Source organism: Pristiophorus japonicus, chromosome 14 (assembly GCF_044704955.1).
Source record: "Pristiophorus japonicus isolate sPriJap1 chromosome 14, sPriJap1.hap1, whole genome shotgun sequence".
Taxonomy (NCBI): domain Eukaryota; kingdom Metazoa; phylum Chordata; class Chondrichthyes; family Pristiophoridae; genus Pristiophorus; species Pristiophorus japonicus.
The window spans coordinates 86430044-87006759 of record NC_091990.1 but is presented as its reverse complement, the minus strand read 5'-3'; the positions used below and the strand labels follow the sequence as shown (position 1 = coordinate 87006759).

General features: G+C 49.8%; 2 protein-coding genes and 1 pseudogene across 4 annotated transcripts in view; 1 reads left to right on the top strand and 2 right to left on the bottom strand.

Annotated features, from left to right (window-relative positions):
- Positions 1-103836: 103836 nt before the first annotated feature.
- LOC139280369 (U2 spliceosomal RNA) lies at positions 103837-104068 on the bottom strand (annotated as a pseudogene).
- Positions 104069-125996: 21928 nt separating this feature from the next.
- LOC139279967 (excitatory amino acid transporter 2-like) lies at positions 125997-461134 on the top strand. 3 transcript variants are annotated; one of them, XM_070899338.1, is made up of 12 exons: positions 125997-126255; positions 221479-221572; positions 398343-398485; positions 405865-406017; positions 409035-409285; positions 410565-410730; positions 415548-415674; positions 427033-427266; positions 450318-450512; positions 451528-451662; positions 456411-456642; positions 460967-461134. In XM_070899338.1, the coding sequence occupies exons 3-12, from the start codon at positions 398353-398355 to the stop codon at positions 461036-461038; spliced, it is 1698 nt and encodes a 565-aa protein (XP_070755439.1). In that variant the 5' UTR covers positions 125997-126255; positions 221479-221572; positions 398343-398352; the 3' UTR covers positions 461039-461134. The 3 variants fall into 3 exon arrangements, with proteins under 3 accessions (XP_070755439.1, XP_070755438.1, XP_070755440.1); XM_070899337.1 differs by lacking the exon at positions 221479-221572; XM_070899339.1 differs by lacking the exons at positions 221479-221572; positions 460967-461134 and having other exon boundaries at positions 451528-451707; positions 456411-456495.
- A 20816-nt stretch (positions 461135-481950) lies between these two features.
- LOC139279616 (CD44 antigen-like) overlaps positions 481951-576716 on the bottom strand; it is a 159269-nt gene continuing 64503 nt past the window's right edge. The window contains exons 6-8 of the mRNA XM_070898730.1: positions 562550-562663; positions 558520-558598; positions 481951-482540 (exon numbers count right to left, since the gene is read on the bottom strand). Coding sequence (XP_070754831.1) covers positions 482267-482540; positions 558520-558598; positions 562550-562663 — 467 coding nt within the window. The 3' untranslated portion in view covers positions 481951-482266. The remainder of the gene's footprint in view (positions 482541-558519; positions 558599-562549; positions 562664-576716) is intronic.

Sequence of the window (576716 nt, the reverse complement as noted above, 5' to 3'; positions counted from 1 at the left end):
CTCGCGCCACAATCACAATCACTCCACACCCCCCAACAATCAAAATCACTCCCTGCCTTCCACGATAAAATTCACCCCCCTCCATGATCAAAATCACCCCCCCTCCACAATCAAAATCACCACCCTCCATGATCAAAATCACTCCTCCGCCTCCACGATCAAAATCACTCCCCACCCTCTACGACCAAAATCACTCCTCCCGCCTCCAAGATCAAAATCACCACCCCCACCTACGATAAAAATCACGCCCTGCCACAATCAAAATCACTCGCTCAATCACGATCAAAATCACCCCCCTCCGTGATTAAAATCACCCCCCATTCCACGATCAAAATCACCCCCCCCTCGCCATGATCAAAATCACTCCCCGCCATGATCAAAACCACCCCAACCTCCACGATCAAAATCACCTCCTGCCCTCCAGGATCAAAATCACACCCTGCTACGATCAAAATCACCCCAACCTGCACGATCAAAATCAACACCCATCACGATCAAAATCACGTCCCCGCCCTCCATGATCAAAATCACATACCCCTCCACGATCAGAATCACCCCCCATGATCAAAATCACCCCCCCCTCCCCGATCAAAATCACCCTCCCCACTCCACGATCAAAATCACTACACCCCCGCATGATCAAAATCACCCCTCCTCTCCTCAATCAAAATCACTCCCCCAGCCTCCACGTTCAAAATCACCTCCACTCTCCTCGATCAAAATCACTCCCCACCTCCACGATCAAAATCCACGCACTCCACGATCAAAATCACCCCACCCTCCACGATCAAAATCACACCCCTCCACGATCAAAATCCACCCACTCCACGATCAAAATCACCCCACCCTCCAAGAACAAAATCACACCCCTCCACGATCAAAATCACCCCACCCTCCACGATCAAAATCACCCCACCCTCCACGATCAAAATCCACGCACTCCATGATCAAAATCACCCCCACTCCACAATCAAAATCACCCCCCACTCCACAATCAAAATCACTCCCCCCCCTCCACGATCAAAATCACTCCCCACCCTCTACGATCAAAATCACTCCTCCCGCCTCCAAGATCAAAATCACCACCCCACCTACGATAAAAATCACCCCCTGCCACAATCAAAATCACTCGCTCCATCATGATCAAAATCACCACCCCCGTGATCAAAATCACTCCCCCTCCGTCCACGATCAAAATCATCCCCACCTCCACGATCAAAATCACCCCAAACCCTCCACGATCAAAATCACCACGCCTGCTCCACGATCAAAATCACTCGCCACGCCCATGATCAAAATCACCCCCCATTCCACGATCAGAATCACCCCCCCCTCGCCACGATCAAAATCACTCCCCACCACGATCAAAATCACCTCCCTCCCACGATCAAAATCACCACCCACTCCACGATCAAAAACACCCTCCACGATCAAAATCACACCCACCCCCACTCCACGATCAAAACCACCCACTGCCGATGATCAAAATCACCCCCCCCCACGATCAAAATCACCACCCACTCCACGATCAAAAACACCCTCCACGATCAAAATCACACCCACCCCCACTCCACGATCAAAACCACCCACTGCCGATGATCAAAATCACTCCCCCATCCACGATCAAAATAACTCCCCCATGATCAAAATCACACCCCCAAGATCAAAATCACTCCCCACCGCACAATCAAAATCAGCCCCCCACTCCACGATCAAAAACACCCTCCACGATCAAAATCACACCCACCCCATGATCAAAATCACTCCTCCCCCCCACCCCACGATCAAAATCACCCCCCACCCTTCACGATCAAAAACACTCCACCTCCACAGTCAAAATCACCCCCACCCCCATGATCAAAATTACTCCCCACCCTCCACGATCAAAATCACTCCCCCCCACCTCCACGATCAAAATCACCCCCCACTCCACGATCAAAATCACCCCCCCTCACCACGATCAAAATCACTCCCCCCGCCACCATCAAAATTACCCCCCATCCACGATCAAAATCACCATTCCTCCATGATCAAAATAACCCCCCGCCCTCCATGATCAAAATCAACCCAACTCCGCGATCAAAATTACCTCCCCCGCACCACGATCAAAATCACTCCGACCCCCCCACGATCAAAATCACCCCACACCCTCCACGATCAAAATCACTCCTCGCACCTCCACGAACAAAGTCACCTCCCATGCTCAAAATCACTCCCCCCCGCCTCCAAGGTCAAATTCACCCCCCACCCCCATGATCAAAATCACTCCCTCCCTCACGATCAAAATCACTCCCCCCTCTCCACGATCAAAATCAGCCCCCCTCCATGATCAAAATCACCCTCCTCACCTTGATCAAAACCGCCCCAACTTTCACAATCAAAATCACCTCCTGCCCTCCAGGATCAAAATCATACACAGCTACATTCAAAATCACCCCAACCTCCACGATCAAAATCAACACCCGTCACGAACAAAATCACGTCCCCGCCCTCCACGATCAAAATCACCCCCGCCTCCACGATCAAAATCACGCCCGCCTCCATGACCAAAATCACCCCCCTCAATGATCAAAATCACCACCCCAACGATCAAAATCACCACCCCAACGATCAAAATCACCCCCCATTCACGATCGATATCAACGCCGCACCCATGATCAAAATCAGCCCACCCCCTCCATGATCAAAATCACCTCCCCCTTGCGCCACGATCAAAATCACTCCGCACCCCCCAACAATCAAAATCACTCCCCGCCTTCCACGATAAAATTCACATCCCTCCATGATCAAAATCACCCCCCTCCACGATTAAAATCACCCCCCTCCACGATCAAAATCACCCCCCCCCTCCACGATCAAAATCACTCCCCACCCTCCACGATCAAAATCACTCCTCCCGCCTCCAAGATCAAAATCACCACACCCCCAACAATTAAAATCACCCCCCCGCCACAATCAAAATCACTCGCCCCATTACGATCAAAATCACCCCCCTCCATGATCAAAATCACCTCAAACTCTCCACGATCAAAATCACCACCCCCGCTCCACGATCAAAATCACTCCCCTCCCACTCCACGATCAAAATCACCCCCCACACCACGATCAAAATCACCCCCCCCTCACCACGATCAAAATCACACCCCCCTCACCACGATCAAAATCACTCCCCCCCACTCCACGATCAAAATCATTCCCCCTCGCCATGATCAAAATCACCCCCCACACCACGATCAAAATCACCCCCCACACCACGATCAAAATCACCCCCCTCACCACGATCAAAATCACACCCCCCACTCCACGATCAAAATCATTCCCCCTCGCCATGATCAAAATCACCCCCCACACCACGATCAAAATCACCCCCCACACCACGATCAAAATCACCCCCCACTCCACGATCAAAATCACCCCCCACACCACGATCAAAATCACCCCCTTCACCACGATCAAAATCACACCCCCCTCGCCACGATCAAAAACACCCTCCACGATCAAAATCACACCCACCCCATGATCAAAATCACTCCTCCCCCCCACCCCACGATCAAAATCACCCCCCACCCTTCACGATCAAAAACACTCCACCTCCACAGTCAAAATCACCCCCACCCCCATGATCAAAATTACTCCCCACCCTCCACGATCAAAATCACTCCCCCCCACCTCCACGATCAAAATCACCCCCCACTCCACGATCAAAATCACCCCCCCTCACCACGATCAAAATCACTCCCCCCGCCACCATCAAAATTACCCCCCATCCACGATCAAAATCACCATTCCTCCATGATCAAAATAACCCCCCGCCCTCCATGATCAAAATCAACCCAACTCCGCGATCAAAATTACCTCCCCCGCACCACGATCAAAATCACTCCGACCCCCCCACGATCAAAATCACCCCACACCCTCCACGATCAAAATCACTCCTCGCACCTCCACGAACAAAGTCACCTCCCATGCTCAAAATCACTCCCCCCCGCCTCCAAGGTCAAATTCACCCCCCACCCCCATGATCAAAATCACTCCCTCCCTCACGATCAAAATCACTCCCCCCTCTCCACGATCAAAATCAGCCCCCCTCCATGATCAAAATCACCCTCCTCACCTTGATCAAAACCGCCCCAACTTTCACAATCAAAATCACCTCCTGCCCTCCAGGATCAAAATCATACACAGCTACATTCAAAATCACCCCAACCTCCACGATCAAAATCAACACCCGTCACGAACAAAATCACGTCCCCGCCCTCCACGATCAAAATCACCCCCGCCTCCACGATCAAAATCACGCCCGCCTCCATGACCAAAATCACCCCCCTCAATGATCAAAATCACCACCCCAACGATCAAAATCACCACCCCAACGATCAAAATCACCCCCCATTCACGATCGATATCAACGCCGCACCCATGATCAAAATCAGCCCACCCCCTCCATGATCAAAATCACCTCCCCCTTGCGCCACGATCAAAATCACTCCGCACCCCCCAACAATCAAAATCACTCCCCGCCTTCCACGATAAAATTCACATCCCTCCATGATCAAAATCACCCCCCTCCACGATTAAAATCACCCCCCTCCACGATCAAAATCACCCCCCCCCTCCACGATCAAAATCACTCCCCACCCTCCACGATCAAAATCACTCCTCCCGCCTCCAAGATCAAAATCACCACACCCCCAACAATTAAAATCACCCCCCCGCCACAATCAAAATCACTCGCCCCATTACGATCAAAATCACCCCCCTCCATGATCAAAATCACCTCAAACTCTCCACGATCAAAATCACCACCCCCGCTCCACGATCAAAATCACTCCCCTCCCACTCCACGATCAAAATCACCCCCCACACCACGATCAAAATCACCCCCCCCTCACCACGATCAAAATCACACCCCCCTCACCACGATCAAAATCACTCCCCCCCACTCCACGATCAAAATCATTCCCCCTCGCCATGATCAAAATCACCCCCCACACCACGATCAAAATCACCCCCCACACCACGATCAAAATCACCCCCCTCACCACGATCAAAATCACACCCCCCACTCCACGATCAAAATCATTCCCCCTCGCCATGATCAAAATCACCCCCCACACCACGATCAAAATCACCCCCCACACCACGATCAAAATCACCCCCCACTCCACGATCAAAATCACCCCCCACACCACGATCAAAATCACCCCCTTCACCACGATCAAAATCACACCCCCCTCGCCACGATCAAAATCACTCCCCCCACTCCACGATTAAAATCACCACCCCACGATCAAAATCACTCCCCCCACACTCCACGATCAAAACCACCCCCTGCGAATGATCAAAATCCTCCCCAACTCCATGATCAAAATCACTCCCCGCTCCTCCATGATCAAAATCACTCCCCCCACCTCCACGATCAAAATCACTCCCCCCCGCCCGCCTCACTCCACGATCAAAACCACCCCCTGCCGATGATCAAAATCCTCCCCCACTCCATGATCAAAATCACTCCCCCCACCTCCACGATCAAAATCACTCCCCGCACCTCCACGATCAAAATCACTCCCCCCACATCCACAATCAAAATCCTCCCCCACTCCATGATCAAAATCACTCCCCCCATCTCCACGATCAAAATTATCCCCCCCCACACGATCAAAATCACCCCCCGCCCATCACGATCAAAATCACTCCCCCCCCTGCTCCACGATCAAAATCACCCCCCCCACAATAAAAATCACTCCCCCCCATCCACGATCAAAATTACCCCCCACCCACCCCGCACACGATCAAAATCACCCCCCCCCGTCCTTCACGATCAAAATCACTCCCTCCCTCACGATCAAAATCACTCCCTCCTCTCCACGATCAAAATCAGCCCCCCTCCACGATCAAAATCACCCCCCCCACCGACCATGATCAAAACCACCCCAACCTCCACGATCAAAATCACCTCCTGCCCTCCAGGATCAAAATCACACCCTGCTACGATCAAAATCACCCCAACCTGCACGATCAAAATCAACACCCATCACGATCAAAATCACGTCCCCGCCCTCCATGATCAAAATCACATATCCCTCCACGATCAAAATCACCCCCCATGATCAAAATCACCCACCCTCCACGATCAAAATCACCCTCCCCACTCCACGATCAAAATCACTCCCCCCCCGCATGATCAAAATCACCCCTCCTCTCCTCAATCAAAATCACTCCCCCCGCCTCCACGTTCAAAATCACCTCCACTCTCCTCGATCAAAATCACTCCCCCACCTCCACAATCAAAATCCACCCACTCCACGATCAAAATCACCCCACCCTCCACAATCAAAATCCACGCACTCCACGATCAAAATCACCCCACCCTCCACGATCAAAATCACACCCCTCCACGATCAAAATCCACCCACTCCACGATCAAAATCACACCCCTCCACGAACAAAATCACCCCACTCCACGATCAAAATCACCCCACCCTCCACGATCAAAATCCACGCACTCCACGATCAAAATAAACCCCCGCCTCCACGATCAAAATCACCCCCGCCTCCACGATCAAAATCACCCTCCCAAGATCAAAATCACTCCCCCTCCGTCCACGATCAAAATCACCCACACACCCATGATCAAAATCACCCCCCACTCCACGATCAAAATCACTCCCCCCACCTCCACAATCAAAATTACCCCCCCCCCGCACACAATCAAAATCACCCGCCGCCCTTCATGATCAAAATCACTCCGCCTCCAAGGTCAAATTCACCCCCCACCCCCATGATCAAAATCACTCCCTCCCTCACGATCAAAATCACTCCCCCCTCTCCACGATCAAAATCAGCCCCCCTCCACGATCAAAATCACCCTCCTCACCTTGATCAAAACCGCCCCAACTTTCACAATCAAAATCACCTCCTGCCCTCCAGGATCAAAATCATACACAGCTACGATCAAAATTACCTCTCGCCCTCCAGGATTAAAATCATACCCTGCTACATTCAAAATCACCCCAACCTCCACGATCAAAATCAACACCCGTCACGAACAAGATCACGTCACCGCCCTCCACAATCAAAATCACGCCCGCCTCCACGATCAAAATCACCTCAAACTCTCCACGATCAAAATCATCACGCCCGCCTCCACGATCAAAATCACCCCCCCCTCACCACGATCAAAATCACACCCCCCTCACCACGATCAAAATCACTCCCCCCCCACTCCACGATCAAAATCATTCCCCCTCGCCATGATCAAAATCACCCCCCACACCACGATCAAAATCACACCCCCCTCACCACGATCAAAATCACACCCCCCTCGCCACGATCAAAATCACTCCCCCACTCCACGATTAAAATCACCACCCCACGATCAAAATCACTCCCCCCACACTCCACGATCAAAACCACCCCCTGCGAATGATCAAAATCCTCCCCCACTCCACGATCAAAATCACTCCCCGCTCCTCCATGATCAAAATCACTCCCCCCACCTCCACGATCAAAATCACTCCCCCCACCTCCACGATCAAAATCACTCCCCCCCGCCCGCCTCACTCCACGATCAAAACCACCCCCTGCCGATGATCAAAATCCTCCCCCACTCCATGATCAAAATCACTCCCCCCACTTCCACAATCAATATCCTCACCCACTCCATGACCAAAATCCCCCCCCCACCTCCACGATCAAAATCCTCCCCCACCCCATGATCAAAATCACTCCCCCCACCTCCACGATCAAAATCACTCCCCCCACCTCCACGATCAAAATCACTCCCCCCCGCCCGCCTCACTCCACGATCAAAACCACCCCCTGCCGATGATCAAAATCCTCCCCCACTCCATAATCAAAATCACTCCCCGCACCTCCACGATCAAAATCACTCCACCCCCCGCCTCACTCCACGATCAAAACCACCCCCTGCCGATGATCAAAATCCTCCCCCACTCCATGATCAAAATCACTCCCCGCACCTCCACGATCAAAATCACTCCCCCCACATCCACAATCAAAATCCTCCCCCACTCCATGATCAAAATCACTCCCCCCACTTCCATGATCAAAATCACTCCCCCAACCTCCACGATCAAAATTATCCCCCCCCACACGATCAAAATCACCCCCCGCCATCACGATCAAAATCACTCCCCCCTGCTCCACGATCAAAATCACCCCACCCACAATAAAAATCACTCCCCCCCATCCACGATCAAAATTACCCCCCACCCACCCCGCACACGATCAAAATCACCCCCCCCGCCCTTCACGATGAAAATCACTCCCTCCCTCACGATCAAAATCACTCCCTCCTCTCCACAATCAAAATCAGCCCCCCCCCACCATGATCAAAACCACCCCAATCTCCACGATCAAAATCACCCCAACCTCCACGATCAAAATCAACACCCATCACGATCAAAATCACGTCCCCGCCCTCCATGATCAAAATCACATACCCCTCCACGATCAAAATCACCCCCCATGATCAAAATCACCCTCCCCACTCCACGATCAAAATCACTCCCCCCCCGCATGATCAAAATCACCCCTCCTCTCCTCAATCAAAATCACTCCCCCCGCCTCCACGTTCAAAATCACCTCCACTCTCCTCGATCAAAATCACTCCCCCACCTCCACAATCAAAATCCACCCACTCCACGATCAAAATCACCCCACCCTCCACAATCAAAATCCACGCACTCCACGATCAAAATCACCCCACCCTCCACGATCAAAATCACACCCCTCCACGATCAAAATCCACCCACTCCACGATCAAAATCACACCCCTCCACGATCAAAATCCACCCACTCCACGATCAAAATCACACCCCTCCACGAACAAAATCACCCCACTCCACGATGAAAATCACCCCACCCTCCACGATCAAAATCCACGCACTCCACGATCAAAATAAACCCCCGCCTCCACGATCAAAATCACCCCCGCCTCCACGATCAAAATCACCCTCCCAAGATCAAAATCACTCCCCCTCCGTCCACGATCAAAATCACCCACAACCCCATGATCAAAATCACCCCCCACTCCACGATCAAAATCACTCCCCCCACCTCCACAATCAAAATTACCCCCCCGCCCCCCGCACACAATCAAAATCACCCGCCGCCCTTCATGATCAAAATCACTCCGCCTCCAAGGTCAAATTCACCCCCCACCCCCATGATCAAAATCACTCCCTCCCTCACGATCAAAATCACTCCCCCCTCTCCACGATCAAAATCAGCCCCCCTCCACGATCAAAATTACCCTCCTCACCTTGATCAAAACCGCCCCAACTTTCACAATCAAAATCACCTCCTGCCCTCCAGGATCAAAATCATACACAGCTACGATCAAAATTACCTCCCGCCCTCCAGGATTAAAATCATACCCCGCTACATTCAAAATCACCCCAACCTCCACGATCAAAATCAACACCCGTCACGAACAAAATCACGTCCCCGCCCTCCACGATCAAAATCACCCCCGCCTCCACGATCAAAATTACGCCCGCCTCCATGATCAAAATCACCCCCCTCAATGATCAAAATCACCACCCCAACGATCAAAATCACCCCGCATTCACGATCGAAATCAACGCCGCCCCCATGATCAAAATCAGCCCACCCCCTGCATGATCAAAATCACCTCCCCCTTGCGCCACGATCAAAATCACTCCCCGCCTTCCACGATAAAATTCACATCCCTCCATGATCAAAATCACCCCCGCTCCACGATTAAAATCACCCCCCTCCACGATCAAAATCACTCCCCCCCCCCCACGATCAAAATCACTCCCCATCCTCCACGATCAAAATCACTCCTCCCGCCTCCAAGATCAAAATCACCACACCCCCAACAATTAAAATCACCCCCTGCCACAATCAAAATCACTCGCCCCATTACGATCAAAATCACCCCCCTCCATGATCAAAATCACCTCAAACCCTCCACGATCAAAATCACCACCCCCGCTCCACGATCAAAATCACTCCCCCCCCACTCCACGATCAAAATCACTCCCCACGCCCATGATCAAAATCACCCCCCACACCATGATCAAAATCATCCCCCCTCGCCACGATCAAAATCACTCCCCGCACTCCACGATTAAAATCACCACCCCACGATCAAAATCACTCCCCACACCTCCACAATCAAAATCACTCCCCCCCCCGCCCCACTCCACGATCAAAACCACCCCCTGCGAATGATCAAAATCCTCCCCCACTCCACGATCAAAATCACTCCCCCCACCTCCACGATCAAAATCACTCCCCCCACCTCCACAATCAAAATCCTCCCCCACTCCATGATCAAAATCACTCCCCCCACCTCCACGATCAAAATTACCTCCCGCCACACGATCAAAATCACCCCCCGCCCATCACGATCAAAATCACTACCCCCCCGCTCCACGATCAAAATCACCCCCACCACAATAAAAATCACTCCCCCCCATCCACGATCAAAATTACCCCCCACCCACCCCGCACACGATCAAAATCACCCTCCCCGCCCTTCACGATCAAAATCACTCCCTCCCTCACGATCAAAATCACTCCCTCCTCTCCACAATCAAAATCAGCCCCCCTCCACGATCAAAATCAAACCCCACCGCCACCATGATCAAAACCACCCCAACCTCCACGATCAAAATCACCTCCTGCCCTCCAGGATCAAAATCACACCCTGCTACGATCAAAATCACCCCAACCTCCACGATCAAAATCAACACCCATCACGATCAAAATCACGTCCCCACCCTCCATGATCAAAATCACATACCCTTCCACGATCAAAATCACCCCCCATGATCAAAATCACCCCCCCACTCCACGATCAAAATCACCCCCCCCCACTCCACGATCAAAATCACTCCCCCCCCGCATGATCAAAATCACCCCTCCTCTCCTCAATCAAAATCACTCCCCCCGCCTCCACGTTCAAAATCACCTCCACTCTCCTCGATCAAAATCACTCCCCCACCTCCACGATCAAAATCCACCCACTCCACGATCAAAATCACTCCACCCTCCACGATCAAAATCACCCCACCCTCCACGATCAAAATCACCCCACCTTCCACGATCAAAATCACTCCCCCACCTCCACGATCAAAATCCACCCACTCCACGATCAAAATCACCCCACCCTCCACGAACAAAATCACACCCCTCCACGATCAAAATCACCCCACCCTCCACGATCAAAATCCACGCACTCCACGATCAAAATAAACCCCCGCCTCCACGATCAAAATCACACCCCCACGATCAAAATCAACCCCCGCCTCCATGATCAAAATCACCCCCCACTCCACGATCAAAATCACTCCCCCCGCCACGATCAAAATCACCCCCCACTCCACGATCAAAATCACCCCCCACTCCACGATCAAAATCACTCCCCCCGCCACGATCAAAATCACTCCGCCCCCCCGCCCAACGATCAAAATCACCTCCCTCCTCCATGATCAAAATCACTCACCGCACCTCCACGATCCAAATCACCCACCACACCATGGTCGAAATCAGCCCCCCAAAATCAAAATCACTCCACCCCTTCACGATCAAAATCACACCCCACACCATGATCAAAATTAGCCCCCCACAATCAAATTCACTCTCCACTTCACGATCAAAATCACTCCCCCCTCCACGATCAAAATCACACCCCCACGATCAAAATCACTCCCCCCCTCAACGATCAAAATCACTCCCCCACTTCACTATCAAAATCACTCCCCCCACCACGATCAAAATCACCCCATACTCCACGATCAAAAACACTCTCCACGATCAAAATCACCCCTCACGATCAAAATCACTCACCCCCCCACTCCACGATCAAAACCACCCCCTGCCGATGATCAAAATCACCCCCCCCCACGATTAAAATCACTCCCTCCCTCCACGATCAAAATCACACCCCGCTACAATCAAAAGCACCCCAACCTCCACGATCAAAATCATCCACCCCTCCACGATCAAAATCCCCCCCCTTCCACAATCAAAAACACCGTCCACGATCAAAATCACTCCAACCCCCCACTCTACGATCAAAACCACCCCCTGCCGATGATCAAAATCACCCCCCACTCCACGATCAAAATCACTCCCCCCGGCTCCGCGATCAAAATCATCCCACCACGATCAAAATCCTCCCCCACTCCATGATCAAAATCACTCCCCCAACTCCACGATCAAAATAACCCCCCCCCGCACACGATCAAAATCACCCCCCGCCCTTCACGATCAAAATCACTCCCTCCCTCACGATCAAAATCACTCCCCCCTCTCCACGATCAAAATCAGCCCCCCTCCACGATCAAAATCACCCCCCCTCCCCGCCCCACCATGATCAAAACCACCCCAACCTCCACGAACAAAATCATCTCCTGCCCTCCAGGATCAACATCACACCCCTCCACGATCAAAATCAACACCCGTCACGATCAAAATCACGTCCCTGCCCTCAATGATCAAAATCACCCACCCCACCACAATCAAAATCACTCCTCCCTCTCCACGATCAAAATCACACCACCCTACGATCAAAATCACCCCCCCCCCCACCATGATCAAAACCACCCCAACCTCCACGATCAAAATCACCTCCTGCCCTCCAGGATCAACATCACACCCGGCTACGATCAAAATCACCCCAAACTGCACAATCAAAATCAACACCCGTCACGATCAAAATCACGTGCCTGCCCTCAATGATCAAAATCACCCACCCCACCACGATCAAAATCACTCCTCCCGCTCCACGATCAAAATCACCCCCCCTCCACGATCAAAATCACCCCCCCCGACCATGATCAAAATCACCCAAACCTCCACGATCAAAATCAGCCCCCCACCCCTCCACAATCAAAAACACCCTCCACGATCAAAATCACACCCCCCCACACACGATCAAAATCACTCCCCCCCCCCGCCACTTCACGATCAAAATCACCCCCTGCCAATGATCAAAATCACCCACCACTCCACGATCAAAATCACTCCCCCCCGGCTCCATGATCAAAATCACCCCCCACTCCACGATCAAAATTTCTTCCCCAGTCCACGATCAAAATAACCTCCATCACCACGATCAAAATCCTCCCCCACTCCATGATCAAAATCACTCCCCCCGCTCTCCACGAAAAAAATCACCCCCCCAACAATAAAAATCACTCCCCCACCTCCACGATCAAAATAACCCCCCCCTTCCCCCGCCCTTCATGATCAAAATCACTCCGCCTCCATGGTCAAATTCACCCCCCACCCCCATGATCAAAATCACTCCCTCCCTCACGATCAAAATCACTCCCCCCTCTCCACGATCAAAATCAGCCCCCCTCCACGATCAAAATCACCCCCCCTCCCCGCCCCACCATGATCAAAACCACCCCAACCTCCACGAACAAAATCATCTCCTGCCCTCCAGGATCAACATCACACCCCTCCACGATCAAAATCAACACCCGTCACGATCAAAATCACGTCCCTGCCCTCAATGATCAAAATCACCCACCCCACCACAATCAAAATCACTCCTCCCTCTCCACGATCAAAATCACACCACCCTACGATCAAAATCACCCCCCCCCCCACCATGATCAAAACCACCCCAACCTCCACGATCAAAATCACCTCCTGCCCTCCAGGATCAACATCACACCCGGCTACGATCAAAATCACCCCAAACTGCACAATCAAAATCAACACCCGTCACGATCAAAATCACGTGCCTGCCCTCAATGATCAAAATCACCCACCCCACCACGATCAAAATCACTCCTCCCGCTCCACGATCAAAATCACCCCCCCTCCACGATCAAAATCACCCCCCCCCGACCATGATCAAAATCACCCAAACCTCCACGATCAAAATCAGCCCCCCACCCCTCCACAATCAAAAACACCCTCCACGATCAAAATCACACCCCCCCACACACGATCAAAATCACTCCCCCCCCCCGCCACTTCACGATCAAAATCACCCCCTGCCAATGATCAAAATCACCCACCACTCCACGATCAAAATCACTCCCCCCCGGCTCCATGATCAAAATCACCACCCACTCCACGATCAAAATTTCTTCCCCAGTCCACGATCAAAATAACCTCCATCACCACGATCAAAATCCTCCCCCACTCCATGATCAAAATCACTCCCCCCGCTCTCCACGAAAAAAATCACCCCCCCAACAATAAAAATCACTCCCCCACCTCCACGATCAAAATAACCCCCCCTTCCCCCGCCCTTCATGATCAAAATCACTCCGCCTCCATGGTCAAATTCACCCCCCACCCCCATGATCAAAATCACTCCCTCCCTCACGATCAAAATCACTCCCCCCTCTCCACGATCAAAATCAGCCCCCCTCCACGATCAAAATCACCATCCTCACCTTGATCAAAACCGCCCCAACTTTCACAATCAAAATCACCTCCTGCCCTCCAGGATCAAAATCATACACAGCTACGATCAAAATTACCTCCCGCCCTCCAGGATTAAAATCATACCCTGCTACATTCAAAATCACCCCAACCTCCACGATCAAAATCAACACCCGTCACGAACAAGATCACGTCACCGCCCTCCACGATCAAAATCACCCCCGCCTCCACGATCAAAATCACGCCCGCCTCCATGATCAAAATCACCACCCCAACGATCAAAATCACCCCCCATTCACGATCGAAATCAACGCCACCCCCATGATCAAAATCAGCCCACCCCCTCCATGATCAAAATCACCTCCCCCTCGCGCCACGATCAAAATCACTCCGCACCCCCAACATTCAAAATCACTCCCCGCCTTCCACGATAAAATTCACATCCCTCCATGATCAAAATCACCCCCCCTCCACGATTAAAATCACCCCCCTCCACGATCAAAATCACCCCCTCCTTCGCCATGATCAAAATCATTCCCCGCCACGATCGAAATCATCCCCCTCCACGATCAAATCACCCCACCCCCCACCACCATGATCAAAACCAACCCAACCTCCACGATCAAAATCACCTCCTGCCCTCCAGGATCAAAATCACACCCTGCTACGATCAAAATCACCCCAACCTGCACGATCAAAATCAACACCCATCACGATCAAAATCACGTCCCCGCCCTCCATGATCAAAATCACCCCCCATGATCAAAATCACCCCCCCTCCACGATCAAAATCATCCTCCCCACTCCACGATCAAAATCACTACACCCCCGCATGATCAAAATCACCCCTCCTCTCCTCAATCAAAATCACTCCCCCAGCCTCCACGTTCAAAATCACCTCCACTCTCCTCGATCAAAATCACTCCCCCACCTCCACGATCAAAATCCACCCACTCCACGATCAAAATCACTCCACCCTCCACGATCAAAATCCACGCACTCCACGATCAAAATCACCCCACCCTCCACGATCAAAATCACACCCCTCCACGATCAAAATCCACCCACTCCACGATCAAAATCACCCCACTCTCCACGAACAAAATCACACCCCTCCACGATCAAAATCACCCCACCCTCCACGATCAAAATCACCCCACCCTCCACGATCAAAATCCACGCACTCCACGATCAAAATCACCCCCACTCCACAATCAAAATCACCCCCCGCTCCACGATCAAAATCACTCCCCCCCCTCCATGATCAAAATCACTCCCCACCCTCTACGATCAAAATCACTCCTCCCGCCTCCAAGATCAAAATCACCACCCCCACCTACGATAAAAATCACCCCCTGCCACAATCAAAATCACTCGCTCCATCACGATCAAAATCACCACGCCCATGATCAAAATCACCCCCCATTCCACGATCAAAATCACCCCCCATTCCACGATCAAAATCACCCCCCCTCGCCACGATCAAAATCACTCCCCACCACGATCAAAATCACCCCCCCCACGATCAAAATCACCACCCACTCCACGATCAAAAACACCCTCCATGATCAAAATCACACCCACCCCCACTCCACGATCAAAACCACCCCCTGCCGATGATCAAAATCACTCCCCCCTCCACGATCAAAATAACTTCCCCATGATCAAAATCATACCCGCAAGATCAAAATCACTCCCCCCCGCACAATCAAAATCAGCCCCCCACTCCACGATCAAAAACACCCTCCATGATCAAAATCACACCCACCCCATGATCAAAATCACTCCCCCTCCACCCCACGATCAAAATCACCCCCCACCCTTCACGATCAAAATCACTCCACCTCCACAGTCAAAATCACCCCCACCCCCATGAGCAAAATTACTCCCCACCCTCCACGATCAAAATCACTCCCCCTACCTCCACGAAATAAATCACCCCCCACTCCACGATCAAAATCACCCCCCCTCACCACGATCAAAATCACTCCCCCTGCCACGATCAAAATCACCCCCCATCCACGATCAAAATCACCACCCCTCCATGATCAAAATAACCCCCCGCCCTCCATGATCAAAATCACCCCAACTCCACGATCAAAATCACCTCCCCCGCACCACGATCAAAATCACTCCGACCCCGCCACGATCAAAATCACTCCTCGCACCTCCACGAACAAACTCACCCCCCATGCTCAAAATCACTCCCACCCGCCTCCAAGGTCAAATTCACCCCCCACCCCCATGATCAAAATCACTCCCTCCCCCATGCTCAAAATCACTCCCCCCCCGCCCCCAACGATCAAAATCATTCCCCTTCCACGATCAAAATCACCTCCTGCCCTCCAGGATCAAAATCATACACAGCTACGATCAAAATTACCTCCCGCCCTCCAGGATTAAAATCATACCCCGCTACATTCAAAATCACCCCAACCTCCACGATCAAAATCAACACCCGTCACGAACAAAATCACGTCCCCGCCCTCCACGATCAAAATCATCCCCGCCTCCACGATCAAAATCACGCCCGCCCCCATGATCAAAATCACCCCCCTCAATGATCAAAATCACCACCCCAACGATCAAAATCACCCTCCATTCACGATCGAAATCAACGCCGCCCCATGATCAAATTCAGCCCAACCCCTCCATGATCAAAATAACCTCCCCCTCGCGCCACGATTAAAATCACTCCGCACCCCCCAACAATCAAAATCACTCCCCGCCTTCCACGATAAAATTCACATCTCTCCATTATCAAAATCACCCCCCCTCCACGATCAAAATCACTCCCCACCCTCCACGATCAAAATCACTCCTCCCGCCTCCAAGATCAAAATCACCACACCCCCAACAATTAAAATCACCCCCTGCCACAATCAAAATCACTCGCCCCATTACGATCAAACTCATCCCCCTCCATGATCAAAATCACCTCAAACCCTCCACGCTCAAAATCACCACCCCCGCTCCACGATCAAAATCACTCCCCCCTGCTCCACGATCAAAATCACACCCCACGCCCATGATCAAAATCACCCCCCACACGACGATCAAAATCACTCCCCCGCCACACCACGATCAAAATCACCCCCCCTCGCCACAATCAAAATCACTCCCCCCACTCCACGATTAAAATCACCACCCCACGATCAAAATCACTCCCCCCCCCACTCCACGATCAAAACCACCCCCTGCGAATGATCAAAATCCTCCCCCACTCCATGATCAAAATCACTCCCCGCACCTCCACGATCAAAATCACTCCCCCCACCTCCACGATCAAAATCACTCCCCGCACCTCCACGATCAAAATCACTTCCCCCACCTCCACGATCAAAATCACTCCCCCCACCTCCACGATCAAAATCACTCCCCCCACCTCCACAATCAATATCCTCCCCCTCTCCATGATCAAAATCACTCCCCCCACCTCCATGATCAAAATCACTCCCCCCACCTCCACGATCAAAATCACTCCCCCCACCTCCACAATCAATATCCTCCCCCACTCCATAATCAAAATCACTCCCCCCACCTCCACGATCAAAATCACTCCCCCCACCTCCACAATCAATATCCTCCCCCACTCCATAATCAAAATCACTCCCCCCACCTCCACGATCAAAATCACTCCCCCCACCTCCACGATCAAAATCACTCCCCCCACCTCCACGATCAAAATCACTCCCCCCACCTCCACAATCAATATCCTCCCCCTCTCCATGATCAAAATCACTCCCCGCACCTCCACGATCAAAATCACTCCCCCCACCTCCACGATCAAAATCACTCCCCGCACCTCCACGATCAAAATCACTTCCCCCACCTCCACGATCAAAATCACTCCCCCCACCTCCACGATCAAAATCACTCCCCCCACCTCCACAATCAATATCCTCCCCCTCTCCATGATCAAAATCACTCCCCCCACCTCCATGATCAAAATCACTCCCCCCACCTCCACGATCAAAATCACTCCCCCCACCTCCACAATCAATATCCTCCCCCACTCCATAATCAAAATCACTCCCCCCACCTCCACGATCAAAATCACTCCCCCCACCTCCACAATCAATATCCTCCCCCACTCCATAATCAAAATCACTTCCCCCACCTCCACGATCAAAATCACTCCCCCCACCTCCACAATCAATATCCTCGCCCACTCCATGATCAAAATCACTCCCCCCACCTCCACGATCAAAATCACTCCCCCCACCTCCACAATCAATATCCTCCCCTTCTCCATAATCAAAATCACTCCCCCCACCTCCACAATCAATATCCTCCCCCACTCCATAATCAAAATCACTCCCCCCACCTCCACGATCAAAATCACTCCCCCCACCTCCACAATCAATATCCTCCCCCACTCCATGATCAAAATCACTCCCCCCACCTCCACGATCAAAATCACACCCCCCACCTCCACAATCAATATCCTCCCCCACTCCATAATCAAAATCACTCCCCCCACCTCCACAATCAATATCCTCCCCCACTCCATGATCAAAATCACTCCCCCCACCTCCACGATCAAAATCACTCCCTCCACCTCCACAATCAATATCCTCCCCCACTCCATAATCAAAATCACTCCCCCCACCTCCACAATCAATATCCTCCCCCACTCCATAATCAAAATCACTCCCCCCATCTCCACAATCAATATCCTCCCCCACTCCATGATCAAAATCAATCCCCCCACCTCCACGATCAAAATCACTCCCCCCACCTCCACAATCAATATCCTCCCCCACTCCATAATCAAAATCACTCCCCCCACCTCCACAATCAATATCCTCCCCCACTCCATAATCAAAATCACTCCCCCCACCTCCACGATCAAAATCACTCCCCCCACCTCCACAATCAATATCCTCCCCCACTCCATGATCAAAATCACTCCCCCCACCTCCACGATCAAAATCACTCCCCCCACCTCCACAATCAATATCCTCCCCCACTCCATAATCAAAATCACTCCCCCCACCTCCACAATCAATATCCTCCCCCACTCCATGATCAAAATCAGTCCCCCCACCTCCACGATCAAAATCACTCCCCCCACCTCCACAATCAATATCCTCCCCCACTCCATAATCAAAATCACTCCCCCCACCTCCACAATCAATATCCTCCCCCACTCCATAATCAAAATCACTCCCCCCACCTCCACGATTAAAATCACTCCCCCCACATCCACAATCAAAATCCTCCCCCACTCCATGATCAAAATCACTCCTCCCACCTCCACGATCAAAATTATCCCCCCCCCCACACGATCAAAATCACCCCCCGCCCATCACGATCAAAAGCACTCCCCCCCTGCTCCACGATCAAAATCACCCCCCCCCACAATAAAAATCGCTCCCCCCCCATCCACGATCAAAATTACCCCCCACCCACCCCGCACATGATCAAAATCACCCCCCCCCCCGGCCCTTCACGATGAAAATCACTCCCTCCCTCACGATCAAAATCACTCCCTCCTCTCCACAATCAAAATCAGCCCCCCTCCACGATCAAAATCACCACCCCCCCCCCCCCCACCATGATCAAAACCACCCCAACCTCCACGATCAAAATTACCTCCTGCCCTCCAGGATCAAAATCACACCCTGCTACGATCAAAATCACCCCAATCTGCACGATCAAAATCAACACCCATCACGATCAAAATCACGTCCCCGCCCTCCATGATCAAAATCACATACCCCTCCACGATCAAAATCACCCCCCATGATCAAAATCACCCACCCTCCACGATCAAAATCACCCTCCCCACTCCACGATCAAAATCACTCCCCCCCCCCCGCATGATCAAAATCACCCCTCCTCTCCTCAATCAAAATCACTCCCCCACCTCCACGATCAAAATCCACCCACTCCACGATCAAAATCACCCCACCCTCCACGATCAAAATCCACGCAATCCACGATCAAAATCACCCCACACTCCACGATCAAAATCACCCCACACTCCACGATCAAAATCACCCCACCCTCCACGAACAAAATCACACCCCTCCACGATCAAAATCACCCCACCCTCCACGATCAAAATCACCCCACCCTCCACGATCAAAATCCACGCACTCCACGATCAAAATAAACCCCCGCCTCCACGATCAAAATCACCCTCCCACGATCAAAATCACTCCCCCTCCGTCCACGATCAAAATCACCCACACCCCCATGATCAAAATCACCCCCCACTCCATGATCAAAATCCCTCCGTCCACCTCCACAATCAAAATTACCCCCCCCCACAATCAAAATCACCCTCCGCCCTTCATGATCAAAATCACTCCGCCTCCAAGGTCAAATTCACCCCCCACCCCCATGATCAAAATCACTCCCTCCCTCATGATCAAAATCACTCCCCCCTCTCCACGATCAAAATCAGCCCCCCTCCACGATCAAAATCACCCTCCTCACCTTGATCAAAACCGCCCCAACTTTCACAATCAAAATCACCTCCTGCCCTCTAGGATCAAAATCATACACAGCTACATTCAAAATCACCCCAACCTCCACGATCAAAATCAACACCCGTCACGAACAAAATCACGTCCCCGCCCTCCATGATCAAAATCACCCCCCCCCATTCACGATCGAAATCACCCCTGCCTCCACGATCAAAATCACCCCCGCCTCCACGATCAAAATCACGCCTGCCTCCATGATCAAAATCACCCCCCTCAATGATCAAAATCACCATCCCAACGATCAAAATCACCCCCCATTCACGATCGAAATCAACGCCGCCCCCATGATCAAAATCAGCCCACCCCCTCCATGATCAAAAGCACCTCCCCCTCGCGCCACGATCAAAATCAATCCGCACCCCCCAACAATCAAAATCACTCCCCGCCTTCCACGATAAAATTCACATCCCTCCATGATCAAAATCACCCCCCTCAATGATCAAAATCACCCCACTCCACAATCAAAATCACTCCCCGCCTTCCACGAGAAAATTCACATCCCTCCATGATCAAAATCACACCCCTCAATGATCAAAATCACCACCCCAACAATCAAAATCACTCCCCGCCTTCCACGATAAAATTCATATCCCTCCACAATCAAAATCACTCCCACCCTCCACGATCAAAATCACTCCCCACCCTCCACGATCAAAATCACCACACCCCCAACAATTAAAATCACCCCCTGCCACAATCAAAATCACTCGCCCCATTACGATCAAAATCAGCCCCCCTCCACGATCAAAATCACCCCCCTCCATGATCAAAATCACCACCCCTGCTCCACGATCAAAATCACTCCCCCCCACTCCACGATCAAAATCACCCCCCACACCACGATCAAAATCACCCCCCCCTCGCCACGATCAAAATCACTCCCCCCCCACTCCACGATCAAAATCATCCCCCTCGCCACGATCAAAATCACTCCCCCCACTCCATGATTAAAATCACCACCCCACGATCAAAATCACTCCCCCCCCCACTCCACAATCAAAACCACCCCCTGCGAATGATCAAAATCCTCCCCCACTCCATGATCAAAATCACTCCCCGCTCCTCCACGATCAAAATCACTCCCCCCACCTCCACGATCAAAATCACTCCCCCCCGCCCCACTCCACGATCAAAATCACCCCCTGCCGATGATCAAAATCCTCCCCCACTCCATGATCAAAATCACTCCCCCCACCTCCACAAACAATATCCTCCCCCACTCCATGATCAAAATCCTCCCCCCACCTCCATGATCAAAATCACTCCCCCCACCTCCACAATCAATATCCTCCCCCACTCCATAATCAAAATCACTCCCCCCACCTCCACGATCAAAATCACTCCCCCCACCTCCACAATCAATATCCTCCCCCACTCCATGATCAAAATCACTCCCCCCACCTCACGATCAAAATCACTCCCCCCACCTCCACAATCAATATCCTCCCCCACTCCATAATCAAAATCACTCCCCCCACCTCCACAATCAATATCCTCCCCCACTCCATAATCAAAATCACTCCCCCCACCTCCACGATCAAAATCACTCCCCCCACCTCCACAATCAATATCCTCCCCCACTCCATGATCAAAATCACTCCCCCCACCTCCACGATCAAAATCACTCCCCCCACCTCCACAATCAATATCCTCCCCCACTCCATAATCAAAATCACTCCCCCCACCTCCACAATCAATATCCTCCCCCACTCCATGATCAAAATCACTCCCCCCACCTGCACGATCAAAATCACTCCCCCCACCTCCACAATCAATATCCTCCCCCACTCCATAATCAAAATCACTCCCCCCACCTCCACAATCAATATCCTCCCCCACTCCATAATCAAAATCACTCCCCCCACCTCCACGATCAAAATCACTCCCCGCACCTCCACGATCAAAATCACTCCCCCCACATCCACAATCAAAATCCTCCCCCACTCCATGATCAAAATCACTCCTCCCACCTCCACGATCAAAATCACTCCCCCCACCTCCACGATCAAAATCACTCCCCCCCGCCCGCCTCACTCCACGATCAAATCCAACCCCTGCCGATGATCAATATCCTCCCCCACTCCATGATCAAAATCCTCCCCCCACCTCCACGATCAAAATCACTCCCCCCCGCCCACCTCACTCCACGATCAAAACCAACCCCTGCCGATGATCAAAATCGTCCCCCACTCCATAATCAAAATCACTCCCCCCACCTCCACGATCAAAATCACTCCCCCACCTCCACGATCAAAATCCACGCACTCCACGATCAAAATCACCCCACCCTCCACGATCAAAATCCACGCACTCCACGATCAAAATCACCCCCCACTCCACGATCAAAATCACACCCCTCCACGATCAAAATCCACCCACTCCACGATCAAAATAAACCCCCACCTCCACGATCAAAATCACCCCCCGCCTCCACGATCAAAATCACCCTCCCACGATCAAAATCACTCCCCCTCCGTCCACGATCAAAATCACCCACACCCCCATGATCAAAATCACCCCCCACTCCACGATCAAAATCACTCCCCCCACCTCCACAATCAGAATTACCCCCCCCCCCGCACACAATCAAAATCACCCCCCACCCCCATGATCAAAATCACTCCCTCCCTCACGATCAAAATCACTCCCCCCTCTCCACGATCAAAATCAGCCCACCTCCACGATCAAAATCACCCTCCTCACCTTGATCAAAACCGCCCCAACTTTCACAATCAAAATCACCTCCTGCCCTCCAGGATCAAAATCATACACAGCTACATTCAAAATCACCCCAACCTCCACGATCAAAATTAACACCCGTCACGAACAAAATCACGTCCCCAACCTCCATGATCAAAATCACCCCCCCCATTCACGATCGAAATCACCCCCGCCTCCACGATCAAAATCACCCCCGCCTCCACGATCAAAATCACGCCTGCCTCCATGATCAAAATCACCCCCCTCAATGATCAAAATCACCACCCCAACGATCAAAATCACCCCCCATTCACGATCGAAATCAACGCCGCCCCCATGATCAAAATCAGCCCACCCCCTCCATGATCAAAATCACCTCCCCCTCGCGCCACGATCAAAATCAATCCGCACCCCCCAACAATCAAAATCACTCCCCGCCTTCCACGATAAAATTCACATCCCTCCATGATCAAAATCACCCCCCTCAATGATCAAAATCACCCCACTCCACAATCAAAATCACTCCCCGACTTCCACGAGAAAATTCACATCCCTCCATGATCAAAATCACCCCCCTCAATGATCAAAATCACCACCGCAACAATCAAAATCACTCCCCGCCTTCCACGATAAAATTCACATCCCTCCATGATCAAAATCACCCCCCCTCCACGATTAAAATCACCCCCCTCCACGATCAAAATCACTCCCCACCCTCCACGATCAAAATCACCACACCCCCAACAATTAAAATCACCCCCTGCCACAATCAAAATCACTCGCCCCATTACGATCAAAATCAGCCCCACTCCACGATCAAAATCACCCCCCTCCATGATCAAAATCACCTCAAACCCTCCACGATCAAAATGACCACCCCCCCCACTCCACGATCAAAATCACCCCCCACACCACGATCAAAATCACCCCCCCCCTCGCCACGATCAAAATCACTCCCCCCCCACTCCACGATCAAAATCACTCCCCATGCCCATGATCAAAATCACCCCCCACACCACGATCAAAATCATCCTCCCTCGCCACGATCAAAATCACTCCCCCCCACTCCACAATCAAAACCACCCCCTGCGAATGATCAAAATCCTCCCCCACTCCATGATCAAAATCACTCCCCGCTCCTCCACGATCAAAATCACTCCCCCCACCTCCACGATCAAAATCACTCCCCCCCGCCCGCCTCACTCCACGATCAAAACCACCCCCTGCCGATGATCAAAATCCTCCCCCACTCCATGATCAAAATCACTCCCCCCACCTCCACAATCAATATCCTCCCCCACTCCATGATCAAAATCCTCCCCCCACCTCCACGATCAAAATCACTCCCCCCCGCCCGCCTCACTCCACGATCAAAACCAACCCCTGCCGATGATCAAAATCCTCCCCCACTCCGTAATCAAAATCACTCCCCCCACCTCCATGATCAAAATCACTCCCCCCACCTCCACGATCAAAATCACTCCCCCCACCTCCACGATCAAAATCACTCCCCGCACCTCCACGATCAAAATCACTCCCCCCACCTCCACAATCAAAATCCTCCCCCACTCCATGATCAAAATCACTCCCCCCACCTCCACGATCAAAATTATCCCCCCCCCCACGCGATCAAAATCACCCCCCGCCCATCACGATCAAAATCACTCCCCCCCTGCTCCACGATCAAAATCACCCCCCTCACAATAAAAATCACTCCCCCCCATCCACGATCAAAATTACCCTCCCCCCACCCCGCACACGATCAAAATCACTCCCCGCCGCCCTTCACGATCAAAATCACTCCCTCCCTCACGATCAAAATCACTCCCTCCTCTCCACGATCAAAATCAGCCCCCCTCCACGATCAAAATCACCCCCCCCACCACCATGATCAAAACCACCCCAACCTCCACGATCAAAATCACCCCCCCCGCCGACCATGATCAAAACCACCCCAACCTCCACGATCAAAATCACCTCCTGCCCTCCAGGATCAAAATCACACCCTGCTACGATCAAAATCACCCCAACCTCCACGATCAAAATCAACACCCATCACAATCAAAATCACGTCCCCGCCCTCCATGATCAAAATCACATACCCCTCCATGATCAAAATCACCCCCCATGATCAGAATCACCCACCCTCCACGATCAAAATCACCCTCTCCACTCCACGATCAAAATCACTCCCCCCCCGCATGATCAAAATCACCCCTCCTCTCCTCAATCAAAATCACTCCCCCCGCCTCCACGTTCAAAATCACCTCCACTCTCCTCGATCAAAATCACTCCCCCACCTCCACAATCAAAATCACCTCCACTCTCCTCGATCAAAATCACTCCCCCCGCCTCCACGTTCAAAATCACCTCCACTCTCCTCGATCAAAATCACTCCCCCACCTCCACGATCAAAATCCACCCACTCCACAATCAAAATCACCTCCACTCTCCTCGATCAAAATCACTCCCCCCGCCTCCACGATCAAAATCACCTCCACTCTCCTCGATCAAAATCACTCCCCCACCTCCACGATCAAAATCCACCCACTCCACGATCAAAATCACCCCACCCTCCACGAACAAAATCACACCCCTCCACGATCAAAATCACCCCACACTCCACGATCAAAATCACTCCACCCTCCACGATCAAAATCCACCCACTCCACGATCAAAATCACCCCACCCTCCACGAACAAAATCACACCCCTCCACGATCAAAATCACCCCACCCTCCACGATCAAAATCACCCCACCCTCCACAATCAAAATCCACGCACTCCACGATCAAAATAAACCCCCGCCTCCACGATCAAAATCACCCCCGCCTCCACGATCAAAATCACCCTCCCACGATCAAATTCACTCCCCCTCCGTCCACGATCAAAATCACCCACACCCCCATGATCAAAATCACTCCCCGCACCTCCACGATCAAAATCACTCCCCCCACCTCCACAATCAAAATTACCCCCCCCGCACACAATCAAAATCACCCCCCGCCCTTCATGATCAAAATCACTCCGCCTCCAAGGTCAAATTCACCCCCCACCCCCATGATCAAAATCACTCCCTCCCTCACGATCAAAATCACTCACCCCTCTCCACGGTCAAAATCAGCCCACCTCCACGATCAAAATCACCATCCTCACCTTGATCAAAACTGCCCCAACTTTCACAATCAAAATCACCTCCTGCCCTCCAGGATCAAAATCATACACAGCTACGATCAAAATTACCTCCCGCCCTCCAGGATTAAAATCATACCCTGCTACATTCAAAATCACCCCAACCTCCACGATCAAAATCAACACCCGTCACGAACAAAATCACGTCCCCGCCCTCCACGATCAAAATCACACCCGCCTCCATGATCAAAATCACCCCCCTCAATGATCAAAATCACCACCCCAATGATCAAAATCACCCCGCATTCACGATTGAAATCAACGCCGCCCCCATGATCAAAATCAGCCCACCCCCTCCATGATCAAAATCACCTCCCCCTTGCGCCACGATCAAAATCACTCCCCGCCTTCCACGATAAAATTCACATCCCTCCATGATCAAAATCACCCTCCTCCACGATTAAAATCACCCCCCTCCACGATCAAAATCACTCCCCCCACCTCCATGATCAAAATCACTCCCCACCCTCCACGATCAAAATCACTCCTCCCGCCTCCAAGATCAAAATCACCACACCCCCAACAATTAAAATCACCCCCTGCCACAATCAAAATCACTCGCCCCATTACGATCAAAATCACCCCCCTCCATGATCAAATTCACCTCAAACCCTCCACGATCAAAATCACCACCCCCGCTCCACGATCAAAATCACTCCCCCCCCACTCCACGATCAAAATCACTCCCCACGCCCATGATCAAAATCACCCCCCACACCATGATCAAAATCATCCCCCCTCGCCACGATCAAAATCACTCCCCCCACTCCACGATTAAAATCACACCCCCACGATCAAAATCACCCCCCCACGATCAAAGTCAACCCCCGCTCCACGATCAATTCACTCTTCCCACTCCACGATCAATATTACCCCCCCTACACATGATCAAAATCACCCCCCGCGCTCCACGATTAAAATCATCCCCCCCCCCACCGTCCACGATCAAAATCACCCCACCTCCACGATCAAAATGACTCCTCCCTTTCCACGATTAAAATCACAGCACCCTACGATCAAAATCACCGAAACCTCCACGATCAAATCACAACCCTCTCCACGATCAAAATCACCCCCCCCCCCGCCACCATGAACAAAACCACCCCAACCTCCACGATCAAAATCACCTCATGCCCTCCAGGATCAAAATCACACCCCGCTACGATCAAAATCACCCCAACCTCCACGATCAAAATCAACACCCGTCACGATCAAAATCACGTCCCCGCACTCCATGATCAAAATCACTCCCCCTCCACGATCAAAATCACCACCCCACTCCACGATCAAAATCACTCCCCCCCCCACGATCAAAATCACCCCCATCTCTATGATCAAAATCAACCCCCTCCACGATCAAAATCACCACCCCCCCACCCACGATCAAAATCACCCACCCGCCCCACGATCAAAATTACTGCCCCCCACGATCAAAATCACTCCCCCCAACGATCAAAATCACCCCAGCCCATGATCAAAATCACCTCCCCCTCCAGGATCAAAATCACCCCGCCTCCACGATCAAAATCATCCCCCTCCACGCTCAAGATCACCCCGCCCCCACGATCAAAATCACCCGCACCTCTATGATCAAAATCACCACCCACCTCCATGATCAAAATCACACCCCTCCATAATCAAAATCACCCCCCTCCAGGATCAAAATCACCCACCCTCCATGATCAAAATCACCCCCCCTCCAGGATCAAAATCACCCCCCATGATCAAAATCACTCCCCCCAAGATCAAAATTACTGCCCCACATGATCAAAATCACCCCCACCTCTACGATCAAAATCACCCCTCCACGATCAAGATCACCACGTCCCCAGGATCAAAATCACCCCCCCCCGATGATCAAAATTACCCGCCCCATGATCAAAATCACCCCTCCACGACCAAGATCACCCAGTCCCCAGGATCAAAATCACCCCCCATGATCAAAATTACCTGCCCCATGATCAAAATCACCCCCCGCCACGATCAAAATCAACCCCCTCCACGATCAAAATTACAGCCCCCCACGATCAAAATCACCCCCCTATGATCAAAATCTACCAACCTCCACGATCAAAATCATCCCCCCTCCATGTTCAAAATCACCCCGCCCCCACAATCAAAATCACCCCCCCCAACGATCAAAATCACCTCCCCCACGATCAAAATCACCCCCCCCTCGCCACGATCAAAATCACTTCCCCCGCCAGGATCAATATCACCCCCCCATCACGATCAAAATCAACCCCCCACGATCAAAATCACCGCCCCCCACGATCAATATCACCCCCCCTCCACGATCAAAATCACCCTCCACGATCAAAATCATAGACACCTCACGATCAAAATCACCCCCCCCACGATCAAAATCACTTTACCCCCCCACTCCACGATCAAAACCACCCCCTAACGATGATCAAAATTATCCCCCACTCCACGATCAAAATCACCCTCCCTCCACAATCAAAATCACGCCCCGCCCTCCACGATCAAAATCACCCCCCCACAATAAAAATCACTCCCCCCACCTCCACGATCAAAATTACCTTCCCCCACAGACAATCAAAATCACCCCAACTCCACGAACAAAATCACTCCTTCCTCTCCACGATTAAAATCACACCACCCTACGATCAATATCACCCCAACCTCCACAATCAAAATCACCACCCTTCCACGATCAAAATCACCCCCCACCCCCCCACCATGATCAAAACCACCCCATCCTCCACGATCAAAATCACCTCATGCCCTCCAGGATCAAAATCACACCCTGCTACGATCAGAATCACCCCAACCTGCACGATCAAAATAAACACCCGTCACGATCAAATCACGTCCCTGCCCTCAATGATCAAAATCACCCAGCCCTCCACGATCAAAATCACACCCGCCTCCATGATCAAAATCACCCCCCCACTCCACGATCAAAATCACCCAGCCTTTATCAAAATCCTCCCTGCCTCCACGATCAAAATCACCCCCGACTCCATGATCAAAAACACCTTCCACGATCAAAATCACACCCACCCAATGATCAAAATCACCCCCCCACAATCTAAAGCACCCCCCCACGATCAAAATCAACCCCCGCTCCACGATCAAAATCACTCTTCCCACTCCACGATCAAAATCACCCCCCACAAAAAAAAATCACTCCCCCCACCTCCACGATCAAAATTACCTCCCCCACACACACGATCAAAATCACCCCCCGCGCCCCACGATCAAAATCATACCCCCCCCGTCCACGATCAAAATCACCCCACCTCCACGATCAAAATCACTCCTCCCTCTCCACGATTAAAATCACAGCACCCTACGATCAAAATCACCCCCCCCCCGCCACCATGAATAAAACCACCCCAACCTCCACGATCAAAATCACCTCATGCCCTCCAGGATCAAAATCACACCCCACTTCGATCAAAATCACCCCAACCTCCAAGATCAAAATCAACACCCGTCATGATCAAAATCACGTCCCCGCACTCCATGATCAAAATCACCCTCCCCTCCACGATCAAAATCACCCCCGCCTCCACGATCAAAATCACCCCCCCCTCCACGATCAAAATTACTGCCCCCCACGATCAAAATCACTCCCCCCAACGATCAAAATCACCCCACCCCACGATCAAAATCACCTCCCCCTCCAGGATCAAAATCACCCCCCCTCCAGGATCAAAATCACCCCCCCTCCACGATCAAAATCACTCCCCCTCCACGCTCAAAATCACCCCGCCCCCACGATCAAAATCACCCCCACCTCTATGATCAAAATCACCACCCACCTCCATGATCAAAATCACCCCCACTCCATGATCAAAATCACCCCCCTCCAGGATCAAAATCACCCCCCCTCCATGATCAAAATCACCCCCCTTCCAGAATCAAAATCACCCCCCCATGATCAAAATCACTCCCCCATGATCAAAATCACTCCCCCAACGATCAAAATTACTGCCCCACGTGATCAAAATCACGCCCACCTCTACGATCAAAATCACCACACCACGATCAAAATCACCCCTCCACAATCAAGATCACCACGTCCCCAGGAGCAAAATCACCCCCCCCGATGATCAAAATTACCCGCCCCATGATCAAAATCACTCCTCCACGACCAAGATCACCCAGTCCCCAGGATCAAAATCACCCCCCATGATCAAAATTACCTGCCCCATGATCAAAATTACCCCCCGCTACGATCAAAATCAACCCCCTCCACGATCAAAATTACTGCCCCCTACGATCAAAATCACCCCCCGACGATCAAAATCACCCCGCCACGATCAAAATCACCCAACCTCCACGATCAAAATCACTCCACCTCCATGATCAAAATAACCCCGCCACCACAATCAAAATCACCCCCCCCACGATCAAAATCAACTCCCCCACGATCAAAATCACCCCTCCTCGCCACGATCAAAATCACTTCCCCCGCCACGATCAATATCACCCCCCCATCACGATCAAAATCACCCCCCCATGATCAAAATCACCCCTCCCCACGATCAAATTGAACCCCCGCTCCACGATCAAAATCACTCTTCCCACTCCACGATCAAAGTCACCCCCTCACAAAAAAAAATCACTCCCCCCACCTCCACGATCAATATTACCCCCCCTACACACAATCAAAATCACCCCCCGCGCTCCACGATCAAAATCATACCCCCCCCCGCCCCATCCACGATCAAAATCATACCCCCCCCCCGTCCACGATCAAAATCACCCCACCTCCACGATCAAAATCACTCCTCCCTCTCCACGATTAAAATCACAGCACCCTACGATCAAAATCACCGAAACCTCCACGATCAAATCACACCCCCCTCCACGATCAAAATCACCCCCCTCCGCCACCATGAACAAAACCACCCCAACCTCCACGATCAAAATCACCTCATGCCCTCCAGGATCAAAATCACACACCGCTACGATCAAAATCACCCCAACCTCCACGATCAAAATCAACACCCGTCACGATCAAAATCGCGTCCCCGCACTCCATGATCAAAATCACCCACCCCTCCACGATCAAAATCACCCCCGCCTCCACGTTCAAAATCACTCCCCCTCCACGATCAAAATCACCACCCCACTCCACGATCAAAATCACCAACCCCCACCCACGATCAAAATCACCCACCCGCCCCACGATCAAAATTACTGCCCCCCACGATCAAAATCACTCCCCCCAACATTCAAAATCACCCCAGCCACGATCAAAATCACCTCCCCCTCCAGGATCAAAATCACCCCGCCTCCACGATCAAAATCATCCCCCTCCACGCTCAAGATCACCCCGCCCCCACGATCAAAATCACCCCCACCTCTATGATCAAAATCACCACCCACCTCCATGATCAAAATCACCCCCCTCCATGATCAAAATCACCCTCCTCCAGGATCAAAATCACCCCCCCTCCAGGATCAAAATCACCCCCCCATGATCAAAATCACTCCCCCCAAGATCAAAATTACTGCCCCACATGATCAAAATCACCCCCACCTCTACGATCAAAATCACCACACCACGATCAAAATCACCCCTCCACGATCAAGATCACCACGTCCACAGGATCAAAATCGCCCCCCATGATCAAAATTACCTGCCCCATGATCAAAATCACCCCCCGCTACGATCAAAATCAACCCCCTCCACGATCAAAATTACTGCCCCCCACGATCAAAATCACCCCCCCACGATCAAAATCACCCAACCTCCACGATCAAAATCATCCCCCCTCCATGTTCAAAATCACCCCGCCCCCACAATCAAAATCACCCCCCCAACGATCAAAATCACCTCCCCCACGATTAAAATCACCCCCCCTCGCCACGATCAAAATCACTTCCCCCGCCATGATCAATATCACCCCCCCATCACGATCAAAATCAACCCCCCACGATCAAAATCACCGCCCACCACGATCAATATCACCCCCCCTCCACGATCAAAATCACCCCCCCACGATCAAAATCACCCAACCTCCACGATCAAAATCATCCCCCCTCCATGTTCAAAATCACCCCGACCCCACAATCAAAATCACCCCCCCAACGATCAAAATCAGCTCCCCCACGATTAAAATCACCCCCCCTCGCCACGATCAAAATCACTTCCCCCACCAGGATCAATATCACCCCCTCATCACGATCAAAATCAACCCCCCACGATCAAAATCTCTCCCCCCCCCACGATCAATATCACCACCCCTCCACGATCAAAATCACCCTCCACGATCAAAATCACCCCCCCTCGCCAGGATCAAAATCACTTCCCCCGCCAGGATCAATATCACCCCCCCATCACGATCAAAATCAACCCCCGCTCCACGATCAAAATCACTCTTCCCACTCCACGATCAAAATCACCCCCCCACAAAAATAAATCACTCCCCCCACCTCCACGATCAATATTACCCCCCCCCACACATGATCAAAATCACCCCCCGCGCTCCACGATCAAAATCATACCCCCGCCCCCGTCCACGATCAAAATCACCCCACCTCCACAATCAAAATCGCTCCTCCCTCTCCACGATTAAAATCACAGCACCCTACGATCAAAATCACCGAAACCTCCACGATCAAATCACACCCCCCTCCACGATCAAAATCACCCCCCCCCCCACCATGAACAAAACCACCCCAACCTCCACGATCAAAATCACCCCAACCTCCACGATCAAAATCACCTCATGCCCTCCAGGATCAAAATCACACCCCGCTACGATCAAAATCACCCCAACCTCCACGATCAAAATCAACACCCGTCACGATCAAAATCACGTCCCCGCACTCCATGATCAAAATCACCCACCCCTCCACGATCAAAATCACCCCCGCCTCCACGATCAAAATTACTGCCCCCCACGATCAAAATCACTCACCCCAACGATCAAAATCACCCCACCCCACGATCAAAATCACCTCCCCCTCCAGGATCAAAATCAACCCCCCTCCACGATCAAAATCACCCCCCCTCCACGCTCAAAATCACCCCCCCATGATCAAAATCACTTCCCCATGATCAAAATCACTCCACCAACGATCAAAATTACTGCCCCACGTGATCAAAATCACCCCCACCTCTACGATCAAAATCACCACACCACGATCAAAATCACCCCTCCACGATCAAGATCACCACGTCCCCAGGATCAAAATCACCCCCCCCGATGATCAAATTACCCGCCCCATGATCAAAATCACCCCTCCACGACCAAGATCACCCAGTCCCCAGGATCAAAATCACCCCCATGATCAAAATTACCTGCCCCATGATCAAAATTACCCCCCGCAACGATCAAAATCAACCCCCTCCACGATCAAAATTACTGCCCCCCACGATCAAAATCACCCCCCCACGATCAAAATCACCCCCCCACGATCAAAATCACCCAACCTCCACGATCAAAATCACCCCACCTCCATGATCAAAATCACCCCGCCCCCACAATCAAAATCACCTCCCCACGATCAAAATCACCTCCCCCACGATCAAAATCACCCCTCCTCGCCACGATCAAAATCACTTCCCCGCCACGATCAATATCACCCCCCCATCACGATCAAAATCACCCCCCCACGATCAAAATCACCCCCCCACGATCAAAATCACCCAACCTCCACGATCAAAATCACCCCACCTCCATGATCAAAATCACCCCGCCCCCACAATCAAAATCACCCCCCCACGATCAAAATCACCTCCCCCACGATCAAAATCACCCCTCCTCGCCACGATCAAAATAACTTCCCCGCCACGATCAATATCACCCCCCCATCACGATCAAAATCACCCCCCCACGATCAAAATCACCCCCCCACGATCAAAATCAACCCCCGCTCCACGATCAAAATCACTCTTCCCACTCCACGATCAAAATCATCCCCTCACAAAAAAAAATCACTCCCCCCACCTCCACGATCAATATTACCCCCCCCCTACACACGATCAAAATCACCCCCCGCGCTCCACGATCAAAATCATACCCCCCCCCCCGTCCACAATCAAAATCACCCCACCTCCACGATCAAAATCACTCCTCCCTCTCCACGATTAAAATCACAGCACCCTACGATCAAAATCACCGAAACCTCCACGATCAAATCACACCCCCCTCCACGATCAAAATCACCCCCGCCCCCCGCCACCATGAACAAAACCACCCCAACCTCCACGATCAAAATCACCTCATGACCTCCACGATCAAAATCAACACCCGTCACGATCAAAATCACGTCCCCGCACTCCATGATCAAAATCACCCATCCCTCCACGATCAAAATCACACCCGCCTCCATGTTCAAAATCAACCCCCTCCACGATCAAAATCACCACCCCTCCACCCACGATCAAAATCACCCACCCGCCCCACGATCAAAAGTACTGCCCCCCACGATCAAAATCACTCCCCCCAACAATCAAAATCACCCCAGCCCACGATCAAAATCACCTCCCTCTCCAGGATCAAAATCACCCCGCCTCCACGATCAAAATCATCCCCCTCCACGCTCAAGATCACCCCGCCCCCACGATCAAAATCACCCCCACCTCTATGATCAAAATCACCCCCCCTCCATGATCAAAATCACCCCCCTCCAGGATCAAAATCACCCACCCTCCATGATCAAAATCACCCCCCGTCCAGGATCAAAATCACCCCCCTCCATGATCAAAATCACCCCCCTCCAGGATCAAAATCACCCACCCTCCATGATCAAAATCACCCCCCCTCCAGGATCAAAATCACCTCCCCCATGATCAAAATCATTCCCCCCAAGATCAAAATTACTGCCCCACATGATCAAAATCACCCCCACCTCTACGATCAAAATCACCACACCACGATCAAAATCACCCCTCCACGATCAAGATCACCACATCCCCAGGATCAAAATCACCCCCCCCGATGATCAAAATTACCCGCCCCATGATCAAAATCACCCCTCCACGACCAAGATCACCCAGTCCCCAGGATCAAAATCACCCCCCATGATCAAAATTACCTGCCCCATGATCAAAATCACCCCCCGCTACGATCAAAATCAATCCCCTCCACGATCAAAATTACTGCCCCCCACGATCAAAATCACCCCCCCACGATCAAAATCACCCAACCTCCACGATCAAAATCATCCCCCCTCCATGTTCAAAATCACCCCGCCCCCACAATCAAAATCACCCCCCCAACGATCAAAATCACCTCCCCCACGATCAAAATCACCCCCCCTCGCCACGATCAAAATCACTTCCCCTGCCAGGATCAATATCACCCCCCCATCACGATCAAAATCAACCCCCCACGATCAAAATCACCGCCCCCAACGATCAAAATCAACCCCCCTCCACGATCAAAATCACTCTTCCCACTCCACGATCAAAATCACCCCCCCACAAAAAAGAATCACTCCCCCCACCTCCACGATCAATATTACCCCCCCCACACACGATCAAAATCACCCCCCGCGCTCCACGATCAAAATCATACCCCCGCCCCCGTCTACGATCAAAATCACCCCACCTCCACAATCAAAATCACTCCTCCCTCTCCACGATTAAAATCACAGCACCCTACGATCAAAATCACCGAAACCTCCACGATCAAATCACAGCCCCCTCCACGATCAAAATCAACCCCCCCCCCACCATGAACAAAACCACACCAACCTCCACGATCAAAATCACCCCACCTCCACGATCAAAATCACCCACCCCCCCCACCATGAACAAAACCACCCCAACCTCCACGATCAAAATCACCCCACCTCCACGATCAAAATCACTCCTCCCTTTCCACGATTAAAATCACAGCACCCTACGATCAGAATCACCGCAACCTCCACGATCAAATCACACCCCCCTCCACGATCAAAATCACCCCCCCGCCCCACCATGAACAAAACCACCCCAACCTCCACGATCAAAATCACCTCATGCCCTCCAGGATCAAAATCACACCCCGCTACGATCAAAATCACCCCAACCTCCACGATCAAAATCAACACCCGTCACAATCAAAATCACGTCCCCGCACTCCATGATCAAAATCACCCACCCCTCCATGATCAAAATCACCCCCGCCTCCACGATCAAAATCACCGCCCCTCCACGATCAAAATCACGACCCCACTCCACGATCAAAATCACTCCCCCCCTCACGATCAAAATCACCCCCCATGATCAAAATCACCCCCCACGATCAAAATCACCTCCCCCACGATCAAAATCACCCCTCCTCGCCACGATCAAAATCACTTCCCCCGCCACGATCAATATCACCCCCCCATCACGATCAAAATCACCCCCCACGATCAAAATCACCCCCCCCCACGATCAAAATCAACCCCCGCTCCACGATCAAAATCACTCTTCCCACTCCACGATCAAAATCACCCCCCCACAAAGAAAAATCACTCCCCCCACCTCCACGATCAATATTACCCCCCCTACACATGAACAAAATCACCCCCCGCGCTCCACGATCAAAATCATACCCCCCCCCGTCCACAATCAAAATCACCCCACCTCCATGATCAAAATCACTCCTCCCTCTCCACGATTAAAATCACAGCACCCTACGATCAAAATCACCGAAACCTCCACGATCAAATCACACCCCCCTCCACGATCAAAATCACCCCCCCCCCCCCGCCACCATGAACAAAACCACCCCAACCTCCACGATCAAAATCACCTCATGCCCTCCAGGATCAAAATCACACCCCGCTACGATCAAAATCACCCCAACCTCCACGATCAAAATCAACACCCGTCACAATCAAAATCACGTCCCCGCACTCCATGATTAAAATCACCCACCCCTCCACGATCAAAATCACCCCCGCCTCCACGATCAAAATCACCCCCCCCTCCATGTTCAAAATCAACACCCGTCACGATCAAAATCACGTCCCCACACTCCATGATTAAAATCAACCCCGCCTCCACGATCAAAATCACCCCCGCCTCCACGTTCAAAATCACTCCCCCTCCACGATCAAAATCACCACCCCACTCCACGATCAAAATCACTCCCCCCCCTCACGATCAAAATCACCCCCATCTCTACGATCAAAATCAACCCCCTCCACGATCAAAATCACCGCCCCCCACCCCACGATCAAAATCACCCACCCGCCCCACGATCAAAATTACTGCCCCCCACGATCAAAATCACTCCCCCCAACGATCAAAATCACCCCAGCCCACGATCAAAATCACCTCCCCCTCCAGGATCAAATTCACCCCGCCTGCACGATCAAAATCATCCCCCTCCACGCTCAAGATCACCCCGCCCCCACGATCAAAATCACCCCCATCTCTATGATCAAAATCACCACCCACCTCCATGATCAAAATCACCCCCCTCCATGATCAAAATCACCCACCCTCCATGATCAAAATCACCCCCCCCATGATCAAAATCACTCCCCCCCCCAAGATCAAAATTACTGCCCCACATGATCAAAATCACCCCCACCTCTACGATCAAAATCACCACACCACGATCAAAATCACCCCTCCACGATCAAGATCACCACGTCCCCAGGATCAAAATCACCCCCCATGATCAAAATCACCCCCCGCTACGATCAAAATCAACCCCCTCCACGATCAAAATTACAGCCCCCCACGATCAAAATCACCCCCCCACGATCAAAATCACCCAACCTCCACGATCAAAATCATCCATCCTCCATGTTCAAAATCACCCAGCCCCCACAATCAAAATCACCCCCCCAACGATCAAAATCACCTCCCCCACGATCAAAATCACCCCCCCTCGCCACGATCAAAATAACTTCCCCCGCCAGGATCAATATCACCCCCCCATCACGATCAAAATCAACCCCCCACGATCAAAATCACCGCCCCCCACGATCAAAATCAACCCCCGCTCCACGATCAAAATCACTCTTCCCACTCCCCGATCAAAATCACCCCCCCACAAAACAAAATCACTCCCCCCACCTCCACGATCAATATTACCCCCCCCCCACACACGATCAAAATCACCCCCCGCGCTCCACGATCAAAATCATACCCCCGCCCCCGTCTACGATCAAAATCACCCCACCTCCACAATCAAAATCACTCCTCCCTCTCCACGATTAAAATCACAGCATCCTACGATCAAAATCACCGAAACCTCCACGATCAAATCACATCCCCCTCCACGATCAAAATCACCCACCCCCCCCCACCATGAACAAAACCACCCCAACCTCCACGATCAAAATCACCTCATGCCCTCCAGGATCAAAATCAACCCCCTCCACGATCAAAATCACCGCCCCCCACCCCACGATCAAAATCACCCACCCGCCCCACGATCAAAATTACTGCCCCCTACTATCAAAATCACTCCCCCCAACGATCAAAATCACCCCAGCCCACGATCAAAATCACCTCCCCCTCCAGGATCAAATTCACCCCGCCTCCACGATCAAAATCATCCCCCTCCACGCTCAAGATCACCCCGCCCCCACGATCAAAATCACCCCCATCTCTATGATCAAAATCACCACCCACCTCCATGATCAAAATCACCCCCCTCCATGATCAAAATCACCCACCCTCCATGATCAAAATCACCCCCCCCATGATCAAAATCACTCCCCCCCCCCCCAAGATCAAAATTACTGCCCCACATGATCAAAATCACCCCCACCTCTACGATCAAAATCACCACACCACGATCAAAATCACCCCTCCACGATCAAGATCACCACGTCCCCAGGATCAAAATCACCCCCCATGATCAAAATCACCCCCCGCTACGATCAAAATCAACCCCCTCCACGATCAAAATTACAGCCCCCCACGATCAAAATCACCCCCCCACGATCAAAATCACCCAACCTCCACGATCAAAATCATCCATCCTCCATGTTCAAAATCACCCAGCCCCCACAATCAAAATCACCCCCCCAACGATCAAAATCACCTCCCCCACGATCAAAATCACCCCCCCTCGCCACGATCAAAATAACTTCCCCCGCCAGGATCAATATCACCCCCCCATCACGATCAAAATCAACCCCCCACGATCAAAATCACCGCCCCCCACGATCAAAATCAACCCCCGCTCCACGATCAAAATCACTCTTCCCACTCCCCGATCAAAATCACCCCCCCACAAAACAAAATCACTCCCCCCACCTCCACGATCAATATTACCCCCCCCCCACACACGATCAAAATCACCCCCCGCGCTCCACGATCAAAATCATACCCCCGCCCCCGTCTACGATCAAAATCACCCCACCTCCACAATCAAAATCACTCCTCCCTCTCCACGATTAAAATCACAGCATCCTACGATCAAAATCACCGAAACCTCCACGATCAAATCACATCCCCCTCCACGATCAAAATCACCCACCCCCCCCCACCATGAACAAAACCACCCCAACCTCCACGATCAAAATCACCTCATGCCCTCCAGGATCAAAATCAACCCCCTCCACGATCAAAATCACCGCCCCCCACCCCACGATCAAAATCACCCACCCGCCCCACGATCAAAATTACTGCCCCCTACGATCAAAATCACTCCCCCCAACGATCAAAATCACCCCAGCCCACGATCAAAATCACCTCCCCCTCCAGGATCAAATTCACCCCGCCTCCACGATCAAAATCATCCCCCTCCACGCTCAAGATCACCCCGCCCCCACGATCAAAATCACCCCCATCTCTATGATCAAAATCACCACCCACCTCCATGATCAAAATCACCCCCCTCCATGATCAAAATCACCCACCCTCCATGATCAAAATCACCCCCCCCATGATCAAAATCACTCCCCCCCCCCCCAAGATCAAAATTACTGCCCCACATGATCAAAATCACCCCCACCTCTACGATCAAAATCACCACACCACGATCAAAATCACCCCTCCACGATCAAGATCACCACGTCCCCAGGATCAAAATCACCCCCCATGATCAAAATCACCCCCCGCTACGATCAAAATCAACCCCTCCACGATCAAAATCACCGCCCCCCCCCACGATCAAAATCACCCACCCGCCCCACGATCAAAATTACTGCCCCCTACGATCAAAATCACTCCCCCCCAACGATCAGAATCACCCCACCTCCATGATCAAAATCACCCCCACTCCATGATCAAAATCACCCCCCCTCCAGGATCAAAATCACTCTCCCCACGATCAAAATTACTGTCCCACGTGATCAAAATCACCCCCACCTCTACGATCAAAATCACTCCCCACGATCAAAATCACCCCTCCACGATCAAAATTACCCGCCCCATGATCAAAATCAGCCCTCCACGACCAAGATCACCCAGTCCCCAGGATCAAAATCACCCCCCTTGATCAAAATTACCTGTCCCATGATCAAAATCACCACCCCTCCACAATCAAAATCAACCCCCTCCACGATCAAAATCAACTCCCATCCATGATCAAAATCACCTCCCCCACGATCAAAATCACCCCCCCCCTCGCCACGATCAAAATCACTTCCCCCGCCACGATCAATATCAGCCCCCCTCCACGATCAAAATCACCCCCCATGATCAAAATCACTCCCCCCCTCCACGATCAAAATCACTCCCCACCCCCATGATCAAAATCACTCCCCCCTCGCCACAATCAAAATTACCCCCACCTCCATGATCAAAATGGCCCCCCATGATCAAATTCATTCCCCCCCGCCTCCACGATCAAAATCACTCCACACCCCCGTGATCAAAATTACACCCCACTCCACGATCAAAATCACTCCCCCCGCCACGATCAATATCACCCCCCCTCCACGATCAAAATCACCCCCCCTCCACGATCAAAATCACCTCAAACCCTCCACGATCAAAATCACCACCCCCGCTCCACGATCAAAATCACTCCGCCCCCCCAACGATCAAAATCACCCCACTCCTCCATGATCAAAATCACTCACCGCACCTCCACGATCAAAATCACACCCCACACCATGATCAAAATCAGCCCCCCACAAACAAAATCACTCCCCCCTCCATGGTCAAAATCAACCCCCGCACCACGATAAAAATCATAACCCCTCCCCCCCGCCACGATCAAAATCACTCCGCACCTTCCACGATCAAAATCACTCCTCCCGCCTCCAAGATCAAAATCACTCCCCCCCATCTTGATCAAAATCACTCCCACGCCCCTCCACAATCAAAATCACTCCCCCCCTCCATGATCAAAATCACTCCCCCCTCCATGATCAAAATCACCCCCCCACGATCAAAATCACCCCCCCCTCCACGATCAAAATCACCCTCCACGATCAAAATCACAGCCACCCCACGATCAAAATCACCCCCCCATGATCAAAATCACTTCACCCCCCCACTCCACGATCAAAACCACCCCCTGCCGATGATCAAAATCACCCCCCCCCCGCTCCCCGATCAAAATCACCCCCCCTCCACGATCAAAATCACTTCACCACCCCACTCCACGATCAAAATCACCCCCTGCCAATGATCAAAATCACCCCCCACTCCACGATCAAAATTACCTCCCCCCCACACGATCAAAATCACCCCCCGCCCTCCATGATCAAAATCACTCCTCCCTCTCCACGATCAAAATCACACCACCCTACGATCAAAATCACCCCAACCTCCACGATCAAAATCACCCCCCCCACCCCACCCTCCAGGATCAAAACCACCCCAACCTCCACGATCAAAATCACCTCATGCCCTCCAGGATCAAAATCACACCCCGCTACGATCAAAATGACCCCAACCTCCACAACCAAAATCAACACCTGTCACGATCAAAATCACGCCCCTGCCCTCAATGATCAAAATCACCCACCCCTCCACGATCAAAATCACCCCCCACTCCATGACCAAAAACACCCTCCACGATCAAAATCACACCCACCCAACGATCAAAATCACCCCTCCACGATCAAAATCAACCCCCGCTCCACGATCAAAATCACCCCCCCACGATCAAAATCAACCCCCGCACCACGATCAAAATCACACCCCGCTACAATCAAAATCAACCCACCACGATCAAAATCTACCCCCGCTCCACGATCAAAATCACCCCCACCTCCACGATCAAAATCACCCCCCCGCCCTCCACGATCAAAATCACCTCACCACAATAACAATCACTTCCCCCACCTCCACGATCAAAATTACCCCCCCCACACACGATCAAAATCACCCCACCTCCACGATCAAAATCACTCCTCCCTCTCCACGATTAAAATCACACCACCCTACGATCAAAATCACCGAAACCTCCGCAATCAAAATCACCCCCACACTCCACGATCAAAATCACCCCCCCTCCACGATCAAAATCACCCCCCCCCCGACCATGATCAAAACCACCCCAACCTCCACGATCAAAATCACCTCATACCCTCCAGGATCAAAATGATACCCCGCTACAATCCACATCACCCCAACCTTCACGATCAAAATCAACACCCGTCATGATCAAAATCACTTCCCCGCACTCCATGATCAAAATCACCCACTCCTCCACGATCAAAATCACCCCCCCATTATCAAAATCTTCCCCGCCTCCACGATCAAAATCCACCCACTTCACGATCAAAATCACCCCACCCTCCACGATCAAAATCACACCCCAACGATCAAAATCACCCCACCCTCCACGATCAAAATCACACCCCAACGATCAAAATCACCCCACCCTCCACGATCAAAATCACACCCCAACAATCAAAATCACCCCACCCCCCACGATCAAAATCAACCCCCGCCTCCACGATCAAAATCACACCCCCACGATCAAAATCACCCCCCGCACCCACGATCAAAATCACCCTCCCATGATCAAAGTCACAACCCCCCCACGATCAAAATCACTCCTCCCGTCTCCAAGATCAAAATCACCCCACCCCCCCCCCGACGATCAAAATCACCACCTGCCACAATCAAAATCACTCCCCCCCTCCATGATCAAAATCACAAACCACGATCAAAATCACCCCCCACAATCAAAATCACTTCACCCCCCCACTCCACGATCAAAATCACAGCCACCCCACGATCAAAATCACCCCCCCACGATCAAAATCACTTCACCCCCCCCACTCCACGATCAAAACCACCGCCTGCCGATGATCAAAATCACCCCCCACTCCACGATCAAAACCACCCCCCCACCACACGATCAAAATCACACCCCGCCCTCCATGATCAAAATCACTCCTCCCTCTCCACGATCAAAATCACCCCAACCTCCACGATCAAAATCACCCCCCTCCATGATCAAAATCACACCCCCCGCCCACCCACCAGGATCAAAACCACCCCAACCTCCACGATCAAAATCACCTCATGCCCTCCAGGATCAAAATCACACCCCGCTACGATCAAAATCACCCCAACCTGCATGATCAAAATCAACACCTGTCAGGATCAAAATCACGTCCCTGCCCTCAATGATGAAAATCACCCATCCCTCCACGATCAAAAACACCCTCCACGATCAAAATCACACCCACCCAACGATCAAAATCACCCCTCCACGATCAAAATCACCCCCCCACGATCAAAATCAACCCCCGCTCCACGATCAAAATCAACCCCCGCTCCACGATCAAAATCACCCCCCCACAATCAAAATCAACCCCCGCTCCACGATCAAAATCACACCCCGCTACAATCAAAATCACCCCACCACGATCAAAATCTACCCCCGCTCCACGATCAAAATCACCCCCACCTCCACGATCAAAATCACCCCCCGCCCTCCACGATCAAAATCACCCCACCACAATAAAAATCACTTCCCCCACCTCCACGATCAAAATCACCCCACCTCCACAATCAAAATCACTCCTCCCTCTCCACGATTAAAATCACAACACCCTACGATCAAAATCACCAAAACCTCCGCAATCAAAATCACCCCCCCACTCCACGATCAAAATCACCCCCCCTCCACGATCAAAATCACCCCCCCCAACCATGATCAAAATCACCCCAACCTCCACGATCAAAATCACCTCATGCCCTCCAAGATCAAAATCATACCCCGCTACAATCCAAATCACCCCAACCTCCACGATCAAAATCAACACCCGTCATGATCAAAATCACGTCCCCGCACTCCATGATCAAAATCACCCACCCCTCCACGATCAAAATCACCCCCCCATTATCAAAATCCTCCCCGCCTCCACGATCAAAATCCACCCACTTCACGATCAAAATCACCCCACCCTCCACGATCAAAATCACACCCCAACGATCAAAATCACACCCCAATAATCAAAATCACCCCACCCCCCACGATCAAAATCAACCCCCGCCTCCACGATCAAAATCACACCCCCACGATCAAAATCACCCCCCGCACCCACGATCAAAATCACCCTCCCATGATCAAAATCACAACCACCCCCCACGATCAAAATCACTCCTCCCGCCTCCAAGATCAAAATCACCCCACACCCCCGACGATCAAAATCACCACCTGCCACAATCAAAATCACTCCCCGCTCCACGATCAAAATCACCCCCCACGATCAAAATCACCCCCCCTCCACGATCAAAATCACTTCACCCCCCCACTCCACGATCAAAACCACCGCCTGCCGATGATCAAAATCATCCCCCACTCCACGATCAAAATCACCCCCCCCCCACATGATCAAAATCACCCCACCCCCCCGACGATCAAAATCACCACCTGCCACAATCAAAATCACTCCACGCTCCACGATCAAAATCACCCCCCACTCCACGATCAAAATCACCCCCCACTCCACGATCAAAATCACCCCCCACTCCACGATCAAAATCACCCCCCACTCCACGATCAAAATCACCCCCCCACCACACGATCAAAATCACCCCCCCCCACACGATCAAAATCACTCCTCCCTCTCCACGATTAAAATCACACCACCCTACGATCAAAATCACCCCAACCTCCACGATCAAAATCACCCCCCTCCATGATCAAAATCACCGCCCCCCCACCCACCAGGATCAAAACCACCCCAACCTCCATGATCAAAATCACCTCATGCCCTCCAGGATCAAAATCACACCCCGCTACGATCAAAATTACCCCAACCTGCACGATCAAAATCAACACCCGTCAGGATCAAAATCACGTCCCTGCCCTCAATGATCAAAATCACGTCCCTGCCCTCCACGATCAAAATCACCCTCCACTCCATGATCAAAAACACCCTCCACGATCAAAATCACACCCACCCCACGATCAAAATCACCCCTCCACAATCAAAATCAACCCCCGCTCCACGATCAAAATCACCCCCCCACGATCAAAATCAACCCCCGCTCCATGATCAAAATCACACCCCGCTACAATCAAAATCACCCCCCCACGATCAAAATCAACCCCCGCTCCACGATCAAAATCACCCCTCCACAATCAAAATCAACCCCCGCTCCACGGTCAAAATCACCCCCCGACGATCAAAATCAACCCCCGCTCCATGATCAAAATCACACCCCGCTACAATCAAAATCACCCCCCCACGATCAAAATCTACCCCCGCTCCACGATCAAAATCACCCCCACCTCCACGATCAAAATCACCCCCCCGCCCTCCACGATCAAAATCACCCCACCACAATAACAATCACTTCCCCCACCTCCACGATCAAAATTACCCCCCCCACACACGATCAAAATCACCCCACCTCCACGATCAAAATCACTCCTCCCTCTCCACGATTAAAATCACACCACCCTACGATCAAAACCACCGAAACCTCCGCAATCAAAATCACCCCCCTCCACGATCAAAATCACCCCCCCCGACCATGATCAAAACCACCCCAACCTCCACGATCAAAATCACCTCATGCCCTCCAGGATCAAAATGATACCCCGCTACAATCCAAATCACCCCAACCTCCACGATCAAAATCAACATCCGTCACGATCAAAATCACGTCCCCGCACTCCATGATCAAAATGACCCACCTCTCCACGATCAAAATCACCCCCTCACTCCACGATCAAAATCACCCCCCCATTATCAAAATCCTCCCTGCCTCTACGATCAAAATCCACCCACTTCACGATCAAAATCAACCCCCGCCTCCACGATCAAAATCACACCCCCACGATCAAAATCATCCCCCATGATCAAAATCACAACCCCCCCCACGATCAAAATCACTTCCCACCCTCCACGATCAAAATCACTCCTCCCGCCTCCAAGATCAAAATCACCCCACCCCCCCGACGATCACAATCACCAGCTGCCACAATGAAAATCACTCCCCGCTCCACAATCAAAATCACTCCCCGCTCCACAATCAAAATCACTCCGCCCCCCAATGATCAAAATCACCCCTCTCCTCCATGATCAAAATCACTCACCGTACCGCCACAATCAAAATCATCCCCCTCCACGATTAAAATCACTCCCTGCTCCACGATCAAAATCGCACCCCCCCACACGATCAAAATCACCCCCCCACGATCAAAACCACTCGCCCCCTACGATCAAAATCACCACCCCCACGATCAAAATTAACACCCTCTCGTCGATCAAAACCACCCCACCTCTACGATCAAAACCATCCCCCACTCAACAATCAAAATCACCCCCCCCCATGATCAAAATCACCCCCACCGGACCTCCACGATCAAAATCATTCCCTCGCCTCCATGATCAAAAACACTCCCCCCTCCATGATCAAAATCACCGCCCCACTCCATGATTAAAATCACCCCCCCCACACACGATCAAAATCACCCCCCCTCCACGATCAATATCAACCCCCCGACACGATCAAAATCACCCCCTCACGATAAAAGTCACCCCCCCACGATCAAAATCACCCCCCCACGATAAAAATCACCCCCCCCATGATCAAAATCACCTCACTCCCAGGATCAAAATCACCCCCCCTCCATGATCATAATCACCCACCCATGATCAAAATCACCCCCGCCCACAATCAAAATCACCCTCCCACGATCAAAATCACTCCCCCCTCCATGATCAAAATCACCCCCCCACCTCCACGATCAAAATCACTCCCCCCCTCCAAGATCAAAATCACACCCCCACGATCAAAATCAACCCCCGCCCCCACGATCAAAATCAACCCCCTCCCCCACGATCAAAATCAACCCCCTCTCCACGATCAAAATCACCCCACCCCACGATCAAAATCACACCCCCACGATCAAAATCACTCACCCCCACCTCCACGATCAAAATCCCCCCCCCACTCCATGATCAAAATCACCGTATCCTCCACGATCAAAATCATCCCCCTCCACAAACAAAATCAAACCCCCTCCACAATCAAAATCACACCCCCTTCCATGATTAAAATCACCCCCACCTCCACGATCAAAATCGCCCCCCACACACAATCGAAATCACCCCCCAACCCATGATTAAAATCACACCCCTTTCCACAACCAAAATCACCCCCATGATTAAAATCAGTCCCCCACGATCAAAATCACCCTCCCACGATCAAAACCACTCGCCCCCACGATCAAAATCACCAACCCCATGATCATAATTAACCCCCCCTCGACGATCAAAACCACTCGCCCCCACGATCAAAATCACCCTCCTCCATGATCAAAATCAACCTCCCCTCTACGATCAAAATCACCCCCCCGACCTCCACGATCAACATCACTCCCTCGCCTCCACGATCAAAAACACTCCCCCCTCGACGATCAATATCACTGCCCCACTCCACGATCAAAATCACTCCCCGACACGATCAAAATCACGCCCACCTCCACGATCAAAATCACCCCCCCGCCACGTTCAAAATCACCCCCCATGATCAAAATCACCCCCCCACATTCAAAATCACCCCCCCCCACGTTCAAAATCACCCCCCCACTCCACAATCAAAATTACCCCCTACCACGATCAGAATCACCCCCACTCCACGATCAAAATCACCCCCCTCCACGATCAAAATCATCCCCCCTACACGATCAAAATCACCCCCCCCACAAACAAAATCACTCCTCCCTCCATGATCAAAATCCCCCCCCTTCCACGATCAAAATCACCCCCCCACAATCAAAATCACCCCCCTCCACGATCAAAATCACCCCCCACACAAACAAAATCACTCCGCCCTCCTTGATCAAAATCACCCCCCCCTTCCACGATCAAAATCACCCCCTCCACAATCAAAATTACTCCCCCCTCCATGATCAAAGTCACCCCCCCTCCACGATCAAAATCACCCCCCCACGATCAAAATCACACACCCCTCCACGATCAAAATCACACACCCCTCCACGATCAAAATCACCCCTCCCCCACGTTTAAAATCACCCCCCCATGATCAAAATCACCTCTCCCCCATGTTTAAAATCACCCCTCCCCATGATCAAAATCACCCCTCTCCCACGTTCAAAATCACCCCCCCTCCACGATCAAAATCACTCTCTTCCCCCTAATCAAAATTACTCTTTCTCCCCCCCTCCCCCACGCCCCTCTCAGGGATCAAAGTCACTCCCCACTCAGGTCACATTCACCACCCACTCCCATCCTCTCTCATCTGAAATATGGGGCCTCTGACAGAGCACACTCCCTCAGTAATGCACTGGAGTGTCAGACCAGGTTATTGAGGGACCTCAAACCACAACCTTGTGACTCACCGTGGCGAAAACCAATGAGATAAGCTTGGGCTCTTGAGACTCAAAGGACACACAGAGCTGCACAAGATACTGAACAGAACAGAGTGCATAACCCCTAAATAATACTATCAGACATGTCTATGCAGCAGGGCATAGGAGCACAGGTTGACAGTTGTAAAGTACACATTGACGACTGGTTTCAGGAGTTGTGTCTTTACATAGGGGGCGAATGAAACCACGCTGATCCTTGAAAGTGAAACACGAACACAAAGTGCTGACAACGCACAGCAGCTTTTAACAAAGGGTTTGCACCCAAAACATTCATCCCTCTGTTCTCTCCATGTCTGAGTGTTTCCACTATTGTTTAATTCAGTTTTGTTTAAGGAACAACTAGTTACTGTACTGGCGAGATGAGCTAAACAAAAGAATCTATTTTAATGTGGACACATTTTTGCGGAGTTGAATCCTTACTCTATTGAAAAAACCCTGGTCAGGCTAACCATCTATCGACATAAAAAGGAGACTTTTTTCCGGAAACAAGGCAGAGCATGATTTACTGGATGTAAAAGCAGTGGAAGAATTAGGTTACCTCATGTGCCGCTCAGCATGAAAAAGAAGAGATTGAATAAACCACGAATTCCGCACAGGGAGCAACTCCTGTCTGACTGATTACACAGGAACCTCACAGTTACCCAGTGAGTGGTCCTTACCCTGCTGAATAAACATGAACTCAATATACTCGTAGAACAAATGCTGTATGTGAGTAGTGCATTCATTCTTACCCTGACAAGGAAACCAAAGCTCTGTGTGGTTACACAACGATTGTTGTGCCTTTGGCAAGGGTTTAAGCAGTGACATTTCTCATTCAGTGGTTGGATTCAGAAGAACCAATCATGCTCCAGATCATAATAGTTGGGCTGCGTGAGTATATACCACATGTAGAAATGATTGTCTACTAAAAGCCATACATGTCAAGCATTCCCCATTTCTGGGTTAGGTTGTTTCAGCCTGAGTATTTTGACAGATTTTATACAAGATGTGAGAAAAGCCTTAAAGGAACCAGGCCCTCAAGCTGTTCTGCCATTCAATGAGATCTTGGCTGATCTTCACCTCATCCCCATTTACACACCATTGAATCATATCCTTTGATTCCATTACCTAACAAAAATCTATCAATGGCAGTCTTGAATATTTTGGGGAGAGAGTGTCAGAATTTCACTACCCTTTGTGTGACAAAGTGTTACCTGATTTTACTCCTAAATGGCCGAGCTCTAATCTTAAGGTTGTACATCCTTCTTCTGCATCCGCCAAGCAGAGCAAATAGTTTCTCTGCATCTATTCTATCCAATCCCTCGATCATTTTAAAGACCTCACTTAGATCACCCTCAACTTCCTTAACCTAAAGGAAATAAAACTGCAACAGTTTTATCCAGATTACATTGTGTTTTTTATCGAGAAGTGCTGGAGCAGAACATGATGCAAATTACATTATAAAAATATGACAGGCAACTTAAATATTTTGTACACCGTCAAGGGGTTGCGGGGGTGCTCGCGGACTTCGGGTTGATCCTTCATGTCACTGAATTATCCAACAGACATCTCCACTCACTTCAATGACATTTCAGTTTCTCTCTGGTAAACACTCTCTACTTTATATAACATGTGTAGACTGCTAATGAGCTTAATCCTCCCCGTGCTGCTGAATAAACAGAAACTCTACACAGTTACGCAGTGTATGACCCTTACACGGCTGAATAATCCGTGACTTTGCACAACTATGCAGTGAGGGTCTTCATTGAAGGCCAAGGTCTATAGTGCAGGAGGCCATCACATTTCAAAAGGGTAAATCAGAAAGTCAAAGCTTTGCTTTTAGTCAGTGAGGATGTAGGGGTGTGTCGGTTTCTCAATTAGGGAGAACAAGAGGCATTTAAAACATCCTGCCCTGATATCGAACAATATTCAAATTTCAGACTGATGTGCCTTTATAGAGTTAAAAGTTACTGAGAGGAAAATAAATGTTTGGCACAAGAGAGGAAACCGAGCTTCTAAGAGGTTAGTAATGGGGAGATGTGAGAGCTTCTTGTAGAGACAATGAACAGTGAGGCCAGGTGTGTCACTGGATGAAGATTGTGCAACATTGCTGAATGAACAGAAACCACACAGTTACACAGTGAGTAACCGTTACACTGCAGGATAAATGGGAGCTCCACAGTTACACAGTGAGTAACCGTTACACTGCAGGATAAATGGGAGCTCCACAGTTACACAGTGAGGAACCCTCACACTGCAGGATAAATGGGAGCTCCACAGTTACACAGTGAGGAACCCTCACACTGCAGGATAAATGGGAGCTCCACAGTTACACAGTGAGTAACCCTTACACTGCAGGATAAATGGGAGCTCCACAGTTACACAGTGAGTAACCGTTACACTGCAGGATAAATGGGAGCTCCACAGTTACACAGTGAGGAACCCTTACACTGCAGGATAAATGGGAGCTCCACAGTTACACAGTGAGTAACCCTTACACTGCAGGATAAATGGGAGCTCCACAGTTACACAGTGAGGAACCCTTACACTGCAGGATAAATGGGAGCTCCACAGTTACACAGTGAGGAACCCTTACACAGCAGGATAAATGGGAGGGCCACAGTTACAGTGAGTAACCGTTACACTGCAGGATAAATGGGAGCTCCACAGTTACACAGTGAGGAACCCTTACACAGCAGGATAAATGGGAGCTCCACAGTTACACAGTGAGTAACCGTTACACTGCAGGATAAATGGGAGCTCCACAGTTACACAGTGAGTAACCGTTACACTGCAGGATAAATGGGTGCTCCACAGTTACACAGTGAGTAACCCTTACACTGCAGGATAAATGGGAGCTCCACAGTTACACAGTGAGTAACCCTTACACTGCAGGATAAATGGGAGCTCCACAGTTACACAGTGAGGAACCCTTACACAGCAGGATAAATGGGAGCTCCACAGTTACACAGTGAGTAACCGTTACACTGCAGGATCAATGCAAGCTCCACAGTTACACAGTGAGTAACCCTTACACTGCAGGATAAATGGGAGCTCCACAGTTACACAGTGAGTAACCCTTACACTACAGGATAAATGGGAGCTCCACAGTTACACAGTGAGTAACCGTTACACTGCAGGATAAATGGGAGCTCCACAGTTACACAGTGAGTAACCCTTACACTGCAGGATAAATGGGAGCTCCACAGTTACACAGTGAGTAACCCTTACACTACAGGATAAATGGGAGCTCCACAGTTACACAGTGAGTAACCGTTACACTGCAGGATAAATGGGAGCTCCACAGTTACACAGTGAGTAACCCTTACACAGCAGGATAAATGGGAGCTCCACAGTTACACAGTGAGTAACCGTTACACTGCAGGATCAATGCAAGCTCCACAGTTACACAGTGAGTAACCCTTACACTGCAGGATCAATGCAAGCTCCACACAATTACATAGTGAGTAACTGGCGAGTTGCTGTCGGGAGGTTTAAGGCATTTTCCCTTCGAGAGTAAGAGAAAATTGGAGGGAGCAGGGAGCACAGATCCTCAGTTGCTTTTGTACAGCTCATCGGGCTGGACTTTTGACTAATTTGCGCCCCATTTATAGTGCCTGGGCGGGGCGTAAAAACGATACTTTTTGGCGCGAAATGAGGCGCACAAGATTTTGCGTCTGGGCGGAGCTTTCGACAATGATTTTGAGGCAGCTTATCATCCCGCCGTTGTTTTCACCGTTTCGATGATGTAAATCGTCATGCATCGCTGTGCTAGCGCCCCGGGCAGAACTTTCAGCTATATCGCCCGATTTAGCGTTCGCCCGAGAATCCGCCAACAAAAAACAGTCACACCCCGGGCACACCAGGCACTAACAGCGCCATCTTGGAAACGGAGGAGAAAGTCAGAGTTCTGAGCGATTAAAAGCATTGGGAGAAGAACGCTGCGTTACAGCATACTTTTCATTGTGAAGTTTATGTGAGTTTATAGTTTGTTTTAAAGGACATTTAAGGACATTTTAAAAGATGAGAGCTAAACTATGTCAGCCATTATTCCTGGCTGCTATATTTACACGGCGTCGAGCTGCAAGAAGGCTTATTGATGATCATTTTGAACGTAATCGAAGAGGTCGCAGATGTATGGGGAGGAGGCCTTAACCCTCAAGCCTTTACAGGGAACATCGCTCATACATACAACTCTCTGAGGCACAGTGCGTTAAAAGGCTGCGCTTCCGAAAAAAAGTGCTGCCAGCTCATACAGGCAGACCTACAGCCTACCAGCGGAAACAGGACTGCACTGCCTGTCAAAGTGAAGGTGACTGCAGCACTTGCCTTCTATGCCTCCGGCTCCTTTCAGGCATCAGCGGGGGACATATGTTCCATCTCGCAGCACGTTACACATTGTTGCATTCGTCAGGTGACTGCTGTATTGTACGCACACAGGATGGACTTCATAAACTTCCCAATGACCAAGGAGGCCCAAAATGAGAGGACTGAAGGTTTTGGACGATTTTCTGGGTTCCCCAAGATTCAGGATGCCCTTGACTGTACGCACATTGTCCTGCAAGCACCTTTACAGAATCCAGAGGTTTACTGAAGCCGAAAGGGATTCCATTCCATGAACATACAGATCGTCTGCGACCATACTCAGCGCATCATGGCAGTCAATGCCCAATATCCAGGGAGCATCCATGATGCTTTCATCTTGCGTGAGGGCAGTGTCTCAGGCCTGTTCCAGCTTCAACCACAAGGCCAGAGCTGGACACTGGGGGACAAACGTTACGGCCTCACCACCTGGCTCATGACCCCCCCCTTCGGAACCCTCAGACAGAAGCCGAGCATCGCTAGATTGAGAGCCATGCAGCCACATGCAACATCGTCGAACAGGCAATTGGAGTGCTCAAGCAGTGCTTCCGATGCCTGGACCACTCTGGAGGCTGCCTGCAATACACCACTCAGCAGGTCTCTGAGTTCATTGTGGTGAGCTGCATGCTACACAACTTAGCCATCTTGAGGGAACAGGATTTGCCAATGGGTATTGCAGAACCACCTCAGGAGAGAGAGAGAGAGGGAGAGGAGGAGGACCAGGAGGAGGAAGAGGAGCCTGGCGAGGAACCCATGCCACCACCACAACCACAGGGGAGGCCTCGTGGAGATTTCGCCGCTGCAAAAGCCTTACATCAGCAGCTCATAATTGAACACTTTGCTTGAAGAATGAATGACACGCTTGACCATTGCCTGGCCATTCTATCTCACCATGTTGAGTATTCCCCCTCGTATTCTGCAAATGAGACACTACACAGGAAGGTAAACAAAAGAATTTATGAAACATTGTAAACTTTTATAACTTTGCTAGCATAATTTGCAAACGTTAAATTTTTAGTAAAATAACAAATTGTGATTAAAGTGTGATTAAACAACAACATTATAACCAACAGCCCTGCTCCACTGTCTTTTACCACCAGCTTCCCCCCTTTACCCTGAACCCTCTCCCTTGCCTGCTCCTTGTACCCACAGTGGCACCACGATGGTGTGCAGCAACGTTGTCAGAGCGCTGTTGTCGGGGGGAGAGATAATGGAGCCACCTCCTGGGGAGACACTGGACGAGATCATGACATAGAAGGCCCGGTTTCTGACTGGCGAGCTACTTCACAGCGTCGCCAATCACAGGTGGTGTGGGGGTGTGTCTGGGTGTCACACTGGGGAACTCGGAAAGGCTGCTCGCCACACGCTCCAGGACTCCAGTGTGACTGGTAGAGGCCACCAGCCTCATGTGGGCAGCGATGACCTCGCAGATTTCGCGGCTCGCACCAACAATCTCCGACCCTACCTCCGTTATGGTCGCAGTGAGACTCTCGATGGTCGCGGAAATCCTACCCAAGACATCAAGGAGCTGACAGGTGAGGTGGATGCTCTCCCTGGACAGTTCCACCATGTCCAATTCCACGTCTGTCTGTCTGACAGCAGACTGACTTTGCCAACTCACCCTCTGGAGAGATGGCATACGATATTCGACCCCAGAACTGCGTTGCTGCACACCACGAGTCCAGGAACCTCAGAGACCTCAAAGCCCGGGAATGTAACATCATTCTCAGAAGGGGGTTTGCCGATGGAAAAAGAGGTGTCAAGTGCATCTGCCCCTCGGAGTCGGCTGCTCTGTCAACTCCTCTTCCTCCTCCTCCACATGATGGCCTGACATGGAGGGTTGATCGGAGGGATGCGGCGCCTGTGAGTAATCATCTGGAAGTAGAACGCAACAGATGAGTGATTAGCATCAGGGGAGGGGGTAGGGTGACATGAGGAAGGCCACATAGCACAGGCTCATTTGAAGGGCCACTGCTACTCCATTATATCTAGTCCACAGACGCTGCATCACATTGCCCCAACCCAGCCCAGGGAATGTGCAGGACATTGCCCCAACCCTAGTCCACAGACACTGCATCACATTGCCCCAACCCTAGTCCACAGACACTGCATCACATTGCCCCAACCCTAGTCCACAGACACTGCATCACATTGCCCCAACCCCAGTCCACAGACACTGCAGCACATTGCCCCAACCCTAGTCCACAGACACTGCATCACATTGCCCCAACCCTAGTCCACAGACACTGCATCACATTGCCCCAACCCTAGTCCACAGACACTGCATCACATTGCCCCAACCCTAGTCCACAGACACTGCATCACATTGCCCCAACCCTAGTCCACAGACACTGCATCACATTGCCCCAACCCTAGTCCACAGACACTGCATCACGTTGCTCCAACCCAGCCCAGGCAGTGTGCAGGACTTACCCTCAGGATGCAAGCAGAGGTCCACGCCACCACTAGTAGTTGCCCGACCTGAGATGCCGATGAGGCCTGCCACTCACTCCTCCAGGTCTGTGAGTGGGAGGGTCTGAGGTGGACCGCTGCCTGTCCGCACCTGTTCGCGGTGGTTATGGGACTTCTTTGCCTGCAAAGATGAAAATGGGAATGGTTACCGGAGAGTCTATCTGCTCTTGTGGCACGCTCAGATAACCACCAAAGCACTTATACCATACTGTCTGAATGTAATACAGCCCTCTGTTTAATGGCCGTGGAAGTTGCACGTGGTTCATCAGGAGGACATTGAAGTGCAGAAACATCTTATGAGATCTCAGAAAAAATCATAATGTGTAAAGATCATTCATGGCAAATAGGGTGCCAAACTAAGCCTACCTATGTGTCATGCATTTTCGGAGGCAACCCACAGAGTGCTGAGAGACGCAACAGCATGAGACCAAATAGTGTGTTAGATTTATAATTTAAATAATTAAGGAATGCATCAATAAAAATTGCACTGTAACGACCCTCGAAATGTCATTAAACTTTTTCCGGCACTGCTTTCCACTCCTGGCCACTGTGTCTGAGGCAGAGACCTCCTCAACAATTTCCCTCCAGATTCAGTTAAAAATTGCTGGCGGAGGTCTAGATCCACCTCTCCTGTGTACTTCCTGCCATCTCCTCCCCACAGCCCCCACGAAAGCTTCATTAGCCTCCTGTGAAAATTGCCTGACACGCTGTCTGGTGTTCTCTTCCTCCATCACCAAAATCGAATAATAAAATGGCTGATTCAGCTCCGGGTGTACTGCGCATGTGTGCAGCCGTGCTCTGCATTAGCGTTTGCGATCAGACAGCAGACCAGAAGTGTGGGGAAAAAAACACGTGCATGCGCAGAACAGCTGATTTTTTTTAGGGCTGTAACTTTCGGCTCCGGCACACCAATTGTATGATGTAACACCAGAGTTAGTGCTAATGCCCATCGTGAAGTTTCAGTTGGCAAACATTGCGCTAACCTGGCGCAAAAATTTTGATTTTGCCGCGATTTGCGCCCGGAAACGGTGGAAATCGCAAAAAGCTGAAATTCCAGCCCCGAGTGTTCATCTGGCAATTGCCATTGGCAGAAACATGGATGCATATCATTTACCAACATAGCAACATTTCAAAAGTAACTCATTGCTCCGAAGCACTTTGGGACATGTTGGGCCCGTGAAAGGCACTATACAAAGGCAAGCTTTTTTTCTTTCTATTAGTAGAAATATGAGACAGACTGGAAGAACGGAGAAAAAAATAGAAACAAAGCAAAACTTAGCTATACTGTTCAGTGCTTTGGTTTTAATAACAGATACAGAGCAGGGGGGTGGGTGTTGAGGGGGGGCAGGGGGGCAGACATAGTTTATATACATGTAACAGGAAGGATAGGTCAATTTTGGGGAGGAGGGGTTAGTTATGTTGCAATCTTCTTCCCTTGGGTAGGACTGTATCACACACCATTCTCCCATTGTGTAGCAGGTCTCTAGGTGAACGACAGGAGTGTCCCAGGATGACCTACCCTCCAATTTTCTCTTTTTCTCTGTGGAGAAAACTCTTGGTCATAACTCAGAAAATCACTCACAACCGAGATCAGCCATGCATGGTGTACAAAATCACTGCCCGGATTTGCGTTCTGGCAGTGTCAGCTGTGACTCAGTGGGTACCATGCTCGCCTCTGAGTCAGAAGGTTGTGGGTTCAGGACCCACTCCAGGGACTGGAGCACATAAATCTAGGCTGACACTCCAGTGCTGATGGAGTGCTGCACTGTCGGAGGTGCTGTCTTTCGGATAATTGTTAAACCGAGGACCTGTCTGCTTTCTCAGGTAGAAACAAAAGATCCCATGACACTATTTTGAAGAAGAGCAGGGAAGTTATAAGAACATAAGAACATAAGAAATAGGAGCAGGAGTAGGCCATTTGACCCTTCGAGCCTGCTCCGCCATTCAATAAGATCATGGCTGATCCGATCATGGACTCAGCTCCACTTCCCCGTCCGCTCCTCATAACCCCTTATCCCCTTATCGTTTAAGAAACTGTTTATTTCTGTCTTAAATGTATTCACTGTCCCAGCTTCCACAGCTCTCTGAGGCAGTGAATTCCACAGATTTCCAACCCTCTGGGAGAAGAAATTTCTCCTCATCTCAGTTTTAAATGGGCCGCCCCTTATTCTAAGATCATGCCCTCTAGTTCTCGTCTCCCCCATCAGTGTAAACATCCTCTCTGCATTCAACTTGTCAAGCCCCCTCATAATCTTATACATTTCGATAAGATCACCTAACATTCTTCTGAATTCCAATGAGTAGAGGCCTAACCTACTCAACTTTTCCTCACAAGTCAACCCCCTCAACCCCGGAATCAACTGAGTGAACCTTCTCTGAACTGCCTCCAAAGCAAGGATATTCTTTCGTAAATATGGAGACCAAAACTGCACGCAGTATTCCAGGTGTGGCCTCATCAATACTCTGTATAACTGTAGCAAGACTTCCCTGCTTTCATACTCCATCCCCTTTGGAATAAAGGCCAAGATACCATTGGCCTTCCTGATCACTTGCTATCCCCGGTGTCCTGGCCAATATTTGTCCCTCAATCAACAAAACAAAAACAGATTATCTGGTCATTATCACATTGCTGTCTGTGGGAGCTTGCTGTGCACAAATTAGCTGCTGTGTTTCCCACATTACAACAGTCACTACACTTCAGAAGTATTTCATTGACTGGAAAGCGCTTTGAGATGTCCAGTTGTCGTGAAAGGCACAATATAAATCAGAGGATCGCTCCCTCCCCGACACCCTGGATCATTCCGCAGTCACCCCAGCACCCCCTCCCCTTCCCATGGCACCTTCCTGTGCAAGTGCCGGAGATGCAACACCTGCCCTTTTACCTCTTCCCTTCCCACTGTCCAGGGCCCCAAACACTCCTTCCAGGTGAAACAGCGATTTTACTTGTACTTCCTGCAATTTAGTATACTGTATTCGCTGCTCACAATGTGGTCTGCTCTACATTGGGGAGCCCAAGCACCTCCGTTCAGTCCGCAAATGTGACCCTGAGCTTCCGGTCACCTGTCACTTTAATTCTCCACTCCATTCCCACTCCGACCTCTCTGTCCTCGGTCTCCTCCACTGTTCCAACAAAGCTCAACGCAAGCTCAATGAACAGCACCTCATCTTTCGTTGAGGCACTCTACAGTGTTCTGGACTCAACATCGAGTTCAAAAATTTCAGAGCGGAACTGCTGCCAATCTTTGGCTCCCTTTCCAACCACCCCTCCCCTCCCCGCCCCCTCAGATCCTCTTTCTTTCTTTTTTTTCTCCTTGTCTCTAATGGTAGCTGGTGATTATCCCACCATTCACACCCTATCTTGACTAATGTTTTTCTAACTCCTGGCATTACCATTTGAATTTGGGCCATCGTCCCTTTTGTCTCTCTAATCTCTCCTGTCTTCCACCCTATCACAGACCTTCCCTTTTGTTCTTTCTTCCCCTCCCTCTTTCAGTGCTTGTTAAGAATCCGTTCTTTCCAAACACTCTCCAGTTCTGACGAAGGGTCATCGACCTGAAACATTAACTCTGCTTCCTCTCCACAGATGCTGCCTGACCTGCTGAGATTTCCAGCATTTTCTGTTTTTATTCCGGATTCCACCATCCGCAGTATTTTGCTTTTGTCTTTCTTTTCTTTTTTATTGCATGGCAACAGTGGGTTGAAGTTGCAGTGAGCTGCAGCCTCACTCCACCCACTGTAAGTCACGTTATCCATCCTTTGGATATGATGTCCCACTGTAACACGCTGTATGTTGTATTTGCACCGCAGCCCAAATTTCTACACTTAGACTCGTATCAAATGAATTCAAACCCATCAGATACCTGAACTGTGCCACACAGTAAGTTCAAGCTTGGGCTGGGTTTGAATCCAGTCCAGACAAAACGTATGAAATGTGATTGATCAAATACCTGACTTGTTTCATTTCATAAATTACTCTATACATTCAAAGGGAGTGAAATTGGTCTTGGGAGCTCGTATAAAATGGCAGATAATGAATCAGCAATCGGCAACCAGCCTCTTATTTTCTTATCCAATGACGTCAATAGAAAATATAATGGTGCGGGTGTAAACATAGAAACATAGAAAATAGGTGCAGGAGTAGGCCATTCGGCCCATTCAATATGATCATGGCTGATCATGCACTTCAGTACCCCACTCCTGCTTTCTTTCCATATCCCTTGATCCCTTTAGCTGTAAGGGCCACTCCCTTTTTAATATATCTAATGAACTGGCCTCAACAACTTTCTGTGGTAGAGACTTCCACATGCTCACAACTCTCTGAATGAAGAAGTTTCTCCTCATCTTGGTCCTAAATGGCGTACCCCTTATCCTTAGACTGTGACCCCTGGTTCTGGACTTCCCCAACATTGGGAACATTCTTCCTGCATCTAACCTGTCCAATACCATCAGAAATTTAAATGTTTCTATGAGATCCCCTCTCATTCTTCTAAATTCCATTGAATAAAAGCCTAGTCGATTCAGTCTTTCTTCATATATCGGTCCTGTCATCCCGGGAATCAGTCTGGTGAACCTTCGCTGCACTCCCTCAATAGTAAGAGTCTCCTTCCTCAGATTAGGAGACCAAAACTGTACACAATATTCAAGTTATGGCCTCACCAAGGCCCTGTACTACCGTAGTAAGACCTCCCTGCTCCTATACTCAAATCCTCTCGTCATGAAGGCCAACTTGCCATTTGCCTTCTTCACCGCCTGCTGTATCTGCATGCCAACTTTCAATGACTGATGTACCATGACACCCAGGTCTCGTTGCACCTCCCCTTTTCCTAATCTGTCACCATTCAGATAATATTCTGCCTTCCCTGTTTTTGCCACCAAAGTGGATAACCTCACATTTATCTACATTATACTGCATCTGCCATACATTTGCCCACTCACCTAACCTGTCCAAGTCACCCTGCTGCCTCTTAGCATCCTCCTTACAGTTCACACTGCCACCCAGCTTAGTGTCATCTGCAAACTTGGAGATATTACATTCAATTCCTTCGTCTAAATCATGAATGTATATTGTAAATAGCTGGGGTCCCAGCACTGAACCTTGCGGTACCCTACTAGTCACTGCCTGCCATTCTGAAAAGGACCCGTTTATTCCTACTCTTTGCTTCCTGTCTGCCAACCAGTTCTCGATCCACGTCAATACATTACCTCCAATACCATGTGCTTTAATCTTGCACACTAATCTCTTGTGTAGGACCTTGTCAAAAGCCTTTGACAGTCTAAATACACCACATCCACTGGCCCCCCCTTGTCCACTCTACTAGTTACATCCTCAAAAAGTTCTAGAAGATTTGTCAAGCATGATTTCCCTTTCATAAATCCACGCTGACTTGGACCGATCCTGTCACTGCTTTCCAAATGCGCTGTTATTACATCTTTAATAATTAATTCCAACATTTTCCCCACACCGATGTCAGGCTGACCAGTCTATAATTCCCTGTTTTCTCTCTCCCTCCTTTTTTAAAAAGTGGTGTTACATTAACTACCCTCCAGTCCACAGGAACTGATCCAGAGTCTATAGACTGTTGGAAAATGACCACCAATGCATCCATTATTTCTAGGGCCACTTCCTTAAGTACTCTGGGATGCAGCCTATCAGGCCCTGGGGATTTACCAGCCTTCAATCCCATCAATTTTCCTTACACAATTTGCTGAATAATAAGGATTTCCTTTAGTTCCTCCTTCTCGCTAGACCCTCTGTCCCCTAGTATTTCCGGAAGGTTATTTGTGTCTTCCTTAATGAAGACAGAACCAAAGTATTTGTTCAATTGGTCTGCCATTTCTTTGTTCCCCATTATAAATTCACCTGATTCTGACTGTAAGAGACCTACATTTGTCTTCACTAATAAAATGGGCTGACCATTCACTATTGCTGACCACCAATTTCACCCCCAGTCTCTCTTTAATTGTGATTGGTTACCTGACTGAACACTAGCTGGCTCATAGTTATGTAAATGGAATGATTTGGAGTTCCCTTTCTTGTTACTCCATTGCCTTGTTACATTTTGGGGGAATCCATTTGCGGGCACAGAGTTGATATCGAAGGAGGAAACTCTCTCACCTTGTCGTATAAGTTGGATTGGCTGCTACAGCCCACTTGAGCTGGCAATTCTTCTGTTAAGGGAAGAAGAAGTTCCACATGCTCTTTGTATAGAAAGATGTTTAAAATGTGAAGGTGAGTGGGGGGCAGGGCTATTCATTTGGGATTGCTAACCCACCAGGGGTATGAGCCTGGTGTGTCAGCCATGTTGTCAGGAGTTGGCATTGATTAATTGCTCAGTCTCCATTGGAAGGAGAGATATTAACTACAGCTTTGTACCAGTTAATTAGTTTTGTTTGCCAGACTGCCACTTGAGTGCTCGGTAACAGAGGACTCCTTGAGTTTATCTTTCTCCTATAAAAGCATTTCAAGCACACAAGCTGTTTAAAGTACTGCAGAGAGATGCTAAAACATTCTTGTTTTTTGCTGTTTTGAAACAGTCACTAAGAGGTTACGTGAGGAATTGTAATCTAGTGAAATCCGCTGTTTAGTTTTGCTTCTCTTTAACTTGCATTCTCAATAAATCTGAGTTATAGCCTGAGATATACCATCTGTCCAAGTGCTATTTGTTTCTCTATCAATTAGATCTGAAGAGTATGAAGGGATCAATACTATTTTCTTTGGGCTTATGAGCAGCATAAGGAGTTTATTTTTTACCCCTGCTGAGGGATATTTGGGCCTGGTGAACTATTATATTCAGCACTGTTGTAGAGAGTAGAAATATATATAGACTTAGGCATTAGGCACCTGCTGGATATTTAAAACTCACATAAGCTTAAATGGACACACACATAAAATGGCTGCCCAGGCATGATGGGAAACCAGGTAGTCAAGCTGTGAACTGTTGAACGTTCACTGACCGAGCAATAACCCTGTGAGGCCCACTGTAGGAATGCCTGGGAAGACAGAGATAAGAAGGAAACCATCTCCTGTGAACAAGGCCATGAAACCAATTATTTCAGGAAGAAAGATAAGAGGGAAACCATTTGCTGTAAACAAGGCTATATACCAATTATTTCTCCAAGAAGAAAGAACTAGTGAGAGAACCTATATCAATCAGCCCAAGCTGACAAAAGACGAACACATGGTTCCTGAGACATAAGGGGAATTCTATTGGGTTAAAATAACCTATATGTAATCTATAATCGTTGTGATTGGCTTGTGTCCAGCCGTGATGAGCTGTGTAGCTGCAGTAAACTGTTTTGTAACTGTTGTGAAACATATAAAGGTACATGTAACTCTTTGTTCTGTGAAGAGAAACCTGGATACGGTCCTGAGTTTTTCCTTCCCGCTGAGCGTAATAAAAGCTGCTTCAGCATTGGAACCGACCCTGAGTGTTGAGTGATTCTTCTAAGAAAACACTAACGCTAACAGCACCAAGGAAAGGGGACCTGAAAAGTCAACAATCCAGTGGAAGAGAGGGCAGAGCCAGTGAATGGCTCCTTCCACGCCCCCCCCCCCCCCATTAATGACTAATCAATGAAGAAAGAAGTTTAATGATCTTGCCAGGTCAGCCAAGATAAGAGCATGCATGGCAGCTTCTCCTGAAGTAAAGTTCAATGCATGTGTACCAGTGTCACTCCCCTAGCCATTCCCGTGTTTCACACCATGTCGTACATCCCTGAAATCACTCCAAGGAAGCACAAGACGCTTCACACCCTCTTCCTTACCTTGCAAACTCTCTTTCACTCACATCTTAACACATAAAGATGACATGAAAGCCTTGGTTGTGCATTCGTGGCATTGTAGCATCCGTTTTCACCCCCATTAAAGATTCTTCATTCACATCTGAGTTGCATCCCTTCTGATGGCAAGCAAAGTGCGTTCAATACTCCGTCCCTTCGTCTCGACGGTGCAGGCTGCGGACTGTGCCTGGCAGAGACGATAACTCCCACGTTTTCAGACTCTCACCTCCTCTGAGCGAGAACTGCCGGGCCATTAGGTGAGGGAGCCTGTGTTAGGCGGAGAATTTCAAAGCAACTTGGCAGCTGCAGACTGGTCAGGAACAGGTCTGTTCCTGCCATTCAATCGCATTCTCTTGGCTTAAAATGTTGTTGACTCTAAACTGTACAACTTGTTTAGAGATTGCTCTTGCCATGTTGATCTCTCCTCTTATTATTTCCCACTAGGAACCCCGATGTGTGACTCCTCCCCCCGCCCTGTGACCCTTTTGTGCAAATTGATTAATGGGATACATTTCCCCGCCCCCCGCCTGCCACACAATGGGGCCTGAAATAATCCTGTAGAGTGGAAGTTGAGTGGCAGTGTTACCGTCATTGTCATTGGTAGCGCCGGGACTTGGTTGATGTAGGCCTCAGGTCTAACTCAAAGAGCTGCATGACTCTGCAGTGATCATCCATAGGAAGTAACACTTCACTTCAAATGATTGTCACACTAAACCATTTGCAGCAGGAGAACAAATACAGCTCAAAATGATTCTCATGCGATACTTCCTGTCTTCTAGCACCACTGGCAACCTGCAAGACGATACAGGGAGCCGAAGAGAAGAAGTACAGGAACATTGTGAACCCATTGTCACCAGCAGGCATCCAGCACTGAACCTCTATGCTGCACCTTCCCCTGTTTGCCGCCCAAATTGCACCCAAAACCCGGCACTGAAACTGACAAACATCTAGCCCAAAGAATTCAAGGTTTGCTGGGAAGACCTTCAATCTTTCATCTACGTTCAATAGCTTGACGGTCCAGTGGAAAGATGAAGGATCCAACGATGGGAATTGCACAAGGTAAATTCTCATCTTCACCACTAGAGGGAGGACCTGCTGGAACGGGTTATCTGAATAGACAGAAACCATCGGGTGGGTTCCACAAGGATAGCAGATCCAGGCCACCAGATTACCGCGTACGTGCTGCAGCTGAACATTTCTCCCTACAATTCTGTTTCCCTCTTTCATCCCTCTGTTGAGAATAACTAACAAGAACAGATAAATTGACCACGGCTTTACAGTGATAAATCAAATCGAAGCAGAAGTAGACAGAACAATTATTTGCAATACAAGCTCCACAGAGTTATATACTGTACCACCCTGATCAGGAGGCATAACCAAAACTCCACACAGTTACACATCGTATAATCCTTACTGTGCTGAGTAAACACAAACTCCACACAGTTACACACCGTATAACCTTCACTGTGCTGAGTAAACACAAACTCCACGTAGTGACAGTGTTTCATTACACATGTAGAGCTCTTGCCCTTTAGGATTGTAAGGCTGGTGCAGATTACAGAGATAGGGAGGGGCGGGGCATCTGAAAACAAGGCTGAGAATTTTCAAATTGATTTCAACCTCTCTCTCAACCCTAATATCGAATTACATGGGATTACTTAGGATATACACAGGTCTTATATTGTACCAAATACTTCCTTGAACACCTCCCACTGTTCATCTGTAATTTTGTACATTAACAGTTCTGTCCAGTTTACTGTGGTCAAATTCAGCCTTCGCCCTTCAAAGACGAGTGCGTCAAAGAGGTAGGTTTTAATTAGTGTTTTAAAAGAGAGAGAGAGAGGTGAAGAGGTGAACAGGTTTAGGGAGGAAATTCCAGAGCTTAGGGCCGAGGAAGCTGAAGGCACAACGACCAATGGTGGACCGACTAAAATTAGCGATGCGCAAGAGGCCAGAATTGGAGGAGCGCAAAGATCTCGGAGAGTTGTAGGGCTGTTGGAGATTACAGAGATTGGGAGGGCGGGGTATCTGAAAACAAGGTTGAGAATTTTCAAATTGATTCAACCTCTCTCTCAACCCTAATATCGAATTACATGGGATTACATAGGATATATGGCACAGAAACAGGCCATTCGGCCCAACCAGTCCATGTCGGTGTTTATGCTCCAGCATAACCCTCTATTCCCTTCCCCCTCATATGCTTATCTAGCCTCCCCTTAAATGCATCTAAACTATTCCCTTCAATCAGTCCCTCTGGTAGTGAGTTCCAGATTCTCATCGCTCCGTGTGGTGTCAATAGTTACTGGCCAGCAAATATCAATCCTTAAAGAAACAAATAGAGAGAAGCAGCACACCAGGGTCACAGAGTGGGGGGAGGAGCCACACATCAGGGTCACAGGGCAGGGGGAGGAGCCACACATTGGGGGTCACAGGGCAGGGGGAGGAGCCACACATCGGGGTCACAGGGCAGGGGGAGGAACCACACATTGGGGTCACAGGGCAGGGGGAGGAGCCACACATAGGGGTCACCGGGCAGGGGAGGAGCCACACATTGTAGTCACAGGGCAGGAGGAGGAGCCCTGAAGCCCTGATGTGCTGCTCCTCTCCCCCCGCCCTGTGACCCCGATGTGTGGTTCCTCCTCACAGCTCACACCGCCATCCAGCTTAGTGTCATCTGCATACTTGGAAATATTACATTCAATTCCTTTATCTAAATCATTAATGTATTGTAAATAGTTGGGGTCATAGTACTGAGCCCTGCAGCACCCCACTAGTCACTGCCTGCCATTCTGAAAAGGACCCGTTTATCCCGACTCTCTGCTTCCTGTCTGCCAACCATTTCTCTATCCATGTCAGTACATTACCCCCAGTACCATGTGCTTTAATTTTGCACATCAATCTCTTGTGTGGGACCTTGTCAAAAGCCTTTTGAAAGTCCAAATACACCACATTCACTGGTTCTCCCTTGTCCACTCTACCAGTTACATCCTCAAAAAATTCTAGAAGATTTGTCAAGCTGGATTTCCCTTTCATAAATCCATGCTGACTTGGACCGATCCCGTCACTGCTTTCCAAATGCACTGCTATTTCATCTTTAATAATTGATTCCAACATTTTCCCCACTACTGATATCAGGCTAACCGGTCTATTATTACCCATTTTCTCTCTCCTCCAGTCCATAGGAACTGATCCAGAGTTGATAGACTGTTGGAAAATGATCACCACTGCATCCACTATTTCTAGGGCTACTTCCTTAAGTACTCTGGCATGCAGACTATCAGGCCGCAGGCATTTATCGGCCTTCAATCCCATCAATTTCCCTAACACAATTTCCCGCCTAATAAGGATTTCCTTCAGTTCCTCCTTCTCAATAAACCCTCGATCCCCGAGTATTTCAGGAAGGTTATTTGTGTCTTCCTTCGTGAAGACAGAACCAAAGTATTTGTTCAACTGGTCTGCCATTTCTTTGTTCCCCATTATAAATTCACCTGAATCTGACTGCAAGGGACCTATGTTTGTTTTCACCAATCTTTTTCTCTTCACATATCTATAGAAGCTTTTGCAGTCAGTTTTTATGTTCCCAGTAAGCTTCCTCTCATATTCTATTTTCCCCTTCTTAATTAAACCCTTTGTCCTCCTCTGCTATGCATTAAAATTCTCCCAGTCCTCATGTTTGCTGCTTTTTCAATTTATATGCTTCTTCCTTGGATTTAACACTATCCTTAATTTCCCTTGTTAGCCACGGTTGAGCCACCTTCCCCATTTTATTTTTACTCCAGACAGGGATGTACAATTGTTGAAGATCATCCATGTGATCTTTGAATGTTTGCCATTGCCTATCCACCGTCAAACTTTTAAGTATCATTCGAAAGTCGATTCTAGCCAATTCACGTCTCATACCATCGAAGTTACCTTTCCTAAGTTCAGGACCCTAGTCTCTGAATTAACTGTGTCACTCTCCATCTTAATAAAGAATTCTATTATATTATGGTCCCTCTTCCCCAAGGGGCCTCACACAACAAGATTGCTAATTAATCCTTTCTCATTACACATCACCCAATCTTGAATGGCCAGCCCTCTAGTTGGTTCCTCGACATATTGGTCTAGAAAACCATCCCTAATACACTCCAGGAAATCCTCCTCCACCGCATTGCTACCAGTTTGGTTAGCCCAATCAATATGTAGATTAAAGTCGCCCATGATAACTGCTGTACCTTTATTGCACACATCCCTTATTTCTTGTTTGATAGCTGATCATTCACCTCATTACCCCTTTCCTGCTTTCTCTCCATACCTCTTAATCTCTTTAGCCGTGAGGGCCATATCTAACTTCCTCTTGAATATATCCAATGAACTGGCATCAACAACTCTCTGCGGTTGGGAATTCCACGGGTTAACAACTCTCTGAGTGAAGAAGTTTCTCCTCATCTCAGTCCTAAATGGCTTACCCCTTATCCTTAGACTGAGTCCTCTGGTTCTAGACTTCCCCAACATTGGGAACATTCTTCCTGCATCTAACCTGTCCAGACCCTTTAGAATTTTATATGTTTCTATGAGATCCCCTCTCATCCTTCTAAACTCCAGTGAATACAGGCCCAGTCGATCCAGTCTCTCCTCATATGTCAGTCCTACCATCCCAGGAATCAGTCTGGTGAACCTTCGCTGCATTCCCTCAATAGCAAGAATGTCCTTCCTCAGATTAGGAGACCAAAACTGAACACAATATTCCAGGTGTGGCCTCACCAAGGCCCTGTATAACTGCAATATGACCTTCCTGCTCCGATACTCAAATCCCCTAGCTATGAAGGCCAACATACCATTTGCCTTCTTCACCGCCTGCTGTACCTGCTAACTTTCACTGACTGATGTACCATGACACCCAGGTCTTGTTGCACCTCTCCTTTTCCTAATCTGCCGCCATTCAGATAATTTTCTGCCTTCGCATTTTTGCCATCAAAGTGGATAACCTCACATTTATCCACATTATACTGCATCTGCCACACGTTTGCCCACTTACCTAACCTGTCCAAGTCACCCTGCAGCCTTTTAGCGTCCTCCTCACAGCTCACACCGCCACCCAGCTTAGTGTCATCTGCAACTTTCAAGGTTAGAAGTAGAAATCCCCAGAGAGTACAAAGCATGGAAGAAAAGTAACAGGATGAATAGATACACATCATCAGGAGCATGAGGGTATCTAACGGCGATTCAAAAAGTATCATCATCCAGGTAGGTGTTGCAGGAACAAGGATACCCATGGAAATCGACACTGGTGCATCTGTGAGCATAGTACTGAAATCGTTATATTTCAACAAGTTGCGTGATTTCCCATTGGAGAAATCCAAGATAGAGCTGCGAGGCTACTCGGGAGAGAACATTCCTGTGGTAGATTGTATCACCATACTAGTGAAATACCAGGATCAATTTCAGATCTTGCCTCTCTTAATAGTGGCAGAAGACAAGCCTGCCTTACTAGGAAGTAATTGGTTGGTGTTAGCGTTAGTGTTTTCTCTGAAGAATCACTCAACACTCAGAGTCGTTTCCAACGCCTGGCGGCCTTTAATTACGCTCAGCGGGGAGGAAACACTCAGGACCGTATCCAGGTTTCTCTCCTCCGAACAAAGGGTTACATGCACCTTTATATGTTTCACAACAGTTACAAAACAGTTTACTACAGCTACACAGCCCATCACGGCTGGACACAAGCCAATCACAACGATTATAGATTACATATAGGTTCTTTTAACCCAATAGAATTCCCCTAGTATCCAGGGAACCATATGTTCGGTTATTGTCAGCTTGGGCTGATCGATGACTTTATAGGTTCTCTCCCTAGTTCTTTCATCTGGGAGAAATAATTGGTTTATGACCTTGTTCACAGGAGATGGTTTCCTTCTTATCTCTGTCTTCCCGCATCCCAGGCATTCCTACAGTGGACCTCACAGGGTTATTGCTTGGTCATTGAACGTTCAACAGTTCACAGCTTGACTACCTGATTTCCCATCATGCCTGGGCAGCCATTTTATGTGTGTGTCCATTTTAAGCTTATGTGAGTTTTGATATATCTAGCAGGTGCCTAATGCCTAGTATTCTGGTATATTCTAAAGGTGACTAGTGAAATACCAGGATCAATTTCAGATCTTGCCTCTCTTAATAGTGGCAGAAGACAAGCCTGCCTTACTAGGAAGTAATTGGTTGGGATCACTGAAGCTGGATTGGAGTGAGATTTTTCATGTTGAAACAAGATTTGTATCGAAGGATGATGTCATCAAGAAGTATCCAAAGGTATTCTGTGAAACAGGCGGTCCGATCCAATGCGATTGTCAGCATACAGAATGACGCTAGACCAGTTTACTGCAAGCCAGCTCCTGTACCATATGCATTCAAGGATGAAGTTGATCAAGAACTCAAAAAACTAAAGACTGAAAACATTATCTCTAAGATAGATCTAAGTAATTGGGCTGCACCCATTGTTGTTGTACCTAAGTCCGATGGTAAGGTAAGGCTCATAGTGATTATAAAGTAGCCATAAACCAGGTTCTAGAGGGTAATCTCCCCAATACATTGCCAAATGTAGATTTGTTCACAACACTGATAGGTGGTCAGATCTTCTCAAAGTTGGATCAACAAATGCCTACTTACAACTTGAATTAGATGAAGAGTCCAAGTCATGCTTGACTATAAATACTCATCTAGACCTATATCAATTTAATAGGTTACCATTTGGAATGTCTTCAAGGGGTATTCCAAGGGGTGATGAACCAGATTTTGCAAGGCATTGAAGGAGTAGTATGTTATATAGATGACATACTCATTTCAGCACCAAATAGGCAAATCCATAATAACATATTGAATTAAGTGCTCAAATGGCTAGAGAAACACAGAGTACAAGTGATTGCTCACAAGTGTGAGTTATGTCAAAACTCTGGAATACTTAGGACACAGAATAGACAAAGATGGTTTACATCCAACCAAGGGAAAGCTGGTTGCAATTAGAAATGCACCAAAAAGAATGTCACTGAACTTCGATCATTTTTGGGTCTTTTGACATTTTTGAAATTTGACTACAGTGTTACATGAATGAGCTGTTAAAAAAACAGGTCCATTGGAAGTGGTCAGAAGAATGTGACACAGCATTCAAGGAGTGTAAAAGCCAGTTAGTAGAGAGTACCATGTTAGTTCACCATAACGTACCTAAGGAGATCCAGCTAACATGTGATGCCTCTCCATATGGAGTTGGGGCAGTGATCTCTCATGTACTACATAGTGGGGAGGAGAGACCAACTGCTTTTGCTTCACGCACTCTCAGTGCCATTGAGCGTAATTATGCACAAATCGAAAGGGAAGCTTTGGCATTAATTTTTGGGGTCAAGAAATTCCACAAATACTTGTATGGTTGGAAGTTTACCATCGTTATGGATCATATGCCCCTGACAGCAATCCTCCATCCAAAGTCCCCAGTTCCAACATTAGCTGCATCGCAAATGCAGACATGGGCTTTGGTTTTGTCAGCATATACATATGATATTGAGTACAGACGATCAGCTGATCACAGTAATGCTGATGCAATGTCCAGGTTGCCATCCCCATCACAAGTTACATCCAATAGGGAAGAAGTGTTTTATTTTTCATACATTGATGAACTGCCAGTAACAGCTGAAGAGATTGGTAGAGCAACCAAACATGCCCCAGTTATGTCAAAGGTGTATGATTACATAGCAAATGACTGGCCAAACCAGGTAACAGAGAAAGATATTCCTCCATACTTCATTTGTAGGAATGAATTGTCTGTGGATAAAGATTGTATCATGTGGGGTGCAAGAGTGGTTATACCAAATAAATTAAGGTACAAATTATTTGGAGATCTTCATGACCAGTATCTGGGAATGTGCTTGACCAAGAATTTTGCAAGCAGTTATTTATGGTGGCCAGGTCTAGAAAAAGATATAGAGTACATCATGAGTCAGTGTTCAACATGTCAATCGGTAAGCAAGAAACCACCATTAGTACCGTTACAGCCATGGAAATGGTCTCCCAGGGTATGGCAAAGGTTACATACCGATTTTGCTGAGCTAGAAGGACAACAATTGTTCATTGTGATTGATAGCCATTTGAAGTGGGTAGAAGTGTTTCCGATGCGGAAAATAACAAGTAAAACATTAGACATTTTGCGAAGATTATTTTCTTTATATGGCTTCCCAGAAGAAATTGAGTCTGACAATGGACCACAATTTTGTCCAGAAGAACTTGCATAATTCGCAAGCAAAAATGGTGTGAAACATACCAAGGTTCCACTGTATCACCCTGCTTCAAAATGTGCATCAGAGTGCACTGTACAAATTGTAAAACATGCCCTCATCAAACAAATGTTGGATCTAAATCCAAAGAAATTACAGTTGTCATTCGACCACAAATTGGCTAATTTTCTAATTACATATCGTAATACGCCTCATACAACTACTGGTAGAACACCAGCAGAGTTGTTTCACAAACACCAGCCACAAACTAGATTCTCGTTGTTAAAACCAAACTTGGCACAGTCAATAGAAGAGAAGCAATTAAGACAGAAAGAGAATCATGATGGAGGTAAAGTGAGAGAAAGAAATGTGAAATTGAATCAGAAGGTGAGAGTGAAGAACCATCATCATAAATGGTTAAAATGGCTACCAGGAAGAATGGTGAAGATATGTGGCCCTCGCACATATTTGGTCAAGATGTTTGATCATGGAAAGGTTAGGTTTGTTCACATTTTATCTGCATACATTGATCATATTTTATCTGCAGATATGGAAGGAGTTGAAAGTTGGAATGATTTGATTATTTCTGATGAGTCAGATAGTCTTGTTACAAGTAGAGTACCAGTAGCAAATCCCACATCTGATGTACTAGAAACAAGTCCCAGAGAAAGTCAGAATTTGAGTCTGAGCCCAAGTCAGGCAGACAAACAGTGTGAAGTTGAAGAGACCCTCAAGGCCTCCATAATTAGCACCTGTGAAGAGACGCCCGGTCACTCCACCAGGAAACATCAGGACTAGATTTTCCATTATTTTTGCATGCATGCTGCCCAGTTAACATCCATTTTAATGCTGAAATGAGGTATAACGCCCATATACCGTCCATTTAGCCACAAAATGGAAAGTAATACCCATTTCTTGGTCACTTATCACCGAGCGTTAATTTTGGCATGTATGTAACGACGATAAAAAATAATACCGCCTGCCCACTTTTTTGGGCAGAAAGATCAGAATGGGCGAAACCAACGTCCATAATATCTCGCAGCATTACTTGCGGCACGTAATTAACGGCGAGATTTAATAATACCGCTCGACCACAGTTTTTTGTCGTAAAGATCACATTTGCCAAAACTAACGCCCAGAAATTCGCCCAGCTTTACTTTCGGCATCTTGCACACATCTCGCCGACAATATCGCTCGCCGAAAAAAACGCTGTGAAAAAGTTGCTCTCACCTGAACTAATCACAGCGGTATGGACGCCATTTTCTAAATCGCAGGTCGCTTCATTTAAAAGGCTGCTCTGCTTCAACTTCAGGGAGTTTCGATGTACTCTGGAGGTCTTTTAAGGTGATGTGAACATCTGAACAAACATCCTATCATACTGTGGATGATTGGAATTTACTTTAGGTGTCTTAGTGGGGACATTTATTGTTTGTGAACAATCGGTGTAATACTGATAGTTATTGGAATGGGGCCTGTCATTTCACAGCCTGTCTTGATGAGTACGCACATGCTGCAGACTAGAGATGGCTGAAGATATATTTGACAGCATTATGTACCCAATCTAAGATGTGCCAGATTGATGAGGAGGGCGAGATCTTACACCCCCCGCACTTACAGGGAGAAGCGGTCTTACCTCAACTTGTCCGATAACACTTGCCTTAGGAGACTGCGCTTCCACAAGGAGGTTATCAGTGAGATATGCCAGCTCATCAGGGGAGATCTGCAGCCTGCCAGCACCATCAGGACCGCACTGTCTGTCGAAGTCAAGGTCACCACAATACTTTCGTTCTACACGTCGGGTTCCTTTCAGGCCTCAGCTGGCGACATTTGCGCTATATCTCAGCATGCCACCTCAGCATTAGACAGGTCACTGAAGTCCTTTACACAAGCAGGATAGACTTTATCAGCTTCCCCATGACCAGGGAGGCTCAGACTGAGAGGGCTTTAGGATTCTACCGAATTGCTAACTTCCCCAAGGTGCAGGGAGCAATAGACTGTACGCACATCGCAATGCACGCACCTTTTCAGGATGCAGAGGTTTATAGGAACTGCAAGAGATTCCACTCCCTGATTGTGCAACTCATTGTCGACCACCAGCAAATAATTCTGGCAGTGAATGGCAAACTTCCGGGCAGCATCCATGATGCTCACATCCTGCGTGAGAGCGCTGTATCTGACATGTTTACCAGTCAGCCACAAGGTCAATGCTGGATGCTTGCTGACAAAGGATATGGCCTCGCCATCTGGCTGATGACCCCCCTGCGTGACACCCACACCGAAGCCAAGAAGCGATATGCGAGCCACTTGCAATATCATCGAGAAAACCATTGGAGTTCTTAAGCAGCGCTTTAGATGCCTGGACCAGTCAGGAGGAGAGCTCCAATACCACCCTGAGCAGGTAGCTCAATTGGTGGTGGTGTGCTCAATGCTGCACAACTTGGCTATCAGGATGGGACGAGAATTGCCAGAAGGGGCTGACGGTCCACCTCAGGAGAGAGAGGAAGAGGAGGACGAGGAGGCGGATGCTGACCTCAGGCCAAACAATCAGGCTGACGCCGGAACTATGCCCCTGCCCCCCTCTAGACTGCAGGAAAAGGCCTGTAGTGGCTACATAGCTGCAAGACTCTTACATCAGCAGCTCATAAATGAGCACTTTGCTTGAAAAAACATTGGTGGTATTTACAAAGCTGCAACACTGCTGGGTATGCAGGTCATACATTAATGGCGTGCATCACCTTGGTGGCAGTTAAAGTTTAAGTTGATTCAAGTTAAGTGTAATTATACCCTTTCATGTTAAGGAATCACCAGTGTGTAATGGTGCGGCTATCTGAGACAATGCGCAACAAGGTTATGTAAAATAAAAAAACATTTAATCCGACCATTTGTGTGAAATCATAATTATAACTGTAAAAAACACCCCACCCCATCCCATCCCACGACAAATTTATCACATTTACATCCTTCGATTGGTCACCATTTCCAGCAACACAAAACACAAATGCAAACCAGCAAGATAGCCTCCTCGCCCCTTCCCCCGACCCTCCCACCAAAATATCACCAACAACATAAAAATATGCCCCAGACAACACCTACGGCCATGCACCTCACTTTCCTTCCCCCCCCCCCCCGCCGCTTCTCCTCCCCACCTCTACCCCTTCCCCCCCTGACTCCAAGCCACCTGGCCGAGGACCTCCTCAGGCGCTGCTTCATTGTGGGGGATGACAGCAGAACCGCTACTTGGACGGATACATGAGAGGACGGTCCCGAGGTGGGAACGTCCTCGGGGCCAGAAGCAAGATCTTCCTCCTGGTTCTCGTGTGTCGTTAGCAATGGGGGTACGGCACCTTGGGGTGCAGTGCCGCGCTCCGGGATCACTGGGAGGCCTGTGTCACCAGTGTTCCTGACCATCAGCTCCAGGGCCTCCTCCATCCGCGGCACGTATTCCATCATGGTGACGGACATGCTGGCCAGCTGGAGGGATATGCCCTCCATTGGATCTGCTGACTTATGTCAACATTCTTCCTGGACAAGTGTACCATGTCCCCGCTCAGATCTGCCACTCATGGAGCAGACCTGCCACATCGAATCAACCTCCGCTTGGTCAGCACCGTCCTGGAGACACCTGGGGTGCCCTGTGGCAAGGTGCTTGGGCCCGGTACCTCCACGGTGGATGTGGGAATGGTCGCAGGAGCACTAGATGTCATCGGTGTCGAATGGATTATGGAGGTTGGGGATTCACTGTCATCTGTTGAGGAGGGACCCAGCAGATGCACGGGTGAGAATCGGTGCTCCTCAGCACCTAATGGAGGGTCATCCGGTGAGTCCGTCCCCGTGCCCCCAGCTTCTGGGTCTTGGTGTTCTTGCATGGGCCACGCTGCTGACTGAGCTGCAAAACATAAATGAGGTTATTAGAGGAGAAGGGGGTGCTTGGGTTGCAAGGTGAGTCCCGCGCTACACACAGCATATGCACGACAAAAGCAAGATCATCACAGATATCACATTTCATGACCATCACCAAATTCTGCATTACAATGATTCTCATGAGGACATCATTATTTAGAAAAGAATTTGATGATTCATCTATCATATAATATTGGTTGGATATGAGTGGGTGTGGCATCTATTGACTTTACATCACGCGATGGTGGATACTTTACTCACGTGGCATCACATCAGGCTCTGCCGCTGTTTGCGTGGCCGACCGGGGGTGGGTTCCCATTCGTGCCAGCACCCGCTCCTCGATGTCGATGAAGTTGATGATGATTGGTGGCCCTCCACCCGTTCGCCTCTATTCCTCGGCCCTATTCCTCGAAAGCTTCTTCTGTAAAAGGTAACAACAGCACGACATGGCATGAGGTCGATGCATGATATCATTGCTAGGTACTGTCACAGAGACTGATACAACACATAACCGACAGATGTAATCATGATTATAATGAAAATGATCATTCTTTACCTAAGGACGTACACCTTGACTGCAGGCTTTCAGTACAACCTTCCTGGTATAAGTGCAAGACACCACATCTGATTTTAATCACTCATTACACTTACAATTCCAATTATAGAAATATATAAGTACATGTAAATAAATGTAATATTTGCTCTGGCGGATCCAACAAGGTCGTTCCATCGCTTGCGGCATTGGTTGCCCTCACGCACTTCGTTGGTCGCCGATGAGACCACCTCGGCTCTCTCGGCCCATACCTTCTGGTCAGCTTTTGGGGTGGGCTTCCCACACCCTCCCTGGGTCAATTGACCCCAGCGTGACTCGACCTCCTGCATGAGGGAGGCATTTGCCTCATCCGAGAACTTCCTTGCTCATATGCGTCCTCCCAATTGTTCCTCTCCCAGCTCACTGCTTTCGCCAGCGACCTCAGTCTCCACAGCGTGATGGGTCGCCTCCTCCATCCCCTTCATGTTAAATATTATTTTTTCCACTAAAACTCAGTGCCAACTACCTTCTTTGTGCTTAGTAGGCTTTTTGCTGCTGGTGAATCTCCCTCCTGCCTCCCACAATAGCCAAACAAGCACACACCACACCCACACATGCGTTCAGTCCCTCTCTGCTCCCTCTCTCTCTATCTCCTCTTCTGCGCATGTAATGATGACCCCTGATCTCCTGAAACGTGGGAAATGAGCGTTGCCATGCCATTGCTATGGTCGGCGACACTTTACGACAGAAGGCCAAAAAAATTTAATGCTAACGCCCATTTCAGATCGCTCACAGTAACGCCCATTTTCAAAAATGGAAAGTTAGGGTTTTGAAAATGGGCGATAATCCGGAGATCTCAAAACCCATTTTTACCACCAACGCTGGAAATAACGCCCATTTTTGGCTGATCTGCACAAAAGTGGAAAGTCTAGCCCCATATCTTTTGTTATGTATAACCATGCAAGTTAAGTATGATGATTGATTGCTTTAATTACTTCTTCATTAAGGAGAAGTGTAATATATATATATATATAGTTCCACCTCGTGGACTACTGTGGTAATGCAGCCATTGCTGTTTTCAAAATAAAGCATCAGGGATAGGTCACCTGACAAGTTCCTGGAGTTAACAGCCATCTTAAAGTTTGTGTGTTTGTGAGGTCGTAAAGAATATATAACAATTAGCATGGACAGAGGATTGGTTAACTGAGAGAAAACAGAGAGTACAGATAAATGGATCCTTTTCAGATTGGCAGGATGTAACTAGTGGGGTGCCACAAAGATCAGTGCTTGGCCAGCACCTATTTACAATCTATATTGATGACTTTGATGAAGGGATCGAGTCCAGTGTATCCAAATTTGCTGATGATACAAAGCTAGGTGGGGAAGTAGCTGTGAGGAGGACACGGAGAGCCTGTAAAGAGATATAGACAGGTTAAGTGAGTGGGCAAGAAGGATGCAGATGAAGAATAATGTGAAGAAATGTGAGGTTATTCACTTTGGTAGGAAGAATAGAAAAACAGAATATTTTTTCAATGGTGAGAAACTATTTAATGTTGGTGTTCAGAGAGATTTGGGTATCCTCGTCCTGGAAACACAGAAAGCTAGTATGCAGGCACAGTAAACAATTAGGACAGCAATTGGCATGTTGCCTTTATTGCAAAGTGGTTGGAGTATAAGAGTAAGGAAGAGTTACTATAATTGTACAGGGCTTTGGTGAGACCATACCTAGAGTGCTGTGCACAGTTTTGGTCTCCTTATCTGAGAAAAGACATTACATGCCTTAGGGGCAGTGCAACAAAGGTTAATTGGACTGATCCCTGGGATGAGAGGGTTATCCTATCAGGAGAGATTGAGTAGGTTGGGCCTATACTCTCTGAAGTTTAGAAGAATGAGAGATGATCTCATTGAATCATATAAGATTTTGAGGGGGATTGACAGGGTAGATTCTGAGAGGTTATTTCCCCTGGCTGGAGAGTCTATAACTAGGGGCATAGTATCAGGATAAGGGGTCGGCCATTTAATACTGAGATGAGAAAAGATTTCTTCATTCAGTGAATTATAAATCTTTGGAATTCTCTACCCCAAAGGACTGTGGATGCAGAGTCATTGAGTATATTCAAGGCTGAGATCGCTAGATTTTTGGACTCGAGGGGAATCAAGGGATATGGAGATAGGGCGGGAAAGTGGTGTTGACGTTGAAGATCAGCCATGATCTTACTGAATGGCGGAACTGGCTCGAGGGGCTGAATGGCCTATTCCTGCTCCTATTTCTTATGTTTTTACCATCCCTTGTGGTAGAAACAATCCCAGTACTGTAGGCAGACTTTACTTACTGTCCCAAATATAGCAAGTATGCACAGATTGGCCTCAACCTCTGTCTCTCTCTCTCTGACTGACTAGAGAGAAAAAGAGAGATATTGGGCCCAAGTTTCCACACGATAAAAAACGGGCGCCCCTCCGAGCTGGGCGCCTGTTTTTCACGCCTAAAACGGCGCCTAAAAAAAAAATCGCGATTCTGGAGCGTTCTGCAGCTCCTTGTCTGCCTGGCGCGGCGCCCAGGGGGGCGGAGCCTACACTCGAGCCGATTTTGTAAGTGGGAGTGGGCGGGTACCATTTAAATTAGTTTTTTTCCTGCCGGCAACGCTGCGCGTGCGCGTTGGAGCGTTCGCGCACGCGCAGTGTGAAAAAACATTGGCACTCGGCCATTTTTGTAGTTCTTTGTAGCTGTTTAATTTTTGAACATTTTTTTAATAAAAGCACATTGCCATCAGCACATCAGCACTTGCAGCCTTCTCAGTGTCTCCTTTCCCCCCCACCCCCCGCGGGAAGAACGGGCGCCTCCTCCCCCCCCCCCCCCGCGGGAAGAACGGGCGCCTCCCCCCCCCCCATGGGAAAGAACGGGCGCCTCCTCTCCCCTTCCCCTCCCCCCCCCCACCCCCCGCGGGAAGAACGGGCGCCTCCCCCCCCCCCCATGGGAAAGAACAGGCGCCTCCTCTCCCCTCCCCCCCCGCGGGAAGAACGGGCGCCTCCTACCCCCCCCCCCCCGCGGGAAGAACGGGCGCCTCCCCCCCCCCCCATGGGAAAGAACGGGCGCCTCCTCTCCCCTTCCCCTCCCCCCCCCCCCGTGGGAAGAACGGGCGCCTCCTACCCCCCCCCATGGGAAAGAACGGGCGCCTCCTCTCCCCTTCCCCTCCCCCCCCCCCCCCCCCCGCGGGCAGAACGGGCGCCTCAGGCTGACTGCAGAATTCTCCGTGCCTGAAGCACTTTCACACAGTTAGGAAGATGGTTTATTTAATCTTTTCTTTGCTTATAAATGTTTATTCAGGTTGGATTTATTTGTATAATATTTGTAGAAGTATAAATAAGGATTTATTGTAGAATTTAATGAGTTCCCTTCACACCCCCTCCCCCCCACCTCGTGCTGGACGCCTAATTTGTAACCTGCGCCTGATTTTTTAATGTGTAGAACAGGTTTTTTCAGTTCTACAAAAATCTTCACTTGCTCCATTCTACTTTAGTTTGGAGTACGTTTTCACTGTGGAAACTTTGAAATCAGACGTCAGTGGCCGGACACGCCCCCTTTTGAAGAAAAAATTCTGTTCCAAAGTAGAACTGTTCTACCTGACTAGAACTGCAGAAAAAAAAATGTGGAGAATTGCGATTTCTAAGATAGTCTGTTCTCCACCAGTTGCTCCTAAAAATCAGGCGCAAATCATGTGGAAACTTGGGCCCATTAGTGTATGTACTTTTCTCAGATTTCTGGTGAAAGAGAAATTCAGACAGTCTGTCTATTTGAAAGAAATTGGAGTATTAGTCAGATACTATAAGATAGTTTCTTACATCTGCTTCAAATGGATCGCAACCAATTTGTCCCCGTGGGAGTTCTGATATTTGGTGGCTAATAAGTAGTTCCTTTCATTGTTTGGTTTGAAACTGCTAGCATACATCACAGCTTGTGACAAACCTCCCTATGTCCTTGCTCATTAGAGCCAGTAATTCACTTATCTAGCTTTCTGAAGTCAACCTTGCATTCCAATGTGGTTTGAGTGTGCTCTGCATTTCACTGTAGAAATACATCCTTATTGTTGGCATAGTGTTTGAGTACCAGTACTTGTGAGATGATCTTCTTACCTCAGCTAGATATTTCTCATAATAACAGATCCATATTTGCTAGTCAGAGAAGGTGCATTTTTATTGTTCTCAGAATGAGAAAGATGCTCGAAAGTCCGGCATTTATTGCCGGTCCCTAGTAGCCCGGGGAAGGTGGTGGTGGTCTGTCTCCTTGAACCACTGCAGTCTTTGTGCTCAGGGAGTTCCCACAATGGTAGGGAATTCCAGGATTTTGAACCAGCGATGATGATGGAACAATGATCTGCGTCCAAGTCAGCTTGGCGTGTGACTTGGAGGAGAACTTGGAGCTGATGGTGTTCCCATGAGATTGCTGCTCTATTGCTTGGTTGTGTAGGTCATGGGGCTGGAAAATGCTGTCAACATAAGCTTGGTGAGATTTTAAGTATTGCTTCAACTATGGCAGGACCTGGCTTAGTCCATCTTCAGTGAGTTTATGGCATAAATATTTCACTTCTCGTTGCTTGAACATTTTTTACCCTTGTTCTGTTTCATACCTTTTTATTGGCCTTGCTTAAATGGTTTCTGACCATTGTCCTGTTCAGTTGAATCACAGATTCTGGTATCATCCACCCAAGCAGCCAATCCTTACAGATGTTTCAAGTACCTCAGGAATCTTCTCAGAAATTGCTGTTGAGCTGCAGAGATTTCAAAAGGCACATGCATCTGTCTCAATCTTTCAACTGATGCTGAAAAGTGATTAGGAGATTTAATTCTTCATCTAACACAACAAATCAAAATCTATTCTTCACCTCCCCATCCATGAATAGTTTTGCTTATACTAGTTCAGACAGACCATAAACCATGGCTCAAAATGGGTAATGTCACATGCAAGGGCTATGTTAAGGGGCTTTGGATTGATTCACAGGCACACTTTATCATTTCCTTCCATTATCCCACCATTGAAGAGATTTAATCACTTGGTACAAGAGCTTTCCTGTCAACAAGCTCATTAATGTCCTTCATAAATAACCTTTTACAGCTAGGGTTAGTTACTGTTTGGCAACTGTGTAGGTGGCACTTTGTGATCAACTTGCTGGCACAGAGTACTTCTAACTTCCTTTGACGACATGCTCTGACTAGGCCATTGCATCTAGTAATTTGAGCTTTGATGGCAGAAGAAGACAGTCCGGCTCTGTCTCTATCAGTACAAGACCACCCGTATGCCCTTTGACATTTTTCAATGCCTCAGTGTCCTTCATGTCGGACAACATGAATTTCTACATGCTTGGATACAGCACCATCCTTATCCCCTTGTAAATGATTTTATCCACTGTTGTCAGGTCAATTCATTGCAGTCATCATACGACACGATTTGTGGAGAACATTCATACTTTTCCATCTGCTCATCCCTGCATCATCACCTGAGTCAGAGCTCTCTGTCTCTATTTGAATTTGGGCGTAGCACATGTCTGATACATTTTTGGATTCTGTGCTCCAGTATGTCTGCATCAGCATAATATTCCGTGATTCTCTCTGTTGTGTATCTGTAAAGCTTGCACTCCCATGTTCCGCCACTAGGGAGCGCATCCCCTGAAGTCCCAAGGGATCCCAGCATCCCTTGGGAGCACTGTATATAAGCCAGCACTCTGGAGTGTCTTAATAAAGACTGAGGTCACTGTTACTCTAACCTCCCTGTGTGCAGTCTCATCTGTGTTCGGAACACAATAACTGGCAACCAGTATATGAATCCAACGCAAAGATGCAGCAAACTGTGGGCATCCTGGAGAAGTTCTCGGAGGGTGAGGGCTGGGAAGCCTATGTCGAACGGTTAGACCAGTACTTTGTAGCCAACGAGCTGGACGGAGAAGGAAGCGCTGTAAAAAGGAGAGTGGTCCTCTTCTGCGGGGCACCGACCTACAGCCTCATGAAGAATCTTCTGGCTCCAGTGAAAACCACAGATAAGTCATATGAGGAGCTGTATACACTGGTTCGGGAGCATCTTAACCCAAGGGAGAGCATGCTGATGGCGAGGTATCGGTTCTACACGTGCCAGTGATCTGAAGGTCAGGAAGTGGCGAGCTACGTCGCCGAGCTAAGGCGACTTGCAGGACAATGTGAGTTTGATGGCTACCTGGAGCAGATGCTCAGAGACTTTTTTGTACTGAGCATTGGCCACGAGACAATTCTACAAAAACTTTTGACTGTAGAAACACCGACCCTCAGTAAGGCCATTGCGATAGCACAGGCATTTATGTCCACCATTGATAACACCAAACAAATCTCTCAGCACACAAGTGCCAGCAATATTCATAAATTAAATGGAACTGTGTTTGCGAGCAGAAATGTACAGGGCAGAAACCACGAGTCTGCAACTGCCAGCAGGCCTCAGATGACCCAGATGATTCAGAGACCCCAACAAAGGATGAATGCAAGGCAATTCACACCTTGTTGGTGTTGTGGAGGCTTCCATTCAGCCTATTCATGCCGCTTCAAAGGGTATGTTTGCAAGAACTGTAGAACAATGGGGCACATCCAACGAGCTTGCAGACGAGCTGCAAGCTCTGCAAAACCTGCTAACCACCACGTTGTAGAGGAAGATCGGTCCATGGTGGATCAAAGCAATTTTGAGCCACAGAGAGAGGAGGCAGATGCTGATACACAGGGTGCACACATTTTCAACTAAATGTCCACCTATAATGCTAAATGTAAAATTGAATGGCTTACCCGTAGCCATGGAACTGGACACTGGCGCTAGCTAATCCATCATTAATAAAAAGATGTTTGAGAGACTGTGGTGCAACAAGGTGCTCAGACTAGCCGTGAGCCCTATCCACACGAAACTGAGAACGTACACCAAAGAGCTCATCACTGTCCTGGGCAGCGCCATGGTCAAGGTCACCTATGAGGGCATAGTGCACGAATTGTCACTCTGGATTGTCCCGGGCGATGGCCCCAAACTGCTTGGAAGGAGCTGGCTGGGCAAAATCCGTTGGAACTGGGATGACATCCGAGCGCTATCACATGTCGATGAGGCCTCATGTACACAGGTTCTTAACAAATTTCCTTCACTTTTTGAGCCAGGAATTAGAAACTTTTCCAGAGCAAAGGTACGGATCCACTTGGTCCCAGAGGCATGATCCATTCACCACAAGGCGCGAGCGGTACCTCACATTATGAGGAAGAGAGTGGAAATCGAGCTGGACAGGCTGCAATGTGAGGGCATCATCTCCCCAGTGGAATTCAGCGACTGGGCCAGCCCGATTGTTCCAGTACTCAAAAGTGATGGCACGGTCAGGATTTGCAGCGATTATAAAGTAACTATTAATTGTTTCTCGCTACAGGACCAGTACGCGCTACCTAAGGCAGACGACCTATTTGCGACGCTATCAGGAGGCAAGACGTTCACCAAGCTCAACCTGACTTCGGCCTACATGACGCAGGAGCTGGAGGAATCTTCAAAGGGCCTCACCTGCATCAACACGCACAAGGGACTGTTCATCTACAATATATGCCCGTTTGGAATTCAGTCGGCTGCAGCGATCTTCCAGAGAAACATGAAGAGCCTACTCAAGTCAGTACCACGCATGGTAGTGTTTCAGGACGACATATTGGTCATGGGTTGGAACACCGTCGAGCGCCTACAAAACCTGGAGGAGGTCCTCCAGCAACTGGATCGCGTAGGGCTGCGGCTGAAGAGGTCGAAATGTGTCTTCCTGGCAACAGAAATTGAGTTTTTGGGGAGAAAGATCGCAGCGGATGGTATTCGGCCCACAGATGCCAAGACAGAGGCTATCAGGAACGCGCCCAGGCCACAGGTCATCTGCCTTAGGTAGCAGGTATTGGTCCTGTAGCGAGAAACGATTAATAGTTACTTTATAATCGCCGCAAATCCTGACCGTGCCATCACTTGTGATTACTGGAACAATCGGGCTGGCCCACTCGCTGAATTCCACTGGGGAGATGATGCCCTCGCGTTGCAGCCTGTCCAGCTCGATTTCCACTCTCTCCCTCATCACTTGAAGTACCACTCGCGCCTTGTGGTGAATGGGTCGTGCCTCTGGGAGCAAATGGATCCGCACCTTGGCCCAGGAAAAGTTTCCAATGCCTGGCTCAAAAAGGGAAGGAAATTTGTTAAAAACCTGGGTACATAAGGCCTCATCGACATGTGATAGCTCGGATGTCATCCCAGTTCCGGCTGCGGTCGAGCTGCGGTCGTTCCTGGGACTCCTCAACTATTTTGGTAACTTCCTACTGGGGTTAAGCACCCTCTTAAAGCCCCTACATGTGTTATTGCGTAAAGGTGAGAACTGGGTATGGGGAAAAAACCAAGTAATTGCTTTTGAGAAAGCCAGAAACATTTTATGCTCCAACAAGCTGCTTGTATTGAATAACCCATGTAAAAGACTTGTGCTAGCATGTGATGTGTTGTCGTACGGAGTCGGGTGTGTATTACAACAAGCTAACGTTGCGGGGAAGTTGCAACCTGTCACCTATGCCTCCAGGAGCTTGTCGAGGGTCGAGAGGGCCTACAGCATGATTGAGAAAGAGGCATTAGCGTGTGTGTTCGGGGTAAAGAAAATGCATCAGTACCTGTTTGGCCTCAAATTTGAGATGGAAACCAATCACAAGCCCCTCATATCCCTGTTCGCTGAAAACAAGGGGATAAATACTAATGCCTCAGCCTGCATACAAAGGTGGGCACTCGCGCTAGCAGCATATAACTATACCATCCGCCACAGGCCAGGCACCAAGAACTGTGTGGATGCTCTCAGTCAGCTACCATTGCCCACCACGGGGGTGGAAATGGCGCAGCCTGCAAACTTGTTGATGGTGGCACAGCCCGCAGACTTGTTGATGGTCATGAAAGCATTTGAAAATGATAAATCACCTGTCACGGCCCGCCAGATAGGACTTGGACCAGCCAAGATCCTCTGCTGTCCCTAGTAAAAAACTGTGTACTGCATGGGAGCTGGGCCAGCATCCCCATTGAAATGCAAAAGCTAATCAAGCCGTTCCAGCAGCGAAAGGACGAACTGTCCATTCAGGCAGACTGCCTGTTGTAGGGTAACCGCATATTGCTACCCTAAAAGGGCAGGGAGACGTTCATCTCGGATCTCCACAGCACACGCCCGGGTATAGTAATGATTGAAAGCGATAGCCAGATCCCACGTGTGGTGGCCCGGTATTGACTCTGACTTAGAGTCCTGTGTACGGCAATGCAGTGTGTGTGCTCAGTTGAGCAACGCACCCAGAGAGGCACCACTAAGTTTGTGGTCCTGGCCCTTCAGACCATGGTCGAGGATCCATGTCGACTATGCGGGCCCGTTTCTTGGTAAAATGTTCCTGGTGGTGGTGGATGCTTTTTCAAAATGGATTGAATGTGAAATAATGTCGGGAAGCACCGCCACCGCCACCATTGAAAGCCTGAGGGCCATGTTTGCCACCCTCGGCCTGCCTGACATACTGGTCAGTGACAACGGGCTATGTTTCATCAGTGCCAAATTTAAAGAATTCATGACCCGCAATGGGATCAAATATGTCACCTCAGCCCTGTTTAAACCAGCCTCCAATGGACAGGCAGAGCGGACAGTACAAACAATCATCAGAGCCTTAAATGAGTCACAGAAGGCTCACTCCAAACCCGCCTGTCCCGAGTACTGCTCAGCTACCGCACGAGACTCAACTCGCTCACAGGGGTGCCCCCGGCTGAGCTGCTCATGAAAAGGACACTTAAAACCAGACTCTCGCTGGTTCACCCCAACCTGCATGATCAGCTAGAGAGCAGGCGGCAGCAACAAAATGTAAACGATGGTCGCGCCATTGTGTCACGGGAAATTGATCTGAATGACTCTGTGTATGTGCTAAACTATGGACATGGTCCCAAGTAGATCGCGGGCACGGTGATAGCTAAAGAAGGGAGTAGGGTGTTTGTAGTCAAACTAGACAATGGACAAATTTGCAGAAAGCACCTGGACCAAACGAGGCTGCGGTTCACAGACTGCCCTGAACAACCCACAGCAGACACCACCTTCTTCGAGCCCACAACACACACCCAAAGGATCAACGACACCACCCCGGACCAGGAAATCGAACCCACCACGCCCAACAGCCCAGCAAGGCCAGGCTCACCCAGCAGCCCTGCAGGGCCAACAACACGCCAGCCCAGCGAGGGCACAGCCAACACACCAGAACAGATATTTGTACCGAGGCGGTCCACCAGGGAAAGAAAGGCTCCCGACCACCTCACCTTGTAAATAGTTTTCACTTTGACTTTGTGGGGGAGTGATGTTGTGTAACTGTAAATCTCTAAAAACAATCACACCTACCTTTGGAGTCCATTACCTACCTCTCCGCCGGCAGCATAGTCGGACCGCCCTGATTTCCCAGGCGGTCATGGCAGGCGCACTTCCGGACAGACGGGTCGGGCAAGAATCAAAACTCACGCCGGTGTCGCAACCAGGGGCGTTGCGCACCGGGCACAGCTCTTCCCGGCGCTGCTGCTCCACGCCGCCGCAAAACCGGACCCGAGCATCGCTGTGGGGTGCTGGAGGCTGACCGCCTGCCCAGAAGCCCTCACCGCCGCCATTGCCGCAAAAATGGCAAAACCTGGAGCACAGAAGACCATAAAATCCTACCTTAAATGTCATCCAGGTCTTGCTGCATGCGGGCATGGATGGCTTCATTTTATGAGGAGTTGTGAATGGAACTGAACACTGTGCAGTCATCAGCGAACATCCCCACTTCTGAGCCTATGATGGAGGGAAGGTCATTGATGAGGCAGCTGAAAATGGTTGGGCCTAGGACACTGCCCTGAGGAGCTCCTGCACCAATGTCCTGGGACCGGATTGGTCTCCAACAACCACAAACATCTTTCTTTGTGCTAGGTATGTCTCCAGCAGCTTTTTGCAAGGGATGGAGTGCACCCTAGGCTAGATGCAGACTGTATCTAGGTAGCATTCTAGCTCACTCCTGTTGTGGTGGTAACTGTTATGCACAGCATGGACTTTGACTGGCTTGGGTTTGAGTGCTTCACTTATCGGAATTTAATGCAGTCATATACAATCATATCTTGTTGGCATTCCTCAATCTTACTTGACTTAAACAAATGCTGGAACTGTTCTCAGAGCCTCTTCTGCTCTGCTGCCATAACTGTGGCAGGAACCTCATTTACATATGTAAAAGGACATTCTACCAAAGTTACAACAGTGGTGCATTACCCCACCTTCGGACATCTAAACGTGCTTTACAACCAATGAAGTACTTTTGAAGTGTAGTCACTGTTATAATGTAGGAAATGTGGCAGCCGTTTGCACACAGCAAGATCCCACAAACAAAAATGTGATAATGACCAGATAATCTGTTTTAGGTGTTGTTGTGGGATAACCATTGGCCTGGACACCTTCCTTTAACTTGTACTAATCTGATTTATTGGGTGACATTTTCAGCTAGCAAATAGCCTGAGGATTGTGAGTACAAATTCCATACAGAGACCAGGATGCAGTTTCCTAAAATCAGACAATAATTGATCTGGGATATTTTACCTTTAGAAAGGCTGTAAACGAAAGGAGAGAATGTGAGATTATAAGGAATCCTCCGCTTATAGGAATCCTTGTCAGACCCTTTGAAAACAACACACACACATACTAGCTCTATATACATGTTTTACGGCAAAGGTATTAAAATGATTGTAGCAGACATCAATCTGCTTTGTTAGCTGATCTGGTTGACCTACCCTCTCCTCTTTCCAGCTGATTGTAGTTTACGGACTGAGAGCAAAGAGCGGCTGTCAGCGGCCGAGTTACACGGGTAACCCCTGAAACTGGCCACAGCTCCAGCAGCCCTCGGTACCCTCTCAGCCATCGGCACTGGGAAGGACATGTTTTAAAGGCAAGTCCTCCTGTTGAATGGGGCAGGGGTTCCTCACTGGTTTTATGTCGGGCTGTGAGAGGGTAAATGTTGCTGTGTTTTCTAACAGCCTCCAGTAGGGGGCAGGACAGTGCCACGATTCGATTCCATCTCATTGCCTGAAATATATCTCACAACATGACCCAAACATTGCAACACCATTCATTTATTTAAGCAGTCCGACAACCTTTCATCATCATTTGTTTCCTTTACTTGGTACACAGTGGCATCGCTACTGTTATAAATATTTAAATACAGATAAGGACTCCTCTAGATGTTCAACATTTATGTTGAGTTAGCGTGCCCCTTCCCAGGTGTGGGTGAATCCATAAACCCTGTTAGCTGACCCTCTACCTGTGTCGATACCTCTTTAAAGCATGGGCGTAGCCGTGCATTGTTGGAAAGAGTACAAGCGTTGTATTAAGCATTTAAGACAAGTTAATTTACAGGACATGTAATACTGAGCTCCATGAGTCTGCAGGCCAACTTACACCCACACACAGGAGAGAGAAACACGCGAATTACATAACCATTACTCTGAGGCTATGCTTCAACAAGGAGGTGGTCTTGGGCCAAGGATCCCAGATGCCGATGGGGATGTTGTACTTTATCAAGGAGGCTTTGAGGGTGTCCTTGAAGCGTTTCCTCTGCCCACCTGGGGCTCGCTTGCGGTGTAGCAGTTCCGAGTAGAGCGCTTGCTTTGGGAGTCTCGTGTCGGGCATGCGGACGATGTGGCCCGCCCAACGGAGCTGGTCGAGTGTGGTCAGTGCTTCCATGCTGGTGATGTTGGCCTGATCGAGAATACTGACATTCGTGTGTCTATCCTCCCAGTGGATTTGCAGGATCTTGCGGAGACTTCGTTGGTGGTATTTCTCCAGTGATTTGAGCTGTCTACTGTACATGGTCCATGTCTCTGAGCCATACAGGAGGGCGGGTATCACTACAGCCCTTTAGACCATAAGTTTGGTGGCAGATTTGAGGGCCTGGTCTTTGAACACTCTCTTCCTCAGGTGGCCAAAGGCTGCGCTAGTGCAGTGAAGGCGGTGTTCGACCTTGTCGTTGATGTCTGCTCTTGTTGATAGGAGGCTCTCGAGATATAGAAAGTGGTCCACGTTGTCCAAGGCCGCACTGTGAATTTTGGTGACTGGGGGCCGGGGAAGAGCATCCGGGAGGGCGCTAAGCACCTCGAGTCTCGTCGTCGAGAGCATACAGAAAACAAGCGCAGGCAGCGGAAGGAGCGTGCGGCAAACCAGACTCCCCACCCACCCTTTCCTTCAACCACTGTGTGTCCCACCTGTGACAGAGACTGTAATTCCTGTATTGGACTGTACAGTCACCTGAGAACTCACTTTTAGAGTGGAAGCATTCCTCGATTTCGAGGGACTGCCTATGATGATGATGGTCAAAGAACTCTGTTGCGGCCTGCAACCAGACCTGCAGCCTCAGAGCAGGGCACCCGCATGGCCCTGTGGATCCTTCCAGTCTGCAGCAGGAGACGTAGCTAACATCTCAAAGTTCGCCATTCATTGCTGCATCTGGGAGGTCACATTAGGTTTGTACCCTAGAAGAGGGGACTTCATTGTCTTCCCCTTAAACAGAGAGAAGTAAGAGAAGCACGCACGTGGCTTTACCAGGATATCGAGCTTCCCCATGGTGCAGGGCACCACTGGCTGCACACATGTGGCTTTGCGGGCACTGCATCTCAATGGTGAGATGTTCTGTAACCAGAAAGGCGACCACTCACTTAATGTGCAGTTGGTGTGTGACCACACTCAGCTCATCACGGTGGTGAACGCCCGATATCCTCGCAACAGCCATGGTGACTTTATCCTGTGCCAGTCTGGTGTGCCAGCAATCTTCCAGCCACCATGTCCATCCAGAGGGCGGCTGCTCAGCTACAAGGGCTATCCACTCTACACCTGGTTGGTGACTCCCCTCCACAACCCCACCACTCGTGGCCAGCACTCATATAATGACAGCAATGCTGCCACAGGAACATCATTGAGTCGACCATCAGGGTGCTGAAGCAACGGTTCTGCTGCCTTGACCACACGGGAGGAGCCCTCCAGTACTTCCCGGAGCAGGTGGTCTGCTGCATCCTCCACAGATTGGCCGACATGACGGCACAGCCCTTGTCACCACAGGTTCCGGGACCACCTCAGGAGGAGGAGGAGGTAGTGGAAGAGGAAAGGGAGGTGGAAGAGTGAGGAGGCAGGCAGCAGATCCTTGTCCCGGACGGGCTGTACATGAACACCTCAAGAATCTGATGCGACTGATTGAAACCCCAGATCCCGTTGCTCTCCACTTCCATTCCTCCTGCTGTCACAGAATGTCACAGCCTCCTCCTGTGCACAAACCCACAAATGAAAGCCACCACACATTCCAAACAAAACTCCTAAATTTATCCAAATCCAATTAAAATTATAATCTCAACTAATCACCCTTGTGCATTCCCGTAGTGTCTGCCTTCCATGAGCTTTTGTCTGTCCTAGTGTTCCTATGCAGTGCTACCCCAGTGGTTGCAGCATGGCTGGTGGAAGGCTGCTGACTTTCAACGGGGGAGACTGCAAACGGCCTCGCAGGATGACCCCAAGCAGTTGTGGATCTAAAAGGCCCGGCTGTAGACTGCACCACCTCGACATGGGCGGCAGTCTGGCCTGGCTGGCTGATAGGCAGCGGCAAGGGCCGTGGTGGGAGTAGGAATGCCGTCACCCTGAGCGAGGATAGCGGGTTCTTGCTCCACTGACCCACTGCCACTCCCCCTGGGTGGCGCCTCAGCGATCCTAGAAGTGGGAGGATAGATTGCTGACCTGCTGCTACACCCTGCAAGCCCCTTTAGACACTCATAAACCCAGCAACACTGGCAGCAGTCTGAGCCTGTCGGAGAGCAGTGTCTGCTTCCACTGCAGTACTGAGATATTGGGCCACTTCCGCCTGTGCTACAATGGAAGCCGCGACATCACTCATCACACGCAGCGTCATGACTGGATCCACAAGGTCGCTCCTGGAGTTTTCCATCATTTCCAGAAATCCTGGGCTCCAAGCTCTGCGCAAAGCCCCGTCCAATGTTGGAGCCGAACCCCCTCCATGCTCCTTGACACTGACAAGAGGCTCTCTGGCAGGCCTGGCATTTTCCTGAAGGCCGCCCCATCGAGGTCATCATCTCAAGCCGAGCTCAAGCTGGCACCCAAGCTACCCTTTCCCCCTGGCCCGGTGACTCACCATGTGCAGAATCCACCTCTATACCACCCTCTAAAGTACATGAGCTGGGGTCTGCATGTGTCTCTTCTTCTTCTTCTTTGTCTCCTCCAACAGTTTGCTGATGATGAGCAACAGGCTGTGCTGATGGCACTTATTGTGTATCTGAAGGCAGAAAGGCACAAGAGTCAGGTTGTGGTGAGGGGGGGATTGTGAAATATCCATGCATACATCACCAGGGGGAACTGGGATGTGAGAAGAAGGATTAGGAATGGCCATACCATCACCATCAGCAATGGTTTCAACTATTCCATTGGCCACACACTCTGTCACTGCCCCTCCAATAATTTCAAGGATGGCTTCCTCGAGATCGGTCAGGGTCTGATTTCTGACTTGGCCGCCTCCGCTCTGCTGTTGCTCACGTCTTTTCTGCACCACCTTTGCCTGCAAGAGAAAGGGAAGTGTGTCAGTGAGTGTGATGCAATGTGCTTGGGGGCTGCGCCTGTCATGAATTGAATAGCTGTCAGTGTGTGCAAGGTGTGAGATGTGGGTCTGTGTGTAAGGGTAAAGTGAAGCTATGGTTGTGAGGTGTGAGTGGTGATAGCTAGAGATTGTTCATAGATGATTGATAGGGGTGTGGTGCATTGAGCCCAGCAGTCTGTGCGGCCCCCGGCCTGTGAGCACCATCGGAGCAGGCCGGGGAGTGGAAGGAGCAGCGTGGCGGTATATCACCCCAGGGAGCAGCACGTGCTGGAGCAGGAGAGCAACGGCAGCGAAGAGAAACGTCACCAAGATCCAGGTCGCTGATTGGAGCGCGGGCAGGTACAGCAGGAGCGGCGAGATCGGGGCGAAGGAGCGGCGAGAGATTGTAGAGGGATGTGATCGGGGCCCAGGAGAAACGTGAATTTGAGGCCCACACAGGTCGAGGGCCCAGGGGCAGCATGGGCCAGCCCACACTGTGATATGTGTGCGCACTAGGTCGTCCTGGGTAATCCTTGCCACTGGACCGAGACCTAGCTCTGTCAAGCCCGTGTGGTGGCTGGTGTGCAACGGCTACCACACGTAAAAGAATCCACGCACAGGCATCTTCCACCATTCAATATGCAGCTCGGAACTGGAATTTTAAGTCCATCATTGAAACACCTGTGAACTTTTTGACGTGGAAGCAAGTCATCCTCGATTCGAGGGACTGCCTATGATGATGATGATGCATTGAGCAGTGTGTGAGGCTTGTGGTGCAGATGGTGGGACATGGCATTTGCTGAAGCCTTCACTCATCTTGACCTGCCGTGTGAGATTATTAAACTTTTTGGGGCACTGGATCCAAGTCCTGGAGACAATGCTGTTGGCCGTGACGGATTGTGCAATCTCTTCCCATAACCTTCTGCTAATGAGCTTCAATGGCCTTGCCTCCCTGTTCGTAAAGGACAGCCCGCCTACGCTGCACCCTCAGACCAAGGCCTCCAGTGCAGCATCCGGCTCATTCTCCGGGTTGTTGGACCTCAGTGAGGTGCTTCAGCAACAAAGTACCTCCTCTTTAAGTAGTGGAGAGAGCCTAGGCCGAACTTTATTGGCCATTAGACTGCACCGCCATTGAGCAGTAAGCCAATCAGCAGTGCCTTTAGAGCTGAGATCACTTAGAAGAGGTGCAGGCAAATAGCACTGGCCGATTTCCAATTTCTCGGCCATACTATCTAACTGTTTCAGAATTTAAAAAAACACACATAGTGGATCTCTGAAATTTAGCCTGAACAAAACATACAATCGCAGGCGGGCACTACAAAATCATGTTGGGCTAAAAATTCGAAAAGGCCCGAAACGTCACGGGAATCGCGATGCGCAATCGACCTGCACCCACTGAAAGTAATACAGGCAGCACACGCTATACATACTGCCTGCTCATTACCATGACTGATGCGTGCAGCCCAGCACTGAGTGCGTTGCTGAGTGGCTGAGCACTCACAGGGGGCCGAAGTGTTTGCAAGGCTAGCTCTAGTGAAAGCTAGCCTCCAGTTAAAGGTGAGGTGCATTCTGCATTCAGCAGCTGCTGGAAGTGCTTTTCAAGACAGCTGACACTCAGTAATGGCTCAACAGGGCAGAGAAAGGGCACCAATGTTCTCCGCCACAGCACTAGAGGCCTTAATCCAGGGGCTAGAAAGGAAGAGACACGTTCTCCACCCGCAGGGGGCCAGGAGGCCCTCCAGACACAGTCAGAAAGCAGTGGAAGCAGAGAGCCAGAGCGGTCACTGCCAGTAGTCTTGCCCCAAGGACTTGGCTCCTGTGCCAAAAGAAGAGTAATGACTTGACACGAGTGAACAAGGTCAGTGAATGCATCTTCAAAAGCTGTCTCCACCAACTATGAGGATGACTTGCTTCCACAATAAAATGGGTTCTCAGGTGACTGATGAGACAAATGCACGATCTACAGTCTCTGTCCCAGGTGGGGCAGGTGGTGGTTGGAGGGAAGGCTGGACGGGGAGCTTGGTTTGCCGTACACTCCTTCTGCTGTTTGTACTTGGCTTCCATGTGCTCACGGCGAAGAGACTCAAAGTGTTCGGCACCTTCTCGGATACTTCTCCTCCACTTTGAGTGGTTTTGGGCCAGAGATTCCCAAGAGTTGCTGGCGATGTTACATTCTTTCAAGGAGGCTTTGAGGGTTTCCTTGAAGCCCTCCTGGGACTCGCTTGTCATGACGTAACTTGGAGTAGAGTACTTGTTTCGGGAGTATAGTGTCGGGCATGCGGACAATGTGGCCCGTCCATTGGAGCTGATTGAGTGTGGCCACATGTGGTGGGGTTGCGGAGGGGAGTCATCAGCCAGGTGTGGAGCGAATAGCCCTTGTCGCCAAGCAGCCACCCTCGGGTTTTGACGTGGTGGCTGGAAGATTGCTGGCACTGTGCACTGGCACAGGATGAAGGCATCATGACTGTTGCCAGGATACCATGCATCAGGCTATTCTGTGCCTGGTCACACACCAACTGCACATTAAGTGAGTGAAACCCTTTGCAGTTACGGAACATCTCAGTATTGAGATGCAGCGCCCACAAAACCCTGCACCATGGGGAGGCATGATATCCTGGCAAAGTCATGTGACTGCTCCTCCTGCTCTTCCCTGTTTAGAGAGAAGCCAGTGAAGGCCCCTCTCCTAGTGAACAAAGCCTCTGTGACCTTCGGACGACAGTGATAGATAGCGAACTGGGAGATGTTAGCTTTGTCTCCTGCTGCAGACTGGAAGGATCTGCTGGCGAAAAAATTTAGGCCAACAGTGACCTTGAGAGCCACTGGCAGCGTTGTCATTGTCCTGCTCTGAGGCTGAAGGTCTGGTTGCATGGAGGTGACAGAGTTCTGTGACCATGTCCTTGGTGAAGCGGAGCCTCCTAATACACTGCGCCTGGCTTAGATTGAGGTAGGAGAAGACCCGAGGTGGGTAAGGTCTCCTGCTGGGAGCCCTCATGGCCCCCTCTTCCTCCCTCTGCAAGTATCTTGTCCTCTTCTTCGGTGCCTCTGCTCGAGCTCCCGATGATACTCAAGCACAAGGGGGTCTGCAAGTAGAGCCTCCATGACTGTCAGCAAGTGATGTGGCTGTGATGCTGCAGGTCTGGTGCCAAGAGATGGCTGAGTTCTGTGACCACCTCTGTGGTGAAGTGGAGCTCTGAACACACTGCTCCTGGCTTGGGTGCAGGTAGAAGGTGCTCCCTGAACACTCGAAGAGGGTAGGGCCTCCTGCTGAGAGCCTTCCACCATCCCCTCTTCCCACTTCCGCTGTGAGCAGCTTGATTTCTCTGCTGCCTCTGCTCCATCTCCCTGTCGTGCTGCAGCACGAAGGGGACAGCAAGTAGAGTCCCACATGACTGGGAGCAAGTGGTGCAGTCACAGGCCTTCCACCAGCAGCCAGCACCTTTACAACATCCAGCAGCACCCCCTGCACACTTTAGCAACTTTTAAAATCTCATCCAGCAACCGAGATTCTTACAAACTCGGCCAAAGTCAGTACAAAAGCAATAAGCAACTTACCCGCGAGCTGTACATATCCCTTTAAGTAGCGCTAGTGGGGGGAGAGTGCTGAGAGGCTGTTGGATGGAGCGGAGACGTCGAAAATGGCAGGCCGTGCATCAAATTAGCGTTACAGCGCTGACTGATGTTACGATCTGCCTACTCTGTATACCGCCGGCGATATCACCCTCACCAAGTTGACGAACACAATTGGGCGGAAGCGAGGCGAATGCCAGTTTTTTTCTAAACGGCCAAAACTACCAGTGCTATGTGATTGGATTTCACATTGTTTTGGTCACCTTACTTAAGGAAGGATATATTAGCTTTGGAGCGGGTACAGAGACGATTCACTAGGCTGATTCCAGAGATGAGGGGGTTACCTTATGATGATAGATTGAGTAGACTGGGTCTTTACTCGTTGGAGTTCAGAAGGATGAGGGGTGATCTTATAGAAACATTTAAAATAATGAAAGGGATAGACAAGATAGAGGCAGAGAGGTTGTTTCCACTGGTCGGGGAGACTAGAACTTGGGGGCACAGCCTCAAAATACGGGGGAGCCAATTTAAAACCGAGTTGAGAAGGAATTTCTTCTCCCAGAGGGTTGTGAATCTGTGGAATTCTCTGCCCAAGGAAGCAGTTGAGGCTAGCTCATTGAATGTATTCAAATCACAGATAGATAGATTTTTAACCAATAAGGGAATTAAAGGTTATGGGGAGCGGGCGGGTAAGTGGAGCTGAGTCCACGGCCAGATCAGCCATGATCTTGTTGAATGGTGGAGCAGGCTCAAGGGGCTAGATGGCCTACTCCTGTTCCTAATTCTTATGTGCTTATGTTCTTATGCATCTGTAGTCTTTCAAGTGAGATGGAAGCTAACACTGCCTTCCAGATGTGTGATCGGTGATCGGTGTCTGACCACTAGGAGTTTGTGGTACACGTTGACACTTGCTTTGGAAACTCTGCACAGTTCAGAGGCCTGTCAAGGACCTGCATTTCAGAAAAATCCTCAATCTCGGGAGTTTTACTTACAGGTGGCCCATCAGAGCGCAGACCTGAACGGAAGCAGCAGCTGCGCAGGCAGAAATAGGAGGACAGAGCAGATCAATGTGTGGCTGGAGAGATGGTGCAGGAGGGAGGGCTTCAGATTCTGGGGCATTGGGACCGCTTCTGGGGGAGGTGGGACCTGTACAGGCCGAATGGGTTGCACCTCAACAGAGCCGGGACCAATATCCTCGCGGGGAGGTTTGCTAGTGCTGTTGGGGAGGATTTAAACTAAGTTGGTGGGGGGATGGGCACCAGGTTGTAGCATTAGAAAGGAGAAACAAAGGGCACTAAGGATTGAGAGAGACTGATAGCACTAAAGTCAAAAATAGTAAGGTATTGGGTGGGGTCAGACTGAGAGAGAACATAGAATGGTCTAAGATAGGCTTACAGTGGTGTGTATGTGAATGCACGAAGCATAGTAAACAAGGTTGGTGAGCTGCAGCTGCAAATAACCACATGGGAATATGATGCCATGCAAATAACTGAGACCTGGCTCAAAAAAAGGCAGGATTGGGAACTAAATATTCCTAGATATAGGGTGTTCAGGAAAGATAGGGAAGGAAAGATAGGAGGTTGCAGTATTGTTTAAGGAGAATATTACAGTGCTGGAGAGAGAGGATGTCCTGGGGAGGTCAAGGACAGAATCTATATGGCCAGAGTTAAGAAACAATAGAGGTGCCATTTACACTACTAGGTGTATTCTATAGGCCACCAATTTGTGGGTAAAATATGGAGGAGCAAATTTGCAGAGAAATTATAGAGAGATGCAAGAACCATCGAGTAGTGATAATGTGGGACATCAACGATCCTAATATAGACTAGGATAGTAATAGTGTAAAGGGCAGAGAGGATCTAGCCCGGGTAAATTGGAATGAAAGACTGGTGGGCAAAACTGCAATGGAACAATGGGCTGCCTTTAAAGAGGAGATAGTTTGGGTACAGTCGAGGTACATTCCCATTAAGGGGAAAGGTCGGGCAACTAAAGTTAGAGTTCCCTGAACGATGGAAGAGATTGTAAGAAAGACTGGTATTAGAGATTCACATATATATTCAATTTGTAGTCATTGACCAAACTAATCTTACCCATAATTCTCTGTGGGCATGGAAATGTTAGAAGCTCCTTGAATGTACGTGAAGGCAGTCAGCAATAACAAACTAACATGTGCTGCGAGCCAAGGTCACATTATTATAAATACAGAGTAGAAATTGCAGTCGGTCTAATCTAACAGTTAGGATAAAGGAGCATCAATAAGGCGAATTCCGAGGAGATGAAGGAATCTGTAAACAAGATAAGATGGACAAAGTAGGGTTGATGGAAAATTACTGGAGGCAGGAGTGGCCAGGATACGAGCTCTGGTTTGAGTGACAGTGGTATTTTGACCACCAGAACAAATTAAACAAAGTGATTTTGTTAAAGTCCATGGGGCTGAAATTTACCAGCTCACCGCCCGCTGCTGCCAACTGCCGTCCACTGCCGCCGACATTGGTCTTGCTGATTTTGACGTGGCCTGGAGCGGGCGGGAGGGGAGAGCTGCCCGGAACTGCCCGCTAACGTCAGCGGATGGCCAAGTGGCGCAACTGAGCTCCCGCCCGCCGAGCTCCCAGATTTCCCTGGGAGGGAGTCGGCAGGACTCGGCGGCAGAACAGGGGTGGATCACTGGCTGTAGGCTGGTCTGTCCCCGACGGTAAGTATGAAGAACCTGAAAAAAAGGTTGGTGAACGTTTTATATATTTTTTTCCACAGCGACTTACCTGGATGGGGGTCCCCTGAAGGTTTTCCAATAGTTTTTTAATTTTTTACTGATGATTTTTTTTTCAGGTCTTCGACCCTCCGAGGGCCCGACTCCATCCTCGGTGGCACTTGGGCAGCAAGCGCCTCTGCCGCCGAGAATGAGAACTCCCGCCCGCTGCCGCCCAGATTGGTGGCATACGTCGTCCATTTGCCGTTCACTGACCGTCGAAGGATCTCGCTGATGAATATCCTGCCCAAAGTACCGTCCGGTACTTCGGTGGCCATCGGCGGCACTTTGGGCGGCACTCGGGCGGGCGGAGGCCTTGATTAAAATCGGCTCCATATATGGACACTGGCCAAGCGAACCTTTGATAAGAAATTGGTTAAAACATCGATACTCAAAGAATACCTTCGCACAGAAACTGCTGGGATAGCAACGGACAGATTTAGGATGACATCAGCCGTTTCCGGAAGTAAACAGGGACCTGGGCCTGCGAGCTTTCATACAACTATCGCTTTTTGTTAAGTATACTATTGCTGTAAGCTTAATAAATCTGATCTATTGAACAAACCACACTGATTACTGCCTATTGGTATGTCTGGTTAAAGGACCCTTAACAGTTCTTCAAGATAGAGAGTCAGAAGAAGCAGAAAAAGAACACGTATGATAGATGTCCGGTCGAGAATACATCTGAGAATCAGGCTAAATATAGAAAGGTCAGAGGAGAAGGGGAAAAGAAAATAAGAGGGGCAAAGTGAGGATATGAGAATAGAATGGCAGCTGACATAAAAGGGAATCCAAAATTCTTCTATATTCATATAAATAGTAACCGGGTAGTAAGAGGAGGGGTGGGACCGATTAGGAACCAAAAAAGTTACCTACACATATGGCAGAGGATATGGATGAGGTAATAAATGAGTACATTGCATCTATCTTTATCAAGGAAGAAGATGCTGCCATAGACATAGTGAATGAGGAGGTAGAGGAGATACTGGATAGGATAGGATAAGAATTGATAATGAGGTACTAGAAAGGCTGGCTGTACTTAAAGTAGAATAGTCACCAGGAGCAGATGGGATGCATCCTAGGATGCTGAGGGAAATGAAGGAAGCAATCGCAGAGGTACTGGCCATATTCTTCCAATCCTCCTTAGAATGAGGAGGTGGTGCCAGAGGAGTGGAGAATTGCGAATGTTACACCCTTGTTCAAAAAATGGTGTAAATATAAACCCAGCAACTACAGGTCAGTCAGTTTAACATAGAAACATAGAAAATAGTTGCAGGAGTAGGCCATTCGGTCCTTCGAGCCTGCATCACCATTCAATAAGATCATGGCTGATCATTCACCTTAGTATCCCTTTCCTGCTTTCTCTCCATACCCCTTGATCCCTTTAGCCGTAAGGGCCATATCTAACTCCCTCTTGAATATATCCAATGAACTGGCATCAGCAACTCTCTGTGGCAGGGAATTCCATAGGTTAACAACTCTCTGAGTGAAGAAGTTTCTCCTCATCTCTGTCCTAAATGGCCAACCCCTTATCCTAAGACTATGTCCCCTAGTTCTGGACTTCCCCAACATCGGGAACATTCTTCCCACATCTAACCTGTCCAGTCCCGTCAGAATCTTATACATTTCTATGAGATCCCCTCTCATCCTTCTAAACTCCAGTGAATAAAGGCCCAGTTGATCTAGTCTCTCCTCATATGACAGTCCAGCCATCCCTGGAATCAGTCTGGTGAACCTTCGCTGCACTCCCTCAATAACAAGAATGTCCTTCCTCAGATTAGGAGACCAAAACTGAACATAATATTCCAGATGAGGCCTCACTAAGGCCCTGTACAACTGCAGTAAGACCTCCCTTCTCCGATACTCAAATCCCCTAGCTATGAAGGCCAACATACCATTTGCCTTCTTCACCGCCTACTGTACCTGCGTGCACACTTTCAGTGACTGATGAACCATGACACCCAGGTCTCGTTGCACCTCCCCTTTTCCTAATCTGCTGCCATTCAGATAATATTCAGCCTTCATGTTTTTGACCCAAAATGTATAACCTCACATTTATCCACATTATACTGCATCTGCCATGCATTTGCCCACTCACCTAACCTGTCCAAATCACCCTGCAACCTCTTAGCGTCCTCCTCACAGCTCACACCGCCACCTAGTTTAGTGTCATCGGCAAACTTGGAGATATTACATTCAATTCCTTCATCTAAATCGTTAATGTATATTGTACAGAGTTGGGGTCCCAGCACTGAGCCCTGCGGCACTCCACTAGTCACTGCCTGCCATTCTGAAAAGGACCCGTTTATCCCGACTCTCTGCTTCCTGTCTGCCAACCAGTTCTCTATCCGCGTCAGTACATTACCTCCAATACCATGCGCTTTGATTTTGCACACCAATCTCTTGTGCGGGACCTTGCCAAAAAGCCTTTTGAAAGTCCAAATACACCACATCCACTGGTTCTCCCTTGTCCACTCTGCTAGTGACATTCTCAAAAAATTACAGAAGATTCATCAAGCATGATTTTCCTTTCATAAATCCATGCTGACTCGGTCCGATCCTGTCACTGCTTTCCAAATGCGCTGCTATTTCATCCTTAATGATTGATTCCAACATTTTCCCCACTACTGATGTCAGGCTAACCGGTCTATAATTACCCGTTTTCTCTCTCCCTCCTTTTTTTAAAAGTGGTGTTCCATTAGCTACTCTCCAGTCCATAGGAACTGATCCAGAGTCGATAGGCTGTTGGAAAATGATCACCAATGCATCCACTATTTATTGGGCCACTTCCTTAAACATAGAAACATAGAAACATAAGTACTCTGCGATGCAGACTATCAGGCCCCGGTGATTTATCGGCTTTCAATCCCATCAATTTCCCTAACACAATTTCCCGCCTAATAAGGATATCCTTCAGTTCCTCCTTCTCACTAGAACCACTGTCGCCTAGTACATTCGGAAGGTTATTTGTGTCTTCCTTCGTGAAGACAGAACCGAAGTATTTGTTCAATTGGTGTGCCATTTCTTTGTTCCCCATTATAAATTCACCTGAATCCGACTACAAGGGGCCTACTTTTGTCTTCACTAATCTTTTTCTCTTCACATATTTATAGAAGCTTTTGCAGTCAGTTTTTATGTTTTCTGCAGGCTTCTTCTCGTACTCTATTTTCCCCCTCTTAATTAAACCCTTTGTCCTCCTCTGTTGAATTCTAAATTTCTCCCAGTCCTCAGGTTTGTTGCTTTTTCTAACCAATTTATATGTTTCTTCCTTGGTTTTAACACTATCCTTAATTTCCCTTGTTAGCCACGGTTGAACCACCTTCCCAGTTTTATTTTTACTCCAGAAGGGATTTACAATTGCTGAAGTTCATCCATGTGATCTTTGAATGTTTGCCATTGCCTATCCACCGTCAACCCTTTAAGTGTCCTTTGCCAATCTTCTAGCCAATTCACGCCTCATACCGTCGAAGTTACCTTTCCTTAAGTTCAGGACCCTAGTTTCCGAATTAACTGTGTCACTCTCCATCTTAATAAAGACTTCGACCATATTATGGTCACTTTTCCCCAAGGGGCCTCGCACAACAAGATTGCTAATTAGTCCCTTCTCATTACACAACACCCAGTCTAGGATGGCCAGCTCTCTCGTTGGTTCCTCGACATATTGGTCTAGAAAACCATCCCTAATACACTCCAGGAAATCCTCCTCCACCGCATTGCTACCAATTTGGTTAGCCCAATCAATATGTAGATTAAAGTCGCCCATGATAACTGCTGTACCTTTATTGCACACATCCCTTATTTCTTGTTTGATGCTGCCCCCAAACTCACTACTACCGTTTGTTGGTTCTGTATACAACTCCCACTAACATTTTCTGCCCTTTGGAATTCCGTAGCTCCACCTATACCGATTCCACATCATCCAGGCTAATGCCCCTCCTTACTATTGTATTAATTTCCTCTTTAACCAGCAACGCCACCCCACCTCCTTTTTCTCTCTGCCTATCCTTCCTAAATGTTGAATACCCCTGGATGTTGAGTTCCCAGCCTTGGTCAACCTGGAGCCATGTCTCCGTGATGCCAATTACATTATATCCGTTAACTGCTGTCTGCGCAGTTAATTTGTCCATCTTATTCCGAATATTCCTCGCATTGAGGCACAGAGCCTTCAGGCTTGTCTTTTTAATACACTTTGCCCCTTTAGAATTTTTCTGTAATGTGGCCCTTTTTGTTTTTTGCCTTGGGTTTCTCTGCCCTCCACTTTTACTATTCTCCTTTCTATCTTTTGCTTCTGCCTCCATTTTATTTCCCTCTGTCTCCCTCCGTTAATCATGGAACAATCGGGAACAATAATCATGGACAAAATTTACAGTCATCTGGACAATTATGGATTAATTAAGGAAAGTCAGCATAGATTTGTTAAAGGCAAATCATGTTTAACCAGCTTAATTGAGTTTTTTGATGAGGTTACAGAGGGTTGATGAGGGCAATGCAGTTGACGTGGTGTCCATGGATTTCCAAAAAGTGTTCGACAAAGTGCCACATAATAGCTTGCCAATTAAGTTGAAGCCCATGCAATAATAGGGACAGTGTCAGCATGGATACGAAATTGGCTAAGTGACAGGAAACAGAACGTTTTTATTTGGACTGGAGGAAGGTGTACAGTGGTGTTCCCCAGGGGTTGGTTCTAGGACTACAGCTTTTCTGATATATATTAATGACTTGGATGTTGGTGTACAGGGCACAATTTCAAAATTTGCAAATGGCACAAAATGTGAAAGTATATTGACCTGTGAGGAGGATAGTGATAGACTTCAACAGGACAGACAGGCTGGTGGAATGGGTGGACACGTGGCAGATAAAATTTAACGCAGAAAAGTGTAACGTGATACATTTTGGTAGAAAGAATGAGAAGAGGAAATATAAACTAAAGGGCACAATCCTAAAGGGGGTGCATGAACACAGAGACCTAGGGGTATATGTGCACAAATCGTTAAAGGTGGCAGGGCAGGTTGAGAAAGCAGTTTTTTTTTTTTTTTTAATTTTTCGTAGCCAATCTTTCCAATTCTTTGTCAGATCACAAACGCCAGAGGTCACCTTGCACACATCAAGGATCACTTTGCGCTAATGCTCTTAGCCAAAAGGCCTAGAGCCCAAGCACCGTTCCTGGAAGTACTGCAATACCAGGTTCGTGCCATGGAGGTGGATGGGTCAAGCCCCCCACACACCGAGGTGGATGGGTCAAGCCACCCCACCCACCTCCTATTTCCAAAAAGCATAGGAGAACCACCTTCCTGATCCAGGGAGAACCACGTTGCGGTCATGGTTACTCCCCTGTCAGGTCAGTTACGCATGATCTTAGCCAAAAGGCCGAGAAGCGAGAAAGCAGTTAAAAAAGCTTATGGGATCCTGGGCTTCATGGATAGAGGTATAAGGGCCGAAATTGCCCATCTTGGTAAGGCACCCAACTTCCACGGCGGTGATGGACAGCATTCCAAAGTGCGTCATCACTACGCGCACCGCCGAGGTCCTGGGCCGGAAGCCCCATTGCCCTTCAAAAGTCGTCCGGCGCTCGGCGGTGCCAATAGTGCTTTTTTTTCGGGTGGTGCATCATTGCTGATGCATAGTTCCTCCCCCCTCCAATAGGCCCTTGACTATACTGCCGGAGTGTCTTAAAGGGTTGGTGATTTAATTGGATTTAGTGTCAGCGACTTTTTTGCATTCTTTGACGAGCAGTGCAAGGCTACAGTGCGCACTGCTTTGCGAGTGCTGGAGGCGCCTTCCACCTGCAGAACAGGGAGGCCACTTCGAGGAAGCTGCTCTTGTGGAGGCCTTTGAGATGGGGGCAGTGCTTGCAGACCAATGCCTCCTGCGCATTGTGCGTGCTGCTGAGGCATGGAGAAGAAGACGGCGCCGGGGGCAACGGCTGCAAAGACAGCGAGCAAGGGCCGCAGACATCATAGTGGACCAGCATGGAGAGGGCCAGGGAGATGGCCACAGAGGGCAAGGAAGAGCGATGGCACACGAAGGCCTCAGCAAGGGCCTCCCCCAAGGAGGAGAGGCAGGGGGGAAGCAAGAGAGGTTCCACATGAAGGGCCTCCCCCAAGGAGGAGAGTCCGGAATGACGATCCCCCCCGCCCCACCCACCAGATAATGGGCGAGCAGCCCAGGAGACAGCCTACAGCAGAGCCAGATGCTGGGCAGTAGCAGCCTGTAGAGTTGGAAGAGGCAGAATAGCAGCAGGGAGCATCCAATGAGTCACCTCACAGAGCAAGACAGCCAGACAGAAGTGGGGGTGAGAGGGCATATTGCAGAAGGGTCTTCCGCCATCAACTCGCATACACTGATACGAGTGATGATCAGTGCCTGCGCAGACTGAGATTACAGAAGGACGTTGTCACTGAGATCTGTAATCTTCTGCAGCCGGAATTGGAGCCACGGACACGGGTGAGGACAGCCCTGAACGTGGCATCGAAGGTTACTATAGCCCTCAGCTTTTAAGCCACAGGCTCGTTCCCTGTGACCAGGCAGAAGCAATTGGAGCTCCAGACTGCATTCATGCGCATTGCGCGCTTCCCCAGGGTCCAGGGGGTGATTGACTGCACCCATGTAGGTCTCAGGGCCCCCCACCAGGCTGCAGAGTAATTCATGAGGAGGAGGAGGAGGAGGCGCATGAGGAGGAGGAGGAGGAGGCCCATGAGGAGGAGGAGGAGGAGGGTCAGGAGGAGGAGGAGGCTCAAGAGGAGGAGGAGGAAGAGGCTCAGGAGGAGGAGCAGGATGCGGATGGGCAGCCATGCAGGAGGCGGTGTCCCCATCCTAACCCTGCAAGGGAAGCACAATGGCGTCTCATAGCTGCCCGGTTACATTACTGAATGCCCAGTTGAACCTGCATCTGGCTATTTCCATGAGCCAACCTGTGAGCCCTCTCACACATCATTACCGCATACTGAAATGAGAGACCTGATCACAAATTCCAAACACTAAATAAAGATTTATTAAAACCCAAACAATGGGTCTCCAAAACATTCACACAATCCATTATCACCCTTGTCTAACTCCTTATTACCCCTCTTACGCTGACCTATCCTTACAGTACGCCGCAGTGTCTCCTCTGTGGTTGCCTCATGGCTTTGGGAAGGCTGCTGTGTGTGTGTAGAGGAAGCTGCAGATGTCCCTCTCGGATGCCCTCGACTAGCTCTGGCCCTAGATGGGCCGGCTGCGGATTGGGCCGCATCCTCCTGTGCGATTTCAGTCGGAAGTGGTTGGGGCGAAGCCATGGTTAGCAGCAATGGCGGAGTGATAGCTCTCGGCTCAGGGCTGCTGTGAACTGGAGAGCCAACAGCAGTATCCTGGTCCGAGGAGCCAGAACCCCACCTCCCCCACCAAGCTGCTGGAGCACAGGTCAGCGGGGTGTGGTGGCACCTAAGGCCCTCGGTGGACCGTGGTGGACCCAACCGCAATGGCAGCAGTCATGTCGCGTAGCCTCCAGCTGAGACTGCATAACAGCAGCCACACTCTGGAAGCCAGCAGAGATGAAAGCTTTTTTTAAATTTCAAAATATACTTTATTCATATAAAAATTTGTACAGTACATTCAAAAGCAGATCAGTACATTTAGCTGCGGTCAGCAATCCCATACACTACATTTGGGTGCTGACGGCAGTTCCGTTCGATACATTTCCTTGCTTTTCAGTTCAAGTACAATTCGGTACAATACGGGATACATTGTAGTACATTCAACAAATTACATTACATGTGTCACTATACAGTACACGGAATGGGTGACGGTACATTTACACTTTTTCTTTCCAACGTGCATCACGAAACAGACCTTACATTGTACATGGCACTACATAGGTGTTTACAGATCATGGTGCTCCATGTACACAAAAAAGAAGTTGCAAGTACGGCCCGAGGGGAGTTTTGTACTGATTCCTGCGCCTGGGTTTACAGTGGCAGAAGGGCTTTAAACTGTGGACCTTCCTCACTGTGCCTTTGCGGCGACTGCACCAATTTTAAGTGCGTCCCTCAGCACATAATCCTGGATCTTGGATTGCGCCAGTCTGCAACACGCAGAAGTGGACATCTTGCTCTGGAAGACCAGCAAGTTTCGGCAAGACCAAAGAGCGTCTTTGACCGAGTTGATGGCCCTCCAGCAGCAGGTGATGTCTGTCTCGGTGTGTATCCCTGGGAACAGCCCATAGAGCACAGAGTCCTGTGTTACAGAGCTGCTCGGGAGCAACCACTGCATCTCTTTCCAAACCTGCCTTGCAAAGGCGCAATCCTGAAGGAGATGAGTGACAGTCTCGTCTGCCCCGCAGCCGATTCAGGGGCACCGTGCCGTGCTGCTGAGATGTCGGCTGTGCATGAACGCTCTGACGGGTAGGGCCCTCCTCACCGCCAACCAAGCTACATCTTGGTGCTTGTGTGACAGCTCTGGCGATGAGACATTCTGCCAAATGAGTTTGACAGTCCGCTCAGGGAACCTCCCGACAGGATCCACCCTCTCCTTCTTTCGTAGGGCATCAGGACGTTACGTGCTGACCACTGTTTTATGGCCTTGTGGTCAAAGGGGTATTTTGTTAAAAACTTTTCCACAAAGGACAGGTGGACAGGCATGGTCCAGCTGGTGGGGCCGTTTCGCGGCAGCGTGGCCAGGCCCATCCTTCGCAACACCGGGGACAGGTAGAACCTTAGCACATAGTGACACTTGGTGTTTGCGTACCGGGGGTCTGTGCACAGCTTGATGTAGCCGCACACAAAGGTGGCCATCAGGATGAGGGCCACGTTCGGAACATCCTTTCCTCCACTGTCCAGAGATTTGTACATTGTGTCTCTGCGGACGCGTTCCATTTTGGACCTCCAGACAAAGTGGAAGACGGCCCGGGTGACTGCCGCAGCACAGGAGTGAGAGATGGGCCAGACCTGTGCCACGTGCAGCAACCCTGAGAGCACCTCACTCCTGATGACCAGGTTCTTTCCTGCCATGGAGAGGAAGCGCAGCTTCCACCATCCCAGTTTTTGCTTCACTTTGGCGATATGGCTTCCCAGTTTTTGGCGCACGCCCCGTCCACTCCGAACCATATTCCCAACACCTTCAGGTAATCTGGTTTAACGGTGAAGGGAATAAAGGATCGGTCGGTCCAGTTGCCAAAGAGCATGGCCTCGCTTTTGCTGTGATTGACCTTTGCTCCCGAGGCCAGTTCAAACTGGTCGCAGATTGCAAGCAATCTGCGGACCGACTGCGGATCCGAGCAAAAGACGGCGACGTCGTCCATGTACAGAGAGGTCTTGACCTAAGCACTCCGCTGCCTGGGATCGTCACCCCTCTAATACCCGCATCCTTCCTGATGGACTCGGCATAGGGCTCGATACATAGAAACATAGAAACATAGAAAATAGGTGCAGGAGCAGGCCATTCAGCCCTTCTAGCCTGCACCGCCATTTAATGAGTTCATGGCTGAACATGAAACTTCAGTACCCCCTTCCTGCTTTCTCGCCATACCCCTTGGTCCCCCTAGTAGTGAGGACTTCATCTAACTCCCTTTTAAATATATTTAGTGAATTGGCCTCAACTACTTTCTGTGGTAGAGAATTCCACAGGTTCACCACTCTCTGGGTGAAGAAGTTTCTCCTCATCTCGGTCCTAAATGGCTTACCCCTTATCCTTAGACTGTGACCCCTGGGTTCTGGACTTCCCCAACATTGGGAACATTCTTCCTGCATCTAACCTGTCGAAACCCGTCAGAATTTTAAACGTTTCTATAAGGTCCCCTCTCATTCTTCTGAACTCCAGTGAATACAAGCCCAGTTGATCCAGTCTTTCTTGATAGGTCAGTCCCACCATCCCGGGAATCAGTCTGGTGAACCTTCGCTGCACTCCCTCAATAGCAAGAATGTCCTTCCTCAAGTTAGGAGACCAAAACTGTACACAATACTCCAGGTGTGGCCTCACCAAGGCCCTGTACAACTGTAGCAACACCTCCCTGCCCCTGTACTCAAATCCCCTCGCTATGAAGGCCAACATGCCATTTGCTTTTTTAACTGCCTGCTGTACCTGCATGCCAACCTTCAATGACTGATGTACCATGACACCCAGCTTTCGTTGCACCTTCCCTTTTCCTAATCTGTCACCATTCAGATAATAGTCTGTCTCTCTGTTTTTACCACCAAAGTGGATAACCTCACATTTATCCACATTATACTTCATCTGCCATGCATTTGCCCACTCACCTAACCTATCCAAGTCGCTCTGCAGCCTCATAGCATCCTCCCCGCAGCTCACACTGCCACCCAACTGCCATACAACACACAAACAAGAAAGAGGAGAGAGGACAGCCTTGCCTGACTCCAGATCTGATTGGAAAGCTTTCAGTTTCCCACCCGTTGATTCGAACTGCACTACTGATGTCTGTGTAGAGCAGTTGGACTCAATTGCGGATACCCTCCCCAAACCCCATTTTGGAGAGCACGTCCATCAGGTATGTGTGCGATATCCTGTCAAAGACTTTCTCCTGGTCTAAGCTGATTAAGCAGGTGTCCACCCCCCTGTCCCGCACATAGGCGATCGTATCCCTGAGTAGCGCGAGGCTATCAGATATCTTCCTGCCTGGGACAGCGCAGGTCTGGTCCGGGTAAATCACCAGCTCAAGGGCAGACTTGACCCTGTTGGCGATGACCTTTGACAGGATCTTGTAGTCCACATTGAGCAGCGAAATGGGCTGCCAGTTTTTGATTTCCTCCCTCTCCCCCTTCTGCTTGTAGATGAGGGTGATGATGCCTTTCCTCATCGATTCTGACATGCTGCCGGCCACTTCCAGCAGGTCTGGGCCCATCCAGTCCCACAGAGCCGAATACAACTCGACCGGTAAGCCGTCGCTTCTGGGAGTTTTATTCATCTTGAAGGACCGGACGGCCTTTGTCAGCTCGTCCAGAGTTAACGGGTGGTCTAGACTCTCCCGCTCGCTGTCGTCTAAGACCTCTGAGATAGATGACAGGAAAGACTGGGATGCCGCGTCGTCTGTGGGCTTGACGTCGTACAGCCCGGCATAGAAGGATTTGTTGATCCTCTGCATGTCGGGCTGCGAAGACGTCACAGACCCGTCTTCTTCCTTTAGGCTGGTGATCACAGAGCTCCCCCTGTGTACCTTTTGGAAGAAAAACGCGAACACGTCTCATCCTGCTCGACGAAGCGGACTCTGGAGCGGAAGATGATCTTGGAGGACTCTGAGGCAAAGAGCGAGGCTTGCTGGCCCTTCACCTCTTCGAGTTCCTCCGCGACATCGACCCCCATCGACTGCAGCAGGAGCAGGTTTTGCTTATTTGTCTGGAGTTGGGACAATTCCCTCTGTCTCCCTCTCACCTCCTGAACACCTTTGAGGATAAAGAACCTCTTGATGTTCGTCTTGATTGTTTCCCACCAGTGCATCGGGGAATCGCAGAGGGGTTTTACGGTTCTCCAACCTTTGTAATCCCTCTTGAGTTCCTCAACGTTTTCCGGAGTTTCACGTTCAGCTTCCATATCCCTCTGCCAACATTCTGGTTTTCCTGTGGGTGACAGTCGGCCAGTAGGAGGCAGTGGTCAGAGAAGAACACTGGCGTGGCGTCGGTGGATCTGACCTTGAGCGTGTGGGACACAAAGAGGAAGTCTATTCTGGAACAGACGGATCCGTCTGGTCTCGACCAGGTGTATCTGTGCGGTGCTCCATCTGCAGGGTTGCTGAAGACATCGCACAGCTTGGCATCTTTTACCGCATCCATCAGGAGTCTGGACGTGGTGTCCAGCTTGCTGTCGGCTCTGCTGGATCGTCCAGCCGCATCGATGATGCAGTTGAAGTCACCGCCCAGAATGACCAGCCTGGACATCGCCAGCAGCAGTGGGAGCTGCTGGAAGAGGGCCAGCCGCTCGCTTCTGAGAGGCGAGGCATACACGTTAATTAGCCTTCGAGGGGAATTTTTGTACATTACATCTGCTACGAGGAGGCGGCCGCCCACCACCTCCTTAACTTCGGTGATGGTGAAGTGGCCTCCCCGCAGCAGAATGCCCAGGCCTGAGGACCGGCAGTCGTTGCCTCCTGACCAGATGGATGGTCCATGGGCCCACCATCGGGACCACTGCGGCAGACCGCAAGAACAGCAGGTCCGCTTTGACCTTGGCGAGGTACCCCAAGGTGGAAACATATCGCGTATTGGATTTTACGCTACGCACGTTAATAGTAGCTATTTTTAAATCCATTTTAAAGTTACTGTTTACATTTACAAACATTATACTTCAAATAAATCGTCCTTTAAGTCCGAGGTCTGCCCAGTGGCCAGTTCCGTCATGCATAGGTTTAAACTATAAAAGTCTACTGCACCTGGGCTTGCGTGGTCGTCATCCTCTGCCGTGGGAGTGTTTCGACCAGGGGACTGCTGCAGTGCTGTTATAAGGTCCGATATATCCCCTGCACTGTCCTCGCCTGGTGTTGGCGGTTCCCTCTTTTCATCAGTCGCGGCGGTCTCGGACTGGGTTGCTTCGATCGCTGCGTCGCTCCCGGTATTCCGGAGGTGGGGTGTGCTGGGCACTTCGCTGCTCCCGTTGTCCCGGAGCTGGTCTGCGTTGGTCGCTTCTTCGCTCCCTGTGTTCCTCGTGTGCACTGGGCGCTTCGCTGCTCGCGGGTTCCTGGAGCGGGGCTGCGCTGGTCACTTCACTGCTCCCGGTCGCCTGTGGCTGTGGGTTGGCGTATTGCCTCTTGTTCTGGTGGCGGTAGTGAGGGGCTTTTTCTCGCCTTTCCTCATCAGACGAGCTGCCGTCGCTGCTGTCTGTCGTGGTTGTTAGCCGCTTTTTCCCTGTCGTTTCCGCAGGGGCCCTTGCTCGCCTGTTCTCCTTACGCTTGCGGGCCTTTTTCTTGACAGTCTCCCATCCCGCTTCATCGTCTGCTGTCTCCTCGTACGTGGACTCGGTGCGCTGGGGGAGAGCTTCTCTGCTGGCTGCTGGTGTCTCGCAGCTCGCTGTGGCAGGCTTCTCTTCCTCACCGACTTGTTCCGAGTCCACGAGGGCGGTTGCTTCTTTGCCCAGGGTGTTGGTTGGAGGGAGGGTGTAGGTCTCCTCTGGAGCGTTGTGTTCCTCAGCTTCCTCCTCCTCTGGTGCAATGTTCTTTGCTGCCTGCGCATAGCTGAAGTTGCGTTTGGGGCAGTTTTTGTAAAGGTGCCCAGCCAGACCACAGAGGTTGCAGCACTTGGTCTCCTTACAGTCCTGGTGGCCTTCCTTCTTGCAGTTTCGGCAGATGACAGTTTTGCAGCTTGCCGCCACATGGCCTGCCTTCCCGCAGGTGCGGCACACGTTGGGTTGGCCAGCGTACACCATGTAGCCCCGACTTCCTCCGATGGCGAAGCTGGAGGCGGGTGCAGGATGGTTCCGCTGGCGTCCACCTTCATGGTGACCTAGATCTGGCGCTTGCTGGTCCAAATCCCGTGCAAGTCTTTCAAATCACTGCTGTTTCCTGCCCCATCGACATACCTGGCGAGGAAAGTCCGGGATGTGGGGGTTGTACATCTGCACTGTGATAGTGCGTTTTCTCTGTGACGGGAGGGTGAACAGTGGCTCCCAAGTCAGCACTGACCGCAGCGGTTCACTCGCCTCCTTCAGTCCCTTCAGGAACTTCAGGCAGAGGGTGACAGTTCTGAAGGTCACATCAAAGTAACCTCTCTTCGGGAGGTCCTGCAAGGCGAAGATGTCGGCGACTTTCATGCCACATGTTTTTTTTTAAATTCGTTGCCAATCTTTCCAATTCTTTGTCAAATCACAAATGCCAGAGGTCACCTTGCACACATCAAGGATCACTCTGCGCCAATGCTCTTAGCCAAAAGGCCTAGAGCCACAGCACCGTTCCTGGAAGTACTGCAATACCAGGTTCGTGCCATGGAGGTGGATGGGTCAGGCCCCCCACACACCTCCGTGGAGGTGGATGGGTCAAGCCACCCCACCCACCTCCTATTTACTTTCATGCCACATGTTCCCAGCAGGATTTTCTTCATGAAAAGGTCCCGGTTGATCGTTGTCTGTCCATCCACTTTCTTTACCGTCACTCGGATGGTGTTTCGGACGCCCTGGTTCGCCGCTCGGTTGGCCGCTATCCGGGTTGCAGATTCCTCCTTTTGATGTGTATTTTGGCCGAAGCCTTCAATCTGTTGACGTGCCAGTCTGGCACCTTGTGGGGCCTCCGGGCCCGCCCAATGGTCGGTCGACATGCAGATTTTCCTCTACTCTCCAATTGGTGCTTGGCCCAAGCCAAAAGGCCAGAGCCAGCAAAACCGGAAAAATGAGTTTCTGCAATCAGTCACTTTGCATTTGAATGCCCAATCAACCGAGACTACACTTGAACTTATCCAAAAGACCAAGAGCCAACAGGGAATGCCTTTGCATGAAAAGAGCCAGCACTCTTGTTGGAGAGTGAGATGGCCTCAGGGGACTCCTTCACTACCTGCTAGTCGATGAACAGTCAGACGCTTCATGCCCTGTTGCCCAGAGTGCATGAGAGCATTCTGAGCTTCCAGGGCAGAGGCCATCCTGTGCACAGGAAGGTCAAGAGGAACTGAAGACACGGCTGCAAAACCTGCCCTTTCAGAAGGCCAGGGAGCAGCCGCATTGTTAGCATGATGGTTTGCATTAAATGGATAGGGGGGGAATTTCACCGTGCAAACTCCACCCCTCAAGCACACCGCTGAAAGCAGCCCTGCCATCGGGACTTAACACTCCGCTCTGTTTCAGCCACGAAAAAGGGCAATTTCTATCTTATTAACACTGCATCCATATTGGCGGTAATGGACGGTCAAATGCAGTGCGTGCACCCCGTTTCGGGCTGAGGGCAATTTCGGTCCCACAGAGTACAAAACCGTGGATGTTTTGATGAACTTTTATAAAACACTGGTTCGGCCTCGACTGGAGTATTGTGTCCAATTCTGGGCACTACACTTTACGAAGGATGTCAAAGCCTTAGAGAGGGTGCTGAAAAGATTTAAGAACATACGAACATAAGAAATAGGAGCAGGAGTAGGCCATTTGGTCCCTCAAGCCTGCTCCGCCATTCAATAACATCATGTCTGATCCACTCCACTTCCCTGCCAGCTCTCCATAACCCTTCACTCCCTTATCGCTCAAAAATCTGTCTATTTCCGCCTTAAATATGTTCTCTGCCTCCACAGCTCACTCGGGCAGAGAATTCCATAGATTTACAACCCTCTGAGAGAAGAAATGTCTCCTCATCTCAGTTTTAAATGGGCGGCCCCTTATTCTAAGACTATGTCCTCTAGTTTTAGTTTCCCCTATGAGTAGGAATATCATCTCTGCATCTACCTTGTCGAGTTTCAATAAGATCACCTCTCATTCTTCTGAACTCCAATGAGTAGAGGCCCAACCTACTTAACCTATCCTCATAAGTCAACCCCCTCATCTCCGGAATCAACCTAGTGAATCTTCTCTGAACAGCCTCCAATGCAAGTATATCCTTCCTTAAATACGGAGACCAAAACTGTACGCAGTACTCCAGGTGTAGTCTCACCAATACCCTGTACAGTTATAGCAGGACTTCTCTGCTTTTAGACTCTATCCCCTTTGCAATAAAGGCCAACATTCCATTTGCCTTCCTGATTACTTGATTACATAGAAAACATAGAAACATAGAAAATAGGTGCAGGAGTAGGCCATTCGGCCCTTCTAGCATGCACCGCCATTCAATGAGTTCATGGCTGAACATGCAACTTCAGTACCCCATTCCTGCTTTCTCACCATACCCCTTGATCCCCCTAGTAGTAAGGACTTCATCTAACTCCATTTTGAATATATTTAGTGAATTGGCCTCAACAACTTTCTGTGGTAGAGAATTCCACAGGTTCACCACTCTCTGGGTGAAGAAGTTTCTCCTCATCTCGGTCCTAAATGGCTTACCCCTTATCCTTAGACTGTGGTGCCTGGTTCTGTACTTCCCCAACATTGGGAACATTCTTCCTGCATCTAACCTGTCTAAACCCGTCAGAATTTAAAACGTTTCTATGAGGACCCCTCTCATTCTTCTGAACTCCAGTGAATACAAGCCCAGTTGATCCAGTCTTTCTTGATATGTCAGTCCCATCATCCTGGGAACCAGTTTGGTGAACCTTTGCTGCACTCCCTCAATAGCAAGAATGTCCTTCCTCAAGTTAGGAGACCAAAACTGTACACAATACTCCAGGTGTGGCCTCACCAAGGCCCTGTACAACTGTAGCAACACCTCCCTGCCCCTGTACTCAAATACCTGATCACCTGATTACCTGCATACTCACTTTTTGAGTCCCTCTGTACTACAGCACTTTGCAATTATTCTCCTTTTAAATTATAATTTGCTTTTCTATTATTTATGCCAAAGTGGATAACCTCGCATTTTCCCACTATCTGCCAAATGTTTGCCCACTCACTTAGCCTGTCTATATCCCTTTGCAGATTCTTTGTGTCCTCCTCACAATTTGCTTTCCCACCCATCTTTGTATCATCAGCAAACTTGGCTACATTACACTCGGTCCCTTCATCCAAGCCATTCATATAGATTGTAAATAGTTGAGGACCCAGCACTGATCCCTGTGGCACCCCACTAGTCACTGTTTGACAACTGGAAAATTACCCATTTATCCCGACTCTCTGTTTTCTGTTAGTTTGCCAATCCTCTATCCATGCTAATATATTACCCCAAACCCTGTGAACTTTTATCTTGTGCAGTAACCTTTGATGTGGCACCTTGTTAAATGCTTTGTGGAACTTCAAATACACCACATCCACTGTTTCCCCTTATGCACCCTGCTCGTTACATCCTCAAAGAACTCCAGCAAATTTGTCAGACATGATTTCCCTTTCATAAAACCATGCTGACTCTGCTTGATTGAATTATGCTTTTCCAAATGTCCTGCTCCTGCTTCCTTAATAATGGACTCCAGCATTTTCCCAACGACAGATGTTAGGCTAACTGGTCTATAGTTTCCTGCTTTTTGTCTGCCTCCTTTTTAAATTGATGAGAATGGTTCCAGGGATGAGGGACTTCAGTTACGTGGATAGACTAGAGAAGCTGAAGTTGTTCTCGTTGGAGCAGAGAAGATTGAGAGGAGATTTGATAGAGGTGTTCAAAATCATGAGGGGTCTGGACAGAGTAGATAGAGAGAAACTGTTCCCATTGGTGGAAGGGTCGAGAACCAGAGGACACAGATTTAAGGTGATCGGCAAAAGAACTAAAGGCAACATAAGAAAACGTTTTTTTATGCAGTAAGTGGTTAGGATCTGGAATGCACTGCCTGAAAAGGCGGTGGAGGCAGACTCAATCACAGCTTTCAAAACGCAGTTGGATAAGTACCTGAAAGAAAAAAAAAATCAGGGCTACGGGAAAAGGACAGGGCATGGGAGTAACTGAGGTATTTTGCAGAGAGCCGGCATGAGCTCGACGGGCCGAATGGCCTTATTCTGTGATTGAATCAACGAATGACGATTCCGGTGGTATGATCAGTCTTTCACTTATACATCATAGTTTCTAGGATCCACCACACATGTGCATGTACCAGCACTCCACGTACTCTGGCCAGGGAGTTTTATCCGCACTGTATCATCAGGGTGTATTGCTTGAGTTGGTATAGCATGCATATTGTAGTAATGCTGCTGACGTTGCTTCAGTCGAATAATTGGGCTTCAGGAGTGTTCCCACTATAGGAAGTAACATCTTACAGCTAAGACCCATAAGCCTCTGTGCAGGACTCATACCTATACCTTCTCTCGGTGTGTTGCGCCAATCTAATAGAGATAGAAAGATAGAAACATAGAAAATAGGTGCAGGAGTAGGCCATCTGGCCCTTCGAGCCTCCACCACCATTCAATAAGATCATGGCTGATCATTCCTTCAGTACCCCGTTCCTGCTTTCTCTCCATACCCCTTGATCCTCTTAAGCGTAAGGGCCATATCTAACGCCCTCTTGAATATATCCAATGAAACTCTGATTGACCGGACACTTTGCATTTTGTGAAGAGTCATTTAATGATCTTGATGGCATTCTCGGCTTTGCCATTGGACTACAAGTAGGGAGGTGATGACATCATGTGTTTAAGTCCCCATGTCTTGGCAAACTGCAAATTCTGCTGATGCAAATTGTGGACCGTTATGCGATACTAGAATGTCTGGTAGTCCAAATCTCATAAACATTGCCTTGAGTACTCTCAGTGTAGTAACTGAAGTGAGGCTGGCTACTTTGATAAAGTTACTGTTATAATCAGAAACGACGAGCAGGGTACGACCACATAGCTCACAAAGGTCATCCCCAATCTTTGACCAATGCCTAGCCACACTCTCGTGCTGTAATAATGGTTCCTTACTTGGAGAACTGCGATGAGCCAGACAGACATCACACTTTATGATGTATTGTTTAAGCTCTGTTGACATCCTGGGCCAACAGAGGCTGTCGCGGACTCTATGGATACAACCTTCCATGCCGATGTGCGTAAAATGTGCTACTGACATTAGTTCCTTATGTAGTGTAGCTGCACCGTGAGTTGCTGACCCTTGAATAACAATTCACCTTGGACTGTTAGTTCATCTTGGGTGAAGGCATTCTGGTAACTCTGGCTTTATGCCAGGCCACCCTTGCCGAATGATTACACGCAGTTCCTTCTGAACTGGGTCATCCACTACAGTATGATTGAGTTGTTGCCAGCGTGAGTCTCCAACCAGAAGTGATACATGATAATCAATTTCTTTCAGTCCACGTGTCTAATCACAGACATTAACTTCTGGCAGGTACACTCTGCCAAGTGTATCAGCTCGGTTCGTCTTCCCCCTTTTCTTATATGAAACTATCAGACTGTATTTTTGGAGCCATAACAGCATTCTTTGACATCGTTTAGATGCGTGGTTTAGTGGCTTGAGCACTATTCCAACGGATGGTGATCCATTTCAATACTCTCCACATCCCGGCCATAGATGTAGCCTTCAAATTTATCGCAGGCGAACACGATCGTGAGAAGTTCTTTCTCGATCCGTGCGTATCTTGTCTCTGCTGATGTTAATGCTCTTGACGCATACACGGCTGCATTGTCCATTCTGCATCATTGTTTCTCCAAGTCCAGATTGAGATGTGTCGCAGTGTAGTGTGACCTCTTCCTTGAGATTATAATAATGTAGTATTAGGCAGTCCCTCGTATCCAGAATGACTTGCTTCCACACAAAAAAGGGAGAGTTCACAGATGTTTCAATGAGGGACCTGACATTCTAGGTCCCGAACTACATGTTGAAGGGTGGATGATGCCTGTGCTTGGATTTTTTTAATGTGTGGTGGCTTTATATTATAATACCCAAGGACTGGTGTGCTGATGCCCGCTACCTGGCATCGTTGCTGCGCCAATTTTTGTGATTCACCTCAGAACCACTCTGCGACCTTATGTGTCAAACCTCTGATGGTTTTGTGATGTTTGACAGATGCAGGAGACACTTACTTAGAAGCAGTTACTGGATCGCTGTTACATCGGTCGATGACGGCATCTCCAAAATTGCTTTAACTAACTGGATCGACACAAAGTCCTCTTCCCATAGTAACATGTCCAATAAACGTACTTCTTGCCTATGACGTTTCCATGCTTCACAGCACACCACGATTGTTGCATTGATGAAGAAAAGCGCCCAGGTGTTTGTTATGGTCTCAAATCGCTGATTCAGGCGGTTCTCCAAACCCAACCATCACAAAACCACTGCAATCACCTCTGTCGCTTGCAGTCCTTCCACCAGCTCATACACCTTGCGTTGTGTAGGGTGTTTGTTTTTCACTCTACTCTGATTCTTAGACCTCGGAACTTATGGTGGGAAAGGACAACATGCGGCACAAAATTTAGGCTTAACCTGTGTCAGTTTTATTATGCAACAAAAAACAACTAAAACTACAGGACTAGACTTCTGAGAGAAATTGACTTAAGACATACAATCACCTGCCCTAGCTATAGCTATTGTAGGTCCGTGGTCGTTGATTCCATGACTGATTGGTTCTACTTCTGACCGTTCTCTGCAGTGCTGTTCCTTTCGTGTCCTTCTGTCTTTCTGTTTGTCCTTCTTTGTCGTCTTTCTTCCTGCTTCTGTTCCTTCCCTCTGCTTCTCCTGTTTCTGTGTTTCTGTGTTTGTATATTTATATCTAGAACATGAATAAGTTTCCTGCTGGGCCGGGGTCCGATTAATGCCTCTGGATCGATGCGGTGATTTGTTTAACTGGCTGTGGTGATGCGTTTGAATGGCTACTAATTTGCACACGGAGTCGACAGTGCAAAAGATAACTCCTTATCCTGAAGCCCTGTTATCCAAAAATGTGTATTTTGTAGGGTCCTTTGTAGTCCTGGTTTTCTTGCAGACTTGTAGTCTCTGGTGTATCAATGTCTTTGTCTGTATGCACAACCAAGTTTCATCCTTGACCACAGAGAGTGCTTTTAATGGGTGATGAATCACCACTTGCCTCAGGCTAGGGCCTGTTCCCCATCCAGCTTGTTCAAAGGTTTTTTACTTTAAAGCAGTTTGTTTGTCGCCTCTTCCTGTGCCTTGTTCCAAGAAAAATTGGTGTATCCTACAGTTGGAAGACTTCTGGTGCTGAGATGATCCCAAATGGCATATGCTTCCAGCGGTATCATTCCAAAGGTGTGTGGAATGTGGTTCAATATGATGATTATGCATCGAGACTCACCTGCTAAAACCCATTGCTGACATCAAGAATCGTGAAGACTTTAGCACCTTGTAGGCGTGTAGCTACATCTTCACTAGTCGGTAGAGAATAATGCTCTCGTGATGATGTCCTATCTGACCAGACCATACAGGGTTTCTTTCAGCTTATCCCTTAAAGCCACTGGTACTCGACATGTTGGACCAGATCTAGTGCCTTGTCGAGCCTGATTTGTTACTCTTCCTCAACTTGTCCTACCCCATCACTGAAAACTCGAGGATATTTCAGTATTAAACACTTCTTGGTTAGTGACTTGTAGTTGTCGAGCATGTATGCTGATACACCAGAAGAGGGTGTTCTATTAATTTCATCATTATCTGTATACTTAATGATGCTCATGCCCAGTCAAGCCTTTACACCAAAAATGACCACCTCGGACCCAGAGTCATACTTGTCCTTTAATGGGAAGCCTTCAGCCCCCATAAGCTGCAATCTTGGTCTTAGATGGTTCAACCTTTGCTAGTTTAAAATCTCGTGTAGCCTGTTGATATAGGCAAGGCGGAATCAGGTTACATTGTGCACTCATGTCTATTTGAAATTTTAGGCAGCTGCCTGACTCCAGCTTAAGTGTAATACACTGCATGTCATCCAGACCAATAGCACTGACCTCATTGATGCCAAAGACTTCTTCTGTCCTTGGTTCGTCATCAATTGCTCTAGCTGTCTGTCTCTGTGCAGGCGATTCTTTACCATGGCATTTCACTACATTTGCCGCATTTATTGCACAATTTCCCAAAGGCAGGGCACAGCTTTCTTTTGTGGAACTCGGGTCTCTTCCCACAGGTCCAGCACTCGCAAGTCTTTGGGGGAACCTCTGGCATTGACCCGAAGCTTGTCACGATTGTGCCTTGCGGGTCTGCTTGGCTTTCGGTACTGCACTCACATTCTGTCGACTCAACTCCCCGATGACTTTGAGTTGCACCAACATGTTTTCAGATGCGTGACAAATCTCATCTATCGTCAACAACGTTAGATTCGCCTCTCCAATCAGTCTCTCTCGCACCGCCGTATCCACAATCCCAAGCACCAGTCAGTCTAGTAGTATCTCTTATAGAATGGAAATCGTACTCTTCTGCCAGTTTTGGCTTTGTTGTACGATACTAGTTACTTGTTTCCCCAGTTTCTTGCATCTACTGTTGAACTTATATCTTATCTCAACCTTTCAGCATCTCTTTCTATTCCCTTTTCTCTCATGTACTTGTCTAGTTTCCGTTTGAACGCATCTAGGATATTCGCCTCAACCACTTCCTGTGGTGGCAAGTTCCACATTCTAACCCCTCACCGAGTAAAGAAATATTGCCCTGTTTCCCTGTTGGATTTTTTAATAACTATCTTGTATTTATAGTCCCTAGTTTTGGATTACCCCACAAGTGGAAATGTTCTCTCCACATCTACCCTGCCCAAACCATTCATCATTTTAAAGACCTCGATCAGGTCAGCTCTAGGTCTTTTCTTTTCTGAAGAAAACCCCCAACCTGTTCAAACTTTCCTGATAGCTGTAATCTCGCCTTGTAAATCTTGTTTGCACTTCCTCCAGAGCTTCTCTGCCTTTTTATAGTATGAAGACCAGAACTGTGCACAGTACTCAGAGTACAGCCTGACCAGGGTCCTATACAAGTTTAATATTGCTTCACTACTTTTGAATTCTACATAGGATTACATAGGATATATAGCACAGAAACAGGCCATTCAGCCCAACCAGTCCATGCCAGCATTTATGCTCCATTCGAACCTCAACCCATCTTTCCTCATCTAAATCTATCAGCATAACCCTCTATTCAGCATAACCCTCTATTCCCTTCCTCCTCATATATTGTCTAGCCTCCCCTTAAATACATCTATACTATTCGCTTCAACCACTCCCTGTGGTAATGAGTTCCACATTCTCACCATTCTTTGGGTAAAGAATTTTCTTCTGAATTCCCTATTGGATTTCTTGGCAACTATCTTATATTGATGGCCTCTAGTTATGCTCTTCCCCACAATTTCTGTATCTACTCTAACAAGACCTTTCATAATTTTAAAGACCCCTATTGTGTCACCCTTCAGTCTTCTTTTTTCAATTCTATACCCCTAAAAATAAATCCCAGTGCTTTGTTAGCAGTTTTAATTGCTTTGTTGACCTGCGATGTTGCTTTTAATAATATGTACACCAATATCCCTAGATCCCTTTGCTCTTCGACCCATCCAGGTTTTTAATAAGGTGTAGGTGATGTTTCTAACTTTCCTACCAAAATATTTGTTTGTTTGTTAATATGCACATATGTAAGCATGTAAGTCTATTTATGTATGTAGGTATGTATGTAAGTATGTATGTAATTATGCATGTATGTAATTATGTATGAAATTATGTATGTAATTATGTATGTAAGTATGTATGTGTGTAATTATGTATGTAATTATGTATGTGTGTATGTAATTATGTATGTAATTATGTTTGTAAGTATGTATGTAATCATGTATGTAATTATGTTTGTAATTATGTATGTATCACTTTACTTATCATTGCTGGGAAGAAACTTGCAACAGTGATGCTCAATTATTTTATTCAACATATTGCTGAAAACAATCCTACCCAACAGTCGAGGTGGATTTAAAAAGGGAAGAGGCACAACATATATAATCTTTGCAGTCAGACAGCTCCAGGAAAACTGCAAGAGTGCAAAATGTAGACCTCTACTGTGTCTTTGTTGACCTGGCAAAGGGATTTGACACTGTCGGTAAATAAGGTCATCTACAAGTTTGTGTGTCCAGATAAATGAATTGAAATATTCACATTATTCCATGATGACTCGAGTGATGGAAGATGGGGACAATTCTATCTCCTTCCCCATTACAAATGGAGTGAAGCAAGGATGTGTCCTTGCACCATCAGTCTTCAGTGTTTTGTTTGAGGCTGTGCTTCTTGTGGCTTTCAATAATCTCAAAATAGGAGGAGAGATCTGATTCAGGACTGATGGACAGATCTTCAACCTTAGAAAACTATAAGTTAAAACAAGGTGTTCGATGAAATTGTCTGCAAACTCCGAGTTACTGCTGACTGATCTTATGGGGCACTGACTGGATGCTTGAGACCTGACACCTGGGAGTCCCTGGCCAAAGACCGCCCTAAGTGGAGGAAGTGCATCTGGGAGGGCGCTGAGCACCTCAAGTCTCATCGCCGAGAGCATGCAGAAATCAAGCACAGACAGCGGAAAGAGCATGCGGCAAACCTGTCCCACCCAACCTTTCCCTCAACGACTATCTGTCCAACCTGTGACAGAGACTGTGGTTCTCATATTGGACTGTTCAGCCACCTAAGGACTCATTTTTAGAGTGGAAGCAAGCCTTCCTCGATTCCGAGGGACTGCCTATGATATAAGTGTGTGATGTGGCAATCATAAACCAACTTGCAACAGCTTGCTGCAATTCAGCATAGCTATTAACCGTAAAAATATGGTGCATACTTCTACCCAGCCCCAAGTGCCGATTACACCCGACCAATCAAGTCAGCTGGTGCAAATGTCCTATGAACAAATCCCCAAAAAGTTATTTTATGGAGCATTGACAACTGGGAAGTGATTCTGTGCTGGACAGTAAAAGAGATATAAAGACTCCTTAAAAATGACTCTTAAACAGTGCAAAATCGTCTGTACGTGGGAACAACTTGCTCAAGAAAAGAAAGCATGGCAAAAAAAATCTATAAACTCACTGCAAAACATGAGATATTATTCTGGTTGTCTTCTTCAATATTGAAGGATGAACGATAACGAAGTATGTATGTAATTATGTATGTATATATGAATGCAAGTATGTATATAACTAGGCATGTATGTATGTTCTGATGAAAGGTCATCGACCTGAAACATTAACTCTGTTTCTCTCTCTACAGATGCTGCCTGACCGGCTGAGTATTTCCAGCATTTTCTGTTTTTTATTTCAGATTTCCAGCAGCCGCAGTATTTTGCATTTGTATGTATGTAATTATGTATGCAAGTATATATATATACATATATAAACATGTATGTATATAATTATGTATGTAAGTATATATATAGACATGTGTGTATGTAATTATGTATGCAAGTATATATATAAACATGTATGTATGTAATTATGCATGTAAGGATATATATATATATAAACATGTATGTATGTAATTATGTATGTAAGGATATATATATATAAACATGTATGTATGTAATTATGTATGTAAGTATATATATATATAAACTTGTATGTATGCAAATATGTATGTAAGTTTTTTGTATATATATAAACATGTAGGTATGTAATTATGTATGTAAGTATATATATAAACATGTATATATGTAATTATGCATGTAAGGATATATATATATAAACATGTATGTATGTAATTATGTATGTAAGGATATATATATAAGCATGTATGTATGTAATTATGTATGTAAGTATATATATAAGCATGTATGAATGTAATTATGTCTGTAATGATATATATATAAATATGTATGTATGTAATTACATGTGTAAGTATATATATATAAACATGTATGTATGTAATTATGTATGTAAGTATATATATATATAAACTTGTATGTATGTAATTATATATGTAAGTATATATATAAACATGTATGTATGTAATTATGTATGTAAGTATATATATAAACATGTATATATGTAATTATATATGTAAGTATATATAAACATGTATGTATGTAATTATGTATGTAAGTATATATATATATAAAACCATGTATGTATGTAATTATGTATGTAAGTATATATATAAACATGCATGTAAGTAAATATATATATAAACATGTATGTATGTAATTATGCATGTAAGTATATATACATATAAACATGTATGTAAGTCTGCATGTAAGTATGGATGCATGTAACTGTGTATGTATGTATGGAAGTCTGTTTGTACGTAAATATGTATGTGAGTAGGTATGCAAGTATGTATGCATATATGTACATATATGTACATGTAATCATATATGCATGTGTGCATATATGTATGTAGGTAAGTATGTATATCTGTCTCTTTTTCTCTGTCAATCCATTCATACACCTCACCAAGCAACCATTTATCTCATCATCCTTTTTTCTACCCAGCCCTCCATCTATTCAGCTATCTAATGGGCTGCACTAGTAAGTGTGACGCCGAGCTTCAGGTCACCTGTCACTTTAATTCTCCGCTCCACTCCCACTCTGAGCTCTCCGTCCTCGGTCTCCTAAACCGTTGCAATGAAGCTCAATGCAAGCTCGAGGAACCGCACCTCATCTTTCATTTAGGGACTTTACAGCCTTCTGGACTCAACATCGAGTTCAACAATTTCAGACCATAACCTCTGCCCAATGTTGCTCTCTTTCCTCCTTTTTTACCCCCCCCCCCCCCCACTCCTGTTATTAGTGTGTAAGTAACCCAGCAATTTGTGGCGGAGCATAGATACACTGAGAGTTGTGGATTGTCACAAATTGCTGGATGATTTGTCCCACCCCGTCATTAGCTTCACAAAAATGGGATTGTGCCGTCAACTCCCCAAAATTGCTGCATATGCGCTGTTAAAACCGATTCCAATTGCCAGCTAAAGTTAGGGCTGGAATTACGTGGGGATGGACCCTTTAACTGTCCTGCACTGGTACCACCTCTCCGGCCCAGAAAGGAACAATTGAAACGCTGGCATCTCATTCCTGCAGGCAGCAAAAACCTCGAGGTTTTAAAATAAAATGTAATGTTTTTTTAAAAACTCTTTTCCTTTCTGTTTTCTCTCTTACTACAATCGGTCTTTCCCTCTCTGCTTTGCTTTCTGTGCCCGATTCGACTCTAATTCAGCCTATTTCCATCTCCACAGTGCTGTGTCTTCGTCGATCCTTAAATCTCATTGGTTGGTGAGCTGGACCAGTGGTGCTGAGGCTGGGCAAGGTCCCAGGTGCCCTGTTACCAGGTTGGGGGGGGGGGGGGGGCATCAAACGCACCGGGCACCAAGGTGCCAGATATCCTGTCTCAGCAAATTCTGGGCCAAACTGATGCTCACTTTTTGAATTCAGCAGTTATTTAAACCGGAGTTTGCTCCACACGATGCCTGCCCATTATCATGTATGTATTCGGATAGACAGATGGCGGGGTATACATCACCAGACACTAGTGTGCAGAGTAGGTGCGCTCGCTGGCTATGGAGATAAAGGAGATTTAGGGATCTATCTGAACTAGTCAGGAAACAGTGCCGGTAACACATGGAACAAAGTGTGAGCATATTGAAACATGTGTGTGTGTGTGTGTGTGTGTGCGAGGGGAAAAGTATATAAAAGCCAGCCAGAAATACAGCGAAATAAATAAAGCTGCAAGCTTAAAGGCTAGCGAGAGGACGAGGGCAGCTCTCGATGACCAGAGGCTTGGCTCCCGGCAGCCGATCGGTGAGGGAGAGGGATTGACAGGGAGAAGGGCGATGTGTGTGTGTGATGTCAGGGCAGGAGGTTTGTCTGTGTAAATCGCAGCCAGCGCACACACAGGCTGAATGGCACCATCCCAATAGTCAGCAGGCGCTAGTCGACACCCAGCCAGGCGGCAGCACTCAGTCACAGTCAGTCTACCCAACACTTGAGCTGGAGAATCCCACTTCAGTGCGGGCACAGGGAATCGCTGGACTGATACCTTCAGCGAACGGGAGCGAGAGGAATCGCAGCAAGATCCCGAGGCTTCGGTGCCTGTCGGATTATATCATACTGTGTCCCGCCAGGCAGCACACACACACACACAAAGGAAGTCTAGTCCAAACGGAAAAGCATTTGGCGATCTTAAACCTCCGGAAATTATTTGAAGTGACCACAGAGCGAGAGGAGACAGAAGAGTAAAAGGTGAGTTTTAAAAACATTGCACACACGGCGGCGGTGGCCGTGCGGCTATGTAGATATATTGCCTGTGTATATTCAGTGCAGTTTGGTGCAGGAGCTGGCGCTGACTTGGGAACACACGGCGTGGGCAGGCTGGGGAACAGCGGGCGCAGTTTTGCTGAGAGCTACCTCACCGGGCGGCTGGTGTGTCGTGGAAGGGAGGTAGGAATTGAATGAAAGTTTGTTCCCGGTCCCCAGCGGGCAGGGCTGAGGGATTTCCGAGCCTTGTTTAATATGCACCATGGAGCAGACACGGATCTCAGCCAGCTTAAGAGATATGATCAGAGCAGGGAGATAGAGAGGGGCTGAGATGTATAGGTGGCTACATGGATAGTCCTGTACAATTACTTAAGGTGTGGAATACCGTCCTCGGCGTCACTGGCTCTGTTTACCGAGTGTTTAGATGCTGCTTGTTGCCTTGTGACCTCCGTGTGATAATTGAAACCCTCGCCACAGAGCTGTGCTGAGAGACGGGCGAGCTGGGCTCCCCTGGCCGTCTGCTCAATGGTGGCGAACGGTTACAGCGCTCCGGGTGGATACCCAAGCCCTGTCCTGCCTCTTTTCTCACACACTGTCACAATTCGACCACTCTCAGGTTCCTCCAATGTATTGGAGCTATCCTGGCTACGTCAGTTCTACTCCGTCTCTTCACGCCACGGTGTTCCACTAAGCAGGTCCCTGCCAGATGTCTTTATCCGCCTGCTTACCCAATCTTGCTTTGGCCCCCGCACCTACCCCCAGGTGTACACAGACAAAGGCAGCAAAGTCCCGCCCCATTGCACATATCCCAACGTGCCCGGACACTGGTTTGGCGATGGGGCATTGGTTTGGCGATAGGGCACTGGTTTGGCGATGGGGCATTGGTTTGGCGATAGGGCACTGGTTTGGCGATAGGGCACTGGTTTGGCGATGGGGCATTGGTTTGGCGATGGGGCACTGGTTTGGCGATGGGGCATTGGTTTGGCGATGGGGCACTGGTTTGGCGATGGGGCACTGGTTTGGCGATGGAACACTGGTTTGGCGATGGGGCACTGGTTTGCCGATGGAACACTGGTTTGGCGATGGGGCACTGGTTTGCCGATGGAACACTGGTTTGGCGATGGGGCACTGGTTTGCCGATGGAACACTGGTTTGGCGATGGGGCACTGGTTTGGCGATGGGATGCTGGTTTGGCGATGGGGCACTGGTTTGGTGATGGGGCACTGGTTTAGCGATGGGGCATTGGTTTGGCGATGGGGCATTCGTTTGGCGATGGGACATTGGTTTGGTGATGGGGCACTGGTTTAGCGATGGGGCATTGGTTTGGCGATGGGGCATTCATTTGGCGATGGGACATTGGTTTGGTGATAGGGCACTGGTTTGGAGATGGGGCACTGGTTTGGTGATGGGACACTGGTTTGGCGATGGGACATTGGTTTGGTGATGGGGCACTGGTTTGGCGATGGGACATTGGTTTGGCAATGGGGCACTGGTTTGGCGATGGGACATTGGTTTGGTGATGGGCACTGGTTTGCCGATGGCTGTGCGCTCCCAAGTGAGACTCAGCTAGCAGTTGGAGAGAAAAATGTAAAATTATTCTAAGGAGCAGACGTGCAAAGAATGAAAAGTACACAGGGGATATATAAAGGAGGGTAAGAGACTGAGATAAGATGCACCCAGGGAATATGGGGGAAGAGACAAACTCGGGCAGGGTTGGACTGTCAGAAGTGGAGAGGGAATTGTGCACTGAAATTATATATTTGAATGCAAACATTCACACATTTTGATCAGAGACTCACAGCGAGACTCGGGCTAGCCATGAGATTGGGACACCAAATGAAGGATTCGACTGGGAAATGAAAGTGAATGTACACTAGTCAGACACGGCAGATTAATGTCACAAGGCAGCACTCTCAGCTGCCAATTCCCCTCCCCCATTGCCCCTGACTGGGAATATTACTAACACTGTACAGATAATGAGGGAGGTGAGGAGCTTCAGCACGGTTGGCTGTGCTACATCTCTGTATTCTTCAGTCACTGGGATTTGAAGGGAAGACACAGCTGTGTTTAGACACCCAGCACACTGGGGGCAGTACCCTGCCAGAGGCCAGGTATCAATCGGGTCTATTATCACGGCCTCTGGGTAGCAGTTTCCCGCAAAACAATGATAAAAAAAATCATGTAATAAAATCCTAATTTAACTTAATTGATTGCCATAAATCAATGGCTGTAGCTATTACTGAATCAGTGTGTGTGTGTGTACGAGAGAGGCGTGGTAGAAGGAAGGCATTTGCTTGTGGAACATATAATACAGAACTATTGTAACAAAGTGATTGAAATCTTCACTCGGAAGCTCACAGATTGCAAATGTTACACCCATGTTTAAAAAGGGAGAGCGATAAAACCGGCAATTACAGTCCGCCTAACGTCAGAGTGGGGAAACATTTAGAGACAATCGTCCAGGACAAAATTCATTGGCATTTGGAAAATATGGTCCAATAAATAATAACGTGGATTTGTTAAAGGCAAATTCTATTTGACTAACTTGATTGAGTTTTTTGATTCAGTACAGAGAGGGTGGATGAGGGTAGTACAGTTGATGTTGTGTATAGCAGAGAAGGTTAACAGGAGATTTAATAGAAGTGTTCAAATCATGAACAGTTTTGATAGAGTAATTAAGGAGAGACTGCTTCCAGTGGCAGAGGGTCGGCAACCAGAGGACACAGATAAAAGGTGATTGGCAAAAGAATCAGCGCGTTGGTGTGTTCTGGGATGCATGGCCTGAAAGGGTGATGGAAGCAGATTGAATAGTAACATTCCAAAGGAAATTGGATAAATACTTGAAGGGGAAAAAGTACATGGCTATGGGGAAAGAGCCGGTAATTGGATAGCTCTTCCAAAGATCTGGCACAAGGCAGGATGGGCCAAATGACCTCCTTCTGTGCTGTGTCATTGGTTCCATGATTCATCAGGACTTGCTGCGATATTAAAGTTTTTTTTCTTCTGCTTTCACCCCCTCCTTACAGAATAAAAAGTGGGCATGTAAGTGAATTCAAAGGTAAAGTGGGACAGTTAAAACTGGAAACAAATCACACTAAGGAGAAGTAATGAAGCAGAATCAGACAGAAGGTTTTGTTGTATTTTTGTTCCTGGGACATTGGGTGACATTGGTACCTGAGGGCATTAAGAGTCGACCACATAATGTGGGGCTGGAGTCCCATGTAATGCAGACCAGGTACGGATGATAGGTTCCCTTCCCTAAAGGACATTCATATTTTTTTTTTTAACCGCAATCCAATATTTCATAATTATTCTGTGTCTGGTGGAGAGACTAGAGACCCTGCGGTGGCTCTCCTTAGATCAGAGAAAGCTAAGGGGAGACTGAATAGAGTTGTTCAAAATCATGAAAGGTTTTGACAGAGTAAGTAAGGAGAGATTGTTTGCAATGGCAGAAGGATCGGTAACCAGAGGACACCAATTTAAGGTGACTGGCAAAAGAACCTGAGGGGAGATGAGGAGACATTTTTTTACGCAGCGAGTTGTTATAATCTGGGATGCGCTGCCGGAAAGGATGGTGGAAGCAAATTCAATAACAACTTTCAAAATGGAATTGGATAAATACTTGAAAAAATTGCAGGGCTATGGGAAAAGAGTGGGACTAATTGGATGGGGTGAAGAGATGCAAAAACCCTCTGCTAGTCAGTAAGCTTAAAAAGGGAGTGATAAAGTTATAGAGCAAGGCAGAGGAACACAAGAAGCGAGTGAATTTCTCTGCCAAAATAGCAGAAATAGGGATCTCAGACAAAATGTTCGCATCCCAGTTTGTTATTCAGGGCTCCAGTTCTCAATCCTCAGATTGATTGTAATACATTGTAGCAACAGAGGCCATGCGACAAAGGTCCAAATCAGAATTCTGGCCGTAACTCCCTCTTGGCTCTGTTATTTGTGAGTATTCAGGTCAACCCACTCTTCAACAAAAGAAAGAACTTGCATTTATACAATGCATTTCACATCCGCAGCACATCCCAAAGCACTTTATAGCCAATGGGGTACATTGTACTGTTGTAATGGAGGAAACACAGCAGCTAATTTTCACACAGCAAACTCCCACAAACAGCATTGTTGATAATGACCAGATAATCTGTTTTAGTGATGGTGATTGAGGGACAAATATTGGCCAGGACACCGGGGATAACTCCCCTGCTCTTCTTCGAATAGTTCCTTGGGAACTTTTGCATCCATTTGAGAAGGAAGATGCAGCCTCGGTTTAATGTCTCATTAGAAACACGATACCTCCCATAGGGCAGCATTCCCTTAGTACTTCACTGGAGGGTCAGTCTGTATTATATGCTGAAGTCTTTGAGTGGGGCTTAAACTCACAACCTTCTGACTCAGAGGCAAGCGTGCTGCCACTGAGCCACAGCTAATACCTTTGGGTTATAAACCATACATTTATTCTCAGTATATATTTATTTTCTTGAGCAATAAAAATATCCACTCTGCCGCTTGCCCAAGTCTAGCAATGGTGTAATGGAGTCTGGGGCAAGAGATCACAAGAGGAGCTGTAGTGGCTTAAAATGGGCACCTACATTTGCTGTTGTGGGCGCGTTCTGCCTTGTGAGAATTACCGTAAGGCTGCATCTTTCAGATTGTCCGTGGGCTCTGAAAGGCCTCCCTCAGCCCAGCGAGCTGTAGGCACTGCTTCCTTCTCCAACATATCTTCAGGTCATGCTGAGGCAAACGAGGAAGGAGGATCGTTATCTTCTGGGCTGAGGGACACCCTCCTCTGAAGGCAGACTGCATGGGAGGAGGTGGAAAAGCAGGTGAATGGTATGTCACAGGTCAGGAGGATCATGTCCCGGGTGCGAAGCCAATGACAATGAAACTCCTTTGAATGGTAGGCAGGAAAAAGAGAAAAAAGAACAAAAAACAAAATCACAATGCAACTACAACAACAAATTGCATTTATATAGCATCTTTAATGTAATAGAATGTTGCAAGGTACTTCACAGGGGCGTAATCAAACAGAAATTGACACTGAGCCAAAGAAGTAGTCATTAGGTCTGGCTTGGTCACAGTGATGGGTTTTAAAGAGGAACTTGAAGGAAGAGAGAGAGTTGGAGAGGTTTAGGGAGGGAATTCCAGAGAATAGGGGCTAGGAATTCAGTGCGCTAAATTTTGAAAAGTTGAAAAAGTAGCGGCAGGCTACTCCTCCAACGATATTCAGTTATAGCGCTCCAAAAGGGAAGTGCAGCTAAATCAAGCTCGAACCACTTTTCTTTGGGCGCCAAAGTCCAAGAGTGGGGCCATAGTGGCAGAGCGCTCAACAATTTCGAGCGCATTGATTAATGGCATGAGAGGCTGCTTCCCTCGCTTAAAGAGAAGGGCCAGTGATGCTGCACAAGCTCGTTGTCGGCAGTCCCAGTTTGCAAGGCAACCTGTGTGACTGCCATTACACCCCGAAACACTCTCACACAGTGGAGAGCTTGGGCATCTTGCACCAGTGAAACATGAAAAACTTTGTGCTGACACCAGACTGATGCAAATAACAAAGGTTGCGCGAGCTGAAAACCATTCTTTTAATTACCGCTCCCCAAGTGGCCAGCCGAGTTCATAACACCTCCTCTTGTTAACGTTGTTGGCACGAGGCGATATAGCCGGGGCCGAGAGTCAATTTCACATCCGGGGCGGTAACGAGGCACTGTGCACTTTATGATGTCATGATCTGCGAGGCGCTAGAGGCCCAGGCATTGCGAGTTAGGGCCAATGCTAAACCTGCACCGAAGTTCATGGGAGTCGCTGCATTCGCCACGCCCAGTCGCTAATGTCTCAGTACCCCATTAGCACCCACACCAGGCACTAACAGGAAGCTCTAACCTAAGGCAGATGAAGCTATGGTCGCCAATGGTGGGGTGGAGGAAGGTGAGGAAGCACAAGAGGCCAGAACTGGATGACAGTAAGTCAACCCAAGGAACTGCCAGGATGGGAAATTGAAGGCAGCATCCCATCATTGCTTTGGTGGTATAAGGTTCCCGTCACCATTCTCCGATTGCCCCATGCCTGTTGCACGTGCAACAGGGGGGGGAGAGGTTCGAGGGGGCGGGGAAGAGGGGATCGATGGGGGAGATAGGAACCTAAAACAAGGCTGAAGACTGCAAGGTGTGTGGGCAAGTGGAGTCGATATTCATTGCTGTGTCTGGGCTGTGTCAGAATTATACTCAGACACGGTGCAGAGCGAGAGATCCTGGGCTGTACTGGGATAACCCCCAGGGTGAGAGATTCTGAGCTGTACTGGTGTTTCACATGAGGAACTCCCAGTAAAACTGTAAGGATGAAGGGAAATGCTGACGCTGTTAAGGTTTTATCATTGTGAAGTGCTAGGGCATGTTGCAAGACATTGTCCTAACATTGGGGAACCTATGGACTGGGAAATCAGAACCCAGCCCCTGGGAAGGATTATTTGATTGTCATAGTGCAAACCATGAGCCATGGGGAGGCCACCCATTGTTTTTGAAAGCCCCTAAAGAGGTCACTGATTCCGGTAGTGCCGTGACCTTGGTCGCCACCAATCAGGTCTGACCTTCCCAGTTACTTCATGGGTCCAGTTAGGGAAATGGCGTGTGCATGAGGTTGTGCATCACATGAGTATGACAGAATTTTAACGGAAACAGGCTTAACGGGAACTCGGCTTTTCAACTTGTGAAAACTAAAGTGGCATGGGTTAATGGACACCCAATAGAAGGTACATTACAAAGTGCTGGATCTTTGAGTATGATTTGTTGTACAGGGTGGCCAGTGAGCACAGGGTAGCAGTAGAACAACTATTGATTCCAAAACCCTTTTGATGGCTAGTATTAAATCTGCTGCATAAACAATTTTTGGGTGGACATCTCGGGATAGAAAAAACCCAGGAGAAAATCTTGCGCTGATTTCTTTGGCCAGAGATTTGTAAGAAAGTGGTAATGTATTATAATTCCTGTCCATAATGTCAACTAGTAGGATCTGAACTTTGTCTCCGTGCTCTGTTAGTCCCCCTACAAATAATCGATGTACCCTTTGAAAGAATTACTATGGATCTGGTGGGTCCTTTGGAAAAGTCTGCCAAAGGATACCTGCATATTCTAGTGATAGTTGGTGATGTGACCAGGTATCCGGAGGCTATTCCCTTATGGAACATGGCATCAAAAAACATTGCCCAGGAATTGGTTTTCAGAGTAGGAATTCCTAAAGAGATTCTGATAGATCAGGGGACTGCATTCATATTCAAATTAATGGAGGCCTATGTGCAATGTATAAGATTAAGGGGTTGTTTTGGCCAAAGGAAGAAAACAGGTGCTGAGAGGGTGCAGTGCTATTAAGACTGGTCTGTTTGAAAGTCTGAATTTAGCACACAATTTTGGTCCTAATTCTAATTACTATCATTTGAACTTGCCCAGAGGCACTAAAGCAGAAACCAGCAGGATTAGAATCCAGGCGCTGATTAGATGCAATTTTCTTCACACCTACTTCCACTGACGGTGGAGTGGGCTGGCTGGTACACAGCTGTACATTGCAGGATGGCTCAGGGAGTGAGGGGCAGAGCGCACAGGTTCTCGGATGTGGCACTGGAGGTCCTGGTGGGGGAGGTCCAGAGGAGGAGGGATGTTCTGTACCGGCAGGGAGCAAGGACGCCACCTCACCCATCTTGCCCTCCTTTCCCTCTCTTCTGCCTGGCCTCATGTCCTCCTCCCATTCCTTGTCCAGACCAAGGGAGAGCCCTAGCAAGATGCCCATGAACATGCATTCCCTTTCACCTGGTGACGCCTATAAGGTGGAGCAGCACAACACTTATTCTTTTTAGCTGAATCCCGGAGAATTTCTGGAATAAAGGTTGATAGAGTCTTGGTGAAGCCTTGGCAAAGTGTCCCAGATAGTCTTTGGATGTGTTTCAAAAGTCCTCTTCAAACCTCCAGCATCACGTGAACAGTAAAAGATGATATACCTTTAAGAAGCACTCAAACTCCTCAGCAACAACTTGTGTACTCCCAATCAGCTGGTTGCTTTTGGGAGAGGGCATTGGGTCAAGCGCTATCCACCAAAATACCGTGCAGCCTTCTTACTGAGCTCTAGCAGGCAACTGAAGTGGCGATGAACCCTTAACGATCCTCCGGGCGGCTGTTCCTAGTGCAAGCTTCAACTCCTTTACCAAGATGGCGTCTTGTGCTAAACACAGGCTAAACCGGCATTGCAGGTTATGACCCCATCTTGGCCACCTTGGAGGCTCTTTTGCGGCTATAATATTCAGGGAAAATCTCCCCCTCTGTCTATGAACCTCGGTTCATCCTCCCCTGACTAATGGGTTGGTAGAGCGTTTCAACAAAACTTTTAAAGAAAGTAGTAGACAGGGATGACAAGAACTAGCATGCTTTGTTACTGTGCATACTGTTTGCAATTAGAGAAGTTTCCCAGGCCTCCATGGGGCTTTCACTTTCGAGCTTCTCTATGGGAGACAAGCCCGTGGGCATCTAGAAGTTATAAGGGGGAGGGGGGGGTGGGTACAGAAGAGCCCTTCTCGGAATGTGGCAGGGCACCTCCTGAAAGTGAGGGAGAGGGTGGAGACAGATAGTAAGGGATTACCTGTATCACATTGAGCAGGCCAGGGTGTGGTGGTTTCAGCTGGGTGGACGAGTTTTACTTCTGGCTCCCATGTGCAGGAACAAACCAGCGTCTCACTAGCAGGAACAAGTAGGGCCTGTAAACTACAAAGTTAGTCAGTCTGCGTGGCCTATTCCTTCAATATAAAAGTTCCTCAGTACTTCTCTCCTTCGTTCATCGGAGAACTCACATAAACTAGCCAGCCTCCGAAGTTCCAGCATAAAGTCAGGTATGCTCTGACCCACACAGCGTCTGTGGTTGTAGAACCTGTGTCTGGCCATGTGTAGGCTGCTCGCTGGCTTCAGGTGGTCTCTCACCAGTGTTCTCAACTCCTCAAACCACTTGCTTGCTGGTTTCTCGGGTGCCAGCAGGTCCTTCATTAAGGCGTATGTTTTCGAGCCACAGCTGGTCAAGAGATGGGCTCTTCTCTTGTCTGCCTTATCGTCGCCCAACCAGTCTTTGGTTACAAAGTTTTGCTGGAGCCTTTCTATTAAGTCCTCCCAATTGTCTCCAGCATTGTATTTCTCATCTGAGCCGTTGGTCGCCATTCTGTCGATTCTGTGATCCCGTAACTCGTCGCCACTGTAAAGTCCTGACCCTGCAGAACAGTCTTACATGAGGCACATGCTGAAGTCAAGGTCACTCAGGACCTGCACCTTTATTTCACAGCTCTCCAGTGCCACACAGCAGCACCTAAAACTGCTAAAATTAGTCAAAAGAAATAGGGATGTTTTTATCTCGCAACCCAGGAAAACTCATGTTAAACGTGGCTCCTCTGGGGATAACGGTTTCGGTGTATCCGTACCGGATCTCCGAGGCAAAGATTCAGGAGGTCTCCCAAGAGGACAGGGCAAGGCTAGAGCTAGGGGTGATAGAAGACTTTCACAGTGAATGGTCAAATCCTATAGTTTATGGCGCCAAAACCTTATGGGTCATGGAGATTCTGTAATGATTTTAGAAAATTAGAAATTAGAAAGTGACGCATCCAAGTTTGATATTTGCCTCGTGCCCAGGGTGGATGAGCTAATTGAATATCTGGGAAATGTCAAACTTTTTGTCCACCCTGGACCTTACCAAAGCGATTGGCAGATTCCATGAATGGGTTCTGCCAAAGAGAAAAACGGCCTTTGTAACAGCGGGAGGTCTGGTCCCGTAGCGAGTGATGCTAGTTGGTCTGCACAGGGCTCCTGCCACCTTTCAGCGATGAATTCATCAGATTTTGAGGCCTCGTGCTCAGTACACCGCCTCGTACCACAGCAGCGACTGGGAGTCCCAACAACAAAAATTAGAAGCGGTGCTTGATAGCATAAGGAAGGCAGGTTTGACGGCCAATCCAGGGAAAGACATTTGGGTTTGTCTGTAATTGGGGCAGACAAGTTAAGCCCCAACTTCATAAAATAGAGGCATTAATGAAATGGCCTAGACCCGTGCCAGTATACCTTGTACTGCCACCAGAGGGCTCATCCCCTGGAGTCCCAAGGGATCCCACAATCCCTTGGGAACACAGGTACTTAAGGAGGCCTCACAGGCTGGAGAGGCACTCTGGAGACCTGTAATAAAAGACTAAGGTCACACTTTACTTTGAGCTCACAGTATCTAGTCAGACTCTTTCTTCATACACAACAGAAACAGTTTCTCAATGTTTATCTTATCAAACTCCTTCATAATAAAGACCTCTATCAGGTCACCCCTCAGTCTTCTCTTTTCTGGAGAAAAGAATCCTGGCCTGTTCAGTCTTTCCTGACATTTATAATCTCTCAGTTCTGGTATTAACCTTGTAAATCTTTTCTTCACCTATTTTTTCTCCAGTGCATCTATACGTCAATTCTTCAAGTTTACTGATGTATTGTATTTTGTCGCAGTCTTCTTCAGTATTAACTTTACACTCCAATTTGGTGTCACCTGCAAATTTAGACATTGTACCTCCCAAGTCCAAATCCTTTAGGAAAATGATGAACAACAGTGCTTCCAGCACTATTCCCCGTGGAACATAATTTCCCACCTTTCGCTAGTTTGTGAAAATATCTCTAGCCCCAATTCTCTGTTTTCTGGTTTGTAGCCAGCTTGCTATCCATTCTGCTACTTGTCCCCTGTGTCACATGCTCTGACCTCAGTGATGAGTCCACCATGTGGTACCTTATCGAAAGCCTTTTGAAAATCCAAATATATTACATCTACTGCATTGCCCTTGTCTACTATTTCTGTTACTTCAAACAATTCAATAAGATTGACCATCCCTTTGGAAATCTACGCTGACTGTACCTTTATTATGTTTTTGGTTTCTAGGCCCAGAATTTTCTGCCGTCTGTGTGGGTGCGATTAGAAGTGAGTCGGGTGGGAAATTTGAAATAAGTTGGAGTGGGTCCAGAACCTGCCATCATCCTGTCCCCACGCGGCTTTCCCTTGGGTGCCTTTTCCTTGGGCGGCAGCGACCCAAACGGAAGAGGCGGCCAAAGTAATTTAGCTCATTATGAGGTATTTGTTAGGCCTCTGAGCCTTTTTAACCCTCACTATCAAATTTCCGTGAATGAGCACAGGAATTATGCGGCTTGGGAACCTCGTCTGTAAACCTGAGGCAGTGATCCAGCTCATTAGTGCACAGCATCAAAATTACAACAAATACTCCCACTTGACACCTGGTCACTTTCCCAAGGCAGATGCTGTTGCTGAGTTAATTGTCAGCGCAGATTCAGCTTTCTGGAGGTTGCGTCTTTGCAGCAAAGTCAGGTTCCACTGTCACCTCATTGATAGAATCTATCACAACATTGACAGATTATTTATGCATTCTCTACTTGACCTGCCATCTACTACATTAGCATGGGTACCGTTTATACTGTCTCAGCTTGATGAGCCCCAACACCAGCAGCACCATGCACACCAGCAGCACCAACAACACCATCAACCCTCTCCTCAACCACCTGATGCTGCACAGAACAGAGGGAATCAGCACAGGGCTGCACTGCGCCAGAGGCGATACCCCCAACACAGAGTATACAGGCAGAGGATGAGCTTCCTCAACATGACAGAGCAACAGTGCCAAAGGAGGCTCAGGCTATTGCACCAGGTCATCACAGACATTTGCACATTGCTCGAGCAAAACCTGCAGCCCAAAGTCACCAACGCCTTCAACCTGTTCTCCTCAGGCTTCTTCCAGGGATGTGCAGTAGACATTTGCAGCATCTCGCAGTCGGACGGCCACAGATGCATCACACAGATCACTGGTGCCCTCTTTGACAATCCAGCCAATTATATCAACTTGTCACTGATGAAGCCAGTGTTACTGAGCGGATGCTCAGCTTTGCCAATCCGGCTGGCTTCCCACGGGTGCAGGGCATCATGGACTGCACACATGTGGTCATCAGGGCAACCCATCATCACCCAGGAACCTTTGGCAACCGCAAGGGCTTCCACTCCCTCAATGTGCAGCTGGTCTGCAACTATAAGACGATCATCATATATGTGTGAGCTAAATTCCCTGGAAGCTGCCATGACTCTTTCGTCCTTCACCAGTCCAGCCTCCCTCAGCTCTTCACTCCTCCAAACTGACTTTCTGGCTGGCTGCTTGAAGACAAGGTCTATCCACTGAAGACATGGCTGATGACATACTTGAGGAGGCCAAGTACTGAGGCCCAGGAGAGATATAATGAGTCACATTTCCACCAGATGTGTCATAGAGCAGACAATAGGCATGCTGAAAATGCACTTCAGATGCCTTGACAGATCTGGAGGAGCCCTTCAGTATGCACCGCCAGAATCATCGTGGTCTGCTGCGCCCTGCACAACTTAATGCAGCACCGAGGATTAGCGCTTCATGAGGAGCAAGTCACTGAGTGCACAGCCTCTTCAGAGGAGGAGGAGCAGGAGGAGGACCATCAGCAAGAAGATGAGGAGGAGGAGGATCAGGAGGAACTAGTGGGCCAGATCCCAGCAGCACCTGAGCACATTGCTGCCCGGGAGGCCAGGGATGGGCTCCTCATGGCCAGATTTACTTAACTTTACACAGTACACCCATACGGCTGCCACATGCTGTGCCAGGTTCCCACCTCCCTACAGCAACACCATAAAGCATCCGTACAATGACCAAGCCATTTCTTTCACACTGACCACCATTGCTGGAGGTACCGTTATGTCTCACCTTTCACCCATACTCACTAAGCCACTTCCAACGCTGCACAGAAATTTGAACATGACTGGAAAGTGGTGAAAATAAATTGTTTATCTGTGGCATCACAGTAACAGAAACTTTACACAAATATTTATCAAAGCACCCAAATGGCTGCCTTGTACATCTAATTGTATTTCATCTTTCTCTTACACGTGCCTCTACGAGGTGCAACCTCTGTGGTTTCAGTAGAGGTTGAGGCAGCTGCTCACTTCCCTGCTGTAACTGCATAGACATTGTTGGTGGACGTCCTCTGGGTTTTGCAGCTGGAGAGCACCTTGCTGCAGTGGGACTATGAGAACCCACGTCTACGCTGATATCCCTCCTAGACAAGAGGTCTCTGAGCCTCTGCCATCTATTCTCCACAGAGACCATGTGTTCCTGTGAGTGGTGCATTAGCTGCTCCGTGCAGGTGGCCATCCTTTCCATGGAAGAGCCGACAGTCACCACCTTCTGCGACACGGTGGTGCTCATGTTGGAGATAGACTCCTCCTTTTTCTGCACATTTGCAGACATCGCACTCGCAAAACGTGTCAGAGCCTCCTGCACTTCTTGCTGCCCCCTCCAGGATTGCCCTCTTTCTGGATGGCCCCCGAGACTCAGCGTTTGCAAGCAGCTGAGCAGAGCTGGGAGCGTCCTGCGCCCTCTGGCGAGGAGTCTCTACTGCTGTCCCTGTCTCCACCACCTGCTCTTGCTCACTTCACAGTTGTACAACATCAGGTGACAGCAATACTCCATCTGGCCTGGCACCCACTGAGGTGTGCGTCTCTGCGCTGGTGTTGGTTGCGCTTATGTCTGGTGACGGTGTGTCCTGAGAAGCTGGAGGCTCCTCTGAGAAGTCTTCCTCTTCCTCCTGGACCAAGGAGGGGTGGGGGGGGGGTGCTCCTGATGGACCTGTGGGAGAGTAAAGAGATGAGTTAAATATATTATATGAAGAATGGGTACAGATACCATTATGCACATGATGACCATTCAGTGGCTGCTGACATCAGTCCCTATACGAGTGGCTGCTGTTTGTCGTGTGGCTGTATGAGATGGAATTCTGTCACCAGGTTGCTGAGATGCCCCCTCTCTCCGTCTCCCACCTCCAGCTGTTCTGCGACTCCAGACACTTCCAAGACAACTTTCTCTGCTGCTGTTAATATGGCCAATGATGAAGGGCCACCTCCAATTCTCCCCCTCTCCCTCTTATTATGGGCTCTTTTTTCCTGCAAGGAGGGAAAGAAGAGAAGGTTGAGTGAGAGTGATGGAATGAGTGTGAACAATGGATGGGTTACAGCTTTAGAGGGTGACTACGATGGAGTGGGATGCCACAGCAAGTGGCCTCCTTGTGTGTTATTAGTTGGTATGATTGCACTATGTTGAGGGTGAGTGTGAGGGGTGGTATTCAGATAGGAATGTGATAATGTAAATAGAGGGATGGGGCGACGTGTAAGGTAAGTTGGTGTGAGTAAGGATATGCAGGAGTAGGGTAGGGAAGGCAGAATGATGGGGATGTGATGAGAGGCACAGCAGGATGAAGTTGAGTGTGGCTTTGCACTCACCTTTCCTGATCTAATGAGAGCATTGAAATGTTTGCGGCACTGCCCCCTGACCACATCCCTGCAAGCGTATGGAGTGAGTCACCTGAGAACCTGGGTGCAGCCCCCTGCCTCTGTGCAGTCATGTCTGCCACTGTTTGGGACACTCCAATGGTGCAGTGCAGTGCCTGCACTATCTTTGATGAACCTTCAAATGCAATGTGGCCATGGCTCGTTTAAATATCCCGGCCGAAGCAGCGTCATCGATGACGTCATCAGACTTGCACAGACGTCATCAGGATGGGTTATGCGCAGGGCGGCCTCAATAGATGCCATTAACAGAAAGTTGATCTCAGGAGCGGGATGGAATGAACAGGTCATGACCCGCCACAGCGAACACAATCACGCGACCCGCCCAGATGCAGAAAATCTGGCCTAGATGTTTTTCTATTACATCTTTGAGTAAAGATTCCATTATCTTTCCTACCATTGACATTGAGCTAACTGGCCTAGAGTACTCTGGGCTTGTTCTCTTTCCCATTTTAAATATAGGAATCACAGCAGCTGTCTGCTAGTCCTCTGACACTATTCCTTTTTCTAATTAATTTATTTCATAGTACCCTTTACGATCTCTTTCCTTACTTTTTTTAATATGCACAGATGCAATGCCATCCGGATCAGAGGTCTTATCCTCGCTAAGTTTAATCAGTTTATCAATTATCTCCCCTCTTTCAATCTAAAATGTCTTTATATCTTTTATGATCTATTCTCCTAATGTCCCATCCACCTGTTAATCTCCCTGGTAAAGACCGAGGCAAAGTAACTATTCAATATTTCTGCGATTTTGTTTCATTACCTGTGAGTTTAATGTAGATCCCTTTGTGGTCCTATCCCTATTTTATTTTATTTTATTAATTTTACCCTAAAAACCTGATCCCACCTCCAAGCAACCCCTTCTGGTTTTAATGGAGGCGGGACGGGGGAGGGACAGGGGCTGGTGACCAATCTATTCCTAGGGAGTGGAACAACATGTTATATATCATAATCAGGCTGGAAGCATCTTTTATAACTTGCATTTTGGATTTGTGGACAGGTTTCACACAATTCATGAAACCCAGCAGTTAAACTGAGGCGGGGTCTGCTGGATCCAGGAGATAAGCTTTATTCCTCTTGTGTCCCGACCTAACCTACCCTCCGCCCCCCCCCCCGCCCCAACGTGATTGAAGACCCCACCATGAGGCCTCCCCCCACTGATGATGCTGTGGCCAGCCCCGATCATGTCCCTTCCCCCTCCCCCCCCACCCCACCCAACTCCCACCAATATCCTGCCGATTCCTGAGCCCCTCCCGATCCTCGATCCTCCCAACTCAGCGATCCACAATCCTCACCTGCCGATCCCCTCCCCCCCCTCCCCCCCACCGACTCCCAGATTTCTCGCCCACCTCAGAGGCTCCCCACCCCCAACCCGTCTACCTTGAAAACATTCCGGCCGACATGTCTGTAGAATACTTTACGATTTATTTTTATATTCCTTGATAATTTAATTTCATAGTTCTTCCTTGCCTTCTTAACAGTTTTTTTTTACTTCCTTCCTAACCTCTTCATATTCCCTTTTGTCATCCTTTCCTTTATTGTCTATGTACTTAGTGTTTCAATTTTACCCTCAACTCTTTATTCACCCAAGGTATTTCATTATTGGCTAGGTTTTGTTTGCAGTGGAATAAATTTCTCCTGAACTCTCTTGATCACCTTTTTAAATGTTTCTCACTGCTGTTCAATCTCTTTGGCCAGAATTTTGCCTACCTGGGCGGGTCTGGTGCAGGCAGTGTCTATGGTGGGTCACGGTCACGGTCCCGCTGCTGGCTCCATCCCGCTGTTGAAAATGAACTGACCTTAATGGAGCCTATTAAGCCCAATGAGATCGAGCGGGTCTGGTGATGTCATTCATGACACGTTTTCAGCCGGGATCTTTAAAGGGACCCTGGCCACATTACATTCGGAGTTTAATCTAATAACGTGGGTGTTGACTCTTTACCCTACAGTAATATAATAAAAGTTATATATGAGAGACAAAGAAACATTTAAATATTATTAAATAATATGACACCATCTACAAATACGATCAAGAACATAATTTAAAAAGTGCATTAATTGGGAAGTTATTGGCGCTTTAGTCACAAATCTATAGACTTTTGTAACAATAACTGGTAGAAGTAAACGATGTGTGTGTATAGGTAATGTATAAAATGAAGCAGATTTTAAATGTAATTGGAAAGGGGTGGATTTACAATCTTAAGCATAACTAATATTGTTTCTCTAATTAGAGCAGCTATCCCACCCCACACTTTTTCCTTCCTCAATCTTTCAAAATATGTCATAACCGACAATATTTAATCACTCGTCCTGTTCTTTATGTAGCCATGTTCAGTTATCCCTACTACGGGCCCAAGTTTCAGGTGGAGTTGCTCCAAGCAACTAGTTTAGTTTGGAGTATCTTAGAAATCGCAATTCTCGGCATTTAGTTTGCTCCAGTTCTAGTGAGTTAGTTTAGTTTTGTTTTAGTTTAGTTTATGTTTCAAAAGAGGGTGTGTCTAGCCACTTAGGCCTGTTTTGCAAGTTTCGGCAGTTAAAACTTACTCCAAACTAACTTAGAACGGAGTAAGTGTCTACTTTTGTAAATTCTGAAAAACCTTACCTAGAGTTAAGTTTAGTGCAGGCACAGCCAGAGACGGAGGGGGGTGGGGGGGAGCATTAAACACAAAGGACTAAAGCATTAAACACATCACTTAAAATGGCCTAAAACCTCTTGCGATGATATTTTGCCTTTTTTCTGCTGAGTGAGGACAGTTGTTTCTCTTTTTATAAATAAGCAAGTGTAGGCTCCCGGCTGAGGCAGACATATCAACATCAATGGGGGAGACCAAAGTAATAAGCAACCAATCAATAACAAATAAAAAATAGAAGTCCTACCTTTATGTGAAGGGAAGGTGTCTGTCAGTGTCTCTCTGTGTTTCTGTCCATGTCTCTCTCTGTGTCTCTGTCAGTGTCTCTCTCTGTATCTCTGTCAGTGTCTCTCTCTCTGTCAGTGTCTCTCTCTGTGTTTCTGTCAGTGTCTCTCTCTCTCTCTGTCAGTGTCTCTCTCTCTCTCTCTCTCTGTCAGTGTCTCTCTGTGTGTTTCTGTCAGTGTCTCTCTCTGTGTCTCTGTCAGTGTCTCTCTCTCTCTCTCTCTCTCTCTCTGTCAGTGTCTCTCTCTGTGTTTCTGTCAGTGTCTCTGTCAGTGTCTCTCTCTCTCTCTCTGTCAGTGTCTCTCTCTCTCTTTGTCAGTGTCTCTCACTCTCTCTGTCAGTGTCTCTCTCTCTCTCTCTCTGTCAGTCTCTCTCTCTCTCTCTGTCAGTGTCTCTCTCTCTCTCTCTCTCTCTCTGTCAGTGTCTCTCTCTGTGTTTCTGTCAGTGTCTCTCTCTCTCTCTCTGTCAGTGTCTCTCTCTCTCTCTCTCTCTGTCAGTGTCTCTCTCTCCCTGTCAGTGTCTCTCTCTGTGTTTCTGTCAGTGTCTCTCTCTCTCTCTGTCAGTGTCTCTCTCTCTCTCTCTCTCTCTGTCAGTGTCTCTCTCTGTGTTTCTGTCAGTGTCTCTGTCAGTGTCTCTCTCTCTCTCTCTGTCAGTGTCTCTCTCTCTCTCTGTCAGTGTCTCTCACTCTCTCTGTCAGTGTCTCTCTCTCTCTCTCTCTCTGTCAGTGTCTCTCTCTCTCTCTGTGTCAGTGTCTCTCTCTCTCTCTCTGTCAGTGTCTCTCTCTGTGTTTCTGTCAGTGTCTCTGTCAATGTCTCTCTCTCTTTCTCTGTCAGTGTCTCTCTCTCTCTTTGTCAGTGTCTCTCACTCTCTCTGTCAGTGTCTCTCTCTCTCTCTCTCTGTCAGTCTCTCTCTCTCTCTCTGTCAGTGTCTCTCTCTCTCTCTGTCAGTGTCTCTCTCTCTCTGTCAGTGTTTCTCTCTCTGTCAATGTCTCTCTGTGTTTCTGACAGTCAGGAGGTGGGGGGAGAGGGGGTGAAGGGGGGAGGGGGGGTAGGAGGAGGGAGGGGGTGAAGTGGGGAGGGAGGAGGGGGAGGGGCCAAACGGGAGGGAGGGTGAACGGAGGCTGAATGCCTCCTTTGAGTGCACAGTGTGATGTGTCAATTCCGCTTGTTTACTGGAGTTACATAACTTTTTGTATAACCACATTATTTTCAGATTGCATCTCTGGAAGCTGAACCCATCAATTGGCTGCTTCGTGGCAGAATTTTTGCTCCAAATTTACAACAACATGAATCTAGTGTGATAGTACAGCAAAGGCATAACTCTATTGAACCTGTGTTATACCTGATCATGGGGGTGTTTGTAGCCAAAATTAGAACTGCAAATCCTAGCCACCGATGTGAAGAAGCTAGTCTTTGATATTTTCACTGCATCATGGTTTTGCAGTCTTAATTATATTAAGATTTTCAGTTCCTTGCAAAGCTGTATAAAACATTAATTGACTTTCATGTTGGGAAAGAAAGATGTACATACTTTGTGTAAATGTGCATTTATTACAACACCATTTTTAACAAGTAATTAGGTGCAATCATCAAATTTGCATGTTAGCTATAAACGTATATTGAAGTGTTCAAGAATCTAGTGTAATTTTCTGCCATTAGCATTTATGATTTATTCCTAGTTATAATACCATGTCCCCAAAATCTCTGTTCCTCCAGTGGGATTTCTAGTGCAGGATATAAAGCCTTCTTCCGCTGTGATCGCTAGTTGTGAAATCTCACTGTGTATTCAGCCAAATAGTAACTCACAATGAATGCGGCTGCTTGTTAATTGGCCAACGCAGGTACTTTCTGGTAACTCCTGCTGCTCAGTGAATTACGAGTCTTGTACAAAAGCTGCTGCAGCAGAGAAGGAATGGCTTTGTCTTGCTTCCCAAAGGTGCATGGAGTTGATTCACCTATGTAGCAATTTAAGCCACCAAACTAGTAGTTACATACATATCAATGCAAATGTTTAAAAATTCATTTCTTCTCAAAGCATAAACCCAACTGTTGGCAGGCATTGAGCAGAGATAAAGCACTTAATTGCAGGAAGGAAGGGGGGGGTAGTGAACGGAGGCTGAACGCGGGGGGGGAGAGAGGGGAGGAGTCTGAATGTGGCAGCGGGCTGCTGATGACTGAGCCCATTTGGCCAGGACTAGGGCCTGCAGAGCGTCGGGCTGTGAGGAGCTACTGCACATGCGCGCATACTCTAGCGTGCATGTGCAGAGGTCCCGGGACTGTTTTCAGCGCCGGGACCTGGCTCCGCCCCCCCTGCTGGCTGCGATACTACTAGCTCCACCCCCCTCAGACTCCGATGTGCCACGCCACGCTCTTGGAGGGCCCGAGAATTCCAAGGTAGGATTTCGGTGCGCTTTTTTCGCAAACAGCAGACAGAGATGCACCGTTCTAATCAACATCCGAAACTTGGGCCCTACATCTGCTTCCTTGCTACAAATTATTGCCTCCAGTACCTGCATTTTGAACAGATGCTGTGCGCATTGCTGCACAGGCAATTTAATTTGTTTTTATTATTGTTTCTCTCTTCAGGTTATAAGGTCTACAGGAAGTGTCGGGGAAGCTGGTAGAGGGGGAGGAGTAGCCTTAGTGATTAAGGATGAAATTACTTCAATGATAAGAGAGGATGTAATAAAAGTTAAGCAGGCAGTGGAGACTATGGGTAGAATTAAAAAATATAAAACGATTTAAGACAGTGGTGGAAGTTGTGTCGAGGCCTCCGGTAGCAGCTGTGAAGTGGCTGATTGTATAAATGCAGAGATTAGACAAACGTGTAGTAAAGGCAGAGTGGGTTGTAATGGAGGATTTTAACTTCCATTTTAGGATAAGCAGACTAGCTCTTGTCAGAAAAGTAGTGAATTTCTTGAGTGTTGTTCAGGGTAGTTTTTTGCAACAGTGGTCGGAATTTCCCCTTTGAAATGACTGCGGGTTTGCAAACAGATGGCCCCTTAAAGGCGCTGAAGTTGACAGCGCATTGGGAACCTGCCAACTTCTGCCTTTGACTCCGATGTGTTTCTCAGCGTGCCAGAGACCCGATCAGGAGAGGCGGGCGACCTCATTCAAGTATTTGAGAATTCGTTAACAGACCATTAAGATGCTTTTTAACCTGAGGTTTCAGCTTTTGAGATTAAAAGGGGGGAGATAATTACATGGCATGATTTACTTAGGTTGCACCAGTGCACCCATATGGCACCCAGATGCTAAAACACATTTCCCTCCCCTCAAACCACAAAGCAGTCCTAAAATGACCAAACAATTCCTATCGCACACACAGACACCCATTGCTCGAGGTTAAGTAATTTCTTATCATTCACTCCAACTGACCAGGCCACCTCCCAGGTAGCAGGCAAAAATGGATAAGACGAGAAAATGGTGCAAAGAAATAACATTTATGTGGGTTATAAATAGAACTGAAACCTAAAAATGTAACATCTTGGAAAACACCCATGTGCATACCCTTGTGCATCTACAATTGTGTCTTATCCGAGTGCTTCTACGAGGTGCAACCCCTGTGGCTTCAGCAGAGCTACAGATAAGATGCACACTTCCTTGCTCTGACTGCTTAGACACTTTTGGCAGACGCCCTCTGTGTTTTGGAGCCTGTGATGGCCCCGCCAAAAGACTGCTCCTTCTGCACTGTGCAGGAGCAGCCTCGACCATCGGGATCTGAGGCAGCATGTGGGGCTCTGACTGAGGGGGAGGCAATGGGGAGAAGTGTGAGCACTTTGAGCAGAGCCTCCACTTCCATTTCCCCTCTCACCATCATCCCGCTCATGGGCCACCCGCACTTCCCTGCTAGCAAGGACCTGAAGAGCACCTTGCTGCACATTAGTAGGGCGATGAATGTCCAAGTCTAGGTTGGTATCCCTCCTAGATATGACAGCAATAAGAGTCTGCAAGCTGTTGTTCACAGTAAGCATGTTCTCGTGTGACTGGCACATCAGCTGCTCTGTGTAGGTGGCCACCCCTTCCTGCAACATGGTGCTGCTCATGTTGGAGATGGACTCCTCCATTCTCCCTACAATTGAGCACATCATGGTTGAAAAAGCCGGCAGAGCCTGCCGCAATTTTTGCTGCTCCTCCAAGATCATCCTCTTTGTAGACAATCCCCAAGGTTCAGCACCAGCTGAGCAGAGCTGGGAGTGTGCTGCACCATCCGACTGCTGTCCCCCTCTCCACCATCTGCTCTTGCTCTCGTGTGATGTGTGAGACACCAGGTGACAACCTTACTCTATCTCTGACAGGATCCACCAATGTGCACGTATCTGCGCTGGTGCTGGGTGCGCTTGGTCTGTTGACGGTGCTTCCTCTTCTGCAACTTCCTCTGAGGAGTCGTCTTCCTCCTATTGCTGGACAGTAGGGGTGGTGGTGTGGGGGGGCGGGGGGGTGGCGGGCACATGATCATATTTCACTAACTGCTGACATCATAAGAACATAAGAAATAGGAGCAGGAGTAGGCCATACAGCCCCTCAAGCCTGCTCCGCCATTCAATAAGATCATTGACCTCGACTCCACTTTCCCGCCCGATCTCCATATCCCTTGATTCCCTAAGAGTCCAAAAGTCTATATATCTCAGCCTTGAATATAATCAAAGACTCAGGAACCACAGCCCTCTGGGGCAGAGAATTCCAAAGATTCACAACCCTCTAAATGAAAAAATTCCTCCTCATCTCGGTCTAAAATGCCCCCTAGTTCCAGACACTCCAGCCACGGGAAACAACCTCTCAGCATCTACCCTGACATGCTCTCTCAGAAACTTGTATGTTTTAATCAGATCACCTCTCATTCTTCTAAACTCAAGAGTATAAGCCCATTCTACAAAATCTCTCATCATAGGACAGCCTTTCCATCCCAGGAATCAATCTCGTGAACCTTTGCTGCACCAAAGCAAGTATATCCTTCCTTAGATAAGGAGACCAAAACTGTGCACAGTATGCAAAGTGTAGTCTCACCAAGGCCCTCCAGTTCTGTCTCTCTCACGTGTTCTGGGCTCTCTTCTCCTGCAAGGAGGGAAAAAAAGAGAACTTTGAGTGAAACTGATGGAATGAGTGTAGGGGATGAATGGGCCAGATCTGTAGAGGGTGACAAACAAACATACGAACAATGACGGACAGGTAAAGACCATCTGGCCCATTGAGCCTGTCCCACACAGTGGCGATACCTTGTGTATCACAACATATACACTCCACCCCGCCCCAAACCATGTGATCTCCTGGGAGAGGCAAAAGAACAGAAAAAAACCCAGGCCACTTTGGGGGAAAAAAATCTGGGAAATTCCTCTCCGACCCATCTAGGCGATCAAAACTAGTCCAGGAGATCACCCTGGCCATTAAATTCCCTGCAGTAACTACCTTCTGTAAGAGGTCATCTCCGCCACAGCCACAAACAAATCCAGCTTTCGTTTGAAGGAATTCAGTGAGTCTGCATCCACCACATGAAACGGCAGCTGGTTCCAGAGGTCTACTATTCTCTGTGAAAAGATCCAGCTCCTGACATCTAACCTAAATCTAGCCTTATACAACTTACATTTGTGCCCCATGGTCCTGCCTAGCCTATTTACTTGAAATAACTGGTCAGCTGGAACACTGTCTATTCCCTTCATTATCTTATAAACCTCAATCATATCTTCCCTAAGTCTACGCTGTTCTAAGGTAAAGAGTCCCAACTCTTTAGCCTATCTTGATAACTAAGATGCTTTAGACTTGCAGTTAGTCTAGTGGCCCTCTTCCCAGAGCCTCAATATCACCCACCATGTGAGGAGACCAAAACTGGGCACATTATTCCAAGTGTGGCCTGACTAAGGTCTTGTACAAAGACAAAACAGTACACCTTGTCTTATACTCAATTGCTCTATGGATGCACCCCAACACCCTACTTGCTCTAGCTATCGCTGCACGGCATTGCTCGTATACCTTTAAGGATGTATGCACTAGAATGGCCAAATCTCTTTCTATCTCCACCAACTTTAATGCCTTTCCCTGGCGGGTGTATGAATGTTGAGCATTCTCCCTGCTTACATGCATAACACTGCACTTATCTAAGTGATACATCATTTTACAATCATGAGCCCAGTCTCCCCACACATTAAGATCTGCCTGAATTAGACGAGCCTCTTCTACAGTTCGCGCTCTCGCACAGATCTTGGTATCATCTGCAAATTTGAGGGAGTGGCGTGACATTGCGAAATGGCCTCCTTCTGTGGTATGATTGCATTAGGATGAGTGCGAGTGTCAGTGGCGGATAGTCGGATGGGGATGTGAGTAGGTGCACAGACAGTGAGGGATGGGTGCACCTGCAAGGTCGGTTGGTGTAAGGAATGACGTGCAGGAGAAGGCTTGGGAAGGCAGAGTGAGGGGGTTGAAGTGATATGCACATCAGGATGTAGTTGAACAGGACATTGTGCTCACCTTTTCTTCCCTCGCACAGTCATTCAATCTCTTCCAACACTATATCCAGCAGCGGCTGACAACACCCCGGCTGCTCACTTCGTGGGCGATCTCCAGCCATGCTTCATTGTTTCACTAGCTGGCCTCTTCCTCCCATCACCAGGGACGAAGACCTCCTTGCGTGCTCTCACTCCCTGGAACAGGATTTTCTGGGAGGAATCGGGAAAACCTGGGTGCAACCTTCTGGCACTGTGCCTGCACCCTTGGTTATAAATGCTTGAACCTTCACAGTCAAACTATTGAGACTATATAACAGCCACAGCCACCTCTCACAACAACCTCAGAAGCACCTCCAACAACCTTCAACTCTGATGTGTGCAAGGCTTATTTAAATAGGTGAATTGAAGGCGCGTGATCCATGATGTCATCAGACCCAATCCAGTTAATTATCCGGGAAACCTGCATAACTAAGTCAATTGGTGCAGTTAAGTTAAATACACACTGCAGAGCTGCTGATGGAACGTTTGGGATAGGGATCCGTTACGTGGCCCCCATGCACCCAACCCAACCCGACTCAGAGGTAAAAATTCTGCTCAATATGTCCAAGAAACAACAAGGGGCAGGCCATATTAGATTTAGTAATGAGCAATGAGCCACATTTAGTTAACAGCCTAACGATGCCTGAACATTTATCTAGTAGCGACCATAATATTTGAACTTTGCATTTGAAAAAGAGAAACGGGAAACAGCGACTAAGATTCCAGATGTGGGTCAGTTCGACTTCAACGGGATGAGACGGAGACTGTCCACAATAAATGGGGCAAATCTGTTGATGAGTAAATCGACAGAAGATCAATGGGAGATGTTCAAAAATTAATTTAAGGTGATACAGAACCAGTTTATACCCTGTGAGGGGCAAGAGCTCTACTTGCCAAAAAAAGCCATGGACGACTAAAAAGGTAAGGGACAGCATAAAACTAAAGAAAAAGCATACAAAAATGCAAAAACAGCACAGATCCTGGAGAATGGGGGATACAAAGAACAGCAAAAGGTGAAACAACAGATATTAGAACTAATAAAAGAGACTATGAAAAGAAAGTTGGAAGTGATATCAAAATCAACGCAAAAATCGTGCTGAGGGAGACGTAGGGGTCCATAGATCATTAAAATGTCATGAACAGGTACAGAAAATAATCAAAACGGCTAATGAAATGCTGGCTTTTCTATCTAGAGAGTCAGAATACAAGGGGAGAAGTTATGCTGCAGCTATACAAAAACCCAGATTGGACCACACCTGGAGTACTGTGAGCAGTTCTGGGCACTGTACCTTAGGGAGGGTATATTGACATCGGAGGGAGCCCAGCATAGGTTTACCAGAATGATACCCAGACACCAAGGATTGAATTACAGGAAGAGATTACACAAACTAAAGTTGTATACCTTGGAATTTAGAAGCTTAAGGGTTGATTTGATTGAAGTTTTTTCAATATATTAAGGGGAACAGATAGGGTAGATAGAAACTAATTCTGCTGGTTGGGGAATCTAGGACTAGGGGGCATTGCCTAAAAGTTAGAGCTGGGCCTTTCAGCAGTGGAATTAGGAAACACTTCTAAATACAAAGGGTCGTAGAAGTTGGAGCTCTCTTCCGCAAACGGCAGGTCAATTATTCATTTTTAATCTTAAATTGATAGCTTTACGTTACTCAAAGGTATTAAGGGATATTGCACAAAGACAGGTATCTGGCGTTAGGTCCCAGATAAGCCATAATCTCATTGAATGGGTTAAATGACCTACTCCCCTTGCTACGTTTATTTTTAGTAGTCATTTATAATTATGTTCTGCCACAAAAATGAGTGTTTATATAGCACCTTTAACATAGTAAAATGTCCCAAATCATTTCACATTTCTTTTACCTTCAGGTTTACGTATTTTCACTAGATCCCAACCCGCTCCCCATCCCCCCCCTCCCAACCCCCGCCTGTCTTTCTAGTTTCAAGTCCTATCCACATTTTTATTCTTTCCGCTACGATTCTGGCATAGGTAGAGCCAATCCCAGCAGTACAGCTCCCTCCTGTCCCATTACTGGTGCCAGTGTCCCATCAAATGGAACCCATCCTTCTCACGTGACTCTTGGAGCCATACATTCAGCACATGGCTTGAGTAGTAATCCTAAAATTGCCATCCATAGGGTTTGGCTTTTTAATGTAGTTCCTAGATTCTGTTACTTGCTTAGCAGGCCCTCCTCCTTGTACCTCTATATATATTTGGTCCCGACATGGACCACGACACCTGGATCTTCCTCCTCCCTTTGCAAGTTCCCCTCAAGTTGCTCAGATGCCATTTATCCTTGCACCAGGTAGGAAACCCACCCTTCTGGGCTCTTAGTCAAGATGGCAGAGGATGTTATCTATTCTCCTAATGATCAAATCCCCCATCACTCTAACCTTTCTATTTTCTTTCACTACCTCCTCTCAGCTCCCCCTACCCTGCTGACTCATGGTCACACTCTCACCTTCCTGCATCTGCGCTTTCCTCTGAGGTGTGACTGGAGTAAATTGTCCAGATACTCCTCTCCCTCCATTTTGTGTCGGATTGTCTCTAACTTACACTCCAGCTCAATGACTCTAAGCCAGAGTGGCTCAAAGCAGTGACATTCTCTGTAAATATGGCATTCCGGAACCATCTCGCTGGCCACTATTCCTATATACTGCAGTCCTGACACACTGCTTGTGCTGCCATTACTAATCTTTCTTCCTTTCTTTCTTTCTTTCTTTCTTTCTTTCTTTCTCTCTTTCTTTCTTTCTTTCTGTATTTATTTCTGTATTTATTTATTTATTTATTTATTTATTGTTAGTAGTGATTTATCTCTAAAACTAATTGAATCACTTCAGATCTAGTATTAAATAGTTGATGGATTAGTTTGATATCAAATTAATTAGTAATTAATTACTGATTATTATGTATGTATGTATACCAGATATTCATTAATGCAGTTTGGTTCCCTTCAATGTTGGGATCAGCTACTTAGTTTATGTTAGATCTAATTAATTACTCGAATTATTGATTTATATGTATACTTATTAAACTATTAATTTAGGTTTGATAGTTAAGATTAAAATGTGCATAATAAATTAAACAGTGATCTTAAATTCCTCTCACTCCTCCCTTTGGATTGTTGGAAAGTCATTGCACCGGGATAGATTATTTCGGGGAGAACCTTTACTGGAGTGGGATAGATTATTTGGAGGTATTGTGTACTAGGATGGATTAGTTGGAGGTATTGTGTACTAGGATGAATTAGTTGGATGTTCACTGTAATTGGGAGGGTCTTTGCATGAGGATGGATTATTTGGGGGAAACTGTCCTAAGTTGAATTATTTGGAGGGTCTGGGATGGATTATATGCAAGCGTCTCTGTACTGGGATGGATTATTGGAAATGTCCTGTATTGGGATGGATTATTAAGAGTATCTCTGTACTGTTATTTGAAGGTATCTCTACTAAGATGAAATATTTGGTGGGTGTTAGGGAATTTCAAAGTATTTAATATTGCACAAGGTTTTTTAATGCAGCGACAATAACTAGAATCATACTGGCAGAAATTCCCCAGCGCTGCGCCTCCCGTTAGCGTCTCCCGGGGGGCTACCGGCTCCCACGAAACAGTATGCGAGTTAGCTGAGGCATGAGCACTGTGGTACCGCACCTTGCAGGCAGCGCCCTGGGTCGCCGCACCTCTGGCGATGATGTCATCGCCGTGCGCGGCGACCACTTTTCATAAGAACATAAGAAATAGGAGCAGGAGCAGGCCACCCGGCCCCTCGGGCCTGCTCCACCATTTAATAAGATCATGGCTGATCTGATCATGGAATCAGCTCCACTTCCCTGCCCTCTCCCCATAACCCTTTACTCTTTTATCGCTCAAAAATCTGTCTATCTTCACCTTAAATATATTCAATGACCCAGCCTCCACAGTTCTCTGGGGCAGAGAATTCCACAGATTTACAACCCTCTGAGAGAAGAAATTTCTCCTCATCTCAGTTTTAGATGGACAGCCCCTTATTCTAAAATGATGCCCCCTAGTTCTAGATGCCCCTATGAGTAGAAACATCCTCTCTGCATCTACCTTGTTGAGCCACCTCATTGGGCCCAAGTTTCCACCCCCTGTAAAAACAGCACACCTCCATTAGTTACCAAAACTTACCTTCTAATTCTCTGAGCTCCTCAGGGCGTCTTTGCCCTCGGCGTATTGCAGCACAAGGGGTGGGGGGGGCGGAGCCAGGTCCTGGTACTGAAAACAGTGCCAGGACCTCTGCACATGCACGCTAGAGTGTGCACGCATGTGCAGTAGTTCCTTGCAGCCCGACGCTCTGCAGGCTGTGTAGGAGGGGCCCTAATGAGCATTGAATATCTTTACTAAAAGCTGATGCCAAATATTCTTGTCACCTCATGTCGAGGTTTCAGTAAAAATCGTTGAGGTGATTTTGCATCAGTATCGTCCAAATTACTTTGCTTTACTCTCTCTTCCTTCGTTCAGCTTCCATTCACCCCCCCTCCCCCGCATTCAGCCTCCGTTCACACCCCCCCACCCACCGTTCAGCTCCCTCCCCCCTCACCGCGTTCAGCCTCCGTTCAGCCTCCCCCCCCTCCCGTTCAGCCCCCCTCGCTCCTCCTCCCCCCTCCATCTCCTCCCTCCCCCCTCCACCGCCTCCCTCCTCCCCCACCCCTCCCCCCTCCACCCCTCCTCCCCCTCCATCTTCCACCCCCCTCTCCCCCCACTCCCTCTCCCCCCTACCCCTCACTGTCATAAACACAGAGAGACACGGGACAGAGACACTGACAGAGACACAGAGAGAGACACTGACAGAGACACTGACAGAGACACTGACAGAGACACAGAGAGAGACACTGACAGAGACACAGAGAGAGACATGGACAGAGACACAGAGAGAGACATGGACAGAAACACAGAGAGAGACACTGACAGAGACACAGAGAGAGACACTGACAGAAACACAGAGAGAGACACTGACAGAGACACAGAGAGAGACACTGACAGAAACACAGAGAGAGACACTGACAGAGACACAGAGAGAGACACTGACAGAGACACAGAGAGAGACACTGACAGAAACACAGAGAGAGACACTGACAGAGACACAGAGAGAGACACTGACAGAAACACAGAGAGACACTGACAGAAATACCTTCCCTTCACATAAAGATAGAACTTCTATTTTTTATTTGTTATTGATTGGTTGCTTATTACTTTGGTCTTGGTGCTTTAGGTGCAGGGTTTCTTCTATTTTTTATTTGTTAGTTAATGGCTTATTACTTTTTGTGCTTTGTTTAGTGCTTTAAATGCTTCCCACCCCCCGTCTCTGGCTGTGCCTGCACTGAACTTAACTCTAAGGTTTTTCAGAACTTACAAAAGTGGACACTTACTCCGTTCTAAGTTAGCTTGGAGTAAGTTTTCACTGCTGAAACTTGCAAAACAGGCCTAAGTGGCTGGACACACCCCCTTCTGGAAAAAAAACTGAACTAAAACAAAACTAAACTAACACACTAGAACTGGAGCAAACTAAATGCCGAGAATTGCGATTTCTAAGATACTCCAAACTTAACTAGTTGCTCCAAAAAAATTGGACCAACCCCACCAAAACTTGGGCCCAATGTATGCCTCAATAAGATCACCTCTCATTCTTCTGACCTCCAATGAGTACAGGCCCAAACCGCTCAACATTGCTTCATAAGACAACCCCTTCATCACTGGAATCAACTGAGTGAACCTTCCCTGAACAGCCTCCAATGCAAGTGTATCCCTCCTTAAATACAGAGACCAGAACTATACACAGTACTCCAGGTGTGACCTCACCAATACCCTGTACAGTTGTAACAGGACTTCTCTGCTTTTATACTGTATCCCCCTTGCAATAAAGGCCAACATTCCATTTGCCTTCCTGATTACTTGCTGTAACTTTTTGTGTTTCATGCACAAGGACCCCCAGGTCCCTCTGTACTGCAGCACTTTGCAACTTTTCTCCATTTAAATTATAACTTGCTTTTCTATTATTTCTGCCGAAGTGGATAACCTCACATTTTCCCACATTATACTCCATCTGCCAAAGGTTTGCCCACTCACTTAGCTTGTCTATATTCCTTTGCAGATTCTTTGTGTCTTCCTCGTCTCTCAGTGGAAATTGATCAGTGTTCTGCGAGGCGATGTCAGCACGGCCTCACGGATTGCGAACTGGGCCAACCTCCACTTGTGGGGCGGACATTAATGTGGATTTTTGGTCACCGGTCAGCTGGTTCTGCTTCGCAGTCACATGTTCCAGGCTGCCACCTTCTCAGTGCCGGGCTGCGGCCACACCACCTCGCACCCCTGGTGGCCCAGCGGAGGCCTTGAAATGGGTGTGCAGAGTTCATAAGTTTGCAGCGTGCCTCCGCTTTAACAGAAGTGGAGGGGCGTTGAAACACGTTAGCGCTCCCAAACCCGCCTGAGTAGTGCCCCTGAACCCGCCCCAAAGGGATCATAAGAATATAAGAAATAGGAGCAGGAGAAGGCCATTTGACCCCTCAAGCCTGCTCCACCATTCAATAAGATCATGGCTGATCTGATCATGGGCTCAGCTCCACTTCCCTGCCCGCTCCCCATAACCCTGTATTCCCTTATTGTTCAAAAATCTGTCTATCTCCACCTTAAATATATTCAATGACCCAGCCTCCACAGCTGTCTGGGGCAGAGAATTCCACAGATTTACAACCCTCTGAGAGAAGAAATTCCTCCTCATCTCAGTTCTAAATGGGCGACCCCTTATTCTGAGACTATGCCCCCTAGTTCTAGATTCCCCCACGAGGGGAAACATCCTCTCTGCATCCATCTTGTCGAGCCCCCTTAGTATCTTATATGTTTCAATAAGATTACCTCTCATTCCTCTAAACTCCAATGTGTATAGACCCAGCCTGCTCAACCTTTCTTCATAAGCCAACCCCTTCATCTCAGGAACCAACCTCGTGAACGTTCTCTGAACTGCCTCCAATGCAAGTATATCCCTCCTTAAATAAGAAGACCAAAACTGTTCGCAGTATTCTAGGTGTGGTCTCACCAATACCCTGTACAGTTGTAGCAGGACTTCACTGCTTTTATACTGTACCCCCCTTGCAATAAAGGCCAACATTCCATTTGCCTTCCTGATTACTTGCTGTACCTGCATACTAACTTTTTGTGTTTCATGCACAATGATCCCTCTGTATGGCAGCATTTTGTAAACTCTCTCCATTTAAGTAATAATTTGCTTTAAATTTTTCCTGGCAAAGTGGACAACCTCACACTTTCCCACATTATACTCCATCTGCCAAATGTTTGCCCATTCACTTAGCCTGTCAACATCCCTTTGCAGATTCTTGGTGTCCTCCTCACAACTTGCTTTCCCATCTTTGTTTCATCAGCAAACTTGGCTACATTACACTCGGTCCCTTCATCCAAGTCATTAATATAGATTGTAAATAGTTAAGGCCCCAGCACCTATCTCTATGGCACCCCACTAATTACCATTTGCCAACTGGAAAATGATCCATTTATCCTGACTCTCTGTTTTCTGTTAGTTAGCCAATCCTCTATCCATGCAAATATATTACCCCCAACCCCGTAAGCTCTTATCTTGTGCAGTGACCTTTTATATGGCACCTTATCGAATGCCTTCTGGAAATCCAAATATACCACATTCACTGGTTCCCCCTTATCCACCCTGCTCATTACATCCTCAAAGAGCTCCAGCAAATTTGCCAAACATGATTTCCCTTTCATAAAACCATACTGACTCTGCTTGACTGTATTATGCTTTTCCAAATGTCCTGCTACTGCTTCCTTAATAATGGACTCTAGCATTTTCCCAATGACAGATGTTAGGCTAACTGGTCTATAGTTTCCTGCTTTCTGTCTGCCTCCTTGCTTAAATAGGGGCGTTACTTTTGCGGTTTTCGAATCTAAAACCGTTCCAGGGAATTTAGGTAGAGTACAACCAATGCATCCACAATCTCTGCTGCTACTTCTTTTAAGGCCCTAGGATACAGCCCATCAGGTCCAGGGGACTTGTCCACCTTTAACCCCATTATTTTACTGAGTACCTTTTCTTTAGTGATAGTCATTATTTTAAGTTCCCCCCTCCCTATAGCCCTTTGATTATATAATCCTGTTCCCCATTATTAATTCCCCAGTCTCATCCTCTAAGGGACCAATGTTTACTTTAGCCACTCAGTTCCTTTTTATATACCTGTAGAAGCTCTTATTATCTGTTTTTCTATTTCTTGCTAATTTACTCTCATAATCTATCTTCCCTCTCTTTATAATATTTTTATTTGACTTTTGCTGGTTTTTAAAAATGTCCCAATCCTCTGGCCTCCCACTAACCTTGGCCACATTGTATGCCATTGTTTTCAATTTGATACCATCCTTTACTTCCTTAGTTAGCCCGGATGGTTCTCCCTTCTCTTAAAGCCTTTGCTTCTCACTGGAATATATTTTTGTTGAGAGTTTTGAAATATCTCCTTAAATGCCTGCCACTGCTCATCAACCATCCCATACTTTGGTCTATTTTCCCAACCCACTTTAGCCAACTCTACTTTCATACCTTTATAGTCTCCTTTATTTAAGCTTAGGACCCTGATTTGAGACCCAACTTTCTCACCCTCCAACTGATTTGAAATTCAACCATGCTATGATCACTCTTTCCTAGAGGATCCTTTTCCAGGAGATCAATTATTAATCCTGCCTCATTACACAGTACCAGATCTAAGATAGCCTGCTCCCTGGTTGGTTTCACAATGTACTGTCCAAGGAAACCATCCCGGATGCACTCTATGAACTCTTTCTCAAGGCTACCCTGGCCAATTTGATACATGCAATGAATATGAATATTAAAATCGCCCATGATTATTGCCGTTCCTTTCTTTCTAGCCTTCATTATTTCTTGATTTATACTCTGTCCAACAGCGTAGCTACTGTTAGGGGGTCTATAGACCACTCCCACCAGTGACTTTTTCCGCTTATTTTTCCTTATCTCCACCCAAACTGATTCTACATCTTGATCTTCTGCGCCAATATCATTTCTCACTACTGCACTGATCTCATCCTTTATTAACAGAGTTACCCCACCTCCTTTTCCTTTCTGTCTATCCTTCCGGATTGTCAGATACCCCTGAATATTCAGTTCCCAGCCTTGGCCACCTTGCAACCACGTCCCTGTAATGGCTATCAGATCATAGCCATTTATATCTATTTGTGCCGACAACTCATCTATCTTGTTATGAATGCTGACTGCATTCAGATAAAGAGCTTTGAATTTTGTCTTTTTATCCATTTTTCCCTGCTTTTATCTCACTTTCTGATACACTAATATTTTATACATTCGGTCCCTTCCTGTCACTCTGGTTATCATTACTCCTATCACTACCCTGCTCTATTGCCTTCTCCTTTCTCTTTGACTTTTTAAATTTATGCTCACCTGAACCCTCCCCCTACCTATTTAGTTTAAAGCCCCCTCTACAGCTCGTTATTTTGATTTGCCAGGACACTAGTCCCAGCACAGTTCAAGTGGAGCCTGACCAATGGTACTACACCCTCTTACCCCAGTACTGGTGCCAGTACCCCATACATCAAAACCCATTTCTCCCACACCAGTTTTTGAGCCATGCATTCATCTCTCTGATCTTAGTTATTTACACTATGCAAATTTGCTCGTGGCTCAGAGGGGGGGAGCGGGAGACTGGGGGCGAGAGAGACTGGGGGGGGACAGAGACTGGGGGTAAGAGAGGGACAGGAGGGTAGAGAGAGACTGGGGGTGGAGGCAGAGAGACTGTGAGGGAAGAGAGAGACTGGGGGGGGGCACAAGAAACTGGGGGGGGGAGAGATACAGGGCTGGGGGAGAGAGAGACTGGGGGGTGAGAGAGACTGGGGGGCAGAGAGACTGGGGAGGCAGAGAGACTGTGGGGAGAGAGACTGTGGGGAGAGAGACTGGGGGGAGAGAGACTGGGGGGCAGAGAGACTGGGGGGGAGAGAGACTGGGGGGCAGAGAGACTGGGGAGGCAGAGAGACTGTGGGGAGAGAGACTGTGGGGAGAGAGACTGGGGGGGAGAGAGACTGGGGAGGCAGAGAGACTGTGGGGAGAGAGACCGTGGGGAGAGAGACTGGTGGGGCGCTGGGAGACTGGGGGAGCAGGAAGACTGGGGGGGGGGGAGAGACTGGGGTGGGGAAAGACTGGAGGCGAGAGAGAGACTGGGGGGAGAGAGAGACTTGGGAGGGAGAGAGACTGGGAGGGGCGGAAGAGACAGAGACTGAGGGGTGAGAGAGACTGGGGGGAGAGAGAGACTGAGCGGGGGAGAGAGAGACTGAGGGGTGGAGAGAGAGACTGGGGCGAGAGAGACTTGGGGGTGGGGGGAGAGACTGGGGGGTGGAGAGAGAGACTGGGGGGGAGAGAGACTGGGGGGGAGAGAGTGACTAAGGGAGTGGGGGAGAGTGATTGGGGGGGGGAAGAGAGAAATTGGGGGGGAAGTCAGCGACGGGGGGGGGAAGAGAGTGACTGGGGAGAAGAGAGCGACTGGGGTGGAGGTAGAGATTTGGGGGTGAGAGAGAGACTGAGTGGGGCAGAGAGACTGGGGGAGGAGAGAGACTGGGGAGGATAGAGACTGGTGTGGGGGAGAGACTAGTGGGAGAGAGAGACTCGGGAGGGGAGAGAGACAGTCAGGAAAGAGAGAGACTGCGGGGGAGAGAGAAACTGGGGGGAGTCGGTGGTGAGATAGAGAGACTGGGGGAGAGATAGAGCGAATGGGGAAGAGAGAGAGCGACTAGGGGAGAGAAAGAGAGACTAGGGAGAGTGAGAAAGACTGGGGAGAGAGAGAGAAAGACTGGGGAGAGAGAGAATGGGGAGAGAGAGAGAGACTGGGGAAAGAGAGAGAGCCTGGGGTGAGGGACGGACTGGGAAGAGAGAGAGACTGGGGAGAGAGAGACGGGAGGGTGGCAGAGAGACTTGGGAGAGAGAGAGAGAGACTGGGGGAAGAGAGAGGTTGGGGCAGAGCGAGAGAGACTGGGGGGGAGGGAGAGAGAGACTGGAGGGGTAGAGAGAGACTGGGGGGAGAGTGAGACTGGGGGTGGGGGAGAGAGAGACTGGAGGGGGAGAAACTGGGGGATGGAGAGAGAGCGTGGGGGATGAGACAGACTGGGGGAAGAGAGAGACTGGGGAGGAGAGAGAGACTGGGGGGGGACATAGAAACATAGAAACATAGCAAATAGGTGCAGGAGTAGGCCGTTTGGCCTTTGAGCCTGCACCTGCATGGCTGATCATGCAACTTCAGTACCCCATTCCTGCTTTCTCTCCATACCCCTTGATCCCTTTAGCCATAAGGGCCACATGTAACTCCCTTTTGAATATATCTAACGAACTGGCCTCAACAACTTTCTGTGGTAAAGAATTCCACATTCTCACAATTCTCTGAGTGAAGAAGTTTCTCCTCATCTCAGTCCTAAGTGGCTTACCCCTTATCCTTAGACTGTGACCCCTGGTTCTGGACTTCCCCAACATCAGGGACATTCTTCCTGCATCTAACCTGTCCAGTCCCATCAGAATTTTACATGTTTCTATGAGATCCCCTCTCATTCGTCTAAATTCCAGTGAATATAAGCCTCGTCGATCCAGTCTTTCTTCATATGTCAGTCCTATCATCCCGGGAATCAGTCTGGTGAACCTTCGCTGCATTCCCTCAATAGCAAGAATGTCCTTCCTCAGATTAGGAGACCAAAACCGTACACAATATTCAAGGTGTGGCCTCTACAAGGCCTTATACAACTGCAGTAAGACCTCCCTGCTCCTATACTCAAATCCTCTCGCTATGAAGGCCAACATGCCATTTGCCATCTTCACCGGCTGCTGTACCTGCATGCCAACCTTCAATGATTGATGTACCATGACACCAGCTCTCGTTGCATCCCTCCTTTTCCTAATCTGTCACCATTCAGATAATATTCTGCCTTCGTGTTTTTGTCACCAAAATGGATAAACTCACATTTATCTACATTATACTGCATCTGCCATGCATTTGCCCACTCACCTAATCTGTCCAAGTCACCCTGCAGCCTCTTAGCATTCACCTCACAGCTCACACTGCCACCCAGCAAATATGGAGATATTACATTCAATTCCTTCGTCTAAATCATTAATGTATATTTTAAATAGCTGGGGTCCCAGCACTGAACCTTGCGACTGGGTGGCGCAGCGGGGAGAGTGAGACTGGGGGCAGGGGAGAGACTGGGGGGTAGAGAGAGTGACTGGGGGTTAGAGATTGGGGAGTAGAGAGAGACTGGGGTGGGGGAAGGAGAGAGACTGGGGGTGGAGAGAAAGAGACTGGGAGATGGGGAGAGAGACTGGTGTGGGAGAGTGTTATGTATGCAATAACTCAATAGGCTTAGTACCGTGAACTCAGTCAGGTGCGACCTGACTACTTTATTAGCTCTCAAAGTGAGGATTAAACATGGAGGCTTTCTTTATATACAAGAGCTGCACGTGTGTGTCTGTGACCCAATGACCTCCGAAGGTCGCTCCCCCTGGTGGCAGGTAAACCTAGGTATACATACATTGCATCATTCCCCCCCCCCAAGATCTTGGTATCAGTCCTATTTACAAATTGAGACGGTCCGGGGCTTTCCGCTCCCTAGTTGATCGTCTCAGTTTAAATTTCTGATTTGGGTGAGCTCTCTGAGTCATTCATGACTTGAGGCTGGGTAGCCGATCTAATGGAAGAGGCAGTGTCCATGTCGGGGATTCAAGGTCTAGATTCATTGACAACAGCAGGGTCTTCTGATGGCTGAATATGAATCGGTTGGTCATTGATGGTGTCTTCTTCAAGCTGTTCCAGTTCGTCTGTGTGCCGCAATTTGTCTGATCAATGTGCCTCCTGCATGTTTGCCCTTTAGTGAGCCTGACAATAAGAACCCTGTTACCCTCCTTGCCGTAACAGTGCCAGTGACCCACTTGGGGCCTTGACCATAATTTAGCACATACACGGGATCATTAATAGAGATGTCGCGTGACACGGCAGTGCGATCATGATACCACTGTGGATGTTGACGTCTGTTTTCGACGTGATCGTTAAGATCAGAGTGGACAAGCGAGAACCTGGTCTTGAGACCGCTCTTCATCAACAGCTCAGCAGGGAGGACCCCAGTAAGTGTGTGGGGTCTCGTCCTGTAACTAAGCAGTATGCGTTACAAGCAAGTCTGCAAAGAACCATGAGTTAACCGTTTCAGGCTCTGATTGATGGTTTGCTGCGCTTGACCATTGCACAAGGATTTGATTGGTGCTGACCTTATGTGCTTGATACCATTGAGTCTCATAAACTCTTGAAACTCCAAACTCGTGAAGCACGATCCGTTGTCGCTTACAATGATGTCGGGCAGGCCATGAGTGGCGAACATGGCACGAAGGCTCTCAATGGTGGCTGTGGATGTGTTGGATGACATGATTACACATTCTATCCATTTGGAATACACATCCACCACCATCAAAAGCATTTTGCCCAGGAAAGGACCCACATAGTCGATGTGGATCCTTGACCATGGTTTGGATGGCCATGACCACAGACTTAGCGGAGATTCCACTGGTGCATTGCTTAACTGCATGCAAGTGTTGCACTGATGCACACATGACTTCAAATCAGATTCAATGGCCGGCCACCAAACGTGAGACCTGGCAATGCCTTCATCATCACATTACCGGGATGGGTACTGTATAAATCCTGTACAAATCTCTCCCTGCCTTTCTTGGGCAGAAGAACATGATTACCCCACAGCAAACAATCAGATTGAATTAATAGTTCGTCTTTGCGACGGTTGTAAGGTTTGGTCTCATCACACACTTCCCTGGGAATGGCCGACCAATCACCACTTAGGACACAATGTTTTACAACTGATAAGATCGGAACCTAGCTGGTCCAGGTGCTACCTTGTTGAGCAGTGACAGGCGATCCTTCATCTCAAAGGCATCCATGACCAACAGTCGGTCAGTGGGCTGTGGCATTTCCACCTCCGGCGTGGGCAACGGTAAATGGCTCAATACATCGGCACCAATCTCGGTGCCAGGTCTATGGTGAATGAAATAATCATAGGCAGATAATGTCAGCGCCCACCTCTGGATGCGGGACGGTGCGTTGGTATTGATACCTCTATGCTCTGAAAACAAAGATATGAGCGGCTTGTGATCGTTTCAAGCTCGAAACAAAGCCCAAACAGATACTGGTGCATCTTTTTAACCCCATATATGCAGGCTAAAGCTTCTTTCTCTACCATGCCATGGGCTCTTTCCACTTTCGACATGCTTCTCGACGCGTACGCAAAGGGTTGTAGTTTGCCCGATTCATTGGAGCACGCAACCAACCCCATGCGATGAAGCGTCACAGGCCAATACTAAACGCTTGCACGGGTCATAATGTACCAGCAATTTGTTGAAACAAATCAGATTTCTAGCTTTCTCGAAGGGCCTGTCTTGAGATACACCCCAAACCCAGTTGTCGCCTTTTCTGAGCAGCATGTGCAGTGGCTCTAATAATGTGCTCAATTTAGGGAAGAAATTACCAAAGCAGTTGAGAATACCAAGGAACGAATGCAACTCCGTCACACTCTGGGGTCTGGGTGCATTTTTGATGGCCTCTCTTTTCGAGTCCGTAGGCCTGATGCCATCTGCAGCAATCTTCCTTCCCAGGAATTCGACTTCCAGTGCCATAAAGATGGACTTTGAACGTTTCAGCCTGAGCCCCACTTTGTCCAGATGACGTAGAACCACTTCCAGGTTGTGCAGGTGTTCGGCAGTGTCACGATCTGTGACCAGAATATCGTCTTGGAACACCACGGTTCTGGGGATGGACTTCAGTAAACACTCCATGTTTCTTTGAAATATGGCTGCAGCCGAGCGAAATCCGAAAGGACACCTGTTGTAAATGAACAGCCCTTTATGTGTATTGATGCACATAAGTTTCGTCGACGATTCGACAAGCTCCTGTGTCATATAGGCCGACGTCAGATCCAATTTGGTGAACGACTTTCCCTCGGCAAGCGTAGCAAACAGGTCATCCGGCTTTGGTAATGGGTGCTGATCCTGTTTCAAAACTCGGTTGATCGTAACCTTGTAGTCTCCACAAATCCTGACAGTGCCATCACTCTTCAGCACAGGAACAATGGGATTAGCCCATTCGTTAAATTCAACCGGTGAAATGACCCCTTCACGTTGGAGTCTGTCCAGTTCAATTTCGACCTTCTCCCTCATCATGTATGGGACCGCCCGGGCTTTGTGATGGACGGGTCTTGCGTCCGAGTCCAGGTGGATCTGCACCTTGGCTCCCATGAAGTTGCCGATGCCCGGTTCAAACAGCGAGGGATATTTGCTCAGCACTTGAGCACATGAAGCGTCATCCACTGATGACAAAGCTTTAATATCGTTCCAGTTCCACTTTATCTTTTTGAGCCAACTCCTGCCGAATAGCGTTGAACCATTGCCTGGAACAATCCACAGCGATAGTTCATGAACCACCCCATCGTATGACAACTTGACTGCTACACTGCCAATCACTGGTATGAGCTCTTTGGTGTAGGTGCACAATTTTGCATTTACTGGACTCAGCTTGGGTTTCACGGCCTCGGTGTCGAACAGCTTTTCGAAAGTCCTCTGGCTCATAATTGACTGACTCGTACCGTGTCTAATTCCATAGATACCGGCACGCCGTTCAATTTTACTTCAATCATTATCAGTTGGCTCTTTGTCAGGAACGAATGTACACTATACACTTCCTCCTTGGGTATCTCGGGTTGCATTGCCAGATCCGCTCTGGATCGGTCATCATCATCCACGTGGTGTGTCGCAGCATGCTTGCTGAGCTGCGGACACATCCGCTGAAGGTGCCCCATTTTCGCACAGCCTCTACAAATGTACTGCCTGAAACGGCACTGATGAGGCCAATGATTGCCCTCACAATGCCAACCAGGTGAAATCGGATTCGCGCCCAATGGTGGACTTCGAGTAGCTACACAGTCGGTAGGTCCTGCCAGGAGCAGCTCTGCCAACCGAAGACACAATCTGGTGCACAGTACTTGCCGTGGAGTTCCAACTCTGCGAAGATATCTGCTTTGTACTATCGACCGTGGTCAGGCAAGCCTGGGCAATCGTGATGGCCCTGCTCAGATCCAGCGTCTCCGCAGCCAGCAGCTACAGCAGGATCACCTCGTGGTTTATGCCTATTACAAAGACGTCGCTCAGCATGTCTTCCAACGCGGTTCCAAACTTACACGGCCCAACGAGACGTTTCAGATCAGCAACAAATTCCGCCACGTCCTGGCCCTAAGAACGAACATGCTTGTAAAAGCGATATCTCGAGATAATGATGCCTTCTTTAGGTTTGAGATGGTCCCGAATCAGAGCACACAAGTCCTCATAGGTCTTTTCCATTGGACGTGCAGGTGAGAGCAGATTCTTTGTGAGGCCATAGATTTTTGGACCACAAACCGTGAGGAAAACCTCCGTGCGCCCAACTGCGTCAGCATCTTCATCCATCTTGTTGGCCACGAAGTACTGGTCGAGATGATCTGTAAAATCCTCCCAGTCTTCTCCCTCCACGAATCGCTCCAGGATTCCAATGGTGCTAATTTGTTTTGTGTGTGTGAAAGTTCATATTGTGCCTCGTCGCCAAATGTTGCGTCTACAATAACTCAATAGGCTTAATTCCGTGAACTGAATCAGGTGCGACCTGGCTACTTTATTAGCTCTCAAAGTGAGGATTAAACATCGAGGCTTTCTTCCTACACAAGGGCTGCATGTGTGTGTCTAAGGCCCAATGACCTCCGGTGGCAGGTAAACCCAGGCACACATACATTACAGAGAGAGAGACTGGTGTGGGAGAGAGAGACTGGGGCGGGAGAGAGAGAGAGACTGGGTTAGGGAGAGAGACAGGTCGGGGGGAGTTAGAGATTGTGGGGAGAGAGAGAGAGACTGGGGTGGGGTGAAAGATGGGGAGGGGTTGGAGAGAGAGACTGGGGTGGGAGCGAGCGAGATACTGGGGAGGTGAGAGAGAGGCTGGGGGGAGAGAGAGAGTCTGGGGGGGAGAGAGTCTGAGGTGAGAGAGAGACTGGGGGGAGAGGGAGTCTGGGGGGAGAGAGAGACTGGGGGAGAGAGAGACTGGGGGGAGAGAGAGACTGGGGGTAAAGAGAGATGGAGAGAGAGAGACTGGGGGGAGAGAGAGTCTGGGGGAGAAAGAGAGATGGGGAGAGAGAGACTGGGGGAGAGAGAGTCTGGAGGGGAAAGAGAGATGGAGAGAGAGAGACTGGGGGGAGAGAGAGTCTGGGGGAGAAAGAGAGATGGGGGAGAGAGAGTCTGGGGGGAGAGAGAGACTGGGGGAGAGAGAGACTGGGGGGAGAGAGAGACTGGGGGGAGAGAGAGGCTGGGGGAGAAAGAGAGATGGGGGAGAGAGACTGGGGGGAGAGAGAGTCTGGGGGAGAAAGAGAGATGGAGAGAGAGACGGGGGAGAGAGAGAGATGGGGAAGGGAGAGAGATGGTGGAGAGAGAGAGAGATGGGGAGGGAGAGAGAGACTTGGGGGAAAGAGAGTCTGGGGGGTAGAGAGAGTGACTGGGAGTGGAGAGAGAGACTGGGGGGTAGAGAGAGAGACTGGGGGGGAAAGAGAGAGCGAGAGAGAGACTGGGGGAGAGAGAGTCTGGGGGAGAAAGAGAGATGGGGGAGAGAGAGACTGGGGGGAGAGAGAGACTGGGGGGTAGAGAGAGAGACTGGGGGGGAGAGAGAGACTGGGGGTGGAGGAGAGAGAGACTGGGGGGGAGAGAGAGACTGAGGGGAGGGGGAGACTGGGCGGAGAGTGAGAGACAGTGGGGGTGAGAGAGAGACTGTAGGGGAGAGAGAGACTGCGGGGGGGATGGGAGAGAGTCTGAGGGGGGAGAGAGACTGGGCGGGGAGAGAGACTGGGGCAGAGAGAGAGAGAGATTAGGGGAGAGGAAGAGACCGGGGAAGATAAGAGAGACTGGGGGAGAGAGACTGGTGGAGAGAGAGACTGGGGGAGGGAGAGAGACTGGGAGGGGGGAAGAGACTGGGGGGGTAGAGAGAGACTGGGGGAGAGAGAGGCTGGGGAGAGAGAGACTGGGGAGAGAGAGGCTGCGTGGGGGAAAGAGAGAGACTGGGGGGAGAGAGAGACTAGAGGGGAGAGAGACTGGGATGGTGGGGGGAGAGAGACTGGGGGTGGGGAGAGAGAGAGAGTCTTGGGAGAGAAAGAGACTGTGAGGGGAGAGAATGACTGGGGGGAGAGCGAGGTTGGGGGTTGGAGACAGAGACTGGGGTGGGGAGAGAGAGACTGGGGTGGGGAGAGAGAGCGTGGGCTGAGGAGAGAGACTCGGGGGGTGGGGTGGGGAGAGAGAGAGAGACTGGGGGGGAGAGGGAGACTGTGGGGGAGAGAGAGAGACTGGGAGGGAGAGAGAGACTGAGGGGTAGAGAGAGAGACTGGGGGGAAGAGAGAAACTGGGGGTTGAGAGAGAGACTGGGGTGAGAGAGAGACTGGGGGAGGGGGGAGAGAGACTGGGGGTGGGGGAGAGAGAGACTGGGGGGTGAGAGAGACTGGGTGGGGTGAGAGAGACTGGGGGTGTGAGAGAGTCAATGTTGGTGAGAGAGACTGTGGGGAGGACAGAGTGACTGGGGCAGATAGTCTATGGGGCAGAGAGACTGGAGGGGGGGAGAGACTGGGGGAAGAGACTGGGGGGGGACAGACTAGGGGGGAGCGAGAGATTGCAGGGAGAGAGACAAGGGGGAGAGAGAGAAACTGTGGGGGAGAGAGACTGGAGGGAGAGAGAGACTGGGGGAGAGAAAGAGACTTGGAGGGAGAGGGAGAATGGGGGTGAGGGAGAGACTGGCAGGGGAGGGGGAGAGAGACTGGGGCGAGAGAGAGAGAGACTGGGGGAGAGGGAGAGACTGGGGGAAGAGAAGAAAGACTGGGAGGGAGAGAGACTGGGGGAGAGAGAGACTGGGGGAGGGAGAGAGACAGGGGGGGAAGAGAGACTGGGCGAGGGAGAGAGACTGGGGCAGAGAGAGACTGGGGGAGGGAGAGAGACTGGGGTGAGAGAGACTGGGAGGGGGGAGTGAGACTGTGGGGGGAGAGAGAGACTGGGGAAGGGGGAGAGAGACCGGTGGGGGGAGAGAGACCCGGGAGGGGGTCGGGGAGAGAGACTGGGTGGGGGGGGGGGTGAGAGAGAGACTGGGGTGGGGGAGAGAGACTGGTTGGAGAGAGAGACTGGGGGAGAGAGAGAGCGACTGGGGTGGGGAGGGAGAGACTGGGCTGGGGAGAGAGACTGTGGGAGGGGCCGACGAGCGAGAGAGAGAGAGAGAGAGAGAGAGACTGGAGGGGGAGAGAGTAACTGCGGGGGAAGTCAGAGAGGCTGGGGGGAGTGAGAGAGGCTGGGGTGGGGAGAGAGAGACTGGGGTAGGGAGAGAGAGACTGTTGCGTGGAGCAAGAGACTGGGGGGATAGAGAGAGAGACTGCGAGCGGGAGAGAGAAAGACTGGGCGGGGGGGTGGTGGGTTGGAGAGAGAGACTTGGGGGTAGAGAGACTGGGGGAGAAGCGAGAGACTGGGGGTGAGACAAATGGGAGAGAGAGAGACTGGGGAGTGAGAGGGAGACTGGAGGGGGTGAGAGAGACTGGGGTGGGGAGAGAGAGCGTGGGCTGAGGAGAGAGACTCGGGGGAGAGAGAGAGACTGGGAGGGAGAGAGAGACTGAGGGGTAGAGAGAGAGACTGGGGGGAAGAGAGAAACTGGGGGTTGAGAGAGAGACTGGGGCGAGAGAGAGACTGGGGGGTGGAGAGAGACTGGGGGGGAGAGGGAGACTGGGGGGTGAGAGAGACTGGGTGGGGTGAGAGAGACTGGGGGTGTGGGAGAGTGACTGGGGCAGATAGTCTATGGGGCAGAGAGATTGGAGGGGGGGAGAGACTGGGGGGAAGAGACTGGGGGGGGACAGACTAGGGGGAGCGAGAGACTGCAGGGAGAGAGACAAGGGGGAGAGAGAGAGACTGTGGAGGAGAGAGACTGGAGGGAGTGAGAGAGACTGGGGGAGAGAGAGAGACTAGGAGGGAGAGGGAGAATGGGGGTGAGGGAGAGACTGGCGGGGGAGGGGGAGAGAGACTGGGGCGAGAGAGAGAGAGAGAGACTGGGGGAGAGGGAGAGACTGGGGGAAGAGAAGAGAGACTGGTAGGGAGAGAGACTGGGGGAGAGAGAGACTGGGGGAGGGAAAGAGACTGGGGGGAGAGAGAGACTGGGGAAGGGGGAGAGAGACTGGAGTGGGGGAGAGAGACTGGTTGGAGAGAGAGACTGGGGGAGAGAGAGAGACTGGAGTGGGGAGGGAGAGACTGGGCTGGGGAGAGAGACTGGGGGAGGGGCCGACGAGCGAGAGAGAGAGAGAGAGAGAGACTGGAGGGGGAGAGAGTAACTGCGGGGGGAGTCAGGGAGGCTGGGGGGAGTGAGAGAGGCTGGGGTGGGGAGAGAGAGACTGGGGTGGGGAGAGAGAGACTGTTGCGTGGAGCAAGAGACTGGGGGGATAGAGAGAGAGACTGCGAGCGGGAGAGAGAGAAACTGGGCGGGGGGGTGGTGGATTGGAGAGAGAGACTTGGGGGTAGAGAGACTGGGGAGAAGCGAGAGACTGGGGGTGAGACAAATGGGAGAGAGAGAGACTGGGGGGTGAGAGGGAGACTGGAGGGGGTGAGAGAGACTGGGGGGGGTGAGGGAATCAGGGTGGGGTGAGAGAGACTGGGGGGGGGAGAAGAGAGACTGGGAGGGAGGGAGAGACTGGGAGGAGGGAGAGACTGGGCGGAGAGCGAGAGACTGTTGGGGAGAGAGAGAGAGACTGGGAGGGAGAGAGAGACTGGGTGGTAGAGAGAGAGAGACTGGGGGGAGAGAGAGACTGGGGTGAGAGAGAGAGACTGGGGGGGAGAGAGAAACTGGGGGTGGGAGAGAGACTGGGGGTGAGAGAGACTGGGTGGGGTGAGAGAGACTGGGGGCGTGAGAGAGTCAGGGGGGGTGAGAGAGACTGTGGGGAGGGCAGAGTTATTGGGGCAGATAGTCTATGGGGCAGAGAGACTGGAGGAGAGGGAGAGACTGGGGGAAGTGACTGGGGGGGGACAGACTAGCGGGGGGCGAGAGATTGCAGGGAGAGAGACATGGGAGAGACAGAGAGACTGTGGGAGAGAGAGACTGGAGGGAGAGAGAGACTGGGGCAGAGAGAGAGACTAGGAGGGAGAGGGAGAATGGGGGTGAGGGAGAGACTAGCGGGGGAGGGAGTGAGACTGGGGCGAGAGAGAGAGAGAGACTGGGTGAGAGGGAGAGATTGGGGGAAAAGAAGAGAGACTGGTAGGGAGAGAGACTGGGGGAGAGAGAGACTGGGGGAGGGAGAGAGACTGGGGGAGAGAGACTGGGCGAGGGAGAGAGATTGGGGGGGTGGGGGGGGAGTGAGACCAGAGGGGAGGGGGGGGTGGTGGGGGAGAGAGACTGGGGGTGGGGGGGGAGAGAGACTGGTTTGGAGAGAGAGACTGGAGGAGAGTGGGAGGGGGGAAGAGACTGTGGGGGGCAGAGAGACTGGGGAGAGAGAGAGAAACTGTGGGGGGAGAGAGAGACTGGGGTGGGGAGGGAGAGACTGGGCTGGGGAGAGAGACTGAAGGAGGGGGCGGCGAGCGAGAGAGAGAGAGAGAGAGACTGGAGGGGGAGAGAGTAACTGCGGGGGGAGTGAGGGAGGCTAGGGGGAGTGAGAGAGACTGGGGTGGGGAGAGAGAGACTGGGGTGGGGAGAGAGAGGTTGTTGCGTGGAGCGAGAGACTGGGGGGATAGAGAGAGAGACTGTGAGCGGGAGAGAGAGAGACTGGGCGGGGGGTTGGTGGGTTGGAGAGAGAGACTTGGGGGTAGAGAGACTGGGGGAGAAGCGAGAGACTGGGGGTGAGACAAAGGGGAGAGAGAGAGAGACTGGGGGTGAGAGGGAGACTGTAGGGGGTGGGAGAGAGAGACTGAGGGAGCAGAGAGAGACTCAGGGGATAGAGAGAGACTGGGGTGGGGAGAGAGAGACTGGGGGAGAGAGAGATTGCGGGGGAGAGAGAAAGCCTGGAAGGTGAGGCAGACTGGGGGAAGAGAGAGACTGGGGAGGAGAGAGAGACTAGGGGTACTGAGAGACTGGGGAAGGGGGAGAGGGAGACTGGGGAAAGAAAGAGACTGGGGGGTAGAGAGGGACTGGGGGTAGAGCCTGGGGGGGGGGAGAGAGAGACTGGGCAGGGGAGAGAGAGAGACTGCAGGGAGCGAGAGAAACTGGGGGGTAGAGAGAATGGGGGGGAGAGAGAGACTGGCGGAGGGCGGATAGAGAGTCTGGGGAAGGGGAGATTGAGGGAGAGATAGAGCGACTGCGGGAGAGAGAGAGTGACTGGGGGAGAGAGAGAGAATGGGGAGAGAGAGAGAGAGAGAGACTGGAAAGAGTGAGAGATACTGGGGAAAGAGAGAGACTGGGGAGAGAGAGAAAGACTGGGTAAGAGAGAGAGAAAGACTGTGGTAGAGAGAGAAAGACTGAGGGAGAGAGAGAATGACTGGGGGGTGGGGGAGAGAGACTCTGGGGTGGAGAGAGATTGAGGGGAGAGAGACTGGGGGAGTGTAGTGTGAGACGGGGGTGAGAGAGACTGGAGGGGTGAGAGAGACTGGGGGGTGAGAGAGACTGGGGGGGTGAGAGAGACTGGGGGGGATGAGAGAGACTGGGGAGGGCAGAGTGACTGGGGCAGATAGTCTATGGGGCAGAAAGAATGGAGGGGGGGAGAGACTGGGGGAAAGAGACTGGGGGGTGGGGACAGACTAGGGGGGAGCGAGAGATGGCAGGGAGAGAGACAGGGGGGAGAGAGAGAGAGACTGGGGGAGAGAGAGAGATTGGGCGAGAGAGAGAAACTGGGGTGGGAGAGAGAGAGACTGGGGGGAGAGAGAGCCTGGGAGGGAGAGAGAGACTGGGGGGGTGAGAGAGACTGGGGGGGGTGAGAGAGACTGTGGGGAGGGCAGAGTGACTGGGGCGGATAGTCTATGGGGCAGAAAGACTGGAGAGACTGGGGGAAAGAGACTGGGGGGTGGGGACAGACTAGGGGGGAGCGAGAGACGGCAGGGAGAGAGACAGGGGGGAGAGAGAGAGAGACTGGGGGAGAGAGAGAGATTGGGCGAGAGAGAGAAACTGGGGTGGGAGAGAGAGAGACTGGGGGGAGAGAGAGCCTGGGAGGGAGAGAGAGACTGGGGGGGAAAGAGAGAGACTGAGGCAGAGAGAGACACTGGGAGGGAGAGGGAGACTGGGGATGAGGGAGAGATTAGGGAGTAGAGAGAGACTGGGGGAGAGAGATACTCGGCGGTGGGGGGTGAGAGACTGGGGCAGAGAGAGAGAGAATGGGGGAGAGGGAGAGACTGGGGGCAGAGAAGAGAGACTGGGGGGTAGAGAGACTGGGGGAGAAAGAGACTGGGGGAGAGAGAGAAACTGGGTGGAGAGAGAGTCTGGGCAAGGGAGAGAGAGACTGGAGGAGGGAGTGAGACTGGGAGGGAGAGCGACTGGGAGAGGGGAGGGAGACTGCGCGGGGGAGAGAGACCGGGGTGGGGGGTGGAGAGAGACTGGGGGGGAGAGAGACTGGGTGGAGAGCGAGACTGGGGGAGAGAGAGAGACTGGGAAGGGGGAGGAGACTGGGGTGTGGGGGGGGAGAGAGACTGGGAAAGAGAGAGACTGGGAGGGGGGAAGAGACTGGGGTGCAGGGGGGAGAGAGACTGGGGGAGAGAGAGACTGGGGAAGAGTGAGAGAGGCTGCGTGGGGGAGAGAGAGACTGGGGGGAGAGCGAGGCTGGGGGTGGAGAGAGACTGAGGGGGGGGAGAGAGAGAATGGGAAGAGAGAGAGACTGGGGAGAATGAGAGCTACTGGGGATAGAGAGAGACTGAGGAGGAGAGAGGGACTGGGGGGGGGCGGGGGTAGAGAGGAACGGGGAGAGAGAGAGCGAGAGAAAGACTGGGGGAGAGAGATACTGGGGAGGAGAGAGAATAGGGGGAGATAGAGAGATGGTGGGGGGAGATAGAGAGACTGCGGGGGAGAAAGAGCTACTGGGGGAGAGAGTGAGAGAGAGATAGACTGGGGAGAGAGAGAGAGATAGACTGGGGAGAGAGAGAGAAAGACTGGGGGAGAGAGAGACTGGGGAAAGTGAGAGATACTGGGGAGATAGAGAGAAACTGGGGGAGAGAGAGAGAGAGAGAGAGAGAGATAGACTGGGGAGAGAGAGAAAGAAAGACTGGGAGAGAGAGTGGCTGGGGGGAGAGAGAGACTGCGGGGAGTGAGACTGGGCGGGAGGCGGGGGCTGAGAGGCGGGGTGAGAGAGACTGGGGGTGAGAGAGGCCGGGGGAGTGAGAGAGACTGGGGTGGTGAAGAGAGACTGGGGGAGGGCAGCGAGACTGGAGGGGGGAGAGAGTGGGGAGTGGGGGGTGGGGAGTGGGGAGGAGAGGCTATGGTGGAGCGAGAGACTGCGGGGGAGAGAGACCGGAGGGCGGGGAGACTGGAGGGGGGAGAGAAACACAGTGGGGCGGGGCAGTGGAGAGACGGGGGCGAGAGAGACTGTGCGGGGAGAGAGACTGTAGGGGGGAAGAGAGAGACTGTGAGGGGAGAAAGAGACCATGGTGGGAGAGCACGACTGGGGTGGTGAGAGAGAGACTGAGGGAGCGGGGGAAGAAAGAGAGAGACTGTGGGGGTGGGAGAGAGAGAGAGATTGGGGACAGGAGAGAGAGACTTGGGGAAGAGAGACTGGGAGGAAGAGAGAGACTCGGGGGGGGGGGAGAGGTAGAGACTATGGGAGGAGAGAGAGAGAGTGGCGGGGGCGGGGGTGGGGTGGGGAGAGAGATTGGGGCAAAGAGAGAGAAACTGGGGCAGATAGAGAGACTGGGAGGGAGAGGGAGACTGGGAGCAAGGGAGAGACTGGGGGGTAGAGAGAGACTGGGGGAGAGAGATGGGGAGAGAGATACTGGGGAGAAAGAGAGATTGGGGGTGAGAGAGACTAGGGGAGAGACGATACTGGGGGGGAAGAGAGGGACTGGGTGTGGTGATTGAGTCTGGGGGGGAGTGAGAGAGAGACTGGGGTGGGGAAAGAGAGATGGGGCGGGGGGAGAAGAGAGACGGTGGGGAGAGAGAAAGACTGGGGGGCTGAGAGACACTGGGGGGCGAGAGAGACTGGGGAGAGCGAGAGAGAGTGGGGGGGGAGAGAGATTGGGCGTGAGAGAGAAATTGGTGTGGGAGAAAGAGACTGTTTGGGGTAGAGAGAGACTGTGGGGGGGAGAGAGAGGCTGGGGAGGTGGGATAGAGAGGCTGGGCGGGTGAAGAGAGTGGCTGGGGGGGGAGTGATTGACTTGGGAGAGAGAGAGACTGGGGGAGACAGAGACTGGGGCGGGGAGAGAGGATGGCGGGTGAGAGAGAGACTGCGGGGGGAGAAGAGAGACTGGGAGGGAGAGAGAGACTGGGAAGGGGAGATAGACTGGGAGGGAGAGAGAGCGAGACGGGGGGGAAGAGAGAGACTGGGGGGGAGCGAGAGAGAGTGAAGGGGGGAGAGAGACTGGGGGGAGAAGAGAGACTGGGGGGAGAGAGAAAGACTGGAGGGCTGAGAGACACTGGGGGGCGAGAGAGACTGGGGGGGGAGAGAGACTGGGGGGGGAGCGAGAGAGAGTGGGGGGGGGGAGAGACTGGGGGGAGAAGAGAGACTGGGGTGCTGAGAGAGACTGGGGGGGCAAGAGAGACTGGGGGGGAGAGAGACTGGGGGGAGAGAGAGACTGGGGTGCTGAGAGAGACTGGGGGGGGCGAGAGAGACTGGGGGGAGAGAGTTACTGGGGGGCTGAGAGAGACTAGGGGGGCGAGAGAGACTGGGGGCGTGGAGAGAGACTGGGGGGGCGAGAGAGAGACTGGGGGGTTAGAGAGAGACCAGGGGGGAGATAGTGACAGGGGGGGGGGGAGAGAGAGAGACTGGGGCCGAGAGAGAGAGAGACTGGCGGGGTGGGGGGAGAAAGAGACTGGTGGGGTGAGAGAGACTGCGGAGGGGGGAGATGCGTGAGAGAGAGACTGGGGGGGAGAGAGAGGCTGAGGAGGAGGCGAGAGAGTCTGGGGGCGGGGGGAGAGAGACTGGGGAGGGTGAGAGACTGCGGGGAGAGAAAGATTGGGGAGGGGTGGGTGGGGAGAGTGAGAGAGTGTTACTCTCACCGCATGTACTTTTGGGATCACTAGCCACTAGATGGCGTCACTGTTGGAGGCCATTGGGCTACATGCACGTGTGTGCAGCCAAGTATAAAAGCCCAGACTGTTTGTATATTAGTCACTTTGGGCCTTACTAAAGCAGAGCCAAGGCTATTCCTCTTGGAGTTAAACAGTATTCAGTCTAGCAGTTATTGCATACACAACATTTAGCGACGTGAAAACAAGAATCTTTGCATGTAAAAATGAGTACAATTGGATTGTTGGAGTGATTTGTGAAAGGAGAAGATTGGGCAGACTTTGTGAGCCGTTTGAGCCAGTTCTTCGTGGCCAACAAAATGGAGGAGGTCGGCGACACAGATCGGCGCCGGGTGGTGTTCCTCACGGTTTGCAGTCCAAAAATTTATGGTCTGATAAAGAATCTACTCCTGCCTGTGAGTCCAACAGAGAAGACGTATGAAGAATTGTGTACACTGGTACAGGACCACCTTAAGCCAGACGAAGGCATCATCATCTCGAGATACAGATTATACACGCACATTCGCTCATAGGTCCAGAATGCGGCGGAATTCGTTGTCGACCTGCGATGTCTAGTGGGGCCATGTAAGTTCGGGGCTGTGTTGGCAGACATGCTGCGGGACTTCTTCATAATCGGCATCAACCACGAGGTGATCTTGCGTAAACTACTGGCGGTGGAGACGTTGGACTTGAACAGGGCCTTCATGATCGCTCAATCATGCATAACGATGGATAGAAGTCTAAAGCAGATATCAGTGAAAAATCAAAACTCGACAAGTACTGTAAATATGATTGATTCGGCGTTCGGCAGAGTAGCACATGGCAGGGCCTATCCTACTGCGTACGCGAAACCTGTGGCTGCCCAAAGTCCGCCAGCGGGAATGCATCTGATTTCTCCGTGTTGGCGTTGTGGGGGAAATCACCGGCACCAGCTGTGCCAATTTAAGCTATATAGTTGGAAAGGCTGTCTGATAGTGGGGCATCTCCAGCGCAAGTATCCGCAGATGAGCAAGCGTGCTGCGACACAACATGTGGAGGATGATGGTCAGACTAGCGCGGATCTGGATACGCAATCCGAGGTACCAGAGGAGGAAGTGAATGGACAGTACTCGTTCCTAACTAAGAGCAAACCGATAATGATCAACATGAAATTTAATGGGGTGCCGGTATCGATGGAACTGGACACGGGGGCGAGTCAATCGAAGAAAGATAACTTCGATGGTATGAGACTGAATTGGCTTGGATAGACTGGCGAATGATACTTAAAGGGTTGACAATAGCTAGGAAATGGCAGACATTTAAAGATCACATGGATGAACTGCAACAATTGTACATCCCTGTCTGTCGTAAAAATAAAATGGGGAAGGTGGCTCAACCGTGACTAACAAATGAAATTACAGATAGTGTTAAATCCAAGGAAGAGGCATATAAATTGGCCAGGAAAAGCAGCAAACCTGAGGAGTGGGAGAAATTTAGAATTCAGCAGAGGAGGACTAAGGGTTTAATTAGGAGGGGGAAAATAGAGTATGAGAGTATGCTTGCAGTGAACATAAAAACTGACCGCAAAAGCTTCTATAGATAGGTGAAGAGAAAAAAGATTAGTGAAGACTAATGTAGGTCCCTTGCAGTCAGAAACAGGTGAATTTATAATGGGGAACAAGGAAATGGCAGACCAATTGAACAAATACTTTGGTTCTGTCTTCACTAAGGAAGACACGAATAACCTCCCGAAAATACTATGGGACTGAGGGTCTAGCGAGAAGGGGGAACTGAGGAAACTGAAGGAAATCCTTATTAGTCAGGAAATGGTGTTAGGGAAATTGATGGGATTGAAGGCCGATAAATCCCCAGAGCTTGATAATTGGCATCCCAGAGTACTTAAGGAAGTGGCCCTAGAAATAGTAGATGCATTGGTGGTCATTTTTCAACATTCCATGGACTCTGGATCAGTTCCTATGGATTGAAGGGTAGCTAATGTAACCCCACTTTTTAAAAAAGGAGGGAGAGAGAAAACAAGGACTTATAGACCGGTTAGCCTGACATCGGTGGTGGGGAAAATGCTGGAATCAATTATTAAAGATGTAATAGCAGTGCATTTGGAAAGCAGTGACAGGATCGGTCCAAGTCAGCATGGATTTATGCAAGGGAAATCATGCTTGACAAATCTTCTAGAATTTTTTGAGGATGTAACTAGTAGAGTGGATAAGGGAAAAACCAGTGGATGTGGTGTATTTGGACTTTCAAAAGGCTTTTGACAAGGTCCCACACAAGAGATTAGTGTGCAAAATTAAGGCACATGGTATTGGGGGTAATGTATTGACGTGGACAGAGAACTGGTTGGCAGACAGGAAGCAAAGAGTAGGAATAAACGGGTCCTTTTCAGAATGGCAGGCAGTGACTAGTGGGGTACCGCAAGGTTCAGTTCTGAGACCCCAGCTAATTACAATATATATTTATGACTTAGACGAAGGAATTGAATGTAATATCTCCAAGTTTGCAGATGACACTAAGCTGGGTGGCAGTGTGAACTGTGAGGAGGATGCTAAGAGGCTGCAGGGTGACTTGCACAGGTTAGGTGAATGGGCAAATGCATGGCAGATGCAGTATAATGTGGATAAATGTGAGATTATCCACTTTGGTGGCAAAAACAGGAAGGCAGATTATTATCTGAATGGTGACAGATTCGTAAAAGGGGGGGTACAATGAGACCTTGGTGTCACGGTACATCAGTCATTGAAAGTAGGTATGCAGGTACAGCAGGCAGTAAAGAAAGCAAATGGCATGTTGGCCATCATAGCAAGAGGATTTGAGTATAGGAGCGGGGAGGTCTTACAGCAGTGTACCTCACCTGGAATATTGTGTTCAGTTTTGGTCTCCTAATCTGAGGAAGGACGTTATTGCTATTGAGGGGGTGCAGCGAAGGTTCACCAGACTGATTCCCGGGATTGCAGGACTGACATATGAGGAGAGACTGGATCGACTGGGCCTGTATTCACTGGAGTTTAGAAGAATGAGAGGGGATCTCTTAGAAACATAGAAAGTAGTTGAGGCCAATTCACTAAATATATTCAAAAGGGAGTTAGATGAAGTCCTTACTACTCGGGGGATCAAGGGGTATGGCGAGAAAGCAGGAAGGGGGTACTGAAGTTGCATGTTCAGCCATGCACTCATTGAATGGCGGTGCAGGCTAGAAGGGCTGAATGGCCTACTCCTGTACCTATTTTCTATGTTTCTATGTTTCTATAAAATTCTGACGGGACTGGACAGGTTAGATGCAGGAAGAATGTTCCCGATGTTGGGGAAGTCCAGAACCAGGGGACATAGTCTAAGGATAAGAGGTAAGCCATTTAGCACTAAGATGAGGAGAAACTTCTTCACTCAGAGAGTTGTTAACCTGTGGAATTCCCTACCATAGAGAGTTGTTGTTGCCAGTTTATTGGAGATATTTAAGAGGGAGTTAGATATGGCCCTTACGGCTAAAGGGATCAAGGGTATGGAGAGAAAGCGGGAAAGGGGTACTGAGGTGAATGATCAGCCATGATCTTATTGAATGGTGGTGCAGGCTCGAAGAGCTGAATGGCCTATTCCTGCACCTATTTTCTATTTTCTATGAGATGAGGAGAAACTTTTTCACCCAGAGAATTGTGAACCTGTGGAATTCTCTACCACGGGATGCTGTTGAGTCCAGTTCGTTGGATATATTCAAAAGGGAGTTAGATGTGGCCCTTATGGTTAAAGGGATCAGGGGGTATGGAGAGAAGGCAGGAGTGGGGTACTGAAGTTGCATGATCAGCCATGATCATATTGAATGTGATGCAGGCTCGAGGGGTCGAATGGCCTACTCCTGCACCAACGACATCAAGGCAGGATGTCATCTTGGAACACGACAGTTCTGGGAACGGACTTCAGTCGACTCTCCATGTTCCTCTGAAATATTGCTGCAGCTGAGCGAATTCCAAAAGGGCACCTGTGATAAATAAACAGTCCTTTATGCGTGTTAATGCACGTAAGTCCCTTCGACATCTCGACCAGCTCCTGTGTCATGTAGGCCGACGTCAAATCCGGCTGGTGAACGACTTTCCCCCGGCTAGCATTTCAAACAAGTCACCAGCCTTCGGTAACGGGTACTGATCCTGTTTCGAAACCCTGTTGATCGTAGGCTTATAGTCTCCACAGATTCTGACCGTGCCATCACTTTTCAGCACAGGAACAATGGGGCTGGCCCATTCATTAAATTTAACCGGTATGATCCCTTCACGCTGGAGTCTATCCAGTTCGATTTCGACCTTTTCCCTCATCATATACGGAACTGGCCAAGCTTTATGATGGACAGGTCTTGCATCCAAGTTCCCATGTATCTGCACCTTGGCTCCTGTGAAGTTGCCGATGCCTGGTTCGAACAGCGAGGGGAACTTGCTCAGTACTTTATCCGATGAACATCTGAACAACATGGAAGAGGTTCAGCATCGTCTGGTCAAAGTGGGACTCAGACTGAAACGCTCGAAGTGCATCTTCATGGCACCAGAGGTCGAATCCCTGGGGAGGAAAATTGCTGCTGACGGCATCAGGCCCACGGATGCGAAAACCAAGGCCATCACGAATGCACCCAAGCCACAGAATGTGACGGAGCTGCGTTCGTTGCTGAGTCTACTCAACTACTTCGATAATTTCCTACCTAAATTGAGCACCTTATTAGAACCACTGCACATGCTGTTAAGAAAAGGCGACAACTGGATGTGGGGTGCGTCTCAAGACAGAGCTTTTGAGAAAGCCACTAATCTGCTTTGCTCTAACAAGCTGCTGGTACATTATGACCCATGTAAACATTTAGTATTGCCCTGTGATGCTTTGTCATATGAAATTGGTTGCATACTCCAACAAGCTAATAAGTCGGGTGACCTTCTATCTGTCACGTATGCTTCAAAAAGTTTGCCTAAAACTGAAAGAGCTTACAGCATGGTAGAGAAAGAAGCACTAGCCTGTGTGTATGGTGTTAAAAAGATGCATCAGTACCTGTTTGGTCTTCGGTTTGAACTGGAGACAGACCACAAGCCGCTTATTTCACTGTTCTCTGAAACAAAGGTATCAACATTAATGCTTCATCCCACATCCAGAGGTGGGCGCTGACATTATCCACTTATGATTATATCACTCGCCATCAATCTGGCACCGAGAATTATGCCGATGCTTTGAGCCGTCTGTCGTTGCCCACACCGGAGGTGGAAACGCAACAACCGGCTGATCTATTGTTAGTTATGGATTCTTCTGAGAGTGAAAGAACCCCTGTCACAGCTCAACAAGTTAAGACCTGGACCAGCCAGGACCCGATTTTATCGGTGGTGAAGAGTTGCATCCTCAAAGGTGATTGGTCTGCCATATCCAAGCAAATGTGCGAGGAGACCAAACCTTACATTTGTCACAAAGACGTACTGTCTATTCAGTCGGATTGTATATTGTGGGGCAATCGTGTTGTTATGCCCAAGAAAGGGAGAGAGAAATTTGTACATGAGCTACATAGCACACACCCCGGCATTGTGATGATGAAAGCCATCACCAGGTCTCATGTATGGTGGCCGGGAATTGACTCTGAGCTGGAATCATGTGTGCATCAGTGCAGCACTTGCATGCAGCTCAGCAAAGCACCAGCGGAATCGTCGCTGAGTCTGTGGTCGTGGCCGTCCAAACCATGGTCCAGGATTCACATAGACTTTGCAGGTCCCTCCCTGGGGAAGATGTTTTTAGTTGTGGTGACTGCATATTCGAAGTGCATAGAGTGTATAATCATGTCATCCAGCACATCCACAGCTACCATTGAGAATCTCAGTGTCATGTTCGCGACACATGGTCTGCCTGACATCGTTGTTAGCGACAAAGGATCGTGCTTCACCAGTCAGGAGTTGCAAGAGTTCATGAAACTCAATGGTATCAAACATGTAAGGTTAGCACCATTCAAACCTGCATCCAATGGGCAAGCAGAACGTGCTATCCAAATTATAAAGCAGAGTATGAAGCAAGTAACCCAAGGGTCACTGCAGACCTGCCTGTCATGCATACTGCTTAGTTACAGGACAAGATCACACACGCTTACCGGAGGTCTCGCCTGCTGAACTAATGATGAAGAGAGGTCTTAAGACCAAGCTATTTCTTGTACACCCTGACTTGAATAATCATGTTGAATATAGAAGACAAAGTCAGCAAGGGTATCACGATCGCATAGCTGTGTCACGCGATGTTCCTGTAAATGATCCTGTATATGTTCTGAATTATGGTCAGGGTCCCAAGTGGATCACTGGTACAGTCATGGCCAAGGACGGCAACAGAGTATTTATTGTCAAGCTCAAAAATGGGCAAACATGCAGGAAACATATGGATCAGACAAAGCCGCGGCACACCGACGAACCGGAACAGTCGGAGGAAGAGACAATCGACGACCAACCAACCTACCCCCCGAGTCTTCAGAGGACTCGGTGGTCATCAGTGAATTGGGACTTTCAATCACTGATATGTTCAATGAAAATGGACTTTTAATCCCTGACATGGCCAATGCCACTCCCACCAGCCACCCAGCCACCTGTCATCCAAGGCTGGAGTTGAACTGAGACGGTCAACCCGGGAGCGTAAAACACTGGACCGTCTCAATTAGTAAAAGACTGATAATATCTCAGAGGGGGGGTATTGTCATGTATGTACTTTTGGGATCACTAGCCACTAGATTGCGTAACTGTTGGAGGCCATTGGGCTGCATGCATGTGTGTGCAGCCCAAGTATAAAAGGCCAGCCATTTTGTATATTAGTCATTTTGGGCCTTAATAAAGCAGAGCCAAGGTCATACCTCTTGGAGTTAAACAGTACTCAGTCTAACAGTTATTGCCTACACAACAGAGAGAAACTGGGGGGTGGGGGGAGAGAGCCTGGAGGAGAGAGAGACTGTGGGGGAAGAGAGAGACTACGGGGGAAGAGAGAAACTGTGGATGGAGAGAGAGACTGGGGGGATAGAGAGAGAGAGACTGGGGTCAGGAGAGAGAGAGACTAGGGAGGGGAGAGAGAGACTTGGGGGGGAAGGGAGAGACTTGGGGGAACACTGGGGGGGAGAGAGAGACTAGAGGGGGGGAGAGAGAGAGAGATGGGGTGGAAAAGAGAGAAAGACTGGGGCAGAGAGAGAGAATGGGGCAGAGAGTCTGGGGTGGAGAGAGAGACTGGGGGGAGAGGGGAACTGGGGGGGAGAGAGAGACTGGGGGGCAGACAGAGACAGGGGAGAGAAATACTGGGGGGGGCAAGAGAGAGACTGGGGGGGTGAGAGAGGCTGGGGGGAGAGAAAGACTATTGGGGAGAGACTGGGGAGGGAGAGAGACGGTGGGGGGGGGGCGGAGAGAGAGACTGGGGAGGAGAGAGAGACTGGGGAGGAGAGAGAGACTGGGGAGGGGTCGGTGAGAGTGAGACTGGGGGTAGGGGAGAGAGAGACTGGGGGGAGAGGGGGACTAGGGGGTAGAGAGAGACTGCGGGGGGGAGAGAGAGACTGGGGGGGAGAGACTAGGTGGGTGGAGAGAGAGCCTGGGGGGTGAGACAGACTGGGGGAAGAGAGAGATTGGGGAGGAGAAAGAGACTGGGGGAGCTGAGCGACTGGGGAGTGGGGGGCGGTGGTGCGGAGGGAGAGTGAGACAGGAGGTAGGGGAGAGAGAGACTGGGGTGGGAGAGGGAGAGAGAGACTGGGGGCGGGGAGGAGAGAGACTGGTGTGGGAGAGTGTTACATATGCAATAACTCATTAGTACCGTGAACTCAGTCAGGTGCGAACTGACTCTACTTTATGAGCTCTCAAAGTGAGGATTAAACATGGAGGCTTTCTTTATATACAAGGGCTGCACGTGTGCGTCTGTGGACCAATGACCTCCGATGGTCGCTCCCCCTGGTGGCAGGTAAATCCAGGCATACATACATTACATCATTCCCCCCCAAGATCTTGGTATCAGTCCTATTTATAAATTGAGATGGTCCGGGGCTTTCCGCTCCCTAGTTGATCGTCTCAGTTCAATTCCAGATCTGGGTGAGCTCTCTGAGTCATTCATGACTTGAGGCTGGGTAGCCAATCTAATGGGAGTGGCAGTGTCCATGTCGGGGATTCAAGGTCCAGATTCATTAACAACAGAGGGCTGAATATGAATCAGTTGGTCATTGATGGTGTCTTCTTCAAGCTGTTCCGGTTCATCTGTGTGCCGCAATTTCATCTGATCAATGTGCCTCCTGCATGTTTGCCCATTAGTGAACCTGACAATAAGCACCCTGTTACCCTTCTTGGCCGTAACAGTGCCAGTGACCCACTTGGGGCCTTGACCATAATTTAGCACATACACAGGATCATTAATAGAGATGTCGCGTGACACGGCAGTGCGATCATGATACCACTGTGGATGTTGACGTCTGTTTTCGACGTGATCGTTGAGATCAGGGTGGACAAGTGAGAGCCTGGTCTTGAGACCTCTCTTCATCAACAGCTCAGCAGGGGGGACCCCGGTAAATGGGTGGGGTCTCGTCCTGTAACTAAGCAGTATGCATGGAAAGCGAGTCTGCAAAGAACCATGAGTTAACCGTTTCAGGCTCTGATTGATGGTTTGAACGGCCCGCTCCGCCTGACCACTGGACGTGGGTTTGAATGGTGCTGACCTTATGTACTTGATACCATTGAGTCTCATAAACTCTTGAAACTCCAAACTCGTGAAGCACGATCCGTTGTCGCTTACAATGATGTCGGGCAGACCATGAGTGGCGAACATGGCACGAAGGCTCTCAATGGTGGCTGTGGATGTGCTGGATGACATGATTGCACATTCTATCCATTTGGAATACGCATCCACCACCACCAAAAACATTTCGCCCAAGAAAGGACCCGCATAGTCGATGTGGATCCTCGACCATGGTTTGGATGGCCACGACCACAGACTTAGCGAGATTCCACTGGTGCATTGCTTAACTGCATGCAAGTGTTGCACTGATGCACACATGACTTCAAATCAGAGTCAATGTCAGGCCACCAAACGTGAGACCTGGCAATGCCTTCATCATCACAATACCGGGATGGATACTGTGTAAATCCCATATAAATCTCTCCCTGCCTTTCTTGGGCAGAAGAACATGATTACCCCATAGCAAACAATCAGATTGAATTAACAGTTCGTCTTTGCGACGGTTGTAAGGTTTGATCTCATCACACACTTCCCTGGGAATGGCCGACCAATCACCACTAAGGACACAAAGTTTTACAACCGATAAGATCGGATCCTGGCTGGTCCAGGTGCTACCTTGTTGAGCAGTGACAGGCGATCCTTCATCTCAAAGGCATCCATGACCAACAGTAGGTCTGCGGGCTGTGGCATTTCCACCTCCGGCGTGGGCAACGGTAAACGGCTCAATGCATCGGCACAATTCTCGGTGCCAGGTCTATGGTGAATGACATAATCATAGGCAGATAATGTCAGTGCCCACCTCTGGATGCGGGACGGCGCGTTGGTATTGATACCTCTATGCTCTGAAAACAAAGATATGAGCGGCTTGTGATCGTTTCAAGCTCAAAACGAAGCCCAAACAGATACTGGTGCATCTTTTTAACCCCATATACGCAGGCTAAAGCTTCTTTCTCCACCATACCGTAGGCTTTTTCTGCTTTAGACATGTATCTCGACACATAAGCAACGGGTTGTAGTTTGCCCGACTCATTGGATTGTTGGAGCACGCAACCAACCCCATGTGATGAAGCATCACAGGCCAATGCTAAACCTTGCACGGGTCATAATGTACCAGAAATTTGTTGGAACAAAGCAGATTTCTAGCCTTCTCGAAGGCCCTGTCTTGAGATACACCCCAAACCCAGTTGTCGCTTTTTCTGAGCAGCATGTGCAGTGGCTCTAATAATGTGCTCAATTTAGGTAAGAAATTACCAAAGCAGTTGAGAAGACCAAGGAACAAATGCAGCTCCGTCACATTCTGGGGTCTGGGTGCATTTTTGATGGCCTCTCTTTTCAAGTCCGTAGGCCTGATGCCATCTGCAGCAATCTTCCTTCCCAGGAATTCGACTTCCAGTGCCATAAAGACGGACTTTGAACATTTCAGCCTGAGCCCCACTTTGTCCAGATGACGTAGAACCACTTCCAGGTTGTGCAGGTGCTTGGGCAGTGTCACGACCTGTGACCAGAATGTCATCTTGGAACACGACAGTTCCAGGGACGGACTTCATGTTTCTCTGAAATATAGCTGCAGCTGAGCGAATTCCGAAAGGACACCTGTTATAAATGAACAGCCCTTTACGAGTATTGATGCACGTGAGTTTCTTCGACGATTCGACAAGCTCCTCTGTCATATAGGCTGATGTGGTGATCCAATTTGATGAACGACTTTCCCCCAGCTTCGTTGCAAACAGGTCATCAGCCTTTAGAAACGGGTACTGAACCTGTTTCGAAACCCGGTTGATCGTAACCTTGTAGACTCCACAAATCTTGACAGTGCCATCACTCTTCAGCACAGGAACAATGGGACTGGCCCATTCATTAAATTCAACCGGTGAAATGACCCATTCATGTTGGAGTCTGTCCAGTTCGATTTCGACCTTCTCCCTCATCATGTATGGGACCACCCGGGCTTTGTGATGGACGGGTCTTGCATCCGAGTCCAGGTGGATCTGCACCTTGGCTCCCGTGAAGTTGCCGATGCCCGGTTCAAACAGCGAGGGATATTTGCTCAGCACTTGAGCACATGAAGCATCAGCCACCGATGACAAAGCTTTAATATCGTTCCAGTTCCACTTTATTTTTTCGAGCCAACTCCTGCCGAACAGCGTTGGATCATTGCCTGGAACGATCCACAGCAATAGTTCATGAACCACCCCGTCGTACGACACCCTGACTGCTGCACTGCCAATCACTGGTATGAGCTCTTTGGTGTAGGTAAGCATTTTTGCATTTACTGGACTCAGCTTGGATTTCACGGCCTCGGTTTCCCACAGCTTTTCGAAAGTCCTCTGGCTCATAATTGACTGACTCGTACCCGTGTCTAATTCCATAGATACCGGCACGCCGTTCAATTTTACTTCAATCATTATTGGTTGACTCTTTGTCAGCAACGAATGTACACTATACACTTCCTCCTCGGGTATCTCGGGTTGTATTGCCGGATCCGTTCCGGATCGGTCATCATCATCCACGTGGTGTGTCGCAGCACACTTGCTGAGCTGCGGACACATCCGCTGAAGGTGCCCCATTTTCGCACAGCCTCTACAAATGTACTGCCTGAAACGGCACTGATGAGGCCGATGATCGCCCTCACAACGCCAGCAGAGTGAAATCAGATTCGTGCCCAATGGCGGACTTCGAGTAGCTACAGGTTTCACAAACACAGTCGGGTAGGTCCTGCCAGGTGCAGCTCTGCCAACCGAAGACACAATCTGGTGCACAGTACTTGCTGTGGAGTTCCGACTCTGTGAGGATATTTGCTTTGTACTATCGTCCGTGGTCAGGCAAGCCTGGGAGATCGTAATAGCCCTGCTCAGATCCAGCGTCTCCGCAGCCAGCAGCTTCCGCAGGATCACCTCGTGGTTTATGCCTATTACAAAGACGTCGCTCAGCATGTCTTCCAACGCGATTCCAAACTTACACGGCCCAACGAGACGTTTCAGGTCGGCAACAAATTCTGACACGTCCTGGCCCTCAGAACGAACATGTTTGTAAAAGCGATATCTTGAGATAATGATGCCTTCTTTAGGATTGAGTTGGTCCTGAATCAGAGCACACAATTCCTCATAGGTCTTTTCCATTGGACGTGCATTTGAGAGCAGATTCTTTATGAAGCCATAGATTTTTGGACCACAAACCATGAGGAAAACCGTCTTGCGCCTAACTGTGTCAGCGTCTTCATCCATCTTGTTGGCCATGAAGTACTGGTTGAGGCAATCTGTAAAATCCTCCCAGTCCTCTCCCTCCACGAATCGCTCCAGGATTCCAACGGTGCTCATTTTTTTTCATGTGTGAAAGCTCGTATTATGCTTTGTCACCAAATGTTGCGTATGCAATAACTCAATAGGCTTAGTACCGTGAACTCAATCAAGTGCGACCTGACTCTACTTTGCTGATGTTATGTAGCTAACTATATAATACTTGCCACCAGAGGGTGCGACTGTTGGAGTCCTAAATGGTCACCTGCACACAAGTGCAGGGCCAGTATAAAAGGTTGGCTGCCATGTTGTTTAAGCACTCTGGAGTTGTAATAAAAAGACTAAGGTCACACTAAGTTTAGCTCACAGTACTCAGCTTCGTGGAGTTCTTCTATACACAACAATTGGCGACGAGTAACAAAATATGAACCTTCACGCAACCATGGCTGCCGTTGGAATATTAGACAGATTCGTAGAGTGTGATGATTGGGAAGCCTTCATTGAGCGTCTCAACCAGTACTTCATGGGCAACGAGCTGGAAGGAGACACTAATGCGGCCAAGCGCAGGGCGATTCTCCTCACCGTCTGTGGGCCTAAAAGATGCTCGCAATGACTAAACCAATGGAGAAGGAAGTTACAGAGTTGTGCACGCTGGTTCGGGACCACCTCAAGCCGAAGGAGAGTATCCTCATGGCCAGATATTGTTTTTACACGCACCATCGCTCCGGGGGCAGGACATGGCAGATTATGTCGCCGACCTGAGACACCTCGCGGCACCTTGCGATTTTGGAGCTGCGTTGGGGCAAATACTGCAGGGCTTTTTCATGCTGGGCATCAGCCATGAATTCATTCTTCAAAAGCTGCTGGCTGCCGAAACCCTGGACCTGAGCAGGGCCGTCGCGATCACCCAAGCCTGCATGGCCACGGACGATAACACCAAACAGATATCTCCTCAACATTGAAGCTCACCGGCAAGTATTGTACATAAAATGACGTCGCTAGCAGGCTGAACTGTATATGGCAGGGCTTATACGTCTGCGGCTGTGAGACCTGTGATGACTCAGAGTCCGCCATCGGGGGTGAACGTGAATCCATTAGCACCATGTTGGCGCTGCAGGGATAATCATCGGGCCCATCAATGTCGATTGAAGCACTATGTGTACAAAGGCTGCGCAACAATGGGGCACCTCCAGCGAATGTGCAAATGTACTGTGACATACCACGTGACAGAGGATGATCGATCCGGCACGTATCATGCAGCACAGGCAACTCAACACGAGGAAGAAGTGTATGGGGTACATACCTTCACCACCAAGAGCCCTCCTATAATGCTGAAAGTCAAATTAAATGGAGTTCCAGTATCCATGGAGTTGGACACAGGTGCGAGTCATTCAATAATGAGACAGAAGGCTTTCGAGAAACTGTGGGGCAATAAAGCACAAAGGCCCAAACTGAGCCCGATTAATACAAAGCTGCGTACCTAAAACAATGAGCTCATACCAGTCATTGGAAGTGCAGCAGTGAAGGTAGCGTATGATGGAGCTGTGCATAACCTATCATTGTGGATTGTTCCAGGCAATGGCCCAACGCTGTTCGGCAGAAGCTGGCTAGAAAAGGTTAGATGGAATTGGAACGACATCAAAGCACTGTCTTCATTGGATGACACCTCATATGCTCAAGTACTGAGCAAGTTTCCCTCGCTATTCAAACCAGGCATCGGCAACTTCACAGGCGCCATGGTACAGATCCATCTCGGCCCCGATGCACGGCCTGTCCATCACAAGGCTCAGGCGGTTCCGTACATGATGAGGGAGAAGATCGAGATCTAACTGGACAGACTCCAATGCGAAGGAATCATATCGCCAGTCGAGTTCAACGAGTGGGCCAATCCAATTGTTCCGGTGTTGAAAAGTGATGGCACGGTCAGAATTTGCAGAGACTACAAGGTAACGATTAACCAAGTCTCACTACAGGACCAATACCCGCTGCCCAAGGCGGATGACCTGTTCGCAACATTAGCGGGGGGGGAAATCGTTCACCAAGTTGGGCCTAACCTCTGCCTACATGACACAGGAGCTGGCTGAATCTTCCAAAAGACTGACGTGCATCAACACACACAAAGAGCTGTTTATATACCACAGGTGCCCTTTCGGGATTCACTCGGCTGCAGCCATTTCCAGAGAAACATGGAAAAGTTTGCTGAAATCCGCGCACCGTTGTGTTTCAAGACAACATCCTGATCACTGGTCGTGACAGCATCAAACACCTTCACAATCTGGAAGAGGTTCTAAGTCGCCTGGACAGAGTGGGACTCAGGTGAAACGCTCCAAATGTGTTTTCCTGGTGCCAGAAGTCGAATTTTTGGGGAGAAAGATTGCAGCAGATGGCATCAGGCCCACCGATTCAAAGACAGAGACCATCAAGAATGCACCCAGACTATAGAATGTGACGTAGCTGCGTTCGTTCCTGGGACTTCTCAACTATTTTGGTAACTTTCTACCTGGGTTGAGCACATTGTTAGAGCCTTTGCACATGTTGCTACTTAAGGGTGATGACTGGGTTTGGGGCAAATCTCAAGACATAGCCTTTGAGAAGGCCAGGAACCTGCTATGTTCAAACAAGTTACTTGTACACTATGACCCATGTAAACGCTTAGTGCTAGCTTGTGACACCTCATCGTACGGGGTCGGCTGTGTGTTACAACAAGCCAATGTATCGGGCAACCTCCAACCGGTTGCATACGCGTCTAGAAGTCTGTCTAAGGCTGAGAGAGCCTATAGTATGGTCAAGAAAGAGGTGTTAGCATGTATATATGGGGTAAAGAAAATGCACCAATACCTATTTGGACCGGTTTGAGCTTGAAACTGACCACGAGCCGCTAATTTTGCTGTTTTCAGAGAGCAAAGGTATAAACACCAATGCTTCGTCCCGCATACAAAGGTGGGCACTAACATTATCCACTTGTGACTGTGTTATCCGCCACAGACCAGGCACTGAAAACTGTGCCGATGCTCTCAGCCGGCTACCATTACCCACCACTGGGGTTGAAATGACGCAGCCGCAGACGTGTTACTGGTCATGGATGCTTTTGAGAGCGAGGGGTCACCCGTCACAGCTTGTCAGATCAGGACCTGGACCAGCCAGGATCCTGTGCTATCATTAGTAAAGAGTTGTGTCCTAAATGGGAACTGGTCGGCCGTTCCCAGGGAAATGCAAGATGAAATTAAGCCGTTTCATTGACACAAAGATGAAATGTCCATCCAGTCGGATTGTCTCTTAGGGGGTAATCGCGTGCTTTTGCCAAAAAAAGGCAGGGAAACGTTTATACGCGACCTACACAGTACCCACCCAGGCATTGTCATGATGAAGGCAATTGAAACGTCGCATGTTTGGTGGCCCGGCACTGACTTGGACTTGGAGTCATGCGTGCATCAGTGCAACACTTCTCGCAACTGAGCAATGCACCAAGGGAGGCTCCACTGAGTCTGTGGTCATGGCCCACCAAACCGTGGTCCAGGATCCACGTAGATTTTGCCAGCCCCTTTCTAGGAAAGATGTTTTTAGTAGTAGTGGACGCTTACTCCAAATGGATTGAATGTGTAATCATGTCATCCAGCACGTCCACAGCCACCATTGAAAGCCTCCGGGCCATGTTTGCCTCCCATGGCTTGCCCGACATCCTTGTCAGCGACAATGGACCGTGTTTCACCAGCTCGGAATTCAATGAGTTTATGACCTGCAATGGTATCAAGCATGTCAGGTCTGCACCGTTTAAGCCCGCGTCTAATGGTCAAGCAGAGCGGGCAGTCCAAACAATCAAGCAGAGCATGAAACGCATGACGGACGGCTCCCGACAGACCCGCTTGTCTTGCATTCTGCTCAGTTACCGGACGTGACCCCACTCGCTCACTAGGGTTCCCCCGGCAGAATTGTTAATGAAGAGAGCCCTCAAAACCAGGCTCTCCCTAGTCCACCCGGATCTTAATGATCATATGGAAACCTGGAAACGCCGGCAGAACATGTACCACGATCGCGCGGCTTTCTCACGTGACAGTGACGTTAACGACCCTGTGTTTGTCCTGAATTACGGTCATGGTCCCAAGTGGGTTTCTGGCACTGTTTTGGCCAAGGAAGGGAATAGGGTGTTTATAATCAAACTGTTAAATGACCAAACGTGCAGAAAGCATTTAGATCAGACCAAATTGCGATTTACTGACAACCAGGAACAACTTGAAGAGGACATCACCATCGACGATCCACCAAAACACAGCCAGCCAGCAATCGACCTCGCTGTCAATCACGAGGATGAACCCACCATTCCTGACAGTCCAGTGCAGCAATGCTCCGGCCAACTCACAAACAGGTTTTGAACTTAGACGATCAACCAGGGAGCGAAGAGCTCCAGATCGCCTCACATTGTAAATAACTTGTACCGAAGACTTGCCACCAGAGGGCACGACTGTTGGAATCCTAATGGTCACCTGTACACACGTGCAGGGCTAGTATAAAAGGTTGGCTGCCATGTTGTTTAGGCACTCTGGAGTTGTAATAAAGAAGACTAAGGTCACACTAAGTTTAGCTCACAGTACTCAGCCTCGTGGAGTTCTTCTATACATAACATGTTTCGGAACCTCCCTGTGTCCGTGGAGCGCAATCCTTCCCTTTGCCAAGTTCACCCCCCCCCCCACCGCCTACCACGTTGAACTCACACGTTGAGCTGCGCTGGACATTACTCAACATTATTGCCGCTGACTGTCCCGGCGGGTTTGAGATCGTTTTGACACTTGTACGGTTGTGCAGCAAGACTAACTTGCTGTTTTTAAAATGGAGAGAGAAGGGGTCCGATAGAGCCCCACGGGGGAAATTGCCCCGGAGCTTTAGGCGGCGTGGTGCCGGTATCGCCGTGCCCCCGGACTGGTGCACGCACAGCCACTTATCGCCCCGCGGGGGAAATTGCAGCTGTGCTGCCTGGGGTGCCCTGGCCGCCCAGAAAGGGCCACCAGCATTTGTTTTTGTAATAAGAGAGAATGCTGGAAATCTCAGTGGGTCAGGCAGCATCTGTGTATTGAAGAACTCTGGTTTCTCTCTCCACGGATGCTGCTTGATCCGCTGAGATTTCCAGCATTGTCTGTTTTTATTTCCGATTCTAGCATCGGCAGTGTTTTGCTTTTGCATTTTTTTTTGGGGGCGGGTGACCATTTCAGACAGCACGACAATGGTTTGGCCGGGCCACCACCAGGGAGCCCCGCATTCCCTCTTGGGTGCCGGGTCAGTGGCCCGGCCGAAACCCTCCCTGGTGGCCCAGTGGGCACCACGGAAGTAGACACAGAGTTGGCAGCGGCTCACCCCGTTCAGAGAAGGGGAGGGACGTTGCGATGTGTCGTGTTGAATGACAGGGCCGCGCTCCTGCCCCGCCTCCGATAGCGGTCACACAATCGCTTCACGTTAAAGACCCGGATTCTGGGTCACACTCCTTCCCTTGGCACCGGGCGATAAATCTTCACCTTATTCGAATGATGCGCCCCAAACCTGGCACGGGGCAATTTCGTCCCCTAGGTTTTCATCTTTGCGGGCTAGATTCTGCACTTTTGTGCAGATCGCCCAAATATGGGCGTTATTTCCGGCGTGGGCGGTAAAAATGGGTTTTCAGATCGCTGGCTTCTCGCCCATTCTCAAAGCTCCTGGGGCTAGAACCTCCACTTTTTTGTCTGCTTAACACGCATTTAACGCCCATTTAACCGCTGAAATGACGTATAACGCCCAGATATCTCCCATTTTGGCACAAAATGGAAACTGATGGGCTTTTTTAGGAGACTTATCGGCGAGAGTTATTTTCCCCATGTGCTTAACGGCAAGAAAAAATATTACCACCCGCCCACTTTTTTGGGGCGGAATCAGCAGAATGAACAAATTCATAAGAACATAAGAATTAGGGACAGGAGTAGGCCATCTAGCCCCTCGAGCCTGCTCCGCCATTCAACAAGATCATGGCTGATCTGGCCATGCTGATAGCCAGGAACACTGGTGGCAGAGGCCTCCCAGTGGTCCCGGAGCGTGGCACTGCACCCCAAGGTGCCACACCCCCATTGCTAATGACATATGAGAGCCAGGGGGAAGATCTTGCTTCTGGCCCAGAGGACATTCCCAACTCGGGACCGTCCTCTCCTATATCTATCCAAACAGCGGTTCTGCCGTCATCCCCCAAATGAAGCATTGCCTGAGGAGCTCCTTGGCCAGGCTGCTTGGAGTCAGGAGGGGAAGGGGAAGGGATAGAGGTGGGGAGGAGAAGCTGGGGGAGGAAAGTGAGGTGCATGGCTGCAGGTGTTGTCTGGGGCATATGTTTAGGTTGCTGCTGCTATTTTGGTGGGAGGGTCGGGGCAAGGGGCAAGTGGGCTACCTTGTTGGTTTGCATTTGTGTTCTGTATTGCGGGAAATGGGGACCATTGTAATGATGTAAATGGCCATAATATCGCCCAGCATTACTTTCCGCATGGAATTAACGCTGAGATTCAATAACAACGCCTGGTGACTGTTTTTTGATGTAAAGAGCAAATTTACCCAAACTAGCAGCCATGGAGATCGCCCACCGTCAATTTCACCACCTCGCACACATATCGCCCAGAATATCACCCACTCAAAAAACTGCCCACAAAAAGTGGAACTAACCGGGACGAATGCCAGCGGTGTGGCTGGCATTTGTTAAATCCCACTCTTACGTGAGGAGCTGATATTGGAAAGATTTGCCTGAAAGAGCGCTGATGTGAGTGACAACGCTGACACACTGCTGTGTGTGTGCAGCTCAGACATCAATGGTGCCCATCACCTTGGTGCCAGTTAAAGTTTACGTTGATTGATGTAAAGTTGTAGTTAACCCTTTCACAGTAAGGAATCACCAGTGTGTAATGGTCCAGCTATCTGAGACAACAAGGTTATGTTCAATAACAAAAGTTTAATACCAACATTGGTCTGAAATCATAAGTAATACAGCCAATAAGACCCAACCCCCTCCCACATCCCACTTTTTCCACCATTGACATCAATCACATGTTCAACATATCCAGCAACACAGAATACAAAGGCAAAACAGGAGCGTGGTCCCCTCCACCCATACATTACAACAAATTACATACACCCAGATGGAGATATAACACAGCCATCACCTGCGCACATGCACCTCACTTTCCTACCCCCCTCCCCTTCTTCTCCCCACCTCTACCCCTTCCCCTCCTCGCTCCACAGAGCCTGGCTGAGGAGCTCCTCAGGTGGTGCTACATTGTGGGGGGGATGAAGGCAGACGCGGTAGTTGCATGGGTACGGGAGCAGGGGCTGCTGAGGGGGCAAAATTCTCTGATGCAGAAGCAGGATCTTGGTCCTTGCTCTCATCTGTTGTTCACAGTGGTGGTGTGGAACCTCGGGGTGGAGTGCCGCGCTCGGGGACCACTGGGAGGGCTGTGGCAGCAGTGTTCCTGGCTATCGCATCCAGGGACTCTGCCATGCATGGAATGTACTTGGTCATGGTGGCCTGGTATCGGGATATGCCCCCCAAAGTTTCGATGAGTTGGTCACCAATGTCTACAGTCCTCCTGGACAACTGAACCATCTCTCCGCTCTCATATCGCGCTCGTGGAACAGACCTGCCGCGTCCACGAGGCCTCCGTGGGGTTGGCGCCGCCCTGGGACAAATGGGGTGCCCTGTGGAGAGGTGCTTGAGGTCGGCACCTCCAGAGTGGAGGCGGGAATGACCTGAGGCCCACTAGATGGCCTTGGGGTGGAATGGGTTCTGGAGCGTGGCAATGCAGGTTCTTCGAAGTCCGCGCTCTCATCCATCAAGAACAGACCCAGCAGATTGACGGGCGAGAATCGGAGCTCCTCAGCACCAGATGTAGTAGGATCGTCCGCCGACTCCTGCCCCGCGCCCCCACCTTCTGGCCTCTGTGGTCTTGCCTGGGGCCGCGCTGCTGGCTGAGCTGCAAGACACAAATGAGGTTATTAGAGAAGAAGGGGGTGCTAGGGTGACAAGGTGAGTCAAGCGCTACCCACAGCATATACACGACAAAAGCACCATCTCTCTCAAAATCATCGCAGACATCACATTTCATGACCATCAACACCTTGTGCATTGCAGTGATTTTCATTAGGCCAGCATTATTTCTATGACACTTTTATAAATCACCTATCATATATGATTGTTCGGATATGAGTGGGTGTGGCATCTATTGACTTTACATGATGCAATGGTGTAAGCTTTACACACGTGGCATCACTTCAGGGTCTGCAGATGCGTCCGTGGCTCTCCGGAGTGCTTCCCCACGAGTGCGAGCACCTGCTCCTCCATCTCAGTGATGTTGCTGGGAACTGGTGACCCCCCACCCGTTTGCCTCTGCATGGACCTCATCGTTGATAGCTTCTTCTGTAAAAGGTGACAGGATGACATGGCATGAGATCATTGCGTGATATCATTGCTACAGAGACTGATACAACACATAACCGACAGATATAATCATGATTATTATGATTATTATCATTCTTTACCGAAAGACATTCACCGTGACCGCAGGCTTTGTGGAAAACATTCCCGGTAAAAATGGAAGACCTCACATCTGCTGATAGTCTCTCATGACTGTTACAAATCAAATGATATAAATACACAAGTACATGTAAATCAATGTAATACTTACTCTTGCGGATCCCACAAAGTCGTTCCATCGTTTGCGGCATTGGTTGCCCTCACGTACCCCGTTGGTCACCGAAGAGACCACCTCTGCTATCTCGGTCCATATCCTCTGGTATGCCTTTGGGGTGGGCCTCCCACGCCCTCCCTGTGTCAAATCACCCCAGCGTAACTCGATCTCCTGCAGAAGGAAGGCACTTGCCTTGTCCGAGAACCTCCTGGCTCTTTTGCGGCCTCCAATGTGCTCCTCTCCCAGCTCACTGCTCTCGCCTGCTGTGATGCCTCCTCCTCTCCCTCCATTATAGGCCAAATTCGGGCAAATATGTGGCTGTTAACAGCTGCTTTTTGTTTGCCTACTTGCTGTGAAGCTCTAAAGTCTCCCTCCTTCCTCCCAAAGCAGCCACACCACACCCAGCCACGCCTTCAGTCCCTCTGAGCTCCCTCTCTCTCTATCTCCTCTTCTGCGCATGTCATGATGACCCTTGACCTCCTAACTCCCATTTTCAAAAATATAAACTAGGTATTTTGAGAATGGGCGAGAAGCTGATGATCTGAAAACCCTTTTTTACCGCCCACGCCAAATAACGCCCATTTTTGGGCGATAAGCTCAAAAGTGGAGGTTCTAGCATCTAGTCTCCATTTTTAAAATTAGGCGGGCGATCTGAAATGGGCAGTAGCGTTAAATCTCTCTGACCTTCTGCTGTAAAGTGTCGCTGTCCTTAGCAACGGCAGGGCAACGCTCGTTTCCCACGATTCAGGAGGTCAGGGGTCATCATTACATGCGCAGAAGAGGAGACAGAGAGAGAGGGAGCAGAGAGGGACTGAAAGCGTGTGTGGCTGTGATGTGTGCTTGTTTGTCTGTTGTGCGAGGCACAAGGGAGATTCACGAGCAGCAAAAAGCCTACTTAGCACCAAGAACATAGTTGGCCCCGAGTTTTTGTCCAACAAATAATACATAAAATGGAAGGGATGGAGGAGGCCCTGGAGCTGTTAGCCAGGAACACTGGTGGTAGAGGGATCCCAGTGGTCCCGGAGCGTGGCACTGCACCCCAAGGTGCCACACCCCCATTGCTAACGACATATGAGAGCCAGGGGGAAGATCTTTCTTCTGGCCCGGAGGACATTCCCAACTCGGGACCATCCTCTTCCATATCCATCCATCAGCAGTTCTGCCGTCATCCCTCCCAACGAAGCATCGCCTGAGGAGCTCCTTGGCCAGGCTGCTTGGAGTCAGGAGGGGAAGGGGAAGGGATAGAGGTGGGGAGGAGAAGCGGGGGGAGGAAAGTGAGGTGCATGGCTGCAGGTGTTGTTTGGGGCATATGTTTAGGTTGCTGCTGCTATTTTAGTGGGAGGGTCGGGACAAGGAGCAAAGGGGCTACCTTGTTGGTTTGCATTTGTGTTCTATATTGCGGGAAATGGGGACCATTGTAATGATGTAAATGTAATAAATTTGTTGTGGCTGGGGCAGTGGTGGGGTGGGTGTGTTTTACAGATATATTTAAAATTTCAGACAAATGGTCGTATTAAATGTTTTTTATTTAACATAACTTGTTGCGCATTGTCTCAGATAGCTGCACACACTGGTGATTCCTTAACATGAAAGGGTATAATTACACTTAACTTGAATCACCTTAAACTTTAACTTTCACCAAGGTGATGCACAGCATAATGTATGACCTGCACACCCAGCAGTGTATCAGCTTTGTAAATACCACCAACGTTCTTTCAAGCAAAGCGCTCATTGATGAGCTCCTGATGTAAAGCTCTTGCAGCTATGATGCCACCACAGGCCATTTCCTGTGGTCTACAGGCGGGTGGGGGCATGGCTTCAGCGTCAGCTTGATTGTCTGGCCCAAAGTCCTTGTCCTCCTCTTCCTCTCTCTCCTGAGGTGGACCGTCAGACCGTTCTGGCAATTCTTGTCCCCTCCTGATAGCCAGGAGTCCCCTCTTGTGCAGCATGCAGCACACCACCACGAATTGAGCTACCTGCTCAGGGTGGTATTATAATGGTCCAGGCATCTAAAGTGATGCTTAAGCACTCCAATGGTTTTCTCGATGATATTGAGTGGCTCTGTGGCTCTCGTTGTATCGCTTCTCGGCCTCAGTGTGGGCGCCACTCAGGGGGGCCATCAGCCAGGTGGCGAGGCCATATCCTTTGTCACCAAACATCCAGCATTGACCTTGTGGTTGACTTGTAAACATGTGAGATACAATGCTCTCACACAGGATGTGAGCATCATGGATGCTGCCTGGAAATTTGCCATTCACTGCCATAATAATTTGCTGATGGTCAACAACGAGTTGCACATTCAGAGAGTGCATTCCCTTGCGATTTCTGAAAACCTCTGCATCTTGAAAAGGTGCCCGCATCGCGATGTGCGTACAGTCTATTGCTCCCTGCACCTTGGGGAAGTTAGCAATTCTGTAGAATCCTAAAGCCCTTTTAGTCTGAGCCTCCCTGGTCATGGGGAAGCTGATAAAGTTTATCCTGTGCGTGTAAAGGACTTCAATGACCTGTCTAACGCAGCAATGTGTGGCATGCTGAGATATAGCGCAAATTTCGCCAGCTGTGGTCTGAAAAGAACCCAATGTGTAGAACGACAGTGCCGCAGTAACCTTGACCTCGACGGACAGTGTGGTCCTGATACAGATCTCCCCTTATGAGTTGGCATATCTCACTGATAACCTCTTTGTGGAAGCGCAGTCTCAGAAGGCAGGTGGCACCACACAAGTTGAGGTAAGACTGCTTCTCCCTGTACTTGCAGGGGGTGTAACGTCTGGTCCTCCTCATCAGTCTGGCATGTCTTACTTTGGGCACATAATGCTAATCTTGAGTCTGCAGTATGTAATTGGTCATCCAGAGTGGGTGAGAAATGAAAGGCCACATTGCAATAGCTCTCTGTTTTCCACCGATTGGTCACAAAAATGAATGCCCCAAAGAAGACACCTATTAAATTCCAATCGTCCACAGTAAGATAAGATGTTTGTTCGGATGTTCACATCACCTCCAAACACCTCCAGAATACATCTGACTCCTCCGAGGTTGAAGCAGAGCAGCCTTTTAAATGATGCGACCTGCAATTTAGAATATGGCATCCAGACCGCTGTGAGTAGTTCCGGTTAGTTCAACTTTTTCACAGCGGTTTTTTCAGCGAGCGATATTGTCGACAAGATGTGTGCGAGGTGCCGAAAGTAAAGCTGGGCGATATACTGAGCAAATGTGATCTTTATGACAAAAAACAGTGGGCAGTCGGTATTATTTTTTCTCGGCGTTACGCACATGCCAAAAGTAACGCTCGGCAATAAGTGACCGAGAAATGGGCGTTAGTTTCCATTTTGTGGCTAAATGAGCGATCTATGGGCGTTACACCGAGAACATAGAAACATAGAAAATAGGTGCAGGAGTAGGCCATTCGGCCCCTCAAGCCTGCACCACCATTCAATAAGATCATGGCTTATCATTTCCTCAGTACCCCTTTCCTGCTTTCTCTCCATACCCCTTGATCCCTTTAGCCATAAGGGTCATATCTAACTCCCTCTTGAATAGATCCAATGAACTGGCATCAACAACTCTCTGCGGTAGGGAATTCCACAGGTTAACAACTCTCTGTGTGAAGAAGTTTCTCCTCATCTCAGTCCAAAATGTTCTACCCCTTATCCTAAGACTATGTCCCTTGGTTCTGGACTTCCCCAACATCGGGAACATTCTTCCCGCCTCTAACTTGTCCAGTCCTGTCAGAATCTTATACATTTCTATGAGATCCCCTCTCATCCTTCTAAACTCCAGTGAATAAAGGCCCAGTTGATCCAGTCTCTCCTCATAGGACAGTCCAGCCATCCCTGGAATCAGTCTGGTGAACTTTCGCTGCACTCCCTCAATAGCAAGAAGGTCCTTCCTCAGATTAGGAGACCAAAACTGAACACAATATTCCAGGTGTGGCCTCACCAAGGCCCTGTACAACAGCAGTAAGACCTCCCTGCTCCTATACTCAAATCCCCTAGCTATGAAGCCCAACATACCATTTTCCTTCTTCACCGCCTGCTGTACCTGCATGCCCACTTTCAGTGACTGATGAACCATGACACCCAGGTCTCGTTGCACCTCCCCTTTTCCTAATCTGCCACCATTCAGATAATATTCTGTCTTTGTGTTTTTGCTCATATTTATCCACATTGTACTGCATCTGCCATGCATTTGGCCACTCACCTAACCTGTCCAAGTCACCCTGCAGCCTCTTAGTGTCCTCCTCACAGCTCACACCGCCACCCAGTTTAGTGTCATCCACAAACTTGGAGATATTACACTCAATTCCTTCATCTAAATCATTAATATATATTGTAAAGATCTGGGGTCCCAGCACTGAGCCCTGCGGCACTCCACTAGTCACTGCCTGCCATTCTGAAAAGGATCCATTTATCCCGATTCTCTGCTTCCTGTCTGCCAACCAATTCTCTATCCACGTCAGTACATTACCCCCAATACCATGCAAATTGATTTTGCACACCAATCCCTTGTGCGGAACCTTGTCAAAAGCCTTTTGAAAGTCCAAATACACCACATCCACTGGTTCTCCCTTGTCCACTCTGCAAGTTACATCCTCAAAAAATTCCAGAAGATTCGACAAGCATGATTTCTCTTTCATAAATCCATGCTGACTTGGTCCGATCCTGTCACTGCTTTCCAAATGCGCTGCTATTTCATCCTTAATGATTGATTCTAACATTTTCCCTGCTACTGATGTCAGGCTAACCGGTCCATAATTACCCATTTTCTCTCTCCCTCCTTTTTTAAATAGTGGTGTTATATTAGCTACCTTCCAGTCCATAGGGACTGATCCAGAGTCGATAGACTGTTGGAAAATGATCACCAATGCATCCACTATTTCTAGGGCCACTTCCTTAAGTACTCTGGGATGCGGACTATCAGGCCTCAGGGATTTATCGGCCTTCAATCCCATCAATTTCCCTAACACAATTTCCCGCCTAATAAGGATATCCTTACAGTTCCTCCTTCTCACTAGACCCACTGTCCCCTCGTACATTCAGAAGGTTATTTGTGTCTTCCTTTGTGAAGACAGAACCGAAGTATTGGTTCAATTGGTCTGCCATTTCTTTGTTCCCCATTATAAATTCACCTGAATCCGACTGCAAGGATCTACGTTTGTCTTCACTAATCTTTTTCTCTTTATATATTTATAGAAGCTTTTGCAGTCAGTTTTTATGTTCCCTGCAAGCTTCCTCTCGTACTATATTTTACCCCCTCTTAATTAAACCCTTAGTCCTCTGTTGAATTCTAAATTTCTCCCAGTCCTCAGGTTTGTTGCTTTTTCTAGCCAATTTATATGCCTCCTCCTTGGCTTTAACACTATCCTTAATTTCCTTTGTTAGCCATGGTTGAGCCACCTTCCATCTTTTATTTTTACTCCAGACAGGGATGTACAATTGCTGAAGTTCATCCATGTGATCTTTAAATGTTTGCCATTGCTTATCCACCATCAACCCTTTAAGTATCCTTTGCCAGTCTATTCTAGCCAATTCATGCCTCATACCGTCAAAGTTGCCTTTCCTTAAGTTCAGGACCCTAGTTTCCGAATTAACTGTGTCACTCTCCCTCTTAGTAAAGAATTCTACCATATTATGGTCACTCTTCCCCAAGGGACCTCGCACAACATGATTGCTAATTAGTCCCTTCTCATAAAACATCACCCAGTCTAGGGTGGCCTGCCCTCTAGTTAGTTCCTCGACATATTGTCTAGAAAACCATCCCGAATACACTCCAGGAAATCCTCCTCCACTGCATTGCTACCAGTTTGGTTAGCCCAATCAATATGTAGATTAAAATCGCCCATGATAACTGCTGTGCCTTTATTGCACACATCCCTTATTTCTTGTTTGATGCTGTCCCCAACCCCAAAAGAATTAGAAAGAAATCGAAAGGTGGCGTCACAGCTAAGGGGGTAAGTGATTAGCTGGTGATTGATAAGTAGTTTTTCTTTTTCTTTTCTGTATCAGTAAGTAACCTTTAGCATTGTTGTTGCCAATTTAAGTTTATCTAAGGTTAAGTCATAGCAGGACAGCTCGGACACGTGTTATGCTCCTCCTGTACTATGTGGGAAGTCAGGGACGCTTCCAGTGTTCCTGACGACTACGTGTGCGGGAACTGTATCCGCCTGCAGCTCCTGACAGACCACATTGCGGCACTGGAGCGGCAGGTGGATTCACTCTGGAGCATCCATGATGCTGAGAATGACGTGAATAGCACATTTAGTGAGTTGGTCTTTCCGCAGGTAAAGGGTACACAGCCAGATTGGGAATGGATGACCAACAGGAAGAGCAGTGCAAGGAAGGTAGTGCAGGGGTCTCCTGCAGTCATGCCCCTGCAAAACAGATACACCGCTTTGGGTACTGTTGAGGGGGATGACTCATCAGGGGAGGGCAGCAGCAGCCATGTTCATGGTATCTTGGGTAGCTCTGTTGCACAGGAGGGCAGGAAAAAGAGTGGGAGAGCTATAGTGATAGGAGATTCAATTGTAAGGGGAATAGATAGGCGTTTCTCCAGCCGCAACCGAGACTTCAGGATGGTATGTTGCCTTCCTGGTGCAATGATCAAGGATGTCTCGGAACGGGTGCAGGGCATTCTGAAAAGGGAGGATGAACAGCCAGTTGTCGTGGTGCATATAGGTACCAACGATATAGGTAAAAAACGGGATGAGGTCCTACAAGATGAACTTAGGGAGTAGGAGCTAAATTCAAAAGTAGGACCACAAAAGCAGTAATCTCGGGATTGCTACCAGTGCCACGTGCTAGTCAGAGTAGGAATCGCAGGATAGCTCAGATGAATACATGGCTTGAGGAGTGATGCACAAGGAAGGGTTTCAAATTCCTGGGACATTGGAACCGGTTCTGGGGGAGATGGGACCAGTATAAACCGGATGGTCTGCACCTGGGCAGGACCAGAACCAATGTCCGAGGGGGAGTGTTTGCTAGTGCTGTTGGGAAGAAGTTAAACTAATATGGCAGGCAAATGGGAACCTATGCAGGCAGACAGAGGGAAGTAGAATGGGGGCAGAAGCAAAAGATAGAAAGAAGAAAAGTAAAAGTGGAGGGCAGAGAAACCTAAGGCAAAAAGCAAAAAGGGCCACATTGCACCAAAATTCTAAAGGGGTAAAGTGTGTTAGAAAGACAAGCCTGAAGGCTCTGTGCCTCAATGCGAGGAGTATTCGGAATAAGGTGGAGGAATTAACTGCACAGATAGCAGTTAACGGGTATGATGTAATTGGCATCACGGAGACATGGCTCCAGGGTGACCAAGGCTGGGAACTCAACATCCAGGGGCATACAACATTTAGGAAGGATAGACAGAAAGGAAAACGAAGCGGGGTGGCATTGCTGGTTAAAGAGGAAATTAATGCAATAGTAAGAAAGGGCATTAGCTTGGATGATGTGGAATCAGTGTGGGTGGAGCTATGGAATACCAAGGGGCAGAAATGCTAGTGGGAGTTGTGTACAGACCACCAAATAGTGGTAGTAAGGTTGGGGACTGCATCAAAAAAGAAATTAGGGATGCATGCAATAAAGGTACAGCAGTTATCATGGGTGACTTTAATCTACATATTGACTGGGCTAACCAAACTGCTAGCAATGCAGTGGAGGAGGATTTCCTGGAGTGTATTAGGGATGATTTTCGAGACCAATATGTTGGGGAACCAACTACGGAGCTGACCATCCTAGACTGGGTGATGTGTAACGAGAAGGGAGTAATTAGCAATCTTGTTGTGCGATGCCCCTTGGGGAAGAGTGATCATAACATGGTAGAATTCTTTATTTGGATGGAGAGTGACACAGTTAATTCAGAAACTAGGGTCCTGAACTTAAGGAAAGGTAACTTCGATGGTTTGAGGTGTGAATTGGCTGGAATAGACTGGCAAATGATATTTAAAGGTTTGACGGTGGATAGGCAATGGCAGACATTTAAAGATCACATGGATGAATTTCAGCAATTGTACATCGCTGTCTGGAGTAAAAATAAAACGGGGAAGGTGGCTCACTCGTGGCTAACAAGGGAAATTAAGGATAGTGTTAAATCCAAGGAAGAAACATATAAATTGGCCAGAAAAAGCAACAAACCTGAGGACTGGGAGAAATTTAGAATTCAGCATAGGATGACAAAGGGTTTAATTAAGAGGGGGAAAATAGAGTACGAGTAGAAGCTTGCCAGGAACATAAAAACTGACTGCAAAAGCTTCTATAGATATGTGAAGAGAAAAAGATTAGTGAAGACAAACGTAGGTCCCTTGCAGTCGGAATCAGGTGAATTTATAATGGGGAACAAAGAAATAGCAGACCAATTGAACAAATACTTTTGTTCTGTCTTCACGAAGGAAGACACAAATAACCTTCTGGATGTACTAGGGGACAGTGGTTCTAGTGAGAAGGATATCCTTATTAGGCGGGAAATTGTGTTCGGGAAATCGATGGGATTGAAAGCCGATAAATCCCTGGGGTCTGATTGTCTGCATCCCAGAGTACTTAAGGAAGTGGCCCTAGAATTGTGGATGCATTTGTGATCATTTTCCAACAGTCTATCGACTCTGGATCAGTTCCTATGAACTGGAGGGTAGCTAATGTAACACCACCTTTTAAAAAAAGAGGGAGAGAGAAAGCGTGTAATTATAGACCGGTTAGCCTGACATCAGTGGCGGGGAAAATGTTGGAATCAATTATTAAGGATGAAATAGCAGCGCATTTGGAAAGCAGTGACAGGATCGGTCCAAGTCAGCATGGATTTACGAAAGGGAAATCATGCTTGACAAATCTTCTGGAATTGTTTGAGGATGTAACTTGCAGAGTGGACAAGCGACAACCAGTGGATGTGGTGTATTTAGCGGTAAAATGGACCTGAAGTGGGCAGATTGCATGCAAAAATAATGAAAAACCTAGCCTGCATTTCTCTGCAAAAACACAGCTTTATATCTTACAGGTTGCAGTCTGGTTTATTGGGCCCGAAATTCAGTCCCGCTGGATAGCTGGTGCTCCCCCCACCTTTTAATGCTGAAATGTTTTTGTGCCTGGCTACCCCATATTCAGCTCCAACAGTGAACATAGAAACATAGAAAATAGGTGCAGGAGTAGGCCATTCAGCCCTTCGATGAGTTCATGGCCCCCCATACCCTTGATCCCCCTAGTAGTAAGGACTACATCTAAGTCCTTTTTGAATATATTTAGTGATTTGGCCTCAACAATTTCCTGTGGTAGAGAATTCCACAGGTTCACCACTCTCTGGGTGAAGAAGTTTCTCCTCATCTCGGTCCTAAATGGCTTACCCCTTATTCTTAGACTGTGACTCCTGGTTCTGGTCTTCCCCAACATTGGGAACATTCTTCCTGCATCTAACCTATCTAAACCCGTCAGAATTTTAAACGTTTCTATGAGATCCCCACTCATTCTTTTGAACTCCAGTGAATACAAGCCCAGTTGATCCAGTCTTTCTTGATATGTCAGTCCCGCTATCCCAGGAATCAGCCTGGTGAACCTTCGCTGCACTCCCTCAATAGCAAGAATGTCCTTCCTCAAGTTAGGAGGCCAAAACTGTGTACAATACTCCAGGTGTGGCCTCACCAAGGCCCTGTACAACTGCAGCAACACCTCCCTGCCCCTGTACTCAAATCCCCTCGCTATGAAGGCCAACATGCCATTTGCTTTCTGAACCGCCTGCTGTACCTGCATGCCAACCTTCAATGATTGATGTACCATGACACCCAGGTCTCGTTGCACCTCCCCTTTTCCTAATCTGTCACCATTCAGATAATAGTCTGTCTCTCTGTTTTTACTACCAAAGTGGATAACCTCACATTTATCCACATTATACTTCAGCTGCCATGCATTTGCCCACTCACCTAATCTATCCAAGTCACTCTTCAGCCTCATAGCAGCTCCTCGTAGCTCACACTGCCACCCAACTTAGTGTCATCTGCAAATTTGGAGATACTACATTTAATCCCCTCGTCTAAATCATTAATGTACAATGTAAACAGCTGGGGCCCCAGCACAGAACCTTGCGGTACCCCACTAGTCACTGCCTGCCATTCTGAAAAGTATCCATTTACTCCTACTCTTTGCTTCCTGTCTGCCAACCAGTTCTCAATCCACGTCAACACTACCCCCAATCCCATATGCTTTAACTTTGTACATTAATCTCTTGTGTGGGATCTTGTCAAAAGCCTTCTGACAGTCCAAATACAGCACATCAACTGGTTCTCCCTTGTCCACTCTACTGGAAACATCCTCAAAAAATTCCAGAAGATTTGTCAAGCATGATTTCCCTTTCACAAATCCATGCTGACTTGGACCTATCATGTCACCTCTTTCCAAATGCGCTGCTATGACATCCTTAATAATTGATTCCATCATTTTACCCACTACCGATGTCAGGCTGACCGGTCTATAATTCCCTGTTTTCTCTCTCCCTCCTTTTTTAAAAAGTGGGGTTACATTGGCTACCCTCCACTCCATAGGAACTGATCCAGAGTCTATGGAATGTTAGAAAATGACTGCCAATGCATCCGCTATTTCCAAGGCCACCTCCTTAAGTATTCTGGGATGCAGTCCATCAGGCCCTGGGGATTTATCTGCCTTCAATCCCATCAATTTCCCCAACACAATTTCCCGACTAATAAGGATTTCCCTCAGTTCCTCTTTCTTACTAGACCCTCTGACCCCTTTTGTATCCGGAAAGTTGTTTGTGTCCTCCTTAGTAAATACCGAACCAAAGTACTTATTCAATTGGTGTGCCATTTCTTTGTTCCCGGTTATGACTTCCCCTGATTCTGACTGCAGGGGACCTACGTTTGTCTTTACTAACCTTTTTCTCTTTACATATTTATGGAAGCTTTTGGAGTCCGTCTTCATGTTCCCTGCAAGCTTCTTCTCGTACTCCATTTTCCCTGCCCTAATCAAACCCTTTGTCCTCCTCTGCTGAGTTCTAAATTTCTCCCAGTCCCCGGGTTCACTGCTATTTCTGGCCAATTTGTATGCCACTTCCTTGGCTTTAATACTATCCCTAATTTCCCTTGATAGCCACGGTTGAGCCACCTTCCCTTTTTTATTTTTACGCCAGACAGGGCTGTACAATTGTTGTAGTTCATCCATGCGGTCTCTAAATGTTTGCCATCGCCCATCCACTGTCAACCCCTTAAGTATCATTCGCCAATCTATCCTAGCCAATTCATGCCTCATACCTTCAAAGTTACCCTTCTTTAAGTTCTGGACCATGGTCTCTGAATTAACTGTTTAATTCTCCATCCTAATGTAGAATTCCACCATATTATGGTCACTCTTCCCCAAGGGGCCTCGCACAATGAGATTGCTAATTAATCCTCTCTCATTACACAACACCCAGTCTAAGATGGCCTCCTCCCTAGTTGGTTCCTCGACATATTGGTCTAGAAAACCATCCCTTATGCACTCCAGGAAATCCTCCTCCACCGTATTGCTTCCAGTTTGGTTAGCCCAATCTATGTGCATATTAAAGTCACCCATGATAACTGCTGCACCTTTATTGCATACACCCCTAATTTCCTGTTTGATGCCCTCCCCAACATCACTACTACTGTTTGGAGGTCTGTACACAACTCCCACTAACGTTTTTTGCCTTTGGTGTTCTGCAGCTTTACCCATATAGATTCCACATCATCCAAGCTAATGTCCTTCCTAACTATTGCATTAATCTCCTCTTTAACTAGCAATGCTATCCCACCTCCTTTTCCTTTTATTCTATCCTTTCTGAATGTTGAATACCCCTGGATGTTGAGTTCCCAGCCCTGATCATCCTGGAGCCATGTCTGTGTAATCCCAATCACATCATATCTGTTAACATCTATTTGCACAGTTAATTCATCCACCTTATTGCGGATACTCCTTGCATTAAGACACAAAGCCTTCAGGCTTTTTTTTTTTAACACCCTTTGTCCTTTTAGAATTATGATGTAGTGTGGCCCTTTTTGTTTCTTGCCTTTGTTTACTCGGCCTTCCACTATTGCTTTTTACCTTTCTTCCATCTGTTTCTGACTCCATATTACTTCACCCTGTCTCGCTGCATCGGTTCCCATCCCCCTGCCATATTAGTTTAAACACTCCCGAACTGCATGAGCAAATGTTACCCCCAGGACATCAGTTCCAGTCCTGCCCAAGTGCAAACCGTCCCTTTTGTGCAGGTCCCACTTCCCCCAGAACTGGTTCCAATGTCCCAGGAATTTGAATCCCTCCCTCTTGCACCACTCCTCAAGCCACATATTTATTCTAACTATCCTGCTCCCTCTATTCTGATTAGTACGTGGCACTGATAGCAATCCAGAGATTACTACCTTTGAGGTCCTACTTTTAAATTTAACTCCTAGCTCCCTAAATTCAGCTTGTAGGACCTCTTCCCGCTTCTTACCTATATTGTTGGTACCTACATGTACCACGACAACTGGCTGTTCACCCTCCCTCTCCAGAATGCAGCCGCTCCGAGACATCCTTGACCCTTGCACCAGGCAGGCAACATACCGTCCTCGAGTCTCGGTTGTGGCCGCAGAAACTCCTATCTATTCCCCTTACAATAGAGTCCCCTGTCACTATAGCACTCCAACTCTTTTTCCCGCCCTTCTGTGCAGCAGAGCCACCCATGGTGCCATGAACCTGGCTGCTGGTGCCTTCCCCTGGTAAGTCATCTCCCCCAACAGTATCCAAAACGGTATATCTGTTTTGGAGGGAGATGACCACAGGGGACTCCTGCAATACCTTCCTGCTCTTGCCTTGTCCAGTGGTCACCGATTCACTATCTGTCCTAACCCTTACCTGCGGTGTGACCAACTCACTAAATGTGCTATCCACAACATTCTCTGCATCACACATGCTCCAGAGTGAGTCCATCCGCAGCTCCAGTGCCGTCATGCGGTCTGTCAAGAGTTGCAGCTGGACACACTTCCCGCACACATAGTAGTCAGGGACACTGGAAGTGTCCCTGATTTCCCACATAGCACAGGAGGAGCATGACATGGGTCCAAGCTCTCCTGCCATGACTTAACCCTTAAATTAATTTACTTACTAAAATTTACTTAAACACCAAACAGCTCCTTCGTAGTTCGCTGCCAATTAAACCAATCTAAAAGTCAGTCTAAAAGAGAGTTATACTTACCAGTCGAACAGCCAACGAATTACCAGCTTGGCTGTGACGTCATCTCTTGATTTCGCACCCCTCTATCTTTGTCTGCAGCTGGTTGGGCTGATCTCCGGGCCTCCATCTCCTACTCTCGCACTCCTTATCAGCTGCTCTAGTGTCAGCACTGGTAGAAAAAACAAGACAAAACAGCAGCTAACACCCCGACTTACCCGAACATACCCACTTACCAAACTCACGAATGCCACTCTATGCTGCTACAAATGAGTTCCAGCACTAATGAACTCTTCCAAAGTGGATTTTTCAGTGGTGTGGCTGTCTTAATTTGAGTGTTATCACCACTGAGAAATTCAGCATGCAGGTAAGGGTTTCTAATGAGCTAACTGCTCCCTGTTCTTTTTAAAGGCCAAGGTTTGCAGCAAAGCCCTGAGGGGGGAGGGGCTGGGGGAGTGGCAGAGGGGGGAGCGACGGAGGAGTTTGGAAGGCGTTTGGAAGGATGGCTGGTGAAAGAGGTGCAAGGAGTGTCAATAGGTTCACTGATATGGAGCTAGAGACACTGATGGAAGGTGTGGTAGACAGAAGAATACTGTTTCCTGATGTGGAGAGACCTGGCAGACATAATGCATGGAGGGAGATTGCAGGGGAGGTGTCAGGCACCTCCATATGTGTGAGGACGCACCCTCCCAGGAGGGTGCTGACCAGTCTACACCCAGCCCTTCCAGGGTGGCGATGGATCGCTGCCTCCTTGCTCTGGGACGATGGGGATCCTCCTCCTCCTGCACCTCCTCCTCGTCCTCCTCCTCCTCAGGTGGTACTGCTGGCTCGACCTCCAGCGGCTGGTCCCTCATGGTGGCCAGGTTGTGCAGCATGCAGCAGACCACGACAATGTAAGGGGAGCTTGGGGTGTGGGTTCGAATCCACACTCCCCTGAGGTTCTGTACGTGCGATTTATGAGGATGGGTGAGTAATGAGGCACCAGACACAGTGGGTAAGAGTGCAAAATGGCTAATGTTGTTTATTTAGAATAGCAAACACAAAGATAGAGGGCATAGGAAGAGGTCATAAAATGGCAGTAATGGCAAAATCTCATTCAACAACCCGAAAAATGTCGCAACAGGGAAGGGGAACACAAGAGGTTAAAACATCCCACTCACACACAACCCCACCTCCCACTTCCATCCTTCTCACCAACTCCTATCCTAAATTGAGTCTGTGAGGGGGTTTGGCCTATACTCACAATCCTATCAACTCCGGGGTTCTGGGGGCACTTATTTCAGCTCGGGGTCCCTCTGGGTGAGTTTTATGTTGTTGTTCGGTTTTCCTCTTCGATGTTGCGTCGGTTTCTTCTATCTGCCTCTCGGTTATCGTCAGACTACAGCTGTGAATCCAGGTTATTGAACCAGGTGTCCAGGTCTGCACAGCTCTGTGTGCCCCAGCCTGATGCTTCGGCTATTCTCACCCTGTCCAGTGTGTTCAGGGCTAACAGCAGCACCTGCTGCCACTTACCCACCAGGAGGTTGGCTCGTGGGTTTTTAGTCTCGACCAAAATCAAAGTTTGCAAAACTCTCTCAGCTCCTTTCCCCCCAGCAGCCAGCAGCCCTTTCAAGAACTGACTCCAAACTTTTTTTCTCCACAACTCCTGCAAGTCTTTTCCTCTCCACACCTTTCCTCCCCTGTGAACTCTGCCCACAACTCTTTTTGGTCCGCAACTCCTTTTCTGGTGGTTCTGTGTCCTATATTTGTATTCAATTCAGTTCTGGTCTTTTCACGCTCAAACCCAGTGGGTGGTCCATTGTGTAAGTTTGGGCGGGGAGATAGCTTTGAATATTTAATCAGAAGATGTCACAGGTACACGCAGGTGTGAGGACCAGGGTATTGTTACGGGGCACATAGGTGCCTGAAAGTCTGTGGGTCTTTTGTTATCGTCCTGGGAGTCAGTGGGCCATTTCTGCAGTGATTCATAGTTTTGTTTCAGAGCTATTGTCCATATTAATTAGGTAGATAATGGCCCACATTCGTAGTTTGATTTGGGGGGGGATGTAATTTTCAAACTGGGCCGGGGAGTCCTTATTGGTTGAAGATTTCCCCACTTCAGGCCCGACTCGACCCCTGATTGGCCTGCCAGAATGCACTTTTCCCCCATTGGCCAGTGCTTCTGTCTCGCTTATGAGCCAGACTCCACAATGTCTGTATCCACCCACACGTTTTCCCAGCCTGCTTTTACTTGGCCAAAAATGTTCATTTAGTGTATGGAACGATCTCATGTTAGTTTTCTTGTCCTTAGGGTGTTTCAAATGCGGCCGTGGATTTTCCAACCTTACCCTCCCCCATTAAAACACTCTGTCTCAGGGTGTTTTCAGAATGTGGAGCAAAACCTTTCCCCTCTCACAGAGCCAATCTTCCCCAAATCATACCTAAACCCACGATAAACATTAAAATACACCAATGGTATTCATACATTTGGAATCAATACAATTACTGAAAATGTAAAATCTCAAACAATACCCTTCACGAAAATCATAATAGCACATAATATCACAGATCATAGTATTACACTGGTTTTTTGTTGTTGAAGGGTGAAGTAATGTTTCTGGGATTTTGTACTGCTTTGAACAGATCTGTCAGGTGCTCTGGTAAAAAAAATGGAATGTGGTATCTGAAATGTGCTACATAATTGTCCATGCTATTAATCATTGATGCCCCGGTGTTGAAACCGGTAAAAACATCATTCCAGATCCCTCTTCTGTGTTTTTTCGGTTTGACATTGTCTTTGGGTTGTAGACGATACAGCAAAGTCTTATTCAAATAGCCAAAATCGAGCTCGTAGAATGTCCTGAACATTTCTCGAAGGAGAGCCTGGGGGTAGAGGCGTTCTGTCTCTTTTGGGCACCACTCAGGTAGGTGCACCTCGGTAAGGTTTAGGATGACGGAGGCCATGGTGTAGTGGACCTCTCGGTATAGCAGCTTGTCCGTGGGAACCAAAACCAAACCGTTCTTTGGTCCCTGGGTGGTGGTAGGGCATCTGTCCATGTCAGTTGGTTCGCTCGGGGCTATGGGCAGGGGCTGTCTGGGGTGTGCGCTTAACTCGGTGGCGTGGATGGAGCTGGGGTGGCTTACTATGCATGCGACCATGCTCCGGTCCCATCCCATTCCCTCCCCTTCATCCCACCACTGTCGGGAGAACGCTATGGAGATACCTGCCGGGCATACCTTCTCTGATCACATACACTCCTAACTCCGCCTCCCACCATTTATCCCAACACACACACACTCCCTCCTGGGTGCCCGTGATGGTCCGGTAGGTGCTGTTGTCCAGTCTCTCCCAATCTGCTGTCGGGTTTCCCATGTCCTTGCTCAGCTTCCTGAGCCACCACCACCTTCCCACTGGGATGTGCCCCTTACAGGTCAGGCAAACCCTCTTCCCAACCACTACCCTAACCCGGGATGTGGTCACCTCAATGCTGGGGCAGGAGACTGATACTTCCCCATATGTGAGCCCGGGGTGGCTGGAGTAGCTAGTGGAATTGGAGCCCACCCACCCTGGCCACCTTCCCCTGTGGGTGATGGTCTGTGCCTGCCCCACTGAGCATCCAAAAATAATGGCTTCTTCAGTCTCTCCCCGGTAGCAGATGCACATTGTGATGTAGGTGCACAGGAGCCGGATTTTCCTCATCTACGGTTCCTCTTCTGAATGACAAAATCTCATTTGGTTTAAAGACCCTGAGCCCCCTGGCTCATCCCTCCCCCATTTTCCCCTCTGTCTGCACCTCACAGTACCCCTGCACAGGTTTAAACTGTGTGTGCTTATTTTTGCTGTGGAAGTCAAGGCATTTCAACTGATTGGTCTAACCGCAAACCGCAACAAACCCTTAAAAAAACAAACAACCTTACACAAAAGAGGAAGTGAGAAAGAGTCAAGAGGTTTCAGGCTCCCTATCCTATTGGCTCAAAAGCCTCACTGTTATACTCCTTATATTGCAGAGGCCAGCTGAGCCCCACTACACTAGAGAAGTCCTTATATATATATCTGTACACACCTACTGCTCTCCTTTTTAACCTGCTTGCCACCCTTCCCGGGTGGCTGTGCTAATCCCTGGGACACGCCTTGGTTTTCCTTTTATGCGGGGGAATGTAGGGGGGAGACCACCTCTCCTTTGGCCTCTTGGGCCGGACCGACCTCCGCGGCCCCTCTGTCTCCCCTGCCAAGGTGTCACCCGAGCTTCGGGTGGTGCTTACTGGGCTGGTACAGCCCCTCACCCCCTCCAGGGATGGCTCACTGCCCTTGGGAGCAACAAAAATTCCCCCGGCAGGATCCTCACTGCCGGGGACTCCCGTATCCTCTGGGGGCTTTGGGTTGTACAAAGGTTCCACCTGAAACCACTCGCAGCTGATACTCTGAGTTTCCTCAGTTCTTCTAGGGACCACTCACGACTGGGACCCGCAGCCACTATCTTGCTTGCAGGCTCTGGGTTGTCCGCACCGAAGGCTAGGCTATCCCAGACAGGCTCCTCACTGTCGGCGGCCCCTGTCTCCGGTACAACCCCTTCCCCGCCAGGAGACCTTGGCTGCGGGGGTCACGTCCAGTGACTGGCTGCCTGCCCTGCGTGGCCCTTTTCCCCTAGTACCTCTCAGGAAAGTAAAACAGGCTGCTAAGGACGGTGGCACCCTTGGCTGCGGAGTCCGAGCGGATCTCCTAACGGGTGGAGGTGAGTCCTGGTCCCATATGTAAGGTGGGAATCCCCCTTCCTGTGGGTCCCAAATCTGTGGGTAGTTTCTACCTGTGAAGCAACTCACTGCTCCTTGTGGTGGGATCGGTGGGGCTGCAGTGCCTAGCTGGGGGCCTGGGCTTCCCGTCGGGATTATTCCTCCGGGCTGCCCTTTCCCACGAGGTTTTGCCTTGTTGGGGTTAAACAGTTTACATTGGTTAATGTGAAACCATTTAACCCGGCGGGGCATCTTGACCGCGTATACCATGTGGCTTGCCTTGTCGACAATGCTGTATAGTGGCTCAAAGACTCCCACCCTGGCAAAGTTGCGGACCATGACCTGGTTCCCCACCTGCCACTCGTGGTGTTTGCTCGGTTCCAGCAGCAATCGGTTGGTCTGATGCTGCTTCCCCATGTTAGTGGCCGCCTGCCAGTGAATCTGCTTGAGGTGCTCCTACAGACCATTGATAAACCGGTCCCTATTCACCTCGATTACCTGAGCTTCCGTCAGTACCGGGGCAAGTACATGGGTGGGGGTTCGCATGGCTCTTCCAGTCATGAGCTCGTATGGGGAATACCCCGTGCTTTTCGACTGGCTGGCCCGGATCCCCATCAAAACCAGGGGCAACCTCTCCACCCACCTCTGCGGGGAATCGCCAGTCTCCTTCCTGAGTTTTTCTTTCATACCTATTCATACGCTCCACTAGCCCCGAGGACTGGGGGTTGTAGGCGACGTGCCACTTCCCCTCAATCCCCAGCACCTTAAGGGTTGCCTGCATAACCTGTCCCGTGAAGTGGCTCCCCCAGTCGGACTCCACGTACTGTGGAAGTCCCCACCTGGAGAACACCTCCCTAATCAATATCCTGGCCGTCCCCGCTGCTGTGGCTGTTCGGCAAGGGAAGGCTTCAACCCACTTTGTGAAAGTGTCCACCAAAACCAGGCAGTACCGGTACCCTCCCTTAGCCACAGGTAGGGCCCCTATGTAATCAATTTGGAGGGTAGAGGGACGATTGCCATGGTCCCTCTACCCTCCTTGCGTATCCCAGAGACACCTTTCTTTTCTGGGGATCTGGATTATTGGTTGCACAGACAAGACAGTTCTTCCGGAGCTGGGGCCACCACCCGACCTGTTCGACCCGTTGCCAGGTGACCTCTGGTCCGGGGTGTCCAGCTCCACTGCCTGCATGGGCCAGCTGAAGGAACTCCCGCTGGTGCTGCTGGGGCACTATCCACTGCTCTCCCTTAAACAACATCCTCTCCCTAACATGGATGCCTGTGCCTCCGTATGGTCCTTCGACCTTTTCTCCCACAGTCAGCTTGTCCATGAAGGACTTGAGGACGGGATATCGCGCCTGTACCTGCTGGGGTCCGGGGCCAAAGCCACCCCTGCGCTCCCTTGTGTCCCCTGACCGCCCCGGATAGCTGCTATGGGGCCTGCCTCGATCGGGTTCCACTTGGTTCCCATTCGGGCTCCCTCTTTGGTCAGTTGATCTGCCTTTTGGTTCCCTGCAGCCCTGGGCTCATGTTTGTAATGGGCCTTTACTTTGTAAATGCAAATGTCTGCCCCGGTCCCTGCTGCCTGCATGATGTGCTGCAGTAGGGGTTTTATGGCCAGGGGCTTACCGTCTGCAGATGTACACCTGCGACGGGACCAGATGGCTAGGTACTCCGTGCAGGCATTGCAGGTGAACATACTATCTGAACAGATGGTATAGGGCCGTGGGAATTCGTCGGGGTGGGTGACTACATACATGACTGCTGACAGTTCAGCATGCTGGCCGCTCATGGTGGTTGGGAGCTTTATGGCCCTGGCAATGCCTGCCTGGGGATCATAAATCCCGCACCCTGTGAGCCTTTCCCCCGCCACCACTGTGCTGGACCCGTCAACATAGATCCCCGCCCGGAGCCCTATGTCCACGTCCCAGACCCCCTCAACAGAGCAACAGTGGGCTTTCCCGGGGTACAGCATGTTGGCTGTCAGTCGAGGCTCACGCATCCCTTTTACTTTCAAATCCATCTGTGAGAGCAGGAGGGTCCAGCGAGCAATGCGTGCGCTGCTCACTGTCCCATCTTTATCTCCCATCTAGCAGTATCTGAGTGGGGGTGTGATGAGTGAGGAGGGTGATTGAGGACACTCCTGTAAACACCTGTGACTGCTTCACAGCCCAGTGGGTGGCCAGCAGATGCCTTTCACAGTTTGAGTAACCCCTCTCAACCTCAGTGAGGACCCTGGAGGAGTAGACCACCGGCCTCAGCTGGCCGTGCCGCTGTTGCATCAGCACACCACTTAATCTATCCCCGCTGGCTGCTACCTCCAGGAAAAATTCCTCGCCCTCATTTACTGCTCCCAGGGCCGGAGCTTTTTGCAGGTCTCCCTTGAGGCGGGTAAACGGTGCATCACAGTCCTCATCCCACTCCCACTCCACGCCTTTGCGCAGGAGCCGGAGTAGGGGGGCTGCAATGGCTGCGTAATCTTCAATGAAGTCCCTGCAGCAACCGGTCAGACCCAGGAACGACCTCACACCTGTAACTGTAGTCGGAGTCAGTAACTCCTGAACTGCCCTCCTCTTAGCCTCATCAATGACTCTCTCCCCTGCCCGCACAGTCAGCCCCAGGAATTTTACCTCTGTCTGGCCAATCTGTGCCTTCTTAGGGTTTACTTTAAAACCCTCCTCGTGCAGCAGTCCCAACAGCTCTGCCAGCAGGGGACCGTGCTCTTCCTCCGAATCGGAGAATAGAAGGAGGCCGTCCACATACTAGACTAGCTGTCTGGGTCTGCTGAACTCTTTCAGGCAGTTGGCCACACACTGATAAAAAATGCTCGGACTGTTGTGGAATCCCTGGGGAAGACAGTTCCAGGTATACTGCTGTCCTTTGAATGTAAAGGCCAATTTGTACTGGTCCTCCCGCTGCAGCAGGGATGGCTATGACTAGGTCGGCTTCGGCTGCCACTGTGGGCACACAGGTAGGGATATTTTTATTGAGGACTCGGTAGTCCACTGTGGCCCTCCAAGAATTGTCCAGTTTCCTAACCGGCCAAAGTGGAGAGTTCACATGTGTGGCTATTGGTCTCAACATTCCCTGTCTGACTAGAGATCCCAATGCGACCTCTAGGTCTGCCTCAGCCTCCCTGGGAAAATTATACTGCTTCTGGGGCTTAGACATGGGGTCCCCATATACTCTGACCTCGACCCCATTTACCCGTCCACAGTCGTGCTTATGCCTGGCAAATGCCGCCAGGTTGGCCCGCACAAAAGCCTGATAGATCATCGGGGTGCCGTCTACCAGAGCGCCGAGATCATATCCCTCCTTCGGCTTTACAGTGCAGAGGGAACCCTTCCCCTGCTTCCCCTAGATGACTGCTGTACCTTCCGCCTCCCCAGTGTCAGTTGGTGCCCCACAGACAGTGGTTCCTCAGGTCTACCAGAATTTTCTGGCCGCTGAGAAAATCTGCCCCAAGGATGCCTTTACCCACTCCCTCCCACGGCAGAAGGACACACCTCCACATGGTGTGGAGGGTGCCTATGTGTATCGGCAGTGGTTTGGAGAAGAAGCCCTCTGGTTAGGCAGTAGGGGATCCCACTGGATAGGGGTGAGGTGGTCGGGTCGTCTACATGAACCAGGGTGCACGAGGCCCCTGTGTCCAGCAGATACTCCCCCCGGACCCCCTCAACCCCCATCATGGCACGTGGTCTGCTCCACGCATCATAGGTGACCGGGCAGAGGTACACTGGTTCCTCGGGGTCTAGTCATTGGGGGGTGTTGATCTGGGTCTGAGGGACTTCACCCCCGGTCATGGCTGCGACCTTCCAACTCTGGGTAAAGAGTGCCTGCAGAGCCGCAAGGAGACCCTCGAGTGGGGCGGCAGGGCTGGGCACAGCTGGTTTGGGAGGGCTTGCGGCCGCGGGGACTGGGGCTGAGGTTGGGGCCTGTGGAGCTCTCTTTTCCTCCTCATGTGCCCTGTCTTCCCACACCCGTAACAAACCACCTCTCTGCTTGCCTGCCAATTCCCTCCTTGCCTCCACTCTCTCTTATCAGAGCCAGGGCGGATCTCACACACCTTCCCCTTGGTGGGTTTCTCCCCCCCCGATTCTGCCATTGAGAAAAGAGAGGGTCAGCTGCCTCAGCACCGTCTCCTCTGTGGCTTGGGGGGGTCTCTGAAATCGAACCACAGGTTGCCCTGGGCACGCAACTCCGGGAGGCTGTTTGCCACCAGTGCACGCAGCCAGCGACCACGTCGGTGTGCATCCAGCTGGGTTCGGTCCAAATTCCCCCCACTGGCTTCCTCATACACTGGCCACAGTCGATCAGCGAACGCCTGGGGGGGTCTCCCCGGGTCTCTGGAGAGTGGCCTGTACCCGGTCGAACGAACAGCCGCCGTTCAACCTCATGGCCTCCAGGATATCCTCCTGGAGAGCGGCCACTGTTCGCTGACCCCTCTTGCTCTCAGCAGAGAGAGCCTGACACATGGCTGGGTCCAGTGAGAACAGGAGCAGTTTGCTCCGTTCGGCCTCATCGCAGTCATTTATGTCTCCTACCTGCTCTACTTCCATAAAGTGGACAGAGGGGCCTCCTTTTCGGGTAAGTTTATTCACATGTGCCACCATCTGCCGCAGCTGGGTCACACTGTCTCGGACACTTCCAGAGCTTTTGCTCCGGCTAGAACAAGGGCTGCTTTGGCTTCAGCCAGAGCCAGGGTGAGCCGATAAATTTGTTCCTGAAAGGAACGATAATCCGCCTCTGCCCTGTTGTGGCATGCCTGAAGCGCAGCCTGTAGCTGGAGACTCTTACCCTCTCCCAACCTTCCCTGGTTCTGAGCCTGGGCAAGTTCCTCCTGCAGTCCCCTGATGTAACCTTTTCCCTCAGTTACCTGGGACTGAAGGTACTTCCTGTGGTTGCGATAGCTTTCTCCATCCCTCTCTCTTTCCTGCCTCTCCCACTTTAAATCCTGATCCAGCTTTTCCCTTTCTTTGCTGGTCTTTACTAGCTACTCTCTCTGCTCAGCTAACTCTGTCTGCAGGATGTCTACCTGCCTGTCCAAGATCTATATTTGCTTCTGAAAGCAAATCAGCCACACTGCCTTTTCCACTGATCTTTTATGATCTTTACTCTGGGTCCACCTGGCTGCTGCGTCCTCAGGCCGTTCAGCCTCCAGCAGCGCCTGCACCCACTTCCTTGAGCAGTTTATCCTTGCTGTTACATACCTAGCAATCCTACCCTCCATTTTATACTCCTCTCCACCAAGGCTGACTGTCTCTTCACCCTCACTCAACGCACGTCCCTTCGTGGTCGCCATTGTCAGGGGAGCTTGGGGTGTGGGTTCGAATCTATACTCCCCTGAGGTTCTGTATGTGCGATTTATGAGGATGGGTGAGTAATGAGGCACCAGACACAGTGGGTAAGAGTGCAAAATGGCTAATGTTGTTTATTTAGAATAGTAAACACAAAGATAGAGGGCATAGGAAGAGGTCATAAAATAGCAGTAATGGCAAAATCTAATTCAACAACCCGATAAATCTCGCAACAGGGAAGGGGAACACAAGATGTTAAAACATCCCACTCACACACAACCCCACCTCCCACTCCCACCCTTCCTACCAATTCCTATCCTAAATTGAGTCTGTGAGGGGGTTTGGCCTATACTCACAATCCTATCAACTCCGGGGTTCTGGGGGCACTTATTTCAGCTCGGGGTCCCTCTGGGTGGGTTTTATGTTGTTGTTCGGTTTTCCTCTTCGATGTTGCGTCGGTTTCTTCTATCTGCCTCTCGGTTATCGTCAGACTACAGCTGTGAATCCAGGTTATTGAACCAGGTGTCCAGGTCTGCACAGCTCTGTGTGCCCCAGCCTGATGCTTCGGCTATTCTCACCCTGTCCAGTGTGTTCAGGGCTAACAGCAGCACCTGCTGCCACTTACCCACCAGGAGGTTGGCTCGTGGGTTTTTAGTCTCGACCAAAATCAAAGTTTGCAAAACTCTCTCAGCTCCTTTCCCCCCAGCAGCCAGCAGCCCTTTCAAGAACTGACTCCAAACTTTTTTTCTCCACAACTCCTGCAAGTCTTTTCCTCTCCACACCTTTCCTCCCCTGTGAACTCTGCCCAGCTCCTTTTTGGTCCACAACTCCTTTTCTGGTGGTTCTGTGTCCTATATTTGTATTCAATTCAGTTCTGGTCTTTTCACGCTCAAACCCAGTGGGTGGTCCATTGTGTAAGTTTGGGCGGGGAGATAGCTTTGAATATTTAATCAGAAGATGTCACAGGTACACGCAGGTGTGAGGACGAGGGTACTGTTACGGGGCACATAGGTGCCTGAAAGTCTATGGGTCCTTTGTTATAGTCCTGGGAGTCAGTGGGCCATTCCTGCAGTGATTCATAGTTTTGTTTCAGAACTATTGTCCATATTAATTAGGTAGATAATGGCCCACATTCGTAGTTTGATTTGGGGGGGGGGAAGTCATTTTCAAACTGGGCCGGGGAGTCCTTATTGATTGAGGATCTCCCCGCTTCAGGCCCGACTCGACCCCTGATTGGCCTGCCAGAATGCACTTTTCCCCCATTGGCCAGTGCCTCTGTCTCGCTTGTGAGCCAGACTCCACAATGTCTGTATCCACCCACACGTTTTCCCAGCCTGCTTTTACTTGGCCAAAAATGTTCATTTAGTGTATGGAATGATCCCATGTTAGTTTTCTTGTCCTTAGGGTGTTTCAAATGCGGCCGTGGATTTTCGAACCTTAGGACAATCATGGAGACCCATTGAGGAGAGTACTGCAAGGTGCCACCAGAGCGGTCTAGGTACCGGAGCCTCTGCTTAACTAATTATTAAACTATACAGGGTAAATACATGATTAACACTAAACTAATTAATTAAATTAAATAATGGAAAAACTGGAGATGTGTTGCTGTTGCAATATGTGGGAGCTTCTGGAGTTATGGTCCAGGGTGACTACATCTGCAGTAATTGTTTGCAGCTCGACGAACTTCGGCTCCGAGTTGAGGAGCTGGAGTCCGAGCTACAGACATTGTGAGACATCAGGGAGGGAGAAAGTTACCTGGACCTTTAGCTCTAAGAGGCAGCCACACCCTCCAGATTAAATACTTTAGAATTGTCACGTGGTTAAGGACAGGAGGGTTTGACTGCGAGTGAGGCAGGTACTGGGATCCAGGAGGTAGTATTGCAGGAGCCTCAGTCCCTGCACTTGTCCAATAGATCTGAGGTACTTACAACCCTTGTGTACAAGTGTGCAGGCTGCGGGGTGGACAAGCAGACTGATCAAGGCACCGTGGCGCAGAAAGCCATTCAAGTGGGGGGAGTAAAGAGGAAGGCGGTTGTTGTAGGGGACAGTATAGTTAGGGGGATAGATAGGTTCTCTGCAGCCGAGAACGTGGGTCCCGAAGACTCTGTTGCCTACCCAGTGCCAGGATAAAGGACACCTCCTCCGGGCTGGAGAAGAACTTGGAGTGGGAGGGGGAGGATCCAGTTGTTGTGGTACACGTAGATACCAATGACACAGGTAGGACTAAGAAAGAGGTTCTGCTGAGAGAGTTTGAGCAGCTAGGGACTAAATTGAAAAGCAGAACCACAAAGGTAATAATCTCTGCATTATTACCTGAGCCACGGGCAAATTAGCATAGGGTTAATAGAATCAGGGAGATGAATGCGTGGCTCAGAGGTTGGTGTGGGAGAAGTGGGTTTCGATTCGTGGGGCACTGTCACCAATACTCGGGAAAGAGAGACTGTTCTGTGGGGATGGACTACACCTGAACTCTGCTGGGACCAGAGTTCGAGTGAATCAAATAACTAGGGAGGTAGTCAGGGCTTTAAACTAAATAGGACGGGGGAGGTGGAGGGTGGAGTGGGAGGACGGTCCCAGTGGAGAGCAATCTAGAATGCTAAAGAGAAAAGAAAAGGAAGCAATGAAGGAAAGTGATTCTGGTAAGGATAACCAGATTATGTCAGGAAGGGACAGAGCATACAAACAAAAGAGTGCACTTGCAAATAGGGTCCAGGTAAAAAAAAAATAGCGAGAAGACAAATAGGGCTATAGTACAAAGTAATGTTAAGATGTCTAATAATGTTAAAAAGACAAATTTAAAAGCATTTTATCTGAATGCATGAAGCATCTGTAATAAGGTAGGCAAATTAACAGCGCAAATAGATGTAAACGGATACGATATAGTTGCAATTACGGAGACATGACTGCAGGGTGACCAGGGTGGGAACTGAATATCCAAGGATATTCGATATTTAGGAAGGACAGGCAAAAAAGAAAAGGGGGTGGTGTGGCGTTGTTAGTAAAGGATGAAATTAGACCAATAGTGAGAAAGGATATTGGCTCAGAAAATCAAGATGCAGAATCAGTCTGTGTGGAGCTAAGGAGCACCGAGGGGCAGAAAACATTGGTGGGAGTTGTCAAAAGGCCTCCAAACAGTAGTGGTAGTGTAGGGGATGGCATCAAAGAGGAAATTAGAGATACATGCAGCAAGGGTACTACAGTAATCGTAGGTGACTTTAATCTACATATAGACTGGCCAAACCAAATTAGTAATAATACTGTGGAAGATGAATTCCTGGAGAGTGTACAAGATGGTTATTTTAGACCAGTACGTTGAGGAGCATACCAGAGAACAGACTATCCTAGATTGGGTATTATGTAATGAGAAAGGGTTAATTAACAGTCTTGTTGTGCGGGGTCCTTGAGGGAAGAGTGACCATGGGCTAGATTTTACACTTTTGTGCATATCGCCCAAAAATGGGCGTTACTTCCGGAATGGGCGGTAAAAAAGTGTTTTCAGATCGCCGGCTTCTCGCCCATTCTCAAAGCACCTGTTCTCCATTTTTGAAAATGGGTGTTGAGCGATATGAAATGGGCGGCAGCGTTAAATCTCTCTGACCTTCTGCCGTAAAGTGTCGCCGTCCTTAGCAACGGCATGGCAACGATCGATTCCCGCGATTCAGGAGGTCAGGGTCATTATGACATGCGCAGAAGAGGAGACAGAGAGAGAGAGGGAGCTGAGAGGGACTGAAAGCGTGTGTGGCTGTGGTGTGTGCTTGTCTAGCTGTTGTGGGAGGCACAAGGGAGATTAACCAGCAGCAAAAAGCCTGCTAAGCACCAAGAACATAGTTGGCACCGAGTTTTTGTCCAACAAATAAGATATAAGATGGGAGGGATGGTAGAGGCCCTGGAGCTGGTAGCCAGGAACACTGGTGGCAGAGGGCTCCCAGTGGTTCCGGAGCGTCGCACTGCACCCCAAGGTGCCGCGCCCCCATTGCCAACCACACATGAGAGCCAAAAGCAACATCTTGCTTCTGGCTCAGAGCACATTCCGGCCTCGGCATCGTCCTCTCCCGTGTCCGTCCAAACAGCGCTTCGGCCATCAGCCCCCGCCTTCCCACCCGGCCCCTCCGCCCACCCCCCCAATGAAGCATCGCCTGAGGACCTGCTCGGCCAGACGGCTTGGAGACAGGAGGGAAAGGGGAAGGGGTAGAGGTGGGGAGGAGAAGTGGAGGGGGGGGTGTACGGGGGTGGGGAAGGGTTGGTTTTTATGATTATGATATAATTGGGATTACGGAGACATGGCTCCAGGGTGACCAAGGCTGGGAACTCAACATCCAGGGGTATTCAACATTTAGGAAGGATAGACAGAAAGGAAAAGGAGATGGGGTAGTGTTGCTGGTTAAAGAGGAAATTAATGCAATAGTAAGAAAGGACATTAGCTTGGATGATGTGGAATCGGTATGGGTGGAGCTGCGGAATACCAAAGGGCAGAAAACGCTAGTGGGAGTTGTGTACAGACCACTTAACAGTAGTAGTGAAGTTGGGGATGGCATCAAACAAGAAATTAGGGATGCATGCAATAAAGGTACAGCAGTTATCATGGGTGACTTTAATTTGCATATAGATTGGCTAACCAAACTGGTAGCAGTGCGGTGGAGGAGGATTTCCTGGAGTGTATTAGGGATGGCTTTCTAGACCAATATGTTGAGGAACCAACTAGAGGGCTGGCCATCCTAGACTGGGTGATGTGTAATGAGAGAGGACTAATTAGCAATCTTGTTGTGCGAGGCCCCCTGGGGAAGAGTGACCATAATATGGTAGAATTCTTTATTAAGATGGACAGTGACAGTGTTAATTCAGAGACTACGGTCCTGAACTTAAGGAAAGGTAACTTCAAAGGTGTGAGACGTGAATTGGCTAGAATAGACTGGCAAATGATACTTAAAGAGTTGACAGTGGATAGGCAATGGCAGACATTTATAGATCACATGAATGAACTTCAACAATTGTACATCCCTGTCTGGAGTAAAAATAAAACGAGGAAGGTGGCTCAAACATGGCTAACAAGGGAAATTAAGGATAGTGTTAAATCCAAGGAAGAGGCATATAAATTGGCCAGAAAAAGCAGCAAACCTGAGGACTGGGAGAAATTTAGAATTCAGCAAAGGAGGACAAAGCGTCTATTTAGGAGGGGGAAAATAGAGTATGCGAGGAAGCTTGCAAGGAACATAAAAACTGACTGCAAAAGCTTCTATAGATACGTGAAGAGAAAAAGATTAGTGAAGACAAATGTAGGTCCCTTGCAGTCAGAATCAGGTGAATTTATAATGGGGAACAAAGAAATGGCAGACCAATTGAACAAATACTTTGGATCTGCCTTCACTAAGGAAGACACAAATAACCTTCCGGAAATACTAGGGGACCGAGGGTCGAGCGAGAAGGAGGAACTGAAGGAAATCTTTATTAGTCAAGAAATTGTGTTAGAGAAATTGATGGGATTGAAGGCCGATAAATCCCCAGGGCCTGATAGGCTGCATCCCAGAGTACTTAAGGAAGTGGCCTTAGAAATAGTGGATACATTGGTCACCATTTTCCAACATTCTATTGACTCTGGACCAATTTCTATGGACTGGAGGGTAGCTAATGTAACACCACTTTTTAGAAAAGGAGGGAGAAAACAAACAAGGAATTATAGACCGGTTAGCCTGACATCGGTGGTGGGGAAAATATTGGAATCAATTATTAAAGATGAAATAGCAGCGCATTTGGAAAGCAGAAACAGGATCGGTCTAAGTCAGCATGGATTTATGAAAGGGAAATCATGCTTGACAAGTCTTCTTGAATTTTTTAAGGATGTAACTAGTAGAGTGGACAGGGAGAACCAGTGGATGTGGTGTATTTGGACTTCCAAAAGGCTTTTGACAAGGTCCCGCATAAGAAATTAGTGAGAAAAATTAAAGCACATGGTATTGGGGGTAATGTATTGATGTGGATAGAAAACTGGTTGGCAGACAGGAAGCAGAGAGTCAGAATAAACGGGTCCTTTTCAGAATGGCAGGCAGTGACCAGTGGGGTGCCGCAGGGTTCAATGAAGGAATTGAATGTAATATCTCCAAGTTTGCAGATGACACTAAGCTCGGTGGCGGTGTGAGCTGTGAGGTGGATGCTAAGAGGCTGCAGGGTGACTTGGACAGGTTAGGTGAGTGGGCGCATGCATGGCCAATGCAGTATAATGTGGATAAATGTGAGGTTATCCACTTTGGTGGCAAAAACAGGAAGACAGAATATTATCTGAATGGTGACTAATTAGGAAAAGGGGATGTGCAACGAGACCTGGGTGTCATGGTATATCAGTCATTGAAAGTTGGCATGCAGGTACAGCAGGCAGTGAAGAAGGCAAATGGCATGTTGGCCTTCATAACTAGAGGATTTGAATATAGGAGCAGGGAGGTCTTACTGCAGTTGTACAGGGCCTTGGTGAGGCCACACCTAGAATATTGTGTTCAGTTTTGGTCTCCTAATCTGAGGAAGGACGTTCTTGCTGTTGAGGGAGTGCAGCGAAGGTTCACCAGACTGATTCCCGGGATGGCAGGACTGATATATGAGGAGAGACTGGATCAACTGGGCTTCTATCCACTGGAATTTTGAAGAATGAGAGGGGATCTCATCGAAACATATAAAATTCTGACAGGATTGGACAGGTTAGAGGCAGGAAGAATGTTCCCATTGCTGGGGAGTTCCAGAACCACGGGTCACAGTCTAAGAATAAGTGGTAAGCCATTTATGATCGAGAGCGGTTAACCTGTGGAATTCTCTACCGCAGAAAGTTGTTGAGGCCAGTTCATTAGATATATTCAAAAGGGAGTTAGATATGGCCCTTACGGCCAAAGGGATCAAGAGGTATGGAGAGAAAGCAGGAAAGGGGTACTGAGGTTGAATGATCAGCCATGATCTTATTGAATGGCGGTGCAGGCTCGATGGGCCGAATGGCCTGCTCCTGCACCTAATTTCTATGTTTCTATGTTTCTATAAAAAAAAAAATTTTTTTTTTTTTATTCGTTGCCAATCTTTCCAATTCTTTGTCAAATCACAAACGCCAGAGGTCACCTTGCGCCAATGCTCTTAGCCAAAAGGCCTAGAGCCCAAGCACCGTTCCTGGAAGTACTGCAATACCAGGTTCGTGCCATGGAGGTGGATGGTTCAAGCCCCCCACCCACCTCCTATTTCCAAAAAGCATAGGAGAATCACCTTCCTGATCCAGGGAGAACCACGTTGGGGTCATGGTTACTCCCCTGTCAGGTCAGTTAAGCATGATCTTAGCCAAAAGGTATGTTTCTATAAATACTGATGATTTCAGACAAATGTTCGGTTTAAATGTTTTTTATTTAACAAAACCTTGTTGCGCATTGGCTCAGACAGCTGCACAGTTACACGCTGGTGATTCCTTAACATCAAAGGATATAAAGACACTTAACTTCAATCAACTTAAACTTTCACTGTCACCAAGGTGATGACCACCATTGATGTATGACCTGCACATCCAGCAGTGTGTCAGCCTTGTAAATAACACCACCGTTCTTTCAGGCAAAGTGATAGAAACATAGAAAATAGGTGCAGGAGTAGGCCATTCGGCCCTTCTAGCCTGCACCGCCATTCAATGAGTTCATGGCTGAACATGCAACTTCAGTACCCCATTCCTGCTTTCTCACCATACCCCTTGATCCCCCTAGTAGTAAGGACTTCATCTAACTCCATTTTGAATATATTTAGTGAATTGGCCTCAACAACTTTCTGTGGTCGAGAATTCCACAGGTTCACCACTCTCTGGGTGAAGAAATTCCTCCTCATCTCGGTCCTAAATGGCTTACCCCTTATCCTTAGACTGTGTCCCCTGGTTCTGGACTTCCCCAACATTGGGAACATTTTTCCTGCATCTAACCTGTCCAACCCCGTCAGAATTTTAAACGTTTCTATGAGGTCCCCTCTCATTCTTCTGAACTCCAGTGAATACAAGCCCAGTTGATCCAGTCTTTCTTGATAGGTCAGTCCCACCATCCCGGGAATCAGTCTGGTGAACCTTCGCTGCACTCCCTCAATAGCAAGAATGTCCTTCCTCAGGTTAGGAGACCAAAACTGTACACAATACTCCAGGTGTGGCCTCACCAAGGCCCTGTACAACTGTAGCAACACCTCCCTGCCCCTGTACTCAAATCCCCTCACAATGAAGGCCAACATGCCATTTGCTTTCTTAACCGCCTGCTTTTCCTGCATGCCAACCTTCAATGACTGATGTACCATGACACCCAGGTCTCTTTTTACCTCCCCTTTTCCTAATCTGTCACCATTCAGATAATAGTCTGTCTCTCTGTTTTTACCACCAAAGTGGATAACCTCACATTTATCCACATTATACTTCATCTGCCATGCGTTTGCCCACTCACCTAACCTATCCAAGTCGCTCTGCAGCCTCATAGCATCCTCCTCACAGCTCACACTGCCACCCAACTTAGTGTCATCCGCAAATTTGGAGATACTACATTTAATCCCCTCGACTAAATCATTAATGTACAGTGTAAACAGCTGGGGCCCCAGCACAGAACCTTGCGGTACCCCACTAGTCACTGCCTGCCATTCTGAAAAGTCCCCATTTACTCCTACTCTTTGCTTCCTGTCTGACAACCAGTTCTCAATCCATGTCAGCACACTACCCCCAATCCCATGTGCTTTAACTTTGCACATTAATCTCTTGTGTGGGACCTTGTCGAAAGCCTTCTGAAAGTCCAAATATACCACATCAACTGGTTCTCCCTTGTCCACTCTACTGGAAACATCCTCAAAAAATTCCAGAAGATTTGTCAAGCATGATTTCCCTTTCACAAATCCATGCTGACTTGGACCTATCATATCACCTCTTTCCAAATGCACTGCTATGACATCCTTAATAATTGATTCCATCATTTTACCCACTACCGATGTCAGGCTGACCGGTCTATAATTCCCTGCTATCTCTCTCCCTCCCTTCTTAAAAAGTGTGGTTACATTGGCTACCCTCCACTCCATAGGAACTGATCCAGAGTCAATGGAATGTTGGAAAATGACTGTCAATCACTATTTCCAAGGCCACCTCCTTAAGTACTCTGGGATGCAGTCCATCAGGCCCTGGAGATTTATCGGCCTTCAATCCCATCAATTTCCTCAACACAATTTTCCGACTAATAAGGATTTCCCTCAGTTCCTCCTCCTTACTAGACCCTCCGACCCCTTTTATATCTGGAAGGTTGTTTGTGTCCTCCTTAGTGAATACCGAACCAAAGTACTTGTTCAATTGGTCCGCCATTTCTTTGTTCCCCATTATTACTTCCCCTGATTCTGACTGCAGGGGACCTACGTTTGTCTTTACTAACCTTTTTCTCTTTACATATCTATAGAAACTTTTGCAATCCGTCTTAATGTTCCCTGCAAGCTTCTTCTCGTACTCCATTTTCCCTGCCCTAATCAAACCCTTTGTCCTCCTCTGCTGAGTTCTAAATTTCTCCCAGTCCCCGGGTTCGCTGCTATTTCTGGCCAATTTGTATGCCACTTCCTTGGCTTTAATACTATCCCTGATTTCCCTTGATAGCCACGGTTGAGCCACCTTCCCTTTTTTATTTTTACGCCAGACAGGAATGTACAATTGTTGTAGTTCATCCATGCGGTCTCTAAATGTCTGCCATTGCCCATCCACAGTCAACCCCTTCATTATCATTCGCCAATCTATCCTAGCCAATTCACGCCTCATACCTTTAAAGTTACCCTTCTTTAAGTTCTGGACCATGGTCTCTGAATTAACTGTTTCATTCTCCATCCTAATGCAGAATTCCACCATATTATGGTCACTCTGCTCGGGAATTTAGCACTCACTGCCAGTATAATTTGCTAGTGGTCGACAACGAGTTCCCCAAGGGGCCTCGCACAACGAGATTGCTAATTAATCCTCTCTCATTACACAACACCCAGTCTAAGATGGCCTCCCCCCTATGATGATTGATGAGCTCCTGACGTAAGGCTCTTGCAGCTATGATGCCAGCACAGGCCCTTTCATATGGTCTACAGGGGGGCGGGGGCATGGCTTCAGCGTCAGCCTGATTGTCTGGCCCGTTGTCAGCCTCCTCTTCCTCTCTCAGGTGAGGTGGACTGTCAGACTCATCAGGCAATTCTTGTCCCTCCTGATAGCCAAGTTGTGCGTTAAGTGGGTGTTAAGCATGCAAAATAAGCGGTGGTTCTAGCCCTTGGTGCTTTGAGAATGGGCGAGAAGCTGGCAATCTGAGAAACGTTTTTTACCGCCGACGGCGGAAATAACGGCCATTTTTGGGCGATAAGTTCAACAGTGGGAAATCTAACCCTTGCCCTTTTTACAGCTGAAAATCACTGTCCTTGCTGCTTTTCAGCGTCCCGCACGCTGCAGAGCTCTCCGCTGGAAACTTACCTTTCACCATGCCGTTTGCGGCAGAAGTGTGGACCACTCAAACCACCCGCACCCTCCCCCCCCACCCCGGGTTAAATATGGCTCGGGGAGGGAAAATCATCTGACTGCAGTGGCCCAGTGATTTTTTCGGTGGCCTGGCTAAACTCCGCAGTAGTCGGCCCTTCGAGGACGGTCAATTTCAGCTCCATTAGCTCTACGGCTGTATCCAGGGCAATGCCCAGTTCTCCATCTGCTGGCGACCTGCATCAACTCTACACTGCCCTGGGTGGTTTCACTCAAGTGCACGTGGTCCCTCCAGACACACGCCACAGACACACGCCACACACAGACACACGCCACGGACAGACACAAGCCACAGACACATGCCACAGACACACACACACCACAGACAGACACACACCACTGACAGGCACACACCACAGACACACACCACACACAGACACATGCCACAGACAGACACACACGACAGACAGACACACACCACAGACAGACACACACCACAGACACACACCACACACAGACACACGCCACAGACAGACACAAGACACAGACACATGCCACAGACACACACACACCACAGACAGACACACACCACAGACAGACATACACCACAGACACACATCACACACAGACACACGCCACAGACACACACATGCCACAGACACACACCACACACAGACACACGCCACAGACACACACCACACACAGACACCATACCACAGACAGACACACAGCCCAGACAGACACACACCACAGACAGACACACGCCACAGACACACACCACACACAGACACCATACCACAGGCAGACACACACCACAGACAGACACACGCCACAGACACACGCAACAGACACACACCAAACACAGACACACGCCACAGACACATACCACAGACAGACACACGCCACAGACACACGCAACAGACACACACCACAGACAGACACACACCACAGACAGACACACACCACAGACAGACACACACCACAGCGCAGTATCCGAAGGAAGGTGGTGTCGCACAAGTTGAGGTAAGACTGCTTCTCCTTAAACTTGCGGGGGGTGTAACATCTGGTCCTCCTCATCAGTCTGTCTGGCACGTCTTACTTTGGGCACATAATGCTGTGGAGTGTACCTTCAGCAATCTCGATTCTGCAGCATGTAATTGGTCATCCAGAGTGGGTGAGAAATGACAGGCCCCATTGCAAAGCTCTGTTGTTTTCCACCGATTGGTCACAAAGAAATTCCAATCGTCCACAGTAAGGTGTTTGTTCAGATGTTCACATCACCTCCAAACACCTCCGAGTACATCCAAACTCCTCCAGGTTGAAGCAGAGCAGCCTTTTAAATGATGCGACCTGCGATTTAGAATATGGCATCCAGACCGCTGTGAGTAGTTCCGGTTGGTTTAATTTTTTCACAGCGGTTTTTTCAGCGAGCGATATTTTCGACAAGATGTGTGCGAGGTGCCGAAAGTAACGGTGGGCGATATACTGAGCAAATGTGATCTTTATGACAAAAAACAGTGGGCGGTCGGTATTATTTAAATCTCGGCGTTACGCACATGCCAAAAGAAATGCTCGGTAATAAGTGACCAAGAAATGGGTGTCAGTTTCCATTTAGTGGCTAAATGGGCAATCTATGGGCGTTACACCTCATTTCACCGTTAAAATGAACGTTAAGTGGGCAGTATGCATGGAAAAATAATGGAAAACCTAGTCTGCATTTCTCTGGAAGAACACAGTTTTATATCTTACGGGTTGCAGTCTGGTTTATTGGGCCCGAAATTCAGTCCCGCTGGAAAGCTGGTGCTTCCCCCACCTTTTTGTGGCCATTAACGCTGAAACGTTTTCATGGCTGGCCACCCCATATTCAGCTCCAACAGTGAACAAATGGGTTCCAGCACTAATGAATCCTTCCAAAGTGGATTTTTCAGTGGTGTGGCTGTCTTAATTTGAATGTTATCACCACTGAGAAATTCAGTGTGCAGCTAAGGGTTTCTAATGAACCAGCTGCTCCCTGGTCTTTTTAAAGGCCAAGGTTTGCATCAAGGCCCTGAGGGGGGAGGGGCTGGGGGGGAGGTGGGGGTGGGGAGGAGTTTGGAAGGCATTTGGAAGGATGGCTGGTGTAAGAGGTGCAAGGAGAGCCAACAGGTTCACTGATATGGAGCTAGAGACACTGATGGAAGGTGTGGTAGACAGAAGAATACTGTTTCCTGATGTGGAGAGACCTGGCAGACATAATGCATGGAGGGAGATTGCAGGGGAGGTGTCAGGCACCTCCATATGTGTGAGGACGCACCCTCCCAGGAGGGTGCTGACCAGTCTACACCCAGCCCTTCCAGGGTGGCGATGGGTCGCTGCCTCCTTGCTCTGGGACGATGGGGTACCTCCTCCTCCTGCACCTCCTCCTCGTCCTCCTCCTCCTCCTCCTCCTCAGGTGGTACTGCTGGCTCGACCTCCAGCGGCTGGTCCCTCATGAGGGCCAGGTTGTGCAGCATGCAGCAGACCACGACAATCATGGAGACCCATTGAGGAGAGTACTGCATGGTGCCACCAGAGCGGTCTAGGCACCGGAGTCTCTCCTTAACTAATTTAATAAACTATATGATGTGGTGTATTTGGACTTTCAGAAGGCTTTCGACAAGGTCCCACACAGGAGATTAATGTGCAAAGTTAAAGCACATTGGATTGGGGGTAGTGTGCTGACGTGGATTGAGAACTGATTGTCAGACAGGAAGCAAAGAGTAGGAGTAAATGGGTACTTTTCAGAATGGCAGGCAGTGACTAGTGGGGTACCGCAAGGTTCTGTGCTGGGGCCCCAGCTGTTTACACTGTACATTAATGATTTAGACGAGGAGATTAAATGTAGTATCTCCAAATTTGCGGATGACACTAAGTTGGGTGGCAGTGTGAGCTGCGAGGAGGATGCTATGAGGCTGCAGAGTGACTTGGATAGGTTAGGTGAGTGGGCAAATGCATGGCACATGAAGTATAATGTGGATAAATGTGAGGTTATCCACTTTAGTGGTAAAAACAGAGAGACAGACTATTATCTGAATGGTGACAGATTAGGAAAAGGGGAGGTGCAACGAGACCTGGGTGTCATGGTACATCAGTCATTGAAGGTTGGCATGCAGGTACAGCAAGCGGTTAAGAAAGCAAATGGCATGTTGGCCTTCATAGCGAGGGGATTTGAGTACAGGGGCAGGGAGGTGTTACTACAGTTGTATAGGGCCTTGGTGAGGCCACACCTGGAGTATTGTGTACAGTTTTGGTCTCCTAACTTGAAGAAGGACATTCTTGCTATTGAGGGAGTGCAGCAAAGGTTCACCAGACTGATTCCCGGGATGGCGGGACTGACATATCAAGAAAGACTGGATCAACTGGGCTTGTATTCACTGGAGTTCAGAAGAATGAGAGGGGATCTCATAGAAACGTTTAAAATTCTGACGGGTTTAGACAGGTTAGATGCAGGAAGAATGTTCCCAATGTTGGGGAAGTCCAGAACCAGGGGTTACAGTCTAAGGATAAGGGGTAAGCCATTTAGGACTGAGATGAGGAGAAACTTCTTCACCCAGAGAGTGGTGAACCTGTGGAATTCTCTACCACAGAAAGTTGTTGATGCCAATTCACTAAATATATTCAAAAAGGAGTTAGATGAGGCCCTTACAGCTAAAGGGATCAAGGGGTATGGTGAGAAAGCAGGAATGGGATACTGAAGTTGCATGTTCAGCCATGAACTCATTGAATGGCGGTGCAGGCTAGAAGGGCCGAATGGCCTACTCCTGCACCTATTTTCTATGTTTCTATGTTTCTTTATAGGGTAAATACATGATTAACGCTAAACTAATAAATTAAATAAAACAATGAGAAAACAGGAGATGTGTTGCTGCTGCAATACGTGGGAGCTTCTGGATACTTTGGTCCAGGGCTACTACATCTGCGGTAATCCAGGAACAGTGGTGGCAGAGAGCTCCCAGTAGTTCCAGAGCGCAGCACTGCACCCCAAGGTGCCGCACCCCTATTGCCAACCACACATGAAAGCCAGCAGCAACATCTTGCTTCTGGCTCAGACGCATGTCACAAACAGACACACACCACAGACCCAGACATGCTACAGACACACACCAGAGGCAGAAATACACCACAGACGGACACACGGCACAGACAAGCCACAGACAGACATGCACCACAGACAGACACACACCACAGACAGACACGCCACAGACAGACGCACAGCACAGACAGACACACTCCACAAACACACGCCATATCAGACACACGCCACAGACTCACGCCACAGACAGATACACGCCACAGACAGACACACACCACAGACACACACACGCCACAGACAGACATACACCACAGACGTACACCATAACACATGTCACAGACACACGGCACAGACACACGCCACAGGCAGACACACGGCACAGACAGCAACAGGCCACAAACACACTCCACAAGACACACCACAGACGGACACATGCCACAGACACATGCCACAGACAGACACACAGCACAGACACATGCCACAGACACAAACAACAGACAGACACACGCCAGAGACAGACACCCGCTACAGACAGACACACAAGACACAGACAGACACATGCCACAGACACACGCCACAGACACGCACAACAGATAGACACACGCCACAGGCAGACACACACCACAGACACACACAACGGACAGACACACACTACAGACAGACACACACCAAAGACACATGCCACAGACACACACCACAGACACACGCCACAAACTCATGCCAGAGACAGAAACATGGCACAGACAGATACACGCCACAGACACAAGCCAAAGACACACACCAGTGACACACGCCACGGACAGACAGACGCCACAAACAGACACACGCAACAGACAGAAACACAGCACAGACACACGCCGCAAACACAAGTCACAGACAGACACACGCCACAGATAGACAAATGCCACAGATACATGCCATAAACACACACCACAGACAGACACACATCACATCAGACACATGCCACAGACACGCACAATAGACAGACACACGTCACAGACAGACACACGCCACAGACAGACACACGCCACTGACACATACCACAGACAGACACACGCCACAGCTACAGGCCACAGACACGCACAACAGACAGACACACGCCACAGATAGACAAATGCCACAGATACACGCCATAAACACACATCACAGACAGACACACACCACAGACAATCACACGCCACAAGCACACACACGCCACAGACAGACACACGCCACAAATACACACCACAAACAGACACACCCCACAGACAGACACTCACCACAGACAAACGCCACAGACAGACACACACCTCAAACACACACCACAGACAGACACACACAACAGACAGACAGACATAATAGACAGACAGATGCCACAGACAGACACGCACCACAGACAGACACACACAACAGGCAGACAGACATAATAGACAGACAGACGCCACAGACAGACACACAACGAAGACAGACACACACCACAGACACACACCCAGACAGACACACGCCACAGACACATGCCACAGACAGACACACGCCACAGACACAAACAACAGACAGACACACGCCAGAGACAGACACCCGCTACAGACAGACACACATGACACAGACAGACACATGCCACAGACAGACACACGCCACAGACACACGCCACAGACACGCACAACAGACAGACACATGCCACAGACAGACACACGCCACAGACACACACCACAGACACATGCCACAAACTCATGCCAGAGATAGAAACATGGCACAGACAGATACACGCCACAGACACAAGCCAAAGACACACACCAGTGACACACGTCACGGACAGACACACGCCACAAACAGACACACGCGACAGACAGAAACACAGCACAGACACGCGCCGCAGACACAAGTCACAGACAGACACACGCCACAGATAGACAAATGCCACAGATACACGCCATAAACACACACCACAGACAGACACACATCACAGACAGACACATGCCACAGACACGCACAACAGACAGACACACGTCACAGACAGACACACGCCACAGACAGACACACGCCACTGACACATACCACAGACAGACACACGCCACAGCTACAGGCCACAGACACGCACAACAGACAGACACACGCCACAGATAGACAAATGCCACAGATACACGCCATAAACACACATCACAGACAGATACACACCACAGACAATCACACGCCACAGGCACACACACGCCACAGACAGACACACACCTCAAACACACACCACAGACAGACACACACAACAGACAGACAGACATAATAGACAGACAGATGCCACAGACTGACACGCACCACAGACAGACACACACAACAGACAAACAGACACAATAGACAGACAGACGCCACAGACAGACACACACCACAGACAGACACACGCCACAGACACACAACGAAGACTGACACACACCACAGATAACCACAGAGCACAGACACACACCACAGAGAGACATACAGCACAGACAGACCACATGCCACAGACAGACACACACCACAGACAGACACACGCCACAGACAGGCACACACCACAGACAGACACACACCACTGACACATACCACAGACAGACACATGCCACAGACACACACCACAGACATACACAACAGACAGACACACGCCACAGAAAGACACATGCCGCAGACACACGGCACAGACAGACACACACCACTGACACAAACCACAGACAGACACAGGCCACAGGCACACACCACAGACAGACACACACCACAGACAGACACACACCACAGACAGACACACACCACAGACAGACACACGCCACAGACAGACACATGCCACAGACACACGCCATAATCACACACCACAAACAGACACACATCACAGACACACACCACAGACAGACCACATGCCACAGACAGACACACACCACAGACAGACACACGCCACAGACAGGCACACACCACAGACAGACACACACCACTGACACATACCACAGACAGACGCACGCCACAGACACACAACACAGACATGCACAACAGACAGACACACGCCACAGAAAGACACATACCACAGGGAGACTCACGCCACAGACACTCACCACAGACACACGCCACAGACACACACCATAGACAGACACACATCACAGACACACGCCACAGACACACACACGCCACAGACAGACACACGCCACAAATACACACCACAAACAGACACACACAACAGACACACACGAGAGACAGACACACACCACAGACAGACACACACCACAGACACGCGCCACAGACACACGCCAGAGACAGACACACACCAGAGACAGACACGCACCACAGACAGATACATGCCACACACACACACACACACACACCACAGGCAGGCACACACCACAGACAGACACACACCACAGACAGACACACACCACAGACAAACACACACCACAGGCACACACACGGCACTGACACATACACGCCACAGACAGACACACGCCACAAATACACACCACAAACAGACACACCCCACAGACACACACCACAGACAGACACTCACCACAGACAAACACCACAGACAGACACACACCTCAAACACACACCACAGACAGACACACACAACAGACAGACAGACATAATAGACAGACAGACGCCACAGACAGACACACACCACAGACAGACACACACAACAGACAGACACAATGGACAGACAGACGCCACAGACAGACACACACCACAAACAGACACACGCCACAGACACACAACGAAGACAGACACACACCACAGACACACACCCAGACAGACACACGCCACAGACACACACCACAGACAGACACACACCACAGATAACCACAGAGCACAGACACACACCACAGAGAGACATACAGCACAGACAGACACACACCACAAACAGACACGTGTCTCAGACAGACACTCGCAAAAACACACACCACAGACACACGCCACAGACACATACACGCCACAGACAGACACATGCCACAGACAGATACATGTCACAGACACATACACGCCACAGACACATACACGCCACTGACACATACACGCCACAGACAGACACACACCACAGACAGACACACACCACAGATAACCACACAGTACAGACACACACCACAGACACACGCCGCAGATAGACAAATGCCACAGACACACGCCATAAACACACACCACAGACAGACACACATCACAGACAGACACACGCCACAGACACACACCACAGACATGCACAACAGACAGACACACGCCACAGAAAGACACATGCCGCAGACACACGGCACAGACAGACACACACCACTGACACAAACCACAGACAGACACAGGCCACAGGCACACACCACAGACAGACACACACCACAGACAGACACACACCACAGACAGACACATGCCACAGACAGACACATGCCACAGACACACGCCATAATCACACACCACAGACAGACACACATCACAGACACACACCACAGACAGACCACATGCCACAGACAGACACACACCACAGACAGACACACGCCACAGACAGGCACACACCACAGACAGACACACACCACTGACACATACCACAGACAGACCACGCCACAGACACACACCACAGACATGCACAACAGACAGACACACGCCACAGAAAGACACATGCCGCAGACACACGGCACAGACAGACACACACCACAGATAACCACACAGTACAGACACACACCACAGACACACGCCGCAGATAGACAAATGCCACAGACACACGCCATAAACACACACCACAGACAGACACACATCACAGACAGACACACGCCACAGACACGCACAACAGACAGACACACGCCACAGACAGACACATGCCACGGACAGACACACACCACTGACACATACCACAGACAGGCACACGCCACAGACAGACACACACCAGTGACAGACACACGCCACTGACACATACCACAGAAAGACACATGCCGCAGACACACGGCACAGACAGACATACACCACTGACACAAACCACAGACAGACACAGGCCACAGGCACACAGCACAGGCAGACACACACCACAGACAGATACATGCCACACACACACACACACCACAGGCACACACACTTCACTGACACATACACGCCACAGACAGACACACACCACAGACAGACACACGCCACAAATACACATCACAAACAGACACACGCCACAGACAGACACACACCACAAACAGACACACACCACAGACAGACACACACCACAGAGAGACATTCAGCACAGACAGACACTCACCACAGACAAACGCCACAGACAGACACACATCTCAAACACACACCAAAGACAGACACACACAACAGACAGACAGACACAATAGACAGACAGATGCCACAGACAGACACGCACCACAGACAGACACACACCACAGACAAACGCCACAGACAGACACACACCTCAAACACACACAACAGACAGACACACACAACAGACAGAGAGACACAATAGACAGACAGACACACACCACAGACAGACACATGCCACAGACACACGACGAGGTCAGACACACGCCACTGACACAAGCAACAGAAACACGCCACAGACACACGCCGAAGACAGACACACACCACAGACACACACCACAGACAGACACACACCACAGACATACACCTAGACAGACACACACCACAGAAACACACCACTGACAGACACACACCACAGATAACCACAGAGCACAGACACACACCACATAGAGATATACAGCACAGACAGACACACGCCACAGACACGCACAACAGACAGACACACACCACAGACAGACACGTGTCTCAGACAGACACTCGGCAAAAACACACGCCACAGACACACGCCACAGACAGACACACGCCACAGACAGACACACACCACAGACAGACACATGCCACAAATACACACCACAAACAGACACACACCACAACAGACACACGCCACAAATACACACCACACATAGACACACACCACAGACAGACACACGCCACAGACACACGCTGCAGATAGACAAATGCCAGACACACGCCATAAACCCACACCACAGACAGGCACACACAATAGACAGGCACACGCCACAGTCAGACACTCATCACAGACACACACCACAGACAGACACACATCCCAGGCAGACACACACCACAGACAGACATGCACCACAAACAGACACACACCACAGACAGACACACACCACAGACACACCACAGACAAACACACACCACAGACACACACCACAGACACACGCCAGAGACTGAAACATGGCACAGACAGATACACGGCACAGACACACGCTACAGACAGACACAAGGTACAGACAGACACACGTCACAGACAGACACACACCACAAACAGACACACACCACAGGCAGACACATGCCACAGACAGACACACACCAGTGACAGACACACACCACTGACACATGCCGCAGACAGACACACGCCACAGACAGACACACTCCACAAACAGACACACACCACAGGCAGACACACACCAGAGACAGACACACACCACTGATACACGCCACAGACAGACACAATAAGACAGACACACGCCACAGACAGACACATACCAAAGACAAACACACACCACAGGCAGACACATGCCACAGACAGACACACAATGCAAACAGACACACGCCACAGACAGACACATGCCACAGACACACGCCATAGACCGACACACAGCACAGACAGATTCACACCACAGACGCACACCACAGACAACCACTCAGTACAGACACACACCACAGCAGACACACACCACATACTCACGATGCAGACACAAGCCACAGACAGACACAAACCACAGGGAGACCCACGCCACGGACACACACTACAGACACACGCCACAGACACACACCACAGACAGACACACATCACAGACACACACCACAGACAGACACACGCCACAGACACAAGCAACAGACAGACACACACCACAGACAGACACACACCACAGACAGACACACACTACAGACAACCACACAGCACAGACACACACCACAAAGAGACCTACGGTACAGACAGACACACACCACAGACAGACACATGACACAGGCAGACACCAGTGACAGACACACGCCACAGACAGACACACACCAAAGACACACACCACAGACAGACACATGCCACAGACAGATACACTCCACAGACACACACCATAGACAGACACACGCCACAGACACAAGCAACAGACAGACACACACCACAGACAGACACACACCACAGACAGACACACACCACAGACAACCACACAGCACAGACACACACCACAAAGAGACCTACGGTACAGACAGACACAGACCACAGACAGACGCATGACACAGACAGACACACTCCACAAACATACACCACAGACAGACACATGTCACAGACAGACACACACCACAGACAGACACACGCCACAGACACATGACGAAGACAGACACACGCCACAGACACACACCACAGACAAACACACCACTGACAGACACACACCACAGACAGATACACGCCACAGACAGACACATACCATAGACACACGCCACAGACACACACACGCCACAGACACATGCCAAAGACATATGCCATAGACTCACACAACAGACAGACACATGCCACAGGCACATGACGCAGGCATACACACGCTACGAAAACACACACACCACAGACAGGCACATGGCACAGACAGACACATGCCAGAGACAGACGCACATCACAGACAGACACACGCCACAGACAGACACACACCACATACTTCACACGCCACAGACACCCGCCAAGACAGACACATGCCACAGACACACACAACAGACAGACACACGCCGCAGACAGACACACGCCACAGACACACACAACTGACAGACACACTCCGACAGACAACACAGCACAGACAGGCAAACACCACAGACAGACACACACCACAGACACACGCCACAGACACATTCACGCCACAGACACAAGCCACAGACACACGCCACAGACAAACACATTTGACAGACATACGCCACAGACGCATACCACAGACAGATACACGCCACAGACAGACACAAGCCACAGACACACACCACAAACACACACCACAGACAGGCACATGCCACAGACACATGCCACAGGCAGACAGACACCGCAGACACACACAACAGTCAGACACACGCCACAGCCAGACACACACCACAGATAGACACCACAGATACACACCACAGACAGAAACATGTCACAAACACACGCGGCAGACAGACACACGCCACAGACAGACACACGCCACAGACAGACATACATTACACACAGACACACACTACAGACAACACACGACACAGGCACACACACACCACAGACAGACACACACCACAGACATACGCCACAGACAGGCACACACCACAGACAGACACACACCACAGACAGACAGACACCTCAGACACACCACAGACAGTCACATACCATAGACAGACACACGCCACAGACACACACAACAGACAGACACACTCCACAGACAGTCACACACCCCAAACCGATACACGCAACAAACACACACCACAGACACATGGCACAGACACAAGCAACAGACAGACATAAGGCCCCAGACAGACACATGCCACCGATAGACACATGCCACCGACGCTCGCCAAAGACACACCAAAGACAGACACAAGACACAGACACACACCACAGACCACCACATACCACAAACACACACCACAGACGCACGCCACAGACACACACATGCCGCAGACACATGCCACAGACACATAAGAGACATGCACACCACAGACGGACACATGCCATAGACACACACGCCACAGACACACACATGCCACAGACACACATATGCCACAGACAGACACATGCTATAAACCGACACACACGACAGACACACACCATAGACAGATACACGCCACAGACACACACCACAGAGAGACACGCGCCACAGACACACACCACACAGACACACACCACACAGACACACACCACAGAGAGACACATGCCACAGACACACACCACACAGACACACACCACACAGACACACACCACAGAGAGACACACGCCACAAACACATGCCACAGACACAAACAACAGAAAAATACACGCCACAGGCACACGCCACAGACACACACATCTGACAGACACAAGCAACAGACAGACACACGGCACAGACGGACACACGCCGCAGACAGACACACGCCATCGATAGACACATGCCACTGACATATTCCACAGACACACAACAGACAGGCACACGCCACAGACACACATGCCACAAATACACATCACAGACAGACAGACACACACCACAGACAGCCACACAGACAGACACAGGCCACAGACGCACACCACAGACAGACACATGGCACAGACACACTCCACAGACATGCACAACAGACGGACACATGCCACAGACAGGCACGCGCCCACACACACACACACACACACACCACAGACACACACATGCCACAGACAGACACATGCAACAAATACACACCACAGACAGACAGATATACGCCACAGACAGACACATGCCACAGCACACATAACAGACAGATACACCCCACAGGCAGACACACACTATAGATAACACACGCCACAGGCACACACACACCACAGACAGACACACACCACAGAAAGACAGGCGCCACAGACAGACACACGCCACAGACAGACACACGCCACAGACACACGCCAGATACACACACCAGAGACAGACAACAGAAGACAGACAGACACATGCCACATACAGACACACACCACAGATACACGCCACAAACAGACACACACCACAGACAGACACACACCACACACAGACACATGCCACAGACCCAAGCCACAGGCACACACATGCCACAGACACAAGCAACAGACAGACACACACCACAGACAGACACACACCACTAACTGAGACACACGGCAGACACACACCGCAGAAAGACACACGCCACAGATAGACACATGCCAAAAACACGCCACAGACAGACATACACCATAGAAAGACACACGCCACAGACAGACACATGCCACAAACACACCGCAGACACACACATGTCAGAGACACACACCACAGACACACGCCACAGACAGACAAACACCACAGACACACGCCACAGACAGACACATGGCACAGATAAACACACACCACAGACAGACACACACCACAGACGGACACACACAACAGACAGACAGACATCACAGACGGACACACACAACAGACACACACACGCCTCAGACAGACACACGCCAAAGACACACACAACAGTCAGACACATGCCGCAGACAGACACACACATCTGATAGACACACGCCAAGACACAGCACACACAGACACACGCCACAAACACACATCACAGGCACACGCCACAGACACAAGCAACAGACAGACACACCCCACAGACAGGCGCACTCCACAGGCACACACAACTGACAGACACATGTCACAAACACACACCGCAGGAAGACACACGCCACAGACATACACACACGCTACAGACAGACATACACTACACACAGACAGACGCCACAGACAGACACAACAGACAGACACACGCCGTAGACAGGCGCACTCCACAGGCACACACAACTGACAGACACACGCCACAAATACACCACAGACAGACACACGCCACAGACACACACCACAAACATACACCACAGACAGACACACACCACAGACACACACCACAGACACACACCACAAACACACACCACAGACAGAAACACACCACAGACACACACCACAGACACACACCACAGACACACACCACAGACAGACACACACCATAGACAGACACATGCCACAGACAGACACACGCCACAGTCAGGCACACACCACTGACACACGCCACAGACACACACACACACCACAGAAACGCCTCAGACCCTTACACACCACAGACACAAGCCACAGACACACGCCACAGACAGACACACGCTGCAGACACACACCACAGACAGACACACACATCTGACAGACACACACCACTGACACACGCCACAGACAGACACAAGCCACAGACACACGCCACATACAAACACACATCACAGACACACACAACAGACAGACACACGCCACACACAGATACACACCACAGACAGACACCACAGACATACGCTGCAGACAGACACACTCCACATGCAGACACACAGCACAGACACAAGCCAGAGACACACATGCAGACACACACCACAGACACACACCACAGACATACGCCACAGACACACATGTCACAAACACACGCCGCAGACAGACACACACGCCACAGACAGACATACACTACACACAGACACATGCCACAGACAGAAACACACCACAGGCACACACAACAGACAGACATACACCTCAGAGAGACACACTCCACAGACAGACACATGCCACAAACACACACCACAGACAGACACAAGCCACAGACACACACCACATACAGACACATGCCACAGACATACACAATGGACAGACATACACCACAGACACAAACACGCCACAGACAGACACACGTCACAGACATACACGCGCCACAGACAGGCACACTCCACAAACACACACCACAGAGAGACACACGCCACAGAGACTCACCACAGACACTCACCACAGACAAACACCAAGGCACATGCCACACACACCCCACTGTCACACGCCACAGACACACACCACAGACAGACACATGTCACACACACATGCCACAGACAGACACATGCCACAGACAGACACATGCCACAGACAGCCACACGCCATAAACACACGCCACAGACACACACAACAGATACACACCACAGACAACACATGCCACAGGCAGGCACACACCAGAGATAGACACACACCAGAGACAGACACACACCACAGACAGACACCAAGACACACACCACAGACAGACACACACCGCAGACAGACACACGCCACAGTCAGACACACGCCACAGACAGACACACGCCACAGTCAGACACACGCCACAGACAGACACACGCCACAGTCAGGCACACACCACAGACAGACACCACAGACAGACACCACAGACAGACACCACAGACACACATCACAGACACGCGCCACAGACAAGAACACGGTCCAGTCAGATACACGCCACAAACACACGCCACAGACACACACCACAGACCTACACACCACAGACAGACACACGCCACAGATACACGCCATAAACACACGCCACAGACACACATCACAGACACATGCCACAGACACACACCACAGACACACATCACAGACAGACAGACAGCACAGACAGACACATGGCACAGACAGACACACGCCACAGACAGGCACACGCCACAGACACATACCACAGACACACATCACAGACACACAATCAACACAGACACAAACACGCCACAGACAGGCACACATCACAGACATACATGCACCACAGAGAGACACACACCACAGAGAAACACACGCCACATACCCACACCACAGACAGTCACAGGTCACAAACACACGCCGCAGACAGACACACACCACAGACATGCACACACGCCACAGACAGACATACACCACATACAGACACACACCACAGACAGACACACGTCACAGACAGACACACGCTAAGACAGACAGACACACGCCACAAACACATGCCACAGACACATGCCACCGAAAGACGCACGCCACAGACACACAGACAACACCTACACAAACACGCCACAGACAGGCACACGTCACAGACATACATGCACCACAGAGAAACACACGCAACAAACACACACCACAGAGAGACACACGCCACATACCCACACCACAGACAGTCACATGTCACAAACACACGCCGCAGACAGACACACACCACAGACATGCACACATGCCACAGACAGACATACACCACATACAGACACACGTCACAGACAGACACACGCTAAGACAGACAGACACACGCCACAAACACATGCCACAGACACATGCCACCGAAAGACGCACGCCACAGACACACACAACACAGAGAGACACACACCTCAGACAGACACACGTCACAGACAGACACACGCTAAGACAGACAGACACACGCCATAACCACATACCACAGACACAAGCCACAGACAGACACAAGCCACAGACACACACAAGCCACAGACACAAGACACAGACACACACCAAGACACATACGACTGGCAGACACATGTCACAAACACACGCCGCAGACAGACACATGCCGCAGACACACACCACAGACACATGACACAGACACGCACCACAGACAGACACATGTCACATACACACGCCGCAGACAGACACACGCCACAGACAGACACACACGTCACAGACAGACATACGCTACACACAGAAACATGCCACAGACAGACACATGCCACAGACAGACATACACCACACACAGACAGACACACGACACAGACACACACCACAGACAGACACATGTCACAGACACACACAACAGACAGACACATGCCACAGACAGACACATGCCACAGACACACTAGAGACAGGCAGACACCACAGATGGACACATGCCATAGAGAGACACATGCCACTGACTCAAACGCCACTGGCACACACATGCCAAAGACACACACATGCTACAGACAGACACACACCACAAACAGACACACACCACAGGCACACATCACAGACAGACGGCACAGACAGACTCATGGCAGAGACAGACACACACCACAGACAGACACACACGCAACTGACAGATATACACTACACATAGACACATGCCACAGACAGACACATGCCACAGACAGACACACACCACAGACACATGCCACAAACACATGCCACAGACATACACACACCACAGACACACGCCACAGACACACACCACAGACAGACACACACCACATACAGACACACTCCACAGACACACACCACAGACACAAGCCATAGACACACACCAAGACACACACCACAGCCACACACCACAGACACACGCCACAGACATACACCACAGACAGACACATGTCACAAACACACGCCGCAGACAGACACACGCCACAGACAGACACACACGCCACTGACAGATATACACTACACATAGACACATGCCACAGACAGACGCATGCCACAGACAGACACACGCCACAGACACACGCCACAAACACATGCCACAGACATACACACACCACAGACACACGCCACAGACACACACCACAGACAGACACACACCACATACAGACACACTCCACAGACACACACCACAGACACAAGCCACAGACACACACCAAGACACACACCACTGACACACGCCACAGACAGACACACATGCCACTGACTGACATACACTACACATAGACACATGCCACAGACACACACATGCCACAGACAGACATACACCACACACAGACACACACCACAGACAGACACACATCACAGACAGACACACGCCACAAATACATGCCACAGACACACACACACCACAAACACACGCCACAGACACATGCCACAAACACACACACAACAAACAGACACATGCCACAGACAGACACACGGCACAGACACACTAGAGACAGGCAGACACCACAGATGGACACATGCCATAGAGAGACACACACCACAGACTCACACGCCACAGGCACACACATGCCAAAGACACACACGCTACAGACAGACACACACCACAGACAGACACACTCCACAGACAGACACACACCACAGACAGACACAAGCCACAGACACACACACACAACACAGAGAGGCACACACTACAGACCAGACACACGCCACAGATATACGCTACAAACAGATACACACCACAGACACACACACGCCACAGACACACCTCAGATCCTCACACACCACAGACACAAGCCACAGACACATGCCACAGACAGAAACACACTGCAGACAGACTCACGCCACAGGCACATACCACAGACAGTCACACACATCTGACAGACACACGTCACAGACACACTCCACAGACAGACACACGCCACAACCACACACCACAGACACAAGCCACAGACAGACACAAGCCACAGACACACGACACATACAAACACACACCACAGACACACACAACAGACCGACACACACTACAGACAGACACGTCACAGACACACACCGCAAACAGACACACTCCACATACATACACACTCCACAGACACACACCACAGACACAACCCACAGACACACACCACAGACAGACACATGTCACAAACACACGCCGTAGACAGACACACGCCACAGACAGACACACACGCCACTGACAGATATACACTACACATAGACACATGCCACAGACAGACACACGCCACAGACACATGCCACAGACACATGCCACAGGCACACACAGCAGACACATGCCACAGATAGACACACGCCACAGACACACACCACAGACACACACCACAGACACAAATCACAGACAGACAGACAGCACAGACAGACACATGGCACAGACAGACACATGCCACAGACAGACACGCGCGACAAACACACACCACAGACGGACACACACCACAGACAGACACACACCACAGATACACGCCACAGACACATGCCACAGACAGACACACACCGCAGACAGACACACACCACAGACACACACAACTGACAGACACACATCGCAGACATGCACACCACAGGCAGACGGCACAGACAGACAAAAGACACAGACACACACACACCACAGACACATGCCGAAGACTAGACACATGCCAAAGACACAAGCAACAGAAAGACACACGTCACAGACACAAGCAACAGAAAGACACACGCCACAGACAGACACACACTACAGGCAGACACACACCACAGACACACGCCGAAGACAGACACACGCCACAGACACAAGCAAGAGACAGACACACACCACAGACACACGCCACAAACACATGCCACAGACACACACAACAGAAAGACACATGCCACAGACAGACACATGCCACCGAAAGGCACACGCCACAGCCACACAACACAGACACACACACAACACAGAGAGACACATGCCACAGACACACACACACCACAGACACGCCTCAGACCCTCACGCGCCACGGAAACAAGGCTCAGACACACGCCACAGACAGACACACGACACAGACACACACCATAGACAGACACATGCCACAGACAGACACACACATCTGACAGACACATGCCACAGACAGACATACACTACACATAGGCACATGCCACAGACAGACACATGCCACAGACAGACATACACCACACACAGACACACACCACAGACAGACACACATCACAGACAGACACACGCCACAAATACATGCCACAGACACACACACACCACAAACACACGCCACAGACACATGCCACAAACACACACACAACAAACAGACACATGCCACAGACAGACACACGGCACAGACACACTAGAGACAGGCAGACACCACAGATGGACACATGCCATAGAGAGACACACACCACAGACTCACACGCCACAGGCACACACATGCCAAAGACACACACGCTACAGACAGACACACACCACAGACAGACACACTCCACAGACAGACACACACCACAGACAGACACAAGCCACAGACACACACACACAACACAGAGAGGCACACACTACAGACCAGACACACACCACAGATATACGCTACAAACAGATACACACCACAGACACACACACGCCACAGACACACCTCAGATCCTCACACACCACAGACACAAGCCACAGACACATGCCACAGACAGAAACACACTGCAGACAGACTCACGCCACAGGCACACACCACAGACAGTCACACACATCTGACAGACACACGTCACAGACACACTCCACAGACAGACACACGCCACAACCACACACCACAGACACAAGCCACAGACAGACACAAGCCACAGACACACGACACATACAAACACACACCACAGACACACACAACAGACCGACACACACTACAGACAGACACGTCACAGACACACACCGCAAACAGACACACTCCACATACATACACACTCCACAGACACACACCACAGACACAACCCACAGACACACACCACAGACAGACACATGTCACAAACACACGCCGTAGACAGACACACGCCACAGACAGACACACACGCCACTGACAGATATACACTACACATAGACACATGCCACAGACAGACACACGCCACAGACACATGCCACAGACACATGCCACAGGCACACACAGCAGACACATGCCACAGATAGACACACGCCACAGACACACACCACAGACACACACCACAGACACAAATCACAGACAGACAGACAGCACAGACAGACACATGGCACAGACAGACACATGCCACAGACAGACACGCGCGACAAACACATACCACAGACGGACACACACCACAGACAGACACACACCACAGATACACGCCACAGACACATGCCACAGACAGACACACACCGCAGACAGACACACACCACAGACACACACAACTGACAGACACACATCGCAGACATGCACACCACAGGCAGACGGCACAGACAGACAAAAGACACAGACACACACACACCACAGACACATGCCGAAGACTAGACACATGCCAAAGACACAAGCAACAGAAAGACACACGTCACAGACACAAGCAACAGAAAGACACACGCCACAGACAGACACACACTACAGGCAGACACACACCACAGACACACGCCGAAGACAGACACACGCCACAGACACAAGCAAGAGACAGACACACACCACAGACACACGCCACAAACACATGCCACAGACACACACAACAGAAAGACACATGCCACAGACAGACACATGCCACCGAAAGGCACACGCCACAGCCACACAACACAGACACACACACAACACTGAGAGACACATGCCACAGACACACACACACCACAGACACGCCTCAGACCCTCACGCGCCACGGAAACAAGGCTCAGACACACGCCACAGACAGACACACGACACAGACACACACCATAGACAGACACATGCCACAGACAGACACACACATCTGACAGACACATGCCACAGACAGACATACACTACACATAGGCACATGCCACAGACAGACACATGCCACAGACAGACATACACCACACACAGACACACACCACAGACAGACACACATCACAGACAGACACACGCCACAAATACATGCCACAGACACACACACACCACAAACACACGCCACAGACACATGCCACAAACACACACACAACAAACAGACACATGCCACAGACAGACACACGGCACAGACACACTAGAGACAGGCAGACACCACAGATGGACACATGCCATAGAGAGACACACACCACAGACTCACACGCCACAGGCACACACATGCCAAAGACACACACGCTACAGACAGACACACACCACAGACAGACACACTCCACAGACAGACACACACCACAGACAGACACAAGCCACAGACACACACACACAACACAGAGAGGCACACACTACAGACCAGACACACACCACAGATATACGCTACAAACAGATACACACCACAGACACACACACGCCACAGACACACCTCAGATCCTCACACACCACAGACACAAGCCACAGACACATGCCACAGACAGAAACACACTGCAGACAGACTCACGCCACAGGCACACACCACAGACAGTCACACACATCTGACAGACACACGTCACAGACACACTCCACAGACAGACACACGCCACAACCACACACCACAGACACAAGCCACAGACAGACACAAGCCACAGACACACGACACATACAAACACACACCACAGACACACACAACAGACCGACACACACTACAGACAGACACGTCACAGACACACACCGCAAACAGACACACTCCACATACATACACACTCCACAGACACACACCACAGACACAACCCACAGACACACACCACAGACAGACACATGTCACAAACACACGCCGTAGACAGACACACGCCACAGACAGACACACACGCCACTGACAGATATACACTACACATAGACACATGCCACAGACAGACACACGCCACAGACACATGCCACAGACACATGCCACAGGCACACACAGCAGACACATGCCACAGATAGACACACGCCACAGACACACACCACAGACACACACCACAGACACAAATCACAGACAGACAGACAGCACAGACAGACACATGGCACAGACAGACACATGCCACAGACAGACACGCGCGACAAACACACACCACAGACGGACACACACCACAGACAGACATCACAGACAGACACACACCACAGATACACGCCACAGACACATGCCACAGACAGACACACACCGCAGACAGACACACACCACAGACACACACAACTGACAGACACACATCGCAGACATGCACACCACAGACAGACGGCACAGACAGACAAAAGACACAGACACACACACACCACAGACACATGCCGAAGACTAGACACATGCCAAAGACACAAGCAACAGAAAGACACACGTCACAGACACAAGCAACAGAAAGACACACGCCACAGACAGACACACACTACAGGCAGACACACACCACAGACACACGCCGAAGACAGACACACGCCACAGACACAAGCAAGAGACAGACACACACCACAGACACACGCCACAAACACATGCCACAGACACACACAACAGAAAGACACATGCCACAGACAGACACATGCCACCGAAAGGCACACGCCACAGCCACACAACACAGACACACACACAACACTGAGAGACACATGCCACAGACACACACACACCACAGACACGCCTCAGACCCTCACGCGCCACGGAAACAAGGCTCAGACACACGCCACAGACAGACACACGACACAGACACACACCATAGACAGACACATGCCACAGACAGACACACACATCTGACAGACACATGCCACAGACACACTCCACAGACAGACACACGCCACAGACAGACACATGCCACAAACACACATCACAAACACACGCCACATACAGACACACACCACAGACACACACAACAGATAGACATACGCCACAGACAGACACACACCACAGACACACACAACAGACACACACCACAGACAGACACATGTCACAGACACACACCGCAGACAGACACACTCCACATAAAGCCATACACCACAGACACAAGGCACAGACACACGCCATAGACACACGCCACAGACACACACATGCCAGAGACACCACAGACAGACACACAGCACAGCCACACACCACAGACAGACATCACAGGCGGACACACACCACAGACACACATCACAGACAGACACACACCGCAGACACACACCACAGACAGACATCGCAGACAGATACACGCCAGAGACACTCACAACTGACAGACACACATCACAGACATACACACCACAGACAGACAAAAGACACAGACAGACACACACCACAGACACAAGCAACAGACGGACACACACCACAGACAGACACACACTACAGGCAGACACACACCACAGACAGACACACACTACAGACAGACACACATCACAGACACACGCCGAAGACAGACACACGCCACAGACACAAGCAACAGACAGACACACACTACAGACAGACACATGCCACAGACACACACACGTCAAAGACATATGCCACAGACTCATGCCACAGACACACACAACTGACAGACATACTCCACAGACAGACACACACCACAAACACACACCACAGACAGACAAACACCAAGACACACACCACAGACACATGCCACAGACACAGACTACAGACAACACATGTCACAAACACATTGCGCAGACACACACAACAGAGAAATATGCACCACAGGCAGACACACACCACAGACAACACATGCCACAGGCACACACACCAGAGACAGACACACACCACAGACAGACACAACACCACAGACAGACACACACCACAGACAACACACGCCACAGACACACACACCACAAACAGACACACGCTAAGACAGACAGACACATGCCACAAACACATGCCACAGACACACACATGGACACACACATGCCACAGACAGACGCCACTGACACATGCCACAGACACACACAACAGACAGACACATGCCATAGACAGACACACGCCACAGACACACTAGAGACAGGCAGACACCACAGATGGACACATGCCATAGAGAGACAAACACCACAGGCACACACATGCCAAAGACACACACACTCTACAGACAGACACAAGCCACAAACAGACACACACCACAGACACACACCATAGACAGACACACACCACAGACACACACCACAGACAGACATACACCACAGACACACACTACAGACAGACATCACAGACGGACACACATCACAGACGGAAACACGTCACAGACACAAGCCACAGACACGAACACAGCCCAGACAGATACACGCCACAGACACACATGGCAGACAGACACATGCCACAGGCACACATCACAGACAGACAGACGGCACAGACAGACACACACCACTGACACACACCACAGACAGACACACACCACAAACACACACCACAGACAGACAGACAGACACATGGCACAGACAGACATACGCCACAGACAGACACACGCCACAGACAGATACACACCACAGAAACACACCACAGACAGACATCACAGACAGACACATACCACTGACACAAGCCACAGACACACGCCACATACAAAAACACACAACGGACAGACACATGCCACAGACAGACACACACCACAGACAGACACCACAGACACACACCACAGACAGACACGTCATAGACACATGCCGCAGACAGACACACTCCACATACAGACACACACCACAGACACACACCACAGACACAAGTCACAGACACATACCAAGACACACATCACAGACACACATCACAGACACACCCCACAGAGACACGCCACAGACATACACCACAGAGACATATGTCACAAACACACGCCGCAGACAGATACATGCCACAGACAGACACACATGCCACAGACAGACAAACACTACACACAGACATATGCCACAGACAGACACATGCCGCAGACAGACATACACCACACACAGACACACACCACAGACAGACACACATCATAGACAGACACACGCCACAGACAGTCAGACACACACCACAAACACTTGACACAGACACACACACGCCACCAACACATGCCACAGACACATGCCACAGACATACACAACAGACAGACACACACCACAGACGGACACATGCCATAGAGAGACACACGCCACAGCCACACACCACAGACAACACACGCCACAGACACACACACTACAGACAGACTCACCACAGACAGACACACCACAGACAGACACACGCCACAGTGAGACACACACCACAGACAGGCACACACAACAGACAGACACACACCACAGACAGACACACTCCACAGACAGACACACGCAACAGACAGACACATGCCACAAACACACACCACAGACACACGCCACAGACAGACACAAGCCACAGACACACGCCACATACAGACACACACGACAGGCACACACAACAGACAGATACACACCACAGACAGACACACACCACAGACAGACACCACAGACGCAAACCACAGACAGACACATGTCAAAAACACACGTCGCAGACAGACACATGCCACAGACAGATACACGCCACAGACAAATGCACACCAACACAGACACAGCCACAGACAGACACACATCACAGACAGACACACACCACAGACACACACCACAGACAGACACACGCCACAGAGACACACGCCACAAACATATGCCACAGACACACGCCTCAGATACATTCCACAGACACACACAACAGACAGACATACGCCGCAGTCAGACACATGCCACAGACAGACACACGCCACAGACACACATCGCAGACAGGCACACGCCACAGACACACACAACTGACAGAAAGACACCACAGGCAGACACACTCCACAGACAGGCACACACCACAGACAGACAACACACCACAGACAGACACACACCACAGACACATGCCACAGACACACACACGCCACAGACAGACACATGCCACAGAGACACACACGCCATAGACGCACACCACAGACAGACACATGCCACAGACAGGCACATGCCACAAACAGATACCACAGACTCACGCCACAGACAGATACAAGCCAAAGACACACGTCACGTACAGACACACAACACAGACATGGAAACATAGAAACATAGAAAATAAGTGCAGGAGTAGGACATTCGGCCCTTCGAGCCTTCACCACCATTCAATAAGATTATGGCTGATCATTCACCTCAGTACCCCTTTCCTGCTTTCTCTCCATACCTCTTGATCCCTTTAGCCGTAAGGGCCATATCTAACTCCCTCTTGAATATATCCAATGAACTGGCATCAACAACTCTCTGCGGCAGGTAATGCCATAGGTTAACAACTCTCTGAGTGAAGAAGTTTCTCCTCATTTCAGTCCTAAATGGCCTACCCCTTATCCTTAGACTGTGACCCCTGGTTCTGGACTTCCCCAACATCGGGAACAATCTACCAGCATTTAACCTGTCCCGTCCCGTCAGAATTTTGTATGTTTCTATGCGATCCCCTCTCATCCTTCCAAACTCCAATGTATAAAGGCCCAGTTGATCCAGTCTCTCCTCATATGTCAGTCCTGCCATCCCGGGAATCAGTCTGGTGAACCTTCGCTGCACTCCTTCAATAGCAAGAACGTCCTTCCTCAGATTAGGAGACCATAACTGAACACAATATTCCAGGTGAGGCCTCACCAAGCTCCTGTACAACTGCAGTAAGACCTCCCTGCTCCTATACTCAAATCCCCTAGCTATGAAGGCCAACATACCATTTGCCTTCTTCACCGCCTGCTGTACCTGTATGCCAACTTTCAATGACTGATGAATCATGAACCCAGGTCTCGTTGCATCTTCCCTTTTCCTAATCTGCCACCATTCAGATAATATTCTGTCTTCGCGTTTTTGCCCCCAAAGTGGATAACTTCACATTTATTCACATTATACTGCATCTGTCATACATTTGCCCACTCACCCAACCTGTCCAAGTCACCCTACAGCCTCCTAGCATCCCCCTCACAGCTCACACCGCCACCCAATTTAGTGTCATCTGCAAACTTGGAGATATTACACTCAATTCCTTCATCCAAATCATTACTGTATATTGTAAAGAGCTGGGGTCCCAGCACTGAGCCCTGCGGCACTCCACCAGTCACTGCCTGCAATTCTGAAAAGGACCCGTTTATCCCTACTCTCTGCTTCCTGTCTGCCAACCAGTTCTCTATCCATGTCAGTATATTATCCCCAATACCATGTGCTTTGATTTTGCACACCAATCTCTTGTGTGGGACCTTGTCAAAAGCCTTTTGAAAGTCCAAATACACCACATCCACTCGTTCTCCCTTGTCCACTCTATTAGCTTCATCCTCAAAAAGTTCCAGAAGATTTGTCAAGCATGATTTCCCCTTCATAAACCCATGCTGACTTGGACCGATCCTGTCACTGCTTTCCAAATGTGCTGCTATTTCATCCTTAATAATTGACTCCAACATTTTCCCCACTACTGATGTCAGGCTAACCGGTCTATAATTACCTGCTTTCTCTCTCCCTCCCTTTTTAAAAAGTGGTGTTGCATTAGCTACCCTCTAGTCCATAGGAACTGATCCGGAGTCGATAGACTGTTGGAAAATGATCACCAATGCATCCACTATTTCTAGGGCCACTTCCTTAAGTACTCTGGGATGCAGACTATCAGGCCCCGGGGATTTATCGGCCTTCAATTCCATCAATTTCCCTAACACAATTTCCCGTCTAATAGGGATATCCTTCAGTTCCTCCTTCTCACTAGACCCTCGGACCCCTAGTATATCTGGAAGGTTATTTGTGTCTTCCTTCGTGAAGATAGAACCGAAGTATTTGTTCAATTGGTCTGCCATTTCTTTATTCCCCATTATAAACTCACCTGAATCCGACTGCAAGGGACCTACTTTTGTCTTCACTAATCTTTTTCTCTTCACATATCTATAGAAGCTTTTGCAGTCAGTTTTTATGTTCCCGGCAAGCTTCTTCTCGTACTCTATTTTCCCCCTCTTAATTAAACCCTTTCTCCTCCTCTGCTGAATTCTAAATTTCTCCCAGTCCTCAGGTTTGCTGCTTTTTCTGGTCAATTTATATGTTTCTTCCTTGGTTTTAACACTATCCTTAATTTCCCTTGTTAGCCACGGTTGAGCCACCTTCTCCATTTTATTTTTACTCCAGACAGGGATTTACAATTGTTGAAGTTCATCCATGTGATCTTTAAATGTTTGCCATTGCCTATCTACCGTCAACACTTTAAGTATCACTCACCAGTCTATACTAGCCAATTCACGTCTCAAACCATTGAAGTTACCTTTCCTTATGTTCAGGACCCTAGTCTCTGAATTAACTGTGTCACTCTCCATCTTAGTGAAGATTTCTACCATGTTATGGTCACTCTTCCCCAAGGGGTCTCGCACAACAAGATTGCTAATTAGTCCTTTCTCATTACACATCACCCAGTCTAGGATGGCCAGCTCCATGGTTGGTTCCTCGACATATTGGTCTAGAAAACCATCCCTAATACACTCCAGGAAATCCTCCTCCACCGCATTGCTACCAGTTTGGTTAGCCGACTCGATATGTAGATTAAAGTCACCCATGATAACTGCTGTATCTTTATTGCATGCATCCCTAATTTTTTGTTTGATGCTGTCCCCAACCTCACTACTACTGTTTGGTGGTCTGTACACAACTCCCACTAGCGCTTTCTGCCCCTTGGTATTCCGTAGCTCCACCCATACCGATTCTACATCATCCAAGCTAATATCCTTTCTTACTATTGCATTGATTTCCTCTTTAACCAGCAATGCCACCCCGCCTTCTTTTCCTTTCTGTCTATCCTTCCTAAATGTTGAATACCCCTGGATGTTGAGTTCCCAGCCTTGGTCACCCTGGAGCCATGTCTCCGTGATGCCAAATACATCATACCCGTTAACTGCTGTCTGTGCAGTTAATTCGTCCACCTTATTCCGAATACTCCTCGCATTGAAGCACAGAGCCTTCAGGCTTGTCTTTCCAACAAACTTTGCCCCTTTAGAAATTTGCTGTAATGTGGCCCTTTTGGCTTTTTGCCTTGGGGTTATCTGCCCTCCACTTTTACATTTCTTCTTTCTATCTTTTGCTTCTGCCCCCATTCTACTTCCCTCTGTCCCCCTGCCATATTAGTTTAACTCCTCCCCACAGCACTAGCAAACATTCCCCCTCGGACATTGGTTCCGGTCCTGCCCAGGTGCAGACCGTCCGGTTTGTACTGGTCCCACCTCCCCCAGAACCAGTTCCAATGTCCCAGGAATTTGAATCCCTCCCTTCTGCACCACTCCTCAAGCCACATATTCATCTGAGCTATCCTGCGATTCCTACTCTGACTAGCACGTGGCACTGGTAGCAATCCTGAGATGACTACTTTTGAGGTCCTACTTTTTAATTTAGCTCCTAGCTCCCTATATTCGCCTTGTAGGACCTCATCCCGTTTTTTTACCTATATCGCACCTATATGCACCATGACAACTGGCTGTTCACCCTCCCTTTTCAGAATGCCCTGCACCCGCTCTGAGACATCCTTGACTCTTGCACCAGGGAGGCAACATACCATCCTGGAGTCTCGGTTGCGGCTGAAGAAACGTCTATCTATTCCCCTTACAATAGAATCCCCTATCACTATAACTCTCCCACTCTTTTTCCTGCCCTCCTGTGCAGCAGAGCCACCCACGGTGCCATGAACTTGGCTGCTGCTGCCCTCCCCTGATGAGTCATCCGCCTCAACAGTACCCAAAGCGGTGTATCTGTTTTGCAGGGGGATGACCGCAGGGGACCCCTGCACTACCTTCCTTGCACTGCTCTTCCTGTTGGTCTTCCATTCCCTATCTGGCTGTGTAACCTTTACCTGCGGTAAGACCAACTCACTAAGCTTGCTATTCACATCATTCTCAGCATCGTGGATGCTCCAGAGTAAATCCACCTGCAGCTCCAGTGCCGCAATGCGGTCCGTCAGGAGCTGCGGCCGGATACACTTCCCGCACACGTAGTCGTCAGGGACACCGGAAGCGTCCCTGACTTCCCACATAGTACACAAGGAGCATAACACGCGTCCGAGCTCTCCTGCCATGACTTAAACCCTAAATTAACTTAATTTGGTAACAATGCTAAATGTTACTTACTGATAAAGAAACACACCACAGACAGACACATGCTAGAAGCACATGCCGCAGACAGACACACACCACATATGGACACACACCACAGACAGACATACAGCACAGACAAAAAAACGCCACAGGCAGACACATGCCACAAACACACACCAGAGAGAGAGACAAACGCCACAGAAACACATCACAGACACACCCCACAAACACACACCACAGACACACCCCACAGACACACGCCACAGATACACGCCACAGACACACACCACAGATACACCCCACAGACACACGCCACAGATACACGCCACAGACACACACCACAGACACACCCCACAGACACACGCCACAGATACACGCCACAGACACACACCACAGACACACCCCACAGACACACACCACAGAAACACACCACAGACACACCCCACAGACACACGCCACAGATACACGCCACAGAAACACACCACAGACACACCCCACAGACACACCCCACAGACACACACCACAGACACACCCCACAGACACACGCCACAGATACACGCCACAGACACACACCACAGACACACCCCACAGACACACACCACAGATACACGCCACAGAAACACACCACAGACACACCCCACAGACACACGCCACAGATACACGCCACAGATACACGCCACAGAAACACACCACAGACACACCCCACAGACACACGCCACAGATACACGCCACAGAAACACACCACAGACACACCCCACAGACACACGCCACAGATACACGCCACAGAAACACACCACAGACACACCCCACAGACACACACCACAGACACACACCACAGACACACCCAACAGACACACGCCACAGAAACACACCACAGACACACCCCACAGACACACGCCACAAACACACACCACAGACACACCCCACAGACACACGCCACAGATACACGCCACAGAAACACACCACAGACACACCCCACAGACACATGCCACAGATACACGCCACAGACACACACCACAGATACACGCCACAGACACACACCACAGACAGACACATGCCACAGACAGAAACACTCCACAGGCATACACACACCGCAGACAGACACACGTCCCAGACAAACACCGCAGACAGACACACGCCACAGACAGACACATGCCACAAACACACACCACAGACACATGCCACATACAGACACACGCCACAGACACACACCGCAGACGGACACATGTCACAAACACACGCCGCAGACAGACACACATCACATACAGACAAACACCACAGACAGCCATACACCACAGACACAAACACACCACAGACAGACACACACCACAGAGAGAGGCATGCCACTGACACACACCACAGACACAAGCCACAGACACACCCCACAGACACACGCCACAGACAGACGCACATCACAGACAGACGCACGCCACAGACAGACACACACCACAGACAGACACATGCCACAGACAGACACACGCCACAGGCAGACAAACTCCACAGACACACACCGCAGACAGACAAATGCTGCAGACAGAAACACGCCACAGGCTCAAGTCACAGACAGACACACACTGCAGACAGACACATGGCACAGACATATGCATGCCACAGATACACACCAGAGACAGACACACACCGCAGACAGACACCACACACACAAACCACAAACACAAACAACAGAGAGACACGCGCCACAGAGAGAAACATGCCGCAGACACACTCAACAGACACACGCCACTGACACACACTGCAGACAGGCACACACCACAGACGGAATCACACCACAGACACACGCCACAGACACACGCCACAGACAGAAACACGCCTCAGACACACACCACATGCACACACCACAGACAGATACACACCACAGACAGACACACACCACAGACAACACATTCCACTGGCACACATACGCCACAGACAGACATACGCCTCAGACACATGCCACAGATAGACATCACAGACAGACACACACCACAGACACATGCCATGGACACATGCCACAGACAAACACACACTGCAGACAGACACACGCCACAGGCACACACCACAGACACACACCATAGACAGACACACGTCACAGACACACACATACCACAGACGGACACATGCCACAGACACATGCCACAGACAGACACACACAACAGACACACACCGCAAACAGACACACACTACAGACAGACACACACCACAGACACATGCCACAGACACACATCACAGACAGACACATGCCACTGACAGAAACATGCCACAGGCATACACACGGCACACGCCACAGACAGACACATCGCATACAGATGCTCGCCACAGACACACACCACAGACACACGCCGCAGACAGACTTAAGGCACAGACAGGCAAACATCACAGACAGACACACGTCACAGACGGACATACACCACAGACAGACACACGCCATAGACACACACCACAGACAGACACACGCCACAGACACACACCACAGACAGACACACACACCGCAGATACACACCGCAGACAGACACACACACCACAGATACACACCACAGACAGACACATGCCACAAACACACACCACAGACAGAAACATGCCACATACAGACAAACTCCACAGACACACAATGCAGACAGACAAATACCACAGACACACACCATAGACAGACACACGCCACAGACAGACACACTCCACAGACACACACAACAGATAGACACACTCCACAGACAGACACATGCCACAGACACACACACAACACACAGACACACGCCAGAGATACATGCCACAGACACACACATGCCACAGACACATGCCACAGACAGACACACATGCCACAGACACACGCCACAGACAGACACACGCCACAGACACACGCTCCAGACAGACACACACAACTGACAGACACATGCCACAGACACAAGCGACAGACTCACGCCACAGACAGACACACGCCACAGACAAACACACGCCACAAACACACACCACAGACACACGCCACAGACAGACACAAGCCACAGGCACACGCCACATACAGGCACACACCACAGACAGACACACACCACAGACACACACCACAGACAGAAACACACCACAGATACACACCACAGGCACTCAGTACAGATAGACACATGCCACAGACACACGGCACAGACAGGCACACACCGCAGACAGACACAAACCACAGACAGACGCACATCACAGACAAACTCCACAGAAAGACACACGCCACAGATACACACCACAAACAGACACACACCACAGACAGACACACACCACAGACACACACCACAGACAGACACACGCCACAGACACACACCGCAGACACACACAACAGACATACACCACAGACAGACACACACTACAGTCACACACAACAAACAGACACATACCAAAGTCACACACAACAGACAGACACACACCACAGACAGACACACACCACAGACAGACACACACCACTCACAGACACACGCCACAGACAGACACACGCCACAGACATACACCACAGGCAGACACACGCCTTAGACAGACACATGCCACAGACAGACATACACGACGGACACATGGCACAGACACACACCACAGACAGACACACACCACAGACACACACCCGCCACAGACACACACACACCACAGACACACACTACAGACAGACATATACAACTGACAGGCACACATCACAGACAGAAACACGACACAGATACATGCCTCAGACACACACCACAGACAGACACACGCCATAGACAAACTCCACAGACAGACACAGACTACAGACAGACACACACCATAAACAGACACACACCGCAGACAGACACATGCCACAGACCATCATCACAGACCAACACACGCCACAGGCACACACACGCCACAGACAGACACAACAGACAGACACACACCACAGATAGACATCACAGACAGACAAACACCACAGACACATGCCACGGACCCACGCCAAAGACAAACACACACCGGAGACAGACGCACACCACAGACACACAAAAGAGACAGACACACACAACAGACACACACCATAGACAAAAACACGCCACAGACACACATCACAGACAGACCCACGCCACAGACAGAGACAGACCACAAACAAACACACACCACAGACACACGCCACAGAAACACATCTCAGACAGACACACACCACAAACAGACACACGCCACTGATAGACACACACCACAGACAGACACATGCCACAGACAGACACACGCCACAGACACACACAACTGACAGACACACACCACAGACACATGCCACGACACATGCCACAGACAGACACATGCCTCAGACACACACCTCAGACAGACACACGCTACAGACATACACACACCACAGACTGACACATGCCAGAGACACAATCACAGACAGACACAAGCCACAGACACAAGCAACAGACAGACTCACACCACAGACACACACCATAGACACATGCCACAGACAACTCACAGCACAGGCACACACACGACACAGACAGATACACGCCACTGAGACACAAACCACAGACACACACTACAGACAGACACACACAACTGACAGGCACACACCACAGACAGACACACACCACAGACAGAAACACGTCACAGATACACGCCACAGACGCACGTCACAGGCACTGAGCACAGATAGACACATGCCACAGACACACGGCACAGACAGACACACACCGCAGACAGACATATACCACAGACACACACCACAGACAGGCGCACACCACAGACAGACACACACCACAGACAAACTCCACAGACAGACACACGCCACAAACACACAGCACAGACAGACACATGCCACAGACACACACCACAGACACACACATGCCACAGACACACACAGCAGACATACACCACAGACAGACACACACTACATTCATACACAACAAACAGACACACACCACAGTCACACACAACAGACAGACACACACCACAGACAGACGCACGCCACAGACAGACACACACCACAGACATACACACGCCTCAGGCACACACCACAGACACACACTACAGACAGAAACACACCACAGACACATGCCACAGACACACACCACAGACATTCACCACAGACAGACACACACCACAGACAAACACCAGAGACAGACGCACACCAGAGACAGACACACGCCACAGACAGACACACGCCACAGACAGACACACGCCACAGACACACAGATGCCACAGACACACACCACAGGCAGACACACACCACAGACATATGCCACAGACAGAAACACGGCACAGACAGATACACGCCACAGACAGACACACACCACAGACAGACACGGACCACAGACAAACACCAGAGACAGACGCACACCACAGACAACACATGCCACAGGCACACACACGCCACAGACAGACACAACAGACAGAAACCACCACAGACAGACATCACAGACAGACACACACCACAGACACACACCACAGACAAACACACACCGCAGACAGACTCACACAACAGACAGACACACACCACAGAAACACAGAAGAGACAGACACACACAACAGACACACGCCATAGACAGAAACATGCCACAGGCACACACAACTGACACACACCACAGACAGACATACACTACAGACAGGCACACACCACAGACAGATAAACTCCACAGACAGACACACGCCACAGATACACACCACAAACAGACATACACCACAGACACACACATGCCACAGACACACACCACAGACACACGCCACAGACACACACAACAGACAGACACACACCACAGACAGGCACATACCACAGACAGACACACACTACCAACAGACCCACACTACAGACAGACACAAACCACAGACAGATACACACCACATACAACACACACCACAGACTGACACACGCCACAGACAGACACACACCAATACAACACACGCCACAGACAGACGCACACCACTGACAGACACAAACAACAGACAGACAGACACCACACACACACACGACAGACAGACACACACAACTGAGGGGCACACACCACGGACAGACACACACCACAGATACACACATCTGACAGACACACCCCACAGAGAGCGACATGCCACAGACAGACACACGTCACAGACAAACACACACCACAGACACACACGACAGACAGACACACACCACAGACAGACACACGCCACAGACAGACACACACCACAGACACACACGACAGACAGACGCACACCACAGACAAACACACACCACAGACACAATCCACAAACAGACACACGCCACACACAAACACACACCATAGACACACACCTCAGTCAGACTCACTCTTCAGAAATATACACACCACAGCCAGACACAAGCAAGAGACAGACTCACACCACAGACACACACAACTGACAGACACAAACCACAGACAGACACGCACCACAGATAACACACGCCACAGGCACAAACACGCCACAGACAGACACATGCCACTGACAGACACAAACCACAGACAGACAGATACCACACACACACACGACAGACAGACACACACAACTGAGAGGCACACACCACGGACAGATACACACCACAGATACACACCATAGACACATGCCACAGACACGCCACAGACAGATACACGCCTCAGATACACACCACATACACACGCTACAGACAAACACACAGCATAGACAGACACATGCCGCAGACACACGCCACAGACACACACCACAGACAGACACACGCAACAGACACACGCCACAGACAGACACATGCCACAGACAGACACACACCACAGACAGACACACGCCACAGACAGACATACACCACAAACAGACACATGCCACAGACACACACAACAGACAGACACACACCGCAGACAGGCACATACCACAGACAGACACGCACTACAGACAGACACACGCAACAGACAGACACACGCCAGAGACAGACACATGCCACAGACAGGCACATGCCATAAACACACACCACAGACACACGCCACAGACAGAAACATGGCACAGGCAGAAACACGTCACGGACACACGCCACAGATAGACATACACCACAGACATACACATCTGACAGACACACCCCACAGAGAGCGACATGCCACAGACAGACACACGTCACAGACAAACACACACCACAGACACACACGACAGACAGACGCACACCACAGACATGCACCCACCACAGGCACACCACATACGCACACCACAGCCAGACACACGCCACAGGCAGACACATACAATAGACACACGCCACAGACACACACCACAGACAGACATACACCACAGACACACACACCACTGACACACACAACAGACAAACACACGCCACGGACACACACCTCTGACGGACACACACATCTGACGGACACACACCACAGAAAGACACACACCACGGACAGACACACACCACAGATACACCCCACATATAGACACATGCCACAGACAGACACAAACACAGACAGACACACACTACAGACAGACACAAATGACAGAGAGACACACGCCACAGACAGACACATGCCACAGACGCACGCCACAGACACACACAACAGACAGACACACACCACAGACAGACATACACCACAAACAGACACATGCCACAGACACACACAACAGACAGACACACGCCACAGACACATACACAGACAGACACACACTACAGACAGACACACACGACAGTGAGACACACACCACAGACAGACACAACTGGCAGACACAATAGACAGACACACGCCACAGACACACACCACATACACGTCACAGACACATACCACAGACAAACACCACAGACATACGCCATAGACACACAGCACAAACAGACACACACCACAGACTTCACACGCCACAGACACATGCCAAAGACACAAACAATAGACAGACACACACCACAGACACACAGACAGACACACACCACAGATCTCACACTCCACAGACACATGCCAAGACAGACACAAGCCAAAGACACACACAATAGATAGACACACACCACAGACACATGCAACAGATACACGAACACCACAGACAGACACACGCCACAGACACACACACACCACAGACGGACACATGCCACAGACACATGCCACAGACACACACACACCACAGATGCACACATGCCACAGACACATGCCACAGACAGACACACGCCACAGGCACACACAACTGACACATACCACAGATAGACATACACCACAGACAAACACATACCACAGACAGACACCACAGACAGGCACACACCACAGACACACCTCACAGACAGACATCACAGACAGACACACACCACAGACAGACACACGCCACAGACACACACCACAGACAAATGCACGTCACAGACACACGCCAGAGATCGCCACGCACCACACACACATGCCACAGACTGACACACACCACAGACAGACGCCACAGACAGACACACACTGCAGACAGACACATGCCACAGACAGACACATGCCACAGACACACGCCACAGACAGACACACACCGCAGACAGACACATGGCACAGACATATGCACGCACAAACACACACCACAGACACACACACGCCACAGGCACACACAACAGACACACACCACAGACAGACACACACTACAGACAGACACACACCACAGTCACACACAATAGACAGACACATACCAAAGACACACATACTAGACAGACGCAGGCCACAAACAGACACACGCCACAGACAGATACACACGACACACAAACACACACCACAGACACTCGCCACAGAAACACACCTCAGACAGACACACGCCACAGATAGACACACACCACAGGCACACACAAGAGACAGACAGACACTACAGACACACAGCGCAGACAGACACATGCCACACACATACATACGCCACTGACAGACACAAACCACAAACAGACACACACCATAGACACACACTACAGACACACGCTACAGACAGACACACACCACAGACAGACACACACCACAGACACACACACCACTGACACACACAACAGACAGACGCACACGACAGAGAGACACACACCACAGACAGACACAACTGGCAGACACAATAGACAGACACACGCCACAGACAAACACCACATACACGTCACAGACACATGCCACAGACAAACACCACAGACATACGCCATAGACACACAGCACAAACAGACACACACCACAGACTTCACACGCCACAGACACATGCCAAAGACACAAACAATAGACAGACACACACCACAGACACACAGACAGACACACACCACAGATCTCACACTCCACAGACACATGCCAAGACAGACACAAGCCAAAGACACACACAATAGATAGACACACACCACAGACACATGCAACAAATACACGAACACCACAGACAGACACACGCCACAGACACACACACACCACAGACGGACACATGCCACAGACACATGCCACAGACACACACACACCACAGATGCACACATGCCACAGACACATGCCACAGACAGACACACGCCACAGGCACACACAACTGACACATACCACAGATAGACATACACCACAGACAAACACATACCACAGACAGACACCACAGACAGGCACACACCACAGACACACCTCACAGACAGACATCACAGACAGACACACACCACAGACAGACACACGCCACAGACACACACCACAGACAAATGCACGTCACAGACACACGCCAGAGATCGCCACGCGCCACACACACATGCCACAGACTGACACACACCATAGACAGACGCCACAGACAGACACACACTGCAGACAGACACATGCCACAGACAGACACACGCCACAGACACACGCCACAGACAGACACACACCGCAGACAGACACATGGCACAGACATATGCACGCACAAACACACACCACAGACACACACACGCCACAGGCACACACAACAGACACACACCGCAGACAGACACACACTACAGACAGACACACACCACAGTCACACACAATAGACAGACACATGCCAAAGACACACATACTAGACAGACGCAGGCCACAAACAGACACACGCCACAGACAGATACACACGACACACAAACACACACCACAGACACTCGCCACAGAAACACACCTCAGACAGACACACGCCACAGATAGACACACACCACAGGCACACACAAGAGACAGACAGACACTACAGACACACAGCGCAGACAGACACATGCCACACACATACATACTGTTAGCGTTAGTGTTTTCTCTGAAGAATCACTCAACACTCAGGGTCGGTTCCAATGCTGAAGCAGCTTTATTACGCTCAGCGGGAAGGAAAAACTCAGGACCGTATCCAGGTTTCTCTTCACAGAACAAAGAGTTACATGTACCTTTATATGTTTTACAACAGTTACAAAACAGCTTACTGCAGTTACACAGCTCATCACGGCTGGACACAAGCCAATCATAACGATTATAGATTACATATAGGTTTTTTAATCCAATAGAATTCTCCTAGTAACCAGGGAACCATTGTCAATTTGGGTTGATCGATGACTTTATATGTTCTCTCCCTAGTTCTTTCATCTGGGAGAAATAATTGGTTTGTAGCCTTGTTTACAGCAAATGGTTTCCCTCTTATCTTTCTTCCTGGGGAATTAATTGGTTTATGGCCTTGTTCACAGGAGATGGCTTCCTTCTTATCTCTGCCTTCCCAGGCATTCCTACAGTGGGCCTCACAGGGTTATTGCTCGGTCAGTGAACGTTCAACAGTTCACAGTTTGACTACCTGATTTCCCATAATGCCTGGGCAGCCATTTTATGTGTGTGTCCATTTAAGCTTATGTGAGTTCTAAATATCCAGCAGGTGCCTAATGCCTAAGTCTATATATATCTTTCGACTCTCTACAACACATACGCCACTGACAGACACAAACCACAAACAGACACACACCATAGACACACACTACAGACACACGCCACAGACAGACACACACCACAGACAGACACACACCACAGACAGACACACGCCACAGACAGACACATGCCGCAGACACATGCCGCAGACACACGCCACAGACACACACCACAAACATACACCACAGACAGACACATGCTACAGACAGACACATGCCGCAGACACATGCCGCAGACACACGCCACAGACACACACCACAAACATACACCAGAGACAGACACACGCCACAGACACACACGGCAGACAGACACTTGCCACAGATAGACACACGCCACAGACACACACAAGATACAGACAGACACTACAGACACACTACGCCGACAGACACACGACACAGAGAGCGACACACTGCAGACAGACACACGCCACAGACAGACACCACAGCACACAGATGCCACGGACACACACCACAGACACACACCACAGAAAGACACATGCTACAGACACACACAACAGACACACACCACAAATATACACCACAGACAGACACCCGCCACTGACACATGCCGCAGGCAGTCACATGCCACAGACAGATGCACACCACAGACAGACACACGCCGCTGACAGACTTACACCATAGACAGAAACACGCCACAGATACACACCACAGACAGACACACGCCACAGACAGACACACACCACAGATGCACAGTACAGGCAAACACACACCACAGACAGGCATATACCACAGACAGACACACACCACAAACAGACACACGCCATAAACACACACCACAGACAGACACACGCCACAGACAGACACACGCTACAGACGGACACCACAATCACACACCACAGACATACACACACATCAGACACTTGCCACAGACACACACCTCAGAAAGGCACATGCCACAGACAGACACACACCACAAATATACAGCACAGACGGACACACACCACACACAACACAGTCCACAGGCACACACATGCCACAGACTGACACTTGCCACAGACAGACACACACCACAGACAGACACATACCACAGACAGACACCACAGACAGGCACACACCACAGACACACATCACAGACAGTCATCACAGACGGACACACGCCACAGACAGACACACACCACAGACAGATACACGCCACAGACAGACACACGCCACAGACAGACACACACCACAGACGCATAGTACAGACAAACACACACCACAGACAGGCATATACCACAGACAGACACACACCACAAACAGACACACACCACAAACAGACACACGCCATAAACACACACCACAGACAGACACACGCCACAGGCAGACACACGCTACAGACGGACACCACAATCACACACCACAGACATACACACACAACAGACACTTGCCACAGACACACACCTCAGACAGGCACATGCCACAGACAGACACACACCACAAATACACACCACAGACAGACACACACCACAGACAACACAGTCCACAGGCACACACATGCCACAGACTGACACTTGCCATAGACAGACACACACCACAGACAGACACATACCACAGACAGACACCACAGACAGGCACACACCACAGACACACATCACAGACAGTCATCACAGACGGACACACGCCACAGACATGCACACACCACAGACAGACACACACCACAGACAAATGCCACAGACATACGCCACAGACAGAAACATGGCGCAGACAGACACACGCCACAGGCACACACCACAGACAGACATACAGCACAGACAGACACACACAACTGACAGACACACACCATAGACACACGCCACAGACACACACCACACAAACCACAGACAGACACACACCGCAGACACACGCCACAGTCACACAACAGAGACAGACACACACCCAGACAGACATATGCCACAGACGCGCACAACTGACAGACACACATCATAGACACACGCCACAGACACACACCACAGGCAGGCACACACCACAGACAACACACGCCTCAGAGAGACACACCACAGACAGACACACACCACAGACACGCACCACATACAGGCACACGCCACAGACAGACATACACCATAGTCAGACACACACCACAGACGCACACCACAGACAGACATACAGCACAGACAGACACACGGCACAGACACACACAATGGACAGACATGCACTACAGACAGACACATGCCACAGACACACACCACAGACAGAGACACACCACAGACAGACACACACCACAGACAGATACAAATCACAGGTACACACAAGTGACAGACAGACACTACAGACACACGCCGCAGACTTACACACACCACAGACAGACGCACACCACAGACAAACACAAACCACAGACAGACACATGCCACAAACACACAGCACAGACAGACACATGCCACATACACACGCCGCAGACAGACAGACGCCACAGCCAGACATACACCACGGACAGACACATTCCGCAGTCACACACCACAGACAGACACACACCACAGACACGCACCACAGACAGGCACACGCCACAGTCAGACACACGCCACAGACGCACACCACAGACAGACATACAGCACAGACAGACGCACGGCACAGACACACACAACGGACAGACATACACTACAGACACATACGACAGACACACACCACAGACACACACACACCACAGACAGACACACACCTCAGACTTCACACGCCACAGACACACGCCAAGACAGAGACATGCCACAGACACACACCATTGACAGACACACACCATAGACACACGCCCCAGACGGTCACCACAAACACATAAGAACATAAGAACATAAGAATTAGGAACAGGAGTAGGCCATCTAGCCCCTCGAGCCTGCTCCGCCATTCAACAAGATCATGGCTGATCTGGCCGTGGACTCAGCTCCACTTACCCGCCCGCTCCCCGTAACCCTTAATTCCCTTATTGGTTAAAAATCTATCTATCTGTGACTTGAATACATTCAATAAGCTAGCCTCAACTGCTTCCTTGGGCAGAGAATTCCACAGATTCACAACCCTCTGGGAGAAGAAATTCCTTCTCAACTCGGTTTTAAATTGGCTCCCCCGTATTTTGAGGCTGTGCCACCTAGTTCTAGTCTCCCCGACCAGTGGAAACAACCTCTCTGCTTCTATCTTGTCTATCCCTATCATTATTTTGAATGTTTTTGTAAGATCACCCCTCATCCTTCTGAACTCCAACGAGTAGAGACCCAGTCTACTCAATCTATCATCATAAGGTAACCCCCTCATCTCCGGAATCAGCCTCGTGAATCGTCTCTGTACCCACTCCAAAGCTAGTATATCCTTCCTTAAGTAAGGTGATCAAAACAGCACGCAGTACTCCAGGTGCGGCCTCACCAATACCCTGTATAGTTGCAGCAGGACCTCCCTGCTTTTCTACTCCATCCCTCTCGCAATGAAGGCCATCATTCCATTCGCCTTCCTGATTACCTGCTGCACCTGCAAACTAACTTTTTGGGATTCATGCACAAGGACCCCCAAGTCCCTCTGCACCGCAGCATGTTGTAATTTCTCCCCATTCAAATAATATTCCCTTTTACTGTTTTTTTTCCCAAGGTGGATGACCTCACATTTTCCGACATTGTATTCCATCTGCCAAACCTTAGCCCATTCGCTTAACCTATCTAAATCTCTTTGCAGCCTCTCTGTGTCCTCTACACAACCCGCTTTCCCACTAATCTTTGTGTCATCTGCAAATTTTGTTACACTACACTCTGTCCCCTCTTCCAGGTCATCTATGTATATTGTAAACAGGTGTGGTCCCAGCACCGATCCCTGTGGCACATCACTAAACACCGTTTTCCAACCCGAAAAGGACCCATTTATCCCGACTCTCTGCTTTCTGTTCGCCAGCCAATTCTCGATCCATGCTAATACATTTCCTCTGACTCCGCGTACCTTTATCTTCTACAGTAACCTTTTGTGTGGCACCTTATCGAATGCCTTTTGGAAATCTAAATACACCACATCCATCAGTACACCTCTATCCACCATGCTCGTTATATCCTCAAAGAATTCTAGTAAATTCGTTAAACATGATTTCCCCTTCATGAATCCATGTTGCGTCTGCTTGATTGCACTATTCCTATCTAGATGTCCCGCTATTTCTTCCTTAATGATAGCTTCAAGCATTTTCCCCATTACAGATGTTAAACTAACCGGCATATAGTTACCTGCCTTTTGTCTGCCCGCTTTTTTAAACAGAGGCGTTACATTAGCTGCTTTCCAATCCGCTGGTACCTCCCCAGAGTCCAGAGAATTTTGGTAGATTATAACAAATGCATCTGCTATAACTTCCGCCATCTCTTTTAATACCCTGGGATGCATTTCATCAGGACCAGGGGACTTGTCTACCTTCAGTCCCATTAGCCTGTCCAGCACTACCCATCTAGTGATAATGATTATCTCATGGTCCTCCCTTCCCACATTCCCGTGACCAGCAATTTTTGGCATGATTTTTGTGTCTTCCACTGTGAAGACCGAAGCAAAATAATTGTTTACGGTCTCAGCCATTTCCACATTTCTCATTATTAAATCCCCCTTCTCATCTTCGAAGGGACCAACATTTACTTTAGTCACTCTTTTCCGTTTTATATATCGGTAAAAGCTTTTACTATCTGTTTTTATGTTCTGCGCAAGTTTACTTTCGTAATCTATCTTTCCTTTCTTTATTGCTTTCTTAGTCATTCTTTGCTGTCGTTTAAAATTTTCCCAATCTTCTAGTTTTCCACTAACCTTGGCCACCTTATACGCATTGGTTTTTAATTTGATACTCTCCTTTATTTCCTTGGTTATCCACGGCTGGTTATCCCTTCTCTTACCACCCTTCTTTTTCACTGGAATATATTTTTGTTGAGCACTATGAAAGAGCTCCTTAAAAGTCCTTCACTGTTCCTCAATTGTGCCACCGTTTAGTCTGTGTTCCCAGTCTAATTCAGCCAACTCTGCCCTCATCCCACTGTAGTCCCCTTTGTTTAAGCATAGTACGCTCGTTTGAGACACTACTTCCTAACCCTCAATCTGTATTACAAATTCAACCATACTGCGATCACTCATTCCGAGAGGATCTTTTACGAGGAGATTGTTTATTATTCCTGTCTCATTACACAGGACCAGATCTAAAATAGCTTCCTCCCTTGTAGGTTCTGTAACATACTGTTCTAAGAAACAATCCCGTATACATTCTATGAATTCCTCCTCAAGGCTACCCCGTGCGATTTGATTTGACCAATCGATATGTAGGTTAAAATCCCCCATGACTACTGCCGTTCCTTTTTCACAAGCCTCCATTATTCCCTTGATTATTGTCCGCCCCACCGTGAAGTTATTATTTGGGGGCCTATAAACTACGCCCACCAGTAACTTTTTCCCCTTGCTATCTCTAATCTCCACCCACAATAATTCAACATTTTGTTCTTTAGAGCCAATATCGTCTCTCACAACTGCCCTGATATCATCCTTTATTAACAGAGCTACCCCACCTCCTTTCCCTTCTTGTCTATCTTTCCGAATTGTCAGATACCCCTGTATGTTTAATTCCCAGTCTTGGCCACCCTGCAACCACGTTTCTGTAATGGCCACCAAATCATACCCATTTGTAATGATTTGTGCCGTCAACTCATTTACTTTATTTCGAATGCTGCGTGTGTTTAGGTAAAGTGTTTTAATACTAGTTTTTAAACCATGATTTTTAGTTTTGACCCCTCCTGCAGCACCTTTATATTCATACATATTGTCCCTTCCTATCACCTTATGGTTTACACTTACCCCAGTGCTACTCTGCTCTGTTGCCTCCTGCCTTTTGCATTCTTTCTTGGGGTCCTGTTCATCTGAGCTCTCACCCACTCTAACTAGCTCAGAGCCCTCTCCTGGGTTCCGAATACTCCTCGCATTGAGACACCGAGCTTTCAGGCTTGCCTTTTTATTACACTTTGACCCTTTAGAATTTTGCTGGACAGTGGCCCTTTTAGTTTTTTGCCTTGGGTTTCTCTGCCCTCCACTTTTACTCATCTCCTTTCTGTCTTTTGCTTCTGTCTCCATTTTGTTTCCCTCTGTCTCCCTGCATTGGTTCCCATCCCCCTGCCATATTAGTTTAACTCCTCCCCAACAGCACGAGCAAACACTCCCCCTTGGACATTGGTTCTGGTCCTGCCTAGGTGCAGACTGTTCGGTTTGTACTGGTCCCACCTCCCCCAGAACCGGTTCCAATGCCCCAGGAATTTGAATCCCTCCCTGCTGCACCACTGCTCAAGCCACGTATTCATCTGAGCTATCCTGTGATTCCTACTCTGACTAGCACTTGGCACTGGTAGCAATCCCGAGATTACTACTTTTGAGGTCCTACTTTTTAATTTAGCTCCTAGCTCCTTAAATTCGTCTCGTAGGACCTCATCCCTTTTTTTTACCTATATCGTTGGTACCAATGTGCACCACGACAACTGGCTGTTCACCCTCCATTTTCAGAATGTCCTGCACCCGCTCCGAGACATCCTTGACCCTTGCACCAGGGAGGTAACATACCGTCCTGGAGTCTCGGTTGCGGCCGCAGAAACGCCTGTCTATTCCCCTTACAATTGAATCCCCTCTCACTATCGCTCTCCCACTCTTTTTACTGCCCTCCTGTGCAGCAGAGCCAGCCACGGTGCCATGAACTTGGCTGCTGCTGCCCTCCCCTGATGAGTCATCCCCCTCAACAGTACTCAAAGCGGTGTATCTGTTTTGCAGGGGGATGACCGCAGGGGACCCCTGCACTACCTTCCTTGCACTGTTCTTCCTGCTGGTCTTCCATTCCCTATCTGGCTGTGGACCCTTCACCTGCGGTAAGACCAACTCGCTCCACGTGCTACTCACGTCATTCTCAGCATCGTGGATGCTCCAGAGTGAATCCACCCTCAGCTCCAATTCCGCAACACGGTCCGTCAGGAGCTGGAGGCGGATACACTTCCCGCACACGTAGTCGTCAGGGACACCGGAAGTGTCCCTGAATTCCCACATTGTACAGGAGGAGCATATCACGTGTCTGAGCTCTCCTGCCATGATTAACCCTTAGATACACTTAATTTGGCGACAACACTGTTAACAGGCTAACCACTGATATAAAAAGAAAAAGAAAAGCTACTCACCAATCGCCAGCCAATCACTTACCCCATTGGCTGTGAGTTCACCTTTTGATTTCTTTCTACTTCTTTTTTGCTTTTTCTCCCATCAGGCCCTGGGGATTTATCGGCCTTCAATTCTATCAATTTCCTCAACACAATTTCCCGACTAATAAGGATTTCCCTCAGTTCCTCTTTCTTACTAGACCCTCTGACCCCTTTTATATCTGGAAGGTTGTTTGTGTCCTCCTTAGTGAATACCGAACCAAAGTACTTGTTCAATTGGTCCGCCATTTCTTTGTTCCCCGTTATGACTTCCCCTGATTCTGACTGCAGGGGATCTACGTTTGTCTTTACTAACCTTTTTCTCTTTACATATCTATGAAAGCTTTTGCAGTCCGTTTTAATGTTCCCTGCAAGCTTCCCCTCGTACTCTATTTTCCCTGTCCTAATCAAACCCTTTGTCCTCCTCTGCTGAGTTCTAAATTTCTCCCAGTCCCCAAGTTCGCTGCTATTTCTGGCCAATTTGTATGCCACTTCCTTGGCTTTAATGCTATCCCTGATTTCCCTTGATAGCCACAGTTGAGCCACCACATCGCAGACAGTCACATACCACAGACAGACGCACGTCACAGACAGACACACACAACAGACAGACACACGCCACAGACACAAGAGACAGGCACACACCATAGACAGACACACATCACAGACAGACACACACCACAGACAGGCACGTGCCACCAACACACTAGAGACAGGCACACACCACAGACAGACAAACACCACAGACAGGCACGCGCCACAGACACACTAGAGACAGGCACACACCACAGACAGACACACATCGCAGACATACACCACAGACGGACACACACCACAGACAGACACATGCCATAAACACACACCACAGACAGACACACACCACAGACAGACAAACACCACAGACAGTCACGCACCACAGACACACTAGAGACAGGCACACACCGCAGACATACACCACAGACGGACACACACCACAGACAGACACATGCCATAAACACACACCACAGACAGACACACACCACAGACAGACACACGCCACAGACACACGCCACATACAGACACACACCACAGGCAAACACACACCAGACACAAACACACACCACAGACAGACACACACAACAGACGGACACACACCACAGACAGACGCACACCACTGACAGGCACACACCACAGACAGACAAACACCACAGACAGGCACGCGCCACAGACACACTAGAGACAGGCACACACCACAGACAGACACACATCGCAGACATACACCACAGACGGACACACACCACAGACAGACACATGCCATAAACACACACCACAGACAGACACACACCACAGACAGACAAACACCACAGACAGTCACGCACCACAGACACACTAGAGACAGGCACACACCGCAGACATACACCACAGACGGACACACACCACAGACAGACACATGCCATAAACACACACCACAGACAGACACACACCACAGACAGACACACGCCACAGACACACGCCACATACAGACACACACCACAGGCAAACACACACCAGACACAAACACACACCACAGACAGACACACACAACAGACGGACACACACCACAGACAGACGCACACCACTGACATACACACACCACAGATAGACACACACCACAGACACACACCACAGCCAGACACACGCCACAGACAGACAACGCTACAGAGAGACACCACAATCACACACCACAGACAGACACACACCACAGACACAAGCAACAGACAGACTCACACCACAGACACACACAACTGACAGACACACACCATAGACACACGCCACAGACACACACCACAGACAGACACGCACCACAGACAACACACGCCACAGGCACTCACACACCACAGACAGACACCCGCCACAGACAGACACACACCACGGACAACACATGCCACAGGCACACACACGCAACAGACAGAAACACACCACAGACAGACACATGCCACATGCACACACCAAGGACACACTCCACAGACAGGCACCAAAGACAAAAACACGCCGCAGACAGACACATGCCACAGACAGACATACGACATGGACAGACACACATCGCAGACACACACCACAGACAGACATGCACCACAGACAGGCACACGCCACAGATAGACATACACCACAGTCAGACACACGCCAAAGACACACACCACAGCCAGACATACACCACAGACAGAAACACACCGCAGACAGACACACATCACAGACACACATCAGAGTCAGTCACACACCGCAGACAGACATATGCCACAGACACACACAATTGACACACACACGCCACAGACACTCACCACAGACAGATACACACCACAGATAGACACACACCACAGACACACATCACAGGCTTACACAATAGACAGACACACTCAACAGACACACACCAGAGACAGACATATGCCACAGACACACACACCTGACAGACACACACAATAGACACACACCACTGACACATAAAACAGACAGGCACATGCCACGGACACACACATCTGACAGACACACGCCACAGACACACATCACAGACAGACACACACCACAGACAGACACACACCACAGACACACATCACAGACAGACACACACCACAGACAGACACACACCACAGATACACATCACAGACAGACACAAACCACAGACAAACACACAGCACAGACTTACACGACAGACAGACACACACCACAGCCAGACACATGCCACAGACAGACTCCACAATCACACACCACAGACAGACACACACCACAGACACACACCGCAGACAGGCACACTCTACAGACATACACACACCACAGGCGGACACACACCACAGACAGACACACACCACAGACACACACCGCAGACAGGCACACTCTACAGACATACACACACCACAGGCAGACACACACCACAGACAGACACACGCCGCAGACACACACCACAGACAGACACACACCACAGACACACCGCAGACAGACACACTCTACAGACAGACACACACCACAGACAGACACACACCACAGACAGACACACACCACAGACAGACACACTCTACAGACATACACACACCACAGACACACGCCACAGACAGACACACACCACAGATAGACACACACCACAGACACGCACCACAGACACAGGCCACAGACAGACACACACCATTGACACACACAACAGACAGACACACGCCACGGACACACACATCTGACAGACACACGCCACAGACACACACCACAGATAGACACACACCACTGACACACACCACAGACAGACACACACCATTGACACACACAACAGACAGACACACACATCTGACAGTGACACGCCACACACACACCACAGACAGACACACACCATTGACACACACAACAGACAGACACACGCCACGGACACACACATCTGACAGACACACGCCACACACACACCACAGACACGCACCACAGACACACGCCACAGACAGACACACACCATTGACACACACAACAGACAGACACACGCCACGGACACACACATCTAACAGACACATGGCACAGACACAAACCACAGAAAGACACACACCATTGACAGACACACGCCACAGGCACACACACGCCACAGACAGACACACACCACAGGCACACACATCTAACAGACACACGCCACAGACACAAACCACAGAAAGACACACTCCACAGACACACACCACAGAAAGACACACACCACAGACAGACACACACCATAGACAAATGCCAAAGACATACGCCACAGACAGAAACATTGCACAGACAGATACACGCCACATGCACACACCAGAGACAGACACACACCGCAAACAGACACATGCCGCAGACACACACCAGAAACACACGCCACAGACAAATAGCACAGACAGACAAATAGCACAGACAGACTCACACCACAGACTTCACACACCACAGACACACGCCACAGACACACACCACAGACTTCACACATCACAGGCACACACAAGAGACGGACAGACACTACAGACACACAGCGCAGATAGACACACGCCACAGACATACACACAGCACAGACTTACACGACAGACAGACACACACCACAGACAGACACACACCACAGACACACGCCACAGCCAGACACACACCACAGACAGACACACGCTACAGACAGACACCACAATCACACACCACAGACAGACACACACCACAGACACACACCTCGGACAGACACACTCTACAAACATACACACACCACAGACAGACACAAGCCACAGACACAAGCAACAGACAGACTCACACCACAGACACACACCTCAGACAGACACACGCCACATACACACGCTGCAGACAGAGAGATGCCACAGACAGACACACATAACTGACAGACACATGCCGCAGACAGACACACGCCGCAGACAGACATACGCCCGGACAGACACACGCCGCAGACACACACCATAGACAGACACACACCACAGACACGCACCACAGACAGACACACGCCGCAGACCCACACCACAGACAGACATACACCACAGTCAGACACACTCCACAGACACACACCACAGCCAGACATACACCACAGACAGACACACACTGCAAACAGACACACGACACAGACACACACCAGAGACAGTCACACACCGCAGACAGACATACGCCACAGACACACACTATTGATAGACACACACCATAGACACATGTTACTGACACACACCACAGACAAATACACACACCACAGACAGCCACGCACCACAGACACATGCACAGGCACACACAATAGACAGACACACCCTACAGACAGACACACACCACTGACAGACACCCACCACAGGCAGACACACGCCACAGACATATACCACAGAAAGACAAACACCACAGACAGACACACGCCATAGTCACACACAACATACAGACACACGCCACAGACAGACACACACCACACACAAACACACACCACAGACACACGCCACAGAAACACACCTCAGACAGACACATGCCACAGACAGACACACACAACTGACAGACACACGGCACAGACACACACCACAGACAGACACATGCAACAGACAGACACACACCTCGGACAGACATTACAGACAGACACACGCCACAGACAAATGCCACAGACATACGCCACAGACAGAAACACGGTACAGACAGATACACGCCACATACACACACCAGAGACAGACACACACCGCAGACAGAAACATGCCACAGATACACACCAGAGACACACGCCACAGACAAACAGCACAGACAGACACACACCACCGACAGACTCACACCACAGACTTCACACGCCACAGACACACGTCAAGACAGACACACGCCAAGACAGACACACGCCAAAGACACACACTAGACAGACACACATCACAGACAGACTCACTGCAAACAAACACAAACCACAGACACACACAACAGACAGATACACACCACAAAGTGACACATGCCACAGACAGTCATAGACCACAGACAGACAGGCATCACAGACACCACACACCACAGACAGACACATACCACAGACACACACCAAAGACACACTCCACATCAGGCACCAAAGACACACACACGCCACAGACAAACACACACCACAAACAGATACACATCACAGACAGACACACATCACAGACAGACACACACCACGGACAGACACATACCACAGACAGACACACACCACAGGCACACACAAGAGACAGACAGACATTACAGACACACGGCGCAGACAGACACACGCCACAGACACACGCCACAGACAAACACACACCACAGACACACGTCACATGCACATACAATAGACAGACACACCCCTCAAACAGACACACACCACTGACACACACAAGAGACAGACACACGCCACGGACACACACATCTGACAGATACACACCGCAGACATACACACACCACAGACAGACATACACCACAAACAGACACACACCACAGGCACACACAAGAGACAGACAGACACTACAGGCACACGGCGCAGACCGACACACACCACAGACAAACACACGCCACAGACACACGTGGCAGAAACACACCACAGGCAGACACACACCATAGACAGACACACACTACAGACAGACACGCACCACAGACAGACACACACCACAAACACAACACAGACACATGCCACAGACAGACACACACCACAGACACACACACACCACAGACACACACACACCACAGACACACACAACAGACAGACAGACACGACAGACACATGCCGCTGACAGACTCACGCCACAGACACACACATCTGACAGATACACACCACAAAGAGCAACACGCCACATGCACGGGCCACAGACAGACACACACCAGAGACACACATCTTAGACAGACACACACCACAGACAGACACACGCCACAGACAGACATGCACCACAGACAGACACACACCACAGAGAGCAACACGCCACATGCACGGGCCACAGACAGACACACACCACAGACACACATCATAGACAGACACACACCACAGTCAGACACACGCCACAGACAGACATGCACCACAGACAGACACACACCACAGGCACACACAAGAGACAGACAGACACTACAGACACACAGCGCAGACAGACACACGCCACAGACATACACACACCACAGATAGACACACACCACAGACAAACACACACAACAGCCTTACACGACAGACAGGCACACACCACAGACACACCACAGACACACACCACAGCCAGACATATGCCACAGACAGACACACGCTACAGACTAACACTGCAATCACACACCACAGACAGACACATACCACAGGCACACACCTCAGACAGACACACTCTACAGACATACACACATCACAGACACACACAACAGGCAGACAGGCATACGCCACAGACACACACCACAGACAGACACACACCACTGACAGACACCACAGACAGACACGCACCACAGACACACGCCATAGACACACGCCACAAACACGCACCACAGACAGACACACGCCACAAACACACACAACAGACAGACACACGCCACAGACACACGCCACATACAGACACACATCACAGACAGACACACGCCACACACAAACACACACCACAGACACACGCCACACAAACACACCTCAGACAGATAGACGCCACAGACAGACACTCACCACAGACAGACACATAACACAGGCACACACAAGAGACAGACAGACACGACAGACACACGGCACAGACAGACACACGCCACAGACAGACACACACAACGGACACACCCCACAGGCACACACAATAGACAGACACACGCCACAGACAGACAAATGCCACAGATAGACACACACCACAGACAGACACACGCCACAGACACACACATCTGACTGACACACACCACAGAGAGCGACACGCCACAGACACACGCCACAGACAGACACACGCCACAGCCATACACACACCACAGAGAGCCATACGCCACAGAAACACGCCACAGACACATACCACAACAGACACACCCCGCAGACAGACACACACCACAGACAGACAAATGCCACAGACAGACACACACCAGAGACAGACACACACTGCAGACTGACATACACCACAGACACACACAAATGACAGACACACTCCATAGACACATGCCACAGACAGACACACACCGCAGACAGACACATGCCACAGACAGACATACACAACAGACACACGCCACAGGCACATGCCACATACAAACACACATCACAGACAGACATACGCCACACACAAATACACACCTCAGACAGACGCCACAGACAAACACACACCACAGACAGACACACAACACACGCACACACAAGAGACAGAAAGACACTACAGACGCACGGCACAGACAGACACACGCCACAGACACACACATCTGACAGACACACACCACAGAGAGCGACACGCCACAGACACACGCCACAGACAGACACACGCACAGACATACACACACCACAGACAGACACATACCACAGACAAACACACACCACAGACACACACCACAGACAGACACACACCACAGACAGACACACACCACTGACACACACATCTAACAGACACACGCCACAGACACACACTACAGACAGACACACACCACTGACACACACATCTAACAGACACACGCCACAGACACAAACCACAGAAAGACACACACCACAGACAAACACACAGCACAAACAGACACACACCACAGACAGACACACGTAACAGACAGACACACGCCACAGACATACACACACCACAGACAGACATACACCACAGACAGACACGCACCACAGATACACAACATAGACACACGCCACAGACACACACCACAGACAGACACACACCACTGACACAAACCACAGAAAGACACACGCCACAGACACATACCACAGAAAGACACACGCCACAGACACATACCACAGAAAGACACACACCATTGACAGACACACGCCACAGGCGACACACGCCACAGGCACACACACGCCACAGACAAACACACACCACAGACAGACACACGCAACAGACAGACACATACCACAGACAGACACACACCACAGACACAGGCCACATACAGACACACATCACAGACAGACTCACGCCACAGACAGACATACACCACAGACAGACACACACCGCAGACAGGCACGCACCACAGACATTCACCAGAGACAGACACACACCGCTGACAGACATATGCCACAGTCATGCACAACTAACAAACACGCCATAGACACACACCACTGACACACACCACAGACAGACACACGCCACGGACACACACATCTGAAAGACACACGCCACAGACACACACCACAGAAAGACACGCACCACAGACAGACACACGCCATAGACACACACCACAGACAGACACACGCCATAGACAGGCACACACAAGAGACAGACAGACACCACAGACAGACGGCGCAGACAGACACACATCACAGACACATACCAGAGACAGTCACACACCACAGACAGACATACGCCACAGACACACAAAACTGACAGACACACACCATAGACACATGCCACAGACACACATCACAGACACACGCCACATGCACACACAACAGACATACATACCCCACAGACAGACATACACCACTCTCACACACCACAGAAAGACACACACCACAGACAGGCACACACCACAGACAGACACACACCACAGACAGACACACACCACAGACAAACACACACCACAGACTTACACGACAGACAGACACACGCCACAGACAGGCACACACCACAGACAGGCACACACCACAGACAGACACACGCCACTGACATACACACACCACAGACAGACACACATCACTGATACACACAACAGACAGACACATGCCACAGACACACACATCTAACAGACACACGCCACAGACACAAACCACAGAAAGACACACGCCACAGACACATACCACAGAAAGACACACACCATTGACAGACACACGCCACAGACAAACACACAGCACAGACAGACACACACCATAGGCACACGCTATAGACACACGCTACAGACACACACCACAGACAGACACACACCACAGACACACGCCACATACAGACACACATCACAGACAGACACACGCCACAGACAGACATACACCACAGTCAGACACACACCGCAGACAGACAGACGCCACAGACACTCACCACAGACAGACACACACCACAGACACACGCCATAGACACACGCTACAGACACACACCGCACAGACACACACCACTGACACACACCACAGACAGACACATGCCACGGACACACACATCTGAAAGACACATGCCACAGACACACACCACAGAAAGGCACACGCCACGGACACATACCACAGACAGACACACACCATAGACAGGCACACACAAGAGACAGACAGACACCACAGACACACACAACTGACAGACACACACCATAGACACATGCCACATACACACACCACAGACACACGTCACAGGCACACACAATAGACAAACATACCCCACAGACAGACACATACCACTGACACACACAACAGACAGACACACGCCACAGACACACACATCTGACAGACACACACCACAGACATACATCACAGACAGACATGCTACAGGCACACTCTACAGACAGACACATGCCACAGACACACACCACAGACAGACACACACCACAGACAGACACACGCCATAGACACACGCCACATACAGACACACGCCACAGACGGACACATACCACAGACAGGCACACACCACAGAAAGACACATGCCACAGGCAGACACACACCACAGACAGGCACACACCACAGACAGACACACGCCACACACATACACACACCACAGACAGACACACACCACAGACAAACACACACCACAGACTTACACGACAGACAGACACACACCACAGACAGACACACACCACAGACACACCACAGACACACACCACAGCTAGACACACGCTACAGACAGGACACAACAATCACACACCGCAGACAGACACACACCACAGACACACACCACAGTCAGACACAAGCCACAAACACCAGCACAGACAGACACACGACGCAGACACAAGCAACAGACAGACTCACACCACAGACAGACTCACCGCAGACAGACACAAACCACAGACACACACAACAGACAGATACACACCACAGGCAGATGCACACTACAAAGCGACACACGCCACAGACACACGCCACAGACAGACACAAACTACAGACAGGCAGGCATCACAGACACCACACTCCGCAGGCACGCACACGCCACAAACAGACACACACCACTGACAGACACACGGCACAGACAGACACATGCCACAGACACACACCAAAGACACACTCCACAGACAGGCACCAAAGACACACACACACCACAGACAGACACACACCATAGACAGACACATGGCACAAAATCACTGCATAGACAGACACACGCCTCATACACATGCCGCAGGCAGGCGCCACAGACAGACACACACAACTGACAGACACATGCCGTGGACAGACACATGCCACAGACAGACATACACCACGGACAGACACGCGCCGCAGACAGGCACACGCCACAGACACTCACCACAGACAGACTCATACAACAGACGCATGCCACAGACAGACACACATCACAGACAGACACACACCACTGACACACACAACAGACAGACATATGCCACGGACACACACCACAGAAAGGCACACGCCACAGACACACACCACAGAAAGACACACATAAGAACATAAGAATTAGGAACAGGAGTAGGCCATCTAGCCTCTCGAGCCTGCTCCACCATTCAACAAGATCATGGCTGATCTGGCCATGGACTCAGCTCCACTTACCCGCCCGCTCCCCATAACCCTTAATTCCCTTATTGGTTAAAAATCTATCTATCTGTGGTTTGAATACATTCAATGAGCTAGCCTCAACTGCTTCCTTGGGCAGAGAATTCCACAGATTCACAACCCTCTGGGAGAAGAAATTCCTTCTCAACTCGGCTTTAAATCGGCTCCCCCATATTTTGAGGCGGTGCCCCCTAGGTCTATTCTCCCCGACCAGTGGAAACAACCTCTCTGCCTCTATCTTGTTTATCATTTTCATTATTTTAAATGTTTCTATAAGATCACCACTCATCCTTCTGAACTCCAACGAGTAAAGACCCAGTCTACTCAATCTATCATCATAAGGTAACCCCCTCATCTCCGGAATCAGCCTAGTGAATTATCTCTGTACCCCCTCCAAAGCTAGTATATTCTTCTTTAAGTAAGGTGGCCAAAACTGCACACAGTACTCCAGGTGCGGCCTCACCAATACCCTATACAGTTGCAGCAGGACCTCCCTGCTTTTGTACTCCATCCCTCTCGCAATGAAGGCCAACATTCCATTTGCCTTCCTGATTACCTGCTGCACCTGCAAACTAACTTTTTGGGATTCATGCACAAGGACCCCCAGGTCCCTCTGCACCGCAGCATGTTGTAATTTCGCCCCATTCAAATAATATTCTCTTTTACCAAGGTGGATTACCTCACATTTTCCGACATTGTATTCCATCTGCCAAACCTTAGCCCATTCGCTTAACCTATCTAAATCTCTTTGCAGCCTCTCTGTGTCCTCTACACAACCCGCTTTCCCACTAATCTTTGTGTCATCTGCAAATTTTGTTACACTACACTCTGTCCCCTCTTCCAGGTCATCTATGTATATTGTAAACAGGTGTGGTCCCAGCACCGATCCCTGTGGCACACCACTAACCACCGATTTCCAACCCGAAAAGGACCTATTTATCCCGACTCTCTGCTTTCTGTTAGCCAGCCAATTCTCGATCCATGCTAATACATTTCCTCTGACTCCGCGTACCTTTATCTTCTGCAGTAACCTTTTGTGTGGCACCTTATCGAATGCCTTTTGGAAATCTAAATACACCACATCCATCGGTACACCTCTATCCACCATGCTTGTTATATTCTCAAAGAATTCCAATAAATTAGTTAAACATGATTTCCCCTTCATGAATCCATGTTGCGTCTGCTTGATTGCACTATTCCTATCTAGATGTCCCGCTATTTCTTCCTTAATGATAGCTTGAAGCATTTTCCCCACTACAGATGTTAAACTAACCGGCCTATAGTTACCTGCCTTTTGTCTGCCCCCTTTTTTAAACAGATGCGTTACATTAGCTGCTTTCCAATCCGCTGGTACCTCCCCAGAGTCCAGAGAATTTTGGTAGATTATAACGAATGCATCTGCTATAACTTCCGCCATCTCTTTTAATACCCTGGGATGCATTTCATCAGGACCAGGGGACTTGTCTACCTTGAGTCCCATTAGCCTGTCCAGCATTACCCATCTAGTGATAATGATTATCTCAAGGTCCTCCCTTCCCACATTCCCGTGACCAGCAATTTTTGGCATGGTTTTTGTGTCTTCCACTGTGAAGACCGAAGCAAAATAATTGTTTAAGGTCTCAGCTATTTCCACATTTCCGATTATTAAATCTCCCTTCTCATCTTCTAAGGGACCAACATTTACTTGAGTCACTCTTTTCCGTTTTATATATCGGTAAAAGCTTTTACTATCTGTTTTTATGTTTTGCGCAAGTTTACTTTCGTAATCTATCTTTCCTTTCTTTATTGCTTTCTTAGTCATTCTTTGCTGTCGTTTAAAATTTTCCCAATCTTCTAGTTTCCCACTAACCTTGGCCACCTTATACGCATTGGTTTTTAATTTGATACTCTCCTTTATTTCCTTGTTTATCCACGGCTGGTTATCCCTTCTCTTACCGCCCTTCTTTTTCACTGGAATATATTTTTGTTGAGCACTATGAAAGTGCTCCTTAAAAGTCCTCCACTGTTCCTCAATTGTGCCACCGTTTAGTCTGTGTTTCCAGTCTACTTTAGCCAACTCTGCCCTCATCCCACTGTAGTTCCCTTTGTTTATGTATAGTACGCTCGTTTGAGACACTACTTCCTCACCCTCAATCTGTATTATGAATTCAACCATACTGTGATCACTCATTCCGAGAGGATCTTTTGCACACCACAGAGGGGCTCACGCCACAGGCACACACAAGAGATAGGCAGACACTACAGACAGATGGTGCAGACAGACACACATCACAGACCCACTCCAGAGACAGTCACACACCGCAGACAGACATACGCCACAGACACACACAACTGACAGACACACACAACAGACACATGTCACAGGCACACACAATAGACAGACATACCCCACAGACAAACATACACCACTGACACACACAACAGACAGACACACGCCACGGACACACACATCTGACAGACACATGCCACAGACACATACCACAGACAGACACACGCCACAGACACATACCACAGAAAGACACGCACCACTGACAGACACACGCAATAGACACACAGCATATACAGACACACGCCACAGACAGACACACACCACACACAAACACACACCATAGACACAGGCCACAGAAAGACACCTCTGACAGACACACGTCACAGACAGACACACACCACAGACAGACACACGCCACACACAGTCATACATCACAGACAGACACACACTACAGACACACTCCACAGACAGACACATGCCACAGACACACACCACAGACAGACACATGCCACATATGGACACACGCCACAGACGGACACACACCACACACAAACAGGCACACGCCACAGAAACACACCTCAGACAGACACATGCCAGAGACACACACCACAGACAGATGCACACCACAGACAGACACATGCCACAGGCAGACACACACCACAGACTGACACACACCACAGACACACGCCACAAGCACACACAATAGACAGACACACCCCACTGACACACACCGCAGACAGACACACACCGCAGACAGACAAATGCCACAAACAGACACACACCAGAGACAGACAAGCACTGCAGACAGACATACGCCACTGACACACACAACTGACAGACACACACCATAGACACACGCCACAGACACACATCACAGACTCACACACACAGACAGACACACACAACAGACAGACGCACACAACAGACACACATCACAGGCACACACAATAGACAGGCATACCCCACAGATACACGCATCTGACAGACATACGCCACAGACATACACAACTGACAGACACACACCATAGACACACACACAGACAGACACACACAACAGACACACGTCACAGGCACACACAACAGACAGACATACCCCACAGACAGACATACACCACTGACACACAACACTGACGGACAACTCCACTGACACACACAACAGACAAACACACGCCAGGGACACACACATCTGACAGACACACGCCACAGACACCCACCCCAGACAGACACACGCCACAGATACATACCACAGAAACACACCACAGACAGACACACACTACAGACACACACAACAGACAGACAGACACAACAGACACACACCACAGACAGACACAGACCACAGACAGACACAGACCACAGACACACATCACAGACAGACACAAGCCACAGATACAAGCAACAGACAGACTCACATCACAGACACACACAACTGACAGACACACACCACAGACACAGACCACAGACTGCCACACACCACTGACACACACAAAAGACAGACACACGCCACAGACACAAACCACAGAAAGACACACACCTCAGACAGACACAAGCCACAGACACAAGCAACAGACAGACTCACACCACAGACACACACAACTGACAGACACACACCACAGACACAGACCACAGACTGCCACACTCCACTGACACACACAACAGATAAACACACGCCACGGACACGCACATCTAACAGACACACGCCACAGATACATACCACAAAAAGACACATGCCATAGACACATGCCACATACAGACACACGCCATAGACAGACACACACCACGGACAGACACATGCCACAGACAGACAAATGCCACAAACAGACACACACCAGAGACAGACACACTTTGCAGACAGACATACGCCACAACACACACAACTGACAAACACACACCATAGAAACATGCCACAGACACACACCACAGACAGACATATGCCACAGACAGCCACACACCACAGACACACGTCACAGGCACACACAACAGACAGACACATCCCACTGACACACACAACAGACAGACACACGCCTCAGACACATACCCCAGAAAGACACGCACCACTGATAGACACACGCAATAGACACATGCCCTATACAAACACACACCACAGACACACGCCACAGAAGGACACCTCAGACAGACACACGCCACACACAGACATACATCACAGACAGACACATGCTACAGACACACTCCACAGGCAGACACATGCCACAGACACACACCACAGACAAACACATGCCATAGACACACGCCACATACAGACACACGCCACAGATGGACACACACCACACACAAACACACACCACAGACACACGCCACAGAAACAAACCTCAGACAGACACACGCCACAGACTGACACACACCACAGACACATGCCACAAGCACACACAATAGACAGAAACACACCTCAGACAGACACACACCACAGACAGACACACGCCACAGGCAGACACACACCACAGACAGACACACACACCAGACAGACAGACACGACAGACACACACCACAGACAGACACACACCACAGACAGACACACATCACAGACAGACACACACCACAGACAAACACACACCACAGACAAACACACACCACAGACTTACACGACAGACAGATACACACCATAGACAGACACACACCACAGACACACATCACAGACAGACACACACCACAGACAGACACACACCACAGACAAACACACACCACAGACTTACACGACAGACAGATACACACCACAGACAGACACACACCACAGACACACATCACAGACAGACACACACCACAGACAGACACACATCACAGACAGACACATGCCACAAACAAACACACACCACAAACAGACATACACCACAGACAGACACACACCACAGACAGACACAGACCACAGACACACATCACAGACAGACACAGACCACAGACAGACACACACCACAGCCACACATCACAGACAGACACACACCACAGACAGACACACATCACAGACACACATCACAGACAGACACACACCACAGACAGACACACACCACAAAAAACACACACCACAGACTTACACGACTGGCAGACACACAGCACAGACAGACACACGCCACAGACAGACACACACCACAGACTTACACGACAGACAGACACATGCCACAGACAGACACACGCCACAGACACACATCACAGAGAGACACACGCCACAGACAGACACACATCACAGACACACGCCACAGACAGACACACACCACAGACAGACACACACCACAGACAGACACACACCACAGACTTACACGACAGACAGACACACACCACAGACAGACACACACCACAGACAGACACACACCACAGACAGACACACACCACAGACAAACACGCACCACAGACAGACACACACCACAGACAGACACACACAACAGACTTACACGACAGACAGACACACATAGAAACATAGAAACATAGAAAATAGGTGCAGGAGTAGGCCATTCGGCCCTTCTAGCCTGCACCGCCATTCAATGAGTTCATGCTGAACATGCAACTTCAGTACCCCATTCCTGCTTTCTCACCATACCCCTTGATTCCCCTAGTAGTAAGGACTTCATCTAACTCCTATTTGAATATATTCAGTGAACTGGCCTCAACTAGAGAATTCCACAGGTTCACCACTCTATGGGTGAAGAAATTCCTCCTCATCTCTGTCCTAAATGGCTTACCCCTTTTCCTTAGACTGTGTCCCCTGGTTCTGGACTTCCCCAACATTGGGAACATTCTTCCTGCATCTAACCTGTCTAACCCCATCAGAATTATAAACGTTTCTATGAGGTCCCCTCTCATTCTTCTGAACTCCAGTGAATACAAGCCCAGTTGATCCAGTCTTTCTTGATAGGTCAGTCCCGCCATCCCGGGAATCAGTCTGGTGAATCTTCGCTGCACTCCCTCAATAGCAAGAATGTCCTTCCTCAGGTTAGGAGACCAAAACTGTACACAATACTCCAGGTGTGGCCTCACCAAGGCCCTGTACAACTGTAGCAACACCTCCCTGCCCCTGTACTCAAATCCCCTCGCTATGAAGGCCAACATGCCATTTGCTTTCTTAACCGCCTGCTGTACCTGCATGCCAACCTTCAATGACTGATGTACCATGACACCCAGATCTCGTTGCACCTCCCCTTTTCCTAATCTGTCACCAGTCAGATAATAGTCTGTCTCTCTGTTTTTACCACCAAAGTGGATAACCTCACATTTATCCACATTATACTTCATCTGCCATGCATTTGCCCACTCACCTAACCTATCCAAGTCACTCTGCAGCCTCATAGCATCCTCCTCGCAGCTCACACTGCCACCCAACTTAGTGTCATCCGCAAATTTGGAGATACTACATTTAATCCCCTCGTCTAAATCATTAATGTACAATGTAAACAGCTGGGGCCCCAGCACAGAACCTTGTGGTACCCCACTAGTCACTGCCTGCCATTCTGAAAAGTCCCCATTTACTCCTACTCTTTGCTTCTTGTCTGACAACCAGTTCTCAATCCATGTCAGCACACTACCCCCAATCCCATGTGCTTTAACTTTGCACATTAATCTCTTGTGTGGGACCTTGTCGAAAGCCTTCTGAAAGTCCAAATATACCACATCAACTGGTTCTCTCTTGTCCACTCTACTGGAAACATCCTCAAAAAATTCCAGAAGATTTGTCAAGCATGATTTCCCTTTCACAAATCCATGCTGACTTGGACCTATCATATCACCTCTTTCCAAATGCACTGCTATGGCATCCTTAATAATTGATTCCATCATTTTACCCACTACCGATGTCAGGCTGACCGGTCTATAATTCCCTGTTTTCTCTCTCCCTCCTTTTTTAAAAAATGGGGTTACAATGGCTACCCTCCACTCTATAGGAACTGATCCAGAGTCAATGGAATGTTGGAAAATGACTGTCAATGCATCCACTATTTCCAAGGCCACTTCCTTAAGTACTCTGGGATGCAGTCCATCAGGCCCTGGGGATTTATCGGCCTTCAATCCCATCAGTTTCCCCAATACAATTTCCCGACTAATAAGGATTTCCCTCAGTTCCTCCTCCTTACTTGACCCTCCGACCCCTTTTATATCTGGAAGGTTGTTTGTGTCCTCCTCAGTGAATACCGAACCAAAGTACTTGTTCAACTGGTCCGCCATTTCTTTGTTCCCCGTTATGACTTCCCCTGATTCTGACTGCAGGGGACCTACGTTTGTCTTTACTAACCTTTTTCTCTTTACATATCTATAGAAACTTTTGCAATCCGTCTTAATGTTCCCTGCAAGCTTCTTCTCGTACTCCATTTTCCCTGCCCTAATCAAACCCTTTGTCCTCCTCTGCTGAGTTCTAAATTTCTCCCAGTCCCCGGGTTCGCTGCTATTTCTGGCAATTTGTATGCCACTTCCTTGGCTTTAATACTATCCCTGATTTCCCTTGATAGCCACAGTTGAGCCACCTTCCCTTTTTTATTTTTACGCCAGACAGGAATGTACAATTGTTGTAGTTCATCCATGCGGTCTCTAAATGTCTGCCATTGCCCATCCACAGTCAACCCCTTAAGTATCATTCGCCAATCTATCCTAGCCAATTCACGCCTCATACCTTCAAAGTTACCCTTCTTTAAGTTCTGGACTATGGTCTCTGAATTAACTGTTTCATTCTCCATCCTAATGCAGAATTCCACCATATTATGGTCACTCTTCCCCAAGGGGCCTCGCACAACGAGATTGCTAATTAATCCTCTCTCATTACATAACACCCAGTCTAAGATGGCCTCCCCCCTAGTTGGTTCCTCGACATATTGGTCTAAAAAACCATCCCTTATGCACTCCAGGAAATCCTCCTCCACCGTATTGCTTCCAGTTTGGTTAGCCCAATCTATGTGCATATTAAAGTCACCCATTATAACTGCTGCACCTTTATTGCACGCACCACTAATTTCATGTTTGATGCCCTCCCCAACAGTAGACAGACACACATCACAGACAGACACACACCACAGACAAACACACACCACAGACAGACACACACCACAGACAGACACACACTACAGACAAACACACACCACAGACTTACACCACAGACAGACACACACCACAGACAGACACACACCACAGACACACCACAGACACACACCACAGACACACACCGCAGACAGACACACATCACAGACACACACCTCAGACAGACACAAGCCACAGACACAAGCAACAGACAGACTCACACCACAGACACACACAACTCACAGACACACACCACAGACACAGACCACAGACTGCCACACACCACTGACACACACAAAAGACAGACACACGCCAAAGACACAAACCACAGAAAGACACACACCACATACATACACAAGGCACAGACAACACACACCACAGACACACAACAGACAGACACACGCCACAGACACACACCACAGAAACACACCTCAGACAGACACACGACACAGACAGCCACACACCACAGACAGACACACACCACAGACAGACACACACCACAGACAGACACCACAGACAAACACACACCACAGACACACACGGCAGACATACACACACCACAGACAGACAGACACCAAAGACAGGCACACGCCACAGACACACGGCACAGACACAAGCAACAGACAGACACAAACCACAGACAGACACATGCTACAGACACACTCCACAGACAGATACATGCCACAGACACACACCACAGACAGACACACGCCACACACAACACTGACACACGCCACAGAAACACACCTCAGACAGACACACGCCACAGTCAGACACATGCCATTGACAGACGCATGCCACGGACAGATACACACCACAGACAGACACGCACCACAGATAGACACATGCCACTGACACACACAAAAGACACACTCCACAGACAGGCACCAAAGACACACACATGCCACAGACAGACACACGCCACAGACATACACACACCACAGACAGACACGCACAACAGACAGGCACACGCCACAGACAGACATACACCACAGTCAGACACACGTCACAGACATACACCACAGCTAGACATACACCACTGACAGACGCACACCGCAGACAGACACACGTCACAGACACACACCAGAGACAGACACACTCCGCTGACAGACATACGCCACAGACACACACAACTGACAGAGACACATCATAGACACACACAACTGACAGACACACACAACTGACACACACAACAGTCAGACACACGCCACGGACACACACATCTGACAGACACATGCCACAGACACGCACCACAGACAGACACACGCCACAGACACATACCACAGAAAGACACACACCACAGACACAAACCACAGACAGACACACACCACAGACACACACCATAGGCAGACACACACCACAGACAGACACACGCCACAGACACACAACACAGACAGACACACGCCACAGACACACACCACAGACAGACACACGCCACAAACACACACATGGCGCTGACAGACACATGCCACAGACACACCCATCTGACAGACACACATCACTGAAAGCGACACGCCACAGACACATGCCACAGACAGACACACACGCCACAGACAGACACACGCCACAGACACACACCAAAGACACACACACGCCACGGAGAGACACATGCCAACTTACATACACACGCCACAGACAGACACACGACACAGATACACGGCACAGACAGATACACGCCACATACACACGCCACAGACAGACAGACGCCACAGACAGACACACACAACTGTAAGACACACGCCGTAGATAGACACATACCACAGACAGACATACACCACGGACAGAACATGCCACAGACACCCATCACAGAGAGACACACATCACAGACAGACACACATCACAGACAGACACACGCCACAGACAGACACACGCCACAGAGAGACACACATCACAGGCAGACACACACCACAGACTTACACGGCAGACAGACACACACCACAGACAGACACACATCACAGACAGACACACACCACAGACAAACACACACCACAGACAGACACACACCACAGACAGACACACAGCACAGACAAACACACACCACAGACTTACACCACAGAGAGACACACACCACAGACAGACACACACCACAGACACACCACAGACACACACCACAGACACACACCGCAGACAGACACACATCACAGACACACACCTCAGACAGACACAAGCAACAGACAGACTCACACCACAGACACACACAACTCACAGACACACACCACAGACACAGACCACAGACTGCCACACACCACTGACACACACAAAAGACAGACACACGCCACAGACACAAACCACAGAAAGACACACACCTCAGACAGACACAAGCCACAGACACAGACCACAGACTGCCACACTCCACTGACACACACAACAGATAAACACACGCCACGGACACGCACATCTGACAGACACACGCCACAGATACATAGCACAGAAAGACACATGCCATAGACACATGCCACATACAGACACACGCCACATACAGACACACGCCACAGACAGACACACACCACAGACAGACACACACCACAGACAGACACATGCCACAGACAGACAAATGCCACAAACAGACACACACCAGAGACAGACACACTTTGCAGACAGACATACGCCACAACACACACAACTGACAAACACACACCATAGAAACATGCCACAGACACACACCACAGACAGACATATGCCACAGACAGCCACACACCACAGACACATGTCACAGGCACACACAACAGACAGACACATCCCACTGACACACACAACAGACAGACACACGCCTCAGACACATACCCCAGAAAGACACGCACCACTGATAGACACACGCAATAGACACATGCCCTATACAAACACACACCACAGACACACGCCACAGAAGGACACCTCAGACAGACACATGCCACAGACAGACACACGCCACACACAGACATACATCACAGACAGACACATGCTACAGACACACTCCACAGGCAGACACATGCCACAGACACACACCACAGACAAACACATGCCACAGACACACACCACAGACAGACACACACCACAGACAGACACACGCCACATACAGACACACACCACACACAGACATACATCACAGACAGACACATGCTACAGACACACTCCACAGGCAGACACATGCCACAGACACACACCACAGACAAACACATGCCATAGACACACGCCACATACAGACACACGCCACAGATGGACACACACAAACACACACCACAGACACACGCCACAGAAACAAACCTCAAACAGACACACGCCACAGACTGACACACACCACAGACACATGCCACAAGCACACACAATAGACAGACACACACCACAGACTGACACACACCACAGACACATGCCACAAGCTCCCACAATAGACAGAAACACGCCACAGGCAGACACACACCACAGACAGACACACACTACAGACACACACAACAGACAGACACACACCACAGACAAACACCACAGACAGACACACACCACAGACAGACACACATCACAGACAGACACACACCACAGACAAACACACACCACAGACAGACACATACCACAGACAGACACACACCACAGACAAACACACACCACAGACAAACACACACCACAGACAGACACACACCACAGACAGACACACACCACAGACTTACACGACAGACAGACACACACCACAGACAGACACACATCACAGACAGACACACACCACAGACAAACACACACCACAGACAGACACACACCACAGACAGACACAAGCCATAGACACACGCCACAGACAGACACAAACCACAGACACATGCTACAGACAGACACATACCACAGACAGACACATGCTACAGACAGACACATACCACAGACAGACGCACAGCACAGACACACGCCACAGACACACACCACAGACAGACACACGCCACAGTCACACACCACAGAGAGACACACAACACAGACATACACACGCCACAGACACACGCCATAGACACACACCACAGACACACGCCGCAGACAGACACACACCACAGACGCATGCCACAGACACACATCACAGACAGACACATGCTACAGACACACGTCACTGACAGACACAGACCACAGACACATGTCACAGACAGACACAAGCCACAGACACATACTACAGACAGACACATCTCACAGACCCATGCGACAGACACATGCCACAATCAGAAACAGACCACAGAGACACGCCACAGACACACACCACAGACAGACACATGCCAGAGACAGACACATGCCACAGACATACACATGTCACAGCCAGACACATGCCACAGACAGACATTCACCACAGTCAGACACACGCCACAGACACACTCCATAGCCAGACACATGCCACAGACACAGACAACTGACAGACATACGCTGTAGACAGACACACACCACAGATAGACACACGCCACAGACACACACCACAGACAGACAGATGCCACAGACAGACACAAGCCACAGACACACACCACCTATAGACACAGCCCACAGACAGACACCACAAACACACACCACAGACAGACAGATGCCACAGATGCACATCGCCGACAAATGTCACAGACAGACACAGACCGCAGACACACGCCACAGATATACACACACAACTGACAGACACACGTGACAGACAGACACACACCACAGACAGACACACACCACTGACACACACCACCTATAGACACAGCCCACAGACAGGCACCACAAACACACACCACAGACAGACAGATGCCACAGAGACAGGCAACACACACCGCAGACAGACACACACCACTGACACACAGCACAGAACACGCCAGACAGACACAAGCCACAGACACACACCACAGACTGACATAGACCACAGACACATGCCACAGACAGACACACACCACAGACATACACACGCCACAGACAGACAAACAGCACAGACAGACACATGCCACATACATACATACACCACACATAGACATACACCACAGACAGACTCGCGCTACAGACTCACTCCACAGACACACACCACAGACACACACACCGCAGACAAACACACTCCACAGACAGTCACACACCACAGACACATGGCACAGACACGCGCCACAGACAGACACACGCCACAGACACATGCCATAGACACATGTCACAGACAGACACAGACCACAGATGCACGCCACAAACACACGCCACAGACAGACACAGACCACAGACACACGCCATAGACACACACCACAGACAGACAGATGCCACAGACACAGGCTACACATGCCACAGACACACACCACAGACAGACACACGCCGCAGACACACGCTACAGACACAAGCCAGAGACACTCGCCACAGACACTCCGCAGACACACACCACAGACAGACACACGCCACAGACAGACACACGCCACAGACACATGCCACAGACACCCGCCACAGACGCACACCACAGACAGACACACGCCACAGACAGACACACGCCGCAGACAGACACACGCCACTGACCCACGCCACAGACACATGCCACAGACAGACACACAGCACAGACACACACCACAGACACATGCCAAAGACAGAGACAGACCACAGACGCACGCCACAGACGCACGCCACAGACAGACACATGCTACAGACAGACACACACCACAGATAGACACCACAGAACACGCCAAACAGACACAAGCCACAGACACACACCACAGACACACACAAGGCACAGACACATGCCACAGACTGACATAGACCACAGACACATGCCACAGACAGACACACGCCACAGACAGATACACAGCACAGACAGACACATGCCACAGACATACATACACCACACACAGACATACACCACAGACAGACTCACGCTACAGACTCACTCCACAGACACACAAAGCACAGACACGCGCCACAGACACGCGCCACAGACAGACACGTGCCACAGACACACGCCATAGACACATGTCACAGACTGACACAGGCCACAGATGCACGCCACAGACAGACACAGACCACAGACACACGCCATAGACACACGCCGCAGACAGACACACACCACAGACACGCACATGCCACAGGCACAGACAACTGACAGACACACGCCGCAGACAGACACACGCCACAGACACATACCACAGACATGCAAATGCCACAGACAGACACACACCACAGACACACACCACAAACAGACACACACAACAGACAGACATACACCACAGACACACGCCACAGACACATACCACAGACAGACACACAGCACAGACACACACTACAGACACATGCCGCAGACAGAGACAGACCACAGACGCACGCCACAGACACACACCACAGACAGACACATGCTACAGACAGACAAACACCACAGATACACACCACAGAACACGCCAGACAGACACAAGCTACAGACACACACCACAGACTGACATAGACCACAGACACATGCCACAGACAGACACACGCCACAGACATACACATGCCACAGACAGACACACAGCACAGACAGACACATGCCACAGATATACAGACACCACACACAGACATACACCAAAGAAAGACTCACGCTACAGACTCACTCCACAGACACACGCCACAGACACATACCACAGAAACACAAATGCCACAGACAGACACACACCACAAACAGAAACACACCACAAACAGACACACACCACAAACAGACACACACAACAGACAGACATACACCACACACACGCCTCAGACACATACCACAGACAGACACATGCCACAGACACAATCTACAGACACATGCCACAGAGAGAAACACCACAGACACACACCACAGGCACACACCACGGACAGACACACGCCACAGACAGACACACGCCACAGACACATGCCACAGACACACGCCACAGACACACACCACAGACAGACACACGCCACAGACAGACACACGCCGCAGACAGACACACGCCACTGACCCACGCCACAGACACATGCCACAGACAGACACACAGCACAGACACACACCACAGACACATGCCAAAGACAGAGACAGACCACAGACGCACGCCACAGACGCACGCCACAGACAGACACATGCTACAGACAGACACACACCACAGATAGACACCACAGAACACGCCAAACAGATACAAGCCACAGACACACACCACAGACACACACAAGGCACAGACACATGCCACAGACTGACATAGACCACAGACACATGCCACAGACAGACACACACCACAGACAGATACACAGCACAGACAGACATATGCCACAGACATACATACACCACACACAGACATACACCACAGACAGACTCACGCTACAGACTCACTCCACAGACACACAAAGCACAGACACGCGCCACAGACACGCGCCACAGACAGACACGTGCCACAGACACACGCCATAGACACATGTCACAGACTGACACAGACCACAGATGCACGCCACAGACACACGCCACAGACAGACACAGACCACAGACACGCACATGCCACAGGCACAGACAACTGACAGACACACGCCGCAGACAGACACACGCCACAGACACATACCACAGACATGCAAATGCCACAGACAGACACACACCACAGACACACACCACAAACAGACAGACATACACCACAGACACACGCCACAGACACATACCACAGACAGACACACAGCACAGAAACACATCACAGACACATGCCGCAGACAGAGACAGACCACAGACGCACGCCACAGACACACACCACAGACAGACACATGCTACAGACAGACAAACACCACAGATACACACCACAGAACACGCCGGACAGACACAAGCTACAGACACACACCACAGCCTGACATAGACCACAGACACATGCCACAGACAGACACACGCCACAGACATACACATGCCACAGACAGACACACAGCACAGACAGACACATGCCACAGATATACAGACACCACACACAGAAATACACCACAGACAGACTCACGCTACAGACTCACTCCACAGACACACGCCACAGACACATACCACAGAAACACAAATGCCACAGACAGACACACACCACAAACAGAAACACACCACAAACAGACACACACCATAAACAGACACACACAACAGACAGACATACACCACACACACGCCACAGACACATACCACAGACAGACACATGCCACAGACACAATCTACAGACACATGCCACAGAAAGAAACACCACAGACACACACCACAGGCACACACCACAGACAGACACACGCCACAGACAGACACACGCCACAGACACATGCCACAGACACACGCCACAGACACACACCACAGACAGACACACGCCACAGACAGACACACGCCGCAGACAGACACACGCCACTGACCCACGCCACAGACACATGCCACAGACAGACACACAGCACAGACACACACCACAGACACATGCCAAAGACAGAGACAGACCACAGATGCACGCCACAGACGCACGCCACAGACAGACACATGCTACAGACAGACACACACCACAGATAGACACCACAGAACACGCCAAACAGACACAAGCCACAGACACACACCACAGACACACACAAGGCACAGACACATGCCACAGACTGACATAGACCACAGACACATGCCACAGACAGACACACGCCACAGACAGATACACAGTACAGACAGACATATGCCACAGACATACATACACCACACACAGACATACACCACAGACAGACTCACGCTACAGACTCACTCCACAGACACACAAAGCACAGACACGCGCCACAGACACGCGCCACAGACAGAAACGTGCCACAGACACACGCCATAGACACATGTCACAGACTGACACAGACCACAGATGCACGCCACAGACACACGCCACAGACAGACACAGACCACAGACACACGCCATAGACACACACCACAGACACACGCCGCAGACAGACACACACCACAGACAGACACACGCCGCAGACACACGCTACAGACACAAGCCAGAGACACTCGCCACAGAAACTCCGCAGACACATACCACAGACAGACACACGCCACAGACAGACACATGCCACAGACAGACCTACACCACAGACAGACACACATCACAAACAGACACATGCCACAGACAGACATACATCACAGACAGACACACGCTACAGACACACACCACAGACAGACACATGCCACAGACACAGACATCTGTCAGACACATGCCGCAGACAGACACACGCCACAGACACACACTACAGACAGACACAAGCCACAGACACACACCACCTATAGACACAGCCCACAGACAGACACCAGAAACACACACCACAGACAGACAGATGCCACAGGCACAGGCTACACACGCCGCAGACACACACCACAGACAGACACACGCCGCAGACACACGCTACAGACACAAGCCAGAGACACTCGCCACAGACACTCCGCAGACACACACCACAGATAGACACACGCCACAGACACACGCCACAGACAGACACACACAACAGACACACACACACCATGGACAGACACACGGCACAGACAGACACACCACAGACACACAAACACCACAGACAGACACAGACCACAGACACACACTACAGACAGACACAAGCCACAGACACACACCATCTATAGACACAGCCCACAGACAGACACCACAAACACACACCACAGACAGACAGATGCCACAGACACAGGCTACACACGCCGCAGACAGACACAGACCACAGATGCACATCGCCGACAAATGCCACAGACAGACACAGACCGCAGACACACGCCACAGACATACACACACAACTGACAGACACATGTGACAGACAGACACACACCACAGACAGACACACGCTACAGACATACACACGCCACAGACAGACACACACAACTGACAGACACACGTGACAGACAGACACACGCCACAGACAGACACACACCACTGACACACACCACCTATAGACACAGCCACAGACAGGCACCACAAACACACACCACAGACAGACAGATGCCACAGAGACAGGCAACACACGCCGTAGACAGACACACACCACTGACACACACCACAGACACATGCCACAGACAGCCACAAGCCACAGACAGACACCACAAACACACACCGCAGTCAGACACACGCCACAGACACACGCTCCAGACACAAGCCACAGACAGACAAGCCACAGACACACGCCACAGACACACGCCACAGACACACGCCACAGACAAACACAGACCACAGACACATGCTACAGACAGACACATGGCGCAGACAGACACAGTCACAGACCACAGAGGCACACCACAGACACACGCCACAGGCAGACACAAGCCACAGACACATGCCACAGACAGACACAGACCACAGACACATGCTACAGACAGACACACACCCGCAGTCAGACACACGCCACAGACACACGCTCCAGATGCAAGCCACAGACAGACACAAGCCACAGACACACGCCACAGACACACGCCACAGACGCACGCCACAGATACACGCCACAGACACACACCACAGACATACACACGCCACAGTCACACACCACAGAGAGACACACGACACAGACAGACACACGCCACAGACGGACAAACGCCACAGACATACACACGCCACATCCAGACACATGCCACAGACAGACCTACACCGCAGACAGACACACATCATAAACAGACACATGCCACAGACAGACATACATCACAGACAGACACACGCTGCAGACACACACCACAGACAGACACATGCCACAGACACAGACATCTGTCAGACACATGCCGCAGACAGACACACGCCACAGACACACACTACAGACAGACACAAGCCACAGACACACACCACCTATAGACACAGCCCACAGACAGACACCACAAACACACACCACAGACAGACAGATGCCACAGAGACAGGCAACACACGCCGTAGACAGACACACACCACTGACACACACCACAGACACATGCCACAGACAGCCACAAGCCACAGACAGACACCACAAACACACACCGCAGTCAGACACACGCCACAGACACACGCTCCAGACACAAGCCACAGACAGACAAGCCACAGACACACGCCACAGACACACGCCACAGACACACGCCACAGACAAACACAGACCACAGACGCATGCTACAGACAGACACATGGCGCAGACAGACACAGTCACAGACCACAGAGGCACACCACAGACACACGCCACAGGCAGACACAAGCCACAGACACATGCCACAGACAGACACAGACCACAGACACATGCTACAGACAGACACACACCCGCAGTCAGACACACGCCACAGACACACGCTCCAGATGCAAGCCACAGACAGACACAAGCCACAGACACACGCCACAGACACACGCCACAGACGCACGCCACAGATACACGCCACAGACACACACCACAGACATACACACGCCACAGTCACACACCACAGAGAGACACACGACACAGACAGACACACGCCACAGACGGACAAACGCCACAGACATACACACGCCACATCCAGACACATGCCACAGACAGACCTACACCGCAGACAGACACACATCATAAACAGACACATGCCACAGACAGACATACATCACAGACAGACACACGCTGCAGACACACACCACAGACAGACACATGCCACAGACACAGACATCTGTCAGACACATGCCGCAGACAGACACACGCCACAGACACACACTACAGACAGACACAAGCCACAGACACACACCACCTATAGACACAGCCCACAGACAGACACCACAAACACACACCACAGACAGACAGATGCCACAGACACAGGCTACACACGCCGCAGACAGACACAGACCACAGACACACGCCACAGACACACACCACAGACAGACACACGCCGCAGACACACGCTACAGACACAAGCCAGAGACATACGCCACAGACACGCCGCAGACACATACCACAGACAGACACACACCACAGACAGACTGATGCCACAGACAGATGCCACAGACATAGGCTACACACGCCGCAGACAGACATAGACCACAGATGCACATCGCCGACAAATGCCACAGACAGACACAGACCGCAGACACACGCCACAGAAATACACACACAACTGACAGACACACGCTACAGACATACACTCGCCACAGACAGACACACACCACTGACACACACCACCTATAGACACAGCCCACAGACAGGCACCACAAACACACACCACAGACAGACAGATGCCACAGAGACAGGCAACACATGCCGCAGACAGACACACACCACTGACACACACCGCAGACACATGCCACAGACAGCCACAAGTCACAGACAGACACCACAAACACATACCGCAGTCAGACACACGCCACAGACACACGCTCTAGACACAAGCCACAGACAGACAAGCCACAGACACAAGCCACAGACACACGCCACAGACACACACCACAGACAAACACAGACCACAGACACATGCTACAGACAGACACATGCCACAGACAGACACAGTCACAGACCACAGAGGCACACCACAGACACACGCCACAGGCAGACACAAGCCACAGACACATGCCACAGACAGACACAGACCACAGACACATGCTACAGACAGACACACACCCGCAGTCAGACACACGCCGCAGACACACGCTCCAGACGCAAGCCACAGAGAGACACATGCCACAGACACATGCCACAGACACACGCCACAGACACACGCCACAGATACATGCCACAGACACACACCACAGACAGGCACACGCCACAGTCACACACCACAGAGAGACACACGCCACAGACGGACAAACGCCACAGACATACACATGCCACATCCAGACACATGCCACAGACAGACCTACACCACAGACAGACACACATCACAAACAGTCACATGCCACAGACAGACATACATCACAGACAGACACACGCCACAGACACAGCCCACAGACAGACACCACAAACACACACCACAGACAGACAGATGCCACAGGCACAGGCTACACACGCCGCAGACACACACCACAGACAGACACACGCCGCAGACACTCGCTACAGACACAAGCCAGAGACACTCGCCACAGAAACTCCGCAGACACATTCCACAGACAGACACACGCCACAGACAGACACATGCCACAGACAGACCTACACCACAGACAGACATACATCACAAACAGACACATGCCACAGACAGACATACATCACAGACAGACACACGCTACAGACACACACCACAGACAGACACATGCCACAGACACAGACATCTGTCAGACACATGCCGCAGACAGACACACGCCACAGACACACACTACAGACAGACACAAGGCACAGACACACACCACCTATAGACACAGCCCACAGACAGACACCACAAACACACACCACAGACAGACAGATGCCACAGGCACAGGCTACACACGCCGCAGACACACACCACAGACAGACACACGCCGCAGACACACGCTACAGACACAAGCCAGAGACACTCGCCACAGACACTCCGCAGACACACACCACAGACAGACACACGCCACAGACAGACACGCGCCACAGACACATGCCACAGACACACGCCACAGACAGACACATGCCACAGACAGACAGACGCCGCAGACAGACACACGCCACAGACCCACGCCACAGACACATGCCACAGACAGACACACAGCACAGACACACACCACAGACACATGCCAAAGACAGAGACAGACCACAGACGCACGCCACAGACACACACCACAGACAGACACATGCTACAGACAGACACACACCACAGATAGACACCACAGAACACGCCAAACAGACACAAGCCACAGACACACACCACAGACACACACAAGGCACAGACACATGCCACAGACAGACACACACCACAGATACACACCACAGAACACGCCAGACAGACACAAGCTACAGACACACACCACAGACTGACATAGACCACAGACACATGCCACAGACAGACACACGCCACAGACATACACATGCCACAGACAGACACACAGCACAGACAGACACATGCCACAGATATACAGACACCATACACAGACATACACCACAGACAGACTCACACTACAGACTCACTCCACAGACACACGCCACAGACACATACCACAGAAACACAAATGCCACAGACAGACACACACCACAAACAGAAACACACCACAAACAGACACACACCACAAACAGACACACACAACAGACAGACATACACCACACACACGCCACAGACACATACCACAGACAGACACATGCCACAGACACAATCTACAGACACATGCCACAGAAAGAAACAGACCACAGACACACACCACAGGCACACACCACAGACAGACACACGCCACAGACAGACACACGCCACAGACACATGCCACAGACACACACCACAGACACACACCACAGACAGACACACGCCACAGACAGACACACGCCGCAGACAGACACACGCCACAGACCCACGCCACAGACACATGCCACAGACAGACACACAGCACAGACACACACCACAGACAGATGCCAAAGACAGAGACAGACCACAGACGCACGCCACAGACACACACCACAGACAGACACATGCTACAGACAGACACACACCACAGATAGACACCACAGAACACGCCAAACAGACACAAGTCACAGACACACACCACAGACACACACAAGGCACAGACACATGCCACAGACTGACATAGACCACAGACACATGCCACAGACAGACACACGCCACAGACAGATACACAGCACAGACAGACACATGCCACAGACATACATACACCACACACAGACATACACCACAGACAGACTCACGCTACAGGCTCACTCCACAGACACACAAAGCACAGACACGCGCCACAGACACGCGCCACAGACACGTGCCACAGACACACGCCATAGACACATGTCACAGACTGACACAGACCACAGATGCACGCCACAGACACACGCCACAGACAGACACAGACCACAGACACACGCCATAGACACACACCACAGACACACGCCGCAGACAGACACACACCACAGACACGCACATGCCACAGGCACAGACAACTGACAGACACACGCCGCAGACAGACACACGCCACAGACACATACCACAGACATGCAAATGCCACAGACAGACACACACCACAGACACACACCACAAACAGACACACACAACAGACAGACATACACCACAGACACACGCCACAGACACATACCACAGACAGACACACAGCACAGACACACACCACAGACACATGCCGCAGACAGAGACAGACCACAGACGCACCCCACAGACACACACCACAGACAGACACATGCTACAGACAGACACACACCACAGATACACACCACAGAACACGCCAGACAGACACAAGCTACAGACACACACCACAGACACATGCCACAGACAGACACACGCCACAGACATACACATGCCACAGACAGACACACAGCACAGACAGACACATGCCACAGATATACAGACACCACACACAAACATACACCAAAGAAAGACTCACGCTACAGACTCACTCCACAGACACACGCCACAGACACATACCACAGAAACACAAATGCCACAGACAGACACACACCACAAACAGAAACACACCACAAACAGACACACACCACAAACAGACACACACAACAGACAGACATACACCACACACACGCTACAGACACATACCACAGACTGACACATGCCACAGACACAATCTACAGACACATGCCACAGAAAGAAACAGACCACAGACACACACCACAGGCACACACCACAGACAGACACACGCCGCGGACCAACACACGCCACATACACACGCCACAGACACACGCCATAGACAGACACACACCACAGACGCATGCCACAGACACACATCACAGACAGACACATGCTACAGACAGACACACACCACAGATACACACCACATACACATGCCACAGACAGACACACCTCGCAGACACACACCACAGACAGACACATGCCACAGACACACATCACTGACAGACACAGACCCCAGACACACATCACAGACAGACACAAGCCACAGACACATACTACAGACAGACACACGTCACAGACCCATGCGACAGACACACACCACAATCAGAAACAGACCACAGAGACACGCCACAGACACACACCACAGACACACGCCACAGACACACACCACAGACAGACACACGCCACAGTCACACACCACAGAGAGACACACGACACAGACATACACACGCCACAGACACACGCCATAGACACACACCACAGACGCATGCCACAGACACACATCACAGACAGACACATGCTACAGACAGACACACACCACAGATACACACCACATACACATGCCACAGGCAGACACACCTCGCAGACACACACCACAGACAGACACATGCCACAGACAGACACACGCCACAGATAGATACACAGCACAGACAGACACATGCCACAGACATACATACACCACACACAGACATACACTACAGACAGACTCACGCTACAGACTCACTCCACAGACACACAAAGCACAGACACGCGCCACAGACACGTGCCACAGACACACGCCATAGACACATGTCACAGACTGACACAGACCACAGATGCACGCCACAGACACACGCCGCAGACAGACACAGACCACAGACACACGCCATAGACACACACCACAGACACACGCCGCAGACAGACACACACCACAGACACGCACATGCCACAGGCACAGACAACTGACAGACACACGCCGCAGACAGACACACGCCACAGACACATACCACAGACATGCAAATGCCACAGACAGACACGCAAATGCCACAGACAGACATACACCACAGACACACACCACAAACAGACACACACAACAGACAGACATACACCACAGACACACGCCACAGACACATACCACAGACAGACACACAGCACAGACACACACCACAGACACATGCCGCAGACAGAGACAGACCACAGACGCACGCCACAGACACACACCACAGACAGACACATGCTACAGACAGACACACACCACAGATACACACCACAGAACACGCCAGACAGACACAAGCTACAGACACACACCACAGACTGACATAGACCACAGACACATGCCACAGACAGACACACGCCACAGACATACACATGCCACAGACAGACACACAGCACAGACAGACACATGCCACAGATATACAGACACCATACACAGACATACACCACAGACAGACTCACGCTACAGACTCACTCCACAGACACACGCCACAGACACATACCACAGAAACACAAATGCCACAGACAGACACACACCACAAACAGAAACACACCACAAACAGACACACACCACAAACAGACACACACAACAGACAGACATACACCACACACACGCCACAGACACATACCACAGACAGACACATGCCACAGACACAATCTACAGACACATGCCACAGAAAGAAACAGACCACAGACACACACCACAGGCACACACCACAGACAGACACACGCCACAGACAGACACACGCCACAGACACATGCCACAGACACACGCCACAGACACACACCACAGACAGACACACGCCACAGACAGACACACGCCGCAGACAGACACACGCCACAGACCCACGCCACAGACACATGCGACAGACAGACACACAGCACAGACACACACCACAGACACATGCCAAAGACAGAGACAGACCACAGACGCACGCCACAGACACACACCACAGACAGACACATGCTACAGACAGACACACACCACAGATAGACACCACAGAACACGCCAAACAGACACAAGCCACAGACACACACCACAGACACACACAAGGCACAGACACATGCCACAGACTGACATAGACCACAGACACATGCCACAGACAGACACACGCCACAGACAGATACACAGCACAGACAGACACATGCCACAGACATACATACACCACACACAGACATACACCACAGACAGACTCACGCTACAGACTCACTCCACAGACACACAAAGCACAGACACGCGCCACAGACACGCGCCACAGACAGACACGTGCCACAGACACACGCCATAGACACATGTCACAGACTGACACAGACCACAGATGCACGCCACAGACACACGCCACAGACAGACACAGACCACAGACACACGCCATAGACACACACCACAGACACACGCCGCAGACAGACACACACCACAGACACGCACATGCCACAGGCACAGACAACTGACAGACACACGCCGTAGACAGACACACGCCACAGACACATACCACAGACATGCAAATGCCACAGACAGACATACACCACAGACACACACCACAAACAGACACACACAACAGACAGACATACACCACAGACACACGCCACAGACACATACCACAGACAGACACACAGCACAGACACACACCACAGACACATGCCGCAGACAGAGACAGACCACAGACGCACGCCACAGACACACACCACAGACAGACACATGCTACAGACAGACACACACCACAGATACACACCACAGAACACGCCAGACAGACACAAGCTACAGACACACACCACAGACTGACATAGACCACAGACACATGCCACAGACAGACACACGCCACAGACATACACATGCCACAGACAGACACACAGCACAGACAGACACATGCCACAGATATACAGACACCACACACAAACATACACCACAGGCAGACTCACGCTACAGACTCACTCCACAGACACACGCCACAGACACATACCACAGAAACACAAATGCCACAGACAGACACACACCACAAACAGAAACACACCACAAACAGACACACACCACAAACAGACACACACAACAGACAGACATACACCACACACACGCTACAGACACATACCACAGACTGACACATGCCACAGACACAATCTACAGACACATGCCACAGAAAGAAACAGACCACAGACACACACCACAGGCACACACCACAGACAGACACATGCCGCAGACCAACACACGCCACATACACACGCCACAGACACACGCCATAGACAGACACACACCACAGACGCATGCCACAGACACACATCACAGACAGACACATGCTACAGACAGACACACACCACAGATACACACCACATACACATGCCACAGACAGACACACCTCGCAGACACACACCACAGACAGACACATGCCACAGACACACATCACTGACAGACACAGACCCCAGACACACATCACAGACAGACACAAGCCACAGACACATACTGCAGACAGACACACGTCACAGACCCATGCGACAGACACACACCACAATCAGAAACAGACCACAGAGACACGCCACAGACACACACCACAGACACACGCCACAGTCACACACCACAGAGAGACACACGACACAGACATACACATGCCACAGACACACGCCATAGACACACACCACAGACACACGCCGCAGACAGACACACACCACAGACGCATGCCACAGACACACATCACAGACAGACACATGCTACAGACAGACACACACCACAGATACACACCACATACACATGCCACAGACAGACACACCTCGCAGACACACACCACAGACAGACACATGCCACAGACACACGTCACTGACAGACACAGACCACAGACACACGTCACAGACAGACACAAGCCACAGACACATACTACAGACAGACACATCTCACAGATCCATGCGACAGACACATGCCACAATCAGAAACAGACCACAAAGACACGCCACAGACACACACCACAGACAGACACATGCCAGAGACAGACACATGCCACAGACATACACATGTCACAGCCAGACACATGCCACAGACAGACATTCACCACAGTCAGACACACGCCACAGACACACTCCATAGCCAGACACATGCCACAGACACACACCACAGACAGACACATGCCACAGACACAGACAACTGACAGACACATGCTGTAGACAGACACACACCACAGATAGACACACGCCACAGACACACAGCACAGACAGGCAGATGCCACAGACAGACACAAGCCACAGACACACACCACCTATAGACACAGCCCACAGACAGACACCACAAACACACACCACAGACAGACAGATGCCACACGCCGCAGACAGACATAGACTACAGATGCACATCGCCGACAAATGCCACAGACAGACACAGACTGCAGACACACGCCACAGATATACACACACAACTGACAGACACACGTGACAGACAAACACAACTGACAGACACACATGACAGACAGACACACACCACAGACAGATACACACCACTGACACACACCACCTATAGACACAGCCCACAGACAGGCACCACAAACACACACCACAGACAGACAGATGCCACAGAGACAGGCAACACACGCCGCAGACAGACACACACCACTGACACACAGCACAGAACACGCCAGACAGACACAAGCCACAGACACACACCACAGACTGACATAGACCACAGTTACATGCCACAGACAGACACACGCCACAGACATACACACGCCACAGACAGACAAACAGCACAGACAGACACATGCCACATACATACATACACCACACATAGACATACACCACAGACAGACTCGCGCTACAGACTCACTCCACAGACACACACCACAGACACACACACCACAGACAAACACACTCCACAGACAGTCACACACCACAGACACATGGCACAGACACGCGCCACAGACAGACACACGCCACAGACACATGCCATAGACACATGTCACAGACAGACACAGACCACTGATGCACGCCACAGACACACGCCACAGACAGACACAGACCACAGACACACGCCATAGACACACACCACAGACACACGCCGCAGACAGACACATACCACAGACGCATGCCACAGACACACATCACAGACAGACACATGCTACAGACAGACACACACCACAGATACACACCACATACACATGCCACAGACAGACACACCTCGCAGACACACACCACAGACAGACACATGCCACAGACACACATCACTGACAGACACAGACCACAGACACACGTCACAGACAGACACAAGCCACTGACACATACTACAGACAGACACACGTCACAGACCCATGCGACAGACACACGCCACAATCAGAAACAGACCACAGAGACACGCCACAGACACACACCACAGACAGACACATGCCAGAGACAGACACATGCCACAGATATACACATGTCACAGCCAGACACATGCCACAGACAGACATTTACCACAGTCAGACACACGCCACAGACACACTCCATAGCCAGACACATGCCACAGACACACACCATAGACAGACATATGCCATAGACACAGACAACTGACAGACACACGCTGTAGACAGACACACACCACAGATAGACACACGCCACAGACACACGCCACAGACAGACACACACAACAGACACACACACACCATGGACAGACACACGCCACAGACAGACACACCACAGACACACAAACACCACAGACAGACACAGACCACAAACACAGACTACAGACAGACACAAGCCACAGACACACACCACCTATAGACACAGCCCACAAACAGACACCACAAACACACACCACAGACAGACAGATGCCACAGACACAGGCTACACACGCCGCAGACAGACACAGACCACAGATGCACATCGCCGACACATGCCACAGACAGACACAGACCGCAGACACACACCACAGACATACACACACAACTGACAGACACACGTGACAGACAGACACACACCACAGACAGACACACGCTACAGACATACACACGCCACAGACAGACACACACAACTGACAGACACACATGACAGACAGACACACGCCACAGACAGACACACACCACTGACACACACCACCTATAGACACAGCCCACAGACAGGCACCACAAACACACACCACAGACAGACAGATGCCACAGAGACAGGCAACACACGCCGCAGACAGACACACACCACTGACACACACCGCAGACACATGCCACAGACAGCCACAAGCCACAGACAGACACCACAAACACACACCGCAGTCAGACACACGCCACAGACACACGCTCCAGACACAAGCCACAGACAGACAAGCCACAGACACACGCCACAGACACACGCCACAGACATACGCCACAGACAAACACAGACCACAGACACATGCTACAGACAGACACATGCCGCAGACAGACACAGTGACAGACCACAGAGGCACACCACAGACACATGCCACAGGCAGACACAAGCCACAGACACATGCCACAGACAGACACAGACCACAGACACATGCTACAGACAGACACACACCCGCAGTCAGACACACGCCACAGACACACGCTCCAGACGCAAGCCACAGACAGACACAAGCCACAGACACACGCCACAGACACACGCCACAGACGCACGCCACAGATACACGCCACAGACACACACCACAGACATACACACGCCACAGTCACACACCACAGAGAGACACACGACACAGACAGACACATGCCACAGACGGACAAACGCCACAGACATACACACGCCACAGACAGACCTACACCACATACAGACACACATCACAAACAGACACATGCCACAGACAGACATACATCACAGACAGACACACGCTGCAGACACACACCACAGACAGACACATGCCACAGACACAGACATCTGTCAGACACATGCCGCAGACAGACACACGCCACAGACACACACTACAGACAGACACAAGCCACACACACACCACCTATAGACACAGCCCACAGACAGACACTACAAACACACACCACAGACAGACAGATGCCACAGACACAGGCTACACACGCCGCAGACAGACACAGACCACAGACACACGCCACAGACACACACCACAGACAGACACACGCCGCAGACACACGCTACAGACACAAGCCAGAGACATACGCCACAGACACGCTGCAGACACATACCACAGACAGACACACACCACAGACAGACAGATGCCCCAGACAGATGCCACAGACTAAGGCTACACACGCCGCAGACAGACACAGACCACAGATGCACATCGCCGACAAATGCCACAGACAGACACAGACCGCAGACACACGCCACAGACAGACACACACAACTGACAGACACACATGACAGACAGACACACGCCACAGACAGACACACACCACTGACACACACCACCTATAGACACAGCCCACAGACAGGCACCACAAACACACACCACAGACAGACAGATGCCACAGAGACAGGCAACACACGCCGCAGACAGACACACACCACTGACACACACCGCAGACACATGCCACAGACAGACACCACAAACACACACCGCAGTCAGACACACGCCACAGACACACGCTCTAGACACAAGCCACAGACAGACAAGCCACAGACACAAGCCACAGACACACGCCACAGACAAACACAGACCACAGACACATGCTACAGACAGACACATGCCACAGACAGACACAGTCACAGACCACAGAGGCACACCACAGACACACGCCACAGGCAGACACAAGCCACAGACACATGCCACAGACAGACACAGACCACAGACACATGCTACAGACAGACACACACCCGCAGTCAGACACACGCCACAGACACACGCTCCAGACGCAAGCCACAGAGAGACACAAGCCACAGACACATGCCACAGACACACGCCACAGACACACGCCACAGATACACACCACAGACACACACCACAGACAGGCACACGCCACAGTCACACACCACAGAGAGACACATGACACAGACAGACACACGCCACAGACGGACAAACGCCACAGACAGACACACGCCACAGACAGACACATGCCACAGACAGACCTACACCACAGACAGACACACATCACAAACAGACACATGCCACAGACAGACATACATCACAGACAGACACACGCTGCAGACACACACCACAGACAGACACATGCCACAGACACAGACATCTGTCAGACACATGCCGCAGACAGACACACGCCACAGACACACACTACAGACAGACACAAGCCACAGACACACACCACCTATAGACACAGCCCACAGACAGACACCACAAACACACACCACAGACAGACAGATGCCACAGACACAGGCTACTCACGGCGCAGACAGACACAGACCACAGACACACGCCACAGACATACACCACAGACAGACACACGTCGCAGACACATGCTACAGACATAAGCCAGAGACACACGCCACAGACACACATCACAGACAGACACACGCCACAGACAGACACACAGCACAGACACATGCCACAGACACACGCCACAGACACACACCACAGACAGACACACGCCACAGACAGACACACGCCGCAGACAGACACACACCACAGACCCATGCCACAGACACATGCCACAGACAGACATACAGCACAGACACACACCACAGACACATGCCGCAGAAAGAGACAGACCACAGACGTACGCCACAGACACACACCACAGACAGACACATGCTACAGACAGACACACACCACAGATATACACCACAGAACACGCCAGACAGACACAAGCCACAGATACACACCACAGACACACACAAGGCACAGACACATGCCACAGACTGACATAGACCACAGACACATGCCACAGACAGACACACACCACAGACACACACACGCCACAGACAGACACACAGCACAGACAGACACATGCCACAGACATACCTACACCACACACAGACATACACCACAGACAGACTCACGCTACAGACTAACTCCACAGACACACTCCACAGACAGTCACACACCACAGACACATGGCACAGACACGCGACACAGACAGACACATGCCACAGACACACGCCATAGACACATGTCACAGACAGACACAGACCACAGACACACGCCATAGACACACACCACAGACACACACCACAAACAGACACACACCACAAACAGACACATGCAACAGACAGACATACACCACAGACAGGCACACACCACAGACACACACATGCCACAGACACATACAACTGACAGATACATGCCACAGACAGACACACGGCACAGACACACACAACAGACACATGCCACAGACAGACTCACACCACAGACAGACACATGCCACAGACACACGCTACAGACACATGCCACAGAAAGACACAGACCACAGACACACGCCACAGACACACACCACAGACAGACACACGTCGCAGACACACACCACAGACTGACACACACCACAGACAGACACATGCCACAGACACACGTCACTGACAGACACAGATCACAGACACATACCACAGACAGACACACATCACAGACACTTGCGACAGACACACGCCACAGACAGAAACAGACCGCAGAGACACGCCACAGACACACACCGCAGACAGACACATTCCAGAAACAGACACATGCCACAGACATACACATGTCACAGCCAGACACATGCCACAGACAGACATACACCACAGACAGACACATACCACAAACAGACACACCTCACAGATACCCGCCACAGACACACACCACAGACAGGCACATGCTGCAGACAGACAGACGCCACAGACAGACACAGGCCACAGGCAGACACAAGCCACAGACACACACAGACCACAGACACACACCACATACAAACACAAACCACAGACACACACCACTGACAGGCACACGCGACAGACAGACACACACCTCAAACAGACATATGCCACACACAGACATATGCCACAGACAGACACACGCTACAGACACACTCCACAGGCAGGCACACGCCACAGACACACAACACAGAGAGACACACACCACAGACAGACACACGCCACAGATGGACACACGGCACAGACAGACACAAGCCACAGACAGACACACGTCACAGACACATGCGATAGACACACGCCACAGACAGAAACAGACCACAGAGACATGCCACAGACACACACCACAGACAGACACATGCCAGAGACAGGCACATGCCACAGACATGCACATGTCACAGCCAGACACATGCCACAAACAGACATACACCACAGACAGACACACGCCACAGACAAACACCACATACAGACACATGCTACAGACACAGACACCTGACAGACACACGCCGCAGACAGACACATACTACAGACAGACACACACCACAGATAGACACATGCCACAGGCACACGTCATAGACAGACACACACCAGAGACACACACCACAGACACACAAACACCACAGACAGACACAGATCACAGACACACGCCACAGACTCACACCACAGACAGACACACACCACAGACACACAAACACCACAGACAGACACACACCACAGACACACACCACAGACACACAAACACCACAGACAGACACACACCACAGACACACACCACAGACACACAAACACCACAGACAGACACAGACCACAGACACACGCCACAGAGTCACACCACAGACAGACACACGCCACAGACAGGCACACGCCACAGGCACACGCCACAGACACATGCCACAGACAGACACAGACCACCGACGCACGCCACTGACACACAACACAAGCAGACACATGCTACAGCCACACTCCACAGACAGACACACGCCACAGACACACACCACAAACAGACACATGCCACAGACATAGACAACTGACAGACACACGCCACAGACAGACACACGCCACAGACACACACCACAGACACACACCACAGACACATGCCACAGACAGACACAAGCCACAGACACACAGCACCTATAGACACAGCCCATAGACAGACACCACAAACACACACCACAGACAGACACACGCCACAGACACATGCCACAGACACATGCCACAGACAGACACATGCCACAGACACACGGCACAGATACATGCCGCAGACAGACACAGACCACAGACGCACACCACAGGCACACACCACAGACAGACATATGCTACAGACAGACGCACGCCACAGATACACACCACAGAACACGCCAGACAGATACAAGCCACAGACACACACCACAGACAGACACACGTCACAGACACACGCCACAGACAGACACATGCCACAGACAGACATACACCACAGTCACATTCACGCCACAGACAGACACACACCACAGACAGACACACGCCGCAGACAGACACACGCCACAGACACACACCACAGACAGACACACTCCACAGACAGACACACGCCGCAGACAGACACACGCCACAGACACACACCACAGACAGACACACTCCACAGACAGACACACGCCGCAGACAGACACACGCCACAGACACACACCACAGACAGACACACTCCACAGACAGACACACGCCGCAGACAGACACACGCCACAGACACACACCAGACAGACACACTCCACAGACAGGCGCATGCCACAGACACACACCACAGAAAGACACAAACCACAGACACACACACGCCACAGACACACACCACATAATGCTTGTCCTTTGCCTGCCCCTAATACGCGTGTTCTCTGGCCCATGTATTCCCCAGGCCCCTGAGCAAAAAGTTTGAGCCGATACTTTGGATTGTACCCACTCAGGAGACTCCCGCCATACTGGTGACTCCCTGCAACAAAGTCTCAGGCATTTTCCTGGTTGTCCACTGGACTCCTCCCTCAGTTATTGGGGGCAAAGCCCCAAGGTTATTTCTGGAGCGGAATGTCAGTAGGTTATCCTACTATGGTGTGCGGCACAGCTGAGTCTGATAATCCTCACACATGCACTATGCGTGTTCACCACTGTGTCCACAAACCCCCCCCCGCCCCTTCACTCTAATCCCACTCGCATTTCAGAGGCCTTCAGCTCCCTTTCCCCAACATTCTGGAACTCCCAATGGAACACCATCCCGACCTGGAAATATATCACCGTTCTTTCATTGTCGCCCATTCAAATTCCTGGAACTTGCTACCTAACAGCACGGGGCGGGGCTGGAAAGGAGTTGGCGCACGGCCGACAACGATCAGAGTGCTAGGCGGGGCGGATAGACGGGGCGCGGTGGATACCCGTTCCCTCCACCCCCGGACAGTGGCCAATTGAGGATGGGTCGGCCCCGCCACCTGCCCCCAGTCAAAACGGCCTTACCGCCCCGTTAGAGGCGCAAACGGGCCTTTTTCTGAAGGGCAATTTCCCAACCAATCTTTTTCAGTAGTGTTGATTGAGGTAAATATTGGCTAGGACACCGGGGAGGACTTCCCTGCTCTCCTTCGAATAGTGCCTTGGGATCTATTGCACCACCTGACAGGGCAAACAGTGCCTCGGTTTAACATCTCATCTGAAAGACGGTGCCTCTGACAATGCAGCACTCCCTCAGTACTGCACTGGAATTAGTTACCTCCCTAATTTCTCTTCCTCTTCCTGTTCAAGTCCCCTGAGTCCCTGTAAAGTGTATAAGGATGTTTTATTACTCAACAAGTCCTTTAAAGGTGCACATTATTGTTATCTTGTTGATGAAGAGCTTAGCCCACCATTCAGCATAAAGCACTATAAATATCAGGCCGGCTCAGCCTGCAGCCCAATTGGGATTATCCCCCTCTTTACATTAATGGTTTTACTATAAATAAATGTCATATCTTTAATCTGTGGTTCCCCACGAGGTCCAGGAGCTAAGGTCAGCTGTATGTCAGGAGTAAGTGAGCATCTTTGCCTCATTCCTGGACGACCAGTCTATGTTTGCTATATTTAGGCAGCCTTGCACGTACTGTCACAGGTAGGTGTGTGCAAAGCCACATGGGGAGAGAGGTCCATGGGACAAGGGAGCAGAAGGTCTGGCTGAGATCTTCCATTGCACCTGGGCAATACAGTGTCCATGGCCTCGAAATTCCACTCCCTAGCGCCCGGTTTTTTCAGTGTAATTTTGCTCTCAAAATGGCATCCGCGTCGCATACGCACACTTCAGGTGTGGACCGTGCTGAATGCAGTTTTGGTGAGGTCGCTTACACGGGCGCTGGGAGCATGTTCCGAAAGATTGCAGAGTACTACGCAGTTCGTGATGTCAGTCGGCGTGTCATGCAGATTTGACGCCAGTGCTGCCATTTTTTACCTCAACGCTGCAGCTCTTAAACCCGCAGAGCTGAACTTACGTTCAGCAGTACGAAGTGCCCTCCACCCCTGCACCCCCCCACCCCCGCACCTCCCATCCCTGCACCCCCCCCATCCCCACACCACCACCCCTCCCCCCCCACACCCGCACCTCCCCACCCCTCCCCCCCGCACATCCCCACCCCTCCCCCCCCACACCCCCACATTCCCACCCCTCCCCCCCGCACTTCCCCCCCACACACACCCCCACCCCCCCTCCCCCCCGCACCCCCCCACCCCACACCCCCACATCCCCACCCCTCCCCCCCCCCCCCACCCGCCACATCCCCACCCCAGCTGATTGAAGAGGGAGTCAGAGGAGGGGGAGAAAGGCTCGCAGCAGGAAGCCTTATCCACCCAGAGTCTTCAGGGAGCAATTCTACCTCAAGCTCAGTGAGGAACAGTGCAGGCGACGTCTCCGCTTCACTAAGGAGGTGCTCACTGAAAACTGCCCGACCTGCAGCCTCAGTCCAGGGCACATTGCCAGTGACTGTAATGGTGACTGTGGCCTTGAACTTTTATGCGTCGGGCTCCTTCCAGGCTGGAGCAGGCGGCATTTACAACATCTCCCAGTTTGCCGTTCACCATTGCACCAGGGAAGTCACTGAGGCTCTGTATGCAAAGAGAGGTGAATACATTTCATTCTCTTTCCCAGAGGGAAGCAGGCCGAGCGAGCACACAGGATAGCAGGCTTCCCCATGGTGCAGGGTGCCATTGACTGCACACACGCGAATTCGGAGATGTACCACAACCAGAAGGGTTTCCAGCTGGTGTGCGACCATACTCAGCGCAAGTCAAGTCAATGCTCGCTATCCTTGCAGCAGCCATGATGCCTTCATTTTACAGCAGTCCGCTGTGCCACCCACTTTTCAGCCACCACAACAAACCAGAGGGTGGCTACTGGGTGACCAGGGCTATGCGCTGACCACCTGGCACATGATTCCGGTGTGCACACGTGGGCAGCGTGCGTGTAACGAGATTCATGGTGGCACACAGAATGTGATCGAGCATACTACTGGTGTCCTTAAACAGCACTTCCGCTGCCTGGATCGCTCTGGAGGGGCCCTGCAGCACTCACCAGAGCACACCTCAAGATTCATCACGGTCTGCTGCATGCTCCACAACCTTGCCATCATGAGGGCACAGCCCTTGCCACCAGGTATACGGTGACGAGGAGGAGGAAGAGGAAAGGTGGAAGCAACTTCCCCTTTCTGGCTGGACTGTCCGTGAGCAACTGATCCAATTGTGGTACAGGTACTAGTGAACGCAACCCCAATTCCCCATTTACCCACACTCCCACACTTCTCATTCCCTCTGTTATTGACCATCATAGTGTCCTCTTGGCCACAATGCTACAATAAAAATGACCACAAAACAAACATTCAAAACCAACTTTCGACATCAATCCATGCAATGTTACGTAACAAAATCAACATTCAGCCTTGTGCATTTCCGTAGTGCCTGTCTTCCATGAGCCTTTGCCTGCCTTACTGCTCCAACGCAGTGCTACCCCAGTGGCTGGTGGAAGGCTGCTGACTTTCAGTGGGGGAGATTACAGATGGTCTTGCAGGATGACCTCGAGCAGTTTTGGGCCGAGATGACCCATCTGTAGACTGCACCACCTCGGCATGGGCAGCAGCAGTCTGGGCTGGTGGGCTGACAGGCAACAGCTGTAAAGTCCTGATCTGCAGTACAGATTTACACAATGCACATGCTGAAGTCAAGGCCACACTGGACCTGCACCTTTATTTCACAGCTCTCGAGTGCCACATTTGCCTGAGACCTGCCTTTATATACTTGTGTGGAACAGGTATGCAGTGTCTCCTGCAAGTGCACCCCTGGTGGTAAAGTATGCTTGTGGTTACAGGTCATATCTAGTTACAGTCATGTATAGCATGGTAAGATACAGTTATATACAGTAGTGTGAGATACATGACATCACCCTGCCCCAAGGTCTTATTGTCTTTATAGATTCAGTCTCTCAGGTGGTCTACGCTCTCGCGTGGAGCGTCTTAGTTGTGGTTCAGTTGTTTGCCTTGGTGCCTGTTTTTCTTTCGGTGTGATTGCTGGTATCTCGCCTGGGCTGTCTGTTTCGTTCAGTATGATTGCTGGTATCTCACCTGGGCTGTCTATTGAGACTGCCCTTTCTTCAGGTTGTTCCGTCTGTCTGTCCACCAGGAGTGGTGTGAGTTCCACATTGTAGTCTGCCTCTGGTTCTGCGGTGTTGTTGGTGAATCTACTTTTTACTTGGTCTACATGCCTCCGGCAGGTTTGGCCATTGTCCATTTGTACCACCAGTAAACTGTTTCCTTCCTTGCCTGTTACTGTGTCTGCAAGCCATTTGGGACCCCTGCCATAGTTTAGCACAAACACTTTGTCCCCTATCTCATTCCACCTCCCCCTCGAATTTCGGTCATGGTACTCAGTTAGCTTCCAGCGCTTTGCCTCAACAATTTCATGCATGTCTGGGAGGATTAATGAGAGGCTAGTCTTTAAGGTCTGTTTCATCAATAGTTGCACAGGGGAACCCCAGTCAACAAATGCGGACGAGATCTGTATGCCAGCAGCAGTCGCGACAGGCGGCTCTGCAGCGTGGGAACTTGGATTTTTAGCATGCCTTGTTTAACGATTTGCACTGCTCACTCCGCCTGGCCATTGGAGGCCGGCTTGAACGGTGCCGTCTTAACATGATTTATGCCGTGGTCAGCTATAAAATCTTTAAATTCTGCGCTGGTGAAGCACGGACCATTATCACTGACCAATATGTCAGGAATTCCATGCGTTGCAAACGTGGTTCAAAGGCTCTCCACAGTGGTGGAGGTGGTGCTCGAGTTTAAAATGGTGCACTCGATCCACTTTGAAAATGCATCGACGACTACGAGGAACATTTTGCCCATGAATGGGCCCGCATAGTCGACATGCACCCTCGACCATGGTTTGGTGGGCTAGGGCCAGGGGCATAGAGGGGCCTCCCTGGGGGCATTACTGAGTTGGGCACAAATGGTGCACCACCGGACGCAGAGCTCCAAGTCCACGTCAATGCCAGGCCACCAGACGTGGGATCTGGCTATGGCCTTCATAAGGACGATCCCGGGTGCTCGCGGTGGAGCTCCCGGACAAACGTCGCTCTGCCTCGCAAGGGCATAACTACTCGGCTGCCCCACATCAGGCAGTCTGCCTGTAATGATAGTTCATGCATGCGCCTATGGAAGGGTTTGATCTCCTCAGGGCAGGCATCGCGAGCCTCTGCCCAGTCACCAGTTAAAACACATCTCTTGACTAAGGATAACGTGGGGTCACTGGTCGTCCAGGCTCTGATTTGGCGAGCCCTCATGGGTGAACCTGTGGATTCAAAGGCATTGATTGCCATGACCATCTCATAGTCCTGTTTGTCGGACTCTTCCGTGGTTGCCAGGGGTAGCCTGCTAAGCACGTCGCCACAGTTGTCTGTGCCTGGTCTGTGCCTTATTGTGTAGTCGTAAGACGCCAGCATGAGTGCCCACCGCTGAATGCGCACCGAGGCATTGGCGTTTATTGCCTTGCACTCGGATAGCAGGGATGTGAGGGGTTTGTGGTCGGTTTCTAACGCGAACTTGGCCCCGAAAAGTTATTGGTGCATTTTTTTGACACCGTACACGCACGCGAGTGCCTCCTTCTCCACCATAGCGTACCCGCGCTCCGCCCGCGAAAGTGACCTGGAGGCATAAGCAATGGGCTGTAATTTACCCGCATCATTGACGTGCTGCAAAACGCACCTGACCCCGTACGCTGACGCATCACATGTAAGGACTAACTTTTTACCTGGGTCAAAAAAGGCTAAAACACTGTTGGAACACAGAAGGTTGCATGCCTTATTGAAGGCACGTTCTTGGGCGTCCCCCAAAAACCAATCACACCCCTTTCTGAGTAGCACGTGGAGAGGCTCCAGCAGCGTGCTCAAGTTCTGCATAAAGTTCCCAAAGTAAATGAGTAGCCCGAGAAAGGCGCGCAGTTCCAAGACATTCCGGGGCCTGGGTGCCAGACGAATTGCTTCGGTTTTGGATTCTGTTGGGCAGATTCCATCAGCGGCAATCCTTCAGCCCAAAAATTCAACCTCGGGCACGAGAAACAGACACTTGGATTTCTTAACTCTTAGGCCTACCTGATCCAATCGACTTAGTACTTCCTCCAAATTGCGGAGATGGGAGTCAGTGTGCCTGCCCGTGATGAGTATGTCGTCTTGAAACACAACCGTCCCCGGGATGGACTTGAGCAGACTCTCCATGTTGCGTTGCAATATAGCAGCTGCCGACCTGATGCCGAATGGCCCTCAATTGTACATAAAAAGGCATCGATGTGTGTTAATGCTGGTGAGTAGCTTAGACTCTTTGGTCAGTTCTTGCGTCATATACGCAGATGTGAGATTGATTTTCGAGAAAAGTTTTCCTCCAGCCAACGTGGCAAATAGGTCCTCCGCTCTGGGCAGCGGGTATTGGTCCTGTAGGGAGACTCTGTTTATGGCAGACTTGTAATCACCACAGATTCGTACGGATCCATCAGGCTTCATGAAGGGGATGATGAGACTTGCTCAGTCGCTAAATTCCACGGGTGAGATAATGCCTTCCCGCAGAAGCCGGTCCAGTTCATGTTCAATCTTTTCCCTCATCACATAAGGCACAGCTCTAGCCTTGTGATGGACTGGTCTGGCATCCTGTGTGATGTAGATTTTAACTTTAGCCCCTTTGAAGGTGCCCACACCTGGCTGAAAGAGATGTTCAAATCGACTTAGAACTGTTGAGCAAGAGGTCCGTTCCTCTGACGACATGGCGTGAACATCATCCCATCCTCGTCGCCACTGTAAAGTCCTGACCCTGCAGTACAGACTTACACGAGGCACATGCTGAAGTCAAGGTCACTCTGGCCCTGCACCTTTATTTCACAGCTCTCGAATGCCACACTTGCCTGAGACCTGCCTTTATAAACCTGTGTGGGACAGGTATGCAGTGTCTCCTGCAAGTGCACCCCTGGTGGTAAAGTATGCTTGTGGTTACAGGTCATATCTAGTTACAGTCATGTATAGCATGGTGAGATACAGTTATGTACTGTAGTGTGAGATACATGACAAGAGCAAGGGCAGTGGCGGAGTGGCAGTGGTGGGAGTGCTATTCTCCTGAGAGAGGACAGCAGGTTCGTGCTCCACGGAGCCACTGCCACTCCCCCGGGGCGGTGCCTCAGAAATCCTCGTAACCTGTTGGAGGACGGATTGCTGCACTGCTGTAACATCCTGCAAGCCCCTTTCCACACTGGGAAACACAGCCATGATGGCAGCAGTCTGAGCATATGTGACAGCAAGCTGAGCCTGCATGACAGAAGTCTGAAATAGCACTCAGACGTTGGGTCGCTTCCATCTGTGTTGCAATGGAAGCTGAGACATCGACCATCAGGTGCTGCATGATGGTTGGGTCCACAAATGCGCTAATGGAGTTGGCCATCACTTCCGTGCTGGAAACATGGGCTCCAAGCTCTGTGCAAAGCCCTGTGCAAGGCTGGTGCCTGACTCCTCCATGCTCCTTGACATTGCACTCAGGCTCTCTGGCAGGTCTGCCAATACACCAAGCATTTCATTGTGCATACCCATCAGCCTTCTTCTGTAGGTTGCCCCATCGAAGTCCTCAGCTGAGTCCCCTGCAGCAGAACCCATGTGCAACCTCACCTCCTGGGGAGCTGACACCTGCGCTACCCTTTCCCCCTGCCCTGGCTTGCAGGCCGCTGGTGCCCGGTGTATCACCGCGTGCAGATCCCACCTCGAACTTATTCTCTAACTCCGCGCAGTGTCAGTATCTGAGCTGGTGGCCGTGAATGTGAAATTGAGTGACGCTGCATCACTTCCTTCTTCCTCTTGCTCCTCCACCACTGCCTGGCCAGGTTGCACTTTGTGGCTATCTGACAGGAGAAAGGCACGAGGGTCGGGTGGCTGTGAGGGGCGGGGAATACCTGCAGCTTGTGAATCAGATGAGAGTGTAGGATGGTGGCAGTGCGATGTGAGAGGGAGGATTGGGTATGAGGGGATTATTGTTTCAGTCCCAGTGCTGGCCACAGGCTCAGCAATGGCTGCTCCAATTATCTCCAACACCGTCTCCTCCATGGGGGTTTGATCATGCAGGCGCGACTGTCTTCCTGTGGGTACCCCTGCTGCCGCCGGTTGTGAACCACATTGACCTGCAAGAGACAGGGAAGTCTGTCAGTGCGTGTGGTGCAATGTGTTTGGGTGATGTGCCTGTCATGGTTGAATAGCTGACAGTGTGCGCAAGTTGTGAGATGTGGGTGGGAGGCTTGCAGCAGTGAGAATTGTGTGAGGGTGAGGTGAAGCTATGAATGTGAGCTATGAATCATGTTTAATAGAGAATATTGGTAAGTGAGTGATGGGGCTGTGGTGCATTCAGCAGTGTGTGAGGCTAATGGTGCAGATGGTGGGATATGGCATTTGAAGATTAATTCGCTGACCTTGACTAGCCGTGTGAGGTCATTAAACTTCTTCCTGCACTGCATCCAGGTCCTTAGAGTTAAACTGATTGTGTTGACAGTAATGGGTATCTTCTCGAAGTGTGTCTGGAGGGCCACCTGGCCCCCTGTGGATAGCGGGCACCTCCCCTCCTGTCTACCTCCTGTACCAGGGCCGCCCATGCTGCATTTGAAAATCTGGGAGCCCTCTCTCTGCCATGTCCACTCTTCCTGTTGGTCAAATACTCCCCTACAATGATTTCCAGTACCTGCTGTAGCCAGAATGCACTGCCCCTTTAAGAAGTGCAGGCTGGCTTTAATTGGTCCAGATCTCAAATGAAACTGGGCCCCCTGCTGTCATTTAAATGAGCAGGCAGCACGAACTTTGTGTGCTGCCTGCATCGGAAGGAAAGGACTCATCGGGATATCTGCGCCCTTATCCAATTTCTAGACCTCTATGTTAATATTAGGTTCCATGTGGGGCGTATTGTTGGGTGAATATACGGCAGGCAGCGAGTAGAGGGAACACTGGCAGATGAAGACTGGAGATGTTAAAGGCCTTGTTCTACTTCACAGCCGTTGGCACTGAGCAAGTCAGACAGTTCAACACGCTGAGGGGGAGGTGATGGGAATGGTGGCTACACCAGGACTCATTTTCTGAGTGGCTGATGCTGATGGGGAAACTTGCCTCCTGGCTACGTGCATTGAGACGTGGAAGAGCATCATCCCAATATGTACGGCGACATCGGCGCTCAGTCAATGGCCCAACTTTTAGTACAGTGCATTCTTGGATTGTGCCGATGGCTCCTTTGACCTTGCCAGACCATGTAAGGTCATTAAACTTTGTGAAACAGTAAGCGGCCCTGCGCGGAATGGTAGAATTAGGCACTGGCCATATTCCTTCATTTAGCTTCTGTAGCTCTCCTTACAAGCTCCCTCCTGGGTCTCACTTTAGTGTCAGCCTTGGCTCAGTGGTCACACGCTCCCCCCTGATTCCAACGGTCCAGGGTTCAAGCCCCGCTCCAGAGACTTGAGCACATAACTCAACCTGACACTCTAGTGCAGTACTGAGGGAGTCATAGAATGATACAGCACAGGAAGAAGCCATTCGGCTCATTGTGCCTGTGCCAGCTCTTTGAAATATTATCCAATTCATCCCATTCCCCAGCCACTTCCCTCGAGTCCTTGAAATGTTTATCCAATTTGCTTTTTAAAGTTATTATTGAAACTGCTTCCACCACCTTTCAGGCAATGCATTCCAGTAAATAACAACTCACTGCATAAAAAATCTCCTCATCTCGCCTCTGGTTTCTTTTGCCAATCACCTTACATCTGTGTCCTCTGGTTACCGACCCTCTGCCACTGGAAACAGTTTTTCTTCTTATGTACTCTATCAAAACCCTTCATGATTTTGAAGTCCTCTATTAAATCTCCCGTTAACCTTCTCTCCTCTCAGGAGAACCCCAGCTTTTCTAGTCTCTCCACGTAACTGCCGTTCCACAACCCTGCACCATTCCAGGAAATCCCCTCTGTACCTGCTCCAAGGCCTTGACATCCTTCTTAATGTGTGGTGCCCAGAGTTGGACACAATACTCCAGCTGGGGCCTAACCAGTGATTTATAAAGGTTTAGTTTAACTTCCTTGTTTCCTATATTTCTCTATTTCTCTATTAATAAAACCAAGGATCCCTTTTACTTTTTTAGCAGCTTTCTTAACTTGTCTACTTTGTGCGCTGCCATCTTTTTAAATACCTCCTCTTTATTTTAAATCTTATTCAATTTATCTACTACTTCCTCCTTTACTGTGACAACATGAATTCAAATATTCAAAATGCCATGGTGAGATTTAAACTCGCGTTCTCCAGATTATTACTCCAGGTATCTGGATTACTAATCCAGTAACATCATCATCATAGGTGGCCCCTCGAACGAGGGTGACTTATTTATACATGAATTCACAGATGTTTCAATGAAGGACCCGATGTTCCAGTCCTGAACTCCAATTGAAGGGTGGAAGATGCCTGTGCGTGAATTTTTTTAACGTGTGGTGGCCATTGCACATCAGCCACCACACGGGTTTGACAGAGCTAGGTCTTGGTCCAGTGGCAAGGGTTAACCAAGACGACTGGAGACCAGCTCCGCTGCACGGACCTAGTGCGCACACATACTGCAGTGTGAGCTGACCCGTGCTGCCCCTGAGCCCTCGGCTCTTCCGGGCCCCGTGCCCTCGTTTGCTGCAACTCCGCCACGATCTCTCGCCGCTCCTCCACCACAAACATTCGCCGCACCTCCGCCACAATCTCTCACCACTCCTCCGCCACGATCACTCGCCGAATCTCCAATAATGAGATTCCAATAACATAACCACTACACTGCTGTACCCGTATATGCACAGTCGGAGTTGCGGTCTTTCGGATGAGAAGTTAAACCGAGGCCCTACTTGCTTTCACAGGTAGAGGTAAAATATCCCATGGCAGTATCTCAAAGAAGAGCAGGGCAGTTCTCCCCAGTGTCCTGGCTAATATTTATTCCTCAAGCAATATCCCTAAACTAGATTATCTGGGCATTATCTTATTGCTGTTTTGGGAGTTTGCTGTGCGTAAGTTGGCTGCCGGGATCCCCACACTGTAACAGTGCCTACACTTCAAAAGTACTTTATTGTCTGTAAAGCGGCCTTCAGATTGCGATAGATGCGATATGAGTGCATGTCCTTTCTTTCTTTAACTTCCCGAAGTATCACTCCAACATTAGAATCTGCAAAGCAGGAGGAGCTACATCCTGCAAGAATCTGCTCCGACATTTTTAAATGAAATTACTTTGGTGCATTGCAAGCAGAGTTTGATGAAGTGAATCCTTTCAGCCAACTGTGGGCCTTTACTGACAACTCAACAACAACTTGCATTTATAAAGCGCCTTTAACCTAGTAAAACCCATTCCACAATGCCCCACCCTGTTCTGTTACCACGGCCTGGAATTGTTACAAATCAATCAGGACTGGCAAATCACGGCTTGATCAGCGCTTGTGCTATCAAGAGGACGGAAGTCTCATGCTCCCAAAGAAAATGCCCCTGAATCCAGTCAAAGCGGGCCTTGTCACCATGGTAACATATCCGAGGCACTTTCATCGGGGTAACCAGGGTTTTTTCACCACAGTTTATAAGATTTTCTCCGACCTCTAAGTGCGGTCACGTGCAGAGCCTCCCTGCATCCATTTCCATGAGGTTTGTAGCTCAGTCAGAGCACGGATTCATTCAGTTCCTGGGAAAGTCAGGGCCTCCACTTCCCCATCAGACCTGTCGTTACCATAATTCATTCAACAGAGCGAGCCCATTAATCGGCAGCCTCAGTGCCCATCTGAGCCCGCGCCAAGACAGTGCAACAATACCTGCTTTCAGTGGCATTCAACCGTCGGAACAAAGAGAGGATGAGGCGACATTTCCACACAGTCTATCACTGGCTTGGCTCCATTCACCGTTTAGACCCTGCTGGGCCGTGAACAATAAAAGCTGTGTTTTCTCCTCTTCTCATGTTTACTGTTTGTAGCTGCAATTTATTTAAGAAAAGCCGCTCACTTGTCGCCACCCTCCCCCCATCCCCCCGTCCCCTCAAGGTCCCCGAGGATTTTGTTCCCCCTTCCAACCTGATTTTTTCCCGTCTCCACTTACACAGCTATTCCCTGCTGGAATGTGCTCTCATGCGCACAAGATGGCCTCCTCTGTGCCTTGGCTTTCTGGCCAACCTTCATGGACTGCCCTGGAACAGTAGGGCGGTGGGGCATGAGGGAGAGATTTGTAATGGCCCCCTTCTTTTGCATTCTGCTGCTGGACACCAAGTTCAAAAGCCAACGTTGAGGTGAAATGTTTGGGATTTCCGTCCCTTCCACCACCATAACATCAGTGAAACCCCCAGTGAGAAATGGTGACGGGGCTTCCAACGTGGTTCCATCAAAGTTACGATGGAAATTCCTCGCAGCTCCGAGGAAATTCCCGGTGATAAGGTCTGTCCAGAAAGGAGATTGAAGTGGCCATCAATCAAAATGGTAATGAGCTGTACTTTCTAAACAATGTGATTCAAACATGTAACAAGAGTTGTTTGGTGGTACACTTCCTGGTAACAAGGTCAGGGAGCAATGGAAGACACCTCCTGGCAGGTATTCAGGTTCGGGGCATCACACATGCTGTGCAGCGCTTCGCATGAATGGGCTTATTGAAACTGTTGAAGAAAAATCGGATGTGAGTTGCCGTGGCAATTATATCATTAGGAACCACTGCTCTTTTAAACACTGAGGGCCTATATCTGTCTGAGGAGGAGCTATCCTGCGACTGGAGATTAAGCTGCTATATTGAGCTGAGTTAGGGACAGGTTGATTGAGTATCTCGCAGTTATTAACTGGAGGAAGCTCAGTGAAGAGCGTACAGCAGAGATTAATCACGATGATTCCAGGGATGGGAAAGGGACTTGAGACACTGGCAAGATTTCTACTGGAGAAGGAAAAGACGAAAAGGAGATTTAATAAAGGTTGTTATGTTATGAAAAGATTTGATAGAGTAAAATAAAGAAAGATTATTTCCTCCAGTTGGGGAGTCAGTGACAAGGAGCCATTAACATGTTAGTCGTGGCTCAGTGTTAGCACCCTCACCTCTGAGTCAGCAGGTTGTGGGTTCAAGTCCCACACCAAAGACGTGAGCACAAAATCTAGGCTGACACTCCAGTGCAGTACTGAGAGAGCGCTGCACTGTTGGAGATGCCTTCTTTCAGATGAAACGATAAACCGAGGCAGCTGTAAAAAAATCCCATGGAATTATTTCAATGAAGAGCAGGGGCATGTCCTTTCCAAATTTTATCCCTCAACCAACCACTAAAACAGATTATCTATCACATTGCTATTTGTGGGAGCTTGCTCTGTGCAAATTGGTTGCCTTGTTTCCTTATATTACAACAGTGACTACACTTCCAAAGTACTTCATTGGCTGTAAAGTCCTTTGGGATGTCGTGAAATATGCTATATAAATGCAAGTTCTTTCTTTTCCATCAATTCAAATGTAAACTACATTACTTAAATAATAATGTAATTACATTTAATGAAATAGGACAAGGTGATATAGGGATGGCAGTGCAGGTGGTGTGCCCCAACTGCAGCATGTGGGAGTTTGTGGAGAGCATTGTGATCCCGGACAACCACATCTGCAGTAAGTGCCTGCATCTTGAGGAACCTCAGCTCAGAGTTGTTGAGCTGGAGTCTGAGGACCAGACCTTGTGGGGCATCAGGGAGGGGAACAGTTACCTGAACACTTTGATCCAGGAGGCAGTCACAACTCTTAGGTTAGGTAGTGGGGCAGGTGTGGTTAGTGATCAGGGACAGGAGGATGTGACAGCAACTCAGGCAGGTAAGGGGATCCCAGGTGCAGTGCTGGAGGAGTCACGGCATTTGCCCTTATCCAATAGGTATGAGGTTCTTGCTGCCTAACCCTAACCCTAAATGCAGTGGATGAGGGAAAAACCTGCAGGGTGGATGAGCAAACTGACCATGGCACCATGGTGCAGGAGACCATTCAAATGGGGGGGAGTGAAAGGGAATGTAGTTGTGGTAGGGGAAAGTATAGTCAGAGGGGTAGATACTGTTCACTGCAGCCGCGACCGGGAGTTCCAAAGGTTATGTTGCCCGCCTGGTGCCCAGGTTAAAGACATCTCCTCACAGTTGGAGAAGAACTTAGAGTGGGAACCAACGACAAAGGTAGAACTAGGAATGAGATTCTGCTGAGAGAGTTAGAGGAGTTGGGGTCCAAATTAAAAAGCAGAACCTCAAAGGTAATAACCACTGGATTGTTACCTGTGCCACTCATCAATTGGCATAGGGATATGCAGATTAGAAGGTTAAATGCTTGGCTCAAAGAGTGGTGTGTGAGGCAGGGGCTTTACTTTGTGGGGCACTGGCACCAGTACTGGGGAAAGAGGGAGCTGTTCCGTTGGGATGGGCTCCACTTAAACTGGGCTGGAACCAGTGTCCTGGCGAATCCAATAACTAGGGCAGTAGACAGGGCTTTAAACTAATGAAGGTGGTGGTGGGGTGTGGGAGGATTCAGGAAAGAGTACATTTAAAAGCAGCAAGAGAAATGTCAAGGCTCCAGAGCAGAGCAGAGTTTTGGGTAAAAATAAGCAAAAGTGGATCAGGAAGGGACAGTAACAAAGGTAATAAGGCATCAGTGACTAAGGTGACATCAGGGAACAACAGAAAAAAGTCAAAGCTAAAGGCACTATATCTGAATGCGTGAAACATTCACAACAAAATAGATGAATTAATAGCGCAGATAGAAATTAATAGGTTTGATCTAATAGCCATTACGGAGATGTGATTGCAAAGTTACAAAGGTTGGGAACTAAATATTCCAGGATACTTAACTTTTAGAAAAGATAGGCAAATTGGAAGGATGGGATAAAGACAGTAGAGAGAAAGGAAGTTAGCTCCGAAAATCAAGAGGTGGAGCTAAGACACAGCAAGGGGCCAAGAAACATTGGTGGGAGTTATTTATGTAGTTGTAATGTAGGGCAGAGTAGAAATCAGGAAATTAGAGGCACATGTAACAAGAGTAATACTTAATCATGGGGGACTTTAATCTACATATAGACTGGGCAAACCAAATTTACAGTTATAGTGTGGAGAATGACTTCATGGAATGTATACAAGATAGTTTTCTCGATCAGTATGTTGAGGAACCAACCAGGGAGCAGGCTATTTTAGATCCAGCATTGTGCAATGAGAAATAGTTAATTAATAACCTGGTAGTAAATGGGGCCGTTAGGGAAGAGTGGCCATAATATGATAGAATTTTATATTAAGTTTGAAAGTGATTTAGTTAAATTCAAAACTAGGATCTTAAACCTAAACAAAGCAAACTACGTAGGTATGAGGGGCGAGTTGGCTAAGTAGATTGGGAAACTACATTAAAAGGTGTGGTGCTAGGCAAGCAATGGCCAGCAGTTAAAGAATTAATACATAATTTACAACAAACATAGATTCCTTTAAGGCACAAAAAACCCACAGGAAAAGTGGTCTAACCGTGGCTAACAAGAGAAGTTAAAGGTAGTATTGGATCAAAGGAAGAGGCTTACAATGTTGCCAAAAAGAGCAGTAAGCCTGAGGTTTGGGGGGTGGGGGGGATTTTAGAATTCAGCAAAGAAGGACCAAGAAATTGATAAAGAAAAGGAAAATAGAACATGCGAGTAAACTAGTGAGAGGCACAAAACCAGAACTGTAAAAGCTTCGATAGGTATGTAAAAAGGAAAATATTAGTGAAAGTAAATGTGGGTCCCTTACAGGCTGAGACAGGGGAAATTATAATGTGTAAGGAAATGGCAGAGAAATTAAACAAATACTTTGTGCCTGTCTTCACGGAAGAAGACACAAAAAACCTCCCGGAAATAGTGGGGAACCAAAGGTCTAGTGAAATGAGGAACTGAAAGAAATTAGTATAAGTAATAAAATAGTACTGGAGAAATTAAAGGGACTGAAAACCGATAAATCCCCTGGACCTGATGGCCTACATCCTAGGGTTTTGAAAGAGGTGGCTATAGAGATAGTGGATGCATTGGTTGTCATCTTCCAAAATTCCATAGATTGATTCCCACGGATTGGAAGGTAGCAGATGTAACCTCACTACTTAAGAAAGGAGGGAGAGAGAAAACGGGGAATTACAGACCAGTAAGCCTGACATCCGTAGTAGGGAAAATGCTAGAATTTAATATTAAGGACGTGGAAACAGGGCACTTAGAAAATAATAATAGGATTGGGCAGTCAACACGGATTTATGAAAGGGAAATCATGTTTGACGAATTTCTTTTTTGAGATTGTAACTAGTAGAATAGATAAGAGAGAACCAGTGGATGTGGTGTATTTGGATTTTCAGAAGGTGCCAAACAAGAGGATATTAAACAAAATTAGGGCTCATTGGATTGGGGGTAATATATTAACATGGATTGAGGATTGGTTAATGGACAGAAAACGGAGAGTAGGAATAAACGGGTCATTTTAGGGTTGTCAGGCTGTAACTAGTGGTGTGCCGCAAGGATCGGTGCTTAGGCCCCAGCTATTCATAATCTATATCAATGATTTGGATAAGGAGACCAAATGTAATATATCCAAGTTTGCTGATGGTACAAAGCTAGGTGGGAATGTAAGTTGTGAGGAGGATGCAAAGAGGCTTCAAGGGGATATAAATAGGCTAAGTGAGTGGGCAAGAACATGGCAAATGGAATGTGAAGAAATGTGAAGTTATCCACTTTGGTAGGAAAATAGAAAAGCAGAATATTTTTAAAACGGTGAGAGATTGGGAAAGGTTGGTGTTCAGAGGGACCTGGTGTCCTTGTACACCAATCACTGAAAGGTAACATGCAGGTACAGCAAGCAATTAAGAAAGCGAATGGTATTGGCCTTTATTACAAGAGGATTTGACTATGAGTAAAGATATCTTACTGCAATTATATGGGGCCCTGATGAGACTGCACCTGGAGTATTGTGCACAGTTTTGGTCTCCTTACCGAAGGAAGGATGTACTTGCCATAAAGGGTGTGCAACAAAGGTTCACCAGACTGATTCCTTGGATGGGGGGATTGTCCTATGAGGAGAGATTGAGTAGACTAGGCCTATATTCTCTCGAGTTTAGAAGAATGAGAGGCGATCTCATTGAAACATACAAAATTCTTACAGAGCTTGAAAGGGTAGATGCAGGGAGGATATTTCCTCTGGCTGGGGAGTCTAGAACTAGGGGTCACAGTCTCAGAATAAGGGGTCGGCCATGTAGGACTGAGATGAGGAGAAATTTCTTCACTCAGAGGGTTGTGAATCTTTGGAATTCTCTACCCCAGAGGGCTGTGAATGCACAGTCTTTGAGTATATTCAAGACAGAGATCGATAGATTTTTGGATATAATGGGAATCAAGGGATATAGGGACAGTGCAGGAAAGTGGTGTTGAGGTAGAAGATCAGCCATAATCTTATTGAATGGTGGAGCAGGCTCGAGGGGCCGAATGGCCTACTCCTGCTCCTATTTCTATGTTCTTATGTTGTTCTTATTTTGAGCTAACCCACCCAGGGAATCAGCCTGTTCTACACCCCGCCCAATTTAACTTTGCACTGAAGTAAAACAAGTGGTCAATTCGATGCTGCCAGGTTGAATCACTCCGTCAGTTTTAGAATCCCATTGGTGGATCAGCGGAGCTGAATATCTAGACAGCAGTTCCTGCGTGATGCTTTCAGCAATTCTCTCAAGGTCCTCCCCGAGCTGCAGACTCTGACATATCAGGATTATTACAGGCAGGGGTCAGCGCTCGGGCATGCCCTGGTCACTCGACTATCTAAAGCAGCCTGATTAGAGCAGTAAGTGCCTGTGGGCAGCCTGCCAGAGCAGAGGTGAATCTGAGCCATCGAAGGACAATCTGTCTTCGTAGCAATGGATGGCTGTCAATGTATTCTGTGACTGATTCTCACCAGTCAACATTACTATCCCAGTTTTCCATGCAGGTGGGCTTTTTGGGTATAATGGCCTTTTCCAGTTGGTGAGGTTTATTACATTATTTAGCACTGGCCCAACCCTTTGGTAAAGCTCACAGCCATTTTGACATCCCCTAATACTGTATCACAAGGTGCAGGTTGCTGCGGAAACTCAAGCACCAACACGACTGCACAATGTCCTGGATTTACAGAATATCAGGGTCCCTCTATCCCCCAGGTACAATATCCCAGGGGTACAGATAATCAGGGTTCCTCTATCCCCCCCAGGTACAATGTCCCAGGGGTACAGATAATCAGGGTCCCTCTATCCCTCCCAGGTACAATATCCCAGGGGTACAGATAATCAGGGTCCCTCTATCCCCCCCAGGTACAATATCCCAGGGGTACAGATAATCAGGGTCCTTCTATCCCCCCCAGGTACAATATCCCAGGGGTACAGATAATCAGGGTCCCTCTATGCCCCTCAGGTACAATGTCCCAGGGGTACAGATAATCAGGGTCCCTCTATCCCCCCCAGGTACAATGTCCCAGGGGTACAGATAATCAGGGTCCCTCTATCCCCCCAGGTACAATGTCCGGGAGGTACAGAATATCAGGGTCACTTCTATTCCCCCCAATCCCAGAGCACTTTTAAAAATTCATTCATGGGATGTGGGCATGGCTGGCAAGGCCAACATTTATTGCCGATTGCTAATTGCCCTTGAGAAGGTGGTGGCAAGCTGCCTCTGGTTGTGAATGCACAGTCTTTGAGTATATTCAAGACAGAGATCGATAGATTTTTGGATATAATGGGAATCAAGGGATATGGGGTCAGTGTAGGAAAGTGGAGTTGAGGTAGAAGGTCAGCCATGATCTTATGAATGGCAGAGCAGGCTCGAGGGGCTGAATGGCATACTCCTGCTCCTATTTCTTGTGTTGTTCTTATTTTAAGCTAACCCACCCAGGGGATCAGCCTGTTCTACACCCCGCCCAATTTAACTTTGCACTGAAGTAAAACAAGTGGTCAATTCGATGCTGCCAGGTTGAATCACCCCGCCAGTTTTAGAATCCCATTGGTGGATCAGCGGAGCTGAATATCTAGACAGCAGTTCCCGCGTGATGCTTTCTGCAATTCTCTCAAGGTCCTCCCCGAGCTGCAGACTCTGACATATCAGGGTTATTACAGGCAGGGGTCAGCGCTCGGGCATGCCCTGGTCACTCGACTATCTAAAGCAGCCTGATTAGAGCAGTAAGTGCCTGTGGGCAGCCTGCCAGAGCAGAGGTGAATCTGAGCCATCAAAGGACAATCTGTCTTCGTAGCAATGGATGGCTGTCAATGTATTCTGTGACTGATTCTCACTAGTCAACATTACTATCCCAGTTTTCCATGCAGGTGGGCTTTGTGGGTATAATGGCCTTTTCCAGTTGGTGAGGTTTATTACATTATTTAGCACTGGCCCAACCCTTTTGGTAAAGCTCACAGCCATTTTGACATCCCCTAATACTGTATCACAAGGTGCAGGTTGCTGGGGAAACTCAAGCACCAACACGACTGCACAATGTCCTGGATTTACAGAATATCAGGGTCCCTCTATCCCCCAGGTACAATATCCCAGGGGTACAGATAATCAGGGTTCCTCTATCCCCCCCAGGTACAATGTCCCAGGGGTACAGATAATCAGGGTTCCTCTATCCCTCCCAGGTACAATGTCCCAGGGTAACAAAATATCAGGGTCCCTCTATCCCCCCCCCCAGGTACAATATCCCACAGGTACAGATAATCAGGGTCCCTCTATCCCCCCCAGGTACAATGTCCCAGGGGTACAGATAATCAGGGTCCCTCTATGCCCCCCAGGTACAATATCCCAGGGGTACAGATAATCAGGGTCCCTCTATGCCTCCCAGGTACAATATCCCAGGGGTTCAGATAATCAGGGTCCCTCTATCCCCCCCAGGTACAATGTCCCAGGGGTACAGATAATCAGGGTCACTCTATGCCCCCCAGGTACAATATCCCAGGGGTACAGATAATCAGGGTCACTCTATGCCCCCCAGGTACAATATCCCAGGGGTACAGATAATCAGGGTCCCTCTATGCCCCTCAGGTACAATGTCCCAGGGGTACAGATAATCAGGGTCCCTCTATGCCCCCCAGGTACAATATCCCAGGGGTACAGATAATCAGGGTCCCTCTATGCCTCCCAGGTACAATATCCCAGGGGTTCAGATAATCAGGGTCCCTCTATCCCCCCCAGGTACAATATCCCAGGGGTACAGATAATCAGGGTCCCTCTATGCCCCTCAGGTACAATGTCCCAGGGGTACAGATAATCAGGGTCCCTCTATCCCCCCCAGGTACAATGTCCCAGGGGTACAGATAATCAGGGTCCCTCTATCCCCCCAGGTACAATGTCCGGGAGGTACAGAATATCAGGATCACTTCTATTCCCCCCAATCCCAGAGCACTTTTAAAAATTCATTCATGGGATGTGGGCATGGCTGGCAAGGCCAACATTTATTGCCGATTGCTAATTGCCCTTGAGAAGGTGGTGGCAAGCTGCCTCTGGTTGTGAATGCACAGTCTTTGAGTATATTCAAGACAGAGATCGATAGATTTTTGGATATAATGGGAATCAAGGGATATGGGGTCAGTGTAGGAAAGTGGAGTTGAGGTAGAAGGTCAGCCATGATCTTATGAATGGCAGAGCAGGCTCGAGGGGCTGAATGGCCTACTCCTGCTCCTATTTCTTGTGTTGTTCTTATTTTAAGCTAACCCACCCAGGGGATCAGCCTGTTCTACACCCCGCCCAATTTAACTTTGCACTGAAGTAAAACAAGTGGTCAATTCGATGCTGCCAGGTTGAATCACCCCGCCAGTTTTAGAATCCCATTGGTGGATCAGCGGAGCTGAATATCTAGACAGCAGTTCCCGCGTGATGCTTTCTGCAATTCTCTCAAGGTCCTCCCCGAGCTGCAGACTCTGATATATCAGGGTTATTACAGGCAGGGGTCAGCGCTCGGGCATGCCTTGGTCACTCGACTATCTAAAGCAGCCTGATTAGAGCAGTAAGTGCCTGTGGGCAGTCTGCCAGAGCAGAGGTGAATCTGAGCCATCAAAGGACAATCTGTCTTCGTAGCAATGGATGGCTGTTATATCAGAGAGAGCTGTAATCCATACTGTTATATCAGGGGGTGTTACAGAGAGAGCTGTAATCCACGCTGTTATATCAGAGAGTGTTACAGAGAGAGCTGTAATCCACGCTGTTATATCAGAGAGTGTGACAGAGAGAGCTGTAATCCACGCTGTTATATCAGAGAGTGTTACAGAGAGAGCTGTAATCCATACTGTTATATCAGAGAGTGTTACAGAGGGAGCTGTAATCTACGCTGTTATATCACAGAGTGTTACAAAGAGAGCTGTAATCCACGCTGTTATATCAGGGGGTGTTACAGAGGGAGCTGTAATCCACGCTGTTATATCAGAATGTGTTACAGAGGGAGCTGTAATCCACGCTGTTATATCACAGAGTGTTACAGAGGGAGTTGTAATCCATACTGTTATATCAGGGGATGTTACAGAGAGAGCTGTAATCCACGCTGTTATATCAGGGGGTGTTACAGAGGGAGCTGTAATCCACGCTGTTATATCAGAATGTGTTACAGAGGGAGCTGTAATCCACGCTGTTATATCACAGAGTGTTACAGAGGGAGTTGTAGTCTATACTGTTATATCAGGGGATGTTACAGAGAGAGCTGTAATCCATGCTGTTATATCAGGAGGTGTTACAGAGGGAGCTGTAATCCATGCTGTTATATCAGAGAGTGTTACAGAGAGAGCTGTAATCCATACTGTTATATCAGAGAGTGTTACAGAGGGAGTTGTAATCCATACTGTTATATCAGGGGGTGTTACAGAGAGAGCTGTAATCCACGCTGTTATATCAGAAGATGTTACAGAGAGAGCTGTAATCCATGCTGTTATATCAGAGAGTGTTACAGAGAGAGCTGTAATCGATACTGTTATATCAGAGAGTGTTACAGAGGGAGCTGTAATCCATACTGTTATATCACAGAGTGTTACAGAGGGAGCTGTAATCCATACTGTTATATCACAGAGTGTTACAGAGGGAGCTGTAATCCATTCTGTTATATCAGAGAGTGTTACAGAGGGAGCATCAATCGAGTTAGATCATATCTACAGCACAGAAACAGGTTATTAGGCCCATTGGTCTATGCCGACATGTATGGTCCACACAAGCCTCCTTCTATCCCTCTTCACCAAACCCTTTCAGCATACTGTTCCCTTCCTTATTTCCTATCTAGCTTCCCATTCAATGTATCCATGCTATTTGCCTTAACATGTTTCCTTGTGGTTTAACTTTCTACTTCTAATCGCTCGTTTGGTAAAAATGTTGCTCCTCAATTCCCTAATTAATAATTATCTTACATTTAAGACCTCTAGTTTTGGTCTCCCCAACAATTGGAAATGTTTTTTTCACATCTACCCTATCAAATGCTTTCATTATCTGGTCAACCCTCAGCATTCTCTGTTCTCGAGAAAATAGCCTCTCCCTTTTCAACATCTCCTGATAGTTATAACCTCTCAGTTCTGGTATCCTCCTTGTGAATTTTTTTTGCACCTTCTCCAGTGCCTCTATGCCCTTTTCACAATATGGAGACCAAAACTGTGCACAGAACTCCATGTGTGGTCTAACCAAGGTTCTATCCAAGTTTAACATGAATTCCTCACTTTTGAATTCTTTCCCTCTAGAAATAAAACCAAATGCTTGGTTTGCTTTTTACATCGTCATCATTATAGGCAGTCACTCGAAATCGAGGAAGACTTGCTTCCACTCTAAAAGTAAGTTCTCAGGTGTGTGTACAGTCCAATACGGGAATTACAGTCTCTGTCGCAGGTGGGACAGTGGTTGAAGGAAAGTGGAGCCTGGTTTGTCGCACGCTCCTTCCACTGTCTGCGCTTGATTTCTGCATGCTCTCGGCAACAAGACTCGAGGTGCTCAACGCCCTCCCGGATGCGCTTCCTCCACTTTGGGCCGTCTTTGGCCAGGGATTCCCAGGTGCCAGTGGGGATGTTGCACTTTATCAAGGAGACTTTGAGGGTGTCCTTGAAGCGTTTCCTCTGCCCACCTGGGGCTCGCTTGCCGTGTAGGAGTTCCGAGTAGAGCGCTTGCTTTGGGAGTCTCGTGTCAGGCATGCGGACGATGTGGCCCGCTCAACGGAGTTGGTCGAGTGTGGTCAGTGCTTCGATGCTGGGGATGTTGTCCTGAGCGGGAACACAGACGTTGGTGTGTCTATCCTCCCAGTGGATTTGCAGGATCTTGCAGAGGCAGCACTCGCGGTACTTCTGCAGCGCTTTGAGGTGTCTCTGTATATGGTCCACGTCTCTGAGCCATATAGGAGGGCAGGTGTCACTACTGACCCGTACAACATAAGCTTGATGCCAGATTTGAGGTCCTGGTCTTCAAACAGATCTGAAAGGCTGGTGTTGCCAATTGGTGCGGGCGGGAATCGGCGGGAGTCGGCGCCAGAACCGGGGTGGACCGTTGGCTGGAGGCTGGTCTGTCCCCGATGGTGATTAGGAAGAGCTGAAAAAAAGGTTTAGTAAACAATTTTCACATTTTTTCTTTGCAGCGACTTGCCTTGATGGGGTCCCTGAAGGTCTTCCGATGTTTTTTCTTTTTTTTTTTGCTGCTTTTTATTTGCAGCTCTTCAACCCTCCGTGGGCCCGATTCCATCCTTGGTGGCACTTGGGCGGCAAGCGCCTTTGCCGCCGAGAATGAGAGCTCCCTCCCACTGCCACCCAGATTGCCAGCGTAAGTCCCTCTTTTGCCGCCGGCTACCCTTTCAGGGACCTTTTTGCCGAAAACCCAGCCCAGAGTAGTGGCAGGTATCTCACGGCCAGCGGCAGGCCTATGAGCAACACTTGGGCGGCCTTAGCCCTTCACCAATTTTGGCCCCTACGATTCTATGATTATCTAAGCAGTATATGGCCTTATTATTGCTACCAAAATGCAACACTTCACACTTATCTATACTGAAATTAATTTGCCATTAAACATCCATTCTACATGTTTATTAATGTCTTCTTGTACTTTGTCGCATTTTTCCTTTGTATTAACTATATCCCCTGACTTGGTATCGTCAGCAAATTTAGAAATTGTATTTCTGATTCTCGCGTCCAAACCGTTTATGTAAATTGTGAAAAACAGTGGTCCCAGCACCAATCTCTGTGGAATACCACTTCACACCTTTTGCCAGACTGAATTTCCCCTTAACCCCAACTCTGCTTTCTGTTTTGTAGCTAACTTGCTATCCATTCTGGTACCTGTCCCCTGACCCCACATGCTCTGACCGTAGAGATGAGTCGACAATGTGGTAACTTATCACAGGCCATTTGAAAATCTAAATATATCACTATTGCCCTTGTCTACTCTTACTCTTACTTCATCAAAGAATTCGTGAAGGTTGACCCAATTCATGCTGCCCACTATTATATTTTCAGTTTCCAGGTGTTTTTCTGGTACATCTTTTGGTAAAGTACCATTATCTTTCGTACCACCGCCATTAACTGGTCAATAGCAGGACTTTTCCAATCTCATTTTTAAATATAGGAATAACATTAGTTGTCCACCAGTCCTCTGGCACTATTCCCTTTTCTAATGAATTTTTATATAAATATGTAATAGTGCCTCTGCTATCTCTTCCTTAACTTCTTTTAATATGCGTGGAAACAATTTTACCGGAGCAGGGGTTTTATCCTCTCTAAATTTGATTAGTTTATTAATTATCTCCCCTTTTTTATCTTATGTGTCTTTATATGTTTTTTGATCTCTTCTCATGCCATGTCCATCATGTTAGTCTTCCTGGTAAATACTGAGGCAAAATAATTACTTAATATTTCTGCCATTGCACTGTCATTACCTGTGAGTTTATCTTGTGCATCCCTTAATGTCCTATCCAAATCCTGTTTTTTCATTTGTTATCATATGTATCTGTAGAATACTTTACTATTTATTTTTATATTCCTTGATAATTTAATTTCATACATCTGCTTCACTTTCCTAATTTACTTTTTTACTTCTTTGCTAACCTCTTTGTATCACCTTTGATCATCCTTTTCTTTATTAACTATGTGCTTAGTGTTTACCTTGATCTTCTGTCTCAATTTTATACTTATCTCTTTATTCATAATGGTGTTTCATTACTGGCTCATTTTGTTTTTGTTTTTTAGAGGAATATATTTCTCCTGAACACTATTGATTGCCATTTAAGATGTTTCCATTGCTGTTCTATCTCTTTGTCTGTGAATTTTATCTTCCCTAGTTCCATTCCCATCCCCTCAAAATTAGTTTATTTCCCAATCTACTTTGGACTTTGTCTTGCTTGTGTCTTGCACAATCATTATTTTGAACCTCATTATGTTATGATCACTATTGCCTAGATGTTCCTCTACATTTCCTTCTCTTATCTAGTTTATTCACCATTATTAAAACTAGCAGTGATTACTCATATTCTGGACATCTTATGGATAAGTTCAGAAAGGAGTCCTGAACACACTGTAAAACCTCACCTCCATTTTCGCCTTTCCTTACCTCTTCTCACCAGTTTATTTGGGGGTAGTTGAAATATCCCATGATTATTATTCAGTGTTTTATATTAATTTCATAGATCTTACTCCAAATTTATTCTCCACTTCCCTTCCACTATTAGGTGGCCTGTAGAATATACCTATTACATAATCGGGTCTCAATCCATATGGATTCTGTTTATATCTTAATATTAGTTAGGTCCCAATTTTCTATTGCCATTATGTTGTCTCTAATTCATACAGTGACCCCACCCACCCCCACCCCCATATTCCTTCCCTATCCTTTCTAAATACGTTATATCCTGCAATATGTAAGCACGAGTCCTGTTCTTTATGTAGCCATGTTTCAGTTATCTCTGCAACATCGAGTCCCTCGTTAAGAATTATTGCATCCAGTTCCCCCATTTTGTTGTGATGTGCACACTGCTGCACGGGCAATTTAATTTGTTTTTATTACTTTATCTCTAACAGTTATTTTATACTTACGTTCTATAACTGTTTGTTCTCTGGCTCTTATTGGTACCCTTCCTCCTTACCTCTGGTTGACCTTTACTCTCATTGCCTGTTACTTTTATCTTCAGACTTATGGTATTTTCACCAGACTCCCCCCTACTGCCCCCACCCCCCTCCCATCAACGTAGCCCAAAAACAGCGGCTGCAGCAGAAACAATGTCGCAGGGAAATCAATGCCGGAGCACTCAATGATCCTGCTAAGAAAGCCCTATTCAGCCAGCGCCTCACTACCAACCTGGCGACACAAAGTGATCGAGAGACACAGGGTGCTCATGGCGCCTGGTCTGGCCTCAAGGCTTTCATAATTAGCACCTGTGAGGAAACGCTCCGTCACTCGACCAGGAAATACCAAGACTGGTTCGACGAAAACGACCAGGAGATCCAGGAGTTAATAAGCTGCAAGTGCAAGACATTGGAAATTGAATTGGAAGACAACTCGAGAGCAATAAAGCAGATCTATAGACGTTTGAAGGTTGAGGTCCAACAAAAAACTTGCGACCTAAAGAACAGATGGTGGGTGGAGAAAGCGCAGAAGATCCAGCAACCAGCCGACAACCAGGACGTCCGAGGATTCTTCAGCGCAGTCAAGACCACCTACGACCCAAGCACCCAAGGTCCTATCCCACTGCTGGCCAAGAACAGCAAGGTACTCATCAAGGACAGAGAGGCAGTCAGGGCCCGCTGGAAGGAACACTTTGAAGATCTCCTTAACCAAGACTCTGCCTTCGACGTGAGTGTCCTCGACTCCATCCCACAGCATGCTACCTGCCATCACTTCAGTACAACCCCAGTCCTACATGAAGTTGAAATGGCCATCTGACAGCTGAAGAACAACAAGGCCTCAGGAGCAGATGAAATACCCAACAAAGCACTAAAACATACTAGAGAAGCACTATTGGCGCGAATACATGACCTCATTTCTCTTATCTGGAAGAAGAGCATGCCAGTGGATCTCAGAGACGCCGTAATTGTGACCATTTTCAAGACAGGGGATAGGCCCGATTGCGGTAACTACAGAGGAATCTCCCTGCTGTCTACCACAGGGATAGTTATCGCAAGAATCCTCCTCAACCGTCTTCTCCCTGTGGCAGAAGAGCTCCTCCCAGTGTCGCAATGCGGATTCCGCCCACTAAGGGGTACAATGGACATAATCTTCATCACGTGACAAATTCAAGAGAAATGCAGGGAGTAACACCAACCCCTGTATATGGCCTTCTTTGACCTGACAGAGGCCCTTGACACTGTCAACCGTGAGGGATTATGGAGCATACTCTTCAAATTCAGCTGCCCTCAAAAATTTCTCACCATCCTCCCCTTGCTTCACGATGACGTGCAAGCTGTGATCCTGACCAATGGATCCACCACGGACCCAATCTATGTCTGGACCGGGGTCAAGCAAGGCTGTATCATCGCACCAATGCTCTTCTCGATTATCCTTGCTGCAATGCTGCACTAGGTGACCGAAGGCTGTGTTGGCACACTGAAGGCGGTGTTGGACCTCGTTGTCGATGTCTGCCTTTGTTGACAGTAGGCTCCTGAGATATGGAAAATGGTCCACGTTGTCCAAGGCCTCACCATGGATTTTGATCATTGGGGAGCAGTGCTGTGTATAGGTGTAATCTATACTGTTGTATCAGAATGTGTTACAGAGGGTGATCTAATCCATACGTTATATCAGAGAGTTAGAGAGGGAGATCTAATCCATACTGTTATATCAGAGAGTGTTACAGATGGAGCTGTAATCTGTGCTCTTTAACCCGATGAATCCACATCGGTCGGCGAGAAAGTGAGGGGCTCGGATCGGAATTCCGTTTTACACCCGTCAGATTTCGCTTTACATCAAAGTCAATCAATGGATCCTATCCCGCCGGGCGGATGATGTTAACCATGTAACCAGGTGCAGCACAGGTCTGGCTGTGGACAGGAGCCGCACCATGGTGCAGTGTGGAGTCTAATAGCATCAACAAGCAGTGGGTGATGAGCGGGTTGACTAGTAGACAGAGAAATTCGCTGCTCAGTGAGTTACACAGCCTGTCACGAGCATTGAGGCAGTGTCTCATTGATTAAATTTGCCCTCGGCCTGAAACGGGTGCACATACTGTTTTTTAGTTGCTCTGTCCCCCCAGGGCTGGATGAACCACGGGGGCGGGTGGGGCTGCAGTCTCAGGGCCACCATAGAACATAGGCCCACCAAATAAATGTAGGAAAAAATATATAAAGCTCCCAAATAGGCTGAATAGAATAGACAATAAGAGAGGAAAAACAAGATGGTGTAAATAGATTCACTTGTTTATACCTATATACAGAAATACCTATATACACTAATGTACCTATATACAGAACAAAATATGGACTAGCCTGTTTTATTTCACATGTTATTGAGAGAAATGTGCATATATGTATAGGAATCTAGTATTGCAATGTTAGCAGGACCAGAATATATATGCCCCCAAATCTTTTACCTCTGCATATATACCTACTTGATACAGAATATATGCTTTCATTGTTGAATATACTGGCCCATGTTTTCAGACTCAGAATCAGAATCATGTAATGAACATGAACAAACAGAACTATTGGCCCATTGTATCAGTTTGCCCCAGTCCCATCAGGCCCTCAATCCGGCTCTGCGTCTACCCCAATGCACGGGGCGCACACTCTGGTGATTTTCAGCTCTTGGGTTTCTGTTTCCGGTTGGAATGGTGTTGGTGTTGGGAGAGGGCGGAAATGGTGGTGGGTCGGAGCGTCCGACGTTCCAAGCCATCAGCGCCGCACAAATGACATTATCGCGATGCAGACGTGCCACGCTCGTGCGTCACAATGTCCCTTCTCTTCAGTTAAAGGGAAGAGCTTCTGTGAACTCAACTGCCACTTTAATGGCAAACACTGGCCTACCAAGGAGGGCTTCAGCTGGGCTAGCAGCCTGGCGCCCAAGAGAGGGTGCCAGGCTGGCAGTCGGCCGACAATAAAAAATAAAATGGAGTCACCGGCAGTGTGACCTCCCCTGTAAGGGCCTTGCCGCCCAGCCACAAGAAGGGTACCGACAGAAAAAGCTGTCGGGGGCACCGACCGGCGGTGACACCGCTCCCGCGTGGCAATACCATGCGACAGGCAGAAAGGGGTCACTGCCAGTCGGTAAGGGGTCGGCACGTGCCCGTTGCGGTGGGAACAGGGGTGGAGAAGAAACCTATTCCTGCCACTTCTGGCATGGGGGCAATTTCAGTCGGGTCGGCCTATCCGTCTGACCCCGGTCGGTAAGGCCAATCTGCCCCATTCTGGCCTCTTACAGGTAATGGAGTTTATGGAAGGGGGCAATGTTTTATGTACCAGGCATTCCAAACTTTTTGATGCTGGGAGCTAGATGCATAAGGCACAACAACAACAACTTGTATTTATGTAGTGCCTTTAACGTAGTAAAACGTCCCAAGGTGCTTCACAGGAATATTACTATACAAAATTTGACACCGAGCCACATAAGGAGAAATTCGGGTAGATAACCAAAAACTTGGTCAAAGAGGTTTTAAAAAGCGTCTTATAGGAAGAAAGAGAGGTAGCAAGGCGGAGGGCCTTAGGCAGGGTATTCCAGAGCTTGGGCCCAGGCAGCTGAAGGCACGGCCACCGATGGTTGAGCGATTAAAATCAGGGATACTCAAGAGGCCAGAATTAGAGGAGCGCAAATAGCTTGAAGGGATGTAGGGCTGAAGGAGATTACAGAGATAGGGAGGGACGAGGCCATGGAGGGGTTTGAAAACAAGGACGAGAATGTTAAATTGATGCCAATGTAGGTCAGCGAGAACGAGGCTTTGTGTGAGTTAGGAATCGAGCTTTGGATGGCCTCAAGTTTACGTAGGGTACAATGTGAGCAGCTAGCCAGGAGTGCATTGGAATAGTCAAGTCTAGAGGTAACAAAGGCATGGATGAGAGTTTCAGCAGCGGATGAGCTGAGGCAAGGGCAGAGACGGGTGATATTACGGAGTTGGAAATAGACGGTCTTAGTTATGCCGCGGATATGTGGTCGAAAGCTCATCTCAGGGTCAAATATGACACCAAGGTTGCGAACAATATGGTTCAGCCTCAGACAGATGTTAGGGAGAGGGATGGAGTCGATGGCTAGGGAATGGAGTTTGTGGCGGGGACCAAAGACAATGGCTTTGGTCTTCCCAATATTTAGTTGGAGGAAATTTCTGCTCATTCAGTACTGGATGTTGGACAAGCATTCTGATCATTTAGAGACCATGGAGGGGTCGAGAGAAGTGGTTGTGAGGTAGAGCTGGGTGTCATCAGTGTATATATGGAAACTGACGCTGTGTTACCAAAGGTGATTCTCTGGCTACACTTAGATAGATAAGAGTGGAACCAGGCGAGTGCAGTCCCACCCAGCTGGCGGTGGAGTGGCGTTGGTGGAGAACAGTGTGGTGAGCCATGTTGAGAAGGACGAAGAGCGATAGTTTAAATTTTTCACAGTCACAAAGGCTGTTTCAGTACTGTGGCAGGGGCGGAAACCTGATTAGAAAGATTCAAAGATGGAGTTCTGGGAAAGATGGGCACGGATTTGGGAAGTGACAGCACGTTCAAGGACTTTGGAGAGGAAAGGGGGGTTGGAGATGTGGTGGTAGTTTGCAAGGACAGAGGGGTCAAGGGTTGTTTTTTTGATGAGAGGGGTGATGACGGCAGATTTGAAGGAGAAGGGAATCGTTAACAATGTCAGCTAATATGGGAGCCAGAAAAGGAAATTGGGCAGTCAGCAGTTTAGTGAGAACAGAGTCGAGGCAGCATGAAGTGGGTCTCATGGACAAGATGAACTCGGAGAGGGCATGAGGAGATATTGGAGAGGAACTGGAGAAAGATGCGCGTTCAGGGCGAGGGCAGGGGGAACCTCAGAGGAAGTTCGGCCCACTGAGCTAGGGAAAGGAAGGGAAGAGACAGAGGCAGCTAATCGGATGGTCTCAATCTTAGAGACAAAGAAGTCCATGAGCTCCTCGCACTTGTGATGGGAGGTGAGGGTAGAGGAGACAGAGGAGAAGAGTTTAGGAAAACGGTTTGCAATAGAGAAAATAATCTGGGGGTTAACTTTGCATTCAAGAATGATCCTGGAATAGTGAGCAGTTTTGGCAGATGAGAGCAGGACCCGATAGTGCTTTATATGGTGTAGCCATATCTGGCGGTGAATATCTAAACAGTTGTCCACCATACCCATTAAAGTCTGCATTCCTTAGATTGGGCTGTATTGGGGGGAATGGCCAGGGTGAGAGGGAGTAATGGTTTTAATAGGGACTAGGGCATCAAAGCTGGTGGTGAGGGTGTGGTTGAGCAGATCGGTGGCTGCAGAAATGTCGTGGTGAATGGAGGGCCAAAGGCTGGACAGTTGGGATTTTGAAAGTGGAGTTGTAAGTGAATTGGGAGAGTTTCTTCAGGGGTGGACACAGAAGGAAGTAGGGTTGGGTGGGGGAAGGGGGATGTGGGTGGAGAGCGATACAAGGAAGTGGTCAGAGATGGCCTTATCTGCGATTGACACGATGGGAGTAGTGAGGCCACGAGAGATGGCCAGGTCGAGGGGGTGGCCGTGAATATGAGTTGGGGAGTTTACATTGAAGGAGAGATTAAGGGAGGCTAGGAGGCTAGTGAACTCAGAGGAGAGAGAGCATGGTGAATTGAGGTGGAAGTTGAAAAGATCGGAGGATGAGAAGTCACTCGTGCAGAAACTGAGGAAGGAAAGCTGTGAAGATATCTCAGTGAGAACATTTTTATTATACTTGGGTGGGCGGGAGCGAAAGAGGATTTTAAATGAGAGGTGAGAGGGGTGCAACTAGGTGAGATGGTGCTGGAGGAGTTGGGGGCCAGACCAAGGTGTGATTTGGTGATGAGAACCACACCGCCACCACGGTGGTCTGGGAGGGGCAAGTGGTGGAAGGTAGAGCCAGGCGGGGAGGCTGCATCACCCCTCAGCCAAGTTTTCGTCTGGGCCATGATGGCGATGCAATTATCCACAATAACATGGATGGCAAGGGCCCTGTTCACAAGTGAACAGACATTCTGGAGGGAGATGCGGAGAGGGTCGGTGATAGCTGACCCACTGTCAGAGTCCCCAGGGTCAGCGCTGGGAGGTTGTGGAGGTGGGATGAGTTGGATGGCAAGATTAGCCTCCATGGGCTCACTGGGCAGGAAGGTCAGCAAGAGAGAGTATGATGGGGCATCATTATCATCATCAGAGGCAGTCCCTCAAAATCGAGGAAGACTTGCTTCCACTCTAAAAGTGAGTTCTCAGGTGACTGAACAGTCCAAGATGGGAATTACAGTCTCTGTCACAGGTGGGACAGACAGTGTTTGAAGGAAAGAGTGGGTGGGGAGTCTGGTTTCCGCACGCTCCTTCCGCTGCCTGCGCTTGTTTTCTGCATGCTCTCGGCGACAAGACTCGAGGAGCTCAGCGCCCTCCTGGGTGCTCTTCCTCCACTTAGGACGGTCTTTGGTCAGGGATTCCCAGGTGCCGGTGGAGATGTTGCATTTTATCAAGGAGGCTTTGAGGGTGTCCTTGTAGCATTTCCTCTGCCCACCTGGGGTTCGCTTGCCGTGTAGAAGTTCCGAGTAGAGTGCTTGCTTTGGGAGTCTCGTGTCAGGCATGCAAACAATGTGGCCCGCCCAATGGAGCTAATCGCGTGCAGTCAGTGCTTCGATGCTGGGGATGTTGACCTGATCGAGGACACTAACGTTGGTGCATCTGTCCACCCAGGGGATTTGCAGGATCTTGCGGAAACATTGTTGGTGGTATTTCCCCAGCGATTTGAGGTCTCTACTGTATATGGTCCACGTCTCTGAGCCATACAGGAGGGCGGGTATCACTACAGCCCTTTAGACCATGAGCTTGGTGCCAGATTTGAGGGCCTGATCTTCAAATACTCTCTTCCTCAGGTGGCCGAAGTTGTGATGACGGCATGTAAGGAGGCAGGGACAAGTGCCTCGATGGGTCCTTCGGAGGATGCCAAGAGAGGCATAGACAGAAGCTGTAGGCTTATCTAGGAGGGAGTCAAACCAGGGACGGCAGCAGGAGAGTAGGAAGGTCAAGGAGTAATGAAGAGTTGGGGTAGGGATTTGTGAGGGCAACGTAACCAACTGAGTAGAAATGAAGGGAGGCATGATAACAAGAGAGTGCGATCAACGAGGGTTAGAGAGAAAAGGAAAAGGAAGAAAAAAAAGGTGGAAATCAAAGTGATCGGCTTGGGTTCGGAGAGGCAGCCAAAATTCGAATGCAGATGGACACAGGGAAAAACTCAAGTTATATCGGCCTATTTATGAAGCAATTATTAGGATACATATAGTAACAGGGAATAGATAGGAGACAATAAGAAGGAGTTTGGAGTTAAAGTCCGATGTCCCGTGGTGGGATAAAGTTGGCGTAGGTTCGGTGGAGTTGGCATGAAGTGTCGACGAACTGTTGTCCCAGTTCAGAGACAGGTGTAGCGGGCGAGTGAAATCCAGAAGCCATTTGAAGGATAGAGAATGGGAGGATGGAGGTTATTTCTGTGAGAATGAGGATCGAGAAGATGTGCAGAATCGGTTGCAGGGCTGAAAGATGGTGGAGAGGTTGGAAGTCACCATAAGATCCTGAAGCAGCGGAGAAATGTACTTTGCCCAGGAGCGTGAGAGGAGTCCTCATGCAGCAGGACAGGGCCGGGGAGGCCTTGCTAGGTACACTCATAACAATTTACAAGTTCAATATGGGCATTGGGCCAAATGGGCGATAATGAATCGGTGGCCCACTTTTCACTACGCTCCATTTTCTTTTTCCATTTACCTCAATGGAAAGGAAAATCGTCCATTTTTGTGCTGGTGGCTAGGCGGAAATTCTACCCCAGCCAGTCATCATTCCTGAGATGGTGCTTGCTACAGGTACATACTGTAAAATGGACACACAACTTGACCTTCCTCGGGACACCTGTGGAAACACAAGAGGAACAAGCAGTTGCTGATGTTAGTGTCACCTGTGGCTCAGTAGGTAGCACTCTTGTCTCTGAGTCAGAAGGTTGTGGGTTCAGCTCCCACTCCAGGGACCAGAGCACATAAATCTAAGGTGATACTCCAGTGCAGTACTGAGGGAGTGCTGCCCTGTCGGAGGCGCTGTCTTTCGGGTGAGACGTTAAACCGAGGCCCTGTCTGCTCTCTCAGATGAAATGGCACTATTTCGAAGAAGGGGGGAGTTGTCCCCGGTGTCCTGGCAAATACTTATCCCTCAATCAACATCACTAAAACAGATTATCTGGCCATTACCTCATTGCTGTTTGTGGCAGCTTGCTGTGTGCAAATTGGCTGCCGCGTTTCCCACATTACAACAGTGACTATACTCCAAAAGTACTTCATTGGCGGTAAAGTGCTTTGAGACGGCCGGTGGGCGTGAAAGGCGCTATATAAATGCAAGTCTTTCTTTATTAGTGACAAACGGGATGGGCCATACTATGACGTATTCGTGCCTGCTAGATTTGGATTGAGAGAGTGCCTGAGTGTATGAACGATTAGGGGAAGGTAGAAGGAACAGCGGTGTGTACTATCACTTTCTGAATTTGTTCATGGTATGCGGATAATGTTGGAAATGCTTATCGATCCTCATTGAACCGAGAATGTGGTGGTGAACTGCCTTCCTGAACAGCTGCAGTCTGTGTGCTGAAGGTGATCCTAGAGGTAGTTCCAGGATTTTGACCCAGCCTTTGACGATGAAGGAATGGCGATATAGACCCAGGTCAGGATGGTCTGTAACTTGGGCTGTCGCAGTCTCTCCTGTTACTAATAAAGCTCCCAGGAAGAGACTATCGTGATGTGCTGGAATATTCACATGGAATGATCCCTTTCAGTCACTTGTGATAATATATCTCCTACTTCAATAAGCAGCTTTGAATGCACTGCCCTGACAGAGTTTGACTGGCAAATTTAAGCAGTTAGACTCCAGATGGAAAAAGACTTCTGCTGACAGTTGATATCGAGGTGTTCACTCACTTGTTCTCAAGCTCTCCAGCCCGGACCAGGTACTCATTCTGTGTGCGTGCTTTTTATTCCAGATTCTATGGCCTTTAACACATGAGGCAAGTATTTTGCCGTGCCCCTCACGTGGCTGAATTCACAGCTCCGGGCGAACATTGGGGCCCACACAGTCAAGGAATTTAGCCACAAAATATTCCACACCTCCTGGCAAGCGATGTCAGTGATAGGGAATGTTAGTGGGCACGGAATAAGGAAAGAGTGGGGTAAAACAACTGGGGGAAATTAATAGGGCAAATAAAATGGAAATTGTACCGATAAGTTAGCTGATTATAGGAATAGATTGGTAATATCGGACTGATGTGGATTGATGTGACGGTGTTTTAAGTGGAAGACCCTGAGCTGAAGTAATGCCAGCTGTCCGACTTCACCAGTACAGCAATCCTGTGACAGGCCCTCCAGCATTGGGTGAGCTTCACTCTCTGCGGGGACTTGTGATCTGATAGGATGAGAGGGGATCTCATAGAAACATATAAGATTCTGACGGGACTGGACAGGTTAGATGCAGGAAGAATGTTCCCAATGTTGGGGAAGTCCAGAACCAGGGGACACAGTCTAAGGATAAGGGGTAGGCCATTTAGGACCGAGATGATGAGAAACTTCTTCACTCAGAGTTGTTAACCTGTGGAATTCCCTACCACAGAGTTGTTGATGCCAGTTCATTGAAGATATTTAAGAGGGAGTTAGATAGGGCCCTGACGGCTAAAGGGATCAAGGGGTATGGAGAGAAAGCAGGAAAGAGATACTGAGGTGAATGATCAGCCATAATCTTATTGAATGGTGGTGCAGGCTCGAAGGGCTGAATGGCCCACTCCTGCACCTATTTTCTATGTTTCTATGTTTCTATGTTTCTATGTTTCTATGTTTCTGTGATATGCCAGCAGATGGCATGGTGTCGGGTTGTATGGGCTTATTGTGGAAAATATACATGATATTTGCACTCGGTACACTCTGCCCCGATCCTTAGCATTCTACACTTGTCAGCAACTATCAGCCCAGGATTACCCAGCCTCTTCCATTGGAGTACAGGTTTCCCTTGCGTAGAGTTACACAAACCCCTTGCAGGATGACACAAGCCTCTCTCGCCCATGAGAATGGGGGGTATCTGGGAAGATTCCACACAAACTGTGGGCAACTTGTAAATTAAAGACAAAACTGCAACATAGTTCAGACCGAGGGAGATAAAAACAGCAAATTCATTTCGGGTCTACAATCAGGCTTAGGGAGCAGGGCTTGGGAATGCGATGGGCCATAGGAATAGAGATTGTCCATTAAAAAAATATATAGTTCAGGTGCATTGTTCCAGCAAAGCTGTAAGTTGAATCGCAGTCATAACCCCTCGCATTACTCTTCCCAAGGCCATCTAGTTTTAATCATAGCATCGATTCAAAATCTTCAACATTGGAAAATGATGAACTTCAGCAGATGTTTGTGATTTAGGCGGGAGGACGGACTGAGGTAATGGGATTTAATGTAACACTGTTGGGAAGTATGTTGGGAAGTTGCCATGCAAGGGAGAGAATGAGAGCAGTTGGAGCTGGTGAGGTCTGTATGAGCTGGTGCTCCTCCACTGATGGCTCCAGGTTTCCTGTTGCAGAGAACGACAGTGATTACTTGAGTCAACTCAAGCATTCTATTTGAAGAGTGCCCCGAGTGTTCCCTTGCAGTTAGTCTGGCTGCATTAATGATTATTCTTGTTACCTTCTGTTAAGTGCCTTACCTTCCTCGCCTACTTCATTACTGTCAGACCGTACATATACTACGTAGCTCTCAAATGGAGAGAAAGGCTACACCTCCTCTGCCAGGCCAGGCCGTACATAGGGGGAAAAACAAGTAGCTCAGGCACTAGTCGGCAACAGTCTGACCTCAGTCTCCCAGTACAGAGCCATCTGTCTGACCTCACTCTCCCAGTACAGAGCCATCTGTCTGACCTCAGTCTCCCAGTACAGAGCTATCTGTCTGAGCCCAGTCTCCCAGTACAGAGCCATCTGTCTGACCTCAGTCTCCCAGTACAGAGCCATCTAACTGACCTCAGTCTCCCAGTACAGAGCCATCTGTCTGAGCCTCAGTCTCCCAGTACAGAGCCATCTGTCTGACCTCAGTCTCCCAGTACAGAGCCATCTGTCTGATCTCAGTCTCCCAGTACAGAGCCACCTGTCTGACCTCAGTCTCCCAGTACAGAGCCATCTGTCTGACCTCAGTCTCCCAGTACAGAGCCATCTGTCTGACCTCAGTCTCCCAGTACAGAGCCATCTGTCTGACCTCAGTCTCCCAGTACAGAGCCATCTGTCTGACCTCAGTCTCCCAGTACAGAGCCATCTGTCTGAGCCTCAGTCTCCCAGTACAGAGCCATCTGTCTGACCTCAGTCTCCCAGTACAGAGCCATCTGTCTGACCTCAGTCTCCCAGTACAGAGCCATCTGTCTGACCTCAGTCTCCCAGTACAGAGCCATCTGTCTGACCTCAGTCTCCCAGTACAGAGCCATCTGTCTGACCTCAGTCTCCCAGTACAGAGCCATCTGTCTGACCTCAGTCTCCCAGTACAGAGCCATCTGTCTGAGCCTCAGTCTCCCAGTACAGAGCCATCTGTCTGACCTCAGTCTCCCAGTACAGAGCCATCTGTCTGACCTCAGTCTCCCAGTACAGAGCCATCTGTCTGACCTCAGTCTCCCAGTACAGAGCCATCTGTCAGTCCTCAGTCTCCCAGTACAGAGCCATCTGTCTGACCTCAGTCTCCCAGTACAGAGCCATCTGTCTGACCTCAGTCTCCCAGTACAGAGCCATCTGTCTGACCTCAGTCTCCCAGTACAGAGCCATCTGTCTGACCTCAGTCTCCCAGTACAGAGCCATCTGTCTGACCTCAGTCTCCCAGTACAGAGCCATCTGTCAGTCCTCAGTCTCCCAGTACAGAGCCATCTGTCTGACCTCAGTCTCCCAGTACAGAGCCATCTGTCTGACCTCAGTCTCCCAGTACAGAGCCATCTGTCAGTCCTCTGTCTCCCAGTACAGAGCCAACTGTCTGACCTCAGTCTCCCAGTACAGAGCCATCTGTCTGAGCCCAGTCTCCCAGTACAGAGCGGTCTGTCTGAGCCTCAGTCTCCCAGTACAGAGCCATCTGTCTGACCTCAATCTCCCAGTACAGAGCCATCTGTCTGACCTCAGTCTCCCAGTACAGAGCCATCTGTCTGACCTCAGTCTCCCAGTACAGAGCCATCTGTCTGACCTCAGTCTCCCAGTACAGAGCCATCTGTCTGACCTCAGTCTCCCAGTACAGAGCCATCTGTCTGACCTCAGTCTCCCAGTACAGAGCCATCTGTCTGACCTCAATCTCCCAGTACAGAGCCATCTGTCTGACCTCAGTCTCCCAGTACAGAGCCATCAGTCTGACCTCAGTCTCCCAGTACAGAGCCATCTGTCTGACCTCAGTCTCCCAGTACAGAGCCATCTGTCTGACCTCAGTCTCCCAGTACAGAGCCATCTGTCTGACCTCAGTCTCCCAGTACAGAGCCATCTGTCTGACCTCAGTCTCCCAGTACAGAGCCATCTGTCTGACCTCAGTCTCCCAGTACAGAGCCATCTGTCTGACCTCAGTCTCCCAGTACAGAGCCATCTGTCAGTCCTCAGTCTCCCAGTACAGAGCCATCTGTCTGACCTCAGTCTCCCAGTACAGAGCCATCTGTCTGACCTCAGTCTCCCAGTACAGAGCCATCTGTCAGTCCTCTGTCTCCCAGTACAGAGCCAACTGTCTGACCTCAGTCTCCCAGTACAGAGCCATCTGTCTGAGCCCAGTCTCCCAGTACAGAGCGGTCTGTCTGAGCCTCAGTCTCCCAGTACAGAGCCATCTGTCTGACCTCAATCTCCCAGTACAGAGCCATCTGTCTGACCTCAGTCTCCCAGTACAGAGCCATCTGTCGGTCTTCAGTCTCCCAGTACAGAGCCATCTGTCTGAGCCTCAGTCTCCCAGTACAGAGCCATCTGTCTGAGCCTCAGTCTCCCAGTACAGAGCCATCTGTCTGACCCCAGTCTCCCAGTACAGAGCTGTCTGACTGACCTCAGTCTCCCAGTACAGAGCTGTCTGTCTGACCTCAGTCTCCCAGTACAGAGCCATCTGTCTGACCTCAGTCTCCCAGTACAGAGCCATCTGTCTGACCTCAGTCTCCCAGTACAGAGCCATCTGTCTGACCTCAGTCACCCAGTACAGAGCCATCTGTCTGACCTCAGTCTCCCAGTACAGAGCCATCTGTCTGACCTCAATCTCCCAGTACAGAGCCATCTGTCTGACCTCAGTCTCCCAGTACAGAGCCATCTGTCTGACCTCAGTCTCCCAGTACAGAGCCATCTGTCTGACCTCAGTCTCCCAGTACAGAGCCATCTGTCTGACCTCACTCTCCCAGTACAGAGCCATCTGTCTGACCTCAGTCTCCCAGTACAGAGCTATCTGTCTGAGCCCAGTCTCCCAGTACAGAGCCATCTGTCTGACCTCAGTCTCCCAGTACAGAGCCATCTAACTGACCTCAGTCTCCCAGTACAGAGCCATCTGTCTGAGCCTCAGTCTCCCAGTACAGAGCCATCTGTCTGACCTCAGTCTCCCAGTACAGAGCCATCTGTCTGATCTCAGTCTCCCAGTACAGAGCCACCTGTCTGACCTCAGTCTCCCAGTACAGAGCCATCTGTCTGAGCCTCAGTCTCCCAGTACAGAGCCATCTGTCTGAGCCTCAGTCTCCCAGTACAGAGCCATCTGTCTGACCCCAGTCTCCCAGTACAGAGCTGTCTGACTGACCTCAGTCTCCCAGTACAGAGCTGTCTGTCTGACCTCAGTCTCCCAGTACAGAGCCATCTGTCTGACCTCAGTCTCCCAGTACAGAGCCATCTGTCTGACCTCAGTCTCCCAGTACAGAGCCATCTGTCTGACCTCAGTCACCCAGTACAGAGCCATCTGTCTGACCTCAGTCTCCCAGTACAGAGCCATCTGTCTGACCTCAATCTCCCAGTACAGAGCCATCTGTCTGACCTCAGTCTCCCAGTACAGAGCCATCTGTCTGACCTCAGTCTCCCAGTACAGAGCCATCTGTCTGACCTCAGTCTCCCAGTACAGAGCCATCTGTCTGACCTCACTCTCCCAGTACAGAGCCATCTGTCTGACCTCAGTCTCCCAGTACAGAGCCATCTGTCTGACCTCACTCTCCCAGTACAGAGCCATCTGTCTGACCTCAGTCTCCCAGTACAGAGCTATCTGTCTGAGCCCAGTCTCCCAGTACAGAGCCATCTGTCTGACCTCAGTCTCCCAGTACAGAGCCATCTAACTGACCTCAGTCTCCCAGTACAGAGCCATCTAACTGACCTCAGTCTCCCAGTACAGAGCCATCTGTCTGACCTCAGTCTCCCAGTACAGAGCCATCTGTCTGATCTCAGTCTCCCAGTACAGAGCCACCTGTCTGACCTCAGTCTCCCAGTACAGAGCCATCTGTCTGACCTCAGTCTCCCAGTACAGAGCCATCTGTCTGACCTCAGTCTCCCAGTACAGAGCCATCTGTCTGACCTCAGTCTCCCAGTACAGAGCCATCTGTCTGACCTCAGTCTCCCAGTACAGAGCCATCTGTCTGAGCCTCAGTCTCCCAGTACAGAGCCATCTGTCTGACCTCAGTCTCCCAGTACAGAGCCATCTGTCTGACCTCAGTCTCCCAGTACAGAGCCATCTGTCTGACCTCAGTCTCCCAGTACAGAGCCATCTGTCTGACCTCAGTCTCCCAGTACAGAGCCATCTGTCTGACCTCAGTCTCCCAGTACAGAGCCATCTGTCTGACCTCAGTCTCCCAGTACAGAGCCATCGGTCCGAGCCTCAGTCTCCCAGTACAGAGCCATCTGTCTGACCTCAGTCTCCCAGTACAGAGCCATCTGTCTGACCTCAGTCTCCCAGTACAGAGCCATCTGTCTGACCTCAGTCTCCCAGTACAGAGCCATCTGTCAGTCCTCAGTCTCCCAGTACAGAGCCATCTGTCTGACCTCAGTCTCCCAGTACAGAGCCATCTGTCTGACCTCAGTCTCCCAGTACAGAGCCATCTGTCAGTCCTCAGTCTCCCAGTACAGAGCCAACTGTCTGACCTCAGTCTCCCAGTACAGAGCCATCTGTCTGACCTCAGTCTCCCAGTACAGAGCCATCTGTCGGTCTTCAGTCTCCCAGTACAGAGCCATCTGTCTGAGCCTCAGTCTCCCAGTACAGAGCCATCTGTCTGAGCCTCAGTCTCCCAGTACAGAGCCATCTGTCTGACCCCAGTCTCCCAGTACAGAGCTGTCTGACTGACCTCAGTCTCCCAGTACAGAGCTGTCTGTCTGACCTCAGTCTCCCAGTACAGAGCCATCTGTCTGACCTCAGTCTCCCAGTACAGAGCCATCTGTCTGACCTCAGTCTCCCAGTACAGAGCCATCTGTCTGACCTCAGTCACCCAGTACAGAGCCATCTGTCTGACCTCAGTCTCCCAGTACAAAGCCATCTGTCTGACCTCAATCTCCCAGTACAGAGCCATCTGTCTGACCTCAGTCTCCCAGTACAGAGCCATCTGTCTGACCTCAGTCTCCCAGTACAGAGCCATCTGTCTGACCTCAGTCTCCCAGTACAGAGCCATCTGTCTGACCTCACTCTCCCAGTACAGAGCCATCTGTCTGACCTCAGTCTCCCAGTACAGAGCTATCTGTCTGAGCCCAGTCTCCCAGTACAGAGCCATCTGTCTGACCTCAGTCTCCCAGTACAGAGCCATCTAACTGACCTCAGTCTCCCAGTACAGAGCCATCTGTCTGAGCCTCAGTCTCCCAGTACAGAGCCATCTGTCTGACCTCAGTCTCCCAGTACAGAGCCATCTGTCTGATCTCAGTCTCCCAGTACAGGGCCACCTGTCTGACCTCAGTCTCCCAGTACAGAGCCATCTGTCTGAGCCTCAGTCTCCCAGTACAGAGCCATCTGTCTGAGCCTCAGTCTCCCAGTACAGAGCCATCTGTCTGACCCCAGTCTCCCAGTACAGAGCTGTCTGACTGACCTCAGTCTCCCAGTACAGAGCTGTCTGTCTGACCTCAGTCTCCCAGTACAGAGCCATCTGTCTGACCTCAGTCTCCCAGTACAGAGCCATCTGTCTGACCTCAGTCTCCCAGTACAGAGCCATCTGTCTGACCTCAGTCACCCAGTACAGAGCCATCTGTCTGACCTCAGTCTCCCAGTAGAGAGCCATCTGTCTGACCTCAATCTCCCAGTACAGAGCCATCTGTCTGACCTCAGTCTCCCAGTACAGAGCCATCTGTCTGACCTCAGTCTCCCAGTACAGAGCCATCTGTCTGACCTCAGTCTCCCAGTACAGAGCCATCTGTCTGACCTCACTCTCCCAGTACAGAGCCATCTGTCTGACCTCAGTCTCCCAGTACAGAGCCATCTGTCTGACCTCACTCTCCCAGTACAGAGCCATCTGTCTGACCTCAGTCTCCCAGTACAGAGCTATCTGTCTGAGCCCAGTCTCCCAGTACAGAGCCATCTGTCTGACCTCAGTCTCCCAGTACAGAGCCATCTAACTGACCTCAGTCTCCCAGTACAGAGCCATCTGTCTGAGCCTCAGTCTCCCAGTACAGAGCCATCTGTCTGACCTCAGTCTCCCAGTACAGAGCCATCTGTCTGATCTCAGTCTCCCAGTACAGAGCCACCTGTCTGACCTCAGTCTCCCAGTACAGAGCCATCTGTCTGACCTCAGTCTCCCAGTACAGAGCCATCTGTCTGACCTCAGTCTCCCAGTACAGAGCCATCTGTCTGACCTCAGTCTCCCAGTACAGAGCCATCTGTCTGACCTCAGTCTCCCAGTACAGAGCCATCTAACTGACCTCAGTCTCCCAGTACAGAGCCATCTGTCTGAGCCTCAGTCTCCCAGTACAGAGCCATCTGTCTGACCTCAGTCTCCCAGTACAGAGCCATCTGTCTGATCTCAGTCTCCCAGTACAGAGCTGTCTGACTGACCTCAGTCTCCCAGTACAGAGCTGTCTGTCTGACCTCAGTCTCCCAGTACAGAGCCATCTGTCTGACCTCAGTCTCCCAGTACAGAGCCATCTGTCTGACCTCACTCTCCCAGTACAGAGCCATCTGTCTGACCTCAGTCTCCCAGTACAGAGCCATCTGTCTGACCTCACTCTCCCAGTACAGAGCCATCTGTCTGACCTCAGTCTCCCAGTACAGAGCTATCTGTCTGAGCCCAGTCTCCCAGTACAGAGCCATCTGTCTGACCTCAGTCTCCCAGTACAGAGCCATCTAACTGACCTCAGTCTCCCAGTACAGAGCCATCTAACTGACCTCAGTCTCCCAGTACAGAGCCATCTGTCTGACCTCAGTCTCCCAGTACAGAGCCATCTGTCTGATCTCAGTCTCCCAGTACAGAGCCACCTGTCTGACCTCAGTCTCCCAGTACAGAGCCATCTGTCTGACCTCAGTCTCCCAGTACAGAGCCATCTGTCTGACCTCAGTCTCCCAGTACAGAGCCATCTGTCTGACCTCAGTCTCCCAGTACAGAGCCATCTGTCTGACCTCAGTCTCCCAGTACAGAGCCATCTGTCTGAGCCTCAGTCTCCCAGTACAGAGCCATCTGTCTGACCTCAGTCTCCCAGTACAGAGCCATCTGTCTGACCTCAGTCTCCCAGTACAGAGCCATCTGTCTGACCTCAGTCTCCCAGTACAGAGCCATCTGTCTGACCTCAGTCTCCCAGTACAGAGCCATCTGTCTGACCTCAGTCTCCCAGTACAGAGCCATCTGTCTGACCTCAGTCTCCCAGTACAGAGCCATCGGTCTGAGCCTCAGTCTCCCAGTACAGAGCCATCTGTCTGACCTCAGTCTCCCAGTACAGAGCCATCTGTCTGACCTCAGTCTCCCAGTACAGAGCCATCTGTCTGACCTCAGTCTCCCAGTACAGAGCCATCTGTCAGTCCTCAGTCTCCCAGTACAGAGCCATCTGTCTGACCTCAGTCTCCCAGTACAGAGCCATCTGTCTGACCTCAGTCTCCCAGTACAGAGCCATCTGTCTGACCTCAGTCTCCCAGTACAGAGCCATCTGTCTGACCTCAGTCTCCCAGTACAGAGCCATCTGTCTGACCTCAGTCTCCCAGTACAGAGCCATCTGTCAGTCCTCAGTCTCCCAGTACAGAGCCATCTGTCTGACCTCAGTCTCCCAGTACAGAGCCATCTGTCTGACCTCAGTCTCCCAGTACAGAGCCATCTGTCAGTCCTCAGTCTCCCAGTACAGAGCCAACTGTCTGACCTCAGTCTCCCAGTACAGAGCCATCTGTCTGACCTCAGTCTCCCAGTACAGAGCCATCTGTCGGTCTTCAGTCTCCCAGTACAGAGCCATCTGTCTGAGCCTCAGTCTCCCAGTACAGAGCCATCTGTCTGAGCCTCAGTCTCCCAGTACAGAGCCATCTGTCTGACCCCAGTCTCCCAGTACAGAGCTGTCTGACTGACCTCAGTCTCCCAGTACAGAGCTGTCTGTCTGACCTCAGTCTCCCAGTACAGAGCCATCTGTCTGACCTCAGTCTCCCAGTACAGAGCCATCTGTCTGACCTCAGTCTCCCAGTACAGAGCCATCTGTCTGACCTCAGTCACCCAGTACAGAGCCATCTGTCTGACCTCAGTCTCCCAGTACAGAGCCATCTGTCTGACCTCAATCTCCCAGTACAGAGCCATCTGTCTGACCTCAGTCTCCCAGTACAGAGCCATCTGTCTGACCTCAGTCTCCCAGTACAGAGCCATCTGTCTGACCTCAGTCTCCCAGTACAGAGCCATCTGTCTGACCTCACTCTCCCAGTACAGAGCCATCTGTCTGACCTCAGTCTCCCAGTACAGAGCTATCTGTCTGAGCCCAGTCTCCCAGTACAGAGCCATCTGTCTGACCTCAGTCTCCCAGTACAGAGCCATCTAACTGACCTCAGTCTCCCAGTACAGAGCCATCTGTCTGAGCCTCAGTCTCCCAGTACAGAGCCATCTGTCTGACCTCAGTCTCCCAGTACAGAGCCATCTGTCTGATCTCAGTCTCCCAGTACAGGGCCACCTGTCTGACCTCAGTCTCCCAGTACAGAGCCATCTGTCTGAGCCTCAGTCTCCCAGTACAGAGCCATCTGTCTGAGCCTCAGTCTCCCAGTACAGAGCCATCTGTCTGACCCCAGTCTCCCAGTACAGAGCTGTCTGACTGACCTCAGTCTCCCAGTACAGAGCTGTCTGTCTGACCTCAGTCTCCCAGTACAGAGCCATCTGTCTGACCTCAGTCTCCCAGTACAGAGCCATCTGTCTGACCTCAGTCTCCCAGTACAGAGCCATCTGTCTGACCTCAGTCACCCAGTACAGAGCCATCTGTCTGACCTCATTCTCCCAGTACAGAGCCATCTGTCTGACCTCAATCTCCCAGTACAGAGCCATCTGTCTGACCTCAGTCTCCCAGTACAGAGCCATCTGTCTGACCTCAGTCTCCCAGTACAGAGCCATCTGTCTGACCTCAGTCTCCCAGTACAGAGCCATCTGTCTGACCTCACTCTCCCAGTACAGAGCCATCTGTCTGACCTCAGTCTCCCAGTGCAGAGCCATCTGTCTGACCTCACTCTCCCAGTACAGAGCCATCTGTCTGACCTCAGTCTCCCAGTACAGAGCTATCTGTCTGAGCCCAGTCTCCCAGTACAGAGCCATCTGTCTGACCTCAGTCTCCCAGTACAGAGCCATCTAACTGACCTCAGTCTCCCAGTACAGAGCCATCTGTCTGAGCCTCAGTCTCCCAGTACAGAGCCATCTGTCTGACCTCAGTCTCCCAGTACAGAGCCATCTGTCTGATCTCAGTCTCCCAGTACAGAGCCACCTGTCTGACCTCAGTCTCCCAGTACAGAGCCATCTGTCTGACCTCAGTCTCCCAGTACAGAGCCATCTGTCTGACCTCAGTCTCCCAGTACAGAGCCATCTGTCTGACCTCAGTCTCCCAGTACAGAGCCATCTGTCTGACCTCAGTCTCCCAGTACAGAGCCATCTGTCTGAGCCTCAGTCTCCCATTACAGAGCCATCTGTCTGACCTCAGTCTCCCAGTACAGAGCCATCTGTCTGACCTCAGTCTCCCAGTACAGAGCCATCTGTCTGACCTCAGTCTCCCAGTACAGAGCCATCTGTCTGACCTCAGTCTCCCAGTACAGAGCCATCTGTCTGACCTCAGTCTCCCAGTACAGAGCCATCTGTCTGACCTCAGTCTCCCAGTACAGAGCCATCGGTCTGAGCCTCAGTCTCCCAGAACAGAGCCATCTGTCTGACCTCAGTCTCCCAGTACAGAGCCATCTGTCTGACCTCAGTCTCCCAGTACAGAGCCATCTGTCTGACCTCAGTCTCCCAGTACAGAGCCATCTGTCAGTCCTCAGTCTCCCAGTACAGAGCCATCTGTCTGACCTCAGTCTCCCAGTACAGAGCCATCTGTCTGACCTCAGTCTCCCAGTACAGAGCCATCTGTCTGACCTCAGTCTCCCAGTACAGAGCCATCTGTCTGACCTCAGTCTCCCAGTACAGAGCCATCTGTCTGACCTCAGTCTCCCAGTACAGAGCCATCTGTCAGTCCTCAGTCTCCCAGTACAGAGGCATCTGTCTGACCTCAGTCTCCCAGTACAGAGCCATCTGTCTGACCTCAGTCTCCCAGTACAGAGCCATCTGTCAGTCCTCAGTCTCCCAGTACAGAGCCAACTGTCTGACCTCAGTCTCCCAGTACAGAGCCATCTGTCTGAGCCCAGTCTCCCAGTACAGAGCCGTCTGTCTGAGCCTCAGTCTCCCAGTACAGAGCCATCTGTCTGACCTCAATCTCCCAGTACAGAGCCATCTGTCTGACCTCAGTCTCCCAGTACAGAGCCATCTGTCTGACCTCAGTCTCCCAGTACAGAGCCATCTGTCTGACCTCAGTCTCCCAGTACAGAGCCATCTGTCTGACCTCAGTCTCCCAGTACAGAGCCATCTGTCTGACCTCAGTCTCCCAGTACAGAGCCATCTGTCTGACCTCAGTCTCCCAGTACAGAGCCATCTGTCTGACCTCAGTCTCCCAGTACAGAGCCATCTGTCTGACCTCAGTCTCCCAGTACAGAGCCATCAGTCTGACCTCTGTCTCCCAGTACAGAGCCATCTGTCTGACCTCAGTCTCCCAGTACAGAGCCATCTGTCTGACCTCAGTCTCCCAGTACAGAGCCATCTGTCTGACCTCAGTCTCCCAGTACAGAGCCATCTGTCAGTCCTCAGTCTCCCAGTACAGAGCCATCTGTCTGACCTCAGTCTCCCAGTACAGAGCCATCTGTCTGACCTCAGTCTCCCAGTACAGAGCCATCTGTCAGTCCTCTGTCTCCCAGTACAGAGCCAACTGTCTGACCTCAGTCTCCCAGTACAGAGCCATCTGTCTGAGCCCAGTCTCCCAGTACAGAGCGGTCTGTCTGAGCCTCAGTCTCCCAGTACAGAGCCATCTGTCTGACCTCAATCTCCCAGTACAGAGCCATCTGTCTGACCTCAGTCTCCCAGTACAGAGCCATCTGCCTGACCTCAGTCTCCCAGTACAGAGCCATCTGTCTGACCTCAGTCTCCCAGTACAGAGCCATCTGTCTGACCTCAGTCTCCCAGTACAGAGCCATCTGTCAGTCCTCAGTCTCCCAGTACAGAGCCATCTGTCTGACCTCAGTCTCCCAGTACAGAGCCATCTGTCTGACCTCAGTCTCCCAGTACAGAGCCATCTGTCAGTCCTCTGTCTCCCAGTACAGAGCCAACTGTCTGACCTCAGTCTCCCAGTACAGAGCCATCTGTCTGAGCCCAGTCTCCCAGTACAGAGCGGTCTGTCTGAGCCTCAGTCTCCCAGTACAGAGCCATCTGTCTGACCTCAATCTCCCAGTACAGAGCCATCTGTCTGACCTCAGTCTCCCAGTACAGAGCCATCTGTCTGACCTCAGTCTCCCAGTACAGAGCCATCTGTCTGATCTCAGTCTCCCAGTACAGAGCCATCTGTCTGACCTCAGTCTCCCAGTACAGAGCCATCTGTCTGACCTCAGTCTCCCAGTACAGAGCCACCTGTCTGACCTCAGTCACCCAGTACAGAGCCATCTGTCTGACCTCAGTCACCCAGTACAGAGCCATCTGTCTGACCTCAGTCTCCCAGTGCAGAGCAGTCTGTCTGACCCCAGTCTCCCAGTACAGAGTGGTCTGACTGACCTCAGTCTCCCAGTACAGAGCTGTCTGACTGACCTCAGTCTCCCAGTACAGAGCCATCTGTCTGACCCCAGTCTCCCAGTACAGAGCTGTCTGACTGACCTCAGTCTCCCAGTACAGAGCTGTCTGACTGACCTCAGTCTCCCAGTACAGAGCTGTCTGACTGACCTCAGTCTCCCAGTACAGAGCTGTCTGTCTGACCTCAGTCTCCCAGTACAGAGTGGTCTGACTGACCTCAGTCTCCCAGTACAGAGCTGTCTGACTGACCTCAGTCTCCCAGTACAGAGCCACCTGTCTGACTGACCTCAGTCTCCCAGTACAGAGCCATCTGTCGGTCTTCAGTCTCCCAGTACAGAGCCATCTGTCTGAGCCTCAGTCTCCCAGTACAGAGCCATCTGTCTGAGCCTCAGTCTCCCAGTACAGAGCCATCTGTCTGACCCCAGTCTCCCAGTACAGAGCTGTCTGACTGACCTCAGTCTCCCAGTACAGAGCTGTCTGTCTGACCTCAGTCTCCCAGTACAGAGCCATCTGTCTGACCTCAGTCTCCCAGTACAGAGCCATCTGTCTGACCTCAGTCTCCCAGTACAGAGCCATTTGTCAGTCCTCAGTCTCCCAGTACAGAGCCATCTGTCTGACCTCAGTCTCCCAGTACAGAGCCATCTGTCTGACCTCAGTCTCCCAGTACAGAGCCATCTGTCAGTCCTCTGTCTCCCAGTACAGAGCCAACTGTCTGACCTCAGTCTCCCAGTACAGAGCCATCTGTCTGAGCCCAGTCTCCCAGTACAGAGCGGTCTGTCTGAGCCTCAGTCTCCCAGTACAGAGCCATCTGTCTGACCTCAGTCTCCCAGTACAGAGCCACCTGTCTGACCTCAGTCACCCAGTACAGAGCCATCTGTCTGACCTCAGTCACCCAGTACAGAGCCATCTGTCTGACCTCAGTCTCCCAGTGCAGAGCAGTCTGTCTGACCCCAGTCTCCCAGTACAGAGTGGTCTGACTGACCTCAGTCTCCCAGTACAGAGCTGTCTGACTGACCTCAGTCTCCCAGTACAGAGCCATCTGTCTGACCCCAGTCTCCCAGTACAGAGCTGTCTGACTGACCTCAGTCTCCCAGTACAGAGCTGTCTGACTGACCTCAGTCTCCCAGTACAGAGCTGTCTGACTGACCTCAGTCTCCCAGTACAGAGCTGTCTGTCTGACCTCAGTCTCCCAGTACAGAGTGGTCTGACTGACCTCAGTCTCCCAGTACAGAGCTGTCTGACTGACCTCAGTCTCCCAGTACAGAGCCACCTGTCTGACTGACCTCAGTCTCCCAGTACAGAGCCATCTGTCGGTCTTCAGTCTCCCAGTACAGAGCCATCTGTCTGACCTCAGTCTCCCAGTACAGAGCTATCTGTCTGAGCCTCAGTCTCCCAGTACAGAGCCATCTGTCTGACCCCAGTCTCCCAGTACAGAGCTGTCTGACTGACCTCAGTCTCCCAGTACAGAGCCATCTGTCAGTCCTCAGTCTCCCAGTACAGAGCCATCTGTCTGACCTCAGTCTCCCAGTACAGAGCCATCTGTCTGACCTCAGTCTCCCAGTACAGAGCCATCTGTCTGACCTCAGTCTCCCAGTACAGAGCCATCTGTCTGACCTCAGTCTCCCAGTACAGAGCCATCTGTCTGACCTCAGTCTCCCAGTACAGAGCCATCTGTCTGACCTCAGTCTCCCAGTACAGAGCCATCTGTCTGACCTCAGTCTCCCAGTACAGAGCCATCTGTCTGAGCCTCAGTCTCCCAGTACAGAGCCATCTGTCTGACCTCAGTCTCCCAGTACAGAGCCATCTGTCTGACCTCAGTCTCCCAGTACAGAGCCATCTGTCTGACCTCAGTCTCCCAGTACAGAGCCATCTGTCTGACCTCAGTCTCCCAGTACAGAGCCATCTGTCTGACCTCAGTCTCCCAGTACAGAGCCATCTGTCTGACCTCAGTCTCCCAGTACAGAGCCATCTGTCTGAGCCTCAGTCTCCCAGTACAGAGCCATCTGTCTGACCTCAGTCTCCCAGTACAGAGCCATCTGTCTGACCTCAGTCTCCCAGTACAGAGCCATCTGTCTGACCTCAGTCTCCCAGTACAGAGCCATCTGTCAGTCCTCAGTCTCCCAGTACAGAGCCATCTGTCTGACCTCAGTCTCCCAGTACAGAGCCATCTGTCTGACCTCAGTCTCCCAGTACAGAGCCATCTGTCTGACCTCAGTCTCCCAGTACAGAGCCATCTGTCTGACCTCAGTCTCCCAGTACAGAGCCATCTGTCTGACCTCAGTCTCCCAGTACAGAGCCATCTGTCAGTCCTCAGTCTCCCAGTACAGAGCCATCTGTCTGACCTCAGTCTCCCAGTACAGAGCCATTTGTCTGACCTCAGTCTCCCAGTACAGAGCCATCTGTCAGTCCTCAGTCTCCCAGTACAGAGCCAACTGTCTGACCTCAGTCTCCCAGTACAGAGCCATCTGTCTGAGCCCAGTCTCCCAGTACAGAGCGGTCTGTCTGAGCCTCAGTCTCCCAGTACAGAGCCATCTGTCTGACCTCAATCTCCCAGTACAGAGCCATCTGTCTGACCTCAGTCTCCCAGTACAGAGCCATCTGTCTGACCTCAGTCTCCCAGTACAGAGCCATCTGTCTGACCTCAGTCTCCCAGTACAGAGCCATCTGTCTGACCTCAGTCTCCCAGTACAGAGCCATCTGTCTGACCTCAATCTCCCAGTACAGAGCCATCTGTCTGACCTCAGTCTCCCAGTACAGAGCCATCTGTCTGACCTCAGTCTCCCAGTACAGAGCCATCAGTCTGACCTCTGTCTCCCAGTACAGAGCCATCTGTCTGACCTCAGTCTCCCAGTACAGAGCCATCTGTCTGACCTCAGTCTCCCAGTACAGAGCCATCTGTCTGACCTCAGTCTCCCAGTACAGAGCCATCTGTCTGAGCCTCAGTCTCCCAGTACAGAGCCATCTGTCTGACCTCAGTCTCCCAGTACAGAGCCATCTGTCTGACCTCAGTCTCCCAGTACAGAGCCATCTGTCTGACCTCAGTCTCCCAGTACAGAGCCATCTGTCAGTCCTCAGTCTCCCAGTACAGAGCCATCTGTCTGACCTCAGTCTCCCAGTACAGAGCCATCTGTCTGACCTCAGTCTCCCAGTACAGAGCCATCTGTCAGTCCTCAGTCTCCCAGTACAGAGCCAACTGTCTGACCTCAGTCTCCCAGTACAGAGCCATCTGTCTGACCTCAGTCTCCCAGTACAGAGCCATCTGTCTGACCTCAGTCTCCCAGTACAGAGCCATCTGTCTGAGCCTCAGTCTCCCAGTACAGAGCCATCTGTCTGACCTCAGTCTCCCAGTACAGAGCCATCTGTCTGACCTCAGTCTCCCAGTACAGAGCCATCTGTCTGACCTCAGTCTCCCAGTACAGAGCCATCTGTCAGTCCTCAGTCTCCCAGTACAGAGCCATCTGTCTGACCTCAGTCTCCCAGTACAGAGCCATCTGTCTGACCTCAGTCTCCCAGTACAGAGCCATCTGTCAGTCCTCAGTCTCCCAGTACAGAGCCAACTGTCTGACCTCAGTCTCCCAGTACAGAGCCATCTGTCTGAGCCCAGTCTCCCAGTACAGAGCGGTCTGTCTGAGCCTCAGTCTCCCAGTACAGAGCCATCTGTCTGACCTCAATCTCCCAGTACAGAGCCATCTGTCTGACCTCAGTCTCCCAGTACAGAGCCATCTGTCTGACCTCAGTCTCCCAGTACAGAGCCATCTGTCTGACCTCAGTCTCCCAGTACAGAGCCATCTGTCTGACCTCAGTCTCCCAGTACAGAGCCATCTGTCTGACCTCAATCTCCCAGTACAGAGCCATCTGTCTGACCTCAGTCTCCCAGTACAGAGCCATCTGTCTGACCTCAGTCTCCCAGTACAGAGCCATCTGTCAGTCCTCAGTCTCCCAGTACAGAGCCATCTGTCTGACCTCAATCTCCCAGTACAGAGCCATCTGTCTGACCTCAGTCTCCCAGTACAGAGCCATCTGTCAGTCCTCAGTCTCCCAGTACAGAGCAACTGTCTGACCTCAGTCTCCCAGTACAGAGCCATCTGTCTGAGCCCAGTCTCCCAGTACAGAGCGGTCTGTCTGAGCCTCAGTCTCCCAGTACAGAGCCATCTGTCTGACCTCAATCTCCCAGTACAGAGCCATCTGTCTGACCTCAGTCTCCCAGTACAGAGCCATCTGTCTGACCTCAGTCTCCCAGTACAGAGCCATCTGTCTGACCTCAGTCTCCCAGTACAGAGCCATCTGTCTGACCTCAATCTCCCAGTACAGAGCCATCTGTCTGACCTCAGTCTCCCAGTACAGAGCTGTCTGACTGACCTCAGTCTCCCAGTACAGAGCTGTCTGTCTGACCTCAGTCTCCCAGTACAGAGCTGTCTGACTGACCTCAGTCTCCCAGTACAGAGCTGTCTGTCTGACCTCAGTCTCCCAGTACAGAGTGGTCTGTCTGACCTCAGTCTCCCAGTACAGAGCGGTCTGTCTGAGCCTCAGTCTCCCAGTACAGAGCCATCTGTCTGACCTCAATCTCCCAGTACAGAGCCATCTGTCTGACCTCAGTCTCCCAGTACAGAGCCATCTGTCTGACCTCAGTCTCCCAGTACAGAGCCATCTGTCTGACCTCAGTCTCCCAGTACAGAGCCATCTGTCTGACCTCAGTCTCCCAGTACAGAGCCATCTGTCTGACCTCAGTCTCCCAGTACAGAGCCACCTGTCTGACCTCAATCTCCCAGTACAGAGCCATCTGTCTGTCCTCAATCTCCCAGTACAGAGCCATCTGTCTGACCTCAGTCTCCCAGTACAGAGCCATCTGTCTGACCTCAATCTCCCAGTACAGAACCGTCTGTCTGAGCCCAGTCTCCCAGTACAGAGTCATCTGTCTGACCTCAGTCACCCAGTACAGAGCCATCTGTCTGACCTCAGTCACCCAGTACAGAGCCATCTGTCTGACCTCAGTCTCCCAGTGCAGAGCAGTCTGTCTGACCCCAGTCTCCCAGTACAGAGTGGTCTGACTGACCTCAGTCTCCCAGTACAGAGCTGTCTGACTGACCTCAGTCTCCCAGTACAGAGCCATCTGTCTGACCCCAGTCTCCCAGTACAGAGCTGTCTGACTGACCTCAGTCTCCCAGTACAGAGCTGTCTGACTGACCTCAGTCTCCCAGTACAGAGCTGTCTGACTGACCTCAGTCTCCCAGTACAGAGCTGTCTGTCTGACCTCAGTCTCCCAGTACAGAGTGGTCTGACTGACCTCAGTCTCCCAGTACAGAGCTGTCTGACTGACCTCAGTCTCCCAGTACAGAGCCACCTGTCTGACTGACCTCAGTCTCCCAGTACAGAGCCATCTGTCGGTCTTCAGTCTCCCAGTACAGAGCCATCTGTCTGAGCCTCAGTCTCCCAGTACAGAGCCATCTGTCTGAGCCTCAGTCTCCCAGTACAGAGCCATCTGTCTGACCCCAGTCTCCCAGTACAGAGCTGTCTGACTGACCTCAGTCTCCCAGTACAGAGCTGTCTGTCTGACCTCAGTCTCCCAGTACAGAGCCATCTGTCTGACCTCAGTCTCCCAGTACAGAGCCATCTGTCTGACCTCAGTCTCCCAGTACAGAGCCATCTGTCTGACCTCAGTCACCCAGTACAGAGCCATCTGTCTGACCTCAGTCTCCCAGTACAGAGCCATCTGTCTGACCTCAATCTCCCAGTACAGAGCCATCTGTCTGACCTCAGTCTCCCAGTACAGAGCCATCTGTCTGACCTCAGTCTCCCAGTACAGAGCAATCTGTCTGACCTCAGTCTCCCAGTACAGAGCCATCTGTCTGACCTCAATCTCCCAGTACAGAGCCATCTGTCAGACCTCAGTCTCCCAGTACAGAGCTGTCTGACTGACCTCAGTCTCCCAGTACAGAGCTGTCTGTCTGACCTCAGTCTCCCAGTACAGAGCTGTCTGACTGACCTCAGTCTCCCAGTACAGAGCTGTCTGTCTGACCTCAGTCTCCCAGTACAGAGTGGTCTGTCTGACCTCAGTCTCCCAGTACAGAGTGGTCTGTCTCACCTCAGTCTCCCAGTACAGAGCTGTCTGTCTGACCTCAGTCTCCCAGTACAGAGCCATCTGTCTGAGCCCAGTCTCCCAGTACAGAGCGGTCTGTCTGAGCCTCAGTCTCCCAGTACAGAGCCATCTGTCTGACCTCAATCTCCCAGTACAGAGCCATCTGTCTGACCTCAGTCTCCCAGTACAGAGCCATCTGTCTGACCTCAGTCTCCCAGTACAGAGCCATCTGTCTGACCTCAGTCTCCCAGTACAGAGCCATCTGTCTGACCTCAGTCTCCCAGTACAGAGCCATCTGTCTGACCTCAGTCTCCCAGTACAGAGCCACCTGTCTGACCTCAATCTCCCAGTACAGAGCCATCTGTCTGACCTCAGTCTCCCAGTACAGAGCCATCTGTCTGACCTCAGTCTCCCAGTACAGAGCCATCTGTCTGACCTCATTCTCCCAGTACAGAACCGTCTGTCTGAGCCCAGTCTCCCAGTACAGAGTCATCTGTCTGACCTCAGTCACCCAGTACAGAGCCATCTGTCTGACCTCAGTCACCCAGTACAGAGCCATCTGTCTGACCTCAGTCTCCCAGTGCAGAGCAGTCTGTCTGACCCCAGTCTCCCAGTACAGAGTGGTCTGACTGACCTCAGTCTCCCAGTACAGAGCTGTCTGACTGACCTCAGTCTCCCAGTACAGAGCCATCTGTCTGACCCCAGTCTCCCAGTACAGAGCTGTCTGACTGACCTCAGTCTCCCAGTACAGAGCTGTCTGACTGACCTCAGTCTCCCAGTACAGAGCTGTCTGACTGACCTCAGTCTCCCAGTACAGAGCTGTCTGTCTGACCTCAGTCTCCCAGTACAGAGTGGTCTGACTGACCTCAGTCTCCCAGTACAGAGCTGTCTGACTGACCTCAGTCTCCCAGTACAGAGCCACCTGTCTGACTGACCTCAGTCTCCCAGTACAGAGCCATCTGTCGGTCTTCAGTCTCCCAGTACAGAGCCATCTGTCTGAGCCTCAGTCTCCCAGTACAGAGCCATCTGTCTGAGCCTCAGTCTCCCAGTACAGAGCCATCTGTCTGACCCCAGTCTCCCAGTACAGAGCTGTCTGACTGACCTCAGTCTCCCTGTACAGAGCTGTCTGTCTGACCTCAGTCTCCCAGTACAGAGTGGTCTGTCTGACCTCAGTCTCCCAGTACAGAGTGGTCTGTCTCACCTCAGTCTCCCAGTACAGAGCTGTCTGTCTGACCTCAGTCTCCCAGTACAGAGCTGTCTGTCTGACCTCAGTCTCCCAGTACAGAGCTGTCTGTCTGACCTCAGTCTCCCAGTAGAGAGCTGTCTGTCTGACCTCAGTCTCCCAGTACAGAACTGTCTGTCTGACCCCAGTCTCCCAGTACAGAGCTGTCTGTCTGACCTCAGTCTCCCAGTACAGAGCGATCTGTCTGAGCCCAGTCTCCCAGTACGGAGCAGTCTGGAACATAGGAACAGGATTAGGCTATTCATTCCCTTGACCCTGTTACGCCATTCAATGAGATCATGGCTGATCTGCGACCGGACTCTATATACACGCCCTTGGCCCATATACCTTAATACCTTTGGTTAACAAAAAGCTATCAATCTCAGATTTAAAATTAACAATTGATCTAGCATCAATTGCTGTTTGCGGAAGATAATTACAAACTTCTCGCACCCTTTGTGTGTAGAAGTGTTTCCTAATTTCATTCCTGAAAGGTCTGGCTCTCATTTTTAGACTATGGCCCCCCCCATGTCCTTGACTCCCCAACCAGTGGAAATAATTTCTCTCTATCTACTCTACCTACCCCTTAATATCCTGAAAACTTTGATCAGGTCACCCCTTAACCTTCTAAATTCCAGGGGATACAATCCAAATTTGTGTAATTTCTCCTTGGAACTTAGCCCTTGAAGTCCGGGTATCATTCTGGTAAACCTACGCTGCACACCCTCCCTAACGTGTGGGGCCCAGAACTGCTCACAGTGCTCCAGGTCTGGTCTAACCAGGGCTTTGTATATCTGCAGCATAACTTCTACCCCCTTGTATTCTAGTCCATTCGCCTTTTTGATTATTTTCTGTATCTGTTCATGACATTTTAATGATCTATGTACTTATTTAGACCTCCACTGTTTTTAGCTCTTCACCATTTAGGTCCAGAGTGGATGACCTCACATTTGCTTATATTGAAATTGATTTTCCACAGTTTTGCCCATTCACTTAATCTGTCAATATCCCTTTGTAATTTTATGCTTTCATCTACACTGCCCACAATGCCGCCTATCTTTGTGTCATCAACAAATTTGGATATATAACTTTCTATGCCATCATCTAAGTCATTAATAAATACTGTTGAGGTCCCAAGAAAGATCCCTGCGGGACACCACTAGTCACATCCTACCAATTTGAGTACTTACCCATTATCCCTACTCTCTGTCTCCTGCCGCTCAGCTAATTTCCAAACCAAATCAATAATTTGCCCTCAATTCCGTAGGCTTCGACCTTAGATTGCAATCTCTTATTGAGGACTTTATCAAATGCCTTCTGGAAGTCCAAGTAAATAACATCCATAGACATTCCTCTGCTCACTACTTTAGTCACTTCTTCAAAAAATTATATCAGGTTTGCCAGGCATGACCTACCTTTCACAAATCCATGCTGGCTCTCTCTGATCAACTGAAAATTTTCACGGTGTTCAGTCACAATATCATTAATTATAGACTCTAGTAATGTCTCGACAACAGATATTAGGCTAATTGGTCTATAATGTCCTGTTTTCCCTTTCTCTATTCTTATATAGCAGATTTTCCCATCTAAAAGAATGGTTCCTGAATCAAGAGAACGTTGGAAGATTAGAGTTAAAGCATCTGCACTATGTTCACTTACTTCCTTTAAATCCCTGGGATTGAGACCATCTGGCTTCAGTCTCCAGGGAGCAGGCTATCTTAGATCTGGTACTGTGTAATGAGACAGGATTAATAAATGATCTCCTACTAAAGGATCCTCGAGGAATGAGTGACCATAACATGGTTGAATTTCAAATTCAGTTGGAGGTTGAGAAAGTTGGATCTCAAACTAGTGTCCGAAGCTAAAATAAAGGAGACGACAAAGGTATGAAGGCAGAGTTGGCCAAAGTGGACTGGGAAAATAGATTAAAGTGTGGGATGATTGATGAGCTGTAGCAGGCATTTAAGGAAATATTTCATTACTCGCAACAAAAATATATCCCAATGAGAAAGAAAGGCGAAGAGAAGGGTCCACAGCCAGCTAGGGAATGGAAGACCAGCAGGAAGAGCAGTGCAAGGAAGGTAGTGCAGGGGTCCCCTGCGGTCATACCCCTGCAAAACAGATACACCGCTTTGAGTACTGTTGAGGGGGATGACTCATCAGGGGAGGGCAGCAGCAGCCAAGTTCATGGCACCATGGCTAGCTCTGTTGCACAGGAGGGCAGGAAAAAGAGTGGGAGAGCGATAGTGATAAGGGATTCAATTGTAAGGGGAATAGATAGGTGTTTCTGCGGCCACAACCGAGACTCCAGGATGGTATGTTGCCTTCCTGGTGCAAGGGTCAAGGATGTCTCGGAGCGGGAGCAGGACATCCTGAAAAGGGATGGTGAACAGCCAGTTGTCGTGGTGCACATTGGTACCAACGATATAGGTATAAAAAAGGGATGAGGTCCTACGAGACGAATTTAAGGAGCTAGGAGTTAAATTAAAAAGTAGGACTTCAAAAGTAGTAATCTCGGGATTGCTACCAGTGCCACGTGCTAGTCAGAGTAGGAATCGCAGGATAACGCAGATGAATACATGGCTTGAGCAGTGGTGCAGCAGGGAGGGATTCAAATTCCTGGGGCATTGAAACCGGTTCTGGGGGAGGTGGGACCAGTACAAACCGGACGGTCTGCACCTAGGCAGGACCGGAACCAATGTCCGAAGGGGAGTGTTTGCTAGTGCTGTTGGGGAGGAGTTAAACTAATATGGCAGGGGGATAGGAACCAATGCAGGGAGACGGAGGGAAACAAAATGGAGACAGAAGCAAAAGACAGAAAGAAGATGAGTAAAAGTGGAGGGCAGAGAAACCCAAGGCAAAAAACAAAAAGGGCCACTGTCCAGCAAAATTCTAAAGGGTTAAAGTGTAATAAAAAGGCAAGCCTGAAAGCTCGGTGCCTCAAGGCGAGGAGTATTCGGAACCCAGGAGAGGGCTCTGAGCTAGTTAGAGTGGGCGAGAGCTCAGATGAACAGGATCCCAAGAAAGAATGCCAAAGGCAGGAGGCAACAGAGCAGAGTAAAGGGACAATATGTATGAATATAAAGGGGCTGCAGGAGGGGTCAAAACTAAAAATCATGGTTTAAAAACTAGTATTAAAACACTCTACCTAAACGCATGCAGCATTCGAAACAAAGTAAATGAATTGACGGCATAAATCATTACAAATGGGCATGATTTGGTGGCCATTACAGAAACGTGGTTGCAGGGTGGCCAAGACTAGGAATTAAACATACTGGGGTATCTGACAATTCAGAAAGATAGACAAGAAGTGAAAGGAGGTGGGGTAGCTCTGTTAATAAAGGATCATATCAGGGCAGTTGTGAGAGATGATATTGGCTCTAATGAACAAAATGTTGAATCATTGTGGGTGGAGATTAGAGATAGTAAGAGGAAAAAGTCACTGGTGGGTGTAGTTTATAGGCCCCCAAATAATAACTTCACGGTGGGGTGGGCAATAATCAAGGGAATAATGGAGGCATGTGAAAAAGGAACGTCAGTAATCATGGGGGATTTTAACCTACATATCGATTGGTCAAATCAAATCGCACGGGATAGCCTGGAGGAGGAATTCATAGAATGCATACGGAATTGTTTCTTAGAACAGTATGTTACAGAACTGACAAGGGAGCAAGCTATCTTAGATCTGGCCCTGTGTAATGCGACAGGAATAATAAACGATCTCCCAGTAAAAGATCCTCTCGGAATGAGTGATCACATATGGTTGAATTTCTAATACAAATTGAGGGTGAGGAAGTAGCGTCTCAAACGAGCGTACTATGCTTAAACAAAGGGGACTACAATGGGATGAGGGCAGAGTTGGCTAAAGTAGACTGGGAACACAGATAAACGGTGGCACAATTGAGGAACAGTGGAGGACTTTTAAGGAGCTCTTTCATAGTGCTCAACAAAAATATATTCCAATGAAAAAGAAGGGCGGTAAGAGAAGGGATAACCAGCTGTGGATAACCAAGGAAATAAAGGAGAGTATCAAATTAAAAACCAATGCATATAAGGTGGCCAAGGTTAGTGGGAAACTAGAAGATTGGGAAAATTTTAAACGACAGCAAAGAATGACTAAAAAAGCAATAAAGAAAGGAAAGATAGATTACGAAAGTAAACTTGCTCAAAACATAAAAACAGATAGTAAAAGCTTTTACCGATATATAAAACGGAAAAGAGTGACTAAAGTAAATGTTGGTCCCTTAGAAGATGAGAAAGGGGATTTAATAATCGGAAATGTGGAAATGGCTGAGAACTTAAACAATTATTTTGCTTCGGTCTTCACAGTGGAAGACACAAAAACCATGCCAAAAATTGCTGGTCACGGGAATGTGGGAAGGGAGGATCTTGAGACAATCACTATCACTAGGGAGGTAGTGCTGGACAGGCTAATGGGACTCAAGGTAGACAAGTCCCCTGGTCCTGATGAAATGCATCCCAGGGTATTAAAAGAGATGGCGGAAGTTATAGCAGATGCATTTGTTATAATCTACCAAAATTCTCTGGACTCTGGGGAGGTACCAGCGGATTGGAAAGCAGCTAATGTAGCGCTTCTGTTTAAAAAAGGGGGCAGACAAAAGGCAGGTAACTATAGGCCGATTAGTTTAACATCTGTAGTGGGGAAAATGCTTGAAACTATCATTAAGGAAGAAATAGCGGGACATCTCAATAGGAATAGTGCAATCAAGCAGACACAACATGGATTCATGAAGGGGAAATCATGTTTAACTAATTTACTGGAATTCTTTGAGGATATAACGAGCATGGTGGATAGAGGTGTACCGATGGATGTGGTGTATTTAGATTTCCAAAAGGCATTCGATAAGATGCCACACAAAAGGTTACTGCAGAAGATAAAGGTACAGGGAGTCAGAGGAAATGTATTAGCATTGATCGAGAATTGGCTGGCTAACAGAAAGCAGAGAGTCGGGATAAATGGGTCCTTTTCGGGTTGGAAATCGGTGGTTAGTGGTGTGCCACAGGGATCGGTGCTGGGACCACAACTGTTTACAATATACATAGATGACCTGGAAGAGGGGACAGAGTGTAGTGTGACAAAATTTGCAGATGACACAAAGATTAGTGGGAAAGCTGGTTGTGTAGAGGACACAGAGAGACTGCAAAGAGATTTAGATAGGTTAAGCGAATGGGCTAAGGTTTGGCAGATGGAATACAATGTCGGAAAATGTGAGGTCATCCACCTTGGAAAAAAAAACAGAAAAAGGGAATATTATTTGAATGGGGAGAAATTACAACATGCTGCGGTGCAGAGGGACCTGGGGGTTCTTGTGCATGAATCCCAAAAAGTTAGTTTGCAGGTGCAGCAGGTAATCAGGAAGGCGAATGGAATGTTGGCCTTCATTGCGAGAGGGATAGAGTACAAAAGCAGGGAGGTCCTGCTGCAACTGTACAGGGTATTGGTGAGGCCGCACCTGGAGTACTGCATGCAGTTTTGGTCACCTTACTTAAGGAAGGATATACTAGCCTTGGAGGGGGTACAGAGATGATTCACTGGGCTGATTCCGGAGATGAGGGGATTACCTTATGATGATAGATTGAGTAGACTGGGTCTTTACTCGTTGGAGTTCAGAAGGATGAGGTGTGATCTTATAGAAACATTTAAAATAATGAAAGGGATAGACAAGATAGAGGCAGAGAGGTTGTTTCCACTGGTCGGGGAGACTAGAACTAGGGGGCACAGCCTCAAAATACGGGGGGGCCAATTTAAAACCGAGTTGAGAAGGAATTTCTTCTCCCAGAGAGTTGTGAATCTGTGGAATTCTCTGCCCAAGGAAGCAGTTGAGGCGAGCTCATTGAATGTATTCAAATCACAGATAGATAGATTTTTAACCAATAAAGGAATCAAGGGTTATGGGGAGCGGGTGGGTAAGTGGAGCTGAGTCCACGGCCAGATCAGCCATGATCTTGTTGAATGGCGGAGCAGGCTCGAGGGGCTAGATGGCCTACTCCTGTTCCTAATTCTTAATTTCTTATGTTCTTATAACCATCCATGGCGAACTAAGGAAATAAGGGATGGCATCAAATTGAAAACAAGGGCATTTAAATGTGGCCAAGTCTAGTGGGAGGCCAGAGGATTGGGAAACTTTTAAAGTCAGCAAAGAACGACTAAAAAAATAATAAAGTGGGAAGATCGATTATGAAAGTAAACTAGCACAAAATATAAAAACAGATAGTAAGAGTTTCTACAGGTATATAAAGAGGAAAAGAGTGGCTGAAGTAAATGTTGGTCCCCTAGAGGATGAGACCGGGGAATTAATAATGGGGAACAGGGAAATGGCAGAGATGTTGAACAAATATTTTGTATCAGTCTTCACGGTAGAAGCCACTAAAAGCATCCCAATAGTGGATAATCAAGGGGCTATCGGGAGGGAGGAACTTAATATAATCACTGTCATGTATTGAACCAGCATTGTAATCCATGTATAAACTGACCTAAGTTGTACACTGTGAGAACACTGACCACTAGGTGGGAGACACTCCTAACCTGGACCTTCACGTATAAAAGGGGAAGCTCCACCCACCTTCATCACTTGAGTGCTAAGGAATAAAGGACAGGTCACAGACTGACTTTCTCTCAAGCATGGGCCTCGTGTGCATTTATACTATGTAGTAAGGACGTATCAGTGGCGACAAGAAACTGGGATTTAAACCACGCGAGCATGGCTACTAGCAGAACAGACGAGAGATATTGTGTTAAGGAATGGTTGGGACAGAGATTCAACATTGTTAAAGCAGCACACAGTTCTCCAGGCAGACAAGGGCAGTCAGGCATGCCCCAACATGTAGTCGAACCCAGAGAGGGAGTTCGACAGACAATGGCAAGCTGAACAGCGATTCACGCCATTGCAAGGGACAATGCGGCCAGTAATAGGGCCATCAACACCTGTTAATGGTGCACTCAAGGACAATAACAGGGGCAGTCAGGGACGAACGACTGGCAAGGGACCTTTTGTTTCAAACCGCAACTCATGCTGCAGGCATGGAAGCATACATTCAGCCGGAGTTTGCAGAGATGAGCAAAATACTTGCAGAAATTGCAGAAATGGACACTGGGGGAAATCGCTGGAAGCTGATGTTCAGTGAGTTCATGTGGAGCACGTATACAGTTCATACACCAGGACGCCACCGATAATGATGAAAGTTCTCCTCAATGGCATCCCAGTATCAATGGAGTTAGACACGGGTGCCAGCCAGTCCCTGATGGGTATCAAACAGTTCGAAAAGTTGTGGGCATCCAAGGCCAGGAGGCCAAAATTATCGCCGATTGACGCACAGCTACGGACTTACACAAAGCAGATCATTCCGGTGCTAGGCAGCGCCACGGTAGTCGTGCCCCACAAAGGTTCGGAGAACAGGTTGCCACTCTGGATTGTCCCAGGGGATGGTCCAACACTACTGGGGAGGAGTTGGCTTGCTGTCATGAACTGGAAATGGGGCGATGTCAATGCAATTTCCTCTGTGGAGCGAGTATCATGCTCACAGGTCCTGGACAAATTTGACTCATTATTTCAACCCGGCATTGGCACTTTCATGGGGGCCAAGGTAGTGATTCAAATAAACCCGGACGCCAGACCAGTACACCACAAGGCCAGAGCGGTGCCGTACGTGATGCGGGAAAAGATAGAAGGCGAATTGGACCGCCTGTTGAGGGAAGGCATCATCTCGCCAGTCAAATTCAGTGACTGGGCGAGCCCGATTGTGCCGGTGCTCAAGGCGGATGGGTTGGTCAGGATATGTGGCGATTACAAGGCCACCATCAATCGGGTGTCACTCCAAGACCAGTACCCGCTACCGAGAGCGGAGGACCTCTTTGCGACGCTATCCGGTGGCAAACTTTTTTCAAAATTGGACCTGACCTCAGCTTACATGACCCAGGAGCTGGCGAGTGAGTTGAAGAAGCTGACCACCATCACGACACACAAGGGGTTGTTTGAGTACAACAGATGTCTGTTCAGGATTCGCTCGGCCGCCGCGATCTTCCAACGAAATATGGAAAGCCTCCTCAAGTCGATTCCAGGGACGGTGGTTTTTCAGGACGACATCCTCATTACGGGTTACGATACTGAAGAACACCTCCACAACCTGGAGGAGGTGCTACGCAGACTGGACCGGGTAGGTCTGCGACTGAAAAAGGCGAAGTGCGTCTTCCTAGCTCCAGAGGTAGAATTCCTGGGGATGAGGGTAGCAGCAGACGGGATCAGCCCTACTGCATCCAAGACGGAAGCGATCCAGAGAGCACCTAGACCCCGTAACACGACGGAGCTGCGTTCGTTCCTGGGGCTCCTGAACTATTTTGGTAACTTTCTTCCAAAATTGAGCACGCTGCTAGAGCTGCTACACGTGCTCCTACGCAAATGTCGCGAATGGGTCTGGGGGGACAGCCAGGAAAGGGCTTTTAATCGAGCACGCAATTTGTTATGTTCCAACAATCTGTTAATGCTATATGACCCATGTAAGAAACTTGTGTTAACTTGCGATGCGTCGTCCTATGGTGTCGGGTGTGTGTTGCAGCATGTCAATGCCAAGGGTCAGTTACAGCCGGTAGCTTATGCCTCCAGGAGTCTGTTCCAGGCAGAAAGGGGCTACGGAATGGTAGAAAAGGAGGCGCTCGCATGTGTATATGTGGTAAAGAAAATGCACCAGTACCAGTTTGACAGGAAATTTGAGCTGGAGACAGATCACAAACCCCTAACGTCCCTTTTGGCCAACAACAAGGCCATAAATGCAAACGCATCGGCCCGCATACAGAGGTGGGCACTCACGTTAGCTGCCTATGACTACACAATTCGGCACAGACCGGGCACCGAAAACTGCGCCGATGCACTCAGCAGGCTCCCACTAGCCACCACTGAGGGGGCTACCGAGCATGGTGCTGAGATGGTCATGGCTGTTGAAGCTTTCGGAAGCAAAGGTTCACCCGTGACAGCCCGTTAGATTAAAGTCTGGACAAATAGAGACCCGCTATTGTCTCTAGTCAAGAAATGTGTCCTGAATGGGGACTGGGCAGCCACGTACAGGGCATGCCCTGAGAAATTTAAACCATTTCACAGGCGCAAGGATGAACTCTTGATTCAGGCCGATTGCCTACTGTGGGGAAACCGCATAGTCATGCCCCTGATGGGCAGAGAGGTGTTCATCAGAGAACTCCACAATGAGCACCCGGGCATTGTCACGATGAAGGCAATTGCCAGGTCACACGTTTGGTGGCCAGGGATAGACACAGATCTGGAATTTTGTGTTCGCAGATGCAACACGTGTGCCCAGCTGGGCCATGCGACCAGGGAAGCCCCCCTTAGCCCCTGGCCATGGCCCGCCAAGCCTTGGTCACGCATCCATGTGGACTACACAGGTCCTTTCATGGGGAAAATGTTTTTGGTTGTAGTAGACACCTACTCCAAATGGATAGAGTGTGACATTTTAAATTCAAGCACATCCTCTGCCACAGTAGAAAGTCTACGGGCAATGTTCACCGCCCACGGTCTACCGGACATCTTGGTCAGCGACAATGGCCCGTGCTTCACAAGCACTGAATTCCAGGACTTCATGGCAGGCAATGGAATTAACCATGTTAGAACGGCACCGTTCAAGCCGGCCTCAAACGTCCAGGCAGAACGAGCAGTGCAGATAATCAAACAGGGGATGCTCAGATTCCAAGGGGGTTCCCTACAAACCCGCTTATCACGCCTCCTGTTGGCCTATAGATCCCGACCACACTCGCTCACAGGGGTTCCACCCACAGAGCTACTCATGAAAAAGACGCTCAAAACCCGATTATCCCTTATACACCCCATCATGAAAGAAATTGTCGAGAGCAGGCACCAGTTACAATATCACTACCATGACAGGAATGCGAGGGCGCGATGTATTGATGTAAATTATCCTGTTTTTGTCCTCAACTACGCTGCAGGGCCCAAATGGCTCGCAGGCACTGTGGTTGCCAAAGAGGGAAATAGGATTCTGGTAGTTAAACTTACCAATGGACAAATCTGCCGCAAACATGTGGATCAAACAAAAAGGAGGTTCAGCAACCCCATAGAAGAAGCAGAGGAAGAACACGATATAGAGTTCACTCCACCACAGGTGACCGAACACCGGAACCAAAGGGAGGAGCGCCCAGTCACTGTGGGCAGTCCGGACAGGCCTGAGGCACCGCAAACAGCAGACACTCAGGCCAGCGCCCAACAACCGGAGCCCCAACTCAGGCGCTCTACAAGGGAGCGTAAACCACCAGAGAGACTCAACCTGTGATCCCAATACGACTTTAGGGGGGGAGGTGATGTCATGTATTCAACCAGCATTGTAACCCATGTATAAACTGACCTAAGTTGTACACCGTGAGAACACTGACCACTAGGTGGGAGACACTCCTAACCTGGACCTTCAGTTATAAAAGGGGAGGCTCCACCCACCTTCATCACTTGAGTGCTAAGGAATAAAGGACAGGTCACAGACTGACCTTCTCTCAAGCATGGGCCTCGTGTGCATTTATACTGTGTAGTAAGGACGTATCAATCACCATCAATAAAGAAATAGTACTTGGTAAAATAATGGAACTAAAGGTGGACAAGTTCCCTGGACCTGATGGCCTGCATCCTACGGTCTTAAAAGAAGTGACTGCAAAGATAGTGGATGCATTGGTTGTAATCTACCAAAATTCCCTGGATTCTGGGGAGGTCCCAGCGGATTGGAAAACTGTAAATGTAAAGACCCTATTTAAAAAAGGAGGCAGACAGAAACCAGGAAACTATCGACCAGTTAGCCTAACATCTGTGGTTGGGAAAATGCTGGAGTCCATTATTAAGAAAGCAGTAGCAGGACATTTGGAAAAGCATAATTCAATCAAGCAGAGTCAGCATGGTTTTATGAAAGGGAAATCATGTTTGACAAATTTGCTCGAGTTCATTGAGGATGTTACAAGCAGGGTGTAGAAAGGGGAACCAATGGATGTGGTGCATTTGGATTTTCAGGAGGCATTCGATAAGGTGCCACATAAAAGGTTACTTCAAAAGATAAAAGCTCATGGAGTTGTGCGTAATATATTAGCATGGATAGAGGATTGGCTAACTAACAGAAATCAGAGAGTCAGGATAAATGGGTCATTTTCCAATTGGCAACCAGTAACTAGTGGGGTGCCACAGGGACCGGTGCTGGGACCTCAACTATTTACAATCTATATTAATGACTTGGATGAATTAGAGACTAAGGGCCCAAGTTTCGAGCCGCGCCTAGAACGGCGCAGTCCCGACCTGGACGCCCGTTTTTCGCGCCACAAAGTGCGCCTAAAAAAACCTTCCAGATTCTCCAGCTCCCTGCAGATCGTTTGCAGCTCGGCGCAGCGCAGCAGGAGCTGTAGGGGGCGGAGCCAGGTCCCTGCGCTGAAAACAGTGCCGGGACCTCTGCACATGCGTGCTACAGTGGGTGCGCATGTGCAGTACTTCCAGACACCCAAAACTGTGTGGGAGGGGCCCGAAGCACGCAGTCCCTAGCCCTGGCCGAATGGCCTCACTGGGGCTGCGTGAATAAGGCTCCACCCACGGCCAGCTACTGCTTCCTCCCGACCCGACTCGACTCCCGCTTCCCGCCCCCGGACCGGACCCGACACCGACCCGACTCCCGCTTCCCCCCCTCCCCCCCCGACCCCGACCCAACTCCCGCTCCCCCCCCCCGACTGGACCCGACCTGACCTCCCTCTCCCTCCCTCCCCCCGACCCAAACCTACCTCCCTCCCATCACCCCCCCGACCCCGACCCGCGCTCCCCCCGACCCGACCCGCGATCCCAACCCGACCCAACACCACCTACCTGTATATCTGGTGCTGGGGACGGGCCCTGCCCGAAGTCTTGGGCCCTGCCCGAAATCTCGGACCCAGCCGGGCCCAGCCCGTTCAGCCTCCCTCCCCCATCTCCTTCCCCCCCCCCATCTCCTTTCCCCCCTCACATCTCCTTTCCCCCCCATCTCCTTCCCCCCCATCTCCTTCCCCCCATCTCCTTTCCTCCCCATCTCCTTCCACCCTATCTCCTTCCCCCCATCTCCTTTCCCCCCCATATCTCCTTTCCCCCCATATCTCCTTTCCCCCCATATCTCCTTCCCCCCTCTCCTTCCCCCCATCTCCTTTCCCCCCTCTCCTTCCCCCCCCCCTTTTTCTTATCTCCTCCTCCCCCCTTCTCCTCCTCCCCCCTTCTCCTCCTCCCCCCCCCTTCTCCTCCTCCCCCTTCTCCTCCTCCCTTTCCCCCTTCTCCTCCCCCCTCCCCCTTCTCCTCCTCCCCCCCTCCCCCTTCTCCTCCTCCCCCATCCCCCTTCTACTCCTCCCCCCTCCCCCTCCTCCCCCCTTCTACTCCTCCCTCCTCCCCCCTCCCCCTCTCCCCCTTCTCCTCCTCCCCCCTCCCCTTCCCCTTCTCCTCCTCTCCCCTCCCCTTCTCCTCCTCCCCCCTTCTCCCCCTCCCCCTTCTCCCCCTCCCCCTTCTTCCCCCTCCCCTTCTCCTCCTCCCCCCCTTCTCCCCCCTCCCCCTTCTCCCCCTCCCCCTTCTTCCCCCCTCCCCCTTCTCCCCCCTCCCCCCTCCCCCTTCTCCCCCTTCTCCCCCTTCCCTCCCTCTGCTCCCCCTCTCTCTCCCTCTACCCCCCTCCTCCCCCTCCCCTCGCTGTCAGAAACACAGACACTGACAGACAGAGAATGAGAGAGACACACACAGACAGAGAGATAGAGACACTGACAGAGACACACTGGGGGGGCCGTCCCAGCACGCTGTTGGAGGGCTCCTGGTGCTGCAGTCGGTAAGTAGAAAATGTTTTATTTATTGATTTTTAAAAAAAATTATTTCTTATTAATTTTTTTTGATTGATTTATTGGTTGATTTATTGATGTTTTTATCATTTATTATTGATGATGGCTCTTTATTTGTAAAACTGAAGTGTTTAATGTTTGTAAACTTCCCTTTAAACCCCCCTCCCCACCATTCCCTACGCCTGATTTGTAACCTACGCCTGATTTTCTAAAGTGTAGACAAGGTTTTTTTGAGCGTACAAAAATCTTCACTTACTCTATTCTAAGTTAGTTTGGAGTAAGTTTTCACTGACGAAACTTTGAAAACAGGCGTGAGTGGCCGGACACGCCCCCTTTTGAAAAAAAAATTCTGTTTCAAAGTGAAACTGTTCTAACTGACTAGAACTGGAGCAAACTAAATGCCGAGAATTCCGATTTCTAAGATACTCCGTTCTACACCAGTTGCTCCTAAAAATCAGGAGCAAATCATGGCGAAACTTGGGGCCACGGAGAGGAATTTTCCCAGATTTTTTTCCCCAATTGGCCTGGGTTTTTATCTGGTTTTTGCCTCTCCCAGGAGATCACATGATCTCGGTTGGGGTGGACTGTAGAATGTTTTGGTGCAAGGAGTTTTGCAGTTATGTGGGGCGGACTGGTTGGGTCGGGTGCTCTTTACCTTTCCGCCATTGTTCATTGTTCATAGATTTGTATGTAACCTTCAGGGCTGCTGACCGAGGGCCGTGTGGACACGATGGGCCGGAATGGTCTCCTTCTGCACTGCAGATTTCTATGTTTCTATGTTTCTATGAAGGAACCGAATATAATGTAACCAAGTTTGTTGATGATACAAAGATGGGTTGGAAAGCAAATTGTGAGGAGGACACAAAAAATCTGCAAAGGGATATAGACAGGCTAAGTGAGTGGGCAAAAATTTGGCAGATGGAGTATAATGTGGGAAAATGTGAGGTTATCCACTTTGGCAGAAATAATAGAAAAGCAAATTATAATTTAAATGGAGAAAAATTGAAAAGTGCTGCAGTACAGAGGGACCTGGGGATCCTTGTGCATGAAACACAAAAAGTTAGTATGCAGGTACAGCAAGTAATCAGGAAGGCAAATGGAATGTTGGCCTTTATTGCAAGGGGGATGGAGTATAAAAGCAGAGAAGTCCTGCTGCAACTGTACAGGGTATTGGTGAGGCCACACCTGGAGTACTGTGTACAGTTTTGGTCTCCGTATTTAAGGAAGGGTATACTTGCTTTGGAGGTAATTCAGAGAAGGTTCACTAGGTTGATTCTGAAGATGAGGGGTTTGACTTATGAAGACATGTTGAGTAGGTTGGGCCTATACACGTTGGAGTTCTGAAGAATGAGAGGTGATCTTATCGAAATGTATAAGATAATGAGGGGGCTCAACAAGGTGGATGCAGAGAGGGTATTTCCACTCATAGGGGAAACTAAAACTAGGGGGCATAGTCTCAGAATAAGGGGCCACCCATTTAAAACTGAGATGAGGAGGAATTTCTTCTCTCAGAGGGTTGTAAATCTGTGGCATTCTCTGCCCCAGAGAGCTGTGGAGACAGGGTCATTGAATATATTTAAGGTGGAGATAGACAGATTTTTGAGCGATAAGGGAATAAAGGGTTATGGGGAACGGGCAGGGAAGTGGAGCTGAGCCCATGATCAGATCAGCCATGCTCTTATTAAATGGCGAAGCAGGCTTGAGGCGCCAAATGGCCTACTCCTGCTCCTATTTCTTATGTTCTTTTGTTCCCAGCATGGAGCCATCTGTCTGGCCTCAATCTCCCAGTACAGAGCCGTATGTCTAGCCTCAGTCTCCCAGTACAGAGTGGTCTGTCCAGCTTCAGTCTCCCAGTACAGAGCCATCTGTCTGGCCTCAATCTCCCAGTACAGAGCCATCTGTCTGACCCCAGTCTCCCAGTACAGAGCCATCTGTCAGTCCTCAGTCTCCCAGTACAGAGCGGTCTGTCTGACCCCAGTCTCCCAGTACAGAGTGGTCTGTCTAGCCTCAGTCTCCCAGTACAGAGTGGTCTGTCTAGCCTCAGTCTCCCAGTACAGGGTGGTCTGTCTAGCCTCAGTCTCCCAGTACAGAGTGGTCTGTCTAGCCTCAGTCTCCCAGTACAGAGCAGTCTGTCTAGCCTCAGTCTCCCAGTACAGAGTGGTCTGTCTAGCCTCAGTCTCCCAGTACAGAGTGGTCTGTCTAGCCTCAGTCTCCCAGTACAGAGTGGTCTGTCTAGCCTCAGTCTCCCAGTACAGAGTGGTCTGTCTAGCCTCAGTCTCCCAGTACAGAGTGGTCTTGCTGTACAGAACAAGTGCTTGTCGATCATTATTGAAAGTAATTCATTTTCACTGCTGTCGATTCACTGGCCCTGGTCTGTGCAATTACCTGGCACTCTGAGATTAGCTGCACAATCCAATATGCACACATTAAACACATGCCAAGGGCCAATCCTCCCACATTTTAAAGTAAGACTATGACAGCAGGGATAATCCGGTCCTTTTTAGTTGCATGTTAATAAAATATAAACATTAATATTAAATTAGGAATGATCTGAGGGCAATATTCCGCAATAGAGGGCAGGGGTTTGTTGGCTCCTGGTACTGTCCAGGCTCACTATGCACGTATACCATAAACTGGGTAAACTCTCTTCTTACTGGAACAGTGCACTCGTGTTTGAAAGCAGGAGCCGGGGTGACCCTGGTAACCCCGCTGACCACATGACCCGATAACCCCGCTAACCCCTTGACCCCGGTAACCCCGCTGACCACGTGACCCAGTAACCCCGCTAACACCTGATCCCAGTAACCAGATGGGGGGAGAGAGAGAGAGAGATAGGGATAGGGGAGGAGGGAGAGAGAGTGTTGTGCTGTTGATGTACATGAGGAATTTGTCTGAAACATTCACGAACATGGGTAGCTTTGGGTGATGTTTACATAGGATTACACAGGATATACGGAACAAAAACAGACCATTTGACCCAACCAGTCCATGCCGGCATTTATGCTCCACTCGAGGCTCCTCCCATCTTTCCTCATCTAAAATTCCCTTCTCCCTCATATGCTTGTCTAGCCTCCCCTTAAATGCATCTATACTATTTGCCTCAACCACTCCCTGTGGCAGCAAATTCCACATTCTCACCACTCTGGTGAAGAAGTTCCTTCTGAATTCTCTATTGGATTTCTTGGTGACTGTCTTATATTGATGGTCTCTAGTTATACACTTCCCCACAAGTGGAAACATTCTCTCTGTATCCACTCTATCAAAACCTTTCATAATTTTAAAGACCTCTATTAGGTCACCCCTCAGTCTTCTTTTTGCCGAGAAAAGAGACCCAACCTGTTCATCCTTTCCTGATAGGTATACCCTCACATTTCTGGTATCATCCTTGTAAATCTTCTCTGCACCCTCTCCAGTGCCTCTATATCCTTTTTATAATATGGCGACCAGAACTGTACGCAGTATAGTGTGTTCTAACCAAGATTCGATACAGGTTTAGCATAACTTCCCTACTTTTCAATTCTATCCCACTAGAAATAAACCCTAGTGCTTGGCTTGCTTTTTTATGGCCTTGTTAACCTGTGTCACAACTTTTAGTGATTGGTGTATTTCTTCTCCGAGATCCCTTTGTTCCTCCACCCCACATAGACTCACACCCTCCAAGTAATAAGTGACCTCCCTATTCTTCCTACCAAAATGTACTATCTCACATTTATCTGTGTTTAAATTCATTTGTCAATTATATGCCCATTCTGCGAGTTTATTAATGTCCTCCTGTAATTTATTGCAGTCCTCATCAGTATTGACTATCCCCGCAATCTGGTGTCATCCGCAAATTTAGAAATTGTGTTTTTGATTCCAAAGTCTAAATTGTTAATATAAATTGTGAACAACAGTGGTCCCAGCACTGATCCTTGTGGAACACCATTATCCACCTTCTGCCACTGTGAATAGCTACCCTTTACCCCTACTCTTTGCTTTCTGTCTTGAAGCCAGCTAGCTATCGATTCTGCTACTTGTCCCCTGACTCTGCATTCGCTGACCTTGTTCATCAATCTATTCTGGGGTACCTTATGGAAGGCCTTTTGAAAATCTTGATAAACTGCATTATCCTTGTCTACTCTCTCTATTACCTCTTCAAAAAATTCAATGAGGTTGGTCAAGCAAGACTTTCCCTTTTGAAATCCAAGGGTTTTAAAATCCAATTTCTTCTAATTGTGACCGAGTGTCTGTTTCTTTCCTCACGCAGTGCTATCAGGATGACTAAACAAGTGGAAGTGCGGATGGATGAGTGTAACCTGGCTCCCGAGAAACTTCAGAGCAAGCTCCCCCTGTGGATACGACTGGGGAAGAATCTGAGGAAGAACCTGCTGCTGACCCTCACAGTGTTTGGTGAGTGCAACTCCCATCATCCCAACAGGGTTTAGGGGGAGGGATAGGCGGGGTATTGTCAATGAATAACAGTCAGACATTCCTGCTCACACGAAGAATGCTGTGAATAATAAAGTGATGATGTGATGTTTAACATGCGTAATTGCCAGAATAGAATCCATTCAGTAAAATCCACAGATCGTTTCAACGGGTGAAACTCAACCCTGACCCTTTGGGAGATTCTTTGTCCTCCAGGTTCACATTTTTATAATTTACCATATGTAACGCCAGGTACATTGGCTTAAAACACCCTGTAACTATTGGTTTTAAAACCATGAGTTACCATTGGCGTAAAAATTGCCAGTTACCATTGGTTTTAAAACCACGAGTTACTAATGGATTACAAACTGCCAGCTACTGTCTCCCGGTGTGTTATCATCCTGAATTTAATTGTTTTTCACTCACGCGTTTTCTCTCCCCAGTGTAGATATTACGCGGACCTTTCTGTGTATTCTCAATATTACTCTATCCCAATAAATGTTATTCTTTATCTTTCTCCCTTTTAGAATATGTAACAGTCCCTTTTTGTGCTTTTCCCATTAATTTTTCCCACGATATTTTATAGTTCCTCTTTCTTTCTCCATTTCATTCAGATAATCAAGATAATCAGCGTTCTTTATTATATTCTTCACATCTCTTGGACCTCTGAACAGCCGACCCGTGTTGTATCTAAGACACATCCACACTCCCAGACCCCTGATCGTATTGTATATAAGACACACCCACACTCCCAGATCCTGGATCCATGTTGTATATAAGACACACCCATACCCCCAGACCACTGATCGTATTGTATATAAGACACATCCACACTCCCAGACCCCTGATCGTATTGTATATAAGACACACCCACACTCCCAGATCCTGGATCCATGTTGTATATAAGACACACCCATACCCCCAGACCCCTGATCGTATTGTATATAAGACACACCCACACACCCAGACCGCTGATCGTATTGTATATGAGACACACCCACACTCCCAGACTCCTAATCCATGTTGTATATACGACACATCCACACTCCCAGACCCCTGATCGTATTGTATATGACACATCCACACCCCCAGACCCCTGATCCATGTTGTATATAAGACACACCCACACTCCTAGACCCCTGATCGCATTTTATATAAGACACACCCACACTCCCAGACCCCTGATCTGTGTTGTATATAAGACACATCCACACTCCCAGACCCCTGATCGTATTGTATATAAGACACACCCACACTCCCAGATCCTGGATCCATGTTGTATATAAGACACACCCATACCCCCAGACCCTTGATCGTATTGTATATAAGACACACCCACACACCCAGACCGCTGATCGTATTGTATATGAGACACACCCACACTCCCAGACTCCTAATCCATGTTGTATATACGACACACCCACACTCCTAGACCCCTGATCGCATTTTATATAAGACACACCCACACTCCCAGACCCCTGATCTGTGTTGTATATAAGACACATCCACACTCCCAGACCCCTGATCGTATTGTATATAAGACACACCCACACTCCCAGATCCTGGATCCATGTTGTATATAAGACACACCCATACCCCCAGACCCCTGATCGCATTTTATATAAGACACACCCACACTCCCAGACCCCTGATCTGTGTTGTATATAAGACACACCCACACCCCCAGACCCCTAATCCATGTTGTATATAAGACACACGCACACTCCCAGACCCCTGATCCATGTTGTATATAAGACACACCCACACCCCCAGACCCCTGATCCATGTTGTATATAAGACACACCCACACCCCCAGACCCCTGATCCATGTTGTATATAAGACACACCACTCTGCGAGACCCCTGATCCATGTTGTATATAAGACACTTCCATGTCTGTATTTTCAGTTGGAGACATTTCGGGCAATAATAGCGGCGGGTCAGTAAAGTCTGCGGCGGGAAATGGTTTGCGTTGTCAGCCACAAGATTCAGCAGCTGGGCCCTGTGAGGGGTGGAGCACTAAATGAGGTATTCCACACCTCTCTTAAGGCGCTAGGCCGGTTGAGCAACTGAAAATACGTTGCTAAACTGCCGACCTCGGAGGGTACTAAGAGAGGCTTTTCTGGGGAAAAATCGGCAAAAACACAAAAAAAATTCCCAATACCTTGCTCACCCCACATAAAGATAAATAGTAAAAATGTACATAAGACACTCCTACACTCTCAGACACTGATCCATGTTGTATATAAAACATAAGAACATAAGAACATAAGAACAGGAGTAGGCCATACGACCCCTCGAGCCTGCTCTGTCATTTAGTACGCTCATGGCTGATCCGATCATGGACTCAGGTCCACTTTCCCGCCCGCTCCCCATAACCCCTTATTCCCTTATCGGTGTGTCTTATATACTGTCTATCTCTGTCTTAAATTTATTCAATGTCCCAGCTTCCACAGCTCTCAGAGGCAGTGAATTCCACAGATTTACAACCCTCTGAGAGAAGAAATTTCTCCTCATCTCAGTTTTAAATGGGCGGCCCCTTATTCTAAGATCATGCCCTCTAGTTCTAGTCTCCCCATCAGTGGAAACATCCTCTCTGCATCCACCTTGTCAAGCCCCCTCATAATCTTATATGTTTCGATAGGATCACCTCTCATTCTTCTGAATTCCAATAAGTAGAGGCCCAACCTACTCAACCTTTCCTCATGTCAACTCCTTCATCCCCAGAATCAACCTAGTGACCCTTCTCTGAACTGCCTCCAAAGCAAGTATATCCTTTCGTAAATATGGAAACCAAAACTGCACGCAGTATTCCAGGTGTGGCCTCACCAATACCTTGTATAGCTGTAGCAAGACTTCCCTGCTTTTATACTCCATCCCCTTTGCAATAAAGGCCAAGATTCCTTTGGCCTTCCTGATCACTTGCTGTACCTGCATACTATCATTTTGTGTTTCATGCACCAGTACCCCCAGGTCCCACTGTACTGCAGCACTTTGCAATTTTTCTCCATTGAAATAGCTTGCTCTTTGATTTTTTTTTTCTGCCAAAGTGCATAACCTCACATTTCCCAATAAAAATTATAATTTTTTGAATTTGTATTTTGCTTAAACCTTTCTTGTGGACAATGGGTGTGAAGAATGTGCAGTGTGCAAAACAGGCCACCCATCCACTGCCGACCATTTTCTGCCCCGCACTAAAAGTGAAAATTGATCCTTAGAAACTTAAGGAAAAAATGGTGAATTTTGATCGATTGGAGAACGCAGAGGTCAGGTCATACAATCTTAGGGGCATATACTCTCACATTAACAGTGTAGCTATGGTGTGTTCCACAGTGTAACATTTTTAACATTGAAAATACCTATCACAGTGCCACCTACTGGAATAACGGGCACTGCAGGCGCTTATAGTGTGCTTTTAATGAAATGTGTGTTTAATGTACTGAACATATTACTAATATGGTGTTGCTCATGGGGAGTCAGAGGTTTTATAACAACAGGTCTGTTACGTGAAGTGGTGTTACCAGGGACATTGGGGGGGAAATGGCGTTTGGAGGCTTCCTTCGTACGAATGCATCCGACCCGAAAAAGATCTACAAAACTACCTTTTGGTCCCAGAGAAACGTACCATTCCAGTCTGAGGCCTTCACTCGTTGCGCAGTGTATGGGGATCTGTCTTCCATGTACAGCCGTCTATGTTGCAATCACGTGGGCCTGGGCCACCAATCACAATGCAGTATTCTCATTGATAATAATGGGAGCTCCGTTTGTATGAGTTCCCATTGATATCAATGAGAATAGTCCCTAAAACACCCAAACATAGCACAATAAATAAAAAAACACCTCACATATTTAAAATTAATTGAAATTAAATATAATTCAATGTTTTAGAAAAAGAAATATTTTTTGGAACTTTTTTAATGTGTTTTAATAGGGTTAAAAATAAACTTACCTTAATGAATAGGGTTTTTAACATAAAAATTAGTGATTAAATTAAATTTTTCTATGTTTTAAAAGTGTTACGCTGGTAAAAGTAAACTATGTGCCTGCTTTTACCAGGCGTAAAAGTTTGAAGGACATTTGTTGGGCATGAGTTGGGCAAATAGCCCAATCTCTCCTGCACGGATGTCCTTCTCCCGGGGATGTGTTCGATCTGTCTGAAGAAATTTTGACAGATCGGAAAAGCTGGTTTTCGGTGCATGCGCATCATGCCCCGAGAATCGGCTTTTACAAGGCCTGACTGGGTCCATGTTGGGATGTATTAAATGGACAATATTGAGCTGAAATAGTGAGGTAAACATGCCAAGTTATAAATCATTGATGCGAGCGCACTTAGAATTCTGTGTGCAATCCTGTTCACCACAGTACAGAAAGGATATTGCAGCTATTGAAACGATACTTGAAAAGATGAGCTCAACCACAATGACTGACACCTCAATGAATTTCGAGCTCGGTACGATGCTGAGCTTTTTTTCTGCCCCCTTCACCTCCATTCCCACTTCTTCGGCCAGGAGTCTTCCCCCTCACACAGCTGACCCTTTCTCCCGTTTTCAGAATTCTCGCTCTACCTGGACCCCTCCCTCTGGCCTCTTACCCTCTCTAGACCTCTTCATTGCAAACTGCCAACGGGACATCGGCCGTCTCAATTTCTCTGCTCCCTTCACTCACTCCAACCTACCTCTCTCTGAACTTGCAGCACTCCGCTCGCTCAGATCCAACCCCAACTTTGTCATTAAACCTGCCGACAAGGGTGGCACTGTTGTTGTTTGGTGGACCGACCTCTACCTTGCAGAGGCTGATCGGCAACTCGCTAACACCTCCTCCTACCTCCCCCTGGACCGTGACCCCGCTACCGAACATCAAGCGATCCCTCAGACAGAATGATTGAGGGATGGAGGGATTGGATAATGAGGACCAATTATGTAAATTTGCCATACTTTCACTGGTAAAGAGAAGGTTGGGTGGTGATAGGATTCTTGTTTTTAGGATTATAAAGGGACCAGATAATGTAGCCCATGGCATGCTGTTTTACCTTGCCCGGACAGTTAGAGCCAGAGAACGTGCAATTTGTTCCCACACCTCCATGTTTGAACCTCTCCAATCAGGTTTCTGCCCCTGCCACAGCACTGAATTAGCCCTACCAAAGGTCTCAAATGACACCTTATGTGATTGTGACCATGGATCACAATCCCTCCTCATCCGTCTCGACCTTCCTGCAGCCTTTGACACAGTCGACCACATCATCCTCCAACGCCTCTCCTCTGCTGTCCAGCTGGATGGGACTTCCTTTGCCTGGTTCCACTCTTATCTATCCAATCTTAGCCAGCACATCACCTCCAATAGTTTCTCTTCCTGCTCCCATGCCGTTAGCTCTGGAGTCCCCGAAGGATCAGTCCTTGATCCCCTAAAATATCCCGTCTACATGCTGCTCCTTGGCGGCATCATGCAAAAACATTTCAGGTTCCTCCAACTAAATATTGGGAAGAGCGAAGTCATTGTCTTCGTCAACCGCCACTAAATCTGTTCCCTCACCACAAATTCAATCTCCATCCCCGGCCACAGTCTCAGACTGAGTTAGACAGTTCGCAACTTCAACATCTTGTTTAGGAACATAACAGGAATAGGCCATTCTGGCCCTGGAGCATATTCTGCTACTCAGTTAGATCATGGCTGATCTATATTTGAACTCCATCTACCCCACCTTGGTTCTATAACCCTTAATATCCTTGCCTCGCAAAAATCTGTCACTGACAGTTTTGAAATTGGCAATTGGCTTAGCCTCAACAGCTTTTTGGGGATGACACAATGACAGCTATTCAACCATGGTGTTATGTATCATATGTTTATAGATGAATTTATTAAGTGTGTTTGGAATATTTGTGGTCACTCTCATTTCACCTATGTGCCCAGGAGGATGCAGTGATACGGCATGAGACAGGGATTGTACGATGGGAATGTGGTGAGCTACGGGGATCTGGAGTTTCATTCATGTGAATCGGAGTCTGATGAGCCGGTCCAGAGGACCCGTCCTCCTCATCCTCTTGCTCCTCCTCCTCCTCTTTCTCCTCATCCCCCTCTGCCTTGTCGTCTCCCTGAGGTTATCTCACAATCCCACAGCCCCCATGACCATGAGGAAGTGCTGTGAGCAGAAGTCTTCAACAAATAATGAGTGACTTCTGCACTTGAGTCAACACTCCCTGACACCAAAAAACATTGAAATAACTGGAGAAAGGTCTTTCAGTTGCGGGCAGTAGTAAGCAGGCACTGACATTGCAGAACCATGCTAGTTGGAGCTGATTGGGAATGGTACCTTTAAATATCGCTGCTGCTTCCTGCTTCCTGCTGGTAGACACCAGCTCTCCCTGTCATTGTTCTGCACTGCCATTAAGGTAAATGGTTATAATGAAGTTGGGAAATCAGACCTCCAGTGGGCGTTGCGCACTCACTGACATCACAATCTCCGTGATGGTGAGGTCCCCGGTGATCGAGTTTACCGCCAGCGCTAACGGCAACACCAATATGGTGTGCGGCGTTGGAACCACCATCAGCAGTCGTTACAGCTGTCAACGGCATTTTAGCGCCATCTTGTAGCACTAACGTGTGCCGCAAACCACGAGCAATTTCCCCCCACTATTTCCAGTGTAGAACATATGGACATGGATGTAAGATTAAAGGTTCGAGATTTCTGATGGAGAGAAGGGGAACCCTTTTTACACAGAGGATTATGAGGATGTTGAATGCACCACTGGAGTCAATGATTAAAGCAGAGACCATATTAATATTTAAGAATAGGTTAGAGAGGTCTTTCAAGGAAAAGGGGATGAAGGGATATGAGGATTGAGCAGACACATGGGATTAAGACTACTACTCATATGGAAGATAAACATCAACATGGACTGGTTGGGCTGAAGGGCCTGTTTCAATGTTGTGCTTTCTATGTGATTCACTGGATATAATGCACTCTTTATATAATTACAATAGAAATTGTACACTGGATTACATTTAAAATCCGTGTCTTGAAATCCCTCCATTGCCTTATCCAGGCTCCGTCTCTACAAATCCCTCCCCGCATCTGCCAGTCTTCTGACGTACCCACCCTGCCTTGGGTGGCACTGGGTGACAGAGCCTTCAGTAACCTCAGCCCTACTTACTGAAGCTCCCTCACCACCGCCTTCAGCCTCAAAACCCACCTTCACAGCCAAGCTTTGGCCAACCATCCTAATCTCGCCCTCTACAGCTCGTCGTCACTTCTTCTAGGTTTTCTTTTCATCGGTGAAGTGCCTTGAGATTTTGTTATTTCAGTGGGCTCTGTATAAATGTGAGTTGTGGTTGTTGTTCTGTAATCTCCATTTTTTCGCTCTGCAGGTGTGATATTTGGAGCAGTGGCTGGAGGATTGCTGCGCTATGCATCTCCCATCCACCCTGATATTGTCATGATCATAGCGTTTCCTGGTGACATCCTCATGCGCATGTTGAAGATGCTAATTCTTCCATTGATCATCTCCAGTTTAATCACAGGTGAGAGGCGGCAGCCACACCTCTGGTACCTGTACAAGCATATACGGTCCTGGGCTTTATAGATACAGGCATATACAGTCCTGGGCTTTATAGATACAGGCATATACAGTCCTGGGCTTTATAAATACAAGCATATACAGTCCTGGGCTTTATAGATACAAGCATATACAGTCCTGCGCTTTATAGATACAGGCATATACAGTGCTGGGCTTTATAGATACAAGCATATACAGTCCTGGGCTTTATAGATACAAGCATATACAGTCCTGGGCTTTATAGATACAAGCATATACAGTCCTGGGCTTTATAGATACAAGCATATACAGTCCTGGGCTTTATAGATACAAGCATATACAGTCCTGGGCTTTATAAATACAAGCATATACAGTCCTGGGCTTTATAGATACAAGCATATACAGTCCTGGGCTTTATAGATACAAGCATATACAGTCCTGCGCTTTATAGATACAGGCATATACAGTCCTGGGCTTTATAGATACAAGCATATACAGTCCTGGGCTTTATAGATACAAGCATATACAGTCCTGCGCTTTATAGATACAGGCATATACAGTCCTGCGCTTTATAGATACAGGCATATACAGGCATGGGCTTTATAGATACAGGCATATACAGGCATGGGCTTTATAGATACAAGCATATACAGGCATGGGCTTTATAGATACAGCCATATACAGGCATGGGCTTTATAGATACAAGCATATACAGTCCTGGGCTTTATAGATGCAAGCATATACAGTCCTGTGCTTTATAGATACAGGCATATACAGTCCTGGGCTTTATAGATACAGGCATATACAGTCCTGGGCTTTATAGATACAGGCATATACAGTCCTGCGCTTTATAGATACAGGCATATACAGTCCTGGGCTTTATAGATACAAGCATATACAGTCCTGCGCTTTATAGATACAAGCATATACAGTCCTGCGCTTTATAGATACAGGCATATACAGTCCTGGGCTTTATAGATACAAGCATATACAGTCCTGGGCTTTATAGATACAAGCATATACAGTCCTGGGCTTTATAGATACAGGCATATACAGTCCTGCGCTTTATAGATACAGGCATATACAGGCATGGGCTTTATAGATACAGGCATATACAGGCATGGGCTTTATAGATACAAGCATATACAGGCATGGGCTTTATAGATACAGGCATATACAGGCATGGGCTTTATAGATACAGGCATGTACGGTCCTGCGCTTTATAGATACAAACATATACAGGCATGGGCTTTATAGATACAGGCATATACAGTCCTGGGCTTTATAGTTACAGGCATATACAGTCCTGGGCTTTATAGATACAGGCATATACAGTCCTGGGCTTTATAAATACAGGCATATACAGTCCTGGGCTTTATAGATACAGACATATACAGTCCTGGGCTTTATAGATACAGGCATATACAGTCCTGCGCTTTATAGTTACAGGCATAGACTGCAATGCAAGGAAGTTATGCTAAACCTTTATAAATCACGTGTTAGGCCTCAGTTGCGATATTGTGTTACATTCTGGGCACCACACTTCAGGAAGGATGCCAAGGTCTTAGAGAGGGCCCAGAGGAGATTTACTAGAATGGTACCGGGGATGACTTTGGTTACGTGGAGAGACTGGAGAAGCTGGGCTTGTTCTTCTTAGAATAGAGAAGGTTAAGGGGAGATTTAATCGAGGTGTTGAAAATGATGATGGTCTTTGATAGAGTAGATAAGGAGAAGCGGTTTCCACTGGTACGACGGTCAGTAACCAGAGGACAGATTTAAGGTAATTGACAAAAGAAGCAGAGGAGAGAGGAGAAAAAATATTTTTACGCAGAGAGTTTTTATGATCTGGAATCCACTCACTGCCTGAAACTTTCAAACGAGAATTGGATAAATACTTGAAATGGGAAATGTGCAGGGCAATGGGGAAAGAGCGGGGGAGTGAGGCGAATCGGACAGCTCTTTCAAAGAGCCGGCATGGGCACGATGGGCCGAATGGCCTCCTCTGTGCTGCACGATTCTATGAAGGGTCAAGTGCGGAGTAAATCTCTCTGTATGCAGCCTCAACTTTGATACATTTAAGGGGAAGCTTGAAGCATACATGAGAAAGAGGGCAATAGAAGGATGCAGTAGCAAGGTGGGAAGAGGTATTTCGAGTGAGTTGAAGGCTCGTGTGGAGCACAAATAGCGGCACAGATTAATTGGGCCGAATGGCTGTGTCTGTACTGCAGATACTGTAACAAGCCTCAAACCCACCTCAAACGTCCCCTTGTACCCTACTGTGATATTGTTAAGTTTCCACACCAGCCATCCTTGTGTGAGATTTTCAGTATGTGCTGTGTTCCAGGTCGTTTTGTGCAGTGGACACTTGTGGCCACAGACCCTGAGTCAAAACTGGCCAAGCTTTATTGAGGAGCAATAGGAGATATTTAGTCCATCAGCTCGATGTTTTGATCGTGTAAATAAGAAGAAATTGTTTCCAGTGGCAGAAGGGCCAGTAACCAGAGAACACAGATTTAAGATCACTGGTAAAAGAACCAGAGGTGAGATGAGGAAACATTTCTTTACGCAGCGAGTTGTTATGAGTTGAAATGCAGTGCCTGAAATGGTGGAGGAAGCAGATTGAATAATAACATTCAAAAGGGAATTCGATAAATACTTGAAGAGGAAACTTTTGCAGGACTATGGGGAAAGAACCAGGGAGTGGGACTAATTGGAGAGCTCTACCAAAGAGCCCACACAGGCCCGATGGGCAAAATGACCTCTTTCTGTGCCCTACCATTCTATGATTCTATGATGTAAGCCACAATTTTAACCGAACCCGCATGGTGAGAATGCCTGATTTACACCCGGTTCACTGTTTGGCTTTTCTAGCCTTTGTAAATAAGGTTTGGCTGATGCTGCCAAATATCGGAAGTTGGCGTTTGGGAATTGGACACAATATAAATGAATGTCCTTCCAGCTTTAACCTGCTGTTTCAAAAATGTGTCTTTTGATATTGATAAGGTCTGTCTGGTCTCGATGCAAAGGCCAGCGGGCGACTGGGAACCAGAGCCATGGTGTACTACATGTCCACCACCATCATTGCCGCTGTGCTTGGTGTGATCCTGGTCCTCGCCATTCACCCTGGGGACCCTGCGCTGAAGAAGCAGCTGGGAGAAGGGAAGAAGAACGATGAGGTGTCAAGCCTGGACGCCTTCCTGGACCTCATCCGAAATCTCTTCCCCGAAAACCTGGTGCAAGCTTGCTTTCAGCAGGTAATGAAATTGGTGATTTTGTTCAAATCGGGATGCTGCTTGACTGATCCACGTACATATGATGGACAGATGTTTGTGGGGGTGGGGAGCAGACATGTGCAGTCTGGAGGAGGGTAGCAGGGCAGTGGGGAGTGGGATGGAGAGGTAGGGGACCTCTGGTGAGGGAAGGAGCAGTGAGGTAACCTCAGAGAGGAGAAGTTGGGGACATCTGGCGGTGCGGAGTAGCGGGTCAGTTGACTTTGTTTTAATGCTGATGTTCTGGGGTGATGTAGGTGGGGAGGATTCTCTTGGCACATTAGAGTCCCTCCCCCCTCCACCATCGCCACATGCCTCACGCTTGACAAGCCGACAGCGCTGGTCATGGATCAGATAGCAGACTCCCAGGGCCCCAGAATATCCACCTACAGTTAAACAGCCAAATTATGGAATAGCAGAGCTTCACAGAGCATCCTGGAAAATGAATTATCCCAACAAATAATCACTTGCCTTTCATCTCGGAGTAAGGATCGGCCTCCCCCAGACTCACCTTTTCTGTAAAGTACCCTGTAATCTGAAGCAGTTTGTACTTTAGCTCGGTTTCAAGCAGTTGGCTGTTTAACACCAGATAATAATACATTAGCATAAATAAGTTAATTAACACAAACTCCATCAGCAGAATGATACTGGGGCTTAAAGGGTTAAATGATGAGCTCTGGGTTGCATAAACTTGGATTGTATTCCCTTGAGTGTCAAAGATTGACGGGGTGATCTGATCGAGTTATTTAAAATGATAAAGAGATTCGGTAGGGTGGATGGAGAGAAAATATTTCCTCTGGTAGGGGAATCCAGAATCAGGGGATACAATCTTAAATTTAGAGCCAGGAACAAAATCAGGAACCACTTTGTCACACAAAGGGTGGTGGGAATCTGGAACTCTCTCCACCAAATGCCGTGGATGCTGGGTTACTCAAGACTAATGGCAGAACAGGCTTGAGGGGTTGAATGGCCTGCTCCTGTTCTAATGATCTGTGGGAGGACATGTGGCCTCAGACCATGGGTGCAATGCAACCCTCACACTCAAAATGGGCGCCCCAGGAATGGTTGTCGCTGGCCAGGTGTCAATATAGAAGGCCGTGGTTCTGTCAGACAGTAAATCCAGCAGGATTCGCTGAACAGGCTCCTGATCACCGAATACCGGCCTGAATGTCTCCGAGTCTCAGAATCCACCAGTGCCGGGCGCTTTACGATCTGGGAAACATTCATTTAGCTCTCCCCTAACTTTCCTTCTCTCCTCCAATAGATACAAACGGTTACCAAGAAAGTGGAGAATCCCCCCGAGGACCAAAGCATTTCCAACCTCACTGGGCTCATGCTGGAAGTGGTGAATGAAACACTGGGGGAGTCAGAAGGACCCAGCTTCACTGTAACGAAAAGCTTGCAGTTCAAGGATGGGATGAACGTGTTGGGTAGAGTCACCTCAAGATTCATCCTTCTGTATCTTATGGAGCAAAATAAATTTTACATGTATAGTCTAGGCCTCCCCACGCTATCCTCCATTTATCCTTATCGGTATCGTCCAGACCCCGTCCTGCAAACACTGATACTCATAGCTCGTGGAGGTGAACTGCGAGACACCAATATATTTATTGGTTTTCAGTCTCACTGGCGCACATGCACATAAGGAAGACAAGAACTATCAATCCACATGCAGGTACCTCCCTGAGGAGACTGAGTCACACTACACAAACATACACCTTACTGAGGGGACTGAGTCACACTGGTACACAAACATACACCTTACTGAGGGGACTGAGTCACACTACACAAACATACACCTTACTGAGGGGACTGAGTCACACTGGTACACAAACATACACCTTACTGAGGGGACTGAGTCACACTGGTACACAAACATACACCTCACTGAGGGTACTGAGTCACACTACACAAACATACACCTCACTGAGGGGACTGAGTCACACTACACAAACATACACCTTACTGAGGGGACTGAGTCACACTGGTACACAAACATACACCTTACTGAGGGAACTGAGTCACACTGGTACACAAACATACACCTTACTGAGGGGACTGAGTCACACTGGTACACAAACATACACCTTACTGAGGGGACTGAGTCACACTGGTACATAAACATACACCTCTTTAAGGGAACTGAGTCACACTGGTACACAAACATACACCTCACTGAGGGGACTGAGTCACACTGGTACACAAACATGCACCTCTCTAAGGGAACTGAGTCACACTGGTACACAAACATACACCTTACTGAGGGGACTGAGTCACACTGGTACACAAACATACACCTCACTGAGGGGACTGAGTCACACTGATACACAAACATACACCTCACTGAGGGGGACTGAGTCACACTGGTACACAAACATGCACCTCTCTAAGGGAACTGAGTCACACTGGTACACAAACATACACCTCACGGAGTGAGGATGAGAGATATGTGAGAAATCCTTAAATGTAGAAATCTCTGTATAGGAAGGGCTGAGAGTCATTGATTTACAATTGCTGTATAATTGAATGTGCCGCTCTCTTTTTACTGCCAGTTTGCCCCTTCTTTTCCGGAATGTAATAACTTTTGCGTTCTCCATTCTCCCATTCCTTCTGTGTGACCCGAGATACTGATTATTGGCATATATAACAGTGGAGGGTGGCACAGCTGTGCCCGATGGCCCTCTGACCCAGGGCCCACACAGCTGGAACGGGGTGAGCCAGGGGTGCTGAGACCAATTGTAGGTGTACTTTCCCTGCAATAGTCTACCAATGCTCCGTGTGCTGCAGGCTTAGACTGCATGCAGAGATCAGGTCTGTCACTGCTGCACATGATGGAATGGGGGTGCTAGATTTGGAACTTGCTGTAGAATCATAGAATCATAGAATGGTTACAGCACAGAAGACCATTCGGCCTTCGAGCCCATGCCGGCTCTCTGCAAGAGCACCTCAGCTAGTCCCACTCCCCTACCCTTTCCCCGTAGCCCTGCAATTTTCTTTCCTTCAGGTACTTATCTAATTCCCTTTTGAAAGCCGTGATTGATTCTGCCTCCGCCACCCTTTCAGGCCGTGCATTCCAGATCCTAACCGCTCGCGTAAAAATGTTTTTCCTCATGTTGGCTTTGGTTCTTTTGCCAATCACCTTAAATCTGTGTCCTCTGGTTCTCGACTCTTCCATCAATGGGAACAGTTTCTCTCTATCTACTCTCTCTAGACCCCCCATGATTTTGATTACAGGTTGAATCTCCCTTATCCGGAACTCCCATATCCGGAACCACCCCTCATCCAGAACCATTCCCGGCCACCAGGTGGCACATGCGCATAACTCCGACATGAACAAATTGAACAAATTGAAGTCCTTCCTCGTTGCCGACTCCTGCAATCGTTGGCCTGACCCCGCGAGTCACCGTCCCCACCCCCACTTGATCTCTCTGCCGCACTCCCAGCCCCAAGACAGCCAGCCCCGATATCCACTTGCTCAGTACCTGTACCATCCAATTTAACGCAATTTAACCCCTCATCCGGAAAAATCCCTTATCTAGAACAGGCCAGGTACCAAGGGTTCTGGATAAGGGAGGTTCAATCTGTACCTCTATCAAATCTCCTATTGACCTTCTCTGCTCTAAGGAGAACACCCCCAGCTTCTTTACCTATCCACATAGCTGAAGTCCCTCATCCCTGGAATCATTCTCCTAAATCTTATGCATCTTCTCTAAGGCCTGCACATCCTTCCTCTAAAGTGCGGTGCCCAGAATTGGACACAAGACTCCAATTGATGTCAAACTAGTGTCTTATACAGGTTCATCATAACTTCCTTGTTTTTGCACTCTATGTCTCTATTTACAAAGCCCAGGATCCCGTAAGTTTTTTTTAAACCGCTTTCGCAACCTGGCCTGCCACCTTCAACGATTTGTGCACATACACCCCCCAGGTCTCTCTGTTCATGCACCCCCTTTATAATTATACCCTTTATTGTACCTTTTATTGCCTCTCCTCATTCTTCCTACCAAAATGTATAACTTTGCACTTTTCTGCATTAAATTTCACCTGCCATGTTTCTGCCCATGCCACCAGCCTGTCCCATGTCCTCTTGAAGTCTATCACTATCCTCTTCACTGTTCACATACTTCCAAGTTTTGTGTCATCTGCAAATTTGGAAATTGTGTCCTATAAACCCACATCCAAGTCATTAATATATATCAAGAAAAGCTGTTATCCTAGTACCGACCCCTGGGGAACACCACTGAATATCTTCCTCCATCTGAAAAACAACTGTTCACTACTACTCTCTGTTTCCTGTCACTTAACCAATTTCGTATCCATGCTGCTGCTGTACTTTTTATTCCATGCTCTTCAACTTTGCTGGCAAGCCTAATATGTGGCACTTTATCAAACACTTTTTGGAAGTTCATGTACACCCCGTCAACCACATTGCCCTCATCAGCCCTCTCTGTTACTTCAGCAAAAAACTCGATCAAGTTGGTTAAACATGATTTGCCTTTAGCAAATCCATGTTGGCTTTCCTTAATTAATCCACACTTGTCCAAGTGACTGTTAACTTTGTCCCTGATTATTGTTTCTAAAAGCTTCCCCACGACCGAGGTTAAACTGACTGGCCTGTAGTTTCTGGGTTTACCTTACACCCTTTTTTGAACGAGGGCGTAACATTTGCAATTCTCCAGTCCTCTGGCACCAGCCCCGTATCCAAGGAGGATTGGCAGATTATGACCATTACCTCCGCAATTTCTTCTTTAACCTGCCTCAGCATCCAAGGATGCATCCCATCCAGTCCTGGTGACTTATCCATTTTAAGTACTGCCAGCCTTCCAGTACCTCCTCTTTATCAATTGTTATCTCGTCTAGTATCTCCAGTATCTCCTCTTTCACAATGACTTTGGCAGCATCACCTTCCTTGGTGAAGATGGATGCAAAGTATAGGTTGAACCTCTCCAGTCCAAGACTCTTTGGTCCGGCAACATCCCTGCTCCGGCATCATTCCCGATGGGGGGTCGTGACCCGTGCTGTGTCCTGGGACTGGCTGCTCCTCTTCTCCCTACTGCCTCCGGTGTTCCCTCCTTGGTTGGGTCGGCGTGGAGAGGGAGGAAGGAGCGTGGCGGCTGACTGAGACGCCGAAGCTGGACCTGAGAAATGCTGTGCAGTATGCTTCTGTGCAGCGCATGCGCAGAACGTGGCCGGGTCGTTGTCAGCCGTGCCTGGTAAGTCTAGGGTACTGCTGACCTCCCGTGGTCTGGAAAATTCTCTGGTCCAGCACCAGTCATGTTCCAAGGGTGCCGGACTGGAGAGGTACAACCTGTACTCATTTAGTACCTCAGATGCTGCCTCCGTGCTTAGCTCTCCTTTTTGGGCCCTCCTATTCACCTATTTCTACACTCACTAGCTTGTGGTCCAGAGATTACTACCTTTGAGATTATTACCTTTGAGGTCCTGCCTTGCAATCTCTCTCCTAGCTCCCTAAAATCTGTCTGCTAGACCTCATCCCTTTTACTACCTATGTTGTTGGTACCAATATGGACCAGGATCATGTCTGGGAATAAATATGTCATTGATGATTGCCTGCTCGTTAGAGAAACCTCCCATTGGAGAAACCTCTCGTTAGAGAAACCACCCAGTTATCATTTCCATTGATTTCAATGAGCAGTTTATATAAGGGGCGGTTTGTATAAAGGAGGTTTATATAAGGGGCAGTTTGTATAAAGGGAGGTTTATATAAGAGGCGGTTTATATAAGGGGATGTTTATATAAGGGCCGGTTTATATAAGGGGTGGTTTGTATAAAGGGAGGTTTGTATAAGGGGTGGTTTGTATAAAAGGAGGTTTATATAAGGGGCGGTTTATATAAGGAGCGGATTATATTAGTGGATGTTTATATAGGGGCCGGTTTATGTAAGGGGTGGTTTATATAAGGGGTGGTTTGTATAAATGGAGGTTTGTATAAGGGGTGGTTTGTATAAAAGGAGGTTTATATAAGGGGCGGTTTATATAAGGAGCGGTTTGTATAAGGGTCGGTTTGTATAAGGGGTGGTTTGTATAAGGGGTGATTTATATAAGGAGCGGTTTATCTAAGGGGTGGTCAATCCGCAATGCCAGTTTTGCACTGGGGTGGTGGGTTGAAAAGCCAGGATTGGGTATGTGTGCGAAGTTTATGTTTGGGTTATTTATTGGTGGCCAGTGATGACTGGAGATGGCTCGTTGGCCCAGTCTCAGGATACCTGTGATTCCATCCCTTACAGGTATGATTGGGTTCTTCATCGCCTTTGGTATCGCTATGGGAAAAATGGGAGAGAAGGCAAAGCTGATGGTGGAGTTCTTCAACATCCTCAATGAGATTGTTATGAAGCTGGTGACGATGATCATGTGGTAAGAGCTGCAGTATCTCTCTCATTGTTTAAAGAACCACTCAATCAATAATCACCATGATTGTCTGTAGGATTCCCCTCCCCACAACATTACCACCTGCCTGCTCTAGACCCCTTTCCATCGGAATCAATTTACAGCCAATACAACTTCATTCACTTTTAACGAGGAACACTTCAACTGTCCTTCTGATGAAACCTTTCTCCTAATAGTGTATACATGTTGGTGATTTCCTGGCCATTGGTTAATAATATCTTTGACTGACCTAATAAATGGATTTTTTAAAGACATAGGACAGTGTAAAGTCCTGTCTCCTCAGTACAGATTCACACAAGGCACATGCTGAAGTCAAGGCCACTCAGGACCTGCACCTTTATTACACAGCTCTTGAATGCCACACTTGCCTGAGACCTGTCCTTATATACCTGTCTGGGACAGGTATCCAGTGTCTCCTGCAAGTGCACCCCTGGTGATAAGGTAAGCTTGTGGTTACAGGTCATATCTAGTTACAGTCATGTATAGCATGGTAAGATACAGTTATGTACAGTAGTGTGAGATACATGACATCACCCTCCCCCCAAGGTCTTATTGTCTTTATAAGTTCAGTCTCTCAGGTGTTCTACGCTGTCGCGTGGAGCGTTTTAGTTGTGGTTCAGTTGTTTGCTTTGGTGCCTGTTGTTATTTCGGTGTGATTGCTGGTATCTCGCCTGGGCTGTCTGTTTCATTCAGTATGATTGTTGGTGTCTCGCCTGGGCTGTCTGTTGGGATTGCCTTTTCCTCAGGTTGTTCCCTCTGACTGTCCACCAGGTGTGGTGTGAGTTCCACATTGTAGTCTGCCTCTGGTTCCGCAGTGTTGTTGGTAAATCTACTTTTGACTTGGTCTACATGCCTCTGGCAGGTTTGGCCATTGTCCATTTGTACCACCAGTAGCCTGTTTCCTTCCTTGCCTGTTACTGTCCCTGCAAGCCATTTGGGACCCCTGCCATAGTTTAGCACAAACACTTTGTTCCCTATCTCATTCCACCTCCCCCTCGAATTTCGGTCATGGTACTCGGTTAGCTTGCGGCTCTTTGCCTCAACGATTTCATACATGTCTGAGAGGATTAATGACAGCCTTGTCTTTAAGGTCTGTTTCATTAATAGTTGCGCGGGGGGAACTCCAGTCAATTAATGTGAATGAGATCTGTACGCCAGCAGCAATCGCGACAGGCGACCCTGCAGCGTGGGACCTTGGATTTTGAGCATGCCTTGTTTAATGATCTGCACTGCTGGCTCCACCTGGCCGTTGGAGGCCGGCTTGAACGGTGCCATCTTAACGTGATTTATGCCATGGTCACTTATAAAATCTTGGAATTCTGCACTGGTGAAGCACGGACCATTATCAGTGACCAATATGTCAGGAATGCCGTGCATTCCGAACATGGTTCCAAGGCTCTCCACAGTGGTGGAGGTGGTGCTCGAGTTTAAAATGGTGCATTCGATCCACTTGGAAAATGCATCTACAACTATGAGGAACATTTTGCCCATGAATGGGCCTGCATAGTCTACATGCACCCGCAACCACGGTTTGGTGGGCCAGGGCCAAGGGCTCAGGGGGGCCTCCCTGGGGGCATTACTGAGTTGGCACAAATGGTGCACCATCGGACGCAGAGCTCCAAGTCCGCGCCCATGCCAGGCCACCAGACGTGGGATATGGCCTTCATGAGAACGATCCCCGGGTGCTCGCAGTGGAGCACCCAGACAAATGCCTCTCTGTCTCACAGAGGCATAACTATTCGGCTGTCCCACATCAGGCAGTCTGCTTGTAGTGACAGCTCATGCATGCGCCTATGGAAAGGTTTGATTTCCTCTGGGCAGCCATCGCGAGACTCTGCCCAGTCACCGGTTAGGACACATCTTTTTACTAGGGATAACGTGGGGTCGCTGGCCGTAGAGGCTCTGATTTGGCGAGCTGCCATGGGCGAACCTGTGGACTCAAAGGCATTGATTGCCATGACTATCTCACAGTCTTGTTCGTCAGGCCCTTCCGTGGTCGCCAGGGGTAGCCTGCTAAGCGTGTCGGCACAGTTGTCTGTGCCTGGTCTGTGCCTTATGGTGTAATCGTAAGACGCCAGCATGAGTGCCCACCGTTGAATGCACGCCGAGGCGTTGCCGTTTATTGCCTTGCTTTCGGATAGTAGGGACATGAGGGGCTTGTAGTCAGTTTCTAACGTGAACTTGGCCCCGAAAAGGTATTGGTGCATCTTTTTGACACCGTTCACGCACGCGAGCGCCTCCTTCTCCACCATTCCGTACCCGCGCTCCGCCCGAGAAAGTGACCTGGAGGCATAAGCTGTGGGTTGTAATTTACCCGCACTATTGACATGTTGTTATAAAACGCACCCAACCCCATACGGTGACGTATCACATGTAAGAACTAGCTTTTTAACTGGATTAAAGAAAGTCAAAACATTGTTGGAACATAGAAGGTTGCGTGCCTTATTGAAGGCGCGTTCTTGGGCGTCCCCCCAAAACCAATCGCACCCCTTTCTGAGTAGCACGTGGAGAGGCTCCAGCAGCGTGCTTAAGTTCTGCATAAAGTTCCCAAAGTAATTGAGTAGCCTGAGAAAGGCGCACAGTTCTGAGACATTCCGGGGCCTGGGTGCCAGACGAATTGCTTCGGTTTTGGACTCTGTTGGGTGGATTCCATCAGCGGCAATCCTTCAGCCCAAAAATTCAACCTCGGGCGCGAGAAACAGGCACTTGGATTTTTTAACTCTTAGGCCTACCCGATCCAACCGCTTTAGTACTTCCTCCAAATTGCGGAGATGGGAGTCTGTGTCCCTGCTCATGATAAGTATATCGTCTTGAAATACAACCATCCCTGGGATGGACTTGAGCAGACTCTCCATGTTGCGCTGGAATATGGCAGCTGCTGACCTGATGCCGAATGGACATCGATTGTACATGAAAAGGCCTCGATGTGTGTTGATGGTGGTGAGTAGCTTGGAGTCATCGATCAATTCTTGCGTCATATACGCAGATGTGAGATCTAGTTTTGAGAAAAGTTTTCCTCCAGCCAATGTGGCAAATAAGTCCTCCGCTCTGGGCAGCGGGTATTGGTCCTGTAGGGAGACTCTGTTTATGGTAGATTTGTAGTCCCCACAGATTCGTATGGATCCATCAGGCTTCATGACTGGGATGATGGGACTTGCCCAGTCGCTAAATTCCACGGGTGAGAACGCCTTCCCGCAAAAGCCGGTCCAGCTCATGTTCAATCTTTCCCCTCATCACACACGGCACAGCTCTAGCCTTGTGATGGACCGGTCTGGCATTCTGTGTGATGTAGATTTTGACTTTAGCCCCTTTGAAGATGCCCACATCTGGCTGAAAGAGATGTTCAAATTGACTTAGAACTGTTGAGCAGGAGGTCCGTTCCTCTGACGACATGGCGTGAACATCATCCCATTTCCAGTTTAGTTTTGCCAGCCAGCTTCTTCCCAGCGGTGCTGGGAGATCTCCGGGGACAATCCACAGGGGGAGTCGGTTCACTGTCCCTTTGTGTGTGACTGAGAGCATGGCGCTGCCGAGGACTGGGACAATTTCTTTGGTATAGGTCCTTAGTTTGGTGTCGACCCTTATGCGTTTTGGTCTGTTGCTTTTGTGCGATCACAGCTGTTCAAATTGTTGAGCGCTCATGAAAGATTGACTCGCTCCCGTATCCAGCTCCATGTTGACGGGTACCCCATTGAGTAGGACCCTCATCATTATTGGAGGCGTCTTGTTGTAGGAGCAGTTGCCATTGATCGTGTTGACCCGCTGTACATCGGTGTCCCGGGTACTGTCCCCACCGTCATCTGGTCCGCTTTCCGACCCATCTGATTTGTATACCAGCCGAGCTGCTGTTTTTCTGCACATGCGGGCCAGATGCCCTGTATAGTCGCAGTTTCTGCAAACAGCATGCTGAAATCGACAACCCCTTGATGAGTGCCTTCCCCTACATCTCTAGCACAGACCGCTTCCATTGTTTCCAAAGAATGAGCTGCGTCTGGCTGATCTTTCTTGAGCTTCTCTCAGTTTGTAGTTGATTGCTCGCATTGTGGGTTGCTGAGGTGTGAACGGCCGTTCATGTGGCCCTTGATGGCTTCTGGTGCCACTGCCTGGAGTTGAAGGCCTGCTCTCCTGCCTTTGTCTGTGTGTGGGGTTAGCGGCTTGTTTCACGCTGTGAGCCCGTTGTTCCGAAGTTTCGTTAGTTGTTGTACCCGCAGTAGAGATCAACCTCGTTTCTTCTTCTCCTGCCAACAATGTCTGTGCAACCAGTGCTGCTGCCTCTAGGGTCAGGTTCTTGGTCTCTATGAGCTTTTGGAATATGCCTGAGTGGCCTATTCCTTCAATAAAAAAGTCTCTCAGTACTTCTCTCCTTAGTTCATCGGAGAATTCACAGCGGCAGTTGGTGAGACGCGGGAGCGACCTATAAAAGGCCCAGTGGGAGATCGAGAGCCAGCAGCAATTGGTGAGAGGGGAGCAGCCTATAAAAGGCCCAGCGGGAGATCGAGAGCCAGCAGCAGTTGGTGAGACGCGGGAGCGACCTATCAAAGGCCCAGCGGGAGATCGAGAGCCAGCGGCAGTTGGTGAGAGGGGAGCGACCTATAAAAGGCCCAGCGGGAGATCGAGAGCCAGGAGCAGTTGGTGAGACGCGGGAGCAACCTATAAAAGGCCCAGCGGGAGATCGAGAGCCAGCGGCAGTTGGTGAGAGGGGAGCGACCTATAAAAGGCCCAGCGGGAGATCGAGAGCCAGCGGCAGTTGGTGAGAGGGGAGCGACCTATAAAAGGCCCAGCGGGAGATCGAGAGCCAGCAGCAGTTGGTGAGACGCGGGAGCAACCTATAAAAGGCCCAGTGGGAGATCGAGAGCCAGCGGCAGTTGGTGAGAGGGGAGCGACCTATAAAAGGCCCAGCGGGAGATCAAGAGCCAGCAGCAGTTGGTGAGACGTGGGAGCGACCTATAAAAGGCAGCTACAGTGGGAGAGAAAGCAAAATAGAAGTAGAAAGTAATCAAAAAGTGACGTCACAGCCAATGGGGTAAGTGATTGGCTGGTGATTGGTGAGTAGCTTTTCTTTTATTTTTTATATCAGTAAGTGAACTGTAACATTTACTACCAATTTAAGGGTATCTAAGGTTAAGACATGGCAGGAGAGCTCGGTCACGTGATATGCTCCTCCTGTACCATGTGGGAACTCGGGGACACTTCCGGTGTCCCTGGGCGCTACGTGTGTGGGAAGTGTATCCGCCTCGAGCTCTTGACGGTCCGCGTTGCGGAATTGGAGCTGAGGGTGGATTCACTCTGGAGCATCCACGATGCTGAGAATGACATGAGTATCACGTGTAGTGAGTTAGTCTTACCGCAGGAGAAGGGTCCACAGCCAGATAGGGAATGGAAGACCAGCAGGAAGAGCAGTGCAAGAAAGATAGTGCAGGGGTCCCCTGTGGTCATCCCCCTGCAAAACAGATACACTGCTTTGAGTACTGTTGGGGGGGATGACTCATCAGGGGAGGGCAGCAGCAGCCAAGTTCATGGCACCGTAGGTGGCTCTGCTGCAAAGGAGGGCAGGAAAAAGATTGGGAGCGCGATAGTGATAGGGGATTCGATGGTGAGGGGAATAGATAGGCGTTTCTGCGGACGCAACCGAGACTCCAGGATGGTATGTTGCCTCCCTGGTGCAAGGGTCAAGGATGTCTCGGAGCGGGTGCAGGACATTCTGAAATGGGAGGGAGAACAGCCAGTTGTCGTGGTGCACATTGGTACCAACGACATAGGTAAAAAAAGGGATGAGGTCCTACGAAAAGAATTTAAGGAGCTAGGAGCTAAATTAAAAAGTAGGACCTCAAAAGTAGTAATCTCGGGATTGCTACCAGTGCCACGTGCTAGTCAGAGTAGGAATCGCAGGATAGCGCAGATGAATACATGGCTTCAGCAGTGGTGCAGCAGGGAGGGATTCAAATTCTTGGGGCATTGGAACCGGTTCTGGGGGAGGTGGGACCAGTACAAACCGGACGGTCTGCACCTGGGCAGGACCGGAACCAATGTCCTAGGGGGAGTGTTTGCTAGTGCTGTTGGGGAGGAGTTAAACTAATATTGCAGGGGGATGGGAACCTATGCAGGGAGACAGAGGGAGACAAAAATGAGGCAAAAGCAAAAGACAGAAAGGAGATGAGGAAAAGTGGAGGGCAGAGAAACCCAAGGCAAAGAACAAAAAGGGCCACTGTACAGCAAAATTCTAAAAGGACAAAGGGTGTTAAAAAAGCAAGCCTGAAGGCTTTGTGTCTTAATGCAAGGAGTATCCGCAATAAGGTGGATGAATTAACTGTGCAAATAGATGTTAACAAATATGATGTGATTGGGATTACGGAGACGTGGCTCCAGGATGATCAAGGCTGGGAACTCAACATCCAGGGGTATTCAACATTCAGGAAGGATAGAATAAAAAGAAAAGGAGGTGGGGTAGCATTGCTGGTTAAAGAGGAGATTAATGCAATAGTTAGGAAAGACATTAGCTTGGATGATGTGGAATCTATATGGGTAGAGCTGCAGAACACTAAAGGGCAAAAATCATTAGTGGGAGTTGTGTACAGACCTCCAAACAGTAGTAGTGATGTTGGGGAGGGCATCAAACAGGAAATTAGGAGTGCATGCAATAAAGGTGCAGCAGTTATAATGGGTGACTTTAATATGCACATAGATTGGGCCAGCCAAACTGGAAGCAATACGGTGGAGGAGGATTTCCTGGAGTGCATAAGGGATGGTTTTCTAGACCAATATGTCGAGGAACCAACTAGGGGGGAGGCCATCTTAGACTGGGTGTTGTGTAATGAGAGAGGATTAATTAGCAATCTCATTGTGCGAGGCCCCTTGGGGAAGAATGACCATAATATGGTGGAATTCTGCATTAGGATGGAGAATGAAACAGTTAATTCAGAGACCATGGTCCAGAACTTAAAGAAGGGTAACTTTGAAGGTATGAGGCATGAATTGGCTAAGATAGATTGGCTAATGATACTTAAGGGGTTGACGGTGGATGGGCAATGGCAGACATTTAGAGACCGCATGGATGAATTACAACAATTGTACATTCCTGTCTGGCGTAAAAATAAAAAAGGGAAGGTGGCTCAACCGTGGCTATCTAGGGAAATCAGGGATAGTATTAAAGCCAAGGAAATGGCATACAAATTGGCCAGAAATAGCAGCGAAGCTGGGGACTGGGAGAAATTTAGAACTCAGCAGAGGAGGACAAAGGGTTTGATTAGGGCAGGGAAAATGGAGTACGAGAAGAAGCTTGCAGGGAACATTAAGGCAGATTGCAAAAGTTTCTATAGGTATGTAAAGAGAAAAAGGTTAGTAAAGACAAACGTAGGTCCCCTGCAGTCAGAATCAGGGGAAGTCATAACGGGGAACAAAGAAATGGCAGACCAATTGAACAAGTACTTTGGTTCAGTATTCACTAAGGAGGACACAAACAACCTTCCGGATATAAAAGTGGTCAGAGGGTCTAGTAAGGAGGAGGAACTGAGGGAAATCTTTATTAGTCGGGAAATTGTGTTGGGGAAATTGATGGGATTGAAGGCCGATAAATCCCCAGGGCCTGATGGACTGCATCCCAGAGTACTTAAGGAGGTGGCCTTGGAAATAGCGGATGCATTGACAGTCATTTTCCAACATTCCTTTGACTCTGGATCAGTTCCTATCGAGTGGAGGGTAGCCAATGTAACCCCACTTTTTAAAAAAGGAGGGAGAGAGAAAGTAGGGAATTATAGACCGGTCAGCCTGACCTCAGTAGTGGGTAAAATGATGGAATCAATTATTAAGGATGTCATAGCAGCGCATTTGGAAAATGGTGACATGATAGGTCCAAGTCAGCATGGATTTGTGAAAGGGAGATCATGCTTGACAAATCTTCTGGAATTTTTTGAGGATGTTTCCAATAAAGTGGACAAAGGAGTACCAGTTGATGTGGTATATTTGGACTTTCAGAAGGCTTTCGACAAGGTCTCACACAGGAGATTAATGTGCAAAGTTAAAGCACATGGGATTGGGGGTCGTGTGCTGACGTGGATTGAGAACTGGTTGTCAGACAGGAAGCAAAGAGTAGGAGTAAATGGGTACTTTTCGGAATGGCAGGCAGTGACTAGTGGGGTACCGCAGGGTTCTGTGCTGGGCCCCAATTGTTTACATTGTACATTAATGATTTAGACGAGGGGATTAAATGTAGTATCTCCAAATTTGCGGATGACACTAAGTTGGGTGGCAGTGTGAGCTGCGAGGAGGATGCTATGAGGCTGCAGAGTTACTTGGATAGGTTAGGTGAGTGGGCAAATGCGTGGCAGATGAAGTATAATGTGGATAAATGTGAGGTTATCCACTTTGGTGGTAAAAACAGAGAGACAGACTATTATCTGAATGGTGACAGATTAGGAAAAGGGATGGTGCAACGAGACCTGGGTGTCATGGTACATCAGTCATTGAAGGTTGGCATGCAGGTACAGCAGGCGGTTAAGAAAGCAAATGGCATGTTGGCCTTCATAGCGAGGGGATTTGAGTACAGGGGCAGGGAGGTGTTGCTACAGTTGTACAGGGCCTTGGTGAGGCCACACCTGGAGTATTGTGTACAGTTTTGGTCTCCTAACTTGAGGAAGGACATTCTTGCTATTGAGGGAGTGCAGCGAAGATTCACCAGACTGATTCCCGGGATGGTGGGACTGACCTATCAAGAAAGACTGGATCAACTGGGCTTGTATTCACTGGAGTTCAGAAGAGTGAGAGGGGACCTCATAGAAACGTTTAAAATTCTGACGGGTTTGGACAGGTTGGATGCAGGAAGAATGTTCCCAATGTTGGGGAAGTCCAGAACCAGGGGTCACAGTCTAAGGATAAGGGGTAAGCCATTTAGGACCGAGATAAGGAGAAACTTCTTCACCCAGAGAGTGGTGAACCTGTGGAATTCTCTACCACAGAAAGTAGTTGAGGCCAATTCACTAAATATATTCAAAAGGGAGTTAGATGAAGTCCTTACTACTCGGGGGATCAAGGGGTATGGTGTGAAAGCAGGAAGTGGGTACTGAAGTTTCATGTTCAGCCATGAACTCATTGAATGGCGGTGCAGGCTAGAAGGGGTGAATGGCCTACTCCTGCACCTATTTTCTATGTTTCTATGTTTCTCAGCTAGCCAACCTCCGAAGTTCCGCCACGAAGTCGGGTATGCTCTGGCCCACACAGGGTCTGTAGTTGTAGAACCTGTATCTGGCCATGTGTCGGCTGCTTGCTGGCTTCAGGTGGTCTCTTACCAGTGTGCTCAACTCTTCAAATGACTTGCTTGCTGGTTTCTCAGGTGCCAGCAGGTCCTTCATTAAGGCATATGTTTTCAAGCCACAGCTGGTCAAGAGATTGGCTCTTCTCTTGTCTGCCTTATCATTGCCTAACCAGTCTTTGGTTACAAAGCTTTGCTGGAGCCTTTCCATAAAGTCCTCCCAATTATCTCCAGCATTGTACTTTTCATCTGATCCGTTGTTCGCCATTCTGTGGATTCTGTAATCCCGTAACTCGTTGCCACTGTAAAGTCCTGTCCCTGCAGTACAGATTCACACGAGGCACATACTGAAGTCAAGGTCACTCAGGACCTGCACCTTTATTACACAGCTCTCGAATGCCTCACTTGCCTGAGACCTGTCCTTATATACCTGTCTGGGACAGGTATCCAGTGTCTCCTGCAAGTGCACCACTGGTGGTAAGGTAAGCTTGTGGTTACAGGTCATCTCTAGTTACAGTCATGTATAGCATGGTAAGATACAGTTATGTACAGTAGTGTGAGATACATGACAGACAGTATCTGTATGATATCGGTTTGGTAAGTTTGAAAGAAATATTTGCTTTCTTTTTCTGGTTAGAAAACATGATATAACTAGGGAGTTAGCGATTTCGGAGATTAATAATCCAGCAAGGAGTTCCTTTCTAGCCTAAATCTACAGCATACAATTAATTGAATTGTTGCAGTTTCACCGATAAATCCAATAAGGAATTCGGGAGTGGTGAGAATGTGAAACTCACTACCACATGGAGCGGTTGAGGGAAATAGCTTAGATGTATTTAAGGGGAAGATAAGATATTCATATGAGAGAGAAAGGAATAGAAGGATATGTTGACAGGGTTAGATGAAGTAGGGTGGGAGGAGGAGGATAAGTTGGGCCGAACGGCCTATTTCTGTGCTGTAAATTCGATGTAAATCTATGTTACCTCTGGACTTGACTATTGCAACGCACTCCCGGCGGGCCTCCCATAATCTTCCCTACGTAAATTAATCCAAAACTCAGCTGCCCATCTACTAACTCGCACCAAGTCCCGCTCAACCATCACTCCTGTGCTCACTGATGTACATTGGCTACCGGTTAAGCAAACCCTCGATTTCAAAATTCTCATCCTTGTTTTCAAATCCCTACATGGCCTCACCCCTCCCTATCTCTGTAATGTCCTCCAGCCCCACAATCCCAAGAGCCTGCGCTCCTCTAATTCTGCCCTCTTGAGCAACCCTGATTATAATCGTTCAACCATTGATGGCCGTGGCTTCTGTTGCCTCAGCCCTGAGCTCTGGAATTCCCTGCCTAAACCTCCCCGCCTCTCGACCTCTCTTTCCTCCTTCAAGACGCTCTTTAAAACATACCTCTTGGCCACCGACCCTAATTTCTCCTTATGCGGCTCGGTGTCAAATTTTTTAAATCTCATAATACTCCTGTGAAGCGCCTTGCGATTATTCATTATTCGAAAGAAAACACCTCCGACAGTGCAGCACTCCTTCAGTACAGCACTGGAGTGTCAGCCTAGATTTTTGTGCTCAAGTCTCTGGAGTGAGACCTTAACCCCCAACTTTCCGACTCAGACAAGGATGCTCCCAACTGAGCCACGGCCAACATTAATTGCTGTGTAGTCACTGTTGTAATGTTGGTCCATACAAGGTCCTACAAACAACAATTAGATAAGGACCAGATTATTTGTGTTAGATGCTGGTTGAGGGATAAATATTGGCCAGGACAATGGGGAGAACTCCCCTGATCTTGTTCATAATAATGCCATGGGATCTTTTACTTCCATCTGAAAGGGCAGAAGGAGCCTCTGTTTAACATCTCATTCAAATGACAGCATCTCTGACAGTGCAGTGCTCTCAGTACTGCACTGGAGTATCAGCCCAGAATTTGTGCTCAAGTCCTTGGAGTGGACTTGGAAGCCACAACCTTCTGACTGAGTGAGGGTGCTACCCACTGAGCCACAGTTCAGAGTGCTAATCTATGAAGTATCTCTCTGAGTTCTAACCTTTGATGTTTCCTTTGTGTTATTAAGGTACTCTCCCCTGGGTATCGCCTGTCTGATTTGTGGAAAGATTGTGGCCATTAAAGACTTGGAAGTCGTTGCTAGGCAACTGGGCATGTACATGGTGACGGTAATCACTGGGCTCCTCATCCATGGAGGGATCATCCTGCCGCTGATGTACTTTGCGATAACCAGGAAAAATCCTTTCTCATTCCTTGCAGGCATCTTCCAGGCCTGGATCACAGCTTTAGGGACTGCATCCAGGTATTAGCACAACTGTTGCTTCTGAGCTATTTTAGGGAGAAAGGGAAAAGCTTTCATGTCACAAGTTCTTTGGGCTACTTTAAGTGTGAGCTCCCACACCTATTGATGAATGGATCCAGTGTCCTCATTGAGGAGGAGGAAGCATCACAAGAGGACAGTGAAGCAGGGTTTCCAACCCTCATATTGTCCAGGAGTCTCCAGAAAATGAAGATTCACTTCAAGAACAATGCTGTGAGCAAACGGAGAAAAATCATAGGGGCAATATAAATAAATATAGGAAATGGGAAAGGACGGATCTTTGAGTGGCAAGCCAAGATTCATCCAATCCACATGCAGCAAGGGTGAGGAGATCAGATTTAACCTTGAGCTCTGGCAACAGCATTAACATAGCCTGGGAGCAGGGGGCATGGGAGCAGGGGACAAAGGCCGGAAGCAGGGGGCAGGGGACAAAGGCCGGAAGCAAGGGGCAGGGGGCAGGGGGTAGGGAGCATGAGGACAGGGAGCAGGGGGGCATGGAGCTGGGAGCAGGGACCAGGGGGCAGGGGACAAAGGCAGGGGGGAGGGGGCCGGGAGCATGGAGCAGGGGGGCATGGAGCAGGGGGGCATGGAGCAGGGGGCATGGGAGCAGGGACCAAACAATTGAGGAACAGTGGAGGACTTTTAAGGCGCTCTTTCATAATGCGCAACAAAAATATATTCCAGTGAAAAAGAAGGGCGGCAAGCGAAGAGATAACCAGCCGTGGATAACCAAGGAAATAAAGGAAAGTATCAAATCAAAGACCAATGCGTATAAGGTGGCCAAGGTTAGTGGGAAACTACAGGATTGGTAAAATTTTAAGCAACAGCAAAGAATGACTAAAAAAGCAATAAAGAAAGGGAAGATAGATTACGAAGGTAAACTTGCGCAAAACATAAAAACAGATAGTAAAAGCTTTTACAGATATATAAAACGGAAAAGAGTGACTAAAGTAAATGTTGGTCCCTTTAGAAGATGAGAAAGGGGATTTAATAATCGGAAATGTGGAAATGGCTGAGACCTTAAACAATTATTTTGCTTCCGTCTTCACAGTGGAAGACACAAAAAACCATGTCAAAAATTGCTGGTCATAGGAATGTGGGAAGGAAGGACCTTCAGATGATCACTATCACTAGGGAGGTAGTGCTGGACAGACTAATGGGACTGAAGGTAGACAAGTCCCCTGGTCCTGATGAAATGCATCCCAGGGTATTAAAAGAGATGGCGGAAGTTATAGCAGATGCATTTGTTATAATCTACCAAAATTCTCTGGACTCTGGGGAGGTACCAGCGGATTGGAGAGCAGCTAATGTAACGCCTCTGTTTAAAAAAAAAGGGGGCAGGCAAAAGGCAGGTAACTATAGGCCGGTTAGTTTAACATCTGTAGTGGGGAAAATGCTTGAAACTATCATTAATGAAGAAATAGCGGGACATCTGGATAGGAATAGTGCAATCAAGCAGACGCAACATGGATTCATGAAAGGGAAATCATGTTTAACTAACTTACTGGAATTCTTTGAGGATATAACGAGCATGGTGGAGAGAGGTGTACCGATGGATGTGATGTATTTAGATTTCCAAAAGGCATTCGATAAGGTGCCACACAAAAGGTTACTGCAGAAGATAAAGGTACGCAGAGTCAGAGGAAATGTATTTGCATGGATAGAGAATTGGCTGGCGAACACAAGAGAGTCGGGATAAATGGGTCCTTTTCGGGTTGGAAATCAGTGGTTAGTGGTGTGCCACAGGGATCACTACTGGTACCACAACTGTTTACAATATACATAGATGACCGAGAAGAGGGGACAGAGTGTAGTGCAACAAAATTTGCAGATGACTCTAAGATTAGTGGGAAAGCGGGTTGTGTAGAGGACTCAGAGGCTGCAAGGAGATTTGGATAGGTTAAGCGAATGGGCTAAGGTTTGGCAGATGGAATACAATGTCAGAAAGTGTGAGCTCATCCACCTTGGGGGAAAAAAAACAGTAAAAGGGAATATTATTTGAATGGGGAAAAATTACAACATGCTTTGGTGCAGAGGGACCTGGGGGTCCTTGTGCATGAAACTCTTTTTGGAGTTTACCTGCAAAACATAAACATTAAAACCATGCCAACCGCCTGGGTGACACAGCAGACATTTTCAAGGCCCCTTTTTTTTGGTTTTTTTTTTGGGGCGCTAAAATCAAATTTTTCCAGTGCCCCCTATAAAAGGGGAGGGGGACACTAAAAGCACCGGCAATGAAAACAAATTAAACTTTAAAACGTAAAATCAAATTAAAATTTGGTTGCCGGGCGTGATGATGCACTCCAGTCCCTCCGGTGCCCACCTCTCGCGGAAGGCCGCGAGCGTACTGGTGGACACCGCGTGCTCCATCTCCAAGGACACCCTGGACCGGATGTAAGAGTGGAAGAGAGGCAGGCAGTCAGGTTGAACGACCCCCTCGACCGCCCGCTGCCTGGACCGGCTGATGGCACCCTTGGCCGTGCCCAGGAGCAGTCCTACGAGGAGGCCTTCGGACCTCCCGCTCCCCTCCGCACAGGGTGCCCAAAGATCAGGAGAGTGGGACTGAAGTGCAGCCAGAATTTCAGGAGCAGTCCCTTCAAATAATAAAACAGGGGCTGCAACCTTGTGCATTCCATAAAAACATGGAACACGGACTCTTCCAGACCGCAGAAATTGCAGGCGGCCTGGGAGTCCGTGAACCGGCTTAAAAATTTGTTGCACGGCACTGCTCCATGCACCACCCTCCAGGCCAAGTCCCCGATGAATAGTGGGAGGACCCCTGCGTAGAGTGCCCTCCATCGGGGACCCCCGCCTCCTCCGGACGGCAAGATGGTACGCCATGGCGTGTCCGGACGGCCGGCGAGGATGGCAAAGTTGAGGGTGTGCAGGAGCAGCCCGTACAGGAAACCCCTCCGCGCGGAACTGAAAGGCCAGGCAGTCTCCCATCCAAGTACTAACCAGGCCTCAGTCTGCTTGGTTTCCGAGATCAGACGGGATCGGGCGTTTTCAGACTAGTGTGGCCGTAGGCTCCTTGTGCATGAATCCCAAAAAAAAAAAAGTTAGTTTGCAGGTGCAGCAGGTAATCAGGAAGGCAAATGGAATGTTGGCCTTCATTGCGAAAGGGATGGAGTACAAAAGCAGGGAGGTGTTGCTGCAACTGTATAAGGTATTGGTAAGGCTGCACCTGGAGTACTGCGTGCAGTTTTGGTCACCTTACTTAAGGAAGGATATACTAGCTTTGGAAGGGGTACAGAGACAATTCACTAGGCTGATTCGAGAAATGAGGGGGTTACCTTATGATGATAGATTGAGTAGACTGGGTCTTTACTCGCTGGAGTTCAGAAGGATGAGGGGTGATCTTATAGAAACATTTAAAATCATGAAAGGGATAGACAAGATAGAGGCAGAGAGGTTGTTCCCATTGGTGGGAGAGACTAGAACTAGGGGGCACAGCCTCAAAATACGGAGGAGCCAATTTAAAACCGAGTTGAGAAAGAATTTTTTCTCCCAGAGGGTTGTGAATCTGTGGAATTCTCTGCCCAAGGAAGCAGTTGAGGCTGGCTCATTGAATGTTTTCAAGTCAAAGATAGATAGATTTTTAAGCAATAAGAGAATTAAGGGTTACGGGGAGAGGGCGGGTAAGTGGAGCTGAGTCCACGACCAGATCAGCCATGATCTTATTGAATGGCGGAGTAGGCTCGAGGGGCCAGATGGCCTACTCCTGTTCCTAATTCTTATGTTCTTCTGCTCTTATGACCCAGGGGGCAGGGGACAAAAGCCGGGAAGGGGGCAGGGGGCCGGGAGCATGGAGCAGGGGGCATGGGAGCAGGGACCAGGGGGCAGAGGACAAAGGCCGGGAGCAGGGGGCAGAGGGCAGTGGGCGGGGAGCAGGGATCCGAGAGAATGAAGCAGGGAGGAGGAGGCAGGTGGCAAGGATTCAGGAATAGGGGGCTGGGAGCAGAAGACCCAAAGGAACGAGCAGTTTTGTTGAATTTTCGATATGGAAGTTGATAGTTCTGTTTGGTAGGTTGATGATGAGGACACTGATGGGTCTGTTTGTTGGGTTGATGATGAGGACACTGATGGGTCTGTTTGTTGGGTTGATGATGAGGACACTGATGGGTCTGTTTGTTGGGTGGATGATGAGGAAGACGATGGGTCTGTTTGTTGGGTTGATGATGAGGACACTGTGGGGTTGATGATGAGGTCACTGCTGGGTCTGTTTGTTGGGTTGATGATGAGGACACTGATGGGTCTGTTTGTTGGGTTCATGATGAGGTCACTGCTGGGTCTGTTTGTTGGGTTGATGATGAGGACACTGTGGGTTGATGATGAGGTCACTGATGGGTCTGTTTGTTGGGTTGATGATGAGGACACTGATGGGTCTGTTTGTTGGGTGGATGATGAGGTCACTGCTGGGTCTGTTTGTTGGGTTGATGATGAGGACACTTATGGGTCTGTTTGTTGGGTTGATGATGAGGAAGGTGATGGGTCTGTTTGTTGGGTTGATGATGAGGAAGGTGATGGGTCTGTTTGTTGAGTTGATGATGAGCACACTGATGGGTCTGTTTGTTGGGTTGATGATGAGGACACTGATGGGTCTGTTTGTTGGGTTGATGAGGAAGGTGATGGAGCTGTTCGTTGGGTTGATGATGATGAAGTCGATGGGACTGTTTGTTGGGTTGATGATGAGAACACCGATGGTTCTCTTTGTTGGGTTGATAATGAGGACGCTGATGGGTCTGTTTGTTAGGTTGATGATGAGACAGTGCTGGGTCTGTTGGTTGGGTTGATGATGAGGAAGGTGATGGGTCTGTTTGTTGGGTTGATGATGATGAAGGCGATACGTCTGTTTTTTGGGTTGATGATGAGGAAGGCGATGGGTCTGTATGTTGGGTTGATGATGAGGAAGGCGATGGGTCTGTTTGTTGGGCTGATGATGAGGACGGTGCTGGGTCTGTTGGTTGGGTTGATGATGAGGAAGGTGATGGGTTTGTTTGTTCAGTTGATGATGAGAACACTGATGGGTCTGTTTGTTGGGTTGATGATGATGAAGACGATGGGGCTGTTTGTTGGGTTGATGATGAGGACACTGATGGGTCTGTTTGTTGGGTTGATGATGAGGACACTGATGGGTCTGTTTGTTGGGTTGATGATGAGGTCACTGCTGGGTCTGTTTGTTGGGTTGATGATGAGGACACTTATGGGTCTGTTTGTTGGGTTGATGATGAGGAAGGTGATGGGTCTGTTTGTTGGGTTGATGATGAGGAAGGTGATGGGTCTGTTTGTTGGGTTGATGATGAGGAAGGTGATGGGTCTGTTTGTTGAGTTGATGATGAGCACACTGATGGGTCTGTTTGTTGGGTTGATGATGAGGACACTGATGGGTCTGTTTGTTGGGTTGATGAGGAAGGTGATGGAGCTGTTCGTTGGGTTGATGATGATGAAGTCGATGGGACTGTTTGTTGGGTTGATGATGAGAACACCGATGGTTCTCTTTGTTGGGTTGATGATGAGGACGCTGATGGGTCTGTTTGTTAGGTTGATGATGAGACAGTGCTGGGTCTGTTGGTTGGGTTGATGATGAGAACACTGATGGGTCTGTTTGTTGGGTTGATGATGAAGACGATGGGGCTGTTTGTTGGGTTGATGATGAGGAAGGTGATGTGTCTGTTTGTTGTGTTGATGATGAGGACACTGATGGGTCTGTTTGTTGGGTTGATGATGATGAAGACGATGGGGCTGTTTGTTGGGTTGATGATGAGGAAGGTGATGGGTCTGTTTGTTGGGTTGACGATGAGTACACTGATGGGTCTGTTTGTTGGGTTGATGATGATGAAGACGATGGGGCTGTTTGTTGGGTTGATGATGAGGAAGGTGATGGGTCTGTTTGTTGTGTTGATGATTAGGAAGGTGATGTGCCTGTTTGTTGGGTTGATGATGATGAACATGATTGGGCTGTTTGTTGTTTGATGATGAGGAAGGTGATGGGGCTGTTATTTGGGTTGATGAGAACACTGATGGGTCTGTTTGGTGGGTTGATGATGATGAAGACGATGGGGCTGTTTGTTGGCTTGATGATGATGAAGGTGATGGGGCTGTTTGTTGGGTTGATGATGATGAAGGTGATGGGGCTGTTTGTTGGGTTGATGAGAACACTGATGGGTCTGTTTGGTGGGTTGATGATGATGAAGACGATGGGGCTGTTTGTTGTGTTGATGATGAGTAAGGTGATGGGGCTGTTTGTTGGGTTGATGATGAGGACACTGATGGGTCTGTTTGTTGGGTTGATGATGATGAAGACGATGGGGCTGTTTGTTGGGTTGATGATGTATGTGATGGGTCTGTTTGTTGGGTTGATGATGAGGAAGGTGATGTGCCTGTTTGTTTATGTTGATGATGAGGACACTGATGGGCTGTTTGTCGGGTTGATGATGAGGACATTGATGGGTCTATTTGTTGGGTTGATGATGAGGAAAACGATGGGTCTGTTTGTTGGGTTGATGATGAGGACACTGATGGGTCTGGTTGTGGGGTTGATGATGAGGAAGGTGATGGGTCTGTTGGGTTGATGATGAGGAAAGTGATGTGTCTGTTTGTTGGGTTGATGATGAGGAAGTTGATGGGTCTGTTTCAGGTTGCTGATGAGGACACTGATGGGTCTGTTAGTTGGGTTGATGATAAAGAAGACAATGGGGCTGTTTGTTTGGTTGATGATGAGGACACTGATGGGTCTATTTGTTAGGTTGATGATGAGGACGGTGATGGGTCTGTTTGTTGGGTTGATGATGAGTAAGGTGATGGGTCTGTTTGTTGGGTTGATGATGAGGAAGGTGATGGGTTTGTTTGTTCGGTTGATGATGAGAACACTGATGGGTCTGTTTGTTGGGTTGATGATGAGGAAGGTGATCAGTCTGTTTGTTGGGTTGGTGATGATGAAGACGATGGGTCTGTTTGTTGGGCTGATGATGAGGACACTGATGGGTCTGTTTGTTGGGTTGATGATGATGAAGGTGATGGGTCAGTTTGTTGGGTGGATGATGAGGACACTGATGGGTCTGTTTGTTGGGTTGATGATGAGGAAGGCGATGGGTCTCTTTGTTGGGTTGATGATGAGGACACTGATGGGTCTGTTTTTTGGGTTGATGATGAGGAAGGCGATGGGTCTGTTTGTTGGGTTGATGATGAGGCAGGTGATGGGGCTGTTTGTTGCGTTAATGACGAGGAAGGCGATGGGTCTGTTTGTTGGGTTGATGATGAGGACACTGATGGGTCTGGTTGTGGGGTTGATGATGAAGAAGGTGATGGGTCTGTTGGGTTGATGATGAGGAAAGTGATGTGTCTGTTTGTTGGGTTGATGATGAGGAAGTTGATGGGTCTGTTTCAGGTTGCTGATGAGGACACTGATGGGTCTGTTAGTTGGGTTGATGATGATGAAGACGATGGGGCTGTTGGTTTGGTTGATGATGAGGACACTGATGGGTCTATTTGTTAGGTTGATGATGAGGACGGTGATGGGTCTGTTTGTTGGGTTGATGATGAGGAAGGTGATCAGTCTGTTTGTTGGGTTGATGATGAGGACATTGATGGGTCTGTTTGTTGGGTTGATGATGAAGACGATGGGGCAGTTTGTTGGGTTGATGATGAGGAAGGTGATGGGTCTGTTTGTTGGGTTGATGAGGAGGAAGGTGATGTGCCTGTTTGTTGGGTTGATGATGATGAAAACGATGGGGCTGTTTGTTGTTTGATGATGATGAAGGTCATTGGTGTGTTTGTTGGGTTGGTGATGAGGAAGATGATGGGGCTGTTAGGTTGATGATGAGGACACTGATGGGGCTGTTTGTTCATGTTGATGATGAGGACACTGATGGGGCTGTTTGTTGGGTTGATGATGATGAAGACGATGGGGCTGTTTGTTGGGTTGATGATGAGTAAGGTGATGGGGCTGTTTGTTGGGTTGATGATGATGAAGACGATGGGGCTGTTTGTTGGGTTGATGATGAGGAAGGTGATGGGGCTGTTTGTTGGGTTGATGAGGACTCTGATGGGTCTGTTTGTTGGGTTGATGATGAAGACACTGATGGGTCTGTCTGATGGGTTGATGATGAGGAAGGCGATGGGTCTGTTTGTTGGGTTGATGCTGAGGACACTGATGGGTCTTTTTGTTGGGTTGATGATGAGGACACTGATGGGTCTGTTTTTTGAGTTGCTGATGATGAAGGCAATGGGTCTGTTTGTTGGGTTGATGATGAGGACACTGATGGGTCTGTTTGTTGGGTTGATGATGAGGACACTGATGGGTCTGTTTGTTGGGTTGATGATGAGAAAGGTGATGGGGCTGTTTATTAGGTTGATGATGAGGACACTGATGGGGCTGTTTGTTGGGTTGATGATGATGAAGACGATGGGGCTGTTTGAGTTGTTGATGAAGGTCATGGAGCTGTTTGTTAGGTTGATGATGAGAAAGATGATGGGTCCCTTTGTTGGGTTGATGATGAGGACACTGATGGGTCTGTTTGTTGGGTTGATGAGGAATGTGATGGAGCTGTTCGTTGGGTTGATGATGATGAAGACGATGGGGCTGTTTGTTGGGTTGATGATGAGGAAGGTGATGGGTCTGTTTGTTGGGTTGATGATGAGGACACTGATGGGTCTGTTTGTTAGGTTGATGATGACACTGATGGGTCTGTTTGTTGGGTTGATGATGAGGAAGGTGATGGAGCTGTTTGTTGGGTTGATGATGATGAAGGTGATGGGGCTGTTTGTTGGGTTGATGATGAGGACACTGATGGGTCTGTTTGTTGGGTTGATGATGAGGACACTGATGGGTCTGTTTGTTGGGTTGATGATGAGGACACTGATGGGGCTATTTGTTGGGTTGATGATGAGGACACTGATGGGTCTATTTGTTGGGTTGATGATGAGGAAAACGATGGGTCTGTTTGTTGGGTTGATGATGAGGACACTGATGGGTGTGTTTGTTGGGTTGATTATGAGGACACTGATAGGTCTGTTTTTTGGGTTGATGGTGGGGACATTGATACGTCTGTTTTTTGGGTTGATGATGAGGAAGACGATGGGTCTGTTTGTTTAGTTGATGATGAGGAAGGCGATGGTGTCTGTTTGTTGGGTTGATGATGAGGAAGATGATGGGTCTGCTTGTTGGGTTGATGATGAGGAAGGTGATGGGTCTGTTTGTTGGGTTGATGATGAGGATACTGATGTGGCTGTTTGTTGGGTTGATGATGATGAAGACGATGGGGCTGTTTGGGTTGTTGATGAGGAAGGTCATGGAGCTGTTTGTTAGGTTGATGATGATGAAGTCGATGGGACTCTTTGTTGGGTTGATGATGAGAACACCGATGGTTCTCTTTGTTGGGTTGATAATGAGGACCCTGATGGGTCTGTTTGTTAGGTTGATGATGAGACAGTGCTGGGTCTGTTGGTTGGGTTGATGATGAGGATGGTGATGGGTCTGTTTGTTGGGTTGATAATGATGAAGGCGATACGTCTGTTTTTTGGGTTGATGATGAGGAAGGCGATGGGTCTGTTTGTTGGGCTGATGATGAGGACGGTGCTGGGTCTGTTGGTTGGGTTGATGATGAGGAAGGTGATGGGTTTGTTTGTTGGGCTGATGATGAGGACGGTGCTGGGTCTGTTGGTTGGGTTGATGATGAATAAGGTGATAGGTCTGTTTGTTGGGTTGATGATGAGGACACTGATGGGTCTGTTTGTTGGGTTGATGAGAACACTGATGGGTCTGTTTGGTGGGTTGATGATGATGAAGACGATGGGGCTTTTGTTGGGTTGATGATAAGGAAGGTGATGGGGCTGTTTGTTGAGTTGATGATGATGAAGATCATCGGTGTGTTTGTTGTGTTGATGATGAGGACGGTGCTGTGTCTGTTGGTTGGGTTGATGATGAGGAAGGTGATGGGTCTGTTTGTTGGGTTGATGATGAGGAAGGTGATGGGTTTGTTTGTTAGGTTGATGATGAATAAGGTGATAGGTCTGTTTGTTGGGTTGATGATGAGGACACTGATGGGTCTGTTTGTTGGGTTGATGATGATGAAGACGATGGGGCTGTTTGTTGGGTTGATGATGAATAAGGTGATGGGTCTGTTTGTTGGGTTGATGATGAGGAAGGTGATGTGCCTGTTTGTTTATGTTGATGATGAGGACACGGATGGGCTGTTTGTCGGGTTGATGATGAGGACATTGATGGGTCTATTTGTTGGGTTGATGATGAGGAAAACGATGGGTCTGTTTGTTGGGTTGATGATGAGGACACTGATGGGTCTGTTTTTTGGGTTGATGATGGGACATTGATACGTCTGTTTTTTGGGTTGATGAGGAGGAAGACGATGGGGCTGTTTGTTAGGTTGATGATGAGAAAGACGATGGTGTCTGTTTGTTGGGTTGATGATGAAGAAGGCGATGCGTCTGTTTTTGGGTTGATGATGATGAAGATGGGTCTGTTTGTTGGGTTGATGATGAGGAAGGTGATGGGTCTGTTTGTTGGGTTGAAGATGAGGACACTGATGGGTCTGTTTGTTGGGTTGAAGATGATGGGTCTGTTTTTTGGTTTGATGATGAGGAAGGCGATGGGTCTGTTTGTTGGGTTGATGATGAGGAAGGTGATGGGGCTGTTTTTTAGGTTGATGATGAAGATGATGGGTCTGCTTGTTGGGTTGATGATGATGAAGACAGGTCTGTTTGTTGGGTTGATGATGAGGAAGGTGATGGGGCTGTTGGTTGGTTGATGATGAGGACACTGATGGGTCTGTTTGTTGGGTTGATGATGATGAAGACGATGGGGCTGTTTGTTGGGTTCATGATGAGGAAGGTGATGGGTCTATTTGTTGGGTTGATGATAAGGAAGGTGATGGGGCTGTTTGTTGGGTTGATGATGATGAAGATCATCGGTGTGTTTGTTGTGTTGATGATGATGAAGACGATGTGTCTGTTTGTTGGGTTGGTGATGAGGAAGATGATGGGGCTGTTAGGTTGATGATGAGGACACTGATGGGGCTGTTTGTTGGGTTGATGATGAGTAAGGTGATGGGGCTGTTTGTTGGGTTGATGATGAGTAAGATGATGGGGCTGTTAGGTTGATGATGAGGACACTGATGGGTCTGTTTGTTGGGTTGATGATGAGGAAGGTGATGCGGCTGTTTGTTGGGTTGATGATGAGAAAGACGATGGTGTCTGTTTGTTGGGTTGATGATGATGAAGACGATGGGGCTGTTTGTTGGGTTGATGATGAGGAAGGTGATGGGTCTGTTTGTTGGGTTGACGATGAGTACACTGATGGGTCTGTTTGTTGGGTTGATGATGATGAAGACGATGGGGCTGTTTGTTGGGTTGATGATGAGGAAGGTGATGGGTCTGTTTGTTGTGTTGATGATTAGGAAGGTGATGTGCCTGTTTGTTGGGTTGATGATGATGAACATGATGGGGCTGTTTGTTGTTTGATGATGAGGAAGGTGATGGGGCTGTTTTTTGGGTTGAGGATGATGAAGACGATGGGGGTGTTTGTTGGCTTGATGATGATGAAGGTGATGGGGCTGTTTGTTGGGTTGATGAGAACACTGATGGGTCTGTTTGGTGGGTTGATGATGAAGACGATGGGGCTTTTGTTGGGTTGATGATAAGGAAGGTGATGGGGCTGTTTGTTGAGTTGATGATGATGAAGGTGATGGGTCTGTTTGTTGGGTTGATGATGAGGAAGGTGATGTGCCTGTTTGTTTATGTTGATGATGAGGACACTGATGGGCTGTTTGTCGGGTTGATGATGAGGACATTGATGGGTCTATTTGTTGGGTTGATGATGAGGAAGGTGATGGGTCTGTTTGTTGGGTTGATGATGAGGAAGGTGATGGGTTTGTTTGTTAGGTTGATGATGAATAAGGTGATAGGTCTGTTTGTTGGGTTGATGATGAGGACACTGATGGGTCTGTTTGTTGGGTTGATGATGATGAAGACGATGGGGCTGTTTGTTGGGTTGATGATGAATAAGGTGATGGGTCTGTTTGTTGGGTTGATGATGAGGAAGGTGATGTGCCTGTTTGTTTATGTTGATGATGAGGACACTGATGGGCTGTTTGTCGGGTTGATGATGAGGACATTGATGGGTCTATTTGTTGGGTTGATGATGAGGAAAACGATGGGTCTGTTTGTTGGGTTGATGATGAGGACACTGATGGGTCTGTTTTTTGGGTTGATGATGGGACATTGATACGTCTGTTTTTTGGGTTGATGAGGAGGAAGACGATGGGGCTGTTTGTTAGGTTGATGATGAGAAAGACGATGGTGTCTGTTTGTTGGGTTGATGATGAGGAAGACGATGGGTCTATTTTTTGGTTTGATGATGATGAAGATGGGTCTGTTTGTTGGGTTGATGATGAGGAAGGTGATGGGTCTGTTTGTTGGGTTGAAGATGAGGACACTGATGGGTCAGTTTGTTGGGTTGAAGATGATGGGTCTGTTTTTTGGTTTGATGATGAGGAAGGCGATGGGTCTGTTTGTTGGGTTGATGATGAGGAAGGTGATGGGGCTGTTTTTTAGGTTGATGATGAAGATGATGGGTCTGCTTGTTGGGTTGATGATGATGAAGACAGGTCTGTTTGTTGGGTTGATGATGAGGAAGGTGATGGGTTTGTTTGTTCGGTTGATGATGAGAACACTGATGGGTCTGTTTGTTGGGTTGATGATGAGGACACTGATGGGTCTGTTTGTTGGGTTGATGATGATGAAGACGATGGGGCTGTTTGTTGGGTTCATGATGAGGAAGGTGATGGGTCTATTTGTTGGGTTGATGATAAGGAAGGTGATGGGGCTGTTTGTTGGGTTGATGATGATGAAGATCATCGGTGTGTTTGTTGTGTTGATGATGATGAAGACGATGTGTCTGTTTGTTGGGTTGGTGATGAGGAAGATGATGGGGCTGTTAGGTTGATGATGAGGACACTGATGGGGCTGTTTGTTGGGTTGATGATGAGTAAGGTGATGGGGCTGTTTGTTGGGTTGATGATGAGTAAGGTGATGGGGCTGTTTGTTGAGTTGATGATGATGAAGACGATGGGGCTGTTTGTTGGGTTGATGATGAGGAAGGTGATGGGGCTGTTTGTTGGGTTGATGATGAGGACGGTGCTGGGTCTGTTGGTTGGGATGATGATGAGGAAGGTGATGGGTTTGTTTGTTCGGTTGATGATGAGAACACTGGGTCTGTTTGTTGGGTTGATGATGAGGACACTGATGGGTCTGTTTGTTGGGTTGATGATGATGAAGACGATGGGGCTGTTTGTTGGGTTCATGATGAGGAAGGTGATGGGTCTGTTTGTTGGGTTGATGATGAGGAAGGTGATGTGCATGTTTGTTGGGTTGATGATGATGAAAACGATGGGGCTGTTTGTTGTTTGATGATGAGGAAGGTGATGGGGCTGTTTGTTGGGTTGAGGATGATGAAGACGATGGGTCTGTTTGTTGGGTTGATGATGAGGACACTGATGGGTCTGTTTGTTGGGTTGATGATGATGAAGACGATGGGGCTGTTCGTTGGGTTGATGATGAGGAAGGTGATGGGTCTATTTGTTGGGTTGATGATGAGGAAGGTGATGTGCCTGTTTGTTGGGTTGATTATGATAAACTATGGGGTTGTTTGATGATGAGGAAGGTGATGGGTCTGTTTGTTGGGTTGAGGATGATGAAGACGATGGGGGTGTTTGTTGGATTGGTGATGAGGAAGATGATGGGGCTGTTAGGTTGATGATGAGGACACTGATGGGGCTGTTTGATCATGTTGATGATGAGGACACTGATGGGGCTGTTTGTTGGGTTGATGATGAGGAAGGTGATGGGGCTGTTTGTTGTGTTGATGATGATGAAGTCGATGGGACTGTTTGTTGTGTTGATGATGATGAAGTCGATGGGACTGTTTGTTGGGTTGATGATGAGAACACCGATGGTTCGCTTTGTTGGGTTGATCATGAGGACGGTGCTGGGTCTGTTGGTTGGGTTGATGATGAGGAAGGCGATGGGTTTGTTTGTTGGGTTGATGATGATGAAGACGATGGGTCTGTTTGTTGGTCTGATGATGAGGACACTGATGGGTCTGGTTGTGGGGTTGATGATGAGGAAGGTGATGGGTTTGTTTGTTAGGTTGATGATGAGAACACTGATGGGTCTGTTTGTTAGGTTGATGATGATGAAGACGATGGGGCTGTTTGTTGGGTTGATGATGAGGAAGGTGATGGGGCTGTTTGTTGGGTTAATGATGAGGACACTGATGGGTCTGTTTGTTAGGTTGATGATGATGAAGACGATATGTCTGTTTTTTGGGTTGATGATGAGGAAGGCGATGGGTCTGTTTGTTGGGTTGATGGTGAGGAAGGCGATGGGTCTGTTTGTTGGGCTGATGATGAGGACACTGATGGGTCTGTTAGATGGGTTGATGATGATGAAGACGATGGGGCTGTTTTTTGGTTGATGATGAGGACACTGATGGGTCTGATTGTTGGGTTGATGATGAGGAAGGTGATGGGTTTGTTTGTTCGGTTGATGATGAGGAAGGTGATGGGTTTGTTTGTTCGGTTGATGATGAGAACACTGATGCGTTTGTTTGTTGGGTTGATGATGATGAAGACGATGGGGCTGTTTGTTGGGTTGATGATGAGGAAGGTGATGGGTTTGTTTGTTGGGTTGATGATGATGAAGACGATGGGGCTGTTTGTTGGGTTGATGAAGAGGAAGGTGATGTGCTTGTTTGTTTATGTTGATGATGAGGACACTGATGGGTCTATTTGTTTGGTTGATGATGAGGAAGACGATGGTGTCTGTTTGTTGGGTTGATGATGAGGAAGACGATGGGTCTATTTTTTGGTTTGATGAGGAAGACGATGGGTCTGTTTGTTGGGTTGATGATGAGGAAGGTGATGTGCTTGTTTGTTTATGTTGATGATGAGGACACTGATGGGCCTGTTCGTTGGGTTGATGATGAGGAAGACGATGGGTCTGTTTGTTGGGTTGATGATGAGGCAGGTGAGGGGCTGTTTGTTAGGTTGATGATGAGGAAGGTGATGGGTCTGTTTGTTGGGTTGATGATGAGGAAGGTGATGTGCCTGTTTCTTGGGTTGATGATGATGAAAACGATGGGGCTGTTTGTTGTTTGATGATGAGGAAGGTGATGGGGCTGTTTGTTGGCTTGATGATGATGAAGGTGATGGGGCTGTTGGCATGATGATGATGAAATCAATGGGACTGTTTGTTGGGTTGATGATGAGGACACTGATGGGTCTGTTTGTTGGGTTGATGATGATGAAGACGATGGGGCTGTTTGTTGGGTTGATGATAAGGAAGGTGATGGGGCTGTTTGTTGGGTTGATGATGTTGGAGATCATCGGTGTGTTTGTTGGGTTGGTGATGAGGAAGATGATGGGGCTGTTGGGTTGATGATGAGGACACTGATGGGGCTGTTTGTTCATGTTGATGATGAGGAAGGTGATGGGGCTGTTTGTTGCGTTGATGAGGACTCTGATGGGTCTGTTTGTTGGGTTGATGATGAAGACACTGATGGGTCTGTCTGTTGGGTTGATGATGAGGAAGGCGATGGGTCTGTTTGTTGGGTTGATGCTGAGGACACTGATGGGTCTGTTTGTTGGGTTGATGATGAGGACATTGATACGTCTGTTTTTTGGGTTGATGATGAGGAAGACGATGGGGCTGTTTGTTAGGTTGATGATGAGGACACTTATGGGTCTGTTTGTTTGGTTGATGATGAGGAAGGCGATGGTGTCTGTTTGTTGGCTTGATGATGAAGAAGGCGATGCGTCTGTTTTTGGGTTGATGATGAGGAAGGCGATGGGTCTGTTTGTTAGGTTGATGATGAGGAAGGTGATGGGGCTGTTTGTTGGGTTAATGATGAGGACACTGATGGGGCTGTTGGTTGGGTTGATGATGAGGAAGGTGATGGGTCTGTTTGTTGGGTTGATGCTGATGAAGACGATGGGGCTGTTTGTTAGGTTGATGATGAGGAAGGTGATCGGTCTGTTTGTTGGGTTGATGATGAGGAAGGTGATGTGCCTGTTTGTTTATGTTGATGATGAGGACACTGATGGGCTGTTTTTTGGGTTGATGATGGGGACATTGATACGTCTGTTTTTTGGGTTGATGAGGAGGAAGACGATGGGGCTGTTTGTTAGGTTGATGATGAGGACACTGATGGGTCTGTTTGTTTGGTTGATGATGAGGAAGACGATGGGGCTGTTTGTTGGGTTGATGATGAGGAAGGTGATGGGTCTATTTTTTGGTTTGATGATGAGGAAGACGACGGGTCTGTTTGTTGGGTTGATGATGAGGACACTGATGGGTCTGTTTGTTTGGTTGATGATGAGGAAGACGATGGGGCTGTTTGTTGGGTTGATGATGAGGAAGGTGATGGGTATGTTTGTTGGGTTGATTGATGAGGACACTGATGGGTCTGTTTGTTGGGTTGATGATGAGGACACTGATGGGTCTGTTTGTTGGGTTGATGATGATGAAGACGACGGGGCTGTTTGTTGGGTTGATGATGAGGAAGGTGATGGGGCTGTTTTTTAGGTTGATGATGAAGATGATGGGTCTGCTTGTTGGGTTGATGATGATGAAGACAGGTCTGTTTGTTGGGTTGATGATGAGGAAGTTGATGGGTATGTTTGTTGGCTTAATGATGAGGAAGGCGATGGGTCTGTTTGTTGGGTTGATGATGAGGAAGGTGATGTGCCTGTTTGTTTATGTTGATGATGAGGACACTGATGGGCTGTTTGTCGGGTTTGATGATGAGGACACTGATGGGTCTATTTATTGGGTTGATGATGAGGAAAACGATGGGTCTGTTTGTTGGGTTGATGATGGGGACTTTGATACGGCTGTTTTTTGGGTTGATGAGGAGGAAGGCGATGGGGCTGTTTGTTAGGTTGATGATGAGGACACTGATGGGCCTGTTTGTTGGCTTAATGATGAGGAAGGCGATGGGTCTGTTTGTTGGGTTGATGATGAGGACACTGATGGGTCTGTTTGTTGGCTTAATGATGAGGAAGGCGATGGGTCTGTTTGTTGGGTTGATGATGAGGAAGGTGATGGGGCTGTTTTTTAGGTTGATGATGAAGATGATGGGTCTGCTTGTTGGGTTGATGATGATGAAGACAGGTCTGTTTGTTGGGTTGATGATGAGGAAGTTGATGGGTATGTTTGTTGGGTTGATTGATGAGAACACTGATGGGTCTGTTTGTTGGGTTGATGATGAGGAAGGCGATGGGTCTGTTGGTTGGGTTGATGATGAGGAAAGTGATGTGTCTGTTTGTTGGGTTGATGATGGGGACATTGATACGTCTGTTTTTTGGGTTGATGAGGAGGAAGACGATGGTGCTGTTTGTTAGGTTGATGATGAGGACTCTGATGGGTCTGTTTGTTTGGTTGATGATGAGGAAAACGATGGGGCTGTTTGTTGGGTTGATGATGAGGAAGACGATGGGTCTATTTTTTGGTTTGATGATGAGGAAGACGATGGGTCTGTTTGTTAGGTTGATGATGAAGACGGGTCTGTTTGTTGGGTTGATGATGAGGACACTGATGGGTCTGTTTGTTGGGTTGATGATGAGGAAGGTGATGTGCCTGTTTGTTTATGTTGATGATGAGGACACTGATGGGTCTATTTGTTGGGTTGATGATGAGGAAAACGATGGGTCTGTTTGTTGGGTTGATGATGGGGACTTTGATACGGCTGTTTTTTGGGTTGATGAGGAGGAAGGCGATGGGGCTGTTTGTTAGGTTGATGATGAGGACACTGATGGGCCTGTTTGTTGGCTTAATGATGAGGAAGGCGATGGGTCTGTTTGTTGGGTTGATGATGAGGAAGGTGATGGGGCTGTTTTTTAGGTTGATGATGAAGATGATGGGTCTGCTTGTTGGGTTGATGATGATGAAGACAGGTCTGTTTGTTGGGTTGATGATGAGGAAGTTGATGGGTATGTTTGTTGGGTTGATGATGAGGAAAGTGATGTGTCTGTTTGTTGGGTTGATGATGAGGACACTGATGGGCCTGTTTGTTGGCTTAATGATGAGGAAGGCGATGGGTCTGTTTGTTGGGTTGATGATGAGGACACTGATGGGTCTGTTTGTTGGCTTAATGATGAGGAAGGCGATGGGTCTGTTTGTTGGGTTGATGATGAGGAAGGTGATGGGGCTGTTTTTTAGGTTGATGATGAAGATGATGGGTCTGCTTATTGGGTTGATGATGATGAAGACAGGTCTGTTTGTTGGGTTGATGATGAGGAAGTTGATGGGTATGTTTGTTGGGTTGATGATGAGGAAAGTGATGTGTCTGTTTGTTGGGTTGATGATGAGGAAGTTGATGGGTCTGTTTCAGGTTGATGATGAGGACACTGATGGGTCTGTTAGTTGGGTTGATGATGATGAAGACGATGGAGCTGTTTGTTTGGTTGATGATGAGGACACTGATGGGTCTGTTTGTTAGGTTGATGATGAGGACGGTGCTGGGTCTGTTTGTTGGGTTGATGATGAGGAAGACAATGGGTCTGTTTGTTGGGTTGATGATGAAGAAGGCGATGCGTATGTTTTTGGGTTGATGATGATGAAGACGATGGGTCTGTTTGTTGGGTTGGTGATGAGAAAGGTGATGGGGCTGTTTATTAGGTTGATGATGAGGACACTGATGGGGCTGTTTGTTGGGTTGATGATGATGAAGACGATGGGGCTGTTTGTTGGGTTGTTTATGAGGAAGGTCATGGAGCTGTTTGTTGGGTTGATGAGGGAGGTGATGGGGCTGTTTGTTGGGATGATGATGAGGAAGGTGATGGGGCTGTTTGTTGGGTTGATGATGATGAAGTCGATGGGACTGTTTGTTGGGTTGATGAGAACAACGATGGTTCTCTTTGTTGGGTTGATGATGAGGACCCTGATGGGTCTGTTTGTTAGGTTGATGATGAGGACGGTGCTGGGTCTGTTGGTTGGGTTGATGATGAGGAAGGTGATGGGTTTGTTTGTTATGTTGATGATGAGGACACTGATGGGTCTGTTTGTTGGGTTGATGATGATGAAGACGATGGGGCTGTTTGTTGGGTTGATGATGAGTAAGGTGATGGGTCTGTTTGTTGTGTTGATGATGAGGAAGTTGATGTGCCTGTTTGTTTATGTTGATGATGAGGACACTGATGGGTCTATTTGTTGGGTTGATGATGAGGAAAACGATGGGTCTGTTTGTTGGGTTGATGATGAGGAAGGTGATGGGGCTGTTTGTTGGGTTGATGATGATGAAGACGATGAGGCTGTTTGTTTGGTTGATGATGAGGAAGACGATGAGTCTGTTTGTTGGGTTGATGATGAGGAAGATGATGAGTCTGTTTTTTGGGTTGATGATGAGGATGACGATTGGTCTATTATTTGGGTTGATGATGAGGAAGGTGATGGGTCTGTTTGTTGGGTTGATGATGAGGAAGAAGTTGGGTCTGTTTGTTGGTTTGATGATGAAGACGATGAGTCTGTTTGTTGGGTTGATGATGATGAAGACGATGGGTCTGTTTGTTGGGTTGATGATGAGGAAGGTGATGGATCTGTTTGTTGGGTTGATGATGAGGAAGGCGATGGGTCTGTTTGTTAGGTTGATGATGAGGAAGATGATGGCTCTGTTTGTTGGGTTGATGATGAGGAAGGTGATGGATCTGTTTGTTGGTTTGATGATGAGGATACTGATGGGTATGTTTGTTGGGTTGATGATGAAGAAGGCGATGGGTCTGTGTTTTGGGTTGTTGATGATGACACTGATGGGTCTGTTTGTTGGGCTGATGATGAGGAAGACGATGGGTCTGTTTGTTGGGTTGATGATGAGGAAGACGATGAGTCTGTTTGTTAAGTTGATGATCAGGACACTGATGGGTCTGTTTGTTGGGTTGATGATGAGGAAGACGATGGATCTCTTTGTTAGGTTGATGATTAGGAAGGTGATGGGTCTGTTTTTTGGGTTGTTGATGAGGACACTGATGGGTCTGTTTGTTGGGTTGATGATGAGGAAGACGATGGGTTTGTTTGTTGGGTTGATGATGAGTAAGGCGATGGGTCTGTTTTTTGGGTTGTTGATTAGGAAGGTGATGGGTCTCTTTATTGAGTTGATGATGATGAAGACGATGGGTCTGTTTGTTGGGTTGATGATGAGGAAGACGATGGATCTGTTTGTTAGGTTGATGATTAGGAAGGTGATGGGTCTCTTTGTTGAGTTGATGATGAGGACACTGATGTCTGTTTGTTGTGCTCATGATGAGGACACTGATGGGTCTGTTTGTTGGGTTGATGATGAGGAAGGCGATGGGTCTGTTTTTTGGGTTGTTGATGAGGACACTGATGGGTCTGTTTGTTGGGTTGATGATGAGGAAGACGATGGGGCTGTTTGTTAAGTTGATGATGAGGACACTGATGGGTCCGTTTGTTGGGTTGATGATGAGGACACTGATGGGTCTGTTTGTTGGGTTGATGATGAGGAAGACGATGGGGCTGTTTGTTAAGTTGATGATGAGGACACTGATGGGTCCGTTTGTTGGGTTGATGATGAGGAAGGCGATTGGTCTGTTTGTTGGGTTGATGATGAGGAAGGTGATGGAGCTGTTTGTTGGGTTGATGATGAGGACACTGATGGGTCTGTTTGTTGGGTTGAAGATGAGGACACTGATGGGTCTGTTTGTTGGGTTGATGATGAGGAAGGTGATGGAGCTGTTTGTTGGGTTGATGATGAGGAAGGTGATGGAGCTCTTTGTTTCGTTGATGATTATAAAGACGATGGGGCTGTTTGTTGGGTTGATGATGATGAAGATCATCGGTGTGTTTGTTGTGTTGATGATGATGAAGACGATGTGTCTGTTTGTTGGGTTGGTGATGAGGAAGATGATGGGGCTGTTAGGTTGATGATGAGGACACTGATGGGGCTGTTTGTTGGGTTGATGATGATGAAGACAATGGGGCTGTTTGTTGGGTTGATGATGAGTAAGGTGATGGGGCTGTTTGTTGAGTTGATGATGATGATGAAGACGATGGGGCTGTTTGTTGGGTTGATGATGAGGAAGGTGATGGGGCTGTTTGTTCGGTTGATGATGAGAACACTGGGTCTGTTTGTTGGGTTGATGATGAGGACACTGATGGGTCTGTTTGTTGGGTTGATGATGATGAAGACGATGGGGCTGTTTGTTGGGTTCATGATGAGGAAGGTGATGGGTCTGTTTGTTGGGTTGATGATGAGGAAGGTGATGGGTCTGTTTGTTGGGTTGGTGATGAGGAAGGTGATGGGGCTGTTTGTTGGGGTGATCATGAGGACACTGATGGGTCTGTTTGTTGGGTTGATGATGAGGACACAGATGGGTCTGTTTGTTGGGTTGATGATGAGGAAGGTGATGGAGCTGTTTGTTGGGTTGATGATGAGGACACGGATGGATCTGTTTGTTGGGTTGATGATGAGGACACTGATGGGTCTGTTTGTTGGGTTGATGATGAGGAAGGCGATGGGTCGGTTTGTTGGGTTGATGATGAGGAAGGTGATGGAGCTCTTTGTTTGGTTGATGATTATAAAGACGATGGGGCTGTTTGGTTGATGATGAGGAAGGTGATGGGGCTGTTTGTTGGGTTGATGATGATGAAGGCGATGGGTCTGTTTGTTGGGTTGATGGTGAGTAAGGTGATGGGGCTGTTTGTTGGGGTGATCATGAGGACACTGATGGGTCTGTTTGTTGGGTTGATAATGAGGACACGGATGGGTCTGTTTGTTGGGTTGATGATGAGGAAGGCGATGGGTCTGTTTGTTGGGTTGATGATGAGGACACTGATGGGTCTGTTTGTTGGGTTGATGATGAGGACACGGATGGATCTGTTTGTTGGGTTGTTGATGAGGACACTGATAGGTCTGTTTTTTGGGTTGATGATGAGGAAGACGACGAGTCCGTTTGTTGGGTTGATGATGAGGAAGACGATGAGTCTGTTTGTTGGGTTGACGGTGAGGACACTGATAGGTCTGTTTGTTGGGTTGATGATGATGATGACGATGGGGCTGTTTGTTGGGTTGATGATGAGGAAGATGATGGGTCTGTTTGTTGGGTTGATGATGAGGAAGGTGATGGGGCTGTTTGTTAAGTTGATGATGAGGAAGATGATGGGTCTGTTTGTTGGGTTGATGATGATGAAGATGATGGGTCTGTTTGTTGGGTTGATGATGATGAAGACGATGGGGCTGTTTGTTGGGTTGATGATGAGGACACTGATGGGTCCGTTTGTTGGGTTGATGATGAGGACACTGATAGGTTTGTTTGTTAGGTTGATGATGAGGACAATGGCGGGTCTGTTTGTTGGGTTGATGATGAGGAAGGTGATGGGTCTGTTTGTTGGGTTGATGATGAGGACTTTGTTGGGGCTGTTTGTGAAGTTGATGATGAGGACACTGATGGGTCTGTTTGTTGTGTTGATGATGAGGACACTGATGGGTCTGTTTGTTGTGTTGATGATGAGGACACTGATGGGGCTGTTTGTTGGGTTGATGATGATGAAGACGATGGGGATGTTTGTTGGGTTGATGATGAGGACACTGATAGGTTGGTTTGTTAGGTTGATGATGAGGACAATGGCGGGTCTGTTTGTTGGGTTGATGATGAGGAAGGTGATGGGTCTGTTTGTTGGGTTGATGATGAGGAATTTGTTGGGGCTGTTTGTTAAGTTGATGATGAGGACACTGATGGGTCTGTTTGTTGTGTTGATGATGAGGACACTGATGGGGCTGTTTGTTGGGTTGATGATGATGAAGACGATGGGGATGTTTGTTGGGTTGATGATGAGGACACTGATGGGTATGTTTGTTGGGTTGATGATGAGGATGCTGGTGGGTCTGTTTGTTGGGTTGATGATGAGGACACTGATGGGTCTGTTTGTTGTGTTGATTATGTGGAAGACGATGGGGCTGTTTGTTGGGTTGATGATGAGGATACTGATGGGTCAGTTTGTTTTTGCAGTGCTGGAACTCTCCCAGTTACATTCCGCTGCCTCGAAGAAAATCTGGGAATCGACAAGCGAGTGACCCGATTTGTTCTTCCAGTTGGAGCGACCATCAACATGGACGGAACAGCTCTGTACGAGGCTGTGGCTGCCATATTTATCGCCCAGATGAACAATATTCATTTAGATGCCGGACAGATAGTGACTGTGAGGTGCGTTCTAAACCATCGAAAACACAAAATGCCGGAAATCGCAGCGGGTCAAGCAGCATCTGTGGAGATTAAAACTAATAGATTTGCTTCATGGGTTATTTGTTTAATAATTCATAGCAACACATTGCTTTTAAGAACTAGTTGGTTTATTAACGAAGGTGTAAGAATCACACTACACATTACCAGTTCATCCACTATGCTCACAACTGCATACCTCATCGTGGATGACCTCGACTCAACTGACTGGGGTTTTTTTGAGTCTTGTGAACATATTAACGAGGTAATAGAACCGACAAATTGACAAATAAAACGTTGTGAAGCCTAAACGGTCATATTAAGATTTGGTTGCCGGGGGTAATGATGCACTCCAGTCCCTCCGGTGCCCACCTCGCGTGGAAAGCCACTGGCGTACCGGTGGGCACCGTGTGCTCCATCTCTAGGGACACTCTGGCACGAAGGACCCCCTTAACCGTCAGCTGCCTGGACCAGTTAATGGCCACCTTGGCCAGGCCCAGGATCAGTCCTACGAGGAGGCGCTCCGACCTGCCCGCTCCCCTCGCATCGGGTGCCAAAAGATCAGGAGCGTGGGACTGAAGTGCAGCCAAAAATTGAGGAGAGCCCCTTCAAATAATGGAGGAGGGACTGCAACCTCACACACTGTACATATACATGGAACATGGACTCCTTTTTGGCTGAGTAGGAGTGATAGTCACAAGGCAGATATGGCTGTGGACAAGTTGACCAATTTGTACACCCAGTGCGCTCCAGCCCATGGCCTTCAGATTTCCGGATGCGGAACTGGGAATTGTACCCGGCAACAACAAGGTCATCACTTTACAGGTCATGCCAAACAACAAACCCTTAGATTAGGCTGGAACTTTCAAGGTGACAAAATGGCCAACCTGAGGACGGGGGGGGCCGAAACTAAGGAGATAACAATGGCTCTCCAGTCCCACAGTGCCCCCATATTGCTACCCCTCCAGTAAAGAGACTCTCCTTCATGTTTGCTTCGCAGTTTGACAGCGACCCTGGCCAGCGTTGGAGCTGCGAGCATACCGAGCGCCGGACTGGTCACCATGTTACTGATTCTCACAGCAGTCGGCCTCCCCACACAAGACATCAGTCTCCTTGTTGCTGTTGACTGGCTGCTGTAAGTAAAAATGTTTCCGTTGAAAATTTGAATCAAATCCTTTGGGTAAGTACTTTTTCTTCTCCTAATTTTAGTCCCAAAACTTGAGATACTTTTCTTGAAGGGCTGTGGTTGTGCCTCTTAGACTGGGCCAAGCTGCTGTGGATTTATGCCCCGTTAGCTCCGAGTGTTACGTTCCCCTGTATGTGTGTGGTAAGGGATGGCACCCAGAGCTCGCTGTGACACGTAACAACCCTCATGGCTGTTAGTGACTGTGGTCTCCACAAGCCAAGTGCTCCCTTATTAAAGGGGGGCACTAGAACTGACAAATTAACAAATAAAACATTGTGAACCCTAAAAGGTCACATTAGGATTTGGTTGCTGGGGGTGATGATGCACTCCAGTCCCTCCGGTGCCCACCTCCCGTGGAAGGCCGTGAGCGTACCAGTGGGCACTGTGTGCTCCATCTCCAGGGACATCCTTGCATGAATAACCCCTTCGACCGCCAGTTGCCTGGACCAGTTAATGGCCACCTGAGGTGTCTTTTTTATTTATTGTGTTGTGTTTCTGTGTTTCAGGGGATTATTCTCATTGATAGTAATGGGAGCTCGTACAAATGGAGCTCCCATCATCATCAATGAGAATATTACATTGTGATTGGTGGTCCAGGCCCATGTGATCCCAGGATGCGCTTACATTCCTGGGATGCAGGGGCTCTGCGCTGGGCTGTGCATCTAAGCCGCGGACTGGAAGTGCTCGTTCCGCCGGGACCACCTGGTACCTCCGACTGCAATGTTTGGCCGAAATATCTGGCAATGACTTTAAATGCCAGGTTGCTCTTAGCTGCTCCCGCAAGCTGCACTGAATATGCATTATGGTCTGCTGTGCAAAAGCTCACTTCAAAAATAATGATGAGTGAATTTGCACAGGGGAGGGGGAGGGGTTCCCTCCCCCCCCCACCTTCCCCTCCCCCCATAAGTTTGGCAGAAGAGCTGTGGAAACCCTGGAAAAAAGGCATAAATTCCTGCGGAATTTCACCCCCATAATTCCTAAGAACTATTTGCTCTATTTTCAGTGTGATCACTTTGACCTCTTGGTTGGGTACACATGGACAGGCTGAGAGCCGTCTTTATACTCTAGTGTAAGTGGCAGCTGTATTTATGAGGGCGCCATTTACAGTCCGACGAATGGTTGAGCACCTGGTGTGGCTCTGAGAGATACATTTTTAATGAGCCTTGTTCTGGTGTATTTCAACAGGATTTTAGAAACATAGAAACATAGAAAATAGGTGCAGGAGTAGGCCCTTCGAGCCTGCACCACCATTCAATATGATCATGGCTGATCATGCAACTTCAGTACCCCTTTCCTGCTTTCTCTCCATACCCTTTGATCCCTTTAGCCATAAGGGCCACATCTAACTCCCTCTCAAATATATCTAATGAACTGGCCTCAACAACTCTCTGCGGTAGGGAATTCCACAGGTTAACAACTCTCTGAGTGAAGAAGTTTCTCCTCATCTCAATCCTAAATGGCTTACCCCTTATCCTTAGACTGTGACCCCTGGTTCTGGACTTCCCCAACATCAGGAACATTCTTCCTGCATTAAACCTGTCCAATCCAGTCAGAATTTTATGTTTCTATGAGATCCCCTCTCATTCATCTAAATTCCAGTGAATATAAGCCTAGTCAATCCAGTCTTTCTTCATATGTCAGTTCTGCCATCCCAGAAATCAGTCTGGTGAACCTTCACTGCACTCCTTCAATAGCAAGAATGTCCTTCCTCAGATTAGGAGACCAAAACTGTACACAATATTCAAGGTGTGGCCTCACCAAGGCCCTGTACAACTGCAGTAAGGCCTCCCTGCTCCTATACTCAATTCCTCCCACTATGAAGGCCAACATGCCATTCGCCGCCTTCACCGCCTGCTGTTCCTGTATGCCAACTTTCAATGACTGATGTACTTTGACACCCAGGTCTCGTTGCACCTCCCCTTTTCCTAATCTGTTAATCAGATAATATTCTGCCTTCCTGTTTTTGCCACCAAAGTGGATAACCTCACATTTATCCACATTATACTGCATCTGCCATGCATTTGCCCACTCACCTAACCTGTCCAAGTCACCCTGCAGCCTCTTAACATCCTCCTCACAGCTCACACGCCACCCAGCTTAGTGTCATCTGCAAACTTGGAGATATTACATTCAATTCCTTTGTCTAAATCATTCATGTATATTGTAAATAGCTGGGGTCCCAGCACTGAACCTTGCGGTACCCCACTAGTCACTGCCTGCCATTCTGAAAAGGACCCATTTACTCCAGTCAATACATTACCCCCAATACCATGTGCTTTCATTTTACACACTAATCCCTGTCAAAAGCCTTTTGAAAGTCCAAATACACCACATCCACTGGTTCTCCCTTGTCTTCTCTACTAGTTACATCCTCAAAACATTTTAGATTTGTCAAGCATGATTTCACTTTCATAAATCCATGCTGACTTGGACTGATCCTGTCACTGCTTTCCAAATGCGTTGCTATTACATCTTTAACAATTGATGCCAACATTTTTCCCATTGCCAATGTCAGGCTAACTAGTCTATAATTATCTGTTTTCTCCCTACCTCTTTTTTTAAAAAGTTGGGTTACATTAGCTACCCTCCAATCCATAGGAACTGATCCAAAGTCTATAGAATGTTGGAAAATGACCACCAATGCATCCACTATTTCTAGGGCCACTTCCTTAAGTACTCTGGGATGCAGACTATCAGTAGGCCCTGGGGATTTATCGGCCTTCAATCCCATCAATTTCCCTCACACGATTTCCTGAATAATAAGGATTTCCTTCAGTTCCTCCTTCTCGCTAGACCCTCGATCCCCTAGTAATTCCGGAAGGTTATTTGTGTCTTCCTTAGTGAAGACAGAACCAAAATATTTGTTCAATTGGTCTGCCATTTCTTTGTTCCACATTATAAATTCAGTTGATTCTGATTGCAAGGGCCTACATTTGTCTTCACTAATCTTTTTCTCTTCACATATCTATAGAAGCTTTTGCAGTGTTTATGTTCCCTGCAAGCTTACTCTCATACTCTATTTTCCGCCTCCTAATTAAACCCTTAGTCCTCCTCTGCTGAATTCTAAATTTCTCCCATTCCTCAGGTTTGCTGCTTTTTCTGGCCAATTTATATGCCTCTTCCTTGGATTTAACACTCCCTAATTTCCCTTGATAGCCACGGTTGAGCCACCTTCCCCGTTTTATTTTTATGCCAGACAGGGATGTACAGTTGTTGAAGTTCATCCATGTGATCTTTAAATGTCTGCCATTGCCTATCCACCATTAACCCTTTAAGTATCATTTGCCAGTCTATCCTAGCCAATTCACGTCTCATACCATCGAAGTTATCTTTCTTTAAGTTCAGGACCCTAGTCTCTGAATGAACTGTGTCACTCTCCATCTTAATTAAGAATTCTACCATATTATGCTCACTCTTCCCCAAGGGGCCTCGCACAACAAGATTGCTAATTAATCCTCTCTCATTACACAACACCCAATCTAGGATGGCCAGCTCTCTAGTTGGTTCCTCGACATATTGATCTAGAAAACCATCCCTAATACACTCCAGGAAATCCTCCTCCACTGTATTGCTACCAGTTTGGTTAGCCCAATCTATATGTAGATTAAAGTCACCCATGATAACTGCTATACCTTCATTGCACGCATCTAAGGCTGACGTTCTCCCAACCAGCAGGCACAATGTGGCTGATGGCAATGGGGCAGGCCGGAGGCTTCATGGTAGCAAACTGGCGGGTAAAACTCAGGGTTGTGAGCATTAGCGCCGAAGAAGCATCTTTGTTGTTACTGACATTCTGAGGAGCCTAGTAAAAACTATTTGTACTCAGTGTTATTCATTTTCTGTTCGCCGCACAATAACTCTGACTGGGATTAGTTGACACTAATGCCATGGACTTCTTAATTCTTCCCTCTTCCAAGATTGAGGAGGTCGCATAGCGGCACATGATGTCACCCTCATGTAAATAAACGTTGAGGCTACAAAGAGCCGAGCACACACACTGTGCACACACTAAGTCATGTCAGCTTTGGCTCTATGGGTAGCACTCTGGCCTCTGAGAGCAAGTTGTGGGTTCAAATCCCACTCCAGGGACTTGAACACATAATCTAGGTTGAACCTCTAGTACAGTGCTGAGGGAGCACTGCACTGTCAAAATTGCCGTCTTTCAGATGAGATGTTAAACTGAGGCCCCATCTGCTCTTTCAGGTGGATGTAAAAGATCCCATGGCACTATTTCAAAAAAGAGAAGGGAGTTCTGCCCGGTGTCTCAGCCAATATTAATCCCCCAACCAACACCTAAAAACGGATTATCTGGCCATTATCACATTGCTGTTTGTGGGACCTTGCTGTGCACAAATTGGCTATAGTGTTTCTTATCATACAACAGTTATTGCACTTCAAAAGTGCTTCATTGGTTGTAAAGTGCTTTGGGATGTCCTGAGCTGGTGAAAGGCGCTATAGAAATGCAAGTCTTTCTTTTCAAGTGCCTGCTGTGCCTCATGAACGCACTATATACACTGGTGCCGCTCCGCTTAACAACATGGGGAGTCAGCCTGATGCACTTCATCGCATCAGGTGTAAACTGTCTCGTGATTGGCCCCTGTAGGTGTGTGCATTGTGAGGTGGCTGTGTTAACTCAGACCTGGTTGCTGTAGTAACCCGAGAGTAGCTGTCTCTGTTTTTTGCCCGTCTCGCTGCAGGGACCGGATGAGGACCTCTGTGAATGTTGTGGGCGACTCGTTCGGAGCTGGCATCGTCTTCCACCTGTCGAAAGTGGAACTGGCAAACATCGACGCCCAGCATGCCCGGCTGGAAGAGGAGAAGCTGGCCAAGGTATCCTTGATGCATGAAGGCATGAAGACCTACCAGGAGAACAACTCAAACCAGGGCAATTACTCAGGCAACAACTCTGTACAAGCGGAAGACAGCAAGGTATATTACACACATACCGATATCGAGACCTGCATTTAATGATGTCTGTTTGTACCCAACTGTCTCCATTTCCAGCTGTTTGTTGTCGCAGTCGATGTATACCCCAACTGTCACTGTGGCTGGAACATTCAGAAAAAGGGAGCAGCGCTTTCCTTTACAATGGTGTTTGTCACTCAGACTCTTCCAGACCCCACCTGTCTGACTTTATCACCACTTCCCGCACAGCTTTCTGAGAAAGGCTTGTGTAGATTTATAGATGAAATATGTTTATTATAAAGTATTTTTGTATCGATTAATGAAAAATTACACCACTTAAGTTATCCAGATGTTTTATACTCTTAACACTGGGTCCTTTGCCCAGCAGTCCGAGGCACTGAAAGGAGATGCCATATTGCAATGAATTTGATTACAGGAGCTTGTAAATATGGGCTATGCTGGCCTCTGGGTCAACTTAACACAGCGGCAGGAGTCACTCACTGCTTTTCACCTCTAGTTCTACAGGCCCTTTGTGAAAAAAGGTGGTCAGTCTCCTCGTCCATTCGTGTACTGAGCTATAATTACTGAGACACACTGAAAGACATTAGTAGTTTACAGTCCTTGAATGTTCGAGCAAAATGGTTCAGAACCTAATCTGGCCCCGGAACACATTTCACTGACTGCCGTCCCACCCCCGCCGGCATCCTGGGATCTTGGTGATTATTTTGGATAGAGACTTTAGACGCAGCGAGGTTCACGTGTGGCTGTCCCTTTTAAGTATGATACTGATTGACAAAGTTTGCCTTTTTGGGGGATGGAAAAGAAGAGAAAGGGAATATTTTGAAGCTGGGTGATTGATGCTCCTTTCAGGATAAACCTCCAATCCAGCGAAAGGGTAGTTCTCAAGTCAAGAGAGCAGTGATTGGGCCCAACACCATTAAGCAATCATTGAGAAAGAGTATGGGGAGCCAAGAGATGTACAAGGTCTGAGCCCACTTTGTAATCAGAAACTTGGTGTACGTTCCCAGTGCAGTTACTCAGGATCATGCAGCACAAATACTGCGAATGTACCATTAGTGATATAATGCAAACCAGGGGAACCACATGTTAGAAAGATGGTGAACACAGAGGAAGATTTTCACAGGGCACCAGGATATTTACATGACCAGAACAAGTGTTACTGGCCCATTTGTAACCTGTAATGTTGACTGCATCAGCAGAGAGCCTGAATAAACTGGGACCTGGTATACACAATATGTGATTTTAAAAATCAGACACATAGGAATGATTAACAGATTCGAGGGGGAAGTCTGTAAGCTTTTACCAAAATTAATGAAACTGAGCTGTATGCACTCTGTGGCCCTGAAGTACCAATTACAATATCTGAATGTAGGGACTCCCATCACCTGCAAAATGAGGCCCGCCACTTGTAGTGGATGTCAGACAAGCATAGAAGCCAGAGGTGAGAGCCAGTGATTGTGTCCATATGAAGCCCTGTTGGCCACCCTGGTTGGGGTATAGAGACTTGTTGTTGTATAAATCATGTACTTCACAAACATTTGTTGATTTATGTGTCTGTAATATAAATGGTTGTATTCCTACAGTCTGTCCTATCTATTCATTTCACTCGCTGACTGTCTCTGGTGTACTGATGCATGTATTCTCCCATGATGTCTTCAGTCTTTCTGTCTCCTGGGGTTCTTGGGCTGTGCACGTGCTCGGGAGCGGGAGGGCTGATCGTCCCAGGGCCTTTGCTAGTTCCCCTTCGCTGGACCATAGGCTTCGGAGCATCACGGAGGAGGAGCAGGCTGAGTCTTTAGGTAATTTATTCAGCAAAGAAAAATTAAAAGCCTTTTTATTTTACAAAAAAAACAACTCAAATCCACTTCAGCTCAATTTGCCCTTGCAGGCAATCAGTCCTCTAATGAGTGAGCGGATATATGCTCTGAACTAACTCTCCCACAGCCCCACCCTACCCCCATCCCCAAAATATAAGATTGATATGAATATGTAGAACCCAACCCAATAAGACCAATTGGGTCACCTTGTGTTGTAATGTTTCTGCACCACTGAATGTACTTGAGTTAGAGATTTCTCTTATTGTCAAAGTGGTAGCCATGCTCCGTGGTCGCGCACTCTCCCACTGGGTTCAAGTCCCACTCCAAAGACATGAGTGTATAATCTAGGCTGACACTCCAGTACATTACTGTCGGAGGTGGCGGCTTTCAAATGAGACGTTAAATCGAGGCTCTTTCTGCCCCCTCAGGTGGATGTAAAAGGCATTATTTAATGAGAAGGAGTAGAGCTCCCGGTATCCCGGCCCACATTTATCCCGCAACCAACATTACGAAAGCAGATTATGTGCTCGTTGCTGTTTGTGATACCTTGCTGTGCTGTAAAGCACTTTACGACACCCTGAGGTTGTAACAGGTACTATATTAATGCAATGCTCTACTTCATTCGGGCAGCAAGTCCTATGAGGAGAGATTATGTAGATTGGGCCTGTACCCTCTGGAGTTTGGAAGAATGAGCGGTGATCCCATTGAAACATACAAGATTCCGAGGGGCATTGACAGGGTAGATTCTGAGGTTGTTTCCCCTGTCTGGAGAGTCTAGAACAAGGGGGCATAGTCTCAGGATAAGGGGTTGGCCATTTAAGACTCAGATGAGGAGGAATTTCTTCACTGAGAGTTGTGAATATTTGGAATTCACTGCCCCAGAGATGCTCATTCGTTGAGTATATTCAAGGCTGAGATAGGTAGATTTTTGGAATCCAGAGGAATTAAGGGATATGGTGATGGGGCAGGAAAGTGGAGTTGAGGTCAAAGTTCAAGCATGATCTTATTGAATGGTGGAGCAGGCTCGAGGGGCCATATGGCCTACTCCTGCTCCTAATTCTTATGTTCTTATGGAACACAAGCATTTAACTTCACTGGGACTTGAAAAATGTTACCCGGCAGTAGATCCCATCACCCCTAATTTCAGTCCTTCACCTCTTCCGCAACATATCATTGGCTTACAAGCAGACAACTTAAAGCCTTCCAGTTCTCTGTTAACCGACAATTAAAATATAATTGACACACGGCCTAAGAAGCCAACCATCTTTATATGTAAAATAAACAATATGTAACATATGTGGACGATGCTCCACCAGCCAGTGGGCATGTGGTGGTCTCACTACCCCATCAGTGACTAGCATACTGTCAGCACTGTCAAAGGCACAATTTTTCCTCCTGCTGCTGCTGTTAACATCAGTCGTGGTCACTAGTCAGATAAGAGGGAGATGCAGTTTAGCAAATAGCCACCTGGGTTTCAGCAAACATAACGAAAGGCAACGACCGCATTACAAATGGGACTGGAATAGACCTGGCATATTTGGTGTTGGCAATGTACAGCAGTTGTCAACCAGAGGAAATACTCTGCTCCATATCCTGAACTGAAGCCAGTTCATCGACTCAGCCTCGGACGGGCTCTGGTTGGCCCAGTTGGAATCGGGCTGGAAACAGGTGTGTGTGTGTGAGCTCACAGAGACAAATGATTCATATTGATGTACTTGAATTTTTAACACACTCTCAGAAAATATTTTACCGTTTGAGGCACAGCACTCTGAGTTCTAGTTTGCAGCTTGAGAGAGAGAGTGTAGGGCCCATTGTTGATCCTGTTAGTTCTTCGTCTTACCTGCACGAGCTGGAGGCTGCGTCTTCCAGGGAAAGTCGAACAGGGCTGCCCTGCCTGGGCTGTAGGCCCCACTGCCTCCTGTTGGGCCTAGGCCTAGAGGTTTGCCACAGAGCACATGTGTGCCCGACAGCAGAGGCCTAAATCCAGGCTTTGAGGGTAAAAAGACACAGGGATAAGAAGCAGCAACTAAAAGATAGAGTGAAGTGGATTTGAGGTTTTTTTTGAAGAGCTGCTTTAAAGCATTGATTAAAGGCGAGATGACCTTAATATGTGAGGGGTCATTTTGACTTTGGGCAATGATGTAAAATGGGCAACATTGATTCGGCCGCCCACTATATCTCGCTCCCAATTTTCATTCCTATCTAACAATCAGGGGAGCTGTATAACCAGCGGCTGATCCACTATCACCCACATTATACTGTAGGCCAAAATCAAAGTGAACGCTATAGTTTTCATACCAAAACTGTGGGGGGTTGTGTGCTCTCTGTAATATTCCCAGTTTAGCTCAAGGCTCCAGTGCTGGCTGAATATACAGTATCATCTCAGTTGGAATGGGGCTTCAGCACGCAATTAGAGTTTGTTTTCACTCTCTCTCGCTTTCTGCATTTCTCTCTCTCTTTCCCAAGTGCCTTGCTCCCTTGAGTTAGATTTCCCTCATAATTACTTCTAGGTGACTCTGGCCAAAAATGGCACAGCCGCCGATTACGCACTTGAGGAGGAAGCATGGAACAGGGACTGCTGAGGAGAGCGGGATACCCAGTCCCATCACCCATGAGCCCCCCCCCCCGAAGCTCGCTTCTGCTGAAATCGTCTGTCTGACAGGAAACAAAACAATTAATACACATCAAAATCCTTTTGTTCTATTATCTAAATGTGGTTAGCATAAAAGTCCGAATAGTAAATATTGGAGCTGGTGAAGGGGATTGCTCGGGTTTTTCCAGTTATTGTGTAGTACTTTTCAGGTTTCCAAACAGTCACATGGGAAAGAGGAGGGAGTGAACAAGGAGCCCAGTTGGTAGAACCGAATCCACCAATCAAAGCACAAGATTGCAGCCAATCCACACGTGGTGTGTAAAGCGGTCCTTTTCCACACCGCCCCCTGCCCTTTGACCCGATTGAGAATTGTGTGGGTTGTTCAGTTTATGCTCACTTTGCATCTTTAATGCGCATCCAGGACTTTGACCTCTTCTATCTGTCATGTTGGATTTTGCCAAGTCATACGGTTAGTATTAATATTAAGCACATGTTTTTGGCCTAACTAGTTGAGACTGGCCATTCTCAGGGAAGTGATCTGGTTTTATGCACATTACTGCCATTAGTAAAATCCACAAGTGCATTAGTCCAGCGATGATGTCATGTACTCCCCCACCCACCCACCCCCACCTTCCTTTTAAATCAAAAGAGGCCTCTGAGCGGGACCTGTCACATGGTGTGATGGGTCGTGCTCCAAACACGCAGTGCGTTCTGGGAAATGTGCCGCAATCCAACAGCATCGGCCCACAGGTGAGGCCGGGGAGGTCCCTCACAGACCAAGGCCTCACTGACGCAGAGCAATTACCCCAGCAGGCTGCTTGGCGGGGGGCCGGAAGAATTAACTTATGGTGCTAGCCCAATACAAGCCCAGTTCCACATGACACCATGTGCAGATATCGAATGGAAGACGGCCGGCCTCTTGCCATTTTCAAATCCAGAGAGTTAGGAGGTTGTTGGACCAACTTGTTGAAAATTCTACACCAGCATGGCTTCCTGCAGGGGCCCAGGAGAGACAGAGTTAAACATTCCAGCAGGGGGAGCAAGTGTGAAGCTTGTTCCCGACCGACAGGGTTATTTAAAAAGCCTTCCTCTGCACCAGGCCTGTATTTTCTACGATGACCCATTTCATGCTTCCCATTGCCCCTTCACCTCCTGGGTGATCCTGAGACCAGAGCCCAGGCCCCAGGCTGCTGGGGCCCATCGCGTGGCGAATGGACTTGTGTGGCAGAAGGTGACCAACGTTTATTGGTGCTTTGAACCCCTTTCGCTCGACGTACCCTGGTACCAGCTTAACCTGCCAGCTGAAGGGCCTCCTGAAGGGGGACGGTGGTGGGGGGTGGGGGTGGCATTTTCAACATCGCCACCCAGAGTCAGCACTCACCTGCCCGTTGATTTCAAAGGGGATGAAATTCAGGCGGGTTCTACACTGGGCTCCAGGTCACTGGCCATGTGCTGAGGTTGAAAGTGACCCTCGAGGGTCAGCGCCTTGTTTCAGTGTCAATGGGATCACCCTAAAATATTTTAAGTGAACCATACAATGAGATGGAAGCTCTCAGATGAGCCCAATGGTCCTTTGATAAAACGGTGCCTTACCCACCCTGCAGAATTAAAAATGCTTTGGTGCCAGGCCTATCCACGTATAGAGAGCCTGACTGGATTCAGCACAGGCACCTGCTGCTGGAACACTGAATGTGATCCACTTCAACTGAGGATCCTTGCCAGGTCTTGCGAGTTGGGAAAAGAGGTGGATCCTTCGTGACCTGCGACCCTGTCCCACTCGACCCCTGACCCCTTGTCACGACATGGCAGCCGATGTGAGAAAATCTGGTGCTTGATCCAAAGGACGGTTACGATGCCACTCTGTACCTGTGAGTCTGTTGGTCAGGTTCACCTGTTACTGGGGTAGACGAGCATTAAATAAATATTGTCTCTGCACAATCCCATTCCCCACATGCTGCCTTTTGACTTCAGCACAACGGACAAGTCCGTCTTGGGTCGGACTTTCCTCTCTGCCATTTCAAACATAAAATTCACAGCAGGTCCGTGCGATGCCCAATGTCCCAGGGGAGGGGGACCTGTTTGAATGTATGTCAATGGAATGTATCTTTGGCAGACACAGGATCCCATCCCCCAACGCACACCGTCCTGGTTAACTGAAAGGTACCCTCATGTGCTGGGGGTGGGTTGTGATTTTTTTTTAAGTATCCTTCACCTTGTGTGACAGGTAAGAATATATTACAATCTGTACAATTAGACGTTAAAACCCTCTGCTGAGAGATTTCACAGATGAAACAAGTCATTGGAATAAGTTCCCAGGTACCAATCCTTGAAGCAAATGGACTGTTTGTTTTAAGGATACGGTTGGTTCTTTGTTGTTTGGTGTTAACTGGTTTTCTATTTTCTTGGTGTGTCTCCTTGAGCTGTTGTATTAGTATGGACTGTTATTAAATCTTGTACTCCTGTGTCTAACGTAAACCTTGCATGATATTTAGTGCACATACTACTTTGAAACAATCGGGCGACACTGGGTGTTAATTGTTCTTAGTTTTTTGGCATAATTTTTATATGCTCATGTAACCTCGTAACATCAGCTTTCCGAAACCCCGAAGAGAACTTGATTTGCCTTTTGATAGTTAACCTTCGCGGGCGTAGAGCTTTTTTGTGTGTGATTAAAAACTGATAACTGAGAAATGTAGTGCATTGAGGAGCTGAGCGAACAGGTTGTGAAGTGATTCAGCTGGCTGGCCGGGACTGGAGAGGACAGAGGAAGAAAAGGGAGCCGTCAGTTCAGGTTGGGGGTTATTCGCGATCCAGCCATTTGTGGGCGGTTTGGGCGAGACTCGGCGGACCGTGCACCCCATGTTCGAATAGACAGGCACCACCCGGCAGCTAAACTGAAGCAGTGAAGAAGGCTCTGGACCGGGTGGTGATTGGTGAAGCCAGGCCAGCAATAAGTCGCTATAAGTTCATATTTTCGGGGCATGGGGGAAAATATTGGAGACATCAATAGCAACCTAGCAGACAGGACAATATCATCCAGTAAAGCTGGGGTGTGTAGTACCCAGGGAAGCTTCCACTCTGAGGCACAGACCTCCACATCCCCAGCCTTCCGAGGAGACACAGATGCTGTGCAAATGATGGCAATGCTGATGTGGCCGGTGCCGAGTGCATATGGCAATCCCGGCCCAGAGCCGCAGCCCCTTTAGCCACACCGTTTAACCCGCGCATGACTCACCCTGGGTTTGCAGGCCAGGTGTGTCCCTGTCAACACACAAACGCAAGATCTGAGCATTTCCACCCAGAATCAGATCTACAGCTAAACGCCTGGACCAGCAGGACAGTACAAGCTCAGTTTCCATGGCAACCTTGCCTTCAGTGCTTTTCGGGGAGAGCACTTTGTGTCTACAGTGCCGCTAGGTGTTGTACAGTCTGTCTACAGTGCCACTAGGGGTTGTACAGTCTGTCTACAGTGCTGCTAGGGGTTGTACAGTCTGTCTACAGTGCTGCTAGGTGTTGTACAGTCTGTCTACAGTGCCACTAGGGGTTGTACAGTCTGTCTACAGTGCCACTAGGGGTTGTACAGTCTGTCTACAGTGCCACTAGGGGTTGTACAGTCTGTCTACAGTGCTGCTAGGGGTTGTGGTACAGTCTGCTTACAATGTTGCTAGGGGTTGTACAGCCTGTCTACAGTGCTGCTAGGGGTTGTGGTACAGTCTGTCTACAGTACCGCTAGGTGTTGATGTACAGCACTATGTTTTAAAATAAATGACATTTAATGCTTTGAGCTGGTGTGGAGCAGCATGTATTGCTGTTCTAAGCAGCTTCAGAATTTGGTCGTTCAGATTGTGTTGTGTAAATGGCACACGCTCTCCCTGGGTGACGGGCCTGGGTTGATTTGGGCTGGTTTAGGTTGACGGGACCTCTCTGCTGCGGTGATACCAGGCTATCAGTGAGCATACCCGGAGTGTTCCAGTAATGATGTCCCAGTCTGTCTTCAATTCCCTTACTTTAATTGGTTAGTGCAGAGCTACCGTCCTATTCAACAGCCACACTGCCACATCCCAATTCCTTCCCCAAAAGGGCACTGATGCAGCAACTTTGGGTAATGTTACAGTGTGGAAATCACTCAAAGTTGTCGTTTGAATCCAACGTGTCAGCCCCACCTGACTGTGGGGAGTCACAGTGTGGGACTCGCTGGAGGAGGGAGACACTGCACGGTGTGGTGTCAGACTGGGTGCAAACTTGCTTGGGGAGGAGGGGGAGACACTTGCATCCCCAGCTCAACGTTTAAAGGCACCTGACTTGCAGTTAACTGTTTCCACAGTGCTGGGATCGCTAACCCTGGCCGGATATTTGCTGGAGGTTTTATCCCGGTATGTCCCCCTGAGCATGCCACAGTGCTGCCACATTCAGCCTGGCCGCCTCTGGGAAAGCGAACACACTTTGTGTTACCCGGCTGGATGCCTCCCGCCCGTTGATCAAAGTGCCTCCCCCACAATCTCTCATATTTTGATACAACAATAAATGAAAGCTGTCAAAGAAAAAGAGAAGCACCATTGTTTTAATGATGCGGTGCTTTTTCTCCCAGTCGCTTCCTGGAGATGAATCTTCCATTTCTGGAAACCCCGGGATAATCCTGGAATTGGGGAACCCGAGACCACCCGCGCTCGGGAAAGGCTAACAGTTAAAGAGAAAAAAGCAGAACATGCTGGAAATACTCCAGCGGGTCAGGCAGCAGCAGTGGGGAGAGAAACAGGAGCTAATGTTTCAGGTCGATGACCCTGCATCAGAACTGGGTAAAGTGAGATGTGTAACAGGTTTTCCAGCAAGTGCAGGGGCAGGGGGAGGAACACAAGGGAAGGTGTGTGACACGGTGGGAGGCTGCAGAGATTACATGACAAAGGGGATGGTAATGGGACAAGTAAAACATTGAAAGCGCGAGGAGGGGCCGGGCACTGGTGTGACAACAGGGTGCCGAGCCCCTCACACACACACTTACAGTGGGAAGCCCCTCACACACAACACTTACAGTGGGAAGCCCCTCACACACACACACACACACACACACAGTGGGAAGCCCCTCACACACAACACTTACAGTGGGAAGCCCCTCACACACAACACTTACAGTGGGAAGCCCCTCACACACACACTTACAGTGGGAAGCCCCTCACACACAACACTTACAGTGGGAAGCCCCTCACACACACACACACACACACACACAGTGGGAAGCCCCTCACACACACACTTACAGTGGGAAGCCCCTCACACACAACACTTACAGTGGGAAGCCCCTCACACACACACACACACACACACACAGTGGGAAGCCCCTCACACACAACACTTACAGTGGGAAGCCCCTCACACACAACACTTACAGTGGGAAGCCCCTCACACACACACACTTACAGTGGGAAGCCCCTCACACACACACACTTACAGTGGGAAGCCCCTCACACACAACACTTACAGTGGGAAGCCCCTCACACACAACACTTAGAGTGGGAAGCCCCTCACACACAACACTTACAGTGGGAAGCCCCTCACACACAACACTTACAGTGGGAAGCCCCTCACACACACACACTTACAGTGGGAAGCCCCTCACACACACACACTTACAGTGGGAAGCCCCTCACACACAACACTGACAGTGGGAAGCCCCTCACACACACACACTTACAATGGGAAGCCCCTTACACACAACACTTACAGTGGGAAGCCCCTCACACACACACACACACACACACAGTGGGAAGCCCCTCACACACAACACTTACAGTGGGAAGCCCCACACACACACACACACACACACACACACACAGTGGGAAGCCCCTCACACACAACACTTACAGTGGGAAGCCCCTCACACATACACACTTACAGTGGGAAGCCCCTCACACACACACACTTACAGTGGGAAGCCCCTCACACACAGTGGGAAGCCCCTCACACACACACACAGTGTGAAGGCAGTGTGAGGGAACGGGTACAAGGGGTAGAGGAACGACCAGCACAGGGCACTGCCCCTCCTGGTGAATTGTTCTTTCTGTCGGCCCCTGTGAGTAGTAACTGCCCTTGGCTGAGCCTGATCTTTGGGGAGAAGGGCTACCTTGTCTTTTCCTCGCGATTGTCACATTCTTTGTGTGCATCTGTCGCAGTATAAATATTTTCACCGAATGGGGGCGTGCTTTCCGCAGCCTGCCCAGTTATGTGGGACTGCCCGCGATTCGTACATTTATAGTCGGCACTGAACCATGCTGGGTGTTGTACATTTAAGTGACACGGTAATACCTTAACAGCCAGCGCGGTGCTCGCAGGGGAAGTCAGCCCACAGTGAATCGTGTAATTCAACCTATGTATTTCATGGCCAGTGGGGCAGTCAGGGTGCCTGGGATTATATCAGCACAACATTCAGTGCTGTTACTTTGACTACCTGATCCTGGTTTGCACTCATGTATCCATCACTCGACTTTGTCACTTGTGTCTGGGTTGGGTTACTGTGTTCCTGGGCAAAGCAGGGATGGACGTGAAAAGCCATCCAGGCTGTCAGTGCAGTGCAGATCCCACCTGAGCTCAGCACAACCCATCGGATTCGGTGGGAACCTCCTATGCATCCCCTTCCTCCCCTCTCCCCCTCCACCCTCTCCCCATCCCTTCATCCTTCACCTCCTCTCCCCTTCCACCCTCTCCCCATCCCTTCATCCTTCACCTCCTCTCCCCCTCCACCCTCTCCCCATCCCTTCCTCCCCTCTCCCCCTCCACCCTCTCCCCATCCCTTCATCCTTCATCTCCTCTCCCCTCCCCTTCACTCTCTCCCCATCCCTTCACCTCATCTCTCTCCTCTCCCCCATCCCTATGCCTCCTCTCCCTCCTCTGTCTCCCCTCTCCATGTTTCCCCATTACTGATTAGTGGACTCCCGTTCCCTGCGACTGCTGTGTCTGGGTGTTGGCTAACTGTGATGGTCAGATGGGTTTACACCCCACTCCCTGCCGACTGAGTTTACCAACATGGAACGCTGGGGTGCACGGTACGGTTATAGCTGATTTCCTCTGTCAAGTCCCACATGCAGATAAACATCTCTATCTTCACTGTTTTATATGGAAGATTTTCGATCTTTTGTATACTGTTGTACTTTGTGGAATTGCTGTTGAGGTTCTCATGTACAAACCTGCATTCTTTGTATATCGAAAGGAAGTGACACAATTGGGTTATTTCACACTGTGCTGTATTTTTGGTGTTATATAAATTTACAGAAAAATCTAATAAATGTTTATTGTTACCTCAGTTTCAAGCCTGCGATTCATTATTTGTTCTTTCTCTTATTTCTCAAACTTCACTTTGCTCAGTTCTTGCAATGTGTTTCTGGGGAAACAGTTCATGCGAGGAGGGGAGACACTAAAGTGGCAGGGGTTTGGGGTAGAGCTGAGTTTGCCATTCTCTATTGATCAAGGTCATTTCTCTAAGGGTGCCATGCTTTCCTATACTTCTCACAATCCTTTGGCACATTTGCATCTCTCAGAATTGGTCCCTTCTGACATTGTTCACACGTGTCTCTCAGAATTATTCCCTTCCGACATTGTTCACACCCACGTCTCACATGGCAGGCCTGAGAACCTTTAGAATTTAAAATGGGATCATTTGATGACCCATAATTGCACACCAGATATCTCATGGTATTGAGTGGCCCCCTTCGTTCCCTCCCTTGCCTTGTGGCTGTATATTTATTGAATAAAGGAAACAGGGAGTCCTCCTACACAAGATCCATATCAGATTATTAACAAACCTTCACTTCCTAACAGCTCCTTTGGCTCCTAACAGCTGAACATCAGGCCTCAGGCTGTCCTAATGGTACCTGCGCCACTAGGGGAGGGCCAGTACAGGTGAATGCAGCATTCCTGTCACTGACAGTCTATTGTTAACTTCTCAGAGACAGAATTCTCGGAAATTCAAACTTCTACATTGTTTATATGGATTGATCTTCATCAGATCACATTCATGTGAGAGATATTACATGGAATTACATCACGTCTATAGCACACAAACAAGCCGTTCAGCCCAACTGGTCTACGCCAGGATTTATGCTCCACACGAGCCTCCTCCCACCGCTTTCATCTAACTCTTTCATCTAATATTCCAGCTGGTATTAGGGTCAATCACACAGGCACACGCAGACACAAAGAAACACAGACAGAGACATACACACAGAAACATAGACAGAGACACATACACAGACAGAGACACACACAGACAGACACACACAGACAGACACACACAGACACACACACACAGACAGACACACACACAGACACACACACAGAAACACAATCAGAGACACACATACACAGAAGCACAGATATACAGACAGAAACACACACATACAGAAGCACAGACAGACACACACACAGTTAGACAGACATACACACACAGAAACACAGACAGAGACACGCACACATGCACAGAAGCACACACACACAGATACAGGCACACACAGTCAGGAACACACACAGAAACACAGACACACACACACACACACACACACAGAGTCAGAGACACATACACAGTCAGAGACACACACAAACACATACAGACAGACACACAGACACACAAACACAGGCAGCGAGACACACAGACAGAGACACACAGACAAGCACACACACAGGCAGAGACACATACACAGAAACAATTGGCATAGGGTTAATAGAATCAGGGAGATGAATGCATGGCTCAGAGGTTGGTGTGGGAGAAGTGGGTTTCGATTTGTGGGGCACTGGCACCAGTACTCGGGAAAGAGAGAGCTGTTCCGTGGGGACGGACAACACCTGAACTCTGCTGGGACCAGAGTTCTAGCAAATCAAATAACTAGGGAAGTAGACAGGGCTTTAAACTAAATAAGGGAGGTGGGGGGGCAGGGGTGGGGAGGACGGTCTCAGTGGAGAGAATGCTAAAGAGAAAAGAAAAGGAAGCAATGCAGGAAAATGATTGTGGTAAGGATAACCAGATTATGTCAGGAAAGGACAGAGCATACAAACAAGAGTGCATTAACAAATAGGGTCCAGGTTTTAAAAAAAATAGCGATAAGACAAATAGGGCTATAGTACAAAGTAATGTTAAGATGTATAATAATGTTAAAAAGACAAATTTAAAAGCATTTTATCTGAATGCACAAAGCATCTGTAATAAGGTAGGCAAATTAACAGCGCAAATAGATGTAAACGGATATGATAGAGTTGCAATTACGGAGACATGGCTGCAGGGTGACCAGGGTTGGGAACTGAATATCCAAGGATATTCACTATTTCGGAAGGGCAGACAAAAAGGAAAAGGGAGTGGTGTGGTTTTGTTAGTAAAGGATGAAATTAGACCAATAGTGAGAAAGGATGTTGGCTCAGAAAATCAAGATGTAGAATCAGTCTGGGTGGAGCTAAGGAGCACTAAGGGGCAGAAAACATTGGTGGGAGTTGTCTATAGGCCTCCAAACAGTAGTGGTAGTGTCGGTGATGGCATCAAACAGGAAATTAGAGATGTATGTAGCAAGGATACTACAGTAATCGTAGATTACTTTACATATAGGCTGGCCAAACCAAATTAGTAATAATACTGTGGCAGATGAATTCCTGGAGTGTGCACGAGATGGATTTTTGGGCTAGTATGTTGAGCCTACTAGGGAACAGGCTATCCTAGATTGGGTATTGTGCAATGAGAAGGTGTTAATTAACAGTCTTGTTGTGCGATGTCCTTTAGGGAAGATTGACCATAACATGATTGAGTTCTTTATTAAGATGGAAAGTGAAGTAGTCCAATCTGAAACTAGGGTCCTAAATCTAAACAAAGGCAACTACAAAGGTATGAGGACCTGGACCTGATGGCTTGCATCCTAGGGTCTTAAGAGAAGTAGCGGCAAGGATTGCGGATGCATTGGTTGTAATTTACAAAAATTCCCTGGATTCTGGGGAGATCCCAGCAGATTGGAAAACTGCAAATGTAACGCCCCTATTTAAAAAAGGAGGTAGACAAAAAGCAAGAAACTATAGACCAGTTAGCCTAAAATCTGTGGTTGGGAAAATGTTGGAGTCCATTATTAAAGAAGCAGTAGCAGGACACTTGGAAAAGCAAAATTCGGTCAGGCAGAATCAACATGGATTTATGAAAGGGAAGTCATGTTTGATAAATTTGCTGGAGTTCTTTGAGGATGTAACGAACAGGATGGATAAAGGGGAACCAGTGGATGTGGTGTACTTGGACTTCCAGAAGGCAGTTGACAAGGTGCCACATAAAAGGTTACTGCACAAGATAAAAGTTCACAGGGTTGGTGGTAATGGATAGAGGATTGGCTAACTAACAGAAAACAGAGAGTCGGACTAAATGGTTCCTTCTCTGGTTGAAAACCAGTAACTAGTGGGATGCCGCAGGTATCAGTGCTGGGACCCCAACTATTTACAATCTATATTAACGACTTAGAAGAAGGGACTGAGTGTAACGTAGCCAAGTTTGCTGATGATACAAAGATGGGATGAAAAGCAGTGTGTGAGGAGGACACATAAAATCTGCAAAAGAACATAGACAGGCTAAGTGAGTGGGCAAAAATTTGGCAGATGGAGTATAATGTTGGAAAGTGTGAGGTCATGCACTTTGGCAGAAAAAAAATCAAAGAGCAAGTTATTATTTAAATGGAGAAAGATTGCAAAGAGCCGCAGTGCAGCGAGACCTGGGGGTAATTGTGCGTGAAACACAAAAGGATAGTATGCAGATTCAGCAAGTGATCAGGAAGGCCAATGGTATCTTGGCCTTTATTGCAAAGGGGCTGGAGTATAAAAGCAGGGAAGTCTTGCTACAGCTATACAAGGTATTGGTGAGGCCACACCTGGAATACTGCATGCAGTTTTGGTTTCCATATTTACGAAAGGATATACTTGCTTTGAAGGCAGTTCAGAGAAGGTTCACTCGGTTGATTCCGGGGATGAGGGGGTTGACTTATGAGGAAAGGTTGAGTTGGTTGGGCCTCTACTCATTGGAATTCAGAAGAATGAGAGGTGATCTTATCGAAACGTATAAGATTATGAGGAGGCTTGACAAGGTGGATGCAGAGAGGATTTTTCCACTGATGGGGGAGACTAGAACAAGAGGGCATGATCTTAGAATAAGGGGCCGCCCATTTAAAACTGAGATGAGGAGAAATTTTTTCTCTCAGAGGGTTGTGAATCTGTGGAATTCACTGCCTCAGAGAACTGTGGAAGCTGGGACATTGAACAAATTTAAGACAGAAATAGACAGTTTCTTAAACAATAAGGAAATAAGGAGTTATGGGGAGCGGGCGGGGAAGTGGAGTTGAGTCCATGATCGGATCAGCCATGATTTTATTGAATGGCAGAGCAGGCTCGAGGGGCCATATGGCCTACTCCTGTTCCTATTTCTTATGTTCTTATGAATGAATTGGCTATGATAGATTTGGAAGATTCATTAAAAGGCATGACGGTGGATAGGTAATGGCTATTTAAGGAACAAATGCATGAATTGCAACAGTTATACATTCCTTTCTGGCGTAAAAACACAAAAGGAAAAGTGGCCCAACCATGGCTAACAAAAGAAATTAAGGACAGTATTAGATCCAAAGAGGAGTTATACAAAGTTGCCAGAAAAAGTAGCAAGCCTGAGGATTGGGAGCAGTTTAGAATTCAGCAAAAAAGGACCAAGAGATTGATTAAGAGGGGAAAAATAGAGTATGAGAGTAAACATAAAAACCGACTGTAAAAGTTTCTGCAAGTATGCAAAAAGAAAAAGGTTAGTGAAGATAAATGTAGGTCCTTCACAGACAGAAACAGGAGAATTTGTAATGGGGAACAAGGAAATGGCGGAACAGTGAAATAAATACTTCAGTTCTGTCTTCACGGAAGAGGATACAAATAATGTCCCGGAACCAAGGGTCTTCTGAGCAAGAAGAATTAAAGGAAATGATTATTAGTAAGAAAATAGTGCTGGAGAAACGAATGGGACTGAAAGCCGATAAATCCTCAGGACCTGATGATCTGCATCCCAGAATACTAAAGGAGGGAGCCATGGAAATAGTGGTTGTCATCTTTCAAAATTCTATAGATTATGGAACAGTTCCTGCAGGTTGGAGGGTGGCAAATGTAACCCCACTATTTAAAAAAGGAGAGAGAGAGAAAACAGGGAACTACAGACCGGTTAGCCTGACATCAGTAGTAGGGAAAATGCTAGAGTCCATTATAAAGGATTTGATAACGGCACACTTAGATAATATCAACGGAATTAAACAAAGTCAGCATGGATTTATGAAAGGAAAATCATGTTTGACAAACCTACTGGAGTTTTTTGAGGATGTAACTGATAGATTTATACTGGCATGGATTGAAAATTGGTTAACTGACAGGAAACAGAGATTAGGAATAAATGGGACTTTTTGGGGATGTCGGGCAGTGACTAATGTGGTACCACAGGGATCAGTGCTTGGGCCTCAGCTATTCACAATATATATAAATGATTTGGATGAGAGAACCAAATGTAATATTTCCAAGTTTGCTGATGACACAAAACTAGGTGGGATTGTGAGTTGTGAGGAGGATGCAAATACGCTGCAAGGCGATTTAGATAGATTGAGTGAGTGGGTAAACACATGGCAGATGCAGTATAACGTGGATAAATGTGAAGTTATCCACTTTGGTAGGAAAAACATAAGGACAAATTATTATTTAAATGATGATGGCTTGGGAAATGCCGAAGTACAGAGGGACCTGGGTGTCCTTGTACACCAGTCATTGAAAGCAAACATGCAGGTGCAGCAAGCAGTTAGGAAGGCAAATGGTATGTTGGCCTTCATTGCAAGAGGATTTGAGTACAGGAGCAAGGATGTTTTACTACAGTCATACAGGGCCTTGGTGAGACCACACCTGGAGTATTGTGTGCAGTTTTGGTCTCCTTACCTAAGAAAGGATATACCTGCCATAGAGGGAGTGCAACGAAGCTTCACCAGACTGCTTCCTGGGATGGCAGGACTGTCGTATGAGGAGAGATTGGGTCAACTAGGCCTGTATTCACTAGAGTTTAGAACAATGAGACGGCATCTCATTGAAACGCATAAAATTCTGACTGGGTTGGATAGAATGGATGCAGGGAGGATGTTTCCCCTGGCTGGGAAGTCTAGAACAAGGGGTCACAGTCTCATGATTCGGAGTAGGAAATTTAGGACCGAGATGAGGAGAAATTTTTTCACTCAGAGGGTGGTGAACCTGTGGAATTCTCTACCACAGAAGGCTGTGGATGCCAAGTCACTGAAAATATTTAAGAGGGAGATAGATAGATTTCGAGAAACAAAAGGCATCAAGGGGTATGGAGGAAAAAGCGGGAATATGGTGTTGAGATAGAGGATCAGCCATGATCATATTGAATGGCAGTGCAGATTCGAAGGGCCGAATGGCCTATTAGTGCTCCTATTTTCTATGTTTCTATGATCATAGGCAGTCCCTCGGAATCGAGGAAGACTTGCTTCCACTCTAAAAGTGAGTTCTCAGGTGACTGAACAGTCCAACATGGGTATTACAGTCTCTGTCACAGGTGGGACAGACAGTGGTTGAAGGAACGGGTGGGTGGGGAGTCTGGTTTGCCGCATGCTCCTTCCGCTGTCTGCGCTTGGTTTCTGCATTCTCTCGGCGCTGAGACTCAACGCCCTCCCGGATGCTCTTCCTCCACTTAGGGCGGTCTTTGGCCAGGGTCTCCCAGGTGCCGGTGGGGATGTTACACTTTATCAAGGAGACTTTGAGGATGTCCTTGTAACGTTTCCTCTACCCACCTGGGGCTCACTTGCAGCGTAGTAGTTCCAAGCGCTTGCTTAGGGAGTATCATTTGGGCATGCGGATGACGTGGCCTGCCCAGCGGAGCTGGTCAAGTGTGGTCAGTGCTTCGATGTTGGGGATGTTGACCTGAGCGAGAACACTGATATTGGCGTGTCTATCCTCCCAGTGGATTTGCAGGATCTTGCTCCCGGGAGCTCTCCCTGAACAAATTTCCCCCTGGCCATCTGCTGCCATCCTTCGCTCTTCTTTACCCAATCTCCGCCCCCCCCCCCCACTGTTTAAGCTCTCCCTGGCCCTAATAGTGGGTGTATTTCCTACCCCTGAAGTGTATTTCTTACCCCTAAACCTCATGCTGCAAGGGCAACCACATACAGAAACACATAGAGACACACACAGAAACACTGCAGACATACACACACAGAGAAACACACAAACACATACAGACACACACACAAACACATAGAAGACACACATACGGAAACACAGAGACACACGTTGACAGCCACACACACTTTACAACAGTCAATTCCAGCAGGCCTCACCAAGACAAAATGAATGAAAGCAGTGAGTTCTTACAATAAGTGTTTTTAATATAAATAAGAACACTATTCACTCCATTGGAGTTGTGAAATACATGTTAATAGCCACACGATGCAGAGGTGTATCAACGTCATTTACAGCTTCAAATTATAATACACAGCAACCCAAAATAAATATCTTTGTATCTCGTAACTGCAAACTTTACATTATCTCTCAGCTTACCCATTCCTAAATAAAAGTAGTAGTTTTAGTAGCTAACACGTGGCAATGACTGTTGCCAATGATGGCAGGAATGTTCAACACATTTTCCCCAGACTCCTCTCTCCAGTATTTGAGTGGGGTGCTAACCCATTTACTTTTCTTTTAACCTGCTCCACACCACTGTCCTTTCTCACCTTAAATCAAAAAACATCACCTTGATTGACGAAGCTGGGCTGGGAAATTGCCAGGTTCCAGCCTGTGCTGTTCTAGTCCCAGCCTCCCATAGGATGGCAAGACACTGCACCGTACAACAGACAGGATCACGTCGCTGCTGTATCCCGGGATCTCAGGAATGCGGGGAACCGGATCCGGATTCAGAATGCTTCCGATCCTGGACTCCAGAACATGCAGGATCCCTCCCCATCCCCCTTTCGTACACCCTCACCCCTAAAGCATTAAAAGTTAAACATGTGGTAAAATGCATGTGGAAGTAGGCCCATGCAGTGTTTACTCACTGCATTAATAGGAAAGGAAATCACATCACAATATATTAAGCCCCAAACTCTCACAGGGCCCGTGGTGGGTGCCCAATATTTGGCTGTCGCCCCTGGGCATGAGTCTCCCGGGTCCCTGTGTCAATCCACTCTGGTGAGGATGTCTCTAACTTACCCTTAGACTCTACTGGCCCAAGCTCAGCGGGTTAGGTTTTGACTTTGTACGATAGTGTATAACGGGCAAAAGCGGGTCGGCAGCCCATTTTACATCTCCCATGATTTTTATTTCCATTGACTTTAAGTGAAATAAAAATAGGGAGTGATGGAAACAAGCTGCCAACTCGCTATCCCCCGTTTCACACTATCGCACAAAGTCAAAATCTACCCAGTCTCGTCAGACCAGTTTGTAATGTCTGGGAGATTACTATTGGGTTTAAGGAGCCAAAGTAGAGACAAGTTAGTGTAGTTGTGATGTTATGTTCCTATACATCAGGAGCACGCTGTGCGCATGTGACGTGACCTGGCGTTGGAATGGTATTTAGTGATTGTGCCGCAGACATACAGGAATTAAACAACAGCACTACACTGAGTCTTCCCTAAGGGTGGGGCATCCTAGGCTTAATTGCAGTCTTCAAGGATGCCACGTGAGACAGTAATCTGCCTTTCCCTCTTTGCGATGCTGACCTAGTCCAGATGTTTCTGTGTGTATTGCCCCTTTCCGACTGGAACGTTACTCGTCCACAGGAGAGCTGGTTCTCCAGCTCCGCTGAACACAGAGAGTCGCCCTCCTGATCCACCCCTGCTCACCCCGGTGTTGTTCAGTGTTGCCAGCTCTGGTTGGGTGTATTACGGGAAGTTTTACCATTGACCTGCCGACCTCCATCCCACCCGCCCCCAGCACACCCGCCATTGGTCCCATGACACGGCCATCCCCGCGACATTCTGCCCTCCCAGGCCAATTGGAATCTGAACAGATTCTTTGTTCCCCAATTGGATGATTCCTGGCTGTCGTCAAATTGCCATTTTTTCCATTTCCAAAGCTAATAAACAAAAGTTTTCCAAGAAAATGGGAAAAAACAGCATTTTTGTTTTTAATGTCTTTATGAATTTTCTCCTGTGTTGTTTGCAGCAGTGTCCCAGAGATGAATCTTTAATTCCCGGAGACTCCAGCGCAATTCTGGAGGGTTGGTAACTCTAGCGCTACTCCATACAGCATACCAAACAGAAAACAAGCATCGAGGGCCCATCATTAAACCCACACGTACAGTCTAAGATGGTCACACATATCGTCTGGAATTTAGACAACACAAGTCACCTTCTCTTTGCAGCCTTGTCCATGTGTGACTTCTCATTCTGGTTACATCAACGCCAAACTAATCCGGGGCAGGGGGGAGGAATTCCACACCGTTTGAAGGGAGGGGGGTCTCCGGACACACATACACATTTGAACTGATGAATGAGCACTCTGCCATGTTTTAATTTGTATGGGTTGAGAAGGCACACAGCTGAAGGATTCAAGCATTCAGTTATTTCTCACTCACTCACACACACATCATGCAGTCAAGCTGGTGTCAGTGACTAAAGAACAATTACCTGCCTTCCCCTCTGCAATGTGTCCAAATTACTCCCAAGGCCAGAAATGGCCAAAGGGAAATACTCACCAGGCCTCAAATGCCCAGAATCGCCAGCACAAAGGAGCGAATGAAATATTCCAATGGTCGGGAATTGCTCTCCAACTAGTTCTATGACTCAAATACCATACAGGGCATGACTTGGTCCTGGTAAATATACCATTCAAACAATAATCCTCTGTATCTGGGATGAGCTAAATAATATATACAATACAGGTGGGCATCACCCTGTAAAAAGTAACTTATTACAATACTCTCCTGCCAGTCATATCAATAACCTTGCGTCTGCTTTCATCACATAAGAGCTTGTAACGTATGCTCACAGCTGTCACTATTGCTGCAGTGCGTCGATCTGAGGAAGAGGATGTTCTGCGTACCTCTGACTCACCAGGAAAACAAGAGTTTAATAAAGTCAAACTGTCCATTCACATTCAAAATGGCCAAACAACACCATTAAACAGTGGGGGAGGGGGAGGGTGGGAGACTGTCAGTGGGGGAGGGGAGGGTGGGGACTGTCGGTGGGGGAGTGGAAGGGTGGGGGACTGTCAGTGGGGGAGGGGAGGGTGGGAGACTGTCAGTGGGGGAGGGGAGGGTGGGGGACTGTCAGTGGGGGAGGGGAGGGGAGGGTGGGGACTGTCAGTGGGGGAGGGGAGGTGAGGGGACTGTCAGTGGGGGAGGGGAGGGTGGGGACTGTCAGTGGGGGAGGGGAGGGGAGGGGCCTGTCAGCGGGGGAGGGGAGGGTGGGGACTGTCAGTGGGGGAGGGGAGGGGAGGGTGGGGGACTGTCAGTGGGGGAGGGGAGGGTGGGGACTGTCAGTGGGGGAGGGGAGGGTGGGGGACTGTTAGTGGGGGAGGGGAGGGTGGGGACTGTCAGTGGGGGAGGGGAGGGTAGGGACTGTCAGTGGGGGAGGGGAGGGTGGGGACTGTCGGTGGGGGAGGGGAGGATGGGGGACTGTCAGTGGGGGAGGAGGAGTGACTGTCAGTGGGGGAGGGGAGGGTGGGGACTGTCAGTGGGGGAGGGGAGGTGAGGGTGGGGACTGTCAGTGGGGGAGGGGAGAGTGGGGGACTGTCAGTGGGGGAGGGAGGGGAAGGTGGGAGACTGTCAATGGGGGAGGGGAGGTGAGGGTGAGGACTGTCAGTGGAGGAGAGGAGGGGAGGGTGGGGACTGTCAGTGGGGGAGGGGAGGGAGGGGACAGTCAGTGGGGGAGGGGAGGGGAGGGTGGGGACTGTCAGTGGGGGAGGGTGGGGACTGTCAGCGGGGGAGGGGAGGGAGGGGGACTGTCAGTGGGGGAGGGGAGGTGAGGGTGGGGACTGTCAGTGGGGGAGGGGAGGTGAGGGTGGGGACTGTCAGTGGGGGAGGGGAGGGGAGGGTGGGGACTGTCAGTGGGGGAAGGGGAGTGAGTGTCAGTGGGGGAGGGGAGGTGAGGGTGGGGACTGTCAGTGGAGGAGGGGAGGGGAGGGTGGGGACTGTCAGTGGGAGAGGGTGGGGACTGTGAGTGGGGGAGGGGAGGTGAGGGTGGGGACTGTCAGTGGGGGAGGATGGGGACTGTCAGCGGGGGAGGGGAGGGAGGGGGACTGTCAGTGGGGGAGGGGAGGTGAGGGTGGGGACTGTCAGTGGGGGAGGGGAGGTGAGGGTGGGGACTGTCAGTGGGGGAGGGGAGGTGAGGGTGGGGACTGTCAGTGGGGGAAGGGGAGTGACTGTCAGTGGGGGAGGGGAGGTGAGGGTGGGGACTGTCAGTGGGGGAGGGGAGGGGAAGGTGGGGACTGTCAGTGGGGGAGGGGGAGTGACTGTCAATGGGTGAGGGGAGGGTGGAGGATTGTCTGTGGGGGAGGGGATGGCAGGGTGGGGACTGTCAGTGGGGGAGGGGGAGTGACTGTCAGTGGGGGAGGGGAGGGTGGAGGACTGTCAGTGGGGGAGGGGAGGGTGGGATGGCCATCAGTGGGGGAGGGGCGGGTGGGGGACTGTCAGTGGGGGAGTGGAGGGTGCAATGGCTGCCAGGCTGTGAATGTGAATCACTCTCCCAATCCTGCCCGAATCATGCCTCTTGCTTGCCCATCCAGACAGGTTTAGTGGTGGCGAAAGACATCCTGTGGATGAGATGTACCTGCCCCTGCAGCTCAAGGAAAGGGCAAACAGCAAGAGGTATACTCTCCTCCATTCTCCACATGGCTCTGATGGTGTAGCACATGGAGTCCTACAACACCGTGGCTTGGACTGGCAGTGCACGATATTACACGCGGTTATTAAAACTAAAATAGGTTAAAAAATCTATCAATACACAATTCCATCACACACTCTGCTCTTTGCTATTTTATTAAATTTATGAATGTATATTGTGTTCCTCAATATGATGAGAAGAAGTGAACACGTTATCAATCGGATGTGGGACTGGTACACGTTACCATTTCAGACAGCAACATCAGAATTCTAGGTCCGATCAATCAGAAGTTAGATCCAGAGTTCAGTTCCCTCCACGTTGGCCACAAAACACTCTTCAGTTTTGGCACAGCATGTGTTACGTGCTGAATAAAACTTGCTCTCCACCATCCCAACAATGTTCTCTTCAGAACGGGGCTGCCTGCTTTTTTCAGTTGCACACTGTCGTCCTTGCAGTCTTACTGAGGAAGTTGCCAATGTGTGCCCAAACATGAAGACTATGGTGTTGTGAATTAACAACCAAATCAGCATTAAAGTTTATTGGATTCATTTCACTGTGTCCTTCCATACAACAAAGAGAAGTCTGGGTTCAAGCCCGGAGGTGGATGGTCAGTGTTGTAACTCACTGTACCATCCTGTCCCTATTAACGCTGTCTCTTTTATTGCTCTCGTCGGCGACTTTCTGGTACGGATGTGGAAGTGATTCGAGCATCATTTCAGAAAGAAGAAAAAGTACTGCTGTAGACACGGATGGAATGTGGTGAGATGGCAGGGGTCAAAATCAGCGACTCCAGTTCTGAATCAGATGTTGTGCGGACCAAACCCCATTCTGGGCTCTTACTTAAGTCTGCATTTAAGCTATTGGGTTCTCTTCACGACCATTCATAGCCGGGAAAGCTGCCCTGACATGCACCTTCCCCTTCCCCCAGTATGAGCATGGCTCCTGTCACTCACAGCTCACAGCATCTCATCCCGCAGGGCGTCTGAAGGAGAAAGCGAACAATGGGCCATATCCCACTTGCATAGCTCCTGACAATTGGTTTCATTATAGTCAGACCCTCGGAATCGAGGAAGACTTGCTTCCACTCTTAGCATGAGTTCTTAGGTGGCTGAACAGTCCAATACGAGAACCACAGTCTCTGTCACAGGTGGGACAGATAGTCGTTGAGGGGAAGGGGGGGCAGGGAGCCTGGTTTGCTGCACGCTCCTTCCGCTGTCTGCGCTTGGTTTCTGCATGCTCTCGGCGATGATACTCGAGGAGCTCAGCGCCCTCCCGGATGCACTTCCTCCACTTAGGGTGGTCTATGGTCAGGGACTCCCAGGTGTCAGTGGAGATGTTGCACTTTATCAGGGAGACTTTGAAGGTGTCCTTGTAAAGTTTCCTCTGCCCACCTTTGGCTCGTTTGTCGTGGATGAGTTCCGAGTAGAGCGCTTGCTTTGGGAGTCTTGTGTCTGGCATGCAAACGATGTAGCCAGCCCAGCGGAGTTGATCAAGTGTGGTCAGTGCTTCAATGCTGGGGATGTTGGCCTGGACGAGGATGCTAATGTTGACGTGTCTGTCCTCCCAGAAGATTTGTAGGATCCTGCGGAGACATCGTTGGTGGTATTTCTCCAGCGACTTGAGGTGTCTACTGTATATGGTCCATGTCTCTGAGCTATACAGGAGGGCGGGTATTACTACAGCCCTGTAGACCATGAGCTTGGTGACAGTTTTGAGGGCCTGGTCTTCAAACACTCTTTTCCTGGTTTAACGGGCAATTGTCTACTCGTCCCCTCAGTCAGAAAGTGATGAGTATTATTTAGGAGGGAACCTAAAGCAAGGCGAGAAGATAACGGACAGAAAATGGGGAAGCACTTCACATTAAAACATCACACAAGGACACCAACAGCAGGGTCCAATACCAGAGCAACACGGTCGACAAGGGAGCGACACAGTCCGACACAAGATAGGCACGGCCTGACACGAGATAGGCACGGTCTGACACGAGGTAGGCACGGTCTGACACAAGATAGGCACGGTCCGACACAAGATAGGCACGGTCCAACATGAGATAGGCACGGTCTGACATGAGAGCGGCACATACCGACATGAGGGTAAAATGGTATGACATGAGAGGGACATGTTGAACACGAGGGTGAAGTGTTCGACATAAGAACGATATGATTCAACGCACGGCGAAATGGCCTCTCCTTATGAAGATACGATGGTGCTTTTAAGTATGCACAGTAAACACTGGCATTTGAAAAATTTAGAGGATGTTACACAGGGCTTATCAAAGGGCTGACAGACACTTTAATAGGTTTGCATCGAGTCCATGACATATAAAGAGTGCGGAGACGAGAGGAGCAGTGCCTCGCTACCACCTCCTTCTCCACCTAGCTCTTGTCCTCTGCCTCCTGTGTGGCCGCCTTCATCCCTCGATTGGATGGTTCTCCTGATTCATTCCCACTCATTAACCTGGCAGCCTCTGCAGCTTCGGGCACAGCCTCCACATTATCTTTATTCATCAGTTGGATCCATTCGTCTGATTTCTTTATGTTAGCTTTCAGGTCATCTTCTTCCACGTCTCTCCCATTCCCATTCTCCACGATGGCTGCATTGTCGTCCCTTTCCCTGGTTATCACCAGGCTTTTCTTCCTTCCACACAATCTGACAAAAAAAATGTACGCTTACTGTAGTTCAGTTATTATAAGACATTTTCAACATACATTTATTACAACAAACAAGACAATTAGTGATAAAAGTTCACAATTAATCAGAATATAAGACAAGTCAACAGTGAACAAGGTTCAGTCATTCCAACAACAGCCATCACAGTGTGCCCAGGTATCACAATGTGCCAGGTATCACAGAATGCCCAGGTATCACAGTGCCCAGGTATCATAGTGCGCCCAGGTATCAAAGTGTGCACAGGTATCAAAGTGTGCCCAGCTATCACAGTGTGCCCAGGTATCACAGTGTGCCCAGCTATCACAGTGTGCCCAGCTATCACAGAGTGCCCAGGTATCAAAATGTGCCCAGGTATCAGACTGGCCAGGTATCAGGCTGGCCAGGTATCACAGTGTGCACGGGTATCACAAAGTGTCCAGGTAATACAGTGTGCCCAGTTTTCACAGAGTGCCCAGGTATCACAGTGCCCAGGTATCACAGAGCGCCCAGGTAGCACAGTGTGCCCAGGTAGCACAGACTGCCCAGGTATCAGAGAGTGCCCAGATATCACAGTGCTGAGGTATCACAGTGCCCAGGCATCACAGTGTGCCCAGGTCTTAGTGTGCCCAGGTCTCACAGAGTGCCCAGATATCACAGAGTGCCCAGGTATCACAGAGTGCTCAGGTATCAGAGTGTGCCCAGGTATCAGAGTGTGCCCAGGTATCAGAGTGTGCCCAGGTATCACAGAGTGCCCAGGTATCACAGAGTGCCCAGGTATCACAGTGCCCAGGTTGACCGCCTCAAAGACTCCCCCTGTGGGGTTAACGAACACCTCATGACTCTTCGTCTTACCCGATCCCGGAACCAATGCACCACAGTCATCAGTGCGTACACCCCTACACTCGATGCAACGGGTGAGGCTAAAGAGGGATTTTATTCCAACCTCAAGACATCCTTGTCCCATGTCCCCACGGGTGACAAATTGATCCTCCTGGGTGATTTTATTGCCAGGGTTGGCAAAGACACAGCCCTCTGGGGAGACGTGATTGGCAGAGAGGGGGTAGGGAAAGCCAACTCCAGTGGTACCCTACTCCTGACAAAATGTCTGGAACATGAGCTCCTCATCACCAACACCCTGTTCCACCAGAGGGACAAATACAAGGCATTGTGGCAACACCCTCGCTCTAAACACTGGCACCTGCTCGACTATGTCATCGTCCGAGCCAGGGATCGCAAGGATGTGCGCATCACCCGCGCCATGCTGACGACTGCTGGAAAAACCACCGGCTAATCCGATCCATCATTGACATCAACATAGCCCCAAAGCAGAGGGGACAGCAGAAGCAGTTCCGCAAAAAAATGAATGCTGGGGCACTTAGAGACCCAGCTAAGAGAGCCCTATACAGCCAACGCCTCACAGCCAATCTGGCCTGCCTTGATGACCCTGAGATGCCGAATGCCCACAGCGCTTGGTCTGCCCTCCAGGCCTCTATAACCAGTGCCTGTGAAGAGACACTTAGTCATTCAACCAGAAAACACCAGGACTGGTTTGATGAAATTGATCAGGAGATCGAAGAACTAATAGATCGCAAGCGCAAAGCATTTCTGAGCCTCAAGCAACAACCCAACTTGGGAGCTGCAAAACAACATTACAGATGGTTCAAAGCTCAGATCCAACAAAAAGCCTCGGGACCGAAAGAACAGGTGGTGGATGGAGAAAGCACAGGAGATATAACATCTGGTCGACAGCCACGAAATGCGAGGATTCTTCGCTGCAGTCAAGGCCACCTACGGTCTAAACTTCCAAGGCCCCACCCGACTCCTGGCCAAGAACGGGGAAATACTCATCAAGGACACCGAGGCTGTCAGGGCCCGATGGAAGGAGCACTTTGAAGATCTCCTCAATCGAGACTCTGCCTTTGACTCAATTCCATCCGCAGCATGCGACCCGCCATCAATTCAGTGAAACTCCAACATTGCACGAGGTAGGCAAAGCCATAAGACAGCTTAAGAATAACAAGGCTACGGGTGCGGATGGAATCCCTGCTGAGGCGCGAAAATATGGCGGAGAGGCGCTGTTAGCGCGGATACATGACCTCATCTCTCTCATCTGGAGGGAGGAGAGCATGCCGGGAGATCTGAGAGATGCAGTGATTGTGACCATTTTTAAAAAGGGGGACAAGCCCGACTATGCCAACTACAGGGGAATCTCCCTGCTTTCAACCACTGGGAAAGTTGTCGCTCGAATTCTCCTCAATTGTCTTCTCCCTGTGGCCGAGGAGCTCCTCCCGGAATTACAATGCGGATTTCGTCCCCTACGGGGCACAACAGATATGATCTTTGCAGCGCGCCAGTTGCAGGAAAAATGCAGGGAACAGCACCAGCCCTTATACATGGCCTTTTTTGATCTTACAAAGGCCTTTGACACTGTTAACCGCGAGGGTCTATGGAGCATCCTCCTCCGTTTCGGCTGCCTCCAAAAGTTTGTCAACATCCTTCGCCTGCTTCACAATGACGTGCAGGCCGTGATCCTTACCAACAGATCTATTACAGACCCAATCCATGTCCGGACCTGTGTCAAACAGGGCTGCGTCATCACCCCAACCCTCTTCTCAATCTTGCTCGCCGCCATGTTCCAGCTCACAATCAACAAGCTCCCCGCTGGAGTGGAACTAAACTACAGAACCAGTGGGAAGCTGGTTAACCTACGCTGCCTCCAGGACAGGTCCAAGATCACCCAAACCTCTGTCGTTGAGCTGCAGTATGTGGATGACGCCTGCGTTTGTAAACATTCAGAGGCTGAACTCCAGAATATAGTCAATGTATTCACTGATGCATACGAAAGCATGGGCCTTACGCTTAACATCCGTAAGACAAAGGTCCTTCACTAGCCTGTCCCCATCGCATAGCACTGCCCTCCAATCATCAAGATCCACGACGCAGCCCTGGACAACGTGGACCATTTCCCATATCTCGGGAGCCTCTTATCAACAAAGACAGACATTGATGCGGAGATTCAGCATCGCCTCCAGTGTGCCAGCGCAGCCTTCGGTCGTCTGCGGAAAAGAGTGGTTGGAGACCAGGCCCTCAAATCTACCACCAAACTCATGGTCTACAGGGCTGCAGTAATACCCGCCCTCCTGTATGGATCTGAGGCATGGGCGATGTATAGAAGGCACCTCAAGTCACTGGAGATATATCACCAACAATGTCTCCACAAGATCCTGCAAATCCCCTGGGAGGACAGGCGCACTAACATCAGCGTCCTCGACCAGGCTAACATCCCCAGCATTGAAGCACTGACCACACTCGATCAGCTTCACTAGGCAGGCCACATTGTACGTAAGCCAGATACGAGACTCCCTAGGCAAATGCTTTATGCGGAGCTCCTTCATGGTAAACGAGCCAAAGGAGGACAGCGGAAACGTTATAAGGACACCCTCAAAGTCTCGCTGGTAAAGTGCGACATCACCACTGACACCTGGGAGACCCTGGCCGCAGACCGCCCAAGGTGGAGAAAGTCCATCTGGGAGGGCGTTGAGCTCTTCGAGTCTCAACGCAAAGAGCATGAAGAGGCCAAGCACAGGCAGCAGAAGGAGCACGCGGCAAACCAGCCCCACCCACCCCTTCCCTCGACGAATGTCTGTTCCACCTGTAACAAGGTCTGTGGCTCTCATATCGGACCGTTCAGCCATCCAAGAACTCACTTTGGGAGTGGAAGCAAGTCCTCCTCGATTCCGAAGGGACTGCCTATGATGATGATGATGTGCCCAGGTATCAGAGTGTGCCCAGGTATCACAGAGTGCCCAAGTATCAGAGTGTGGCCAGGCATCAGTGTGTGCCCAGGTATCAAAGAGTGCACAGGTATCACAGTGCCCAGGTATCAGTGTGCCCAAGTATCACAGTGCCCAGGTATCACAGAGTGCCCAGGTATCACAGTGTGCACAGGTATCACAGAGTGCCCAGGTATCACAGAGTGCCCAGGTATCACAGTGTGCCCAAGTATCACAGAGTGCCCAGGTATTACAGAGTGCCCAGGTATCACAGTGTGCCCAAGTATCACAGTGTGCACAGGTATCACCATGTGCGCCGATATCACAGTGCCCAGGTATCAGAATGTGCCCAGGTATCAGAATGTGCCCAGGTATCAGAGTATGCCTAGATATCACAGTGTGCCCAGGTATCACAGAGTTCCCAGGTATCACAGATTGGCCTGGTATCACAGAGTGCCCAGGTATCACAGAGTGCCCAGGGGTAAGGCAGCAAGCAGCAGCCTCCTTACAGCAGCACAGCGCTTTGGGAGCGTGTCCGCAGATGGACTCAGAGATCGGCACTGAGTCTGGGGTAGTTCAGGGGGAGTCAGGGACTGTGTGTAACAGGCAGTGGTGGAGTGGAGGATGGCTGTGAGTATGGTGCTCATTCCACCTAGGGCCTGGTTGTCTCCGAATGGGGCCTGAACGCCTGAGCGCTGCTGGGGAGAGGCCTGGGCACCGCCGGAGGCCTTGTACATCGTGCGAGTGCGCTCAGCGGCTTCTGTCGCTGGCCGAAGGGATCCCGTACCGACCGCTTCTATCCCTGGCCGAAAGGACTCTACACCGGGTTCGGGGGACATCTAACCGGCCGAAGGGACTCCAGGACGACCTGCCGGGGGTCTCCGAGGCCGGCGCTGGACCAGCTGTGGGGCCCGAGGCATGGCGTCGTCTTATACTCCCAGCCAACTTTTAATTCATTTTAAAACTTTTAACCAACTTTTAAACTTATTAAACAATCTGGGAGAACTTCTAAAACTTACATTTTAGACTCTCAATCGAAATACTATTAAATATCTATTATTAATCTACATCCTTGACTTTTAACAACTTTTAGAAACTTTTTAAATTGGGGAGACTTTTATAATCTATTATTGATTTACATCTTAGACTTTTAACAACTCTTAGAAACTTTTAAAAACTTTTTAACAACCCTTAGAAACTCTTGAAATAAATTGGGAATCTTTATCAATTTTTAACTTTTAAAATAACTTTGGAAATCACCTTCCGAATGCCTGCCTCCCAACCATCAATGGCGCTACTCAGTGCCGAGCTTGCGGCCAACACTTCGCCGTAGGCAATTAGGCTTATCGAGCTGTGCCTGGTCTCCATTAGTCTTGGACCACCTTGCCACTGGAACAAGACCTTGCTCAGCTAAGCCTGTGTGGTTGCCGGTGTGCAGTGGCCACCCCACTTCCACTTCGTCAGTATGAAGTTCGGGACCTGGAAAGTCAGGACCCTCATGGACAATCCCAACAGCAACAGGCCGGAACGCCGCACTGCCATAGTTGCCCGGGAACTCAGTCGTTTTGACATTGACATCGCTGCCCTAAGCAAGACCCGGTGGGCAAGGGAAGGTCAGCTCAAGGAACAAGGTGGAGGTTACACCTTCCTCTGGAAAGGGAAACCAGAGGCAGAACGTCACCTTCATGGAGTCGGCTTTGCTGTCAAGAATGAGCTGGTATCACAGAGTGCCCTGGTATCACAATGTACCCAGGTATCACAATGTGCCCAGGTATCACAGTGTGCCCAGGTCTCACAATGTGCTCCGGTATCACAGAGTGCCCCGGTATCACAGAGTGCCCCGGTATCACAGTGCCCAGGTATCACAGTGTGCCAGGTATCACAGTGTGCCCAGGTATCAGTGTGCTCCGGTATCACAGAGTACCCGTGTATCACATTGTGCCCAGGTATCGCAGAGTGCCCAGGTATCACAGTGCTCAGATATCACAGTGTGCCCAGGTATGACAGTATGTCCAGGTATCAGTGTGCCCAGGTATCACAGTGCCCAGGTATCAAGTGTGCCCAGATATCAAAGAGTGCCCAATTATCAGAGTGACCAGGTATCACAGTGTGCGCAGGTATCACTGTTTGTGCAGGTTTCAGAGTGCCCAGGAATCACAGTGCCCACGAATCACAGTGTGCCCAGGTATCACAGTGTGCCAGGTATCACAGTGTGCCCAGGTATCACAGTGCCCAAGTATCAGTGTACCCAGTTATTGCTGTCTGCCCAGGTATCAGAGTGCCCAGGTATCAGTGTGCCCAGGTATCACAGAATGCCCAGGTACCACAGTGCCCAGATATCACTGTTTGCGCAGGTTTTAGAGTGCCCAGGTATCACAGTGTGCCCAGGTATCACAGTGTGCCCAGCTATCAAAGAGTGCCCAGGTATCAGTGTGCCCAGTTATCACAATGTGCCCAGGTATCACAGTGTGCCCAGGTATCAGAGTGTGCCCAGTTATCGCAGTGTGCCCAGTTATCACAGTTCCTAGGTATCACAGTGTGTCCAGGTATCACAGTGTGCATAGGTTTAGAGTGCCCAGGTATCAGAGTGCTCAGCTATTACAGAGTGCCCCGGTATCAGTGCCCAGGCATCACAGTGCTCAGGTATCACAGTGTGCCCAGGTATCGCAGCGTGCCCAGGTATCGCAGCGTGCCCAGGTATTGCAGTGCCCAGGTATTGCAGTGTGCCCAGGAATCAGAGTGCCCAGGTATCACAGTGTGCCCAGGTATCACAGTTTCTAGGTAGCACAGTGTGCATAGGTATTAGAGTGCCCAGGGATCACAGAGAGCCCAGATACCACAGTGTGCCCAGCTATCAAAAAGTGCCCAGGTATCGCAGAGTGCCCAGGTATCGCAGAGTGCCCAGGTATCACAGTGTGCCCAGGTATCACAGTGCCCAGGTATCACAGTGTGCCCAGGTATCAGAGTGCCCAGATATCAGAGTGTGTCCAGGTATCAGAGTTCCCAGGTATCACAGTGCCCAGGTATCACAGTTTGCCCAGGTATCACAGTGCCCAGGTATCACTGTTTGCCCAGGTATGATTGTGCCTAGGTATCACAGTGCCCAAGTATCAGTGTGCCCAGTTATCGCAGTGTGCCCAGGTATCACAGTGAGCATAGGTTTAGAGTGCCCAGATATCAGAGTGCCCAGCTATTACAGAGTGCCCCGGTATCACAGTGTGTCCAGGTATCGCAGTGCCCAGGTATCGCAGTGCCCAGGTATCGCAGTGCCCATGTATCACAGTGTGCCGAGGTATCAGAGTGCCCAGGTATCAGAGTATGCCCAGGTATCAGAGTATGCCCAGGTAGCACAGTGTGCATAGGTATTAGAGTGCCCAGGTATCAGAGTGCCCAGGTATCAGAGTGCCCAGATATCACAGTGTGCACAGATATCAAAGAGTGCCCAATTATCAGTGTGCCCAGATATCACAGTGCCCACATAACACAGTGTGCACAGATATCACAGTGCCCTGGTATCACAGTATGCCCAGGTATCACAGTATGCCCAGGTATCACAGTATGCCCAGGTATCAATGTGCCTAGGTAGCACAGTGCCCATGTAATGCAGTGTGCACAGATATCACAGTGCCCAGGTATCACAGTGCCCAGGTATCACAGTGTGCCCAGGTATCAGTGCCCAGATATCAGAGTGTGTCCAGGTATCAGAGTTCCCAGGTATCACAGTGCCCAGGTATCACAGTTTGCCCAGGTATCACAGTGCCCAGGTATCACTGTTTGCCCAGGTATGATTGTGCCTAGGTATCACAGTGCCCAAGTATCAGTGTGCCCAGTTATCGCAGTGTGCCCAGGTATCACAGTGTGCATAGGTTTAGAGTGCCCAGATATCAGAGTGCCCAGCTATTACAGAGTGCCCCGGTATCACAGTGTGTCCAAGTATCGCAGTGCCCAAATATCGCAGTGCCCAGGTATTGCAGTGCCCAGGTATCGCAGTGCCCAGGTATCGCAGTGCCCATGTATCACAGTGTGCCCAGGCATCAGAGTGCCCAGGTGTCAGAGTATGCCTAGGTATCAGAGTATGCCCAGGTAGCACAGTGTGCATAGGTATTAGAGTGCCCAGGTATCAGAGTGCCCAGGTATCAGAGTGCCCAGGTATCACAGTGTGCACAGATATCAAAGAGTGCCCAATTATCAGTGTGCCCAGATATCACAGTGCCCACATAACACAGTGTGCACAGATATCACAGTGCCCAGGTATCACAGTGCCCAGGTATCACAGTATGCCCAGGTATCACAGTATGCCTAGTTATCACAGTGTGCCCAGGTAACACAGTGCCCACATAACACAGTGTGCACAGATATCACAGTGCCCAGGTATCACAGTGCCCAGGTATCACAGTGTGCCCAGGTATCACAGAGTGCCCAAGAGTTGCAGAGTGCCCCAGTATCACAGTGTGCCCAGGTATCACAGTGCCCGGAAATCACAGTGCCCGGAAATCACAGTGTGCCAAGGTAACAAGGAGTGCCCAGATGATAAAGAGTGCCCAATTATCAGTGTTCCCAGGCATTACAGTGTGCCCAGGTATCAGAGTGTGCCCAGGTACCACAGTGTGCCCAGCTATCAAAGAGTGCCCAGGTATCAGTGTGCCCAGTTATCACAATGTGTCCAGGAATCACAGACTGCCGAGGTATCAGAGTGTGCCCAGGTATCACAGAGTGCCCAGGTATCACAGAGTGCACAGGAATCACAGTGTGCCCAAGTATCACAGAGTGCCCAGGTATCGGTATGCCCAGTTATCACAGTGTGCCCAGGTAACACAATGCCCACGTAACGCAGTGTGCACAGATATCACAGTGCCCAGGTATCACAGCTTGCCCAGGTATCACAGTGTGCCCAGGTATCAGAGTGGCCAGGTATCAGAGTTGCTAGGTATCAGAGTGTGCCCAGGTATCACAGTTTGCCCAGGTATCACAGTGCCCAGGTATCACTGTTTGCCCAGGTATGATTGTGCCTAGGTATCACAGTGCCCAAGTATCAGTGTGCCCAGTTATCGCAGTGTGCCCAGGTATCACAGTGAGCATAGGTTTAGAGTGCCCAGATATCAGAGTGCCCAGCTATTACAGAGTGCCCCGGTATCACAGTGTGTCCAGGTATCGCAGTGCCCAGGTATCGCAGTGCCCAGGTATCGCAGTGCCCATGTATCACAGTGTGCCCAGGTATCAGAGTGCCCAGGTATCAGAGTATGCCCAGGTATCAGAGTATGCCCAGGTAGCACAGTGTGCATAGGTATTAGAGTGCCCAGGTCTCAGAGTGCCCAGGTATCAGAGTGCCCAGATATCACAGTGTGCACAGATATCAAAGAGTGCCCAATTATCAGTGTGCCCAGATATCACAGTGCCCACATAACACAGTGTGCACAGATATCACAGTGCCCTGGTATCACAGTATGCCCAGGTATCACAGTATGCCCAGGTATCACAGTATGCCCAGGTATCAATGTGCCTAGGTAGCACAGTGCCCATGTAATGCAGTGTGCACAGATATCACAGTGCCCAGGTATCACAGTGCCCAGGTATCACAGTGTGCCCAGGTATCAGTGCCCAGATATCAGAGTGTGTCCAGGTATCAGAGTTCCCAGGTATCACAGTGCCCAGGTATCACAGTTTGCCCAGGTATCACAGTGCCCAGGTATCACTGTTTGCCCAGGTATGATTGTGCCTAGGTATCACAGTGCCCAAGTATCAGTGTGCCCAGTTATCGCAGTGTGCCCAGGTATCACAGTGTGCATAGGTTTAGAGTGCCCAGATATCAGAGTGCCCAGCTATTACAGAGTGCCCCGGTATCACAGTGTGTCCAGGTATCGCAGTGCCCAAATATCGCAGTGCCCAGGTATTGCAGTGCCCAGGTATCGCAGTGCCCAGGTATCACAGTGCCCATGTATCACAGTGTGCCCAGGCATCACAGTGCCCAGGTGTCAGAGTATGCCTAGGTATCAGAGTATGCCCAGGTAGCACAGTGTGCATAGGTATTAGAGTGCCCAGGTATCAGAGTGCCCAGGTATCAGAGTGCCCAGGTATCACAGTGTGCACAGATATCAAAGAGTGCCCAATTATCAGTGTGCCCAGATATCACAGTGCCCACATAACACAGTGTGCACAGATATCACAGTGCCCAGGTATCACAGTGCCCAGGTATCACAGTATGCCCAGGTATCACAGTATGCCTAGTTATCACAGTGTGCCCAGGTAACACAGTGCCCACATAACACAGTGTGCACAGATATCACAGTGCCCAGGTATCACAGTGCCCAGGTATCACAGTGTGCCCAGGTATCACAGAGTGCCCAAGAGTTGCAGAGTGCCCCAGTATCACAGTGTGCCCAGGTATCACAGTGCCCGGAAATCACAGTGCCCGGAAATCACAGTGTGCCAAGGTAACAAGGAGTGCCCAGATGATAAAGAGTGCCCAATTATCAGTGTTCCCAGGCATTACAGTGTGCCCAGGTATCAGAGTGTGCCCAGGTACCACAGTGTGCCCAGCTATCAAAGAGTGCCCAGGTATCAGTGTGCCCAGTTATCACAATGTGTCCAGGAATCACAGACTGCCGAGGTATCAGAGTGTGCCCAGGTATCACAGAGTGCCCAGGTATCACAGAGTGCACAGGAATCACAGTGTGCCCAAGTATCACAGAGTGCCCAGGTATCGGTATGCCCAGTTATCACAGTGTGCCCAGGTAACACAATGCCCACGTAACACAGTTTGCCCATGTATCACAGTTTGCCCAGTTATCGCAGTGTGCCCAGGTATCGCAGTGTGCCCAGGTATCGCAGTGTGCCCAGGTATCGCAGTGTGCATAGGTTTAGAGTGCCCCGGTATCAGAATGCGCAGCTATTACAGAGTGCCCCAGTATCAGTGCCCAGGCATCACAGTGCTCGGGAATCACAGCGTGCCCAGGTATCGCAGCGTGCCCAGGTATCGCAGCATGCCCAGGTATCGCAGTGCCGAGGTATCACAGTGTGCCCAGGTATCACATTGTGCCCAGGTACCACAATGTGCCCAGCTATCAAAGAGTGCCCAGGTATCAGTGTGCCCAGGTATCACAGTGCCCATGTATCAGAGTGCCCAGGTGTCATAGTGTGCCCAGGTATCACAGTTTCTAGGTAGCACAGTGTGCATCGGTATTAGAGTGCCCAGGTATCACAGTGTGCCCAGGTACCACTGTGTGCCCAGGTATCACAGTGCCCAGGTACCACTGGGTGCCCAGGTATCACAGAGTGCCCAGGTATCAGAGTGCACAGGAATCATAGTGTGCCCAAGTGTCACAGAGTGCCCAGGTATCACAGTATGCCCAAGTTTCAGTGTGCCCAGGTATCAGAGTGCCCTGGTATCACAGTATGCCCAGGTATCACAGTGTGCCCAGGTATCACAGTGCCCAGGTATCACAGTATGCCCAGGTATCAATGTGCCTAGGTAGCACAGTGCCCATGTAATGCAGTGTGCACAGATATCACAGTGCCCAGGTATCACAGTGCCCAGGTATCACAGTGTGCCCAGGTATCAGAGTGCCCAGATATCAGAGTGTGTCCAGGTATCAGAGTTCCCAGGTATCACAGTGCCCAGGTATCACAGTTTGCCCAGGTATCACAGTGCCCAGGTATCACTGTTTGCCCAGGTATGATTGTGCCTAGGTATCACAGTGCCCAAGTATCAGTGTGCCCAGTTATCGCAGTGTGCCCAGGTATCACAGTGTGCATATGTTTAGAGTGCCCAGATATCAGAGTGCCCAGCTATTACAGAGTGCCCCGGTATCACAGTGTGTCCAGGTATCGCAGTGCCCAGGTATCGCAGTGCCCAGGTATCGCAGTGCCCAGGTATCGCAGTGCCCATGTATCACAGTGTGCCCAGGTATCAGAGTGCCCAGGTATCAGAGTATGCCCAGGTATCAGAGTATGCCCAGGTAGCACAGTGTGCATAGGTATTAGAGTGCCCAGGTATCAGAGTGCCCAGGTATCAGAGTGCCCAGGTATCACAGTGTGCACAGATATCAAAGAGTGCCCAATTATCAGTGTGCCCAGATATCACAGTGCCCACATAACACAGTGTGCACAGATATCACAGTGCCCAGTTATCACAGTGCCCAGGTATCACAGTATGCCCAGGTATCACAGTATGCCTAGTTATCACAGTGTGCCCAGGTAACACAGTGCCCACATAACACAGTGTGCACAGATATCACAGTGCCCAGGTATCACAGTGTGCCCAGGTATCACAGAGTGCCCAAGAGTTGCAGAGTGTCCCAGTATCACAGTGTGCCCAGGTATCACAGTGCCCGGGAATCACAGTGCCCGGAAATCACAGTGTGCCAAGGTAACAAGGAGTGCCCAGATGATAAAGAGTGCCCAATTATCAGTGTTCCCAGGCATTACAGTGTGCCCAGGTATCAGAGTGTGCCCAGGTACCACAGTGTGCCCAGCTATCAAAGAGTGCCCAGGTATCAGTGTGCCCAGTTATCACAATGTGTCCAGGTATCACAGACTGCCGAGGTATCAGAGTGTGCCCAGGTATCACAGTGTGCCCAGGTATCAGAGTGCCCAGGTATCACAGAGTGCCCAGGTATCACAGAGTGCACAGGAATCACAGTGTGCCCAAGTATCACAAAGTGCCCAGGTATCGGTATGCCCAGTTATCACAGTGTGCCCAGGTAACACAATGCCCACGAAACGCAGTGTGCACAGATATCACAGTGCCCAGGTATCACAGCTTGCCCAGGTATCACAGTGTGCCCAGGTATCAGAGTGGCCAGGTATCAGAGTGGCTAGGTATCAGAGTGTGCCCAGGTATCGCAGTGTGCCCAGATATATCAGTGCCCCGGTATCACAGTGCCCCGGTACCATAGTGCCCAGGTATCAGAGTGCCCAGGTATCAGAGTGCCCAGGTATCACAGTTTGCCCATGTATCACAGTTTGCCCAGTTATCGCAGTGTGCCCAGGTATCGCAGTGCCCAGGTATCGCAGTGCCCAGGTATCGCAGTGCCCAGGTATCGCAGTGCCCATGTATCACAGTGTGCCCAGGTATCAGAGTATGCCCAGGTATCAGAGTATGCCCAGGTAGCACAGTGTGCATAGGTATCAGAGTGCCCAGGTATCAGAGTGCCCAGGTATCACAGTGTGCACAGATATCAAAGAGTGCCCAATTATCAGTGTGCCCAGATATCACAGTGCCCACATAACACAGTGTGCACAGATATCACAGTGCCCAGGTATCACAGTGCCCAGGTATCACAGTATGCCCAGGTATCACAGTATGCCTAGTTATCACAGTGTGCCCAGGTAACACAGTGCCCACATAACACAGTGTGCACAGATATCACAGTGCCCAGGTATCACAGTGCCCAGGTATCGCAGTGTGCCCAGGTATCACAGAGTGCCCAAGAGTTGCAGAGTGCCCCAGTATCACAGTGTGCCCAGGTATCACAGTGCCCGGGAATCACAGTGCCTGGAAATCACAGTGTGCCAAGGTAACAAGGAGTGCCCAGATGATAAAGAGTGCCCAATTATCAGTGTTCCCAGGCATTACAGTGTGCCCAGGTATCAGAGTGTGCCCAGGTACCACAGTGTGCCCAGCTATCAAAGAGTGCCCAGGTATCAGTGTGCCCAGTTATCACAATGTGTCCAGGTATCACAGACTGCCGAGGTATCAGAGTGTGCCCAGGTATCACAGTGTGCCCAGGTATCAGAGTGCCCAGGTATCACAGAGTGCCCAGGTATCACAGAGTGCACAGGAATCACAGTGTGCCCAGGTATCAGAGTGGCCAGGTATCAGAGTGGCTAGGTATCAGAGTGTGCCCAGGTATCGCAGTGTGCCCAGATATATCAGTGCCCCGGTATCACAGTGCCCCGGTACCACAGTGCCCAGGTATCAGAGTGCCCAGGTATCACAGTTTGCCCATGTATCACAGTTTGCCCAGTTATCGCAGTGTGCCCAGGTATCGCAGTGTGCATAGGTTTAGAGTGCCCCGGTATCAGAATGCGCAGCTATTACAGAGTGCCCCAGTATCAGTGCCCAGGCATCACAGTGCTCGGGAATCACAGCGTGCCCAGGTATCTAAGCGTGCCCAGGTATCGCAGCGTGCCCAGGTATCGCAGTGCCGAGGTATCACAGTGTGCCCAGGTATCACATTGTGCCCAGGTACCACAATGTGCCCAGCTATCAAAGAGTGCCCAGGTATCAGTGTGCCCAGGTATCACAGTGCCCATGTATCAGAGTGCCCAGGTGTCATAGTGTGCCCAGGTATCACAGTTTCTAGGTAGCACAGTGTGCATCGGTATTAGAGTGCCCAGGTATCACAGTGTGCCCAGGTACCACTGTGTGCCCAGGTATCACAGTGCCCAGGTACAACTGGGTGCCCAGGTATCACAGAGTGCCCAGGTATCAGAGTGCACAGGAATCATAGTGTGCCCAAGTGTCACAGAGTGCCCAGGTATCACAGTATGCCCAAGTTTCAGTGTGCCCAGGTATCAGAGTGCCCTGGTATCACAGTATGCCCAGGTATCACAGTGTGCCCAGGTATCACAGTGCCCAGGTATCACAGTATGCCCAGGTATCAATGTGCCTAGGTAGCACAGTGCCCATGTAATGCAGTGTGCACAGATATCACAGTGCCCAGGTATCACAGTGCCCAGGTATCAGAGTGCATAGGAATCATAGTGTGCCCAAGTGTCACAGAGTGCCCAGGTATCACAGTATGCCCAAGTTTCAGTGTGCCCAGGTATCAGAGTGCCCTGGTATCACAGTATGCTCAGGTATCACAGTGAGCACAGGTATCACAGTGGCCAGGTATCACAGTATGCCCATGTATCAGTGTGCCTAGGTAGCACAGTGCCCATGTAATGCAGTGTGCACAGATATCACAGTGCCCAGGTATCACAGTGCCCAGGTATCACAGTATGCCCAGGTTTAGTGTGCATAGGTTTAGAGTGTCCAGCTATTACAGAGTGCCCCGTCATCAGTGCCCAGGCATCACAGTGCTCATGTATCACAGTGTGCCCAGGTTTCGCAGCATGCCCAGGAATTGCAGTGTGCCCAGGTATCAATGTGCCCAGGTATCAGTGTGCCCAGATACCACAGTGTGCCCAGCTATCAAAGAGTGCCCAGGTCACAGTGTGCCCAGGTATCACAGTGTGCCCAGGTAGCACAGTGTGCATAGGCATTAGAGTGCCCAGGTATCAGTGTGCCCAGGTATCACAGAGTGCCCAGGTATCACAGAGTGCCCAGGTATTACAGTGTGCACAGGTATCAGTGTGCCCAGGTATCACAGAGTGCCCAGGTATCACAGTGCCCAGGTATCGCAGTGCCCAGGTATCACAGTGTGCCCAGGTACAGTGTCCCTAGGTATCAGAGTGCACAGGTATCACAGTGTGCATAGGTATCAGAGTGCCCAGGTATCACAGAGTGCCCAGGAATTACAGTGCCCAGGAATCACAGTGCCCAGGTATCACAGTGTGCCCAGGTATCAGAGCATGCCCAGTTATCACAGAGTGCCCAGGTATCACAGAGTGCCCAGGTATCATAGTATACCCAGGTATCACAGAGTGACTGGATATCACAGAGTGCCCAGGCATCACAGTGTGCCCAGGTATCACAGTGCACAGGTATCACAGTGCACAGGTATCACAGTGTGCCCAGGTATCACAATATGCCCAGGTTTCACAGTGTGCCCAAGTATCACAGTGTGCTCAGATATCAGAGTGTGTCCAGGTATCACAGAGTGCCCAGGTATCACAATGTGTCCAGGTTTCACAGTGTGCCCAAGTATCTTAGTGCCCAGATATCAGAGTGCCCAGGTATCAGAGTGTCCAGCTATCACAGTGCCCAGCTTTCACAGTGCCCAGGTATCAGAGTGCTCTGGTATCACAATGTGCCCAGATATCACAGTGCCCAGGTATCAGTGTGCCCAGTTATCAGTGTGCCCAGTTATCAGTGTGCCCAGTTATCAGTGTGCCCAGTTATCACAGTGTGCACAGATTTCACAATGCCCAGGTATCACTGTGCCCAGATATCGCAGAGTGCCCAAGTATCGCAGAGTGCCCAAGTATTGCAGAGTGCCCAGGAATCAGTGTGCCAAGGTATCAGTGTGCCCAGATACCACAGTGTGCCCAGTTATCAAAGAGTGCCCAGGTATCACAGTGTGTGCATAGGTATTAGAGTGCCCAGGTATCAGTGTGCCCAGGTATAACAGAGTGCCCAGGTATCGGTGTGCCCAGTTATCACAGTGTGCCCAGGTAACACAATGCCCACGTAACGCAGTGTGCACAGATATCATAGTGCCCAGGTACCACAGTGTGCCAGTTATCAAAGAGTGCCCAGGTATCAGTGTGCCCAGTTATCACAATGTGTCCAGGTATCACAGACTGCCGAGGTATCACTGTGTGCCCAGGTATCACAGTGCCCAGGTAACAGAGTGAATGGTACCACAGAGTGCCCAAGTATCATAGAGTGCCCAGGTATTACAGAGCGTCCAGGTATCACAGAGTGCTCAGGTATCAGAGTGTGCCCAGATTTCAGAGTGTCCAGCTTTCACAGTGCCCAGGCATCAGAGTGCCCTGGTATCAGAGTATGCCCAGGTATCAGTGTGCCCAGTTATCACAGTGTGCCCAGGTATCACAGTATGCCCAGGTATCACAGTATGCCCAGGTATCGCAGAGTGCCCAAGTATCACAGAGTGCCCAAGTATTGCAGAGTGCCCAGGAATCAGTGTGCCAAGGTATCAGTGTGCCCAGATACCACAGTGTGCCCAGCTATCAAAGAGTGCCCAGGTATCACAGTGTGCCCAGGTATCACAGTGTGTGCATAGGTATTAGAGTGCCCAGGTATCAGTGTGCCCAGGTATCACAGAGTGCCCAGGTATCGGTGTGCCCAGTTATCACAGAGTGCCCAGGTAACACAATGCCCACGTAACGCAGTGTACACAGATATCATAGTGCCCAGGTACCACAGTGTGCCAGTTATTAAAGAGTGCCCAGGTATCAGTGTGCCCAGTTATCACAATGTGTCCAGGTATCACAGACTGCCGAGGTATCACTGTGTGCCCAGGTATCACAGTGCCCAGGTAACAGAGTGAATGGTACCACAGAGTGCCCAAGTATCATAGAGTGCCCAGGTATTACAGAGCGTCCAGGTATCACAGAGTGCTCAGGTATCAGAGTGTGCCCAGATTTCAGAGTGTCCAGCTTTCACAGTGCCCAGGCATCAGAGTGCCCTGGTATCAGAGTATGCCCAGGTATCAGTGTGCCCAGTTATCACAGTGTGTCCAGGTATCACAGTGCCCAGGTATCACTGTGCCCAGGTATCGCAGAGTGCCTAAGTATCGCAGAGTGCCCAGGTATCAGTGTGCCCAAGAATCACAGAGTGCCCAGGTATCGCAGAGTGCCCAGGAATCAGTGTGCCAAGGTATCACTGAGCGTGCCCGGGTATCACAGTGTGCCCGGGTATCACAGTGTGCCCAGGAAACACAGTGTGCCCAGGAATCAGAGTGCCTGGGTATCGCAGAGTGCCCAGGTAGCTCAATGTCCCCAGGTATCTCAATGTGTCCAGGTATCACAATGCCCAGATATCTCAGTGTGCCCAGGTACCACAATGCTTCCAGGTATCGCAGAGTGCCCTGGTATCACAGCGTGCCCAGGTATCTCAGTGTCCCCAGCTATCTCAGTGCCCAGGTATCAGAGTGTGTCCAGGTATCACAGACAGCCCAGGTATCAGTCTGCCGAGGTATCACAGACTGCCCAAGTATCACAGAGTGCCCAAGTATCGCAGAGTGTCCAGGTATCAAAGTGCCCAGGTATCAGAGTGTGCCCATGTATTACAATGCACCCAGATATCGCAGAGAGCCCAGGTATCACAGTGCCCAGGTATCTGTGAACCCAGGTATCACAGTGTGCCCAGGTATCAGAGAATGCCCAGGTATCGCACAGAGAGCCCAGGTATCATAGTGCCCAGGTATCACAATGTGCCCAGGTATCAGTGTGCCCAGATATCACATATCACAGTGTGCACAGATATCACAATGCCCAGGTATCACTGTGCCCAAGTATCGCAGAGTGCCCAAGTATCGCAGAGTGCCCAGGTATCAGTGTGCCCAGGTATCACAATGTGCCCAGGTATCACTGTGCCCAGGTATCACAGAATGCCCAGGTATCGCACAGTGCCCAGCTTTCACAGTGCCCGGGTATCAGTGTGCCCAAGTATCACTGTGCCCAGGTATCACAGAGTGCCCAGGTATCACAGAGTGCCCAGGAATCGGTGTGCCAAGGTATCGCAGAGTGCCCAGGTATCTCTGAGAGCCCAGGTATCACAGTGCCCAGGTATCACAGCTTACCCAGGTGTCAGAGTGCGCCCAGATATCAGAGTGCCCAGATATCGCAGTGTGCCCAGGTATTGCAGTGTGCCCAGGTATCGCAGTGTGCCCAGGTATCGCAGAGTGCCCGGTATCACAGTGAGCCCAGGTATCACGGTGTGCCCAGGTATCAGAATGCCCAGGTTTCACAGAGTGCCAAGGTATCACAGTGCCCAGGTATCTGTGAGCTCAGGTATCACAGTGTGCCCAGGTATCACAGTGTGCCCAGGTATCAGAATGCCCAGGTTTCACAGTGCCCAGGTATCACAGGGTGCCCAGATATCGCAGTGTGCCCAGATATCGCAGTGTGCCCAGGTATCACAGTGCCCAGGTATTACAATGCCCAGGTATTACAGTGCCCAGGTATCGCAGAGTGCCCAGGTATCAAAGTATGCCCAGTTATCAGAATGCCCAGGTTTCACAGAGTGCCAAGGTATCACAGTGCCCAGGTATCACAGTGTGCCCAGGTACCACAGTGTGCCCAGGTATCACAGTGCCCAGGTATCTGTGAGCCCAGGTATCACAGTGTGCCCAGGTATCACAGTGTGACAATGTGTCACAGTGCCCAAGTATCACAGTGTGCCGAAGTATCACAGTGTGCCCAGGAATCACAGTGTGCCTGGGTATCAGAGTGCCCAGATATCACAATGTGCCCAGGTATCACAATGTGCCCAGGTATCACAATGTGAACAGGTTTCACAGTGTGCCCAGATATCAGAGTGTGCCCAGATATCAGAGTGTGTTCAGATATCAGACTGTGTCCAGGTATCTCAGTGTCCAGGTATCAGAGTGCCCAGGTATCACAGTGCCCAGATATCAGAGTGTGCCCAGGAATCACAGTGCCCAGGTATCAGAGAGTACAAAGGTAGCACAGTGCCCAGCTAGCACAGTGTGCCCAGGTATCACCGAGTGCCCAGGTATCGCAGAGTGGCAATGTATCGCAGTGTCCCCAGGTATCACAGTTTCTAGGTATCACAGTGTGCATAGGTATTAGAGTGCCCAGGTATCCGTGCCCAGATATCACAGAGTGCCCAGGTATCACAGAGTGTCCAGGTATCAGGGTGCCGAGATATCACAGAGTTCCCAGGTATCACAGTGTACTCAGGTATCAAAGAGTGCCCAGCTATCATAGTGTGCCCAGGTATCAGTGTGCCCAGGTATCAGTGTGCCCCGGTATCACAGTGTGTCCAGGTATCGCAGTGTGCCCAGGTATCACATTGTCCAGGTATCACAGTGCCCAGATATCAGTGTGCCCAGGTATCGCAGTGCCCAGGTATCACAGTGTGCCCAGGTATCAGAGTGCCCAGATATCAGAGTGCCCAGGAATCACAGTGTGCCCAGGTATCAGAGAATGCCCAGTTATCACAGAGTGCCCAGGTATCACAGAGTGCCCAGGTAACAGAGCGAATGGTACCACAGAGTGCCCAAGTTTCACCGTGTGCCCAGGTATCACAGTATGCCCAAGTATCACAGTGTGCCCAAGTATCACAGTGTGCCCAGATATCACAGTGTGCCCAGATATCACAGAGCACCCAGGTATCACAGAGCGCTCAGGTATCAGAGTGTGCCCAGATTTCAGAGTGCCCAGCTTTCACAGTGCCCTGGTATCACAGTTTGCCCAGGTATCACAATGTGCCCAAGTATCACAGTGCCCAGGTATCACAGCATGCCCAGTTATCACTGTGCCCAGTTATCACAGTGTGCCCAGGTATCACAGTGCCCAGCTATCACAGAGTGCCCAAGTATCGCAGTGTCCAAGTATCGCAGAGTGCCCAAGTATCGCAGAGTGCCCAGGTATCACAGTTTGCCCAGGTATCACAGTGTGCCCAGGTATCACAGTGTGCCCAGGTATCATAGTGCCCAGCTACCACAGAGTGCCCAAGTATCGCAGTGGCTAAGTATCACAGAGTGTCCAGGTATCAGAGTGTGCCCAGGTATCACAATGCGCCCAGGTATCGCAGAGAGCCCAGGTATCACAGTGCCCAGGTATCACAGTGTGCCCAGGTATCAGAGTGTCCAGGTATCACAGTGCCCAGCTATCACAGTGCCCAGCTATCGCAGTGTGCCCAGGTATCGCAGTGTGCCCAGGTATCGCAGTGCCCAGGTATCGCAGAGTGCCCAGCTATCACAGTGTGCCCAGGTATCGCAGTGTGCCCAGGTATCGTGGTGCCCAGGTATCGCAGAGTGCCCTGGTATTACCGTATCCAGGTATCGCAGAGTGCCCGGTATCGCAGAGTGCCCGGTATCACAATGTGCCCAGGTATCAGAATGCCCAGGTTTCACAGAGCGCCAAGGTATCACAGAGCGTGCCCAGGTATCACAGTGTGCCCATATGTCACAGTGCCCAGGTATCACAGTGTGCCCAGGTATCACAGTGCCCAGCTATCACAGAGTGCCCAAGTATCGCAGTGGCCAAGTATCACAGAGTGCCCAGGTATCAGAGTGTGCCCAATATCACAGTGCCCAGCTATCACAGTGCCCAGCTATCGCAGTGTGCCCAGGTATCGCAGTGTGCCCAGGTATCGCAGTGCCCAGGTATCGCAGAGTGCCCAGGTATCACAGTGTGCCCAGGTATCACAGTGTGCCCAGGTATCAGAGTGCCCAGGTATCAGAGTGCCCAGGTATCACAGTGCCCATCTATCACAGTGTGCCCAGGTATCGCAGTGTGCCCAGGTATCGTGGTGCCCAGCTATCGTGGTGCCCAGGTATCGCAGAGTGCCCAGGTATTACCGTATCCAGGTATCGCAGAGTGCCCGGTATCGCAGAGTGCCCGGTATCACAATGTGCCCAGGTATCAGAATGCCCAGGTTTCACAGAGCGCCAAGGTATCACAGAGCGTGCCCAGGTATCACAGTGTGCCCATATGTCACAGTGCCCAGGTATCACAGTGTGCCCAGGGTTCACAGTGCCCAGCTATCACAGAGTGCCCAAGTATCGCAGTGGCCAAGTATCACAGAGTGCCCAGGTATCAGAGTGTACCCAGGTATCACAGTGCCCAGCTATCACAGTGCCCAGCTATCGCAGTGTGCCCAGGTATCGCAGTGTGCCCAGCTATCGCAGTGCCCAGGTATCGCAGAGTGCCCAGGTATCACAGTGTGCCCAGGTATCACAGTGTGCCCAGGTATCAGAGTGCCCAGGTATCAGAGTGCCCAGGTATCACAGTGCCCATCTATCACAGTGTGCCCAGGTATCGCAGTGTGCCCAGGTATCGTGGTGCCCAGGTATCGTGGTGCCCAGGTATCGCAGAGTGCCCAGGTATTACTGTATCCAGGTATCGCAGAGTGCCCGGTATCGCAGAGTGCCCGGTATCACAATGTGCCCAGGTATCAGAATGCCCAGGTTTCACAGAGCGCCAAGGTATCACAGAGCGTGCCCAGGTATCACAGTGTGCCCATATGTCACAGTGCCCAGGTATCACTGTGTGCCCAGGTATCAGAGTGCCCGGGTATCAGAGTGCCCGGGTATCAGAGTGCCCGGGTATCAGAGTATACCCAGGTATCACAGAGTGACCGGGTATCACAGAGTGCCCAGGCATCACAGTGTGCCCAGGTATCACAGTGCACAGGTATCACAGTGCACAGGTATCACAGTGTGCCCAGGTATCACAATATGCCCAGGTTTCACAGTGTGCCCAAGTATCACAGTGTGCTCAGATATCAGAGTGTGTCCAGGTATCACAGAGTGCCCAGGTATCACAATGTGTCCAGGTTTCACAGTGTGCCCAAGTATCAGAGTGCCCAGATATCAGAGTGCCCAGGTATCAGAGTGTCCAGCTATCACAGTGCCCAGCTATCACAGTACCCAGCTATCGCAGTGTGCCCAGGTATCGCAGTGTGCCCAGGTATCGCAGTGCCCAGGTATGGCAGAGTGCCCAGGTATCACAGTATGCCCAGGTATCACAGTGCGCCCAGGTATCAGAGTGCCCAGCTATCACAGTGCCCAGCTATCACAGTGCCCAGCTATCACAGTGTGCCCAGGTATCACAATGTGCCCATATATCAGAGTGTCTAATTATCAGAGTGCCAAGGTATCACAGTGCCCAGCTATCGCGGTGTGCCCAGGTATCGCGGTGTGCCCAGGTATCGCAGAGTGCCCAGGTATTACTGTATCCAGGTATCGCAGAGTGCCCGGTATCGCAGAGTGCCCGGTATCACAGTGTGCCCAGGTATCAGAATGCCCAGGTTTCACAGTGCCAAGGTATCTGTGAGCCCAGGTATCACAGTGTGCCAAGTATCAGAGTGCCCAGGTATTACCGTATCCAGGTATCGCAGAGTGCCCGGTATCGCAGATTGCCCGGTATCGCAGAGTGCCCGGTATCACAGTGTGCCCAGGTATCAGAATGCCCAGGTTTCACAGAGCGCCAAGGTATCACAGTGCCAAGGTATCTGTGAGCCCAGGTATCACAGTGTGCCGAGGTATCACAGAGTGTGCCCAGGTATCACAGAGCGTGCCCATATGTCACAGTGACCAGGTATCACTGTGTGCCCAGGTATCAGAGTGCCCGGGTATCAGAGTGCCCGGGTATCAGAGTGCCCGGGTATCAGAGTATACCCAGGTATCACAGAGTGACCGGGTATCACAGAGTGACCGGGTATCACAGTGTCCCCAGGTATCACAATGTGCCCAGGTATCACAGTGCACAGGTATCACAGTGCACGGGTATCACAGTGTGCTCAGGTATCACAATGTCCCCAGGTATCACAGTGTGCCCAGGTATCACAGTGCACAGGTATCACAGTGCACAGGTATCACAGTGCACGGGTATCACAGTGTGCTCAGGTATCACAATGTGCCCAGGTTTCACAGTGTGCCCATGTATCACAGTGTACTCAGATATCAGAGTGTGTCCAGGTATCACAGAGTGCCCAGGTATCACAATGTGTCCAGGTTTCACAGTGTGCCCAAGTATCACAATGTGCCCAGATATCAGAGTGCCCAGGTATCAGAGTGCCCAGGTATGGCAGAGTGCCCAGGTATCACAGTATGCCCAGGTATCACAGTGCGCCCAGGTATCAGAGTGCCCAGGTATCACAGTGCCCAGGTATCGCGGTGTGCCCAGGTATCGCGGTGTGCCCAGGTATCGCAGAGTGCCCAGGTATTACCGTATCCAGGTATCACAGAGTGCCCGGTATCGCAGAGTGCCCGGTATCACAGAGTGACCGGGTATCACAGAGTGACCGGGTATCACAGAGTGCCCAGGTATCACAGTGTGCCCAGGTATCACAATGTGCCCAGGTTTCACAGTGTGCCCAAGTATCACAGTGTGCTCAGATATCAGAGTGTGTCCAGATATCACAGAGTGCCCAGGTATCACAATGTGTCCACGTTTCACAGTGTGCCCAAGTATCACAGAGTGCCGAGATATCACAGAGTGCCCAGGTATCAGAGTGTCCAGCTATCACAGTGCCCAGCTTTCGCAGTGTGCCCAGGTATCGCAGTGTGCCCAGGTATCGCAGTGTGCCCAGGTATCGCAGTGTCCAGGTATGGCAGAGTGCCCAGGTATCACAGTATGCCCAGGTATCACAGTGCGCCCAGGTATCAGAGTGCCCAGCTATGACAGTGCCCAGCTATCACAGTGCCCAGCTATCACAGTGCCCAGCTATCGCAGTGTGCCCAGGTATCGCAGTGTGCCCAGGTATCGCAGTGCCCAGGTATCACAGAGTGCCCAGGTATCACAGTATGCCCAGGTATCACAGTGCGCCCAGGTATCAGAGTGCCCAGGTATCAGAGTGCCCAGCTATCACAGTGCCCAGCTATCGCGGTGTGCCCAGGTATCGCAGTGTGCCAAGGTATCGCAGAGTGCCCAGGTATTACCATATCCAGGTATCGCAGAGTGCCCGGTATCGCAGATTGCCCGGTATCGCAGAGTGCCCGGTATCACAGTGTGCCCAGGTATCAGAATGCCCAGGTTTCACAGAGCGCCAAGGTATCACAGTGCCAAGGTATCTGTGAGCCCAGATATCACAGTGTGCCAAGTATCAGAGTGCCCAGGTATCAGAGTGTGCCGAGGTATCACAGAGTGTGCCCAGGTATCACAGAGCGTGCCCATATGTCACAGTGCCCAGGTATCACTGTGTGCCCAGGTATCAGAGTGCCCGGGTATCAGAGTGCCCGGGTATCAAACTGCCCGGGTATCAGAGTATACCCAGGTATCACAGAGTGACCGGGTATCACAGAGTGCCCAGGTATCACAATGTGCCCAGGTATCACAGTGCACAGGTATCACAGTGCACGGGTATCACAGTGTGCTCAGGTATCACAATGTCCCCAGGTATCACAGTGTGCCCAGGTATCACAGTGCACAGGTATCACAGTGCACGGGTATCACAGTGTGCTCAGGTATCACAATGTGCCCAGGTTTCACAGTGTGCCCATGTATCACAGTGTACTCAGATATCAGAGTGTGTCCAGGTATCACAGAGTGCCCAGGTATCACAATGTGTCCATGTTTCACAGTGTGCCCAAGTATCACAGTGTGCCCAGATATCAGAGTGCCCAGGTATCAGAGTGCCCAGGTATGGCAGAGTGCCCAGGTATCACAGTATGCCCAGGTATCACAGTGCGCCCAGCTATCAGAGTGCCCAGGTATGGCAGAGTGCCCAGGTATCAAAGTATGCCCAGGTATCACAGTGCGCCCCGGTATCAGAGTGGCCAGCTATCAGAGTGGCCAGCTATCACAGTGCCCAGCTATCACAGTGCCCAGCTATCACAGTGCCCAGCTATCGCAGTGTGCCCATATATCAGAGTGTCCAATTATCAGAGTGCCCAGGTATCACAGTGCCCAGCTATCGCGGTGTGCCCAGGTATCGCGGTGTGCCCAGGTATCGCAGAGTGCCCAGGTATTACCGTATCCAGGTATCGCAGAGTGCCCGGTATCGCAGATTGCCCGGTATCGCAGAGTGCCCGGTATCACAGTGTGCCCAGGTATCAGAATGCCCAGGTTTCACAGAGCGCCAAGGTATCACAGTGCCAAGGTATCTGTGAGCCCAGGTATCACAGTGTGCCAAGTATCAGAGTGCCCAGGTATCAGAGTGTGCCTAGGTATCACAGAGTGTGCCCAGGTATCACAGAGCGTGCCCATATGTCACAGTGCCCAGGTATCACCGTGTGCCCAGGTATCAGAGTGCCCAGGTATCAGAGTGCCCGGGTATCAGAGTGCCCGGGTATCAGAGTATACCCAGGTATCACAGAGTGACCGGGTATCACAGAGTGCCCAGGTATCACAGAGTGCCCAGGCATCACAGTGTCCCCAGGTATCACAGTGTGCCCAGGTATCACAGTGCACAGGTATCACAGTGCACGGGTATCACAGTGTGCTCAGGTATCACAATGTCCCCAGGTATCACAGTGTGCCCAGGTATCACAGTGCACAGGTATCACAGTGCACGGGTATCGCAGTGTACCCAGGTATCGCAGAGTGCCCAGGTATTACCGTATCCAGGTATCGCAGAGTGCCCGGTATCGCAGATTGCCCGGTATCGCAGAGTGCCCGGTATCACAGTGTGCCCAGGTATCACAATGTGCCCAGGTATCACAGTGCACAGGTATCACAGTGCACGGGTATCACAGTGTGCTCAGGTATCACAATGTCCCCAGGTATCACAGTGTGTCCAGGTATCAACGTGCACAGGTATCACAGTGCACGGGTATCACAGTGTGCTCAGGTATCACAATGTGCCCAGGTTTCACAGTGTGCCCATGTATCACAGTGTACTCAGATATCAGAGTGTGTCCAGGTATCACAGAGTGCCCAGGTATCACAATGTGTCCATGTTTCACAGTGTGCCCAAGTATCACAGTGTGCCCAGATATCAGAGTGCCCAGGTATGGCAGAGTGCCCAGGTATCACAGTATGCCCAGGTATCACAGTGCACCCAGCTATCAGAGTGCCCAGGTATGGCAGAGTGCCCAGGTATCACAGTATGCCCAGGTATCACAGTGCGCCCCGGTATCAGAGTGGCCAGCTATCAGAGTGGCCAGCTATCACAGTGCCCAGCTATCACAGTGCCCAGCTATCACAGTGCCCAGCTATCGCAGTGTGCCCATATATCAGAGTGTCCAATTATCAGAGTGCCCAGGTATCACAGTGCCCAGCTATCGCGGTGTGCCCAGGTATCGCGGTGTGCCCAGGTATCGCAGAGTGCCCAGGTATTACCGTATCCAGGTATCGCAGAGTGCCCGGTATCGCAGATTGCCCGGTATCGCAGAGTGCCCGGTATCACAGTGTGCCCAGGTATCAGAATGCCCAGGTTTCACAGAGCGCCAAGGTATCACAGTGCCAAGGTATCTGTGAGCCCAGGTATCACAGTGTGCCAAGTATCAGAGTGCCCAGGTATCAGAGTGTGCCTAGGTATCACAGAGTGTGCCCAGGTATCACAGAGCGTGCCCATATGTCACAGTGCCCAGGTATCACCGTGTGCCCAGGTATCAGAGTGCCCAGGTATCAGAGTGCCCGGGTATCAGAGTGCCCGGGTATCAGAGTATACCCAGGTATCACAGAGTGCCCAGGTATCACAGAGTGCCCAGGCATCACAGTGTCCCCAGGTATCACAGTGTGCCCAGGTATCACAGTGCACAGGTATCACAGTGCACGGGTATCACAGTGTGCTCAGGTATCACAATGTCCCCAGGTATCACAGTGTGCCCAGGTATCACAGTGCACAGGTATCACAGTGCACGGGTATCGCAGTGTGCCCAGGTATCGCAGAGTGCCCAGGTATTACCGTATCCAGGTATCGCAGAGTGCCCGGTATCGCAGATTGCCCGGTATCGCAGAGTGCCCGGTATCACAGTGTGCCCAGGTATCAGAATGCCCAGGTTTCACAGAGCGCCAAGGTATCACAGTGCCAAGGTATCTGTGAGCCCAGGTATCACAGTGTGCCAAGTATCAGAGTGCCCAGGTATCAGAGTGTGCCGAGGTATCACAGAGTGTGCCCAGGTATCACAGAGCGTGCCCATATATCACAGTGCCCAGGTATCAGAGTGCCCGGGTATCAGAGTGCCCGGGTATCAGAGTATACCCAGGTATCACAGAGTGACCGGGTATCACAATGTCCCCAGGTATCACAGTGTGCCCAGGTATCACAGTGCACAGGTATCACAGTGCACGGGTATCACAGTGTGCTCAGGTATCACAATGTGCCCAGGTTTCACAGTGTGCCCATGTATCACAGTGTACTCAGATATCAGAGTGTGTCCAGGTATCACAGAGTGCCCAGGTATCACAATGTGTCCAGGTTTCACAGTGTGCCCAAGTATCACAGTGTGCCCAGATATCAGAGTGCCCAGGTATGGCAGAGTGCCCAGGTATCACAGTATGCCCAGGTATCACAGTGCGCCCAGGTATCAGAGTGCCCAGGTATGGCAGAGTGCCCAGGTATCACAGTATGCCCAGGTATCACAGTGCGACCCGGTATCAGAGTGGCCAGCTATCACAATGCCCAGCTATCACAGTGCCCAGCTATCACAGTGCCCAGCTATCGCAGTGTGCCCATATATCAGAGTGTCCAATTATCAGAGTGCCCAGGTATCACAGTGCCCAGCTATCGCGGTGTGCCCAGGTATCGCGGTGTGCCCAGGTATCGCAGAGTGCCCAGGTATTACCGTATCCAGGTATCGCAGAGTGCCCGGTATCACAGTGTGCCCAGGTATCAGAATGCCCAGGTTTCACAGAGCGCCAAGGTATCACAGTGCCAAGGTATCTGTGAACCCAGGTATCACAGTGTGCCAAGTATCAGAGTGCCCAGGTATCAGAGTGTGCCTAGGTATCACAGAGTGTGCCCAGGTATCACAGAGCGTGCCCATATGTCACAGTGCCCAGGTATCACTGTGTGCCCAGGTATCAGAGTGCCCGGGTATCAGAGTGCCCGGGTATCAGAGTGCCCGGGTATCAGAGTATACCCAGGTATCTCAGAGTGACCGGGTATCACAGAGTGCCCAGGTATCACAGAGTGCCCAGGCATCACAGTGCACAGGTATCACAGTGCACGGGTATCACAGTGTGCTCAGGTATCACAATGTCCCCAGGTATCACAGTGTGCCCAGGTATCACAGTGCACAGGTATCACAATGCACGGGTATCACAGTGTGCTCAGGTATCACAATGTGCCCAGGTTTCACAGTGTGCCCATGTATCACAGTATACTCAGATATCAGAGTGTGTCCAGGTATCACAGAGTGCCCAGGTATCACAATGTGTCCAGGTTTCACAGTGTGCCCAAGTATCACAGTGTGCCCAGATATCAGAGTGCCCAGGTATCAGAGTGCCCAGGTATCTCACTGCCCAGGTATTACATAGTACCCAGGTATCGAAGAGCGGCAATGTATCGCAGTGTCCCCAGGTATCTGTGTGCCCAGGTATCTGTGTGCCCAGGTATGCAGATGTCCCCAGGTATCAGAGTGTGCCCAGGTATCACAATGTGCCTAGCTATCACATTGCACAGGTATCAGAGTGTGCCCAGGTATCACAATGCGCCAAGGTATCGCAGAGAGCCCAGGTATCACAGTGCCCAGGTAAACAGTGCGCCCAGGTATCACAGTGTGCCCAGGTATCACAGTGTGCCCAGGTATCGCAGTGTGCCCAGGTATCGCAGTGTGCCCAGGTATTAGCATGCCCAGGTATCGCAGAGTGCCCGGTATCGGAGAGCGCCCGGTATCACAGTGTGCCCAGGTATCACAGAGTGCCAAGGTATCACAGTGCCCAGGTATCTGTGAGCCCAGGTATCACAGTGTGCCCAGGTATTACAGTGTGCCCAGGTATCAGAATGACCAGGTTTCACAGAGTGCCAAGGTATCACAGTGCCCAGGTATCTGTGAGCCCAGGTATCACAGTGTGCCCAGGTATCACAGTGTGCTCGGGTATCACATTGCCCGGGTATCAAAGTGTGCCCAGGTATCACAGAGTGACCGGGTATCACAGTGCACAGGTATCACAGAATGCGCAGTTATCGCAGTGTGCCCAGTTATCGCAGTGTGCCCAGGTAGCACAGTGTGCCCAGGTATCAGAATGCCCAGGTTTCACAGAGTGCCAAGGTATCACAGTGGAAAGGTACCTGTGAGCCCAGGTATCACAGTGTGCCAAGTATCAGAGTGCCCATGTATCAGAATGTGCCCAGGTATCACAGAGCGAGCCCAGGTATCACAGTGTGCCTATATGTCACAGTGCCCAGGTATCACTGTGTGCCCAGGTATCAGAGTGCCCGGGTATCAGAGTGCCCGGGTATCAGAGTGTGCCCAGGTATCACAGAGTGACCGGGTATCACAGAGTGCCCAGGCATCACAGTGTGCCCAGGTATCACAGTGTGCCCAGGTATCACCGTGCACAGGTATCACAGTGTGCCCAGGTATCACAGTGTGCCCAGGTATCACCGTGCACAGGTATCACAGTGTGCCCAGGTATCACAGTGTGCCCAGGTATCACAATGTGCCAAAGTATTACAGTGTGCTCAGATATCAGAGTGTGTCCAGGTATCACAGAGTGCCCAGGTATTACATAGTGCCCAGGTAGCGCAGAGCGGCAATGTATCGCAGTGTCCCCAGGTATCTGTGTGCCCAGGTATCGTGTCCCCAGGTATCTGTGTCCCCAGGTATCCCAGAGTGCCCAGGTATCGCAGAGTGCCCAGCTATCACAGTGCACAGGTATCAGAGTGTGCCCAGGTATCACAATGCGCCAAGGTATCGCAGAGAGCCCAGGTATCACAGTGCCCAGGTAGCACAGTGTGCCCAGGTATCACAGTGTGCCCAGGTATCAGAGTACCCAGGTATCGCAGTGTGCCCAGGTATCGCAGAGTGCCCGGTATCGGAGAGTGCCCGGTTTCACAGTTTGCCCAGGTATCACAGTGTGCCCAGGTATCAGAATGCCCAGGTTTCAGAGTGCCAAGGTATCACAGTGCCCAGGTATCTGTGAGCCCAGGTATCGCAGAGTGCCCAGGTATCTCAGTGCCCAGGTTTCAGAGTGCCCAGATATCAGAATGTGCCCAAGAATCACAGTGCCCAGGTACCAGCCTGCCGAGGTATCACAGAGTGCAAAGGTAGCACAGTGCCCAGCTAGCACAATGTGCCCAGGTATCAGAGTGCCCAGGTATCACAGAGTGCCCAGGTATCGCAGAGCGGCAATGTATGGCAGTGTCCCCTGGTATCTGTGTCACCATGTATCTGTGTGCCCAGGTATCACAGCGTGCCCAGATATCACTGTGCCCAGGTATCTCAGAGCGCCCAGGTATCGCTGTGTCCCCAGGTATCTGTGTCCCCAGGTATCCCAGAGTGCCCAGATATCGTAGAGTGCCCAGGCATCGCAGAGTGCCCAGGTATCAGAGTGTGCCCAGCTATCACAGTGCACAGGTATCAGAATGTGCCCAGGTATCACAATGCGCCCAGGTATCGCTGAGAGCCCAGGTATCGCAGAGAGCCCAGGTATCAGAGTGTGCCCAGGTATCACAGACTGCCCAGGTATCGCAGAGTGCCCAGGTATCGCAGAGTGCCCAGGTATCGCAGAGTGCCCAGGTATCACAGTGCCCAGGTATCAGTCTGCCGAGGTATCACACAGTGCAAAGAGAGCACAGTGCCCAGATATCACTGTGCCCAGGTATTGCAGAGTGCCTATGTATCACTGTGTCCCCAGGCCCAGGTATCTGTGTCCACAGGTATCCCAGAGTGCCCAGATATCGCAGAGTGCCCTGGTATCACAGTGTGCCCATATATCAGAATGTGCCCAGCTATCACAATGCGCCCAGCTATCACAGAGTGCCCAGTTATCGCAGTGTGCCCAGGTATCGCAGTGTGCCCAGGTATCAGAATGCCCAGGTTTCACAGAGTGCCACGGTATCACAGTGCCCAGGTATCTGTGAGCCCAGGTATCAGCGTGCCCAGGTATCAGAGTGTGCCCAGGTATCAGAGTGCCCAGGTATCTGAATGCGCAGGTTTCACAGAGTGCCAAGGTATCACAGAGTGCCCAGATATCAGTGTGCCCCGGTATCGCAGTGTGCCCAGGTATCACAGAGTGCCCAGGTATCAGTGTGCCCAGATTTCAGTGTGCCCCGGTATTAGCATGCCCAGGTATCGCAGAGTGCCCGGTATCGCAGAGTGCCCGGTATCACAGTGTGCCCAGGTATCACAGAGTGCCAAGGTATCACAGTGCCCAGGTATCTGTGAGCCCAGGTATCACAGTGTGCCCAGGTATCACAGTGCGCCCGGGTATCACAGTGCCCGGGTATCAAAGTGTGCCCAGGTATCACAGAGTGACCGGGTATCAGAGTGACTGGGTATCAGAGTGCCCAGGTATCACAACGTGCCCAGATTTCACAGTGTGCCCAAGTATCACAGTTTGCCCAGATATCAGAGTGTGTCCACGTATCAGAGTGCCCAGGTATCAGAGCGCCCAGGTATCTCAGTGCGCAGGTTTCAGAATGCCCAGATATCAGAGCGTGCCCAAGAATCACAGTGCCCAGGTATCAGCCTGCCGAGGTATCACAGAGTTCAAAGGTAGCACAGTGCCCAGCTAGCACAGTGTGCCCAAGTATCAGACTGCCCAGGTATCACAGAGTGCCCAGGTATTGCAGAGCGGCAATGTATCGCAGTGTCCCCTGGTATCTGTGTCCCCACGTATCTGTGTGCCCAGGTAGCACAGCGTGCCCAGGTATCACAGCGTGCCCAGGTATCACAATGTGCCAAGGTATCAATATGCCCAGGTATCACAGCGTGCCCAGATATCACGGCATGCCCAGGTATCAGAGTGCGCTGAGGTATCTCAGTGTCCCCAGATACAGAGTGTGCCCAGATATCAGTGTGTGCCCAGGTATCAGAGTGTGCCCTGGTATCGCAGACTGCCCAGGTATCGCAGACTGCCCAGGTATCGCAGAGTGCCCAGGTATCACAGTGCCCAGGTATCAGTCTGCCGAGTTTTCACAGAGTGCAAAGGTAGCATTGTGCCCAGATATCACTGTGCCCAGGTATCTCAGAGCGACCAGGTATCGCTGTGTCCCCAGGTATCCCAGAGTGCCCAGGTATCGCAGAGTGCCCAGGTATCGCAGAGTGCCAAGGTATCACAGTGTGCCCAGGTATCACAATGCGCCCAGGTATCGCAGAGAGCCCAGGTATCGCAGAGAGCCCAGGTATCAGAGTGTGCCCAGGTATCAGAGTGTGCCCAGGTATCGCAGAGTGCCCAGGTATCACAGTGCCCAGGTATCAGTCTGCCGAAGTATCACACAATGCAAAGGTAGCACATTGCCCAGATATCACTGTGCCCAGGTATCGCAGAGCGCCTCTGTATCACTGTGTCCCCAGGCCCAGGTATCTATGTCCCCAGGTATCCCAGAGTGCCCAGGTATCGCAGAGTGCCCTGGTATCACAGTGTGCCCAGGTATCAGAGTGTGCCCAGCTATCACAGTGCACAGGTATCACAGTGTGCCCAGGTATCACAGAGTGCCCAGCTATCACAGAGTGCCCAGTTATCGCAGTGTACCCAGGTATCACAGTATGCCCAGGTATCGCAATGTGCCCAGGTATCAGAATGCCCAGGTTTCACAGAGTGCCACGGTGTCACAGTGCCCAGGTATCACAGTGTGCCCAGGTATCAGAGTGTGCCCAGGTATCAGAGTGTGCCCAGGTATCACAGTGCCCAGGTATCTGTGAGCCCCGGTATCGCAGTGTGATCAGGTATCACAGAGTGCCCAGGTATCACAGAGTGCCCAGGTATCAGTGTGCCCAGATATCAGTGTGCCCCGGTATTAGCATGCCCAGGTATCGCAGAGTGCCCGGTATCGCAGAGTGCCCGGTATCACAGTGTGCCCAGGTATCACAGAGTGCCAAGGTATCACAGTGCCCAGGTATCTGTGAGCCCAGGTATCACAGTGTGCCCAGGTATCACAGTGTGCCCAGGTATCAGAATGACCAGGTTTCACAGAGTGCCAAGGTATCACAGTGCCCAGGTATCTGTGAGCCCAGGTATCACAGTGTGCCCAGGTATCACAGTGCGCCCGGGTATCACAGTGCCCGGGTATCACAGTGCCCGGGTATCAAAGTGTGCCCAGGTATCACAGAGTGACCAGGTATCAGAGTGACTGGGTATCAGAGTGCCCAGGTATCACAGTGTGCCCAGGTATCACAATGTGCCCAGGTATCACAGTGCACAGGTATCACAACATGCCCAGATTTCACAGTGTGCCCAAGTATCACAGTTTGCCCAGATAACAGAGTGTGTCCACGTATCAGAGTGCACAGGTATCAGAGCGCCCAGGTATCTCAGTGCGCAGGTTTCAGAGTGTCCAGATATCAGAGCGTGCCCAAGAATCACAGTGCCCAGGTATCAGCCTGCCGAGGTATCACAGCGTTCAAAGGTAGCACAATGCCCAGCTAGCACAGTGTGCCCAGGTATCAGAGTGCCCAGGTATCACAGAGTGCCCAGGTATCGCAGAGCGGCAATGTATCGCAGTGTCCCCTGGTATCTGTGTCCCCACGTATCTGTGTGCCCAGGTATCACAGCGTGCCCAGGTATCACAGCGTGCCCAGGTATCACAATGTGTCCAGGTATCACAATGCTCAGGTATCACAGCGTGCCCAGATATCACGGCGTGCCCAGGTATCAGAGTGCGCCGAGGTATCTCAGTGTCCCCAGGTAACAGAGTGTGCCCAGATATCAGAGTGTGCCCAGGTATCAGAGTGTGCCCAGGTATCGCAGACTGCCCAGGTATCGCAGAGTTCCCAGGTATCGCAGTGCCCAGGTATCAGTCTGCCGAGGTATCACAGAGTGCAAAGGTAGCACAGTGCCCAGATATCACTGTGCCCAGGTATCGCAGAGCACCCATGTATTGCTGTGTCCCCAGGTATCTGTGTCCCCAGGTATCCCAGAGTACCCAGGTATCGCAGAGTGCCCAGGTATCGCAGAGTGCCCAGGTATCAGAGTGTGCCCAGCTATCACAGTGCACAGGTATCAGAGTGTGCCCAGGTATCACAATGCGCCCAGGTATCACTGAGAGCCCAGGTATCGCAGAGAGCCCAGGTATCAGAGTGTGCCCAGGTATCACAGACTGCCCAGGTATCGCAGAGTGCCCAGGTATCGCAGAGTGCCCAGGTATCACAGTGTGCCCAGGTATCACAATACGCCCAGGTATCACAGAGAGCCCAGGTATCACAGTGTGCCCAGGTATCACAGAATGCGCAGTTATCGCAGTGTGCCCAGTTATCGCAGTGTGCCCAGGTATCAGAGTGTGCCCAGGTATCAGAATGCCCAGGTTTCACAGAGCGCCAAGGTGGAAAGGTACCTGTGAGCCCAGGTATCACAGTGTGCCAAGTATCAGAGTGCCCATGTATCAGAATGTGCCCAGGTATCACAGAGCATGCCCAGGTATCACAGTGTGCCCATATGTCACAGTGCCCAGGTACTACTGTGTGCCCAGGTATCAGAGTGCCCGGGTATCAGAGTGCCCGGGTATCACAGAGTGACCGGGTATCACAGAGTGCCCAGGCATCACAGTGTGCCCAGGTATCACAGTGTGCCCAGGTATCACAGTGCACAGGTATCACAGTGCACAGGTATCACAGGGTGCCCAGGTTTCACAGTGTGCTCAGATATCAGAGTGTGTCCAGGTATCACAGAGTGCCCAGGTATTACATAGTGCCCAGGTAGCGCAGAGCGGCAATGTATCGCAGTGTCCCCAGGTATGTGTGTGCCCAGGTATGTGTGTGCCCAGGTATCTGTGTCCCCAGGTATCCCAGAGTGCCCAGGTATCGCAGAGTGCCCAGCTATCACAGTGCACAGGTATCAGAGTGTGCCCAGGTATCACAATGCGCCAAGGTATCGCAGAGAGCCCAGGTATCACAGTGCCCAGGTAGCACAGTGTGCCCAGGTATCAGAGTGCCCAGGTATCGCAGTGTGCCCAGGTATCGCAGAGTGCCCGGTATCGCAAAGTGCCCGGTTTCACAGTGTGCCCAGGTATCAGAATGTCCAGGTATCAGAGTGTGCCCAGATATCAGAGTGTGCCCAGGTATCAGAGTGTGCCCAGGTATCACAGTGCGCCCGGGTATCACAGTGCCCGGGTATCAGAGTGTGCCCAGGTATCACAGTGACCGGGTATCAGAGTGACTGGGTATCAGAGTGCCCAGTTATCACAGAGTGCACAGGTATCACAGTGTGCCCAGATTTCACAGTGTGCCCAAGTATCACAGTGTGCCCAGATATCAGAGTTTGTCCAGGTATCAGAGTGCCCAGGTATCAGAGCGCCCAGGTATCTCAGTGCCCAGGTTTCAGAGTGCCCAGATATCAGAATGTGCCCAAGAATCACAGTGCCCAGGCACCATCCTGCCGAGGTATCACAGAGTGCAAAGGTAGCACAGTGCCCAGCGAGCACAATGTGCCCAGGTATCAGAGTGCCCAGGTATCACAGAGTGCACAGGTATCGCAGAGCTGCAATGTATGGCAGTGTCCCCTGGTATCTGTGTCACCACGTATCTGTGTGCCTAGGTATCACAGCGTGCCCAGGTATCACAATGCCCAGGTATCACAGCGTGCCCAGATATCACGGCGTGCCCAGGTATCAGAGTGCGCCGAGGTATCTCAGTGTCCCCAGGTAACAGAGTGTGCCCAGATATAAGAGTGTGCCCAGGTATCAGAGTGTGCCCAGGTATCGCAGACTGCCCAGGTATCGCAGAGTGCCCAGGTATCGCAGAGTGCCCAGGTATCACAGTGCCCAGGTATCAGTCTGCCGAGTTTTCACAGAGTGCAAAGGTAGCATTGTGCCCAGATATCACTGTGCCCAGGTATCTCAGAGCGACCAGGTATCGCTGTGTCCCCAAGTATCCCAGAGTGCCCAGGTATCGCAGAGTGCCCAGGTATCAGAGTGTGCCCAGCTATCACAGTGCACAGGTATCAGAATGTGCCCAGGTATCACAATGCGCCCAGGTATCGCTGAGAGCCCAGGTATCGCAGAGAGCCCAGGTATCAGAGTGTGCCCAGGTATCAGAGTGTGCCCAGGTATCACAGTGCCCAGGTATCAGTCTGCCGAGGTATCACACAGTGCAAAGGTAGCACATTGCCCAGATATCACTGTGCCCAGGTATCGCAGAGCGCCTATGTATCACTGTGTCCCCAGGCCCAGGTATCTATGTCCCCAGGTATCCCAGAGTGCCCAGGTATCGCAGAGTGCCCTGGTATCACAGTGTGCCCAGGTATCAGAGTGTGCCCAGCTATCACAGTGCACAGGTATCACAGTGTGCCCAGGTATCACAATGCGCCCAGGTATCACAGAGAGCCCAGGTATCACAGAGTGCCCAGCTATCACAGAGTGCCCAGTTATAGCAGTGTGCCCAGGTATCGCAGTGTGCCCAGGTATCGCAATGTGCCCAGGTATCAGAATGCCCAGGTTTCACAGAGTGCCACTGTATCACAGTGCCCAGGTATCTGTGAGCCCAGGTATCAGAGTGTGCCCAGGTATCAGAGTGTGCCCAGGTATCAGAGTGCCCAGGTATCTGAATGCACAGGTTTCACAGAGTGCCAAGGTATCACAGAGTGCCCAGGCATCACAATGTGCCCAGGTATCACAGAGTGCCCAGATATCAGTGTGCCCCGGTATCACAGTGTGCCCAGGTATCACATTGCCCAGGTATCACATTGCCCAGGTATCACAGTGCCCAGGTATCAAAGAGTGCCCAATTATCAGTGTGCCCAGGTGTCAGAGTGTGCCCAGCTATCAGAGTGCACAGGTATCAGAGTGTGCCCAGGTATCACAATGCGCCCAGGTATCGCAGAGAGCCCAGGTATCACAGTGCCCAGGTATCAGTCTGCTGAGGTATCAGTCTGCTGAGGTATCACAGAGTGGAAAGGTAGCACATGCCCAGATATCACTGTGCCCAGGTATCACAGTGTGCTCAGGTATCAGAGTGTGCCCAGGTGTCACAGTGCCCATTATCACAGTGTGCCCAGGTATCACAATGTGCCCAGGAATCACAGTGTGCCCGGATATCAGAGTGCCCGGATATCAGAGTGCCCGGGTATCAGAGTGTGCCCATGTATCAGAGTGTGCCCAGATATCACAGAGTGCCCAGATATCACAGAGTTCCCAGGTAACACAGTGTGCGCAGGTATCAAAGAGTGCCAGGTATCAGTGTGCCCAGGTATCAGTGTGCCCCGGTATTGCAGTGTGCCCAGGTATCACAGTACCCAGATATCAAAGAGTGCCCAATTTTCAGTGTGCCCAGGTATCGCAGTGCCCAAGTATCACAGTGTGCCTGGGTATCACAGTGTGCCCAGGTATCACAGAGTTCCCAGGTATCACGGTGTGCGCAGGTATCACAGTGTCCCCAGGTATCACAGTTTCTAGGTATCACAGTGTGCATAGGTATTAGAGTGCCCAGGTATCACAGTGTGCATAGGTATTAGAGTGCCCAGGTATCCGTGCCCATGTATCACAGAATGCCCAGGTATCAGAGAGTGCCCAGGTATCACAGAGTGCCCAGGTATCAGTGTGCCCAGATATCAGTGTGCCCAGGTATCGCAGAGTGCCCAGGTGTCAGAGTGTGCCCAGGTATCAGAGTGCACAGGTATCACAATGCGCCCAGGTAACAGAGTGAATGGTACCACAGAGTGCCCAAGTTTCAACGTGTGCCCAGGTATCACAGTATGCCCAAGTATCACAGTGTGCTCAAGTATCACAGTGTGCCCAGGTATCACAATGTGCCCAGGTATGACAGTGCCCAGGTAACACAGCATGCCCAGGTATCAGTGTGCCCAGTTATCACAGTGTGCCCAGGTATCACAGTGCCCACATATCACAGTGTGCACAGATATCACAGTGCCCAGTTTTCACTGTGCCCAGGTATCACAGTGCTCAGGTATCACAGTGCCCAGGAATCAGTGTGCCAAGGTATCAGAGAATGCCCAGGTATCAGAGTGTGCCCAGGTATCACAGTGTGCCCCGGTATCGCAGCGAGACCAGGTATCGCAGCGAGTCCAGGTATCGCAGCGAGTCCAGGTATCGCAGAGTGCCCAGGCATCACAGTGTCCCCAGGTATCATAGTGTGCCCAGGAATCACAGTGTGCCCAGGTATCAGAGAATGCACAGTTATCACAGAGTGCCCTGGTATCACAGAGTGCCCAGGTAACAGAGTGAATGGTACCACAGAGTGCCCAAGTTTCAACGTGTGCCCAGGTATCACAGTATGCCCAGGTATCAGTGTGCCCAGTTATCACAGTGTGTCCAGGTATCAGAGTGCCCACAAATCACAGTGTGCACAGATATCACAGTGCCCAGTTTTCACTGTGCCCAGGTATCACAGTGCCCAGGTATCACAGTGCCCAGGTATCACAGTGCCCAGGAATCAGTGTGCCAAGGTATCAGAGAATGCCCAGGTATCAGAGTGTGCCCACGTATCACAGTGTGCCCCGGTATCGCAGCGAGCCCAGGTATCGCAGCGAGTCCAGGTATCACAGCGCCCAGGTATCACAGTGTGTTCAGATATCAGAGTGTCCAGGTATCACAGTGCCCAGCTATCACAGTGCCCAGCTATCGCAGTGTGCCCGGGTATCACAGTGTGCCCAGGTATCGCAGTGTGCCCAGGTATCGCAGAGTGCCCAGGCATCACAGTGTGCCCAGGTATCACAGTGTGCCCAGGTATCAGAGTGTGTCCAAGTATCACAATGTGCCCAGGTATCACAATGTGCCCAGGTTTCACAGTGTGCCCAAGTATCACAGTGTGCCAAGGTATCAGAATGCCCAGGTATCTGTGAGCTCAGGCATCACAGTGTGCCCAGGTATCAGAGTGTGCCCATATGTCAGAGTGCCCAGGTATCACAGTGTGCCCAGGAAGCACAGTGCGCCCGGGTATCAGAGTGCCCGGGTATCAGAGCGTGCCCAGGTATCACAGAGTGACTGGGTATCAGAGTGCCCAGGCATCACAGAGTGCTCAGGTATCACAGTGTCCCCAGGTATCACAGTGCCCAGGAATCACTGTGCCAAGGTATCAGAGAATGCCCAGGTATCAGAGTGTGCCCAGGTATCGCAGCAAGCCCAGGTATCGCAGCGAGTCCAGGTATCACAGCGAGTCCAGGTATCACAGCGAGTCCAGGTTTCACAGTGTGCTCAGGTATCAGAGTGTCCAGGTATCACAGTGCCCAGCCATCACAGTGCCCAGGTATCGCAGTGTGCCCAGGTATCGCAGTGTGCCCGGGTATCGCAGTGTGCCCGGGTATCGCAGAGTGCCCAGGCATCACAGTGTGCCCAGGTATCACAGTGTGCCCAGGTATCACAGTGTCCCCAAGTATCACAATGTGTCCAGGTATCACAATGTCCAGGTATCACAGCGTGCTCAGATATCACGGCGTGCCCAGGTATCAGAGTGCGCCGAGGTATCTCAGTGTTCCCAGGTATCAGAGTGTGCCCAGATATCAGAGTGTGCCCAGGTATCAGAGTGTGCCCAGGTATCACAGACTGCCCAGGTATCGCAGAGTGCCCAGGTATCAGAGTGTGCCCAGGTATCACAGTGTGCCCAGGTATCAGTCTGCCGACGTATCACAGAGTGCAAAGGTAGCACAGTGCCCAGATGTCACTATGCCCTGGTATCGCAGAACGCCCATGTATCGCTGTGTCCCCAGGTATCTGTGTCCCCAGGTATTCCAGAGTGCCCAGATATCACAGTGTGCCCAGGTATCACAGAGTGCCAAGGTATCACAGTGTGCCAAGGTTTCAGAGTTTGCCAAGGTATTAGAGTGTGCCCAGGTACCACAGAGAGCCCAGGTACCACAGAGAGCCCAGGTATCGCAGTGTGCCCAGGTGTCAGAATGCCCAGATTTCACCGAGTGCCAAGGTATCACAGTGCCCAGGTATCAGAATGCCCAGGTTTCACAGAGTGCCCAGGCATCACAGTGTCCCCAGGTGTCACAGTGTGCCCAGGTATTACAATGTGCCTAGGTTTCACAGTGTGTCCAAGTATCACAGTGTGCCCAGGTATCACAGTGTGCCCAGATATCAGAGTGCGTCCAGGTATCAGAGTGTGCCCAGGTATCACAGTGTGCCCAGGTATCACAGTGTGCCCAGGTATCACAATGTGCCCAGGTTTCACAGTGTGCCCAAGTATCACAGTATGCCCAGGTATCACAGTGTGCCCAGATATCAGAGTGCGTCCAGGTATCACAGTGTGCCTAGGTTTCAGAGTGTGCCCAAGTATCACAGTGTGCCCAGGTATCACAGTGTGCCCAGATATCACAGTGCGTCCAGGTATCAGAGTGTGCCGAGGTATCACAGTGTGCCCAGGTATCACAGTGTGCCCAGATATCAGAGTGCGTCCAGGTATCAGAGTGTGCCCAGGTATTAGAATGCCCAGGTTTCACAGAGTGCCAAGGTATCACAGTGCCCAGGTATCGGTGAGCCCAGGTATCACAGTGCGCCTGCCCAGGTATCTCAGTGTGCCCAGGTATCACAGTGTGCCCATGTGTCACGTGTGCCCAGGAATCACAGTGTGCCCGGGTATCAGAGTGCCTGGGTATCAGAGTGTGCCCAGGTATCGCAGAGTGCCCAGGCATCACAGTGTCCCAAGGTATCATAGTGTGCCCAGGAATCACAGTGTGCCCAGGTATCAGAGAATGCACAGTTATCACAGAGTGCCCTGGTATCACAGAGTGCCCAGGTAACAGAGTGAATGGTACCACAGAGTGCCCAAGTTTCAACGTGTGCCCAGGTATCACAGTATGCCCAAGTATCACAGTGTGCTCAAGTATCACAGTGTGCCCAGGTATCACAATTGGCCAGGTATCACAGTGCCCAGATAACACAGCATGCCCAGGTATCAGAGTGCCCAGTTTTCACTGTGCCCAGGTATCACAGTGCCCACATATCACAGTGCCCAGGAATCAGTGTGCCAAGGTATCAGAGAATGCCCAGGTATCAGAGTGTGCCCACGTATCACAGTGTGCCACGGTATCGCAGCGAGTCCAGGTATCACAGCGCCCACTTATCACAGTGTGCTCAGATATCAGAGTGTCCAGGTATCACAGTGCCCAGCTATCACAGTGCCCAGCTATCGCAGTGTGCCCAGGTATCGCAGTGTGCCCAGGTATCGCAGAGTGCCCAGGCATCACAGTGTGCCCAGGTATCACCATGTGCCCAGGTATCACAGTGTGTCCAAGTATCACAATGTGCCCAGGTATCACAATGTGCCCAGGTTTCACAGTGTGCCCAAGTATCACAGTGTGCCCAGGTATCAGAGTCTGCCCAGGTATCAGAGTGCCCAGGTATCAGAGTGCCCAGGTATCAGTGTGCCCAGGTATCTGTGAGCTCAGGTATCACAGTGTGCCCAGGTATCAGAGTGTGCCCAGGTATCACAGTGTGCCCATATGTCAGAGTGCCCAGGTATCACAGTGTGCCCAGGAAGCACAGTGCGCCCGGGCATCAGAGTGCCTGGGTATCAGAGCGTGCCCAGGTATCACAGAGTGACTGGGTATCAGAGTGCCCAGGCATCACAGAGTGCTCAGGTATCACAGTGTCCCCAGGTATCACAGTGTGCCCAGGTATCACAATGTGCCCAGGTATCACAATGTGCCCAGATTTCACAGTATGCCCAAGTATCACAGTGTGCCCAGATATCAGAGTGCCCAGTTATCTCAGTGCCCAGGTTTCAGAGTGCCCAGATATCAGAGTGTGCCCAAGAATCACAGTGCCCAGGTATCAGTCTGCCGAGGTATCACAGAGTGCAAAGGTAGCACAGTGCCCAGCTAGCACAGTGTGCCCAGGTATCGCAGGTTGCCCAGGTATCACAGTGTGCCCAGGTATCGCAGGGTGCCCAGGTATCACAGAGTCCCCAAGTATCACAATGTGTCCAGGTATCACAATGTCCAGGTATCACAGCGTGCTCAGATATCACGGCGTGCCCAGGTATCAGAGTGCGCCGAGGTATCTCAGTGTTCCCAGTTATCACAGTGTGCCCAGATATCAGAGTGTGCCCAGGTATCAGTCTGCCGAGGTATCACAGAGTGCAAAGGTAGCACAGTGCCCAGATGTCACTGTGCCCAGGTATCGCAGAACGCCCAGGTATCGCAGAGTGCCCAGGTACCACAGAGAGCCCAGGTATCGCAGTGTGCCCAGGTATCAGAATACCCAGGTTTCACAGAGTGCCCAGGCATCACAGTGTCCCCAAGTATCACAGTGTGCCCAGGTATCACAATGTGCCTAGGTTTCACAGTGTGCCCAAGTATCACAGTGTGCCCAGGTATCACAGTGCGCCCAGATATCAGAGTGCGTCCAGGTATCAGAGTGTGTCCAGGTATCAGAGTGTGCCCAGGTATCAGAATGCCCAGGTATCACAGTGTGCCCAGGTATCACAGTGTGCCCAGGTATCGCAGGGTGCCCAGGTATCGCAGGGTGCCCAAGTATCACAATGTGTCCAGGTATCACAATGTCCAGGTATCACAGCGTGCTCAGATATCACGGCGTGCCCAGGTATCAGAGTGCGCCGAGATATCTCAGTGTTCCCAGGTATCAGAGTGTGCCCAGATATCAGAGTGTGCCCAGGTATCAGAGTGTGCCCAGGTATCACAGACTGCCCAGGTATCGCAGAGTGCCCAGGTATCACAGTGTGCCCAGGTATCACAGTGTGCCAAGGTATCAGTCTGCCGAGGTATCACAGAGTGCCCAGGTATCGCAGAATGCCCATGTATCGCTGTGTCCCCAGGTATCTGTGTCCCCAGGTATTCCAGAGTGCCCAGGTATCACAGAGTGCCCAGGTATCACAGAGTGCCAAGGTATCAGTGTGCCAAGGTATCAGAGTGTGCCCAGGTATCACAATGCGCCCAGGTATCACAGAGAGCCCAGGTACCACAGAGAGCCCAGGTATCGCAGTGTGCCCAGGTATCAGAATGCCCAGGTTTCATCGAGTGCCAAGGTATCACAGTGCCCAGGTATCACAGCGTGCCCAGGTATCACGGCGTGCCCAGGTATCAGAGTGCGCCGAGGTATCTCAGTGTTCCCAGGTATCAGTGTGCCCAGTTATCACAGTGTGCCCAGGTATCACAGTGCCCACATATCACAGTGTGCACAGATATCACAGTGCCCAGTTTTCACTGTGCCCAGGTATCACAGTGCCCAGGTATCACAGTGCCCAGGTATCACAGTGCCAAGGTATCAGAGAATGCCAAGGTATCAGAGAATGCCCAGGTATCACAGTGTGCCACGGTATCGCAGCGAGCCCAGGTATCGCAGCGAGTCCAGGTATCACAGCGCCCAGGTATCACAGTGTGCTCAGATATCAGAGTGTCCAGGTATCACAGTGCCCAGCTATCACAGTGCCCAGCTATCGCAGTGTGCCCAGGTATCGCAGTGTGCCCAGGTATCGCAGTGTGCCCGGGTATCGCAGAGTGCCCAGGCATCACAGTGTGCCCAGGTATCACAGTGTGCCCAGGTATCACAGTGTGTCCGAGTATCACAATGTGCCCAGGTATCACAATGTGCCCAGGTTTCACAGTGTGCCCAAGTATCACAGTGTGCCCAGATATCAGAGTGCGTCCAGGTATCAGAGTGCCCAGGTATCAGAGTCTGCCCAGGTATCAGAGTGTCCAGGTATCAGTGTGCCCAGGTATCACAGTGTGCCCAGGTATCAGAATGCCCAGGTATCACAGAGTGCAAAGGTAGCACAGTGCCAAGCGAGCACAGTGTGCCCAGGTATCGCAGGGTGCCCAGGTATCACAGTGTGCCCAGGTATCGCAGGGTGCCCAGGTATCACAGAGTCCCCAAGTATCACAATATGTCCAGGTATCACAATGTCCAAGTATCACAGCGTGCTCAGATATCACGGCGTGCCCAGGTATCAGAGTGCGCCGAGGTATCTCAGTGTTCCCAGGTATCACAGTGTGCCCAGATATCAGAGTGTGCCCAGGTATCAGTCTGCCGAGGTATCACAGAGTGCAAAGGTAGCACAGTGCCCAGATGTCACTGTGCCCAGATGTCACTGTGCCCAGGTATCGCAGAACGCCCATGTATCGCTGTGTCCCCAGGTATCTGTGTCCCCAGGTATTCCAGAGTGCCCAGGTATCACAGAATGCCCAGGTATCGCAGAGTGCCCAGGTACCACAGAGAGCCCAGGTATCGCAGTGTGCCCAGGTATCAGAATGCCCAGGTTTCACCGAGTGCCAAGGTATCACAGTGCCCAGGTATCAGAATACCCAGGTTTCACAGAGTGCCCAGGCATCACAGTGTTCCCAGGTATCACAGTGTGCCCAGGTATCACAATGTGCCTAGGTATCACAGAGAGCCCAGGTATCACAGAGTGCCCAGCTATCACAGAGTGCCCAGTTATAGCAGTGTGCCCAGGTATCGCAGTGTGCCCAGGTATCGCAATGTGCCCAGGTATCAGAATACCCAGGTTTCACAGAGTGCCACGGTATCGCAGTGCCCAGGTATCTGTGAGCCCAGGTATCAGAGTGTGCCCAGATATCAGAGTGTGCCCAGGTATCAGAGTGCCCAGGTATCTGAATGCGCAGGTTTCACAGAGTGCCAAGGTATCACAGAGTGCCCAGGCATCACAATGTGCCCAGGTATCACAGAGTGCCCAGATATCAGTGTGCCCCGGTATCGCAGTGTGCCCAGGTATCACAGAGTGCCCAGGTATCACAGAGTGCCCAGGTATCAGTGTGCCCAGATATCAGTGTGCCCCGGTATCACAGTGTGCCCAGGTGTCAGAGTGTGCCCAGCTATCAGAGTGCACAGGTATCAGAGTGTGTCCAGGTATCACAATGCGCCCAGGTATCGCAGAGAGCCCAGGTATCACAGTGCCCAGGTATCAGTCTGCTGAGGTATCACAGAGTGGAAAGGTAGCACATGCCCAGATATCACTGTGCCCAGGTATCACAGTGTGCCCAGGTATCAGAGTGTGCCCAGGTGTCACAGTGCCCAGTTATCACAGTGTGCCCAGGTATCACAGTGTGCCCAGGAATCACAGTGTGCCCGGATATCAGAGTGCCCGGGTATCAGAGTGCCCGGGTATCAGAGTGTGCCCATGTATCAGAGTGTGCCCAGATATCACAGAGTGCCCAGATATCACAGAGTTCCCAGGTATCACAGTGTGCGCAGGTATCAAAGAGTGCCAGGTATCAGTGTGCCCAGGTATCAGTGTGCCCCGGTATTGCAGTGTGCCCAGGTATCACAGTACCCAGATATCAAAGAGTGCCCAATTTTCAGTGTGCCCAGGTATCGCAGTGCCCAAGTATCACAGTGTGCCTGGGTATCACAGTGTGCCCAGGTATCACAGTGTGCCCAGGTATCACAGAGTTCCCAGGTATCACGGTGTGCGCAGGTATCACAGTGTCCCCAGGTATCACAGTTTCTAGGTATCACAGTGTGCATAGGTATTAGAGTGCCCAGGTATCACAGTGTGCATAGGTATTAGAGTGCCCAGGTATCCGTGCCCATGTATCACAGAATGCCCAGGTATCACAGTGTGCCCAGGTATCAGTGTGCCCAGATATCAGTGTGCCCAGGTATCGCAGAGTGCCCAGGTGTCAGAGTGTGCCCAGGTATCAGAGTGCACAGGTATCACAATGCGCCCAGGTAACAGAGTGAATGGTACCACAGAGTGCCCAAGTTTCAACGTGTGCCCAGGTATCACAGTATGCCCAAGTATCACAGTGTGCTCAAGTATCACAGTGTGCCCAGGTATCACAATGTGCCCAGGTATGACAGTGCCCAGGTAACACAGCATGCCCAGGTATCAGTGTGCCCAGTTATCACAGTGTGCCCAGGTATCACAGTGCCCACATATCACAGTGTGCACAGATATCACAGTGCCCAGTTTTCACTGTGCCCAGGTATCACAGTGCCCAGGTATCACAGTGCCCAGGAATCAGTGTGCCAAGGTATCAGAGAATGCCCAGGTATCAGAGTGTGCCCAGGTATCACAGTGTGCCCCGGTATCGCTGCGAGTCCAGGTATCACAGCGCCCAGGTATCGCAGAGTGCCCAGGCATCACAGTGTCCCCAGGTATCATAGTGTGCCCAGGAATCACAGTGTGCCCAGGTATCAGAGAATGCACAGTTATCACAGAGTGCCCTGGTATCACAGAGTGCCCAGGTAACAGAGTGAATGGTACCACAGAGTGCCCAAGTTTCAACGTGTGCCCAGGTATCACAGTATGCCCAAATATCACAGTGTGCTCAAGTATCACAGTGTGCCCAGGTATCACAATGTGCCCAGGTATCACAGTGCCCAGGTAACACAGCATGCCCAGGTATCAGTGTGCCCAGTTATCACAGTGTGTCCAGGTATCAGAGTGCACACAAATCACAGTGTGCACAGATATCACAGTGCCCAGTTTTCACTGTGCCCAGGTATCACAGTGCCCAGGTATCACAGTGCCCAGGAATCAGTGTGCCAAGGTATCAGAGAATGCCCAGGTATCAGAGTGTGCCCACGTATCACAGTGTGCCCCGGTATCGCAGCGAGCCCAGGTATCGCAGCGAGTCCAGGTATCACAGCGCCCAGGTATCACAGTGTGTTCAGATATCAGAGTGTCCAGGTATCACAGTGCCCAGCTATCACAGTGCCCAGCTATCGCAGTGTGCCCGGGTATCACAGTGTGCCCAGGTATCGCAGTGTGCCCAGGTATCGCAGAGTGCCCAGGCATCACAGTGTGCCCAGGTATCGCAGAGTGCCCAGGCATCACAGTGTGCCCAGGTATCACAGTGTGCCCAGGTATCAGAGTGTGTCCAAGTATCACAATGTGCCCAGGTATCACAATGTGCCCAGGTATCAGAATGCCCAGGTATCTGTGAGCTCAGGTATACAGTGTGCCCAGGTATCAGAGTGTGCCCATATGTCAGAGTGCCCAGGTATCACAGTGTGCCCAGGAAGCACAGTGCACCCGGGTATCAGAGTGCCCGGGTATCAAGAGCGTGCCCAGGTATCACAGAGTGACTGGGTATCAGAGTGCCCAGGCATCACAGAGTGCTCAGGTATCACAGTGTCCCCAGGTATCACAATGTGCCCAGGTATCACAATGTGCCCAGATTTCACAGTATGCCCAAGTATCACAGTGTGCCCAGATATCAGAGTGCCCAGTTATCTCAGTGCCCAGGTTTCAGATTGCCCAGATAGCAGAGTGTGCCCAAGAATCACAGTGCCCAGGTATCAGTCTGCCAAGGTATCACAGAGTGCAAAGGTAGCACAGTGCCAAGCGAGCACAGTGTGCCCAGGTATCGCAGGGTGCCCAGGTATCACAGTGTGCCCAGGTATCGCAGGGTGCCCAGGTATCACAGAGTCCCCAAGTATCACAATATGTCCAGGTATCACAATGTCCAAGTATCACAGCGTGCTCAGATATCACGGCGTGCCCAGGTATCAGAGTGCGCCGAGGTATCTCAGTGTTCCCAGGTATCACAGTGTGCCCAGATATCAGAGTGTGCCCAGGTATCAGTCTGCCGAGGTATCACAGAGTGCAAAGGTAGCACAGTGCCCAGATGTCACTGTGCCCAGATGTCACTGTGCCCAGGTATCGCAGAACACCCATGTATCGCTGTGTCCCCAAGTATATGTGCCCCAGGTATTCCAGAGTGCCCAGGTATCACAGAATGCCCAGGTATCGCAGAGTGCCAAGGTATCACAGTGTGCCAAGGTATCAGAGTGTGCCCAGGTATCACAATGTGCCCAGGTATCACAGAGAGCCCAGGTACCACAGAGAGCCCAGGTATCGCAGTGTGCCCAGGTATCAGAATGCCCAGGTTTCACCGAGTGCCAAGGTATCACAGTGCCCAGGTATCAGAATACCCAGGTTTCACAGAGTGCCCAGGTATCGCAGTGTGCCCAGGTATCACAGTGTGCCCAGGTTTCACCGAGTGCCAAGGTTTCACAGTGTGCCCAAGTATCACAGTGTGCCCAGGTATCACAGTGTGCCCAGATATCACAATGTGCCTAGGTTTCACAGTGTGCCCAAGTATCACAGTGTGCCCAGGTATCACAGTGTTCCCAGATATCAGAGTGCGTCCAGGTATCAGAGTGTGCCCAGGTCTCAGAATGCCCAGGTTTCACAGAGTGCCAAGGTATCACAGTGCCCAGGTATCTGTGAGCCCAGGTATCACAGTGCACCTGCCCAGGTATCTCAGTGTGCCCAGGTATCACAGTGTGCCCATGTGTCACAGTGTGCCCAGGAATCACAGTGTGCCCGGGTATCAGAGTGTGCCCAGGTATCACAGAGTGATCGGGTATCAAAGTGCCCAGGTATCGCAGAGTGCCCAGGCATCACAGTGTCCCCAGGTATCAAAGTGTGCCCAGGAATCACAGTGTGCCCAGGTATCGGAGAATGCACAGTTATCACAGAGTGCCCTGGTATCACAGAGTGCCCAGGTAACAGAGTGAATGGTACCACAGAGTGCCCAAGTTTCAACGTGTGCCCAGGTATCACAGTATGCCCAAGTATCACAGTGTGCTCAAGTATCACAGTGTGCCCAGGTATCATAGTGCCCACATATCACAGTGTGCACAGATATCACAGTGCCCAGTTTTCACTGTGCCCAGGTATCACAGTGCCCAGGTATCACAGTGCCCAGGAATCACTGTGCCAAGGTATCAGAGAATGCCCAGGTATCAGAGTGTGCCCAGGTATCGCAGCAAGCCCAGGTATCGCAGCGAGTCCAGGTATCACAGCGAGTCGAGGTATCACAGCGAGTCCAGGTTTCACAGTGTGCTCAGGTATCAGAGTGTCCAGGTATCACAGTGCCCAGCTATCACAGTGCCCAGCTATCGCAGTGTGCCCAGGTATCGCAGTGTGCCCGGGTATCTCAGTGTGCCCAGGTATCGCAGAGTGCCCAGGCATCACAGTGTGCCCAGGTATCACAGTGTGCCCAGGTATCACAGCGTCCCCAAGTATCACAATGTGTCCAGGTATCACAATGTCCAGGTATCACAGCGTGCTCAGATACCACGGCGTGCCCAGGTATCAGAGTGCGCCAAGGTATCACAGACTGCCCAGGTATCGCAGAGTGCCCAGGTATCACAGTGTGCCCAGGTATCACAGTGTGCCCAGGTATCAGTCTGCCGAGGTATCACAGAGTGCAAAGGTAGCACAGTGCCCAGATGTCACTGTGCCCAGGTATCGCAGAACGCCCATGTATCGCTGTGTCCCCAGGTATCTGTGTCCCCAGGTATCTGTGTCCCCAGGTATTCCAGAGTGCCCAGATATCACAGAGTGCCCAGGTATCACAGAGTGCCAAGGTATCACAGTGTGCCAAGGTATCAGAGTGTGCCAAGGTATCAGAGTGTGCCCAGGTATCACAGAGAGCCCAGGTACCACAGAGAGCCCAGGTATCGCAGTGTGCCCAAGTGTCAGAATGCCCAGGTTTCACTGAGTGCCAAGGTATCACAGTGCCCAGGTATCAGAATGCCCAGGTTTCACAGAGTGCCCAGGCATCACAGTGTCCCCAGGTGTCACAGTATGCCCAGGTATCACAATGTGCCTAGGTTTCACAGTGTGTCCAAGTATCACAGTGTGCCCAGGTATCACAGTGTGCCCAGATATCAGAGTGCGTCCAGGTATCGCAGTGTGCCCAGGTATCACAATGTGCCTAGGTTTCACAGTGTGCCCAAGTATCACAGTGTGCCCAGGTATCACAGTGTGCCCAGGTATCAGAGTGCGTCCAGATATCACAGTGTGCCCAGATATCAGAGTGTGCCCAGATATCAGAGTGTGCCCAGGTATCACAGTGTGCCCAGTTATCAGAATGCCCAGGTTTCACAGAGTGCCAAGGTATCACAGTGCCCAGGTATCGGTGAGCCCAGGTATCACAGTGCGCCTGCCCAGGTATCTCAGTGTGCCCAGGTATCACAGTGTGCCCATGTGTCACGTGTGCCCAGGAATCACAGTGTGCCCGGGTATCAGAGTGCCTGGGTATCAGAGTGTGCCCAGGTATCACAGAGTGACCGGGTTTCAAAGTGACTGGGTATCAGAGTGCCCAGGTATCGCAGAGTGCCCAGGCATCACAGTGTCCCAAGGTATCATAGTGTGCCCAGGAATCACAGTGTGCCCAGGTATCAGAGAATGCACAGTTATCACAGAGTGCCCTGGTATCACAGAGTGCCCAGGTAACAGAGTGAATGGTACCACAGAGTGCCCAAGTTTCAACGTGTGCCCAGGTATCACAGTATGCCTAAGTATCACAGTGTGCTCAAGTATCACAGTGTGCCCAGGTATCACAATTGGCCAGGTATCACAGTGCCCAGGTAACACAGCATGCCCAGGTATCAGTGTGCCCAGTTATCACAGTGTGCCCAGGTATCACAGTGCCCACATAGCACAGTGTGCACAGATATCACAGTGCCCAGTTTTCACTGTGCCCAGGTATCACAGTGCCCAGGAATCAGTGTGCCAAGGTATCAGAGAATGCCCAGGTATCAGAGTGTGCCCACGTATCACAGTGTGCCACGGTATCGCAGCGAGCCCAGGTATCGCAGCGAGTCCAGGTATCACAGCGCCCAGGTATCACAGTGTGCTCAGATATCAGAGTGTGTCCAGGTATCAGAGTGCCCAGGTATCAGAGTCTGCCCAGGTATCAGAGTGTGCCCAGGTATCACAGTGTGCCAATATGTCAGAGTGCCCAGGTATCACAGTGTGCCCAGGAAGCACAGTGCGCCTGGGTATCAGCGTGCCTGGGTATCAGAGCGTGCTCAGGTATCACAGTGTCCCCAGGTATCACAGTGCCCAGGAATCACTGTGCCAAGGTATCAGAGAATGCCCAGGTATCAGAGTGTGCCCAGGTATCGCAGCAAGCCCAGGTATCGCAGCGAGTCCAGGTATCACAGCGAGTCCAGGTATCACAGCGAGTCCAGGTTTCACAGTGTGCTCAGGTATCAGAGTGTCCAGGTATCACAGTGCCCAGCTATCACAGTGCCCAGCTATCGCAGTGTGCCCGGGTATCGCAGTGTGCCCGGGTATCGCAGAGTGCCCAGGCATCACAGTGTGCCCAGGTATCACAGTGTGCCCAGGTATCACAGCATCCCCAAGTATCACAATGTGTCCAGGTATCACAATGTCCAGGTATCACAGTGTGCTCAGATATCACGGCGTGCCCAGGTATCAGAGTGCGCCGAGGTATCTCAGTGTTCCCAGGTATCAGAGTGTGCCTAGATATCAGAGTGTGCCCAGGTATCAGAGTGTGCCCAGATATCAGAGTGTGCCCAGGTATCAGAGTGTGCCCAGGTATCACAGACTGCCCAGGTATCGCAGAGTGCCCAGGTATCACAGTGTGCCCAGGTATCACAGTGTGCCCAGGTATCAGTCTGCCGAGGTATCACAGAGTGCAAAGGTAGCACAGTGCCCAGATGTCACTGTGCCCAGGTATCGCAGAACGCCCATTTATCGCTGTGTCCCCAGGTATCTGTGTCCTCAGGTATCTGTGTCCCCAGATATCACAGAGTGCCCAGGTATCACAGAGTGCCCAGGTATCACAGAGTGCCAAGGTATCACAGTGTGCCAAGGTATCAGAGTGTGCCAAGAGTATCAGAGTGTGCCCAGGTATCACTGAGAGCCCAGGTACCACAGAGAGCCCAGGTAAAACAGAGAGCCCAGGTATCACAGTGCCCAGGTTTCACAGAGTGCCCAGGCATCACAGTGTCCCCAGGTGTCACAGTGTGCCCAGGTATCACAATGTGCCTAGGTTTCACAGTGTGTCCAAGTATCACAGTGTGCCCAGGTATCACAGTGTGCCCAGATATCAGAGTGCGTCCAGGTATCAGAGTGTGCCCAGGTATCACAGTGTGCCCAGGTATCACAATGTGCCTAGGTTTCACAGTGTGCCCAAGTATCACAGTGTGCCCAGGTATCACAGTGTGCCCAGATATCAGAGTGCGTCCAGGTATCACAGTGTGCCCAGATATCAGAGTGCGTCCAGGTATCAGAGTGTGCCCAGGTATCACAGTGTGCCCAGGTATCACAATGTGCCTAGGTTTCAGAGTGTGCCAAAGTATCACAGTGTGCCCAGGTATCACAGTGTGCCCAGATATCAGAGTGCGTCCAGTTATCAGAGTGTGCCCAGGTATCACAGTGTGCCCAGGTATCACAATGTGCCTAGATTTCACAGTGTGCCCAAGTATCACAGTGTGCCCAGGTATCACAGTGTGCTCAAGTATCACAGTGTGCCCAGGTATCAGAGTGTGCCCAGGTATCAGAATGCCCAGGTTTCACAGAGTGCCAAGGTATCACAGTGCCCAGGTATCGGTGAGCCCAGGTATCACAGTGCGCCTGCCCAGGTATCTCAGTGTACCTAGGTATCTCAGTGTGCCCAGGTATCACAGTGTGCCCAGGAATCACAGTGTGCCCGGGTATCAGAATGCCTGGGTATCAGAGTGTGCCCAGGTATCACAGAGTGACCGGGTATCAAAGTGACTGGGTATCAGAGTGCCCAGGTATCGCAGAGTGCCCAGGCATCACAGTGTCCCAAGGTATCATAGTGTGCCCAGGAATCACAGTGTGCCCAGGTGTCAGAGAATGCACAGTTATCACAGAGTGCCCTGGTATCACAGAGTGCCCAGGTAACAGAGTGAATGGTACCACAGAGTGCCCAAGTTTCAACGTGTGCACAGGTATCACAGTATGCCCAAGTATCACAGTGTGCTCAAGTATCACATTGTGCCCAGGTATCACAATTGGTCAGGTATCACAGTGCCCAGGTAACACAGCATGCCCAGGTATCAGTGTGCCCAGTTATCACAGTGTGCCCAGGTATCACAGTGCCCACATATCACAGTGTGCACAGATATCACAGTGCCCAGTTTTCACTGTGCCCAGGTATCACAGTGCCCAGGAATCAGTGTGCCAAGGTATCAGAGAATGCCCAGGTATCAGAGTGTGCCCACGTATCACAGTGTGCCACGGTATCGCAGCGAGCCCAGGTATCGCAGCGAGTCCAGGTATCACAGCGCCCAGGAATCACAGTGAGCTCAGATATCAGAGTGTCCAGGTATCACAGTGCCCAGCTATCGCAGTGTCCCAAGGTATCATAGTGTGCCCAGGAATCACAGTGTGCCCAGGTGTCAGAGAATGCACAGTTATCACAGAGTGCCCTGGTATCACAGAGTGCCCAGGTAACAGAGTGAATGGTACCACAGAGTGCCCAAGTTTCAACGTGTGCACAGGTATCACAGTATGCCCAAGTATCACAGTGTGCTCAAGTATCACATTGTGCCCAGGTATCACAATTGGTCAGGTATCACAGTGCCCAGGTAACACAGCATGCCCAGGTATCAGTGTGCCCAGTTATCACAGTGTGCCCAGGTATCACAGTGCCCACATATCACAGTGTGCACAGATATCACAGTGCCCAGTTTTCACTGTGCCCAGGTATCACAGTGCCCAGGAATCAGTGTGCCAAGGTATCAGAGAATGCCCAGGTATCAGAGTGTGCCCACGTATCACAGTGTGCCACGGTATCGCAGCGAGCCCAGGTATCGCAGCGAGTCCAGGTATCACAGCGCCCAGCTATCACAGTGCCCAGCTATCGCAGTGTGCCCAGGTATCGCAGTGTGCCCGGGTATCGCAGAGTGCCCGGGTATCGCAGTGTGCCCAGGTATCACAGTGTGCCCAGATATCAGAGTGTGTCCAGGTATCAGAGTGCCCAGGTATCAGAGTCTGCCCAGGTATCAGAGTGTCCAGGTATCAGAGTGCCCAGGTATCAGTGTGCCCAGGTATCAGAATGCCCAGGTATCTGTGAGCTCAGGTATCACAGTGTGCCCAGGTATCAGAGTGTGCCCAGGTATCACAGTGTGCCCATATGTCAGAGTGCCCAGGTATCACAGTGTGCCCAGGAAGCACAGTGCGCCCGGGTATCAGAGTGCCCGGGTATCAGAGCGTGCCCAGGTATCACAGAGTGACTGGGTATCAGAGTGCCCAGGCAACACAGAGTGCTCAGGTATCACAGTGTCCCCAGGTATCACAGTGCCCAGGAATCACTGTGCCAAGGTATCAGAGAATGCCCAGGTATCAGAGTGTGCCCAGGTATCGCAGCAAGCCCAGGTATCGCAGCGAGTCCAGGTATCACAGCGAGTCCAGGTATCACAGTGTGCTCAGGTATCAGAGTGTCCAGGTATCACAGTGCCCAGCCATCACAGTGCCCAGCTATCGCAGTGTGCCCAGGTATCGCAGTGTGCCCGGGTATCGCAGTGTGCCCGGGTATCGCAGAGTGCCCAAGTATCACAGTGTGCCCAGGTATCACAGTGTGCCCAGATATCAGAGTGCGTCCAGGTATCACAGTGTGCCCAGGTATCACAGTGTGCCCAGGTATCACAATGTGCCTAGATTTCACAGTGTGCCCAAGTATCACAGTGTGCCCAGGTATCACAGTGTGCCCAGATATCAGAGTGCGTCAAGGTATCAGAGTGTGCCCAGGTATCAGAATGCCCAGGTTTCACAGAGTGCCAAGGTATCACAGTGCCCAGGTATCGGTGAGCCCAGGTATCACAGTGCGCCTGCCCAGGTATCTCAGTGTGCCCAGGTATCACAGTGTGCCCATGTGTCACGTGTGCCCAGGAATCACAGTGTGCCCATGTATCAGAGTGCCTGGGTATCAGAGTGTGCCCAGGTATCGCAGAGTGCCCAGGCATCACAGTGTCCCAAGGTATCATAGTGTGCCCACGAATCACAGTGTGCCCAGGTATCAGAGAATGCACAGTTATCACAAAGTGCCCTGGTATCACAGAGTGCCCAGGTAACAGAGTGAATGGTACCACAGAGTGCCCAAGTTTCAACGTGTGCCCAGGTATCACAGTATGCCCAAGTATCACAGTGTGCTCAAGTATCACAGTGTGCCCAGGTATCACAATTGGCCAGGTATCACAGTGCCCAGGTAATACAGCATGCCCAGGTATCAGTGTGCCCAGTTATCACAGTGTGCCCAGGTATCACAGTGCCCACATATCACAGTGTGCACAGATATCACAGTGCCCAGTTTTCACTGTGCCCAGGTATCACAGTGCCCAGGTATCACAGTGCCCAGGAATCAGTGTGCCAAGGTATCAGAGAATGCCCAGGTATCAGAGTGTGCCCACGTATCACAGTGGGCCATGGTATCGCAGCGAGCCCAGGTATCGCAGCGAGTCCAGGTATCACAGTGTGCTCAGATATCAGAGTGTCCAGGTATCACAGTGTCAAGCTATCACAGTGCCCAGGTATCGCAGTGTGCCCAGGTATCGCAGTGTGCCCGGGTATCGCAGAGTGCCCAGGCATCACAGTGTGCCCAGGTATCACCATGTGCCCAGGTATCACAGTGTGTCCAAGTATCACAATGTGCCCAGGTATCACAATGTGCCCAGGTTTCACAGTGTGTCCAAGTATCACAGTGTGCCCAGATATCAGAGTGTGCCCAGATATCAGAGTGTGTCCAGGTATCAGAGTCAGCCCAGGTATCAGAGTCTGCCCAGGTATCAGAGTGCCCAGGTATCAGAGTGCCCAGGTATCAGTGTGCCCAGGTATCTGTGAGCTCAGGTATCACAGTGTGCCCAGGTATCAGAGTGTGCCCAGGTATCACAGTGTGCCCATATGTCAGAGTGCCCAGGTATCACAGTGTGCCCAGGAAGCACAGTGCGCCCGGGTATCAGAGTGCCCGGGTATCAGAGCGTGCCCAGGTATCACAGAGTGACTGGGTATCAGAGTGCCCAGGCATCACAGAGTGCTCAGGTATCACAGTGTCCCCAGGTATCACAGTGTGCCCAGGTATCACAATGTGCCCAGGTATCACAATGTGCCCAGATTTCACAGTATGCCCAAGTATCACAGTGTGCCCAGATATCAGAGTGCCCAGTTATCTCAGTGCCCAGGTTTCAGAGTACCCAGATATCAGAGTGTGCCCAAGAATCACAGTGCCCAGGTATCAGTCTGCCGAGGTATCACAGAGTGCAAAGGTAGCATAGTGCCCAGCTAGCACAGTGTGCCCAGGTATCGCAGGGTGCCCAGGTATCAGAGTGTGCCCAGGTATCGCAGGGTGCCCAGGTATCACAGAGTCCCCAAGTATCACAATGTGCCCAGGTATCACAATGTCCAGGTATCACAGCGTGCTCAGATATCACGGCGTGCCCAGGTGTCAGAGTGCGCCGAGATATCTCAGTGTTCCCAGTTATCACAGTGTGCCCAGATATCAGAGTGTGCCCAGGTATCAGTCTGCCGAGGTATCACAGAGTGCAAAGGTAGCACAGTGCCCAGATGTCACTGTGCCCAGGTATCGCAGAACGCCCATGTATCGCTGTGTCCCCAGGTATCTGTGTCCCCAGGTATTCCAGAGTGCCCAGGTATCACAGAATGCCCAGGTATCGCAGAGTGCCCAGGTACCACAGAGAGCCCAGGTATCGCAGTGTGCCCAGGTATCAGAATACCCAGGTTTCACAGAGTGCCCAGGCATCACAGTGTCCCCAAGTATCACAGTGTGCCCAGGTATCACAATGTGCCTAGGTTTCACAGTGTGCCCAAGTACCACAGTGTGCCCAGGTATCACAGTGCGCCCAGATATCAGAGTGCGTCCAGGTATCAGAGTGTGCCCAGGTATCAGAGTGTGCCCAGGTATCAGAATGCCCAGGTTTCACAGAGTGCCAAGGTATCACAGTGTCCAGGTATCTGTGAGCCCAGGTATCACAGTGCGCCTGCCCAGGTATCTCAGTGTGCCCAGGTATCACAGTGTGCAGGTATCACAGTGTGCCCATGTGTCACAGTGTGCCCAGGAATCACAGTGTGCCCGGGTATCAGAGTGCCTGGGTATCAGAGTGTGCCCAGGTATCACAGAGTGACCGGGTATCAAAGTGCCCAGGTATCGCAGAGTGCCCAGGCATCGCAGAGTGCCCAGGCATCACAGTGTCCCCAGGTATCATAGTGTGCCCAGGAATCACAGTGTGCCCAGGAATCACAGTGTGCCCAGGTATCAGAGAATGCACAGTTATCACAGAGTGCCCTGGTATCACAGAGTGCCCAGGTAACAGAGTGAATGGTACCACAGAGTGCCCAAGTTTCAACGTGTGCACAGGTATCACAGTATGCCCAAGTATCACAGTGTGCTCAAGTATCACAGTGTGCCCAGGTATCACAGTGCCCACATATCACAGTGTGCACAGATATCACAGTGCCCAGTTTTCACTGTGCCCAGGTATCACAGTGCCCAGGTATCACAGTGCCCAGGATTCACTGTGCCAAGGTATCAGAGAATGCCCAGGTAGAGAGTGTGCCCAGGTATCGCAGCGAGCCCAGGTATTGCAGCGAGTCCAGGTATCGCAGCGAGTCCAGGTATCACAGCGAGTCCAGGTATCACAGCGCCCAGGTATCACAGCGCCCAGGTTTCACAGTGTGCTCAGGTATCAGAGTGTCCAGGTATCACAGTGCCCAGCTATCACAGTGCCCAGCTATCGCAGTGTGCCCAGGTATTGCAGTGTGCCCGGGTATCGCAGTGTGCCCGGGTATCGCAGAGTGCCCAGGCATCACAGTGTGCCCAGGTATCACAGTGTGCCCAGGTATCAGAGTGTGTCCAGGTATCACAGTGTGCCCAGGTATCAGAATGCCCAGGTATCAGAATCTGCCCAGGTATCTGTGAGCTCAGGTATCACAGTGTGCCCAGGTATCACAGTGTGCCCCTATGTCAGAGTGCCCAGGTATCACAGTGTGCCCAGGTATCACAGAGTGACTGGGTATCAGAGTGCCCAGGCATCACAGAGTGCTCAGGTATCACAGTGTCCCCAGGTATCACAATATGCCCAGGTATCACAATGTGCCCAGGTATCACAGTGTGCCCAGATATCAGAGTGCCCAGTTATCTCAGTGCCCAGATATCAGAGTGTGCCCAAGAATCACAGTGCCCAGGTGTCAGTCTGCCGAGGTATCACAGAGTGCAAAGGTAGCACAGTGCCAAGCTAGCACAGTGTGCCCAGGTATCGCAGGGTGCCCAGGTATCACAGTGTGCCCAGGTATCACAGTGTGCCCAGGTATCGCAGGGTGCCCAGCTATCACAGAGTCCCCAAGTATCACAATGTGTCCAGGTATCACAATGTCCAGGTATCACAGCGTGCTCAGATATCACGGCGTGCCCAGGTATCAGAGTGCGCCGAGGTATCTCAGTGTGCCCCAGGTATCAGAGTGTGCCCAGGTATCAGAGTGTGCCCAGGTATCACAGACTGCCCAGGTATCGCAGAGTGCCCAGGTATCACAGTGTGCCCAGGTATCAGTCTGCCGAGGTATCACAGAGTGCCCAGGTATCGCAGAATGCCCATGTATCGCTGTGTCCCCAGGTATCTGTGTCCCCAGGTATTCCAGAGTGCCCAGGTATCACAGAGTGCCCAGGCATCGCAGAGTGCCAAGGTATCAGTGTGCCAAGGTATCAGAGTGTGCCCAGGTATCACAATGCGCCCAGGTATCACAGAGAGCCCAGGTACCACAGAGAGCCCAGGTATCGCAGTGTGCCCAGGTATCAGAATGCCCAGGTTTCATCGAGTGCCAAGGTATCACAGTGCCCAGGTATCACAGCGTGCCCAGGTATCACGGCGTGCCCAGGTATCAGAGTGCGCCGAGGTATCTCAGTGTTCCCAGGTATCAGTGTGCCCAGTTATCACAGTGTGCCCAGGTATCACAGTGCCCACATATCACAGTGTGCACAGATATCACAGTGCCCAGTTTTCACTGTGCCCAGGTATCACAGTGCCCAGGTATCACAGTGCCCAGGTATCACAGTGCCAAGGTATCAGAGAATGCCAAGGTATCAGAGAATGCCCAGGTATCACAGTGTGCCACGGTATCGCAGCGAGCCCAGGTATCGCAGCGAGTCCAGGTATCACAGCGCCCAGGTATCACAGTGTGCTCAGATATCAGAGTGTCCAGGTATCACAGTGCTCAGCTATCACAGTGCCCAGCTATCGCAGTGTGCCCAGGTATCGCAGTGTGCCCAGGTATCGCAGTGTGCCCGGGTATCGCAGTGTGCCCGGGTATCGCAGAGTGCCCAGGCATCACAATGTGCCCAGGTATCACAGTGTGCCCAGGTATCACAGTGTGTCCGAGTATCACAATGTGCCCAGGTATCACAATGTGCCCAGGTTTCACAGTGTGCCCAAGTATCACAGTGTGCCCAGATATCAGAGTGTGTCCAGGTATCAGAGTGCCCAGGTATCAGAGTCTGCCCAGGTATCAGAGTGTCCAGGTATCAGTGTGCCCAGGTATCATAGTGTGCCCAGGTATCAGAATGCCCAGGTATCTGTGAGCTCAGGTATCACAGTGTGCCCAGGTATCAGAGTGTGCCCAGGTATCAGAGTGTGCCCAGGTATCACAGTGTGCCCAGGAAGCACAGTGCGCCCGGGTATCAGAGTGCCCGGGTATCAGAGCGTGCCCAGGTATCACAGAGTGACTGGGTATCAGAGTGCCCAGGCATCACAGAGTGCTCAGGTATCACAGTGTCCCCAGGTATCACAGTGTGCCCAGGTATCACAATGTGCCCAGGTATCACAATGTGCCCAGATTTCACAGTATGCCCAAGTATCACAGTGTGCCCAGATATCAGAGTGCCCAGTTATCTCAGTGCCCAGGTTTCAGAGTACCCAGATATCAGAGTGTGCCCAAGAATCACAGTGCCCAGGTATCAGTCTGCCGAGGTATCACAGAGTGCAAAGGTAGCACAGTGCCCAGCTAGCACAGTGTGCCCAGGTATCGCAGGGTGCCCAGGTATCAGAGTGTGCCCAGGTATCGCAGGGTGCCCAGGTATCACAGAGTCCCCAAGTATCACAATGTGTCCAGGTATCACAATGTCCAGGTATCACAGCGTGCTCAGATATCACGGCGTGCCCAGGTATCAGAGTGCGCCGAGGTATCTCAGTGTTCCCAGGTATCACAGTGTGCCTAGATATCAGAGTGTGCCCAGGTATCAGTCTGCCGAGGTATCACAGAGTGCAAAGGTAGCACAGTGCCCAGATGTCACTGTGCCCAGATGTCACTGTGCCCAGGTATCGCAGAACGCCCATGTATCGCTGTGTCCCCAGGTATCTGTGTCCCCAGGTATTCCAGAGTGCCCAGGTATCACAGAATGCCCAGGTATCACAGAATGCCCAGGTATCGCAGAGTGCCCAGATACCACAGAGAGCCCAGGTATCAGAATGCCCAGGTTTCACAGAGTGCCAAGGTATCACAGTGCCCAGGTATCAGAATACCCAGGTTTCACAGAGTGCCCAGGCATCACAGTATCCCCAGGTATCACAGTGTGCCCAGGTATCACAATGTGCCTAGGTTTCACAGTGTGCCCAAGTATCACAGTGTGCCCAGGTATCACAGTGCGCCCAGATATCAGAGTGCGTCCAGGTATCAGAGTGTGCCCAGGTATCACAGTGTTCCCAGGTATCACAGTGTGCCCAGGTATCACAGTGCGCCCAGATATCAGAGTGCGTCCAGGTATCAGAGTGTGCCCAGGTATCACAGTGTTCCCAGGTATCACAGTGTGCCCAGGTATCACAATGTGCCTAGGTTTCACAGTGTGCCCAAGTATCACAGTGTGCCCAAGTATCACAGTGTGCCCAGGTATCACAGTGCGTCCAGGTATCAGAGTGCGCCCAGGTATCACAGTGTGCCCAGGTATCACAGTGTGCCCAGGTATCAGAGTGCTCGGGTATCAGAGCGTGCCCAGGTATCACAGAGTGACTGGGTATCAGAGTGCCCAGGCATCACAGAGTGCTCAGGTATCACAGTGTCCCCAGGTATCACAGTGTGTCCAGGTATCACAATGTGCCCAGGTATCACAATGTGCCCAGATTTCACAGTATGCCCAAGTATCACAGTGTGCCCAGATATCAGAGTGCCCAGTTATCTCAGTGACCAGGTTTCAGAGTGCCCAGATATCAGAGTGTGCCCAAGAATCACAGTGCCCAGGTGTCAGTCTGCCGAGGTATCACAGAGTGCAAAGGTAGCACAGTGCCAAGCTAGCACAGTGTGCCCAGGTATCGCAGGGTGCCCAGGTATCACAGTGTGCCCAGGTATCACAGTGTGCCCAGGTATCAGAGTGTTCCCAGGTATCACAGTGCCCAGGTATCACAGTGTGCCCAGGCATCACAGTGTGCCCCGGTACGCAGAATACCCGGGCATCACAGTGTGCCCAGGTATCAGAGTGCCCAGGTATCAGAGTGCCCAGGTATCACAGTGTGCCCAGGTATCAGTGTGCCCAGGTATAAATGTGCCCAGGTATCACAGTGTGCCCAGGTATCAGAGTGTTCCCAGGTATCACAGTGCCCAGGTATCACAGTGTGCCCATATAACAGTGTGCCCAGGTATCACAGTGTGCCCAGGCATCACAATGTGCCCAGGTATCACAATGTGCCCAGGCATCACAGTGTGCCCCGGTACGCAGAATACCCGCGTATCACAGTGTGCCCAGGTATCAGAGTGCCCAGGTATCACAGTGTGCCCAGGTATCAGAGTGTGCCCAGGTATCAGTGTGCCCAGGTATCAGTGTGCCCAGGTATCACAGTGTGCCCAGGTATCAGAGTGTTCCCAGGTATCACAGTGCCCAGGTATTACAGTGTGCCCATATAACAGTGTGCCCATATAACAGTGTGCCCAGGTATCACAGTGTGCCCAGGTATCACAGTGTGCCCCGGTACGCAGAATACCCGGGTATCACAGTGTGTCTAGGTATCAGAGTGCCCAGGTATCACAGTGTGCCCAGGTATCACAATGTGCCCAGGTATCACAATGTGCCCAGGCATCACAATGTGCCCAGGTATCACAATGTGCCCAGGCCTCACAGTGTGCCCCGGTATGCAGAATACCCGGGTATCACAGTGTGCCCAGGTATCAGAGTGGACAGGTATCACAGTGTGCCCAGGTATCAGAGTGTGCCCAGGTATCAGTGTGCCCAGGTATCAGTGTGCCAAGGTATCACAGTGTGTCCAGGTATCACAGTGTGCCCAGGTATCAGAGTGTTCCCAGGTATTAGTGTGCCCATATAACAGTGTGCCCAGGTATCACATTGTGCCCAGGTATCACAATGTGCCCAGGCATCACAGTGTGCCCCGGTACGCAGAATACCCGGGTATCACAGTGTGCCCAGGTATCAGAGTGCCCAGGTATCACTGTGCCCAGGTATCACAGTATGCCCAGGTATCACAGTTTGCCCAGGTATCAGAGTGTTCCCAGGTATCACAGTGCCCAGGTATCACAGTGTGCCCAGGTATCAGAGTGTTCCCAGGTATTACAGTGTGCCCATATAACAGTGTGCCCAGGTATCACAGTGTGCCCAGGTATCACAGTGTGCCCAGGTATCACAGTGTGCCCATATAACAGTGTGCCCAGGTATCACAGTGTGCCCAGGTATCACAGTGTGCCCAGGTATCAGTGTGCCCAGGTATCAGTGTGCCCAGGTAGCACAGTGTGCCCAGGTAGCACAGTGTTCCCAGGTATCACAGTGCCCAGGTATTACAGTGTGCCCATATAACAGTGTGCCCAGGTATCACAGTGTGCCCAGGTATCACAATGTGCCAGGTATCACAATGTGCCCAGGCATCACAGTGTGGCCCGATACGCAGAATACCCGGGTATCACAGTGTGTCCAGGTATCAGAGTGCCCAGGTATCACAGAGCTCAGGTATCACAGTGTTCCCAGGTATCACAGTGTGTCCATATAACAGTGTCCCCAGCTATCGCAGTGTACCCTGGTATCACAAAGTGGCCAAGTATCACAGATCCTTGGTATCACAGTGTGTGCAGATATCAAGAGTGTGCCCAGGTATCGGTGTGCCAGGTAGCACTAAGTGCGCAGGAATCAGTGTGCCCAGATATCACAGTGCCCAGGTGCCACAGTGTGTCACGGTATGCAGAATACCCGGGTATCATAGTGTGCCCAGCTATCAAAGAGTGCTCAGGTATCATAGTGTGCCCAGGTATCAGTGTGCCCAGGTATCAGTGTGCCCAGGTATCAGAGTGTGCCCAGGTATCACAGTGCCCAGGTATCACAGTGTGCCCATATAACAGTGTGCCCAGGTATCACAGTATACCCAGGTATCACAATGTGCCCAAGTATCACAATGTGCCCAGGCATCACAGTGTGCCCCGGTACGCAGAATACCCGGGTATCACAGTGTGCCAAGGTATCAGAGTGCCCAGGTATCACAGTGTGCCCAGGTATCACAGTGTGCCCAGGTATCAGAGTGTGCCCAAGTATCAGAGTGTGCCCAGGTATCACAATGTGCCCAGGCATCACAGTGTGGCCAGGTATCACAGAGCTCAGGTATCACAGTGTTCCCAGGTATCACAGTGTGTCCATATAACAGTGTCCCCAGCTATCACAGTGTACCCTGGTATCACAAAGTGGCCAAGTATCACAGATCCTTGGTATCACAGTGTGTCCAGATATCAAGAGTGTGCCCAGGTATCGGTGTGCCAGGTAGCACCAGGTGCGCATGAATCAGTGTGCCCAGATATCACAGTGCCCAGGTACCACAGTGTGCCACGGTATGCAGAATACCCGGGTATCATAGTGTGCCCAGCTATCAAAGAGTGCCCAGGTAGCAAAGTGTGCACAGGCATCACAGTGTTCCCAGGTATCACAGAGTGCCCTAGTATCACAAGGTGCCCAGGTATCACAGTGTGTCCAGGTATCAGTGTGCCCGGTAGCACAGTGTGCCAGGTAGCACAGTACCCAGGTATCACAGTGTGCCCCAGTACGCAGAATGCCCAGCTGTCAATAAGTGCCGAGGTAAAACAGTGCCCAGGTATCACAGTGTGCCCAGGTATCAGTGTGCCAGGTAGCACAGTGTGACAGGTAGCACAGTGTGCCAGATATCACAGTGTCCCCTGCTCTCACAGTGCCCAGGTATCACAGTGCCCAGGTATCACAGTGTGCCCAGGTATCACAGTGTGCCCAGGTATCACAGTGTGCCAGGTATCACAGTGTGCCCATGTATCATGTGTGCCCTGGTATCACAGTGCCCAGGTATCACACTGTGCCCAGGTATCACAGTGTGCCCAGGCATCACAGTGTGCCCAGGTATCAGTGCGCCCTGGTATCACAGTGCCCAGGTATCACAGTGTGCCCAGGTATCACAGTGCCCAGGTATCACAGTGTGCCAGGTATCACAGTGTGCCCAGGTATCAGTGTGCCCTGGTATCACAGCGCCCATAGATCACAGTGTGCCCAGGTATCACAGTGTGCCGGGTATCACAGTGTGCCAGGTATCAGTGCGCCCTGGTATCACAGTGCCCAGGTATCACAGTGTGCCCAGGTATCAGTGTGCCCTGGTATCACAGTGCCCAGAGATCACAGTGTGCCCAGGTATCACAGTGTGCCAGGCATCACAGTGTGCCCAGGTATCAGTGCGCCCTGGTATCACAGTGCCCAGGTATCACAGTGTGCCCAGGTATCACAGTGCCCAGGTATCACAGTGCCCAGATATCACAGTGTGCCCAGGTATCACAGTGTGCCAGGTATCACAGTGTGCCAGGTATCACAGTGTGCCCAGGTATCACAGTGTGCCCACGTATCACAGTATGTCCGGTAGCACAGTGTGCCAGGTATCACAGTGTCCCCTGCTATCACAGTGCCCTGGTATCACAATGCCCAGGTATCACAGTGCCAGGTATCACAGTGTGCCCCAGTATGCAGAATACCCGGGTGTCACAGTGTGCCCAGCTGTCAAAGAGTGCCCAGGTATCACAGTGCCCAGGTATCACAGTGTGCCCAGGTATCAGAGAATGCCCTGGTATCACAGTGTGCCCAGGTATCACAGTGTGCCCAGGTTATCAGAGAATGCCCTGGTATCACAGTGTGCCGGGGTATCACAGTGTGTCCGGTAGCACAGTGTGCCAGGTAGCACAGTGTGCCAGGTATCACAGTGTCCCCTGCTATCACAGTGCCCTAGTATCACAAGGTGCCCAGGTATCACAGTGTGTCCAGGTATCAGTGTGCCCGGTAGCACAGTGTGCCAGGTAGCACAGTACCCAGGTATCACAGTGTGCCCCAGTACGCAGAATGCCCAGCTGTCAAAAAGTGCCTAGGTAAAACAGTGCCCAGGTATCACAGTGTGCCCAGGTATCAGTGTGCCAGGTAGCACAGTGTGACAAGTAGCACAGTGTGCCAGATATCACAGTGTACCCTGCTATCACAGTGCCCAGGTATCACAGTGTGCCCCGGTACGCAGAATACCTGGGTGTCACAGTGTGCTCAGCTGTCAAAGAGTGCCCAGGTTTCACAGTGCCCAGGTATCACAGTGTGCCCTGGTATCACAGTGCCCAGGTATCACAGTGTGCCAGGTATTACAGTGTGCCCAGGTATCAGTGTGCCCTGGTATCACAGTGCCCAGAGATCACAGTGTGCCCAGGTATCACAGTGTGCCAGGTATCACAGTGTGCCCAGGTATCAGTGCGCCCTGGTATCACAGTGCCCAGGTATCACAGTGTGCCCAGGTATCACAGTGCCCAGGTATCACAGTGTGCCCAGGTATCACAGTGCCCAGGTATCACAGTGTGCCAGGTATCACAGTGTGCCCAGGTATCAGTGTGCCCTGGTATCACAGTGTGCCCAGGTATCACAGTGTGCCCAGGTATCAGTGTGCCCTGGTATCACAGTGTGCCCAGGTATCACAGTGTGCCCAGGTATCACAGTATGTCCGGTAGCACAGTGTGCCAGGTATCACAGTGTCCCCTGCTATCACAGTGTCCCCTGCTATCACAGTGCCCTGGTATCACAATGCCCAGGTATCACAGTGTGCCCCGGTATGCAGAATACCCGGGTGTCACAGTGTGCCCAGCTGTCAAAGAGTGCCCAGGTATCACAGTGCCCAGGTATCACAGTGTGCCCAGGTATCAGAGAATGCCCTGGTATCACAGTGTGCCCAGGTATCACAGTGTGCCCAGGTTATCAGAGAATGCCCTGGTATCACAGTGTGCCCGGGTATCACAGTGTGTCCGGTAGCACAGTGTGCCAGGTAGCACTGTGTGCCAGGTATCACAGTGTCCCCTGCTATCACAGTGCCCAAGTATCACAGTGTGCCCCGGTACGCAGAATACCCGCTGTCACAGTGTGCCTTGCTGTCAAAGAGTGCCCAGGTGTCAGCGTGTTCCCAGCTATCACAGTGTGCCCAGGTATCACAGTGCCCAGATATCACAGTGTGCACAGCTATCAGAGCATGCCCAGCTATCACAGAGTGCCCAGGTATCACAGTGCCCAGGTATCACAGTGTGCCAGGTATCACAGTGTGCCCAGGTGTCAGTGTGCCCTGGTATCACAGTGTGTCCAGGTATCACAGTGTGCCCAGGTATCACAGTATGTCCGGTAGCACAGTGTGCCAGGTATCACAGTGTCCCCTGCTATCACAGTGACCTGGTATCACAATGCCCAGGTATCACAGTGCCAGGTATCACAGTGTGCCCCGGTATGCAGAATACCCAGGTGTCACAGTGTGCCCAGCTGTCAAAGAGTGCCCAGGTATCACAGTGCCCAGGTATCACAGTGCCCAGGTATCACAGTGTGCCCTGGTATCACAGTGTGCCCAGGTATCACAGTGTGCCCAGGTATCACAGTGTGCCCAGGTTATCAGAGAATGCCCTGGTATCACAGTGTGCCCGGGTATCACAGTGTGTCCGGTAGCACAGTGTGCCAGGTAGCACAGTGTGCCAGGTATCACAATGTCCCCTGCTATCACAGTGCCCAGGTATCACAGTGTGCCCCGGTACGCAGAATACCCGGTGTCACAGTGTGCCTAGCTGTCAAAGAGTGCCCAGGTGTCAGCGTGTTCCCAGCTATCACAGTGTGCCCAGATATCAGAGTGTGCCCAGGTATCAGAGTGTGCCCAGGTATCACAGTGCGCCCAGGTATCACAGAGTGGCAATATATCAGTGTCCCCAGGTATCTGTGTCCCCAGGTATCTGTGTGCCCAGGTATCGCAGAGTGCCCAGGTATCGCAGCGTGTGCCCAGCTATCAGAGTGTACAGGTATCACAGAGTGCCCAGGCAGCTCAGTGTCCCCAGGTATCGCAATGTGTCCAGGTATCACAGTGCCCAGGTATCACAGTGTGCCCAGTTATCAGTGTGCCAATGTGTCACAGTGCCCAGGTATCACAGTGTTCCGAAGTATCACAGTGTGCCCAGGAATCACAGTATCCCCGGGTATCAGAGTGCCCGGGTATCAGAGTGCCCGGGTATCACAATGTGCCCAGGTATCACAGTGTCCCCAGGTATCACAGTGTCCAGGTATCACAGTGTGCCCAGGTATCACAATGTGCCCAGGTATCACAGTGTGCCCAGATATCAGAGTGTGCCCTGATATCAGTGTGTGTCCAGGTATCAGAGTGCCCAGTTATCTCAGTGCCCAGGTATCAGTCTGCCGAGGTATCACAGAGTGCAAAGATAGCACAATGCCCAGCTAGCAGTGTGCCCAGGTATCGCAGAGCGGCAATGTATCACAGTGTCCCCAGGTATCTGTGTGCTCAGGTATCTGTGTGCCCAGGTATCACAGTGTGCCCAGGTATCAGAGTGCGCCGAGGTATCTCAGTGTCCCCAGGTATCACAGTGCCCAGGTATCAGAGTGTGCCAAGATATCAGAGTGTGCCCAGGTATCACAGACTGCCCAGGTATCACAGTACCCAGGTATCACAGTGCCAAAGTATCACAATGCCCAGGTATCAGTCTGCTGAGGTATCACAGAGTGCAAAGGTAGCACAGTGCCCAGGTATCGCAGAGCGCCCATGTATCGCTGTGTCCCCAGGTATCTGTGACCCCAGGTCTCCCAGAGTGCCCAGGTATCCAAAAGTGCCCAGGTATCCCAGAGTGCCCAGGTATCTCAGTGTCCCCAGATATCAAAGTGCCCAGTTATCACAGTGTGCCCAGGTATTACAGTGTGCCCAGGTATCACAGTGCACCCAGGTGTCACAGTGCCCAGGTATCACAGTGTGCCCAGATATCACAGTGTGCCCAGGTATCACAGAATGCCCAGGTATCTCAGTGCCCAGGTATCAGTCTGCCGAGGTTTCACAGAGTTCAAAGATAGCACAGTGCCCAGCTAGCAATGTGCCTAGGTATCGCAGAGCGGCAATGTATCACAGTGTCCCCAGGTATCTGTGTCCTCAGGTATCTGTGTCCCCAGGTATCGTAGAGTGCCCAAGTATCGCAGTGTGCCCAGGTATCGCAATGCGCCCAGGTATTGCAGAGTGCCCAGTTTTCGCAGCGTCCCCAGGTATCGCAGCATCCCCAGGTATCACAATGTGCCCCGGTATCACAATGTGCCCCAGTATCACAATGCCCAGGTATCACAATGCCCAGGTATCACAATGAGCCCATGTATCACATTGCCCAGATATCACAGCGAGCCCAGGTATCACAATGCACAGCTATCACAATGTGCCCAGGTAGCACAACGTGTCCAGGTATCACAGTGCGCAGGTATCACAGTGTGCCCAGGTGTCACTGTGCCCAGGTATCACAGAGTGCCAGGTATCACAGTGTGGCAGGTATCACAGTGACCAGGTATCACATGATGCCCAGGTATCACAGTGTGCCCAGGTATCCCAGAGTGCCCAGGTATCAGAGTGTGCCCAGGTATCACAATGCCCAGGTATCACATGTCCCCAGGTATCTCAGTGTCCCCAGGTAGCAGAGTGTGCCCAGATATCAGAGTGTGCCCAGATATCAGAGTGTGCCCAGGTATCACAGTGCGCCCAGGTATCACAGAGCGGCAATGTATCAGTGTCCCCAGGTATCTGTGTCCCCAGGTATCTGTGTGCCCAAGTATCGCAGAGTGCCAAGGTATCGCAGAGTGCCCAGGTATCGCAGAGTGTGCCCAGGTAGCTCAGTGTCCCCAGGTATCGCAATGTGTCCAGGTATCACAGTGTGCCCAGGTATCAGAGTGTGCCAAGATATCAGAGTGTGCCCAGGTATCACAGACTGCCCAGGTATCACAGACTGCCCAGGTATCAGAGTGCCCAGGTATCAGAGTGTGCCCAGGTATCACAGTGCCCAGGTATCACAGTGCCCAGGTATCACAGTGTTCCGAAGTATCACAGTGTGCCCAGGAATCACGATGTCCCCGGGTATCAGAGTGCCCAGGTATCAGAGTGCCTGGGTATCACAATGTGCCCAGATATCACAGTGTGCCCAGGTATCACAGTGTGCCCAGGTATCACAATGTGCCCAGGTATCACAGTGTGCCCAGATATCAGAGTGTGTCCTGATATCAGTGTGTGTCCAGGTATCAGAGTGCCCAGTTATCTCTGTGCCCAGGTATCAGTCTGCCGAGGTATCACGGAGTGCAAAGATAGCACAGTGCCCAGCTAGCAGTGTGCCCAGGTATCGCAGAGCGGCAATGTATCACAGTGTCCCCAGGTATCTGTGTCCCCAGGTATCTGTGTCCCCAGGTATCGTAGAGTGCCCAAGTATCGCAGTGTGCCCAGGTATCGCAATGCGCCCAGGTATTGCAGAGTGCCCAGTTTTCGCAGCGTCCCCAGGTATCGCAGCATCCCCAGGTATCACAATGTGCCCCGGTATCACAATGTGCCCCAGTATCACAATGCCCAGGTATCACAATGCCCAGGTATCACAATGAGCCCGTGTATCACATTGCCCAGATATCACAGCGAGCCCAGGTATCACAATGCACAGCTATCACAATGTGCCCAGGTAGCACAATGTGTCCAGGTATCACAGTGCGCAGGTATCACAGTGTGCCCAGGTGTCACTGTGCCCAGGTATCACAGTGTGGCAGGTATCACAGTGACCAGGTATCACATGATGCCCAGGTATCACAGTGTGCCCAGGTATCCCAGAGTGCCCAGGTATCAGAGTGTGCCCAGGTATCACAATGCCCAGGTATCACAGTGTCCCCAGGTATCTCAGTGTCCCCAGGTAGCAGAGTGTGCCCAGATATCAGAGTGTGCCCAGATATCAGAGTGTGCCCAGATATCAGAGTGTGCCCAGGTATCACAGAGCGGCAATGTATCAGTGTCCCCAGGTATCTGTGTCCCCAGGTATCTGTGTGCCCAAGTATCGCAGAGTGCCAAGGTATCGCAGAGTGCCCAGGTATCGCAGAGTGTGCCCAGGTAGCTCAGTGTCCCCAGGTATCGCAATGTATCCAGGTATCACAGTGTGCCCAGGTATCAGAGTGTGCCAAGATATCAGAGTGTGCCCAGGTATCACAGACTGCCCAGGTATCACAGTGCCCAGGTATCAGAGTGTGCCCAGGTATCACAGTGTTCCGAAGTATCACAGTGTGCCCAGGAATCACGATGTCCCCGGGTATCAGAGTGCCCAGGTATCAGAGTGGCTGGGTATCACAATGTGCCCAGATATCACAGTGTGCCCAGGTATCACAGTGTGCCCAGGTATCACAATGTGCCCAGGTATCACAGTGTGCCCAGATATCAGAGTGTGCCCTGATATCAGTGTGTGTCCAGGTATCAGAGTGCCCAGTTATCTCTGTGCCCAGGTATCAGTCTGCCGAGGTATCACAGAGTGCAAAGATAGCACAGTGCCCAGCTAGCAGTGTGCCCAGGTATCGCAGAGCAGCAATGTATCACAGTGTCCCCAGGTATCTGTGTGCTCAGGTATCTGTGTGCCCAGGTATCACAGCGTGCCCAGATATCACGGCGTGCCCAGGTATCAGAGTGCGCCGAGGTATCTCAGTGTCCCCAGGTATCACAGTGCCCAGGTATCAGAGTGTGCCCAGATATCAGAGTGTGCCCAGGTATCACAGAAAACCCGGATATCTCAGAGTGCCCAGGTATCACAGTGCGTCCAGGTATCACAGAGCGGCAATGTATCAGTGTCCCCAGGTATCTGTGTCCCCAGGTATCTGTGTGCCCAGGTATCACAGAGTGCCCAGGTATCGCAGAGTATGCCCAGGTATCGCAGAGTGTGCCCAGGTAGCTCAGTGTCCCCAGGTATCGCAATGTGTCTAGGTATCACAGTGTGCCCAGGTATCAGAGTGTGCCAAGATATCAGAGTGTGCCCAGGTATCACAGACTGCCCAGTTATCACAGACTGCCCAGGTATCAGAGTGCCCAGGTATCAGAGTGTGCCCAGTTATCACAGTGTGCCCATGAGTCACAGTGCCCAGGTATCACAGTGTTCCGAAGTATCACAGTGTGCCCAGGAATCACAGTGTCCCCGGGTATCAGAGTGCCCGGGTATCAGCGTGCCCAGGTATCGCAATGTGCCCAGGTATCAGTGTGCCCAGGTATCACAGTGTGCCCAGGTATCACAATGTGCCCAGGTATCACAGTGTGCCCAGATATCAGAGTGTGCCCTGATATCAGTGTGTGTCCAGGTATCAGAGTGCCCAGTTATCAGAGTGCCCAGGTATCAGTCTGCCGAGGTATCACAGAGTGCAAAGATAGCACAGTGACCAACTACTAGTGTGCCCAGGTATCGCAGAGCGGCAATGTATCAGTGTCCCCAGGTATCACAGCGTGCCCAGGTATCAGAGTGTGCCAAGATATCAGAGTGTGCCCAGGTATCACAGACTGCCCAAGTATCACAGTACCCAGGTATCACAATGCCCAGGTGTCAGTCTGCTGAGGTATCACAGAGTGCAAAGGTAGCACAGAGACCAGGTATCGCAGAGCGCCCATGTATCGCTGTGTCCCCAGCTATCTGTGTCCCCAGGTCTCCCAGAGTGCCCAGGTATTCAAGAGTGCCCAGGTATCTCAGTGTCCCCAGGTATCAAAGTGCCCAGTTATCACAGTGTGCCCAGGTATTACAGTGTGCCCAGGTATCACAGTGCACCCAGGTATCACAGTGTGCCCAGGTATCACAGAATGCCCAGGTATCTCAGTGCCCAGATATCAGTCTGCTGAGGTATCACAGAGTTCAAAGATAGCACAGTGCCCAGCTAGCAGTGTGTCCAGGTATCGCAGAGCGGCAATGTATCACAGTGTCCCCAGGTATCTGTGTCCCCAGGTATCTGTGTCCCCAGGTATCGCAGCGTCCCCAGGTATCGCAGCGTCCCGAGGTATCACAATGTGCCCCGGTATCACAATGTGCCCCGGTATCACAATGTGCCCCAGTATCACAATGCCCAGGTATCACAATGAGCCCGTGTATCACATTGCCCAGGTATGACAGCGTGCCCAGTATCACAATGCACAGCTATCACAATGTGCCCAGGTAGCACAGCGTGTCCAGGTATCACAGTGCGCAGGTGTCACAGTGTGCCCAGGTGTCACTGTGCCCAGGTATCACAGTGTGCCAGGTATCACAGTGTGGCAGGTATCACAGTGACCAGGTATCACATAATGCCCAGGTATCACAGTATGCCCAGGCATCCCAAAGTGCCCAGGTATCAGAGTGTGCCAGGTATCACAGTATGCCCAGGTATCACAGTATGCCCAGGTATCACAATGTGCCCAGGTAGCACAGAGTGCCCATGAATCGCAGAGTGCCCAGGTATCGCAGAGTGCCCAGGTATCACAGTGTGCCCAGGTATCACAGAATGCCCACATATCTCAGTGCCCAGGTATCAGTCTGCCGAGGTATCACAGAGTGCAAAGATAGCACAGTGCCCAGCTAGCAGTGTGCCCAGGTATCGTAGAGCGGCAATGTATCAGTGTCCAGGTATCTGTGTCCCCAGATATCGCAGAGTGCCCAGGTATCGCAGTGTGCCCAGGTATCGCAGTGTGCCCAGGTATCGCAGCGTGTCCAGGTATCGCAGCGTGTCCAGGTATCGCAGCGTCCCCAGGTATCGCAGCGTCCCCAGGTATCACAATGTGCCCCGGTATCACAATGCCCAGGTATCGCAATGCCCAGGTATCACAATGTGCCCCAGTATCACAATGCCCAGGTATCACAATGTGCCCCGGTATCACAATGTGCCCCGGTATCACAATGTGCCCCGGTATCACAAAGGGCCCATTATCACATTGCCCAGGTATCACAGCGTGCCCAGGTATCACAATGCACAGCTATCACAATGTGTCCAGTTAGCACAGCGTGTCCAGGTGTCACTGTGCCCAGGTATCACAATGTGCCAGGTATCACAGTGTGGCAGGTATCACAGTGCACAGGTATCACATAATGCCCAGGTATCACAGTGTGCCCAGGTATCCCAGAGTGCCCAGGTATCAGAGTGTGCCAGGTATCACAGTATGCCCAGGTATCACAGTATGCCCAGGTATCACAATGCCCAGGTATCACAATATGCCCAGGTAGCACAGAGCACCCATGAATCGCAGAGTGCCCAGGTATCGCAGAGTGCCCAGGTATCACACTGTGCCCAGGTATCACATTGTGCCCAGGTATCAAAGAATGCCCAGGTATCAGTCTTCCGAGGTATCACAGAGTGCAAAGATAGCACAGTGCCCAGCTAGCAGTGTGCCCAAGTATCGTAGAGCGGCAATGTATCACAGTGTCCCCAGGTATCTGTGTCCCCAGGTGTCTGTGTCCCCAGGTGTCTGTGTCCCCAGGTATCGCAGAGTGCCCAGGTATCGCAGTTTCCAGGTATCACAATGCCCAGGTATCACAATGCCCAGGTATCACAATGAGCCCGTGTATCACATTGCCCAGGTATCATAGCGTGCCCAGGTATCACAATGCACAGCTATCACAATGTGCCCAGGTAGCACAGCGTGTCCAGGTATCACAGTGCGCAGGTATCCCAGTGTGCCCAGGTATCACTGTGCCCAGGTATCACAATGTGCCAGGTATCACAGTGTGCCAGGTATCACAGTGCCCAGGTATCACAGTGTGCCCAGGTATCACTGTGCCCAGGTATCACACCGTGCCAGGTATCACAGTGTGGCAGGTATCACAGTGCCCAGGTATCACAGTGTGCCCAGGTGTCACTGTGCCCAGGTATCACAGTGTGCCAGGTATCACAGTGTGGCAGGTATCACAGTGCCCAGGTATCACAGTATGCCCAGGTATCACAGTGTGCACAGGTATCCCAGAGTGCCCAGGTATCACAGTATTATCAGGTATCACAGTATGCCCAGGTATCACAGTATTATCAGGTATCACAATGCCCTGGTATCACAATGTGCCCAGGTAGCACAGAGCGCCCGTGAATTGCAGAGTACCCAGGTATCGCAGAGTGCCCAGGTATCAGAGTGTGCCCAGGTATCGCAGAGTACCCAGATATCGCAGAGTGCCCAGGTATCGCAGCGTGTCCAGGTATCGCAGCGTCCCCAGGTATCACAATGTGCCCCGGTATCACAATGTGCCCAGGTATCACAATGCCCAGGTATCACAATGAACCCGTGTATCACAGCGTGCCCAGGTATCACAGCGTGCCCAGGTATCACAATGCACAGCTATCACAATGTGCCCAGGTAGCACAGCATGTCCAGGTATCACAGTGCGCAGGTATCACAGTGTACCCAGTTATCACAGTGTGCCCAGGTATCACTGTGCCCAGGTATCACACCGTGCCAGGTATCACAATGTGGCAGGTATCACAGTGCCCAGGTATCACAATGTGCCCAGGTGTCACTGTGCCCAGGTATCACAGTGTGCCAGGTATCACAGTGTGGCAGGTATCACAGTGTGGCAGGTGTCACATAATGCCCAGGTATCACAGTGTGCCCAGGTATCCCAGAGTGCCCAGGTATCACAGTGTGCCCAGGTATCCCAGAGTGCCCAGGTATCAGAGTGTGCTAGGTATCAGAGTGTGCAAGGTATCAGAGTATGCCCAGGTATCACAATGCCCAGGTATCACAATGTGCCCAGGTAGCACAGAGCGCCCATGAATCGCAGAGTGCCCAGGTATCGCAGAGTGCCCAGGTATCAGAGTGTGCCCAGGTATCGCAGAGTGCCCAGGTATCGCAGAGTGTCCAGGTATCAGAGTGTGCCCAGGTATCACAGAGCGCCCAGGTATCACAATGTGTCCAGTTAGCACAGGGCCCAGATATCAGAGTGCTCGGGTATCAGAGTGCCCAGGTATCAGAGTGTGCCCAGGTATCACAGTGCCCAGATATCAGTCTGCCGAGATATCACAGAGTGCAAAGGTAGCACAGTGCCCAGGTATCAGAGTGTGCCCAGGTATCACAGTGCCCAGATATCAGTCTGCCGAGGTATCACAGAGTGCCCAGGTATCACAGTGCCCAGGTATCGCAGAGCGCCTATGTATCGCAGTGGCCCCAGGTATCTGTGTCCACAGGTATAGCAGACTGCCCAGGTATCGCAGTGTGCCCAGGTATCACATTGTGCCCAGCTATCACAGAGTGCCCAAGTATCTCGGTGCCCCCAGGTATCACAATGCCCAGGTATTACAATGCGTCCAGGTATCACAGAGTGCCCAGGTATCACAGTGTGCCCACATATCACAGTGTGCCCACATATCACAGTGTGCCCACGTATCACAGTGCCTAGGTGTCACAGTGCCCTGGTATCAGAGTGTGTCCTGGTATCACAGTGTGCCCAGATACCACAATGTGTCCAGGTTCACAGAGTGCCCAGGTATCACAGTGTGCCCAGATATCACAGTGTGCCACTTTTTCTCTGATCGGATCAGAGTGTTATATCAGCATGGGGTGGTGTTACTGATCATTGAGCACCTCCTGCCAGTGACTCCGTGCAGGCAGTGTCTGTGTGTAGATGTCAGTGCTTCCAGCTATCATTGGAGCAGTGGGACGGGAAGTGTTTGATGAACTCCTTTGGGCTTTTGTGCCCCAGCTTATGAAGCGTTGATTTGCACCCAGTGGGTCAAACTGAACTCAAATAGCCTTGAGAATTGTGCCAACAGCACTAATCGCAGAGCTTCATCTCATGATTTGGCACTTCCATCTATCAGCTTGTCCAGGAACCTGTGGTGCCATCTCCATCTCCTCTGCCCCCATTCCCAGAATGTGTGCCAGTGTAGGTGGCACACTGCGCCTCGGCTGCTCCCTTGTCGAGCAGAGCCTGGGTACCCTAGGGAGGGCTGGCCCGTGTGCCTGGCATGCCTACCTTTTGCTGTATATGATCACCGCCCCGCCAATTAGAATGATGAGAAGCGACACGACGATCGCCACCACAATGAGCCAGTCTGAAAAGAAACAGAAAGGAAATCACTACCTGGCAACTGCATCTGAGAAAACCCGTCATCGAGAACACGTCACATTCTTACATCAGCAACAATGCACGGAAATACCAGGGTGGATTTCTCCTCTCGATGTGGCAGTTGTGGCTCAGTGTTACCATCTTATCTCTGGGTCAGAAGGTCGCGAGTACAAGTCTCACTCCAGAGACTTCAGCACATAATCCAGGCCGATACTTCGGTAGTATCGAGGGAGCGCTGCACTGTTGGAGGTGCCGCCTTTCGGATAAGTCGTTAAACCATCTGCCCTCTCCGGAGGATGTAAAAGATTCCACACTACTATTTCGAAGAAGAGCAGTTGCGTTCTCTTTGACGTCCCACCAATATTTATCCCTCAACCAACATTATTAAAGCAGATTGTCGTGTATTGTATCAAATTGCTACAAGTGGAATCTTGCTGTGTGCAAATTGTTCACGTGTTTCCCACATTATAACAGTGACTACACTTCAAAGGTACTTCATCGGCTGTCAAGCGCTTTGAGACATCCTGAGGTAGTGAAAGGTGCTATAGAAATGCAAGTCTTTCCTTTTTCTGCGTGCCGACTGGACCGCTGCCACACACAGCCCACCTTGGGATATGAAATCCTTTCCTCGAGCTATCGGTCATCATCCCCGCGACCAATTCAGTCGAGGGAGGGGCTTCAGCCCAATATGTTGCGCATTCATGTGTTACTACCTCAAAGACTTGCCGTGGGGTCCACCTGATTTCCCGCTCTAACTTCGATGGGGCTCCTTGGAAGATGGCCCATTTTGGTTGACCACCGTTTCTCCTGGATTTTCCTGCCGACGTTGTGGCTGGAGAGTGGGAGAGACGGGCGGTGGTGTATGTGGGCTGAGGGATGTCCCACTGGACAGCTCAGGGGGACAGGTGGGGAGGGCGGACAGTGCCCAGACTCGGGCGTTGCGAGTGGGGAGGGCAGAGGTTGCAGAGGCAGAATGGAGCAAGGCCAGGGAGATACTTGTAAACGAGGATTTCAAAATCAATGTTGTGAGCCGCAGGGTTGCCAACTCTGGCTGGATGTATTTCTGGAGGTTTCGTTGCATGACCTCCCACCTCCAACCTCCCTGCCCGGTCAAACAACCTTTTTTTCCCCCCACCTCCAATATTTTTATACCTAAAAAAAAACAAAGGTGTTCAAATAAAGTGAAAAAACACCAATTTTTTTAATGCCGTCATGCTTTTTCTCCCAGGATACTCACAGCGGTATCCAGGAGATTAATCTTTAATTCCTGGAGACTCCAGGACAATCCTGGAGGGTTGGTAACCCGAGAGAGGCACAGGGAGCCAGCGGAAGCCAACGAGGACAGGAGCAATATAGGATGCAAGAGGCCACGATCTGGATGTGTCGGGGGTGGCGGGGGGGTTGGATGTGTCGAGATGGAAGGAGGAGGCTGGCTAGGAGCTTGTTGGAAAGGTGGGCGACAGAGCCTGATGGATTAGTGTGTCATGATGGGGACAGGCTGGAAATAAATCAGTAGATATGGTGCAGGCAGAAAAGAAATAATAGAGCGAGAATGGGGCAAGTAGACGCCAGCAGAGACAAGTAACTAGGAAAAGCCAATGATCGAAAGAAGCAGCGGAGGCACAAACCGAAGGAGGAACCATCCTAGCTCGTAAAAGAATGGTACAAAAGTCAGTATTTGTTGTAACCGCCTACAGGGCGCGCTGCTGTGCTCAGAGAGAGTGAAGTAAGTGTAGAAACATTTTTTTGATTGGTCGCTGGTAGTTTTTTGCATGATGGATGTAAGGCGTTTAAATATCAAGCTGGAGACAAGAGCGTTATACACAGTTAAGGTGCTCCTTACGCTGACTGTTGAGCCCCAGTAACACTGAGGGTAATGGTTGATGGGTGTTTTTGTGACTGGAAGGCGGTACCCAGTAGGGTTCTGCAGGGCTCAGTGCTGGGTCCCTAGCTTTTTGTGGTATATATCAATGATTTGGACTTAAATGTTGGGGGTATGATTAAGAAGTTTGCAGATGACACTAAAATCGGCTGTGTGGTTGTTAATGAAGAAGAAAGCTGCGGACTGCAGGAAGATATCAATGAACTGGTCAGGTGGGCAAATGAAATTCAATCCAGAGAAGTGTGAAGTAATGCATTTGGGGAGGTCTAATAGGGCAGGGGAATACACATTAAATAGTACAAAACTGAAAAGTGTAGACTAACAAACAGACCTTGGAGTGCGTATCCACAGATCCATGAAGGTAGCAGGCCAGGTAGATAAGGTGGTTAAGAAGACATATGGAATACTTGCATTTATTAGTCAAGGCATGGAATACAAGAGCAAGAAGGTTATGTTTGAACTCAATAAAACACTGGTTAGGCCGCAGCTGGAGTACTGTGTGCAGTTCTGGTCACCACATTACAGGAAAAATGTGATTGCACTGGAAAGGGTGCAGAGGAGATTTACAAGAATGTTGCCTGGACTGGAGAATTTTGGCTATGAGGAAAGATTGGAGATGCTGGGTCTGTTTTCTTTGGAACACAGGAGGCTAAGGGGAGACCTGATTGAGGTGTATAAAATTATGAGGGGCCTGGATAGAGTGGATAGGAAGAACCTGTTTCCCTTGGCAGGATTGGTCAACAACCAGGGGGCATAGATTTAAAGTAATTGGGGGGAGGTTTAGAGGAGATATGAGGGGAAATTTCTTCACCTAGAGGGTGGTGAAGGTCTGGAACTCACTGTCTGAAAGGGTGGTAGAGACAGGAACCCTCACCACATTTAAAAAATACATGGATGTGCACCTGAAGTGCTGTAACCTGCAGGGCTACGGACCAAGAGCTGGAAAGTAGGATTCAGCTGGATAGCTCTTAGTCGGCCGGCGCGGACACGATGGGCCAAAATGGCCTCCTTCTGTGCCTTACATTTCTATGATTTTAACAGTGCATTGTAAGATAATATATCGGAGGATGAGTCAGTCTGGAGCATATGTGGTCCTTTCACCTCAGGGATTGAACGACACAACATGTCAGCACACTGCTCTGTCAGCTCTGAGGTCTGGGTCAAATCCACCCCAGACTGATGGGCTGAGGCCGGTCGCTTCTCTCCAGTGAGGCAGAATAATGGCACGTTGCTCTTTTGACCTCTGGGACATGGGATGGATCAGCAACCAGGGCTGATGAGGGGAGGGGCTTCCTCCCTCCACCAGCTGCAATGGAGCTGCTTGAATGGAGCCTCTGTCAGCCGAGGTCCGAGTCAGCGGGTCTGCTGAACTGCGAGAGGCGCCAGGTGGGCAGCTGGGATGGGAAATGGATGAGCCAAGCTATGACAACAAGGCACTCTTCTGAGGAAGACCAGCTGGGCAAGGCTTTGATTTGTGTTTAAATCGTGTGCAATCCAGCTCAGGAATACTTGATGCCAAACGCAGATCACCTTAGGTAGAGAAGTATGCCATTACTCAGTCACCGAATGAGCACAGAAACGATTGTTTTTTGTCCTACGTTTGAAATAGTAAATTGTAACAAAGTGTGAGGTATGGGATTGTGACAGGATAATTAATTAAAAGTCACTTAACTCAAACGATCTGATTTCTGTTGCACTAAATTCCTGCTTTGCTGTGCTAGTTACATTGCTCAATTCAAACTATTAGCTAATTCTAATCTTCCAGCACAAAAAAACCCGACTTTAAGTAGACTACACAAACAGAAACCCCTCAACACAAGGCCATTTTGACGTCAGTGTCTGCTGTCCTCTCCTACAGGGGGTGTCACTCTCATTCAATGCTGAGCAGATAATCTGATACGCCGGGGACAACAGTCTCGAAGTCCAATTTCACCCCAAGAGATTTCAGCAGCTTGAAGGACTACAGAATTCCCAGCACTTTGAAAGGTTTTGCATTGCTTGACTAGTCTGAGTGGAGAACTATGGAGAGGGTTTAAGAAGGGTCAGATGTCCTACCAAGGCTGGCTTCAGGGCGCTTCTCTCCCACAGCTGTTGTTGATGGCTGTGACTTTAGATGGGGCCCATCATCCAGGATAATGAGATCTGATGTTTTGGCACTGGTTGGCTTAGCTTGAGGCAACAGAAAAAAACATGAGTAAATTCTAGGTTTAAAGGGAAGGCAAGACTTGGGGCGCACTTTTTATTCAAAGGGCTAATAAGTCAATCTCCAACACAGCCAATCAAGCAACACCAAACGGGAGTCAGTGATGTCATGGAGCGGCCTAGCAGTGAGGCCGAACCTCACAGGCCTCCTTTGGAATTTAGAGATTTGGCATTTTGTAAAATCTCATGCATAATATTTCATCAGTATATGTTTCTTGAATAAAAAGTACTTACCTAGAATTTACTTCCCCTTTGTTTTTAAATCTATTTATTTACTTGAATTTGAATCAGTATTTTTTTTAAATCCTATTTCTTTGCCCTTCTACACTGTCCTGTTTCAGCCAGGGGTGCAGGCCAGTCTCCATGGCAACCATCAATACTACACTCTGGGAATGGGACAGGCCCCCAGCCTCCTCGCTGCTTCTCCTGCCACTGCAAAATATTTCATGTGGCAGGCCAAAGGTCATGGTTGAGTTCTTCTGGCCGGGACTGCAAACACTACTAGACTTGGTGAGTTGCTCGGGCAGATACATAGCATCCCAGTAAGGACCATCACAGAGAAGCTTTGTGCTTCACTGCAGAGAGACAGTGAGAGGATCAGCACAGCTGGTCAGTGCAGCTCCTCCTGCATGCTACAGAATTGCATTAGCAAAGGCTAGGAGCTAAGCTACATCTCATATCTGCTAACCATCTGCATCCGATGCACACACTCAGCGATTTTGGGTGCAATCTGCATGTCTGGGTTTCCAAACAAAAATCAGAACCAGCCAGGCCTCTCCATCCAAGGGTTCCTTCCCACAGTGGTGCTGCTGTTAGTGATTGGGAAACCAAGAGTGAAGGGAAAGAGGAGAGTGCCATTATTGTCAGTATTAACAGTGTAATGTATTGGGATACACAAATGCAGAGGTCAGAGAAGCTTGTTGCAAAAACAGATTGGTTCTAATAGACTGTAATATAGAGCTACACCTAGTGGACTACTGTGGTAATGCAACTGATGTAAACACAATAAAAGGATCACGTGACAAAGTCACATGACAAGTTTTCTATAGAGCCATCTTGTGTATGTATGTGTTTGTGATGTTGTAAAGAATATACCACATTGGCAATGAACATAGGCTAATCGGATTCCCTGGCTGAAATTTTTGTTGGTGGATCATCCAGCCAAACAACAGAGAGACTTTGAGAGGTTCTTTGTTTTGAAGAACAGCTAAAAATCCAAGGTAAATTACAAGCACACTTGGCTGAACTGACAAGTCCAAATGGCCGTGCCTATGAGAATATTAGGGTGCTTGAGTGAGTTCCATCGCGATGGAGAGACTTTCGGAGCGTATGTGGAGTGGCTAGACATGTTTTTCACCATAAATAGTATTGTCAAAGTCCCCGATGATGAAAACCGTTAGAAAGAAAACGGGCTATTTTCTTGACTGGTGTATGAAACCCTGAAAAGTATGCTTGTTCTCAAAAGCCGAAGGACACGCCACTGACAGCCATTCTAGACAAGTTAGAACAGCACTACAGTCCTCAGCCCCTGGAACTTGCTGAAAGTTATCGTTTTGGAATAAGAAATCAATTAACTGTTAAGATTATCAGTGAGTCCATTGTAGGATATATGTATGACATTGAATACAGACGATCAGCTGATCACAGTAATGCTGATGCTATGTCCAGGTTGCCACCCCCATCACAAGTTACACCCATTTGGGAAGTCTTCTATTTTTCATACATTGATGAATTGCCAGTCAGAGCTGAAGCGTGATCCAGTTATGTCAAAGGTGTATGATTGCATAGCAAATGGCTGGCCAAACCAGGTATGAGAGAAAGATACACATCCATACTTTGTTCATAGGAATGAATTGTCAGTGGATAAAGAGTGTATCATGTGGGATGCAAGAGTGGTTATCCCAAATAAGTTCAGGTACAAATTATTAGGAGGTCTTCATGACCAACACCTAGGAATGTGCTTGACCAAGAGTTCTATACACAGTTACTTATGGTGGCAAGGTTTAGATAAAGATATAGACTACATCGTTAGTCAGTGTACAGCATGTCAATCGGTAAGCAAGAAACCACCATCAGTACCATTACAGCCATGGAAATGGCCTCCCAGGGTGTGGCAAAGGTTACGTGTAGATTTTACTGAGCTAGAAGGACAACAATTGTTCATTGTAATTGATAGTCATTCGAAGTGGGTAGAGTTGTTTCTGATGTGGAAAATAACAAGTAAAACAATAGATAATTTGCGAAGATTGTTTTCTTCATATGGCCTCCCAGAAGAAATTGTGTCTGATAATGGGCCAAAATTTTGTTTAGAAGAACTTGCACAGTTCATGAGCAGAAATGGTGTGAGACATACCAAAGTTCCACCATACCACCCTGCTTCAAGTGGTGCAGCAGAGCGCACAGTACAAATTGTAAAATGTGCCCTCATCAAGCAGATGTTGGATTCAAATCCAAGGAAACAGCAGTTGTTGTTGGACCACAAATTGCCAAATTTTCTAATTACTTATCATAATACTCCTCATACAACTACTGTTAGAGCACCAGCAGAGTTGTTTCTCAAACGACAGCCACAAACAAGGTTCTCGTTGTTAAAGCCAAACTTGGCAGTCAGTAGAAGAGAAACAATTAAGACAGAAAGAGAATCATGATAGAGGTAGAGTAAGAGAGAGAAGTGTGAAATTAAATCAGAAGGTTAGAATGAAGCACCATCACCATAAATGGTTAAAGCGGTTACCAGGAAGAGTAGTGAAGATATGTGGCCCTCACACATATTTGGTCAAGATGTTTGATCATGGACAGGTTAGGTTTGTTCACATTGATCATATTTTACCTACAGATGTGGAAGGAGTTGAAAGTTGAAATGATTCGATTATTTCTGATGAGTCAGATAGTTTTGTTACAAGTAGAGTACCAGTAGCAAATCCTACATCGGATGTACTAGAAACAAGTCCCAGAGAAAGTCAGAATTTAAGTCTGAGCCCGAGTCAGGCAGACAAACAGTCTGAGGTTGTAGAGGGTCAAAATGTAGATCAAGGGTTGCCCTTGGAGAAAGAATCGCCTCAGGCTCAGCCTAGAATGAGTCTAAGTTCCACACCATGTTTAGAAAGTTCTGTTAAAAGGGCGAAGGTATTCTCTTCAAAACAGAAAACCAGAGGTTAAGTTTGATTTGTAAATATGGAAAAATAAGTCCATTTATTTTGTTGTGTATAATTATTCAAGTAATGTATAATGATTATTTTGTTATGATTACTTCTTCAATAAGGAAGGAGACATGTAATAGAGTTACAGTGAGTGAACTATTCCTCTGCCTACTGTACTTCTGATATACAGTAATGCAATTACTGATGTAAATACAATAAAATGGTCATATACCAAACTCACATGATGATAGGTTTTCTGTGTTGGGCCCATCTTGTAGAGTGTGTTTGTTAGTGATGTCATAAGGCTATATCAAAGACGGAGGGAGGGAGCAGTGTGTCAGTATTAATGGGAGAGGGAGGGGGGAGGAGTGTGTCAGTATTAATGGGAGAGGGAGGGGGGGAGGAGTGTGTCAGTATTAATGGGAGAGGGAGGGGGTGAGGAGTGTGTCAGTATTAGTGAGGGGGGGGAGGAGTGTGTCAGTATTAACCGAGAGGGAGGGGGGAGGAGTGTGTCAGTATTAACCGAGAGGGAGGGGGGAGGAGAGTGTCAGTATTGATGGGAGAGGGAGGGGGGAGGAGTGTGTCAGTATTAATGGGAGAGGGAGGGGGGGGAGGAGTGTGTCAGTATTAATGGGAGAGGGAGGGGGGGAGGAGTGTGTCAGTATTAATGGGAGAGGGAGGGGGGGGAGGAGTGTGTCAGTATTAGTGAGGGGGGCGGGGAGGAGTGTGTCAGTATTAACTGAGAGGGAGGGGGGAGGAGTGTGTCAGTATTAACCGAGAGGGAGGGGGGAGGAGAGTGTCAGTATTGATGGGAGAGGGAGGGGGGAGGAGTGTGTCAGTATTAATGGGGGGGGGGGGGGGAGGAGTGTGTCAGTATTAATGGGAGAGGGAGGGGGGGAGGAGTGTGTCAGTATTAATGGGAGAGGGAGGGGGGGGAGGAGTGTGTCAGTATTAGTGAGGGGGGCGGGGAGGAGTGTGTCAGTATTAACCGAGAGGGAGGGGGGAGGAGTGTGTCAGTATTAACCGAGAGGGAGGGGGGAGGAGAGTGTCAGTATTGATGGGAGAGGGAGGGGGGAGGAGTGTGTCAGTATTAATGGGAGAGGGAGGGGGGGGGGAGGAGTGTGTCAGTATTAACCGAGAGGGAGGGGGGAGGAGTGTGTCAGTATTAATGGGAGAGGGAGGGGGGGGGGAGGAGTGTGTCAGTATTAACCGAGAGGGAGGGGGGAGGAGTGTGTCAGTATTAACCGAGAGGGAGGGGGGAGGAGTGTGTCAGTATTAATGGGAGAGGGAGGGGGGGAGGAGTGTGTCAGTATTAATGGGAGAGGGAGGGGGGGGAGGAGTGTGTCAGTATTAGTGAGGGGGGCGGGGAGGAGTGTGTCAGTATTAACCGAGAGGGAGGGGGGAGGAGTGTGTCAGTATTAACCGAGAGGGAGGGGGGAGGAGAGTGTCAGTATTGATGGGAGAGGGAGGGGGGAGGAGTGTGTCAGTATTAATGGGAGAGGGAGGGGGGGGGGAGGAGTGTGTCAGTATTAACCGAGAGGGAGGGGGGAGGAGTGTGTCAGTATTAATGGGAGAGGGAGGGGGGGGGGAGGAGTGTGTCAGTATTAACCGAGAGGGAGGGGGGAGGAGTGTGTCAGTATTAACCGAGAGGGAGGGGGGAGGAGTGTGTCAGTATTAATGGGAGAGGGAGGGGGGGAGGAGTGTGTCAGTATTAACTGAGAGGGAGGGGGGAGGAGAGTGTCAGTATTACCGCGAGAGGGAGGGAGCGAGGAGAGTGGCAATATTTACCGAGAGGGAGGGAGGGAGGAGAGAGTGTCAGGCAAAACGTATTGTCCTGGGAGGGAATGCAGCAATGGTCAGTGTCTGGATGAAGTAATTAAAAGATTAATTAAATACGTGCCGTTGCATAGTGAGAGATGCTGAGCTCAGGATTGTAACACATGGGATGCTGAACTGTACAAGGACGGGGGGCGGGTGGTGAAGGGGCTGGATTTTCAGTTCTGTTAATTTCGGGGCGGTAATGGCGGTGCAGCAGTGAAGTTTGTGCGGCGAAATGGTTTGCGTCCTCAGCCACAAAGTTCCTCGGCTGGGCCCTGCGTGTGGGGCGGAGCGCTACACCTGTTTAGGGCACTAGGCCGACTGAGCAACTGAGAAGCCCGAGCTGAGTAGCCAGCATCGGGGCGCCCTAAGACAGGCTTGCTTGTAGAAAAAACAATCGGCACAAAACCCACCAAATACATCCCCAATACCTTGACCACCCCACATTAGGATAAATCGCGCCAATTCAAAACCGAAGCGCAGTCGGAAGCGGTGGCGTCCCACACCGGCTCGGCGATCCCGGGAGGTGCTGCTCAGCGTCCCAGCAAAACCCGCAACTCATTTCCCGGCGGGTTGCTGCAAGCTGGCCTCCCGAGCCGGAAATCATTCCTGCCCCCATTGCTGCCTCTCCGGGGCGCTAACAAGAGCGGCAGAAGACCCAAACTCCAGCCTATAACTCGACAGAGACCGTGTCAATGGAAGTGGCAAGATATCAATCAGAACAGCAACAGTAGCTGGAGACAATGATGGACAGACTGCACAGGGCAACATACAAAACAGAATCAAAGATAGATGCACGGTTTTGCTATACTGTAAGAAACAGAAACATAGAAAGTAGGTGCAGGAGTAGGCCATTTGTCCCTTCGAGCCTGCACCACCATTCAATAAGATCATGGCTGATCATTCACCTCAGTAACCCTTTCCTGCTTTCTTTCCATACCCCATGATCTCTTTAGCCGTAAGGGTCACATCTAACTCCTTTTGAATATATCTAACGAACTGGCCTCAACAACTTTCTGTGGTAGAGAATTCCACAGGTTCACAATTCTGAGTGAAGAAGTTTCTCCTCATCTCGGTCCTAAATGGCTTAAATACCCCTTATCCTTAGACTGTGACCACTGGTTTGGACTTCCCCAACATCGGGAACATTCTTCCTGCATCTAACCTGTCCAATCCCGTTAGAATTTTATATGTTTGTATGAGATCCCCTCTCATTCTTCTAACTGCCAGTGAATATAAGCCTAGTCGATCCAGTCTTTCTTCACATGTCAGTCCTGCCATCCCGGGAATCAGTCTGGTGAACCTTTGCTGCACTCCCTCAATAGCAAGAATGTCCTTCCTCAGATGAGGAGACCAAAATTGTACACAATATTCAAGGTGTGGCCTCACCAAGGCCCTATACAACTGCAGTTAGACCTCCCTGTTCCTGTGCTCAAATCCTCTCGCTATGAAGGCCAACATGCCATTTGCCTTCTTCACCACCTGGTATGCCTGCATGCCAACTTTCAATGATTGATGTACCATGACACCCAGGTCTCATTACACTTCCCCCTTTCCTAATCTGTCACCATTCAGATAATATTCCTTCCTGCTTTTGCCACCAAAGTGGATAATCTCACATTTATCTACATTATACTGCATCTGCCATGCATTTGCCCACTCACCTAACCTGTCCAAGTCACCCTGCAGCCTCTTAGCATCCTCCTCACAGCTCATACTGCCACCCACCTTAGTGTCATCTGCAAACTTGGAGATATTACATTCAATTCCTTCGTCTAAATCATTAATGTATATTGTAAATAGCTGAACCTTGTGATACCCCACTCGTCACTGCCTGCCATTCGGAAAAGGACCCGTTTATTCCTACTCTTGGCTTCCTGTCTGCCAACCAGTTCTCTATCCACGTCAATACTCCCAATATCATGTGCTTTAATTTTGCACACTAATCTCTTCTGTGAGACCTCGTCAAAAGCCTTTTGAAAGTCCAAATACACCACACCCACTGGTTCTCCCTTGTCCACTCTGCTCGTTACATCCTCAAAAAATTCTAGAAGATTTGTCAAACGTGATTTCCCTTTCAAAAATCCATGCTGACTTGGACCGATCCTGTCACTGCTTTCCAAATGCGTTGCTATTACATCTTTAATAATTCATTTCAACATTTTCCCCACTACTGTTGTCAGGCTAACTGGTCTATAATTCCATGTTTTCTCTCTCCCTCCTTTTTAAAAAAGTGGGGTAACATTAGCTACCCTCCAATCCATAGAAACTAATCCAGTGTCGATCGACTGTTGGAAAATGATCACCACTATTTCTAGGGCCACTTCCTTAAGTACTCTGGGATGCAGACGATCATGCTCTGGGGATTTATCGGCCTTCAACCCCATCAATTTCCCTAGCACAATTTCCTGACTAATAAGGATTTTCTTCAGTTCCTCCTTCTTGCTAGACCCTCGGTCACCTAGTATTTCCAGAAGGTTATTTGTGTCTTCCTTCGTGAAGACAGAACCAAAGTATTTGTTCAATTGGTCTGGCGTAAGTCAAACGTACCTTTCTGTTGTGTGCCTACTGTGAATGATGACATTTGAGTGACCCGATTGGTTGCCATAAGAGTTGTAGCAGTCGGTCCGGAGCCGGGAGTGGAGTCGATTCTTATGGGATCTACCCGTCCAGGAGTGGTCAACTTGGATTGAACTGTGGTCTGGTTGGAGGAAGCAGTGGTGGGTTTTGTCTCCTGCTTGTTGTCGGCATTTATTGGGAGGACGACCAAGGACACTTGAGCTGAATGATGCAAAGAAGAGGTCAGTGGGTCTGGTGTGGTGGAAGACGGCATGGAAGCAGTAGATAAATAACCAGAGAGTCTTTCAGAGGGAGTCTGGTCAGCCCCAACATTCTGCACCGTTGGTCTGACTGGAAGATCGAGAGGGAGGGAGGGAGGGGAGTGTCAGTATTAACAGAGAGGGAGGGAGGGGAGTACCAGGAAGAATGTATTGTCCTGGGTGAGGTGGTGAGAAAACCGAGGCCTGGCTGAGGGCTGGCATTGGGATGGCGAGAGGTCCATTTTGTGGAAGAAGGAGAGGTCAGAGGTCAGAGTGACCACAGCCATCGTGCACACCACGTGCTCAGCAGAGACTCTGTCGTTGAGTGGGGAGAGGCCTAATGTCACCAGTGGGAGTAAGGCTCGAATGTCGCTTGAGGGTCAGTGTTTTCGATCAGGCCAACATCCCCAGCATCGAAGCACTGACCACACTCGACCAGCTCCGTTGCAATGGTCACATAGTCCACATGCCTGACACAAGACTCCCAAAGCAAGCGCTCTACTCGGAACTCCAAACGCAAGCGAGCCCCAAATGGCAGAGGAAACATTTCAAGTATCCCCTCAAAGCCTCCTTGATAAAGTTTAACATCTCCACCGACACCTGGGAGTCCCTGGCCAAAAATCGCCCTAAGTGGAGGAAGAGCATCCGGGAGAGCACTGAGCACCTCGAGTCTCGTCGCCAAGAGCATGCAGAAAGCAAGCGCAGACAGCGGAAGGAGCGTGCGGCAAACCAGACTCTCCACCCACCCTTTCCTTCAATCATTGTCTGTCCCACCTGTGACAGAGACTATGGGCCCAAGTTTCCACATGATTTGCGCCTGATTTTTAGGAGCAACTGGTGGAGAACGGACTATCTTAGAAATCGCAATTCTCCACATTTTTTTTTCTGCAGTTCTAGTCAGGTAGAACAGTTCCACTTTGGAACAGAATTCTTTCTTCAAAAGGGGGGCGTGTCCGGTCACTGACGCCTGATTTGAAAGTTTCCACAGTGAAAATGTACTCCAAACTAACTTAGAATGAAGCAAGTGAAGATTTTTGTAGAACTGAAAAAAACTGTTCTACACATTAAAAAATCAGGCGCACGTTACAAATTAGGCGTCCAGCACGAGGTGGGGGGGAGGGGAGGAACCGACCGAACGCGGGAGGGAACCGACCGACCGACCGAACGCAGGGGACGGGTGGGGGGGAAGGAAGCCGTTCCAGATGGCGGGCGGGAGGGAGGGAGGGAGGGAGGGAACCGACTGACCGACCGAACGCAGGGAAGCCGTTCCAGACGGCGGGCGGGAGGGAGGGAGGGAACCGACTGACCGACCGAACGCAGGGAAGCCGTTCCAGACGGCGGGGAGGGACCCAACCGACCGAACGCAGGGAAGCCGTTCCAGACGGCGGGGAGGGACCCAACCGACCGAACGCAGGGGGGGGAGCCGTTCCAGACGGCGAGCGAGCGACCGAACGCAGGGGGGGGGTGAAGGAAGCCGTTCCAGACGGCGGGCGGGAGGGAGGGAGGGAACCGACTGACCGACCGAACGCAGGGGGGGGGAGCCGTTCCAGACGGCGAGCGAGCGAGCGGGCGGGAGGGACCCAACCGACCGAACGCAGGGGGGGGGGAGCCGTTCCAGACGGCGAGCGAGCGAGCGGGCGGGAGGGACCCAACCGACCGACCGACCGAACGCAGCCGGGGGGGGGGAGGAAGGGAGGGAAGGAGACAGAAGGCTGCAGGAAGCCTTAGAAATTGAGGAGCCATTTCCCAACGGCAAAAGGGGGAGGTCGTCGGGAAACGGCTGCCTCAACTTTCTGAGGCTTCCTGCAGCCTTCTCACTGCTGCAGGAAGCCTCAGTGCTGATGGCAATGTGCTTTTATTGAAAAATGTTCAAAAATTAAACAGCTACAAAGAACTACAAAAATGGCCGAGTGCCAATGTTTCCTTCACACTGCGCGTACGCGAACGCTCCAACGCGCACGCGCAGGGTTGCCGGCAGGAAAAAAACTAATTTAAATAGTACCCGCCCCCTCCCACTTACAAAATCGGCGCGAGTGTAGGCTCCGCCCCCCTGGGCGCTGCGCCAGGCAGACAAGGAGCTGCAGAACGCTCCAGAATCGCGAGTTTTTTTTCCGGCGCCGTTTTAGGCGCGAGAAATGGGTGCCCAGCTCGGAGGGGTGCCCGTTTTTTATCGTGTGGAAACTTGGGCCCTATAATTCTCGTATTTGACTGTACAATCACCTGAGAACTCACTTTTAGAGTAGAAGCAAGTCTTCCTCGATTTCGAGGGACTGCCTCTGATGATGATGATTGTCCTGGGAGGGATTGCAACAATGGTCAGTGTCTGGATGAAGTAATTAAAAGCTTAATTAAATATGTGCCATTGCATGGTGAGAGATGTAATTGTAACATGCGGGATGTTTAACTGTTTAAGGATGGGGGCAGGGGGGCGCTGGATTTTCAGTTGTGGTAATTTCGGGGCGGTAATGGCGGTGGAGCTGTAAAGTTTGTGCCGCAAAATGGTTTGCGTCCTCAGCCACAAAGTTCCTCGGCTGGGCCCTGAGTGTGGGGCGGAGCGCTAAGGGAGGCATTACACACCGCTAGGCCGGCTGAGCAACTGAGAAGCCGAAGCGCAGTCGGAAGCGGTGGCGTCCCACACCGGCTCGGCATTCCTGGGAGGTGCTGCTCAGCGTCCCCGCAAAACCCGTAACTCATTTCCCGGCGGGTCGCTGCAAGCTGGCCGCCCGAGCCAGAAATCATTCCTGCACCATTGCTGCCTCTCCAGGGCGCTAACAAGGGCGGCAGAAGACCCAAACTCCAGCAAATAACTCGAGAGAGACCGTGTTAATGGAAGCACCAAGATATCAATCAGAGCAGCAACAGTAGCTGGAGGACATTGATGGACAGACATAGAAACATAGCAAACAGGTGCAGGAGTAGGCCATTCGGTCCTTCGAGCCTGCACCACCATTCAATAAGATCATGGCTGAACATTCACCTCAGTACCCCTTTCCTGCTTTCTCTCCCGACCCCTTGATCCCTTTAGCCGTAAGGGCCATATCTAACTCTCTCTTGAATATATCCAACGAACTGGTATCAACAAATCTCTGCGGTAAAGAATTCCACAGGTTAACAACTCACTGAGTGAAGAAGTTTCTCCTCATCTCAGTCCGAAATGGCTTAACCCTTATCCTTCGACTATGTCCCCTGGTTCTGGACTTCCCCAACATCGGGAACATTCTTCCTGCATCTAACATGTCCAGTCCCGTCAGAATTTTATATGTTTCTATAAGATCCCCTCTCATCCTTCTAAACTCCAGTGAATACAGGCCCAGTCGATCCAGTCTCTCCTCATATGTCAGTCCAGCCATCTCGGGAATCAGTCTGGTGAACCTTCGCTCCACTCCCTCAATAGCAAGAATGTCCTTCCTCAGATAAGGAGACCAAAACTGGACACAATATTCCAGGTGAGGCCTCACCAAGGCCCTGTACAACTGCAGTAATACCTCCCTGCTCCTATATTCAAAACCCCTAGCTATGAAGGCCAACATATCATTTGCCTTCTTCGCCGCCTGCTGTACCTGCGTGCCCACTTTCAATGGCAACATACAAAACAGACGCACGGTTTTGCTATACTGTAAGTCAAACGTACCTTTCTGTTGTGTGCCTACTGTGAATGATGACATTTGAGTGACCCGATTGGTTGCCGTGAGAGTTGTAGCAGTCAGTCCGGAGCCGGGAGTGAAGTTGATTCTTGTGGGATCTGCCCGTCCAGGAGTGGTCAACTTGGATTGAACTGTGGTCTGGTTGGAGGAAGCAGCGGTGGGTTTTGTCTCCTGCTTGTTATCGGCATTTATTGGGAGGACGACCGAGGACACTTGAGGTGAATGATGCAAAGAAGAGGTCAGTGGGTCTGGTGTGGTGGAAGACGGCATGGAAGCAGTAGATAAATAACCAGAGAGTCTTTCAGAGGGGGTCTGGTCAGCCCCAACACTCTGCACCGTTAATCTGACTGGAAGATCGAGAGGAGGGAGGAAGGGGAGTGTCAGTATTAACCGAGACGGAGGGAGGGAGGGACGGAGGGAGGGAGGGAGGGGAGTGCCAGGAAGAATGTATTGTCCTGGGTGAGGTGGTGAGAAAACTGAGACCTGGCTGAGGGCAGGCATTGGGATGGTGAGAGGTCCATTTTGTGGAAGGAGGAGAGGTCAGAGGTCACAGCCATCGTGCACACCACGTGCTCGGCAGAGACTCTGCCGTTGAGTGGGGCCAGCGGCCGGGGGGAGGCCTGAATGTCACCGGTGGGAGGAAGACCCGAACGTCGCCCGAGGGTCAGTATTCTCGATCAGGCCAACATCCCCAGCATACAAGCACTGACCACACTCAACCAGCTCCATTGCGATGGCCACATAGTCCACATGCCTGACACAAGACTCCCAAAGCAAGCGCTCTACTCGGAATTCCTACATAGCAAGCGAGCCCCAGGTGGGCAAAGGAAACGTTTCAAGGACACCCTCAAAGCCTCCTTGGTAAAATGCAACATCTCCACCGACATCTGGGAGTCCCTGGCCAAAGACCGCCCGAAGTGGAGGAAGAGCATCCGGGAGGGCGCTGAGCACCTCGAGTCGAGTCGCCAAAACCATGCAGAAAACAAACGCAGGCAGCGGAAGGAGCGTGCGGCAAACCAGACACCCCCACCCACCCTTTCCTTCAACCACTGTCTGGCCAACCTGTGACAGAGACTGTAATTCCTACATTGGACTGTTCAGTCACCTGAGAACTCACTTTTAGAGTGGAAGCAAGTCTTCCTCGATTTCGAGGGACTGCCTCTGATGATGATGATTGTCCAGGGAGGGAATGCAGCAATGGTCAGTGTCTGGATGAAGCAATTAAAAGATTAATTAAATACGTGCCGTTGCATAGTGAGAGATGCTGAGCTCAGGATTGTAACACGTGGGATGCTGAACTGTTTAAGGACAGGGGGGAGGGGAGGGGCTGGATTTTCAGTTCTGGTCATTTTGGGGCGGTAATGGCGGTGGAGCGGTGAAGTTTGCATTGCGAAATGGTTTGCGTCCTCAGCCACAAAGTTCCTCGGCTGGGCCCTGCGTGTGGGACGGAGCGCTAAGGGAGGCGTTACACACCTGTTTTAGGGCACTAGGCAGGCTGAGCAACTGAGAAGCCCGAGCTGAGTAGCCAGCATCGGGGCGCCCTAAGACAGGCTTGCTTGTAGAAAAAACAATCGGCACAAAACCCACCAAATACATCCCCAATACCTTGACCACCCCACATTAGAATAAATCGCGCCAATTCAAAACCGAAGCGCAGTCCGAAGTGGTGGCGTCCCACACCGGCTCAGCGTTCCCGGGAGGTGTTGCTCAGCATCCCAGCAAAACCCACAACTCATTTCCCGGCGGGTTGCTGCAAGCTGGCCTCCTGAGCCGAAAATCATTCCTGCCCCCATTGCCGCCTCTCCGGGGCGCTAACAAGGGCGGCAGAATACCCAAACTCCAGCCTGTAACTCGACAGAGACCGTGTCAATGGAAGCGCCAAGATATCAATCAGAGCAGCAACAGTAGCTGGCGACAATGATGGACAGACTGCACAGGGCAACATACAAAACAGGCGCAAGGACAGTTACAAGGTTTTGCTGTACTGTAAGTCAAACGTACCTTTCTGTTGTGTGCCTACTGTGAATGATGACATTTGAGTGACCCGATTGGTTGCCGTAAGAGTTGTAGCAGTCGGTCCGGAGCCGGGAGTGGAGTTGATTCTTGTGGGATCTGCCCGTCCAGGAGTGGTCAACTTGGATTGAACTGTGGTCTGGTTGGAGGAAGCAGTGGTGGGTTTTGTCTCCTGCTTGTTATCGGCATTTATTGGGAGGACGACCGAGGACACTTGAGGTGAATGATGCAAAGAAGAGGTCAGTGGGTCTGGTGTGGTGGAAGACGGCATGGAAGCAGTAGATAAATAACCAGAACGCCTTTCAGAGGGGGTCTGGTCAGCCTCAACACTCTGCACCGTTAATCTGACTGGAAGATCGAGAGGGAGGGACGGAGGGAGGGAGGGAGGGGAGTGCCAGGAAGAATGTATTGTCCTGGGTGAGGTGGTGAGAAAACCGAGGCCTGGCTGAGGGCAGACGTTTGGATGGTGAGAGGTCCATTTTGTGGAAGGAGGAGAGGTCAGAGGTCAGAGTGACCACAGCCATCGTGCACACCATGTGCTCGGCAGAGACTCTGCCGTTGAGTGGGGCCAGCGGCCGGGGGGAGG

What these genes read in the sequence shown, in the direction of transcription:
- LOC139279967 (XM_070899337.1), top strand. Translation starts at nt 398,353, where the DNA reads ATGACTAAACAAGTGGAAGTGCGGATGGATGAGTGTAACCTGGCTCCC. An exon ending in GGATGGGATGAACGTGTTGG is followed by an intron (nt 410,731 to 415,547) that starts GTAGAGTCACCT and finishes CATCCCTTACAG; the next exon opens with GTATGATTGGGTTCTTCATC. An exon ending in TACAAGCGGAAGACAGCAAG is followed by an intron (nt 456,643 to 460,966) that starts GTATATTACACA and finishes AATTACTTCTAG; the next exon opens with GTGACTCTGGCCAAAAATGG.